This window comes from Melanerpes formicivorus, unplaced genomic scaffold, assembly GCF_026170545.1.
Source record: "Melanerpes formicivorus ecotype bairdi unplaced genomic scaffold, bMelFor1.0.p_v2 SCAF_38, whole genome shotgun sequence".
Taxonomy (NCBI): Eukaryota; Metazoa; Chordata; class Aves; order Piciformes; family Picidae; genus Melanerpes; species Melanerpes formicivorus.
The window spans coordinates 2192861-2643275 of NW_027142390.1; the positions used below are offsets into that span (position 1 = coordinate 2192861).

At 44.4% G+C, this 450415-nt stretch overlaps 6 protein-coding genes and 1 long non-coding RNA gene across 26 annotated transcripts; 3 read left to right on the top strand and 4 right to left on the bottom strand.

Moving 5' to 3' along the window:
• The first annotated feature begins 4369 nt into the window (after window positions 1–4369).
• Window positions 4370–33664, top strand: LOC137450860 (semaphorin-3D-like). Of its 2 annotated transcripts, XM_068157809.1 has the most exons (18): window positions 4370–4551; window positions 17724–17904; window positions 22681–22841; window positions 23577–23639; window positions 23893–24012; window positions 24409–24511; window positions 24966–25094; window positions 25409–25554; window positions 25785–25899; window positions 26044–26113; window positions 26466–26610; window positions 26697–26919; window positions 27044–27132; window positions 27625–27666; window positions 27935–28092; window positions 28295–28359; window positions 28598–28728; window positions 28813–33664. In XM_068157809.1, exons 2-18 carry the CDS (start codon window positions 17805–17807, stop codon window positions 29227–29229), a joined length of 2277 nt encoding a protein of 758 aa, XP_068013910.1. In that variant the 5' UTR covers window positions 4370–4551; window positions 17724–17804; the 3' UTR covers window positions 29230–33664. The 2 variants fall into 2 exon arrangements, with proteins under 2 accessions (XP_068013910.1, XP_068013911.1); XM_068157810.1 differs by lacking the exon at window positions 4370–4551 and having other exon boundaries at window positions 17580–17904.
• On the bottom strand, window positions 30861–102862 carry RAD54L2 (RAD54 like 2). 6 transcript variants are annotated; one of them, XM_068157808.1, is made up of 24 exons: window positions 102724–102862; window positions 100972–101067; window positions 77510–77716; window positions 52505–52703; window positions 50981–51120; window positions 49078–49209; window positions 48091–48323; window positions 47409–47591; window positions 47053–47186; window positions 45642–45838; window positions 44766–45108; window positions 44125–44302; window positions 43295–43546; window positions 42637–42755; window positions 42237–42352; window positions 41127–41226; window positions 40593–40798; window positions 39160–39335; window positions 38399–38595; window positions 38088–38284; window positions 37535–37624; window positions 36863–36955; window positions 36206–36670; window positions 30861–33580 (listed from the first exon to the last, which is right to left on the bottom strand). In XM_068157808.1, exons 3-24 carry the CDS (start codon window positions 77658–77660, stop codon window positions 33513–33515), a joined length of 3969 nt encoding a protein of 1322 aa, XP_068013909.1. In that variant the 5' UTR covers window positions 77661–77716; window positions 100972–101067; window positions 102724–102862; the 3' UTR covers window positions 30861–33512. The 6 variants fall into 6 exon arrangements, with proteins under 6 accessions (XP_068013909.1, XP_068013904.1, XP_068013905.1 ...); XM_068157803.1 differs by lacking the exon at window positions 30861–33580 and having other exon boundaries at window positions 35641–36670; XM_068157804.1 differs by lacking the exons at window positions 30861–33580; window positions 102724–102862 and adding an exon at window positions 102526–102667 and having other exon boundaries at window positions 35641–36670.
• Window positions 102863–122315: 19453 nt separating this feature from the next.
• On the top strand, window positions 122316–175591 carry DCAF1 (DDB1 and CUL4 associated factor 1). 3 transcript variants are annotated; one of them, XM_068157812.1, is made up of 25 exons: window positions 122316–122413; window positions 127160–127277; window positions 131554–131630; window positions 132345–132418; window positions 133362–133475; window positions 135470–135607; window positions 136913–137416; window positions 138631–138732; window positions 139791–139949; window positions 142427–142606; window positions 143407–143616; window positions 145400–145569; window positions 147254–147378; window positions 148485–149748; window positions 150660–150858; window positions 151520–151602; window positions 152567–152651; window positions 154010–154243; window positions 154783–154876; window positions 155344–155448; window positions 156251–156324; window positions 157568–157672; window positions 170234–170489; window positions 173518–173573; window positions 174446–175591. In XM_068157812.1, exons 2-24 carry the CDS (start codon window positions 127168–127170, stop codon window positions 173535–173537), a joined length of 4482 nt encoding a protein of 1493 aa, XP_068013913.1. In that variant the 5' UTR covers window positions 122316–122413; window positions 127160–127167; the 3' UTR covers window positions 173538–173573; window positions 174446–175591. The 3 variants fall into 3 exon arrangements, with proteins under 3 accessions (XP_068013913.1, XP_068013912.1, XP_068013915.1); XM_068157811.1 differs by lacking the exon at window positions 173518–173573; XM_068157814.1 differs by lacking the exon at window positions 173518–173573 and having other exon boundaries at window positions 170234–170360.
• Window positions 175592–180446: 4855 nt separating this feature from the next.
• Window positions 180447–184275, bottom strand: RBM15B (RNA binding motif protein 15B). The gene has a single exon (XM_068157827.1). The coding sequence runs from the start codon at window positions 184190–184192 to the stop codon at window positions 181424–181426; it is 2769 nt and encodes a 922-aa protein (XP_068013928.1). The 5' UTR covers window positions 184193–184275; the 3' UTR covers window positions 180447–181423.
• A 221-nt stretch (window positions 184276–184496) lies between these two features.
• MANF (mesencephalic astrocyte derived neurotrophic factor) lies at window positions 184497–189530 on the bottom strand. The gene is made up of 4 exons (XM_068157829.1): window positions 189356–189530; window positions 186807–186934; window positions 185883–186024; window positions 184497–184800 (listed from the first exon to the last, which is right to left on the bottom strand). The coding sequence occupies exons 1-4, from the start codon at window positions 189441–189443 to the stop codon at window positions 184616–184618; spliced, it is 543 nt and encodes a 180-aa protein (XP_068013930.1). The 5' UTR covers window positions 189444–189530; the 3' UTR covers window positions 184497–184615.
• Window positions 189531–189799: 269 nt separating this feature from the next.
• LOC137450866 (uncharacterized) lies at window positions 189800–238466 on the top strand. The gene is made up of 6 exons (XR_010989667.1): window positions 189800–189952; window positions 190838–190924; window positions 220773–220892; window positions 229924–229999; window positions 234435–234549; window positions 236515–238466. It is a non-coding gene; the product is annotated as an uncharacterized lncRNA (long non-coding RNA).
• Window positions 197383–404679, bottom strand: DOCK3 (dedicator of cytokinesis 3). 12 transcript variants are annotated; one of them, XM_068157818.1, is made up of 56 exons: window positions 404452–404678; window positions 383213–383296; window positions 371100–371140; window positions 370071–370126; window positions 367416–367512; window positions 339321–339469; window positions 330652–330736; window positions 324212–324253; window positions 322838–322992; window positions 301371–301452; window positions 296374–296434; window positions 293313–293460; window positions 287091–287179; window positions 283155–283280; window positions 273630–273754; window positions 267348–267510; window positions 266792–266898; window positions 265899–266070; window positions 265133–265230; window positions 263211–263294; window positions 263017–263117; window positions 261611–261692; window positions 255729–255899; window positions 254335–254421; window positions 251894–252086; window positions 250247–250374; window positions 249177–249281; window positions 247020–247118; window positions 245340–245434; window positions 244013–244088; window positions 243032–243132; window positions 242716–242774; window positions 240215–240363; window positions 237038–237123; window positions 235847–235873; window positions 235631–235726; window positions 234160–234220; window positions 233609–233702; window positions 232779–232927; window positions 227894–227980; window positions 226020–226124; window positions 222518–222659; window positions 220496–220662; window positions 219836–219922; window positions 219194–219373; window positions 218170–218253; window positions 216799–216915; window positions 215552–215673; window positions 213641–213776; window positions 213018–213099; window positions 210988–211140; window positions 207400–207518; window positions 206413–206500; window positions 203065–203187; window positions 202395–202477; window positions 197383–201891 (listed from the first exon to the last, which is right to left on the bottom strand). In XM_068157818.1, the coding sequence occupies exons 1-56, from the start codon at window positions 404486–404488 to the stop codon at window positions 201385–201387; spliced, it is 6342 nt and encodes a 2113-aa protein (XP_068013919.1). In that variant the 5' UTR covers window positions 404489–404678; the 3' UTR covers window positions 197383–201384. The 12 variants fall into 12 exon arrangements, with proteins under 12 accessions (XP_068013919.1, XP_068013917.1, XP_068013916.1 ...); XM_068157816.1 differs by having other exon boundaries at window positions 207400–207500; window positions 249135–249281; XM_068157815.1 differs by having other exon boundaries at window positions 249135–249281.
• Window positions 404680–450415: the final 45736 nt, after the last annotated feature.

Here is a 450415-nt window from a genome sequence, read left to right on the forward strand (position 1 = left end):
GTGTTTTTTCAGTTTTACTTGGCCCTGCTGACATTCAGTTCCACAGGACTGGGGTACACAGCCTGCCTCCTGGGGCGCAGCAGGGTCTGTGGCTGCTGTGATAAAATGAGCTCTGCATGGTGAGAATGGAACAGAAGTGAAGGCCAGTTCAGGCTTGTCGGTGAAGACGGCGAGGGAAGACCTGCAGCAATCAATATGATTGATAAGCAAGCTCCAACTTTATTGTTCAAATGCAGAGCTTATATAGCATCTCAGCTAAATATGCACAGATGTCATTATTCCATTGGCTATTAGCCCAGGGTTACATTATAATATCCAGCTTACTTTTGTGGTTAGATCTACCTGCAGTTTCACAAGCTCCTCTCTAACCAGTTCTTTGTTTCACATACACTTTGTTTCACATGCTATTATCTTGTAACACAGCTGCAAGCACAGCCACAAGACTATGGTGACCTTGCTGCATATCAGCTAGCTGTGAGCAGTAAACAAGAATGGAGTACGGCCTACACACTTTGTTCAAACAGTTGCTCCACAGAACCATGTCCCTAAGATTCAAGCCATTCCTCAACAAGACTACTGCCCTGCAAAGCAAAAATGTCATTTCATAGCTCAAACTTCTTATTTGAAACATGCCAAGGTTCTGCACAGCAGCACAGCAGCTTAAATGGCAAGTGTCTCTTACAGGCTGGAGATGCAAAGGTGGAAGCACTAACCTGAATGTCACAGCACCTCCAGTGTCACAAACCCCAGGCAACTGAGGCAGTTGTTACCAGACTGGAATTTATGCTTCCTTTGTACTCAAAGCATTTGTCTGAAATGCAAACCCAGTGTGGTTTGGAAAGGAGGGAAAGTGGACCCAGGTCTGGCACGTTCCCCTGTGAGCCCTTTCTTTCCCTGACCAGTCTCTAAAACAAAGCCTTTGTTTTTGAGCCTGGGGGTTGGTTGGGTTTCTGGCTTAAGAGATGGGGTAAGATTTGTACGTGACAGGAAAGGAGTAACTGTTGTAGCAAAGCAGATTCATAGACTGGTTAATCTGTTTTGCCTAACAGTCTGTTAATTAACTGCTGTTCAAAGGCATACACAGCACTCAAAGACAGCCAAGGTGCAATCCTTATTCCCACAGAGACACACAGTGATCCACACCTGAAGAGTTTCTCCTGCTAAAGGCTGGGTGGTACTAGGGTGGGCTGGGCAGAGGAGAGCTGGGCTCTTCCAGTTCGGTTCCTGCAGTCACCACTAAATAGAGAGCTACTGAAGAGAACTGTGTGGGGAGAACACTTTCCAAATCCTAACCAGAAACAGGCCAGTTTCTGTTCAGCTTCACCTGCAGTTGTCACATTCCTACTGGTAAATGTGAAGAATGTGTGTTTCATCACATCTACAGTCACATCACCAGTGCAGTTCCTTTGTTGCTAAATACAGAAGTATTTGACCTGCTCCCAAATGGCTGTGAAGGAACAAAGGGACAGCTTGGAGTGCTGAAGACCTGAGAAAGGGGCTAGAGCGATGGGGAGCAGTGAACTGCACCCAGCTGCTGATCTGGCTCGGCTCACAAATCCTGCTGCAAGCACAGAGGATCAGCCTGAGGTCTGAGGGCACTCTCCCACCCACCAACCTGACCAGCTTTCCAATAGCAACCTGCAACAAACGGGGATCAAAATCACCTCTCTTTATCCCCTCAGTTCTACAGGGTCCCTTCCCACCTCCATAGTTCTGGTCTTGCCTAGGGCTGGGAGTGCCTCATGGAAGCAGGAAGCACAGGAAGCTTGAGGGGCCATACCCTGCTCCAGCTGATCCTCCCTGCCACACATCCAACTCTATTCAGCAGGACTCTCAGTTTGGGCTATCCATTGTTTCCCCAAGATCTTATTCACAACCTTTTGCTTCAGGATGTACCCAACAAGAATCCTGCCCAAAAAAGAGAGCTGTCAGCTGCTGGCTTTGTGTGTCTGTGCCCTAAAGTGAAAATGCAGAAGATTGTGTCAGACTGCAAAGGAAAGAGAGGGATGATGAGGGCCAAGGAAAGTTGACAGTGTGTGCACCCAAAAGGGTAGGGTTTGGCCAAGTTTCTGCTGGGGTGTGTGCAGGGAAGGGGTTGGAGGGGATGAGATGACAAAAAGCTGACCCACAACAGCACCCCCACCATGAGTAAAACAGAGAATTAACACCAAGAAAAAGGCTTGCCTACAGTGAGGGCCAGTTGAGAGGACACTTTCCACACAACCTCCTAGTGCTCAAATTCCATCATGTGTGTTCAGGGTCCTGCTGTTGCAGACCACCCTAGGAATGGTGGGGTCCACCAACTAGTGCTGCTTCTATCTATGGCATCCATGTCTCTTTTTCCATGAGGAGATGCACGTGCAGCCAGGAGGAGAATAAATTGTGCTGGTTAGTCCCAGCAGAGGAAAAAGGCAGAAGCAGTTGATAGCACAAGGGTTAATGGTTTTAAACTAGAGGGGAGGTTCAGACTAGATGTAAGCTGATAAGACACCAACCCAGGCTGCCCACAGATGTGATAGATGTCCTGCCCCTGGAGACATTCCAGGTCAAGTTGGACAGGGCTCTGAACAACCTGCTCAAGTTGAAGATGTCCCTGCTGGCTGTGAGAAGGTTGGACTAGGTGACCCTTCCACCCCAAAGCAGTCTAATCAGAGACTGTAACATTTCCAGTTGTGGAAGGGTTATCTATAGCTTGCCACGATTGTGCTGGCACATATCCAACACACGCGGGGCTGGCCCCATCCCCAGGAAGCTGAGGGATCAACAACACAAAGACCAACCCAGCTGTACACAGCACTGCTGCAAGCTCTTCTTATCACCTCCAGGAGCATGGCCAGTCCCATCCAGCTGTTAAAGTGCACTTCTTTTTCCTGCAGAGCACTTGAATGTGCTGCAAGGAAGCTAGGGAATTATAGCATTATATCCCTGGGGGACAGAGTCCCCCATTGCACGTGATGGAAGGACAAACTGGCCCAGAAATGGCAGAGAGCTGGATAGTAGATGGACCTTGCATTGTGCTGAGCTTGATCTAAAGGGAAGGAGAGAATCAGTCTGAGAAGCTGAAGTGCCTCTCTTGGGGTGGTTTGGATTCACATCAAGGAGGGGCGTCAAGAGGAGGGTGCTGTCCCTGAGCAGGGCCAGCATAGTGGTAGCAACAGCTCCCATCAACAAGCTGGTGACAAAGCTGCCTGTAGCACTGTTCCCAGGCTCCATTCACGAGAGGGGCTGCGTACATCAGCCTGACTTCCATCCAGGGGAGCAGCATGGACCTGCAGCACACTTAGAAGAGAGGTCATAGCCTATGCCTGGGCTTAAAGGGAGCCTCCAGCCAATTAGCAGCAGGTGGGGACTCACCTGAGGTCAGCTGGTGCCCCCCATGGCCCTGACAACCTCGCCGGCCCTGGTGTGATCTTAGATAGCCCCCTTGTGTCCTTATTGCTGGGGCTTAGAAGGGCTGAGCAGCTCTCTGGGCATAGAGCAGTCAGACAGCAAAGTGCCTTTCCTCCAAAGTCCTGTTGGGGTGTGCCTGCTCCAGCACACTGATTTGGCTCAGGGGTGCACTTCTGAAACTGATCTCCTGACTTTCCCCACTTTACTGCACTTTGGATTGTGTCCCAAGCTCAGGCTTGGGAGAGCATCAAGTGGATTCCTTTCAGATGAAACCAACTGAATGTGCTCCAGGAATGCACCTCGCACTCCCCAGGCACTGATGGGCGTTCAGGCTACAGCATCAGTTCATGTAGAGTGAAAAAACCCTTGCAAATGTATAGTACATGCAAGGGGTCATTGGATGTGTGGGTCTGCTCCTGCTGTGCTTGTGCACAGCTGTCAGAGTCCAAACCTTCTGAAGTTTCCCCTTCCATAACATTTCTCCCAAGTTGCTCATGGATTGGAGTTTGTCTTTTGAAACCTCCTCACTAGGCAGCAGAAGGACAGTGCCTGTGTGCCTCCAGTCCCCACGCACTTCACTGCCTTTCGCTCCCCCAGGCCCCAAGAACAAAAAGCAGAGATGTGCTTGATGGGCTGCTTCGCTGTCCCACCCCCATTAGGTGTGCCTTGAGCTGCAGGCATGGAATATTCTGAGGAAATACTTTCTGCTGTCCCTGGGGGTGTTTGAAACACACAGAGAATTGGTGCTGAGCGGCATGGTTTAGCACCAGACTCGGTGGAGCTAGAGAATGCTTGAACTCGATGATCTTAAAGGTCATTTCAAACCCAAATGATTCTATGACTCCGTGAAAAAGTGGAATGCTGCCTCACGACCTCATGGGGCCAAGTGACTCCAGGAGCCGCTAGATGGCGACTGCTGCTCGTGGATCCCCGCAGCAGCGGGACGGGGTTTCACCAGCAGCGTGGGCTAGTTCCTAAAGCCTGGGCTGGTTTGATGAATGAAGGGCTGCCCCCCGGCTGCCATCCTCCCCCCGGCTCCTCCCTGCTGCCTCCAGCCCCCAGGTGCCGCGGATTTGTTGAGGACAAGGCGCTGGAGGCTGCTGGGCTGGCAGCGGCTGGTCGCGGCTGAGATCCTGCAGGCTCCTCCAGGCTCCTCGGCTGGTGAGTAGCTGAGCTGGGTTTAGCGGTGGCTGAGCTGGGTTTAGCGGTGGCTGAGCTGGGTTTAATTGTGACTGAGCTGGGTTTAGTTGTGGCTGAGCCGGGTTTGGCGGTGGTTGAGCTGGGCAGCCCGGGCTGGGCTCGGCTGCCTCGGTTCTCTCCTCTGGGGTGGCATTCCCAAGGGGAGCAGCTGAGCCCGGGGAAGCTGAGCCGGGGCTCACCCTGATGTAAACTTGTCTGTTTTTACGATCTGCTTCACTGGGTTTGATATTGGTGTGCAGAGTGATTCGTCTTTTCCCGGCTCCTACAGAGAGAGCAGAGCTTATTCTGCCGTGGCACACAACACAAAGTTTGTGGTGATAATCTTAGATAGATGCACAGAATTTGTATCCAGGAGGTTTTATTGCTGTGGAAAAGCTCTCTGTCTCCAGAGAGGGTTTTTTTCTGAGGCTTCTTGACCCTGACCCAAAGCTCTGCTTTGCTGCTAAGGTTTAGCAGCCCAAAAGCCCACACTGGGCAGATTTTTCACTAAACTCTCAGCCCATGCTGGGCTTCCATGGCTCAAAGACAGCTTTGTAGGATTTTGTATCATTTACCACCAAGCAGTTGTGACAACCTTGGTCCAAGAAGAAAAACTCATCCTGCCTGGTCTGGGGGGAATTGTTCCCAGCTCATGCTGCATGAAATCTGTCAGGGGAGGCTCAGCCTCCCTCTGCAAAGCCTCAGCTCTCAGAAACCCTGGGACAAATGATATATCAGGAAAGGAAACAGAGCCTGAGAAAAGCCGGGTGCTCTCCAAAGGAGTCCTTTAACTAATGACCCTTCTGCTTGGAAGCATTGCAGAGCCTGGGGATGGATGGATGGGAGCTGGGAGCCCCACATGCCTCCAGTGTCCTGGAAGCTATGGGTGGATGTTTGGGTGAGATGGGATTGTGAGATTTGGGGTGAGGGCAGGAGGAAGGAGACTGAATCTTTCTTTCTGTCATCTAGAAACAAATATTGAAGCACTTGATGAACTTAATTTAAGACAAACCCAATTATTTCTCCTATCCTTGAAAGAAGAGCACCTCTGGCAGGAATTACAGCTCTTGAAAATGTGGGGCAATCCTACAGGGCAACAGGGCCAAGGGATGCACTCTGCTGGGGATCATCCACGGGTATCTCACGGGCAGGGTGGAGCTGGGCCTGGGCGAGGAGCTCTGAGTCCTGGGCTGGTGCCACAGTTGTGTTTTGTTAAGCTGTTTATTGCCCAGAAAGAACCTACTCTGTTAATCCAGCTGCTGAGCACTGCCACAAAATTGCTGCTGAACTGGAAAGCCACAGTTTTCCATGAGCTCCCTGCTTGGGGGAGGAGAGGAAAGTGCTCTGGGAGCTTTGCTCCCAGATCTGCGGCTCTCCTGCACACATGCCGGCCACGCGACCCATGCACAAGCTACGGGGAGCTTTCTCTGTGCCAAGTGGAGTGTGTCCCAGCTTTCTGCTGGCCAAACCTCCTACAGCCCTCAAAGGGAGGGGGTTTGGCAGCCCCAGTGGGTCACTGATTTGACATGATGGGTTGCTGTAACGTATAGATCCCTCCTGCTAAGTTAACGAATGGAGCATGGCAGAGACACAAGCACCCTCATGATTTATGAGCTGGGGATGGGGAAGTCAATTGGAAAGCGAAGGCAGAGATATCAGCTCCATAAGAAATATGGGAAGAATTCATCCCTAATCTAATCTCACCAAATTCCACAAGGATGCAAGACAGAGATCATTTGCTGCAGTTCCTTGTGCCGAGATTTAAACAGGAAGCCCCTGAGGATGTTAGTTGCTCTCCCAGATACCAATGTGCTTGTGTGTGGAGGCCACAGAGCCATGCCATGCTCCTGGACATTTGGGCTGGCTGGACAAGAGGTGATGCCAGGCTGCAGGGCTGCCAAGCAGTGCTCAGCTCAAGCAGGAGCCAAGGCCAGGGTCCTCAGCAGGACCCACTGCTAACCATGCTCTTTGCCAAGTCCTTGAGCCAGTGGGGCTGGCACATGTTACCACCAGTGAGGATTTCTGGCTGCCTCGCTCTCTGCTGTGCTCCAGTGACACCCTCTCAGGAGCTGTTTACAGTAAGGATAAAGATTTATTGTAAACCTTGGCTCCTGGGCTCTCTGAGCTGCCTCTTCCTCCAAGTTTGGTCTATCCCTGCTCCAGCTGGGATTACAGTGAGAGGCAGTTCCAGGAGCAGGGGGTAATGAGGTCTTTGAAGTCACTCACTTGTGCAGTGGCAAACCTGGTGTGGAGAGCAGACAGAGAGATCAGTCATTCCTAGGTGCCAGCAAGGCCAGGGTAACTGGTGAATGGGAGGACATACCCAGCCTCACCTGCCCTCTTTGAGCAGCCCTCCTCTGGGCAGAAGTCTATTCTGGGGAGATCTGCTCCACCCTGCTTGGGGTGACACCCTGCTGAGGAGAACAGGCTGCAGCAGGAGAGGGGACCTGTTTGGGATTGAGTCCCAGCTTTGGTCCTCTCCGTTCCCTGTGAGCCACTCATTACCTCCCCACCTACTTCTCACCTCTGCCCTGCTCACAGGAGGCTGCTGTACCTTCTCCAAATCTTTTTGTCTGGACAACTGAAGCACAGGGTGGCAAAATGGCCAATGGAAGGTTGCAGAGCTGGGCTCCCTAATGATGGCATTATCTCAAATCCCAGCCATAAAACCCCAGCATCTGCTTGTAGCCAGATGCCAAGGAATGACAGTGATTTTGTGGTGCCCAGGAGGAAGCACTTCCTATTCCTGGCAGAGATAAGCCTTTATTATCCCCTGATGTGGGCACTAGAGGATATTTTGACTCTTCCGTCTCCCTGCTGAGTGACCCCATGTGCTCCTTGTTCCACCCTGGCTCCTCCATACCTACAGCCATGCTCTGTGTGTGCTCTGGGCCAGTGCAGCCAGCTTCACCAGTGGGATGGCAACATTTGGAGAGCAATTGTGGCCAGCATCAGCCCCAGCTGACCTGGGAGCCTGCCCAGGATGTGGTTTCCCTAGAACAATGCAGTCCACAAGCACTCGGCTGTGCAGGGTCATTGTTCTGCTCCCCCACGCTGGCAAGCTGCCACTTATTGTGTGCAGGAACTGTTCTGCCTCTCCCACCAACGAGATCAGGTTTATTTCCCCGTTTTCCAGGAGATCACTGATGTCACCTAATTTGGCCTGAGCACTTTGTAGTGTTGTGGAAAACAGACAGGCTTTTACTTTCAATCTGCCTATTGTCCACCCAGGGAAGAATCAATCTTCCCCCCCCCCCAGCGTGAGCCCCCACACAGGTGAGTGGTGGCAGCTCTGTCACCATCCCCTGAAGCTACAGGCTCACTTGTGCAGGGGCAGTGGTAAAGCCAGGCTTAGCAAGGAGCTGATGGAGAATGAAAAAGATGTTTGGAAGAAGATATGATGCTTGAAGTCAATCCTTGCTCTGCTATGGTTCTGCTTTGGCTGTGGGCAGATCACTTAGCCCACTGTGCCTTGTCTGCCACTGGACTGAGAGCCATGGTGGCCTTTCACAGTTGGATGCTGTGCAGATGAGTACATGAAGATGCTGAGCACCTCACTTATGAGGAGGGGCTGAGAGACCTGGAGCTGTTTAGCCTGGAGTGGAGCAGATTAAGAGAGGATCTTCTCAATGCTAATCTATAGCTATGGGGTGGGGGGGGAGGAAGATGGGGCCAGCCTCTTTTCAGTGGTGCCCAGTGATAGGACAAGGGACAACAGGCACAAACTGGAACAAAGGAGGTTCTATGTGAACACAAAGGAAAACTTCTTTGCTGTGAGGGTGCTGGAGCCCTGGAGGAGGCTGCCCAGAGAGGTTGTGGAGTCTCCCTCTCCAGAGAGATTCCAAATCTGCCTGGAGATTGTGATCCTGGGCAACCTGCTGTGGTGACCCTGCTTTAGCTGGGGTGGTTGGACCATCCTGTAATTCTGTGACTGAGAGGCTTTCATGTGAAATAGGGGCTGGACAGAAAGGATGTGTCCTGGGAGCAGGGCCTGTGTGGTGGTGGCTGCTGTGCTTGCTGGCTGGAGACCCTGGTGTAGGGAGTTGTACTGTGAGGAGGTGACCATCTGCTGGGCTGGGTGATCTCTGCTTTGTCCAGCCAGGTAAGTGACTGCAGCAAGGCAAGCTCTCTGCTTAGAGCACACTGCTGCTGCTACAAGTCACCCTGAGTGCCCCCTCACAAAAGCTACAGCAGCCAGTGGTACTGACCTGCCCCAACCCCTGACAGATGTGCCTTCATCTTCAGCTCAGCCCGGGGCTGACCTTGTGTCTCCTGGGGAAGAAAGAATGAGCAGCCAGCTGGGGTGAGCAGCCTGGCGTCCATACGTAGCGTCTCTGCTCGTTACTGATCCTTGGGAATACCCTGCACAGAGGCTGCTGCTGGGCCAGCTCCCGCAGTCCTTGCTCCGGACACCTCCCTTTGCCACAGCAGAGCTGCCGGGGTGGGGACCGCGAGGTGGCTCAGCCCCTCGGGAGTGCACAGCCGGGCAGCGCCTCGGCCGCTGGCTCTGGCATCCCGCGGCCAGGGCAAAGGGCAGCCTGCTGAGGGGGCTGCCGGAGCGTGGTGCTCTGCAGGGGTCCGAGCTATGCGAGCTCAGCCCCAGGCCAAGCTGTAATTGCCAGGAGCCCAGCCAAGAGGCTCCGAGAAGCAGATAATAGTGCAGGCACCTCCGTCCTCATTAAAATACTTTCCCCGGCAAAGCCCCCGCGCCTGCCCAGCCTGTTCCAATTAGCCGGAGAGCAGAGAGCGGGGCTCCCGGTGATGAAAAGAAAACACTGCCCAGCTTCCGAGTGTCGGGGGAGGCGGGTGGCTGCGGCTGGGACAGAGAGAGGCCCTGGGAGCCCAGCCGGCAGCCGTGTGGCTGGCTGGCGATGCTGAGGCAGAGGACCTGGGTCGCTGGGCAGGGGGCAGGTGCTGCACAGCCCCTGCCCCAGCTCCTGCCCCAGCTCCTGCCTCAAATGGCCTTGTGGTTCTTGCTGGGGAAATGCAGACAAGCCAGCAGCTTCCAGAGAGGTGCTGAGCATCCCTGAGCTGGTGGTGAAGGGTCTAGAGCAATGTCTTGTGAGAAGTGGCTGAGGGAACTGAGGTTGTTCAGCCTGGGGACCAGGAGGCTGAGACCTTCTCATTCTCTCAAAGGAGGTTGGATCCAGGTGTGGGCTGGTCTCTTCTCCCAAGTAACAAGCAGTAGGACAAGAGGAAATAGCCTCAAATTGTGCCAGGGGAGGTTTAGGTTGGATATCAGGGAAAATCTCTTCACTGAAAGGGCTGTCAAGCCCTGGAACAGACTGCCAACAGATGTGGAGTCACCATCCTTGGAGGTAGTTGAAAGATGTGTGATGTGGTGCTAAGGGACATGGGTCAGTGGTGAGTTAGCAGTGCTGAGTTAACAGTTGGATTCAATGATCTTAAAGATCTTTTCCAACCTAAAGGATTCAGCAATTCTATAAAAACCCTTGGTGTCAGTCAGCCTCTCTCCACAGCAGAGGCTTTTCAGACAGCCTGGGGCAAGGAGCAGCAGCAAACCTGACCCTGGCTACAGTCCCTGCTGACTCCTGGCCCTGGAGCCCCTGCCAGGTTTTAGTACGTGCATGATTCACCCAGACCCAGGCTGGAAAGTCTGAAGCCCAGAAAACAGCTCCTGCTCAGGGCAGAGCTCCCTGAGCCTCCCTAGGGCTGTGTGGAATGTCAGGCCATGTGGTGGACAGGTGACAAGGGTGGGTTTCAGCCGTCGGGTGACATCGTGGTATAAATGGCTCTGAGGAATGCGGCACTGGCTCTGGGGATGCCAGAGGCTTTGGGGAGCTGTCCTGGCAGGGCAGTGGGCAGTGCAGAGCTGCCTCACTACCTTATTTGGGTACTTTTGCTCTAAAACAAGGTCAGAGGGTGGTAAGCACCTTCCTAAACCTGAGAGAATTTTGGGCTTTTCAATTGCATGAGGAGGAAGCTGGGGGCTTCACCACGCCAAGTCGATCCAGGGTTTAACACAGATGGACTTTAATACTCTGAGCTGGTTCTGGCTGGGCTAACATGAGCTGTACAGCTACTGCCCAGCATGAGACACAACTATTCCACATCTGTCCCACCTCCCTGACCCTCCTTTGTGTCTGGGAGGAGCCCAGCCTTCTTCCTCTCAATTTGCCTCTGTCCCACTGCCAGTTGGCATCTTGATGTGGTTTGCCCCTTCTGGGAGCCATGGCTTGGGCAGCATCCCCCAACCTGAGCTGGGGCTTGATGGCAGGCCTTAACACTGCTCTGTGGGGTACATGCAGCAGAACAGTGAGAGCAGAGGTGGGGCAGTGTGGTGCTAGTATGGCAAGAAGGAAGCTGGGGGGTGCTCTGAGTCCCAGGTGTCCCTGGCCTGCTGAAGCCATCCACGAGCTGTATTTGCCCAGGCTCAGTGGTGGTGGCACTGGAATCTGCTGGTACCCTGAAGGCATTTTAGGTGAGAGGAGATTCAAAAGGTGCAACTGTGCTGTGTCTCCATCCAGCTTTCTCTGCACATTCATTAGGCTTACAACCTCTCTGGTGCTGGATGCCTTTGGGGTGACTCAGCAGCAGGAGCAGTGGGCATTACTCAACTGGCACTATCTGGCTTGAGCAGCACATTCAAGAACACCAAAAAGCCCTGAGGGACCTGCTGCCTGAAAGCACAGGCCTGTCCAATCCATCACCATGCCCACCACGGCTCACATCACCATGCAGTGAGACAAGCCCCTCTGCTGGGCCACGCTCCCAGCCCAACCCCTAGAGCCAAGCCAGAGCAAGCTTCACATCTCTCTCTCAGTAGCCATGGAAAGGTAGATACTGAGACAGCAGCAGCCTGAGAAAGGGATTAGCAGGATGTTAAATGAAACCAGCTCCTTATCCCTTCATAAACAGTTTATTAACATCCTAGCCTGCATTGGGCTTGGTAATTCTCCATTTCAAAGGATGAAGACCCAGCCAGAGTGTGCCTTAGGCTTCAGGGAGCAAACACTGTTAGAAGAGATGCTGGATTCCTTCCAAACATAAAAGTTTACCCCCAACAAAGATCTGGAGCTGAGCCTGGCTGCCACCTACCAAGGTCCCCAGCAGCAAGGAACCTTCTGTCTACAGAGAAGGGCAGAGGCAGGTGGGCTCTGCTGGACCCAGGGCAGTGCTGATGGGGATTCACAGCCCAGGATGGACACCGCCTTGTCTGTGGAACAGGCTGGGGGGAAAAAACAGCTGCAGAGCTGAAGGTCTGTGTGTGTGTTTGTGTGTGTGTGTCTGTGTGTGTGTGTTGGCACAGCTGGCATGTGCTAAATGTGACACCCCAGGCCTGAGGGACCAGGAATGTTTGTACATCAGCACATGTGAGATGTGAAAAAGAGGACAAAGCACTCCCTCCCCCACCTCCAGTATCACCTATCAGCAAAGAACCCGCCGCGCCTGGCAGGGGTGATGTGCCAGAGGCAGTGCCAGCAGCAGCTGGGATCATTCCTCCTCACTCAGGGTGCCTGGTACACTTCAGCAGCAATGGGTGGCAGAGAAGAGGGATCTGGGGTTAATTGTGATCGTGGGCTTTAATCTCTGGAGGTGGGAGCGTAGGAAGCTGTCTGGAGATGTCCTGGCTGGCAGAGAGCCTGCTGGCCAGCCTGGCTGGGTGATGGCAGGGAACATGGGCAAGGCTTGAGCAGCCTCAGCCCCACTCTGCTAGTGAACAATTCTTCCTTTCAAACTCCCTGAAGTCTGCTCCCCTCTCCATCTCCAGGGCTCTGTGTGTGACCTGTGTTACTGAGGGACTCACTGAAACCCTGCCCTTCCTGCCATTTTGCAGGGCACACGTGGTGCCCTGGTGCCACCCGAGCTCTGGCCCTGGCTTTTGAGGTCCCAATTTGTGTCATGCTGCAAGAGCGTCCCCCTCCCACAAACGGCTCAGCACCACAGGCTTTCCCTGCCTCTTGGTCCTGCGTTGGCCAGGCAGCTCTGGGGGAAGGCAGGGGGGAGCTGAGGGCTGGCTGTGTCCTCCTGCTGGAGAAGGACGACAGCTGCCTCTCCTTGCAGCTGCCGGGGCATCCATCATCCTGCGGAGCTGGAGAGGAGCAGCGAAAGCCCGGGGCTGAGCAGGGAGGGATTCTGTGTCGGTGAGGGCAAGAAAGGGGACAGGCAGCACTTTGGAAAGAGGGACAGTCGGGGGCAGGGGAGCAGACAGATGTGCACGACCACCAGCTCCGGCTGTGCGCGATCCCTGTACACGTGGCCCTGTGACTGCATGGCACAGAGCATGCAGCGGCTGCCCCAGCCACCTGCAGATGTGGGGGCAGGAATGGGCACCCAGGCTGAGCCGTGGGAAGGAGCAGGAGAGGAGGGCATCCCCTGGTGGCAGGGCAGGGGTGTTCTGTCTACTGGACCTCCTGGCATGGCTTTGCCCATCAGTCTTGGTGAGGGTGAGAATTCTTTGTCCCCAGAGTGGCCAAGTGGTACCTGCCCTCCCGGGCAGAGCAAAGACCACCCACACCCAGGGCTTCTGTGTGGGGAGGCAGAAGGGTTTCAAGAGCATGGGGCTTGCGTCTGGGAGCCAGGGCTTGGCTGCTGGGAAGCCTTGGGCAGCACCAGACCCATGGAGGAGTCTCAGGAGCTTTGGGTAGCACCAGCCTCCTGGAGGGGGTCTCATCTCCCTAAATCTCTCTTCTCTCTCACCCGAACTCTGGCACAGTGTTTTCATGCACCCCCAGGAAGGTCACTGTAGCTGAATGCTGACATGGGGTGCAGCCACTTTTCTCCCCATCCCACCTCCTCTCTTTGAGGTCCCCCAGCTGCAAGGACCAGTGTTTCACCCCTGCCTACAGCCTGGCCAGCCCCGTGATGTAACTGACCAAGGCACTAGGCTGCAAATGGTGTGTGAGGATTAGCTGGGACACAATCCAGCCTGTGAAGGCACTGGGGCACGTGTTGGGCTTTGCTGGGCAGGGTGGCAGTGCAGGGAGCTACTCTTAGTGCCGCAGGGCCTCTGGAGAGCTCAAGTTCCGCAGCTCTTCCCTCTCGGGAGGTGATGCATAGCCAGATAAATCCACAGCCAGGGCCCTTCCCCCTCGGAAACTGAGGCTGTTCCATGCTGGTCATGGCATCAAACAGGCGCTGCCAGCAGGAAATCAGTGCTTTCATGGATAGCCACTACCCTCCCATCCCCTGTGTCTCGGACAGGAGGGGTTTGTCTTCTCCCTGTGCTGCTCTGTCGCCAGCCAGGGGCTGTGTTTTCAAAGCAAAAACCCAGCACCATGCTGTGAAGTGTGACTGTACAGGACAGCCTACAGCCCTACACCCGCTGGGCTGCCGCAGGTCACCAGCGGAAGGGCAGGGTCAGGAGAGCACAGGGTGACCACTGCAACCAGGGCATTGCTGGACTGCTGGCACACAGTGTCAGTGTCATGGTGTGCCACGGTGTCACCACCTGTGCCACCTACACCAAGGCACTCCTAGTGACTGCCAGGCCCCTAAAGCAGGGCTTCCACCACCCACATCCCACCCTAGACCCCACGGTGCCTGGAGGATGGAATCTTCACCCCTGGACAGCCCTTTGCTCAGCAGCCTGCCCTCATCAGGCACTTCCCTCTCCAAACTGAGATAGAAATAGCTGCAGCTCGGGACAGTTGATTATTTCAAGCTGTCGGGAGTGTTTAATTTAAGCCTGGATTCATCATCCCCAGCTTGTTTCCATCCACCAGGCACCCTGCTCCCCCTTGCAGTGTAAACTCTGCTGCTGCTGAGCTCTTCACCTCCAGGCAGATCTGGGCAGAGGTTTACAGGCAGGGGACGTGACCCTGCCACGTGTTTCCCCAGTGCGTCCCTGCTCTGACTGGCACAGCGAGGGCTGCCCCACACCAGGGGCTGTGGGCACAGCCAGACTGGGAGCTGCTGCTGGGATCCTGGCAGTGTGTCGGGAGTCAGGCCGAGTCCCCCACCGCTGCCTGCCCACCATGAGGGGGAACCATCGAAGTCTTGGTAAAAGAATGTGATAGAGGGCAAACTATTCTTACTGGGAGGTTCCTCCAACAGTTTAACTTTTCCTTGTCTACTTTGAGCCCCTCACCTTTTGTGAACCTGCACCCAGCTCCTCCTGTGTGTGGCTGTAACTCCTGTCACCATCAAACCTGCCTTTTGCACCCCAGGGCAAGGAGACCAAGTGCTGGTATAATATGTATAGGGATGGGAGTGTGTACACCTGCCCTGCTGCCCTGGCCCCTGCCACAGGCATGTGGAGCATCCCCATGGCCATGCATGAACGTGTCCCTAAGGCAGGAGCTGTGCCCTGCCTGCCATCCAGAGAATCCCAGCCCACTGTGGCATCCTCCTGATCCCTGGGTCATGAGAAGTTCCTCCCAGGGGTGGCTTACCCCAAACCTAAGCCTAGCACAGGCCCTGCTCCATTTATAGAAAGCTGCAATTAGAGGCCAGCGTTTTCCTGAGTCTCTCAGCAACAAAATGCACATTGGCACAGAAAATAACACACCCCCTGCCCCTTGTCTGATCCCTGGGATAGCAGTGCTTGCTCACAGCATGGCCACAGGTCAGCAGGACAGGTCTGGAGAACTCCAAACCACACAGCTGAGCATAGGGAAGAGCTGAAATTGCTGGCACACCACTGGCACAGGAAAGCCACTCTGCAACTCTGCCTGCTGTGAGGGGAACAAAGGCAGCACTGGCTATTAGCTGGTCCCCAGCTTGGCTGGTGGATTCCAGCCTGGGACCTCTGCTCTCTGTGAGCAGTAGGTCATGCAATGGGGACTTCAAATAGCTAACCCCATGGGTTTTGTGGGTTTTTCCCTAGGCAGTGGCTGACCTGCTGAAAAGTCTGCTCAGGAAAGGAGTAGATGGGTGAAAGGGTCAAACACAGGGCTACCAGGATGATGAAGGGGCTGGAGCACTGCCCTATGAAACCTGGGGCTTTTTAGTCTGGAGAAGAGAAGACTGAGAGGGGATTTAATAAATGTTTATAAATATCTGAGACCTGGGGGCCAAGAGGGAGGGGTCAGGCTCTGCTCAGTTCCACTCTGTGATACGACTAGGGGTGATGGATGTGAGCTACAGCACAGGAGGTTCCACCTCACCATGAGGAGGAACTTCTGTACTGTGAGGGTCATAGAGCACTGGAACAGGCTGCCCAGAGAGGTTGTGGAGTCTCCTTCTCTGGAGACTTTCAAGACCCATCTGGATGTGTTCCTGTGTGACCTGTGCTAGATTCTGTGGCCCTGCTCTGGCAGGGGCTTGGACTCGATGATCTCTGGAGGTCCCTTCCAAACCCTAATGTCCTGTGAGAAAACAGCCCCAGATTGAAGAAGACAGAAAATGGCATAGCTGCTACCCTGAGGTCACATCCAGGTCCCAGGATGGTACCTGGGGTGAGTGAAGGCTCTGGAGTACAGCAGGTTGTGCAGGCCAGGGCAAGAGCAAGGCAGCAGCCAGGGCACAGAACAGGCTGAAAAGCAGCTTTGCCGAGGGGCTGCTCCCCAGCCCAGCCACCAACTACTGAGAGGAGAGAAACTCCAAATCCACAAGTGTGAAGCTTCCTCCCAAAGCAGAGCTGAGTGCTCTTTCTTGAGGAAGGCAGAGCCCAAGGCAGCTGGGAAGACTTGACTATCCCATCCTTTTGACAGCCCTTCACCAGATGCCAGAAACCACTGGCCAGGAATGTGTCCAAAAGCTCATTTCAGATCTCTCAGCCATGGGACTGGAAGAATTTAATCTGCAGCAAGAGGGAGGGGGAGTTAGTCAGAGCTGCCACTTAGGGATCACAACATTTATAAGCAGGGAAAAGCTTCTCAGTTGCCTGAAGGAATTGCTAAGGACTCTCAGAGCAGCCCTACTCCCCATGGGAGGGTTGGGAGCCAGCAAACAAGGCTGTGAAACCCTGTAGGGCTTGGAGGGAATGTAAATGTGAGAGCGCTTGCAGCATCCTGCAGCCAAGGGATGCTGGTGGCCTCGGGGAGCTCTGTAGTAATAAGGCAATTTGCAGAGCTAATGGCCAGAAGGATGTGTAGTGTGAACACCCAGCCACAGCTGAAGGGGGTCACAGAAGTGGCATTTATGGCCAGTGCTCCAAAACATTCATTCCCTCTTGACTAAGAGGGACAAGATCTAACCCTAGAATGAGATGAGTATTAGGGATTCCTCACCAGGATCTGGACAAGCACTGGGGTCTGAGCAGGTATTCAGCAGAGGATACCAAATCCCTGAGACCCTGATGAAGGGTGTACTACTTCCTAAGCACTCCTCACCTCTTCCTTCACATCAGTCACTGCCAGAATGTTCAAATCCAAGTGTTTCCTGAGCACCATGTGCTGTGGGCACACCAGCACTACACCACATTTGCCCCCTGGGCAGGCTGTAATAGCTGCTCTTCTGAAGTCCCTGGACATGAAATACACTGGAGCTTCTGGGGGGCAGCCAGCTCCCAGAGGTGGAGGGTGCAGTGTCACAGCAGGGATCAGCACGGTTCATGGCAATGGAGATATTGGATGGGGCTTTGAACAACCCAATCTAATGGAAGGTGGGCAAACCTCCTTCATGGCAAGGGATTTGGGACTAGAGGATCTTGAAGATCTCATCTGACCCAAACCTTGTTATAATTCCATGACTCTGTTCAGACATCCTCCTTACCCTACCAGAACCACCACTGACTGCTCAGGCTGTAAGGACAGCCCAGCCAGCAAGACAACCACAGCCTTGGGCTCCCAATTCTCTCCCAGCCCAGCCAGTTTGAGCTGCATGAGCTCCACAAGCTCAAGAGAAGCTCTGTCTCCCTCCAAGACCACACTCCTCAGGGATGGGTGGGCCCAGGATCCCTGGCAGTTTGCAGGTGCTCTGCCCAGATAACCGTGGGTGAGGTGCTTGCGATGGGTGCTGCAGTGTCCCAGGCTGTGCCTTGCCAGCCTAGCATGCCAAGCTCACTGGGATGTGACCTTCCCTTGCAGCAGCCTGCCCAGCAGCCCTGGCTCATTTTGCAGTGCTGGGGGTGTGCAAGGGGCTGGCCTTTTACTCTTGGAGTCTTCTCTGCACCAAGCAGCTGTTCTAAAGTCTTCTAGAGGACGAGCTGTCACTTGCTATCTCTTGAGCCCCCTCCCCAGCTGTGGGCCCAGGGGTCCCGACGCACACATAGACCACCACAGTGCAGCCCTCCCCATTTCTGCTTGCAGCTGGCAGTGGAGGTGAGAACTCATCGCTGGACCATGGTACTGTGAGGCTGAGCTGTCCCTTCTCCACTACTAAGTGACAGGATGCCCCTTGCTGCACTTCTCTTCTGCCTCCTTCTCCAGCAGCCAGGCAGCGGCAAGGCATGGAAGCAGCATGCCCCTCGCCTTCGTCTCGCCTACAAAGGTAAGGGTGGATTTCTCTGGGATCTGCACCTTGCTTGGGAGGGTTAGGAGAGGGTCCTACAGACAGGGAGTGAAGGGGTGGCCAGGGCTCCAGGGAGGCAAGCAGTAGGCCTGGAGCTGTGGCTGCAATATCTCCATGTGTTTGGTTCTGGGGATGGTTCACAAAGGCAGCTCCAGGCATGGCTCCTGAGGGTGCTGCATTGATACTGCTGGCACAAGGAAAAGGGCTGAGCAGGGAACACCCTGCCTTGTCCTGTGCAACACTTGGACCAGAAGGGTTGTCTCCTTCTGCTCAGACTCATTCTGGGCATCCTGCAGTGTGTCTGGGGCTGGAACTGACTTGGTCAGTCCCAGGTTAACACCCTGTCTTCATGCTGACAGTACAATGCCAGGCAGTGCTGCTGGCCCCTTCCCCTGTCTCACATCAACAGATCATTTCCCTTTCACCCTGCATCTGTTTTGTCTGTTTAGTTAGGATTTCTTCAGTTTGCTCTTCTTGTGCCTGATGCAAAGTGGGACCTGCTCTTGGTGAGCTGAAGATGCACCAAGAGCAGACTGACAGGTAGCACAGGACACAGCCCAGCAGAGAAGAGCAAAAAGGCAGCTTCCAGGGAAAGGGTCTGCAGAGGAATGACCTGAACAGTTAGAGCAGTTAGAGCAGAGCCCTGTTTGGCTGGCAGCTGGTCACCCTGTCATGGCCCTGCAGCACGGACATGGCCAATTTATCTGCTTTCAGCTTCTGCTGTGTGAAGCTGAGCAAGCTGCTTTGAAGGAAGGGCAGCTCAGAACATCCCCAGTGCTGCTCTGGCCACTCTGGCCAACTGGGCAGGGCTCAGCCAGCTCTCCTCCACAGTGGTGATGTAGCAGCACAGCTCCCCATGGGCATCACGCTCTGGGGCCATCCTCTTGGTCTGTTCCACCACTCTGGGCAGCTTCTCTGTAGGTGGGGATAGCTAGCAAGGTGAAAGATGCCCCCAGCTTGTGGCTAGAGAGGGCTGGACCTCTCAGGAGTGCGAGATATCCCTGTGGGAAGATGGCCTCACTAAGAGCCCAGCTCAGAAAGACTCTGAAGGGTCTGCCTTTCCGTGGAGCCCGAGTAGGCAGAGCAGGGCTGTTGGGGCAGCAGGAACACAGAGGGACTGCTGACTTCAAAGACCTACAGTGTGCTGGGGCCAGGCATGCCAAAAGCCCTCAAGCCTTGGGCAGAGGCAGAAAAGGAAGCTCCCAGCATCAGGAGGGCTCAAGGACGACGTGAACAATGGCAGGGGATGTGACTCATGGACAGCACGGGCCAGGTTCAAGGACACAATGCCTTGAGAAGTTTAGGTTTAAAAACCCCTAGGAAAAAGAAATAAATAAATAAAAGGAGGCCTTTGAGAGTCCATCCTTGGGACCAGCCCCGCCCTCACATCCCAGCAGGGGGGCGGCAGGCAGGGCCTCGATGGGGCCGGGGGCAGGAGATGCAAGCAGGCTTGGAGGAGGAAATGACAGCACCGAAGGCTGGGAGAGCAAAGGAAGGATGGGGCAGGGGGCACAGGGCCAGGAACAACAGCAGCGGCTCCCAGCCAGGTTTGTGATGGCACGGCGGCGGCGGCGGCTCTGCCAGAGGCGGCTCTGCCAGAGGCAGCCTGCGGGTGAGCTGGGTCAGGCCAGGTCAGCCTCATGCTGCCTTCTGATGCCACGGAGCGCTGCAGCTGTGCAGTAAAACCACGGCAGCCTCCCAGCTCCCTGCTCTATGAGACCCCAGGGTAGCACACTTAGGGGTTGGCAAATGGGTCTCCTGCCAGCCTTTGATCAGCAGCCAGCCCAGCTGGGCGGGACCTGGAAACCATCACCGTGCAGCATGTGCTCGGTAGGCCAGGAGGCTGGTGCGTCTCTGGCTATCGGCACCAAAACCTGCGCTGGCACGTCCCTTATCAGCCAAATGCAGCGGGGGGCTGGAGTATGCCTGAGCACCAAGCTTGCCCTGGACTTCAGGGATCTCCTCCGTGGTGTGCTCTGCTGGGGGAAGGGGAGAGGACAGCCCTCTGCACAGCCGGGCTGTGACCCCAGGAAGCCCAGGGTCACCCTGCACTGAGGATGCCTCAGCTAAGAGGCAGGGGGAGGTGATGGATGGGACAAGGTGGTTGCAGTGGTCCCGACAATGAAGACAAACACCGTGGCCTTGGGAGATAATGAGCACAAAGGAGAGGATGTTTCCCGGGGCTCACCCAGCATTTTAGCCATCCTGCAGCTGCTGCAGGCACTGCATGGTTCCCTGCCTCCACGGCCAGGGTTTGGATCCAATGCCATGTGCACACAGCTGGACTGGGAGGAGAAGAGGCTGACTTGTGAGTGGCAGCTTCCTGCCCACAGGGTATGGGTCTGCAGCATTCAATGTCCCCTTGGTGAGGGAGTGAACTGTGCCACCGAGTCAGGCTTGGACCCTCATTGCCATTAACCCTGCCAGAGGTCTCATGGTGCAAGTGAGGGCAATGACTCCTTCCTGGGTCTTCCTACATGCAGCCACAGCCCCAGGGAAGGATTCTCCATCATCCTGCCTGATCTTGTCCTCAAGTGCAGGGCCAGGGCAGGTCAGAGGATGACCAACAAGTGATATTCCTTGGAACTAGCCTTGTCTCCACTCTGCTTAATTACACCCATGTACTTACTGGATGAACTCTGGACCTTCTGTGCTGCCCCAGCTCAATTCCCCAGTGTCCTGCCTGATGTGTCCCACCGCAGGGGGACACTGCCCCAGGCAGGTCCCAGGAGCACTAGCAGATACAGGAAGGGGGGGGGGGGGTGATGCACAGCAGCCCACTGCAGACTCCTCAGTGATAATGGCTTGCAGGCAGGGACAGGAATTCAGCTGTTAATCCCATTCAGACGGTGGGAAATGGCCTGGAAATCTGCTCCCTCCTATCCAGGGCATCCAGATGAGAGCCCTTGGGCACTGAAGGGTAAGAGGGCTCAATTGGGGCTGTGGACAAGTGCTGTGGGAGCAGGAGGAGGCCAGGATCTCCCTGACACAGCTGGAAGCTGCTTCTGGCAGAGGAGGATTTGCATCCCACAGTAGCTGGAGCTCCCGTGGAGCTCTGACCCAGGAGGAAGGGGAGAAGGAAGTGATAGGTGGGAGCAAGCATGGCATGGATCTGGGCAGGGGCCCTGGCTGCTGCCTGTGGCCCAGCAGGGCTTTCCCCTGCCGGGATGAGCGACGTCAGTGCCGTTTCCAGCTTGCAGGCACTGGCCCTGCTTCCCCTCTGCCCTGGAAATGGGGTGGAAGGAAGAGAGACACAACCTCCTGTGTCTGTGGGTCCTCTTTGATGGGAGCCATGCCCCTGCCCACGTACACCCCACCTGCACCCGCGGCTGCACGTCTACCACCGGCTGCCTCTGACTGCTTCCTTCCCTCGGTTCCTGACGCACTGCTTCAATCCACACTGTCTGGGGCAATTTCTCAGCTTGGATCTTGCAGATCACCTCAAGTTTCCAGCTGCACTCCACCTCCCTCCAGTCCCCATCTCCCCTTCCCACAGCCCTATTTCTTTGTCTTTCCCTCCACAGCATCAAAGCCAGGAGCAGCTGTGACAGCGCAGCCAGGCTTCACCCTGTCCCTAGCTAGATCCCACCACTGTGGAAGAGGAAAGCAGTGTTGTTTGATTTCTGGAAGCTCTAGGGCTTGCCTTGGTGCTGGTCTCCCCTGCCTTGATCCCTGGGCAGGCTCTGGCTGGGATGGCAGCTGCTGTGATCCTGTGTCCCACAGGATGCTCACCCCAGCAGCCAGCCTCAAAACCTGGCGCCGCACGTCAAGAACAGATGCAGGCCCCTGGGATGCTGTTTCAGGAGTGGTTAAGCAGAACACAAGAGCTTAATTGTCCTCCTTGCACACTCACATGGCTGCAACTGTGCTGGAGGGGCCATGCTAGCCACCACCAGGCATCTGTGCAGGAGCAGTTCCCGCCAGAAGAGCAGAGCCTTTCCTGCTGCCCTGGCTCCACTCCCCATGGAGCATGCTGGGTCCATGGCACACTTTCCTCCTTGGCAAGGTAGCCCTTCTCTCCAGCAGTGCCAAAGTGGTGATCTTACAGTCCTTTTCTTGAGCCAGTCTAATGCTGTGTTTAGGCTGTTTCAGGATGTAGCAAGAGCTCTGAGCAACTGGATCTGCTTGAAGATGTCCCTGTGCATTGCAGCGGGGGTGGACTGGGTGACTCTCAAAGGTCCCCTCCAACCCACACCAGTCTATGACTCTGTGAAATATGGGATGGTGGCTGCAGGGTCAGCTGGCACCCGGGACATAGCTAAGGACTTCTCTTCCAAGCTCCTCAGGCCAGGGACAGGCCATTCCTCTGTGTCTCTGCACCCATCCTGTGCATGGAGTGAAGCCCAACACTTCACAGACCAAAAGGCTCAGAGGCTGGCAGAGAGGAGTCCAGCCTGGGCTGTCGCAGCTGTGTCTCCATACAGTCTCTCCTTGGAGGGATGCTTTGCCTCAGCAGATAGACTGAATCTTTTTTATAGACACACTCCTTGATCTGAAGCCCAGGGAAATCCTGTTGGGAGTTACAGCAAGCAAGTCTCTTCAGTCCTCGGCCCCTTCCCCATGCTTTTGGGGTATAGACTCTTTGGGGCACTAGGGGTGGTGGTTTGCTACTAAGGCAGTAGCAGGAAATTTGAGTTCCCATGGGGCAGGGGTGGGTGGCCAGAGGTGTCCCAGAGAGGGGGAGCATGGGGTCTCTGGTTGCTTGTTGTGTTGCTCATGGATGGCTTTCTCTTTCTCCCATCTTGTGCTCCTCAGATCTGCTGAAATCCAACAGCTCTCACCTGCTGCTTGCCTCAGGGGACAGGATGGATTTCCAGGCTGTCTTGGTCGATGAAGACAGAGCCTGGCTGATGGTGGGAGCAAAAAACCATGTCTTCCTGCTCCATTTGGACCATCCCAGCAGAGAGCCTGAGAAGGTCAGTGCTGGGAGGAGGGTGTGAGCATGACCCTGGCCAGGCTGGTCTCTTCCTCCCTGGGAGCCGCTCCTTGTTCCAGTGCCGGGGCGTGGAGGTGGTTGTGCTCGAGCTGGGCTCTGACACCACTAGGGACACATTCACACCAGGATGTCTCAATCAGTGGGGTCAACCCATCCCTGGCCCTGTTGAGCCCTGCTGGGACAGGCTGACGCCAGGGAGGGACGGGGCAGCTGGGCCGGGAGACCTGGGTGGACCCCAGGCCTGGGTGGAAGGGTAGTGCCCAGAGTCCTGCTATCACACCTAGCCCCTGCTGCTGCTGCAAGAGCTGCAACAGCCCCAGCAGTGAGTCCACTAATGTCATCCCAAGACATCCTGCTGGCAGGGTGCGCAGCTGGAGCCCAACAAAGGGAAGGCCATTAAAGCACTGCAGCCTGGGTTCCCACGGCCAGCATCCAGGAGAGCCTGCCCAGGGCGTGCCCTGGCCCACCCAGGCTCTGTCCCCACGCCAGGTTTGCTCTCAACCTACTTGGCAGGCTGCCTCCTGAACTTGGCCAGACCCTGGGGAATCAAGGGGGTATCAGACCCATTGCAGAGCAACCCCATGTCCCCATCATATGCCTGAGGCTGGCAGTGCCTTCTGGCCAAGCCCTGCTCCCACCAGTGCCTGTAGGAGCCAGCGGACCCAGGGGGGTGAATGAAAGCAGGGGCTGCATGGGAGGGGTCTGTGTGTTGCAGATTTTCTGGCCAGCCTCCAGGGAGCAGGTGGAGCACTGCCAGCTGGCAGGGAAGAATGTGGAGGTAAGCAGGGCTGGCAGCCCCTGGTAGCCTTTCAGGATTTGCTGTGGGGATTCAACACTCACAGCATCCCAAAAGGAAGCCTTGGAGTCTGCCTGAGATCAGGGTGCTGAGCCAGACAGAGTTAAGCTCAGCTTACTGTCTGCCAGGGGAGGATCTGTCTGGGCTCCCACATCCCAACCACACATACCATGGGGCTGGGTGTGAGTGCTCAGACCTGGGCTCAGCTCACTAACAGACATCTCCCCTTGAGCAGACAGAGTGTGCCAACTTCGTTCGCCTCCTCCAGCCCTTCAACAGGAGCCATGTGTTTGCCTGTGGGACTGGCTCCTACCAGCCTGTCTGTGCCTTCATCCAGCTGGGAGCCAGAAGCAAGGTAAGGGACACCCTGTCCAGCCACATCCCATGGAATCACAGAATAGCTTGAGCTGGAAGAGACCTTAACGATCATCTAGTTCCAACTGCCATAGATAGGGACACCTCCCACTAGGCCAAGTAGCACAGAGCCTCACCCATCCTGGTCTTACACATTTCCAAAGACAAGGTGTCCCCTCCCATTCCAGTGTCTCACCACTCTTGTAGTAAAGTACCCAATGGCCCCATTGCAGAAGGTGGCAAGAGACCCCCAATGCCACGGAGATGGGACTGGGTCCTGGAAGCTCCCTCAATGGACCCACTCAGTGCAGAATTTAGCACACCAGCCTCTGTCTCCACATGCCCAGCTGGTTTCCAGCCTCGTGCTAGGCTGACATCTCCCCTTTGGCCCTGGCAGGGTCCCGGGGCTTCCCACATGCAGTTGGTGACCCACTCCTTGGAATCAGGGCGAGGACGGTGCCCATACAGCCCCCATGAACCCTTCACAGGACTCCTTCTTGGTAAGAGGGAGCTGGGAGCACAGGAGGTGCTGGAAGGTGGGAGTGCTGGGAATGGTCTGTGCTGGGAGGCACTGGCAGTGGTGCCTTCTGCATGTGGCTGTGGTCCTGTGCTGGTGCCTGAGCAGGTGGGAATGAGAAGAGCCACCCCACAGAGCCTGGCTGTGCCCCAGCTCACCCCTTGTGGTTCCTATTCAGAATGGTGAGTGCAGGATGAGATGGAGTGGAACATACACGGGTTATGTGCTGTCACCAGCCTGCCCAGCTCCTAGCAGCAGTGTGAAAGGGCTGGGGGAACTGAGAGCCTGAAACCATACCAGGTCATGTGTCTGGAGAAGGCTCTCAGGCAGGCTGTACCACCTCCACTCTCCTTGAGCCTTCAATGACACAAGGGCATCCTGCCAGTGTGCCTCATCCACTGCACCCCATATCATCCACCCTCCCTCTGCCCCTGCAGGTGGGGAGCTCTATTCGGGCACCTCCAGTGACTTCATGGGCAGCAGTGCTGCCTTCTTCCGGACCTGGGTCCACGGGGCTGAGCAGAGCTACATCCGGACGGAGCAGAACCAGGACCACTGGCTACATGGTAGGAGCTGGGGGACCCATGGGGCCTGGGGGTCTCCTATCTGCTGGAGAGAGGCTGTGGCCAGCACTGGAGCCAGGGCTCGGTGGTCTGTCCCCCTTCTCTCTGGTGAGAAGCACTGCTTGGGGCCTCTGGTGGGCCCCATGCTCCAGCATGCACTCCAGAGCCTGAGCACCAGGAATGGGGCTCTGCCTTCTGGGCTGCAGGGTCTCTGTGTACCCTCAACATCTAACACTGCTCCCAGGGACTTCCAGGGGCAGTAGAGTGGAAGCAGATCAGGGCACAGGGCCACACTGTGCTGCTCCTTCCCCCTGCAGAGCCCGCGTTCGTCGGCGCCTATGCCATCCCTGACACCTACAACCCCCACGACGACAAGGTCTACATCTTCTTTCGTGAGACAGCCATGGAAGCTGGGCAGTGGGAGAGGCGGCACATCCACGCCAGGGTGGCCCGGGTCTGCAAGGTCAGTCACCACAGGCCTGCATGCTGTGGCCAGCTGTCCCACCAGGTGGGCTTTCATCCTTCCTGGGTCACAGGGCACCCCAAGCAGGGGTCAGCAAAAGGCACGGGGGTGTCACCACACACCCACCGCAGAGCAGAGGGCTTAGGACTGGGGGTGTCCTTCTGTGGGGATGGAAGAGCATGGGAAGGCTTGGACAGGCTGGCCTGAGCCTGGCTCTTGGTGCCTGGCAGAACGATGTTGGAGGGAAGCACAGCCTCATCAACCGCTGGAGCACGTTCCTCAAGGCCCGCCTGGTGTGCTCCATCCCGGGGCCCCAGGGCACCGAGACTCACTTCGACCAGCTTGGTGAGTGCACAGCCAGCTGTGCAGCCAGGAGCAATACTGTTCCACCACAGCTGCTCCTGCCAGTACATCCCAGGCAGGTGGGCATGGCATCGAGGATGCCCACCTGCATCTCCTGGGCTCCTCACCTCCACCTCTCTTTTGCAGAGGATGTTTTCCTCCTGCGCACCCGGGACCCCCAGAATCCCCTCGTCTTTGGTCTCTTCACGGTTTCCAGGTGAGAAAGGGCTCTGGCTTGTCCCTGCTTGGGGCAGTCCAGCCCCCGCCCCTCGTAGTGCTGCTCCAAAGTGGGGACAAGGGCAGGAGCAGCACCCGGCTGGCAGGAGAAGGGCCAGCAGCCGTTCCAGTGCTTCCCCTGCCGCTGGTTCGCCAGTCCGCCTGACAAAACCCCGGGGTCGGCATCGGTCCCCGGACTGGGCTGGCCGTGCCAAAGGGACTCCTGTCACCCTCCGGTGCTGCGCATGACTACGGGGCTGGCAGGGGCCGGTGTGTGCTCAGGGCTGTGAGCATGCAGAGCCCTGGTCCCCGCGGAGCGCAGGGACACTGATAGCTCTGTGCCCTCCCCACAGCGGTGTCTTCAGCGGCTCTGCGGTCTGCGTCTACTCCATGGCTGCTGTGAGAGCTGCCTTCAGTGGCCCTTTTGCACACAAGGAAGGGTTCGACTACCGCTGGGGGGAATACAAAGGCCGCGTCCCCTATCCCCGCCCCGGCACGGTGAGGGGATGGAGAGCACCGGGGGGAGGGAGCAGGATGGGCTGACCTGGCCCTAACGCAGCTCCCCGCCCCACGTTACCATGCAGTGTCCCAGCGAGACGTACGACCCGCTCCTGCAGTCCACCAAGGACTTCCCCGATGAGGTGATCAGCTTCATGCGCACCCACCAGCTGATGTGGGAGCCGGTATACCCGCAGGGCCGCCGGCCCGTCCTGGTGAGGGTCAATGTACCCTACCGGCTGCGGCGGCTGCTGGTTCACCGGCTGGAGATGGAGAGCCGGCACTACGACGTGCTGTTCCTCGGCACAGGTGCGTGGGAACTCACCCCAGTGCTGGGAATGCTGCCGCCACGGGGCAGCTTGCGTGGCACAGTGGTCCTGGCAGCTCCAGTGTTGCCCAGCCCTGGCAGCTCCTTCTTCTGCTATGTTCACAGATGAAGGTAAAGTCCTGAAGGTGGGGCTGGCCGGCGGGGTGAGCCGTGGCACCGAGGTGATCAGCCTGGAAGAGATCAGTGTCACCAAGGTATGGGAGGCCAGGGCTGGACTATGGCAGCTGGACCATGCTGCCTGCCCTTGCCCCATGGTATCCTCCCTGCCAGTTCCTGTGGCAAGTCTCTGGCCTCTATCAGTGAGGTCACTGCCCTCAGTGTGAGTGGCTTCCACCTGCCCTGACTGGCTTGAGATGCTGTTAGCATGGAGGGAAGCTGGGGGACTGGAGCCAAGCCATCTCCCAGCTCCCAATCCATTCCCTTTTTGGGGATGAGGGTGGCACACTGAGCCCTAACTAAAATGGGAGGCTTGAGACCAGGTTTGAAACCACAGGTGTCAGGCAGGGCTGTCCACACTGACCAGGGCCAGCCCAGGGTGCTTGCATGGAGCTGGATGGAGCTGGGAACAGAGACCTGGGGCAGGGCCCTGGCACCCTGCCACCCTTGGGTGGCACCCCTCCCCACTGGCAGGCTGGGGCAGCCAGAAGAGGCGGACACAGCTGCAGCATCCTCTCCTTCCCCTCCAGGTGCCTTCTCCCATCCTGGACATGAAGTTATCACTGAAGCGGGTGAGTCCTCACTTCTGCTTCTTCCTGGAGCAGCCAAAGGACAGGGCACAGAGGACAGCTGCCCCCAGCCCCTCTGCCTGAGTCCCTCAGCCCCAAGGCTTGCACATGTAGGGAATGGGCACCTGCCAGGGCAGTCTGGGAGGTGGCAAGCTCTGCTCCCCAATCCCCACATCTCCCAGTACCCCATCCCAGCACAGGGCACATTCTTTAGTTAGCCCTGGTTTCCAGCCATGGGCACTGAGTGCCACCTTCCTGCTTGCCCGAGCAGCAGGAGCTGTTTGTGAGCAGCACCCATGGACTGCTCCAGCTCTCCCTGTACCGCTGCGAGCTCTACGGCCAGACCTGCACTGACTGCTGCCTAGCCAGGGACCCATACTGCACCTGGGACAGCAAGACCTGCACCCCTCACCTGCTCACTGAGAAGAGGTGAGTGCCCAGCCTGATGACCCCCCACAGCCAAAGGCAGGACCCCAGCCATGGAGCTTTATCCATCAGCTCAGATCCCTGCTGCCACCCTACCTGCTTGGCCCCTTGCTTTCCCCTTCTCCCTGCATGCTGTGCTATGCTGTGGAGGGGTCTCTCAGCCTGAGGCAGATGCCACCACACAGCCCTGTCTGCTCTCCCACAGACGTGCTCGCTGCCAGGATGTGCTGAAGTCTGATGCGCTCAGTCAGTGCCAGGACACCACAGAGGGTGAGTGCCAGCCCCAGCCCCTCCAAGGAGCCAGTTCTGCCCAGGGCCTGGCAATGCCAAGGAACGTGGGCAGCATAGCACTGGGAAACCAGTGCCCACCGGCTGCACCAGCACCATCCACCACAGACACTGTGCTGTCCCCCGCATGCTGGATGCTCCACACTGCACTCCTTCCCTGCCTAACACACAGCTTCCACCAAGGTACTCACCCCTTCCCCTGTCTCATCCCCCACTCCAGGAAGCACTGCCATGGAGAAGCTAGTTTTTGGGATGGAGAAGAACTCAACCTTCCTGGAGTGCCTGGCACGCTCCCCACAAACAACTGTGCGGTGGCTGGCACGGCGTGGCGAGGAGAGAGGCCTGAGTGAGGTATGGGCAGCAGGGAGGCGGGGCTGAGGTTCAAGGGTGGCTTGGTCCCCAGGAACCTATCCATGGTGCTCTTTTTTACCACAGATCAGGAACAACGGCCACTTCTCGGTGCTGGAGCAAGGGCTCCTGATCCGCCAGCTGTCGAGGGAGGACGCGGGTACCTACGAGTGCCAGGCAGTGGAACGTTCTTTATCCCGGCCCCTCACCCAATACAGTCTCCGTGTCATCAGGCACGAGGCCATGGAAGTGCCATCTTACAGACAGAGCAAGGGAACTGAGCTAGGAGCAACCCACCAGAGCCCTCGGCCCTGGATTGACCTGCACCCGGGCTACAAGGGCTTCCCACGGGTCCTGGGGGCACCGGCCACCAGCCTGGATGTCTACTGCAATGCCCTGCGGCTCCAGGAAAGGCAGCGGCAGAAAGCCTGGCACCAGAAGTGGCAGCACTCATCCCCAGACAGCAAGAACAGCCGGGTGCGGAGGCACCCCCAGCCCCTGTGAGGGGGCAGAGCGAGCAGGGGCCCCAATCTCTCTGGGGCCCTTCTCTCATGCAGGCATCAGCTCTGAGACGCCTCTCAGCTTCCCATCTCGCTGTTACTACCTCAAACCCTGCCAGTCTCTGCTGCCTCTCTGTGCCCCCTAGGGCATACTGGGGCCAGGGCACACAGCCCATGCTGGCTCTCTAAGACTCAAAGCTCTTGACACCCTGCAGAATATTTATTCTCCTTGTTTTCCCCTGGCCCTCAGTGACAATTGTTATCAGCAGCACCAAATAAGCTCAGAGGAGAAGGGGAACAGCCAGCTCTCACAAATGATTCTGACGCCCAGCACCATCCAGCCCAGTCATGGACATCCTTACAGGCAGCCTCCCTCCCAGCTGGAGGCTGCAGCCCTGGCAGCATGGTGTCCCAGCTGGGTAGAATAGAATAGAATTAACCAGGTTGGAAAAGACCTTTGAGATCATCAAGTCCAACCTCTCACCCAACACCATCTAATCAACTAAACCATGCAACCAAGCACCCATCCAGTCTCTTCTTAAACACCTCCAGTGATGGTGACTCCATTACCTCCCTGGGCAGCACATTCCAATGGCAAATCACTCTTTCTATGAAGAACTTCTTCCTAACATCCAGCCTAAGCCTCCCCTGGCACAGCTTGAGACTGTGTCCTCTTGTTCTGGTGCTGGGTGCCTGGGAGAAGAGACCAACCCCCATCTGGCTACAACCTCCCTTCAGGGAGTTAGAGAGAGCAAGAAGGTCTCCCCTGAGCCTCCTCTTCTCCAGGCTGAGCACCCACAGCTCCCTCAGCCTCTCCTCACAGGGCTGTGCTCCAGACCCCTCCCCAGCTTTGTTGCCCTTCTCTGGACACCTTCCAGCATCTCAGCATCTTTCCTAAACTGAGGGGCCCAGAACTGGACACAGGACTCGAGGTGTGGCCTAACCAGTGCTGAGTCCAGGGGCACAATGACTTCCCTGCTCCTGCTGGCCACACTGTTCCTGATGCAGGCCAGGATGCCATTTGCCTTCTTGGCCACCTGGGCACACTGCTGGCTCATGCTCAGCCTACTATCAACCAGCACCCCCAGGTCCCTCTCTGCCTGGCTGCTCTCAGCCACTCTGACCCCAGCCTGTAACACTGCCTGGGATTGTTGTGGCCAATGTGCAGAACCCAGCACTTGGATGTGTTCAATCTCATGCTGTTGGACTCTGCCCATCTGTCCAGCCTGTCAAGGTCCCTTTGCAGAGCTCTCCTACCCTCTGAACAGATCAACTTCTGCCCCCAGCTTGGTGTCCTCTGCAAATTTACTGATGATGGACTCAATGCCCTTGTCCAGATCATTGATAAAGATATTAAAGCACATGGGGCCCAGCATTGATCCCTGGGGGACACCACTAGTGACTGGCTGCCAGCTGGCTGTGGTACCCACAGAGGCCAAACACTATTGGAGGCAGCAGGGCACGGGCACCTGATGAGCCTGGGTTCTGACCAGGGGGCACTTGGGGTTTGCAAAGGTGCCTGTGGCCAGCTCATCTCCGATCCTCTTCAAACCACAAGCGCTTTCCAACCTCCTGGCATTTACTTTTACACGCACCAAACCCATGCAAACCACAACAAATAAGGGAGCAGCAGCAGGCAGTTATACCAACTTACAATTTATTATTATTATTATTTTTTTTTAAAAAAATGACATGAAACACAAGTAAAAATAAATACATCATATAAACAACAAATTGTTCAGAGTCTCTGCTCTGGGAGATCAGGCGAGCACGTCCCGTTCGACAGAGAGAAGAGGGAAGCACAAGATCATGCGTGGGGCCAACTGACCAACCCACCCTGCTAGCAACACTCCTCTTTTCCAACCACAAAAAAGACAGGCCACAAACTAAGGTGGTAGTTAAAAAAGCAAAGAAACACAAATAAAATAATAATAATAAAAAAAAGCCAACAAAAAACCCAACCAACAACAACAAAAACAAAAAGCCCCGACCCAAACAACCCCAAACCAACAGAAAAAAACCCCAATGAGACTCAGTGATGGATTCCTTCAGGCTCCCGTGGATCTGCCCAGGACTCCAGCTCCAAGCCAGGTGCCACCAAGGTGGGAGGCACAGAGCAGCTGCAGGCAGGGGGCGGTGGTCCAGGAGGTGGCAGAGGTTGCTCTCCCTCACTGGCACCATTGTCCCTTCAAAGGGAGCGCTTGCTCTGAGATCAAGGAGCCATCATCTGTCATCTAGCTGGACTACTTTCCCCTTTTAACCTCTGCCCCCCCCCCCCCCATCCCAGTCCTTCCAAGTCTGAATTAACAAAATTCAACCCAGAGTGGCAAGAAAACACCAGCTGTGAAGACTTCTGCTGTTCTTGTCCCTCCTGGCTTGGAAGCCACCCACAAACCAACAGCAGTTCTCCTGGATTCAGCAGTTTGCTGACATCATTAAGCCAAAACACACACACTGCTAGTGAAGCCTCCATGGAAACCCCATCCTCTGCTTGATGGAGTATTTGCTTTCTGTGAGTACCTGCACCCACCCCATCAACGTTCCAAGCATGCTGGGGGGCCATGTGCCCATGATCCTGCCCAACACAGGCCAGACTGGACTGTGATGCCCCCCAAATCCACAGCCCCCCATGATGCCCAAGAGCTGCACCAACAAGGAGGCAACAAGGCCACCAAGACCGGGGCACACATCAGCCATAGTCCCATCCCATACCCATGACACTACATCCTGCAGTGGTACCCATCCTTCACCCCACTGTCCCCATGTGTGGAAACCTCTCATGGAAGGGAAGGTCTGGGGACTGGGTGCCAAGGTGCAGGGTAGCTGGCCACCCTCTATGGCTCTGCCCCAGCCTCAGAGCTTTGCTCAGAAATCTTCCTTAGTGCCCAAAAACCTTAGTGAAGGGCCCTTCACTGCTGTCCCCAGTGTCACCCACAGCCCCACCAACTGGCAGCTGCTTCCCTCTGGTCATTTGGAGACAGAAATTCAGCAGCAAAAGGCAAACGTAACCCGTGCAGGGAAAGCCCCAGTTTGAGGCTTGGGGGAAGGGAGACAGGACTCTGCAGCAGAACCATGTGCTGAAGAGAAGTCTGGTGAGGGCAGATGAAGGGGAGAGGGAGTCCCACAGCAAGTGGAGTTTTAGGGCTCGGGTCCTCCAACTTGGAAAGCCCCCCTATATAACCAGCATGCTCTCACAGCTTCTGTGGGGTGAAGGAAACCCTTCCCACAGCTCCTAGGACACAGGCAGAGGCCTTCAGGCAGCTTAGAGCAGCCCCAGTTGCTGCCAGTCCCCGTGGTAGCCCTGTGGGTCAGGGTGTCACAGCTATGTCTGCAAACCCCTCTCAGCCCCCTCTGATAGGGCCCAGGGGGCCTATTCCCTTGTTAAACAGGTGTTCAGGGCTGGCATGTGGGGCAGAGGTGTCACCACACCCCACCATGCTGAGGGAGGGTGACTGGGGCTCTGCTCAGGTGCTTGCTGAGCAGGGGCACCATGCTGCAGCTGCCCAGGGTTGTGGATATTGGCAGCCTCACAACTGGTCACATCCCTGGGCAGACACATCATGGGAGGGTGGTGAGCAGTCATGGCCATGGCCATACTGGAGCCAGGAAAGCCCTCACTCCTCACCCTGCTGCCAGGAGGTTAACATCCAGCCCATGGCACAGAGCATGTGCCCTGCAGCAGGTAAGTGCCAAACAGGGCTTGAGCTGTGCTGGGGAACCTCAGGAGGACATCAGATAGCAGTATGGGGATGTGCCAGGGCATGCTCAGGAAGCCCTGGGTGCTCTCCTAGAGAGGCAAGGAGCAGAGAAAATGGTGTGCAGTCAGGTACTGCCTCCAGAGCCAACCAGTGCCAACTGCCCCCAGCCAAATTTTCATGTCTTGTTCCAGCACAGAGCCACAGAAAAGCCTCAGGAGTGTCCCTTGGATGAACCCCACTACCCTGACTGCCACCATCGGCAAGGACAGGGGCTGGGGCAGGGCTCTGGCGAAGGTCTGCTCATGCTTCGGCCTCCCCACCACACCCACAGGTCGCAACACTTCCTACTCTTGACAAGGAAAGCCCTTGCCTAGGTCCATTCCCCAAATCCAGCAGAAAACTGATAGCCTCACAGGGATGCAACGGGCAAGCTGGTCATACAATCAGTGTCACAGGGTTGTGCATGAGGTGGACACACAGAGCACAGGAGGGCATGACTCACAGATGCAGCACTGTCAAGTCTTTGGAGAAACTTGCATGAACACCATCAGTTAATTTGCTTTGTTACTTTTGTGGGGGGGTTTGATTTTTATTTCCATGGTGCATCCAAAGACAAGTTGTCCAGCAGTTTGCTCAGAACCCCTCGGTTTTCAACTCCTAGGATATGTTAAAGAAGAAAGCACTATTTTAATGTTTGTTTTCTTTAAAAAAATAATAATTAAAATAATTTGCATAGCTAAACTGTTGATCTAAGGCTTCTATGCATGGTGTGGTTATGTTTGACAGACAATGTCCATTGAACAGAGAAAGACACTAGGAAAGCCCCACCACAGCTTTTATTGGGTTTGTAACACACGCGTGCACACACAACCCTCTCTCTTGCAAAGGGAGGTCCCTATCTCCCAGCACCCCTTTGATGGAGGACATTGGGAGACCCTGACCTTTCCTACACCTGGTTGGCCCCAGCAAACACCAGTGACTACAGCTTCCATGCCCCTACAAGCTACCACTGCTCCAAAGTCCCAGCCATGCTCTAAGGACACCCCAAACTGGCAAGCACACAGCCTGCCTGGTGACACCCAGATGTGACACAGAGGTAACCTGGATTTCAAGTCTCCATCCTAACACGTTCACACTCAGTCACACAGCCCAAGCCCAGCCATACTTGGGTGGCCTGGCCTCCCCTTAGAGCCCTGGCACCGAGGTGAGCAGCCAGCATGTCACTGCCAGGGCCAGCGCCAGCTTCTGTGCGTGTGGCAGAGGCAGGGCTGTGCCAACAGCTGCTCCCTGTGTGGGAAAAGGTGCTTCCCAACTCTGCATGCCTCACAGGCCTCCTCCTCCTCACGGGAAATGAGCACAGGAGGCAGCCACATGCACTCCTCCACCTGCCTCAGCATTACAAGAGGACTCCATCCTCCCTCTGGCTGCTGTGGAGCACCAGGAGCAGCTCCTCCCTGCTGTGGCATGATTGCCCGATGGGGCACACCCAGCCAACACGATGCAGGTCAGTCAGAGGCAACCTCTGCAACTGGCCTTGCTTCTAAGCTATGCTCGGTCGATTGGCTGCTTCTCCCCACACAACCAAAGAAGCATGCATTGCATGACAGAGGCTAGCATTTTATTTCTTTAACATGGAAATTAATTTAAGAGTAGAAAGAAAGGGTCTCCCAAACAATAAATATTATGCTTTCATGAAATAAATTAACGTAGAGATTCTCTGCAGGGGGAAATCGCTCCAGTCACAGATTCAACAGCAACCAGCACTGGGCCCAGCGTCAACTTCCAATCTTCTTCACTGCCTGGTTCTGTTCAGAAGCAGCAGCAAGCCCACCTACCCCTGGATCTGGTGGGCCATGGCAAGGAGATGTGGCCTTCACACAGCCTGGCAGGGCTGTGGAGCCAGAGAAGTCACCAGGACTCCCCCGCAATAACCATCAGGATCTCTGGGATCGCTTCACTCATCTGGTACGCAGAGCCACGGCCACAGGACTGACCTATCACCTTGGATAGGACCCTCCAGTGGAGCCCGAGGGAGGACAGGACCCTCCAGAAGGGCCTGAGGAAGCCCCCTGCCAGAGCCCTGCCCTCCTTGCTGCAACAGAAACCTGCCTGAGCCACTCGCACTAGCTCCCCGTGGATTTGAGGCGGATGATGAATTCTTTGTGGGGTGTTTGCTTTCATTATTTTTTCTTTTGTCACATCAATCCCCCCCGCCCTGCCCCAACATACACGACACAGAAGCCCCTCCCCCACCCCCCCCCGGTAAAAATGTTACTCCCCAACCTCTCCTGGAGTTGCCCCACCCTGGCCCACACCTCCCGGGGTGAGAAGTTCACAGATAAGGCAGTTCATGTGAGAGGGACCTCGGCCCTGCCAGCAGTCAAGCCTCCAGGCCTGAGAAGGACAGTGACTCGCAACACCAAGCCTCCCCCTTCCACACGAGACAGAGAACAGAGACAGACAGACAGAGGGTGGGAGGGAGGCACTCTTATGGTTTGCATGGCTGCTTCGCTCCTCCCCTGGCCCTCACGGGTCCGCTTTACCCCCCTCCCATCCCCCAGCCCCTAATACAGGTCAGAACCTCGACAGCTAAAAAACAACAAAACAAACCGAGAAGAACAAAACCACCCCCACACCACACCCCTTGCATCCTTCTCCACCTACTGACGAGACCCAGAGGGGAAATCCTGACTCCCAAAAAATAGGTCCTGCAACTGTTGCCTCCTCACGGAGTTGGGACCGAGCAAGAGCTGGCCTTTTATTTCCCTGTGACCTCTATAACATCGTCGTCTTTGTCCTCATCATTAGAGCTGCATCCCACCTCTGGGACCTCCTGGGGTTCAAACTGAGGCACCTGGGACCGAAGGAGGCCCCCAGACGGGTAGCCCGAGTGAGGGGACATGTAGCCAGGGTAGGCAGACGCCATGCTCCTGGGAAGGCTGCTAGGCAAGACGGGGGCTGGGAAAGGAGCAAACATCCTGGGCTCGGGCAGGAGTGACTGCGTGAAGGGAAGCGAGTAATTGGGCAGCACCCCCGTCAGAGAAGGGTTTATCATGAAGGAGGGGACGCTGGCGGTGGCTGAGGTAGCAGCAGAAGAGCTGGCGGTGCCGGCTGTCAGCAGAGGGTCAGTAGTCACAGGGAACACCAGATGAGGGTCTGGGAGTAAATTGGGCAGCTGGTAGTAAGAGGAGCCAGTGCCCACGTACAAGGAGTTTCCCGGTTGGGAGGCTAACGGATGGGTTAGGTTGTGGTTTAAAGAGACAGGAGGCATGGCGAACCCACCAGAGACGGGGTACCCGTGTTCGTAGGGCTGCAGGGACGACGGCAGCTGGCGCTTCTTCTGCTGCCTGCGGGCCTGCTCCTCCGGAGCCGATGGCGAGGTCGACTTGCGCTTGTTGCCCCGTAAGTCCAACACCGAGTGGGCGTCGGCGTGCTGGCTGGTGGCTGGCAGGGCTGAAGACAGGGCGGGAGCCACGCAGTGAACCCCCGCACGCTGCTCGGCTCCCCGGGCCGCCGGGCCGGGCGCGTTGTCTGTGCGGGCAGGGTGGCCTTGAGCCGCGATGGTGCTGGGAGAGCTGTGCCGGGACTCCCGGGCGGCTGCTGCCTCCGCGTACTGCTGCAGCTCGCTGATGATCTCGGGGCTGTCAGGGGATATGGGCCGAGTGAGCTCCTCTGTGCTGGGGAGCTGCGGCGATGAGGCACTGTGTCTGCCGTTGCTCGTGGACTCCAGTGAAGCGCTCTGGGAGCCTGGGAACAAGGGAGATGGCGCGGGTGAGAAAGACAACCTTTGGAGAAAAACATCTGGGACCAAGGGACAACTGTGGGAAGGTGGGGATGCTGTGGGGTCAGCCCTGAACACAGGCGTGGTGGAGGGTGTCCACTGCTCCACACGCCCAGGGAGGAAAGCACAAGCCCTTCGCAGCGCTCACCAGCTCCTACCTGAGGCGGCTGTCCGTCGGTCTTCGCTGCCCTTTGGCTTCCCAGTGGTCCGGATAGCAAAAATCCGCCCGTCACTGGTCCGGATGTATGTCCCTGGAACAGAGGCACAGCAACTTCACTCATGGTTTCCAGTCTTAGCTCAGGGCCCTGGGTCTGTGAGGCTGTCCAGGTAGAACCAGGACAAGGGTGCTGCATCAGGTCAGCCTACAGATCATCCAAGAGATCAGCAGGGGGCTTCTGCCCCCTTCCTCATGCCTCAATTTCACCTTTGCAGCTTTTCTGGGTTGGAGCTCATCCTCTCCCAATGTGCTGCTGGTGGGAAACATGAAACTTCATGCTTTGAACTACATTTGTTCTGGGAGCACCAGGTGGTGTTCTGGCTGCTCCAGTACATGCCATGAGTATTGTGAGAATGAGACACCCAGCCACAAAGTTCAAAACTCCTTTCAGAGACAGGAGCAGCTACTGCTGCCATAGTCCTGAAGCATCAGCCACAACAGCATGCCCAAAGCACGGGCTGCCACAAGGCCACTGCAAAGTCCAGATCTCCTCCTTCTGTTGTTTCTCTTCTTCTCAAGGGCCTGCTTCATGCTTTTGCATTTCTTTCTTTGATAATTAGCATTGGCTAGGATCCTATCTCCATGAGTCCTACACCAAGACAGAGAGACTTACCTTTTGTCCCTCGGATGACGTGGATGCTCTCACCAGCACTGATTCTTGCCTGGACATCAGTGGATGTGTTTGTACCCGGAATGACAATATCTGGATGTGAAGGAGGAAACAGAGCAGCATGGGTGAAATTACATGCCAGCCACAGTCAGGAGCAGGAAGGTGCACTATCCAACCCCTCTGCATGCATGCAGATGTCTCTCCTAGTTGCTGTGCTAGAAGCAAGCCCTGGGTTTATTTCCAAGTCTCATAGGAAGCAGCAGAGGCTCCAAGAAAGCAAAAGACAAGCTGCTCTGGCACAGTACCTCCCATACCCCAAGGACAACCAGCAACATTATTGTCAGCCCTCTCACAGGGAGTCTACTCCTAACAACCTGCCAGGTGCATGTCCCATGCACATCTCCAGGTTCAGGGGAACCACTCAAATGCAGAGAGGAAGTATCTGTAGCTCTGATGCCTGTCTGCCCACAGCCCATGTGGGCATCAGCAACCCACCCTGCTCCTTAGTACACCATGGTAATCACAGTGCAGCTCATTGTGAACATCAGCAGCTCACCTGTGGTGGTGACAATCTTCTGCACAAAGACACCAGCTCGTTGTAGATAGTTGATGGGGAAGTTCACAGCAGGATTGGAACTTGAGGTTGATCCTGCACTGCCCATGGGCACATGTCGGGGCATCATAGGAATGGGAGTGGATTGAACTGGGCGGACACTTGCCACCGGCTTGTCCTCACCCTTGAGGGCTGGTCGCCTAGTGAGAGAGGAGGGAGGAAAATGCAGTGCTCCCAGTGACAAGGCTAAGGTGTCCTCTGCTCCTTCTCTCATATCTACATGAAGGGAAAAGGGGGAAGAGGCAGGTACCCACCAGTTCCTCTGGCTAAAGGCAGGGATGCTGGTCAGGCTCTGGTCGCTGGCTGGGTAATACTGTGCGTAGGACGGCCGGGTGTAGGGGACGGATGCTCGTTTTTCTTCCTCGTAGCTCTTCTTGGCTGCTTTCTTCTCTGCCTTGGTCAGCTTGTGCTCCTTCCGGTCGATCAGCAGTGACTCATGCTGAAAAGGCTCCTGCAACCCCACAGCGCCGAGGCTTTAACACCAACACACCACAAGAGGGAACCAACATGCCCCAAATGGCAGCCACCCTGTCCCTGCATCAGCGCTGACTCCATCGCAGACTGGAGTAGGGAAGAGGGGATTTGGGAGGCAGAGCTGGATGTAACCAAGGCTCTGCTTGAAGAGTGACACCCGACTCTGAGCCCACTCTGCAGTACTACCCTACCAGTGAAACTCTTCACAATACAGGCAAGTGCTGGCTGTTGCAGCTTTGTTTTAAAGCCACCCCAGTAAGAGAGCTGCCAGAAAGCTGGGAAATGCCACCACTACCTTCCTGCCCAGAACCAAGTTAAGAAAGTGGTGCCCTACAACCTGTCCCCAAAGCTATGTGGCACAGAGGTGGCTCTAAATGCATAGAAGACATTGCAGGGAAGAGCAGGGCTCTTAGGGTCCTCTCTAGAGGATTTTTTTACCTATTGTCACTAGCACACAGATGTGCTCCTCTTGCCCCATCACACAGCCAGACTCCTCCAGACTTCCTCCTGCCTGTGCCAGCAAGAAGCAGGTTGGTCTTACCTTGGTGATGAGGTGAGGATACTTGAGACAGGCTAATTGTAGAACAGACTCCTTCATCTTGCTTGGACTGAGAGAGAGCTGAGCAGGGTCGGATTCCTCTTCCACAAAATGCAGCAGGTTCTCCACCTCCCGTCGGGTGAAGTTCAGCACTGGGTTCAGATCATCCACCACCCGATCTGGAAAAGAGAGGAAACAGAGTGAGCAGAGAAGGCAGGAAGTGATTATAGCTGCCTGCTGCCCTGCCTGCACTCCTGCTCTAATAGAGATCCCTCCTTGCAATCTGCAAAGCCTTTTGTAAATGTCAGGGCAGAGAGAAAAATCATCAGCCACATTCAGAGATGAGCCTGTTTGACTAAGTCAGGCTGACAAATGCCTTGTGCTCCAGACTGCACAACAATGCAGTGCAGGTCACTGAGCTCTTGGCATGCAGGAATATGAATCTAATTATGGATGGTGCCCTCTCTCTCATTGCAAGGCTGAGAACATACAAGCCCTGGGACAGGACTGCAGCCACATCAGCACCTGCTCTCCAACATAACCAGGTGCTGGAATTCACAGAACTCCATTGAGCTGAAAGCTCAGAAAAGCAGCCACAGTTCTTTCCTTACAAGAGCCTGAAAGTTTTCCTTGGATGTTCCCTCCTGCACACAGGGCAAATCAGAGCATATGGAGAAAACATCTCCATCTCCATCTCCTGGGAGCCAGGCCAGCTCTCAGGGGATTCCACCTCAAGTACAAGGCAGTATACTGCACCCATCATGCTGAGCTGCTGCCTCTGGAGTTGAGTTTCAAGAGAAGGGAGGACACAGGCAGCAGAACTCTCTTTGGGTCACCACAACCCCCAGCTGCATGCTTTACAACAGCAGCTTAACAGCTAGCATGAGCCAGCACAGAATATGCTTTTGGCATAAGGGTAGAACTGAAATGAATTCATTATTCTTGGCTAGCAAGCAAGCACTATCAGACAGAGGCATCCATGTGTATTTTAATTTTGTTATTTTCCCTCTCTTGCTGATGGAGAAAGCTATTTAGTAAGCAATTCTATTCTATTCTATAATGCCTAGTTTAAAACAAGTAATGCACAAGCACAGAGGTAAACAGGATGACCACTCCCAAGCCTCCTGTCTGGTGCAGCAGACAGGAGAGTAGCAGGGAAGATAAGTAGCACTGCAGTGCTCTGATACCACCACCCTCCTGCAGGATGCTCACTCTACAAACCCTCCTGCTCTGCCACAAGTTTCTCATAGGATCTTGTGTCACTGCCAACTCATAAACCCTAAACATAGCCCTGGGGTAGTATCTCTGTCATCTCTCAGGCTGTCTGGTTTTCAACCCTAGAAAAGAAGTTATGAAAACCACAGAGAGAAACAGGACCTAAAGGAACTAAAAGGAGTGATAGCTGAGAGGGGAGTGCTGTGTGCATCCACGCTTACCTGACATGCTCTGCTTGGAGATCTGACGGTCATAGATCTTCTTCTCGAGGGTGTAATCAGACACCAGTCTGTAGATGTGGCACGGCTTCTTCTGCCCGTAGCGGTACACTCGGCACACGGCCTGGGCGTCGTGGCATGGGTTCCAAGAAGCATCAAACACCACCACTCTGTTTGCTCCAATGAGGTTGACACCCAGACACCCAGCACTGCACATTAAAGGCAAATTTCAAATTGCTGCCTTGGCCAGCTGTCAAAGCTTCTAGACAGGGAGAACCCCATCCCACCCAAGAGTCCCTGCATTGTCTATGGAAAGTTCCCTCCAGTCATACAGGCAACTTCAAACCCATGGCTTCCAAGACTGTTATGCTGTTGTAGAGGAATAAGGCTAAAATCCTGCACCCCTAGGGAATTCAGAAGCAGATGGCACTATATCTTAAGAGCATGTTACCAAGGAAGTTAAGAACTGAAATCCCACATGCACACAGCGCATCAGTCTGAGTCCTCCACTGTGCCTTTCTGCTCCAGGCAACCTACCGTGTGGACAAAAGGAAGAGCCAAACAGAAGTGTTGCTGGGGTCATTGAACTGGTTAATCAGTCTTTCCCTTTCTGAGGCAGAGGTGCTGCCATCCAGCCCTGAGAAGGAAATTAAGGACACATTTAAAAGCTCTGTATGTTTGTGGGAATCCTATCAGAACAAAACCACTTCCCAAACACTGAGCTTGGGCACTGTTCCAAACCAATTCTAATCTTCCTCAAGTTGTGCACTCCAGGACCTCATCTGGACCACTCCATGTTTCTAATTGCCCAGCCAGACAGGTGCAATGCAGCCAGCTAAGCTGGGATTTGTTCAGTTGAAAGATGAGGCAAAACATTAGTCAAGCTTGGCAAGGTCAGGACTGGGAGTGCTACAACACACCTAAGCCCACTAAGGCTCTGTATTAGGCAAGACAGTGGGGAAGAGCATCAAGCACAAAGGTTTCAAGCATGCTGGAGGCTCAAGGAAGCAAGAGAAAGAAGAATTGTGAAAGCCTTTGTCAAAACCCATAGACTGGATCTGAGCACAAAGAGTACTAGTCTAAAGGAGTGTACAGGTGTGTCATGTCTCTGTTCCTAGCCAGCAGCTTGCTTCTGGCAGCCCTGCAAGTTTCAGGAACACCATATCCACCGTTTCTCTCAGTCCTGGCCTGTAAAGTAGCCACACAAAGCAACAACCCACACCAGAACAAGATTTAAAGCTGGGAAAGAGTGAAGGAGAAATTTACAGCCCTGAGCTAGTGAATGCATGCCACAGTGATTCTGGTTTGGGAAGCAACATTCAGAAAATAGCCAGAGGGGAAGGAAAAGCTATCTTTTACAACTTAAAAAAGCATTAGTGTGTGAGATGTTAAAGAATGCCCAACATTGTCCAAGCCAGTTGTCAAAAAGAGGATTTTAAAATCATCAGTTCAAAGCTATCAAGCTGTCCTCCCAAGCAACTAAAGTAAGAGCAATCTGAAAGAGAATTCGTCAGAAGAATGCTTCAGAAGAACAGCTTCACACCCAGGGACAACCGCAGGGAGATGGTGAGAGACTTCTAGCAGTAAGTCTGTCAGAGAGGATCAAACAATGTCACAGCAGAAGACAGGAGGATTGGCTGCACTCACTGTAATAGTTGATGTTTCGGACCCAGTTGTGACCTCCTCCATCTGAGCACGGCGTACTTGGCATCGGTCTCTCTGCCAAAAACTCTTCAATGACAGACAACGTGGACAAGCTCTGGCTGCAAAACCAAGATCTCTGTTCAGGAGAAAGCCCCCACAGCAGCAAAAGTGGAGTACCAACAACTCTTCCCAAACCATGACAGCACTGAGAGTTGTCAAACCATGTTAGTGACAGCACACCTCTCACTAGCAAACTCCATAGTGCAAAAGTGCAAAATCCATGGAGGAAACCCAGGCCCCAACACAACAAAAGGGGCAAGCGGAGCTGCCCACCCCACTCATCCTGTGGGGCAATTTCCTAGCACGTAGTGACTGCAGGATCAGCAGTTGACACTTTGCTTACCTGAAGACCAAGATCTTGTCTCCAAGCTTCACACTTTCCTCTATTAGGTGGAACAGTAACACCATCTTGGGTGAGTTCTCCAAGACTCCTGTCTGGTAATTACACAAGATGTCTTTGGCCTGCCAAGAAACAGGAGACTGTTACAGGTGGAGCTGCTGTTTAGTTCAACAATCCTCTCTCAAGGTGAGGGAAGGAAGTTATTGCAGAGAGGTCATATACATCCAGCTACGTTGAGGTGCCACCTCTCATTCCAGAAGCTCCAAATGACAAACTTCTTGGAATATGGATGAAGGAACAACCCCTTAATCTCTCATGATTCTGTACATTGAGACCCCTTCTCCAGCCCAATACATTTACCTTATCCAGCTTAAGCTTCACCCTAGTGCTTTTATTTTTAGAATAAAAAAGTCCACAGCCTTTTCTGTCAGATGCAAACAATGATAAAAAAGAGTGCTGCATGAACTCCTCCATACTCACTAGAGTCCCCAAACCCCTACCCAGCACCATGTGGACATGCTCATCAAGGTGCTCTGTGGTGGAGAGAAAAAGAAGAAAATCCCCAACTCTTAACACGAAGAGGTACAGCCTTTCAGAGTCACTACCTAGTTGTGTTTACCATAACTCTCCCAATGAAGAGTTTTCCTGCAGTGGAACTCACCCACTCATACGTAACAACCTGATTTGCTCTCTCTTGAAAGGGGTTGAAGCCAACACTCTGGAGGAACTTGCTGTTAGTAGCTTCTCCAACTGGTGATGCCAATGCATTGCTCTCTGTTTTGACTTTAATTCCCTGAGGCTGGCAGCGGGAATTAGTACTTGCTGTGCCAAGGTCATCCACATCCAAATCCTGCTCATTTGCCAGATTCTCCTTTTGCAGAGCTTCATACAATACGTCTGGATGGTTCCAGATCTGAAAGGGGAAGAAAAGGAAGTGGTTAGACCTGCACTGGCCTACTGCTAGCAAATGTGGACCGAAAGTCCCCACAGCCATTCAAAGCAGAGAACTAACACTTCAATCACCTGCTCACATGGCACAGCAGAGAAAAGCAGTCTGACTGCATTAAGGTGATGAAAACAGAAAACATGACTCTGACATGACACAAGGAATAAACCATGTTAACCAAGGTTCTCCTGACTTTAAACTGCCCAATCCCTTCCTTGAGAACAAAACAGAGACCACTGTGCACCCCACACAGTACAAAGTCAGAGGAGGCTGCCTCTTTGCCTTGCAGCAGGTAAACAGTTACAGTACCAGCTCAGTAGTGATTCAGATGATGAGGCAGGTTTCCTACACAAATCTGAAAAAGGCATTTAACAACCCTGCACCCCAGTTCTGGAAGTGAAGGTAACAATCCTGACGGGCCATTGCAGGGCACTTTGGAGAGAGACGTGCCTGGCTAGCCACACTTTCACCTCCTGTTTTGACTCATATTCCTGCCTTTCCCTTACACAGTAGAATATTCCTTTGCATCTCCTGCCAAGACCTACCTTACAACAGACACAGAAAGCTTTGAGTGGGTTGAGTCCCAGCCAGCCACTGTTGCCTGCATCTCGGAAGCGGTTCATAAACTCAGTATAAAGGGCCCGCTGGATCTTGGAGAGCCGCACCAGGATGACGTGCTCTTCTTTAGATGGGAGCTGAACCTTCAGCACATTGTAGCCTCGCCTGTGGAGGAGAGAAAGAGTGACTGATAAACAGAGGGAAAGGAATTTCCCAATCTGGTTTCTCTGTGACTTCTCGCCCACCTGGCTGCAAGGAGAAAGACCTCCAGTTGCATGCTCCTCTAGCGCATGACATTTCTGAGATACTCTCCCTGAGGCCAAACACCAACTGAAAGCACAACTACAGAGACCTCAGAAGTTCTTCACAGAAAGAATGATTGGCCATTAGAATGGGCTGCCTGGTGGTGGAGTCACCATCACTGAAGGTGTTTAGGAAGAGACTTGATGGGGTGCTTGGTTGCATGGTTTAGTTGATTAGATGGTGTTGGATGATAGGTTGGACTTGATGATCTCAAAGGTCTCTTCCAATCTGGTAATTCTATTCTATTCTATTCAATAAGCAGCTCATTTGAGATGAAGCATTTGTTTGCATGGGATAGAGGGTTAAGAATGGCTCCCGGACTCACCGCTGCACAAAGCCTTCCAGCAGGCTATGGAGGACGTGGCTGCGGTACCTCATGAGGCGCACGTCCTGCGGGGTGCTGTCGATACACTGCCCGTTCAGGATAGGGCGCTCAAACATGTTGCTGAACTCCTGCCGCGAGCCAAGAAAGTCAGGTCGGACGAAGTCCACCATGCACCAGTACTCAATGAGGTTGTTCTGGAGCGGGTAGCCGGTCAGTACCACCCGCCGGCGGGAGCGGATGTTCTTCAGGGCCTGCGAGGTGCTGGCATGGCAGTTCTTTATCCGGTGCCCCTCATCACAGATAACCACATCCGGGCCAGGGCGAGACAGAGCTTTCTCAATCCCTGAGGACAAGCAACATTAAGAGTTAGAGATGAGTCAGACAAAGTTCTGGGTTTATATGGTAACCAAATTCATAAAAGAAAAAGAGAGGTAGTTCTGAGAGATACACAACAAAAAGCAGCATTCATGGGTATCAACAGAACAAGACTGATTCAGGAAATAAAACGTGGCTAGACACTAGCTCTGAATTTGCATGACATGGTAATGACCAGATAAGGCTGTCCCTCGATTTCTGCTCAATGACCTGCACTGCACCAAGCTGAGCGTCTTCTATCAGATCAGACTGGCAAATCTCACACAGGCAGATCACCAAATTCAATGTACTGATTTCCACGCTTAACTTGCAGCTAGAGCAGGAAATGAAAGACTCAACCAAACCTCAATAACCTTTTGTCTCCAAAGACACAATCCTGCCCAGCAAAGTCTGATCATGGCAGAGATGCTAAAAACAAGTTAAAGGTTGCTTCCCTGTGCTGCCACAGTTGACAGCCAGGCAGCCAACAGGATCACTCTCTCTTGAGGACTGGCCTCCCACCTTTCAGAAGCTCCTGCTGACGGTCTTCCTCATCCAAGTCAATAATGACAGGGCCAGCTTGTTTCTTTGTTTTCTTTTTCCTACCAGTGGCAAAAGACTTCTTCAGTGAGAGGAGACGGTACATCTCATATCCCATCAGCAGCACACCACCTTCTGTCACCCAGTCATTCACCACCTTTGCACGTGCAGCTGCTGTCCTGCAAAACAAACAAGTAAAACAAATAAAGCTTTCTCTGCAGTTTCAGTGTGAACCACTGGATTGGAGTCTGCTGAGAAAGAAGCTGTGCTCAATTAATTAAAGCACTTTCTCACATCAAACCAGAGAAACACAAGGAATTTTCTTTAGGAGACAATCTGGTACAGACGAAAGGAAAAAAGCCTTTTATGTGCCACAGGTAGCAAAGTTGAGAATGAGAAATCCTTACAGGAAATGAGGTGTAGAAGTTTATCATGTACAAAAGCATATCAAACTTGAGAGCATCCCTTTTGAAGAGCTGTTGAAAAGACTGCTTCTGCAAATTCTCTTTCAGAGCACACAGTTAATGTACATGGTTGTAGTTGTCTAGTTCTTTACCCCTTTTCATTGTCTCTTCCAATGATGGTGTCCCTCAGTTATTCTTTCTCTGATAGCCCATGCAAAATTGGTGCAGATCAAGACACTCTGCTTGCTCAGTTCTCCCATCCAATAGTAAATATGTGGATGGAATAGCATCAGCAAATTCAGAGTATATTCCACCCAGGAGGTGAAGACCTCAACAGATAAATGCGTGAACATAGCTGATGATCTGTTCTCTAGGATCACTACACGGTCATGATCCACGCAAGAAAAATGACCTACAAAGAAGCAGAGATCCACAAGCCAATACAGTCCAAGGCTGTAACTGCAATCACTGATTTCTCCTTTTGGGACAAGGAGGTTTTGTGCAAGTTGCCTGAAACCCTTAGGGGACCACATAATTCAAAGAAAGTCACAGTGTTGAGCAGAGGGATCCCTGAATGTCTGAGAACAATCACACACATTTAAAAGAAAAGAAACGTGGTTCAGTGGCCACATGCCTCAGGAATCCCAGGACTCTGACAGGACTAGCAAGGTACCACCAGAAACAAACCACAGAGCTTCTGTTCCTCTCTGCAGAAGCAGATCTGTCTCTGGAACTGGGCTCCTGATCTCAGCATACAGGGAAGAACAGAACATGGTGCATCAGCAATGTGATAAGGAATAAGATATAGACAAGATATAACGATCGGGTGAAAAAGACACAGGTACCAGAATCCTCACTCCACACGGCATCCACAACAAATGCAGAGTGGAAAAGGAGGCAAAATTAGCAGACAGTCTGCAACAGCAGCTCTGAGAACAGCTCCATACCATGCAGGCCAAATGGTGTAAAAGAATTTTACTGGCACCTACTTGTGTTCATCATTCAGGATGTGGACTTTGAAAGTGCGGGGCTGGATCTCTTTGGAGTTATAATCAGCAGGAAGGTTTTCAGGTGCTGGGAGCCACATGTTGAATTCTGCTAGCCAGTTTTGAAGCGTATTCACCTGAAAAAGTTAGCCATGAAAGGATTAAAAACCCAATTGAGTCACTCAGGATTTTAAAAGCAAAAATGAGAATAGGGCATGACAGCTGTGCTCAGACAGAAGGAGCAAAATACAGCATCCAAACTCAGGGATACAAGGAATGAAAAAGGGAGAAGAGCAGCAAGGGTATGATAGAGCAAGCAGTGGAAGGAAGGCCCTCAGCCAACCCTTCACATTACTTACAGGTACAATGGCAAGAACAGTCTTTGCCTCCGTGTGCCGGAAAAGTACATCCAAGAAAGAGATGACCTGGATGGTCTTGCCCAGGCCCATGCTATGTGCTAAAATACACCCAAACCCACTGCTGGTTTTAAATCTCTCCAAGGACTCTACCAAGTTGTCATACAGGAATCGGATCCCACCAATCTGCAGAGAAAAGTAGAAGAGGTATCAGAATAGTGGGAGAAAAACCCCAAAGTATGTATTTACAGAGTAGCAAGCACACTAGGATTACATAAACCATGAGAATGTGAGGAAGTTTCAAGCTCTCTACAGTACTTCTATCTAGGGAAGGCTCAGAAAGTATTTTTAGATACTCATAAAACCTCCTAAGAACGTAACAGTAAATCAAAATTCATTTGTAGCCAGAGGATGTGAAATGGGGTTGATTAGCTTGTCTGGAAACATAATTTCAGTTTGTTTATAATGTTATTTTTAAAATGATTCTATATATAAAAAGGTCTGATGATAACAATAGCCCTGGTTATACATAGCCCTGGCCTTCCTTTAATTTGTCCTTATCATTTGGCTGTCCATGACAGCCATTAACACAACCAGACTGATCGCAGAGCTCACCAAAGTTCTGCTGAGATTACAAGGCAAGCTTGCCTGAATTCCTTGCATTTTCAAGGCTAATGAAGCCTACCTGATGAGGTTTTACTGCATGTGCAAGCTGGGGAGCCAGGAAAATGTCCTCCTCGTTTGGTGGATGATTTATGTTGACAATGACTTGCCCCAGAGCATCTGACTGATTTAAGGCATCATTCACATGAGAGCCACTGCTCTCTTCACTGCCATCCTCCTCCCCTTCGTTGCCAGAGTCACTGCTGTCCACAATTTGGAGGGCATCATCCTCTCCTGAACTCAGCTCAATCACTTCTGTGAAGTAAGCAAAAGAGGAGAGAGCAAGGGCAAAGGTTAACTTGACATCAGGGTTTATCATACATGGGGAGAAAAAAAAAATCTTATCAGGAAAATAAGGCTACCACCTTTTGCAATTCCACAATGATCTAATGACCTGTCCTGAACAAGTAGGCACAACACAGGTACATACCAGGTCCCTCACACCAGCACACGAGTCTCCCCATGCTGCAGAGAACATTAATGTGGGCTGATCCCAAACAGAACACAAGACAGTTTCCAGAAGTGTTTTACATTCTCATCCACATGTCCTCTTAATTCCCAAACCCAGACATCCATTTTATCTGTGGGTACAAAGTCGAAGGACCACCAAGGAAAGTACTCTACTGGAGTGTCATACTGGAGTCATGTTAGATCCCTTTGGAACAATAGACATAAAACCTACTTTCAGCTGCAGATCTGAATACTTAGATGCTCCTTTTATACCCAGCAGATGATGTCACATCTCAAGTAAGCATTCTTCAGCACAGCACTAAGCAAAATTAAGTGTACTTAAAAAGCAGCAATAAATACAAGTTTGCAAAGTGCCATCTCACAAATGTCAGTTCAGGACTTGAAGGCCAGGACTGGATATATATTTGGAAATCAAAAGGCCTAGAAAAAGCTGAAGAGATTCACCACTGGAGCATCTTGACTAGATGAAAACAGGAGATTTGTGAGTAAATAAACAATATATTATGAGAAGACCAGGATGAGGCAATTGGTCACTTACCATCCTTTATACTATTTTTGCCTTTTGCATCATCTTCACTGCCACTGCTGGTACTATCCAAGCAGATGACTTCCTCAGCCAGGACCTGAGGGGGGAGCTGGGTAGCCTCTGCTGTTCTGAAAACCACCTCCTCTACAAACATAAATGACAAACAATAAGTAATTCATAATTATGGAGAAAGAGACAAAACTGTTCAGAAACCAGGCAGTATTTCCTTCCACTTTTGCTCCAGTAACTTAGCCCTGGAATTTTCCATAACAGACTCTCACTGTCTACAATACTGCTATGACTCAGCTTCCTGGGTCACAATCTTCTCTTTTCCCAATATTCTAAAACAATAGCCCATTGCTGATGGCACCCTCTCTATTGCATGCCCTGGCTGGGGCACACTGGCCATGCAACACGCTCAAGTCCCCTCTATTTAGGGAAGGAGTTTTGAAGCAAAAGCTGGTTTTCATTGAGCAGAGAAAGTACCAGCTGCTGAAGGGATGATAACTACCCTTTGTTAGTAGGGGCACTGTAATAATTACATCCCGCACATCATTAACAACTGTTGCTGTTCAAGAGCATTTGTTTGTATGTTCAAGCATTCCCATGTGGGGAGAGAGGCAAGCCGACAGGGCCAGATGAGCACCACTGCCATGACTCAGCAAGCAACAGCCTTCTTCTGGGGCTGCAACCTACTCTGCAACAGTCAGAAGTAGCTCTTACTCCTTCTCACCCCATAATGCTTGCACTTAAGGGAGAAGATACATTTTCTTACAAGCCAAAGTCAGCTCAGGAGTCCTGACAGCTTCCAGCTGCACTTCTCTGCCCTTTACAGCAGCCTGAGAGGTTGTGCTATGTACTAGATCACTGAAATGATCCGGGCTAGAAGTCAGTGCAAGATGATACGTTCACTAACAGAGAAGGGTGATGCTTAACCACTTACACTACCTCCCTATTTCACTGCTTGCTGTAACATGCAAGAAGGGACATCATGAGCCTATGTGTACCCAACATAACATCATAGCATCACAGAATCATTTTGGTTGGAAAAGACCTTTAAGATCAAGTCCAAGCACTAACCTAACACTACCAAGTCTGCTGCTAAACCATGTCTACACATTTTTGAAATCCCTCCAGGGATGATGTTTTAACCACCATTGTGAGCAGCTCTTTCCAGGGCTTTACAACCCTCTCAGTGATGAAATTTTTCCTAATATTCAGCCTAAACCTCTCCTGACATAAACTAAGGTAATTTTTTCTTGTCCCATCGCTTGCTACTTAGGAAAAGAGACTGACCCCCACCTTGCTACAATCTCTTTTTAGGGTGCTATAGAGAGTAAGATCTCCTCTCAGCCTCCTTTTCTCCAGATGAAACAACTCCAGTTCTCTCAGCTGCTACTCGTAGGACTTGTGTTCCAGACACTTCACCTGCTTCGTTGCCCTTCTCTGGACCCACACCAGCACCTCATTGTCTCTCTTGTAAGGAGGGCCCCAAAACTGAACTCAGTATTCAAGGTGCAATCTCACCAGTGTGGAGTACAGTGGGACAATCACCTCTCTAGTCCTGATGGCCACACTGTTGCTAATATGGGGGTGGTGATCTACAGCTGGCTGAATATGAGCCAGCAGAGTGCTTGGGTGGCCAGGAAGGCAAACAACATCCTGGTCTGTAACAGTCCCATCTAATCTGATCCAGAATGTTTCCAGGGGTGGAGCATCTACCACCTCTCTGGGCAACCTGGGCCAGTGTTTCACCACCCTGTGTTAAAAATGTTCTCTCTATACCTACACTGAATCTCCCCTCTATTTTAAAGCCATTACCCTTTGTCCTATCATGGACAAGCATGGCACTACCTTCTTCATTCAGCTTCTACCCTTAAAAATCTTGCTTCAGGATTTTAATCCCACTGCTTACCAGGAAGAAGCTCCAGGGGCACAGTAGGTATGGTGGCTGGGTAGTCCTTCCGCTGCTGTTCTAGCCGCTTCCTCCTCTCCAACTCTTCCTGCTGGGCTGCTTTTGTCACGGCTTCCAGTTGGTCCTCACGCAACAGCTTTCTGAACACAGGAGCAAACGTGGTTTGGTTCAGTTTCTTACCAAAAATATGAATGGCTCTACAGCTGGCTCAAAAGGTGACTGAGAAGCTCCAGGCAGTCTGACAGCTACACAGGAACACCACTGCCAAGAGGTACAGACAAATTCTGCAGCTATTTCACAACAGTGCTTCCCAACTACAGGTAACGCTCAAGGGAAAGACAAAGGTTTAGCAGAAGCAGAATAATGAAAGGAGGAGAAAAGTGAGTCAATAAGTGCTTAAATTGGGTTATCACAGACTAGCTCCTCTATCTAAAAGGATGGGGTTTATTGCTATGCAGTTTGTAAACAGAAAATGCACAAAGTCAGGTAAAGAAGATAAATGGGAAGAAAAGGCATCATTTCCCCAACAGGAAGTCACTACTCTGATTCTCTTCTGACACAGTATTTTCAGGAACATCTAGGACCTTTAAGAATTGTTTCAGAGGATGCTCTCAAAGCACCTTACAGTTACAGGTAACTCTTAATGCTTCCAAAAGCTGTTCTCATCCCTTCAGTTTCACACATGCAGCCCTGGAAATGAAGCTCTTTAACCAGAGGAGAGGTGCAGCACAAACAGTGGCAAAACCCAGCTCCTTCAAACTAGCTTTTACATCCACTCAGCCCCACACTGCGGTGACATCTCCTCCATCCTAACGAAGCCTCAGTTTCCAAAGCACTGCTCATTCCTTCTGTTTTAAGAATTGCACAAGCTTAAATATGAACCAAAGGCCACCAGCACATCATATACAAGGCAAAAGAGCTATCTCCTTCCACAGGAGTTGGTGCTCTGTTACAACACCTCTGAGCATTCTAGAACCCCTCGAATAAAATTCCATTGTGAATCACCAACTCATAATCTGTCCCCAAGCATATGTGGTGACTTACAGAATCAAACATCACTGCTTTACAAAAGCAGTGAAATTGATCTCCAAGTCACCCCTCAGAGCATCAGCATTCCTGCCAACAAGCACCCAGGACAGTAGAGGAAAGGACCATATTTTCACAGTATCACCCAGGTTTTTAGGCTGTTTGCAATAGGATCCTCACCAGCAGATATCTGACACTGGGTACTTACTTAATGGTGGCACTGGTTTTTCAATCACATGTCTTAAAAGCCAGCAGAAAATACACAACTTTTGCAATCTATTCCATAACCAAATATTCACTCTTCTGAAATACCAAACAAGTCTGCACCCACATGCAGCACTCCAGTCTGAGATCACAATACTCCCACTGGTGAAATCCTCAAGTTTTGGAAAAGAAAAGCCATCTGGTTTGCCAGCAATGGCAAAATGTAGCTCAGAAGTCCAGAGATTCCATTTTTACCCAAAGGGCTACGTAGCTTTCTGTCCTGCTGCTGCTTACCTTATGTTCCTCCGCATGTGAGACGGTTTCTGGGCTCTCTTCTTTTTGGTGTCCTCAGAGGCCAGGCTCTTGTGCTGGTTCTGCAAGAGTCGCTCTGCCCGCTCACTCTGAGATGAGGTAGTTGAAGTAGAGCGCTGCCATTCTCCATCCTCTGCGTGTTCAACATGGTCACTGCTGAACACAGCTTCCTGGGGTTGGTCTGCAAAGACGAAGAGGTAATGACGTGAAAACAACCGTGCCAGGCTGGCAGCTGGCTTTGCCATGAGCATTCATCAGGATTTGAGCTGAGAGGGAACCAACATTCCCTACTGCCACTCATTTGCAAGCATGTTTCTCTGAAGGTCAGAATTGGGGTCCTAGCCAACCGCTGCTCAAAGGGAGTTAAAAAGTTTTACAACGAAGAGTCTGTTCCCAGTGAGAGCCAAGACTAACATCACTCACCACAGCCCAGAAGTGTCCTGACAAGAACACAAGGCAAAATTATTTCAGTCCATGAGGAGCACTTGCTGCCCCTGAAGGCCTGTTTTCCCCCAGGGGCCTGGTGAGCTCTAACACGAGGAACTCAAATCTCTTTTCCTTTCACAGCACTGAAGCGGGGTAGAAATTACCATTTATAAGAACCTGTGTAACCATCTTCCAAGTTAACAGACCACACCATGCAAGAGGTTATCTGGTTCAAACCCTGGGTCATGGCTTAGCTCAGTGGTTTTATCACCAGGCTCTCCTCATGATTTAAACAGTAATTCCTGGCAGGCTCTTCCAAAAACAAAAAGCAGGTGGCAACACACTTTGCACACTGCAAATCACACGCTTTCCCCCTGCATTCTCCTATTTTCAGACTTCCATTAGTGGCTGATTTCAGTCCTAAAGCACTATGTGAAATGACACCTTGTTCTATGTGACGTTTTGCTTTTCAACAGGCTGCCAGTGGCCAAGCTAATGCTTGCAGAGCACAGAAAGGAAATGTTTCCTTTCAAAAGCTTCCCTTGAAGTAAACTGTTTCTGACAAGCCTTGTAATAGCTTCTTTGAAGCTTCTTGTCCCCTTGTGTCAGGCAAAGAGATACCCTCCTAATCAGCTTTCTCGCTTCTACTGTGTATCTGAGTTCATGACTGAGCTGAACTGACACTCAGAACTTTGAAGGGAAGAAGACATCAGTGCAGAAGAATGTGGCAGACGAAGTAATAGAAAACTAACAAGCATCACATTGTGACTCTGGGATCTGGAGACAAAGCACATTCCCTTTCTCAAAGAGCTGGAAGCTTAAATGAAGGATGCTTCAGCACAGCATGTGCAATCAGCACCAGAACAAGAGGACACAGTCTCAAGCTGCACCAGGGGAAGTTTAGGCTTGAGATGAGGAGAAAGTTCTTCACAGAGAGTCGTTAGCCATTGGAATGGGAGGTGGTGGAGTCACCATCCCTGGAGGTGTTCAAGAGGGGATTGAACGTGGTACTTGGTGCCGTGGTTTAGTAGTCATGAGGTGTTGGGTGACAAGTTGGACTTGATGATCTTTGAGGTCTTTCCAACCTTATTGATTCTACAAACAGGCACCTCTACAGCTTCCATGTTGATCTGCCTATTAAAGTTAACTTTACTACCAGTACCACTTCTTAGAATCAGGAAAACAAAAAACAGTTTTACACCTTGGTCAAAAGCACCAACTTTGCAAGCTTCCTCTCCAGACATCTCACTAGACCTGGGATGCTCCAGCATTTGCTCAAAGTCTATGTCAGAATCAACTTAGGACTTCACAGCTCATCCACTGACTAGTATCAACAGAACAGCTCAAACATTTTTGTGAGCATCAGTCCCTGCAAGTCCTACATATACTGGAAAAACAAGTGTCTACAGCTTGTGGGATGAAACAGATCTCACAATGAGTGCAAGAAAGAACTACATTGCATGTGAAGATAAAGGCAAAGACCAGGACCACAGCCAAGGTCTTGGCGCCCCATCCTCCCCACCATGCCTCCTTAAACCTGCAAGCTCAGACGCTGCACATCACACTCACTTGCAGACAGAGAACTGTGCCCAGGCTTCCCAGACAACAGCTCTGCTGTTAGAGCCAGAGAGACACATTTTAGACACAGTACCTGCAATTCTTCAGCACTGTTTCCTTCCCCCCACCCCTCTCAACTCCTGGTTATATAACTAGATCAAAAGATTGGATGAAATAGGGCAAAGGGAAGCAGGGAGGCTGCACATGTGATCACATGCTCTAGGATGAGTCATTAAAGCAGTGACTATCCCACAGACAAACACTGCCATGGTTACACTGCTGCCATCTCACCCTGGGCCCAGGGGACCTTGACAAGACATCAGACAGCACAAAGTCATGCTTGCTTTGGAAGAGGGAACACTCCTCTACCCACATCCCAGCAATTAACCGCATGACCTCCTGCAGCAGTGACTCTGTCACCCACACCATGCCGGGAAGGGATGTCTTCAGAATGCAGGCGATGCTAGCACAGTCCAAAGGCTCAGCAGCCCAAAGCCCATTACATGTCTCCTCTGTATGTTTTCATGTTTGCTGTGCAATCCCTACATAGACTCAGTCCACCTCTGCATTTTACCTTTTCTCTCCTTTCAATCATACATAACACAAGCTTAGGTGAAGCCCACAGGCAGCTCAATCAGTGAGGTTTATAGAAATCCTGTTTCTCATCTGATCAGGAGCCCCAAACACAAAATCTGATGATAAATTTGGTCCTGCACTGAGTACAGGCCCTCATCTGCCACAGCCTTGTCTTCTCAGGCTGGTGTTTGTCCTGCCAGTACAAGTTCTGAGGTGAGGAACACATTCTGTGCCTCAGCCCACGTTCCTGACACATATGCATCTAGACACCAGATCTCCTCCACACTAGTGACAGTACCAAACATCACACTGACTCAGCTGCAGTGGGATTCAGAGGACAACCAGCTTCCTGAGGCTGGTGCCATCCCTGCCACTACAATGAATATAGCTGCTTTCACAAAGCTTAGCTAACACAATGATAAAATCACAAGTCAAACCATGCAACAGCTCCCACCACACCTGTGACATGAGCTGGCAGTTGCCACCAGGAATTGTCACTGTTTTGTACTAAACTGGTTGTGTACTCAGCCTAAATCTTCACACATGGAAAGCAAGGCTCCTCACCACAGCCACGTGGCTGTGCTCCAGCCTGGTGAGCCACACAACTGGGACCCACACTGGGACAGAAACAATAAACACACACAAAACACCTATTCTGTACAATAACAGGTTTGGTCTTTGGGTTGGAGAGAGTGTGGGAACAGCCTCACAGAACAGGTCCCATCAAGTAACCAATGGAATAATTCCTGCCCCAAATTTGCCAAGCCTACATCTACAGCAGAAGTGCAATTATGGTTTTGTAACAGGAGCTCAACACACTGCTCCAGCATGGCTAAGCAAGTAGCTTTGTACACAACACAGAGATTCATCAGCCATGGTTGCATGTTGACAACTGCCTGATGGGGCTGAAGCTCTCAGTGCGCTCTAGGAAGACCTGGGCATTTATCTAGGTTGCCTCACCGAGAAGACCACTGTCACCAGCCCATGGGCAACAACCCAGCACAGCCTTACATGGGGAGAATACCCACATATGCCCAAGCACAGCTGGGCAAAACAGCAGGCCCAAATCTGCTCAGCAGAAGATAGTCCTTGGTCAGTTGTGAACACCAACAAGGACGTAAACCCATCCCATGCTTACACACTCTGTGCATTGAGATCCAGCTGGAACACCAGCTGCTGGGTTCACACCAGCTATGATGCATGTTGTGCACTGTGCTCACCAGATCTACAAAGAGAGTTTCCTGAGAGTAGTGGCATCAGTGCAGACAGGAGCTTGGCAAGGAGCTGCTCCTTCACGTGGGTTGCAGCTCTCCATTTGAGAGGTTCCCAAGCACTTCCCACTGGTCCTCACTTAAGCACTGCTGCACACACCCGGGCACTCTGCCTTGCAATGGACCCTGAACAGCAAGAGGGACATGACTGTCCTTTCTTTTGAGGTTTGAAAGGTACCTGTGCTATCAAAACCCCATAGATCTGTTTATAGCACAGCTCTGGTTTGTGCTGCAGACCAGGAGTTCCCTGTTTTCTTTGCTCAATAAGCAGCGGCAACCACCACCCCCAGCTGTACATACAAGCAGGGGAAGGCATCTGGCTTCTCGCCCCACACTTGTGTGTTACCATTTGGAAGGCTCTGTAAGGAGAAGAGTCGTGACTGTTCTGTGTAACTGCTTCAGATGCTTCCTGCATTGTGTGACTGCCAGAGCTGCCCCTAAACACTGCACAAACTGTGACTCATAATGCATAACACCGCAGAAGATGTGTCCCACAGTCTGGAACTTCCTATTGCACCTAAGCTTATAAAACACATCTCATCACCTTTTTCTGGCCAAGTACTCTCAAACTTCCCTTAAAACAGCATGGGATACAGCATGGAGAATATCCTCTAGCATCTCCAGCAGTGAATTGCTCTCAACACACCCAGCCTTCCCTGCCAGGGTAACTGCATTGACTCTGGGGAAGCCACACCACCGAAAACCAGACACGTGGCTATTTCTAAAATCATTTCTCTACCAAACAGCACTATTTTGATGAGTGTTTGTTTGGCCATTATTTCCTACCCTAAGGCCAGGGATGTGCATGCATGGTGAGGAAGGCAGCTGCATGCAGAGCAGCAAGGAGTTAATACTTGCTTTGGGAGCTCTCTTTTGTCCTGCACAAAGAGCAGTTAAATATTACTGCAGGAGTTCCGGGAACTTCCAGGCACTTTGTGGGAAATAGCCCGTCAGTGACTAGCTAGTACTAGCTAGTACTACTGCAGCCGGTACTGAGCTGTCAAAGCAAGAATGGGAGGAGCACTGAGGGGTGGCACAAGAAAGACTAATTGCACAGCTCCAGCTGCAACACTCACAGTCGCTGACACACTGAACTACAACTGTGCCAAAGGCTAGAGAAGTGACTGCAGAGCAAGCCTGACTGCAAAGGCACTGACAGGCTGGAAGACGTTCTCTGGGTTTATGCAATGTTCTCCCAGTGCACTGGGCATTGGAAATGGGTGTAGGTGATGCCAGAGTTCAGCTGTACTTGGCACCTGGAGAACAGCACTTCTGCAGCACAGCAATCATCTCAAAGGCTGGCAAGAGCCAGAGTGCTTTGGCTCATCCTGCATCCCGCTGTGGAATCTAAATTAAATACTTTCAGAATATCCTTCCTCTGTATGCAACTGGTGCAGCTGTTGCATGGGTGCTGTGCAGGAAAGGAGAGGCTTCTGCATAGAGCAGAGGCAGCTTTACAGAAACACTTCAGCACCCCAAGGCTGGAGGCAGGAACTTTCTTGTGAAACCCCTTAAGGATGGTGTAGGCAAAAGCAAGAGGGAAGATCAGACTTCCTTCCTCTTGGTCCTACCTGCTGCAGCATCCAGGGGAGACACAAAGCCCCCTCCTGGGTCTTGACACAATTCAACCCCCAGGTCCTTCCTCCCGAAGCACTAGGAAAGACACTCTGCAGCAGGCACGGAGAGGGGATGGAGCCCACCTGGGGGCTCGGAGCCTCGGCTACCAGTGGCAGCTGCTCCCAGGGCAGCGAATGAGCAACGAGGCTTTATACTCCGCAGAAAACAATCAGGCTCATTGTTGGACGTCAGGACGCCCCTCCCAGCCACAACTGCTTAACAAAGCCCTAATTATGTAAGCATTATATAAGCCGGCACACCTACCCCCCCCGCGCCACGGCAACCGCCTGGCCGCGCTAGCCGCCAGCACGGCGGGACCCGGCGAGCCGGGCGCCTCTCGGCCCCCTCCAGCTGCGAGCAGCCGCCCACTCCTAACGACACCGGGGCTGGCGTCGAGCTGGGATCGACTTTTGTCTTATACCGATGATTTCTTGTATGCATGGGGTAGTCCTGAGCTTGTCTGGGTGCTGCTGTGGATGTCCTCTCCTGGCCAGGGCCATGGCTGTGCGGGGTTCCCAGGCCAGGTGTGCTGCGCTTTGGCCAAGAGGGCAGCCACCCCAGCTGCCTTGGGCAGCAGGACCTACAGCCCCCAGCCGCTGACTGCAGGCTGTCCGCACTCCAGTAAAACGCAGCCCACTGATCAGAGAGAAGATTTCCACCACTGCCCTCAGCCCAGCTCTGCAGCTGGCTGCACTGGTTGGCATCCTTCTGGGCCGTGGTACTGTGAGACATGCAAACATATCTTTTGAGCTGAACCTGCCCAGCCTCAGAATTTGCCTGATCCCAGGAAAGTCTTCCCTTGCCTGTCAAACGGCACGTACCTTGGCTCTAACATCTTCATTCCCGTTGCCAATTTATCTAGGAGTTAACCACCCCTCAGGTCTGTTGCTTATACTTGTCATTGTAACCACAGAGACCGTCAGATTGGTGTAACAAATAGTGCTGCTTGAAGTCTGAGGAACACATTTTTAATTGCTCTAGGCATCTGTCCTGTGATCAGTTGCTGTGGGTTCAAGACCCCTATGTGGAGTCTGTAGAATGCTGGTGAGGGACAGCAGGCTGCCTCCAGCCCAGGAAGGGAGGAGAGAGGGCAGGGACATGAAATGAACTCTGAAGAAAACTCCACCAGCACAAGCTCTGTGGGACACTGCAGGGGGAGTGAGGTAGATCAGAAACACATACAAGCCAAACTTATTTCCAGGCTCCTTCTTGGGCAGGAAGTAAGCCCCAGGTGATGGAAAACTTTGAAAAGATGAATTAAGGCAGCACTGCCCTTCTCTTTTTCTGTCAGAGGTCTTTCAGTGTATCAGTTACTGATGAGGCTATGCTGCAGAATAAGGCTACTTTTGTGGCCTGAAGGAATCCTTCAGGAACAAAAGGCAGCAGAATTGAAGGGCAGGAGCAAGGGAAATACCACCCAAAAAAAAAAAACCCAAAGGGAAAGGAAGCAGCCAAGAAGGGCTGAGAGGCAAACCGGAACATCAAACGGCCAACTTTGGTGACAGACAGCAATATATCTTCTAACTCTGGGATTATGCAAGCAGAACCAGGCCCCAAATACCCAAGAGCTCTTGTTCTGGCCAGGCCTCAACGCTGCAGCCGCTGAGACCCGAGTTACATAAACACCAAAGAGCACTTATATAACCCTTGTATGGCACCGGCTTGCAGCCACCGGCACCCCAGCACCCTGTGCCACCACAGCACCGCAGGTAGATGTTCTGGCCAGCTCCATGCCAGTGCAGCTGTGACCATCCACTTGGAGACCTTGCACCCATCATCTGCAGGACCTCACACCCAACCCTGCATAAGCCTCTGAAATGAGACCCAGACAGGGTGTCCACCAGGTTGTCCTTCTCGTAGGCACCACATAGGAAAGGTTGATGGTTACTCCAAAGCACTGGGTAATCTCATGTCTGTTTTCACCTCTGATATGCTCAAAGAAGGATTGTGAAATTTGAAATCAAACTTTTTCATAGCACTTGGAGATCGCAAGAACAAGGAGAGATGCAGAACACTGCCACCTGGCATCCCTCCTCTAGATATATAACCAAAATTACTGTACCAAATAAAAGTCCTCAAACATAAAATGTAAATGGCCTCCTCCTCACAAGCCTTCTCCCATCTCAGGATTAGTCAAGATGGGGAAACAAAGCCATGGAAAGTCCCTGTTCAGGTACTGAATGAGGCAGGGATGGGTTACATTTGTCCTTTAGCTGGGGGTGTGCAAGAGCAAGTGAGTTACATAAAACTACTGCACTGGAGTCAGGAAGTGTTTCAGGCTGAGTGCTGGGAAGTTTTCAACAAGCTGCAGGCAGGAGGGAACTGAAACCTCCCCTTTCTGGTTATCCCAGTTAACTAGTAACTCAGAATATAGTTTTGCTAGCCAGATTACAACAATTGCCATAGGGATCTAAACCACAAGTAACTGGATTTAACTACCAGACCTTAATTATTTTCACAACAGTTCAGAACTTTAAAAACAAATAATCTGCTCTACTCTGTTAAAGGGGGGGGGAAATACTGATTTAGCTAACAAAGACTAATTTCTCCTCCCAACTTCAGAAAACAGATGCATATGGGGGCTTTGACACCGTGTTCCCAGCACAGTGAATCCAGCTGGCTGCTATCATGACTCTTCCAGGGATAAATTTCAGGGACTAAGAAAAGAGGACGAGTAGGGGAACAAGCATTCTGCATTATGCAATGATTACATAAGCATTAGTTTACACACTAGGTAGCTGGGAGTTGTGGTATTAGCTTTATACCAGGACACCCTCAGAGCAATAAGAAATAATAAAGAAGGGATTATTGCTGCCATACACTTCCAAGGCCAGTGAAATGGCAAACAAAATGGGCATAAGCCAAACCTTAATCTCTGCCTCAAGCCTTTAACATAGCTTCATTCAGGACCTGTTACCACAGAGGGGGGAGAAGAGAGCTCGTAATTCAAGAGAGTGGGATGAGAAATAATCCCAGAGTAAAGCTCCATCAGTATCTGAGTGCTCCTCTGCTTTTGCTCACAATGGTTTTTGAAATCTCATGAGATTTCAAAATTCTACTACCTGCCATCTGGACTCCAGTTCAGTGGCAAAGGAGTTCACAAGCATGACACAATCCTCACAATAACCTTCTGCCCGTTTTGCAGAGCAGGAAACTAAGGCGAAAAGATCAGGTAGACATCAGTGCTGAGCAACCCCCAAGCTGTTGACTCCTTGTCCTATCATCTGACCACCAGGCTCTCTCTCTTCTTCTCAAATATAATTTCCTACTTGGAAGAAGAAAACATAGTTGTGGATGTTTTTTTTAGAACTGTAACAAAGCACAGAATTTAGGCTGCATTCCCTTTTTCTGCTTCAGTCTCTGAAGCAATTTCAGAGGAATTTTTAAGGACTCTGTTTAATGAGTGAGGCATCACTTGGGAGAAAAATGCAAATTGTTGAGCTTGAGCCTGTGTGCCACTGCATTCCACTGGCACTTCTCCCATCAAATGCAGCCAGAAAAGTGACCAAGGGCACAGGAGAAAGCTAACAAGACCAGGATGAAACACCATCACTCAAAGAACAATATGTTCCTAGTTTTCCTTTTCAAAATATTAGCTCTGCTTTGTGTGCTGCTAAAGGAGTTTGAGAAAGGGCTGCAAAGTTGCTTATGGTAATCAGACTCACACAAACTGAAGCCATGACGTCATATAAGGACACCTGCACCCAAAAATACCTAACACCCCAAAAGCTAAGCACATTACAGCCTGGAAAGCACTGGTTCCTTCATAAGGCTGCTAAAATTACAACTACCTCTGTGGTCAAAAAAGAAGTTTACATGTATATGGGGAGGAGACAGGGGTCATATATAAGGGACACTTTCCTTGCAGAGCAGTAGGGGGATAGGTAGCATACTGCAAAAAAACCTTGATTCACTGGCTGGTGGGTGCTAACATAAAACAATTAAAACCCTCTCTAACTTTCCAGAGACATTTATAACAGAAAAACAGATGGCACAGCACTGCATGTACAAGTGCTTGCTAGTTTGAAGACACGGTGTGCAAGCACCTGGAGTGAGAAAAAGCCACAGAAGCCAGAGAAGACTAGAAACACTGACCAGCGGCTGAGGCAGAAAAGCAATGCACTTTGTGCAGTTTCATCATCATCTCTGGAGACAGGGTGACCATGGAGAAACGGGATAGAGACCCTCCTAGTATAAACATGTTAGAGTATAAACATGTTAGACCAGTTACAAATGTTTCCTCAAGCAAAGAAAAAATTCCCACTGGTAGAGCAGCCTGATAAACCTTGCCCCAGACTTTATAACTTAGTGAGCAATGCTGTACAAGGAGGAACTCATCTGCACTCTTGTTCTCTTACATTTCCACAAGTGACCCCGAAATACCTTTCCTGCCCAAACTTTTTTGAAGACCTCTGATCTTGTATTCTTTATCTGTGACCTACAGTCTCATTTCCAAAAGCATCTTCCCCTCCCCTTTCTTCTCTTTTTATACCTATTATCTAGACTGAGTTACATAAGGCACTTGTATCACCCAGATTCCTCATTTATCCAGATTCATTTTGTGTCATAATTCCTAGCTCTTCACAGTTTGCACTCTCCCAGAATTAGCTTCTTTGTTCTGCCACCACAACTAGCAAACTATGAAAGCAAGAAAACATGGATTTTTTCCCCCCCTCTAGAATCCACTCCTTCCACTAGTGGACAACAAATACTGCCCAGCTTATTTCTATAAAAAACTCTCATGAAGAGCACACTGCACTGGACTTCTATCATAAACCAGGAACCCAGAGCTGGAACTCCTGGGCACCATTTTTGGACAGCCAAAGTTGAGAGTTTTGGAGGTATTTGCCATGTGAACAAGGTGGAAGAAGCTTAGCATCCCCAAGGACCGGACCTGACCTCAAAGTAACAACTTAAATCACAAATTTATAAAGTTCTTCAAATCTGAACAATGTTTTTTCTCCAACACACAAACATCCTCCCACAAGCAAGCAAACTAAGCAGCAGCCATCCCAAAACTACAAACTTGTGTTAGGGTTCCACCAGCATCTTCCATTTGATGGGGGGGACTGGAAAGAACCAAGTAGCTCCTAGCCTATTAGGCACTAATGAGGGGATCTGGAGCAAGCACCAACAGCTCTGCCTGGTGCACTGACTGCTGCCTGGTCAGCAAGTCACCAAATATTTCACTGGCAAAAACAGCTCTCAAAACTCTTATCAAGCAGGATGTTGGGGGAAAGTATACACAGAGAGTTGAAGAGTGTGGGGGAGAGGACACTGGATCTAAAATCATACTGATATTAACAGCTGCCTCCTCTCTTGATAAAAGTTAATTTTGCAGCATTACTACAGCAGCAGAAACAGTAACAGCCAGACCCAGAATGTCACATCACCAAAGTCTTCAGAATTAAAAGCACAAAGAAATAAAGAGCTTCCTTCTCATATCTCTTGCATCGAACCAACGAGATCTGTGAGACTTTGAAGTGTTAACCATTTCCATACCAGCTAGGTACAGGTAGCAAAGTAAAACCTGAGCCCCTGAGTCTTGGTTCAGGATGCACTTGGCTAGCCACTGTGCCTCCTGCACAGGGGAGGGAGAACAAGTGGTCAGTAACAGGAAAGCAAGATGGAACAGAAAACCAGGGGGAGAAAAAGAAAAGAAAAAATAAAACAAAAAGTCAAATCAAACCAACCAACCAAAAATCCCAAACACCAAAAAAAAAAAAACCCCAAACCATAAAAACCAACCTGTGTCCTACCTGTAAACTGCTGAGACTCATCCAAGAGTAACATGTTGCTCAGTGCACTGAGGCAAGACCTCTGCCTGAGACCCTGCCCCAGCACTTGTTCAGTGTGGCTGCACACTCTCAGCCCTTCTGCTATTCTTGTCTCAGGGTCTTCAGGACAAAAGTTTCCAGTCACTCCCGACAACTCCTTATCTCAGCCCAGCGAGCAGTAAACCCACTCTCACTGGCTGTTCAGCTCGCAGGCGGGAAATGCCTCCTGATAAAGCAGTCCAGGGTACAGGCAGGGAAACCTGCACTTAGGGTTTCTGAAAATAACTTTGGTAACTAGCTCCTAGCGCTCGAGTCCACCCCGCCGTGTGACGGGAATCAGTACGCACATACCCACCCTGCGCCCGGCCGAGACGGACCAGGGTCACAGTTATATAACTAGTTAAATATGCCTCGTGTGCAGCCTAAATAAAAACGGTCACTATCTCCTCCCCTGCTCCCAGAGTCAAACAACACAGCCCTGCCCGCGCTGGCTGCTGCTCCGCTGGGGACCGATGGCTTGGAGCTGCGCTGCCCGGCTGGTGTGGCTCCGGTACCTGTTCCCGATCAGCGGCAGCAGCCTCGGTCACGCCCGGCAAGAGAGTTTGAGAAGGGGGAAGCGGCGCGGGGAGGCTGAGTGGGTGTGTACGGGGAGGTCTCTCCTCTCCCTCTGCTCTCAGCGGCGGAGCTGCCCGCGCTTTAGCTCAGATCGGATCCCATTCACTCAGCCCGTGATCCAGTTCAACTAGTGGCAGAGACCAAGACTGAGAATAAAATAAAAATCCTTACATAACCACTCCGGCTCCGGCGGGGCCCCGCGCAAGGGGAATCCCAACAGACAACAGGACGCTCGGAGCCGGGGACACACGGGCCCCTAACCCCGCTTCCACAGCACAAAAGGCAACGGGGGAAACTGAGATGCAAAAGGGAGTGCTGCTTTCCTGGCTTTGTAAAACATCTTGGGATCTATGATTTTATGTACCATTTGCACGATGCTTCCTAACTTCCAAGAAACCTGGACAACTGAGGCTGAAGCCTGAGCAATCCGATGCTGGTAACTTGTTTGCGCAATAGCAGGTGAAAGAGCATCCTGTTCCCTGGTTAAATCAGCAGCTCCTACAGCACAGGTAGTCTGCAGAAGGCTCTCAGTGCAGCAAAGGGACTATGAATGAGATTTCCCAGTTTTCAGGAAACAACCTGTCAGAATTTGTGGAGAGCAGGATTATTCCAAACAAGCCTTCCTCCCCTGCACCAGAAGGACAGGTATAGGAGAGAATAACTAAGTACAGGAGAGAATAACTACTCTAAAGCTGTGGCTGAACCCTTGAGAGCTAACCATCATGCCTAAGCTTCAGAGCTACAACACAGACCTTTTGCACACAGCCAATGCCAGGAGCAAAAAGCAAACCTGGGCTGACAGACACACTGAAACAACTGGCAAGTGAGAGATGGGAAAACCAGGGTGGGCACAAGAAGCCCATAACAGGCTGAGTCTGAATGGCCCTGGCACCGGTCTGCAGGACTCCAGGATAATGAGCCATGCTTATAACAGTAAAGGTGTGCAAACACAGCCAGGGCAGAGCCTGGTCACCCTCTGTGTGACTCCAGCCATTTTTATTAGACCTTTCATTTGAGAGAGTTAGGGCTCAGTGAATGCTTGCTGCTATCACTGCTTCAAGGGACACTGCAAATATGAAACAAACCCAAGGTGCTATTTTCATAGAGTCATATAATTTTTACTAAAGAAAATATGAGCTGTATTAAAAGGAAGATGCTTGGTAAGAAGACAGCCTTTGCCCTCTGCCACAGATTCACACAGCCTGGCTGCTACACAAGAATATACAGTGTTTATCAAGGGGGAAAAGAGGGACAAATATATTAAGAAAAGTACATAGCCAAGGATCTTGCAGCAGGCCTTATAAGGACTTTGTAGGGTTGGAATAAATAACCAAACATGACCTCAGCATCTGACCTAACAGATTTATGAAACTTGGAAGCAGGATTTAAAGACAAGCATTTGTGTAAATACAACTGGGTATTTTCCAAGCCATGTTTTATATGCTAGTCAAGCATGAGGAAGTTCAGTACACTGCAGGAAATGGGTTCTCTATACCTGTCCTGCACACAGCACTAAAAGGGAAAATTTCTTCTCCACCTTAGTGGGCAAAATGGAAAGGTTTTTTTCTGTCTTTTCTACTTAACAGCCTACTTGTGAGGCCACCACTGTCAGCCATGGCAAATATCACACAGCCAAGAATTAGATTGGCCAAAAACAGTCACTCTATGAAATGACCTCCTCATTGAAGGGCATCTTGTTATAGATAAAACCATTTACTGAATAGCTTTTCTGTGAGGCTAGCCTTGCCAGTAAGGAAGAATGTTCTCCCTCTACTATGGGGTCTGAAATCTTACCTCACCTAGCTCATGCTCAATCCACAAGCTCTTTGTAATTGTACAACTGTGTTGTACATCAGAAAAGGCTCCTCCAGAACTGGCTGTCACATGAGAGGTTCCCTTGCAAACAACACAGGAGATTCCTCTGTTACAAAGAAGACCATCACTATAAATCTTGTATTTTCACAGTTTTTATTTTTATGTTGAAGAAAATGTGAAAAAGCCATTTTCAACATCTGCAGCACAAACCATTGTTATTAAAATAAAAAATGGGTATTGCATGAAAAAAACTTTCATCCAAGGGATGGGCCCAGACACTTCTGGAAGTTCAGTGTCACGGTGTTCTGTAAAGCCTAAGCAGGAAATTAAAAGAAGAAATAAAGCAAATAACTGTGATGTGATGCTTTAGAATCTGAAGAATACTTCTAATCTGATTAAAACAGTTCCACCTCCTTCCAAACTTGTTGCTGCTTCTTGCCTAAAACCATCATGCTCGTGTAACATGCACATTTTATTTAAGCAGTCATTAAAAGCAGCACAATACCAGCTAAATTAAGGAAAAAAAAATAAAACAAGGACCCTTTGCATAGTTTAAACTCAACTGCAAACAGGAGAAGGATTTCACCTAGCACACCTGAAAATAAAAGGGTTGCTGCCTAAAATGTAAAGCAGAGGATTTTCATTTTGGCTTCATCACACTCATCAGGCGACCTTGGCAAAATCTCTTTGCCACTCCTTACCTGTCCAAGAGGGAAAATACCACATCACCAATTTGCTAATTGGTTTCTTTGTGATTTCATCATGGTTTTAGAAGTTGCAGATGATGGAGTGTGATATCTATTAGCAATGACTAGGTGTGGTACAAATCTGACTATTGAAGATCTGCACAGGGATACAGATACCAAACATGACTGAGAAGTGTGACTGTCCTTCCTTAGAGATCCTGTGGCTGCTTTGTGAAAAGAGACAAGCAAAATTTTGGCCAGTAAAGCACAACCCTCACATCCTGCAGATGAGAAAAGCAGGAAGAAACAAGGTACTTCCCCTCCTCCGTGGAAGACTTGGAGCAATTCTTCTTTCAGCTAGTAACTGCTCACTCACTGCCCCTGCTCCCCATGTATTCACACTTGGGACAGCTTTAAGAAAAGTGAGCGTGTAGACACAGGTAAAAAACCCTGGAACAAGTTCATAGCCACAAATACAGAAAATGCAGAGCCACAGACCTGGGCTGCTCTTCAACAGCACGGAAGGATTGCTATTTCGTAACCCATCATACCCAATCGATCACAGGGAAGGAGGAAGAAAAGAGGGCGGGGGGGAAAGTGCAGCTAGTTCTGATACATCATTTCACAGGTCCCTGTGCCCAATCGGCAGGTCTGAGGGAAGCAGAGCTCTGGCGTCATCACCTCCTTTTAAAGAAGTAAAGCAAGTCATTACTCCAGGTTACATAACACTGAGACTACGCCAGACTTTGCCACTCTCTCAAAAAAGGAAGCTGCTGTCAGAGAGCCTGGGAGGGGGGCAGAGGAGTCACAAACGTTTTCATTTGGAGCTTCCCCCTGCATAGAATACACTGAGGAGACTGGGAAAGAGTTCACACTTTGGGACAGAGCAGACAGAGGGAGAAAGCCTCAGTGACTGACCTGCCACATCGTAAGTCTGCAGTTCCCTCTGAAGGGAGCTGAGGGGACAGCACTGTCAGGATCTCATCCTTTCGCCCTACAGCATCCTCAAGCCACAGCTCACCCTACTGAGAATAACCTAGTTCACAGGGTTAGTTAAAATGCTGGAAGTAGATAATAAAACACACCCCACACCCCTGAACCCCAGGCACCACTCCTCCCATTCTCCTCTCCATCCCTCTTCTCCTATTCTCCCCAGAATTATAGGCAAACAACCTGTGGACAAGGGGCTTACACCTACCTGCCTCAACACAAACAAAATGCCCAGCAAGGCAATCTGCAGCTGTGGGTTCGGCAGAAAGAAGCTAACAAAGCGTTGCAGTACTGACTGTTCCCAGCCAAGTACTCAAGGTCTGCACAGGCATTAGCAGCTCCCATACAATGTGCAGACACTTGCTAGCTGGGCAGGTCCAAACCCCTCAGACTGCACAGAGAAGCACCACTTGTTCTGCAAGACAGGCTGCATGACAGGGAAACCTGCCATAATTAAAATGGGTAAAATACTCAGCCTTCTGCAACAAAGTTCCCAGAGTCAACAGTGAGACATCTACCTAACTGACAGGCAAACCTTCCCTGCAACTTCTATGTAACCTTTCTGTATCACTCAATAACAAGGATTGCTAAAACTCCAAATGCTAGTGCCCTGTCTCTTCTCACCTGCAATGCTAGCTACCTCTGTTGTGTTTTATTCAGTTGGATTGTGGAAGCATAGCAGACAGACTGCTCCTAGCTTTCTGGGTCTCAGGAAACCAATACAAGTCTCCAATGTAATGTTTGTGGAAGCAGAGAGTATGTGCTTATTAACAGACGCAAAGCAGCTTTGGAGATGTTCTTATCCTTTTCAGGAAGTGAGAAAACAATGAAAACTCCTCAACTTCTTAGTTTCAGCAACTCACCTGAGAAGTGCATCCAAACTCTGCAGTTAGATCCACATTTGCTGACTTACCCACAACCAGCTGATTTAATCTTGATCCCCACAGCCCACATCCATATGATAAAGGATATTTGACCACTCTAATCCATACCACTCATTTCTAAGGTAATGCACTTCCCCATGATAATTGGATAAAGTTTAAATGCATGGCAATATGTAGGGTATTAGTTCACAACTGAATTCTTCCACATGCAGCAACTACTTTTGTACCTCTATTACACCACACATATCTTCTTTGCCTGCAATTATTGGCTGGGAACACAGTCTACAAAAAGTCACTGCAGGCATTAAAATGTACCTGATTGTTTAAGAACAGTGAGGTGCATAGTGGTACATGGAAGCTCAGGTTTGGCTGCCCAGGCTCATAAAGATCAGAGCCACTGCAGAGGCAACAAACTCTCGAGGAGAAGCTTGCTTCCCTCAGGAAATGCCCATCTAGCTTCCTTACAAACAGTACTGACAGACTCAGGATGAAGCTGCACCCAGCCACAAGTAACCCCAGTAGAGGAATCAAGAAAGTCCATCAGGAAGGGAAAAAACTGTAAAGATGTCGGTCACCACTCTTCCCTTCCATCACCAAACAGCAACCTGCAGATTAAATTACAGGTTTATTATTTACTGGCACTCACCACTGGCATTTGTACACACAGAACACAGCAGAGATTAAAAGAATCCTCATGATAGTCTTCAGTGCTTTTCTAAATTTAGGGAAGTCCTGACTTTTGTTTCTTTCCACACCTTTTTCTCCAACCCATCCACTTTCAAACAACTAAAAGAGCCACCTCCTCACTCCAAGATCACTTTGAGAGGCTTGCACCTTTCCTTAGCCCCTGTGGCCAGCCTCCAGCTAAACAGCTAGGACAAGAGATCAAAGCAGATGTATCATCACTTGTCTGAGAAGCAAGAAGCAACTGAGTCCACTGTGCCCATGACTGCAGCACATAGAAGTATTTCACTAGAGGGTTCTTGAGAGGGCAGCTACAGTCTCTGTGTCTGCCTCAACCTTGGGATGCCCATCTACTCTCCATGACTCCTAAAAAGCCAGCTGTGAAGAGCTGAGAGATTCAAAAAATAAGCATGTATTTGCTCCTCCTCTTCTTAAGGAATGCATTTCACTTGCTAATTGATAGGGAGGACAACTCAAACCCAGTGTTTCCTAAGAGAAAATGGTGCATAGTCTGGTCAAAAGTAGAAGGCAAAGTGATTTCAGGTTGCTGGGACCAATCTCCATTTAACAATAAAAGAAGGCCCATCCAATTCCAGTTAAAAGTGCAGGTAAATTACTTTTTAACAGCAACTCCCCTTCTTTTTCTTCTGCCCTTTTTCCACCCCTTTCTCTCCAACAACATGGGTCTTTCTAAATCTGGATATAAAATGATATTGAAATAGGCTGTCATTTACCAGGGTATTCTTCAGGAGACTATCTCCACATTCTTCCTCTGCCTCTCAGTTTCATACAGATGAATATACTATATGCAAGAGTTACTTTAGATGAAAAGCACAAACTCATGTGTATGAGCAGGAGGAGCCTATTAAATGAGCAGCTTTTATAACAAAGACTTTTCTCTTTTCCCCTGCAAGGACAGGAATTTGCTCTATTCCCAACCCCACACATCCAGCTGTGGACTCCCCCATACACACACACCACAGTTCTGTTTTGTTTCAGTGCCCTGCTGGGGAGAATAAAAGATGGAACAACTTTGGGGTGGGAAGCACATGGTTAACTCAGCCTCCCAGAAAGAGCAGCAGCCCCCTGCACCTTGAGGGTGCATTTGAGTATCACTCAAAAAAGTATTAACCTGCACTTCCACACCACTTTAAAAACAGATGTCCAAAAATCATTTCAGCTTTAATAACTCCAGGTGCTAATGAACTTTCTAGCCAGTGTGGTGTTCACTGATAATTTTCCTCATGAAAGGAATTATCCAGGCAGCTAGAAATCGATTTCACTTTCATTGTAATTGCACCCCTTGCTGCATGCACCATGATGATGACCCACAAGGAGCCACAGAGGAACATCATGTTAAACAAAATCCATTCTTGATAAAGTTCCATGCCAACATTTTTTTCCCCTCAACCACCAAGTGAAAATTGTATACAGAGCTGACCCAGCACTACCCCTGCAAATAAACAGCTTTTCCTCCAGCAAGAGCTCAAGGAAAGCAAAGATCTTTTCAAACCTGAGCTGAGACTGGCTGTCCTCTGAAGTCCAATACTTGTCTTAGTATCTTGGGAAACTCAAAAATGTTTTGAGGAGCTCTGCTAAGAAGTTGCAGCATGAAACAGCCCAGGCACTTGCAATTCTGTACCACCAACACAAGCATGCTCTGTATTCAATCCTCTTTAAGGGTCCATATGCCCATAGAAACCCCACAAAATGCAGGTTTGTTTTGGTTTTGTCGTTGGTTTTTTTGCTCCAGCACTTTGTCAGGAAGAAGGAACAGTATGAGTCTGAGGTGGGAGGAGAGAGCACAGATTGCATCCATCTTCTGTTCTCCATTAGTCAAACAGAAGTGCCATGGAGCTGGCACACCCCCAGCCCTGTTGAAATAAAGAGGGGATGGGAATGCAGAAAACAGGCAAAGTGGACAGCACAGGGTGGAAGACAAGGCCAGCTGCATGGAGGCTGTCATATCACAATAGCAGCACCTAATATACTCCTATTTGGTGTTCCCTGGTATATGTGTACCTTAAGAATTGCAGTACTGCTATGGTACTGGAAAACTGTCCACTTTGGTATCCCAGCAGTACTGACTTCAATTTCTGCCTGCTGCATCACACACCCTGTAATGCAAACACAACCAGTAGCCTCTGAGAAGTGTCTGAATGCCTGTGCTCATTAAGGCATCCTTCAGAGAACTGAAACAACCATCTCTGCACTTTTATCCCTGTGTTATGCTTTAAAAAGTGTTTAACCCATATACTCAGAAATAAGAAAACAAGCCACTTGCCATCACTATATATTTATGAGTAAGAGAGAATGAATTCCAGAGACTTCAATCAGAATAATCCAAAGACATTCAGAAAGTGGAAAAGCAGAGCACTACAGTGGGAGTCATTCAAACACTTAACAGTTTTCCTTGGGAAAGCTCTGAGGTATGAATCCTCTCTGCATTTGAAGTGATCTGTAAAATCCATATTGGAGGTTTGTTTGCTCTTTGCTCAAATCAGCTTTTATTCCTATGGAGTTCTACACAGCCCTGAGCAACTCTTGGGATCAGAGAAAAAGTGCAGGGCTTGAAACAGCCCTTTATCTCTACAGTCATCAGTACATCACATTTCTAGGGAAAGGGATTTAGGGAGTTAACAAAAAAAGTTCTTAGCAGTCACACGCTGATTATCACAAATCAAACATGACAAAACAAGTGCTGCTACCCACAAGTGATGAGAAAAGAGATACAGGAGGCAGGGATGACAAGGCTGGAAAAGCAGTAGAAGCCTCTGGCTAGAGCTGCAGGGTGCTTCTAGGATGGGTGTACAGTCTGGCTGCCACTGGGAAGGGGTTAGAAGCATCAGGGTAGGTAAGTCCATGGGCTCTGGAGTTCTCCAGTTCTGGAGCCCCTATTACAAGAGGGATCTGGAGGTGCTGGAAGGTGTCCAGAGAAGGGCCACAAGGATGAGCAGAGGGCTGGAGCACCTCTCCTACGAAGACAGACTGAAGGAGTTGGGGCTGTTCAGTCTGGAGAAGAGAAGGCTCCCAGGTGACCTCATTGTGACCTTCCAGTATCTGAAGGGGGCCTACAGGAAGGCTGGGGAGGGACTTCTCAGGATCTCAGGTAGTGATAGGACTAGGGGGAATGGAATGAATCTGGAGGTGGGGAGATTCAGGCTGGAGGTGAGGAGGAAGTTCTTCCCCATGAGAGTGGTGAAGCCCTGGAATGGGTTGTCCAGGGAGGTGGTTGAGGCCCCATCCCTGGAGGTGTTTAAGAGCAGGCTGGATGAGGCTCTGGCCAGCCTGATCTAGTGTGGGATGTCCCTGCCAATGGCAGGGGGGTTGGAACTAGATGATCCTTGTGGTCCCTTCCAACCCTGACTGATTCTATGAAGTCCCAGAAGAAGTGCTGTAGAAAAAATGGCTAGGGCCATTTTTTGTGAGAGCTCCAACACATGATTCTAAGGCTCATTAACTGACCACCACTGAAGAAATGCACAAAGGATGTAAGCTGTGTGGTTATTAACTCTCACTTGTTCAGAAATATTCAGAAAAACGAGCTGTTTGAACTCTTTTTCTTCCCTGAGGGCAGGGGGATAAGGTTTAAGAACTGTTTTCATCAAGATTGAAAGTTTATAACCTAGAAGTCCAAACTAATGCACACTATAGACCACCTATGAGACAGCCTATACTAAATGTAAACAAAACTGAGTAGAAATGAGTAAAACTGCACCAAAACTGAAGACAGCACAGTTAGTTACCAGCATGTAAAAGGATCCTCAAGCAAATCCTGCAACTGAAAGCACCACAGGTACTGATTCCCCACACAACATACAGGAAAAAGACAAAACCAGCTTAAATGTGGGAAACTCGAGGGACTGCTAAGTCTCAGGCTCCACTCTCCACCATCAGCAGGTGTGGGTAACACTACCCTAACCCTGGAAGGTTCTGAAGTAACTTGAGTCACCAGCACAACATGAAAAACCTACATTCCTATAACAAAGCCACTGTGTCCAGGTCTGGGCTCCGCAGTTTAGGAAGGAGGTTGGCTTGCTGGAACGTGATGAGGGGTTTGGAACACAAGCCCTATGAGGACAGACTGAGAGAGCTGGGGTTGCTTAGCCTGGAGAAGAGGAGGCTCAGGGGAGACCTTCTTGCTCTCTCTAACTCCCTGAAGGGAGGTTGTAGACAGGGGGGGTTAGTCTCTTCTCCCAGGCAAGCAGCACCAGAACAAGAGGACACAGTCTCAAGCTGCGCCAGGGGAGGTTTAGGCTGGAGGTTAGGAAGAAGTTCTACACAGAGAGAGTGATTGCCCATTGGAATGGGCTGCCCAGGGAGGTGGTGGAGTCACCATCATTGGAGGTGTTCAGGAGGAGACTTGATGGGGTGCTTGGTGCCATGGGCTAGTTGTTTAGGTGGTGTTGGATGATAGGTTGGACACGATGATCTTGAAGGTCTCTTCCAACCTGGTTTATTCTATTCTATTCTATTCTGCAAGCAGGCAGTACAAATGTTCTGTTCTATAATTGTTACAATTGCTATTATTGAAAACAAGTAATCAGTTCCAGTTTGGAGAAAACATACATGCAGCCTTCCAAGGAATTAACTGTGAAAGACTAATAATATTCTAAATCCTGTAGCGCTAGAAATATGGAAGAGCACACGCGCGAAAGATATCCCCCAGGACTCCAAACAAAACATCTACAAAACAACCCAGTGCCAGGAGAGAAGGAGAACAGCCCAGCTGGGAACAGGGAGAAGAAAGTCTCAGCAGAAATTATTGCAATTAAGCTCTTAAAAAGCTTCATAACATAAACATTGGACTACTTCCTTTCTTCTTGGGGAAAAAAGTAAGCGTCTGTTCCTAAGCTGATTTTTACGCAGGAGGGTCATTCACAGAGGCAGGACTATAAACATCAGATGGGTGAAATAAAATGATCCTCTTAATTTGGAATTCAGCTATGTTTCATTGGCCAAATAGCAGGAGACTGGCTTTGTACTAGACCTAAGGTAATGGAGATGTTGAATGACATTTCTGAGGCACTAAGTAGCCGCAAAGAAGTATCAGGAAAACAGAGTGGACACCTCCACAGAAAACAGTAATTACACAGCTAAGCACACAGAAAGCATCCTGGTATTCTGGCAGACAGAATTAAAGCTGAAACAATCTGAAATGGAGGGACCTTGACAGGCTGGAGAGGTGGGCACAAGCCAACCTCATGAGGTTCAACAAGAGCAAGTGCAGGGTCCTGCAGCTGGGTGGAGGCAATCCCAGGCACAATCCAGGCTGGGCAGGGACTGGCTGGAAAGCAGCCCTGAGGAGAGAGACTTGGGGGTGCTGGTGGAGGAGAAGCTCACCAGGAGCAATCAGTGTGCACTTGCAGCCCAGAAAGCCAATCAGATCCTGGGCTGCATCAGGAGAAGTGTGGCCAGCAGGGCAAGGGAGGTGATTCTCCCCTTCTACTCAGCTCTGGTGAGACCCCCACCTGGAGTACTGCCTCCAGTTCTGGAGCCCCTATTACAAGAGGGATCTGGACGTGCTGAAAGGTGCCCAGAGAAGGGCCAGGAGGATGAGCAGAGGGCTGGAGCACCTCTCCTGTGAGGACAGACTGAAGGAGTTGGGGCTGTTCAGTCTGGAGAAGAGAAGGCTCCCAGGTGACCTCACTGTGGCCTTCCAGTATCTGAAGGGGGCCTACAAGAAGGCTGGGGAAGGACTTCTCAGGATCTCAGGTAGTGATAGGACTAGGGGGAATGGAATGAAGCTGGAGGTGGGGAGATTCAGGCTGGAGGTGAGGAGGAGGCTCCTCACCGTGAGAGTGGTGAAGCCCTGGAATGGGTTGTCCAGGGAGGTGGTTGAGGCCCCATCCCTGGAGGTGTTTAAGACCAGGCTGGATGAGGCTCTGGCCAGCCTGATCTAGTGTGGGGTGTCCCTGCCCATGGCAGGGGGGTTGGAACTAGATGACTCTTGTGGTCCCTTCCCACCCTGACTGATACTATGATACTATGAAATCGCAGAGGCAACTTAGCTTTGCTCAGATTGTGTAAGAGAAGAGGTTTTCCTCTACCTAGTGAACAACTCTAAAAACATTTTATGTTATATGTAAGTTGCCTTTGTACTCCTTCTCATCATCTCCTACATTTGTTCAAATTTATTGTTAATTAGTTGCTAAAGAAACATAAAGCATAAACCTGGTTCTAGTGTTTTAAGATGAAAATAAACAGCTTCCATTAACGATTAGTGATGTTCTGATACACCTACACTCAGCTGGTTTGTTTTGGAATGAATAACCCTGACAAACAAGTACAAGTATTCAGCCACAAGAGTAGAGATGTAGATGATAAACACACAGGCTTGTGATCAAATAGCCATGAGGAATGACCCACTTGGACACAACATACAGCCACTCCTCTCCATTAGGGAAAGTTTGTCTACAACATCACACTGTGGATTGCTCCACTGGGTGCAGGTTCCCATGAACAAAGTGACAAGGTCACCACCGGTCTCCTTCAGAGAATGCAATCTCTGACCCTCTAACTCTATCTCCTGGGAATTCCCTTGTTTGTTAGCTCAACTAACACTTCCATTTCTGCTATCCTCTCATCAGAAAAAGCCATCACATGAATAAAACCATTTCTGTCAACGTCTTCATAGTATCAGTCAGGGTTGGAAGGGACCACAAGGGTCATCTAGTTCCAACCCCCCTGCCATGGGCAGGGACACCCCACACTAGGTCAGGCTGGCCAGAGCCTCATCCAGCCTGGGCTTAAACACCTCCAGGGATGGGGCCCCAAGCACCTCCCTGGACAACCCATTCCAGGGCTTCACCACTCTCACGGTGAAGAACTTCCTCCTCACCTCCAGCCTGAATCTCCCCACCTCCAGCTTCATTCCATTCCCCCTAGTCCTATCACTACCTGAGATCCTGAGCAGTCCCTCCCCAGCCTTCTTGTAGGCCCCCTTCAGATACTGGAAGGCCACAGTGAGGTCACCTGGGAGCCTTCTCTTCTCCAGACTGAACAGCCCCAACTCCTTCAGTCTGTCCTCATAGGAGAGGTGCTCCAGCCCTCTGCTCATCCTCTTATATGCTCTTATAAGCATTTAAAATCAAAACAGCATCTTCAAGTAGCACCTGGCTGAATGAAAACAAAAACCAACCCAACCAACACCTGAGGACAACAATGTACTTTGAGACCAAAAATGCTTTAGTAACTAGAAGAGAGAAATACCTGTCTTTAACACATTCTACCCTAAAGAAGACTATTATCAGTAGGTTTAAGCAGGTGCCTTCAAAAATCTGCAAACCCTTTGAAACTATTAAAAATTAGAATTTTAAAGGAAGCAAACAGAGCATCTCCTTAGGCTCAGGCTGTAGTTTTATGACACAAGGAGTTTGGTGGCAAATACAGCACAGGAAATTCCCACCTGAGCCAGGCACTCCTGCATGCCCTAGAACATCAGCCCCTCTGCTGAACCAACAAATACATGTCTAGGATCATGCCATGAACCAGAACAGTTACCTAAACTTGGTTAAATGCAAGCTGCACAGCACTGGTCCACTAACTGAGGAGGAGGGTGGGGCAGTTGCAACTAGGTGAGCATAGAAGGTGACCACTTAACTTAGTCACCTTTCATATGGTAAACCAAACCAAGAGAATCCCAACCTGTATGCTGCCAGAAAAGAACATTACAACAACAATTGTCCACAGTACCCATTACATTGTTTACCTATGGGCAAGGCAGTGATGTAAACAGATGTAATTTGACCAGATCCTTTGAATAATACAAGTATTTGTGAACTGATTTATCTATTTCTTTGTGTAGTTGCTCCTCCAGAATCTGTAGCTATTTTAACATTTCTATCCTCACAATACATACCTGTGGCTTGTTTTCATGATGGAAATTTTTTTGTTGGCCAGGAGTCCAAATTTAACCTACATTAAATGCCTGCTTGAACTGAACACCCACATCAGCACTTCTCCCTGCCAGGCACTGGACAAATCCTAACCCCTGTGATATCCACCCAAAAGGTGTAATTCACCAGAACTAGTGATGCCAGTTTTGCCTGACAAATGCATGCACAGATTCACAGTCCCATTCACTTACCACTCTCATCAAGTAGGTCCTCCTCGTCATCCCCATCATTATCCTCCTCCATCGCCTCCTCCTCATCTTCCTCCTCCTCCTCTTCCATATCCTCCTGCTCCAAGTCCGGGTCCAGGTCCGGATCACTCCCTGAGATTGACTCGTCTGACATGATTCCCAGTGGTGCTCCTTGTGCATTACCTGCTCATGTTCTCCCGTGAGGCAGCCCTACAGAAAAGCAAAGAGGTACATAATGAGCCCAGTAAATTCCAACCTGAGAGCCTCAAGGCTCAAAGCCATAGCAGGATTACTGCATAGGAACCCACAAATCAGCCATCAGTCTTCTAAATAAGAGTTATGCCAGCATGTGCAGAAAATGGATGTCACAGGCAATGGATCATAGCAACACAGGCCCAGCATTGTGGAGTCAGTATCAGAACCAATACATTACCTAACCACCTATTTCTTGGTATCCTTGACACGTATACAGCAGAAGGTTCCTTGTTTCAGTGTCTCATTACACAAAGATGGAAAAATAAATAAATTATGTGCACAGCTTCAGAACACTGCCATCCAAACATGAAGCACAGACAAAGATCCAGTCTCAGAATCCCACATGGATACCTGTTACCCTGCTGTATGCAGACCCTGGGTCACAGACAGAAACCTCTCTCCTAACTTAGCTGTACCTGCTGTGAAGGTCACCCAGCTGCTCATCACAGCCCGCCTGAAGTCTCTGATCCAACAAATAGAGCAGAGAGGTTGTTACCTTAACAAGGATATGGGCAGAAGACAACAAAGGTCGTATGTCCCTCTGTAGAGCTGGGTAAGAACAAAAGCAAACACAAAGGAAGGCAGGAACAGAGAGTATTTGCATTTCCTTTCTCTGAAGGACAAGAACTGGAGCTGGCTGTGTGGAACTCCTCTGTCACACTGCTCCAGTGCATCACACTAGAAATCATGATATGGAACAATAGTACTGCCCAACAAAAGGGAGGGCCAGGGCAATCACGCAGGCACAAGTTTCTCTGTTCAGGTAATGCATTGTCACTTCTGGACAGTGATGGGTACTCCTATACCCAAAGAATTAGCATAAAGCAGCTGATAAGGTGGATTAAAAGAAACACAACCAAGAGATGAAAATAACAAACTCATTTTGACCTCGACAAATACAAAGCAAAGTGTGCTTTCTGTGTTCAGAAATCAAGCCTCAGAAGAGCTCCTACCCACACATTCCTCAGAAAGCTCTAAAGACAGACAAGGGAAACATTTTCCTTGTCACTCATTTTTCACTGCCCCCTACTTAACACCACATTTCCAGAGTAAACTATAAAATGTTTGAGAAATAATCAGCCAGTCTGGAGAAAAAAAAAGAAAAGAAAAAGAAACCTCTGTAGTAGATCTGCACGTAAGGCAGCACTCCTATCTACAAACACATCAGGACAGAAAGAAATCATTTTCAGTTATGCTTCACCAGTAACTAGTTGAGGAACCTGAAGGTTAAGGACACAACTCAACACTCCTGTAGCAGGGCTGAAAATCTAACTGTCAAGTGTGCTGAATTATTCCAGCTGAAGTCATCAGTTCCTGCTTTGCCTCTCTCAGCTCCTCAATAACATTGAAGAGTGTCTGGAAGAAAACAAACACAAGGCAAGCCCAGGCTTTGCAGAGACTGGTACTGGAATAGGAAGACTTTCATCACTAGGTCCTAGGCAGAGACAATTGAAGTCCCTCTGCTATTACATGGGTCACACAGGATAAGTTGGCTTTAGTCAGGCTCATGGCAGAAAAGGCCCAAATCTAAATTAGTTCAGGTGGAACTGCGCCAGTTTACACAAGCCAGAGAGATTCATTCAGCTTCTGTGGCAGGCAGGTACCCAGCCCTGCTGCTGCCAGCCTGCTGCAATACGGTGACCCTCAGGCACTACAAGGTCCAGGTCTGCTTACTTTCCAAGGCTGGTGACTTCAGCCAAGGACTGAAGACACAAAGCAATCCTTTATCAGAAGTATTTCCTGACGAATGTTCTGCTAAAGCCTATGAGTATTTCAAAACAGAGCTTTATTTTTAGTTTTAAACAGCAGCAATGCTCCTCTGCAGCTGATATTCAGCCCTAAGGAATACAAGCACTGTTTTAGTCTTTACAGGTTGTTCTCAAACCTCTAACTGCAAAAGCTGTTTGTGCTGCCTTATGCTTCAGGTGGAGACAACACTACTTCAGCAGTGTTACCTTTGTGGGCCTCTGCTGGCCACCTGGGATTTCAAGGGCACTGATTTATTCCCATGGTGTGAATGCAATCTGCTGGGAACCATATCATCAGAGGTATATTTAGAGAAGTTCCCCATTCTACTATCCCAGCAAACAAAGCACCAACCAAGGAAAAGAAGAAACCAACCAACCAAATCAAAACAAACAAGCACACACACAAAGAGAAAACCCAAACCAAAACCACAGGCACACAAATAAAGTCCCATTCCCCCCCCCCCCAAAAAAAAAAAGCCCTGTATTTTTTTCAAGGTAAATATCTAAACACTACCAAAATGGCAGGAGCTAATTCTCATCTGTGAACAGGAAAAGCAGAAGTGCTGTAATGCCACTAAACACTGCAGGCCAGAGAATGACACATGATACAGTTTCTCCCATCAGAATCCTGCTGTGTGTCATCTCTCCTTTCAGCACTTGTCGCAGAACCTTAGGAAAAAAAAAGCAGCCAAACCACAAAACACCTTCTGAAAATTGTTTGAAGGAAAGGCTCTGGGTCCTTGCATTTCTATAAATAAAATGAAACCCAGTGAAGAGCAGCCATCTCCAGAAGGTACAGAAGTACAAAAAGGGCTCTAAGCTAAGCTTTACTTCTGTTTAGTAGGAAGTAGATGTTCTTTATGAGCTAGCTCTTGACACCCGCTCAGCAGCCCCAGCCACATACAGGAGAGCTAAACAGAAGCTTTCACAAAGACTTAATTAAATCCCACAGAAGCTGCCTGAAACAAAGATGGTTAATTCCTCTCTGCCTATTGTCCTGCTGCTGTCTTCCTCCCTCCCGTCCTCCTCCTCGGCTCTGGCAGCCGTTCCCCCTTGCGTAAGCGCGGGTCTCAGGAGGGCTCCCACCTTGCTTGGTGGCACCGGGAGCAGGCAGCAGGGACGCGGCAGGACAGGCAGGTGGGCATTACCCAGCCGCGAGACTGCCCTCGTTTCTCACACCGATCTGACCCAGTTCGGAGCCTTTCACCAAGGGGAATTACACAACAGGGCCAGATTGGAGCTGTCGCTACTGTTTCATGGCTGAGTTACTCCAACCTGCCCCATCTCTTGCCTTTGCACACACCACGTTTGGGCACTGCGGGAAGGACACTCTGCGACAGTCAACCAGATTTCCTTCAACCAATCGAAGCTGCTGTTCAGCTGGACTGCTCGGCTGTCCCACCTGAGACCAACCCACCAGCCTCCTGCCCTGCTGCAACATGGGGAGCTACATCCTGAGGTGGGCTACCAGGTCCTGATAACCTGGTAACCCAACCCTTCTGCACCAGCCTACAACGGAAAGCACAGCACAGTGCCCAGCTCAATATATGGCAAGGCTGCTGAGAAATTGGGGTATTGGGTGAAAACACTCTGAAAGATTCCTCTTGCTTACTGAGGGAGGAGAAAAGGACTGTCATGTTTATCCTACCTGGGAAGGCAAACCCTGCAATCAACTGCACATCCAAGACAGCCTCTCTCATGTATTAATGTCCTGTCTTTCAACAAAGATTAAAATAGTTCTGAAGTTTTGGGGGCTTTGCTGTTTTCAGGTAAAACGTTTCAGATAGAATGTAAATACTGTGTGTGGTGATGACTGCCTCCTCCTCAGCCTGCACAGAAGGCTCAGCTCTGGACCAGGAAAGTTCAAGGGCTTCCAAATTTGAACACAATCCCACTGTCTTTGTGGCTTGCTTTCACTTTTCAAAGGTTTAAAATCATCATTTCCTCTTATGTGTGAACCTGAGAGAAAAATATGAAAGCAACCTTTTTCCCTTCTACATGACTGTTTTTCACCACAGGGTCACACATGCCATGACCCAAACTGTTAAGCAAAACAGCAAACATCATGGGATGTGGTGACTTTGTCCATCTCTGTATATCACTGCTTTCACCAGAGGACTACACTGCTGATGAAAATCAGCACTATAAACACTAATATTTAATTAACCATTACAAATACATACAAGTAAAAAAGAAGGATGCAGGACAGAGCAGACTGGAGTCCTTCCCCACCTCAGCAAGGAGGAGCAGGATTCTCCTTTACAACCAGGAAGCCACAGCAGCTCCTTGCCTGCTACGACACAAGTGATTTAGGCACAGGACACAACAGGACACACTCGTTTCTGAGTACACACCCATGCCATACAAATCCTTCCAGAAAGGGCAGGTTTAACACTAATGCTACTACAGTGCTGAACAGTAAAGAGGATTCCATCCCCAACCTCCAGCCAAGCCCAATATCTAGGACTCATCAAGATTTGTACCTTAAAGCCTGTTTTGTAACCAAGACTTCACAGTGGTCATGCTGGTGGATCAAGCATACTGGCAAAACAGGAGAGGATGTGCTAGTTAATAAACCCAGGTATTTCCAAGTCAGTGCTGCACAATGCTTTTCAGTTCCTGCCATGCAGTCATGTTTTATGGCAATAATAATAATTTCATTTAGCTTTTCTACTTGTCTTTTTTATTGGCAGCACAATGGTGGGTTAGGGCTGTAAACTCAGCTCACACACAAATACTTCAAACTGGTTATGCACACAGGCCTGGCCATTTAGGCTGGCTGCCTCCAATAAAGAAGCCACAGAGTTGAGACCTCCAGTGTCTAGGGCGTCCAGCCCAGTGGGTGGACACAGGCAATAGTGTATTTGTACCCATAAATCCTGCACCCGTAGAAATCTGGCTGCAAAGTTATTGTCTCTCTCTTTCTTCCCTCTCTGCTCCCATTGCCTTACCTGGTATCAGTGGGGGACTAGCCCAGGGCTCTTTGGCCCTTTTTTCCCCCCGCATAGTTTTGGCCTGTTTAGGCCTAATGCCAGGGTAAAAGCAGGGGACAGTTCAAGCCTGGCCAGCCTGAAAACAGCCTAGTGATGGGGGGGAGGGGGGAAGAAAGAGCCCTGGGGTTTTTGGTGAAGCCCAGGTGGGGAGAAGGGGAGTGTTTGGTTTGGTTTTTTGTCTGCTGTAAAGGAACTTGTGTGTTATGATTAGACTGTTGAATTCTTTGAGCTTCATATGCTTTGCTATGCTCACCACTCTGCTTTGTAGTTTTTGTAGTGTATGAATTGCTTTTCCATTTAAACTTTCCATGACTATCCAATCCATTTGTGTGAATGCTATTATTTTGCCCCTTTTGGAGCAAGAGAGCAATCTGTCCTGCTCTAAACTAGGATAGAAGGTAACTGCTGGCTCCTTGGGAGAATCTAATCTTTTTCTTTCTGGATTGCTGCTAGCAGAGTTCTGGTACCTTATAGGGAGCCATCAGCAGCTAATGGAAAATTATTACAAATCACAGAGATGGATCACTAAAGAAGTCATAAGCTTAAGCTTCTCTGCATGACAAAACCATCTAGCAGCAGTTTGCCAGTCACAACTTGCAATGATATTGCCAAATAACAACAGATATTTTTCTGTTCAATTTAAAAATCTGGTGAGAAATCAAGCTGAGAGCAGTGGGTTTGGACAGCTGAGTTGTTACAAACATTAGAACATCTCTAATTTACCTTCGTGTAGCGTATTATAACATCTCTGTCTTGCATTACCATGTTAAAAAAAAATAAAAAGGAAAGGGGAATCACTTAAAGGAATAAATATTCTCTCCAAAATGAGCCAACAGTGTTACTGCCCAGTACTAGCCCAGCAAATCCCTTATACATTTTTACCAAAGCCAACTGAAAAATCAACACAAACTTCTTTCCCCAAGTGATGCCCCTGCCAAATTCCATTTAAAGCCATCCTTAATTGGTTACTTCATGATTTAAATCCCTTCATCCTTTGCAGTCTGAGACTCATACAGTTTTTCAGCTGTGACTCATGGATAACTGGTAGTCACACACTGCTAGCTGGGAAGGAAGAAAACAATTCTTCTCCCTTGTTTCCTCTTCTTCAAATCACAGCGAAACCAAGGTATTGATCTCTTCCCTAAGCAATGTGTTTACTAAAGAAATCTTAAACTGAAGAAAGAGAAAAAAACCTGAGAGCAGACTGTAAAATCATAAACTGGAAAGATCTACTTGCCCTGAACCACCCTTCTGAGGAAGCCAAGTGTGCTTCTCCCCACCCCAGGCAAACACAGCCACCCCACATCCACTCTTCGCCCACTTTTGATGAAAGTATTAAGAAGCCCACTGTGATTTGTGGGGAGCAGGAACCAAGAGAAAAAAAAGTGTTTTAGAGAATACTTCCATGTATCAGTTTTTGGAGAGTGGCAGGACCTGTTCTTTTATTCTCTCACAGTTAAAAACCTCCTTCCTAAGAGGCACCACAATGCTAAAACCAGCCTGAAACTAGTTGTTCCCTGACAACAAAAATAACAAAAGCCTGCTTCAAGAAGTGGTGGGAGAAAGCACAAAAACCACCACCCTAAAACCAACCCATAAAATAAGAAAAAGGAGAGCTAATCCTTCCCCTCTGCTGACATGACAGTGCTGAAGTGGAGAATGTGACAATGAACATTACATAAGGCCCGGCTCCCGCTGTGATCCCAAACAAAGAGCCAGCTCGAGTCAATGGCAGCATCAGCGGATCATTACACAACCTGGGCCGGTGGCAGCACACACACCGGCGTCATCCATCAGCCACCACCGGAGCCTCCAGCCACAGGCTCTTTCTCCCCTGCCCTGCAGGAGCGGTGCAGGTACACCCCACTGCTGATAGCATAAGTGTTTTGTAACCTTTACAGATAAAAATAAATGCTCTTCAGAAGATGTCAGCACTCACTTCCACACAGACTTCATGAGGCACTGACAAGCTCTTTACCTCTGGACAGAGCCAGCAGAAACGGAAGTGTGAACACAGCTATTTGCCTAACTAATGTTCTAAAAGCAATTCATAGATTCATAGAATGGGTTGGGTTGGAAGGCACCTTAAAGGTCATCTAGTTCCAACCCCCTGCCATGGGCAGGGACACCTTCCAATAGGTCAGATTGCTCAAGGCCTCATCCAGTCTGGCCTTGAACACCTCCAGGGAGGGGGCATCCATGACCTCCCTGGACAAACTGTTCCATTGTCTCACCACCCTGGCTGTAAATTTATTCCTAATATCCAGTCTAAATCTGCCCTCCTCAAGTTTCAATACAGTCCCCACATCCCTATCACTACAATTCCTTGTAAAAAGTCTCTCCCCAGATTACTTGGAGGTCCCTTTCAAGTACTGGAAGACTTTTATAAGGAGCCTTATCTAATCCAGGCTGAGCAGCTCCAACTCCCTCAGCCTGTCCCCACAGGGGAGATTCTCCAGCCCTCTGATCACCTTCATGGCCTCCTCTGGACACACTCCAGCAGTTTGATGTCCCTGTTAGGCTGGAGGTCCCAGAACTGGACACAGTGCTCCAGGTGGGGTCTCACAAGAGCGGAGGAGCAGAAACCCCTTCCTCATCCTGTTGGTCACGCTCCTTTTGATGCGGCAAAGGATGCAGTTGCCTTCTGGGCTACAGGCAACCACTGCTGGCTCATGTTGAGTTTTTTGTCAGCTGATACCCTGAAGTCTTTCTCCTCAAGACTGCTCTCGAGCCACTCCTTGCCCAGCCTATATTATTTACTCATATTAAAGTAGAAATTGACTTCCTATACATCAGCTCTTTCCTTTGAAATACTGGAAACTTCCTCACCAGTGAACCATCTCTCAGAGAGTGGTTTGGTCTGCACTGCATAAAAGTTTAGGCTACCTGGGGTAAGAAGCATGGGACTGTTATTTTTCCTTCAAGTAATTGCTGATATTCATCTGAATTAACACCAAGACAAATGAACAGGAATTGTGTCTCTTACTTGACAGAATCTCCATTTATGTTTTTAGCTCTAGCACTTCTATACAAGTGGCACTTGCATTCCCTGCTAAAGAAAATGTTGAGAAAAGGAAACTTTTCTTCCCTGATCACAGTTTCTGCTTTCAAAACAGGATTTCAACATAAAAGCCACTTTCAAGCATGCTCTTATAGGTGCTATGGCAAAACCAGTAAGTACCTGCAATGGGAGTAAAATCCTGAGGAAAGATTTTGAGTAATAGGAAAGGCAGAATATGTCAGGATTCCAAATTATATCAATGCACTTCATACAGCAGATTAATTTGGGGCAAATTTGGCTGCCCTGCATTACCAATAACCATTCTCAAATTCCAAAAGATAGATTTTAAAAGTCAGGTTGTGGGAGAGTTTTGCCAAGCCTTCTCTGTGTCAGTACCCAAAGTGTGTCAAGACGTGAGCCAATTCCCACAAGCGAGGAAGATCCAGATAACGGAAAGATCCCTCTAGGAATTTTAGCTCTTGTTATACATAGGTGCCAGAGCAGAAGTTATGTAATAAATTAGGAATAAATTACATAAACAGGAGTGAAAAGACAAAGAGCTAATCTCCACTCAAGTAATGACCAGTCATTGTTACTTTGTGAAGACAAGCTATAGTCTCGGTCAATGAGACACATTATGGCTTACCTCCTTCACAAGGATCCCACAGAAATAGGCTGGTATAGCTCACAAACAATGTTTTCATCTTCCAGATGAGGAAAATTGGATGCTTTCCCAATGCTGAAAGGCCTAGTTGATCTATCCTCTTTTCTCTGCATCGCCCCATTCACACACTCCTCTTTCTGTGCCTCCCAGAGAAGCAGATTTCATTTGGGGGGAATGATTCACTGCCTTTGCCTGTGCCTGTGTTCAGGAAACAAGCTTTCCCACCAGCAGCAGTCCAGGGCAACCCACCATCCCTGTGAGACACATGCCAGTCACACTGCACATTGTCATCAACAGATCACAAAGTAAACACAGCTTCACTCTTCCTTTGGCCATGTATCTGCATTTTACTACAAAGATCTACAGAGGTCTGGGAGCTTGTTTTCAGTGCCTCATCTTCCTTCCTCTTCAGAACTGCACTTACAGCCTGGGAGTTTGGTTTATGTAGTTTTTAGAAAAAGGAAGAATTCAATATGGTTTTGCTCCTCTTTATTCCCTACTCCACCTCCTGCAATGAGAATTACATGAGCAACAAGAAAGCATTACTTATGCCACCTACAGTTTGCCAAAGAAACTTGAACACAAGTGGGAAAAAAAAAAAAAGAAAGAACAAAACCAAAAAAAATCCTGAAGTAGGAGGAAATGGAAATAAACAGTTTGGGGCTTGCATGAGATGAAGATGACAATTAGCATATGTTAGATCCAAGTTGCTCCAGTCTGTCAAGCAGTCAGACATTAAATTAATTTTTATTGGATTCCACTGTAGATTAAAAATCCATTAAAGGATTAAAACCTGTCAGAAACGTGGGTTCCTTCCAAAGCCATTCCCTCCAACAGAACATCCTGCTTCCACAGTGCTGAAAAAACTGACATTAAGTGGCCACTTAGAAAGGTCACTTTTCTGCTGCTTTTGGGAACAAAGTCACCAAAATCTGTGTCTTTCCCTCTAAACAGGCCAAAATAAAGCACTGCCACTGATCCTTTTCTATCCTGCATAAATACATTTGGCTTGACAGCACTTAAGACTGATGTTATAGGCAGCTGACATGGGAAGCAACTGGGTGAAGTAGCCTCCTGTGCCTCTGTCCTTAATAACGGAAGCACCACTTGGGTTGGATTTTGCTGTTTCAGAACCTCCCACTGACTTGGCCAGGCCTGCAAGGGAAAAGAACACAGCTTCCTACCTCTCACAATACCAGAGAGACTACCCAACAGACTGTTCAGGGGACTGGTTGCATGAGCACACAAACCCCCGCCCCATTTAGAGCAAAAAGTATTATTTCACCAAAGAAACAGAGTTCTGAGTCTCACATTGTATGTTTAGCTTATAGAATTGTGAGTTTATGACTGCATACTTGAGCTTACTTTCTGAAGAGCTTTAAAAGCAGCACAGTATCAGTTTGGGTAAGGACATACACAAATATTCACAGGAAGACAATATATCCTGTGGGTCACCACACCCTTGTGGTACACATAGCTAACTGCCAGTCCCAGCACAGGTTAAACAGGACACCAATTGGCATTACAAAGGACACAAGCATATCCAGTGCTAAGACAGGATGGTGCAATTGAAAAGGGACACAGTAGAAGTTATTACGAAACACTGTATGGTGAGTAAGCACCACAACAGTCATCTACAGAAGTAGCTGCTGGCTAGTAGAGACAACTCTCTTAGACTAAAAATGTCACTATCTCCCAAATGTATCATTCACTTAAAGGAAATGCTTTCATAAATGCTAGGAACATCTTTTGTCTTGCTTGTACTTCCTGAGGAGAAAATGCTGTACAGAAATCCATGCCCAGGCAGAATACAATTGTTAGGCTTCCAAGATTCAGAAACAGAATGATAAAGAGCATTCAGCTGTGATCTTCAAAAAAACCCATAACCTTTTGGGTATTCTTACTCTCAAAGTTAAGCATGAGTTTCAGTCAATGGCTTTCCCCAAGTGACCACTTCTATCAAAGCTCATTTACCGTTGCAAATGCTGCTTGACTGGCAGCTGTACCCAGCCAGCAAGTACAGAAGGAACTGCAGGCAAGGCAGTTCTACTGTCCTGGTGACGCCTTACCATCCCAAGTGAAGGGGACCATATGTTAGAAGAAGTGAACAACCCCACACTTAGCTGCTGATCTCTCCCAAAATAAAATAGGAATGGAATTTCTTGCCCCCTCTCTATTTATCCTCCCTTTCTCTTAAATTACTAGAAGGATTATTGAATTATTCATCTTGACTCAAAGTTGCCAAGTCATTTTACTGAAACTACCTATTAGTCTAACTGTAGAAATTCTTCATCTGAATACAGAATTTTGAGTAGCATCTACAACTTTTTTGGTGGGAGCTCTGGGGTATCCTTAATAGCATTCTTTAAGAGAGAGGGCCAGCCATGTGACACTTTTAGAGCAGACTTACTGGCAATGCTGTAAAAATCTCACTCAATTTCATTCATATTCTCTCTCTCTGTTAGGAATGAAGGAGGCAAGTGATAAAGACTTTTTAGTGGATGCACTTCTTATCACAGCAAAGTATATCTATATTCACAAAACAGGTCCCACCACACTGGCCGCAAACAACTCTGTAAACCATTCTGTTAAAATAAGCATTTCACTGACCAGAAGTATTGATTTAGTTGAAATATCAGACATCCTCTCTTGCTTTTCACAAGCTCTAAGCTAAGTACAGGAGGAAGAAAAAGGCACCTCTAAACAATTTCTTTTTAAAGACAGTGTCAGAAAAAAAAACCACATTCCCTTACAGAGTCTGCATGACTAAGCACATCACCCATTTCCTCAGCGTTCTCTGCTTGTTATCTGGGCCTTATTTTTCTCAAGCAGTTAAGTATTGTCATTACAGAATAAACAAACTCAGATCACATAATAAAAACCTCAGCTACTCACATTCCTTGGAGAACAGGATATGAAGTTAGAGGGGATAGAAACTTCAAAACATTGGCAAAACACAGTTAAGAGCTTCCCCCCCCAGGAAATCCCAGCTTCCCCCAGAAATTCTCCCCCACAGATAACAGGATCACATCCCAGAACTGAGGGGAAAACGGGGAAGGAATCTCTTTGGAACAACAGATTTCCCCCAAATATCTCAAAAGCAGCTAGCTGCTTCAACCCCAAATTTTCTCTATTCCATACAATAGTCATCTCACCATCCAGTTTTCAAGGCAATTTCTCGACCCTGTTTAGAGTTTGGAGTGCATTTCATACACTGAGTGCTGAAAGGCACCGATTTCTTAAGGCTCATCTTTTGGTCAGTTCCCTCAATTTGATGACACCTATGGACAAGAAGCTTAAAACCCAACTGCTGACATCACTCCTACAGCTTCCTGATTTAAGAAATTCTTTGTTCATGCTCTCTCCCACACTCCAACATCCCCTGCAAGAACAATCTGACTTTCCTTATTTTCCTCTGCCCAGAAAGTCCTATGAGGTGGCTGAGGTGCACTCCATAACCCTGACGCTGTTTTTAGTGAGGCATATTCAGTCCTGCACTGCTTTTGGAAAGGAGAAGCCACAATCAGCTGCCTTTCCACACAAGTGTTAAATAACAATGCTGCAGAAGAAATGTAAACCCCTGGGCAGTTACAGCACCTGAAGAATGTTGGGATTTTTCACCTCTGTCAGTGAGCGATGCAAATAACAAACGCGAAGACTAAATAAAGGAGAATGATAAACAGAAAATGGCAACCAAAACCTGATGCTAATGCCATCAATTAGAGAGGCAGTGACATGCCCTGACATTGACAGACCATGTTCAGATTTCACAGGCACCAGAAGGGTAATAAACATTTGGCCTTGATTAAATTACCCATTTTCCCCTCTTGCTGCTTGCAGCCTCCCAGCCCCCAGACGCCATCTCTGCAGCAGCTGCTCCTTCCCACTAGCACCCCACTCCCACGTTGTGCCAGCACAACTGTCTGCATGGCTGGACACCAAAACAACCTGGAAGCAAAATTCAGTTCCCAAATATAATTTACTACAAAGCTGCACAAACAGCTGTGCAGGCACTAAGGGGAAACAAGCAGAGGGTGGGAGCAAGCAACCCTGGGTATTGCCTGACCAAGATGGCATCACTGCCCCCAGGACCACGGTCTAGGCAGCCAGAATGCTGCTCAAGGAGAGGGCACAGACAGTGTTTTGATTTCAGATGGTCCTTGTGACAAAGCTTCCTTACCTTCACTATGAACACCAAAGGAGGCTGCATGAATCTGAGCTGAGACATGAAGAGAGTTCTCATGCTGAATCCTCTCATCCTTCTGTAAATAATCATGGCATCACTCTGTGGTTTGTGTGGAGAGGTCTCTCTTTCTGAAGCCCATTTTATTGGGGCTTTTTTTTTTAATTGAAAAATCAATGCAATTGCCACTCAAAGGGCAAAAGTACCATAAACTACAGCATGCACTTAAGACACCCTTGATTTGCACATCTCTCTCCCCATAGCAAACGTTTTTAAACTAAAAGCAAAATATTGATAGACCTCCTGATGCAAGTCCTTAACATCTAGCACACTTAATGATAGCCTCTACAGGTCCTCACAATTATATGTGAGAACTGGCACTAAAAGAGCAAAGAAAGGATAAGGCTCTATTCTGGGGAGCAGGAAAATAAACTGCCCTGACCCAGCAAAAGTAGCAACTAGCACTGGCAGTAATTTCTCCAGGTCAGGGCAGGTTGTCTCCTAAATGCAATCATGCAGGACTGGTGAAAGGCACACGTCTGGGTGGTGACAAAGGGAAGCAATGCAATCTGCACCCTGACCAGGAATGGCTAATTCCATAGAATGGTTTGGGTTGGAAGGGAACTTTAGAGGTCATCTAGTCCATCAAGCAGGGACATCTGCAGCTAGAGAGGGTTGCTCATAGCCCCATGTCATCTCACCACTGATGTCTCCAGAAATGAGGAATCTATCACTTCTCTGGGCAACCTGAGCCAGTGTTTCCCCACCACAACTGTAAAAAGAAGTCTTCTTTCTCTCTAGTCTAAATCTGCCTCTTTTAGTTTAAAGCCATCACCCCTTGTCCCATCAAAACAGACCCTGCTAACAAGTCTGTCCCCATCCTTCCTGCAGGCCTCTTTAAGTACAGAAAGGCCACAATAAGGTCTCTTTGAAGCCTTCTTTTTCCCAGGCTGAGCAACTCCAACTCTCTCAGACTTTTTTTTATAAGAGAGGGGTTCCAGCCCCCTGATCATTTTTGTGGCCCTCTTCTGGACCTTCTCCAATAGCTTTATGTCCCAGTGTCGAGGGCTCCAGAGCTGGACACAGTACTCTGGATGAGGCGTCACCAGAGCAGAGAGCACACTGTTGACACACATGCAGCTTTTCATCCACCAGTACCCTCAAGTCATCCTCTCAAGCACATCATCCCCCAGCCTGTATTGATACTGAAGACTGCATTGATCCAGTTGCAGGACTTTGCACTTGGCCTTGTTGAACCTTACACAGCCACCTCTGTTCTGCTCCCTTCTCCCCAAGGGCCCTTTTTCAAGGGATCCTATGGACTAATGCCTTCAAGAACTAAAAGTTTGTTAAGGGTCCTGCCTTTATGCCTTGCCTGACCCACATCCCTGACTGTGACCTCCACCAGTATGTGATCACTGCAGGCCAGGCTGCTTCCAGTTAGTCACCAGTTAGCTCGCTTGTATTGGTGTCCAGTACTGGCAGGACTGTCTATTACTTGCCTACAGTTCACCATGCTATTTTCCCAGCAGATGTTGGGGTGGTTGAAGACCCCCAGCACAATGAGACCCTGTGAGTACACCACCTCCTAAAGCTGAAGTAAGAAGGCTTCATCAGTAGGCTACCCTTGATCATGTGGCCTGTAGCAGAAACAAAGGTTGCATTTGTTGCCTTGGTCTCAAATTCTTACCCATAAGATTTCAACCTGCTCACAGGAGGATGAATTCCTTGATGAAGAGGGCAATACCTTTGCCCCTCCTTCATCACCTGTTCCTTCTGAACAGCCTGTAGCCATCAATAGCCATACTCCAGTCAAGGAATTCTTCCCAAGTTTCAGTCATGGCAATCAGGTTGTAGCTTTCTAGCAGCATGGAAGCTTCCTGCTCCTTCTGTTTAATGACCATAGCCTGTGTTGCTGTAGAAGCACTTCAGCTGGGCTGTCAACAGTATCACCTTCTCAGAGGAACAGTCTTTGAGGCATTTCATCAATGCTTCCCTGTTGGTTCCTATTACCTCAGGAGCCCCTGGTTCATCATTGTAACAGTACAAGTTACTGCAGTGTCCCCAGTGTTGAAGCAACAGGACAAAGGCCCTTGCTAGCACCCTGCCCCACTAACCCTGGCTGTCATCTCACAGCTTGTCACAGGCAAGTCTGACATTACTTCCCTTCAAGTCTAGTTTAAAGCACTGTCAATGAGTCCTGCAAGCTCCTGAACAAAGACCCCCTTTCCCCCTTTGACAAAGGTGAATCTCTTTAACCCTATATGAAGAACAATTTGCTTTCACTATGATGCCCTTGCCTAGAGATCAAGGGCTAATTTTTAGTACCCAATTAAAAAGACAATTGCTTCCCTCAGCCTTCCACAATTCTTCCCCCATCCCCAAAATCAACCAAACTCCTGGACAATTAACTCTATTCCCCCTCAGTCTTCCCTGCCATAAATAAAGGAGCAAGGTACAGTTAGCTAATATTCCCAGGGAGCAACAGCACGGCAATGATGGGATTTCACAGAGCCAAAAACTCTTTGTTTCCCCTTTTCCCCCATCCTTTTTTACTGTGCCTTTTTTATTTTCTCAGACAGTAAACACAAATCAAAAAGCCACCCATGAAGAAAGCAAAACCTAGAAGCTGTATGAGTTTAAAAAGCTCATCAAAGGGTAGGCTTGAGTTGCTCCTGGCTAGCATATAACAAATACAACACAACTAACCTAAAAACTGAAGGCAGTAACAAATGAAGGCAAGATAGCAACAGTTATCTTTATTCAAGGAAAAGGCATGATAAATTTCAACTTCCAAACCCATTTTCTGCAAGGTAAAGGAGAGGATTTTTTTAATTAAGTTTAAAAAAAGAATAATAATAATTCAGGTCTCAGTTTAAAAGGAAGATTTATTATTTCTGGAAAGCCAGAAAGAAAGTTTGTATTCAAAGTTTGGATGGGGTTTGGGGTGGGGTTTCTGTTGTTGGTTGGGTTTTTAATCAGTTTGGAGGGTTTGTTCCCAGGAAATTATGAAAACACATCAGCTGAATTGCAGCTTCTTCATTTTCATCTCTCACTTTATTCCAGTACTTGTGGTGTGATCTTTCCACAACAACTGCAGTTAAACAAGGCCTGAAAAACTAGAGAGCTCCATTAAAAAGTGCATGACAGTGTATTTTAAGGAAAACTTACACTGCTACTTTCAGAACCATTCTAGTTCACAATAATTACCTTTAGGGGGAGGGGAAGTAAAAAAGAGAAAGAAGCCTTGAGTTTAAGCTTTGTGTCGTCCCAAATCTTGTCTGCTGTGGAGGCTGACAGCCCTCCAGAATGACACAACATCTCAAAAATGTTGCCTAGACTAGGAGTATAACTCATCATGCTGCCTTCTGCTTGGCAATCACCAAAATCTCAGAGCCACACAAGAAGCTGTAGTAACTGTCCAATGCCTGCATTGAGGCATTAGACCCCAGGCCAGACACAGGACTCCACCAGTCCTTCAGTAATGCAACTGCCTACAAGAGCCATAGGAAAGGAGAAGGAACACACAAATGAAGGACTTTGTAACTTGAAATACTTCTAGAGCAGAAGCAACTGTAAACTTAAGCCAGAAGATCACTTTTTAGTCATTGTAAGCCTGCAAGTAAAGAAACTGCTCACTTATAACCACTTCTCTCTCCCTTCATTGCCTTCTTTTTGTCAGCAAAATGGGTCAGACAAGATAACAGTAAGGACCTCCAGGGGTACAAGAAGAGAAAGACATTCCCTACAAAAGGCAAGGAAATTCAAAGAATGAAATTCTTCCTTCCACAGAAGGATTTTATCTCTGTTTTCCTACACAGGACAGCCCAAGAGCGCAAAGAAAACACAAAGACGTTCCTTGTCTTAATGAAATCATAATATATGCAATAGAGGGCGGGGGTAGCACTTGGCTGGAAAAAGCTCTGAGGAAGTGACTTCCTCCAGCAGCACAATCTCTTTGAGACAAGAATGTCATTTACTACAGCACATGCCCTTTCCCAAAACCAGAGCACCAAACACACTATGTCTGCTGCTTGCTGGAAACATCTGCACAAGCACTGCCCAGTGTAGGCACCCATTGCCTACTGATGTCAAGGGAGCAATCTGCTGCAAGCAAAGGATCCAGCTCCTGCAGGCTGTACTTTCCATGGCCCTTCCTCTGTTCACATGACTGGCATACACTTGTACTATGATAGGGGAAAAGATCAAGATGCCTGGAAAGGTGCCTACCAGAAGCAAGCTGTTGTCACAACTGGACTAATTCCTACCACAATCCCAGAAGGGTTTAGGAAAACATCTCAAACCAGCTGTCCTGATGGTCCACAGGCATTCATCTCCATACTGGCCAAGGTAGGAGGAGACTCACAGCTCTTTTTTTTCCCCTCTCTACATTCTTCACCTTCAGCAGAAAGACCACAACAGAAACAGTAAGTAATAGACAGCCCTGCCAGTACTGGACGCCAATACAAGTGAGCTAACTGGTGACTAACTGGAAGCAGCCTGGCCTGCAGTGATCACATACTGGTGGAGGTCACAGTCAGGGATGTGGGTCAGGCAAGGCATAAAGGCAGGACCCTGAATTTTTGGAAAACAAACTTTTAGTTCTTGAAGGCATTGGTCCATAGGATCCCTTGAGAAAGGGCCCTTGGGGGGGGGGGGGGGGGTGGCTGTGTACAGGAAATACATCAGTTTCATACTGGCAGAGAAACACAAGAGTGTATTCACACTCACAACTCCCTTTGCCACCATGAGCACAGGCAATGTCCTTCCCCAGGGAAAAAGTCTTTTTCACAGAATGTAATGACTTCACCCCCAAAACTGACAATTTCACTTAAGTGCATGGTTCCTATAAGCACATTTATTCCCTTGACAGCAAATGTATACTTAACAGATTTAAAGGAATGCTATAAATTAACAACTATCATAAATCAGAGCATTTGACTAACTCCAGTTTGGGCAAGCAGGCAGCCCTAGTCTGAACATGACTGGGCGAGATCTGTTTGGCATGTGTGAATACTCCTGTACTTGGGGGGGGGTGGCATCTACACTCATACATTCACACCTACATGTACAAATACTCCTCATGCATATCTTTCAAATGATATTTCATCCTGACTTGATGACTTCAAAAGATGGAGACATCCTAATTTCCCCTAATAGTTACAAGTACTTTCTTAATGCCTTCAGTGGTTAATAGCATTCATTGTTAACAACCTGTGCCTTTTTCCTAATTTGAAGTTAGAAGTTTAACTGCCAAGCACTGGCTCCTATGATATCTTTTTCCACTGACTTCAAAAGCCTGTTGGTACACAGCCTATTTGCCCAAAGAAAATTGAGACACTTTTAAATACCTCCTGATATGCTAAACCAAATGAGCACTTGAAGAAAAGAGTTTTATGAGTGACTTCTTCACCCCAGCAACACTGAACATCTTTGTTGCTTGTCTCTCTTAAAAAACACTAACATTAAGGCTGATCAAAATATTCCCCAGTACCTCTCTGTCCCCACTCAGCATTTCCTGTTATTATGCACACACATTAGTATTTACAAAGTAATTAGCTTACTTTAGTAGCCCCCATGTTTACAGTGTTACTCTGAGGACTCTTGTATTGCCATACATCTGCTCTGCTCCTCCCCTCCTTTCCAAGCTCACTGGTTTCTGGAAGCACAATCCTTCATTCTACACCTACAGCCTTCAGTCTTGCCTACAACACATACAACTCTGTGCTCCAGCTCTATAAAAACATATTTGGCCATATTAGACCCAGTTACCCAAGCAGTTCAGAGGACACTGTACAGCTGCTATTCCTTCTTCATGCTTCACCACTCAGCACAACCTTTACATAATCCACATATTTTATCAGCTCTAATTTCATGTTTTCTTCCAGGCCACTGATAAAAATACTACTATGAAGCCCTGCACCTACTATAAATCCCTGGAAAACCCTCCATTCATTTTCTGCTTCCCACTTCTACTATTTTTAACCTGGGTTTTGACTCACTGACCATACATGAAACCACATCTGTTGAACAAGATTCACTTTTCAACAAGCACCCTCAGTGGCCATCATTAGAGGAGGTCTGGGAACACAATCACCACACAAATCCTATACCTAAGTATATGGTTGATACAAGAGCTTTAATTACAGCTTTTTTGATCTTCCAGAGCACTGGCACTCACCAGCCATGTAACAACTTCTTTACTTCACTGAGTTTGAATAAATCCTCCTAGCAGCCCTTCACAATCAATTCCTTTTTGAGTAGCATCAGATTTTCCATGTTAGCAAGCTGCGTGAGCACCCCTACCCCACAGTCCCTTTCCAGGTTTTTTGGGGTGGATAGATTTTGTTTGGTTTGAGGTTTACTTGGTTGGTGGTTGTTGCCCTTTGAGGGCAACACACAGCTAGAGTGATCCACATGAAACTGATACACTGCAACAAACTATTTATCCTGGATTCAGCAGCTCCAAATACAATAACCCACACTTAAGTGATACTGACACCCAGGGTATCACTGAGTTTCTCAGACTGGAGAAATTACCACATCTCTAAAACATTATCTCCGTATTTCTGATGGGCTAGAAAAGCTTTATTCTCAAGCAAAAAGAAAGGTAACAATTTTCACTGCTAAGGGAAGAATGTCAAGATCATGTCACCTGCACCCCATTTCAACAACTATAGTGTGCTTGCCCTACAAACTCTTTGTACCTTTGTATTGGCCCAGACACAAACAGATTCTGTGGTTTCTGTTGATCAGTGCTGCTCACATACAGCTCCCACTCTTTGTTAATTAGATCTAGCTAGCTTTCCAGAGAGAACGCTAAAGGTATCTGCCTGTAATCTGCCACATCACTACATAACCTCTTTAAATTGCTTTCATAAGTTTAGTGCCTCTCTTAATGCTCTCTTGTTGTGTAAACTGTGTTGTTCTGCATGCTAGGCCCCAATCACAGTCCTCATATTCAGCACACATTTTGATGTATTTGTAACCTAAGAAAGCATGGGGGTGCACTGAGCTCTCCCAGCTTTGAGTTTTGTACTTATCTGCCAGCAAAAGTCCACCAGCACAGAGCCAAACACAGTGGCTGAAGAAAGCTTCTCTTAATGTGCTTAAGCCTTGGTTAACAATTTCAATTAAAGCAGCAGGTAGTTTTTTTGTACTAATGTACTACACCTACTAACACTTCCACCAGTACATATGTGCACATGTAGAGGAAGAGGAGGACAGAGTCACATCAAGTCATAAGAGCAAGAAGCTGGTTCATCTATCTCAGCAACTCTCCTTCTCAAAAAGGTGTTCCAGAAGCTAATGGTAACTGCACTTGGCAGCTCACAAAGCTCTCCTAGGATTCAGGACAGTAGTAGAGGGCACTGGTTGTAAGGCTTGAACACTGTACTTAGTGTTTATACTACAAACCACATTGATAGCATCTAACACATTTCAGCTTTGGTTTGAAGCAACTGGTGAAATGTCTTCCTCTTAAGAATTTCTATTTCTTAAGATTTCTAAGATCTTAAGATTTTTCAAGGCTATCTTCAGTCATGAAGTTATTCAGCACTCTTCTTTCTTGAGCACAGAATCAATACTTCCTCCAGAGAGGTGTGTACCAGCCTTTAAGTCTTTTCTAATGTTTCAATAATCAGCTCTTGCTAATACTCAGGTAGTTTCATTCCTCTTTTCCCTGTTTCTGCATCCAAAGTTGTAGACACACCTGCAGAATAGCAGCTTTAGGACAAGTTAACAGGCTACCACAGAGAACTTCAAGCCGCTGCTCCTACTTGTGCATTACAGACCATGCTGAAAATGCTGTTATTAAATTTAGTGGGATGTAATACTTCCTCTCCCACACTTGAACTAAGCTCTAGTCACCTTCAAAATGCCTCAAGATTTCTAGAGGTGTCAGGCTGACCCCAAGTCCACATCACCACTGAGCAAAAACAAGATTTAAGTCATCACAGCTGCTCTGAGATTACAATAGCACTGAATCAGTCTCGCCTGCAGGACCACACTGACGTTCTACTATTCCACTTCAAACATAAAACCAAGTCAAAGCTCTGTCTGACCTTCAAGAGCTTCTAAAAGCCTATTCTTCTATACTTTGAGGCACAATTAAAAGCAACAACTCTTAAGGTAAGTTTTATATCTGCATGGCTGAAAGCAACAGATATTTTTCCATCCCAACTTGTTTCAGATACACTCATTTTGTCAGCAAATATGTGCAATCAGTACCTGCTGGGTACCACATACAAAATATTGATCAGCAACTTTCTTCATATTAAAGTCAGCAGCTAGCTAATGTAAGAGAACAATGACTTAGAAAAGACAACCAACAAAACCCCATCACCACCTTCTCAGAAGTCCAACCAGCTTCTAAAGGTGTCTGTGCAACAATTTTCCCCTCATGGCTACCTGTAAGCCCACCTTCTTCCTCCTCACAGTGTGTAATGACACTGGACTGCCCCTTTCTCAAACAGTAAATGGTGTTTCTTTATTATCTCCTTCATCTTTAAAACTCTATTTCTTAATAAGCATAAAACCCTAGAAACCAAACTTAAGGTTTCTAAAAGCTATCAAGAAATTAAAATTTCATTGTTCCAAATTGCCATCTGCCATTCTCCAAGTGCAAATCTAAATATTGATGTCTGCTTCTTCTGTGTCAGTGCCAGTACTTAATAAACCCTGATTTGGGGGAGCAGGGGGAACCACAGCTCTTTATACATCCTTTTATTTTTATACAGCTAAGAGTGTTGTTTAAACACAACAAATTCCTGGCATGCAATGAGCATACAAAACAAACCCAGGTGTAACTGACTCAACATACTTGACAATCAGGAAAATATCATGTAGAAATTATTTTGTGTAAACAGAAGTCTCAGAATTCTTCCTGTAGCAAGCACCTAGGAATACCAAATGGTGCTGAACCTCTGCAGGAACCAAGGCCTCCAGAACTAACTTTAAAGTAAGAAACTTGGGCAGCAGAAAAGATGTATCCTGCAGGGAATTATCTCCCAAAAACTTCTATGGACCTGAAGGAAACAAATTCAAGAAATCACATGAACATAATTGCACTGCAGCTAACTGCATTCTTACAAACACTGCACCAAAGTGTTTCATGTAACTCACACCTCTAAACAAGTGTATTTGAGGACACACTTCCTACCTTATCACATGCTGGATTTGAAGCTGATCAAATGGGATTCAACAAAATCCTAATGGAAAAGGTTCACTCCACTACCACTCCCTTCCTCACCTAGTAACTTGACACATCTCAAAGAGGGATTTAAAGCAATGACATTTGGAGAAACAAAGTGAAGGTGACTCAACAGGCAGACCTGAGAGCTGGGAGGCACAACCAGTCAGGATGTGTGTGACAGCAGAGAAGTTAGGAAAAACCAAGCAGCCAAAAAGTACCACTAGCAACAACTGGAATGTGTGGGAAGGGATGGAAGAACTACTGTTTAGTGCTGCAGAAGGTGTAACTTGATGCAAGCGTGTATGTATACACATGCATTTATGCACACACATATCAACGAGGCTCTTTCAGAGATGCATGACAGAAGCAAGAGAGAGAAGGGCTGGGTGTGTGTATCAAACACACACATGCACACACATGCACATCTACACACAAACACATACATGGTGGAAAGAAGGTTAAACATGAGTCAGCAGTGCGCCCTGCCAGTGATGCAAGCTAAGAGCACACCGGCCTGCGCCAGCAGCAGCAGCACGGCCTGCCTGATCATAGGAAGTGGTCACTTCCTTTCATGGGCTACTTTTCAGACACACCTGGAACACCATGTGCAGTTTTGGACATCTTCAGTACACAAAAGACATGGAAACCAGAGTGAGTTTCATGGAGGGCTATTGAGATGCTGTGTAAAGAAAGGCTGTCAGAGATGGGGAGAAGAAAAGGCTTTGGGGAGCTGACAGCAGATCTCCCATACCTGCACAGAGATTATCAAGAAGATGGAAGGCTGGGCACAGGCTCTGCACAGAGGTATGAGGCACAAGGACACGAGACAAACTGCAACAGAGGAGGTTGTGACTTAACATAGAAGTTTTTCCCTGCAAGAACAGTCAAGCACTGGAACAAGGACCCAGAGACTGATCAAACTTTGTCTTTGGAGGGTTTAAAACCTGAATGAACAAAGCAGGTCTTTGAGCAGCAGGTTGGACCAGACACCTCGTGAGGCCCTTTCCTACTTGAATTATTCTGTGACATCAACATGGATCCCAGAGTATAGTATAACTCCTGTTACAATTGTCTATGCCAAATTTTATACCTTTCAAATCTCCACTAAACTGCAACCACTGCTGAGGAGATGAAAATAAGTTATTTGGTTCTCCCTCTCAAAAGAGCAGATGATGTTCCCATCCAGATCTGCAATACTTTTAAGCATCAAAATTGGCATTTCAAGGTATTTAGAGGTGCAGGAATTAACCAGTCACCCAAGTGGACTACAAGAGGAACACAGTGGCTAAACATTGTGCTCTTTGGGGCAAGGAGAAGGTGTCATTTGGTCTGAGACACTCTCAAGCTGGAAAACATCACAGATGCACAACAGCTATTCCTTAAAGCAGCAACTGCATTTTTCTCGGAAGCATGACATTCATCACCTACCGTTAATGAACAGCCCCTATATTCTGATGCTGATAAGGTCTCAGGATAAGAAGCTACGTTGTTTGCTCTGTATATTCAGGATGTATAGCTTCACACCTGGGAAAAGAAGCCTCACTTAGCAAACCAAGGCCATGTCAGAGCTCCCATCAGAAGCACCTGCAGTGCTCTAAGCAGGATGGTTTGGTTTTGTCCCTCTGCTGGGTTCTACTGCCCCTAGAGCAGAACCACCAAAACAAAGGCTGATGATTCTGAATTAGTTGAGTTTGCACTGAAACAGAGTGCTCAGAATGTCTGCTGCTCTAAGAATGGGAGGGGAGTTAGCACCTTCAGCCAGGCAGCAGGAACTTCTTAAACCAATACAGAAGTTTCTGCAGCGATTCCTTATAGGCTAAGTAACTATTGACTAAGCATGCTTCTGGGATAACCATACAAAGAATACCCAACGTTAAGAAAGTTAAGGCAGGCAAATGTGATCATTAGCATCTTATTAGCATTAAAAAGGAAAAATAGAGCCCCATTATATGCTTTTATAGAGCTGGGGGGGTTCATATACAAATTCCCCACCTGCATATACATTAAAGTCATGTTCTGAGAAGTTTTCAAAGCACTGGCTTTGTACAAATCGATGATGGGGCAGGAGGGGAAATCAATTGAGGTTACCAACGTCCCTCAAATGTGAGCCCTGAAATGTCTAGTCACCAACCTAACCATCAGCAAAAGTAACCCATAAACTGCTCCATGGAAGGAGCAAAGTAAAAAGTGGTGAGACCAGAGGAAGAACCAAGAGGCAACAGCTCCGCACACGGAGCTTTCCCCTTCCAAAGCTCACCAACCTCTCTCAGGCAGACACTAAATTAATACTTTGCATGTCTGTTTACCAGTCCCAGGGATCACTGCTGTTCAGTCACAGCGGGAGCGTGACAACCACTGTACCCTGGCACAGCCGGGCTCAGCCAGGCCCCTCCAGCTCAGTTTCCCCTTCCAGGACGGGCTGGCACCCCGAGGCGCCACGGCACCCCACGGGAATAAGGTGCAGCCAAGGCTGCCTCCTGCCCACTCCCCCCCACCCAACCCCTCCAACCCCACCCCCGTAAATCAGAACCTCGCTTAGGCCTCGCAACGCGCCGTGCTCCGACCCAAACTCGGCGGGATATTGAGCGAGCCGAGCCGCGCTGCCCTGCCGGTCCCGAAGCCCAGGTTCAGCGGTCCCTCATTAGCCGGCGGGGCACGAAGGGAGGGCACAAGCTCAGCCCGAGCCGCGGTCCCAGGCACAGCCAGGGGCCTGGCCCGGCAGCCGCACAGCCCCCGGCTCCCTCGCCCCACCGCGCCAGCACCGAGACCCGCCCCACCCCCCACCCGGCCCGGCGGCAATGCCAGGCGGCAATGCCCGGCAGCTCCCCAGAGCCGGGGTTGCTGCCCCACCGCCCTCCCACGCCCGGGCCCAGCGGCCATAGCATAGCCCCGGCCCCCTCAGATCGGGTGGTCGTTTGTCCTCCGCCACTACTCCGCCCCCTCGGGCCCAGCAGCCGTTCCCCCGCCAGCCCTCACTCCTACCCTGGCGATCCGTTCGCCCATCACTACAGCCCCTACACACCCCGAGGCGGGCGGCCGTAGCCCCACGCCGCTGCCCACACACCCCCGGCGGGGCGGGGCAGGGCGGGCGACCGCGGGCCTCTGCCGGCGCGCCCCTTCCCGGCACGCTCCCATTGTGGCGCCGACAGCGCTCCCTCAGCCGCCCCGCTGAGCTCTCACCTCGGCGGGGGGCGGGGGGCACTGCGGACCGCGACAGCCACCGGGAGCTGGCGGCCACCCGCCCGCCTCCGTCCCGGCCTCGGCGCTCAGCCGCCGCTCGGGGGCCGCATCACCCAGCGTCCGGCCCCCCCCCCCCAACCCCCCGCCGGAGCAGCCGCAGGATCCCCCGGGCAGCAACAGGCGCCTTCGCCGCAAAGGTTCCGCAGGGCGGAGAAAGGTTCCTCCTCGCCCCACAAGGCGGGAAGGCGGCGGCAGGCGCGCGGCGCGGCGGGAAGCGGGCGGCCCGGGGGACTCCGCTCCCCTCGGAGGCCGTCAGGACCCCCTTGCCGCGGGCCGGGGCTGCTCCGCGCCGGCGGGGCGCGCCGAGACGGAGTCCCGCGGGCCTCACCCGCCGCTCGGGCAGGCCGGGGAGCGGGGCCGGCCATCCCGGCCGCACACCTAGGGTCTTGAGCAGGTATGGGCGGGAGCGCGGGGTACGGGGCCTGTCCGGCCGGCCCGCTCGCTGCAGGATAGCAAAGGTTGAGGGGCAGCAGGGACTCTCTCCTCCACCCTCCCTCCAAGGGACAATGCAGAGCTTAGCTCTGGGCCTCATCCTATCAAGTCCTAAGCCCCTCCGTCTACGAAATGCTCTCAGCCTCCAAGCGCCTGCTCCAGCACTGGTGTTCTCCCCAGGAGAGGACTCTCCTCACACCCAGTCTGATACAAGACTCGTTGATTGCAGCCCCTGTTCCTCGTTCTCCTGCTCGAAACCCGGCGTTGCCACCTCCACACAGGTGCTGAACAAATACCACTGAGTCCACCCAAATCCTTCTTCACCTCAACCCATCCACTTCCCTCAGCTTGTTGTGCCTCTCAGCCTCAGAATCAATCAATCAGTGTCACAATGGTAGAGGCTGGAAGGCCCCTGCTAAAGCAGGGTAACCCAGAGCAGTGTACCCAGGACTGTAACCAGGCAGACTTGAAATCTCTACAGAGGAGACTCCAACCACTTCTGGATAGCCTGTTCCAGGGCTCCAGCACCCTCAAAGTGAATATTTTTTTTTCTTAAGTTTAAGTAAAGTCTCCTGCCTTGCAGTTTGTGCCTATTGTGCCTTGTCCCATCACTGGGCACTACTGAAGAGAATCTGACTCCATCCTCTTGCCCTCCACTTTGTAGATACTGATAATCATTGAGAAGGTTCCCTCAGTCTGCTCTTTTCCAAGCTAAAGAGCTTTAAGTCTCTCAGCCTTTCCTTGTAAGAAAGAAGCTGCAGTCCCCTCAGCACCTTTGTGGCTCTCCATTGGGCTCCAGTATACTCCACAGGACTTGCCCACTTCACCTTTTGCACATATCATGAGGGCCAAAGCCACACACAGCATTTGATATGTGATCTAATGAGTGCTCAGTAAAAGGGGAGCTCATCACTCATCTCCACCAGCTGGCTGTAGCCCCACAGACAGACACAGCCCAGTACGTCAATAGCCATCCTCACTGCCAGGACACACCACTGACACTGCACAGAGCGTGCTGCTCCTCCTGTACAACAACAGAGGCCTGGGGTTCCCTTCTGCTAAAGTGAAGAAAAAGACTACAACCAGCAGAGAAAATACCTGTCTGGCTCCCCAGGCTACCTCAAATATCCAGAGCATGAAAAATAAGTGGGAGACTGGTATCTGACTCTGAATATGTAGTGACAGCCTGACCATCATTGGTGTATCTCAAACCCTTCAGAGGTCTCCTGGACTTCCAGGAAGCCAGAGCTGATCCACCACAGAGCCATCTCTGGGTTTGCTTCAGGGAACTTCACAAAGCCTTGAGGTATCACAGAAAGCTTTTATCCTCCTCTCCACTTAGACACATCCAAATCTGCCATGGGACCTTCTTCTACTAAACCTGATGTGAAATGCCAGGTTTTTCTTCCTTGCCCTAGTCTGTCACAAAGAGGAGACATTCAGAGAGAAGGATGACATCAAAGGCCTCAGAGGCAGAGTGGAAGAAGTGCAAGTTAAAGCAGGCAGAAGAGTCCCCAGAGAGTAAGTCAGGAGTTTTATTCCATATTACAACATTAAAAACATCACACTTCAGGTATTTGCTCCACAACAACACTGACAACCACAGTCCAGCTAAGGATATCTGCTTCAAGGTCATACCCACAAGCACTTCAGCGGCCAGCACCTTCTATGTATATCTGTGAAGTTAACTAAGGTACCTAAAACAGACCTAGGAGAATATTCTTGGCTTCTACAGATGTACAACCACTATCTTTCAAAGTCAATGAACATTTGTGATCAGACATCCATCCTGTCTAGTGGATGCATTGGGCTTGGTTTGTCCCTCTACAGTGTTTGGCTGCTTCACATAGCTCCCCATCATTCATGCTTTCTCAGCAGGTAGCTCAGTGAAGCCTCAGGACACCCACATTCACCACACTGAAGCAGAGGCCACCAGGAAATCACACTATTACCACCACTCAGTTCAAGCAGCAAGCATGACTATGTACCATTGAAGCTGGAGTTACACCAGAACTGGGATAGGGTAGGAAGCTAAGGTATTATTCCTCAAAAACCCCATAACTATCCTCAAGTCCCATCACAAGTGGCAGCTCTGGCTCCTTAAACAGGTACCATCAGCGTGGAAGGTTAGGTTGAGGAAGCAACCCTCCAAGGGCAGGCAAATATAGAAAGTCTGAAACTGTCCAGGTGGGATCAGTGCTTCCCACCCAGCCCAAGTGGAACAACCATCCACATAATCTTTCAAGTGCCTTCACAGCCTGTCAAACATACATCAACACCTGCTATGCAGATGACAAATTGCCTGTTTCCTCAGGCCAGTCACTGGTTGCTCACCACAGTGGTGTGCCCTCTGTCCTTTCCTCATGTCCTTTGCCTAAAGTGACTACTACTGGGCACCTGCAGCAGGTTTTAATCTGAGCTGGGCAGCCACCCAAGCACAGGGAAATTCCCTGAGCTGGGTGTTGGGAAACACCAAAGCAAAGGGATGTGGAATACTCCTCCTTTGCCACACTCCTGCTCTAGCCTGCAGCAGTTATGCCAGTCTCAGAGTTGACATGGAATTCTTGGCTCTTGCAAACCCAGCCCGTGCACAGGTCCAAGGCAAGACCTATAAGATCCACAGAGCATTTGATTTGGACCAGGTGTTCTCATGGACACAGCTGGACACTAGCACACAGGGAACTTCAGTACATGAGAGCTGCAGCAGATCATTTCCCACCAGGATCCCAGGCTTCTTCCAGCACCCCACTGCACCAAATCTCCTTTAGGTGTCCCTGCACATCCAAAGAATGTCAGAACCTCATCTCTAGGGATGAACAGGGATCAATACCCTATGACTAGATATCAAGAGAGCAAAGCAGATGTTATCTTAACACAGGAAAGACCATCAGATTTCAAAGCAACAGCTTCAACTTCTCTCTCCTTAAATGCCCATATCATTTACAGTCTGAATTGGGTTCTTGGGCAGTATCAGTTACATGGATTAGGAGCTGTAGAGGACATTAGTATAATTCCTCTTCCTGAGGTTTTCATATCTTAATGGACAGGAAGCACTGATGGTGGGTCTCCAGCCCCTGAAGCTCTGACCAGAATTTCCCCAAAGCTCCCCATCTTTCCTTTGTGCTTTTTTTCTGTCCTAGAATCACTCTCAATTAACAGTACAAAAATAGAACCGATGTCACCCATCCCTCCTGAGCTGCACATGCATTATTCATCAGCATGCCCTAATTGATTCTCTCATAACCATGAGCACTTCTGCATTTGGCTACATCATTCTTGTCCAGCAGAGCACAATTTATGGAGTTTTATGCTACTTGGAAAAGGCACTTTCACAGTGCTACCTTTCACAACTTTTCTGATCAGAGGTTCAGGTTAGATCCCAATATACAGAGCCATTGGTCCTCACTTTTGTGTCCAGACAAAAGCAATCACTAAGTAACTCCACTGCACTGATGCTCAGTGTCCTGACTGGGAGGTCAGTATTGCTCTAGATACTCTGGGCCCTCTTCCTACAACAGGGTCTTTAAAAGAGGTGAAGGAGAGGATTTGGGAAGGTCTCTGCACCTTTAAACAAGTGTCTTGAAATGTGTAATCCACAAAACACATAGGAAATTGAAATGTCTTTTGCAATGCAAATTCATGAAAGTTCTAGAAGCACCTGCTAAACCTACTCACCCTGCCACAGAGGACCAGGCTCTCTAAAGGCTGTCTCTAGAGTAGGATTAAAGTATCCTATCAGGAAGGTAACTCAACTTTGTTTTCAGTGTTCTGACCTCTGGATTCTTCTATCCTAAGCTCTGTCCGGGAGTTCTGGAAACTGAAAGCCTGTAATGGGATGGCTGGAAGAAGAAATGATTATTGAGGTGCAGTCCACAATCAGAGGAGCAGGTCTGAATTTCACTCTACAACCCAAGCAGCTGGGAGTTGGCATATAATGCCTCATTCAAAGTAATTAGTAAATCACAAGCCTCATCGCTGGCACAAGTGTATTGAGTTTGAAGGGACCACAAGTGCAGCAAAGGTTTCTCAAGTGTTCCAGTGACAGCATTACAACTGCTACAGCAATTCCTATTGCTGATGAACATGTCCTTTCTTAGGCCCTTCTCTTTCAAGCATGGGATCTGATTTGTGTTACCCTATCTGACAGAGAGTAGGTGTGGCCATCAGTATGCTATGGTGGCATTACAACATGTGCTTCCTGGAGACACTGCCTGGTCAGCAATGCGCTTCCATGTTCTGCGTCGCACCGCCATTCACCTGCTTAATCACAGCTGTGTTGCCTCCTTTCCAATATACCTTTACTTACCACAGATTTCCCTCATTTCTTCATTTGGTGCTTGCTCTGGATGCTGTTCACCATTCCCTTTGCTGCATGGTCCCACTGTGGAAGAAAGATGCACTCCAGGCAGTCCCTTACTCAAAGGAGTGATGGAAAACCTGCAGGCCAAGCATCCTGAGAGGAGGACTGCAGAAGGAAGGAGAGTGAAAACTCAGAAAGAGAAATTCACTCTAACACCACACTTACTGTAACAGGAAGCTTTGTGACGAAGGTTCTGGCCAGGGAGTTACCTGGGGCCCTCATTTCAGAGGAGCCTGTTAAATTTATTGTGGTTTGGCTTCATGGGTGTTTAATCAGTCTCATGATAACCAGCCTCCATGAGCTTGAATTTCACCTTCACCTCCAGTCTGCAGCCTTCTCCTTCACCCACTAGAAGGGGCTAAGAACCAGACACTGGAGAACAGAAACAAGTTTCATCAGGAGCGAGTTAAAAGCAACCCTTACTCCATGAAACACCTTGAACACTTCCTCCTCTGCACTAGCCCAATCCAGGAGACTGAGTGTCATTGCAGAGGAAGGTTTCTCTGCTGGACAGCTGGCTTTTCTTTTGCTTTCTTAACCCTGTGGTGAGCAGCTTTGGGAAGGATTAGGGCACTGAAGGGCTGTAATGCCATTGCATAACTTAGCACAGCACTGCTCACAGGAAGCACTCCTCAGCCTTCAATACTCCATTGTCAAGCGCTGGGTGATAGAGTTGGGAGCAGCCACCAGGAGAAGGCAGCAGGAAGGTAAGACAAGGCACCACCTCTTCTAGAGGAAGGTGGAAGGGTTTACAATTTTGGGTCAGGAAAGGAAATAGCAAAGGTATGACAATATGCAGAGTAACAGGAAAAAGTGAGAGCAAGATCAGGTATTTCTCCTCACAGAGGAGGCAGGGCTATGTTTAAATAAACAAAAGTAACTAGTTTAGGGAGTAATCAAGGCAACAACTCACTAGGAAAGGTCACACTCCTGACAGTCCCCACAGCAGGGTACCTGGCTACAACAGGGCTCACCCCAGTAAACCACCAAGTACAAAGATTGTGAGACCAGCAGTGAAGCCCACATAAATGTGCAGTGCCCAGACCTCCTGTAGCAGGGGACAAAATATGACCTGCATTTCCACCACATGTGAGTGCCTCACTGAACTACCTGTAAAGCCCGTTAACAAACCCACAGGAAGGCCTAAAACATTTGGAAGTTCAATAGTTTTCATCTCAGTCAGAACCACATGGCATGTGGAGGCACTCAGAAGTAAGCAGGCAAAATATAGTTTCCCAATAAAGCTTTACCAGTTTCATATTTGCTACCCAGCCTGAGAAACCAGACATCTTCACTCTCCCTTCTAGGTTCAGCTTACCCCTTTTAAGCCCTGCTTCCAAGCCAGTTAGTTGCAGCATGATGAGCACAGCCACCTCTACTCCACCCCCAAAATGCATTGACTCTTTCCTGCCTAGCACAGACTTTCTTATCCCAGGACATTCCACTCACCTGGGACAAGAGGAGAACATATGGTAAAAAAATTATGTCCTCCCCCTCCTTATGGAAAAATAAACCCAGCAGCTACTCATGACTGCTCTGCTTCCATTTGCGCTTTGGAAACTACAAGGACAAGGCCCCAAGGGGTCTTTCCAGCAGACACCTCAAGAGCTTCACTGGTCTTTACTGGAGGCAGAACACACTTCTCTGCCACTCCAAATTGAGAAAGGCAATGTCCTTCTGCTAAGAGAGAAGCTGGGCCACAGAGCTGGGGGAGGCTAGTACATGCTTTGTTTTTTCCTGCAGCCAGCTCTACCTTTCTGTCATTAGCTGTGGGGCAGAGAAGATGACATGATCTGTTGACCAAGATCTGTAGATTTCTACCACCACCACTGCTCTACCAAGCCCTCCTCTCCAAGGTGACAGTAAGCTTTCTTTTGAGGAATTAACTTTGACAACACTACATACAAGGGGATTTCCCCTGTGTGATAACACTGTCCCTAGGCTGAGCTGCAGATGTCAGGATTGTGCTGGGCTTTAGTGGTGCTGCCAGACCACACCTGGTGTTTCTGCCCACACTCTCCTGCCTACTGGCACAAGGACTCTGTTTAAACTCAGCCCTGGGCTCTCAGTGTTAGGTTATGTCTGATTCTGGTTGGTATTGCTGAGTATGGTCTTGTGTCTTAGATTTCCTTTGTGTGGGGGATGAAATTTCCCCTCCAACATTAACTTTGCCAGACCAGCCCAACTGGAAGCAAATGAAAGCTGTTTAGAATTGTTTAGAATGATCTTTATCTTCCTTCTTACCCCCAGCAGTGATTTATTTTCATTTTTACTACTTTCTGTTCAAGAGCTGAAAAAAATTTTAAAGGCATAGCCTAAAACTATCACACTGCCTTACCACTGTCAGCTTGCCTCATGATCTGGGTTCTTGGTTGATGGTGTCTGCTGTTCCTCAGCCTACTTGGCTCACCTGACTGGCATGAGCACTGATTAGTGAGACCTCTGTTCTCTTGGTCCTGAAGTCCTCTTGGCTCCTACTCTCTTGTTCCTTTAAAAACAGCATGTCTTTGTAACTAACAGAGAAGTAAGAGACTACTCAGTTCCTACTCTTTTCCCTGGGATCGGAGCTGTTTGCCTCTAGCTCAGGTTGTCTGTTGATGAATGCTGGGGCTATGACTATGAGCTGTGTATAAGTAGCACAGTTATAGACCAGCCAGAAACAGCATGACTGCAGCATGGTATGAATAACAGCAGCAGATTCAACTCCCCCCATGGCACAGGGATTTTCAGTTTTGCTCATTTCACAACTGCACATTGTTTATCCTGAAATTATCTTTATACATGAGGATGGCAAAGGAAGGAGTTTGTTTTGGAAGAGGGGAAGGATGTGTGCAATTAAATAACTAATAATCAGAGACTTTGTAGTTTGCAGCAGATGTATAACAGGTAGAAGGACTAGGGATGGATTATCAAGGCTTGGGAGGAGATTTCAGTGCACTTTTAGTATTAATGGTGGTAAGACCTGCATTTGCTTCTTCCTTTTGTAGACTCATCCAAGGTTTGCTATCAATTTGCAACCATAAACCAAGATTGCTAGTTGTTCTCTTTGCTCTTCAGCATGCTTTCCACTCTCATTGTTCTTCATATGGGAGCTAATATTTCCTTCACTAGAACACTTGTAATCACTGTACATTATTAAAGCAGCCTGTGTGTAGGGGTTAGTGTTAATTTCACTGTATTAGAAGCAATGCTGCTTTTTGAGTATTGTAGTTTTGAAGCATGCACTATCTGAGACTCCCTGGTCATACACATGACTGCTTGTTCAGGCAGTGAAATGTCACTGTCACAAGGAGCCGCTCCTTTCCTGGCACTCCACTCGTATCCATGGTTGCATCTCACCTGGAGTTCTGCAGCCATTGCCCACTGTCTGCCCTGCAAAGCTTGTTGTATTAGGGGAGTTTCCTCAACACTGTGTATTGCAATTATCATTTTAATGTTTTAAGATCCATGCAACTTGAATGCAAATCATAGCATCTCCTGATTTATGCCTACATTTTCTTTGTTGCTACTCTGATATCCTCCCATGCCTTATTACCAGTAGATATTAGTCACATTTCTTGTGATGCCAAAACATTGTTCTCAAACATTGGAGAGTTGAAGATGAACATAATCATACTAATGGCAGAAACTGATGTGCTTGAAATCCACAACTTATTATGCTCTACTGTCCCAGCATCTCCTGCCTTTGGGAAGGGATCTTCACAGCAGTTATTTCTGCTTCCTCACTCTGTGGGAATCCACTGGTATAATTCAGTGCTCTCTGTGGTCTCTGTGCTCCTGCAGTGGGTGGTGGCTGAATTTTGGAATAGTTTAATATTGTAGTCTGCTTTTCCTCCACAACAGGTGACTTCTGAAAACCAGCCCTTAAACAACGAGCGTTTAAACTACATTAAAGAGCATTTCTCCCTTTCATTGACTCCTCTGGCTTTACAATTGTTTCTGAGGTTCAGGAGCTTAAGGCATTACCCATTTCAAAAGCACATTTTCATTCCTGCAAGGCTCTCAGTCTCTGGAGCATGATTTAACAAAAGACTTTTGATGGTGGATGAATTTAAGTAGGGAAATTATGGAACTATAGGTATGAAGGAGGTAATCTTGGGGCTGCCTGTGTGCATAAAATGTCTTGATGCATAAACCAGGAAGCAACTTGACCGTGTCATTTCTTCACCTGCATGGCTAGAGCCTGGTCAGGTGAGTTACCTTCCTTGCTCAAATGCAGCATGACCTGCCCAGCCAGGACATTGGTAGGAAGGAGGACAAAGCAGTTGAGGCTGGGCAATTATTTTTGGAAGCTTGCTGTTGACAGATCACAATAGCAGTTAAGTTGGAAGAGGCTGGGGAACTGTACAGTACTCCCTTTCAGGAACTACCAGGGAGTTGTGAAATAGCAAATGGTTGCCTTTTAAGAGTCTAGGGACTGGTTTGTGTTTAGTATGTGGAAGAACTGGACTTGGATCCTTCTAAGGAAGCAGCCTCAACATCTCCCCTCATCACCTTGTGAAATCACCTAGTGCTAGATCCATGTAGATGTCCAAATGTGCCCTTTCTGATGTGCAGCTGTGCTGTGCTACTTCCTTACCCACCTCTCTGCACCTTCCATATCTCTACAAGACTGGTGAGAACAAAAGCGGAGAGTAAATTAAGCCACGCAGTTTGTATTACTGTCTGCAGCCTGGTCTAGACCACACAAAGGATGTTTGTGAACAGGATTAATTTGCTGAAGTTAATTGGCACCAGAAGAGGGAAGGTATTAGTAACAGTTTTATTTTCAGTTTATTTCCAAGCATCCAAAATAGCTATACAAAAAAAGGCAAATTAATCAGCAAAGCATCCACGCTGCAGCCAAGCCACACACACCCGTAGTGGGGGATTGTTACAGATGGCTGAGCCTGGAAACACAGCATAGCAACCAGAATAATGTGAAGTATTAGGGGGAAATTAAAGATTAAAAAAACACAAGAGACAGAAGGAGCCAAAGAATGACTGGAGCTGGAGCTGCAGAGGGTTAGAGATCAGCCAAGGAATAGGAATGAAGTTCACCCAGACAAGTTTGCATATATCTGCCAAGAGCTTCCATGGACACAGCAACCCTGGTGTGCTTTGACATGGGGCAGAGGGTTGCAGGTGGAGGTGACTCCACTGGTTGATCCTTTGCCCAGCCACTTGCTTTACAGTGAAAAGCAATGGACAGAGGTTTTTCCACTGAGGCAGACACCCGAAAGACCACCAAGCAGAGGAGGTGTTTCTGAAGACGAGTGCCATGTTCTCAGTTCTGCTGGGAGATGTGCTGCAGGCAGGGGCTCTGGCTCAATTTCAGAGTGCTTTGATGTTATCAGGAGATCTGTACACTTTTCAGGGCTTTACAGGAGAAATGCAGAGCTCTTTAATTCTTTTCAGCTGGAGAATATGTTCCATAGCACACAAACTTGTTTTTCTTAGTCATCTTTCATTTTCTTAGTCATATGCACCCAGTCCACACCCTGAGTTTAAAATTGCTTGCAGGCTGGGCACACAGCTGAGCAGAAATGGATTGCTCCCAGCTGGTGCCCGCTTGGGAAGGAGACTGCTAAATTCCTGAGAGGTTTGGGACACAAGTGCTCCCAGCAGTTCCCCACCATCCAGTGATCAGAGTTGGGATGAGGAGCCCTGAGCAGATCTTGCAGACCTGGATGTTGTGATTGTGGCAAAAGCACAGGGTGAAATCAAAATGTCCTCCAGAAAACAGCTCAGGGATGAGAATGCAGCATCTGACATTTGCATGGAGAAGAGGGGAGCCTCAGCCCTCCTTCTAGCAAACTCCTCAGCAAATCCCTCCTAGGGACTATTCCTAACTGAGCAATTACCAACATCAGGTACTGTTTGCTGAGGAAGGGAGATACAAGCTGTGGAGTATGATAGTGCCTGGAGGATGACACATTCTCCTATATGCACAGGGTAAGGGGCACAGCACCACTGACTACAAAATCTATGTTATCAAAGTCTTGGTAAAGGTTCAGTTAGGCAGGACCAAGTGAAGAAAGCAGAATTTGGAACAGGAGCAAAACCTTTTATTGAAAAGTGTAGAGTCTCTGTGGCCAGGTTCAGCAGGCCAAATGGTTTTGTGTAAGGTAACCTGGCTGTAAGGTAACTTCCTCCTCTCCCATTTTATGAGGGTTTTGGGAGCGTGATGGCGATCAACTCCAGGCAAGGAGGGAACAAGTTCAGAAGAGCTGGAGCTGTGAGACCTCAGCATTTTCATTTTGTCTGCAGAAGGGAGATCCAGGGAGCTGCATGGTTAGATCTGGAGATACTGCTCTGAAACAAACACTAAATATTCATCTCCTGCATGGTGGGTAACCACAGCTGGTTTGTAAAACTTCCCACAGAAGGCAATGTTGTTCCTTGCAGCTTTCCCTTGGGGACTCATCTTCCAGGAGATTCTCCCATCACTCACAGGCAGCTTTCTGTAGCCCAGGAGAATACAAAAGTAGTTAACAGGAACTGGTGGGAAAAGGTTGTGTATCACAAAGAGCTCATCAGGCAGGTAGCACGGCCTGATGCACTTGTCTGCTCCAAACCTGACGGGGAACGATCCCAGCCAGCATGCCGGAAGAGACTGGGATGGGGATGATTCAAAATGTCTACTGTGAAGTTTTGCTTTATTATCTTAGTCACTACCGTCCCACACATTTCAAGGAGACCAGCATCTCGCTCCCACAACCCCAACACAAGCCCAGCCACAATGCAGAATGCTGTATGGAAAATAGCATCCTAGTCTCAGCAAGTGGCTAAACATGCCTCCCTCTGCCTTCCTGGCTCAAAGATTTCTGTCTGTACTGCTAAAATCTCTAAACAGTCTGTAAAAGCCATAAACATCTCTCATCACTTACTCACATCTTTTTAAACTTCTCCTTGGGATAAAGCATTGTTTCCTTCCCAGGCTTCTCTGAAGATTACTGCTCAGAGACTACATTAAATGTAATTTTGTGTTACTAGAAGCATACAAACATTAAACTGAACACAAAACATAGGCTGTCAAATAAGGTAATACAAGCAAAATTCTGCTCAGTCCTATCCAGTCATACTGGTGATTTAGTATGTCCAGTAGCTCAGAAGGATATTTTTTATTTGAAGAAGACTTGAAATTGAAAGAATCAAGAGAAAAACTCTTAAGGAAATGATATATTCACTTGTCAGGGGGGGATGCCAAAATTATCCCTCCAAAATGCTCTTATTTCATATTGAGTTGTATTTATCACAATTTAGCAATTCTGTTACAGCAGGTAGACACACACACCCCTAAGAGATAGGAATTAGGCCTGGAGTAATGTAGCCCTTTTTAGATTACATCATTTGGCAGCTTTGAGGGTTGCCATGCAAATACGACCTGTACTACAGTTGCAAGTCAAGTTACAAGGCTCTCAATGATACACACTTACAGGTACACACTCAGTACTTTTATAGTCTGTTGTTCCTTTGTGTCCAGAAGAGGTAAAAATGTGTCTTTCTCAGGAAATACTTCCCTTGCAGAGCAAGGCAGGGAATATGCTGGGCTCTCAGCTTGAATGGTAACACAGAGCTTTGTGTCACCCACTTATTATCATTAATGGTCATTCCTGGACATGCAAACTGCTCCTAAGTCCAGCTCCAGAAGCAGAGAAGACATTCAGATGATTTTCTGGTTATCATTTAGCAATTCTGAGTTTAGCATATGGATGAGGATCTGTCTCCCCACACTTATCTGCATCCCAGAAGGAATAGACTGCTATATAATATATCTTGCACTCCTATAAATGCAACTAAATGTTCACAAACAGAGCTCCTTGGAGAGCAAAGCCCATGAGTCTCTGCAGCTGCACTGTGTCCTGGGAGGCAGTGGGATTTTTCTCTTTCGTGGGTTGGCACCAGATTTAATCCTTTAAAATTTGTCTCTTTCCCCTTTCCCTTCTTGCCTATCACCAGGTGCTTCTGTTTCATCTACGCAAAGATATTTATGAACCTTCATCCTTGCTAGATTTGCTCCCCACTGACTAGGGCTGTGAAGCACATGGAAGAAAGAAGAGACACATGAGGTGGTGAGTGGAAAAGGGAGGGTAAAAGCCCTTCAGCCAGTGCTGCTGAGCTCAGCAGTAGAACCTGCACTTTGTGAAGTCATCCTTGACAAGCAGGGTCTGCATCTGCACCATTAACATCAAGCATCAAGGCCTTCCTCATGTCCAAGGTGCGTGGGCTTGGTGATACACAGTTTTTCAGTAAGACATCTTGAAATGTGCCTTTCCTGTAGTGTTCCTGGGGCTGCAGGGACCACTGGGGGTTGGGGCAGCACAAAGTGAGGAGTTGCCAGGGCAAGTAATTGCTTTTGGATGAACTGTTTCCATGAACTGTTTCATGGCAGAGGAAGACTTCAGGGCAAGTGTCTTCGGTAAATCCCAACACAAGCTTCTGCAGCCTGTCTCTCTTCTCAGCTCTGTATTACCTCACTTCAGATGATGATTTTTCCTGTGACAAAAGCTGTCAAATACTTTACACTGCTAGGGCAGCTTCAGAGCTTTTTCCTAGGTGTGGTTGAATGTAAGTGATCTGTGTTCAGACTTCACAGTGGTCCAGGTCCAGATGTCTCACTAGTGACTGCAGTGGTACCATGCAGACGTGGCTGCTCAGAGCTGGTATCTGCAGAGCTTTGAGAGCTGTAGCCACCACCTCTGCCAAATTACACATTTGGATTACCAGCTGGAGGTAACAACATCACACTGTTGTTACTAAGACCCTTGATGAAATCCATCAGTGATAAAACAGTTAGTGAACCCCAAATGAACATGTTTGTACATATCTACAGTGCCTGTAATCACTATAGGCCATCTTCCTCAATTTGCTTGTTCTATCCCCATACACCAAAACTGTCACACACAGATACTTGGCCAAATTAAATCCTATAGAGAGAAGTCATGAGGAGAATAGATATATAACCTGTGTTTAAGGCCTGATCTCCTTAAAGAAAAAGAAATCCCTCTCTCCTCTCAAAAAGGATAGCTGCCTCAAACCCATACTTTCTCCTGGTTTGTTTAGTCTTTGTCTTTTAAAGCTGCTGTTGTTACAAGTAATCCCTAAGATCTTTGTTGCTGCAAAACATTGGGAGGAATTTGTTTATATTCCCCATGTGTGTCTTTCAGGCGTTTCACAGCATGCTGTGCATAATCTTGACTTGCTTCCCCCTCTATGAAGAGGGTTTTTTGCTGGTTGAGTGGCTGTTTTCTATAGTAACAAAACAGATGAAAAAGGAAAGCCCTTGTACAGCCATGAAAACTAGCAAGTCTGAAATGAACTTTTAACTCACTCCCACCTACAGAAATAACTTCAGTCAGAAAATGATGTCTCATTGCCATAATGTCACTCTGCTTCTTTGCTATCCCTTACCTTTTCCATACTCTCCCAGTGTACATGGCTCATTTGTGCACTTCCACTCTCCCAAAGGCTTGTTCCATGTTGCTGGATCATGGCTGCATCCTTCCTGGGTAATACACAGCCCATAAAGGATGCATCAATACCTCCAGTTCACAGTGATTTGGGAGAGAGGAGAGGTGGAGCTGCCAGACACCTGTGAGAATCTGAGCATAAAGCTCTGAGAGAGGTTCTGCCCAGTGCCATTACCATGGTGTGGTCAGGATTTAGGTGTCATGATACTGGAAAACAAGAGGTTTACACCAGTGCATGACCCTCTGCTTCACACAACAACAGACACTTTGTATTATTTAACTTGCTTGTTGATGTTTAGCTTGTGAACACAGATGTGCTGACATTCAGATGCTCAGCTAGGCGGTTATGTATTCTTGGCATCAGACTCAGTGTCTGAATGGAGAGTTTTGGCACTAGCCTGTTTAGAAGCAAGCTATTTGCCTGCTCATGTTCTCATTAGTATCTGAGCTGATGAACTACATTCTTCTGCATTTCTCTGTTCTTTGATATAGATCTGGCTTCTCTCTTCAGTCTGGGCTAAATTCTCTGCTGAATCATTGCTCAATGGGAGCTGGCTTGTGAGGCTGTGTCTGCACTGCTGAATTCATGCAAACACTTGGAGAGCCTGAGGTGCATTCTCTGCCTGATAGCAAGTCCTGCGAACCCTATGACTATCCAGAAGAGTTAGCATAGTTGGCCATGATACAGTCCTTGATGCTTTCAAGACTGAATTGCTTCTACTCATCTACAGTGGTCAAACAATGCACAATGGTAGCTGAGCCTCTGCCAAAATGCACATCTCTCCTTAGCCCCTCCTTATAAATACCTCAGCTGGTTTTAGCTTGTGTTGTGTTAGCTCCAGTCTAGAGAACAACCTGCCCCAGAAATGATGCTGTCACTCTCCTATTACTATTTCTCTCCCCACAAATAACCACGCTTGAACTTGTTTTGCAGTAGGCAATGTGAAGCTACTGCCAGAGTTCCTTACTCCATCTCTGCCTGGGAAGCAGAGAAGTTTTGTCGGCTGCAAGAAACTTCTCTTTTCACTTTGCTTGGTCTTTTCTGCTCTCTCCACACACACGAGCAGGCTTAGTTCACAGAAGAGGTTGTAACTGCATTCCCTGGGGTAACTGCTGTGCTTTGCTTCTTTGAGCTCTGTTATGAGTGGATCTCCCCAACCCTGCCCTCTGTCACTCAGAAACAGCAAAGGAGCACTGGCAGAATTTGATTGAATGAACAAATCTTCTCTACACTTTTCTTTACACATTTTATTTCTCCACCTAGTTGACTGGTTTTGCTCCAGGTATATGCACAGAAATGGCCCTTTCTAAGCACATCAGCGTCGGGTGATGATAATTTGTGCTTTAGGCTATTTTGCTTGTTTTCCTCTGCTCCCAAGAGGGTGCTGTCTGGTGTGACGATCCTGGTATGCCACCTAGTGATTGGAGTATTCCCTTGTCACAGGGCCACATTTATCTAGTTCCTGGCTGGCAGGTAACCCGTGGCAATGCCTGCAGCTCTTCTGCTCAGCCTGTTCAGGCTGCACTGTTTCTCCCTGCTTACTCCCAGTTTCTGTGTTTTTTCTCCCACCTTGCTACTGTAGTACCTGCCTTCTCTGAGATGTAGGTTTGCAGGTCACCCATGGTGACAATCCAACCAATCAAGCAGTATTTTTGCACAGTGTAGGAAAATTTAGTATTAGATACAGGACAAACAACTGCTGTTGGGGAGTCCAGACAGTGTTCAAAGCCTCTGTGGCATAAGGGATGTCATTGCAAACGTTAGATGCCACAGTACTGCATCACACCTCATAAAACAACTTCTGAACTGTTTGGGCAGATGGAGGCTGGAAGAGAGATAGATGGTACCAAGGCCTTCCTGGGAGAGCTTTGTGCCCCAGACACCCACAGGCACTGCAGGAGACCATCAGGGTGGGATGGGAATAAAGGACTGCACAGAGAAGTGCATCACAGCCATACCAGTGCACAGGCAGACTGACCTCCACTGCCCTCCTAGAAAATGTCCTCCCAAGTGCAGCTCCCCAGATGTCTGACCTCCTGCCTGATTTCTGCAGTCCCCTGGGGCATGGGAGTTATACAAAAATACCCTTCAGTTTACAAGCATCTTAGCAGGGCAGGTTCAGACCCTTTGAAAGGTTCAGGTCCTGGCATTGTATCCTTCCCTAGATGTCAGGGGATGCAGCTGGGTGCTGGGTGCTATTGCCACAGCAGCATGATAAACATAAGTGCTGAGAAGAGGCTGAACTCAGTTACTGGACTTCCTACTCACCTGCTATGAGTCATGCAGCCACATTATGCTGCAGAGGTTGATAGCTGCTAAGTCAGTAACTACTCTACAACAGAAACTCAACTGCAAGTAGAAACATGGTGATGAGCAAACTGACTCACACAAGCAGATGGGGCAGTTAATACAAGGTGAGGTTTAGGAAGTCAATAAACTTTATCAGGGTAGATAAGTGTTGGAAGGGGAGGGAAGCTATTACTCTCCAGAAAGCTTTAAGGGTCCTTCCTCTTCTTCCAGGACAGCCATTGCAACGAGTCTGAATGCTGCAAGCTTCTTGGTCACAAAGCTTTTTCTCATTCTGAGAGCAAAGGTCTGTTCAAGAGGGAAGGTGAAGCTGCTGTCTGAATGCTGGATCAGGGGTTTGCCAGCAGCTGTGAGTGGATGAGGCATCCCAACCACATGCCTCCACTCTTAGCTGTACTCAAGGAAGCACAGCTTGTGTCTTCCTGGATTTTCTTACCAGTGCCATTCCTCCTCTGATTCCATAATTAATTGTTCTTATGTCTAGGAGCTTATTAGAGCCCAGCAAATGAGTTTGTTCTCTCCTGACAAACTGCTGATCTTATGCAGCATTGCAAGGTGATCTGGGATATGACAGCAATGGGGAGAACTGAGCATTTTGTTCAAAGGAGCTCAAACTTTGATTCAGCCTTAAGTCATTGTTACTGTCAGCTGACCATCCTATATGAGTATGTTGTCTTTCTGGCTGGGGACACCATGGAGGCGAACATGCAGAGATAACCTTCCCCTCCTTGCATATCACAGGTCTCTCTCTCTCCCAGCCACAAGATCCCACAGAGCAAGAGGTGCAAGCTTACTGCTGTTCTCTTGTTTTTATTGCTCTGCAATCCACACAGATGTCTTGTGGGGTTTTGTTTGTTTGTTTGTGTTTTTCCCCCCCTTCAATTACACTGCTAAAGCAAAACGTTGTTGTGAGGGTGAGGCTCACTCACTATATCCAGTGTTCAGGGGGATTCCTGCTGCAGGATTCTCACTGCTGCAGTCATTATCCTGTAGTTAATCAAGACTTCACAGTCAAATATTCTAAGTGTGGTAGCAGAAACTGTACCTGGGACAGGGATTGCAGTGTAAGAAAGGGGGTTACTAGGGACACTGAAGGCAGCAAGCATCTCAGCTGGGAACAGTGCCAGTGCTTATAAAGCCTTCCCAAGAGGAGGAGGATGCTCTTTTCTCTTATTTACTGTTTTTTTTTTTCACCCTTATTCATTCCTTTAAGAGAATAACTTCTGCTAGTGCCTGGACAATGACTAGAGTACTGCAGAGCAAGCTGAGGTTTTGTTGCTTTTAAAGAAAAGTCAAATTAAAGGGGAGTTCATACTGTCTTGGTCCTGCCAAGTGAGCCAGCAGGACTCTCACCTGCCCTGTGGGAAAAAGGACATTAGACCTTCCCAAATACCTCCTGAGGCCTGGAAATGCAGGAGGTGGAGGTCTGGGCACTTCAGGCAGCTTGCATAGGAAGCTGTGGCAGAGCTGCCAGGTGTTAGCTGCAAGCTGTCCTATTCCAACAACATACCAGGGTCTTGCAATGTAGCAGTAGCCTCCAAACCTCCTTACCTGCTCACATGGGCCTGAGGCCTGAACCTCCCTTTCTCTGAGAAGTGATCCTATCTCTAGTGCACACAGATGTGGCAGGAACTGGAAACCTTAATTTTGCCTTATCCCTTGGAACTTAAGTGATGAGATGGGAGTGTGACCTCTGCAGCCTCCTCCTGAGCAGCCCTGAGGCTTCTCTTGGGGCTGCTAGGTGCCTTGCAGGGGGAGAAGGTGCCTCTGTGGCTGTGCTGCTCTTCCCTAGAGAATAATGCTGAAGGAGGTCTGTTAGCTTTGATCATCCAACCAGCCATGAGGGTATGGGTGAGAAGTGTACCCTTCCTCCCTCTCAGAAATGCTAACCTTGCTGAAACTGCATAGATCCTCTCCATGGGTATCTTAATACTGCAGAACAACATCTTATTACCACTGTAAAAGCACACAGTGCTGCCTGAAGAGCTGGGCCCCTCCCACCAGGCAGCCAACAGACAAGGAGAAATATCCCTGAGGAATGGAAGATTTTGCATGCAGAAAGCAAACAGGAATGGGGCTACAAAATGCTGAGTGTTTCTCTACATGCAGACTCTCCTTCATTGCTTCTCCTGGAGGATTTTAGGGTGGGGATGTGAGAAGAGGATCTTGTGCTAGAGGCCCAGGAGAGACTGAGAATTTCTTCAGGCCAGTCACAGCTTTTTGCTGTTGGGCATGACCCAGAGCACAATTTCAGCACTGCTGTGGGGTTTGACATCTACTGCCAGAAACAGTCACGGTTTAATTGGAAGGAATAGTGATGATGATCTTGTCTTGCAGCTAAAATGAGGAGAAACCATACCTGAAGAAGCAAAGGCAGGCGTACTCCTCAGCTCAGCTCTTCTTCAGGTTGCCCTCTGACTGAGCCATCTCACTGTCTACCTAGAGGTAAAGTTGAGCAGGTGCACAATGCACAAGTGAACACTGAAGTGAGAAAGGAAGAAAAAGCCCTAGCTAGTGACGGTCCTTGCCATGCCCATTGGGGCTGGAGGAAGGGATGGCGGTGTGCCCATCGTTACGGTGCTATCAGAGCACACACACGGGTATCAGGGGCGGCAGCTGCTGCTCTGTAACCCCTCAATGCCAGCCTTGAGAAAGCAGAGTAAACAGCCTCGCCTTTCTCCCAGGCAAACGCCCCTTCGCCCACGGCCGTCCGCAGCCGCGGTGAGCTGGGCTGGAGTGGGCTGAGGGTGGGCTGAGGGTGCGCAGTGGCGGCGCTTCGCGGCACCTACAACGCCCAGCGTCCTCCGCGGCGCCTTTTGTCGTCGAGCGCATGCGCAGAGGGCCAGCCTCGCGCGAACTCCATTTCCCGGGAGGCCTCGCGCAAGGCCCTCGAGACCGCCTCCTTCCCTTCTCCCTCTGCCGCTCGCGCTGCTGCCTCGCGTGCAGTGACGCGGCCCCTAGCGTGGTGACGCGCAAAGTGTGTGCCCGCCATAGCAATCGCGGCCGCCGCGGGGTGTGCGGGGCCGAGCGCAGGGGCCGGGGGCAGCGGCGGCGACCCAGCGGGGCAGCATTGGGCAGGTATGAGGCGCTGGACAGGGGTGGGGGCCGCGCCGTGCTGTCGCCGCGCTTCCCTCTGAGCCGGGCCGGTTGGCGGCCGCGGCCTCCACGCCGGGCAGGGTGGAGGGTATCTCCTCAGGCCCGAGGGAGCCACCGGCGGGCAGCGGGTTGGGCTGCGCGCCCTCCCCCCCACGCTGGGGAGCGCCTTCGGAAGCGCCACGGGGGTTGGGGGTGGTGGGCGGTGAGGGCCTGGCGGGTCTCTGTGTCTCGCCTCTCCTCCTCTCGTTCCCCCTCGGCCTGTCAGGCTGCCGGCGGGGGGGCGGGCCTGCACCGCGCCGGCCCCGCCCGCCTCGGTCCGCACCGGCCGGCCAGCCCGCCCCCTCCTCCGGGGCTTTTTCTCTTGCTCCGGGGCTTGCGGAGTGCCGCTCGGCCGGGCCTGCTCGGGAGGGGAAGCTGGGCTTTCTGGCTGGGGGGACGGTCGCCACCTGTACTAACCTTTAAACCTTCATCTGGAACGGGCAGTGCCGGCGGCCGGGGCCCGGCGAACGCTCTGTTCCAATAAGGCTCGCCACTACGAGCGCCGGCACGCTGGGAGCGTGTTGCCGGTTTAGACCCTGAGGAGATGTTAGAGCTATCATTAACTGCAGCTTTCCTGGCTAGAGCCGGCCCCGGTGCTCCTCCGGGGAGGAGGGGCCCTCTTGTTGCGCTTCCCAGCCATGTAAAGAGAAATTCGCATTGAGGCCGGGCGTTGTGTTCTTACCTTCCTTTGTAGGTAGCAGAACTTTGTTCCTGTTTTTTATGCTTGTCCTGATATGTCAGTACGTAGTTCCAGGTTTGTTTCATAAAATCAGAGAATCCGGGAAATGTTAGTGTTTTTTTTTCGTGCCACAGAAATAGTCTAACTGTGAAAAGTTGGTGAATTTTCGAAGGAAGGAATATGTTCTGTAGTAACAGTCAAATTGGAGTTCTGTTAGAGGTTAAAAGGGGAAGTTGAACAAACGAGAACTTCCCTCAGAGCTTCACTCCCGTTTGATACCAAAACACAAGTTTGTTCTCTGTAGATCGTGAAGGTTTTGCTGGCTGGTGGCATACTTCCACAAGTGAGCTTCAGTGTTAACAGTTCCTTATGCTTCAGCATTAACTTTGGCATGGTCATTTCAGACTGAGCAGGCTTAGGCAGATAGCTGTCTGGTATCTCATCCATCAAAAAAATAACTGTGATGAGAGGGAGGTTGTTTGTTTGTTTGTTTTTTAACATAGAAATCTTGGCGTTAAAACATACTGTGGAAGGACTTAGAGATTGCACAGCTTGCTGTGGGTACTCCTGGATTGCAATCCATGAGTTCCTGATTTTCCCTTACTGTGTTACGTTACTTCTCATCTACATTGTCTCCTCAGCCATCCTTAGAGTCACATTTAGGAACAATGTTAAACTTGATGAAGGTAGGTCCGACCGTAGTTACAAAGTTTGGATTGCTTCTCAATATGTGGATGTGCAAATCCTCTTGTAATTTTTTTTTTTCACATCTGAATTGCAATTTTTTCTATGAAGTTGATTACAATGGATTATTATTTTTTTCCCCCCCCGGATATGATTTTTGTTGTTGTGATGTGGCTCTTCAATTTTCTGTTTGAATTGCCGAGGTGTGGATGTTGCCCTTGTTTCCCAGGTAGCCAAATTGGTGGTTGTCAGATTTTCTGAACAGATTTATTTTCACCTGAGAGATCTCACGCTTTAAAATGTGTATCTGTTGGAGTCAGTGTGCTTGGAACCTCATGATGCTTTTCACAAACACAGCTACCTGTAATAGTTCTGCAGTTGGTGTGACATTCAGTGGGGTGAAACGGAGCCGCTTGAACCTTGCGTGCACTTACTGAGCGCTTCAGTTGGAGCTCAGGGGGACTTGTATTTCTTCATTGTTCAGAAATGTCTGACTCAGGTGACTCAAGCATTAAGGGGCCTGAGATTTCAAAAATGTGAGTCCCTCTAGGCATTGGTGTCTGAATGCTGCTTCGGGTTTCTCTTTTCTGTGAGATGTGTATGACTAGCTCACAAAATCTTTGCCATGCTCCCTCTTCTGCTGGTTGCTGGAGTGCAGTTTGAGATTGAATTTGTTCACCAGCTTGTCCAAGGCAATAGTGAGAGGCCTTCCTCTTCAGCAGGTAGGGTGTGTTTCTGACAGGGACATTTCAGACCATACCATTGATGACCTTGTCCTTTTGCCAGACTCTTCACTTTGATTTAATATGGAATTCTTGGGGGGAAAAAAAAGGGAGCATAGTAGGAATTGCTTTGAGTTTTGTATTTAAGAAGTAATTCACCTGCTATAGTAGTCCATCCTTATGTATTTTACTGCGAGCATGCATTAATATGAGAACTGTGGAAGTTGGTGCTTTCTAAGGTTTTTCTTGTTGCTGCTCTTTGCAATACCATCTAGAATAGTCAGATTCATTTGAGGATAAACCTTTGAAAGAAATGAAATGGCTTGGCAAGACCATGTATTGCTGTGTACCTGTAGAAGGGATGGCATTCTTATGTTTTAACTTCATTTCAGGAAAGTCATTGTGTGTTGGCACCAGTTGCTTAGACTCATAATGTGCTTTAAGTGAGGTGTCCCAGAGGGCAACATGAGCAGTTCCTGTGGGCTTTCTGACTGGATCTTTGTTGACCTGTTGCAAGTATTGCTTGACCTTTCTTATTTTGTAGCTGGAATAATTAAGGATTGTTGGGGGAAGCCTGTACAGCTCTTCTACCAGCTATGGGTACTCAAGGTGCTTTGTTCTGTGTTCCTTGGGTATCAAATGAAGGTGGAAATGCCTGACATGGTTGGATGCACATACTGTTACAGCACTTGTGTTCTGGGGCTGGGAGTAGGTTTGTCTGAATGTTTATCGGTGGTATTTAAAAGCACAGAAGTGCTGCTGGCAAGTGTCTTCAGTTAATGAAAAAGGGAATGGAGCTTTATGAGCTGGGAATGGTTTTCCCTTTCAAAGGCTTGAGAGTTGTGTGTACAATCTCATTATGTTTTTCTGCCTGCTTTTAGGTAGTGTTTTTGCCAGAGCGATTTATGCATTTGCATGAAATTTCCCAGTCTAATTCTGTGATGAATGAATAATGAATGCTCCAGATAAAATCATAATTACTTGTCATTTAGAAAACAGCATCTTTCTTTATGCTTAGGTAGGGTTTTTTGTTAGCATATCCTCTACTTCATATAGTACTTACCAAAATGGTGTTCTTCAGACTGGATGTCTTGTAGTCACAGGTTTATTTTTCTGTAGGTTTTGGGTGATGATTTTTTGTGCAGTTTCTGGCAGTTTCATCTTCAGCCAAGTGATCTTCACTTTTTGTCTCCCTATTTGACTAACCAGTCACAGCAGATTAAATTCAGAAGCAGCCAGGAGACAGGAGGTAGAGCTGTAGGGTTGCTCATCCATTCCCTGGGTGAGAAGAGGTTCTAAACTAAGTGGAGGTTAAACATGGCAGTGCTTGTCAGAATTAACTTGGGCCATAAAGGCTTATGTAATCTATGCTGACCTATGGCCCTTTATAGCCTGTCATTTGACTGACTGCTGAATATGTGTTTTGGGAGGTGACGTGTGTGTTGTCTTAAACATATGTGCATTTAGCATTGGTTTGGAAAGTTCTTTCTCTCGGTCAGTTATGGCAAGTAGCTATTTAATCTTGTGCCAGATAGGTACTGGATGTGTTGTGGCCAGTGTCATGCTGGAAATTCTTCTGCATTTTTGGATGTGAACAAAATGTCTTTTGTTTTGATTTCTAATGCCCCCTTGCCCCAAATACAAGATCAATTTATAAATGATGATTGGGTGTTCCTCCCTGCAGAAGTTACAGCTGTACTCAGCCATCACAGCAGTGTTTGGAGACAGATTTTGTTCTTGTTTGTTCTGTTCATTTTAGTAGATGTTAATCAGATGGACAGAAATGGACACCTGGAAATTTAGAGGCTTAAACAATCTAGAGTGATAGTCCCTTGTTAAGGTACCATTTAATGAAAGGAACTAAGTACTGTAAAGGGTTCTCACTTTTAAAGATGTGAGGACAAACCTTCTGTCAGGTGCTGTCTTGCGAGTAAAGGCTGATAAACCTGAAGTAATTGCTCCAGTGCTCAAGCCCTTCTGTGATCATTCTTCCTTCTTACCAGAGCCACCCTGTTCTTGGAAACCCTGAGCAAGTCCTGATGTGATGACCTGCTCTGTTTCCCAACTACCATTGTCTTGGTGCTCTTTCTGCTGCCCATAGCTGCTCAGTGCCACTGCCTTCTGCCTCCTTGGCTAATACGATTCTTGGCACTTAGAGTTCTGTCTGGAGGGTGTTAAACTGGAATGATGACACTGATCGTAATCTTGCTGCTCTGGCTTTCTTGTTACTTGACTAAATCCCTGAGCAACAGCAAAGGACTAACTCTGATCTGCTCATGGAGTTGAGGTAGAGTTTTAAAAGGCTTCAATACCAACTGCAGCTGTGGTTAGGTGTGCATAGTTCCCGTCATGGTAAGGGCTGTCGGGCACCAGTCAAGACTTGTGTGCAGAGTGTGCACATGTACTTCATTCTTCAGGCAAAGGACCAAAAAGAAACTTCCAGCTTTGAAAGTGAATTTCTGCCCTGTTGTGTTACTTAATCATCTCTTTCTCGCTCCTTGTTGCTTTTTACTTGCCTCTTCCAAATGACTCATCATCTTTGATTTGAATTATTTCAATCCAGTAAAACTTTTCTGTTTTTTTTTCTTGTTCTTTCTGCCTTAGGCTAAGCCATGACTTCAGGATCTGGGCATGTGGACTCCAAGGCTGAACTCACTGCTTTGCTTGAGCAATGGGAGAAAGAACATGGCAGTGGGCAAGACATGGTCCCTATTCTCACCCGGTAAGGTCTATTAAATAAATTCCTGAATCTAAATCTCCAAAGCTAATTGACAGAAGATTTTCACATATCTTTGCTTGAGGTTTTTATGTGCCTGATTACCTGTTGGTAATTAATTTTTCTAGGGCTGGAAGTTGAAGTGTGGTATTTAAATCCATAAAATTTTTGGTAAGAAATTTGCAGTGCAAAGGCTGTCTTTAAAACATGAATCTAATTCTCTGAAATGATAGAAGTCAGGAGAGTCATGAAATAGTTGAAATAACTTTGGTATCTTCACCTGAAGCTTGTAAAAGATTGGTCAAGGTTGAAAGCTGAGAGAATGTTGTTTCATCAGTGATATTGTGGGGTTTGTGATTGTGGTAACAGGCCTTTCTTGGGTAGAGTGGCTATTACTCTTACTTCAATGGATTCAGAGAAATTTCACCCAGTTCCCCTTCATGCTTGGTGTACACAGAGGGACTTACCACACTTCTGCATTGAAAGTATTCTGGGGTTCTGTTTGGCTCAGACAAGTCAGTGGACAGATTCTAAGCTGACACTGGGTGGAAGTAACAGGAATCTAGTGGAACTTCTTTGCACAGCTCTCTACCTCACCTAGTGGGCACGACTTTTTTCCTGCCCTCACTACACTTTAAAAACAGCAACACAGAGGAGACAGATGAGCAGCAGAAAGTCAATCCTTAAAACACTTGAAAATGAGTAGGTCTCTTGTATCATGAAACATGTCTTGGTGTATCTGTGTATTGTCTGATTTGCATCTTGAAGGGAACACGTGCTACTTCGAGGCTTTTACTTGCAGGCATGAACAGCAGAAATTTACTCTATTCTAAGAAATGTAAAACCATTTGAATTAAACATGTTTTTTCCCGTGTTTATAGCAGTCTGCTATAAACTCCTTGCTCCTTCTCAGCTCCTTGAGTTGCCTATGTTATTTATGCCCAGACAAGTCTGATAACTCTCTTTTGGTTCTCCAAAGCTTCTAAGCAGCAGGCAGAGTAGTTATGGGTGGTAAAAGCTTGGGTATTTTGGCTTTAGTGCAGATAATACAGATTTATTCAAGGCAGATAGCAAGGGGATCTGCTAGCTCTGGCAGAAGTTGGATTTACGGTGCTTCAGGTGGCAATGAAAGCCATACACCTTTTTGGAGCAAAGGGTTTTAAATGCAGCATAGGTTTAAAGGGATTTGCTGGAAGAGATGCTAGGAATCCTCACAACTGGAGCTTGTGTTAGCTGATGTCCTGAGGCAGGGTAATGCCCTTGCATATTGTTTTAGTGTTAAGGCAGAGGAAGCTGTGGTCATGCTTGTTGGTGAGTGATGTTTTTCTGCTTCCTTCCAGCTTCTAAGATAAACGGGCAAAAGCTTCCCTGTGTGGATGAGGGTCTGTTAAAAGGCACCGTACTTGAGAGGGCAGTAGTGAGCATTTCAGCAGTAAGAGGACAAAAGCAACAGTGTGCTTATAGGACACAACTGAACTGTAACTTGCAGTTGAGCTAGTTTTCTGGATTTACAGACTCTTGAATTGAAGAAGTTGCTTGGAAAGCATGTCAGCAGGCAACAGATGCTTAATGTGTATGGTTTTCTACAGTATTGTAAATTGCAATGACCCTGCAAGATCACTGGTTCATAGTCTGATACAAGTCATGTTCAACCACTGGCAAATCCTGGGAGTCAAATCCTTCACTCCATTCCAAGAGTCCAAGTTCCATAAAGGGGATAAACCAGCAGTTTAACCTCATCTCCACAAACCAAGCATCTGGTCTGAGATCTGAGAGAACTTCATGCTATTGCAGTCTATTTTAGAGGCTTGTGTTGGTCATTAATGCCAAATGATGGACTAGAGCAGTATTAGGATGGCTTTATTTTGTGCCATCTAGATCACTGGGTGTCTTGCAGAGCTGACATACTTTTATGTTTACCACTGACCCTTCCATCCCCATCCCCAAGGTAAGCTCAATTTGTGGCAAGGAAAAGTGAAGAACTGACTAACTTTCCAAAGTGATTGTACAGAGATGAAAAAGAATTGGTCAGAAGTAAGGCAAAAGAAGCCCTACCCCTTAGTCAAACCTAAAAGTGGCTAGAGAACCAATATAGTGCTAAGTGAATGAAGGGAATCTTGAAAGCTGAATAAAAGTTCAGTAGTTTTGTGAACTGGTTTTGTTGTTAAAGCCTTGTGTACCACGTGTTATGAAGCAGGAATGAGCTTTGTTAGTAATTTGACTCTCCTCTTGCTTCAATTGAGGATCGAAGCTGTTGGTCTGGGTAGATTCATTCAAGGCACCTCACAAGCCACCTTTGTAAGTGTCAGTTAAAAGAAGGGTGTTGTAAGCAAGCTGGAGTTTTCTTTTTCTTTTTGAAAGTCAGTTTTAAAGAGGCAGTGCTTTTTCATTTTGGTTAAACAGTTGTGTCTAATTGTGTCAGAAAACTCCATAATTGGTGATTCACATGCCTGTTTAATCTAGGCTGTGATAATGTTGTCATCTGTGAAACCACTCAGCAGCTTCAGCTGGCACGCTGTTTGGCTGCCTCCCTGAGCAGGATGGACTGATGAGAATGTTACACTTGCTTTCCATGCTGCTTGTCTGGCCTTTCTGGCACCTACTCAGAATGCTGATTGCCACCTAAAAAGACCTGACAAGTCTAGGGTGCAGCTACTCAACTCTCATTTGTCCCAGTTGTCTGTCATCTGGCACCCCTCAAGCTATTAGTTCCCATGGAAAAAAAAACCACCAAAAAACCAAGGAGCTGGCAGTGGAGCACTGAAATAACTTCATTTTGCCAGAAATTCATGAGAGCTCAAGCTGTGCCACCTGTTAGCAAGGGACATGATTTGCATCTCTTCACATTCAGGCTTACTGAAAGTAAATACTAGAACCCCACAGGATAAACAGTTTGCTGAAAGATAATTGCCAGATCAGAGACACACAGGGAAGTTCTCTGCTCATTCCTGATGAACTAATTTGCTGTACCTACAGTCTGGGCAGGCTTCGTAACTTCATCCTCTGTCATCCTGCCAAGTCAGCGTAGCTCTTGGGCAGGTCTGAGTATGTTTTTGCTCCTGGGAGCACAGCATATTTTCTGGACACTAACAGGAGTGTAAGCCAGTGACATTCTAAAAAGGAAATCCCCTGCAAAAGACAAATATTTTCCCGGGGATTACTATAGGCTTCCAGCAGTTTTCCCTCCCCTGTAATAAACTCTGCCTAGATCACTACCCTGAGGTATTAAGACCTTGTTTAAAATGTCATAATGCCCATAGGTGCTGCACTCCACTCTAGACCTCAGCAGAGATGAGGGGATCAGGTTTTATACTGAGGGAATAAGATTTAATTTGCTAATGTTTTTTGAAGAGTTCTCTTTATCCCCTCTCAACCTGCATATATTTCCGCTGTAAGACTTCATGGAGAAGGACAGTGTATGACTATGGAATGTTTTTATTGCTTGACTGTGAGATAATCTCCCTCTTTTTGACTTTGTTTAAATAAAAATAATAATTCATTCCCTCACTGCTTGTTCTAAATGAATTAGAACATAGGATTTCTTGTCTTTGCTGAGGCTGCTTCTCAGTTTAGGGGAAGGCAGAGCTTCAAAGCAAGCTTCATTTTTTTTCTCTGGTATGGAGGAGCATTTAATGTATTTTGAAGGCCTATGATTAAGGAGCTGGCTGAGGTTTTACCTTGTCTTAGCCATTTTGGTAACTGACACATGCAAAGTTGAGCTTTGATGAAGCTGAATAGAGATTACACAACACTTTATTAAATACTTAAGTAGAGTGTTATTAAAATGTAATGTGTAAAAAACAATGTGTAGGCAGTTTGAGAGCTGCCCCTGCATACCCAGGGGCAGAGGAAAGAGGACTAGGTCACCTCTTTAAGACTTAACTGTGCTGTGAAAGAAAGAACATGTGATGGTAAGAAGTACTACTCAAACCCTTTATTTGCTCTGCTTCTCTAACTATGTGTTGTAGGACATTATCAGGACTTTAATATGAGTTAATAAAAGGTGTTGGTCCCTCCAGAGTGTCACACTTGTGCATCTTGCTAGGATATTGATAAGAGTTCAGGGTGGTTTGGAGTGCAGTGCAGGGGAAGAGAGATTACAGACAAGTTTTTCTCACCCCTCTACTGTGAACAGCCCGGAATGCTCTGGTGGCACTGCTTATGTATCAAAGGGAAGTTGGTGAGCTGTTTTGTAGTACTTTGACAGACAGGCTGTTGTGAGGAGCTGTGCACTAGAATACTGAATGTGAGCTCTGCTCATTTGCTATTGTTCCTTCTGCAGAATGTCTGAGCTGATTGAGAAAGAGACTGAAGAGTACCGCAAGGGAGATCCAGACCCCTTTGATGACCGACACCCAGGTAAGATGTCCTGAATGGCTGGCAGCACCAGCTCTTTTACAACAGATACCTGGTAATTCATGTGTAAGAGTAAGCAGTTTTTAGCCTGAATGTGCCCACTGCTGATCATAGTTTGACACTGCTTGTGCAATGGGCAATTGTTCTCTGGAACCCTGGTATCTGGCAGTTTTGACTTTTGCTGCAAGATTTAGAGGCCCTAAGTAAAGTTTTGGGAGAAGTTGTTTCAGAGGCTGATTCATGAGATAAGGATGTGATCATGTTAAGTTGCAGTTAATGTCAGGTAAGTAGGTGTTAGATGGACAGAGAAGACAGTCTGTCCCAGATTATCTTGAATTTGCTGGTGAGGAAGTGCAGTGCTTTAGTTACATACAGCCACTGATGGTGTTTTTGTTACCCTTAGAGTATTTACTTGGTTTTATTTTGGAGTTGACACATTTCTAAGTCAATGGAACAATTTGCCTGTCATCTGTCTGGAAAACTGACAATCCAATACTGTTGGCTCACTGAAACATGCTGTGCTTTGCCTAGTCAGCGTTTTAGGGAAGTAATACCTACTAGCAAGATGTTAACTTGGTGAATAATTCCTATCATTTCTTTGTGGTTTCCCTTCTGAGAAGGATCCTGCTATTTGAAGACAGCAGTATCCCTCAGTAGTCAGGATTAATCTTGCTGTCCTGAGGCAGGTGGATAAGCCTTGTCCTGTTTCTGCTGCAGGTCGAGCAGACCCAGAGTGCATGCTTGGGCACTTGCTGAGGATACTTTTCAAGAATGATGATTTCATGAACGCGGTAGGTTTGCTCTGAGAGCTCTCTGTGAGCTCCTGACACCACCTTATGGGTTTTGTTTACACTGTGCTGGTTGACCTTAATACTTACTTTATTGGTCTGGGAACTCTCTCTTCCATTGTGGTGTGGTTGTTTTTGTTTTTATAAATGGGTTTTGAGGCAACTCATTTGCCACTGTGAAAGTGACTCAAGGAAAGGGGAGTTCATGAGCTGCTCAGGAGTGCTGGGATGGGTAGTAACAATTCAGTTAGTTCTTTTTGAAGTCTATTAATTTCTTTAAAGAAAATATAGGTATTCTAATACAAATTTAAAAGCATAATTAACTTCCTTAGGAGACATTAACACCACTAACTCCAATGCCTTGTCTCTGAATACTTGGAGACGCTGGGCTGCCTGTAGGAGCAGAGGAGTATGGCAGCTCTAAGAGGCTCAGTCAGAGAATTAGGAGGCAAGAGTCTGGCTTTCCTCTTGCTTTGCTGTACTCAAGCATGAATTGATAGCTACAATTTTTGTTGCTTTCATATCCCTGCAGGCACCCGTGTTGGTACACATTGCTATAAGGATTCTGACAGATTGCCTGAATGAATGTAGCTTTCTGCCTTAAACTGCAAACAGATGCCATGAAAAATCTGCAATTTTTTATGTTGGGTTTTTAAAAAACTCTTACTTTGTCCTGTTTGCTGCACTTTCACTTTTGCTGAACTGCAATTTTTTAAGCTTTTTTCCTTTTTTTACAAATCAGTTCAAGACAGCAGACCAAAGGGGAATTCTGTTTCTCTGAGAAATAATTTCAACTTCTCAGACACCAAAGGGGGCAGGTTAGCCATCTTGAGGTCCAGGACTTACATACTAACTGTTTTACTGCTGTGGGAGTTGCAAGGCTTTCACTGCACTGGTTTTAGTAAGAGTTGAATTTCAAACCAATTCTGTTCCTCATCTTCTCTAGCTAGTGAATGCTTATGTGATGACCAGCAGAGAACCTCCATTGAACACTGCTGCCTGCAGGCTACTTCTGGATATCATGCCTGGACTGGAAACGGCTGTTGTCTTTCAGGAAAAGGTATCATCTGTACTAAGGCTTAGCTTCTAAGCTTGTTGTGTTCTGTGCTCCCAACAGGTTCTTCCCATAGGAGAAACCACTAAAAAGCCATATTGAAATCCTGTCTCTGGGAGACAGTCCATTCAATCCTACTAATGGCTTGGGGCTTTTTGATTTTGGTTTGTTCAGCTGATCAAATCTTGGTTATTTTGCAGCTTTTAAGGTATTAACAGGACTGATTCAAACAAAGGACCTGAAACTCCCTGTAATGTTTTTGGGAAATGCTGTAACTGGAATTGGTATTTTCTAGGCCAGTGAATGGAGCAGGCTTTATAGACTGTGAAGACTTGCTTTAGGAGTCTTGCCCAGTAATCCCCAGCTACAGCAGGGCAATAGCTTTATCAGAGTTAAGTGATAAGCAAGTCATTCTTTAAGCAGTCTAAAATCCACGTGCTTTGTGTGGATTATCTGGAACCGTGATGGACAGCTGAATCAGTTTTGTTTGTTTACATCAGTTTGTATGTTTACAAGTGAAGGAATGCACAGGGAGGAGAAAGTTGACTTCATTCCTCAGCCACAGCTTCCTCATCTGTAAAAATTAATGAAGTGTTTTTCTGAAGTTAGGTAGTGCTTTATATAAAAGTTCTAAGTTAGTTTCTTTACTATGGGAAATACGGATATGAACTGTAAAGCATGATGAAAGGAAAGAATAATGTTCTCCCTTTGTGAGGGACTGAATTTGTTTTGGGGTCTTGGTGATCTGTCCAAAGGCTAAAGCTGCGAGTCTTTGATCCAAAAAGATGAAAAGCAAACCAATAGCTCCCTGTTTGTGGAGGATATAGCCTTTTTTGGAGACTAAATCTCTCTGTAAACTGAAATTAAACTTTTAAGTTTTCTGCTTAAGGACTTCCTTACTTTTTGAGTGAGAAGATACTGAGCTCTCTTCTGGCTCTTTGGGTGCCCGTGTGTGGGGAGGCAGGTCACAAACCCATGGGGAGCAGGGGCTGCACTGGCCATACATGAGCCCTCTGCAGACCAAGCAGAGCAACTTTTATTGTAATGACCTAAGAACATTTAAATCATAATGCACTTTCCTTTAAATACATAACAAGCAACTCTTTAAAAATCTGTAAGCTGGGAGTTCTTCCTGAAGTGTATCTATCTTCATTAATACTTTTAACTGATATCTTATTGTACTGCACCTATGATTCAGGTGATGTGCAAGATTCCTGCTGAGACAATAGTGTGGCAAGGGATGAGGTTTTGAAATGCAGTCGTGAAGAAAGAAAATGAGTCTTGCATTCTGAACTCTTGTCTTCTTAATTGTTGTAATTATTAATTAACACTTATTCAGCCTTGTTAAGGAAGGCTGCTTGCCAGGCTGTTTTCAAACATTTCTTGGGTTTGTTACTATTAAAATATTAACCATATTTAAGATTGAGGTTTTCATATGTACAAATTGGTATTCTGGCATACATTTGACTCTTCTCCAAACATCATGGAGTTCTGACTATGCTGAAGGTTGTTTTGTTGGGTGGTGAGTAATCATGAGTGTAAAGAGTTCTTCTGACACTAGGTAGCTTGCTTATTTAAGTGACTTTCCCAATATAGCCCATGTAAGCTTGTAGGGAGATGTAAGAAGGTTGTCCAAGTTTTGTTCTGCTTGGTGTAAGTTCAAGGTAGCTTCTTTGAAACCTGCTAAATTTCTGGGGGTTTGTGTTAGTGAAACTACCAGGAGCTTTGGGCTTGTTTGTTTCTACTCATCAATTTATACCTGCAGTGTTTTGTTAATTTCTAAGCAGTAGGCTGACTGGCCACTTCAGATGATGTTTGTGGGTGTGTCAATCCTGATTCCAGATATTTAATGCTTGGGAGCAGTTTTATGCAGCTTAAAATGTTGGATTTATTTCTTCTTTTGGTAGGGAGAATTGTTACCAATAGATGCTTTCACTGGGACCGAGAAGTTCAAACTGAAAGATAACTGCTGGAATTGTTTTCTTGTTTTCCCATTCTAGGAAGGTATAGTTGAAAATCTCTTTAAGTGGGCACGAGAGGCTGATCAGCCCCTGAGGACATATGCAACGGGACTCTTAGGAGGAGCTATGGAAAACCAAGATATTGCTGCAAATTACAGGGACGAGAACTCACAATTGGTAATGATCTCTCGGTCACTTTGTCTTTGTAGAGGGCAGATACTTTTACTTTTTTTTTTTCCCTTTTTAATTTGTGAGGAGCTCCTATTCATCAGTTAATTTATAGGTCTTAGAGTGGTTGTAATAATACCTGTAAGAGTCAGTAGCTTGTGTTTTCCATCCTTTCATTGAATCAATAAGGTTGAAAAAGACCTCAGAGATCATCAAGTCCAACTTATCACTCAACATCTCATGACTGACTAAACCATGGCTTTCAAGTGCCATGTCCAATCTTTTAGACCACCTCTAGGGATGGTGACTCCACTATCTCCCTGGGCCAATGGCCAATAACTCTTTCTGTGAAGAACTTTGTCCTCACCTTGAGCCTAAACCTGTCTACAACCTCCTTTCAGGTAGTTGTAGAGAGCAATAAGGTCTCCCCTGAGCCTCCTCTTCTCCAGGCTAAACAACCCCAGCTCCCTCAGCCTCTTCTCATAGCCTTTCCTGACTGTGTGTTGAGGCTGGGGCATGCAGCCTGGTTATTCTGCTATACCACTTGTTTCAAAAGTGCTAGTGGAAGCCTAAGAAGTCAAAGCAGCAACTTTTTAATAGGTCTCTCATTCATAGCTTCCTTCAGGAAAAAAATATTCAGAAGCTATCTCTCTCTAACTATTGCATGTTATGATTTATGCACTGGGAAAGGTTTTACAAATGAAATTTAAATCAATATGGGGACAACTTAGTATGAAATTGCATTCCCTTCTATTCTAAGGCTTTTGCCAGTTTGGGGTTAGTTCCTTATGATCTTTATCAGCAATTGCAATGACTTTTGGGAGGAGGTAGGAGAGGCAAATGTGTTTCTTGGGATGGTATACTGTGCATTGAAGCATGAGTCAATTGTATTTCTTGCACAGGTAAAGCCTTTCAGTTTTGAAGTGAGATCTTGGGTTTTGTGGAGCTGCAGTTTGTCAAAGCTGCTGTTTTGAAAAGGAATGTTGCATTTATTTTAGGCCAGACAGAGGTGGTGGGAACATGTTACAAGCTGATAGGCTTTTCTGTTGGCACTGCTGCTGTTCATCTGCTCTTAATGTCTTTCAAGACACCTCATGCAGGAGATGAGGTGCTGGTGGTTTAGAATGAAAGTAGCTGTAGCAAGAAGCATTGCAGCTTTCTTACTCAGTTTGAAATAGTTTCTCTGGGCAAATGTAGGATGCTTGACACTTCATGCTGTGGGTTTGGTTGTATAAGAACAAAAACAACTACTGATGTGAGCTGCATGATCAAAGTGAGAAGGGTGTTCTCATGCATGCTTCTCTTCTGAAACAGGTGGCTTTGGTGCTTCGACGGCTACGAGAGTTGCAGGTCACTGAAATGACTACGAAACAAGAAAGCAAGCGCCCCAGCCCTCGGAAAGTGCCATCAGATCCCCTGCTGCCTCTGGATGAAGAGGCTGTGGATATGGATTATGGGGAGATGGCAGTAGATGGAGAGCAAGAAGAAGTTTCTGGAGATATGGAGATCTCCTTTAATCTTGGTTCAAGTCACAAGACCAGTAGCAGAGTAAACTCTGCTACAAAGCTAGATGATGGGGGACTGAGAAAAGGCAAAGCAGGGAAGCAGCATGACAGAGATGGCTTCCGGAAGGCCAAGCAAAAGCTGGGCTTCTCCGCCTCAGAACAAGAGCGTGTGTCTGTTGAACTGTCCAACAGCAGCTGGTCAGAAATGTCCCCGTGGGTGATTGGCACTAATTACACACTTTACCCTTTGACTCCCGCCATAGAGCAGAGACTTATTCTTCAGTACCTGACTCCCCTAGGGGAGTACCAAGAGGTGAGCATATCACGGTGGGAGGAAGCACTCGCTACTTGAATTCTCCTGACAAAACTATGAGTGGCATCAGGGGGAACAATGTGCAGAACTCTTACATTGCTTCCTGATGTTTCCTGGTATGATAAAGATCAGAAACCTTTCCTGAGTTGTTGATGGCTTTCAGATTGATGAAGTCATTAGTTTGAGTATTACTTGGTAGATAATACTCAAACCTGAGCCTAACAGGTGTGTGGTCTAGTAGTTGGAGCATGGCACTAGGAATTCTTTTTGTGGTTTGTGTTAAATTTGGTGATTGTTTACATGACACAGGGCGAGTCACTTTGTTTGAAATACAGACCTTTCTCCTGCTTCCTCTAGGGGATGTGATGGACTTCCATGATTTGAAGTCTGAAGAATAATGAACTTTTAAGCTCTTGAGTGAAGTGGTTTGTGTAACCTCTGCAGTAGTTCTGATGAGAAATGTCAGTGCCCATGTTGTGGAGATGCTTTTGAGAGCTGTTGTTGCTTATAAGGGCAAAGCAGTTGGGCAGCATCACATTTATCAAAGTGCTTCCTTCTCTTTTTTTTTTCCACCATAAACCTCAAATTAGCATAGATCTGTAGGCCACCTTTATCTCTGTCTAATCTTATTTGAGGTGGTTTAACTTAGTTTGAAGTAGAACAAAGCAACAGAGCTTTGCTTTGTGATATACTTGGTGTGTGTGTGCACACGTGTGCCTTGCTTCTTTGCGAGCCAAAGAAACCCTAATGCCCTGCATGCTGACTGGATCACTTCATATGGCAGCACTATGAGGACATAAAAATAGGAATTAATGCTATAAAGCTGCTACACAAAGAGTTATGCAAAGGGTTTTGGTTTGTTGCCCTGCTCTCCTGTTTTTTCTGTTCAGTTGTTGGGTAGTTGTCTTTGCACAGATGGAAGGTGGAACCTATCGCCGGGGTGGTATCTGTGTGGACTTGCCACAGCCGCACTTGAAGGAGAGTCTTAAGATTTCCATGTGGCAGCTGTCATGCACCTTGCTGCAGTCAGCAGATGTATTACAAGAGGTCTGTTAACCTTTATTGCTTCCTATGGATGGAGCTTGTTACCACTGACCTCTCATAACAGGTATCTGCTAATAGGGGAAAACTGGGGATTTGAGAGAGTAAAAACCAAAATGGACTTTGCATTTCCCATGAAACATCAGCCTGTCTCCCGTTTTTATTTCTCTCAGCTACTACCCATCTTTATGCAGCTGGGATCCAGGGAGCTGATGATGTACTACATTGATCTGAAGCGAACCAATGATGTATTGCTCACTTTTGAAGCCCTTAAGGTAAATTACTTTCATAATGCTTAAAATGTACCATCAATATTGTAAAAGCGTTGGATATGTTTGCTGCATGTGTCAAAGGCAAATGCTCACCTTCTTTAGACCTGTGTATCTTGTAGCATTTCCTGGGGTTGGAATTTGCTTTCACTCAACCTGAACGCATTATAGTTTTGTTTTTATAACTCTCAAGTATTTGAAATTAAAAGGAGTGGTTTGAGGGGACACAAAGATCGTAATTTCACCTCCAATCTACCTATCTGAAGATAAAAGTTGCTTTTCCTGTTAAATGGTTGTGTTGCTGCTACCCTTAGATGGCATTCCTGAGTTGTTCCTCTGCCTGTTATCTCGAGGGACAACTGTGAGGGATAAGAAGCGTAGGCATCTTATTCCCAGAGGTCCCAGTATGAGACCTCTGAGCTTAATGTTTGAAATACAGTAGTTCTGTGTGAGTAGTCTTTCAGGTTACCTCCCCAAGGTACCAAATCACACAAGATAACCTTGCTCAAGCTAAACCTGTAGTGCAGCAGTGCAAGTTGTATTTTTTTCTGTGTTCTTTCCCTCTTTCACTGTAACTTCTCCGCCTCTGATCCTCCAGTGTCATCTTTCTCTGTTTCATTGTCATTTGCCTGAGAATTAATTTCCAAGGAGCAGTGTTCCTACAAAAGGTGTAGGTTACTTCAGCTGAGGAGGGAGTGGGTTTTACAATGGTTCTACTGTTTCCTCCTAAGGTGTTGGTAATACAGAAGAGTGGTGTGTGGTAAACTGCAGACTTCCATTTTTAACAGTGGTCTTTAAACTTGATTTGGTAAAATTCTTCTTGCCAGCAATGTGGCACATGGAAAGGCTGAACTCAAATTCAATTATTTCTTAGTGGTAATAGAAAGTGAGTTAGTATGAAAAGACCAGGAGGACTTAAGGTGGCCTATTGGCTAATTTCTGAGTTGCCCTGCTTTCATTATTTCTTTTGCAAAATGTGTATACCAAAGGGATAGTGCCTTTTTGGGGGGGAATTGATGACAGTTTGAAAGGTTCCAGGCTAACCTTCTTTTATCTTTCCTCAGCATTTGGCATCATTGCTGCTGCACAACAAGTTTGCGACAGAGTTCGTTGCTCATGGTGGAGTGCAAAAGCTGCTGGAGATTCCTCGTCCTTCCATGGCAGCAACAGGGGTCTCCATGTGCTTATATTACTTGTCTTACAATCAAGATGCCATGGAGAGGGTAAGAGACTTTCTTCTGTGGCAATTGCAGTGATTCCCAGAATTTCTTAGTGTTTCTATCAGTGTTCAAACAGTGAGTAAACATCTCCTATGCTAAAAAGCAGATCTATGTGGGAGACTTGCATGTGTGCAGGGGCAATGGAAGTACTTAAATAATGTGTTCCAGTGTTTTGTTCCAAGGGTCTGGATCTCAGTCCCTGGGGAATTAACCAGAGGACCTCTCTTGTTGGTTTTGTCTCAATACTTTCATCACCTTCTTCATCCTACTACTCCCTCTTGCTCTTTCCCCAAAATGGAAAAAGTCCTCCAGTCTCATTTGTCTTTCCATTCCCATCTGTTCCAATGGACTCCCATACCTAATAGTACTTTTTCCATGCCTGGTCCCAGAGTGGATAGCTTCACTCATGCACAGTGCCTCAGTCAGAGTCCAGAGAGCAGCAGAGCTTCAGTGGTGGTGTTAGAGTGCAGTACAGGACCGATGGAGGTCTGGTTTGCATTGCTGAGAACATCAAATTAAAGCACTCTAAGGGTTCTCCGTGCCCTGAGCTCATAAATGTTAAAATGGCTGATAATGAAGGTAAAGTTCCTCACCTCCTATTTTGACATATTAAACAAAGGAAAATCCTAAAAGAAACCCTCATTAGTGTTCTTCCAGCAAGCATCCCTTCAGCCAGCCTGATCTGGCAGCCTACCTCAGCTTCAGGTACATTGAACAGTGATTGTATTTCCTTTATTTTTTGTACTGGCAGCAGCATGTGTGTCCAGAGCCAGGTCTGCAAACTGATCCACTTTATTCTGAAGTTGCTACCATGCCAAGAAATACAAACAATGAACTTTCAGCTTGCAAGCATTAGCACTGGCATATGGGAGCATCCTGTGCTAAGATTCATTCAGAACAACTGCAGAGCTGTAGCCTTAAGCCTTCCAGCTTTTCTCTGATGCCTTTTGATTCCTGGCCTGTCCCTGGCATTGTCCAGTATTTATTTTAGTTTTTCTTCAGTGGGAAATGGAAGCAATTAAACTAGTAACTGTACATTGCTGTTTATTCTTTCCTAGTGCTTGATGCTCTTTGGATGTATGTTGTGATGTAATGTGCTTTACACTCCTGAGCACCTAGAGGCTGGAGTGGTAGTGGTTGTTGAAGGCCATAGCTCTGTGGGTTCTGCTGGCATTTGTGTTCTGCAGGTATTTGTATGAGCAACTTCAAAACCCTTTGGGTAGTCATGGTTGATCAAGGGCTGCCTGTGCTCTGTGTTACATCTCGCTTGTGAGGACAAGAAAGGTGCAATGGGAGTAATTTTCCTTCCACTTCTTTACACCTGCTATGCCAGAAAGGTGAACCCTGGCTGTATGTGACCTGCTTTGGTGTTTCTCTGAACTTTGTCATGAGAATTTATTCATGAGGAAACTCCCTCTGCCTGCTTTCCCCCTGCCCCAGCCCCCCTGGTTCCACTTGCTGGTGGTTGGTTATTCAAAAGGAGAGTCAAGAGCTAGCTATGGCAGGGAGCTGCATGATGTTTTCTGCTTGACCATGACTTCAGGCCATGCTGTAAAACCATGCAGCTGTTTTGTAGTGAAAATGTCTCATCTGTCAGATGTTATCCCCAATATCTACACATACCAGGTAGAGCAGGCTTCTGTGGTACCTTTATCTCTTGTGTTTGGATTTCAGAGTAAGCCAGTCACTTAGTCCATGCCAAGCCTCAGGTCTTGAGGTGGAAGCAAGGCTGGAGCTGCTAGCATTTTGTTGTATGAGTATGTCCAGCAGCAACAGAGAAGAGATGAAAAAATCAGCTAACTTGGCATATAGCAGCTGGTGCCAGTGCTTCAGCTCACTGTGCTGGTCCTCTTGGTGCTGACCTTGGCAGAGGGCTCAGAGTTCCTGATTGTTAGAAACTAACAAAGGTATGCAGCAGTGCAGTTCTGAGCATGTGGTCTGCATGTCTGAGAAAACAAAAAGACCAGCTCAGTTGTCTTCTTTCTAGAGGAAGTCAAGCTTTAGATTTGCGTTTGATGATCCTTGCAGTTACCCTAGAATCCAGGGCTGCCAGTGTTTGCTAGAATTGCAACAGAGTGTGTAATACTGTTACATTGAGAGGATTTCCCCACCCCACCACCCCCTGGGAACTTTCTTCTCTGCCTCTAGCAGAGCATCATTTGGGTAGCTTGAAGTGATATGGAGGAGGACTCTCTGGAATTACACTATATTCAGACCGCTATAGTATCATAGTATCAGTAGTTACTGTGTTTAGCTCTGGACCAGTTAGCAATGGACCAATTGCTAGTTTGTTTGTGCCACATCATAGCCTTTATTTGTCTCAGTAGCTTTCTTTTACTAATCTCAAATGAGGCTTTTTATTTCATGTCTCAGATATCCCAAGTCAGGCTGGGGGTAACTGATATTTGTCCTCTGTCTGTTTGCTCCTTGGAGAACCTTCTCAAGAATGGTGTGCCTTTTTTTTTTTTCTTTCTTTCTAGGTGTGTATGCACCCTCATAATGTGCTTTCAGATGTAGTAAACTACACCTTATGGCTAATGGAGTGCTCCCATGCCTCGGGCTGCTGTCATGCTACCATGTTCTTCTCCATTTGCTTCTCCTTCCGTGCTGTCCTGGAGCTCTTTGACAGGCATGATGGCCTTCGACGTCTGGTTAACCTGGTAAGGCTTCTAGTTTGGTGCAGTGAAAGGGCTTTAGTGGCAGGTTTTGCATCCTTTACAGTGCAACTGTAAAGAGTTCTGCTTGGTTTTGCTTGGGTTGTTTTCTTCCTCAGTTTCCAGGAGATAGAGTTGGGTGGGTGAGTTTTCTAAGCATCATCTGTGTGGATGATAGTTATTGTTATTATTACTAAGAGCTTTGAGAGCTTTTTGGTGCAACTCCTGGGTGAAGTAGTGCTGGCTTAGTGGTAGTTCACATGTTTCTCACCATTCCACATACATGTGTGGTACTGTCCTGCACCCTTTGGGATGCAGGTAAAGCCAGCTTTGTTCCAGCAGAGGTACAGCTGTGCTCTGTGGAAACGTTATGAGCACAGGTTACACTGTTTGCCTACAAAAGCTGGTAGGTCTGCGTGGTATTGGTGTGCAGCCCTGATAGCTTGGGTTGTATCTAACTGGGGGGACTGCAGAGTGTAATCAGCCTTTATGTTGTATAATACAACACCTAACAGTATCAGCACAACACTGCCTCCAGATCTACACTGGTGTAGCTTCTGAATTTCTTTTCTCCATAGATAGTGAAGGGGGGAAATGGTTCTTTTTTTTCTTACTATTTATCCATGCACATAGTCATTTCTGTTCAGACAGCTTTTGTCAGCTCTCAGATCATGCCTGTACTGCATAGCAAAGTGAGTTTGTTTGGCTGGAGCATATGTGCAGCTGAGAATGGTAGGTGGGATTTTTGTTATTCCTGAAGAGTGAACTGATGGAACTTATTTTTTTCATCCAACCTCTGTCTGAAGATAAGCACTCTAGAGATCTTAAACCTGGAAGACCAAGGAGCCCTCTTGAGTGATGATGAGATCTTTGCCAGCCGCCAGACTGGGAAGCACACCTGCATGGCCTTGCGTAGGTACTTTGAGGCTCACCTTGCTATCAAGCTTGAACAGGTGAAGCAGTCTCTGCAGCGTACCGAAGGTGGCATTCTGGTCCATCCACAACCCCCCTACAAGGTGAGTAGCATGTTGCAAGCTTTTATCGTGGCTGTTCCATTTAGCAAGTGAATCCAAGCTGCAGGAATATGTGTTTGTCCTTTAGAGACAGTGGAGTGACTAGGGGGTGTGCAATTTATAGGGATGGAGATGTGGTTCCCCATGTACTTTTTTCCTGCCTCGTGGAGTGATGCTGTAATAGGAAAATACAGAAGAGGCTTTAAGGTTCCTGCTCATCTTCTGTGGTTCCTCTTCCATCTCCCAAAAACTTAACTTAAAGGCAGGTCATTCTTTATATTTGTGGGGGTTTTCTATGCTTTTAGTCTCACAAAAGATAATATCTTTATATGTAGAAAAGTGCATAATGTTGAGAAACTTCAAAAGAAGTTTGATTTGATAGTGTCTTTTGGACACATAGGCTCTACTGTGTCCAGTTCTGGGTCCCTCAGTTTAGGAAGGATGTTGACTTGCTGGAACCTGTCCAGAGGAGGGCAACAAGGTTGTTGAGGGACTTGGAACACAAGCCCTCTGAGGAGAGGCTGAGGGAGCTGGGGTTGCTTAGCCTAGAGAGGAGGAGGCTCAGGGGAGGTTGTGGACAGGCAAAGGTTGGTCTCTTCTCCCAGGCAACCAGCACCAGAACAAGAGGACACAGTCTCAAGCTGTGCCAGGGGAGATTTAGGCTGGAGGTTAGGAAGAAATTCTACACAGAGAGAGTGAGTGCCCATTGGAATGTGCTGCCCGGGGAGGTGGTGGAGTCACCATCACTGGAGGTGTTCAGGAGGAGACTTGATGGGGTGATTGGTTGCATGGTTTAGTTGATTAGGTGGTGTTGGAGGATAGGTTGGACACAATGATCTCGAAGGTCTCTTCCAACCTGGTTTATTCTTTAGGGATAACCTGAGTGAGTCTTGTGTTGGTTGTGATGTTTTTTTCCTATTTTCTCTTTGCAAAGTGATTTATTTTTTGGAAGAAACTGGATTTTAGGGCTGTTTGTTTTGAGGGAGCACCTTTACCTGTGCTTTTTGGTTTAATTTATGGTGGTTTTCTAGAAGGGCTGAAGTAAAAAACCACAATGGTGCTTCTTGCTTCTGCCCAAATCACTTATTTTAAATAACTGAAGAAAGGTGTAGAAGCCTACTGCCTAGTGTAATTAAAAAAAAATTCTTATGAATTTCCTTATTAGTGTGTTTTATAGACAGAACTTGGAATTTGTAGTTGAATATGTTTTTGTGTCCTTTTTTAATATTTTAGTGCAGATTTATTTTGAGTGATGGTTTAGTAACTGCTAGTTCAGTAGCTTAAAAGCAGAGTAGAATTTTCCTGTAACTTTTCATAGTATCATAGTATCAATCAGGGTTGGAAGGGACCACAAGGATCATCTAGTTCCAACCCCCCTGCCATGGGCAGGGACACCCCACACTAGATCAGCCTGGCCAGAGCCTCATCCAGCCTGGGCTTAAACACCTCCAGAGACGGGGCCTCAACCACCTCCCTGGACAACCCATTCCAGGGCTTCACCACTCTCATGGTGAAGAACCTCCTCCTCACATCCAGCCTGGCCTAAGCTTTCTAGGACTTCAAAGAAATGTCAAGGGTATTATTCTTAAGCTTCTTATTGTATATTATAGTGAAAACTCTCTTATAATTGGGGAATAAAACATCAAGTAAATACTTCATCTGCGAGAGACAGTGGTGGTCTGCTCTTTGTGGATGCAGTTTGCAGTTAAATCTCAGCAGTGGGGGACTTGGCTGTGCAAGTTTGTAACCTTGCTTGCTGTCATGTTTCCAATGTGCTTCCCTGCAGGCCTGTTCGTATACTCACGAGCAGATTGTAGAGATGATGGAGTTCCTGATTGAGTATGGTCCAGCACAGCTCTATTGGGAGCCAGCAGAGGTTTTTCTCAAACTGTCTTGTGTCCAACTCATGCTTCAGCTCATTTCAATAGCATGCAACTGGAAGACATACTATGCAAGGTGAGTTCTTTGCTGTTGCACTGCATTTTAGTGCAGTAAATTGCAGCTTCTGGGCAGGGTGTTGCATTCCTGATGGCATTTAAAACAGGCACATACTGGTTAGTGCTGCTAGGGCTGGTGCTATACCTGCACAGTGCTTATGCAAGCTTACATAGTGGACAGCAGGACTGAAATGTTGAGGTAGGTAGAGGGGTGTCATGAGGCATTCTGGCTCTTCAAATATCTCAGGTCTTTAATTTCTGAGAAGTCAGTGTTGTACTAGAGCTTAATCACAATTCTATGCCAATTTCTGTCTCAGAATTTGTTTACATTTTTGTTAGAGAAATGCTAGAAAACTGTCAAAGTAGGGGGTGAAATCAGGACATAGCTTAATCCTCAAGAGAGGTGGAATATCTGTTTGGAAGTAGCTAGTTCAGCTGACTTGAGAGGACACTGTGTATCACTTGGTTGATATTTGAAGTTTACTGAGCAGATAAAACTGTGAAGGAGTCCTGTGAATGTGCAACAAGCCAGCATCTGAGAGAGACAAAAGGCTGAAGATTGCTACTGTTCATTGCTCAGGTTTCTGCCACTAGATGATAAACCACCAGCAGCTAAACTCACCATTTTGGTAGAGGGGCTCACCGTGTAATGCCACTTCCAACTTTCTCCCTTGTCTTGGCTTCAGACAAGCTTGTGAGGGCACCATGATATTCTGTTATCTTTCTGTGGCACTTCTTCCCCCCATTTCCCTACTCTGCACCATCCCTACTGTTACAAAAGAAAGGGAACTGCCACCAGGCTCTGGTAGGATACTGTTAGGATCCTATCCCCAGCTCAGAAGGAGGATGGATGCAAAGTTCCAGCCTCTGTTTAGCCTAACGACCATCTGCTCCCTAGAGTGAAGCTGTAGTCTTCTCTAGAGATATGTTCACAGGTGAGTTGTCTGCTAGTGGTGTTCTTGTCACCAGGACTCCCCCCTCCTTGTTTCTGCTGCCTGCAGGAGCTCCTTGCTTGGTTTAACTTGAAAGCCTTTGAAATCTGTTTTGCTTCTGCAATCCCTTCCCTCCCTCCCTCTCAGGTTGCACTCTGTCCTTCTGTTTCATACTCTCTACAGCTGTTTCCTAATTGCTACCTGGGTTAACTCCTGCCTTTCCATGCAGGCTTCCCTCCTCTTCTTTTCCCACCTCTTGCTTAACATCTCTTTTCACCTTCCACACACCTGTGTCTCTCTTAACTGATGCCTAACTTGATGTCTTTTCCCCCTATCATAGTTGTCTTGTTTACTGTTAAACATTTTCCCTTCACTTCAGAAAAGCTTTCTTCCTAGTTGACCAGTGACAGAGTATTTTAGAGTTACTTAGTTTCCCAGCTAAGATGTAGAGTTAGATTAGATTTAGAAGCTTAACTTCAAATCTTTTTGTGGGTAAGTCTTAACATTCTTATTGTTATAAATACAGAGTGACAGTGCTTTTAGGATGCCGTGGACAGTGTGGGATTAATGTTGACAGACTGCAGGCAATGTGGCCTCATGTGGAAGCCAGCCCTTCAAGAGTGGAACATTCTAAAATCAAAAGATGCCATCAAATCCATGAGATGTGACTGATTTAGTCCTGCTTGTTGGAATAGATTGAATGCTATTTTGTGTTATTGAAACAACTCTGTCTGTACACCTCTAAGAAAGTCTTCTGTCGTGATCTTCCAGGAACGACACAGTACGATATGCTTTGGATGTGCTAGCCATCCTGACTGTGGTTCCTAAAATCCAGTTGCAACTGGCAGAACCTGTGGATGTGTTAGATGAAGCTGGATCTACTGTTTCCACTGTGGGTAAGATGAATATCATAGCATCATAAAATGGTTTGGGTTGGAAGGGACCTGTTGGCTTAGGCATTTACTGTTGCCTTCTGCTACATGATTTTTAGCTGGTTATTTCTCACCTGCAGTGAGTCAAGGGTTAAAATAATGTGTGTGTTTGGAGCTACTGTCAAGGATGCAAATAAAGGGAGAGCAGTGGTTAAAACTGTCATGATTAGCGCTGCGGTTGGATTACAGATTGGCAGGTGTGGTCTTTGATTTGTACTAGTTTTCAAAAGCTCATTAAATACAGGTGGAGGCAAATCTGCTTTTCTAATGGGACTATTAAGTTCCCTCAGGTTCCCAGAAATTTGTGTCTCCTGGGAATATGACATTTGAGAATATGGGAGAGGGACAATTACTGCTGCTTCAGTTATGCTCCAACTGGCTACCTGCAGGTTCAGTATGCAAATGATTGAAATGTACCTGGGTCAGATCTGATGCTTATGCCTTAACTAGAGCCTGACTTTTTTTGTTAAGAAAAGAAAAATAGAAGATGGGCAGATACAGGCAAAAGACAATTTCTTTTGCACAAAACCTTTCTTTAGACAAAGTGCCAATTATTTCTTCTTAAGGGAAGGTTTTGATCTTCTGAAGCAAACCTGAAACTAGTAAGAGCTGTCTTGGGAGAAGAAACACAAACCTAGTTTCCTTTGGGAAAGCTTTTGGAAGCTGTTTTTCTCCCTTCATACATGGTCTCCTTCCTCTCTCTGTTTCCATTTTGTTAGTATTTATCCAAGAGAGTTGTTTTCTGCAGAGTGTCCAGAGGCACACCTGTGCATCTTTCTCATTGTCAGGTATCTCAGGTTTTGTGTTCCTGGGACACGGCTAATCACTTTCTCTGAAAGGCCTTTGTCTTGCTGCTCTACTTCATCATTAATAAGCAGAATCAGTGTAGGAAACTGTTTTTCCAAGAAGGTAGAAGATTACATCTTAAACTAGTTGGCAGAATGTTAGGAATCCTCAGAATGAAGAGCATTACCTATTTTCTTCACATCTGTGGAAGACACTTACTTGTGTGATGAACTGTGCAAGATATGTTGTAGGGTACTGAAGAAACTATTCCTTTCCCTCTCTAGGTATTAGTATCATTCTTGGAGTTGCTGAGGGTGAATTTTTCATCCATGATGCTGAGATTCAGAAGTCAGCCCTTCAGATCATCATCAATTGTGTATGTGGCCCAGATAATCGGATCTCCAGTATTGGCAAGTTCATCTCTGGAACTCCTCGGCGAAAGCTTCCCCAGGCCCCCAAGAGCAGTGAGCATACGTTAGCTAAGATGTGGAACGTGGTACAGGCCAACAATGGCATCAAAGTGCTGCTGTCGTTGCTGTCTATCAAGATGCCGATCACAGATGCCGACCAGATTCGAGCGTTAGCCTGCAAAGCCTTGGTGGGGCTGTCACGCAGCAGTACTGTCCGGCAGATCATCAGCAAGCTCCCTCTCTTCAGCAGCTGTCAGATCCAGCAGCTGATGAAGGAGCCAGTGCTCCAGGACAAGCGCAGCGAGCACATGAAGTTCTGCAAGTACGCAGCTGAGCTGATAGAGCGCGTCTCGGGGAAGCCGCTGCTGATCGGCACGGACGTCTCTCTGGCTCGCCTGCAGAAAGCAGATGTGGTGGCCCAGTCAAGGATCACATTTCCTGAGAAGGAGCTGCTGCTCCTGATTCGGAACCACCTCATCTCTAAGGGCCTAGGAGAAACTGCGTCTGTCCTTACTAAAGAGGCTGACCTACCCATGACTGCAGCATCTCACTCATCTGCCTTCACCCCTGTTGCTGCTGCTGCTGCCTCTCCCGTGACCTTGCCTCGTACTCCTCGCATAGCTAACGGCATCTCAGCCCGTTTGACTAACCACACGTCTGTAGGTTCCACTGCCACCTCTGTCCATGCTCAGGCAAGGCCATCTGCATCCCAAGGTCCACTTGCCCTTCCAGGCCCTTCATATGCCAGCAGCTCTCCTCCGATTGGCAGGATTAGTTTTGTCAGGGAGAGGCCGTCTTCCTGCAACGTCAGAAAAATGAGAGTGTTGCGACAAAAATCGGACCATGGCGCCTACAGCCAGAGCCCAGCTATCAAAAAGCAGCTGGACAGGCACCTTCCTTCCCCACCCACGCTGGACAGTATAATCACAGAGTACCTTAGGGAGCAGCATGCCCGCTGCAAGAACCCTGTTGCCACCTGTCCCCCTTTCTCTCTCTTCACACCCCACCAGTGTCCTGAGCCAAAACAGAGGCGCCAGGCGCCAACTAACTTTACCTCACGGCTGACCCGCAGGGCAGCCTTTCCGAAGTACGGAGGGGTGGATGGTGGCTGCTTTGATAGACACCTTATATTTAGCAGGTAAGGAAGAAAACTGTTTTTTTCTGACCCCTCTCAGGATGTACCCTTTGCCAGAAAGCCTTGCCTGGATTCAGACTGTGCAGTCCCACAGTGGAGTATCCTTGGAGATGAAAGTGCTTTAATTCAAAAGTGATGAGTGGGAGAGCCTTTAAAGGCATTTTTAGAAGGCATTCTGTTTCTCTTGTCCTTAGTACTGACCTGTAGAAACTAAATCACACTTGATTTTCAGTATTATGTTCATTCATTGGTAACTAATGGACAGCGCTCTCTTCTCCTTTGGAAGATAAGTATGTAATGCCGGTTTTGCATGAGAGCATAGCGTGGCCTTGAAGATCATTTGCTGATAGATGGAGGACAGCAGAATCCACATTTTGCTCTTGGAGTATTGTGAATTCAACCACAAGTTGCTAGCCTTTTTATGTGGTCTTTGCTGAAGTTAAATGGGATGATGCCATAAAGGTTATAAAAATAGAGATAACACCTAGATGGAAGGATCTTCACGGTGAAAACAGTGTCAGCATGGAAACTGGGGACAGGTGGTTATTTGGCTGATGTGCCATGCCTTCTGTTGAGTGTTTAGAAGTTTGCTAGCTGTCTGGCTAGCTGTCTGTACTTACCCAGGTGACAGCATTACAGGTTTGCCATTAATCCAGCGTTGAAGGTGAATTTCCAGGTGCTTCAACTTAATGGTGTATTTTGCAGAAGTACTTCATAGGGCAAAACAAACCCTGAAATGTTGCACAGTGGTAACACACTTGAGTGCTACTATTACAATTGACACTTAGCTTGGCCTAGATGTGAGCTTTAACTTGTACCTTCATGATTTTTAAGGCCTGGATGTAATATCACCACAGCATTTCACTTTTGCTTTTCTCTCTTTTGGGTGACTCTTGTATTTTTACCTCCTCTAGGTTCCGTCCAATTTCTGTGTTCAGGGAAGCAAATGAGGATGAGAGTGGCTTTACTTGTTGTGCATTTTCTGCAAGAGAACGATTCTTGATGCTGGGTACTTGCACAGGGCAGTTGAAACTCTATAATGTGTTCAGTGGACAGGAAGAGGCCAGTTACAACTGCCATAACTCTGCCATCACGCACCTTGAGCCATCCAGGGTGAGTAATTGAAGACCTATTCAGAGTTCTATTTTAGGCCCATCTGAGTATCCACATCTAAAATGCACCTACTGGCTGCCCTGCAATGCCTGTCACTAAAGTACTTGTAATAATTACATAGTCCCACTCTGTGAGTTCTGCAATTATGTTTCTCATCCCAAGATGATAGAGAAGATGTACAGTGGCTGTGTGCCTTCATATGTAATGAATATGTGTGTCTGGATGTGAAAACATGCTTAAACTGACTCTTTATTTAAGGTAGATGTGAGATAAGATAGCAGAGTTTATATAACCTCCCTTTGTTGGAGAAAGGAATCTTGGGGCTAATTCTAAGAAGAAATAAAAGGTAACTGATTTCTAAGCTGAAAGAACTCCACTCAAAGGGCATCAAAATTTAGGCATGGATTATCCTGATTTTATCTGCTATTACTGACCCATTGTTATCTGTAATGTTTTTCTTTGTCTGCCAAGGGCTCTTTATATTGTACATAGTTAGGTACTTAGACATTATCCTCATGGGAGTAGTTGAATGAGCACCATATCTGCTACAGTTCCTAGATTAATCTTGAAAGTATAAGTTGAAGTATAGAGGTAGAATGATAACCTCTGGTTTTGCTGGTGTTTTTCTTTTCTCCCTCTGCACTCCCATCTGGAAATACAGGATGGATCTTTATTGCTGACATCTGCTACGTGGAGCCAACCTCTATCTGCATTGTGGGGCATGAAGTCTGTCTTTGATATGAAGTAGGTATACTCTGATCCAGTTGTGGGTTTTGTTGTATTTAGAAGAACTATTCAGTATAGGCAGAAGCCCTAACAACAAACTATGAAAGAATGCCCCCTCTCTGGAGGTGTTCAAGGTCAGGTTGGATGAGGCCTCAAGCAACCTGGTCTAGTGGAGGGTGTGCTTGCCTGTGGACGGATGGTTGGAACTAGATGGTCTTTAAGGTCCCTTCCAACCCAAACCATTCATAGATTTGTATCTATGAAATATGCTTGTATTTTTATTCTCATATTTGTAAATTATCTTGACAGTCTTCCTGTAGCCAGTTGCAGGAATTTACTCATGTGATGATTTGCATGGTGAAATTTTTAGCTTGGGATGCAAACTATTTCAAACCTGGATAAACCTATTTGAAATTAATTTAACTGCTTGCAGTTGTTTTCCCATTAAAAAAACAACCAACCAAACACCAAAAACAAATGGGTGGAAGGCTCTTAATTTTTAAAAGGTTTGTCTGTTGTCTACCTTAGTTGTAAGCAGCAGTTTTGATGTGACTTGTTTTAGGCCAGCTAGAGAACACAATTCAGATAAAAAGTGTAATGTGCCTCAGGCCTGCATGTGTGTCTGAATGCTCATGATGCTGTTCATTGCTCCTTACTCTCAGCAGTGTTGTTTGCAACAGACCCTGCTGATGACAAATCTATGAATTTGCTGCTTGTGTGTGGTGTGGGGTGGGGTTTTTTCAGTTTTTCCCCCTGGTCTGCTGTAAAAGCTATGGCTATGTTGCATCCTCTTCTGCAAGTGCCAGTGGAGCATTTCAAGACTGTAGCATGCAATGGGCATCGGTGAAGGAAAGGCTTTTTCTACAGTTTAAATTTCTCCTGCATTGTTGAACCCTTGGCTGGTGGTGTTGGAATGGTGTTTGGTTCACCTGGGTGGTTGGAACCTGCAGTTCCTTGACTTCTTTACTGCATCTGTCTACAGGCATTCCTTCCTTGATGACCACTATGTGGAGTTCAGCAAGCACTCTCAGGACAGGGTCATTGGTACAAAAGGAGACATTGCCCATGTAAGTACCCATAAAGGTCTTTGTTGTGAAGCTGTGGCCACAGCATAATTCTTCATATGATAGATACCAGCAGAGCTGGGTGCTATGATGCTCTGTGTAACTGGCAAGCTAAGAGGCTTTAAAGGAAGACTTTTTGAAAGTGTCAAGCTTAATCATTCCAAGTCAACTGAAGCACAGTGCATAGCCTGTCATTAATATTCTGGGCAATTGTAGAGCTTACTTTGTGTTGTTCATTTGAGAGAGATCATGCAGGGCTTGCTTGTTTTCCTTCCTCCCATGCCTGGAAATTTCCTCCTTTACCTTATTTTTCAGTAAGAATAAAAAAAGTTCCCCTGTAAACAGTAGCTCAGTCAGCAGTTGTGGGAAGTGGCCTATTCAAAGTGTCCTCCTCTTGTGCTCTTAAATTTGCAGCATTCTTTTGACTAATGTAACTTTACCAATGTATTTTCAGAGAACGTTGTTGTAGTGCTCTGTGTGAATACCTGCAAACTTGACAGACTCAGGTGTCAGAGTGCTTCTGCTGCTTCTCAGTGCTAATCTCTGTGCTGTCTAGTTTGAAAGAGTTTTTGCATAAAAATTGTCATGAGACATGACTTAGTCAAATTATTTATGGGTTTACTTATGGCTTTGGTTTGTTTAAGCAAACTATCCGTCCCTGCCTGGTTTTTCATTTGGATTTATCTGGAAGTCAGATCAGTTTGTGTATTGTGTTTGTCTGGTAAAAAGATTTGTTTTCCAATTCTAGAGAATTTTTCCCTCTCTGTAAATCTGAACAAGAGCTGGGATCCAAGGGTTGTTACAAACAAATTTATCCAAGATGATGGTCATAAACCATTCACACTAGTTAAAGCCCCTTTTATCTCCTAATGGTTTGCTGGGACAAAGCTCAGAAAGTTGTCTTTCCCTGTAAATGCCAAGAATTTTAACTCATTTTCTGTAGCTTCTGGCTGCTTTTCCCCTTGCTTTTTGCTTTGGAGACTTTATGTTTGTAAATACCATCTGCTATGAAAGCATTTCTGTTTCTAAAACAGTTTCTGGCTAAGTGGTACCTTGTGACAGCAGCTTCACAGCCTGCTTTTCATAATGGGGTTGGTTTCTTTGAAGCTTATCCTCCTTGTATTGAAATACATCAGTGAACCTGCAGTAGGCTAAGTACATGTGGTGAGACTTGGTTCCAGCTGTGAAAAAGAGGCCTAGTGGGAAGGGTTATCTTTGAAATGCTCTCACTTGAAATGGGAAAGCACAATGGGAAAGGATGTGTTTCTGGAAATAATCTAGAAGGGGGAACAAGGGATGATTTTAGGCACAGGTGTATTACAAATGGTGACTAATCTTTCTTTTTCTTTTTAATCTAAAAGATCTATGATATTCAGACTGGCAACAAGCTGTTGACTCTGTTTAACCCAGATGTTGCCAACAACTACAAGAAGAATTGTGCTACCTTTAACCCCACTGACGACCTTGTCCTAAATGATGGTGTCCTCTGGGATGTCAGATCGGCACAAGCCATCCACAAGTTTGACAAATTCAACATGACCATCAGTGGTGTTTTCCACCCCAATGGGCTGGAGGTCATAGTCAACACAGAGATTGTATCCTTTGCCCTCTGTGGTAACTGATGTGCTGGAGCCTAAAGAATACATGTTGATAGACAGGTAGCTGTTTGTAGAAGTTGTATGAATGCCCATGACAACCAGTGCTACTGGCTGTACATGGCAACAAGTTGTTGTTTGTGAATCAAGTGGACAGGGACTGTCACACAGCTAACTAGTTCAAATCTGGATTCTGCCTCTGTTAGAGCTTAGAGGAAATACTTAACACAGAGATAGAGAGAGATTTTCTTTCCTAGTATACTCTGTGGCACCTCTGCTCTCTACCTATCCCTTACCAAGATCAGCCTTGAAGCTACTGCAGTAACCTTTCTTGACTAGGAATGACATTTCGGGTAAGAGCTTTTTCCTTTTGGACACATGGAAGGGATTGTGGTGCTTGACAGGCTCCACTTTTGTCATATTTGCAAGAGAAGCAATGAGGTTTCTTAAACACAATTAATCAGCTTTGTTTGCCTCTGTACTGAAAAGGGAATAGGAACTTCCAGTAGTTTGTTGTTCCTTAGCCTGTATTTTTCCAGTGGGACCTCCGAACCTTCCATTTGTTACACACAGTACCTGCACTGGATCAGTGTCGTGTGGTCTTCAACTATACTGGCACAGTCATGTATGGAGGTAGGACTTCTCAGTCATATTTTCTCAGTTGCCTTTGGTTTGAGACAAGTAGGTGCTTGTTCAGTGAAATTGGAAGCTTCAGTGAGTCTATCTAACTCCAGGTCTTGCTGGCATGCATCAACTGGAATTTTTTCAAGCTGTTTATGCTACTGTATTGCTGACAAAGACAGCTTTCTCTAACATCAGCAATATGACAACTCCTTTGTGAGATTAAAAATCAACCTATTGAGAAAGACAGTGTATGTAACATTTTCTGATGATGCTTGAGAAAATAATTTTGTCCTGTGTATTAAGTTTCAGTGATCTGCAGTATTAATAAAGGCAGCTCTGGATGGGGAGATATTAAATGGGTTTTGCCAGGTGATTAAATAAAGAAAATTCATGTCAGAATCTGATTTGATCTTAAGTTTGTTGATGATAGTGAAGAATGGAAAGTGGACTTGTGGAATAATCTTTCCTTGTATCAGCTATGTTGCAGGCAGATGATGAAGATGACCTACTGGGGAAGAGAATGATAAGTCCCTTTGGCTCTTCTTTCAGGACATTTAATGCAACTGATTATAAACCTATAGGTAAGAGAGGGGCAAATAGCTCAGTATGGAGGTTTGAAGGTGTTTTTAAAAGTTCTGTTTAGTAAAATTGATTTCCTCCTCTCCTTTGCATCCATGACAAAAGAAATTCTGCTATGACCTGTTTGAAGCATGAGTTTGGGTTTAACGCTGAAATGGGTTCAAGTATCATAGGTATCCTGCTCAGTGTGTAATTGCTTTCAGGAGTTCTGGCTTTGTTCTCCTTTCCTCTTTCCAAGTAGGGCATAATCTGAAGGTAGTAGGTCATTTGGGCAAGATGTCATTGGTCCCTTTTCAGTAAGGGCTTTGTTGTTGTTGTTTCATTGTAGTTCTGTTTTCCTTTTCCCAGCAGCATTACCCCATGCTGGTAGTTCAAAAAGCTGTCAGTTTGGCCTTCAGCTTGCAAAACTCCTGGAGCTAAGCTAATTGCTGCTACAGAGATAAACAAATGTGGCTTTTGCTATTTAAAGGAGACATGGCTCACAACTCAGTTGCCACCTATCCTGGAAGGTTATCTGTTGTTTATTGCATTTAGAGAAGGCAATAAATGTATTATCAAGGGAGAGAGCACTCTGAAGAGCAGGTTAAGAACTTACCTGGTGAATTTTTATTAGAGTCTCCAGTATTTCTATTCTTTATTACAGGCTGAGTTATTTACAGATGTTCATTACACTTTTATTTCAGCTGTTGTTTCTTGTCCTAACATTTTATCTGCCTTTAGCCATACATTGTTAGATCTTTTCTTTTAAGCAAGCATTAAGTACTAGGCAGCTAACCACGGGGTTGGTTTTGTGCTCTTTTCCAGCTACCATAGATGTGAAGCGGAATATCTTTGACTTGTGCACAGACAGCAAGGACTGCTATCTGGCTGTCATTGAGGTAAAGGAGCTAGGAAGAAACTGATCTCTCTGGCTGTGCTTTGAGTGTGATACTTTTTTTTGTTTCTTTCTAAAACCTTCAGAAGTGATGACCCTGGGGTTCCTGCTGTTCACTTCATGTCCCAGGCAGTGGTGGTGTTGTTTATGATGGTGAAGATGCTGTTAGTTTCTTGTTGGCCATCCACAGCAGTCTGGATTTCTTTAATTTTTTTTACTGCCTCTGACTCCTTAAGCTTCCAAACACATTTGCCTCTCTTCAAACACTTTGAACTTTAAAATGCACAGAACATTTCCTTCTTGTGAGCATAGAGAGAAATGCATTTTTCCCTATTTATAGCAATAATTTGCTACTAAAATTTGCACTGTATTGAATAACTGGGGAAAGCAATCTTCCTGGGGCTTCCCATGGAGCTTTTCTCTGAATCTCTTTTACTGTTCCTTTTTCACTTATCTTCCTAGCAATGTCCCAGAAGCTGAGGATTTGAAGCTAAACTTTACTGAGTAAAACTTCTGGTTTGTAAAGGGTGAAGTAAAATTAAACTGAGTCCAGCTCTGCCTAATAATTTGTCAGTACTCGATTTCTTGAACCTGACTATGTGCTTATAGTGACTAAATTAAAACCCTGTTGGCTTAGTGCTCTGTGCACCACTGATCCTTACAGACCAAAAAACACAAGACAAGAATTTGTAGTAGGACAAGCTTCATGGTTAGCTGCTGAGGTTGGAATTGTCAAGGTCGTGAGGCCAGGATAAGACAATTTTATTTTATAAGAGGAATTGGAAACATTAGTTCTGAGCACGAGGCAGCAGTGGTTGCTGGGGTGTCAGACAGCTGTCTTCTGGAACTTTTGCTATATGTGAGAACTTTGGCATTCTCTCAAGGCCTGTGGTTCAATGATAAGGTAGGGAGTCAGATGTGAAAGGAAGTGGTGTGTGGTTAGGTGAGAACTAACAAGAAGCGTGTGAGGGATCCAGTCAAGGTTTTGTTGAATCTAAGCAGTAATCTACTGTTAAGTCTGCTGTAACTTGGGGATGTCAGAAGCAGAAAATAGATATTTACATCACTCCTGGGCTGGCCCATGATACCAAAAAAAGACTCTTTTCTTGTGCTAATTGTACTGCAGCTAATTACCTGAAGGGAGGGGTTTTGGTAATGTTTCTGTGCTCAGGATGAAGTATTGCACTGAATGTGGATGTTGAGCTTAATTCCTGGGGCTAATGGCTGTGTGGGCATCTCTTCTGCAGAATCAAGGGAGCATGGATACCATGAACATGGACACAGTTTGCAGACTGTATGAAGTGGGCAGGCAACGTTTGGCAGAAGATGAAGAGGATGAAGAAGATGATCAGGTGAGGAGTGTAGCAGATGGTCAAGAGCAGCAGTTGTGACCTGGATGTTCAAGAGCAGCAGTTAATCATGTATGTGAGAGGCCAGAGGTGTTCATTTACTACCCATGAAATACAGATGCCTCATTTGGTCTCACCTCATGTAAGAAAGATCACTTTACTGTCAGTGTAAACTAAGACTATTGGTGCAGAACCTGTGTGAACGGTAACTGTGTGCTGGAAACCCCCATGGTCATTTGTGGCTTATTTATTAATTACCCTAGGTGTTTCTTGTTCAGAAACTTTGCTGATTTCTTCTGCTTAGTATTTAAAAACTATTTGGCATCCAACAGAGACAGCAGTGTTTGAAATATTCCATTTTTCAATTCCCAGCCTCTGGGCAGAACCCATCACCAGTTTCTGAATGAGACACAACTTGTGACTGAGGCAGTGAGACTGCACAGTACTTCTACACAGCAAATTGTTTTAAGAATTTTAAAGAAGTCTGTGGGTTTGCATTGGGATTTGTTGGTTTTCTTTCTCAGATAACCCATCTGATCTCTGGCAGCTTGACAAAATTGCTGAGAGCTGCAGTAAGCGCTCCTCAGGGTGCAGTTGGTAGAATACACAGTAGCACGCAGTACTTGTTGAAGTACAAGGAGAGTTAAAGATAAATTGATAGCTTTTTGGGTGCTAGGTGTGTTGTTTTGAACAGGCAAACACCTTATGTTTCAATTCCCTAAAGATTTGAAATGTGTTTACCTGCTCTTTGGTGTCTGCATTCTAGTATGCTGTATGTTTGTATCTCCTATGAGATAAACTGCCTTCACCTTTCTACTCAAAACACCAGAAGGTAGTATTTCTTTTATTTATTTTAGACTATGTGTCTGAATCTTGTTTCTAGGTTAAAACTTTCTAGTTCAAAAGTCTGGATAGCAGATCTCAGGACAGAGTAGTTTTCTTTGCAGTTAGTTGTTGATTACTTCATTGCCACTGTAATTTTGAAGTTAAAGCAGGAGCTATTTTGTGTCCCAAGTATGCTGTTAGCACAGTCTGCTCATGGACAATACCCACTCTCACCACTGACAGTGAGCAAAAAAAACACCCAGGAAACAAACGACACAATCTGTTATGGTTAGTCTGAATCTCTGAACCACTACTGCAATCCCCCCTTCCTAGGTGGGACAAGGAGGAGGATCTGTGAGGCAGATAAGATAGCAGAAAACCCTTGAGAGTCAAGGGGGAAAAAAAAGCCAACACAACAAATTTAATGAAATGATTTAAACAAAAAGGCAAATTAAACTACTGGTGTATGGCAGGCAGGGCAGCAGGCAAATCACAACTGCACCCCATGACTGAAGCAAGGCAAAAGGGCAGCACCTCTGCCTGGAAGCAGGGAAGAAGCTCCAAAAGCCTGGAACAGGAACCTTTACAGAAGAGTCGAATAACTCATTAACACTGCGTCCTCTCCGCCCTCCTTTCTCCCTTCCCCTGGCTTGCTCCACTGCAGGGGGTGGGGTAGTCACTCCTCTCCTGGTGAGACCAGCCAGCTTCAACCAATACAGCTGCCCTGTCCTCTCAACGTGCTACAAGGTTGCACTTGAAGTCTTGGTATTCTTATGAAATCTTTGGTTGCTGTCTCTATCCCAAGATCAGACGGATCCAGTTTAGGAACTTTTAGGATGAGTGAAGAGTAGCATTCCTTGGGAAGCAATGAGGTGGGGAGAACTTGCTGTTCCTTCACAGCGTTTCTATTTTCTAGCCGTGCAGCGCTTGCCTCAGGCAGGAGTTCCTATTCTTGTCTCTGCTAACACTGATTTTATTCACATTCAGTGAATTTTAGTAACCTTATCCACATTTTCTTTAGAAAATCTCAAAAGACAGCTGGTAGGAGAAATTGATTTTGCATTGTGCAATGATTAACAAGCAGCTAGGAAGACATTGCTTTGCGATGTCGCTGGGAAGTGTTGACTCAAGCGGAGATCTGTGTTTGTGTAAGAGGACACAGTCTGAATGCTGTTGTTGCCAGGCTGTAACTCCGGGCACCAAGCAGAGATAAGGCATCTGTCATCTATCAAATGTGACTGGGGACACTTCCTGTCTTAAGAATGGAGGTGGCCCCAGGCAGAATTTAAGTATGCTGAAAGCTTTCCTGTAAAGCCTGTGGAGTATTCAAACAAAGCTCCTCTGGGATTGATTAGCAAGCTAAGAGTGACTAGTTGATACTGTATATTTGCTGCCTTAACTGGTCTTTGTTTCTGGGGGACATAGATGTTTGCTAGACAGTACCTTCTAGGGATTGTTACAGTCTTTACATTTTACTATTTTTAGTAAGAGACATTTGGTTTCAATAGGAACAACACATAGAATCATAGAATCAACCAGGTTGGAATATGTTAGCCAGACCCTTCTCACAGGGAAGTTTGCTGCCTCCTGGGAGTTCAAGTTAGAGATGTTACCAGAAGGCTGCCTGGTCTGGTGCAGCCTTCTGGCTACTATCCCTTAATAGTTATGCAGTTAGGGAATGATGATGTTGCAGCCAGAACTCCCAGGGCTATAAAAAAATACTTCAAGGCCCTGGAAGATCTAGTTGAGGGGCCAGGGGCACAAATAATTTTTTCATCAATACCCTTAGTTGCAGGAAGGAATACCAGAAGGAGCAGGTCAGCAGCCATAGTCAACAAGTGGCTTAGAGGCTGGTGCAGTCAAAAGAATTTTGGGGTTTTCGATCTTGGAGAACTTTCTACTGCAGCAGGTCAGCTGGCAACAGATGGAGTACATCTGTCCCAGAGGAGGGGAAAGATCAGAGTGTAGGAGAATGGCCTGTCCCTCAAAGGGAAAAAGATTCTGGGGAGGGAATTGGCAGGTCTCATTGATAGGGTTTTAAACTAGATTCAAAGGGGGAAGGGGCTGAAACCAGTCCCCCAGGCAGGAGTCTGGGGGCAATAAGCTGGAGCCAGGGGTGAAACCAGCAGCCCAGCTGCAGTGCATGTACACTGATGCACGAAACATGGGCAACAAACGAGGAGCTGGAAGCCTTGCGGCAGCAGGAAAGTTATGATGTAGTTGCCATCACAGAGACGTGGTGGGACGACTCACATGACTGGAGCACTGCAGTTGATGGCTACAGGCTCTTCAGGAGAGACAGGCAAGGAAGAAGGGGTGGAGGGGTGGCCCTGTACATCAGGGGGGCACTAGATGCCATTGAGCTGGAGATCAGGGACAATCGGGTTGAGTGCTTGTGGGTGAGAATTAGAGGGGAAAACCAGCAGGGCAGACACCCTGGTTGGAGTCTGTTATAGACCACCCAACCAGGAGGAAGATGTTGATGAAGCGTTCTATAGGCAGCTTAAGGCTGTCTCCAGATTGCCTGACCTTGTTCTCATGGGCGACTTCAACCTGCCTGACATCTGCTGGGATCTCAACAAGCAGAGAGGAGGCAGTCTAGGAGGTTCTTAGAGTGCATGGAGGACAGCTTCTTATCCCAGGTGCTGCATGAGCCTACCAGGGGCAAGGCTCTGCTTGACCTCCTCTTCACCACTAGGGAAGGGCTGGTGGGGATGTGGTGGTCAGAGGGTGTTTGGGGGCCAGTGACCACGAGATAATTGAATTTTCAGTACTCAGTCAAGCTAAGAGGGGCAGCAAGAAGACCTCCACTCTGGACTGCCAGAGGGCAGACTTCAGGTTGCTCAAGGAACCAACTCAGAAGGTTCCTTGGGAAATAGCACTTAAAAACAAAGGGCTCCAGGAGAGCTGGTGAACTGGACTTTTCTGTATGTGTGTGTGTATATATCTGCTCACACACATGTAGGTGTTTACTTCTGTTACTGAGGCTTTGAAAGTTCATTTCAAAACTTGCAAACTTGTTGAGGCTTCTCACAGATACTCTGAAACACTTTCTTGCTAACAGAAGATGCTTCCTGACCTTTTTCATGAAAGTGGTGTGGGGGTAAATCCGTGAATCAGCATTAGTATGCTACCCCTTTGGTCAAAAGTTTTAGAGCAGATAGGGATCTGTTTAGCCCCTGACTTCATGCTCATATATATATATATATTTGTGTATGGTCTCCATGGGTCCACTCCTACAGTTCTCTGCCTGTACAGGAAGCAAGAAGTACTCAAATAGAAACATCTCTGAGGGGCAAGGCTTGCTTGGAAGTCATGTGATGCAGAATAAAAGCACTTTTAAAACTGTGCTTGAGACAGCTTAAGGACTGTGGAGAAAAATACCTGTCTGACTTTTTGACTTTGAACTTCAATGCCTCAGTTTTGATAAATGTCAGCTGACAGCTCTGCAACAGATTTTTGAAAAGCAGAAGAGTCCCTCAAACAAACCAAGCCAGGGTACTTGGCCTAGGGACATTTCAAATCCTTCTCTCACTAAAGCAAAGCAGCAGAACTATTGTGATACTCCCCTTTCCTCCAAGCAAGCCTTGTACAATTGACTGATCTATTACCCAAATCACCCTGAAATGAAATGATCAGGCTGACTTAGCTGGCTTGTGCCTGGTCCTGCTGCAGTAAATGCTTATGGTTTTGTGGGAAATACTTGATACTAGCAGTCCTGTAGCAGGTTGCTATGCTGGCCTCTCATATGAAGTCTCTGGACATCTGCCTTTTTCTAGTCACAGCCAGTAAGCTGGAGTTGTCAGCCTTGTTAAACAGAACCAGTGCTAAATGGGTATTGATACTGTGGTTGGTGCTTACTACAGTAACTAAGGGAAAGTGAAGCTGTAGCACAAGTAGCAAGAGCTGGCTTATGAGCTTTATTTTGTTGGGTGTTTTACTCCAAAAATACCAATCTGTCTGCCTTGAACCTTCAGGAGTTTTGTGTATTATTGCACTGCTGGGGGAATATCTAAACAGGTCTATCAGTGTCTGACAGGCTCACTGACAAGTATCTACAAACCTCTGTTCAGTCTGTGGGGAAATAGGCAGAGTTTCCTATTCTTCACTCCTGCAGCAAGCTCCTCTGCTTCTTCCTTCTGATACACTCCTTCAGGGTCAGACTTAACACATCCAAGTGCCAGGTTCTGCACATTGGCCACAACAACCCTATGTAGTGCTACAGGCTGGGGTCAGAGTGGCTGGAGAGCAGCCAGGCAGAGAGGGACCTGGGGGTGCAGGTCGATGGTAGGCTGAGCATGAGCCTGCAGTGTGCCCAGGTGGCCAAGAGGGCCAATGGCATCCTGGCCTGCATCAGGAACAGTGTGGCCAGCAGGAGCAGGGAGGTCATTCTGCCCCTGTACACTGCACTGGTTAGGCCACACCTTGAGTCCTGTGTCCAGTTCTGGGCCCCTCAGTTTAGGAGGGATGTTGACTTGCTGGAAGGTGTCCAGAGAAGGGCAACAAAGTTGGTGAGGGCCTTGGAACACAAGCCCTATGAGAGGAGAGGGAGCTGGGGTTGCTTAGCCTGCAGAAGAAGAGACTCAGGGGTGACCTTATTGCGCTCTACAACTACCCGAGGGGAGGTTGTAGACAGGCAGAGGTTGGTCTCTTCTCCCAGGCAACCAGCACCAGAACAAGAGGACACAGTCTCAAGCTGTGCCAGGGGAGGTTCAGGTTTGAGGTTAGGAAGAAAGTCTACACAGAGAGAGTGATTGCCCTTTGGAATGTGCTGCCCAGGGAGGTGGTGGAGTCACCATCGCTGGAGGTGTTCAGGAGGAGACTTGACAGGGTGCTTGGTGCCATGGGTTAGTTCATTAGATGGTGTTGGATGATAGGTTGGAGGTGATGATCTCGAAGGTCTCTTCCAACCTGGTTTGTTCTATTCTATTAGCAGAAGTAAGACAGGTATCTGAGCTAGTGGAACAGATGCTGGATCATCTTTTGCTTGGTAGCTTGCTTAATTCTTATGTATTTCCCTTTCCTGGCTAACTAGTATCCATCCCTTGTTTCACTCAGTAATCTACTCTCTTCTGTAATGAGGCAGAGCAGGAATTTCAGAGGAAATGGTGCAAAGGAAAGCTGATGTGCTGATCTAGCCTAGCAATGGCACAGAGCAGGTACAATGGGATAGAAAAGCAGACTTAGAAATGTATTATGAAAGCTAAACTCAAGGGATCTGGCTGATCACAGACTAGACTCAAAACTGTAAACCTGAAGTCTAGATGATACGAGCTGCTGATTGGGTAAAGGATTTCCAGTCTGTGTGTTTTTACCTCTCTCTTTCAGTTGATCCTTCCATATTAGTTCCTTAAGGCCTCTTTTTCTCTCTGTGGTACATGTGGATGATGTTGCACTTGTGAGGCTGAAGTAGACTTCTTGGTAATTGTCATGTTCAGAGGGATCTATGGCTTCAGCAGCAGATTGCTTCACCTAGCTGTCCCTGTCCTATAAAGTGTGTTCTACTTCTGTTGTCAGAGCTGAAGAATTGTTAATTACCCTGCAGTGCCTTTGGGCTATGGGAGTGGTGATGGTTGCTGTGTAATTTGTCTTCTTGCATTGGTTAGAAAGTTTTAGGTGACAGGAAGTGAAAGCTTTAGAGATGAGGCAATAAGTACTTGAAGACAATCACTGTTGTCACATGTGCTTTTGCCAGGTTGGGGAATGGTTTTCCTCCACTTCTGTGTGGTCTTTGTGATCCCAGTTCCCCCTTTTAGTTCAGGACTTTCCCCCTCTCTGCCTGCAGCAGCAGTGCCACTGTACTTCCATTGCTGTTGTCTGATACAGGTTTCTTTTCAGGCAGATAGTCACTTGCTGGGGAAAAACCCTGGGGAGAAACCCCACAAACATTAATCCATATTGGCATATGTATTTGAGAGCCATCAGGCCATGGTGGTGCTCTGTCACTACAAGCTGTCACCAGGGACCCTTAGCTTTTCAAGAGCTGTTCCTGTAACATTTGAAGATAGGATTTGTTCTGAAAGCATGCTGGAGATGAAATGATATGCAGGGTGATGGCTGGGAGCAAGTATTTTCAGACAGGTGTCTCAGCTGATAGTAATATATCTTTGTTTATTGAACACCTTAATGGAAATCTTTGAACTTAGTTGCAGCCAGGGAGGCTGAATAAAGTGTGGTTTCCATCAAACACCTTTCACATAACAGCCACAGCTTTGGAACAGGCATTCTCCAAAACAGATGTTTTTAAAAACAGAAAGTTTCCCCAGTACTCCTTACCATGCTTTGGGGCTGTACCAAATCACTCTGACTGCTGTAGCCCATTCTGATGGTTCAGAGTTTGGTTTCACTGGGTGTCAGTTAATGCAGAGGAAATGCTTGGAAAGGTGAAATTGAAGCATCAGAAGGGTAGACCTCGTATTGTGGGGTAAACCAACCTCAGCAGGGATAAAAGCGCATTCTGCCTCTTCAGTGACAGAAATCAGAGGCTGATTCCTTTGTCTTACCTAAAACATCTTTCTAGAATTCCCAGAGTAGTTGAGCTCCAAGAAAATAAAAGTTGCCTTAGGTGTGATGAGAAATGTCAGTTAGAAACTTGAGTGAGAAAAGCTTCAAATTCTCATCCACAGAGGGAGAGTTCTCTTACCTGCCAAAGTTTGACTTGCACACACCTCAAAGGGGACAGTGAAAAATGAAAACCTTTCATAGGCAACCCCAGAGTACTGGTCAAGAGAGTCCCAGCTGAACATGCCCATCCAACAGAGGCCACTTACTTTAAAGTTTTCATCTGTGTCATGGATGCTTTTTCATTCCTCACAGGCAAGTAGTGGTTGCTAGGCAAGCTAAACCTACTACACAGACTAAAAGAATAACTGCTTTTCTATTCTTTCACTCCATGTTTTGCCCCTGTGACATACTGTATGTTGTGTGCTGTTTCCTGTGTTAAATCTGCACATACCTACAGCTGTATAAAAGCCTATGGCAAGATTCTTTGCTTGTTACCTAGAGTAACTTATGCACATTTCTAGGCTTCTAAGTTACTGGCTCTGTGACCTTACTAATGGCTATGAAGAAGTAGAAATTCTAACACTGAAGTGGCTAAGAGATAAAAAGTAGGTGCAGACTTGTAGTGTTGAAGGAGTACTCACAATGACCTCATAGAAAGTGAGTTTGGCTTTGCTCACTTAAGGGAAGGATAGAGACTAGGGGATCTAGCATGTAAAGTGCCTTACATGCTTGACCCTCTAGAAGGACTGTTGGCTATATTTAAGCTTTTTCTACTGCCCATTGTTCAGGGATTGTTAAGAAGTGGGGGAAGGGAAACTTTTAAGTAACTGAAAAGCAGATATTGTCCCATGGTCATACCTGAGAATTGCATAGCAAAGGATCAGAAAGGAACAATATGCTACACAGATGCTTTGGAAGCAGAGAGAACAAACCTCAGAAGATATTACCAAGGTTATTGTGGGTGGAGAAAGATAAATCACTAAAACAAGGAGAAACTTACTCCTCTGGAGTGGAACATTCTTCAGGCAACTTGTATTTGAATAACTACCATGTGTTCATTTTTTAAATGAAAGCTAAGCCCCTTCCTGTGCTCAAATCACTGAAAATTAGTTTGCTTTTCACTGGGAGAAACTTGAGGGAAGAGGGTGAAAGAGAGGGATAAGTAAACTGGTGGGTGGTTTCTTGCAAAAGTCAAATTGACCAAAATAATGAGACTCAGGGAGACAATTTCTTTACCAAGAAAAAAAACAACAATCTGCCTAGAGAAAATAAACATTTTATAGAAGCAGTTTAAATATAAGCTGAAAGACTTGAGCACGTGGGAAAAGCTTCCCTGACTTCTGGTTAACTGCTTGGTAGGTAGAGAAAAAGCAGCCTCCTAGGTGAAAATAAGAATAGTTGAGTTATGCCATATAACATGATTCAAACTGAGAGGTGCAATAGAGATTGTGTTTCCAGAGGAAGGGAGTGTTGCTGGAAAGCATCTGCAGGTGAGAGGTGTTGACTTAGAAGTGATGCTAGGAGGTGAGAATGGGGCTGGAGAAGGAGTAGCTGTGAGATGGTGACAGCTGAACAGTTCATAGATCAGTAACAGAGGAAGGTGGGCAGAGAGCTACTGATGTAAATACTTGTTTTGGACTGTGGATCAGCTCCCATTAAACTGCCCTATTCTTGGCATCTGTCAAGGTAAAGCTCCTTTAAGTTAACCCTATATTTGAGTATCTACAAGCAATTGATATACCTGAATCACTGTATTACCAAAATGGTGCAAGTGTGACATCCTTAGTTCAAAAGCTGGACTCTGTCAAGTCCCTCTGAGTGCAGCTTACTGTTTTAAAGGGAGCATTCTTTTTTTTCTTCTTTTTGTGTTTTTACCTCCATCATAGCCTCAGGTTGGGACTGTTGGTAATCTTAGCTGAACTGCATAGGTTGACCTGCAGGGGTTTGTCTGGCTGTATGGTAATAACAGTGCACCTAGCTCGAGATTAGGCATGTGGAAATACCAGGCACTGAGTCAGATAGTGCTGATAGTGGGGTAAAATGCTTTACAGAGGGAAGGTTATGAGCTGATCAGTTTGTGAGTCTGTACTAGTACCTTCATGCCTTCTGTAAAGGTAACTGGCAACTGTGATGTGTCTTCTGTTGGAGAGGGAAGAGAATATTCTCTGGGGAAGCAGAGGGGTAATGTAAGGACTCCACAAACAGTTCAAGTCCTTACCTAAGCAGCTTTTACAGAGAGCCACCCAAATAAAAGCATATCTTTAGGCATCTAAAGGAGTTAGTGATGACTTGAAACCTCTTTGATATTGGAGTGTGCTGGTCTGTGGGTTCTGTGGATCATTTTACTGTGGTGAAGATAAGCCCAGGTAGATGCTTGTTTTCCATAGCTGCTGTGCATGCTGGTTCTTTTTTCTAGCAGCATCTGTCATTGTGTGGAGCTCTTGGGAACTACCGATGAGAAGGCAGGAGCTTGCTTTTGCAGGCTTTTCCTTCACAAATCCAGATATGGTCTGCAGTAACTCTTTGCTTATCTTCTCATGGAATGCTGCACAAGGATTTTTTCCACTGCTCATACACAGTATGCTCACATGAGTTGTTGAGGGAGGCATGTCATTTTTGTCTGTATATGGAGCCTTTATGGGAGACAGCTGTGGTATCTGATGAGGATACAGACTGGCTATAACTTGCATATGACAGTGTTAAGTGTGAGGAAATAGCATAGAATCATCTGATTGGAAAAGACCTTAAGATTGTGGAGTCCAACCTATCACAGAGTGTTTCTCAGCTGTATGTCCCAGAGCTTAGTTCTGGGTGCAAAAGCTCAGTGTGCTTTCCTAAGAGAGGTCTCACCACACACACACACAGCCCTGTGTTTCTGGGCTGAGTATTGCAGCGTTGTGCTTGGAGATTGTTCAGAAGCTAACGCAGAGTTAATTTGCCTGTTCCTGAGCAGAAGGACCACATTTGTGTTCTTTAGAACAGGGCAAGGTACATGTTTTTCACTGCTGAGGATGACTCTTCTGGGCCTGCATTGTGCCACTCAGCTCAGTAAGGATGTGCGCCTGTCGCTTTGTCGCAGCGCACACGTGACTTCCTGTTGCGTGGTTTGCACACTGTATTCTGGCTTCCTAAGGACAGCTATCATTGAGATCTCCTCTTACTGTCCTTAGCTGGTTTTTATGAGAGTGTCTCCTGACTTTAATTGTTGCTCTTTGTGGTTGGTTTTTTTTCTTCACTGCTTGGTATAATCCTTCAAGGTTAATTTGCAGCTAGCCATGCAGCCTTCCTGTGTAATCTTGTCAGCCACAAGAAGTCTTCAGCTTGCTACAACTATCTTTAATTTCTACCTCTATTTCAAGGATGATTGCTGTGCATGCTTTGCCTTAAGCTTGAATGAAAATGTTTCAATATTTCAGTTTCCACTAGATATATTAGATGTGAACCATAATCAAATTCAGTAGTTTTGACATTTCCTGTTAAGTCACCGTGGGCTAGTTCTAGTTATTTAGCAAAACAAATGCTGTCAGAAGTTCCACAGACATGGAAACAAAGAGAGGACCAAAATCACTTTGTAATCCTTTGCTTTTTATCTACACCGACGGTACACTGTGTTTTTGTTCCCCATGCCTACAGTTGTGGCTTGATTTCCAGACACTGAAAAACTTGCCTTCATTTTTCCAAGTTTTAAAAATATTCTTCTCCTTTCCAGCTTCAGAGCTGTTTGGAGACTGAAAAAGGAAAATAAACTCTCCTGCCTTTTTGGTTTTTCATCGGGTTTTCAGTTCTGACTAGAGTAATAAAGACATTGATCTCTCTGCAGATAGTGCATAGAACAAGAGTAAAAGGTATTGAGGCAAGAGCTTTTATACTCAATTCAGTATATCTGATGGAAAACTGTACTCAGTATGGCACTGCAGTGTGAAACTGTGAACTTGCAAGGAGGAGATTTCCTTTCCCAGTGTATACAACTCAAAAAAGCAACATTCATTTAGTTGAGGACTCATTGCCTCACAGTAAAGTTTGCAATTGCCTGAAGTAAGCATAGGCCTTAGCACAGGGTGGTTCAGTTTTATACTTCATATAAACTCTTTCAGAAAGAAAACTGTGTGTAGCCAGCCAATATTTTTATACTGGAGTCTCCATTTAAATATCACAGCACTTCTGCTTAGTAGAGGAGACTTGGCTGCCTTTTGCAAGTGAAGAGACGTAAAGTTTGCTCAAGCTTTTTGGCATGCCTTGTTTCTTTTGCCCGCGACAGATGTTAGAGCTGTGTGGCTGTGGTGGATTTGTTTTTATAGTATTGACTGAAGAAAATGCAGGCTGGGGAGGTGACAGTGAGGTCTTTTTCCTTTGTCCTTTCAGATCTGAAAGTGAAGCAGGTTCAACAGCACAGTGTGATTGTGGTGAGCTTGAAGACCAAACTAGCCCTTGAAGCCAGTTGTTAGATATCTAATCTTAACTGCTTGGTAACTTTGCAAATTGTTTCCCACACTGAAACAAAGGGGCAGTTAAGACTGACTTCAGAGCTGCTTTCCTGCCACATGGAGAGCATTCTGTTAGAGGAAAGGGGTGTGACTCTGAGGAGATGTGCAGGTATATTGAATCCTTCATTTGAATCTTGGAGACTTCCTGGAGTTTGCCTCATGATGATACCTCTTGGCCTCTCACTTGTCTGGAAGAAGGACAGCATTGCAAGAGCTGCTTCTCACTCAGATTTGTCTGCTAGATATGGATTTCTGGGTTTGCTCTCTACAATGAGGAATTCAGTTGCTTTACTGAATGCACATTCTCATTTGATGAAAGGGAGGTCTTGATCCACAGGTAAATGCCAAAGATGAGCTGCTTGAAACAGATTGGTCATCTGAAGCAGAGTGATTCAGGGATTGGTTTATGCTAACAGTATCTTTCACTACATTTTACACCTCATTATATTAGGAGTGACTGAGAGATTGAACATGAAATGCTGCATGCTATTTGGTGTAAAAGAGAGGATTTGGTCCAGTTGAAACTAAAGCAGCTTGTACAAGGCTACCAACAAAGCCATGGATTAACAGGTTTTACTGCACATCCTTCTTGAAAGGTGTGGAGAGAAGGTGTTTATGTGGGTGATGGGAAAGCGTCTGTAGTGTGAGATGTCTGGCTGTGGAGAGAAGGGAAAATTGTAGGTATGTTTTCTTCAATTATTCTTACTCCATTTTACATTTTTTTAATGGATTATTTTTGCTGTCTTTATAGGAGGAAGAAGAACAAGAGGAAGAAGACGATGATGAAGATGATGATGATACAGATGACCTTGATGAACTAGATACAGACCAGCTGTTGGAGGCTGAGATGGAGGAGGATGAGAACAATGAGAATGCTGGTGAGGATGGAGAAAATGACTTTTCTCCCTCCGATGATGAGGAGCTTGCCAACCTCCTGGAAGAGGGAGATGAGGGTGAAGATGAGGATTCTGATGCTGATGAGGAAGTTGAGCTGATTCTTGGAGATAGTAAGTGTGTGCCCAGTTTGGTGACCACAGGTGACTTTGTCCTGCAAAATAATATCTAAGTCTTCCCTGAGATGATTTAGTTGACTTTCCCCCCTCACTGGTATGAAAGGCACAAGTGGTAGTACTTGATCATCTGTGGCCTCTCAAATCTGTCAATAAAAGTAGCTCTTACCTGAGAGAACTACTCTGAGGTGTAGAAAGTACCTCCTTTCTCCAAGTGCTCCCAGGTGCATGTGTGAGAACTTGGCAGGCCAAGAAACACCATGTGAAGAAGCCTTGTCTGATGCTTGCCTGTCTTGCCCTCCAAGGGGACACTGCTTGAACTGCTACCTCTCCTGTCTGCTCTGCCTTATTTGTACCTGTAAGGACAGAGAAGCATTTTTTTGGTCCTTGGTGCTGTTCTTTCTATTTTGTCATTGCTTAAAACCAACATGGCATTTCTGACTCTGGTGGTGAGAGAAAGCTCAGTTCTCCCCCACACACAAAGAAACCATGGCTAACTCAGTCAGAGGGATAAGCTATATTTACAAGCAGGATGAGATGCAGTGAATACATACACAATATACAGTAGTTACAATAGATACAGAAATATACAGCAAAGAACATGACACAGAAAACCTTTCCCTCCTCCTGCGAGGAGGGGTCCCCACAATCCTCCCTTTTTTACCAAAAAGAGTTAGAAAGAGAAAAGCTAATTATTAAGGAGGAAATTAGCTCAAAGCATATGCAAGAATTAGTTTCTTCTTTGGTTAGCTCAGTTAGTTCAAGGTCAACTCTGTCCAGCACAGAGGTAAGACAGCTTCTTAAAGGCACAGCCTAAAACAGTCACACTGACTTCACTTCTCTTCTTCAAATTCTTCTGAAGCTAACATAACTTTGGGGATAAAATTTCAATTGTTCTTTTTGTGGCATTCCATAGCAGCAGGGATTTGAAAAGTTGAAGTGTGTGTGTGTGTATATGAAAGAGAAGGTGAGTAGGATAGCATTGGACACCAGATTCTTTTGCCTTGCTTGCAGCACAATTTTTGAGTATGCATGGCCAAGCCACTTAGTACTTCTCAATTTCCAGGCAGTAAAATGGAGATAATGAAATTCCCTGAAGTTAAGAGGTTGGTAAGAATGAGTAATGACAGTGTGCAAGGTGAGTCCTGCAGTGATAGGAGATTAATGTGAGAGCTGAGGTGGGAATTCAATCTTCTCTGCTGAGGCACTGGAGGATTAAGCATGCCCAGCCTCCATTTTGGCAGTGATGTGGCTGGCAGACTCATTCAGATCCCTCTTTTCTGTTGGAGTGCAGCTCAGTTGTCTCTCTGGATGTGGCTGCAGCAGGTTGCCACAGTTATTCTGTGTGGTCAGGCTGCTGTTCTCTTGGAGGCAGCAGATACACAGTACAGGGCCATACAGGGCATTTACATAGCTCATGTTCACTACCAGCATATTGCAGTGCATTGTTTTGGGATTGCAGACAGCTTCTGTCTGTCCCAGCAGCTGACAAGACCTTGCCACAACTCCATTTCTGTTTCTTCAGGGGGTGCAGGGCCAGAAGCTGTTAAGAGAGCTCCCTGAGTAATGTCATGTGAATTGTGCAAGGGGCAGTGTGGAGGGAAGTTCAGGCCATTTCAGCAGCTGTTCTTGTGACAAAAGCAGGTGCTACCTGACAGTTGTCTGAAGTGTGTTCTGCAGAGCACTGTGTATGAAATGGTCACATCTGTACTCTGTGCGTGGACAGAGCCTCTTGATCAGACCTTTGATCTGCAGCCAGCCCAGCCGATGGCTGTTAGGTTGCTTAGCAGCATCTCTGGAAAATTAAAGCAGAGTGCTGCTCTGCCAGGCTGATGTATGCATGGTCCTTGCACAGGGCTTGATGAGTGGGGGTTCTGTGGAGGCTTCTATGTGACTTCACCTAGCTTGCTTTTGTTTCTTGCCCAGCAAGAGCAATTAAAATGTCCCTCTCCCTCGCTTGTGCTGTGTTCCAGAATTAAAAGTTGTGAGGGCACTGGTGCTGTTGCACAGTACAGGTCTGAAGCACAGAGCTGTATTTAGAGTGCTTCCTGCTGCAGACCCTTGCTGTATTTTGGTTGAAGCTCCATAAAAATGTGCTTCAAAATGATTCAAACAACAGTTATTAAAGTAGGGTAGTGAGTAGCTTTGGTTCCTCGTGCTCCAGGAAAGGTTTGGTTTCCTTTTCAGGAACGGAGCACCTTTTAAAGTATAAATTTGTCTTCTTCCTTTGTCACTACCTTGGGGAGGGTAGATCTGTTTGTCTTGTCCAAAGCAGGTCATGCATTGTGCAGATCTTGCACAAGGTTGCTCCTGAGCCAGTGGAGTCTCCTTTTTCTGAAATGTGTACACAATGGAGGGTGGAAAGGAGAAAGGGAATTCTCACCAGCACCACAGCTGACTATGGTTTCCTCTTCTCTTCTGGCAACTTCCAGACAGGTCTTTAAGCTTCTGCCAAGCATCTGAACTGCAGTCAGGTTTACTTACAGACATGGAGCTCAAAATTGTGGTGGTCCAGAGAATGAGGAGATCCCTTTTCAGAGCTTTCTTTTGGTGTCTCAAAAAACCTGAACAACCAAACCCAACAACTTTTTCAGCTTCTCTTCTTCCCCAGAACTTCTGGATTGTGCTTCTTTCTTCCTAAGTGTAGCTGCTGCAGCACTGGGTGGTCTCTTCCAACTCTCTTTCCGTGGATGTAGTTGTTCTGGGAGCACTGATACCCTGAGACCCTTCTGCTTAGGCTCAGTATGATGGGTGGTGAGACTGGAGCATCCCTTGCTGATCACAGCACAAGGGCAGCTGGCTGATCTTCAGGGAGGAGGGTTGGGCGAAAGGGTTTGTGTCTTCCACTGCTTGCCTGTGATTTCTCTTTTTTCCTTAAGGATAGCATCTGAGAAGGGGTGAACCTTCCAGGTGGTCTTGCTTACCTTAACAGGCATTTTAGAGGTCCAGTGTAACTGAGATGGCTAAGAGGAAATCTTGGTGTCTTTTTCTTTCTTTCCTTTTTTAATCTATTTTTAACACCTAGTTATCTGCAGCATCCAATGAATTCACATAAGAAAAAGAGCCAAGGACACTTCTAAGGTAAGGCAGGAGACCTCCTGCTGCCAGAGCTGCTACCACATCCCTCTTGCACAGCTGAGGGAGGAGAGATCTGTTTTAAGATAAAAAAGTGTGTGTGTGAGACTGCTACTGCTGGCAAAGCCTTTCATGTCTTCATTCTGTACCACAGTGAAGAAAGCCAGGAAAAGCACAATTTTCAGGTCACCTTTAGTGACTGCCAGTTAGCTAAATTCATTACAGAAACCTCTGGGTTGCTGGAGGAAGGTTCTAGTTGGGAATGTATGGATTGGTTTCCCCTCAGTGGAGGGATCTTCTGTTGCGCTGTGCAGAGGGGAGTGACAGGCCAAGAAGAACCTAGGACTGAGAAGGTCTTGAGTCCAGCTGCATAATGAATTAGCCCCATGCACATTATACAGAGACCATGGTTTCACCACATCACCTTGGTGGAACTGTCAAGATTGCTTTCAAATAGCAGCTGTGAGGAATGACTGGCACATCTGTCCAGCCCCCAGCATGAAGAGCATTGAACTCAGACATGCACAGTAAGCTGTGCAGGCAGCTCATGTGCAGGTAACTTACTACTGGTGTCCTTTTCCCAACTTGTCAGGGGGGAAAAACCTGCCAGCTAATAGAAACTGCACTTGCTAAAGCTGGTGTCCTCTGGACCCTCTGTTTCAACCAGGGAAAGCAAGCTCTGGTGCAGATTTGCTAACTGCTTTCAATTGATGTGAAATGCACTAATGGTGCTGCCTGCCTCTGTCACTGCTGGGGAGCTGCCGGTCTCGAGCAGGTGGTGGCCATCTCTGGTAGCTATGAACGCCTTGCCTCGCTTGGCAGCCCTGAGAGCTGTGTTCTTCCGCAAACCAAACATAACCTGCCTGTTTCCTTTTCAGCTGACAGCTCGGATAACTCTGACTTGGAGGATGACATAATCCTGTCCCTGAATGAGTGAGGAGCGTCTGCCAGGTGGGGTGTTGGCAGGAGGAGACGCTGCCTTCCCGGCGGAAGACTGGAGACCAAATGGGAAACCAATTCTGAGCACCCCAACCGCTTGTCTCCTGGGAAGACTTGAGGAGCTCCAGCCTGCTCGCCGTGATGGTTTGAGTCAGTTTGAGGCTGGGGGTTAAGTCTAAGGATCTACAATAAAGAGACCTTGGGGTTAGGCCTCTTTTCTCTCTGCCTTTTTGTTGTTTGGTTTTTTTTTCTCCTTTTTTTTTTTTCTTTCTTTTTTTTTTCTTTCTTTCTTTTTTTTTTTGTTTTTTAATTAAATTTTAGGCTGAGACAACTCTCCAAGAAAACTTCTGAAGATATTTCACAATATATTTTCTTTGTATAAAGTTCTTTCCTAAAGAACAGAAATAGTTTTATATAAAAGAGAAAAAAAAAAAACAAACAAAGAAATAAACAAAAAAAAAAAAGAGGAAAAAAAATGAAGAGGGGGAAAAAAAAAACCCAACCAAAAACAACCAACCACCGACCACCAACTGGTGTCCTAGTCGAGAGGGGATGAAACTTTGTATTCCTGTAGTACCTTGTTACCATGGGGGTAGGGTCTGGGGAGAAGGATTGTTTGGGATGAAAAGAGGAGGCATTTTTATGCAGCTATGAAGTGGTTGTTTCTAATGTTGTGGAGGAGTGAGAGTATTTTTAGTTTAAATATGATTTTATTTTTAAAAGATGAAAAGCACCAGGGGTGAGCACCTGCCGGTGCACCAGGGTGTTTCAGATGCTTCTGTCCTCCAGGAAAGAGCCCTGGGGGTGTTTGGTAACTGCACACTGTTTAAAGGCTGTTGGAAGCAAGAGATTCTTGCTGTGGTCCCAGCCAGAGTGGGTGGCTGAAATACTGGCTTGGCCTAGCCAGAGCCTGGTATCCCTCAAGACGTGGAGAACTGGGATTGAAGTTTGAGCCCTCTTCCTCCCCTCTGCCCTTTGTGGTTCAAGTTTTTATTTCTTTTCCCCCCCATTGCCCTGTGTGGAAACTGCAAATGGAAGGCCTTTTTCTTTAATGTAAAGTGTATTTATTAAAAAATGAAATACAACTCCTGGCTCTGTTTGGCTGTGAATTGTAACCGTGCATTCCTCTGCCACCCGTGCAGCAGCAGTGCTCTGTGTGCCAGTGGCCTGGCTGCAATGAGGAAGGGTAAAGTAAACCAGGGGAGATTTCTGAGTGCAGGCTCCACCCACTGCTCCCGTCCATGGGAACTCCCAGGGCTGCAGGACAGACTTTGCATGGTGCCTGAGGCTTCTAACCTGCTCTGGTGGTTTGCCTGGCAGCCTCGAATTCTTGGCAGGGTTGTGGGCAGTGTGGCACCGCACTTTCACCCCATGGTGTGGGAGCTGGAAGGTGATGGTGCTGCTGCAGGTTGTGACTGTAAAGATGCCCCAGCACAGCCACTCGGTGGTTCGGTGCCTCGCCGCTGGCTGCGCAGGCAGGAGCGGCCTCGCCCCCACCTGAGCTGTGGCGTTACACAGGCTGCCTTGTGGCTGCACCGGTGGAAAGGAAATGAGGAGCTTCTGTGTGTACACGACCAGAGGCCCTGCCCATGGAAGGGGATGAGAAGATTGGCAGATGAGTGTTTGACTTCGCCGTACTGCACGTGCCTGCACAGCTCAGGTCTGAGTCAGAGCTGGTAGGTAAGTGCTCATTGCTTGCTTGGACAAGGCCACTAAACGTGCTGTTTATTCCCAGGTATTCAGATAACACCCACTCAAACTTTTTACCCTTCCTCTGTTTTGGCCACTTTCAGGGTAGGGTTTGAGGCAGAACAGGGAGCTGGAGGCTTCTCACTCCTTGGCACTAGAAGTTTCAACCAGGATCTGTTCACTTCAGCTAAGGCTCAAGATTTCACTGCTTGAAGAGGAAGGATTTTATTTTTAACCAAGAGAAGGAATACCTCGTTTTGGTTTTCTTTTTTATTCCCCCCCCCTCCAGCACTGCATCTCCTTAATGCACTTACCCAGGGCTGCTTGTTAATAATTAAAAAGAGAGGTTCTACTGCAACTTATAATGGATAATTGTACCCTGCAGAGTCGATGAAGATGAACGAGTTGTGATTACTACAGCAATTAAGAGCAGCAATTGGAGCAGCATCCTGATTAAAGGAGGGGGTTGAAAATGGGATGTGCTATCCAGCAACTATGGAAGCCAGTCTCTGCCTTACCAAAAACCATCTTATGCAACTTTACCTTAGAAAATGTGCTGCTCAGGAGACAAAAAAAACAAAGCATGTACTTGGTTGTTATTAACGGAGGGAGATGCTGGGCCAGATGTCCCTGTGTTGTTCTGGCATTACACCACAGCTATAATGGGCTGCATCTGTTGCTGCTTTGGGCCTGCCTTCTCAGAGAAATTTACCAAATAGCAGTGTGAGAAGAACCAGAACATCCAGGATGGAGCTCCTGTTCATAAATTTGACTTGAAACTGAGCCACTGTAAGTACATGTACCACCCCTCTCCTCCATACCTATCCAGACTTCATTGAGTAGAAGCTCAGGGAGCATGCTGGGGCCCTACCCTGTGGCCAAGGAGGCAGGGCTGATTGCTGCAGCCTGCAGCTCACCCACCACTGCCTGCTTGAATAGGTGGCTCTCAGAGCAGAGCTGCTGAAGTTACTTAGGCACTTGTGGGGAGGCTGCTTGCCCCCATGTCCCCTCTTTGTTCTTGTGGGACATCATTTGAAGGTGCTGGGGAGTAGGGTGAATGACAGGCTGAGTGCAAAATGAGGAATCAGAATTGAGGGCTGGCAGGGATTTTTGTTGTAGTCAGGCTGCAATTCTACAGCTGGCTGAGATGGGGGAAATCTTGGTGGTTGGAAAATCACCTCTTCCCCTGCCATCATGATTTAATAACTTTAAAAGCATTGTGTTTGGAAAAAGCCCTGTAATCCCCCTGAGTACACACAGCAGGTTGCTGATGGGATGCCATACAGCCTGTCTTCTATGCAGGCACGGCAGACCTTGGCTTAAGGGGTGGGAGGGGCATTTAAATGTCCTGCCGGCTAAGACACCTACTCTGCAACCAAAGGGAGCCTTTGTAGGAAGGATGCTGTGTGTCCTCCAGCCCTTGTATCAGCATGGGCCTCTTCCCTCTGACTGGACTGAGAGTAAACTGCTCAGGTCATTTGGTACACTGCAGCTCCATGGAGGCCAGGCTGTGTAACCATCCCTGTGGTGTGCTGGGGCACAAACAAATGTCATACAGGCCAGGGCTAGGAGAGGAGGGTAGAAACCTCAGGGCTGGTCAGCAGCTGAACCTGCACGTTAGCTAAGGATGGTGATTAAGGTATGACCAGCTCAGCAATGGCCATCTGCACTTGCTGAGCACCTGGGCACTGCCTCAGGCTAGTGCTCTTGGACACATGTCTGTGGTAGTAAAGATGGCCAACAACTGATGTCAGAAAGAGGCTTTGTAAGAGTGAACAGTTACTTGAATAGGTGTTTAAATAAACAGTAACAGAGCAGTTCAGTCTAACCCTCCATCTCACACCCTGGTCCCACTGATTTTCAGCTAACCCTCCAAGAGACAGAGGCCATTACCCTATTGCAATTACCTTACTGCCACTGTTGTATTGGGCTGAATGACACACACCACCCACCCCCAAACACCACCCTCCCTCCCCAGCACTGTTACACTGCCTCCCACATCACCAAATGTCTTAGGTGGCCCAGGAAGGGCTATGGTGTTCCTCCTTCTCTGCCACACATTTTCCCCCTGAACTGCATCCCATCCTGATTTAAGGCCAGGTCATGCAAGCTGTAAAACACAGGTGCAGCACGATCTTGCTGTAACTTTCTCCCCTTTCTTGGAACCAGGCTTGATGCCTGTATGAGGAAATGGGATGGCAGACAAGCTCCATGAGGGGGACCTTCCACCTGAGCAGTCTGTCTGGTCCACCAATGCCTAGGGCTCACTTGTGTGCTGGAGAGCTGGGAAGGCTCAGGTCATCAGCTTAGAAGGCCCATGCAGCTTCTCTCTCAGGGGTTTTTCCCTTCAGCTCTCCAATTTCTCCTTTACATCTGTTAATTTGTTTGTAGGAGGGAGACTTCTCAGTCCCCTGTTCATGCACACATGCTCACAACTGTCAGCCATGTCACTGGCAACAGAAATCCCATCATCAACAATCTTTTCCGACTCAAAGCATGATGTTTGTCTTCTACAAGCCCTTTACATTAATATTTACTTGGCTCAAATGGAACCAAGGAGACAGAAATTTCTGGTGATCCCCTGGATTTGTCATCAGTGGCAGCTCTTACCAATTATAGGAGGGGACTGGACGTGGCACTTGGTGCCATGGTTTAGTAGTCATGAGGTCTTGGGTGGCAGGTTGGACTTGATGATCTCTGAGGTCTTTTCCAACCTTGCTGATTCTATGGTTCTCTATTTTTCTGATTCCTCACACTCACCCACCACAGTGCACTCACATCACACACAGAGCCACTCCACAGCAGTAGGAGCTGTAGCTCCCTGCCAGCCAGAAGCCAGCCAGGCATTCGTTACCAGCAGGCACTGTGCCTCAGACTGAAGGGGCAGCTCCCACATGCAGGATACTCTGACAAAAAGCTCTAGTCGCTTTATGACTCTGGCCATAAGGGGCATTTAATAGCACTTGGTTTCAGATAACACTTAACGGTTACAATTGTTGACATTTTGGCACTGTCTACATTACAACAGCAGTGGGGACTGGGTCACAAGGTTAGAAGTCAGCGTCGCTGTAACCGTGTAAAACCAGAGGCAGTGCAGCTACCCTATGCCATGCAGCCATGGTGCCGTGGAGGGTAGTTCTGTGCTGCCCAGTGCAACCCAGCGTGGTGAGGCCAGAGATGCAGCTCAGCTGCTGGGAGTAATGGCAGTGCTCCTCTGCTCCCACAGCCGGCTTGGCATTCCCAGAGCCCTGCCACTGCTCCCAGCAGACGAGCCAGCTCTCCTCTCTCTGAACCGTGCCCTCATGGCCTTGGAGCTGTACTCGGGCCCTTACGGACAGAATTACATTTTCTGGGGTACAGAAGATGCATCATCAAGTGAAATACTAACCCCCTCACTACCTCATTAGAGTTACTTTTAATATAATCACAGTATTAAATGTTAAAAAAAAACCCCCAACAACAAACCAACCAACCCATACTCGTTGGTATCAATGCATTAAGCAACTGCTGATACATCATCAGCTGATGATGTTCCCCACTGTGAAATGGCAGGGTTAAAAAAGAAAAGAAAATGGGATCATTTGACTGAGTTATGCTCCCTGCTATTTAGGTTTTGAGACCAACCATTCCTGAGAGCAGAGTTTTACAAGGGCCTTTGGCAGCCATCAGCAAGCGAGTCTGCTGGGTCACGGAGACTGGGGCGAGACTCTGGTTCTCTCAGGACTTTGTTCACTTGCTTACCACTAAAACAACAACACAACCCCTGGAAAAAAATTAAAGAAGCTTCACCATTCTGTGTTTTTAAACCCTCCCCATACAATTTTCTGTCAGCCTCCCACAATCTACAGGCATCGTTTTCAAAACTAAAGTTATCCCCAAACGGAGCGGTGTGGATTGCTCACCTCAAATCTGAGCTAGTCCCCACATCCTGAACGCTGCTGGGAAACCAGAAGTGCAGCTGGCCTGGCTGCTCTCCTGAACCACTGTCCCCCACCACAGACAGAAAAGGTGATGGATCCAATCCCATCTTACATTTCAAATTTCGATCTCTGGGGTTTCCTGTAGTCACAGACAGGTTATTTGGAGTGAACTAACACATTTTTTTTTCAGACCACCAGACAAGGTTTCTCTTTTTCCCCTCCCCCTCTCCCCCCTTCTTCTTCTTCTTCTTTTTTTTTTGTCCCCTGTAAATTTTTGTTTTGTTTTGTAAGCCTACAACTAAGTTTCCATTCTAGGAAAAGAAAAAAAAACCCAAGTTTGCAGTTTTATTTTTCAGTAAAGGATTTCAGATAGTGCAACATGATTGACTACACAAACTGGCACCAAACCCCTTGTGCCCTTTCCTTGCTTGTCTACATCTAATGCAGGCCCAAGGGGGTCTCCCCTTCAGTTACTTTCACTTTCCTCCTGCCTTTTTTTCCCCCACCCCTTTATGAAAAGCAGGAATGTCAATCTTCATTGTTGTATCACCCAAGAACTGCTGACTGAGACACAGATCAGATGCTCTCAAACCTCACAGAACTGACTGCAGAGCTGCCTCCCTTGTAGCAAACTTTGCACCATCTACTAATTTTCTTTTGGTTGCACTTCCATCCTGATTCTTTTTTGTTCCCTTGCTAGCTGGTGTCCTGGGATGCTTCTGCTCTCAAATAGAGAATCAACAGGAATGCATCCAGACTCAAATTTATGAAACAAAAAGCAAACAGGACCTTATAGGAGGAAAAAAAAAAGGATAAAAAAAAAAAAAAGGATAAAGAATCAACCTTTCAACCTTCCAGTCCCTCATCCAGCACCAAGAACCCTCCCTTGCCCTCCCACCCTGCAGGACAGGTATGAAGAGATGGGGGAGGTGCGGGAGGCTGGGGGCTGAGAAACTGAAATGGGTTGGGGCCATCACCTTCCAGCTCCTGGCAGCACAGGGAACCAGCCCTTCCTGGACCACAAAAACTAGGATACTGCACGAGTTTAGAAATCCATCAGTGAACAAGGCTTTACTGACAACTTTTCAAACAGTTAAAAAATAAAAATACAGAACAACAGCGGACAGTGTCACATATTAAAAACGAATAAAATGGGCTCTATTTAAATGGTAGTAAAATTAATTAGAAACTAACAATCTTACCACTTTGACTGAGGTGTTTTGAGCCTCCACCAAAATGATCGTCCTTAAAAACAACTGGGGTGTGTGACACACAAAGAAAACATGGAATCTGAAAAGACAGTGTGGGCTAGGCAGTGTCTTTGACTATAACTATCACCATATGTTCTTCTTCTAACTTCCCCAATGTCCTTAGTGCTGACTGGAGGTACTGCTGAGAGAATTCACAAGGAGGGAAAGCGTAAAGCATGCCTGTGCTGTCTCTGCCCTTCGCCCCTCCCACGGGCAGGCTGATAACCCCAGCAGCCTGCTTCTGTTTCAAGTAGGAGACCAGATTCCTGAGAAGCCGTCGCTGCAGGCCAGGCTCTACAACAGGGAAGGTCCCCTCAGCCCCCGCCGGGGTGGACTGGGTTGCCAGGAGCACAGCGTAGCCGTTGGGGCTGCCTTGTTTGATTCGGCGAGTCACTTCATCCAGCTTAGGCTGGTCGAGCCGAAGTCTCTGAGCGATTTTGAGCTGCGTTAACTTCCCGCCAGACGAATGGTCTTTAAGGAGCCCGTTGATGACACCCAGATCGCCCTCCAGGATGTGCATAGAGGTGGGGAAGCAGCTGTTTTTAAGCACAAGAAGCCCATTCCAAGCAAGCTGCAGTGTCTGAGCGTATTCTGATAAATTCTTTAGCTTTTTGGTCTCAGATTTTGGCTCCTCGTGAGTTTTTGATTCCGATTCACCAGTTCGATGATTGCGTTCGCTGTCCCTTTTTTTGGGCTGGGGAGCATCAGATGCCTCACGGTGTGGTTTCTCCTCAGTCGCATGACGATTGTTCTGAAGGGAGTTACTCTGCTCTTTCTCAGCTCCAGATTCTGTAGTGTGATTCTCCTTGCGAGCCCTGTCTGGGCTGCGGTCTAAAGCTGGCCCACTGGCCTTTGTCCTGCTTCTGTCCTCGTAAGGTGAGTGAGTAGTCCTCCCGCGGTCACTGGAAAGGCTCCGGCGTTTCCGCCTCTCTTCCCATGGTTTGGGCACACCACGATCGCTGTCGCTGCCCCAGCGCTCTCCGCTCCGGCTACGCACCGATCGGCTGTAGCTCTCCAAGTTGTTTCGGCGCTCGGCATTCTTGGCAGGGCTGGCCCACTCTGCCTCTGCAAAGCTCCTGTCCCTGTCCGAGTACAGGAGGTGTGGAGGAGTCCTGTCTCGCACCCTCAAGTCTTGCTCTAGGCTTCTGTGTCTGCTGTACCCATCAGCTAGCAGTTCATAGTGCATGGGGAGCGGCGCAGGCTGGTACTGCTGCGGGTATCTCGTCTCTTCTGCTTTGGCAAAATCTACTCGAAGTCTCCTCTCTGGTCCGCCCAGAGGAAAGCCCCTCATCTGCGCGCAGGCAGCCTGGGCAGCATCCAAGCTTTCGTACTGGATGTAAGCGAAGCTGTCTCCTTTCACGTAGTCAATAGTCCTGATGCTGCCGAAGCGGTCGAATTCCCTTGCCAGGGCGGCCAAGGAAGTGCTCGGACCGAGACCTCCCACCCAGAGCCTGGTAGTCGGGTTGGCCTTCCCGTAGCCAATTTTGATAGGGTTCCTGCCAACAACGCGGCCTGACATGGCGACCTTGGCCCGATGTGCCATGTCCAAGTTTTGGAACTTGAGGAAGGCGTAAGCGCCGCCTTGGCCACGGGCAGGGCGCTTGATCACCACTTCTTCAATGATGCCGTACTTCTCAAAGGCACGTCTCAGCTCCACCTCCGAGACGTTGTGGTCCAGGTTGCCGATGAAGAGGTTGCGGGTCGCTCTCTGATCGTCCTCGGGCATCAGGTCTTCCTCAGCCACGATGGGGTAGCTGTAAGGGCGGCCACGCTCGTCGTACAGCCCATAGTAATCCAGGGCCCTCTCCCGCTCCCGGGAGAGCCCTATGGCGGCCGCTTCCAAGGCGAAGGCGGCAGCTGCAGCGTGAGCGTGCCTGGGCCGCGGCTCCCGCAGCAAAGGGCTGGTGACAGGAGAGAGCGATCTCTGCTTGTACTGGTAGGTGCTGTGGATGGGCGGCAGGTAGCCCAGGGGCTCCGGGGAGGGCGCCGGCGGGGGCGTGCGGCTCCTCCGGCCTCCGCGCAGATACACCGGCTCCACCTTGAGGGGCCGGTCGTAGAGGAGCAGCTGTCGAGCTCGAGCATGCCGGCGGGCGTCGCGGGCGTCCCCCGGGTGTCGGAAGTTGACGTAGGCAACGCGGCCGAGCTCGGGCGTGTGGGAGAGTTTGACACTGATGTCCCCGGCGCCCCCCCCCGCGAAGCGCTGGAAGAGGCGGAACAGGCCGTCCTCCAGCAGCTGATCGGGCAGGGCCGCGCTCAGCCCGCTCACCAACAGCGTCTTGTACTCACAAGAGCCGGGCGGCTCCCCGGCCAGGCCCGCCGAGCCCCCGAGCGGCGCCAGGAGCAACGAGGGCGCGGCGCCCGGCGGTGGCCCAGCCAAGAGCAGCGAGGGGGCCACCACAGCGCCCGGCAGGGCCTTGGCCTTGGGCACGCCGAGGGCCCGGGAGGACGAGGAGGAGGAAGAAGAAGAAGAGGGGGCGGCCTGGCTGCCGCCGCGGACGCCCGAGGCCGAGCCGCTCCCCGCCGGGCGGTGGTTGGAATCGCCGCCACCGCCGCCGCCTCCGGCGCGCTCATCGCCTCGATGGCTGCGGGAACTGGAGCCGCCTCCGCCGCTGCTGCTGCCGCTGCTGGTGGTGCCGCCGCCTCCTCCGCTACCGCCGCCGCCGCCGGGCGTGGACTTGTCCCGGCTGCTGCGGGAGGCGCCCGAGCTCCGGTGCGGGCCGCGCCGGCTGCTGCTCTCGCGTTCGCGTTCGCGGGGCCTCTTGGCGGCGGCAGCGCGACCTCCCCCAGCCCCGGGTGGGCTGGAATCCCGTTCGCTGCCCCGCTTCATGGCGCCAGGGCCCGCGGCTCAGGAGACGCCTCCGGCGGCCGCCGCCATCTTGGACAAAAGGCAGCGAAGGCGGCTCCGGCCGCCGCGCCGCGCGGGCTCTGCGTCATCGCCCTGCGTCCCGCCGCCGGGACGGACGGCCGCCACGTGACGAGAGGAGACCAATCGCGGGGGGCAGATGGTGGCGCGCTCCCGGCAGAGCCCCACCCCCTCCCTGCTGAGCCGAGGCGGCGCGCGCGGGGCCATTCCCGCCGGAGAGGCGCGCGGAGCGGGGGCGTTCCGCAATAACGTCACACGTCACGTGTCCTCCCGGTACACACCGTGGTACTTTAATGAGCGTCCCGTACAGCGCGCGCCGCCGCCGGGGCCGCGCATTGCGCCCTCCCGAGGCCCGGGTCGACCCCAGCCCAGCCGCGCCGCCGCCCCTCACAGGTCCGCCCGGGCGCCGGCAGCCCGCGGCGCGTACTTGGGCATCAGTTCGTGGATCCGGCGGATGAAGTCGGATTTCTCGGCGCAGCCCTTGCACGCTTCGCCCCAGTCGTCCAGGATCCGCCGCAGCTCCTTGACGCGCAGCTTGCGCAGGTCGGCGGTGCTCAGGTCGATCTGCTTGTCTGCGGGGAGAGCAGAGCGGCGCTCAGCGGGGGGGATACGGGCCACCTCCGCCCCGGGGAGGGGGCCACCCTCCGCCCCCGGGGGGCCGGTGCGTTCGTATGCGGAGAGACGGCGAGGATGAGCCCGGCAGTGAGGGGTCCGACGGCTGCTGGTGCTGCAGAACGCCTTGCAGGAGGCGAGGGAGCCAAAATGCAAGAGAGGGAGAAAGGCGCCAGGCTCCCGGGGGTGTAGGTTAGGCTTTTAGACAGCTTTTTAACGCTAAAAGTCGTTGTTAGAAGGCTGAAAGGTTGGTTGCAGCTTAGATTGTAGGAATTCCACAACAGCCCTGAAAGCCCCTTTATTATATGAGCAGCAATACTTAATTCTCTGGTCCACTGGATAAATAAAAGGCATCAGAGTGATTTCAGAGGGAAGATAGCACGTGACAACACCACAAAGCTTTTTAGGAAGCAACAGGACATTAGTACGAGAAACGAGAAGTAGAGACCCAGAAGGGCAGAGACAGAGGGAAGCAGACTGAAGGAGGCATTTCCAAGACTGTTCTTCATCTTCTCAGGATGAATATGCCATCTAGGAATGCGGGAGTTCAAGGAAGGTGGTAAGAAACAGCATGCTGAATGCTTGGAGCAAGAGAGAAGTGTTGGTCAACTGGCAAACTGAAGAGCAACAAGGACTACAGAGCTCAGCTAAAGGCTTGAACCCTGTGTGCTGGAGACATCACTCCAGGGTGTAGGACACATTTGGCTGCTCCCAGGACAAGCCCCACTGCACACTTTCCTAAATACAGTATGCCAGATAGTGATATGGGCATGGTGATACTGATATGCCTGGGATTGACTTACTCTAAGGCAGATCAGTAGCTCTGCAGGAACTTGGAAGGCTTACTAGCTGACAATCTTACCTGAGAATCTCCATAGAACTCTCTAGGATGTTCATGGACCGCAGCCCAGGTTGTGCAAACTAATTAGGCTGGTGATCTTGCTACAGACCTTGGGACTGAGTGGTTTTAGGGCACTGGTTTAACCCAAATGATCTATACCCCAGGAGTGCATGAGTATTTCCCCTTACGCTGGCCACTCACCGTATTTTAGTTCACAGATCTGACTGTCTTTCTTCTTTAGTTTCTCACAGATCTTTTCCACAGGGATGTGATGACTCATGGGCTTTGATACCTCATTAATGATTTTGGTAGCTGCATCACTTGTGGCCCCAATGTAATAGCACTAGAGGGAAGAAAAGAATACTGTGGTGATACATGGAAATAATGCTTCCAGAAGAGAGTTTTCCAACCATCATCTCTTCTGGATTGATTTTGCAGCTGAGTGTTTACTGTTACTGAACCTTTCCAAGTGACAGCTACAGGGGGCTGAGCTGTCTATCACACTGCTTTTAAAACTGTTGATGCTAGTTGTCTTGTTTCTCAGCTTTGAAAAATGAGTTGATTTAAGGATAAAGTCTTCTTCACTCAAGGAGAGAGACTTTCAGAAGTGTTCCCCCTCTGCATCTCTCATAGTACCCCTGTATGGCTCTCTGTTAAGAGAGTTGAGGGCCTTTTCCTTTGAGGATTTCCTTCTGGTTTTAGTTAGGGCAATTTAGTATTCCTTTGTTTAGTTTTCAGCTTAACAGCCAAAGGGCATAAACACAGTAACAGCTTATATAGCACCCCAAATACAGCTTAAGGGACAAGGAAGTCCTATAGCAAATAAAAGCTTTGTAATCCCCAGGGCTTCAGTAACAGGGAGAAACAAGATCAGCCAGTAAGATGTCTGTAGACAGATTCTTTGAGTTTTGGTTTTTTGTTTGGGGGCTTTTTTTAGGAGGTGAAGAGCTTGAACTCTTGAAGTACTCTTATAAAAAACAGAGGCCAGTTGTGGCCACGGAGCTAGGAAGACCAGCCCCTGGGAAGCCGTATCATGCAAACATGGAAGCAGTAGTTTCCCCATTTGCCAAGTGTTCTACAACTTGGTCCCTCCAGAAGCAAGTATCATTGACTTCTGCTACTTACCAGGCGGTTCTCTTTGCCTTTTGCTTCTTTGCAGGATTTCAAGAGCTCCTTTTCAATACTGGCAGGTGTGAATTCAACATCATTGTCCTTTAGACTCTGGTAGAACCTTCCCAGGAATGTGACACACACTGGAAGGGAAAATGGATGGAGTTATCTGCCACTGCAGTAATCTTGTGGCAGCTTTTAGAGGACACTTGTAGGTAAAGAGAATAAGGGGTTTGGAGAACAGAACTTCCAGAGCTGCATTAGCAGTTAATGACTTCACACATATTTCAGTCAGTCTTCCAGCAGCACACACGTGGCTCAACAACATGCCCTGGTGGTTTTGCTGGGTTTTTGACAGTCTGAGAAACCAGACCCAAGGAAGCATCCAGTGGCTTCTGCACACTGTCCTGAGTGAGCAGCAGGGTTCAGCTGAGAGGTACAACACAAAACGCTGCGCCTGCAAAGAAACGTACGCTTAATTTTCTGCCTTATCCTTGCTGCTTTGGGAAGCAACTTGTCAGACCACAAACTCCAAAACTAGTTTGGACTGAAACCCAGCTCTACACAATCCTGTTACTGACTCCACAGGTGCTGGTTTTAGTCATACAGCTGCCAGTGATTAGCAGGTTGGTTCAGTTCACAGGTGTATTATTTCCAAGAGGAAAGTATGTGATCACATACTATGTCCACTTGATGTGTTTCTCCTCTCTTCATTATTCCCACAAGCTTCAGAAGCAGGTTCAGATTCGAAAGAGGGAAGAGTCTTAAAGATAACAAAACTCCCACAAGTGTACCAGTAGTTGTGAGGCCAGATCCAAGTCCCTGCTGGTGGGAAGGGTATGTACTACTTAAGTCACTGTGCTTTCCCTTTGGCAGCAGTCGCTCCACATACTCTCCATCCTGGGCTCAGCATGCCTGTCTGTGGCTGGGAAGAGGACACACAGGTCCAGCTATTGCAGCATGCAAGGACTGTGCCACAGGGTGACTAAGGCAGGCACTGCAAGAGTCAGATTCCCTTCATGCTGCTGCTCACACAACTCGCTTGTGAACGCTGGCATTGCCTGGACCAAGAGCTCTGCAGCCCCACCAGTTCCTGCAGCAGGACCTGTGGATTCTCCCCACTTCCAGGTGAGAGACAAGTGCCTGCCTCTAGAGGAATGGCACAAATTATGTATTTTATGGTATTTTTCACCCCAGCAGAAGGCATTGGCAAATATTGCCATCATTAGCAACCTGTTTCAAGTCTGACACAAGCTGTAGCACAGGAGATGGGCAAATACAGAAAATGTAGCATGACCATCATGGAACCAACTAGAAATTTACTCTCAGTGTTTCAAAACTAGAATTATAAGATGGGCCATTTAGGACCACCCTTTACCTCACACCAGTCTGTTCCCAGTCACAGGCACACACTCATGTCCACTGTGTAGTGTTTGGAAGTGAAAACCTTTAGAAAGAATAAAGGTGCTGCAGGCATAAGTGACTTCAGTACCAGTGAGTACAGCATAGCAGGAACAAGTTTCCAGCCTAGTGCTGAGACAGCAGCTGAAAGTTTTGATTTACTTTGTTCTCTCCCCATCCTGCTGTCTTATTGTTTTCCTATGAAGAGGAGGAAGGAGTGAGCATTAGTACCACAAACTTCCAACCAGTTGCTGTAGCTGCACCTCAAGTTTTTGTTGTTTCACCCGAGGAATCTGTTCTGTCCCACTATGCAAGAGCAGTTTCATTTGCTGTGCAGTTCCACAGCTTCCACCCCAGAGTCTCTGGCATTTCAGTGGTGTGTAAAGCACCTAGTTTGATTTAGATCAGGCGAACACTGCTTTTGGCTTTGCACGTTAAAGAGGGGACACCCAATACTTCAGCGGTCGTGGACAAACCCGAGGTAAATGTAATACTGTGAGGAGTAAGGCTTGAGTCCAGGTGAGTGCGCTCGCTTCCTCCTGCTCCGATGCTCCGGCTCGGGAGGAGAGCGCTGGCCCGCTCACACACATCCAGCTGTGAGAAGAGACGACCCGGTCTCCCGGGTTTTTCTTTCCCATGGGAGTTCTGCGATACCGCTAACCCGGTGGAGAGGAGATTTGGCAACTCCTCAGCAGGGCTGCAGCATCTCCGGAAGGGCGGTCCCGGTCCCGGCCCCAGCCCCGGGGGAGAGGGTACCGCCGCCCACCCCGCCCCGCGCCCCCGGGGCTGGTGCTGCTGCCCCGCGGGGCCGCCAGCTATCCGAACCACTCAGCCGCCGCCAGGACACTGCTGCTTCCCAGCAGTGCTCCCGGCCCGGCGGCACTTGAGCAGACTTCGAAGACTTTTCTTGCTCTGGGTGGAACCGCTCCGGCCGGCCCGGCTCCAGCCGAGGCGGCGCACGGGTGTCATTGCCCTCTGTCGACGGGGTACGGGGCGTGGGGGTGCGACCGGAGCCCAGCCCCGAGGCCCACCCCGGTGCTGCTCCGCGTCCCAGCCCCTCACACGAACGGACGGGCTGGGCTGCGGAAGGCGGCGGTAAGGAGCGGCCTCACCACGCTCGCCGGGCCCGGGGCCCGCCCCCCCTCCGGCCCGGCCCCACTCACCCTCGCACTCCCCGTCGCGCAGGGCCCGGCTGCCGGCCGGCAGCAGGAGCAGGGCCAGCGCCGCCCAGAGCCCGTGGGCCGCCCGCATCCCGCTTCGCTCGGCAGCCCGCGCTTACTGCGCCCGCCGCACCGGCACCGGCACCGCCACCCCCGCGCCGGCTGCCCCCGTGTCACTGCCGCCCTATTGGTTCGCTCCCCTCCCGGCTTCCACGCTGCCCCCTCCCATTGGCCGCGTTGCGGCCTCCGCGGCAGAGCTGGCGGCCGCTGATTGGCAGAGGCGGCGGAACTTCGGCGCGTGGCGAGTTTCCCCACCTCCCTAGGCCGCCATTTTTGTTGAGGGAAAAAGTCCTCGTGCGTATCGTCGCGATTGCCGGCGGGCGCCATTTTGTAAACGGGCAGATTCTCACACCTGTGGCGGAGCTGTGTGGGGCGGCGCGGCGGGGAGGGATTGGTCTTTGTTGCGGTCATATTGACCCTGAGGCGGGGCCGAGCGGCAACCCGCAGGTTGCTGCTGCCCAGGGTGGGCCTCGGGAGCAAGCGGGACGCATGGAGTGTCCTTTATGTCTGCTGGCGATGTCAGGGGCCCTGTTCGGACAGGTGAGGCTGAGGGGACTGCCTAGGGTTGGCTGCCAGACGCCCCGGGGCAGCACGGCCTTTGGTGCTGTTGGGAGCTTGCCGGGATTCTGTTTTCCTGGGTTTTCGTGTGGGCTTAGAGCGTGTGTGGGGTGAGGGCGAGGGAGGAAGCTCGGCTGGGCAGAGGAGGAGCCGTCCCCTTGGGCGGCCATTGAGAGGGCTCTGCCTCCTGAGGGGAGCTGGAGGCGGCTGGGGCAGGGACAGCCTCCCCTCAGCCTTGCCCTCACTACCGCTCAATCCCTGTGCGGGCGGCTGGGCGGTATGCCTGAAGAGCCTCTGAGTTACGAGGGCCGAGTTCTTTGAGGCTCAGGGACGACTGAAGGCTGAGCCGTTGAAATAACGCCTGTGCATCCCCCCGCCCGGGCTCTTGGGTGGTCGCTTTTGCAGAGTCAGCGAAACTACTACAGATTTTGATTTTCGTTGTAATTCCTGCTTACTCTTCTGGTCACCTATAACCTTCTGTTCCCAAAGCCCTCACAGGCTGTGCTGGGAGCTACCTTGAATGATCACCGACCTTGTGAACTTATCACTTAAGAACCGTAGAATGGAAATAGTTGGAACAGACCTCTAAGGTCATCAGGTCCAAAAATCCCTTTGAAGTGTTAGGCTGCTTGAGAGTGCCTTGTCTTGTGGGGCTGTATGTTTAACTGTGTGTGTCCTGGGACATCAGTGCAGTAAAACAACATAGAAGCAAAGTCATGTAGCTCTCTGCTACAGCACAGCTTAGCTTGGTGGCTTCTCTTGGTACGGGAAGTCTTCATGAGGCAGCCTAGTTGTGCCTGCCCCAAGCAAAGCCGTGGTAGCAGCTGGGAGGAATTTTGTAGTGATTAAATCTGAATCTTCTTGCAGGTCATCAGCTGCAAATCATATGCCTGATGATGTGAGACAGGCAGGATGGGGAGAAGGGGCAGCCTTGTTCAAGCACAGTGGTAGCAGGTGAGTAGTAACTAGGATGCTGGCTTGGTGTGAATACAACACCTGTTGGTCAGATAGAGGAGGTGGCTTTTCACCTTTCTAGATCTTGTTATCTCTCAAAGTGTGTTTATTAAGATTGAAAATGATATTTTTGTTTTGTTTAAAAACAAGTCAGTCTATAATGGTTCCCAAAATTACTCCATATCAATATACTCTAGGAGGACTATTGACTTTTCTGAATTTGTGCTGATTGCTCACTAAAGTCTCTTAGTTGTGTAGAAAAAGAGTTAAACTGCCCTTATTTCTTACCAGGGCAGTGGCCAAAAGAGCTGCAAGAAGAGGTGGCTTGCTGATTAGCTGGGACTAGGAATTCAGAATTAGGAGAATTTAGGAGCTTTACAATAGAGAGGGCATTTACCTGTCAAGGGAGTTCAGTTATGAAACAGATCTTCAAATAAAGTAGGGGCTTTGTCAATTTTGACAGCACAGACTGTGACAGGACAGGGGTGGTTTTACTTGCTTTTGGACTGGGCTTTCAATATGGGATCCTCAGATGGCTCTAAGGAAGAACAAAGATTCATTTTTATATTTTCCCTTTTGTTTTATTTATGGCTAGAAAGGAAGGCAGCTAGAAAGGATTGCCTTCACTTCTGCTGCTTTTTTGACCCATGGTGAGGTTTCTGGGGTTCTCTTCATTCGCTGTCTCTGGAGCATTAGAGATTTGAAATCTGAATGTCTGAAATCTGGGTGATGGGCAGCTTGTGTTGATCCTGAGTGGCATTGGGACATTCTGTTACCAGTCTAAGTTAGATATAGAAAAAGGCAAGAACCTGTAAATAAAAAGGTTTCTTAATTTATCACTCTCAACAACTACCTGAAGGGAGGTTATAGACAGGCAGATGATGGTCTCTACTCCCAGGCAACCAGCACCAGAACAAGAGGACACAGTCTCAGGCTGCGCCAGGGGAGGTTTAGGTTGGATGTTAGGAAGAAGTTCTATACAGAGAGAGTAATTGCCCATTGGAATGGGCTGCCTGGGGAGGTGGTGGAGTCACCATCACTGGAGGTGTTCAGGAGGAGACTTGATGGGGTGCTTGGTGCCATGGCTTGGTTGTTTAGGTGGGTTGGATTGGTTGATGGGTTGGATGCCATGATCTTGAAGGTCTCTTCCAACCTGGTTTGGTTTATTCTAAGTTTATTCTAAATGTAGTCCTTGAGTTCCATATGTATATAGGCAGTAAGCAGAAGGCAGGCTGAGCCTCAGACACCTTTGTGCACAGGGTACTTTGAGTTGCCTCAGGATGCCACAGGTTCCTAGTGGCTATCTTCCCAATGGGGTTGGGCTGAGGAGATAGTTCTGGATACAAAAGTTGTTTGTTTGTACTGTTTAAACTCTCTTTAACAGTGAAACATGAGCTCCTTAACAACTAATGTTGGAGTTAGAACTCTATCTGCAGGAGAAAGTTTATCAGTAACTTGCTTCTTTGGAATAAAGAGGAATCTGACAGAGGGATGCAGTCTTCTTGTATGTGAGAACTTAAGGACAAAATGTGGGAGGAGTTTACATTATTACTAGGAAGATGCAAAGGGTGTAGGAGCTAGCAATGAGGGTTTCTATTCCTGTCATAAGTTGTTCAGTTAGACTGATGTGATAGACATGTAAGCTGTCTGTGGAGGAGGTCTAGGGAACAAATCTTATGAGAAACAGCTGAGAGAACTAGGGCTGTTGAGCCTGGAGAAAATGAGGTTTGTGGGGAGATCTTGTTGCTCACTACAGCTACCTGATACTTGGTCTGTTCAACCAAGTAACAAATGACAGAACCAGAAGAAATGGCTTTATGTTGAGCCAAGGGAAATTTAGACTGAATTTTAGGAAGAATTTCCTTGGTGAAAGGGTTAGCAGGCATGGGAACAACTTGCCCAGGACAATGGTGGAGTCCCCGTCCGTGGAGGTGTTTTAAGAGTTGAGTAGATGTAGTGCTTAGAGATATGGTTTAGTCAAGGACTTGTCAGTGTTAGGCTGATGAATGGAAACAGTGATCTTAAAGGTCTTTTCCAATCTGGGCAATTTTGTGATTCTGAGGTTGCTAAATGATACATCCATTACAGTTGCTGTACCCTACAGGGTACTGTGAGGGAAAGAGGTGGTTGTGTTTGTTCCTCATGCTCCTGGAAGTGTTTGGCTGCGGGTTTAGAATTAGAATAAACCAGGTTGGAAGAGACCTTCGAGATCACCACCTCCAACCTATCATCCAACACCATCTAATCAACTAACCCATGGCACCAAGCACCCTAGCAAGTCTCCTCCTGAACACCTCCAGGAATAGAATAGAACAGAATAGACCAGGTTGGAAGAGACCTTCAAGATCATCATGTCCAACCTATCAACTAATCCAGCCCACCTAAACAACTAAACCATGGCACCAAACACCCTATCAAGTCTCCTCCTGCACACCTCCAATGATGGTGACTCCACCACCTCCCTGGGCAGCCCGTTCCAATGGCCAATCACTCTCTCTGTGTAGAATTTCTTCCTAATCTCCAGCCTAAACCTCCCCTGGTGCAGCCTGAGACTGTGTCCTCTTGTTCTGGTGCTGGTGCCTGGGAGAAGAGACCAGCCCCAGCCTGTTTACAGCCTCCCTTCAGGGAGTTGTTGTATTAGCTAATACTAAAGAAGTGAGACACTGGGGATTAGGAGAGATACTGTGCCAGTGAATAACCACAGCTTTAGAGCTGAAGCATGTGGCTGAGTCATGAGTGCACCTCTGGTGACTTCTGGTCAGCTTTTTGCAAGCTTCAGGAACTAGTTGTGATGATACCACAGAACACTGTGATTATGGATAGGTAACCTGCTAGGAATTCAGTGTTGCATGTGATTGCATAGAATATAGAGCACAAGCACACTCTTCTCCAGGTTTTCCAGTGGAGGCTAGGCAGGCAATTGTATCTGAGAAAGGTGAGTGATCTTAAAAGTACCTAACTAGAACACTCCTTTTTCAATTTTGCATGTGGAAAAGGGTGATCAGAGAGAGAGGGAGCTATTGGAGAGCAGCAGAAATTGGATCCAGCATTTAAACAGTTTGCTTGTTTTTCCCAAAGCTGGGACTGAGGGTGTTTCTAACCAGGCAATTTCTGTAGCTGAAAATGTTCCCCATGGGGCAAAGGAAAAAAACCAAAAGGTGAAGCAGGTAGCTAATAGTACAAAGGGGAGATGTGAGCAGGGTAGGGGTAACAGGGGAGTTCAGGTATGATCAGCTCTTACATAGTGGTCTGATCAAGTCAGATTCATAGAATGGTTTGGGCTGGAAGGGTTGATGTAGTTCCAACCTCTGTGCCATCGTGAAGGACACCTTCCACTAGACCAGGTTGCTCAAAGCCCCATCCCACCTGACTTTGAACACTTGCAGGAAACAGAATCACTCACAGAATCACCAAGGTTGGAAGAGACCTCAAAGATCATCAAATCCAAGTCACCACAGACCTCATGACTAAACCATGGCACCAAGTGCCACATCCAGTCCTCTCTTGAACACCTCCAGGGATGGTGACTCCACCACCTCCCTGAGCAGGACATTCCAATGGTGAATGACTCTCTCAGTGAAGAACTTCCTCCTCACCATGAGCCTAAACCTCCCCTGGCACAGCTTGAGACTGTGTCCTCTTGGTCTCTTCTCCCAAGCAACCAGCACCAGAACAACTCCCTCCTGGCTACAACCACCCTTCAGGTAGTTGTAGACAGCAATAAGGTCTCCCCCAAGCCTCCTCTTCTCCAGGCATCTACAGCTTCTCTGGGTGACCTGTGCCAGTGCCTCACCACCCTTGCAATAAAAATTTTTAACTTAAATCTGATCTAATTCTCCCTCTCTTTCAGTTGGAAACCCATCACCCCTCATTAGGGGTGTAGTGATAGGACAGTTTCTCCCCCAGCCCAGTCTTTCTTACATGCCCCCTTTTAGGTCTGGAAGGCTGCTGTAAGGGCCCAGGCTGCTCCAGGCCAAACAATCAATCACTACAGGCTAGCAGGGCACTGGTGGCATGTTTAGAGCAAGCAGGAGAGTTCCTTTAGGTGAATCTGCAGGGATTAGCATTGTTGGAGGTTTTAAGTTATGTCAGTGGCAGAAGTGGTACATCCAAGGTGAGACTGCTGTATGGGCACTGTGGGCTCAGAATGCACGTCTGGATGAAAGGGGCTCAGCTCTGGTGTTTGCAAGGACGATGATCTGTTCTGTCAGGGTGGAGGTGAAACCAGGTTAGTTTGGTGGAAAGATGTCACGCAGTACTGTCCTCAGTATGCCACACAGTACCACTGTGAGTAAATGCCAAATAGAAGCTGATGTGTAATAGAACAACAATGCCACATTTGGTTTTAACTTATGTGGAATTAATTGTGAAGCCTGTGGAAAGGGAGCAGCAGTACATGAACCATCTCTTAATTGCAAAGAGAAGACCCCGAAGCTCAGTGTGGTGGTTTAGGCTGGGTGCTGGCCTGGATGCCACTGCACAGACCACACCTGGGAGGTCCCACAAGGGTCCAGCCCACTGGGTGGTCACAGCAAACCAGGTATTTCCCCCACAATTCTCTGCTCCCCTATAAAACATCCACACAGGGTCCCTACTTCCTCTTTTGTGTCCCCCCCCCCCTGCTGCTGCCTAGGTAAAATGGTGTGAGCTGCCTCCCTTGGGCCTGCCCAGGCCCAAGGCTGGGTTGGGGGGAAGAAAGAGCCGGGGTGGGGGGGTGGGTGTACCCCCAGGTGGGGATGGGCCATTCTTGGGTATGTTGGACTCTCTGATCTTTGAGGTCTCTTCCAACCTTAGTGATACTATGCTGTTTGGAATCTGTCATGGTGCTTGTGGTTCTCTGTAAAACTCTCATTGTTGGGTTTATTTGTTTGTTTTTCCATTTGAACTTCCCACCAGTTTTTGCAATCTGTTTGTCTGAGTCATTATTTTTGCCCGTGGTGGGAGAATTGGTCTCTTAAACCACGACACTCCGACCTCTGGGCAGTGGGCTGTGGAGAGAGTGTGTGTGTGTGTGTGTGTGTATGTCCTGCTGAAGAGTCTGTATCCCTCTGCCCATCATTTGTTAAGTGCAGTCTACAAATACAGGCCTGTTTTCATATGGAGGTATGGAGGGCTGAACCTTTACCACCTTGGTTATAGTTCTTTCTGGAGGTTTAATTTCTCTGCTCAGCTTTGTAATGAAATTCAGACTGAGTCACACAGCACTGTTGAAACTTTAATCTTATTTAGAGCAGAGGTATTTGGATGTCAACCTGATGAGTGTCAGCTTAAATAAAGTACTGGACCTGCACTGAAAAAATTTGTTCTGTTGGTTTTAACAGAAACTGGATTAAAAAAACCAAACTCATTTAAAGCTGAGGACTCAACACATCTTTTCATAGAGTCATAGCATGCCAGGTGGTGGAAGGGACCTCCAGAGATTTAGTCCAAGCCTGCCCTGTAAAGCAGGACCACTTAAGGCAGGTCATACAGGGATGCATCCTGGTGGGTTTTCAAGATATTTAGAGGAGGCTCTACACCCTCTCTGGGCAGCCTGTTGCAGTGCTCTGTCACCCTCACAGTAAAAATGTTTTTCCTTGTGTTGAGATGGAATTTCCCATGGTTGAGTTTAGGTCTATTGACCCTAGTAAAGCATGCCAAATGCAGTTTTTATTTACACATTTTTCAGGTGCCAGGAGAACACTTTAGCTAAGCCACAGTTCAGATGCTCTTTGAAATACCCTGTTCAGTTTCTCTTTTCTCGGTATGTAGTATGTAGGTAATGAAAACGGTGGTTTGGTGGTACATTGGTGCTACAGCCCCTGGCCAGCTTGTTACATGCACTACAGTTCACTGCTAAGTGGCTTCTGGGACAAGTTGCTTACGTGGTTTTTGCTGATTTGTTATGACAGGCTCGGACACCCTTTCTGTCTCCTGTACCTTGGCCTCATTTATTACCACTCATTGGATGTTACTTGCATGTAGAAGTCAGTGTAGCTCAATTTCAAAGTCCTGTGTTGCTACATGTCTCAATTACTCATATTTCCTACCCATTCTGCTACAAATATTGGTATTTAAATACTTAACATTGAGAAGCAGCTGCTGAGCTGTCTTGCCGTTGCCATAACAAAAGTGAAGTGTCTCTCATCTACTAACAGTGAGATCTCTGTTGGAGAACTGGTCACTGATGTTTCCAGGTATTGCCTCAAAACTGTGTCTCAGGCTGTTGCATGTCATGCCAACCTGCCTGGCTGACCTGGTGGCTGTGCCTGATGCTGGCTTTAAGTTGATAGTAAATAAACCAGTGTGCTGTCAGCTAAGAGAACGATGTAGAAGCTCTTCCCTCAGGACAAGGTCCTTGTCGTTGCCCTCCATTTTTCTCATTCACATGCAAGTGGGAATTGAGGGCTGCTCCCAAGTATCTTGTGAAAAGGCTTGGACCAGGCTGGAGGACAGCAATGACCATAGAGCTGCACTGTTTTAATATCAGGTATTAATCTTTAATTCCACATCACAGCAGTCGAGTGAATGGGTCAGGGAAAGGAACCCCAAACAAACAGCAGATATTTACATCTAAAATTCACACCACTTATTTGTTGGTTCTGGAAACATGCTATCACAATATATACAATGAAGTACCTTTAGGACACTTGTACAAATTTTCTTCCTTTTAAATTTGATTTCCATTATAGATAAGATAGCTGTTTTCATTTTATTTTAAACATGAATACACAAAAGAGAAGTGGTTAGAGGTTTTTGCCTTTTTTTTTTTAAATAAGCACAGAATGCCAGAGGTTAAAAACACATTTACAGGGCAGAATACCAGTCAGACATCACAATCTATACATTTTTTGCTCAATTTCCTGTACAAATACACAGCATTCAAATGGGGGTATTTACAAAGAAGCATGATCAGAGGAAATTTTAAATATCACATAATTTGTTTCCCAAAGGCTCTTGCTCTCTCCAGCCTCCCCAGTTTTGGCTGATTCTCCCACAGAAGGGATATGCAATATCCCTTACCTGAAAAAGGGGTAAGGTAGGCTAAAAATCCAGCAGAGGAGAAGACGGGAAGGAATCTTAGTTTTGCAGACAGTAATAAAACCAATCCAATCATTTAAAACAAAAATTGTAGGATTGAGATAAATAGTTTTAATTGCTTTTCTTCTACCACTGTAGCTCCTTCTCAGTTTTGTTTCAATGGGGCCAGCAGGTGCACTGACAATGGAGAGACTTGTAGCAGAATCCCACTGATTTTCTCAGGAATGCACATGCTCTTTTGTTACACAAAGAAAACCCAATGAAGGCAAGTACATGTTAAGTCTGAATTAGAGTTAAGTATAGACTGACAAGGTCCTGTTCAAAACCTCCTGTTGCTGTGGTTTATACAAGGAATCTTCAAATCCTACTGGGCAGGTGCAACAACTGCTGTTGCTTCCACCTGCTCCATGACTGATCTTGATGTTGGAGCTGTACTTGCTATAAGACACCTCACCTACAGAGAAGAATTAGTTCCAGCATTCACAAAGTCTTAATCATAGTCTTTCTGTCTTCTGCCCTCTTTAAGGCAAGCACTGAAAAGGGAGACAGAATACTTGGTAGATACCAGAACAGTAACAGAAATTAAATTCCAGAAAGGCTTTGGTAAATTTACTCTGCCATTCTCTGTGTGGACCTGCCATGAACTGGGTATTCGTATCCATCATCTGATCAATCTTCACACCCATACCAATACAGAGTATTGGTGTTGCCAGGCTCCCAAAATGGGCTCACTGCTGTTGTACAGTGTCTCAGACATTGTGCATTGTACTAGAGTAGGATGATACCTTTTCAGAGACTGAGCAGAACTCTAGTGGGCAGGCTTTACAGCTGACAGGGACTTAACCCCATGTTAGTTGCATTCTTGGTTTTGCAAAGTTTTACTTGTAAGACCTGCTGTTTCTTTACACTAAGGAAGCTAAGTCATTTACTACTTTTAATCTTCTGTCCAGAATAAAACCAAAAGAGGGGGCAGGGGTGATGGAACTGAGTACTTTGTTCTCTTAAAAGCTTCACTTGAGGAGTCTCAAGTCAGAATGGAGAATAGCACATGTGAAAATATTTCACTCACTTCTGAGGAATTACCTTGACTTACCTTTACCAAAATCATCATTTTGAGTTGAGTTTTCATACTTGTGTTCTATAGCAGAGATCCATCTTGGTTCATTGACATTTAGGACTGTCCTAGCATTGGATAACTTTCCTTCCTGCTAGAGATGAAGCATGAAACCCTATAGGCCAGGTTTTATTATCAATGTCTTAACTGTGAAAGATATAATGATTACAAGCAGCCTGTGTTAGTAACAAAGTAGAGGAAGCAAGAGAGACTTTGTTCCAGCCAAATAGGCCATTTAAGAAACAAATTCATAAACTAGTTTTGCATGGGCTAGAGCTTGAGAAAGAAACAAAACAAATCCTCTTAAAATCCCCTTCATACAATCACTGAGTCCAGAATTTGTACAGACAGACCATCTTTAGGATAGTTCAGAAGCAATGTACTCTGCCCAGTCTCTGTATTTAGAGGTAGTGCTAAAGGTGACCTGTAAAAATTAGGATGTCCTTTTTTGCTTCTTTATGCTGTTTGTAGCATGATAAACTGTGTGGTTAGGGCAAGAATTCACTATGAAAGGTGAGTGCTAGTTCTGTTTCTGTCACTAATTTATATGGAGGTAAGTCTCACTTGAATGTGCTTCACATTTTCCAGTGGTAAGGGGGGGGGGGGGGGGGGGGGGGGGGCGCTGTTCCCATCCCCTGGAGTGTGCTTTGCAGTCTGCAGGCAGAGAGGGTTCTAAAGAAGGCTAAAATATGTATGGGCATGGCAGGGGGAAGGAACTTGTTTATCTAAAAATGGTAAATATTTGATACTTTCTTCATTGAAATTTGTTGCAAATTCTGAAGAGAGGAATAAAGGGTGGTTTAGTGTTATTTCCAAGGAACAGATCTTGTCTCTCTACTGGTAACCACAGGGTTTTTTTCCTAGTTTCTCATGTACTGAACTAAGCAAATACTGATTAAAAGGCTTGTCTTGTGTTCACAGACTTGTACTGTCTTCACCCCTGCACTGTTCTCTTTCTTCCCCCTCTCCCCACCATGTCCTTCAGCCTTCTCTGGAGACTGTCAATAAAAAAAGACCTGGGGGTGGGGACAAGACTGTATTGCTGTCTGAGGAGAAAAGTAATCAACCTTCCAAGAGAGAAGCAGCAGCTCTCTTAAAGCTTCTTTATACATTCTAAAGGAGCAAAAGAGGAAACAAACATTTCTTCTTTACAGGTTGCCTTTAAGATCCCTGACTCTAGGGTATACACTATAAACTGGGCATTTCTTGAATTGTGGTGTTTTCTGTCTGCTGTGAGAGATGGAGACTCCCCCTGCACACCAGCTGCAGTGAGTGTTTGGGAGGGACTGAGGACGTTGACAGGGAATGAATCTCAGCTCCTGGGGGATGGAAAGTGGTGAGAATTGTGATGTTCAGCCCTGAGGCAAGGATTCTTGGATATGATGCATTTAAGCCACCTTTTCTCTACTGGCTGGGTCGTCAACCAGCTATAGCACGAGAAACTCAATTTGGTTGTTGATGTGTTTGTTCTTTTAAACTGGAATAGAAATGCTGGTGTCAACAGCCTGCCCAAAGCTGGGCATGGGAAAGGCCTACGATTAGGTTGTAGCTCCAATGGCTACTAACCCCTCTCATCCTGTAGCACAGATGAATAGCATATGATTCCAATGAGAAAGCAGCTTGGTTTAGCCAGTGAAAGCAAAATCTAAGAAATCAAACAGTACATAAAAAACAAAGGAGGCAGAGTGTGTTGGAAATGATACCTTGGAAACCAGTGCATCAGCACTGGTTAGATTGCCTCAGCACCTATGAACCAATGCAGGGAGATCACTGCACAGATATGTACAATCCTGCTCTCAAAAGAGCCAATTTCTTCTTAGAATTGCCATCTTTCCACTGCCTGCAGCTCATCTGCCTTCCAGCCTGACAGTTCATAGAATCCCTGATTTCAGCAATGAGCTTTCACTTCTGTACAACAAAGAAATATGTCCCTAGTGCAAGTGCTTCTACTCGTGTGCGTCTCAGAACAGGGAGGAAAGCAGTTTCAAAACCAACTTGCCGCATTCCCCCTTCTTCCCTCTCCACTTAAAACTGCATTTTTCAGCTTCTGCAAGTCTCTGTGGCTTGTGTGCCATACGATCTGCTTAAGAAACTGCAGAAGGAATAAACTGTCCACTGCACAGAAAGTTAAAAAACATAACAGAAAGGAGTAAAAAGAAATTAAAAAGGAAAGCAGCAACCTCCCATGCTGGCCCAGTTGCTTTCGTGGGCTCCAGACATACACTTGCGGCAGTAGAAAATCGGTTTGCTGTTCTCCGAGTCCTCACCTCTCTCCTCTGCACTCGGACCTGGAATGACGACGCAAGCCGCTTACCGGGAGCCGTCCCTACTGCTCGCTGATGCCATGCTCCCATGCTACCCTGGCCTGCTCCTCCTTCCCGCCGCTCACTGGTTGGGACACTTTACGATGCAATGGGCGGTGTTTGTCGTCATCCTCAATGATCATCCCCTCCTCGTTCTCCATGTTTGGCAGCCGAGAGTGGTAAGGTTTGGGGGGTAGAGCAGGAGGGTCCATGGTGTCCTGAGGAATGACTCCAGATGGAGCAGAGTGGCTTCGGCATGGCTGGGATTTGAGTGACTCCAGGACATCAGGCTCAGAGAGACTGTACCTGACAGGGAGGTAGGGTGTCTCTAGATCTTCATCAGTGTTCCAGGCCTGGCTGGGGACAGAATCCATGGTGTCTGTGCGAGGAGGTGGTTCAGAAGAATGTCCAAAATTGCTCTCACTCAAGGAAGAGACACCACTGCTTGCACTGCCAGATAAAGTGGAGTTGCTTCCATCTAGACCAGACTGCGGACTGGTGGGTGAGGCAGGGATAGGATGAAGAGGGGACTGTTGGGAGAACAGCAAAACCAGGTTAAGACTGACAAAGAAAGCAACACTGCACCTGGTGTGCTGTTCCACATTTCAGCTTTTGACAGCAGTGTTAACAGAGGTGCAGTTCTGTGTGTGTTCAAAATGTCAGTGATCTTTGGTTTATATGTGCACTCCCTGACTTGGGTGGAAGTACCTCATGCAGACAGAACAAGTGCATTTAACACCACCAGACCTGCTAAAGAAGCAGTAGCTGAGGTGATACTCCCAAGTGCCTGGAGTCACAGCATATGATGTGGAGGAAAGTGGAAGGGCCTACCATGCATCTAAGTTACTCCTATGTAATTCAGCTGTGGAAGAGTTTATGAGCTTTCAGTGGATTTTCTCATGCAACTTTACTAGCATGTTAAAAATCAGTATTTCTGTATTCAGTAGCTGCTTGGTGAGAGAGGAGGAGGGGGATTCCTTCAAGAGCCTATTCTTCTCCATCCCTCACTGCTCTCCTGCCCCTTCCTTTTTACCTTGCGCAACGTTCGTGCAGGCAGTGCTGGAGGAGCATCACTGAGCTGGTGATGGTAGGCATCGAAGTGCAGTGAGTAGTGTCCTGGAATGAGACAAGGATCAGAAATGCAGCCTTGTGCTGCCTCACTGCAGCAAAAGAGCTGGGCTTTTAGACCCTGTAATGCCAGGTAGCAGCTTCAGATGGTGGTAACTCCAATCCAACCTTGGGCTGCTTCCTTTCTGATAGGTAACTGCGGAGTGCATCTGTCACACACAAAATGCTAAAGAGAAGTTAAGTGCAGTCATAGATTTCCACCCACCCCTGTTATCAAGGAGCTCATGGCAAGGCAGCAGGCTCATAACAAATATCTGAAGCTTCATTTAATAGCTTTATAACCTTAGATTACTGAAGGGCTTCAACCCTCACACACCTAATTCTAGTTCCAAAATACACATGGATCCATATAAGGACTGCAAAAAACTTGGAAGACTTTGGAAAAAATTATAAAGTACTAATTGACAGCGTTGTCCAGTGCTAACCTAGCAGACCAGGAAAGACTTTGGGGTTCTGTTCCTGATTGTTTTTTTCCCAGGGGGTGAAAAAAGGCTGAAGTCAGCTTTCAGGTGGTTGAGACTTATCTGTGCATGACTGCAGGCACAATGCAGCAGGCCTACTGGGTATTTCCTTACCATGGGGGAGGCTTCGGGGAGGCACTGGTGGGACCAAGATGCTCCCAACGTGGGCAGACAGGAATGGCAGCGCCTCTCTGGTTCCGCTGTCTAGGCTCCAGCTACTGGGTGCTGCTGGCACAGCTGAAGGATTGAAACAGATTTAACTTGGGTAACAGGGCAGGTGTGGGGCCAGACGGACTGGCTTTCTGGTGTGCTCTTCATCAGTGAAGGGACATTCTAGGGACCTGGTGAACGGTGGGGTTGAAGGCATAAAAAGACATCATCTAGTCTACAGTGTTAAGCTTAGAGGTTGCTTTGTTAAGGAAGCAAGAGTTAGGCAATCACAGTGTTAGTCTGCCCATTCCCCTCCATGACCCTTTTCTAGCAAACTGGAAGAGCAGCAGAGCTCTGTGAGGTTTGATTTTTGCAAAGCAGGGAGTAAGGCATCTGGATCTCAGTTGTGAGCTGTTCTGCTTGGCTACCGCCAAGTGACATGGTGACAGCAGAAGGGAATGTGTGGCACAGCCTCCATGAAACATAGGAAGGTCTCTTGCTGCACTGCAGTGGCTAAGTCAAGAGAGGAGGGAAATTACACCTCAGTCTGTTACAAAAGCAATCGTGACTGTGAAGCTACAGATTTGATCAAGGATTTTGATCAGAAAATATGTAAAGACGCAGTTTAGACTCCTTGTATTACTGAGTCAGCAGAAGAGATCAAGTCTCTCAATCAGGAAGTACAGAGGAAAGCTTTCCTCATGTGACAGATACTCAGTACAATCTTCCTAAAAATAAAAGCTGCTTCTTTCAAACATGAGTGTCTTTCAAGATCTTGAGAATTCTGCAACCTCCAGCATGACTAAAATGCACCTTCCTTCCATTTAATCACACTGCAAGACCTGATTTATTCTGAGAAGGTAGACATGTAACAGTTATTTAAATACAAATAAGCAATTTCTTCAGAGTGGCAAAGAAAAGGAAATCAAACTAATTCAGTGAGCCTACCAAAGAAAAGCAAGATAAAACCAGCTTTTTCCATCTTTAGTTTGGAAAATGGAAGCCTGGAGAAATAAATACGAAGTTTGACATCTGAAGAGGATTTCTCCTTAATTAAAATGCCTGCAGCCATTGCTGGTGCTTTTTCTTTTCTAATGTGACTTTGAAAGATTTCTTTGGGCTTTTTTTCCCCTCCTTCATTCACAGGCTGCCCAAGACCTAAAATTCCCTGAAGTAAGAGAGATCACAAAGTGACAGCTTTGTAAGATAGAGCAAAGCCCATAAAAATAGGAAAACAAATGTTTTGGAAGAGAGACCCTTAAAGTGAGAAAGGCAAATGAAGAAGACACTAGGAATCTTGGCAGAGAACTGGTTCAAACCAAGGGCTGCATCTGAACACACTTAATGTGGCTTCAGGTGCATTTTCTGAGCACTCCTGTGCACATGCCAGAGTGCTCTGATTTGCACTACTGCAGTGGGTGGCAAAAAGCTAAACCAGAGGGACAAGATGCAGAACAATGCCAGCCATGCTAGTCTTCTGTAGTATACCAGTATCAAGTGGAAAGGACAGAACAAAACTGAATCTTCCTTGGCCTGTAAAATGATTGCTGTGCATTACTGAGATGCAGTAGAAGAACGTGAAGAGAAGAGCTTGCTACCTCACTGCATAATCTGCTTATCTTTTCTCATTCATGGCCTTTTGAGTATTTAGGAGTACTGGAAATCATCCTAAGGTCAGCTGATTTTGCAGAGTGGCTGCTGCCTGTTAAACCCAGCATTTTATCCAAAATGCTTCAGGGAGCTCTGTCCTAGCCCATCTCTCTCCATTATAGCAGTGTTCAGTGGCTCTGTGACCAAGTTTAATTAGCAGGGAAGCTGCATTTGAGCCATTCTGCTCTGGGCGACTGATGTCACCCTGCTGTCAATGAGAATTACCGAGCTGAGCTTCTGACTGGGCAAGGAAGGGGGTGGGTAAATTCACAGGGCATGACTGTTAACAAAAACTACGGCAGATGGCATTCTGACTTAAAAGAACCATGAGGGTCTAAAGGCTGCAAAAAATGCCTCTTAATTTTTTATGCCACCAGCATGGCTGAGGAGCTGGGATTCCTGTCATATCATCCCCTGAGGACAATTACTGAACATCATCTGTGTCTTTTGTGACTTCCTTAGGCCCTTGGAAGGGCTTCTGTCTTTGATCCTCCTTCTCTTTTGTGTCATATACTACATGCTTGTGTAGCATTACCCACAAATACAAATTCAAGTATTCTTCCTAGACAGGTCATAAATATTTATCTACTTTCCCTGTCCAGTGTAAAGATTTCACCACCTCTGTTGTATGTTCAGTTCAAACTCAAATGGCAAAGATGGAGCTCTTGCTCCTTCATCCTCTAGTCTTAACTTTGTTGATGACAGTAATGAATGATGACAAGTCATCATTCAGCCATTTATTCAGAACTGTACCTTGGCTTTAGGTTTCAATCTGGACTGCTCTGGAAGGCTGTCACATTGGTAAAGTGGTGGACTCTGATTTATTAGAAAGTCTAAAATAAACTAGGGATGTTTTCCCCCAAAAGATACAGTTTAGTTCAGGCACAGTTACTGAAACAAAACCACTGATCAAAGTCATGGAGTGTAACATGTAGGTCAGACCAGAGAGCTGTGATGGTCTTTTCCTGGCCCTAAAAATCTTCCAAGATACTGTTGCTTGCTCAGGGCAGCCTCCCTGTCTCAGATTTTGACTCATAAATGTTACCCTCTTCTGCTTTTTCAGAATTCTGCCTTTCAGATAATTTTTGAGCCCATCACTTTGTCCATGGCACCCCTCTTGCAAGCTCCTCTTTTTCTGTTACACCAAACAAACTCCCTCTTCTTTCATGTTTCTTTCTGTAGTGGCTCTGCTTGTTTTTCTCAAGACAAAGAGTTTGAAAAAAACATACATTCACAATAAATATAAAACTAGCTGAGAGAGGGAGCACAAGAAATGTTAGTATTTTGAACAAGAAATACACATTCATACAAGTAGCAAACCTCCTCCTTTTAAAATACAGTCCAAATCTGGCACTCTTATTCCAGGTAACTTCTCATTTACTGCTTTGGAAGTTTTGCTTGATAAAGGCTGCAGGATTTGTTTCAAGAACAAAATGCTCAACTCAAAAAACTCTCTGAAATAAAGAGGTTTGTGCAGCTCTGCCCTTCTGTAAATGATCAGAAATGGCTATAGGTTGGCAGAAGGCCCAGTTAATTAAACTGTTAATTAAAAATATGTGAGAGAATGCACTCTGCAAGGAAATGTAGAAGCCCATTTGTTACTTGCTGCAGTGTGACCAGAGTGGTTCAGAAAGCATGCATGCTGACTAGCAGAAGGGGTACCTTTCTCAGCCACAGACAGGTTGGGATCACTGCAAGGTTTGCATGGTCCAATCATTTGCTGGATCAAGGCGCGCTGGAAATTTGGAGGCTAAAGGAGAAGCAAGTTAGCAGAGAGAAGTGGGGAAGAAAATTAAAAAAAGGAAGTTAGGAGGCAGGTGGTGCAGAATCTTGGAACTTTCTTTTAAGCATGGAAAGTTTTTAACTAAAAAATCCATAGGAACCTAAGCCTGTCTGTACATCAGCAAGTACTGCAATACCAGTGGATCCCCAGAGTGTGGCAGTGCTAAGGACCACAATTTATGCTGCTTGTGATCTCTGGAGTAGTTAGCTCAGTCAATCTCTAGCCTGGTCTTTTGCCCATTATCAGCAAAAGTGCATCACGTGTCCTAATGGACCTTCCCTTTTGTTTTTGATTCATTTGAAAGAGTTGAGTTTGTGTGCTCTGAGACAGTTCTCCGATGTGAACTGAAGTAAGCAGGCATGATCAGGAGAGTTCCTTCAAAAGTGCATGCAGGGCCAGATTAAAATGCTTACATGTAAGCACACTGAATTTTTTTAAGTTGTCCAGGGAAAGCAGCAGATACATGAACAGACTGGCTGGAGACTGTATCAGTGTATTATTTCAGCCTCTCATGGTTTTTGATAGCTCCGGAAATCACCACAAAAAGCGATTTAGAATCAGCTTTGAGGCCAGACTGCAGGGTGGCTGTGCTTCTAGAAAACCGAGTATGTAAAACCGTATGACTCATAGGATAAAGCTGGGAAGTGAGAAGAGTCCATTTTCACAGGGCTTATCTGCAGTTTTAAAGGTCATTACAAACTCTTATCACTTGGCCTCCAAAGGGGGTGATTAAGATGAAAAGTACTGTATTGCCTCTGAAATGATCCTAAGTACATGCTTTTTCTTCCCAAAACTAAAAAGGGAAGCTTTTATGTGATCAGTAGTCAAAATAAAGTCACAGCAGTAAAGGAAATTAGATGTGCTACCTGTCCATTTTCCATGATAGCTGCGGGATACATGGCGCTGCTGGGTCGGTCCCGATGGGCTGGCAGCAGCATCATCATCTCCCGAGAGTGGCGGTACTTATCTGGTAGAGAGGGAGAGCCTGTAAACAAGTGAGAGCAATCACCTACACGTGACAAACAACAGACATGTCTCTGCAGGCCCAGGCACCTAGGCCCCCTCTACCATTTGTTCAGATGGATGGTCTTACAGGACTTCAGAAACATGGTGCCGAGCCCACTAAGCAGCTAACCGTTGGTGGGGTGCACAGCACAAGGATGAGTAAGAACGGGCTGCTTGTACACAATTAAGGACATACCACAGAAGCTGTATAAGGTGTATGCATACCTAGTTGTATGTTGCAAAGTGCTTCCTGCTAAAGTGAGCATCTGTGTGGAATGGGCTGCAGCTGTGCTGTGCAGTATCTAATTCTCCTTTGCCCCTTAATGTGCTGTAGAGTTACAGAAATGCCATCAAATTGTGCATTTTAGGACTGCATGTGGAAGAAGGGGCTAAAAGCTTGAGATACTCCATTCAGTTACTTGAGTTACTTCCATTCAGGAAGCTAGGGGAAGCTGCTTCATTCCTCAGTTCTGATAGTCTGAGGTGTCACCATTTAGCTGGTGATACCTTGGTGAGCTTCCTCTTTGTTATAGCAAAACACACCCCAGAAATCAAGAGAATTTTCTATAGGAGTGGGTGGCACTTTGCTTATGATGCCACAGGGTAATGTACACCCCTATGGAGTGTTGGGATGCTGAGCCATTGTATGACAACAGGGTATTTACCAATGCTTAGAGTTTCATAGTAGGAACATGTCTGACTTCACTATTGGTTATGCTTTGTAGCTTGACTATCAGTTATCATTTAAGATATTGGGGCATTTAATGTAATCAGCTTCCTGGCAGGTGGAATTATGTGGGACTCATGTCCTTCAAGATGAGTGCAACATAGCAATATGTCTTCTGATATGCAACAGCTGACAAAGGATTTACCAGAAGAATGGTTCTCATTAGGGACTCTCTCAAGTCTGATACTACCCATACACAGATCCCTTGGGATGCACAATATTAGGCAGGAATTGATGTTCAGAAGCTGCTGGAGTGAGCTTGAATTTGCACTGATTATTTCGTTGCGTCACAAACACGCACTTAACAGATGGCAGCACACAGCGCATCGCAGAGCCATGCCGGCTTGTGGGGAATACATGCCCCCTCTGGCAGACTGTCCACAACCACACACAGGACCTGAGCAGCACTCCAATGTATGAGCAAAGGCATTGGTGCTGGTTAGTGCAGCTTTTACCCCAGCAAAAGCAAACATGCAGTTTTGGGGACTGATACTCAGCAGACAGTGGAAGGAACAATGTGTCCAGCAGAATGCAGGATAAGGTCCTACAACTGCAACAATTCCATCAGGGGTGGCAGATCCCAGATTAAGCTGCGCCCCCACCCCGACATTAGCAGCTGCAGAGTATCTGCATTCTAGTTCCGAATTCATTTACTCCCCAGACACAAAACAGAAACATAATTAGACAACATTATTTGCTCTTATACACAACATCAGCTTGGAAAACAGAGTGTTAACGCTTTATGCTGAGTCTCTTTTACTCACACATCACAGATAGTCCTGTTTCTGCAGGACAAGTGTAAGGATGCTGAACTTTTTGGTGTGCCTAGAACTACATCACAGCACAACCTACTCTGTAAATAGTTCCCTTTTTATGTTGTCATTTTGTTCTTTTATGTTTAAGATGCAAACTACCTCTGTGTGTCATCAGTTTAGATGGGATTATGGTTCCTACCCACCTTGCACTGCATGACCTGTAAAATCCCACAGATGTGCTAAATATGATGGCAGAGCCTTACTTACAAAACAGCTCTGCAGTTTGGTACCCTACAATTTGTACATAACTATGTAGCTATAAAAGTTCTAGCAGATTATGCCAAGAATCCTGTTTGCAAATGAGACTAAGGGGGAGGGACTATAACTGAAGCTTTTATTAACGATCAGGACAGAGAGAGAGCACAATCACTATGGCTCCTTGCAGGGACTGGCAAAAATTAAAGCCAAACCAAGTCTTTAGAAGCTTCTAGAGCAGCTATTGGCCATATAAAATGCTGCAGCTTGTGTCAGGATTTATTCCTTTTAGCTTGTAGCAAGGTGCAATTGATGTGTGCAGCACTGGTGCACATATTTGGGATGAGAAAGGAAAGCCTGTGCTGAAGCCAGAGGTGGTTTTTCTTTTTTGTTATGAAAATGTGTCAAGTATTGGTTTTAACAAATTAAACTGAAAATTACTGTAGTTAAACCCCAAATTCAGTGGCTCATTTTCATTACTGTTAGGAAAACAGTTTACTCCTGCACCACATTGTAACTTCTTTTTGCGCTTTCAGTGGGAAGTTTTCACCCTAAGCATATGCGTTCTTGCAAAGTGCCAAATAAGACATCAGGCCTCATTTTCTACACCTTAAAAAGGGAGCTATGTTGAGGAAGGAGCAGGGATGCCTTCAGAGAAGAGTTCATCAAGTTTCAAGTTGAAGTTGCTTTTAGAGTGCATTGCAGGAGTCCTACCAGTATTTTAAATGAAATTACTGAAAAAAATCTTAACCCAACTGCTGGCTTTTTCTAAGGCCTTCTAACCCTACAGTTTCTGCTTAACAAACATCAGCTCACATTGTCATTTAACTCCAGTAAGGCTGGAACAGTGCCTCATGAGTCACCTCAAATGAAGCCAAACCAAACTGAGTTCCTTACTGATCCTCCATACCACACCAGTTTTGCTTTCTTGATAGGGAGGAAACTACACAAGGGTCAAGCCAGGTGAAAGTGGAAAGACACATATTTGGTAATCTGAAAAATCAAGTAGCTACTAATGTCTATTGTTAGCACCCATTGGAAAACACTTACTGTATTCCCATTACAATTCTATTTAATACTTTGGCTCTAACTAGTCTATATCACAACCTGTATGAGGTGTACTGCCTTAGTCTGCTGCTCAGTGATACAATCAAATCAATCTGTCTTGATGACTATCCTTTAAAAGAGATTTTTGAATGAATGGCTTTATTATTAAACAAGTCATATAATCTGCTCTGTTGCTGTTTTAAGCATCAATGAAAGGGTTAAATTTTTGGAAGTGGAGAATTGGAGCACAATTTAAATTCCTTCTGGGTCCTTAATACAAATGGCAATGGCTTCCTCTGGGCACTAATTCCCCTTAGGCCAGTGCTAGCAGCTGAGTTCCAGAAAGGACCCCGCAGTTAAACAGGGAAGGTGCTTATCTGGCTAGTGGGACACTGTTTTTTCATCTCTACATTAGCATTTGAATTAATGAGAGCAGCATTGAAACATCTGACCAGACCCTAGAAATCCTAGATCACCATGCTCAGGTGACAAAGAAGTTAAGTTGATAAATTTAGGTGGCCTGTACACAGTGAACTGTTGGCCTTTGTCTGCTTCCCATCTGAGAAGTGGTTAACTGCAGCATTGTGACTATTGTAGCTTTGTTGGCAGTCTCAGCAGAAAGGCCAAGGATTGGATGAGTCATGGTGACTGAACTATCCTCTCACCTCTAGAGGTGGTCCCTCCAGGACAGAGATGAGGCACATTGGTGGGGGCAGCGTGAGGAAGCTTGCACAACTGCCGCCCATGGTGTATCTGTTCTGTGGGTAAATAGAGGGCTTCAGCCTCCAGTGTTGTCAATCCAGCACCTTTCATCAGCACTAAATTAAAAAGAATATAAATAAATACAAAAAAAAAGAAAAAGAAAAAGGATAGAGGTGCACTGGCAGAGCTGCATATGGAATGTTTGTGAAGTACCTTTCTCCAGCCAGTGATACTGGTCTCATTCTCACAAGCATCAAATTCACCCAATTGAAAAACAAAACAAAAGGAAAAATCACCAAGAAGAAAAGCAAAGCTGTATTACCACAGTGGAACTTAAGCATAAGGGCTTTTCCTTGTTACAAACAACTCCATTCCAGACAGCAGTGCTGTGATAACCAGAACAGTGACCTGCACACTGTGAAACAGAGAGCCCCTGGGACTTTACTAGAAGTGAAATCCCATCATTACTGGGTAGCACGTGAATGCTGTGCTCACCTAACGTAAACGTGAGAAGAAATGCTGTACCATAGGCTAGCAAAACACGTTGCTAAGAGTGAAGGATAAAATACATACATACAGTCAGGTATTTTTCAAAATCATGACTTCTCTTACTCCTCACTTGTGGTCATTTACACTGTCTAGTTCTCATCTCTGGGAGGTGCTGTTGGCTCATCCATCAGCACCATACCAAAATCATGAATGCTCCAAAGGGTTTCTAAGCAACAGCAGAGAATAAAGAGGGAAGCCAGTGATGCTGTGAAGTCATCCAGCTCAGAAAGACTGTCACAGCCTGTCACTGAGAGCACTGGACTTTTAAAGTGGAAAATGGCCAGAAACACTATGAGCACCAAACCCCCTCACATCCTCCAGAAGATTCAGATCTCACATACCAGCTGAGGCACATCTGTTATGCCAATTTCACCTGGTTACTTCACTATTTTAATTGTCATTGTCTTCCTCCTAGCCCTTGGTAATTAGTGAACCTATCTGCCTTAATCTGAACATGTTCACTTCTCACCTTCCTCCTCCATCTGATCCTTCAACTAAATCACTTTGATGCATCTGTGTTGTAATGGCCAGTCAGATTTTACTGCAAGACTGAGCAAAAAAGCCCCAAGACTGCCAAGGAGAAAGGGCCCTTCTCTATTCTCTGTCCATAAGAGACATACAGTTCCCCTGTAAGGAAAAAAGGGGTAAGATTTAAATAGCAGCCTCTATCCTGGATATCTTCCTCAGATGCCTGTGAAAAGAGGTGTAGAAAATTATGAATCTGCAACTGAGACTAAAATGAGAGGACAAAAATCCTGGAATAGAAGTTACCAAAGTCAGTAGATTGCATGGAGCCATATGCTTCAGCTCTGAGGCTTGGAAAGAAAAGGATTAGCATTATCAAGTCCAGCTGCTGCAACAGCAAAGGCAGTATGAGTACCACTAGAGCCTATTTTGACATTTTTTCTTTCCTCAAGAATTTCCCAAGCAGGGAAGCCCTTTATAAACTCCCCTACTCCAAATTAGTTTCTTTCAAGCATTCCTGGCACACATAGGCTTTTGGATGCACACATCTCTGCTAGGCTGCCTCAGGTTGGGTTTTGTACCATAATTCCATTAAAGGTGTAAAATGAATTTTTTTGGCCTTTGTTTTCATGGTCTCTCTCTTAAGTACTATACTGAAGACTACTCTTGTTTCCCTCTAGATTGCCTGCCACGATTTTGTGGTGGAACAACGGTAATCCCTATGAAGTTCAACTGCCTGAAACCAGCCAGTATTTCTAATACTCTCCAAACACAGATGAAAAGAAATGATTAAATCCATTTCTGGAGAATGAAAAACATTTTTAAGAAACCATTTTTGAAGAGGCATTTACAGCTCCAGAAGAGAAACAGTGCATATTTCAGTGCAGTTGGTCTTTCTCCAGTATGTCAATGAGGTTGCCAAGTTTAGGGGGTACCTGCAGGTCCAGTTAACCTTTCATTTGGGCCCATCCATTCTTACCTCGAGCACTGGGAGGGGCAGAGTTAATCATCTGGGATGGTGCCGAGTGAGTAGAGCTCAGGCTTGAGGTGGAAGGGCTAGCCTGGGATGAGGATAAAACAGATATTGGTGACTGAGCCTTGGTACCTGGAGTCAGGGTAGACAAACTGCAACAACAGAGAAATCTCCAAGACAGAACTGAGTGGATCAGTGCATTAGGTATTTACCTGTCTCAGGTTACCCAGTGTGGCCTCAGGCTAGGAAATAGCTTCAGTGCAGGCCACTCTTAATTGGCAGTCAGGACTGCAGGACTCCTTTTACCCTCCCGCAAACCAAGAGCAATACCAACTGCATGTGTTGAACAGGTCAGGTAAATAACATGCTGACTAAACCCTCGCTTTCTGAAAGCAACAGTGTGATCGTGGGCAGAGTGTACACATACAGAAGATTTCTTCCCAAAGCAAACCTAGATGAACTACTCTGTCTCCTTTCCTGAACACTGTTTGGTTCTAGCTGGTCAGCTCTCTGAACAAACACAGAGCTGAAGGCAAGTGCCTAGGTGACATGCACTCCGAAGCACAGCCCTGCAGAGCACCTTCAGTGCTGCTTCCAGTGGCCACTGCAGGCTGTGTGTGGAGTTGTACCTGCATGTGGTACATGTCCTCAGCGGTCTCCCCCACAGAGCTGTCTGTCAGGATAACCAGGTTTCCTGTTTCACTGGAGGTGTGGGACGACAGAGAGGACGACGAGTGTCGGACTGAACCAAGCATGTTCAGTGGGCTGAAACAAAAACAAAGGCAGAGAACAAGGGCATAATTATTTTATGAACCTGTGTTGTAATTTGTGAAGCCTGACTTTTTTCTGAGCTAGTAAGTGCCTTCAGTTATCTACTGATTTAGATCACCTTTAAATGTCAAACACTCATGACAAATCAGCCTGCTGAAACAAACCCGTAAATGTAAATACGGAAGGAGCGACCATAAGGTTACATGTAAGACATCATAGTGAGTAGGATGTAGAATTTCAGAATCCAAAGCCAAGGCTAACATCACCCCACAATGCTGGACACACATTAGTTTTGCTTATAACAATGTTCTGGAAACACTCATTTTTAATGCTGAAGTACAAGGAGTGGGAGCAGCTTAAAAAAACATTCCAAAGTGTAGAGAAGGCTGTTTTCAGATAGCTTTGGAAGGCTGTGGGGAAGATTTGCCTTTGTTCGAGTTAGAGAAGGCTATGTTTAGTCTTTGACTCAGAAAAGAATGTAAACATCCTGTAACTGAAGGAGAAAAACTAGGCAGAATTTACTTGGATGGGTTAAAATACTGTTTTGTGATTTTAGCCTATTGTATGCCTTCATTACGCGCATGCTGTATAACGGAACAAACGTCTTTGCCTACTTGCATCTTGTCCTGGAAGCTCTGCTCGGGGTGATTTGAACATCTATATGACAGCACCAAAGGAAGCCAAGCAGGAGACACAGAGGTCAAAATACAGTTTTCCTTACTGCATCTGTTGGGCCTCAGTGTTGCCGTTGAAGGGAACTTTGTAGCTGGCAGCAAATGAATGCAGCCCAGCTGGTGTGCAGGCTACACCCTCATCTCCCTCATGAAATGAAATTTCTCTGTGTCACTCTGAATCACAATCACAAATGTGTGTTTTGTACCCTACAGAATCTCCCTAGATTCCTTAGAAGGCTTTACAAAGTGAGGAATTCTGAGGAAAACCCAGACACCAATTGTTAACTGCCAAGCCACTAAAGTAATATAAGATCTACCCAATTTTAACAGTAAAAAAAAGAAGTCACCAAGCTATGTAGACCCACCAAGAGAAACAAACAGAAGAGTTGTGTAACTCTAGTGGTACTCCTATCACTGTTTCTCCTGCTGGCATGGGTTTGTGCATTTTCAAGTAGGCAGTTTTGGCTGGGAACAAAGGCATTGTTTTGAACTGAAAATCCCTGTTTGTATCCTCAGCTCAGTCTTTACAGCTGGGGATTCAGTTTGAATAAGCATCCACATTTTCAGATGTTTCTGTGAAGGCTGAGCCATTTTTCTGGTGTTCTGATCACTCACACACACCCCCTCCCTTCTGGCAGCCTTTCCTACATTCAGGTTCTGATTTGATCAGAATTACAACAACGATCTGAACATTTCCTGCTCCTTAAAAATAGGTACATCTGGAGCGGGGTTCTAAGAGAACCAGTAACATTTTACTTTTATGGCAGTTGTTTGCATAACAGAAGAAGTTGGACCCTCCCAGTCAGACTGCATCTGGAGATCTGAGTGGCAGACTGCTTGCTGTAGAGGCAGCAATGCACAAATGATGGAGTAACAGCTGGAGGCGTTCAGCATTTGCTGCAAATTGGGATTCTCAACAGTTTTTACTCCAATCTTCGAATTTTAATAATTAGCATTGAATAAGGATGAAAGGCACTTCTGCCAAACACATCCTGCTGCTCTTGCAGTACTATTAACCACTTTTTAGATTCTTGAATTTTAATGCAACAGTGTGCAGAGATCCTGCTTGTTTTGGTAGAAAAATCCCCAGCGTACCTGTGTCGATGCATCAGCTTCATGCTCTCTGGGCTCATAGGTCCATGTGAAACCAGCACATTGCTGCGTGGTGTACTAGTGCCAGAACAGGCTGGACTCAGCTTATCCAAGCCAGGTAACTCCTGCAAAGGAAATGTACTTTAGCTAAGATTTTCTTCTCAGGAAAATCCTGATCTGTTTCCATGTTCTGTGTTATCCTCAGTTACCCTGCATCTTCACAGGGCAAATGGTTCAGTGCTTTACAACCCCTTTCTCTGTTTATTTCCAGGGACTTTTCCTAGCCACTCTTTCAGGAATTTGGGAAGAAAAACAGAGGCCTAGTGTGGCCCAAATTACAGCTACCTACATTTTTTCTAGGAAACAAATAAACAAAAAAACCCCAAATGAAACAAAACAAAACAAAGAAATGTGGACTTAAAACTATAGCTCTTGTGCAAACTCTCCAGGGAGGTAGTGAACTAAAACTGGCAACTGCAGCCTATCTACTTTGAAGTAGAACGGGCACATGTTAAAATGCTGGCGCTGGTAGCTGGTTTGGCTGTGGTAACGTTCAAGGTAGTGCCGAGGTATCCATAAAGATTTCACTGTACCAGGCAGAGAGGAATGCACTGCAGACTTCTGAGACCACCTGGCAAAGCAGTCTCAGGGAGAGTTGTCTTTGAGTAGTAAGATACAGCAGAGCACACATAGAAGGAAAAGTTTCATTCCTGGAGGATGCTTTTTGAACTTCTGGTATATAACAGATGATGTGAACCATCCTCTGGAGGCAATTGTGTTGACTAGATGAGAACTACAGACCCATAGTAGTGCAAGTCTTGATCACCAGCGTTGGATGCCTCGTGTAACCAACAGGAATTTCTGTCTGTATTAAAACACTTCTGGAGAGCCTAATCCATGTCATGCTACTCCAAATGATGGCAGTTCTTTCTCAGCACCTAACACTCCCTGTTAATCTTCCTGTTTTACATTCTTTCCTGCTATATAAGGCAGTAAACAAAAATTAAGCTTTACAATTTTGTGACACAACAAAGAACATAAAAGCACAAAGCCAGTTTAGATTAAAAGCTAAGTTACCGTGCTTCCTAGCACCTCTGTCTTGCACAGAAATCAAGGATTTTTTGATAACCTGACAATCCAGTAGGCTCAATCAATGCTGTATCAATACTGTCCTACCATGAACCTTACTGCAACTGACAGGAGTTTAATCATAACTCTGAGAATTCCAAGCGGGACGAGTGTCAGCTTACGTGGTACAGACTGGATCGCATCATCTGGAACTGGTCTATCAGTTTCTTATGCAAGGGACGCATTTCTGGGTGTACAAATTTCTCATGGACTGCCAGACCCACTCCTAAGACATGTACCTGTTAAAAAGAACACCTAAGATCACAAACCCCAATAATTTGTCTCTAAGAGAGTGAACAGAACCCTCTCCTGTGCTTCTGCCAATGTGCAAGAAAGTCTTGTAAAATATGCCACTGCTCATTCACCGACTGCTGATAATTAAGCAAGCCTTGGAGAGCTGGCAAGTTTCTATTACTTCAACAAGTACTTTTAAGTGTGAGACAAGTACATTCGTGTCATGTTGGATTACTTCTGTTAAGAGATAACTGTAAAAAATTACAAGATTGATTCTCTCTGCAGAGTGAAATGCATTAAGTCCTCACACAGATAATATATTGTGACAAATTCCTTCCGCCCAGTGTCGGGGAAGGGGTCAAAGTTGCCAACAGAGATGTCTAAAAGGAGCTTGTGCTAATTGTGCTGAGCAGTGGCAGTGTGGCATGCACACTCCTGCTGCTGCTCATTATTTAGTTTTAAAGGTCACTTCTTCAAAAGTCAAACATACAACATTAGTGACTGAATGACATGATATAAGCTTTCCAATGAAAGAAAACAGTAATGACAGCAAGGTTACGATGTATAAATTCCCCTCCATGATCCAAAGTCTGTGCAAACAATAACTAATTAATCTTCAAACACACTCTTGAGGACTGGAGGGAGATAAGCATTATCTTTGTTTTACAGATGGGAAATCTGTAATGCAGTGAAGTGCTTTGTTGAAGAAACAGTCCTGGTAGCTCTGTTCAGAGCTGGACACACTGTTTAATGGGGTGTACCTTGCCAAAGTTGCAGTTAAGAGGGATGTGGTTTTCTGGTTTCGCTCCCACCAAAGCATCCAGTTAGCTTTATCTACCAAGATATTTCATGGGGACACTAAGCAAAAATGCAACTGCAGGTAATATGAACAGGCATTAAGTTTTCCCATGTAGCTCTGCCCGTTTCATCTCAAGCCTCACTTGCCCTGTCTTTGATTATCTTTGAAATTTACTGGGAAGACACAATTCAGAATACCCAAAATAAATGCAGGCTTGCAACCTGGCACAACAGCTATTGGGTAATAAATGGTAACCACAAAATGAATGTCCTTTTAGCTGAGCTTCACCTAAGGTCAATGACTTGTTCACAAACTCCTTGGCCACCTCTGTGTTTTGTTTTAATGCATTTTAGTTCTCCTGCACCAAAATTCTGAGTGAATCAGCTGGACACGGTATGTTTTAGACTGCTTATGAACCCAGACACTGCAGCAATGTTCTTTTGCATCTGGAAAACAGTACCTGTTCCTGCATGAGTTCCTTGAGCTGTGTAATCTTCTCTGCATCTCCAGGGTGCTTTGTGATATAGTCTTTATCAAAAAAGGCCTGTAGGAAGAGAAAAGAAAAAAAGACTTCTGCTTACTGGAGGATGTTCATCATAACCTTGTGTCAAATGATTGGAGAAAGTCCAAAAAATCTTAGGAAAGCTAAATACATTGAGTTAACAGCAGCAGCTCATTTTTTTGCCTTTTTCCCCCCCCTTTTTTTTTCTGCTTTAGCGCTCTTGGATCCAGGTAAAGCCACAGAAAGGTTTTAGCAGCCTGGATGACTCTGCTCTATCATGATTCTGATCATGTTTCTCCATGTGATGGGGATAATCAATACCACTATAGGTCTTGTATTGTCCACTGCTCTGTATTGCATGTGGTCTCCTTCACATAACCACCTAGAGTTAAAGCCATTGAGTGTGTAAAGTGGTAACTAATGTAAAGCATGAAGAACATCCTCTTCATGGCTCTGTAGGGAAGACACACCCAACAGCCCTGGATTGCTACTGACATCTCTCAGTATTTCACCCTAGTCTTTTACCTTTTGCAAAGTGAAGTTCAAGAAACAGCTGCATGCTGTTACAGTGAGTCTGACATTTGGCTAGCAAAGATAATGGTTGAGTGGGGTGAATAGTGGCTGTTCCTGATTACAGGCCAAGTCAGTCTCAATTGCCATGAGTCTCACTGCCTCTACTGCAGAATGGATTTATCATGTAAGAAGGATAAAAAACTTGCTTCACTCTTCCACCTGCCAAATGAGGATTTCCCAGTAAGCCAAGTCAACCACACCTACTTCAGTGTGATATGCCAACCTCCACCTTTGGATCCTCCTGTTTATATGTGGCTATGTGAGCACTGATGCAGAATAACCAGGCAGGGGTTTCAACCTCGTATTCATACCATGAGCATGAAAGTATCTTATGAAGCCATGTTCTCTTTGAAACAGAACTAGAAATAAGATGGAAGAAAAGTGATAGTGAATTCAGAGCCTGGCTTACCTCCTGGTATCGTGCAATTCCCCCATTAACAGCTGCATCAATCACTCCATTCAGACACATGCTGAGAAGATTGATGTTGCCATGCATTTGTTTATGCTGGTACTGGCTTATCAGCGTTCTCAGCTCCTGGTTTTTGTTCTCAACCACTTGAATGGCATTTTCCAAAGGACTTACTTCAACCTCAAAGGCAATAAAACATGCTTTAATTCCATGGAAACTTCACTGAGATTTATTATCTTCTGTGTAATGAAATGATACTCTAGGATTGTTCAGTGATCTCTCTTAGTTTTTACTGCTTTGTAGAAAATTAGCTACATTAACAAACTTTACTGTTGAGAATGCTGTATTTCAGGTCACTCAGTTGTGATAACCCCTTTCTGTAGGCTGAAGACATGGCAACAATGCAATTATTCCGTCTTTTTGGTGCTGTCTCCTTTATATTCCCATGTTCCCTCACACAATTCCCCTGGTTACATTCAGCAATTATTTAGACTAGGTGGTGGAAAACGGACATACTCAATCACTAGTAAATGTCATTGTTTTAAACAGCAGTATTTCAGCCAAAGGTATTTTAAGTTGCCTATTCCATGCCCTCACTAACTCATCATTTCAAACCCCAATTACAGCAACTAGGAATGTTACCAGTTCTCTTCTCTCCACTTCAAACCAACGAGAGATCCCAGGCAAACTGTGAGTCAAGGTCAGAGTGGTACGTTCAATCCACAAGCTCTGTGAAGAGTAATTGAGGATGTGAAGTACACAGTGAATCACATTCACATTGTCTGTACTCCTACTATAGTTGCTAGGGTGGTAAAGTTCAGAAAAGAATATATTAACCTCCTGAGCATTAAGTTACTTTGTAGAATGTCACTCTGAAAGTCACTTCAACAACAAACCCACAATTCAGTATGCTCTAAAGCAACACATTCAGCATTTGTATTAATTGTTAAAGGTTGACAACAAATTCTGTCATGGGAACCAAGTAGACATTATGGACATGTATGGCAGCAAGAACAAAATTCCAGTCAAACACACACCAAAAAAAAGAAAAATAAACCCACCCTTGGTTCAAAAAGCATTTCCCTTGGCAGTGAAATAACTCACCTTCTAACTGGAGAGTGCTTTACTCAGGTCAGATGTGTAACCATTGGACCCAAAGGCTACTTGTTATTTCAGTTACTATAGTATCTCTGGCCATCAAATCAGGGTCACTTAAAAAGCTGTATCAGCATAAAGTAACAAGACAGTCTTTGCCTTGAAGAGATGAACATTTAAACACTGCTTATTCACTACTACTTCTACCTTGAATTCATTCTCCTTGTCCTTTGGGCCTTTGTGGAAGGGTCTGTCATAGCGGAACTTGCGGATGTTGTTGACTCGGTAAAAGCTCTTTATGCGGTCAGGGACACGATCCATCTGCAGCACGTCGATGTTGTCTGGGATGGGAGTCACTGCATAGATCTGTAAATCTGAATTGTGTGGTCAAAGAAAGCTACAGGACAACAAACAGGGAAGCTAGCTCTGCCATGTACAGAAACAGGGTGGTGAATTCAGAGGTATGCTCCTCTTTGTTTTCCAGCACTCTTCTTTTGCAAGTGGAATAAGAGGCTGCTAGACTACAGCTACCAGGAGAGTCTATAGAGTTGGAGCACTTCACGGGCAGAGTAACCAAAGAAAAGGATACCTGAGGATGCAGAGGGTATGTAGTAAGATATCCACAACACCTACAGCAGGCAAACTAACCATTTCCTATTAGTTTTAATTAGAGCTAGGTGCCTCATTTGTGCAGGAGCTTCAGTGGAGCTTGAAAGATTCAGGAAGCCAAATATCTCAAATTTCCCTTCAGTAAATGTCACCATAGATACTGGGAGCTTTGACTACAAATTGAAGTTGTCCTCATTTTACCTATTTACAGTCCTGTTTAACAAGTCTAACCTCAGCATTAGACAGGATCTCTGCACACACAACCAAACCAACTGTGGTGGGCTACGCCCATCCTGAAAACGGGGAGGGCTTGTGAGAGTTTTTTGCCCTCCCTGGAGGGTGTTTTTCCACCCTGGGAAACTGACTTGGTCTGTTCTGCTCCCCCTGCCTTGTCCAGCAGGGGTATAAAGGGAGGACATTGCAGCCATTGCTCTCTTCCTTATACTTCCTGGGGATGAAAGAGAGTTGCTGCTGGCTTGCTGCTCCCCTGCCACGTGGTCCTCCCTGCTGCTTCCACACTTTGCAAAGGACTGGTTCTGTAACTTGTATTTTTTTTTTCCTTTTCCCATCCATCCTTCTTCCTTACCCTTGTGAACCCTGCCTGTCATTGTTACATGAGTATATATACACACACACACTGTTTAAAGAAAATGCTTTGCCTCTCTACTTCCAAGCTGAACTCAAATGATTTCTTGGTGGATTTGCTCCTCTCCCTTTTTTTTCCTCTCTCTATTGGGGAAGGGGGGGAGGTGGGAAACAGGGGAGGGATTCTCAGCCTTGCCCCCATCTGAGCTTTTAAGTCCCAGTTAAGGCTCAAACCACCACACCAACCAAACCACACAAAGCCAACCTGTCTGACAGTGTCAGTGTTACACAGCAAAGAGAGCCAAGAGCACATATTGCAGAAGACAAGGGGGAAACTGCAACTCCCGAGGAGACTACACTTGGAGGCAGCATCCTTATGGTCCTGCACAATTGTTGATGATGTTGTCACACAAGCCAGACAGTGGTGGTGTGCTGACCAACAGCTCCTGAAGTCTCTGCAGACCCACTGAATGTTACATAATTGAGTCTTTCAATGTATACACCACCACATGAATCACAGTACAGATCAACAACAGCAAGAATGAGATTCAAAGCCTTAGGTATAAAAAGGTTCAGCAGTTTAAAAGAAACGGAGAATGAAAAACAAAACAACATTGCTGTGAAAAATAAACAGTGGAGAAGGACCCTTTGGAATGAATAGCTGTTCCCAACAAAATACTCTCCAAGAGAAGGTATTGGGAGTACTTTCAATGACTCAGACTATGCATTATGGCAGTGCTATTGGTCGAGGTTAAAACACGGATGTGACTAAGCACAGCTATTTCCCTTACACATCAAATATGAGTTGCATTACTCCCTGAGTAACAACTCATCATTCTCCCCAACAATACACAGCACAATGAACCAGTTAATGCCTGCTGGAGAAAGGTGTACAGATTTGTCCATACCCAGCTCCATGTAAGACACTTACGAAGTAAAATATCCAAGTGATGACATTTTCATTTTCACTATGCTCCTATTTGATGCTCTCCCACAGCTGTTCTCACCAGAGTTTGCCCTTTCACTGAAGGATACATTGGGCATCACACTGCAATATAGAATCATCTGGGTGGTTTGGATGCTGCATTGCAATGGCTTGTGGGAACTCGCTTAGCATCCTCTGCTGGAAGGCTTCCAGCCTCTCATAGTCGTGGCCCCGACATACATACTCTTTGTTCTGCAAGAAGGACAAAAATAAATTAGTCTCCTTCAAAGTAAGTTAAGTTCTATTGGCTTTTAACTGACTTTTAATTCTACTGCTTCAAAACCAAAGAGAAATGACAATGTCCATATGCTAATGTGAGAGTAAAATGTGCATTTAACACAGCTGATGGATTTTATTAAATACATTGTAAAGAACAAGGAAGGAATAAAGAAGTGATGAATAAGTAGCCTGTTCCACAGAAAGGTGCCTCTGATCCATACACACATAGCACTCAACCCTACTGTCTTGTCTTACTTGCTTTTTAGACAGCTGAAAAGGGACTGCTTTTTAATTGGACTACACTGAAACAGATGAACCAAAACCTAAGACTATGTCACCAGCTTGGCTGTTCTGCATTGGGAAAGCTGCTGGCAAATACAATTGACACTAGATGGGTAAAAGTCCTGAGTTTCACAGAACAGAGGCAGTTCTATGTTTATCAATTTATCAGTTATGTTTAGAGAGAATCTCTAATGAACTGTTCACAAAAAATATTGTTTAATCATTGCTGTACTGTCATAGCTATACAATCCACCTCTGATTGTGACCAACAGTACATCCTCAGGAACTCTCCTGTCTGCAGCAGAGCAGTATGGAAAAGCTTTACCAAGAATTCTCAGTGTCTGCTTAGCAAATTCCCCTTCAGCCTTAAAAGCACTTTGCTCTTGATGAACAAAATCTCTTTTGTGCCAGTAATGGAAAGCTTGTATTTAGATATGCCTCTGGAGGCAGTCAACTGCTTGTGCAGAGTTCTTGGGATGCTTTTCGAGCCATCTCAGATGTTGAGCAGTAAGATACAGGATTTCTGAAGTCCTATGCCATAAAGATTGTAGTCTTTGGTCTTACCCCTGTTACCAAAAACCCCAGCTGTGACTGGTGTGTCTGTCTTCTGATGCAGGAGCAATCAAAGTAGGCACAGTCTCTAATTCAGGTACTTTTAACTCTCATACACCTAACAATAACTGGAAGCACAGGGAGGATTTTCACTTTCATAAAAGTGAAAGACTCCCAGCAAACAAGATCAGTTCCCCCTTCTACAGCCTGCATTCAGAAGTTGTGGTATATGCACCAATATTTTGTTAATTGCTCCAGAAAAGGATTCTGGCCCACAAATTCTTTGATCTTGTCATGCAACCAAAGAGAAAGAAGCAAAACCCTATCATCAAACAGGGTCAAGGAGTGCAGTTATCTTTGGCTTTGCATTTCAGCTTTATGGAGCAGATCTCTTGTTCCAGCTGTGACATGTGTCACTTTGTATGCATCAGTCACAGCAACCAGTGAACTGGGAGGAAAACTGCATGATGAGCCTTGACAGTTCAGTCTGTAATGCCCAAACTTTGCAATTATTACATTTGGAGTGAGGCCATGTTTGAAGGTGAATCTCTTCATGATACTTACTGCATTCTCTATTTTAGCTTTGGATTGCAGCAATCCAGAAGAGTGTAAGCCTATAAATAAAGTTATTGTGATTCTAAAAATAATGCCCTGAAAACACCTCATAGCCAAATTTGATAGACTTTTCAGGCAGATGCCAACACAAGATCTCAAAATGTGGCTTGCCAGGCCTCATTTGAACTTCTGGTAGGTGGAAGACATGGACAGTTCTAATTTACTTAAGTAGGAAGGCCAGAAATAGATGCAGAATTCATAGAAACATGAACAATACCTTTTCTAGACAAAGGGCCCTCAAAACCAAAGATGCAGAAAGAAGTGGTTATCTTCTGTCTTAAGCTATACAGCAAAATGAGAAAAGGGTGTGGAGGTATTTGATTACTTTAAATCACTCCCATATCCATTTGAAAATGTTTAAATCCATGTAAATCTTTTCTCTCTAGAATAGCTGCTTCCAATCTCTTTACAGTATGATCCATGCTGATGTGATTGCTAATGGGCTTAGTCTGTGCTTTGCACTGTGTATGCTGTATGGATCATTAGAGAGAGAAAGGAGGAGGATGACTTTTAATGAGATTGCTACATTAGTAATCTGCTATCAGAAGTACTGCTACCAAATATAATGGCAGAATTAACAAGGATTATAATTATGTATGCTCATGTTCGCTCTTAACTCCAGCCAAGCATCCCTGGTGTTACACCATGCTGCAAAGAGGAAGTGCTGTGCACTGATGACTTGTGCAGGATCCCAGATAAACCACAGGATCCATCATGTGCTAATCTAGATTCACTGATGTTACTCCAAATGCAGGAACATTTATGTGCCATCACGACTCTGTTGTCATTCATTTTCTGAAACATCTGTGAGTTTTGTCTGGAGGTCTTCGTGGAAGGGTAGCTACTGCTTCATACTGCAGCACTTGTCATGTCCTCCAATTCCTGTGCAGGTGGGCTCCACACACTGATTCAGGCTGCTACAGAACAGCACCGTTCACCTTGGAATAACAAGAACCCACCCTATATCCACTGGTATTTTCAACCTTGATTAACTCCAGCTTCCCTTTACTTCCCCAATCCATGTTTCCATTAAAAGGCTGTAAATAAGCACCCATGTTTAAATACTAGTTAAACCTCAACAACTCATTAATCAGAAGGAAATTTAAGACTGCAGTTTTCAAAACAGTAGTTTGGCTTTTCGTAGGTTCTTACTGTGTAACTCAGGAGTGATGCCATCTCTTGTCAAACCAGTTCTTTAAAGGGAACACAAACTGCACCTCCAGTCCTTGAAAGCATGTTTCACATTAGCTTGTCCTGTCAAGCTGGATGGCAGATACCATCAATTTTCTGATAGTTCTTACAGCAGTTGTCAGATTATATTCCTTCCTTGCTCTGAACCAGCAACGAGACATTGTATGAACAAATACCCATTTAAAGTTTGGTTCCTTGTTAGGAAAAGAAGGTTATTCCACTTTTTCAATGGATTGCACATCCAGCTGATTCTGTATACACCAGCAGCTTGTCAGCTCCAAGTGAGGATGCGGGCTTTCTGCTGAAGAGAGGGCAAGTTTTTGCTTGTAGATAGGATGAGACAGTCATTGGTCTGGTTTTAGAATCCTTCTATCATGTGAGACTTTTTAAAGTGTGCTAATTTCAGATGATGAAAATTAGTTGAGTAATGACCCAACATTGCTGCAGTACAGTGTTTTGCTTAATATAGAGGCAATTTGTGCTGCATCTGCAGATTGTCAAAAATACACACGGCCGTGAGTCAAACTCCTGATCTGTGTTCCTAACAACATTCCCAATGGACTTCTATTTGTGCAGGTGTAAAAAACTGTAAGCTGAAAGGCAGACATCATATCTCTGTGACAAAAATATGAAGCCTTAGCTGCTGGCTCTGAGCCTGGCCCCTGTGTTGTGCTTTGTGTAAGTCTGGCTTACCCGCAGGAAGAAGGGGAACTTCCGGCCATAAAACCCAACTCTGAAAAACTCAGGTTCTAAGCGCTGCTGTTCCATGATGTTATCATAATAGGTAGCTTCCATTTTCTGTGGAGGAAAAGGAGAGCTGCCATCAGACCCTTAAAGATGCACTTAAAACAGGCATCTCCAGGCATTTTTTTCCTGAAAATACCCAAATCCTTGTAAAGATATAAATGGTTAATTGAACAGTCTGCACAGACTGAGGGAATCACAGCAGACTACAGCATCAGCATACTCATTTTACATTTCTGCAGATGACATCTGCAAGTTTTTCTGTTGTATCTCATTTTAAATTCAACAGGCCGTGCATGTAATTTTCTTTGCAATGCAGAGTTAATGGCAAAGCTGAGATTAAGATCTGTTGCCTGGCTCACAGTGTCCTGTCCTCTCCTACAGCTCAAAATCTATAGCACTGTGTGGAAAACTGTATCACTTCAGTTGGGTTTGGCTTAATTGAGTTGAGGGGCATGGAAAAGGACAAAAGAAAATGAAATCTACAGCTCTGTGCACTAGTAGGTCTAACATGGGGGAAAAAAAACGGTGGAGGGGGGAGGTTTGGAAAAAAGTAAAAGGATTTCTCTCTAGTTCCAATTATTGTTATAATTGTATCAGGACCCCTTGCCAAACTGAATCTCACTGAAAGGCCCACAGGAATTTTGTTCTAGAAAAAAAGATGGCTTAAAGTATTGCATCAACTGGAGAAGGTCCCAAAGTCACTGCAGGAAGAATGAGCATGTTCAATGGCACAGAGAGAATCTCTAAGGGGAGGAGAAATTCAGGTCAGTTCAGGTCAGGACAGATTTAGGAAACTTGAACAGAAAACACACAGGTGAGTGCAAGGATGAGGTCAGTGGCTATACTGAGCAGCTGAGATGCTCTTCACCTGCCAGCAGAACTCCTTCAGGTAATAAAGAGGCAGCAATAACAGCTAGGTACTGATGGTTTAGGAAAGACTTAATGCACAACTTGACTAAGGCTTTAAGAAGTTTGTTTGCTCAGCATTCATGATCACTTTACTGACACAGTATTTTCTGTGCATACATTTTCACACTGCTCTGTTTGAGATGTCTACAGTGAACAAGTAGCAGCCAAGATGGTTACCCATGCTCTAAAGAGAACAGGTTCTTCAGAAGGGGAGTTCCTGAGACCTAGTTAGACAGGTATCCTCAGATGAGAATAAATTTGACTTTAAAAGTGAATTTAAACCACTGGGCATAAGAATACAGCCACATAGCATAAATCTTTCAATTAGGATACGTGCAGGGCACCCCAGGGGAGAAAGCAAATGAACTCTTTCCACATTCATAAAGCTTTTAAATAACAACCAGTACTTGGACTTTCTCTGATAAACATGATGCTGCAAATGTGCCCTGATTTCATCACGTGTTTGGTTTTACCAGAGCACCAGATTCTCCTGAATTAACAAGAATGCCACAAACATTTGCCTTCTCCAGTCTTTCCCTCTTGTTTCTCACATGTCAGCTGAGGCACAAGCTGTCCTTGGGTATTTTTGGAATGAAAACGAAGTAACAATGTATTAATTTTTTTAAAAAAGGAACAAAAAGGGTATTTTATGCAAAAATAGATATAAATATGCACAGCAAGGCCAGCTCCTCTGCCTGTGCTGTTTCCATATGCTCACGGGATTTACTGCTGAATTACTTCACTGAAGCTACAAAGTCATCAAAATGAATCAGTGGCAAAGGAGTCACTGTAAATGCAAGGAGCTGTACAGGGAATATGATTATTTTTTAAATTCAGAATGTTCTGAGAGGAGAGCAAAATTCCTTGGGGAATGACACAAGAGTGTGTGGAGAGGAACTGCTGCTACTTACCCGAATCCAGCTAAGGCTCTGGTAATCATAGAGACTCTCATACTGTAGGGCCAGTTCTCTGCACAGTGGGATTCCAAACTCCCAGCTCTGCGAAACCAAAGCAAATCACACTCACAGCAAACAATGTTATTGCCAACCCAGCTGAGAGGAATATGGAAACCCAATTTGGGGAATTCCTTTGGTACGAAGTGCCAGGGATTAGACATGAAAATAAAATGTGATGAAACGGTTTCCATTAAGTATCAGATTAATTCCTTCTTCAAGATGGTAACAGAGGCACTGAAATCACACACACACACACACTGCTCCTTTCTGACAGTTCACTCAGGAGGCTGGGAACTTACTTGGAAAAAGATTAAAAACCTAATCATTTTTCTTCTTCCTGGACACTCCTTCAGCATCCCCCACCACCAATATCTCATTTGCTTTCTGCACTAATGCTTCCTGCAGTAAAGAGTTATGGCTTAGCTCCCCAGCAAAGCGCTCCCTTCCCAGAGCTGCTGCTTCCTGCTGAATGTATGAACCTGGCAAGCAATGGGAAACACTCAAAGCATCGTCAGAACTGCTGTGCACTACTGCACTGAGTAAATATCCACATCCAGAACTGAAAACAAAACTCCTTTGTTCAACTTACAGTCAGTGTACATCAAATCTTTCCTAGCAAACCATATGAATCACCAGACTGAGTTTGGGCACACCAGCTTGGGAGAAAGACTCCCCTGTCACCTCCTTAGGTTTTGAGAGAACTCATTTTACACCCCTGAACTGAAATCTCCTTTCCCATCATCCTGTACCTGCACAGACTGGAAGCCTTTTCAGGGAATAAATGTTTCTTACCATATTCAGGTAAAGGATCTAGAACACCAAGGTTTGGGTTGAACCTTCATTGGATTAACTTCTGTGCATTACTGGGCTAGGTTACCCAGGAATGAAATTAATGCATGAGTTAGACTATAAAGTTTGAAGATATTAATAGCAATACTGTAAATTACTGGATCCAGTAATTCATTTTGCAAAATATTAGCACTTAATATGGAAATATTTTTTCTGGCTACATTTTATCTTCACTTTCAAAAGTCCCTCTTGACACTGTTTGGTAGCTCACAATGCTTCTCTTCATGCACACACATTAGTAGTGTTTGTTCTCTCATACTTAACACCAGCAAAGGTTTTTTTCCTCTCTGAATAGAATAGAATAAACCAGGTTGGAAGAGACCTTCAAGATCATCGTGTCCGTAGAAAAACCAGAACTTTTTATTAAAAGGAAGGACAATTTTAAGCACTAAAAAGGCAAAAATAATCATCCTACATCTCTTCAGCTTCAATCAATTATAAACACTTAAATAAAAACTTGCTAAACTTTAGCTGATTAGATCAACTTTAGTTCATTAGATGGTATTGGATGATAGGTTGGACTTGATGATCTCAAAGGTCTTTTCCAACCTGGTCTATTCTATTCTAAATGAAAGATTCTTTCAGAATCCATTTGGATAATCTGACAGTGTTAGCAGTTTAGGATGGTGGGAAGCCTGATAAATACAAGTATGTGCACCAGGAAATGAGCTGAAAGGCTGTTACTTCACTACTCAGGACATCACTTAAGTGAAGGTACACGTAACCAGAAAATCTATGTCCATATTTGTGCTCTGAGCTGCTGAAGTCCATGACACACAAACTGATACACTCAGCTGGGATCAACATCAACCAAAGTGTTTGTATCTGCAAACACAAACACCACTGCATTTTCTAATATGGCTTTTGTCACAAGGTGTGAGCAATTTCTCACCTCCAAATGGGATGCTGTGGCTAAAGTCTAGTAATTCTTTAACCTGCCTTTCAGATAGAAGCAGAAAGCAAGCTGGCTGTTTTCCCTTCAGGTGATGCTAGAGATGTAACCTTTGCATGCTCCTTGTCTGATGTGAATGAAATTAACATGTAACCACACCTCACTTCTCTTAATACCAGCTCTTCTACATGTACCCTGATTCTATTCCTGTCATCCTAACTCAGGTTTTCTCTCTCTGTTTCAGTTAGATTTCCACTGTGCCAGCTGAATATTCTGTAGATACAAGATGAGGGACAGAATTGAGCAAACATGACATACAGGTAACTTTACTTAGAGGTCTGCAGATACCTGAAAGGAAAACAATGAATAGATATCTGATTCACTGGGATCTTCACTTTTGAAATCTGTGACATTAATGATTACATCCTCACAGTGTGGAAATTGAATATGCAATTCCACGTGCTGTACAAGTGTCATTTCCCTCTAAAGCGTCGTTCTTCCTCCCTTCAAATAATTCCCTGATGTCTCCACTATGAATTTCCCTCATTACTGCTTTCTGTTTTGCTGACATCTGATCTGTTTCCATGTTCTGTATTATGTCCTTCACTTGAAAAAGATGTTCATGTGACATTTATAGCAGCTTTTTCCTGTGGCACCAGCAGCTCTCAGCTGAGCACACAACAAGGCACAGATAGAGACAATGAGAGTTTCTGGATGGCAGCCCTGATTTACTCACACCCCAGTGTGCAGATTTCTTTTGGAAACAATATTCACATGACGCTACATGAGAGAAATGAGTTCAAATATTGGGTCTGGAGCACATGATCTACAAATGAAGTACTTTGGGTAGCACTTGCCTAGCACTAAGGAGAATACCCACTGTGATGGGAGGTGGTCAGGACTTCAAATCAATAAAATCTAGCAGTGAACTGGATAGAAAAGGGTTGTCGAGTTTTCAAGCTATTGCTGTCCAGAAGCATGATCAGATTCAGACTGTTCCCTTCACAGTTCTCTTCAACTAGAAAACCTTCAGCCTTGAGTTTTAACAGACAAAATCATAAGTGTGAGTTAAAAAAATACTCTCTTCATTTAAAATTATGCACCTGCAGACACTGCTGATTGAACCCTAAACCAGCTCTCAGCAGAACAGGAACCAGTAGAGAGGAGCTCACAACTAGAGCAAAGGTTTATAAAAGGGCTTTGGAACACCTTGTTCCTTCCCACAGTAGCACAGGGCTGCTACTGGCAATAGTGAGAATGGAAGTTACTCCACTCTGCACCCCTCTGCAGCACCACAGGCCTATGCCACCACTCCTCTTCATCTGCTGGCATGCCCTGTACATCAGACTCAGAAGACAGTCTTCCCCTATTCCTGCACTGAGAACATTTTACCATTAACAAATGGGGATTTTTTTACAGCCTTTTCATGAGGTGTTGAGCCCTTACTTAGTGGAAAATGCCAGGGGAAGCATGAGAAGCTTAACTCCAGAAATGCAGTGTAAGGACACGGAACAAAAATTTCCACTCCTCAGGACTTGAGGAGGGACCACCTTAGAGTAGTACAGAAGGAAACTATCAGGCAGAAGTTGAAAGAAGCAAGTTTCTTCCATTCCCTGAGCTGCTCCCTGTTACACAGCAACAGAAAGAACACTGAAAAGCAACAAGAGGATTTGGCTTCTCTACATCCTTCCCTGCCACAGTCTGAGTGACACACACTGCTTAAGTGGATTATTTAGTAATTCAGCTACCATTTCTAATAAAGGAGGATTAAAACACAAAATCAAGAAACTCCAAAAACACCAGCAGGGAAAAAACCTCAAGAGGTTAACACTCTGTAATCTGTTAGGGGATTTATAGGAAAATGACATCCATCAGGTTTTTACTCCCCTCCAGTGCATGTATGGATTGCCTGGTTTTGTCAAAAACCCAGACTCACTTGCTTTGCACAGTCTCTACATCATCTCTGTCTAGTCAGACGATGCAGAACTGCAGTATTGGCACAAGTCAGTAATTTTATTTAAGTGCAGTCTGAAAAACACTGAGAATTTCTGAGACTGAAAAAGAGAGCCATGTGCAGTATTATTAGTAACCAATAATTCTAGGAAAAAAATATATACTAATTCCTTAATGAATCACTTCCTCATAAATACGCCATTTCCTCCTACACACAGGAATCTGACTTCATTTTGCAGGTCCTGCAGAGAAGGTCTCTGCCTTATGCAACTTTCTATTCTCGGGGCTAGGAAAGAGTTACCTGCACTGGCAACCCCAGTTGAACCAAATCACATTTGTATTTAATGGCCCTGTCACTGCCATCACAGGCACAACCAACCCCCGGGCACACGTATGGATGTTATCTTCCAGCAACAGAAGCTGCAGGGATTTTTCTAGAGAAGGGAAAAGTATGAAAATATTCTGACAGATGACATTGCTTTTAAGGTTTGCCTCTGAAATGTTCCCCAAATGCCATGACACAAGGGACTAGAACACCTACAGTGATTTAAAAACTCTCGTGTTTATGATAGGAAAGCCACCCGGAATATGTGAAATTGAAATGTATTGATTGGCTTCCTGTGCAGCCGATGGAACTGCACTTTAATTGAAAGCTTCTTTAAAATAACAGTGACACTGAAAGACTTAAGTCTTTTTTTTTAATAAAGGGCCTCCTGCAATGGATTGCCTGCCACTGATTTCTTTAGGTTAGAAACAGAACAAGTCCTGAAGTGAGTCATAACACAGCAGTTTGCAGGGACAACTATAAAACGCAGTCCTGCCCCCTGAAAGCTAAGGAACTGGCATTTGTAGAACTTTCTGTCGTATCAGGGTGATCCAGAGTTTGGTTTGAAGGTATAAAATGATTTGGTGTTTTTCCTCTAAGCCCACCTAAGCTAGTTCCAAATGTTGTGCCTACGGAAATAGCCATATCCCTTTTCTCATCTGTTTTGTCATCCAGAGGGCCGAGAAGCAATCTGTCGAGTTATAAAACCTTTTGACACAAATTTACTTGCAGACTACTGAACTGAGATGATAGGCTTGCAAGCCCTAAGGAAGTCAGGAAAAGGGAAGGAAGCTGCTGGAAGAGAGAAGAAGTTGGCATACCTTCCCTTTGTTGAAGTAATGGATAATCTTACGGCACAGACCTTCCTTACGTTGCCACTCTGACTGAGATGGATAATGCAGGAACTCTCTCAGAGGTCTGTCCTCCCACTGAAGCAACTCACAGTACAAAAGCAAAGTAAAAGCAGCCTCTGTTGGAAATGCAGTTATTGAACACTGAATCAATGACAAATAAAGACAGCCAAAACACTCAAAGGTCACTCGACCTGCTTCTCAAACAGCCTGGAATTTCTGATGTACAATTTGAGAAAACATTCTGCAGTCTTAAATGATCACATAAGGTTATTCAATTACTTAAAACAGCAGCACAAAGCTGTTTCCTGTGAAGCTGATTATTGGGTGGAAATCTGTCAACTTTCTACTTGGTTTGAATGCCCAGGCAAGTAGTCAGATAGGTAACTCGATTTGAGACCTGCAGCTGTAAGCAGAGCTTGGACAGCACAGAATTAGAGACTATGCACTTTCCCAGTGGCCCCTAAATGCTACAATGCAAGGAAATATGTCAAATGCTACTAAACTGCTTGATTCATTTTAATCTTCCTCCAATTTTGATTCTACTGGTGTGATCTTTTTTGAGCAGTGTTCCTCAATACATTGGTGTAAAATTTGGGGTGTGATGAAATAGTGGCCACAGGCATAGATTACTTCACTTGAGAGCATGGGCTGAACCTCCCTTTCTTATCTTCCCAGCTGCCACAACTGGTTCATACCATTTTTTCCAAAAGAATGAATCAAATGCTAGAGCACAACACTGGGAGAGCCAAAGGCTTTCCACAGGGTTTCGAGCAGCCCCCAGATGATGCCTTACTAACCTGTGTAGTTCTCAGCCTGTAGGTGCATGTCACACAGCTTGTGGATATAGCGGATGTACATCTCCTCCTTGTTGATCTCAGATTTATAGAAATTCTGTGGAATCAGAAAGAGGTGATGCTGAGACTTCAGTCAAGACAACCAGCAGCATCTATGTATGTATAAAGGCACTGAAAAGAGAATACATTACTGGTCTAAAAGAAAAGGCAATATTCTTTTCACATTCACACTGCTTTAGCCCAGTAATTTTATTGTGTCATGATTTCTTTTTTCAAAACTAAGGGAGTCAAAAGCTGCAAGGCAAGAGAGGTTGTAGAACTCTGCCACAGAGACACTCAAAACTCAGCCAGAAGAATCTGACCTGTTTGGCTCTGCTTTAAGCACAGCTGGACCAGAGACCTTCTAAGGGTTCTTACAGCTCCTGCCGTTCTGTCACCCCAGTGCTGAGATTCTGAAGCCACACAGCCTGACACAGATTCCTGTTCTGACCTTTCCTATCCCAGTTCCAACAACACTGCACAGCATCACAAAGAGATAAAAGAAACATCTTTACCATAAGGTTAACAGTGCAGCCAATTTTCTTGTTTTCTGTCTCATCTCCTTTCATACAGTCCCTAAGAAAGCAGAGCAATGTTGAAACATACATCTACAAAAGAAGTTCCAGTTTCCTTGGATCAAACAACAGTTAATGATATTCAGTTCTTCTATGAAAAATGTCTGTAATATGATTTAAACACTATGAGAATTGAGTGTGTCACATTTTACATGTCTGCACCTAAGCACAGGCAACGAAATGACATGAAATGACTGCTGCTCCATTTCCTACAGGAGTCTGAACAAAAACCAGGTAATGGCTTTTGCACATTCAGCTCTCCAGCACAGTGCTGACACACTGAAAGGCACAACCCGAGTCCTTCAGACTACATTACTAACATCTGCACAGGTAAGTTATACCATCAGGTTTATCTATAGTTTCTGGACCATTCTAGAAATGACATCTATTCAAACAGTACAAAAAGTTACAGGCTTCAGAAATTACTGATCTTGACTTGAGAAAGTCACATTCAGTTGTGAAAGAGAGACCAAATTTTTAAAGCAGTGACAGCAAACTGTCTGGAGACCTGCTGTGTCAGCTAGCTGGCAGCTGGACTCCAAGAGATGCCTGTGTATTCCAAGTGCTGATGCAGTTCCCTGTTCTATTCAGCTCTGAGAATGAAAAAAAAAATCTGCTGTGGATTAAAAATCAATGAAGACAGGTATCTGTTCCTCAATTAAGCATGAAAATGTCTGTGTATCTAAGTTGTATTGTTAGCAAAATTCATTTAAAAACAAACAAAAAAATCAGCTCCCTTTAAATGTGTCTCAGATATGTGGTCTTGCACGGCAGCTGTACAGCCACTGCTGCCAGGAAGCAAACAGGAGATTGGATCAAACTGGTAGGAATAAAAACCAGCAAACTAAAAAGCACAGAAAAGGATTTGGGATTGCAGAATACCCAAGCCTAGTCACAGGTCTTCACCTACAAGGAGCAGCAGCAGAAGAAAAAAAATATTTGAACTCCTGTTAGTAGGCTAAAGATAGAAATATCTGGGGCAGCTCTGCATGGTTTCAAGTTGTCTATCACTCCACAAAAAACTCTGTGTGTGTATGATGATGAAAAGTTTTCTGGCCCTGCATATCTCAATGAGGCATTCAGCAAGGCATCTGAGATCATTCTTGCATTTGGCATCTATGTTGCTGAATTATGTGAGATAGAAGGAAATACATCATTTAGCAACCTTGTTAAGCCTTAGTACAAACCTACATATTCAAACATTTCTTCATCTTTGCTGTTATTAGGAATGAGAATGCAGGAATGAGAACGAGGGCTCCAGGATTTTTGCTCAGAACCCTGCAGCAGTGAGCTAGGCTTGCTCACTTGCCATCAGCTTGAGAAACAAGAAAAATGTTCCCTCTAGAAAAGAGATTTGATACTGCATCTGCACAAACTGGTATGCTTTGAGTACATTAGCATTGTCAGATACCTATAGTCAAGCAGGCGCTCCATGAGACGGGTAACTGATGTGACAAAAGAGATCCCGGTCTCCCGCCATGTCTCCTGCTCAATCTTCTCCAACAGGCTGTTTGGAGATGGAAAGACAGCATGTGAGGCTTTCAGGGAAATGGCACAGTGGATGCACACAGCTGCAGTCAACTTGGTTTCTCCCTCATGAAACAAATCCATAGAATTACTATCTTACCTGGGATAAGGCCCAAAGAGCTGGGTTCTACTCCAGGCAGCATGAAGCAAAGACAAGGAAATTACAGAATTGTAAGGAGAAGGGAAAATGAGTAACAGGCTGCAGTCCCTGAATTCTTAACATTCTAGATCCCAAATGTCTTTAACTGGAGGAAACGACATGCCCAATATTCCTCTTGCCAGGGGAATAACGATAATTTTTAAAAGGTTTCCTTTCCTTTCTCCCTGAAATGGACTCATGTTATCTGTACATGCAAAGCACCACACTTCCCAAGGCTGAACACGCACAAATCAGAACTGAATACATTTCCATGCTTCCTAAGGATAAACATACAGGATGGGCAGGCTTGCCTATCCCGAAAATGAATGAATGCTCCATTATAAATTCAGAAATACAAGTACTGGGTCTAGCAAAACAAAGCTTTATACCTCAAACTGCCAGCATGCTACTGTCTGGAATGGAGAGCTAAAATTCTGCTAAGGATTGCCACGGCTTGCTGGAATATTAAAAGATTTAAGGTTAACTGCTCTGAGCTCTCAGAGTTCAAAATAAAGTCCTTTTGAAATAAACTAGGATCACCAGAAAAGAAATTTGGAGACAGAGCAGTAATCAATAACAACAAAGTGGAAAGTCAGATATAAAGTCATTGTTTTCCTTCTTATCCTTAGGAGCTACTGGATTTTTGGTGTGAAAGGGAATGGAAATACAGTGTCCTGATGGACTATGAAAGAAGCAACTTGCAACTCTTGAGCCAACCAAAACGTGAGCTTCAGAACATGTAAGAATCAAAAGAAAATGCTGAGGAAAATCTCTTTTGCTCTAACAAGGTCTGAGTTGCCAGCTAGGAGAAAGAATCCCAAGGCCAGGATTTCACTTATTGCTATTATTATTCTAAACAAAGGCACTGGCTCCTCCAGCAAATCAGTTTTTGATAGGAGGATGATTACTTATCTGTGCAGCCCTGTATTAGATTTCACAGAACTATGACACAGAAGAATTTACATTTTTATATTCTCCTCAGCCTCAGAGTGATGTATTTCTATTTCCGTGAGCCGTGTCGTGAATGCCTGCCAGAAAGCCCTGTCCTGCTTTCCCTGAAGATCAGCACTGCAGCAGCAGCTGCACAGATCTCTGCTCTGACTCTTTCAATGACCCTGCACAACACACTGAACAGAAACTGGCATAGCTTACAGCAGGCTGAAGAGCTCCCTGTAGTTCTCATCACCTTTTCCTTCAGACACCAGGCTGTCCAGCTTATCGATCAGCTCGGCTTCCACCTGGGTGAGAAAGCAATTAGCTGGTCATGTAGAAGACAAGCTCCAAACACTGGAAGACTCTGAAGACTGGAAGAATGTTTTATTTCTCGTGCCCTAGGGCTGCCCACTTCTGTGAGCAAGTGCTGGGTTTCTCTGTGGCTCAGGGGACATGCTTTTCTCATTTTTCAGTGAAATGAAAGGTCTAAAATTAAATTCTCCTTTTGCTTATCAGGGTCTCAATGAACATCCCAGGGGAGGTAATGCTGCTGCCCAGAGGAGTTTCTGAAGTTTATTCTATTATCAAATACATCACTCAGACACACTTTCTGTGAACCAGTACATCAGATACACTATATCCTGTACTTCAGCAGAACAGCCACACAGAGAAAGCAATTCGTGGTGTTATTGCCAGTGGTCTGCTGGGACGGTTCTGTTGTTAGGTAGCTGATTTCCAGTCAGCCAGGCATCATTACACAGGAAGATTGTTTGCTCATTAAAATCAGTTTTGTCAAGGCTCTCTATATGATGAATTTTCTTTTCACACTTTATATAACAGGCCACAACAGTGTTGAACAGGTATTAATTTCCACACACACCCCCAGCCTAATGTGTCCTGTTATCAAGTTTGATATCAGACATTCCCATAAAATTAATTCAAGTGCAGAAATCAATACCTCTCACATTATGCAAAACTATTAAATGTAGTCCTGAAAGGAGTAGTCTTTGTTGTCTTCATTAGTACTACACGAAGACAGAGGTTTCTAAAGGCTGAAGCTGTTTGTAGAAATAAGTCTTGTTGTTATTTAAAGACAAAGAGTTTGAGTTTCTCTCTGTTTTTCAGCTGCCAAATGGCAAAGACAATAAAAATGAGAAGGAAAAGCAAATCATCCAGTGACACACAAAAGGAGCTAGTGCTCTTGTTGCTGAAGTCATCCAAGGGAGACCTGAATCACTGCCTTATTACACAGCATCACTAAAAAACCTGCCTTGTGAAAACATGGGCTACTGAAGAAATCTAAATTGGGCTTCAACATTTTCAGAATTCCTCTCTTGTCTGAGAGCCAATTTAGTATTCAAAAAGTAAAGAGAAGCTCAAAAACTACCCTGTCTTTGCTTGTGATCGAGAGTCACTTGACAGAAACCAGTAATGCATCTGCCCAGCTGTGTGGTGTTGTACTGGGCACAAATAACTTCCTGGTTCCCTCAGCTAAATGTTATCAAGCCTAATCCATCTTGTGCTTCGGAACCATTTCTTTCGTTCTCACTAATACAGATGATTATTCCATGTCTAAGCTTAGAAAGTTACAATATATGCTTCATTAAACGGTGTGGAAATTTGCTCCACAGGTGAGGTAAGAAATAGTCTTGGGAGCTCAAGTTGAGTATAAAAATTAAATGAGGATTATGAAGAGTTCATCTTGATACACAAATGTAAACAAGTCCAGAAACGTGAAGATTAGTGTAGGTACTTGTATCTGTGAATGCTAGAGCAGGGGCTGTTCTATTGTTATGCTGAAACAAGCACAATGAGGACCATGATCAAATGCTACTGTAATAATAGCAGGAAAAACAGTAATAGTAATAATCAAGGTTGAAGATGGAGGAAAATACAAGCTTTCCCAAACAGCCTTTAGGAGGCCAGGTTATGGTCTGTTATTCTCCTGGAATGATAGATTAGACCTGGTATTTTAGTGTGTGCAGGTAATAAATAATCACATGAATTATGATCATTTAAATAGAAGTATTTGCTCCCTGAGAGCACAGATCTTCAGATACTTGTCCCCCACTATTGCCCTAAACACAACAAGGAAGCACTGTCATTTGAAGATCCAGTCCAAACTGATCCTTTAATACTCTGCATTGCATTAATGCATTGCATTAGGAATAGTGTGGCCAGCAGGAGCAGGGAGGTCATAGTGCCCCTGTACTCTGCTCTGGTTAGGCCGCACCTTGAGTACTGTGTCCAGTTCTGGGCTCCTCAGTTTAAGAAGGACATTGAGACACTTGAGCGTGTCCAGAGAAGGGCAACAAGGCTGGTGAGAGGCCTTGAACACAAGCCCTATGAGGAGAGGCTGAGGGAGCTGGGATTGTTTAGCCTGGAGAAGAGGAGGCTCAGGGGTGACCTTATTGCCCTCTACAACTACCTGAAGGGTGGTTGTAGCCAGGAGGGAGTTGGCCTCTTCTCCCAGGCAACCAGCACCAGAACAAGGGGACACAGTCTCAAGCTGCGCCAGGGGAGGTTCAGACTCGAGGTGAGGAGGAAGTTCTTCACCGAGCGAGTCATTCGGCATTGGAATGGGTTGCCCAGGGAGGTGGTTGAGTCATCGACCCTGGAGGCGTTCAAGGGGAGATTGGACGTGGCACTTGGTGCCATGGTCTAGTCATGGGGTCTGCGGTGTCAGGTTGGACTCGATGATCCTCGAGGTCCTTTCCAACCTAAGTGATACTGTGATACTGTGATACTGTGCATTCCAAGGCTCTTTTTTGCACTGGAAAATATAAGGAATTCTCTGACTGTGACTAGGCAACAAAAATGACAAAGACTCCCCTCTGGGTTTTGCACTCTGAGTTTGTCTCAGGTGGAAACCACAGACCTGTTGGTGGATGCAACCATTCCAGGAGAACTGCTACAGTTTGTTAAAAAGTGTACAGCTGCAGAGTCCATTTCAATGCATGGTAGAGTTATGTGATGATGCAGTAAGACCTTCTAGCTGGAACCTGAAGACAGAGAGGCAAAGACTACTGCTTTCACAAATGCTGCCTAAATCCTTCCATCTCCAGTTTTGGATCTTAATCTGACTCATTAAATGGTTGTCTGAGAGCCCAGCACTTAAAAAATCCTTTTGTTTTCCTCATGACCCATGTGATAGCACGTTGCTCCTTTGTTCATAAGAAACACAGCTTGCAGTAAAGTGCACTGCTTAAAGAATCTTGGGACTCCTGCAGTAGTTCTGCGAGTTATGCTTCAAATTGTCTATTTTTACATACTTATATGACAGCATCTTCTTCACAATCAGACACAATCAAGAGGTACAAAAGGCCTTGCCTCCAGCTGGACATTGCAGATGGAGCAAGAAAAGGGATACTGCAAATGCTTGGGAAGTGACTTCACCTGTTTGAAGTTGCCATTCTTCCTCTGCTCCCAGTCCATCATGTCATGGAAAATAGGGATCATGATATTCCGGACTTCAGGTTGTGGAACAAGAGTAACGCCAAGGAAGGGTCCAATCATTCCAGGAATAAAGTGAATCTTGTGTTCACCTGTACAACACAAAGCAACTGCAATTAAGTACAAGCCTTTAGTTGATTAGATAGTGTTGGATGATAGGTTGGACTTCATGATCTCAAAGGTCTCTTCCAACCTGGTTAATCCTATTCTATTCTATTCCTTCATTATCTGCCACTAGGAAAATAGGGAACCCCTGCAGCAACGACATGTGGAAAGTAGTAGGCATGAGCATTAGAAAAGCAAACACATTCTTTTCCTGAAAGGAGTAGAAAAGCAGTATTTGCTTTACATCACTACTTGCAAAGTCTCTAAGAGCATTTCTAATTTCACTGTGAAAGCCTTCAGCAAAAACTGTCAGTGCATTTTACTTGCAAAGGAATTCAAACTGTCAAAAATAACCAAAGTAAAACATACTAACTAGGGGGAAAAGAGGCCACAGATACTGCTGATTTGGGGGGGAAAAAAAGCTTCTGAATGGGTTGGTGAGAACAATATTCAATAGAGCGTATTTAGAACTGGACAAACTATATATAGAGCTCTTCAACCTCAGTGCTAGAGAAGTCTCAATTCAATAGCTGACCTTAACTTAGGACCAAATTGCATTGTTTCTCAGCACAGAAACCCAAGGCCCTTCACCAAGTTTCTTCTGTACCACAGTTACTGTGCAGAACAAATTTAAATGGCTGTCTTTGGAACAACATTCAGTGATAAATATCTGCATCTACACATCTAAAGTGAGCTTCTCACTTCTCAGCTGAATTTTTCTAGCATCATGTTCTGGTTATTTGATCTCTTACATTGGAGAGCCTTGTATTCTCCACACAAGATGCTTAGAAACTGATGAAGACTGGCTGTGTCATCTAAGTTTTTCAAGATGGGTCAGTCTTACTTAGTGTTTTATAAGAAGGCATTTTCTTAACTCCTTTATGTGCTCTGAACTCTCTCCAACTTGTCTTTGGGTTTTGTTTTTCTTCTTTTAGCTGTAGAAATCAGAATCAGGTGAACTACTCTAGAATCAAATGCACTTATGAGAAACCTGTGGCAGTGATATTGTCCCTCTTCTGTTCAAAATTTAGATGTTTTCCCAGAGATGACAGAATCTTTGACTCCTAGCATTTTACAGATGGTTCCCATTCAGCTCATTAAGAGCATGACACATTTGTAGCCTTCTGCTTTCTTCAACAGCATTCCTACAGCTAACATGTCCGTATCTGCCCTGCAGCCCTGTTATCAAGTTACCCCATCAGAGTTGTACCATTCCTTTACCCCATTTGATGATTTCTTCGTTCTCAGAACCTTCTATTATCTGTGATGTCTATCAGCAGGACTTTTTTTCCTCTAGAATACTACACACTTCCCTCATCCCAAATGTTTCCATGGGTATTGCTTTTTGGCCCCTGCTGGAAGCAGGGTACTGGCCTAGCTGGGCTTGCTCTGATGCTGTATAGGTTATCATTTGCCTCTCCTATCAATAAAATCCTGAATCACTTAAACCCAAGACTGCAGCAGTACACTTCCAGAAGCACAAGTCCCAGATGAAAAATATCCTTTTACCTTTTGAGACCCTTGGTGAGATATATTTTTCCCTACTTTGTAATGTGCTTACTTTATTACCAAAATACATAGGAACAGGTCAAAGGGGTTGCAGAAATTGCCTTTTTGCCACAAACATCACGTTATTGTGGACAGGGCTTCTGCAGGGTTGGGTTTTCTGGCTGTTTTCTTAATTCTTTTTTAAGTAGTAGCATAGGATTTGCTGTGCACACCTGGTACCTGAAGACACAAAAATGCAGCTTTACTGTATGTCAGTTCTGGGCTCTGTTACCAAACACACATAGCTGTGGTTTACTGGTGGACTGGGCAGTGTTAGGTTTCTGGTTGGACTCAATGCTCTTCAGTGTCTTTTCTAATCTAAATCGTTCTATGATTCTGTAATTTTGAACCACAGCTTTGGCTTTTGAATCACCTACAAAATGATAAAGCTGTGAAAATTTAGATTTTCTTTACACAGATCAGAGAGAAATCTGAAAGAAATTGTCTATCTCCACGGGAACCTGACTGCAGCACAGTTGAAGGGACTAGAAGAAGCTGATTTTATATTTGCAAATACATAAAAACCTGTCACTGATGTGTCAAAACAACCCAAACCTGCCACTGTCACATGTAAGAAGCAAGCATTCAAATTCATGGGAATGTATTAGTTCAGTAAAAAAGGATGATGAGACAGTGCAGGTGAGAGTTTTTGGTGGGGGAAGTGCCTCCTGGTTCTACAACTGTTAAGAGAATCTAAGTATTCTATGATGTTACAAAAAGTAATCAAAATGCAACAAAAACCTGGGGTTACTTTGGCTTTGGTTGTTAGGACAGAGAAGGAAGAGACATACCCAGGTTCTGCCACATGCTGAAGAGTTCATATGCCATCATCACTCTCATATCACCATATCTGAAAAAGAGGAGGTAGACAACTGCCTAATGGAGCAATAACTGGCAAGGCAGTGATATTAAAAACAACAACATCATCAAAGTCATATTTAAGCAAATGTAAGGACATCAAACAACTCAACTAATCACTGAACACTGTATTAGGAGATCTACTTATTTATTTCCCAATCATTTCCACATGCCAAGTTCCAAAAGAAATCACAGGCACTTGTGGTAGATAAGCAAGTCTCATCTGAACCCAACAGAACTTGTTCTTACTTATCCAGAATCTTCTTCCTCTTAGCTGGTGTGGCATTTTCTAGTTGGAGACTGGGCTGGTTTATAAACAAAACTGCCAGGCTGAAATAGGAGTTCCACACCTGAGACACAAGAATGAATTTTATAAACAATCTTAAGGAGTAAGTTTTAAACAAGCATGAGACAAACATTCCTTTCCACACAGTATTACCACTCCCTTTCGTAATCAAGAGGTAACCTAATCAGTATATATCTTAACTCTTGAGATACTGAACTGTTAAGGATACCAGTGGACTACTTAAAACCTAGCAGAAACTGAAATGAAGAACTCCAGGAAGGAAATGCCACTGGGTTTTCCTTTTAGCACTGCAAGTTCAAAAAGGAATAATCTTAATGACTTCAGCAAAGTTTTAAAGTGCTTTTTTCTACAAGCTAAACAGATTTTATTCCTTAACCCCCCCCAATATTACACTCTGTCTTGATTGAGAGCCCTATAATTTCCTAAAGAAAGGAGGCTTTTGCCATCATGTACACATCCTTATGTCTGGCAGCTTTTCCTCAGTAACACTAAACTCGTTGCCCTTTTCAACAACATCAGACACGGGGAAAACACTCTCTAAGATACCTGTGTTCCTCCAAGTTTTAAGTCAACAGCCAAAAAGAAGAGACCTCTGGGAGGGAAAGATCCTCTGTGTCCCAGCTTCAGGAAAATATTACCCAGGTTTACATTTTTACTACCCACGAATCTCTGAGACAGCATCCTTCACAAGCTCCACTGCTTGAGAAGATTCTCATTGCCTTCATGAGGGTCTCCATTTCCTCTACTTCCCCTCAATTCCACCACAGATTCAAATTCCTGTCTTAGCAGTTAGTCCATCTTCCTTCACAGATACTCTAATAAATGCTGCCAGTGCAATCAGGTAAAGCAGAGAGCAGCTCTTGCTCCTTTGTTACTGCTAGTTTATACAGGTGTCACAACAGTTTCTGCGTAGCAATTCTTACCTTAAAATCAAAGTCCGCTTCTGTGAAATTCTTATGCAGTGCAGAAGACAGGTACTGAACTGTTGTGACTATGATACTGCAGTCAAAAACAGAAACAGAAAACAAAAAGAGATCATTTGAATCTGGAGTATATATAATGCATGGCACTGGTCTGCGGTGCTGATTTCAGTGTCCGTGCGGAGATGGGCATTCTGCATGTCAGCACTGCTGGATTCACACAGAAGTCATTCTGTGCTTTAATAAACATTTTAATCTAAACATATGTTAATAAACATGAGGCAATAAAAGCATGTGATACAAATGTAAAGATTAATAAATAGAATGCAGATAACAACTGTATCAAAAGAAACAGCACGTCTGCGATCCATGCACAAGCAACACTTTGGCAGTAACACTGCTAAACATACCCATCAGGCTCCAACTAATGGCAAAATGATGCCAAAGGAAACTGGGTAACCTACAGCAGCTGAGATACTACTCTTACCTGTGGATTTGTCTTTTCTTGCAGAACTTCATTTAATCTTTGCACTTTAAGTACTGAAATCCACTTCTTTCCCTTCTCATTAGCACAGTGAATTTGCAGAGCGTAGCACTCCCCTGAGCGGTCAGCCTTTAGGAAACTTCCATGGTAATGTTGTTTTCTAATGGGAAACCCTCCAGCTGTCCTTCACTAGCAGTACTACAGCTAGTTTATCTGAACAAACTACTAAGTCATTCCAGTCACCTTGTGTTCACTGCACTGCTGCCATTCTAAACAGCATAGTACCTGCCCCATCAGGAACAAGAAAATCAGGTAAAATGAAGCAGTAAAATGGTGGATGAGAAATAACTGTATGCAATGTGCTTGGTGTCATTGCCAAAGTCTGCTCCTCCTTTTCTAAAGTAACTGAGGCCTGCTCCTAGGCAGGTTTAGGAGTGATGTTTATGGGAGAAGACAGACATTTAATGCAGGAATTTACTGAAAGAGGGAGCTGTGAGCCCTGGATTTAACACCACTTGGTGTCGGTCGCTGTTTCTTGCCCTGTGTTATGATAGCTGCTGTGCCACTCCTACCCCCAAAGGCAGCTACTTCAGCTTTGGCTGTAAATCTTTAACTCTGAAATCTGTGTCTGCTGGTGGGGTTTAAGGAACAGAATGAGCACAGAAGTCCTAAGTTCCAGAGTGTTAAAATAACTGGCAGAATGAGGATGAGCATTCCAGAATTCCTGTCTCGATCACCACGCCTAGCCTGATGGAGCAAACTACAACACAGGTTTTAACTGCTCAGCTGAGAAGAAAAAATTCCCAATACAGAATGTCAGCATTTTATACCTGCTTCTCTACTTACTTGCTGGTGAGCAACCTCATCACCATCCAGTCTCGAGGAAAGACACTCATTTTCATCAGGTTCCGAAACACACAGAAAATCTTCAGCAGGAACTCCTACCCACAGGGAAAAAAAACCAACAAAACAAACCATGAAAACTCCCAGCAACTGCAGACTAACCTATTCCTGGCTGTAAGACACTTGAGCTATCTGTGCTGCCCTTGAGCTCTGTGCTCCTAGGTGATTCACCTGAAAATGTGGGCACAACAGATCCTGGGATACAGCTCTCTTCATTTTGTGTGCTTCACCCATGTACTGAACAACCTGCAGCAGGCTTCTAAATCTTAACTTCTGTGGTGGGATGAAAATATTGCTTATGTGCATAATTGTGTTTGACTTCTCATGCTGTCATCCAGAGTCCCAGTGTCAATGTGTAGCTATTTTCAAAGGTACTGGAACCATAACCATACATTTATGCATTAATTTAAATTAATGTATCTGTCCAAATTCCTTTGCATTTCTGCTACAAATTTGTCAAAACCCCCACACCCCAGCCTGGTAAAACTCCTACACATGTTTTAAATATAGTAACAGATAAAGCCATTTCTGGCAATATGCAGCAGAAAGATCTCTGAAACACCTTCAACTGATTCTCTGCTCTCAAAGAAAACCCCAAACCTGAAGATGTTTTTGTTTTAAGACTACCTGCACCAGTGTGTCCATAAAGAGCAGCCAAGATAAAGCATGCCAAGCTGCTGGCCTTGCAAGCTGGGATTTTATTGTTTTGTTTCTCTGCACACAAAATCAAGATGGCACAGAAAGTGGCAGTGCAAGGTTGCTTGAAAAGTGTTCTCCCATTGTTTGGGGAGAGGAGAGGAATACCTTGGTGTAACTGAGCTACGAGTAAAGCATCAGAAGCTCCTTGACTTCTGACCTCATTTTGGCCTAGATGTAACAGTTCTAAGTGAATATAATGCCTTTCCTTTTCCTAATTGAAAGCACTGTATATAAAATCTTGTCTTTAGTAATGAAATGATTCTGCCTTTTAAGGAGATTGTTGTCAGAGATGCTCCTCTTCCCTACGGAGGCTGAGATAAAAGGTTATTTGCTGAAGTTCTGGGGTGTGCAGTTTCAGAAAATGTCAGTGGCAGAAAAGCTACCAGAGAGGTCTGCACCCCTCACCAACCCCTTCAGTTCATCAGGGGACATAATTTAATGTTCCCAAATTTGGGAAGCATGCAGCAAGTGTAGTAGTAAGGTACTGCTTGCCCAGGGAAGATTTTTGTCTGCTAGAGGCATGCACAACAATGCCTGAAGTTCTGTTTTGGCATAAAATGGACACCCTTCATAAATGAGTGCATGTTCACCTTAAGAGTAAAATGCTATAGGACAACTGACTTTACATTCACAGGATTAAACCCCCTGCTCCTCTGAGTAGGTTCTATATGGTACGATAACACTAGCCTTTTATGTCTGAAGACATCTATCTTGGGACTTCAATTGCTGTTCTGAGGATAATACAGTGCCCTGTGGTCTTCAAAGTTTTTGTAACACACAACACCCATTACAGAAGTAAAAGGAAGGTCCATGAACAGAGTGCCAGTGAGTAGGAATGATTAGCAGAGCGAGGAATGCTGGAGGGATTCCCCTCTGCTCTCCCATTCTGAGTGAACTCCCTACAAACATGATGTTCTGATGTACCTTTAGTTCATCCTTGCTTTGGAAGTTGTCCAGTAGGTGCTGGAAATGAGTGTCTGACATCTGACGAAGCAAAGATAAAAGGCAGGAGACATATTCTCCCTGTTGGCCAAATGAAAAACTATTTCATTCAGACAGTCTGACATACCAGAAATGTAAAAATCAACCTGGGGTAAGGTATAGAGGGAGGGGTCTGAAATGGCCCCAATGCCTATGAGAGGAAAGCTGACATGCAGAGATTAAAATAGGTCTTGAATTCCTGTCAGTAGGTAGGGATGCAGATCTTGGAGACTCCTGCCAGTTTTAAAGGTCTTTTAACCAATGTTGTAGTCTAACAATAATAATTTTAAATGATTAATACAGACATTAATGACTCACCCTCCAAGCATGCAATTTTTGACAATCACCTTTTTCAGTCATTTAATAAACTGTCTATCAAAGGTGTGACTGCAGCTCATGCAGACGTACCAGGAAGTTTTTAAACTAATGGGCTTTAATACTCCCAACTGTAAAGTGATGACAGCAAGACATCAGCTGGGGCTACAAAAGGTGCCTGGTACTTTGCAAATGCTGGGCTTGTTAGTGTTCACCAAGTTACATGCTGTCATGGCTATAGCACTAACAGTACTCCAGGAAGATGTCCTGAGTAGAGATTGAGTATGCCTACATGAGCTCCAATTACATTTCTGGCCTGCAAAGCAGATGCACCCTAACCAGTTACCACAGTATCCCAAAGTGCTTTCCAAAGATGAGCTCCCCCATTCTACATATCTGAAAGCAAAGCACAGAGAAGTTAAGCAATTTGTCCAAGATAACAAACAAGGCAGTGCCAAGAACAAAAGGACTACGGCTTCTGACTGCCAGTCCCTCACACAGGATTTTTTTCAGTGACAATGAGCAATCAATTTGGAAAATACAGAAACTGCTTTCTGATCAGATTCCACAACTGACTGTACTGTCAAACAGAACTTTGGGAACAATTACAAGGGGATTTTATACTTGGGACTCTCCCTTCCCCCTTAATTCTTTTTTTCCTAATTGGTTCAAGCATCTACCCAGAAGTTTTGAGACAGGTTGCTGCACTAAACTTTACAGGGCTTCATCAGGAACAAAGGTGTGCTCTTTTGTGTGAGGTGGCACGTGACAACTAACAGTAAGCCAACTGGTAGTAGTAAAAGGAAATTGAGAAGTTACTGGACATGTGCAAGCAAGTGGCTTTCTTGTTTTCTGTCAAAAAACCACATCTGAACACTACTCCATGTCTTGTTTTCACCAGGATTCTCCAATTTGCTACTTACTGTATTGAGCTAACATGGAAAGGTACCAGCTTATTCATGTGAGCAGTGTGCCTTAGTGTACATCTACCTCAACAATACCTCTGAGGTTTCAGCCTTTTGATAGAGAGTCTATAAAAAGCCATGTTTTGCACAACAGCTTAACATCAGACATTGTGCAAAAGCTGCATTAGGGACTCCGACAGGCAAAAAATAGACTAAAACAGGAAAGGGCAGCAAATGCAGAAATAAAGCTGAACAGCAAAATTCTATTCTATTTCATCTCTTCCACTGAGTGTCAAAGAAAACATTTTTTCCCTTAGGCTTATGCTGGCAGTCTGGACAAAGTGGTGGCTTTCCCCACTTCTCCCACCAAGCTCAACAGCTCACTTGACCTGCGTTGCATTTGCACAAAATCATCAGTAAATATGGACAGAAGCTTTCCAAGGTGTTGAGCAAGGACACTTGTCTGCTGAGCATTACAGCATTCTCAGCCTTAGGAATCAGAGCCTGATGCACAATGGCTCTTGGAGATACCTCTTTGAGGATGAAGCCCTGGCCAGCTACTCAGCTAGCACAGGCCTCAAGTTCTAAACAGCAACTCTCAATCACAGCTGCAAAGACAAGAAAGTAACTTGGAAAGCTACCAAAGCTTCCCGAGCTCCTCTGTTTCCTGCAGACCTCACTAGTGCAGAGAAAGGCATAGATTTGTGGCTTATTAAGGGAAAGAGACAAAGCCCTGGGTGTTCATGCAGCAGAGATGATAATGAGGTGCCAGTGGTGGTGAGGGACTGGACCAAAGGTTAGAGAAGCAAGAAATAGAAACTGATTGTTAGTTACTAACAGTGATTTCTGCTGTGCACTGCGGGCAACGCTGCCCTCTTACCGCCTCCTGAGACTGCGATTTACTCATGATTGTAAGCAGAGTTTGTAAAAGCACATCCAGGAGGCTCTCCACCATCATCTCAACCTCCTCCACGACATCTCCCTCCTATAGTAAGTGGTGAGCAAACAGACGGTTAGAAACTAGAGAGAACAGACTGGGCAAAGACAATTCACATGACAGCTGATAGCGAGCTCTGTGACAGCCGTTCAAAGCGCAGTCGCGTTCCTCACTGGTACCAGATACCGTTGTGATGCCAGTGTGTGTGCCCGGTACCTCCTCAGTCTGATGGAAACATTCAGGGTCACAGCCATAAAGGTAAATCTATAATCAAAGGTCTGCATACACTCTAGAACACAATGGGATCAAATTATGTTCAGGAACCTTTATTCCACAGCAGTATTATTTTAGCTGATTACCACAATGCCTTTCATCTCGTTCCTTTCAAACTAACCCATATCCTGCAACTGGAAATGCACATTGCTAGGAATCATATTTAGCATCATGAGTTTCCTCCTTTAGAGTCAGGGGCGGAAACTTCACCACCCTCTGTTTGTGAGCATTGCTTTAAATGATCAGGTTACCATTTGAGATCAGAGTACTATGATCATCAAAGCTGGGTGTTCAAACTCAGCAGCAGTTTGCAGCACTAAGTGTGATTTTATTGATTGGATAATTTTAGAGCATGCTCTTAATGTGAATCACAAAGTGCTAGTTAATGTCTCTTGCAGAACTAGAAGTCCTAGAGCTGTGCAGTGCTTTTAAACTCCACTGACACCTAACTTCTGGGCTTGGATGAAGAAAATTAAAGTGTCAAACCTGGTAAACGTATATGCTTTTTCCCCCTCCTAACAGCCAGAACACTGTAATCAGAATGCTCTGAGTCACACCCACAAAAGCAGACCCTCATTTCAGATGTTCTCCTGATGACAGGAAGTTAGCAGAATGTAATTTTTAAAAGGATTTTTACAAAACCTGCATTAAGCTATAAAATACCTCTCCTCAGTCTTCACTTCACTCCATCACTGAGGCAGTTGGAAAGAAAAAAGAATGAAAATCTAGCAGCAGATTACCAAAGAGCTGGTCTTGATTATGGAGAAGATACTACTGAGGATCCCAGAGCAGATGAGTAGCTCCTTCTGCTGTCGTAGGTGAAGGTGAATGTGGTGAAGAACGACAGGTAGCAGGATGCGCCGGGACTCTGAAGAAGGGAAACCAGATCACAGTTCTTCCAAAAGAAAATTCAATTCCAGCCACCCTCATCCACAGCCTCTTGGCATCTAAACTAACCTACTGCTACACAGCACCCCTGACTGGCTGGTGCAGCTTCTACTGTACAGATTGTAGGACACTGCACTACTAAGGACTGTAATGCATCAATAGCGCATCAGAAGTTCCTGATGCAGTGTACAAGCTGTTCTCAACAGTGACCCAGCTTGGAAACAACAGATGTGAACTGCTACTTTCTATTGGTGATTTCTTTTGTGCACACCCTTCCTCACTTTGCGTTTCTTTCCAGCTATATTGTCACAGCTAATAAAGCTTCTCCAATATATATCCCTCATGGAAACTGAGTAATTCTTCTCTTTCAGCTAGCTTACAAACTTGAATTTTATTAAAGAAGGGAGAGCAGGTAGCAGCTGCAGAAACCAGTAGCCAAAACAGGAGAAAGTGGCAAGAATTCAGCAGATGGACCAGTAGGAGAGACAGGACGAAAAGGCATCATCACCATATGGGAGGCAAGAAGAGAGAATGGATCTTCCTTTAATTGCAAGGCCTGAAGAGCTGGGAGGATGGGCAGGTGAAAGGTAACTTTGGAAACTTCCCCATTAACCTTCATTTCTTCTTGACAATGATACTGACAGCTAATGATGCTTTTAGCTGCTGCACAGCACCATGACATCTCACTACTGGGTCAAAAACCAGAAAGGGAAATGTTTGGCTCAAACATTATCATTAGATAAAATTGACTGCCTGTTTCACAGCCACCTCTGGGCTAATTACTCCTTCTCTCCACTCCTGCTTTTTGAGATGCATTTCAGGTTTTTAAAAAAAAGGAAAGTTTCTAAACATGATGCTGTGGTGCTGTCATTCTCACCTTGCAGTCAGTAATTTGAGTGCAGTAACTTGAGATCCTCCCCACAGGGAAGATAAGCCCAATGGTGCTTTTTATCTTCCACTATTACCTTTATAACTTCTTTCATTCAGACCTTTATGTATGATATAAACTCACAATCTTCAGCCCTTCTTCATCCAGCCTTTAGAAGCATTACTCATATGTTGAGACAAGGAAATGTAAGTTTGAATGTAAAGATTAAACATACTTTAAAGAATGTGGTGGGATTCTCACATTACTTTATCTCCCCGATGCTCTTTCTCAGACAAGCTGGAAAAGAGGTTCCCTTCCTAGCCATGACAACCATAGAAGAGCAATACAAAGTATCAACTCAGATTTGGCACTTCTAATAATTGATTTGTTCATGTACATATTTTTATCAATGTTTAGGGACCAGTTTATCCACAGTGGAGCTCTAAACATTTTCTGCCACAGAGAAACTCAGAAAGTACCTGCAGTGAATACATGCAACTGTGATGCTGACAAGAGAAATCATTACCACAATTATTGTCATCCAGCAATGAATTATTTGCAACAGAGTGACTGCAAAATAATGTGAGGTGTCCCCAGCCTTAGCAGCAAGACCTAGCTTCAGCCACCTTACCTGAGAAAGAGAAGAGACGGCTGTCAACAGTGCGCGCGATGGACTGCAGCTTGACGACATCCATGGACTGCCCGATGTGCACTGTGCTGGGCATGCTGCCCAGAGTGCCCCTCACAAACTCTGCAACTTCCTGCACAGTGAACATCTGCAGCAGCTCATCAAAGATAGCAGGGAAGGAGTTCAGCAGAGCAGCCTGAAAGGAGGAGAGGAGGAAACTGAGAATTCTGAATTCTGCAAGCGCAGCTAAATGCAGCAAACCAGAAACAAGAGCAGAACTGAATTAAGGGTCTGCAAAAGGCTCCTCAGCAGTGCACTATGGGCAGTGCAGCGGTTGGCAATACCTAAGGTTCAGAGTGAACAAACTGTAGTGTGTAGCATAGAAAAATCAATACTAGGCCTTGAGCACATACACACTGCAGAGCTTCCAAAGGCTGTATTTTAGGACAATGGAAAAGGGGCAAACCCCCAGCATCTGAGGTACCAGAGGAATATGAGTCCATTTTTGTTCATTTCTTTTCTTTCTACAAATATGAAATTTGCTTCTCGTTAAGAGAGCTCCATACAATTTTTTGTACTGAGCAGCTAGGTAAGGCAGCTAAACTCCTCAGCAAATATTTTGAAGTAAAGAACGTGCTGACAGACCCTTAACCACAGGGGTTATGTCATGTGACATTAGAATATCTCTGCAGCAGGGGGGAGGGGAATGTGATTTTGTGTGGAAGAAGCATCACATCATGCAAGTGAGTGTGCTCGTGATTCTTGCAGATACAGATATTTCCAGTAAGCTGGAGCTATCCTGGAAGGTGTTTTTTAAGGTGCAGAAATAGTATCACTACTACAACAAAAAATAATCCAACTCTTCATCCCCCACTTTTCCAACTTATTTTTTTCCTAGCAGTAGGGAATTCTATGTATAGCCCTATCCTCCAGCTCCACAGACTTGGTGTCACATCTAACAACTGCCACACACCTCTGATGCTTTTACATTCTTTTCCCCCCCTCTACATCCTAACTGAAGTCCATTACCTGTTTCCTCATTATTAACTACCTGAATTCCTGATGGTTGCTTTCCTGAACTGCCACACAGCCTGGTTTTGAGTCAGCTGCCTTACTCTCATGCACCCCATTCCACCTGACTCCACCCCACCACTTCTCTCCTCACTGTCTCCATTTCCCTGGTCTGAAGCTCTCTGCACAAACCCCATTCAGATGTACCAAATTTTGTTGCAGATCTCTGTTCACTTTGCTTTTCCAGAGTCTCACCACCTCTCAGTATTTTCTGTTCTGCAAGTTCTCCTTTTCCTCATGGATTTTGGTGTCGTTTTCCCATTGCATAGACATTTCTGTACCTCTCCCATACTGGCCCTAGCACTTGGCACATCTTTCCCAATCCCAGATAACGTATAGCTTCTCTCTTTGCCAAGGCTTTCCTCAAAGCATCTTTTCCTTCAAACACCAGTGATATCTTTGAGCTAAGTTATTTTTACAACTAACACCACAGAGCTCATTAAGTTATTCTGAATATAAATTTACCTCTTTCTTCTTCGTGCTTGTTATCTCTCTCAACATCTTGTCTTGTTACAATCAATTCAGATTACACAAAACCCCACATAGCCTCCTGGGTGTTGTCACCTATTTGTTGCTACATACATACAATGTACTAACAAAATAAACAAATATGAATCATTTAAATGGTACTCTTGGAAGGCTGTAACAGCCACAAATCCAGTCATCATCTTAACCTTTGGGATAATACAAGTGAAATTAAAACACAAGCCAAACAAATCCTTGCAAGGGTTGTCCTAAACTTATTTCTAACTATTGCTATAAAGCAGGAGATGTTCTGTGGTGATTTAGGATCTTCAGGAGCATTCCAAGGATATGCAAAGGATCTCTACAGGAAGATCTGGAGCTCTCTTGAGAAGCAGCTACATAATTTCATCGGTTCCTTGAAGGTTCCTTTTTTTGTACAACACCCTAAAATATGCTGGAACATTACTCATGTCAAACTAATTACCTGGAAGGAAGGACATAATCAGTTTTAATCTCATTGCTGGAAAGAACTATATTGAGACCTCTCTAATATCCTGGATGAGAGGGCAAGTGCAAAGCAAATGACGTTTGTTAGGGCCTCAAGCCTTTCTGTAGATACTTAACAGTTGCCCAGATTTCCAGAACTAGTACATAATCAACTTGGCTCTCCTAAATGATTCGATGCATAATGTTGTACCCGCCCTCAGTACCATCTCCGTGGCATGTGGATGTCAGAAGCTGTTCCATCAATAGCGAAATATTGCACTCATACTCATTCTATAGTACCAGCCACTTAAACATTGAATTCCAGTTTATATGCAGGAAAAGAGGGTTTGGGGTAGGGAAAAAGGATTAACTGGGAACATCCACGATGAAACACTTGTGCAGTGCTGAGGATCATTACTTACAGAATTAAATGATGGCCTTGAAGTACCGCCACATTTTTGTGGGGCACATGTCCCAGCTCCGCTCGCCTGCCCTCCAGGCTGAGAGGCCTATGGGGCAATTGGGATCAAGGGGCAACATAGTGGCAAGGGGGAAACAAAAAGCAAACTTTTCAAAGATTCAACAAAGACAGGCTTTGCAAATTACAGAAGTCCAAATTAAGAAATATCATAGCGAGAGAAAGGAGAAAAAAAACCCAAACCAAACCAACAAATAAACAAACAAAACACCAAAGAGAAAAGGGAAAATAACTACATCCTCCAATTTTCTCTCCCTCTGTATTTGTGAGCAACTGAAAAACAAACAAAGCACCCTAAACAGCCAGCACTCAGAAGATGCTCTTTCCACTCACTGTCATATGCCTGCAAAATTCTGTGCAGTGACTTCTCATGTTCCTGGCTCATCTTATCATACCCACTAATGGGTGATTAAATAAAAGATTAGAGCAGCTGTTCTCAAAATCTCTCAGAGCAGCTTCTTAAGAGATCACACTGCTGGCAGCTTCCCTAACCAGTGCAGTCACTCTGGTTGGTTGCAAGGATCACAGCGACTGCTTCTCCGGCAAACTGCAGGTGTTCAAAACATCTGTAAACAGTTAATTAGTGATTACAAATCACCTGCATAATGTCAGGAAGTTCTAGGTGATCCATTCTGACATTATCTGAGCTGAGGCACACACAACACATTTGACATTACTATTTAAGACTTCTAAACACAGAAGTGTATGATGTAGTACAGTGATCTTTGAAATATGAAACCAAGCAAAACAGCATCCTTACTCACTTGGAGTGGTATGTTAGGCCCACAGGAAGCCTTCATGAAGCCTTCTGGGACATATTCAAAACAACATGTTACTGTGAGTGTGGGTGTCACAGTATGCTTGTGGTCAGGCTCCACCTGATTCTGAGCATCATTTTAGAAGATGCTGAAATTCACTTTATCTGACTGGGAGTGCATCAATCGAGCCTCTCTACTGTGATGCTGCTATGACCCTAAGCACTGACTTGAGCTACCACAAATAAGGATTTAAACTTTCTTGAGGGAAACCATAGGACATGTGAGTAAGACAACCCCAAGACTTGAAAATACAGCCTACTTCTGTGCAGAACAAAAACCTGCATCCTCATGTGACCAGTCACTTTCCTCGAGAGTGCACAGTTCAGCTCACCTGTACCTGCAGCGTGGCACAAAGCTGCTGTCTAGTAACATCAGTTGGCTACAATTTTCAGCATCACCAGCTCTGTTAGAGGGGAACACTCCTCTAACCAGCAGTTAATCATCATGTGTCCAAACAGATGATGTGTGCAGGAAAGAGCTGTCTTTTGGTTTGCCAGTTAAAATGCAGAAAATAGCAAACCTGTGTGAAGATGAGAGTCTCAGAGCTCCTGCTGTCCAAGCTGAGCACAAATCTGATGGACTGGAAAAGCTCCTGGATGCTGGAGCGGAACTGTTCCTCCTCCATTCCACAAGTAGCTCTGGAGTAAAGGATCCGAGATTGGACAATGAACTTGAAAAGATATTCCAAGGCCTTAAGGTGCAGGAGAGGAAGGAGATTAAGACAGAGAAAAAGAGAGAAAGAAAAATAAAGGAGCTTTAAAGAGAACCAGGAAAGAGTTTAAGTGCATAACAACTAAATTCTTCAGCTTTAGAAAGGAGAAAGCAAACCAGGTTTTGTAAGTCATATAATTCAGTTAAGAAGAGCTACTCCTAGGCAAGTACCCATGCTTGGCCAGTCTTTGCCACTGGTATGTCCCACTAACAAAGGCAGTAGCCATTTAAATTACAGACAAATTAGTGTTACATAATTTGAGGGACAGCTTGGTGAAGGATCAGAGACTTGGCGTTTTCTCATGACTTGGCACAATGCCTCTAGGTGCCTGAAGAAGCTATTCTGCTGTTTTCATTCCATTTTTACTTCAATTCCTTAACTAATCTATATTAAGGACAGTGGACTGTTAGTGAAACAGAAGAAGGATTACCTGGAAAAAGGAGAGTCTATGTTACAATATGATGGAGCAGCAAGGCGCAGCTATATTTCTGGCAGCTACATGTGCAAACAGAAATCAATGCAGATGCAGAAAGCAAAGATGACAAGAGTGGCAGGTGAAGCCCTCTGGCAGCACACAGCAGCAGCACTGGAATGACTTTTTGCTTCCAGCTGTGGTAATTTAAAGTGTCTTTCTTTTACCATCACATGTGAAACTTTGAGAGCACCCAGCAGAGGGAGAATAACCTGCACAGGAGATGTCACTGAACGCTGTTACACAATGTGTGATAGATGGTGCAGTCCTGAAGGACTGCAAATTGCATCTTTTTGTAGTGGAATGACAATTTGCTCGACCACAGGTCTAGATTTAATCTGAATTTGCAACCTAACCATTTTTTAACTAAAAAGTTGTAAATGCCATTATTCAGAGCTCAGTTTTTTGGCAGCAGTGTGATGAAGAGAAATACATTATTGTCTGCAGCCTTTAACAAGCTTTCCAATCCATCACAGCCACTCTCAGAGCAATGCAGCATTCCACACAGCAACAAGGCCTTTTTGATCATTTAGTGTGCAAAACTGTCAATGGTAGAATGTACAAAATCCCAGTGACATTTAGACTTCACTCCTTCCTTTAGTGCTTAACATGATACACCATTAAAGCATGATGCACAGTTTGATGATATCCTCAAAATTCAGCACAGGAAACAAACAGGCCTGAAGCTTCAGCAGTCATGGTCTCTACAGAAACATTCCACTGTATCTGCTGGGAAATATTCTCGTTTCACTGCTAGGAAACTGGAAGTTAATTCAAATACACATTTTGCTCTCATCAGGTATTTTTGCACCCAGTAAGATGCCCCTCACAGAACCACCACAGTATCTGCATAAACATGCAATGTTATGTTGTGAGCTTTACACTGGCACAGTACATTATTTATACTCCTCCCAGTGAAGCTTCCTTACTCCAAAGCACGTAATCAGGAAATAACACTTTATACTTCTGGACAGTTTCCAGGCCAAGGTCAATTGGTTGACAAGAGTCAGCTCTTTAAGTTTGGCATCTCTGCTGCTGACACGACATACGGCAAGGCAAGTGCTCGTAGAAGCTGTTTTATAGCTTTGCTGTAGACAATCATAACTCTAACCTGAAAGCCCATAACTTTAATGTGAAGATTATGTTTTGCAATGAATCAGACATTTATGTAGGAAATGGTGTAATTCTGTGTGAAGTGAAATGGCAAGCCTTCAGAGACATTCCACAGCCTCAGCACTGGCATCCCAAACTGTTGCCTAGAATGACCCCACAAAGGCAGTCAAATGAAGAGCTCAGTGTGGCTGAGAGGGTAAAGACACAAACTAAGTCTTGTTATCACAGGTCAGCACTTGGACCAACTGACTAGTCACAAAATCACAGATTTGATGCACATATGTGCCCAAAGACCCAGAAGGGCACTGAAAGAAAAGTCAAGCTTCCTATTATATTTGACACAATAGAAGAAAATCAGTCTAAAATTAGAACAAGTTTCTTAAAATCACAGTTTGTATCCATGTGCACACAAGAGGTGAGCACACACCACTCACCTGTGAGCAGCAACTTAAGAGACTTCACCACATGAAAAACTTCAGTGGATAAATAGCATCATAACCTTACTGCCTCTCAACTGAACAGTCCTTAAGTTCTACCAGTGGTGCTCCAGGAGGGACAAGAAAAGGAGTAAGAAATGTGCCTATAGACAACAACTCTCACTCATAATGAGTAGCCCTCCTTTCCTCTCTGAGTGACTGTCCATGGGCATGTTTACTCTGTGAATACAGGAACAGCACATGTCAACTTGCAGAGATTACCTGGTGGCTGGTTGCAATGTCCCAAGAGAATTCAAGCCAGAAGACCACTATGGCAAAAGCAGCATCAGTTAGAAGCTTCTATAACACAGGTTAAATATTGGATAAATATCTGTGGCTATTCTGAAGCTCTAATGGATAAAGATACTCTTCAGAGACTGTAGTGTCACTTGAGCCTTCAGGGATTATGTTCAGACACCATTTGATGCTTTACTGCACCACATAAATGCAGTGGACAGTTCTGGGGACAGTACAGCAGCATATCTGGACTTAACTGCTGTAGAGATGAAGAGACTGATTAATGCAAACAAAAGGCAAACCACAACTGCTGTTCAGAGTACAGACTCATGAATCACCCATGAACAGAGAGCTGCTTTAAGAAAAAGCACAGATTAATTCCCTAACTCAAAAACCCAAGGATTACTTTAAGAAAGAATGTGGAATATGTAGAATGGGCAACCTTATGATAAATACAGTGTACGTAAAGAGGATTAGCTTTGAAGGTCTAAATCTCCTTCACTGTTCTAACCCAAGTGAATGAAAGCCATTTTCAGTAATCCCTGAGTGTCCACTTCACAATTCAGAAGCAGCTGTCAGATTTCTTCTGTCCATGTGTTTTCAGAGAACAGCATATCTGCCTCAAGTACCAGAAATATTTACTATGAAGGAATTTACTATTTACTATTACTAGGAAAAAGAAGTGCAAAGGCTCAAGTGAAGGTACCCAGTCAAATCTTGTGAGAGCAGATGAAAGACCTAGGGGAAAGCTTAAGGCATCAGGAACAAAAGGAACAAGTCCCACAGACAGAGTGACCATGGTGGAACAGTTGTAATTACATCAGCAACTTTCTGGTATTCTCAGAAAAAGTGAGACTGCAGAAAATGTAAATCACCAAATAGAGCAAATATTTCTGAATTAGGTAACTACTAAGTCCAGAGACAGACTGGCCTCAGAAGCAACAGACTGACAGTCTGTGTAAAACAAGCAATTTGGAGGAGTCCCCAGACTCAAAAGGCAGGCTGAGAATGAAATTTCAATCTCCCATTGACCATCTTAGTGGCTGGCATGGCTCAGAAAGCATGTTCAGGGTTAAGGAGAAGCCAACTGGGAAGACTAACCCTTTGCACATCACTGATCCACGTAAAGCCCCACAGCAATAGTATCCAGAACCCCAAAGTCTCTAACAATAAAGTCTGATACATGTTCTGTGTGATTCTGCCTCAGAGGAAGCAAAGATCTCGCTTTTTTTCAATAGGTTCCTCAATATAAGCAAAAATCACCTGTAGTTCTACTACTGGAAGGTAACTGAAGCTGAAAGGGTATCTCCTAGAAAAATTTCCTAGGTTTTGCCACAACCAGTAGTAAGTAAAAATGTGTGGAGCCAAACATGGACACTTACAGAGTCTCTGGGGAGGCAGAGGGAGCTGTGCCTGGATGCAGCTTCTGGGAAGCTTGTTATAAAGCATAATAAAGGATGATACTACTGTATTCTAGCAAGGGTAGAGGCTGTAGTTCCTCTGTGTTTCATAGATGTATTTGAGAATTAAGAGCTGTCTGGAGGGAGGGAAGTAATTCTACAAACAGTGTAGAACACTGCTTGCTAATGGCAAGAGTAGAATCCTGTGAGAGGTCTGCGAACTGCATAATCCATCATGAATTTACAAGGGCAGTCAAGAGCCAAGAGTGCAGAGATAACTCAAAACTTGCTTTAGTGTACTAAGTGTAATGGCTAACTCAGGGATAGGGTGGAGAGCTCCACCTCCAAACATCAGAAATAAAATCTGGAAACAAAGAAGGAAATCAATCACTGAATGGTAATGGAAGAAGATAAAGACTTCATTTGGGCCTTCAAGATACACCTGCAAAGTCAGCTGTCTGAGTAGGATGTGACACCAGTGTCAGTGGTACAGGATGCACTGTTAGGTCTGCAGAAACTCCAGTGGTAACTATAATTGCTGTGCTTGGAAAGGCTTGGGAACTAAGCAGAAAACAGCATGGAAACCCCCCTGAACCCCTTCTGGTATCCCAAAAGGAGAGGGGAAACTGCTCTGCTCTCCTTCCCCCCTGCCCCATAATTAGAAGAAAAGAGTTCAAAGCATTGTTAGCCTCCTTATCTGCAAAGCCGTGGCCGTAAGATTTTCCCAGCTGAGCAGAAACAGCCAGAGAAGAAAGAAAGGAATGAAGTGGAATGGTCTAGTAGTCATGAGGTATTGAGTGACAGGTTGGACTTGATGGTCTCTGAGGTCTTTTCCAACCTTATTGATTCTATGATTCTAAAGAGTGGTTTGAGAGGGAAGAAAACTTTCTACAAGTCATTCCAGGTAGAGATCTCTCATTTCTTAATTGTAATAATTTCTTTGTAATTAAAAAAAAAAAGAGATGGATGAAAACAGAAAGAATGCAAAAGTGGATAATTAGATAATTTCTTGGGAAGGACAGCTTTGCTCCACTTTTACTATTCCCTATGAACCTGTAGTTGAAAAGTAATACAAAGAAGTAGTTTCTAAGTATGTCAGTATCTAGCAAGACCTGAAGGGAGGTTGTAGACAGGCCAAGGTTGGTCTCTTCTCCCAGGCAGCCAGTACCAGAACAAGAGGACACAGTCTCAGGCTGCGCCAGGGGAGGGTTAGGCTGGATGTCAGGAAGAAGTTCTATACAGAGAGAGTGATTTGCCATTGGAATGGGCTGCCCGAGGAGGTGATAGAGTCGCCATCACTGGAGGTGTTCAGGAGGAGACTTGATGGGGTGCTTGGTACCATGGGTTAGTTTTTAGGTGGGTTGGATTGGTTGATGGGTTGGACACGATGATCTTGAAGGTCTCTTCCAACCTATTCCTATTCTATTATTCCATTATTCTATTCTAAACCCTGGAATAGTGCCCCTGTAATTATCAGGATATGATCTTAACAGATACAGGAAGGTGGTTGGTGGTGGTGATGCCAAACAACCTAAACGGAACAAGGATTCTCAAAACAAAAATTACTTCCTCAAGAATCTGACTAAATTAAGACTAAAGGAGGCAAAACAAAGGACAAAATAATCAAGGAAAGAAAGAAACAGCCATAGCAAAGTCTGAAATGCAGACGGAGACACAAGTGGAAATGTATTTACAAGGAACAATCTCTGAGCTTTCCCAAATGGCTCCCGCAAACTGAAGGAGCAGTTTATATATGTGTGTTCCAAGGTGCTTCACCTACTTGTGCTGACATGAAAAAGAGAAGAAGAAAGTGCTAATCTCAAAAGGACTTTTCTGCACAAGAGTGAATCTCCTCCTAAAATCGAAATTTTGGTGAAATCTTCCAAACCCCCAAATCCTGGTTAAGCAAGTGAGCTGTCAGGGCCGTTGTTGGCAGCTCCCCCAGCCCTTCTGTACTCACGGATGGAGCAGACACTTTCACTGAATACATACTCTCATAGCCTCCTGGATGTGGTCCTGGCGTACAAGCTCCGCTGAACGGTCCATGTACCACTTCAAACATCGGATCAGTTCTCTGGATACGACAAACACAACCTTCAGCACCCTTCTAAAACTAGTCAGGCAACAACACGTTGGTTTTAGGGAGCAATCTATCAGTCTCATTTCACTCCATTTCAGTGGTCAGCTACTAGCTGCTGAATTTACACAACATATACCCTTAAGTTTCAAAGCCAGAAAAGAATTTCTTCTTTGTAATTGACTTAGAGCATGGAGAACACAAAGAACACATCAAAAAGATGTTATTAAAGACACAGCTTTGATAAAGGCACGCAATAGAGTTGGAAGATCAAAACAGGTTTTGTTTTGTTTGTTTAATGAGAAATCCAGGCTGTCCTCTTAACTAATGAGTTTTTAGAAACTAAGGTCACAAAGAATATACAGGCATTTATTTTGCCTAAGTACACAAAACTATTTGGACCAGCTGAAAGAGCTGCATTAAAAACATGTTTTAGTTTAGACGTCAGACTCCCCAAAATCATTCCTTTTGTCTGTAAGAGGTGATAATTAACAGAAAGGAGAACACCTTTGTTCTCTGAACTTGATTATTCCATCCAGTGCTGCACAGTAGCTACAGTTTTCACCTGCCATTGACAGGATATGTTTTACATTTTGTTTTTAAGATGACACCAAAATGTGAATGGCTTAAAGCAATCAACCCCCAATTATAAGCTCTTTTTAATAGTTTACTGTTGCTAGAGTAAGCTCAAATAGACCAGAGAAATGGTCTAAAAGAAAGGAAAAACACCACCCTGAATGATCCTGTCACTGCCTTAAAAAACCTCAGAATATAGAAAAAAAATAATACCTATTTTATATATATTTGTATATCTATAAAATACAGAATATATATATTCTATATATAGAAAATAAGGCAGTGAAAATTAAGCTCTGATCTCCTGAAATGATACATTTACTGTAACCAAATAGAAGATCCTCTTGTTGGAATACCTGTCTGCTTTGCCAGAGGAAATCAGTTAGCTCTATAAGCTTTCACATATGTCTTACATCCCAACACCCTTCAGACGCAAAATGTATATGCCCTTGGTAGCTCATTAGCACAGACTGATAATGAGCTGCTGCCAATGACAGGATCTCTTAAGCTGAAACAAGGAATTAAGATTTGCCAGTTCAGAAAGGCAAGATAAATTCCAAAGTCTGCTCATTCTGAGACACAGGTGACCCTGGGCAGCTTTTCTCTATATAACTGTGCTGGGAAACTTTCATCTGAGCGGTTGTACTGTTGAAGACCACTCTGAACATGAAGGCTGTGATTCTGATGGTGACATCAAGAGACGTTAGCAAATGTTTGAGTGAAGTGATGGACAAACAAAACCTACTTGTAAGCCAGTGCTCCTGCAAAGTGCTTCTGAATGTACGTGTCCATCACAGGTCGAAAATGGAAATACTTGCTGTCACGCAGCAGATTGATGATGAATACCTGTGGGAGATGAAAGAGGTGAACACAGACCAAAGGAAATTGCCCACTGTTGCTAGGTTTCTGTAAACAAGTTGCAGAAGACAAGCAGCTTACCAACGACTGGAAGACCAGCAGACCATACTTTTCTGTGTTGTCATCCAGAACTACAAACAGCGTGTCGAGAATATCTTGTAAGAACTAAAATGACAAGGAAAAAACCCAAACCAGATCACATTTGGTTGTATTCAGAAGGTAATTCCCCCCTGCTTTTATCAGCTCATACATGTGGATCTCTCTGTGAAACACTTGCCAAGGACAAACTGCTTCAAGTTCATCCATAGGATGTGACAGATTTCCTTTGTGGGGTTTTTATTGTTTTTATTAAGGAGAATTTGTCTCTTCAGAGGGAATATTTCTAAACAAAAATGACAGCAAAACAAAAACTGAGGCATATGTACTCTGTGCCTGACTTGTAAATAGAGCTGAGTGTTCCTTTCACTGCAAACTGGCTGGAAGTGCTGCCTAACAACAGTAGCAAATCAACTTACTTTCCTTCTCCTATCATTAGAGCATACCAGATTCTGTTCACCATGAAGTTGCAGACTTGGAAGCACATTAACTGGTGCTCTGCATTATGTTTAATACTGAAAACTTCTGTTATGTGACAGAAAGTAAGAGCTTTTATAACAGGAATTAATTGGGTCAAGTTACACATGGCCAATTGTTTCTTTCATCTGTAGCACCGCAGCCTGCTGAATGCTGACAATTTGGTGATTTTCTTTACTGAAAGCACAGCCCTCAGAAAAGACGACTGAAGAAGGATGCTGGAGATCAAGTCAATTGCACATCCTCTCATGACTTCTTAATCTATTCTAATGAAATTTCTGACATGGAAAACAAGAAATAAATATAACAGTTTATGAAGCCTCTGAAAGGATGAGATTTATTTTTTCTCTGACTCACTGCATTCTGCTCTTTGTATTCCAATGCCAACTGGCTGCTGTTTTGAGGAGGGAATCAATTACTTCTCCCTGTGGGATAATTTAATCCATATTTTGGTGCTTTTTCTTTATAAAAAAAACAAAATAGAATACTTGCACTGCCCTGCAAATTCTTGAAGAGTCCAAGTAAAACTTGGGTTCTGTCCTCTTCTGTTGCTGTTATGAAGTTACCATGAAGATTAACGTTCAAATGAGTTAGCAAAGTAGCTTTATTACAAGCTACAAATTAAGTGGCAGGGTTTCTCTTCAGCTTCCTGTTTGGTTGTTTGCCATTACAAATTCTCTCCCTTTACTTCTTTACAGAAATAAATTCTAAGGAGAGTTCTCAGCACACCTAAAATTAGCAGAGGGAATATACCTGGAATGCACTTCTAAACTTTTTTGCTGGCATCAAATGCATTTTGGAATTCCTCTGACCTTAAACAGTTTGGGTCACAAAGGATTGGGTCACTGTAGAGCAACAGTGGCTACAAAATGTAAAAATAGTATCAGACAGGAGCTAGATTGCTGATAGATTAGACATAATACAGAGCAACTGGTGCTCTAGGCAGCAGCTCCTCTTCACCATGTCAGGACAGGACAGTGTTTCTGCAAGACTGTTTACTGGCTGCTGAGCCAAACTGAGCTTTCAGGTTTCACCTTTCCTTCTGCAAAATAGAAAAACAGATCAACTCCACTAGCTGTTTGTAAAGGCCAAGTTTTCCCAGTCAGCTCTGGTCTCTTCACTCTAGAAATAACCACCCACCATGCAATTTCACAGTATCCTATGAACAGCCAAGTCCACACTGAACATCACCAGCGGCTGTGTCTGCAGTGGCCAGCAGTATGGCTCAACAGATGCAGGCCTGCGGGGGGTAACCATTGGTGCTGAGGACCTGATACACAGCAGCACATGTGTGTGAGCTCTAGTTTGATCCCAAGGAGTGACTATCCATTCATTTTGGGCATGTATCTTCCTGTTCAGTTTCATGTCAAAAGGTCTGAACTCACTTGCTACACACAGATACATCCAAAGACTGTTGCTTCCCGCAGTACCTTAACAATTTCCTCGCCACTGACATGTCTCAGTCTTCCTAGAATGTCCATCACACGATCTGGGTAAGCTTTCCATTTCAGGAGGGCAAGCAAATCCACTGCAGAACAGTGAGACAAAGAGCTAGAATCCATAGGTAGAGGGAAGAACAGCAGCCCCAGACCCACCCAAGGTTATTACATGTTGCACTTCTGCTCTTTCTGCAGTTCACAGGAACAAATAAAATCAACAAAGGAAATGCAGAGTAAGTCCAATAGTACTAAGAGAGAAATTAATAGAGGAATGAAAAAGCACTATAAAAAGAGTAAAAACTGTATTTTCTCCTATGTGCCTTGACACTGCACTGTGGACAATCCACTTTTTTAATTCCCATGATTCAGGGGTGCTGCTACAGCAATTTATTTACTCACTCCCTTTAAAAGCTGAACGAAGCAAACTTCTGTGTAGAAGCATTAACACCAAAAGTTTTTCTCCCTTGGTCACTTGAAAAAATTACCTTTGCCTTAACGCATTGCCCTTCTCTTGCACTTAGAGTAAGATATGTGGGATTTCTCTGCCAGCTGTCAATATCCCTATTTCCTCAAAACCCCCCAAGTAACTGTTCATTTCAGTAGTGTTAGTTAAAAGGGAAAAAAAAAAGCATACATGTAATCAAATTGTAAGAAGGGAGTACTTGGGTCAAATGAGCAGAGCACAAGCATACCCTTTTTATCTATCTTGATCACAATCCCTCTTGCTTTGCGCAATTTTGAAGGATCAGCTACTTACCATTCTGGGTCAGTTTGGTAGAGGAGAGCTGTGTGGAGACTGAAAAGGTCTCTTTGGTGCTGCGCTGGAAAATGAGGCTGGAAGGGATGTTGGGGCAGCCGTTGTAGTCCTCCTTGCAGCAAGGCAGCCCCAGGTACAGCGCGTGATTGTTAAATGTGCTGTTCTCATCACACTGCAGGAACAGGACAAGAAAGAGAGATGTACCTCATCCATCCCATTCCACACACTCACACCCTGACAGCAAGGGCCTCACAGTATTCTGATTGATTGATCTTCTGGGTGCAAAAGATCACTTCTAAGAGAAAGCTGTGCTTATTGCCTTCAAGGCCTGTACCTACACAAAACAGACCCAGCTCTAGAAAATGTGGTTGCCTGAACAATGACTCTTTAGAACTTAACACCATCTTCCAACTGTACAACTTAGTGCTGCTGCCTGAAAACCATACTGAAGAAATTAACCAAGGTAAATCAGCAGGAAGATAAAACCCTGGACAAATCTCCAATCCTCCTGCTTCAGGGTTGGCCAGGCTGTAGCACTGAAACATGATGCATTTGAAGCACAACATCATTCCATCATACAAAGGTTTAGAGCAGTGCCATAAGCTAGTAAGACTGGTGAATGCTCAACACTACCATGCTTGAGCTCAAAATGGATAGGATTAACAGAAGCTACATCACCACTATCTGAAGGAGAAGGGTAGGCTGTACCTCAAGTAGAAGGCCGCACCCGTAACCCAGTCACGTAAGTTGGACTTCATAAGATTTTGAAACTACTGTTAATTTGTTCCTCAGATTCTTCCAATGAGGAGAAAAATAGATAATGTAATGATCATTACTTATTTAAACTGAAGTAGAGATGAGTAGCTAGGAAGTCTACAGAGAAGAATTGGTACCTTATAAACATAAAGCTCGTGGATGTCATCTGACAAGGTAGTGCCATCGTCTCTCATCAGTGGAGTGAATGCAAAACCAAAGAGCTTCTTTTCTCCCTTGTCTTTAGCTGTAGCAAGAGGGAGAAATAAGGAATCAGACCTGTGCATGTTCTACCTCTCCATGTATTTCACAAGGTTATTCACTAACCTCTCTGTGTGCCTAACAAAAATTGGGCAGATTACATAAGAAAGAACACAGACTATACTAAGTCAAATTCTATGCAAATGATCCACAAGCCTCAAAACAAACAAACATGCAGAAGAGTTCAATATGAAATATAAACACAGCCAAAGAACAGCAGGGGAGAACATCTACAGAATGTTTTGCCCTGCACTGAACTGTTCACTGTGTTTTCAATAAATGAAGCAGCCAGCTAAGGAGCAGTGTGCCGTTTCTCCATCTGAGGTCAGTATCCCTTTCCTGCTTTCCACCCACCAACAGCCTCACCCAAGTACAAACTGACAATGGAAAGCCCTCAGCTCTTTTGCATGTCTCTTGGTTATACTTTGTACTCACTGGAGCAATGTCTGAACTCAAACCGGAGGTGAGAGCCACGGAACCTGTCTATAGGGATGGGCAACTTGATGATTTCCCCCCACCGAGGGCTGTTATTGTGGTAAAGGACAAAAGAGTGGTATGCACTCCTGCTTGGCTCTCCTGAGCCCAGGCTGATGCAGTCCTAGAACAAAAGAAAACACTTTCAGAGGAGAAGACATCACATCACTGTCGATGAGTCATTTTATTACATGGTGATAACCTTTATATAACTCCTATCTTTCCACAGACATAAAGGAAGAGTCAGAAGCAGAACTCAGGCACAATGAAATCTGAATTTTTTGAAGAGATCTTTAAATTGTGTTTTGGGGCAAAGCATGAGCTCTGAGATCTAGGATCCTGGATGAATTCCAGTATCTTAGGTTATTATTTAAGCTAAGTTTTCTATCAAGTACATAACAGACACAATAAACACTTAAGTCCAAATATATAAATATGAGTCAAAAATGTCCCCAAATAACCCAAGAGGATCATCACTTGCAGCATTAACTTTTCAAACTGTCATTGAATAAGACCTCTGCTTCACTTAGTTCAGAATTATACCTGAACTTTTCCAGCTTTTAAAAGTGTAGGTCTTTTGAAACTACAACCATCCAGCCTCACTGAGTACCCCAGAAAATTCTCATTGAGTTACTTCATTAGTGGTAAAAGCAGCGAATTTCTACTGAATAGTCATCACTTCAAAATATAGTGGGACTTCTGCTTCTAAACATAAAAAGCTCACAGACCTTGGCCAGTCTATGTATTATCATAGTATCAGTCAGGGTTGGAAGGGACCACAAGGATCATCTAGTTCCAACCCCACTGCCATGGGCAGGGACACCCCACACTAGAGCAGGCTGGCCAGAGCCTCATCCAGCCTGGGCTTAAAAACACAAATGAAAAAAGCCCATGAATTAGTATTCTTTAGGAAACACAGAAATCCTTAGTCAGAACATAAGCAAAGGAAGTTAGCAAAACCAATGAAGTCCTGAAACAGGGACAGTAAATGGTCCTTTGTAATGAAGCCATGCAGCAGGAAGCACGTTCTGTAATATAAGCACTAACTCATGTTCTAGATCCAGCACTTACAAAGTGATTCAAAGCATACAACCTCTTATAAAACCACACAGAAAAAAACCCATCAGCTTAGGGTTTCTTCATATTAAGCATCTCTACAGATAATGACTGCAGGAAGAAGCAGAAGCTGGGCAGAGCCAGAAGGACGCACACAATGTAAATCCTGATGTAAACCCACCCTACATGGAGTAGCATCGTGACAAGAAGAATTACCAGCCATTTCCCCAAGGCATCTTTAAATTCCAACCCAAAAAACACTTACAATGGTGATTTGATTTTTTCATCTCTAACCAAGGCACTATTATGTCAACTATTTTCCATGAACCAGAGCCAGCCAGTTTAGCCTGTGGTAATATTCTGGCTTTGAGACAGCCAATAATTTGTGAAGGAGCCCAAAAAGCAAAGTTCTGTGGAGTTTGGGATTCAATGCAAGAACAACCTCCCCGGACAGAGATTGATTGCAAAGGCTCTAGTCCAAACTGAGCAACTGCAGCAAACACCCACAAAACTCAGTCCTCTCAAGCAAGTCTTAGTAACCATGTGGTTTGTGCTACAACCCCAGCATAAAGGTTATTGTTTTAATGCAGCAACAATAATTAACTGATGCAGACATTGAGAGGTTGGAGTGAGAGCACTGGAAACCAGAATGCCTGCAATATCCCAGTCACATTTTGTAGTAAGAGTAACTTGTTGGGCTTCAACTCTGCAGTTCCCCAACTTCATTCTGCATTAGGCTCCTAGGACAAAGTAAAATAGTATTTGCATATCTTCTATAAATACAGTAAGAATTCACCTTCCCATGTGAACTTTTTTTCTGTTGCCTCAAAAAATCACCTGCCTTGTCAGACAAATGGTCAGTCTTTGCTGGTTCATGCTATCAACTTTAAATAAACAGAGAGGTGAAGTCTTTCCATCTGCTTATTAGCTTGGTTTCTATGGATTTATACTGCAATGTATAGCCTGAGGAGGGAGCATTCTTTAACCTTTAATTGTGAATTATGATCTGCAAAATACAAACATGAAACTTGTCTCCATTCACCCAGTTGCCATGAGACCCAAACATGGAGATGAATTGGAGGGCAGAGGCAAGTAAGGGAAGGTACACTAGAAAAAGTAACAGGCTATAACTTCACCATTTAAGGTATGCCTTGCAATTAAAAGATAGCCCTGCTACTGGAGCAGAAAGGAGAGTAAGTGAGGAATGCATCAAGGGTGTTTATTTTTTGGACTGCACTGAAAGACACTGACAACTGAGTAAGAAGATTTGGAAAAGCAAGTACTGGTTTTCACTTTGAACAGCACTGTATCCTGGCAATAACGTCACTGCTTTCGGTAGGACCACTTCTTGATCAAGATCTACTCAACAACAACAGGGATTTGAGGCAGAATGTTCTCATTAACTCTGTGTATGGGTCTGCTACAGCCTCCACAAAGGCATAATTCAGATTTGGATCATGCTGCTGGTCAGGAAAAGTTCAGAGATGTTATTCTAATATAAAATGAAAATCTGGTGGCAATTACTGTGTAACTAAGCACACACTTTCTCACTTGGCAGTCTCAGCTTTGGAAAGGCCACAGGTCAGGGCAGTGAAGGACATTTCACCCACGAACAGTAGTGCTCTGGGGTCAGCAACTGAACTTTCAGTGTTCTGCCCATGCTATTTTAAACTAGAAATGGAATTTTTTTATTAGCTTCTCTACTGTATCACCTAGAGAAAGTTATTAAAGTAGTATCATAATTAGGGAAAAGAAAAAGAAGAACTAGCTACACTTAAGTGTAAAAGCAACCTCCTGTCATGCAAGTGATCGCTCAGGGAGCCCACACAAAGCAAGCGCTGCAGCAAGCCCTACTCAACAGATACCTTAACATTTATATCAAGAAGTTACAAGGTTCCTCCTGTTGCAGACTTCAGTACATTCTGTAGGCTATGCTGAGGGACTGAAATCGAAGTGCTGGTCTAGCAGTCTCTTTATGGCTGCTTCATCTAGAAATGAAATATTCTGGGGTTTGGCTGAAACCAGCTCCCACCTAACGGAAAATGACAAGCTTAAGGTGCCCACCTCAGAGATGATATATGCAGACTGCTGCAGTGGAAAACAAACCATTTAGGATTTAAAACTGAATTCTTCATAAAAAGAAGTAACCCAGTATCCATTTAGAGGCCTACTAAAATAACCCATCCTAACAGACCTGGGTTAAGATTTAGACAAATGTGCACCTGGATGTCCCAAAACTCATTGCACAGGTGGGATGGTTAGAACAAGTAAGAGCTCCTCAATCTCAGAGGAAGCATGGGAAGATTTTCAGCACAAACTTACAAAATCTACATTCTGAACGTTGAGATGCACTGGAAATCTACAGTTGAAGGAGCTGAGTCTTCATAATTTTCAGGGAATTTCTATAGATGTAGAGCAGACACATTCAATTAATAAGGTCAATTATCCTCTGCTATGAGGACAGGCTGAGGGAGTTAGGGTTGTTCAGCCTAGAGAAGACTCCAGTAGGACCTTAGAGCTGCCTTCCAATACCTGAAGAGAACCTGCAGGAAGGCTGTAGAGGGACTTTTCATAAGGCTGTCCAGTGACAGGACGAGGGGGAATTGTTTGAAGTTGAGGGAGAGTAGGTTTAGACTGGAACTGAGGAAGAAGTTCTTCAGTACAAGGGTGGTGAGACACTGGAATAGGCTGCCCCAGGAGGTTGTGAATGCCTCCCCCCGGGGGTGTTCAAGGCCAAGTTGGATGAGGCCTTGAGCAGCCAAGTCTAGTTGAAAGGCATGCCTGCCCATGGCAAGGAGGTTGGAGTAGATGATCTCTAAAGTCTCTTCCAACCTGAGCCATTTTGTGACTCTCATTCTAATGGTCTTCAAGGATGACGAGGTTACCACTGAGTGGTAAGACAACCCTCTAAGCTAGAAGTAATTCCAGATGGCTGTCTCATTTGCTTTAACCTTGGTAGATTAATTTGCAGAACTTTTAAATCTTGCAGAAACTCTGGCAGGGACAGAGGAGACACATTCCACCTGCAAACTCAGTTCTAAGTAGCTGCTGCTACTCTTGTGTGCATATGATTATTGCTTCAAACTGTCATTTAGCCCTTTTGAACCATGCCTCTATATTCTGTTTTATATACTGTTTTGCTAGTTCTGTTCTGCAGTTAAGAGAGAATGCAAATGAAGCAGTTGGGAGGAGTTCAAATTAAAGGCAAGAAGAGTTCAACTTCTATTGTCCTTGATGGACTTTTTACTTAGTTTTCTATCATCACTTATTCATTTGAGTATTTCCTGTGTAGAAAAATTCTGCCTGTCTGTTTGAAATAAAATGGATCTGAGGCATCATGAAATGGCAGGAGCCAAAGATCTCCCTGACAGGAATGAAGAACCTGTTGCTTTGACTGCAACAACACAGAGAAGCAGTAACACAAACCCCAGTATATTGTATTTTAGATACATCATTTAAATGTAAAAATCTCTGTACAGTCTCTCCCTCATGACAAATGCTTACCTGAATTTCTTCTAATCATACTGATGACCTTTTACTCATCTATCTTTGTACCATGTCTGTTCCACTAACTCAGGTAAAGTCCTGAACTACTGTTAGAGCAGTAATAGGAGGCAAGAGTAAGAAAAAGCATCTGTGAGTGGCCATTTTAACCCAAATCACAGAAGTTAAGACTGGTAATGTCCAGAAATTGTATGGCTTTTATATTTGATCATTAGCTACAGTTACAGAACAGTTAGCTACTCTTACATGTGTTTTAGCATTTGACAATGCTGATACTGCAGTTTGGAAGGCAAAGGCCTATGCTGGTCTTTGGCAGAGCTGTGAAACAGAGTGATGACTGAAGATACATCACTCAACTGGAAAAGTACTTCTGATGCAATTAAACAAAAGGGTTGTGATCTCCCTCCAACACCTATGAGCACAAATCAGGTCCTACAAAGAATGGTAGAAACTTGGTGCCATGGTCTAGTCATGAGGTCTGTGGTGGCAGGTTGGACTCGATCTTTGAGGTCTCTTCCAACCTTTGTGATACTGTGAAACAAAGGAGGAGTTTTCCATTCAACAAAAAAACCCTGACCATGGCAATGAGTTTGGTAGACAAGAACTCTGTTGTTTAGATTCTTCTATGATAGTGGCTTCAAAGGCCATTTTCTTGCAGTGGAGGCAAACAAAAGGTTGAGGGGAAATTTAATGAATCCATTTTAAAGCAGCCACTTCTCCATTTCTGACAGATGTTTATGTCAAAATACTTTCTGTTTACCTCTCTACCCTCACCACCTCCCACCCCCCACAAAACTGACTTACATACATGCTTCTCTTCAACAATACTAAAGGCAAGAACAGAGGAAGAAAGAAACATCTATCATCACCATCCACAGCTGGAATGGAGCCATCCTAGGGTGAAAGCCAAGATCTTGGCAATAAGGCTACTCCAGTTTATTTTCCAGAACTACATACAGCACTGTAACTGCACCAACCCTGATTTAAAAGTCTTTCCTCATGTTGTCACATACATATAATTTAATTTTAGGTATTTGTCATACTCTTCAGTTCTGACTACAGTTGCTCTAAATTTTCTTTTCCCTACAGCCACTGACATCAGAGTTTGAAATTACCTAAGCTTTTCAGTCTCCTATGGAGACAGACTGTGAGAGTTGGGGCTCTTCACTCTGCAGAAGAGAAGGCTCTGAGGCAATTTTATTGTGGCCTTCCAGTATCTTAAGGGGGCCTACAAGAAAGCTGAAGAGCGACTTTTTAGGGTGTCAGGCAGTGATGGGACTAGGGGGGTGGTAGAAGCCCCATCCCTGGAGGTTTTTAAGGCTAGGCTGGATGTGGCTCTGAGAAACCTGATCTAGTGTGAGGTGTCCCTGCCCACATCAGAGGGTTGAAACTAGATGATGCCTGAGGTCCCTTCCAACCCCAACAATTCTACAATTCCTTGATTCTATGATTCTCCAAGTCTCCTCCTCCTATACAAGTGAAATGCTCCAAATTCAGATTTATAACTGACCACTTCCTTCACCATAACACACAGTTTAAAAACTGTTTGGGGAAGAAAAGAAACAGTGGAGAGCCAGTTTTATTCTAGCATTTTCCTTGCATCAGAGCCAACAGAACAAGAACATGTCCACAGAGCAAGCAGGTGGCACCTGAAGCTCACAGAAAAAAAACCCAACCACTTACCTTCAAGATTTCTCCATCTGCATAGAGCACATACATGGTGACTTCAATGTTCTTCTGCACACTCTTCCCACCTCTTTCAAAGTCTCCCTTTTCTAAGGTCAGGTATAAGTCGTTGCGTATGTCACCTACAGGAACAGAGCAGAGCCACACAGGGAAGGTCAACACGGAAGCCTCGGTGCCGGTGCGCAGTGCGCTGCGATGCCGCAAATCGTTTTCTGTGTTCTGCAAGACGATGGCTGATGCCCAAATCATTCCAAGCAGCAAGTTAATTGTTAATAAGGATGAACATTTTCATATCAGTGCATCAAATCAGACCATGGTTAGTAATGCCTGTATTAAATGTGAACTCAGAATCCATTCTTGCTTTTATTGTGTTAGCAGGGGAGGGGAAAAAAAAAAGTCTTTTACTACTTTGGCTGGCTGGCTGATTGCAAAGTACCAGGCTGTCCCTGACAACACATCATGGACACCAGGCCTCCCACTATACTTCAAGTAGAATAACTGTTTTTGTGATGGTCAACAGAAACTTATCTTCAGGTAGCTCTTCAAGTATTTTCTGTATTTTCAGGATTTCTTTCTATCAGAACAACAACATAAAAGCAGCCTCCCTGGAAACCTGATTGCAGCTCAGCTCAGATGGATTAAGAAGGAATTATATTTTGTGTCTGTGCTAGATTCCTGGCCAGCCTCTGCTATCCCTATGCATGAATAAAAGAGAGAGGGCCGTATGGAATCCTGCCAATTTCACACTGCCTCATTTTCAAGACCCTTCAGAGCACACTGTTATATTCAGAAATACAAATGCTAGTCTTTATCTCGGCATCTTCTTGTCCTAAATTTGACAGATTCTAGCTCACTTTAAAAAAAAAAATGTTTAAAGAACCTGATTTGGGCAATTCTCCTTTCACAGCTAACGCCATCCTTCCTAAAGCAGCACTAACAGCACAGCAGGTAGCGCCTGCTAATCTGTACAATTCAGTTACTGTCACTATCTCAGGGTGGCTCACTTATCACTTCTTTTTATTTACCTGCAGAAAAGCAAAGGTACTAAAGGGCAATATATAACAATACCGAAATTTAAACCCTTTCAAAGCCAAATATTCTGTTAAGGAGCCTCAGTAGATTAAATAATGAAGTAATGGAATGGTTCTCCAGCAAAGCAGAGGCTCCCTGAATGTCTGATTTCTTCCACTCCAGTACTCAGAGAAGCTGATGCAGTTAAATCTGTTTATTAATCAGAAGCACAATGAAAGAGGCAGCATTTTCTTTCAGGCAGTGAGGGATATCTTTCTGCATCTGTCAAAGAAGCACTCTCAATTCTTCTTGAAGGATGTAACCCTACAGAATTTGTTCCTTAATCTACTGTAGGGACAAACAATAGAAGCTTTCACTCCTGCTTTACTTTCATTTTTATTTCTGGAGATAAGTGCAACTTTTAAAGCATGGAAAATAGAGATCTGTAGCTGACATTCAGTGCTTTCTGCTATGAGCTCTCTGTGAATGGGAATCTGTATGCAAAACGTCCTCCTTTTTCCATCATCTCACTCTCACTGTGGATTCACACAGAGCTGACTGCTTGAAACACCTCACAGTTAGTGGTCTGAAAATGCTGTGGTTCATTAACAGGAAAGAGATGACAGCAAGAGGCTGGCAAAAGACTCACATATTTGATCTCTTTTTTTCTCATCAAAGAATAGTCATCAAATGCAACACTCTGTGGCCCACAACAACAGAGAAAGTAATTTTGCTGTTCAAAACGAAGCTAAGCTACCTGTATGTCGACTACAGGAACATCAGGAAATACAAAGCTCTTCACAAAAGACAATTTAAGTTGGGACTTTTGTTTTGAAAATCCTCCTTTGCCAACTCTGTCCTTTTTTCTTAGAACTCTGCACAAGGAGGAAACAAGTTTCAAATTCCATGCTGCAATTCTTAACAGAAATTAATTGTACTCTCTCTAATTAGCATTTTTGGAGCTTCCTATTTATGACCTCTTTTCTGGAAGACAGTCTGCCTACACCAAGTCCAATGTCAGACTGCAAAAGATTTTCCAGCCTAAATTGAAGGCATCTTTCAGTTATATATAGCATCTTATCTTCCATTAAGCTGAACAGGAGGGATATTACTGCACTAATTAAAAAAAAAAAAGATGCCTTTGGGGTGGGGGGTAGAGGAATCTAAAAACCAGTGGATGTGCATCAAAGTGAAGAAATAAAGAGGTTGGATAAAGCATTTTAGTGAAGCATAATGGAACATCTTCTCTTGTAAAAATACTGCCTGTTGACTCTCAAAATAATAGCAAAGGTTTCATACAGCAGAAGTATCCAGCAACAGCAAAAAGCCATTCCACTATGAGCTATGGAGTCCATCCTTGAAAATTTGGAGTTTAAACCACAAATTCAATCAATTGCTTCACTGAGAATAGCCTTACTACAACAAAGTACCTCCTTGCTCCAACATACTAGTCAAGTGCATCTCTTGCTGAGTCCTTCGGAGCTGTTTTTCTCCAGCTGCTACTAGTTTGAGGGGTTTGAGCTCACATGCACTAAAAGGCTGTACAGAAACTAAAGTTTGAACAGTGAGCAGTTAATAAATTTTTTGTCCCATGTATGCAAATTGCAAGGCTAAAGAAAACTCTGCAGACCACCACACAATGCATGAACAGAGAGCAGAGTGCAGCTTGCATGTGACAAAACAAGAAGTGTTATCAGTAGGATCAAGAACTGATGATTGCCAGCTCTAAAACAGAGTGACAGCTACACATCAAGTAAAAACTCTTGGCAGACAGAGCTTTTCCTACATTTAATTCCATCACAAAAAGGAAAAGAGATAAAGAACTTATTTAACAAACCAGACAATTAATGCCCTATACTTGGTAACAACTGCAGAAACGGTCCTGGCTTTGAAGCGACAGTGAGTCTTGCAGGTTGAGAGGAAAGCAGCATGCTGCACCAAGTGGAATCCCTTAGGCCTCACATCTTCACAAATAGAGCAGTGCAGATTATAAAACTGGGTTAGCTGTGCCCTCCTATAATTAGTGCAGGAATAAAAAAGGGCCAGAGGGCTAGTGGGCCAGAAGTATTTAGAGACTAAGACCTGCAGATGACATTTTAAGCTGATATCTTTGTTTTGAATGGCTGTCAAGGAAGAGCTAAAAAACCTAATGAGTCTTCAGAATGGCATTTGTTTTAAAGCTCACCTCCCTACAATTGTTTTCAATTTAAAACCAAACATAAACTGCTTTTTAGCATAGCATATGTGCAGCTCTAACAAATGCAGTTCCAAATTCTTTATGAAATGTCTTGAAAGAATATTTTTCACCACAATAAAAAATGAATTCTTTTCTGATGTGTTATGCAGCACTTCCTTTACCCTTCCTTCATCTTTATGGAGGCTTGGTTTTGTTTTGCTTGTTTGTTTTAACCTATTTACAAAGCTTTATGTCAAATGTACAACTGTTCAAATTATAAATCATAAATGGGAGCTTTGGGAAGGGCTTGCTTATACTGAAAACAATCCCTTTCTCATTATCACCTGGACTGATTTTAATGGTAATGGGGGAAAAAAAGAAGAGTGGTAGAAAAGGCTGTATGAGCCATACATCAACTTTGTGTTTACAATATCAAGCAATGTACTGGCACACTTCCTAATACTTATTTGTCATTTTTAAGACTTAATAACATTAAGTAGTCCAATGGCCAGTAATCATCTAGAATCTATTAGAATAAGTAGGAGATTTATCCTGATAAGATCTGTGTGTTTTCCACTAGAATACTAAGCAGTTACTTCAACTGGAATGTAGCAGCAATTTACAGAAACCATCTGCATTTAGAATCATAGAATCAATAAGGTTGGAAAAGACCTCAAAGATCATCAAGTCCAACCTGTCACTCAATACCTCATGACTACTAAACCATTCCACTTCATTCCTTCCTTTCTTCTCTGGCTGTTTCTGCTCAGCTGGGAGAATCTTACAGCCACTGATTTATTATGGGATCCTGAAAGATTTTGTACACTGAGGACAGGAACGGTCCCTGTTTTACACAGGTGAGCACTGTGTCAAATAAAGGTGACATAACTCACTGAAGTTCCTGCAGGATAAAGAAGCAAACAAAACTCTTTGCATCTTGATTCTAGAGAATTTCTTTTCTAAGAGGTCAGCTGTTCTGTGACTTTGTGAACTGTACAGGACACAACACATTCCTGTAAGCTAAGGAAAAGTGGCATGTCCCAACATTCAGGATGAGCAACTCTGGTTTCAAGTAACTTAGGGAAAAAAATACATTTATCCAGATGATCTTCAGTGGTTTCTGTTGGGGTTCTTTTGTTTGTTGTTGTTTTTTAACTGACAGTTTGGTCTTTTACAACAGTAGCAGCCAAGGACATAAAACCCAATCTGTCTACATGACTGTGCTTGTTAAATTGTTGAGACAGTCCTATTTACTTGGGGCCCAACACTGTGATAGCCTGTGTACTTCAGTCTCTAGCATCAGTGGGTTTAGCAGGTCTCTGAAAACACTGGCATTTTACAGAAGAGTGTCAATAACCCCCAGAGAATGAATGGGAAAGACAGACACTCAAAAAGTATCTTCCACAATGGCTTGTGAAGAAAAACCCCAAACCCACACATTTATGGCTTATATATAAATAACATCCCCACAACTACAGCAACCAGCAGCACCCCACTGACTTCTGTAAACTTTGAGGAGTTTAAACCCCTAAGGATCTGATTCAAAGACTCAGCCCAGCAAACAACTAAAATCTTTGAGACAAACTCTAAAATGCAGAGCACTTATATTCATGGATAGTGTTAGGGGCTTTGTCTGCATTTATTTTCACTCTTTACAACGCTGACTGCTCCTCTTTCTGTCCAAGGGTACTGTATTAAAGTGTACATTCCCTTGATGGGCAGCATTTCTATGCTTTGCAGCCATCTGCACAAGAGCAGGGTGCCAGCAACGATCACATCCTGATTTCAAACAGCATCCTACACCCTTTACCTTTCTCCAAATGAAAATCATGCAGCTACTCCTGAAGTGCAGTAATTTCAATGCAGAGAAAGTTAAGATAACAAGGCCCACAAGCAGCTTGATGACCATCACATCATTTTTTCAAAGCAAAGGGACAACAGGAAAAAGTGCCCTGTGTGGGAAGGGTCTCAAACACTCCTCGATCTTCTTTTTGAGCGGCTGTCACAGACATCCTCAATCACACCTCACACTGCACAATTTTCCCTTGTTCTACCAGAATAGAATAGAAGAATAGAGCAGCATAGAATAGAGCAGCATAGAATAGAGCAGCATAGAATAGAGCAGCATAGAATAGAGCAGCATAGAATAGAGCAGCATAGAATAGAGCAGCATAGAATAGAGCAGCATAGAATAGAGCAGCATAGAATAGAGCAGCATAGAATAGAGCAGCATAGAATAGAGCAGCATAGAATAGAGCAGCATAGAATAGAGCAGCATAGAATAGAGCAGAATAGAATAGAATAGAATAGAGCAGAATAGAATAGAATAGAGCAGAATAGAATAGAGCAGAATAGAGCAGACCAGACCAGGTTGGAAGAGGCCTTTGAGATCATCGAGTCCAACCTATCATCCAACATTATCTTATCAACTAAACCATGGCACCAAATGCCCCATCCAGTCTCTTCCTAAACACCTCCAGTGATGGTGACTCCACCACCTCCCTGGGCAGCCCATCCCAATGGCCAATCACTCTTTCTATGAAGAACTTCTTCCTAACATCCAGCCTAAACCTCCCCTGGTACAGGTTTAAGTGAGGTCACCCTTGGCACTGGTGTAAAACTGCTGTGTTGCCCACTGTGCTACTATTGCCTGTTAAAACTGAGAAGCCTGCTACACAGTCCCTGGGGATCACTGTAGGTCCATTTTAACAGCTCATTTCTCTGTCCCTTCTCTAGCCAGTCAGTAATTTTTTAAGATCTATGTGCCTGAAATAGTTAAATCATGCAACTGCTAACAGCACTGTGAGCAGTATTACAGCAGCAAGGGGAAACAGAACTTTCATCTACAACCTGTGTGGCAAATTACCTTTGTTCTTCTATAGAGAGAGTATTAGCAAGTTTAAGTCTGTTGCTGCAGCTTTTGGTGAACACAACTCTCTGTTGTTAGAAGGAAAAGGAAGAAACAATACTTACTGCATTCTTTGGTGTCCATTGTTTGACTTCTGTGTATACACAAGAATCTATACAATACTCTTCCAGAATTCAATTACTTCCCTGAAAGTTTCCTTTCACAGTAAGGACTTGATTTTTAATACTTTTTTTTTTTTCTTATCTCTTCCAACTTTTCATTTCCAGAAGTTTATTTATAAGCAACAATGTTTTTTATTCTCCTTGAAAATGCTTTCTGGGAACAATTATTACATAATGGTGTCTTTCGGTCTTATTGACCCTCTTGCCATGAACATTCTGGGAACAGCTGATGGATTTTGCCATGTCCACTTCTCAGCATATTTTTGCCATGACTTTGTGCTCACTGACAGAACAGATGCTGAGATGTTTCTCACCTCTGCTACTGATTCAATCTGTCAGAGCTACTAAATTGGTCTGAAAGTGTGGTACCAAGAGAGACTGAGAAGACAAAGCCTACATCTCTCTGTTACCAAAGTTGCCCTACGATGTCATGATTTGCTAGCTTTACCAATCCCCAACATTCCATTAAAGACATGAAAATGGGAAAAAGCAAGCAATAAGCAGACATTACAAAGAAAAGCAGAAACTTACACCCAACTATCTTCATCTCTGCATCAGAAAGAAAGGGAAGAGAATAAAGGGGAAGGAAAGGGAGAGAAGCCAGGAAATTAAGACAAGGAGAGAGAAAAAAGAGAAATAAACATCACTCACAAGTAGAAGATGAAGCATGCACTTTTCATCAGAGGATCAAAGCAAAAGACAGAATACTTATCAGCACATGGGGAAGGGAAGGGATGCACTTTGGGGAACTGATAAATGCCATGCCTATGCAACAGATTTCTGATCAGCAAGTTCTGTACACAAACAAAGTTGCAATCCAAAAGGCAAGTGGCACATGCCTCATTGCCTTTATCTCTGGAGGAAGGTAAAAATTGTCATGATCAGATGGACAGTCTTACACCCAGCAGCAATTCAGTAAAGAAAAAACACAAAACAAACACAAATGAACAAAACCCCACCACACCTCTTCATAGGGCTGGACTGACTGAATCCCTTCTGATTCAGACAAAACCAAACCAACCAACCAAAAAAAACAGGCATTAGAAGCCTTTATGATGCTTTCCTCAGATCACAACACAGTAGAAAATGAACATTTTGTCTTTAGAAATGAAGACAGGAGTGGTTATTCTGTAGGATATCGATCTTGTTCTGCACAACCATGCAGGATACAGCACCTGAAGACCAGTTTCAGCTTATTTGTTAATGATGACCAGGTACCACTTACGTTGCTGAGTGAGGGAAAAAGAGGGCTGGACACAGAAACAAGTGCTGCTCTTTAGCAAACAACATGGGATGGGGAAACTGTGTGATAAGACACAGCTACAGAACTGTGCTGGCTAAGATGTGTACAACTTTCCTATTAAAAAAAGACCTAGGTTAAAGCCTATGCCCAAGAAGATTAATTTGAAATGCTAGAGCTGTTTCCTTTTTAAACACAGATTTCTTGTTTCAGCAGAATGATCACTGTATACTGTAACAGCACTTCAGTAAGCTACTCATTAAAGAAACAGTAATTCAATCAGACTGCCTTGAAAAATCCACATCAACTTGCAAAGTGGAAGTCACAAACTTTCTGTGCTCTTTTGTGAAAGACAAAATCCTGTCTTTAATGAGAAACAAACAGTTCTGAAGCACAGCAAGGAGCAGGTGGTTTGACAAAGACAATCAAGGCAGCAGACATGGTTGAGAACTGCCACAGGGGGAGCGCTGCAAACATACACTGTGGAATTTGGGGTCAATTTACTAAACATCCAAGGTCTCTCTGCTGAACACCTCAAAGATCATCACAACTTAAGATTTGGCTGGTATCTTTTGCACTGACCAGAATTTTTGCTGCAGTTCTTCATCAGAGAAAGGAAGTTTGGAAATTTGAATTAGTTGCAATGAACAGGAATTTTTTTAAGTTTAGGGTAGTAGCACATCTTGAATACAACCTGCTAACCTGAGTGTCCAAGAGCTGGACTAAAGCATTGCCCAACAGAACAGAAGTGCAGGGAAGGCAGCCACTGTGCCAGCTTGCAGAAAATGAGAAAAAACAATTAAGGGGAACAGTAAGGCCATAAAGCACCTGAGGGACAGCTCTACAGATAGGAATTGAGGATAAAGCAATTCTTGCAAGAGATTCACTTCCACAGGTATGCAAATGTTATTTTTGATGTTGACTTTTCTACCTGTGCTCTAGCTATTCTACCTGACACCTCTAGCTGTGATCTCAATTGCAGCAGCAGCAATATTTAATCTTTTCTCTATCTGATTGCTTTGCATTAAGACAAACACTGCTATAAGGTCACCAAAGACTGGAGTTTGTAATTGGCACATCCTCTGCTGCTCTATTACTATTATGTTCCAATTAATTAGTAAATAAAACACAGCCTGCTCTAAATCCTTTTACTGTAGTCTCTAGCAATTCTCCCCACCTGCTTCCTGCTCTTATTGTGCTTTCTGAAGAGCCTTCATAATGAGGCTACAACAACTACTTTTGATACTGATGTGTCACTGCAGTCTTTCAAGTAATAAAATCTGATACTTTCCCCACGATGGTTTCATAAAATTTCCCATGTCTGCAAAGTCATAATGCACAGCAAGGAGGTAGCATTTCAAATGCTGTATGTGCAACGTTATTAGCAAGCTCACTACACTGTAAAAATCAAGACACTGCAATGCCAGGTTTTCTATCTATTGATTGCATGACCGGTTAGGTTCTGGCTTCCTCCCTGGATGAACTCTTGGCCATGCTGGGGCTAACCTTGACTCGTGCCAAAACAAGCAGCATCTCAAGCTGCTGCTTCAGAAGCAAGGAGCAAATGAAATACAGCTTGGCTTCAGCCAAGACAGATGTTGCACGGACTGGGTGCTCTGTAAAGCCAGCAGGAGAATCAGACCAGATTTGCAGCCTCGTGTACTTTCAACCACAACGAAAGGATCACAGTGACTCCAAACAAAAAAGGTGGCAAAGTGGAAACTCTTTTTCCAGGCTTTGTATTGTTGACAAGAAGTAACTCCACACAATTTAAGAAACATCTTTATGCTTACCATATGTGAGGCATACCCAATTAGTCAGGGAGGTGGGGGGAATATCAAAGCAGCACCTTCTGTATATGTGACTTCAGCATCTTCTAGTACTATAATAATCATTAACTAAAGTGTTTTAGCATGCCTCCCCGTATCTGGAATTAGCATTTACTAATAAGGCAACTCTTCTACTATTAATCTTCTTCAAGTCAAGCACCACTGGGATGGGTGCTTATCTAGGAGAGTATGAGAAAAATCTGACCAATATTTAGGATTTGAGCTGTTATGTTTACCTGGCATTATGACATCAGGGAACCCCAGCTTCCTGGTAACAGAAACACCTCTGTTAAAGATCATGGGGTTTTCCCTTCGAATCTGCTCCATGTCACCACGAAGAAGCTGAAGAGAGATTATAAGTCCTGGAAAAAACCAAAGAATTTTCTTCAGACCTAGGAATTAGATGCTTATATATACAAGGCATGCTGGTAAAATAATGCTTTTCTCCACAGTTAATTTAATCCAAATATATAAATACAGAGTTCTTTTCTCCTTTGGGGTAATGTGAAATGGAAGAAACAAGGCTGCTTTAAGGGACTGGTTAAGAGCATAACATTAAAATACACATTTTTTAAATCAGAATATTTAATATCAGAGAGATGTCACAAGTCACAGCGAAGTACTTAGCTCTCTTTCTATCCCTCACATACAGGTTACCACACACATGAGCAAAGACATCTCTATGTGAAACAGCACATCACACAGTGCTGTAGAACTTCTCTGGAGTGCCTTTCATCTTGCTTAATACCTTAAAAAAAAATAGAATCTCCAAGTGCATCTGTTCCCCTTGTTTAACTGCTTCACACAGGAATGTTGATTTTAATGACATTCCCTTCCACACCTCAACAGGTTTCACAAGTACCAGATGGTCAAGCTGACTTCAGCAACTAGCTTTTTCAACGTGACCCTTTGTGCAGTAGATTAGCAGAGTAGCTTGACTAGGAATAATTACATGGTTACTTGTCTTCTCTAGTTGCTTTCAATATATAGCAAGCTACACCCCTAAAATGACGGTAAGGTATTGGTGAAGACATGAAGTCAAGCATTATGATACTGGAAAATGCCAGGATTAAGCTCAGCCATGCAAGCTCATTCTCACCTGCTGAGCACTCATCATCAGCTTCACATATCAACATGAATTACATTCACATAGTAATTTTCCACAACCTTTACCTCATTCAATCAATGATAGTCATTAGTTTTTTTCTCTCCTCTCTGTTCACTCACTGGAATAACCCATATGAGGACAAACACCACCTTGTACACAGATTCTTGCATGAGTGCCATCTGAGGTTCTGCCATTTCCTGAGCTTAATATATGGGCTTTGTGAACAGTATTTAGCTGCATTTTGTTAGGTGACTAGGGGAATGAATCCAGCAATACATACCTCCCACCCACTGTTCTGTTCTTCCTTTGAAAGAATTTCCAAGCCTGTTGTTTGGCTTCAGTCAAATTTGGCAAATAAGTACATTATCAATAACATGCAGATTGTAGTTTTATAAATACTGGGAGCTGGGATGAAAAAAGGGAGCATAAAAGGAAGGAAAAGAGAGGCCAACCAGCCAGCCGGACAATCAGCAGCTATGTACTCAAAAGTTGCCAAAACATGGACTTGCAACTGCCCAGCTAAGGAAGCAGAAGAGAGCTGCAAAGCACTGCACAGGAAACAGAGCTTTATAACCATGGACAAAATTCAAACCCTTTAAATATCATCTATGAGAGCACACCTCTGTGTGTGCTACAGAGGGCTTAAGAGAACACAGGAGACAAGTTCGTTAGAAATCAGCTTTGAACATTTTTGCCAGTCACAGAAATATTGGCTTGGTTTAGATCCTCATTTGTTATTAAAGGGAAACAAATCAAAATCAATTAAAAAACTTCCACTGCAAAGAGCCAGAGTTCAGACTCCCCTGCACCCATCCTCCCCAGTGCTTCACAAACACCACCAAAATGAATCCATCAGCTACAAAAGTCAGTCACTGGAGGTAACAGAGTATGGAGTTTCCCAGTGTGCTATTACACACAGTACATACATGCTACTTTCCCACATATTCCACCCCAAAAAATTAATCATCTGCCTAGGCTCTTGCTCTCCCCTTGTTTCTTCAAACCTCCTCTCCAGTGCTCTTTTTCTACTCAGCCTATCCTTCAGTTTTACTTTTTTCCCCTATTCCTTGCAGCAGATCTGTAGGGCTATTTTACACAACACCTGGGAAGGTGAGGAGAGAAAGAGAGAGAGAGAGCTTTTCTTCAGGGTGAGGAGAAGGGGGAATAAAAAACCCAATCACACTTGTGATTTGAGTGTTTTCTCACTGTAAAGTTCTGACAGGTCCAAATAGTGTTAGTTGTGCTTAAACCACCTCAGCCTGCAACACTGCCCCTCCCAGCAAATCAATACCGCTGCATGTTTCACCCTCTTGTTCCCAAGGTGCACTAGGTCTTAATGAAACATTTGAAATAATTACTTTAAAAAGCCAAAGGCAAGAGTAAAGAGCTGCCTGCTTCCTTTCTGTTCTGCTCTTCAGAAGAGTTCATGCTTGGGGGATTAAAAAATAGCAGAAAGTTTTAGGCAGACACCTGGCACTGCGAATGCATGGCAACAGTCCAAGGCTGCAAAGCGGGAAACAACTCACCACAATACTTTAATGATAAGCAGTGGATGACCTTAACTGTAACAGGAAGGGGACTAGCTTTGCATATAATAGAATTCCAGATCTGAAAATGGTTTTGTTTTGCCTATTGTTGTGCTTGGTATCTTCTGTGGGACTGTGAGCTGCACAGGGCGCTGCAAGATCTCAATATGCAAACACGTGAAATTGAGGCAGCATCAGGTTTTGGCCATCTTTACACCAATGAATCAGGCACTCAGCAGTGAATGCAAAACAAGCTGTAACAAAGCAGAATTGTCTCCTATCAGCTGCTTCATTTGGAATGGAATAGTAATGACACCTCTGAATTAGCCAGCTACAGAAATCACTAAATGACGTTAACAAGATAGGACAAGATTTACTTGCTGTACTTTTCTGTAATTCACTAGGAAGTGAAAAATGAATCTGAAAGGTGACAAAAACTCCACTAAGACAGCTAATTCTCCTCAACTACTTAATGAAACATTTAATGTTGAAACTATGACAGAGAGTCTTCTTGGTAAGATGTAGGTATGAAAACACTGCTTATTTTCTGGACAGTCAGGCAAATATGCTAAGACAACTTTAACCTCTGGCTTTGCCTCTGTTGACATGGAAGCATGGTATTCTTCATGAGAGCAAGCCTCAAGTAGGTGTTACATCTGGAGTTTTCAAGGGAATGTGGATGGAAAGGCAGGCAGCATGGGGAGGGGGAAGGCAGGCAGCAGCGGGGGGAGGAAAGGCAGGCAGCACCGGAAGGTGGGGGGAGGAAAGGCAGGCAGCACCGTGGGGGGAGGGGAGGAAAGGCAGGCAGCACCGGAGGGTGGGGGGAGGAAAGGCAGGCAGCACCGTGGGGGGAGGGGAGCAAAGGCAGGCAGCACCGGAGGGTGGGGGGAGGAAAGGCAGGCAGCATGGGGGTGGGGGGAGTGGAGCAAAGGCAGGCAGCACCGGAGGGTGGGGGGAGGAAAGGCAGGCAGCATGGGGGTGGGGGGAGTGGAGTAAAGGCAGGCAGTTTTATTCAGGAAAATTCTGATGAATGGAATTTCAATTCTTCATTTCCTGCACAGCCAAGTCTGGTCACAATAACTTAAGTCAGTGTCACAAAAAAACTCCAAAAAACCCTCCTAAAGGGTTCTGTCAATGCTGATTCCTGCTCAGTTTTGACAGACTGAAAACTCTTACAGCAACTGTAACAGCCAACAAATGGAGATGCAGAGTAAGCTAGTACTACAGCAAGCCACTAGATGCCTGCTGCTGACCTCTCTTGAGAACACAAGACACAACCATGAGAAATTCAGCATGCTGAATCAGTGACATTGCCAGCTGTATCTGACAGGGACAGATAACAAGTGGTTTTACTTTCAGTTTCTGGTTAAATTGGCAGGCACAATACAGATTTTTCACCTGCAAACTGAACATACAGGAATTTCAGCTAAGCTTTTAACTACCACAAGCAAAATCTCACAACTCACTGAATGTCTCTGCAGTTTCCTACAGGAAACCTTCAGCTGTAGTGGACAAAAGATGTACAAGCAGACACTTACCATAGTTTGAGCTGGGGGCTGTGTATTTGGTGCTGGACTTGCGAATAATATTTTCATGGATCTGGCACCATTCGTTCTCGTTGTTACACCTGAAATCAAAGAACACTAATGCCAGTTAAAAGGTTCTGCTGAACCACCACAGGACAGAAAGCTCACTTTGCTGCAGAGAGAACACAAAAGGTTGTGGGGGTTTGATGTAGGAGAGAAATTCCACCCAACTTTTAAAAACAAAAGTGGAAGGACACCAAAATTCCCTAGTATCCTCTGAGTGGAACTTTTCACAACTGTTTATCCATCTACAGGTGATTACAGCAAAACATTTTAAAGTACTGTCATACTTCTGTTACATTACCACCAATGCATTTCCAGAAGAGAAATGACAATTACTTGCCAACAGATCTCTTCTATTTCCACTCAGTGGGAGGTAAAAAATAAACATCAGTTGTTAGTACCAGTTCCAATAATAGACAACCATTCAGTATATGGACTGGATAGAACAGAATAAACCAGGTTGGAAAAAGACCTTTGAGATCATTGAGTACAACCTATCAGCCAACACTGTCTAATCAGCTATACCATGGCACCCAGCACCCCACCCAGTCTCTTCCTAAACGCCTCCAGTCATGGTGACTCCACCACCTCCCTGAGCAGCACATTCCAATGGCCAATCTCTCTTTCTATGAAGAACTTCTTCCTAACATCCAGCCAAACCAAACTGAAACAAAGACTCTAAGCCTTCAGCTCCCAGCAAGACAGGAGCTTGGAAAGCTCAGTCACTTTGTAAAACTTCTCCCAAGCATATTAATGTTTGTCCCTTGTTTTATTTCTCCCTGGGAGTACCTAATATTGGCAGAATTAGAGTAAGATCGAAACCAGCTACTGTGAAGACAGTAGGGATTGTCTGTCTGCTGCATTACATAACTGAAGAACAGTGTGGCAAAAGGAATTAAGACTATCTACATCAAGTAGTAGCTGGTAATTTTCGACAGCTTCCCAGTCTTACAAACCCTTACAGCACCAGGAATAAGGAGATAACACACAAAGCCTGTTACGGCACACTTACTGACACTCTCCCCAAATGCTGATTACTTACTATAAAGGCCAAGGGAACAGAGACAACTTAGAATAAACCAAAGTACAGACAGTTAAAAACAAATGGAAAAAGGAGAAAAGCCATTAATAGTTACTGCCTCCCAGGGTGCTATCCAGAAGTATCCATTTAATTAAAATGCTGATCAGGTTGTATCCCTAGGTTATCTGGTGCACTTAGACTGAGATTACCTCACCTTAAATCTTGTTTTCAACATTTCTACATTGTCTGCAGTGGGCTTAGGCTGTTAGAGAGTACACCCTGTCTGTTGCTATTCCTTTCTTCATGGACCTGCTGTTCATAAACTTTGGACCTACTAATACTGCCTGTCTTCACAGCATTCTGTGGCAGTACAACCCAGATGATCAGAACCTGCTTTCTAAAGAAGTGCTTTCTTCCACCCTTTTTAGTGTCATCTTCTACCAATTTCATTGGTCATCCCGAATTCCATGCAAGTTCTGATTGTGTCCTTTATCAGTACTACTTTTCTCCTCTTTAAACTGAAGCTCCCCATGCTCTCAGTCTCTCTGATAATGAAATTATTCTACACTGTTAAATATTGTAGTTGCACTACTCTGTACCTTCTGCATCTACTATATCCTTTCTGGAAGGAGAGATCGTATATCCACATGGTACCTCAGAAGAGGTAAGCACAGAGCTGGCTCCTGGAACTGAACAGGCTGGCATATTGGCTCTCACCAAAACACTCTCAAACCCCAAACACAACAGAGCAAAGGCATTAACAGGCAGTACAAAACCTCTTTCAGCAACTGTGGTGTTCTGTAGCCAACATCCAGTTTAATTGTCAGGAAAAGCTAGTAACTAATTCTACTTTGTTTACTTCTCTTGCTGACATATTAAGTCATTTATCCCACTGCAAATAATATTCTCCTGTAAATAACTCTTCAGAGTGGCTGAGAGCAGCCAGGCAGAGAGGGACCTGGGGGGTACTGGTCAATGGTAGGCTGAACATGAGCCTGCAGTGTGTCCAGGCAGCCAAGAGGGCCAATGGCATCCTGGCCTGCGTCAAGAACAGTGTGGCCAGCAGGAGCAGGGAGGTCATTTTGGCCCTGTACACTGCACTGGTTAGGCCACACCTCAAGTACTGTGTCCAGTTCTGAGCCCCTCAGTTTAGGAAGGAGGTTGACTTGCTGGAACGAGTCCAGAGAAGGGCAACAAAGTTGGTGAGGGGCTTGGAACACAATCCCTATGAGGAGAGGCTGAGGGAGCTGCGGTTGCTTAGCCTGGAGAGGAGGAGACTCAGGGGTGACCTTATTGCTCTCTACAACTACCTGAAGGGAAGTTGTAGACAGGCAGAGGTTGGTCTCTTCTCCCAGGCAGCCAGCACCAGAACAAGAGGACAGAGTCTCAGGCTGTGCCAGGGGAGGTTTAGGCTGGATGTTAAGAAGTTCTATACAGAGAGAGTGATTTGCCATTGGAATGGGCTGCCTGGGGAGGTGGAGGAGTCACCCTCATTGGAGGTGTTCAGGAGGAGACTTGATGGGGTGCTTGGTGCCATGGGTTAGCTGTTTGGGTGGGTTGGATTGGTTGATGGGTTGGACACGATGATCTCGAAAGTCTCTTCCAACCTGGTCTATTCTGAAAACCTATAGGACAATTTCTGCATCATTTCCATCCTTGGAACTGAAACTACAAAAAATATTTAGCCTCTTAAATTTTTGGTTGCTGTACCACCCTCTGGAGTACAAAATAATATAGATTTCAGCTTCCAATGACTTATGCCTGCAAATTAACCTGTAACCAAGTCATCCCCAAATCACTGGGCTGTACAGCTACCAACAAAAGCTGCACTTTGCATTTCCCAAACACAAAGCAGAATATTCTCCCCTGTTTGAAATGCTGGCCTGACAAAGCTTGCTTGAGATGCATTTTACTGTGTTAACATTTCATTTGCCCAAAGACCAAATACATTACAAAATATATTTCTCGTGTAAGTAAGAATTTTTCCCTGAGTCATCCATCACCTTTTCAGGTTGGCTGGCTCTGCAGTACATTTAACATTTGGAATGTTTGCCATACTTCATCAGCCCCTGATGTCAAACAGATGAGGCCAGAAATGCAATGTACACTCTTGTCCAGCTGGGCAAATAGCAACAACTGGGTATCAAAAGGGAAAGGCATTCAGGCCACAAACCTCATTAGCAGGAAGGAATTCTAAGAGGTAGTACTGAAGAAGGAGGAAAATAAAGAGTTGAGAGAAAATAGGACTCAAAAAAATAAAAGGTCTGAAAAAGATAACATAAAAGAGAGATTTTCAGGGGAATAGAAGATTGGCACAAAGAGTAAAGTTCATTGAGCAAAAAAAACTAAAGATGAAGAGTCAGATGAAAATATGAAATCAAGTGATCTCAGGGAAAAAAAATGGATTGGGAATTTAATTTCCCCTCTTAGTTTTAAAATATTTTACATGTATATTATCAAAAAGAATTACAAAAGTAAACTTCCATGCTTTTACATAATGAGCTTATAACCAGAGCTGTGGTACTATATCCTCTTAGTAAGATTATGACATGACTGTGGGATTAGCAAGCAGGAAAATCTGGACTGTGAGAAAGGAGTACTTTTCAGACATAAATCTTTAAATAATAATGCAAGCTGAGAAAGACTGGGGAAGAAAATTGAATTTGTTTTTCTTTTCTAGCCATAAGCATTCTCTCCTGTGGATCCAGTAAGAATCTCCATTGAAACACCATGTATTTGTTTCAGCCTTTGTTAGGTTTTCAGTCTCTCAGATTTTTTCCGGCTTCTCTGCACAAAAAAGGCTTTTCTGGCTGGCTGCTGACTGCCTCATTTGTGGCAGCTTTAAGATTTAGCTTTACCCAGCTAGCAAACAAAAGGAAGGCTTTTTACTGCTCCTTTACAAACACAAACACACCTCCCCCCTTAATCTTTATGATGGTTTTGCATTGGCCTGAGGCATTCTAACAATAATCAAATGAGAGCAGCAGGTAAGAAAATCAGTTCAGTTCTTTTTAAGTGCTCACATACAATTTCAAACTTAAAACACAAATCTGTCACTTCACTTTTAGTCTACAAAGCAAGAGAAGGCAGGTTAGCTAAATGGATGTGCAAAGAGAAGATGTAAGCAGATAAACCTGTGAGAATTTTCTGTCATGAAAGACCAACAGCTATTAAATTTGCAAAAGGGGGAAGCTGGTGCCCTTCAGACAGATCCATTTGCTCTTCTGAAGATCTCTGTTGGAGGTTTACGAAGAACACACTCCAAACAGCAGTAACTTAAAGATGCACAAGGCTTAAAACAACTCAGGAGAATAGAATAGAATAGGATAGGATAGAATAGAATAGAATAGAATAGAATAGGATAGAATAGAATAGGATAGGATAGGAATAGGATAAGGATAGAATGGAATGGAATGGAATAGAATAGAAATAAACCAGGTTGGAAGAGACCTTTGAGATTATCACATCCAACACATCATCCAACACCACCTAATCAACTAAACCATGGCACCAAGCACCCCATCAAGTCTCCTAAACACCTCCACTGATGGTGACTCCACCACCTCCCTGGGCAGCACATTCCAATGGCCAATCTCTCTGATGATGACAGTGATAAAAAACTGCAAGGCTCTGATTAGCAAGGTGAATTCTGTCACAAGCAGAACAGAAAGTAGCAAGAACCATGTGTGGATGTCAGAAACAAAGGCTGTAGGGAAGCAGACATGAAGAACAACAGCTGGTATAAGCCTTCTTAACCATTCAGACAGATCCAGCTGGTACTTTGGGTGGTGTGATGAGAATCCACCCTAACAGAGCTCAGATTAAGAGGAAGAAATGAGAAGCTCTCTATCCTGTGATGACTTTGATCATAGTACTTTGGATTGCACTAGCTGGCTGCATGATGTTGTTGCTACCATACAGAGAAGTCCAGTATTTCATAAGTTTTCTTTCTTTCCTATTTTTCAGGGACTAAAAAGCTGGAGATGCATTAAAGGGGTATCAAAAGAGAATTCTGATATTCAGAAAGTTCCATTGCTGCAGACATTCAATATGTTGCAGTTGCAATATATTAACACCAACAGGGACAATATTAGCATAAACATTACAACCAAAACCCACTGGTTTGAGATAAACTGAAACTCAGTGGTGACAAAATGCCAAGATTATCCAGATTCTATTGACAAAGAGGAAAGGCCATCTTCTTCCCTAGAACTCGGCATTTTTGCTGCACTTTTCCTAACTGTTGGCAAAAGAAAAAGCAAAGAGCTGAATCTGAGAGACTTTTGACTTACAGATTTCTAATGTATGAAGAGATACCCAAGAGTCTTTCAGTGTACAGTGAAAGACAGTTTTTCATTGGTAGTTTCCCTTGAATGTCACATTTTCTGCTGTTGAATGCACTTCTCAAAGAAAAAGAGTTCCATAACCTCCCCAAATTATCTGATTACTTGGAATAGTGGCTACAGACCACAAAGTAATGCCAGCTGTATCTCAGCCCATCTGCAGAGCAGATCTTGCCAGTATTTATCCTCACTGAGAAGAGATTTAAGCATTCCCTGAAGTCCCCAGATAGTTTGTCTGCAGTCTCTTTATGATGACTGTGAGACCATATTTCATAGTAAGAATTTGTTAGTTCAAAGGTCAAAATCACCAATAATTGAAGATAGACTCTTGGTCAAAACAACATTGCCTGGTTTAGAACTTTTGGTCACACACTATTGACTTCAGTTGTTTTCTACTTCTTTTGTTGGTCACCATGACTGACAGGGAATAGAAAATGGGACATGAGGAGCTTCTCCCTTTATCAGGTGAAATACAGCTAATTTCTTTGGGTTTGAGCTTAGCAGATTCTAAGTAAACCACAGAAATGGAAGTGCAGTGCTGCATGTCACATGTATTAGGGCAATATTCAATAATTTCTGAGGCATTACACATACCTGAAGCATCTGTGACAATTTTCATTAGTTTCTATGAGCTTCTAGAATAATAAAGGAATAAAACCCAGTGCCAACAGTGCTCATTTACTTTGTGAGGATTAAGCAGTAATGCAGTTTACAATACCTTGATATTTAATAACTTTTTTGTATGTGTTGGATGATGAGATACCGAAGTGTTCTGCCCTATTTCTTTTCCTTCCAGGAGTTACTCACGTGTAAACTTTGAGAACAAAATCCTTCTCTTCTTTTATCTCTGAGATTGACTGCAGTACATCCATGATGCTCAACACTGCACAGCCGTAGGGGCGGCGATAGTGTAAGTGAGGGGGTCCTTTTTTTGAGTCATTTAGCAACATGCGACCTAAAAATCAACACAGATTTCAAACATCAGAGATTCACATGCAGCCACTCTGGTTTTCTGTTCTACTGCCTCTCTGAGGATGCACAGATATCTTTCAACTACAGTTTGTAGTCTTTCCTGTACTTCTGTACTGGCTCTGGCCAAGATGGAGTTCATTTTCCCCATAGCAGCTCTCACACTGCTGGGCTTTGTACTGGTGCGTGGAATGGTGCTGGTAACACACCTGTGTGTTGGCTGCTGCTGAGCAGTGCTCCTACAGCATCAAGGCTGTCTCTTCAACATTTCCCCCACCTCACCCAGTAGGCTGGGAATGAGTCAGCAAGACCTTGGGAGGAAACATAGCTAGGACAGCTGACCCAAACTGACTAAAGTGAGATTGCAGACCACATGGCCACTACTCAGCAATGAAATATGGAATGGAATGGACCAGGTTGAAAACGACCTTTGAGATCATCGAGGGTAACCTATCATCCAACACTATCTAATCATGGCACCAAGCACCCCATCCAGTCTCTTCCTAAACACCTCCAGTGATGGTGATGCCACCACCTCCCTGGGTAGCCCATTCTAGGTAAGAGAAAGGAGGAGAGTGGGACATTTGTTATTAGGGCACTTGTCCTCCAGAGCATCTGCTATGTGCCCTACTTCCTGGAAAGGGGCTGGACATCACCTGAATATGAGAAGAGAATAAATCTTTTGTTTTCCTTTGCTTCCACATGTGGCTTTTGCTTTATTAAGCTCCCTTTATCTTGACTGTTGAGGGCTTTTCCTATCTTATTTTCTAGCCCACCTTGTCCTGCTAAAGAGGATTAATAGTGTAATTTGGGGGGTACCTGACATCCAATGTCAACCTACCACCACTTGTCACTCTTTCTTCTTACAATGTTTCAACTCCAGAGCTCCATTTCAACCTGCCTGACCCACTGAGATACTTTAATCAAAGCACATCACCTCACTGAGTTAAGAGAACGCTCAAGGGCAAAGTGAACATCGTCATGTCTGGCCATCTTTGATTTGCAGCTCCATGACACATCTGTGTGTCCAGCTGAGCTGACTCCAAATTATCTGTTGAATGAGCCAACAATACAGCTGGTACTCACCTCTCTGCATCCACACAGAGATTCACCTTCCATTATAGCTCAGTATTTACATGAACTTTCACTGCACACAATTGCTTTAAGGGACTGTATACACTGTGTGTCGTCACATTTGTCTTGGAGCACACAAAGGAGATTTCTGAGGCACAAAGCTGCTTGATGATTGTCAGTGATTCTGACCAGAAAAATCCCTAAGATAACCTAAGCCAATTTGTAACATTATATATGATAACTTGTCCAGCACTTCCTGCATCAAGGTTAAAAATCTGAGCCTCAACTAAAGCTTCATTTATTATCTCCAGCACTACAGAGTAATTACACCTTTTGGACACTATGGCATGATGAGTCAGGTAACGAAAACCCAATCTTTCTAACACATTTGTGACATAGAAGGCATCCTGTCATTCACAGGACAGCACAACAAAGCTGTGGCTTCACTGAGCTGTCTAAACCTGCTGTACTTCAGAAAAGGTATCTGTGGCTGGTGATGGATGTGAGGAGCAAATGGGATGGAAACAGGGTTGAATACCCTGCAAACACTATGTAGTCATTTTTCAGGTAACTGAAAACCTGAAAAAAATGAAAGGTGCAGTACTCAATTGTTTAGAATAACACAACTGAAGAGAGTGTTTGTTGTTCCTCCTCTATGTTATTAACATTTTAGGGTTAAATATTTGAAATACATTATATTCAACCTAGGGAAAATATTTACTTGCTAATTTCTTAGTGACAATACACACATTCATTAATTAGAACCATTCAACTCCCTCTCACTAGTAATATCTACTTTGACCAGAGCTTTTTTTCTGTTCAATACTTTCCATCTCAGAGAGATTTCTAGAAATTTAGTTCCCATACCAGATGTCATACAGCCACTCCACTTAAACACACTGCTGGGCTGAAAAATTCATCTAGCTGTCCAGGAACTACTTGAGCATTGCACTATACCATGTAAGACACCCTAAATTCACCTTTGAGCATAAACACTTTCCAGTCTTGCTAATGCAAATCTCAGAGAGAATAAATGAAGCTTGGCTTGGCCTGCAAGCAGTCAGAGAAACTCACTCTGTAAAGAGTGAGTAGTTGAGTGAATTAGCCAGGAAGGGCTTTCTTCCTTGGGTAGGGTTCAGGTGAAGGCACTACACACCCAGACCTCTCTTTTGCACAGCTCTGTACTATCAGCCAGCAGAATGTGGAAAGAGGCAAAGTGTAATCTGCTAAGTGTTGGGCTGCAAGCCTGACAGGCTTCCAGCAGGCAGGTACTGCTGCTGATGCTCCTTTCTGGCATCAGCAGGTAGAAAGAACACCTGACAGTTGTGACAGCTTCCCTGCTGTTACCTCTTGTAGCATAGCACTAAACTCCAGTGTGGGTTCTTGGAAGCACTGCAGACTCCTACAACACACCCCAGATCTTTATATACATCTAACAGCCTCTGACTGATGTGAATGGCCAGGTATGCTGATGTCCTGCCCCCTAAACTAGCTCTGTATCATCAGTAAAAAGACCTCATTTAAGATTTTGGAATGTTGAACAAAAAGCCTTTTTAGTTGCTCCCTCCTTCCCCAAAAGTGATGTTTAAGTGTTTGTTTCAGACTTAGAGAAAAATCCCTCTGTTAAACAGTCATCAGTTACACACATTTGTAACACTGCTGCATATGGTCTGAATATTAATCTCAGCAGATATGCATGGTCTATCACTGAGTTTTCTAACTGGTTAAATAATTATATTGTCAGTTAGTTAAAGCATGCAGTTAAAAAAAATACTGCAAACCCAATGCTAATTAAATATATTTCAGAGATTTCATCATACTGTACCTATTCGAATTACATGGGCAACTATGTACAAATCCCTCTTCATGTCCTTGCTGCTGAGATCCTGGAAGGTAAGGAAAAACACAGACATTTTTTAAGAGAACACACTGCAGCTCCAACATAAGTGCCTGCAAAACTCCCACGAGCAATAAGGGCTGCACAATATTGCTCTCATTTCCTTTAGCCCCTCCACCTTTAAATAAGAGCAAGCATTGTTATTCATAATGTACAGACAAGAAAAATAAAGTATAGAAGGATTGTATGTGCCTAGAATATTCTTCAAAGGAAAGGAAATGGAAGACACTAACTCCATTGACTAGCAGTGATGTATCAAAGTACTGGCAAACACTTAAAAATGTCCATTTAATCCTCAGTTTGAACACATTACTAGCCTCTGTTAAATGAGCATAAGAAATGTAAACTCCTGAGTTACTTCAGCTGCAACCCTTCCTGGCTTCCTTCACCCAGTTCCCTGACTGTAGCTCCCAAACCTGTCCCTAACTGAGTTCCTTCGCTTTTGCTTTATGTTTTTGGGCTTTGACTTCTCCTTCTGCAGTCTTAGTCTAAAAATAACACACCAGAATTTAGATAGAACTCCAAATGTGTTTTGACTGAGTCTCCATTTTATGAGTGGGGGTATGTGCAGTTTCTCACAGGCTAAGGTCTGAAGAGGAAGAAAGGTAGAAGACTCAAAGAATTATAAGGGTCAATTTGTCTAAGTGCTTCTTGCTTTTAAGTCACACAGCAAATTTCTTTCCCGTGTGACTTGAGAAACCAAAATTCCTCAATTGAGGACACGATGGCAATGCACAGACACTGAACTTCAGATTATAGTGACATACAGCACAGTAAAATCTGGGCATAGTGACTGAGAACTAGGCATAAAGAGAATTTATTCCAAGGAGAAGTTTCAGGCCCTTTCAAACAGCATTATGTTGCTAAATTAGAGCAGGCAAGTAATAAATTCACGACTGCATCTTCTCACTCTGTTTAAGAGGAGCACTGTATTTGCCTGGGCAGCATATGCAGGGAGCTGCAAATATGCTGGTTGGTATGCTTACCATAGAGCAGATCGTGTCTCTCAGAAGCCAAAGAATTAAGCTATATAAATCTTCCTTAGCATCTTCTCTTGCAGTCTTATTTTGCTGCTGCACGAATATGGGAACATACTTTCTAGGCTTTCTTCATCACCTAACATACCAGTGCAGCATATGGTAGGCTTTATCCTGCATGTCTTGGAGAAACTAAACTACTACCACAAGAAGGGATTTTACATAGCTTGCATCTCAGTACTGTCTGACAATACATTCCAAAAGGTGGTGCTGGGGGAAATCTAAGAGTGCTCTAAACAGTAGTAGAGTTTAGAAAATATCTGTGATTTGGCAGGGGCAATTTTATTATACTCTCAGATTACCACTTCTCATTAGCAGCCATTTAGGGAATTATTTTTTCAAAGGGCAGCTGTCAAAACATCAGAAAATGGTAGGGCATGCACATATTGATGGGTTCACACTTCAGTTGCTTTTCATTTCCACAAAAAAAATATACTGTGTCACAGGCAAAAACCATGGGCCCAGATGGCCTCATATTTCATTTTGTACAGAAGAGGTTTTTCATCAGGCAAGAAAGTCTTACTATGACATAGCCCCCTCCCCCCCCTAAACACCCCCCACAACCAGCAAAACCACACAAACAAACAAACAATCAAAAACTGCAACCCCTGTGGGGAAGTCATAGAATCAGTAAGGTTGGAAAGGACCTGCAAGATCATCAAGTCCAACCTGTCACCCAAGACCCCATGACTACTAAACCATGACACCAGTGCCACATCCAATCCCCTCTTGAACACCTCCAGGGGTGGTGACTCCACCACCTCCCTGGAAGTCTTCAGGTAATCCATACTCATGACTTCAGACCCAGAAGAGGACACACTATGTTTATTATTTGCTTGACTGCAATTATAAACAAATTCATTTCCAGAAAGGCCTTCTTAGCACTGCCTCCACAGGGGGTTAATTTCCCACATCCTTCTGGTCTTCTTAACTGATATTGGTTAACAAAATAATGTCATAGGAATTCTAATTGCACGGCTCTTCAGAAAATCACCCCTAATTTTTTATTCCCTCCATAGTAAGTGTGGAAAAGAGTCACTCTATAATAATGCTTAGTTCCTTACAATGCTGATTTCTATAAAGGATTGTTAAAAATCAAATCAAATCAAACACCATGACCCCCAAAGTAGTCGAATCTGGCAGTGATCATTTATTTAAGCAGCTTTACTAATTTCAGTTGCCAACCTTGTAGGCCACAGAGAGTAAGGCAGTGAACAAAACCAGCATGACTAAGTGTGTAATGATGTTTTGATTCACCCACAGGAACCTTTTAAAAGCATGCATAGGCTGTTTGCTTGAGTGAGCTTTAATGCTTGGAGGAAGCAGCTTCTTTCCTCTGGTATGACATGACAGTAGATCTAAACCCAAAACCTAAGTAATGTTGATATCTTGCACAAGGAGACAGCTGAAGCCCCAGGAGCAAGAGAGGCAGCAGGAAAAGACAGGATTACCTTGAGTTATCTAAACTATGGGGCTTCTTGCCTCTAGGACAGATTAGAGTTTTAGAAAGATGGTGCAGGACTGGGGAGAGGACAATAAAAATCAATAAAGTCAAGACAAACATGAGAATTATAGAACTCTCTCTTTTTGGAAGTATGTCATAATTAAGGAATTATCATAACATAGAAGCATTGCAGCTGAGATGGTTATTCAAAAAGCTGTTATTTGTTGCTCCTTTTCTACAGACTTTGGAAAATTCACTGAATACACTGATGAAAAATATTGTTTCAGAAGTTTTTTGTACAGATAGAACTGGAACTGTGGTAACTGGGAAAATTATCTAGAGTACACACTCTACTAGAAAGAGTGACAGACACATGTGAGCATCTTGGAGAGCTGATGCTGTAGCAGCTTTGGTATTAGTTAAGTACCAAAGTACCTTGAGAGTGGTCTCTGGTCAGAAGGACAGGTGCTATAGAGACACATCAGCAACATTTGGGGCAGGCCTCTTCTGCACTAAGCTGGCCCACTCCTAACATGAAGCAGATCTCTTCCAGAACAATGTTATGCCCCTGGCCATAGCATACCATTATTCTTTTTGTATTCTTGAAAGCATGTAAAGACCACCACCACTCTCTGGGCTCAGCCCTCCAGCCAGTTCCTAACCCAATGCAGCATGCTCCCATCCAAGCCATGGGCTGACAGCTTGGCCAGCAGTTTGCTGTGGGGGACTGTGTCACAGGCCTTGCTGAGGTCCAGGTGGACTACATCCACAGCTTTCCCCACATCCACCAGGAGGGTGGCCTTGGTGTAGATGGGTAGTTTGGCAGTGAAAGTCTTTTCAAGAATGATGAATTTTAAAGACCAGAAAGTGCCAAAATCACTATGAACTGAATAATCCTTAGAGTAATTCTCAATCCTACACTCCATGTTTTTGCATGATTCAGACACCAGCACAGAAGCTTGCCCCCTGGACACCTTTATCTTAGAAGAGGAGGAAGCTTGGTTTGAGTTACCAACAGTGAAGTCATCAGTGCCAGCAGCAACACTAAGACACTTCTGCTGACATCTGACCAGCTGGTAGCACTTCAGCAGTGGTACTAAAACCAGAATTGCTACTGATGTCAGCACCAATACCATTCCTGGTTTTGGACTGACTTGCATCTTTTATGTCCAGGTGGAGGCAGAACTAAGCACCTTTAATCTGGCTTGGTATGCTCTGTTTCTTAAGACAAGAAATTCAGCTATCTTCCTAAAGGAGAAAAGAGAATGGTGCTGGGAACTGTGCCTATTTCAGTGTCCAGCTCTTCTTGACCTTGGAGGGTTTTGCTGCCAGAATTACAGCCTATACTCGAGCTCTCTTCCATCTTTTTGCTTCACTGGAGGTAAAAATACTTCTGTCAAAGAGCTTCTAGCATGTGCACTAACTAAAGGTGAGTCACGATGGAAGGTGTTTATCACACTTGGGATCTGAAATTCCTTGCAGTTATTCTGTGATGAGCTGTTAAGGTTCAGTGTCTCTAGATTTCCATACTCTGAGAAGTGACAGATAAAATCATGATCTAACACCTGATTTTGAGGCAATTTTTAACAGTATTTAGGACCAGTGCAGACCACATATTAAAGCCTGAGTGTTTTGAAACTACTATTTTGGCATAATCAAAACCATAAAACAAGGTGAAAGGTGACTCAGAAGAATTAAAAGGAAGTAAATCTTATCTGACTATTTCACTCCCAACTGAGGCATCATGTGGTAGGAGCCACAGATGGATGGATAGTATTAACCTGTCTTTGTGGCACAGATGGTTAAAGACTGCTGGTATGGCTGGTCATATCTGCTTTGTGTCACGACAGGGCAGCTATACAGACCTGCTGCATAAATTAAGGAAGTCACAGTGTTTCCTTACTGCAAGCAACCCTCTGTAGCTCAACTTGGCTGCTGCTTCTGCAGCACATCCTGTTCTTCCTGTTCCATCACACACACCATGCTGCTGACCTAGAAGGCTACTGCTGCACCATCTACCTGGGGCTGCTACATGGACCTTGAACGGGCCACGACAGAATTCAGTTTGGAGATATTTTCTGTTTGGCTGTGTGTGCAGGTGTGGTGGTGTATTTTGCTAACTGAGATGCTGAAAAACGTGCCTTGCTTTATGTTCAGGCCAATGCAGCCTGTACATGCAACGAAAATATTCAAAATGTCAAGCTGTAAGCAGGAACAAATACACTTTAAAAGATTTGCTTCAGAGTATTTACTTAGTCGTTAAATAATTTATAAGCACATCCATTTTCTTATACTAACATTTAGTTATAACCATAAGAACACTAGGAAACAGCTTCAGTTCTACTGCCTATATTCCAGAGGAAGAATTGGGTTCTTTCCCCTGAGTGTGACTACAGCTGCAATCATAGCACTGTAAGGGAAGAAGCAAGGAAACAGACACGTACCGTGAAAAGTGCACACATCCGATCTATCTTCTCTGGATTCCTGGGGCCTCCGTTCTTGTTTAACCTCACCATAAACCTCTCACTAGAAAGCAAGCAAGGTAAAAAAATTAAAGCAATAGTTTCATGTACATACTTCAACATAAAACCACAGGCAGATAGGTTTTATTTTTAAAAATGCAAGAGGCATTGTATTTTTCTTCCTAAGTCCCAAAGCACATGAAATAGTTATCACAGTATCGCCGAGGTTGCAAGAGACCTGGAGGATCATCGAGTCCAACCTGTCAACCTGTCAGTTCTGACTAACACTAGATAGAATTATGTGGACTAGCCTAGAAGACTTAATAGCAAGTATCCTGCATGTGAACATGCCATGCTGATGCATATTCATGATGCAGTAACGTTGAAATAATGTAAATACATGAAGCACAGAATTTGAACACATTAAAAGTACTTCAGGCAAAGGGTAAGGCACACTCGCTGAGGCATACACTGCCTTTGGTAAAACTGAGTTCATTAAAATCCACTCAAAGTTTAAAGCAGCAAGAATACCAATTAAGCAATCTCCTTCTACTTATAGAAGCAATAAACTAATTCAAATACATTAAGATTCAATCGATAGAACTGCTTATCAGTCACATCAAACACTCCTTTTACCAGCAAAAGCAGCACGTAGAGCCAGACTGCAAAGTAAATCATCTTCACTATGGATGGTAAGCCATGGACATTGATATTATTTCTTAAGACAGATAGAGAACTTATGTACAGAAATAAATTAGGTAAGAATGATTTATTCACTAGCTGTGCGACAACACAGCAGCTATTGACCAGCATTTTCTTCATGCAGGTTCACATAAACAAAGCAAAATCCATCATTAAATTTTCTAGTTACATTTCCATTTTTATCCTTTCAGTTTTATCCAGTATGACTGCATCAACTGCAGTAACCTTTATTTGCCTAAAACACATTTTCCAGCATATTATACACTGCTGGTCTGAACAATTTGTGAAGGCAGAGCACGTACTATTTCCCTTGGTAGCTTGCTCCAAAAGGCTATTCAGCCCTACTCTTAAAACACTTGGGTCCACAGCAGCTTGGAAATGACTGGTTTCGGTGCCTAGCCACTGCTTTTTGTCACTTTCTTAAAGAGCCCTTTAGAAAAGCTAATTTTTTACAGGGTAGTGCTATCAGTCACTGATTGTATTAGGCAATCGAACATCTCTCCAAACAAGTAAGCAGTTTAATGCTGTTTAAGAAATTCAAGAAGCGGTGCTGGAAGTGTTTTACAGAGCTTAACACAGTGCAGTTTTCCAGCGCCATTTCAGGAACAGGTCTATAAATGTAAGTTTGTAACAGTCTAGTACTGGTACCACCTACACCAAAAACACAAACACACACATACATGTATTTCACACATATGAAAACCAGTCCCCATTCATCCCAGCTGCAATTTATCACCTATTAGCCTCTTCACCCCAGCATGGTGCTGTGGGCTCACTTGAAGCAATGTGTCCTTTATAAACATGGAAATATCTTCAGAATTGCCACTTGTCACAATGCTCCCTAATTCTGTAAGCATGACTCATACATACATCTTGCTATACACCTTTGCATGTTTATTTGCCCAAGTCTGTCTTGCTAAGCAATGCAGATCATGCTCTCTGAAGTAAATCTCAGCAACCAATCTCCATGTAAACCACAATCTCCTTCAGCAGTAATTTTAACTAATTGCCAGCAGATGCTTCCAAGCTCAGATTGTTAGCATGCCCCAAAGACACACAGAAGAAACAGATACTTGGTAATTCTTTACCTACAGCTACTTTCTGAGGTGTCAATTAGTAAGTTAATGTTTGAGCAAACACTTTAATGATATGGCATAATCTAATCTTTTAGTAAGGTTTACACACACTATATGAAGTGCAGTATCACAACTTCAGTACATTACACTTACAGTAACAACTACAACAGTATTGCATCTTCACAGTAACCTCTATCTACCTAACACCAAAAAATCAAGTCAGAACTTTCAAATTAAGCCCTATTTTCAATAAAGCCACACAAGTTACATTCTTAACCTTTATCAGTAACTCAGTCTTGTGCCTATCAACTTGGTGTTAACTCATGAAGGCTGTGAAAACACCCAGCAACAAGCCATTCAAGCGGGACTGCCAAAGGAGTTGCTCCTCCCAATTTTTTTGCCTCAGTCTTTTGTTGCTCCTGCTGAAGGGCCACAGAAATAGGATCTTCAAAACTTCACAAGCAATTACACTGTGGCAATCTGGACCTTCACACAAGCTGAAACAAGAGGTAGTTAGCAGCAGTTACGGCTGCCAGCATTCTGCTCTCCCTACTCAGTCAACTTTGGAAGATGAGAAGGGAAGGCAGTTACAGTGGTGCCCACAGGTGAGCTATGGTTAATTGGAATAAACCAGAAGAGAACCAAGTTTATGCCATCAATTTCCAAACAGGAATAATTGGCATCATTAAAAATACACAATAATTTAAAGAGACAGCAGCTCACAGACATGCTATTTCCAAGCCACAGCAATAAACATCAATATTTCCAACGCCTTTGAAAACACTGCTTAAGGATACTTTAATTTTAATAAACCCATTTAATTTTAATTCTTAAATCCATTTTACAGTATGACCTTTCATTTAGGAAGATTAGGAGCTAACACACTTTTAATTCCCATTACAAGTATAATTTGTAAAACCTGTCTCCTTCAACAAAGTTTAATTCCTTAAAAAAAAAACCCAGACAAAACAAAATAATCTATCAACACCTTCAGAGCTATGAAAGGTCTTCATTAAACAAACATCAGTCCTCTTAAACAAAATTAACTAGAAAAAGTGATAATTAAATTGTTGTAGTTTATTTGTTAAATATTAATTTGCCAACACCCACTACTACTACACTGAGAAATAATTACTATGCCTTGGGCATATTAACTGTGTCCCATTTTTAAGGATAAAAGCGTAGCATAGATCCATACTACACAAACAAGCTATCTGAGAAGCTATTTTTCCACCTCTGCTGGGAATGTAGCCTGGCCACCAAACAGCAGCAGCACAGATGAACAGCCTAGGATCAGGAGGAAAGGAGACAACAAGCAGCCTGCCAGTTGAAGATTATGAGCAATATAAATCACATCTGCTGGGCAAAAGATATTTGACTGGTGAAGATGTTCATCCAAAATCCAAGTGTAAATCAAAGCTGGCTCACTCAGATTTGTTTGCAAATCCCTGCAAGTTATTAAACCCTATATAATAAGTACGTGGAATATCCTCACTTTCATGGCAGCTGTCAGATGAAGGCTGGTTCTCTTCATTGAGAAGCTGACTGACATTTTGAAGGGAAACCAAATGACTAGCAGAGCACCAAGCTCTGCTGCGAGATGAAGAAGTATTTACAGAAAGGGAAAGAGGGAAATTTGCAATGTACCACTGACTAAGATTTTCAAATTCTGGGATAAAAATACAGGGAATACAGATTACCACACAAATTAGAGAAGCAGAAGACACTGGTCCATAAGTAAATTGAATTAAGCTCAAAACAAGCAAATTGTAACAACAGCCCTCCCTATGAAAGGTCCATCCTTACCACACCAGTCTGTCTCCAACAATCTCCAGCAGTGGATCATTAAGCAAACAGTGGAAGAACAACAAAAGCTTACACTAAAGTGAAGCTCAAAAACTGCAGCAGTATCTTTGAGTTTAATAGTCCTGGATACAATGAACCCAGGGCAGTATTCAGACTGTCATGCTTAGACTCTCACAAGCTTTTTACAGTTGCTATTAGAGTGAACTTTACATTCATTTGTCTGTACTACAAAGATACATTTATGCAGGTAGTGTATAGCCTATGTAAAGCATTTAAGAATTAACCCTCATTACATTGAAGTTTGTCAAGAAGTAATGTTAAAACTCCTCTGTAACCACTATTCATCTCAATGTTAACACTACTTCTGTTTGAAATCACCAGTAAGTTCTGTATTTTTAAACCTTCCACCACAGGTTTTCTTTGAAAAATTAAGTCAGCACTAATGAGCATTTAATTTTCACAACCAAAGTCAAATGTAACACAGCACACCACAGACTCCTGTGCAGGACATCCCTCTGACAATGGCAGAGAAGGGACTGTCAAATTTTTGAGCAGAGAGAGTCTGTTTATAATTGGTTCATTACCAGAAGTTGTATTGCTCAGACTGCTCTCAAAATGTCCAAAGAGAGAGATTCTGGAGGCTCATTTAAAAGCCTCTTGCAAGGTTTTACCCCATTATCAGGCAGAAATGCTTTAAAATTTGCAATTCACCCTTTCTTGTTACAGCCATAGAAATCTGGTTGCTGTCCCCACAGTCCAGCGCTTTTCAAGAAATGAAGCAGAGCACAATCTTTTTCAGCTGCCTATTCATCAATTGTTCCCTTACTGCAGTATGACCTCAGTAAGAATCTTTACATTCCTTTAATTTCCAACACTCCATTGTGCCACTAAATAATCAAGGGGAATTTGAGGCAACCACAGCACCTGAGAACTGTGGCAGGTGAAGAGGCCTTCTGTCAGGAGACCTCCACTGACAGGACAAGAATGGAAAGACAGCAGTGCTGAGCAATCATAAAAGACTAAGCCACCTCAAGTTCTACCACATTTCCTCACAGATCATTTCACTTGAACTTGCAATTCTGTTCCTCATCTCTACAATCTCTCAATCTTTGACATTACTGTTTAAATTTCAGCAGTTTACAGAAACTAGTCCAAATATCTACTAAGGACTCACTAATGATTACAAGGTTGGTATACGCTAGAATGGAACATGAACCTTTTTTTACACTGCTGCTCTGTATTATGAACCAGTTAGCCTGATGGTCCCCATTTTACAACTGCAAATTTATTTCTGTGTCAAAGGAAACCTGGAGGAATAACCCAGTTTCCAATGATCTGAAGATCCACTGCCTTCAGCTATAATTATAGCTCCATTATTGGACAAAGGCTCACATTCAGAGTCAAGAAACTTAACAGAAATTCAGTCACTTCTTTGAAGGAGAGTTCAGTGTGTCTATTGATCAAGTTCATCTACTGCACACACACAATGTGCATGCATAGAATCTAGACAACATTAAAGACCAGTTTAAGAAGACAAAAATATCAAACCTGAGTAAACTTCATATGCAAGTAATTGCCCAAGTTTGTAAGCACTGGACTTTATAATTGAATATGGTCTAATTGCTTAAAGAAAGACACATGCTACTCTGTTAAAAACCCCTCAAATACATGACAAGAATTTAAACAGTTGGGAGGTAGAAATGCCCAAAAGGCCATGGAAATTCGGGATGGGGGCGACTGAATGTTTGATGTAATCTGACTGCTTGATCTAACTACTGTCAACAAAGCCCAAGAACTCATTTTCAGCTATCTGAAAGCACAGGACCAGTTTGCCCTTGCCGAGCAAGGGAGGTAAGAAATGCACCAAAACAGAAAACTTTTAAACATTTTTACCTTGCTGAGTTCAGACCCAAGATGTGCCACACCAGTAGCACTATCTTAAACAAAAGCTTATTTGTTCCTCTGCTCCTACATGCTATAAGCAATCTTCAATTACTCTAACGGCAAGACCTCCTCCTGTGCTAACTCACATCATGGTGAAGCCACCTCTTGTGCAGCAGTAAGTCAGGTTTCACAATCACTTGCATGATTAGTAATTGCTAAAGCTACTCAAATATAAGAAACATTGTTCTGATCAGCAAAGTCAAATAGCTTTTTGTTCTTTTTCTTGAAAAGAAGAAAAATGAAAGAAGAGCAGTGTCTCATTTCTTGGCTTCCTCTGACTGTCTGAAAAGCAGGACCATACTGAACTGGCATCTGCTTCTGCAAAAAGGAAGGAAGCAATAAATGGATTGGGACACTATATTTTCAGCATGAAGGGGCAAACAGGGACAAAATTTACTGTTGGGTGAGCAGGAGTGGCATTATGCCTGTGGGGAATTTCTATTATTGAGGTTTTTTGTTTGTGAGACTTTCCTTTTTTTTTTTAAAGTACATGCAAAGATGACTACAAAGGGCCTGGCAAAAAGCTTAGAACCATTTAGTGAGCTCCCTTGTAATTAGCTCATTGGTGAGTTTCATTGGCGTGGGGTTGCAAGGCAAAAATCCTGAGAAGGTATCAGTTTATGAGTGTGGGTACAGCATTAATAGGTACATAGTGCAAAGAACTGCAAGGAGTTGCAGGTCAGTTTTTGCTTGACTTGGAAATGTAGGATAAAGACAACAGATTAAAGAAAATATTCTTTCATGCTGTAGAGGGTATTTGTTTTCTGAAGCAGGGACAGAGACACATTTGGGCAACAATCCCCTTAAGCACAAACCTCACACCCTGTACCTTTCCTTTGCCTTATATAATGACTGAGGCAGCCATTTCTCCCAGAAATGAATGCCTCCTTCACCCTCTCCATTCCCATGTGCCACTAAAAGGTAAAAGGTGCAAATCCATTTCCTCATTTTCCTTATATTCCCCAATGCTTCTGATTTCCAGAGAACTGAAAAACCTCAATGTTTTTACCAATGCCTCTGCCCTTTCCCAAAAGCTGCATTTTACTGGGTTTGCAGCATCTAATATGTGACCAACCCCTCCTAAGAATACAGGTGATTTGTAAGACATATGTACCAGTGCCTAGTGAAAAGGGTCATGGGGTAGCAAAGGAGGTTATGTAACTTGCATTTTAGTCCTTCATCTCCGCCCCCCCCCCAGCATCATATAAATCCCTACTGCTACCTGAATACAAACTCAAAATTCAGGAACAGAAGTCTGAAAATGGCATCATGGCATCTAGCAGGAAGAAACCACATACAGAGATCTGCCTAGGCAGCAGAGCTCACCTCCTTTCATGATACTCAGTCCTACTGCTGAGACACACGGTATTGTTTAATTTCTCACCAAAGTATCTCGCCTAAGTGTCTCCTTTTAATGAATGCCAATACACCTGACAATAAGTCTAGAATAAAAGCTGAGTTGCCATAGGAATAGCATTAAGCATTTTAAGATAACTACAGTAAAAGCAGCATTTTTTTGGTCTCAGATAAATCTGAGAATAAACTCTGTGCAGTGCAAGCCCAGGTCATCCAGGATAGACCTCAGGATGAGCTAGTCACTCTCTATGCCAACAGAAACCTTGCCAACACTTGCTTTTGAAACACTGCAGTCTTGCTGTGCACACCACATTGTGGGCAGGTTCTTTCATCGACGTCATAAAGTGCTGCATACTTTGTACCACTGTGTGTCCAGGCTCTACAAGGACAATTTGCTGACCAGATGAATGGAATTATATTAGCAGCTACCAGTATACAACCACCACATTTTCTTATAGCTACAAAACAAAGTGCTTCTTTCAGAACATTAATAATTTGGCAGAGAAACACCATGAAAGAGATACCTGGGGTTTGGTGGTGGTGGGAGAAGCAGAGAAAACTGAGCTATGGTCTCTAAACCTAACAGTTTGGACAAGCTAATATTTGTATGAATTAACTTGGGGAAAACTGTTCTCTGGATCGGAGAGGATGTACCAGTCTACCAGTACAGTGCATCAGTGCTGCACCAGCACAGCAGAAGTTTCAAAGCCCTAGTGCAGCACCATTACCTGTTTTTTCTGGAAAGCAATTACTGCTCTCCAGTTGCCTGTGCAGCGCCACAGAAAACCCTGTCGGCACTGTCCTGGTTTTCCATTTGTGCTGCATCCTGCAATGTAGTTAGCAGCAGCAACATGAGGCTTCTCACATTTGCTTGCAAAACTTCACATAGGAGCAGGGAAAACACAAGATTTGATTTTCATTCCATTTGTCAAGCTCGTTAAAAGCTTTCTCGTGCTTGGCAACTGCGCAATGATTCCTATGCTCAGTGATCAAAATGGTCACTGCAAGACAGCACCGTATCCTGGTGACCTTGAGAACACCCTGTGGAAACTGTAAAATGGAAGCAAGTTTCACATCAGCACTTCTGAACTTTCATTTCAAGCAGATGGTCTCACATCCACAAAAAAAGCATGTGTGTAAGTGGACACTTGTCATAAACACTGGATTGAGCTTTCTTCTGAAAGATGCTTTAAACAATGAGAGAAAGGGTTTCTAATGAAGTACAACCGTTCATGACCCATGCATAATTATGATCAAACAGTAAATAATTTGGGCTTCTCCTAAGATCTGAAGTCCCTTGCAAGTACCACTGTGTGGAAAGATCACAAATACTTTTAAGAAAGTTTCCTAGTTTTGGAAAATAAGTCACAGTACCTGGAGGCATTGCCATCACACTTCAGAAGGCAGAACTCCTGAGATGATTAAGCAGTTAGTAGTCCATTTAGGAGTACCCTCTGTAAAAAGCTTTGCAGGTTTATTTTCTGTTAGTCATGTTTACCTTCTAGAATTGCTAGTTTTTGCTCATGTTCTTGGACAAAATCTAAGCACTTAGAGCTGCTGTAAAATTGACCTAATAACAATTCCCCGTTCTCCACAGAATGAGCCTTCAGTTTGCAGTTGAAGTCAAAGCAAATGTACAGAATGTTACCGTGTCTGTGAGGAACTCAATTCCTGTTTCTAATGCAAACCAACAGCGCATACTGGATCCCATGGCACAGCAGTGTTTGAGCAATCCATCCCCGATAGCAGCCACAGAAAGATCACCTCTGCTGAGCTTTCAGTTTGCATATTGTCTGAACAGTGATTCATGGACTATTTAAACCCTTCATTTTCAGGCAAGTGCTCATGCTGTCTGTTTCTCCCCTTTTCTTTTGTGGGAGAGGGAGGGGAGTTTGCTCATCAGCTGCCTCACCCAGCAGACCTGCAACACCCCCAGTTTCAGACACGAGTGAAGCAAAACGCACTGACTTGGTTTAGGGAGTATATTTTATAAAGACACCTTAGAAAAAAGAACACCAAATCTGTGAGGGACATGAATCTGGCTCTGAGGAAACAGCTCCAAGCAACACAGTTTGCTTCCCAGCAAATTCAGGCTTAAGGCTCATGAATTATTAAGTTGCCACACTGGCTAGAAGCCCTGGGGGAGGATTACAGAGCTTACAGTAAGACTGTTACTGCAAACACTGGGTTTCCATAGAAACTGAAAATAGTGAAAATAACTACCTGTCATTTCTCTCTACCACATTAAAGGAATAACAACCACAAGGTTAAAAACATTATTAAAGCCTGCAGGAGAAATATGGCTAAGCACCTATTACATTCTCCTTGGGTTCTCATGAGTCTGCCACACTTGAACATTTGACACTGTCATTAGGGGTTTTTTTGCTATTTATATCATGAAAGGTACGTATTTGTGTTCCAGAAAGGAATCCTCTCCATTAGCTAAAAAATGTTTCTATTTTCAAAAGAGGAGATTTTAGTCACAAAGTGTGATTCCTCAGTCCCTGCCAGTGGCCGTGATTGTAACTAATGAGAAGAAAGTCAGCACAACCCTGCCAGGCAGTAGGTGTGAAATGCTTTGACCATAGCCACAGGGAATAATTCTAATTTTGGATTACACATATTTTATAGAGTAAGTATTTTATCACCACCTCTAACCTGGGAGAGAAGCCAATAGTTCTGAGGGCTAATACAGCAGTCATCTCACTTACTTCTTGCTCTACAAACCCCAGATCTCTGTTACTTGGCTTTGCACATGACAGGCTCAATCAGAGACACAGAACTGAGTTTTGACAGTGAATTTTGCAACAGAAAGACCTCAAATATGAAGAGCAGGATCCATTCCACTGGGCCTTCCTACAGACAGAAAGTTACTTGTAATTGCTTTCTGAGCTATGTAGTTCACCTAAACATTTTAATGATGAGTATTTGCACCCTACCAGTTGACAGCACAATCTTTGCTACCTCTGTGTGTTCAAGATACATTTTGTTTGTTTTTTTCTCTCTTTGAATATCTGCAACTAATTGATTTCTTCCTGTCAAACAACTAAAAACCCTGAAATACCCCTGCAAAAAAATCTGTGCACCTGCTTACAGATATGTCATGTCTGATCCCCAGCCTGAACAATGTGGGTTTTCTGGGAAGGAGAGTGGTGATGAAGAGAGATTAACTGCTATAAAACCTCTTCAATAGCTTATTTCATAGGAAAGAATTAACATTCCAAATAACATCACAGTCATAATGGTACTTTACATCCCAAAATATATCACTTGCATCTCTACAGCAACCTTCATATATATACACCCAGATAATAACAGTTTGAGATACATAGTATTAAGAGAAAAGGGGATAAATAAGAAAACTAAGCAAACAGATTTGAGAGTGACACCTAGGGAAAGAAAGTCAGCTGAAGCCACTGGTAGAGAAAACAAAAAAGTCTTTCTCCTCTTTTGTCCTTTTTAAGAAAATCTAAACCCATGTGAAGTACTCTGTAGGCTCTAGGTGTCTCCAGCCATGAGCACACTTACATTTTCTAAAAGTTACACATTTCATTAGAAAGCCTCTTTGTCCCCTGCCTCACATGTGCAGCAGTCTTCAGACCTCCACATATTTTCCCTATTAGAGTGACCAGAACAAGAGCCACTGCTGTGGAGAGCAATATCCCTTAATGTGTGCTTACTGGATGAGGCTTTTAAGAAAGGTCATCTTGAGCAGGATCAAGAAGTGATAGCCTCCTTGTTCCTGTTGCTATGGATTATCTATTGCACAAAAGCCAAAACCAGACTTTCCTTAAAATACTAAGAGCACAAACTAGAGTAATAAGAGGAACTGATAGAAGATTAACTATCCCAGCAGACCGGCTTGCTCAGAAAGAGTACAAATTAGAAAGATGGGATTTTTTTCATGACTAAGCAGAAGAAAAACCTCATTAGTTAGTAAGCCTAATCCCTAGGAAAATTCTCTGAATATTAAAGAAATAATTCTGAATGATACACAGTTATTTTTTCCCCAGTAGACAAATCATTATAGACAGTGAATGACATAACTTTTCTATTTTAAAACAGCTATAAGAAGGCTGCTATTAAAACCAGAACAAATGGAAAAGTTTAGCATGTAATTGCACAATAAAAGGCAAATACAATTTTCTGCTTCCTAACATACCAACTGGCAACAGTGGAACATGGTAATATTTTAAAGCAATTAGCAGGGGATAAATAGACACACACTGCCACAGCACTCCCAAAGCTATTAGCTGAAGAGAGAAGCGATGTAGAAAAAAGGATCTTCAGGTCAGTTTCCTGCTCTGGGGGAGAATGCAGTCAGACCATTGTGACACACTTTTTAAAGTGGATCTTTCAACATTAGTAACTTAATTTCTTTTTCAACTATTCAGCTTCAACCATATTCATCTACCCAGTGATCCTGTCTTCATTCCTGACCTTATTAATGCCTATCTTCCTCTTTATTCTTCACCCCTCTGGATCTCTCCAAGCCTTTTGCCATTCCCAGTTGCTCAGCTTTCCTCTCCCCAAGCAAATTTCTGGAATGCATATGGTTTCTACAGCTCTGGTATGGAGAATGTGGAGCTGCTCTGTGCAGGTGTTTTCCCATTAAGCTTGCTAATCCTGCAGATCAGAGCTTCGAGGGGACTCAAATGCCTACTTGGAAAGAACTTGTGGTAAATTGGATATAATTTTTTCATTAGTTTGCTTAGTGTTTAAAATTAAAGTTCCAGATATTAACTGTCTGTGCTAGGAAGCGTTACAAGAGAATTGTTCCAAGGTGACATGTGTAAACACGATGTGATTTTAGCCATACTGTTCTTGCTAACATTTCTGAGCAGCTAGTAAACATCACTATTGGCAGCTTAGAAGTCAAGGAAATACAACCAGGTGATGATGAGAACTGCTGTCAATAAATACACAGCGAGAGGAAGGGCTCCTGTCAATTTGTCAAGGCTGCTGCCAGCAGCCTGGCATGGAAGTTTCCATCCTGATATCTCAATTAGGGAATACAGAGTCAGAAAAACTTCTTCTATAGAACAAGTGAAAGTCAACTGCCCTACAAACTCAGAATTTCTAAATCCAGTGTTACACAGTGGTGAATTTTATTCTACCCCAGCAAAGCAATCATGTTTTATTTTTATGGTCCCCTGCCACCAAGGGCAGTATTGTAACCTCTGCCAATCCAGTAACACCTACGGCAGGCTGTGGAAGCTTAGAGGCACTAAAACAGGGAAAGACTGTACAAGTGAGTAGCAGCTTGAGAAAACTCTTCTTTTTCTAACACATTCACACACTAGTCACACCAAAACCAATTTGGTTATGCAGTGGAATTTAGCCTGGTTACATGGCCAGGTAGACAGTACATTTAAAACAACAGTCATAGAATCAGTCAGGATTGGAAGGGACCACAAGGATCATCTAGTTCCAACCCCCCTGCCATGGGCAGGGACACCCCACACTAGAGCAGGTTGGCCAGAGCCTCATCCAGCCTGGGCTTAAAACACCTCCAGGGACGGGGCCTCAACCACCTCCCTGGACAACCCATTCCAGGGCTTCACCACTCTCATGGTGAAGAACTCCTCCTCACCTCCAGCCTGAATCTCCCCACCTCCAGCTTCATTCCATTCCCCCTAGTCCTACCACTCCCTGAGATCCTGAGAAGTCCCTCCCCAGCCTTCCTGTAGGCCCCCTTCAGATACTGGAAGGTCACAATTAGGTCACCTCAGAGCTTTCTTTTCTCCAGACTGGACAGCCCCAAGTCCCTCAGTCTGTCCTCACAGGAGAGGTGCTCCAGCCCTCTGATCATCCTCGTGGCCCTTCTCTGGACATGTTCCAGTCATGTTGTTCTCTATTTTTCACACCTATAATATTTTAAACTTTTATATATTTGTCTGTTCATTTTTATCAGTTAAAAGAATTTGGTTAGAAAGTATCTCATGATCACCCACATTTCTTCTCCAGTGAAAACCCATGCACAACTGCTGAGCAGCATTAACAAAACAGTGCCTCTTAAAATATTTGGATTCAGCCTTGGAAGAATGGCAGATGATTCTGTGTTAGAACAGCTAAATCCAAGTATCATGACATAGATAAACAGCATTTTTTTAGCCCATAATTATGTTTCCAAATCACATTTCTCTCCTGAGAGCTGTTTTGTCAATAGAGCTAAATTCTTAAGGCAGAAGATACAAGACTGACTGTACTACTCACATTCAAGCCAGCATCCACCCACAAACATTTTCATTGCCATGAAAAACATCTTTCCATATCACCTATTAGCAACAGCACTAAAAAGGAAGGTTGTGTTTTTCCCTCTCATTTTGCCTATTGCTTTTCAGTTTTAACACAAAAATAGATGTTTCAAAATCAGCTAATTACCAGCACTGCACTGAAAGCTGTCAGCTGGCTTGAAAAAAAAAAAAAAAAGCTTCTATATTTCTAGTATTTAAAAAAAAATGACTGTGGGTCTCCATTTTCTCACATTTCTGCACGTGTTTCACCTAACCATCTGCTGGATTACAGTTTTATACTTCGCTGAGAAGAATGTGAAAAGGCATCTCAAGCAAACACAATGAGACGCTTTATAATGGTCTAGATGTTAACCTTGGTAATGCTGCTATACAGTCTGAGGCAAGAGCCAAAAAAGCAAGAGAAAAAAGAATGAGGCAATGCTTTATGAACTTCAAAATGTTTCTTTTTCTTTCTAGAGGTCTATCTCTGTGATGCATCTAATAAATGTTGATTTGCATTAGAAAAAGCTATAAGCAGCTATAGATTAAGCACTGAAGGATAAAGCCTTGTTTCAGAGCAGACACGTGCTTCTATACCCTGTGCCTTATTGTCCTGGGCAAAGAGGAACAGCGTGAAATTTTGGATTCTAAGGTAGAATCTTTGTGGGGAAAATATTCTGCCAACACATTTTTTCCCTAACTGTAACTTCTAGTCAAGATCAACTTCCATCATGATGCTGCTAGGAAACTACTGGCCAATAAAACAGAGAAGGAAAGACTTCTACCCAACAGATCCATTTTAAGAGCAGGTGAGATCATCATCATTCAACCTTGCCTGCTATATAACACAGGCCACACACACTGGTCCTATAAACCCTTGGGTTGACTTGGTTGTTTTAAGGAGGGAAATGAAGGCACTGAAGGCAGATGTCTGGCTTATGATGCATTTTGTTATTGCTGGAGGGGGGTTTATTTGTTTATTTATTACTCCATACCTTCCGATTGGATTTTGTATGAGCATTTGCTATCTTTGCCCTTACATTACAGTGCAAATGATCTATACTTATAATGCCAATCAGGACATGAACCCACAATGTAACAGAATGAAGTATACTCCAGTAGCATACAGTATTTCAGTACAACATTGTGGACAGACATCTTGCATTACCGCAAGCATCTCTCAGGAGCAAATCATACCCCGCCCTCACATCTGAAAGTCTGAGCACACTATTTGCAGTCATGTCTGTATTTATCACATAAATAGTAAGACAAGAACATCATAGTAACACAGTATGTGCTCATTCTGTAAGGTTACATGTAATGTCATTTAGATAAAGTCCAAAGGCACAATTTAGTACAGAGTGAAAAAACCAAAGGTGTGAAATGCTGATCAGCCCAAGTTAATAACCACCCAAATTACTACTACATGTTACTGTGCCTTTCCAACATTCCCCTTTCACTGCAGTCCTTCACACTCCCACAAATTTGCTCCCAGGAATGATTTTAATTCCATACTCTTTTTTCCCCTCCCCCTCCTCTTTTTCTTTCCCCCTTAAAAAAGCCCCAGTGTTTCATTTCCCAAATCAATTTATTTGAAATTATAATCAGAGGAAGAGCTCCTACTAATTCCAGCTGGATGCTTCTTGTGTCTCTGACAACAAAGAGAAAGACCAGAAGGAGGGGGGAAAAAAAACCATTGAACAATGGGTGGCTGCAAAAGGAAATGAAATAAATGGTTCGAGAAGAAGAAAAAACAAAACAACCAACAACAAATAATCAGATTTTTTTTAAAAAGCAAGATAAATATGAGAGAACTGAGAGGCACTATGGCAATGAGACCCCTACAGAAAAAGTGCGGTATTTCTCATGCACACAGGAGAAGCAGCCACAGCTTTCAAGGCCACTAACTGCACAACATCTTTCCCCTCATTCTATCGTACTGTAGGAAGAATGGGTGATCACTACGCAGATTTACATACGCCCTTTGAACCCGATAATCACCTGGGAGGCCCAGAAACCCCCCATGCATTGAGAACCTGCAGAGTCCACTTGGGAAGTACTTAACCAGAGGGAATGGTTCTGCACTTGCAGACAAACTTCTATTCTCTGCTGAACTCTTTCCCCCACCTCCCAAGTGCCAGCACTCAAATTCCCAGAGAGCTGCCTAGGCACTACTCAGCTCTCCAACAAAATCACACAGAACACAAGATCTGCATGATTCCTGTGCACCCTCACATGAGGAGCACAAAGAAGTTCTTACCAGCACTAAACAACCACCTTCTTTCATTTTTATTTTCCATTTTCGTATCCTTTTATTCTTTTTCTTATCTTTCTCATATTTGGACAGGTCCCATATAAGACATTTCAATTTTATGACTAAAAGGAAGAAAAAAATCCAACAAATTTTTATTTGATAACATCATTCCAGTTGCATCTGTTTGGTTTTGCCTTCTCTAAAGCAGCAGGAAAAAAGCCATGGTATGTTTAGCAGCCAAAAATAATGAAATGGATCAGTGAAAATGAGTGCCTTTTGTAATGTTATTTGATTGGTTTTACTTAATAGAGTATCACACTTATTAGAACAAACTCAGCTTTGTTGCAGAGTGATACAGACAAGCTTCCAGTTCAGCCACAGACGCTGGAATCCAAACCCTTAATCTTCAGAAGAATTCTCACATATCAAACTAGATCACAACAAAGGCTTTGAAGACTTCCTGATGATTATTTCTGGATTCAGATCATCCTAAGGATTCATAACAGGAAGCAAATGTTCAGGAAAACTGACAAACCTAAACTTCTCTTTTTATGTATTAGGAGTTGGATGTAATACAGAATCCATAGTGACCTTTTGAGCGTAATTTACTCACCACCACCATACTGCATATGCCACTAACCTTTCCTCTGCCAGTGGAAGACATTTCTTTTCCTCCCAACTCCACTGTTTACAACAGCTTACCAGGATGAATGTTCTATTCCCCCTGCATATCCCACAAACAAAGTGCTAATGAACTAGACAGGCACCAAACATGCTACACTACTTTGAATTTTAAGTATCTGCCACACTTCTGAGCAAGGCAAGTTTGGATTCTGATCACTAACAATCATTTATGGATAAAATAAGATGCTCACTTAAAAAATATCTGCAGTAGTGAGAAAGGTTATAAAGATGTGGATCCACAGAATCACCATGAAGATCATACTAATTGATCTCCATGGCTTCATCAGCATCTCACTTAGCTTCTACCGTTCTTTCAATGAGATGGAATGTTAATTTTTGCTGGGAGAATCTTTGGTTAGGATAGTTGCTGCCTCCTCTTTCCTCTTCTCTGCTATCTCCCCAAGGGAAAATGACAGCATAAAAAGTAACAGTTTTTTTTCTATTGCATCCCATCTCTTTTTCATTTGGCTAACTTTTAGCTGAAGCAAGCTTTCTCACACTTCCTGGGGCACTACAAGATCATGTGGGGAAGCACATATTACTCTGCTTCACATCCTTCACAGTTCTTCAGGTAACATTTCCAGAGTACATTTTCATTAACTTCAAGCTTTTCCAGCTACAGAACTAGACTTTCTTTTTATTGTTTAGCATGTCTATACTACAGGCTTTTTAGCCACACAGTATATTTAATGTATCTCAGAATATAATTGCAGCAATCTCTTAACATAATGTGTTGGGAGCCCCACACAGAGAAATCCTACAAGAGCACAGAATAGAAGAGGAAGGAGTTCTAAACTAAGTAAAATTGACCTATCCATAGGTACTTTCTTAATTGGTTTTATGTGACTGACTCTCAGTTACCTACATGAATCAAGGAAAGAGAATGTAATGTTTTGAAAAATTGCTAAGGAGTTTCTTAGTTTCCAAAACCAAAGTAAAGACAACACCCTGATGACACTGCAAGAACAGTGACACAGGTTTTTTAATTAGACAGAATGGAATAATAAATGTGCATGATAAAAAGAGAGTTGCATAAGCAGGGAGGAGAAAATACAATGTGCAGTATGGTGCTCACTGAAGAGTATGTGATCTTGTAAGTGAAGAGCTAATAGTAAGGCTGGTGGCACAAGAACAGGAACTAAACTTTTGAGTGTGGTACAGTGCAAGCCAAAGAATGCACTTTCTTCATGCAGGTATGGAAAAGACAAAGTAAAATAAAGATGGAGCCCAGGGACACAAAGCCTTAAGCCTTTTCATTACTGTGCCACTGTCAATGTGCTGAGCTGCCAATCCTTACTGTAAATTCACATCTCAATATCTGTGGAGAAGCTGTGTCTATCTTTCTCTCCCTCTCTACATTCAACTCTAGCTGAGATTCTGCTTTTCCAATTTCATCTCTGCATGCCCAGGCAATTTCTTAGTCCTCTCAGGCAGCTAACCTGATGCATCTCCTTGACTATCTGCATGTCAGGGTGGACCATCCTTGTACTCCATAGAATGCAACACCAAGGTAACAGGACAGTAAGAAAAGACACTCAGCAGAAACAAGCACAGAAAACCTCAAGCAGTGCTGCATTCTGACTGAACAGACCAGCTGAAAGATCACAAGGCCTTCTTATAATGCTGTGTACTAAAGAGAGGAGATCACCAGCAAATGTATGCCTTCTGCAGATGCCATAGAGAAAATATGATCTCACAACAAAAGAATTCTTGAGCATATTGTATATGAGCAATGTACACATGCACTTCCTCTGTCAAAGCATCAGCACTACCATGGGTACCATGGCCAAATCTCCAGTCATGAGAGGGTCTTTACTGTAATAGGCATGGTACATACACAGTGAGTGAGTGAATGGAGGAATTACAACCAGAGATATGCAGGATATTTTCCATGCATAATAACAAACAGCCCCAGTTTTGCAAATTCAAACCCATCAGATTCTCTTTTTGTTCTATTCACTCTCCATAATTAACAATACATCTAGATGGTAAGGTACTTAAGTCCCAGTGGAGTAAAACAGGATACCTGGTAAAACAGTTTGAGAAACATCTATCCTGATTTAAGATACAGGCAAAATAAACCACCTTTGCATGTTTAAATGTAAACTTAACACAGCAAAAATAGCAACTGAGATTTATGGCTCCTTTTTCATACTTAGTGGATTCTTCAAGCCTATTTTCAGGAAAAAAACTGCCATGCTTCTGAATGTGTAATTTTTGAAGTTATGGATCATTCTATACATGTATTAGCAAAAAATAGCTATTGTAAGAGTAGCTAAACCTCACTGCTTTACTCAGTTTAGCTTATCTCCTCTCTTTACCATATCAGGCTTAATGCTTTGCTTCTGCTGAGGCATGAGGCACATTCCCATGTAATAGCATAAAATTAGTTGACTCTGATGTGACTTGTGCCTGACAAAGCTATGTTGATTTAGCATCTTGTTAGCTTTTAAGTGCTAATAAATAGTTTATTTGTTCCAGAATTTTTTTCCAGTTGTCATCTGATTACAATTGACCTTCTTGGGGGAGACTGAGGCAAAACAGTCATTGAATACTCCAGCCACCTTTGTAACATCTGCTGAAGGCTTTGTGCTCCCTTTAACCTGTTCAGCTACTCACAGATTTTGCAAAAATAATTTAGGCTTCAAAAGTATTACAGAATTATGCTTTGCTTATCCTTGCTGGCTTTTGCTAATTGCATTTTTCCTTCAAGTTCCTGTCTCTTCCCATCCCTGTTTGTGCAATTTCATTTGTTACTCCTTGAAAAACTTGTCTTCTAGACTCCACTGTACCAAAGAACACATGATGCAGACTTGGTTGTTGCCATCTATTTTCTCTTTCCTTCTTGTTGAAACAATTTTCTCTTGTGCTTTTCAACAGTATTGCTAAGGAACTGATAACTCTCACGTTCATCTCCTCTGTATCAGTTTACCTATCTTTCTTTGATGTTTATTGACACCTGCCTGATGAAATTTGCCAGCTTTAGATTAATATTTGCCTTCTTTCCTTTTCTAGTTACTATGAACTCTATCACTTTATAATCATTTATCCCAAGGTACTTCTCACAATGGGACTGTACTTCCCTATCTACTGTTATCAAAGCTAGATTAACTTTCTCATTGTTGAGGTGTAAAAGCTTAGCAACAAAGACTGATGTCTTCATACATAAAAATATGGGGGGAATTTTGCAACAAACCCCACCAAACAATTTAAAACACACAAAGAAACTTTCATTCCTTTTGGTCTGAGCCATCACCTGAAGGTTGCTTCTGTTGTGGACTGGAAGAAGTTCTTGAGGCAAACATTCACTAGTCCAGTTCTATTTACTTAGGAATATTTCTTTTCATAATTCTGTTAGAGTAAAGCTGAAGTAACTTTGCCCTCTTTTCACCTCCAGCTACAGTACCTTGTTGTGTTCACAACCTGGGAATACATTTCAAAGTGTATTTCAGCTGCTGCTCCAGCCTTCTGATGGCTAACCCCTAGGTGGTACAGGCTACTGCAGCAGCTCTTGAAAACCAGTGGAACTTCCACTGATACCCTGACTGGGAAATAATTATTGAAACCAACAGGTTCAGTGAGGTTTGCACTCTACTATATGTCCAAACTACTAACACTGAAAGCCAGTCAACCCCCAGTGGGAACTGTTTGGGGAAGAAATTTATCAGCCTCTAAACCATTTCAGAAAAGTCAATTTGCCCTTTTCATTTGGAATGTAGCATGAAGAAGCTTTGCTTGCTTTTTCACCACTATTTCATGAGGCATACAGAAGATGAAAGAAATGTGGTCTTCTGAAGTAGATAAAACCCCCACCATTCTAAATTTGTGGCAGTGTGTTTGTTTTCTGTTGTTGAAGTTTCTTTTCTAAAACAGAGCTCAGCCTCATTACACATTTTGTCCCCACTCCTCTTTGGGAACTCAAAAGGTAAAAATGCTACTGTTTTCACTGCCACAGATTGCTAATGCATAAGGTGAGGAGTCAAGTAATAACAACTGTTTGCTCATGAAACATTATTATATATATTTAAATCTGCCAGAATCACTCTTTGTACCTTTTTACCATTGTAACTTTGCTGTTGTAAGCCTTTCTTAAGGCTTTCCCACTCAGTGTTTACATACTAGACAAACTGCAGCCCAAGATAATTAATCTCCTTCTCAAGCAATTTCTGAGGCCTTCCATAGCCATGGCAGCAGCCTGCAGCTTTCCTCCCTAAATGATGTAATGTTTCACTGCTTTGTGGTATGAACTAATTAACTGTGAGTGATATTCTTTTGATTTGCCATTTGTACTTTTTCCTCTTAAAAACTATTTTCTGTTAATTCTATCAATAGAGTAATTCTAGGCCTGTCCTCTTAACTACATGAGAACAAGCATTTCTTAAATAGTGGGGTGAAATTCTTGCCATGTTCTGCAACATGACCTTAAGTTGTCTAACTAAAAGGCACATATTTATAAGACACAGCAAGCCATTACAGCTTTCTACTAGGTATCATTCTTAGTGGGATGTATTCTGAAGAGCTACTAAACTGTTATCACTGTACATTAAATTTTTCTTGGATGAGCTTTAGTCACACAATAGTGTTCTTCCAAAGAGAGGCAAGAATATTCTGGGGCTCTTTGCTTAGTCTGGAACAAATCTATATCTAATCTGCTGAAGTAGTTAGTAGTTTTGACCCCAGGGTAGCAAATGTGGTCTGTGCCAACTGTCAGGACATGGCTTAATCAAAACTTCAAAAACCCTCACGAATATCCTGTACTTCAGATCAGACCAAGCTACCCTGACAAGACACAGCGCACATACTGCAATAATCTTCTACGTGTTCTGATGTTTTGAAGACATGCTTGTAAAGGAAACACAGAGCACATCTTGTATTTGCTAACATTAGTACCAATTACCTCCTAACGTACTGAGCAGCAGGGATGAATATGAATCCTTTAGCAAAGGAATGAGAACAAGCTATACTGTAACATGCTGGTAAGACAAGGAGTGGATGAGAGTTCAAAAGCCTCAATTCAGCACCCAAACACACAGCAGACCTCATTCAAAACAGCCATATGGTGTGGCCCTGCCATTAGCAGTACTTCTTAAATAACAGCCTAAGAAGGCAGCTACTAAACACTGAGATCTTCATTAATGTGTGGAGACCAAGCGAGAGAACTAAACAGAACTCAACCCCTTTGTGACTTTTATGCTTTGCTTCTATGTAAGCACTTAATATGGTACACAGCAATTACTATTGCTGACATTCTCATTAATGCACTGCAGGGCTGTTAACCTGTAGTTTCTCCTTTCATCTCTGTCACAAGTACAGCTGAAGGGTTTTTCTCCAATCTGATTGCTCTGTTCACAATTTCTTACTCCTAGGAAACTTTTCAGTTCTCAGTCCTACCTGATCTGCTTGCCTTCTCGGACGTCATACAAGGAGAAAAAGACATCTGTGTCTTCTCCAATTGTGTTGTAGGTGAAGCTCTTCAGACTGAGGAAGAAGTGATGAGGCACTGGCATACGGCAAGCTTCCCCGTGACGCTGGCGAATTGTATCCACCTGATCGGAAGCCATGAAAATGAGTTTTAGTTCTTCACAAATGAAAGACTTGATGTGTTTTGACTGAGATTCCACTCTCCTTCCTCCATCAAGTAAAAGATTAAGTATGTTCTACCTTAGAGTTTCATGCCAGACTAAGTTATCCTCCTCTACTTTTCCCATTTTTAATTTGAATATGGAAACCACAACAAGCAGGCAAATATGAGATGTGGTTTATGCATTTGAAGTCTATTTTTATCAAGTAAACCAAGCCAATCCTATTTGTCAAATAATGTCTTGATTCTGGTACTGAAAATTAGCTATAACAAGATGGTGATTCCTGACAATATCCATTTAAAGCAGATGGATTTCACAGTATTAAGTATAACATTTATTACACTATTTCCTTTCAGCAGCTGAAGTTCACTTACAGAGGTCATTTAGAACCAGGCATTAAAAGCTAATACACCCTGCAGGGTGTAACAAAAACAAATCTTAACGAGGCTCAGCCTTCTCTGAGATTTCTTTTTGTCATAAACAACGCTTAACATGAACAATCAATAAAGTCAAAGAGCAGAAAGATTTGCATTTTGACTCAGTGTATCAAGAACTGTTTACAACACTGAAAGCTGAGGTGGAGAAAGGAAAGTTTAATTAGAAGTAAAATTATGCTTTCGTTTGTACAGGTCTTTATAACCATTCTATACTGATCTTAATAAATAGGTGTCATATCCTAAGCTCAGTAGGCTAGTCTCCTTTACATAAACAGACTGATACTAACAAGGAAAATCCTAACATTATCAACCCAGACCTGTATTAGCTTAACAAAAAGAAAAAAAACAGTAAGAATTGAGCTCAAAATGAACTTTATTCTGGATTTTAAACTAAATCCAGGCAAATCCTCATCCTTTAAAGACAGGTAGCTGTGGAAGCAGAGTTCTCCTGGAAAGATCAGACCCAGATTTCATGATCAGGAAAGAATTACACTACTACAGAATGGTTATGTGAAACAGGAGCCTAGTAAGCCATGTGTTAAGAGTTGGAGAGAAAACTCACACAGAACAGCAGTTAAGAGATAAGGAAAAGATGCCCAAGTGGAAGTTGAAGGAGGACTGTAGCCAGTCATTTACCTGATCAATCTTCTGAGAAAGTGTTCTATGTGTAGGGACTTACCCAATCATCTCCACCATACCTTTACATATATAAAGACAACAAAAAATCTTACCCAGACAATGTTTACCTGTGATGTGCTCTGCTGGACGCTGTGTCTACTTGACAAATGCTGTGGAGACACAAAAGAGTTAAGTTTTAATCCTTTTTTGAAAGCAGGAAACATTCTGTGACATTGCATCTATGTAGCATTAGAATTCCAGTTTTAAAATGCAACTGTTCAAGACCATTACCAACTTTTGACAGCCTGTTTTCACAGTGTATCATCACTCACAACACCACTAGTTTTCCTACAGGCTTCTCTCAGTCAAGTCATTTCCTAGCCTAACTACTTGAATTTATAGGTGATATTTACCTCAGCCTGTAATGTAAATGGCTGTCATAAGCCAGACAGAATTTCCAACACTGTAGAAGCATCTTTTCTTCCTGAGAAGTCCATCACTCTATACTGTACAATGCATGTGTGCTCTTGCTAACTAGGAGACCTCACCACTAATCCTCATCGACCAGTATGCTGGCTATGCAAAGAAGCCTTTGTTAAAACGTAAGAGATCTAGAAACAGGGATGCAGTTGAGACTTTGTTTAAACTTTTTGCTCTGATCAGAAAACAAAATCCTTGATACATGGTTAAAGACTCATTTACATGTCCAGCAAAGGCATCACTACAAAGTCCTACATCTCCAAATGGAACTGAGAGGATGATCCTTTATGCCACAAGGAGATGGTATAATCAGAAAATGGACTGCAAGTCTCACTGAACCAATTTAATCTCCAAAGGCAGATTTAAATACTAATCTAAATTGAAAAGGTTTCAGAGGGCTTTAAAAGCATATGATTAATGATTCTGCCCTGCCTGTTCTACACACGTTCATCTTAACACTGGCATTTGAAACAGTAACACTGTCATGTTAATAAACCTTCTCTTCATTCACCCCATCTCTAGCTTTTTATTACATAGCCAACACCTTATTCTGACCAAACATACACAGCATAACCAGCACAACCTCCTGATGATCTCGTAGCTTCAAATGAGGTGACAGTCAAAGGCAGTTCACAAAATATATCCAGCGATACTTTTTCCAACCCATGCAGCTGTATTTTACATAAAAAGAGTTTTTATCACAAAAGGGGAGAGAAATTTTGTCATGAGACTAACTCGTGAAAATATTAAATGGCAGCTTTTGACACCTATTTATGGTCACAGTTATAAAAATGTCCTCTGTCACACTGTCAGTAGAAGAAGTAACGATCTCCAGCTCTACAGTTTGTCTAACTAATGCACTGTGCACTGTCTTCCGAAAGTGAAAACCCTCCGAGTTTAGGTGGCTGAGTTGCCTGTTTAATCTTTGTGCCACCTGTTAAGAAATTATAATTCCTCCTTCTAAAAAATAAAGTAAAAACAGTTTTATCTTCCCCCAGAAGAGAGAGTGGGCTGCTACTGTGGTGTAAACTTTAATAGGTAAGATCATCCACTTCAGCATATCTTTTGGTTGGGATGTGGCTGAAGGGATGGAAAGAAATACAGCCAGAAGCTCAGCTCATGCAAATGGACAAGGCTCAGATGTCAGCAGAGCCCTGCTGGTTTACAGCAAACAGTATCACAGAATCACCAAGGTTGGAAGAGACCTCAAAGATCATCAAGTCCAACCTGTCACCACAGACCTCATGACTAAACCATGGCACCAAGTGCCACATCCAGTCCCCTCTTGAACACCTCCAGGGATGGGGACTCCACCACCTGATGTTAGTGGTAATGGTTGGAAAGAATGGGTAAGGTTCTAGAACACTGGCAAAGGACAAGCATACTTGACATACACTGTTCAAAGTGTTTTCTGATGCTTAAACTGAATCCTTGTCACTGTAATCCAGGCCCACAGATTGTCTCATCCATCATTAGCCTAAAAATATTAATTTCTTCATCTTATGACTTCATTATAGCAGATGGGCAGAATCCAGCAGCACGAGATTGAACACATCCAAGTGCCGGGTTCTGCACATTGGCCACAACAACCCCAGGCAGTGCTACAGGCTGGGGTCAGAGTGGCTGAGAGCAGCCAGGCAGAGAGGGACCTGGGGGTGCTGGTTGATGGTAGGATGAACATGAGCCTGCAGTGTGCCCAGGTGGCCAAGAGGGCCAATGGCATCCTGGCCTGCATCAGGAACAGTGTGGCCAGCAGGAGCAGGGAGGTCATTCTGCCCCTGTACTCAGCACTGGTTAGGCCACACCTTGAGTCCTGTGTCCAGTTCTGGGCCCCTCAGTTTAGGAAGGAGGTTGACTTGCTGGAGTGTGTCCAGAGAAGGGCAACAAAGTTGGTGAGGGGCTTGGAACACAAGCCCTATGAGGAGAGGGTGAGGGAGCTGGGGCTGCTTAGCCTGGAGAAGAGGAGACTCAGGGGTGACCTTATTGCTATCTACAACTACCTGAAGGGTGGTTTTAGACAGACAGATGTTGGTCTCTTCTCCCAGGCAGCCAGCACCAGAACAAGAGGATACAGTCTCGGGCTGTGCCAGGGGAGGTTTAGGCTGGATGTTAGGAAGAAGTTCTACACAGAGAGTGACTGCCCATTGGAACAGGCTGCCTGGGGAGGTGGAGTCACCATCATTGAAGGTGTTTAGGAGGAGACTTGATGGGGTGCTTGGTGCCATGGTTTAATTGATTAGGTGGGTTGGACTCGATCTTGAAGGTCTCTTCCAACCTGGTCTGGTCTATTCTATTCTATAATACTTCAATCTTCTACAAAATCATGCAAGCTTGCAGCATCCAAACCTGTACTTCAGAAGCTACAACTGACTGCAGAAGTTTTTTTTTGAGCATGGGTTTTCTAATTAGCTTTGTGTTTACTTTATAGCAATTTCATCTAGAACTATCAACCTTAGGAGAATTTCAATTAAAAAAAAAACCAATTAAAATCTTTATGAAAATCTAAATATGGCATCAGCTGCTTCTCCTCTAGCCACTAGACTCATTTACGTTCTGGAAGTAAACTGAAACTTTTCAAAGTTTCTTATTCTGAGCAAGATCACTGTTACCTCCTTGTTGTAAATAGTTGGGATCTTTTTTTCCCTATTCCAGCATTTTTCACAGGGACAGAATGATTACCAGCTCTTCCTCTTCCACAACCCTCTTGGAGATGTAAAGTATGCTCGTCCTTTGCCAGTATTCTAGAACCTTACCCATTCTTTCTAATCCTTAGCACTAACGTGCCTGATACAGCTTCTCTGGATGTCCCAAATGAAATGCATAGCATAGCATAGCATAGCATTAACAGGTTGGAAAAGACCTTCGAGATCATCAAGTCCAACCTATCATCCAACACCATCTAATCAACTAAACCATGGCACCAAGCACATCATCAAGTCTCTTCTTAAACACTTCCACTTCCATGGTGACTCCACCACCTCCCTGGGCAGCCCATTCCAATGGCCAGTCATGCTTGCTTTATTAGAATAAACCAAACCAGGTTGGAAGAGACCTTCAAGATCATCGTATCCAACCCATCAACCAATCCAACCCACCCAAACAGCTAACCCATGGCACTAAGCACCCCATCAATTCTCCTTCTGAACACCTTCAATGCATATAGGTCTAAATCTGCTGGAACTCATTACCACTTGATGAGGTGTTCAGGTGTGACTCCTTTCACTTTTCCCCAGGTACTGTTAGTGATTTGGCAGTTTACCACCTTACCAGAGCTCGAGGGGGGGGCAAAAAAGGGACCTCTTTTTTCCCCTCATCAAACTTGCTTTATATGATCTCTTACCTACCAGTGTTAGTTTTCATTGTTGTTCATCCTTCTTTCTTCTCTAATGATGCTTGATAAGTGAAGCCTCAAGTCATTCTCAACCAAACCATTTTCTATCTTTATATTTCCAACCAACTTCCTGCTAGGGATTAGCACCAAATGTGCACAAATCTGTCCTCTGACAATCTGCTTTGTTAAACAAACAAACAAAAATCCCAAAGAGATTTCAAGAGCTTCCTGCACAGTTTGTGTCCAGTTGTTTTGCTTTTCTAGCAGAGCTCAGGCATCTGGAAATCTCCATTTTCAAGTTTTATAATTACTCATTCCTCTCAATCTCCTTTTTCCATCTGAATATAGAACAAGCAATCACAAGGTGATGGCAGCATTAACTTGAAACGTGCTTATTTATCAGGAACCCAGGTAAAACTCTCAGTATTTTTTCAGATAGTTGAAAGGAATAGCTAAGATCTAGCAGTACTGTAGTCACTAGTTGGGCTTTTCATGCACCTCTTGAACTCATTCTGAAGAAGCATACACAAATTGATAAGGAAGTTCTTCACCATGAGAGTGGTGAAGCCCTGGAATGGGTTGTCCAGGGAGGTGGTTGGGGTGCCATCCCTGGAGGTGTTTAAGCCCAGGCTGGACGAGGCTCTGGCCAGCCTGCTCTAGTGTGGGGTGTCCCTGCCCATGGCAGGGGGGTTGGAACTAGATGATCCTTATGGTCCCTTCCAACCCTGACTGATATACTATGATACCATGAAAAGCTTTAACCACCACATTGCTGCTTTTTGCAAATGCCTCTAGACATCTGTATCTCACAGTTTTCCTCACTAAGAAGAGCTGCCCAGGTGTTTCAGGCATTCTGCAGGACTTGTGTTGCTAAAAGACAACCTCAGTCTAGTGGCAGCTGCAGCACTGAGCTCTGTGGCAGAATTCTGGCAACGCATTTCAAAGGTAACATACAATTTTTGAAGTGTTCCACAGTATTAGTTAAAATGATGAACACTGTCATAAGCAAAGGGCAATTGGGTTTCATTCAGGGAGGAAGCAACAATTTCTGACAGATGCTGTGCATCCTGGAGATACCAGTATTGAGCTTGGAGAAAAAGGTGTACACAAAGCACAAGAGTTGTGATAAAGAAATGAATATAGTGGTCATAGAGTAGTCACAAAAATGAGAGCTAAACCACAATGCTCAGCTTTCAAAATTTACCAAGAAAGGAACTGCTAAGTTTAATGGCTCTGGATAAAATGCCTGAATTTGTTGTAGCAGATAAGGAAGTCTAATGTGTTACCTCATCCACTGTTCTGTTAATACAAGGCTGTTTTCTATGGTACATTTAGCATTCTACAGTCCTGCAAATATGAGAAAGTAAATTGGGCTCTCAGAACTACTCCCACAAGATTATTTTACAACATAAAACCTCATTGCTCATCTGAGAATCCATTAAGCATTTTGCTAGGAGTCAGGAATATTCTCTCCCTGGGTTTTTGTTAAATAATAAAACCCAAACCACACACAAAACACCTAAACCAGCAAAGCCTCACCAGTACCTCCCTCCTTCGATTTCTGCCACAGTTAAAAAAATAGCAGGTTTTCAGCTGTTTTGGTGCCTGAGATCCCCTTTTGACTGTGATCTAGATGTGATTAGACAGCACTGTCGTCTTGAATCCACAAACTGAAGCAACAGTGTAGTCTGAACTGACTAATGGTCACGTCCTGACACCAGCAGGGATCTGAGCAGCAAACTGTGCTGTGGACATTTTCTTCAGGACTCAGATGGGTGACATAATCAGACTACTCTGACAATTAAGCATGAGCTATTTGCTATACTACAAGTAGTCAGAGTTACAAAATGTTCAGAAAGAAAACAGTAATAAAGCAATCCTGTAAGCAATTTATCTTGCACTCTGAGTCATTACTGACTGGATTTTGTATGTTTTCTATACTGTACATGAAGGAAAACTGCAGCAACAGCACCAAACCCCTCAGAATTCTGCTAACTGGAAACAAAAAATGAGTACTATAGAGTATTTCTTTCCATGAAATCCACTGTCACATGCTGCAAATCATACAAAACAGAAGAGCACACAGCCTGCTTACTGAGCATGACTTTGAGTACATCAAGACCCCCCACCTAGACACAGACCTACTGCTCCCTCATCTCAGACAGCTGAAAGTCAAAACCATTTTAAAATAGGATATTAAAAGTTTACTAGAAGTGAGTGGAATAGTAACAATAATTATGCAGAACACCTACTATTTTCCTTGAAATATAGTAAGCTAAGGAGTTGTGTTGAAGTAACAGCTGTGGAGTGGTTTTGCTTTGGCTTGGTGTTTTTATTTGTTTGTTCTAATTTAAACAAAGTAGCATCTCAGGGAAGATGTTAATCTACTTTCCACTGAACATTACATGCTGTGCCTCCCTTTACAGTTACATCATGATATAAAATGAAGTTAACTGTATTGCCTAGCTCTACTAACAAAAGCCAAGCCTCTTCCAGTTTCCATGCCATGTTGCTTTGCAAATGGAAATTCAAATGTACATAAGCATGTCACTTCTCAAAGAAAGTTGATGCATTCTTACTAACCTCAGGGCACTGGCAACACTGACTGTTCTGATGGTTAGAGTGCAAATGAAAGAGACATTCAGCTTATGACATTATTCTAATCAAGAGGAATAGGTAAGAGTAAAGAAAAGAAATGCTTTCCCTTCTTTCCCTCCCAAAGTGAAAGCTCTGAGGAATCTCCCATGGATTTCTTACCATTTTATAAAGATCTGAAACACTGATCTGATCTGAATCCACAACCTCAAAATCCTTCCGAGGAACTAAATCCAGGCCCAAATGTCTGCAAAAGAGAAGGAAGGGACAGTGGTCAGTGCAATACATTAGTCTTCACTGTTATTTACTACACATGATCAAGAGCAAGGACACAAGAAATACTAAACTACTTCAGCCTTTTGGAAATTGTAATCATTAAACAGATAATCTTTATAATTGAATTAAAATACCAAGAGAAAAATCCACTATGAACCTGTTGCTTTTTATTCCCTGACTTCAGCAGAGTTATAGCAATTAATGCTTGTTGAAGCTTTTGGCCAATATGCTAGTGCAGTACCCAGGGCAAGTTAATTTCATGTGATAGGCAAACAGTCAGTACTCTGGGGCTTCTGCTGTAGTATTGGAGTAGGTTTCTTCACTACATAATTAAAAAGTTCTATTAGTAACCCTGCTCAAATGTGCCAATAGAAACCATGCCTTGGGAAGCTGCTGTCAAATTCCTGGTGTTTCCTCCACCCTTATGCCTGTCTGGACACAGTATTTTTAATAAAAAGCAGTAACTGCAACATCAGCACGAGTTTTTAGCTGTATTTGTCACATAAAAAAACCTTTTCATTACTCTGAATTAAAATAAAATCTTGGCTCAAATCAAATACATGAACTGTTTCTTTTAAGAAGTGCACCAGTGCAAAGATGATGACTAGTTAAGAAATTCTGTACTGAAGAAGGCAGTTCAGGTCACAGTAGAGTCATAGACAGAATAAGGCATTTTGCATCCAGACAAATAAATGAACAGTAACTAACAATTAATTAATAATGAGAGGCTGCAGAGCAAGACAACAAAAAGGTGTCAAACCCCAAAGTCTGCTCTGTAGATCTTCAGTCCTGAGGAATTCAGAGTTCAAATCACTGTAACAGAAAGCTTTTCTAAACACATACATTCAGACTAAAATTAAGGAGACATAAATGAATTTTCCTTCTTTCACCTCATGTAACTTTGGTAATTAATTTACAGACACTTTATATTGGGATTCTTAATAGTCTTAAAGAAAAAGATTCAGAAGAGGTGCCCTTCCAAACCACCTTTGCCCTCTTTCTGTTGCTAACTATAAAAGAAAAGCAAATGCCAATTTAGTTTTGTAATCAGAGCACAAAACATTCTGCACATGGCAAATGAAAAATTTCATTTGAAAAAGCCTCTGCAGTACTGCAGAATAATTGTATGGTGCAGTAAACAGAAGCCTCCAGGCAACACAGTGTCTCTTTCCAAGCAATTAATTTCAAACAACGGCAAGGAAGCAGCAGTGGCTTGTAGGAAGCCCAGCTAGCTTTGCTGATCACTGTACTTAATCATTTCTCTTAACTTCCCCAACTCCATAATTCTTTTTGAAACTTTATTTGGGTTTCCCTTCCATAATGGTATATCCTTAAACCACCCTATCTCAGAAACAGTGTGGTGGGTTAATGCCCATTCTGAGAACAGGGTGGAGGGCTTGTGAGTGCTTTATACTCCATGCAGGGCGTTTTCCCCCTGGCAAACTGAGTCTGTTCAACTCCCCCCTCCCTGCCCAGCTAGGGCATAAAAGGGAAGGCATTGGAGTCATTAGCTCCTTTTGGCTCCTGCCTCTCCTGGATGAGAGCTACTGTGGCTGCCTTCCTGCTCTTCTGCCACGTGGTCGGGCCTGATCCTTTCCCCTGCTGCCTTCACGCCTCTTCAGAGAGAGACAGACTGGTTTTGTATTCTTTTCCTTTGTTCCCCTCCCATCCATCCTTGTTCCTTGCCCTTGTGAACCTTACCTGTTATTGTTATATATACGTGTGTATATATTGTTTAAAGAAAACTCTTTACCTCTCTACTTCCAAGCCGACTCCAAATTATTGCTTGGTGGATTTGCTCCTTTCCTTATTTTTTCCCCCTCTCTGTTGGGAGGGAGGAGAGGAGGAGCAGGGGAGAGATTCTAAGCCTTGCCCCCAATCTGAGCTCTTAAATCCCAGTTAAGGCTTAAACCACCACACATAGCTCAGCCCTGGTCTGCTTGCTGGCAAACAACCATTAGGCAGAACTATAATTGCAATGGCAATTAACAAAAATATTGTACTGATAAACTGCAGTTTCTTAGTTCTTTGCCAAAATCAATTATACTCTCAATGGATAAAAGGAACAATTTGCCCTCTTCAATGCAGCTTTTGTTCTAAATACCATCTTCTAAACTTCAAGGCTAAATTGTGCAAGTGATGGTAGGGCACCTTCTGTACACTTTGTTTTGCTTAAACCTCTCAAACACAAGTCATCTATGGCCCAAGACCAGTATCTGAAAACTACAGCTGCAAAGATGATAATTATTGTGTCTATTTACCAAATGAAGTATATCCATATCAAAAGGCCCAAGGGAATCCTTACCTGTAAGCTGCCATTTGAGCCTACTTAAAATAGTCCAAAAATGTGAAGGAAAAAAAAATGGTAATGTGTAAAACCAGAACTATGCAGAGTCCACTTCAAAGCTCTTAAAACATACTAATGCTCATCATACCCACTGATAATGTTTCTGAATCTGAGTAAATCACATCCAAATTACCCTGCCATTTACATGTGCACTCACTCCTGTTACGGTTTAACCCCCTAAAGTATATTCATAAAGGCTTTTAAGTGCCTTACAGTTCCAATGCACTTCCAAAGCACTACTAAGGTTTTAGAGACCAAAAAAAAAACCAAACCCAAAAACCTGTCCAGGCTAATTCTAGTCTGATTTTCTTCTATTCTCATCATTAGAACCCCCTAGAGAACCAAGGTCAAACAGTGGTTGGACTCATTACTCAATACATGACAAAGGTATTATCTTCTACCTAATAATATGTTCAACACCACTGCAGTAGCATCCCTGTGAAACTTCCCTGACATCCTATTTTTAGTCAGATCCCTTAACGCTACAGATTCCCAGCCCAGCAGATTCTCATTCTCTGATCCTGCACAATAGGTGTTTGGGGTTTTTTGTTTTACTACTAACATGCTGTCATTTATTGTGCAGGTGGAGTTCAGGTTTATGCATCTTATTTGTATCAATTATTTTCTTTTGCCCACGAAGGACTGACAACATAATGCTTGAAATGGCAATGGGAGTCAGCGGCCCACTTTCACACTCTATTATCAAACACTGTGGGAATATAAGAGGCCCAGCTGCCAATCAGCATCTCTCCAAAACTTAGCATGCATAAAAATTAGATAACATGCTGGTTTGTTTATTTGACAGTTTCTCTCTCCACAACACTTTCTTTTACAAGCAAATGCATGTGCTTATTTTATTCAGCTTTAACATTCAACTGCCTTGCGGAAATCTTTCCCAAGTATACCTACAGAATATCCCCAAGCCTCAATTACCTCTTGATAGCACATGTCTGGAATAAATCCAGCTGACTTTTAGATATGCCTCCTCTATACAAGGCTTCAGGATTTTTCATTCTTTAGATAATATTTATTTGTTACATTTTTTTTTACATCCACCACCAAATCTCCAGATGCATTTCTGTCAGGTAATTTGAAGACAAGCTGACAGACAGCAATACTAGCATTTTTGACACTGCAAGGGATCAACACTCAACTAACTCCACTCCAGGTTAACTGGGCTTCTAGAGCTTGGTTTTAAGAGCAATTTCAAAGAATGATTCTAATTTCTAACGTTTCCATTTCTTTGTAGTACAAATGTTACACCATTTGGAATTCATAAACACCACAAGTTGCAGCAACTCTTCCTACAAGAATTTTGCAGAAATATCTCACTTAACTAAGCAAAATGTCCTTAAGACACACCACCAGTCTTGAAGAAACTGGGAGAACTCATCCCATTTCCAGTGTGCAAGACCTCATCCCATTTGCTCCAAGTGTGCACTTTACCCTGACTCCTTATAAGCTTTAACTTTGCAGCCCCCCATTTTCCTTCCCTCACTACATCAATCCCTCATTTAATATAATTCCTATTTCTGTTACACAAATGCATCTATCAAAGGTGGTGAAGGGAAATGGTCCTGACAGCAATATAAATCCATGGAAAATGAAAGAGTTGAAAAACATTGTTGTGAGAATTAGACTGTGGCAATACAGCTCGATACTTTTCTTTGACAGAATTAAGTTATTTTGCATACAAAACTGCAGGAGTACCTAAGCAGAAAAGTATTTCTTAAAACAAGGATGATGAGATGAAATAAGTATCCTTAATAAGGAATTGGTAAAGGGAAGGGCACAAAATACTGCAGTGCATGGAAGTATCAGACTGCAGAAGGAGAGGCTATTCAGGTTTTCCTCAAACACTGCCACCCAAAGGAGTTCGTACAGTTTCAATCCCTATTCAATCATTACTACAAGTATATTCAGCAGAGGGAGAAAAAATACTGTGCAGACAGAGATGGCAACTCCTCTTTCTGCAGCCTTTTAAAAGCCATCTCATTATAGTTGTTTAAATTGTTTGTTCCTTGTCACCTTTGTGACAACTACTGTAACAGAAGTTCAATACCCAAATTCATTTCCAGATATGTACATTGTTTCCTCCTGTGTGCCTGTAATACTTGTCTCCAAATGCATTTGACCAACTTTAAGCTAACTGTTGGAACACTATCAGGAAGTAATTACTACTCCTGTTATGTCAAGAAAAACATGACAAGAAGTCAAAAAATAATCTTCTAAAGACATGAGCACTCAAATATAGGACTTTTGAGTTTACTTCCCTGGATCACACCCCTCCCTCTACAGTGTTATGGATGTTAGTAGTTAGCATGTTACAAGGTTTTAACACTGCAGCTGCCACTGGCTTTCCAACTGCAATTCTGAGGTAAAAGAACGACCATGACTTTAAAGCAGTGTTTCAGTTCATTTGTATGGCAGTGTGAAAGATTTCTACTATTCCTCCCCTTGTGTTTCCTTATAAATATTCATTTTGAACTTTTGGCTGTTTGTGGATTTATCCATGCAGCATTTTTGGCAAATACTTGGAAGATATCTTTCAATGTAATAACCTTTGACTGAGAAGTGACATAAGCATACAAACTCCTTTATGGCTTTTATCTTTTCAGAATCTCCAAGTATAGATGGCTCCCCCTCCTCTACCCTGTTCCTGTGCATGAACATAAAGTATCCATCTTACATTTACAGGGAAAGGAGTGTCTTCTCTTGGTATACAAGGAAAGTGATTGAGCTCAGAAATTTGGATGCTTTCTGACAGGTACTGCTTGACAGGCATTAATCTGAAAGAATCCATCCTGAAGCTCACTTAAGATGAGGATTTCTTCAAAGTAATTTAACTTAAAAATCAAAGGTCATCCTCCTTTCTGGTAATGAGGAATGCACATACTGCTGCTATGTTTTGCACTGAAGCAAAGCAGGGGATTCACATTTCAAACAGAAGCTCTGTAAGGCAGACTCCTTCAACTGTTTTGAGGCAAAACAGTTTTTGGTAGTAAAAATGATCCATTCAGATTTCCCATTCTGAGCAGTAGTCAAAGTTGAAAAACTTACCCATTTATTTAAAAAAACAAATCTCAAAATAAGTTTCAGTTTGACTTGCAATGTGATTAAAAATGAGATTCAGGACTGCAGATTTCACTTTGTAACATGATTTAAGATGATGAACCACAGACTTCAGTTTCAAACGTTTGTTTCCTGCTCTACAACATTTCCTTATTATTTACAGCCACTGGACACTTCCAATAGTATTTCAGACTGCAGCAGAAAAGTGCTCATGTGTGAGTTTTCAGCAGCACCAAAACACACAGAAGAGTACTCAAAACTGGAAGCCTAAAACCACCAAGATGCTCATCTGAAGGTAGAAAAACTCTGCTCTTTTGAGCAACTAAGAGGACACAGTCTCCAGCTGCACCAGGGGAGGTTCAGACTGGATGTTAGGAAGAAATTCTTCAGAGAGTGACTGCCCATTGGCATGGGCTGCATGGGGAGGTGGTGGAGTCACCATCATTGGAGGTGTCTAGAAGCAGACTTGATAGGGTGCTTGGCTGTATGATTTAGTTGATTAGGTGGTGTTGGGTGATGGGTTGGACTCTATGATCTTGAAGGTCTCTTCCAACCTGGTTTATTCTATTCTATTCTAATATATACACACACACAGAGCAGCAATACCAGTTACTGTATGAATAGAAAACCAAACTGTGGCTAACTGAAAGAAGTAACACACATAATACAAAGGATGCATCCAGGATCATGTTTTGTACTGGGGAGAAAGAATGTGCAAGCAATGCAAAATTGAATTGCTACAATAAGTGGAAATGATTGTTGCATTTTAAGAATGACTAGCAGCAATACAAAAGGCTAGCAGTAATAACTGTAGAATAAACTATATTCCCACTTTTTTAATAGCAAAGTTTATTAATGTTTAGACTAAGTATTCAAAAAAAAAAGAAAGGTTCACTTAGTTCTGAAAAGAGTCTAAATTACTTAACTACATATCCAAAGAGTGTGTCTGCCCCCTGACTCCTACCAACTCCTGTGAGAACACAGGGATGACTGCCAGAAGCACTGCCAGTATATTTAAAGGAAACTGACACCAGTTTAACCAACTGAAAGAAATCCATTAGAGGAGACACAAAGTGTCAATTGCATGTTTGCACCCTTCCCAAATAATACAATGCATGAATGATTAAGGTCAGGATACAAGCAGCTTTACACTAAAGAAGCACACATGCTGCATCTTAGATGTCCAAGTTCACGTTTCCTGAAAGCTACCTGGTCATGGAATGTTTCCTATGAGATTGTACTAAGTGCAGACTAGCACAAATTGCATGCATTTAAGCTCCTTAGTTAACATTAATGCATGCTAATAACATTTCTTATTTACTTGCAAATCTCAAGCAGGACAGAGTAAGCAATGAACCTTACAATGTTATTTGAAACAGGGCAGTATTATGTGAATATGTATATGAAAGTCATGGCCAGCAGGAGTGGCATGATAAAACTCAGAGAAGGGAGATGCAAGAATGTAACAGAATTATCCCAAAAACTTTATGGAAAGGAGTGATTGTTGCAAGAAGACCTCCTGCCAAGAGTTAGGGCTGGGCTGGCCTCTGAGTGACTGACAGATGCTCTCTATAAACTCCCAGATGTCTGCCTTTAAATCCCACACAGTGTAGAGGTTTAATGAAGTACCTTTTCAATCATGTATGTTTTTATTCAGTTCCTTTATTGATACCCTCTTCCATTTCAGCATGTATCTCTGACACCTTCCCTCTTTCTCTAAGGAGGTCAGTAACTGCTCTTATGTAGTAAAAACCATAAAAATACTAATATCTTAAACAAGCATCCTGAGCAGATGAACTTAATCATGAGCACAGGGAAATTTACAGATTTCACTGGTGCTTCCCCGCAGTTGTCATGCATCAGATCTGCACTGTAGTTTCAGAGTACTTCATCTTTAATTATTGGACATTTAAAAGAAAGATTTAAAAAACTGTAATAAGAAGAAATGTCTCTGCAGCCACCTCATCAAGTAACTTCTTTTTACCAGTTCTGCATGGCTGTCTACTCACATCCTTTTCTGTTACAGCATTTCTGCAGCTTCCTGTTGCTAATTTCATCCACACACTCTTTGAGCAAAAGCATCTAGGCAGAATGTTCAAAAATGGTCTCTTGGTTCCCATTTACTCTACTGGGAATGAAAATATCTGTAACTGCACACTGCAGAACAATGACTTGATGCAATCTTAATGGCTTATGTCCTTCAGAGCTTTCTTCCAACAAGAGAGAAATAAAATATAGTATGGGAGCCAACTAAATCTTCATCAACATATTCAAGTACATCTCTCAGAGGGAGTAGGTGACTATGGAACAGAGTTAGAACAAAAGTCTGGTAGTGACAAATACCTGCCTTCTAAGACAACCTTGCTTCAGCAGGGGAGGTGGACTAGACTATTTTCGTAAGGTCCCTTCCAATCAGCACCATGCTGGGATTCTGCAACTTTCTCTCTTAGCTGCAACTTACAGAATTTCTCCCTCCTTCTCATGTGTCAACTAGCACTAATCCTGCTCCTAGTTGAAAAGTAGTCACTATGTCCCCGAGGAAGGTGGTATTTCCTTTGAAAAGGTCATGTGTGTGTCATGTAAAACTTACCTGTCTGATACACTCTCACCTCAGAACAAAGCCCATTCTGGGGAAGGGCTACTTTTTGTCTAATGGCAGTTTATTACAATTTCAACTTCTATCTGAATTGAAGTCATCTTTAGCTCTAAAGCAAACTCTCCACAAATTCAACATGAAGTGGCCAAGGAGAATCTAAACTTCTGAGAAATATCATTACATTAAAAAAAACCCCAAATCTAAATATCACAGCTTCAGCTCCTATGTCACTGTGGATAAATGAGCACCTCAACTTAATGTACCTATCATTAAAATACTTCTTCAGTTGGAAAAATGTGGGTACAGTGATCTAATCCTTTCCAAAGTGCAGACAGCCAGAGAAAAAGCCAACTAACAAGGAAACAGCTCATTTTAAAGTAGTAGAACTATGCAACAGAAGTTGTACTTGATTTCCAAAGCATGGAATGTTCTACCTGCATACAAATACTACTGGAAGGAAAAAGTTGTTCTGTTGGGTTGAGATTTTTTTAAAAACAAAGTAATTAGAACAAAGAGTACCCAGCTGGTACCTGTACTTACTCATTGCCCCAGTCCAGCCTCACTGTGAGGTGTCTCTTGACCTCTCGCACCTGATCCTGGGTCAAGTGACCTGACAGCAGCTGTCTGCGTAGGTCAATGAGCTCATTCATCACATGCCGCAGCTTGTAGAAAAGATCTACCTTATGTTTCTGTAAAGGCATATTTTTGGGAGGAGGGGGAAGAGAGTGAGAAAGAAAGAAAGGGGGAGAGGGAGAAAGGGGATGGGGGACAAAAGGAAGAGAGATTAATAAGTTTGGAAAAAGCGTGAGAGAGAAAAAGAGAGAGAGAAAGAGAAAGAGAGAGAGAAAGAGAAAGATATTAATAAGTCACCAAATTTTCATTTAAAATTACCCTACAGGAACATTAATCCAGTTCATACAATCTTTAAAATATTGATATCCAAGAGGAGTGTTAACTGAGTAACTTTCTAAAGTTCAGGCTCAATCTGCTACAGGATCCACTTTCTGATGGAGCCTAATAATAAGAGGAATCATTAGGTGCAGCAGGGACCATTTACTCCAGTCATACCAATTCAAAGGTTTAGATTCAAAGTTACAGAGAGGTGAAGAAGTTTGTTTTCTGCTAGCAGCTAACTCCATGGCTCTGAAGAGTCCCAACAGAAAACCACTTTCAGTATTTTTGTTAGGTAGGAGAGTATGAATATCCATCCTCTGCACTCTAAAAGGGACCGAAGTGGTTAATGATAAAACCCACCTGCAAACCTCCTTTAAGAGTGAGTACTGCAGGCAGTCGAAAAACCTCCACAGCATCACCAGCAAATCCAAAGAACTAAGATCACAGCCTTTTCCAGAAGAACTAGAATACTTCAGTTATGAAAACAAGCCCAACAAGTAAAAACCAAAGCCAACCCCACAAAACACAGACAGAAATGGAAATACTCGTTTCCCCTGCAGGAAATAACTATACCGAAGTCCAAAAAAAGGCAGTTTGGAGGTTAACAACAAAGGCACCTACAAAGCAAGGAAAAGTGTCCAAATGACTATCTGCTGCATGAGAACTGTGTGCCAAGGCAGCTCTTGTGCCTCATACTGCCTAAAATGGCCCATGGAATGAGCATCCTCAGTTTAGGATAACTAAAAAGCATTTCCCAGTGCAGTTAAATGCTGGCTTTAATTCCATTCCTGCCTGTATGCAAAGCTTGAAACATCTGAATCTCACTGACTATATAGACTGAAACAGAGACTTGGCAAGCTAGCTGTGTCTTGATCATGTTTCATTGTAAATGAGTGTTTTATAAAACCTCTCTAAATAAAGATACCTGCATTTGTCCAGACTAGATCTGAAAGAGGAACATTCCCAAACATATAATATTTGTATATCACAGTATGTAAATATTTTCTTCTGCACTATGTTATTAGGGAAAAAGAATTTCCATCTCCTTGAAGCCCTATCTGTGATCACAGGCAAAGAGCTATGAAATGAACCACAGATGCAAGATCCCTAAAAGTGAAGGAAAATGCTCACGAGAAAGAAAGGAGAGCTAGAAAACAGTTGAGGGTAGCTTAATTCCAGCTTGCAGGTAGTAAATAGTTTGAAGTAGTAAAAAATCAGTTTGTAATGCCCCTGCTCACACTACAAGTCTAGTGAATAATCAGCTCCATTTGGGAGAGATACACACAGAATTTAATGACCTTCCTGTATCTTCTTTCAAGAAAAAAAGACCTTCAAAATTCAACACTAAGCTGTGCTGGATCTCCAACCCCATGCTCAAAGTGGAACAGGTGAGCAGAACAACTATTTCTAAGCACTAGAGAAATTTGAGCCATTTCAGAGTAGTACCACAAAACTGAAACTTTGTCATCTTGTCAGTTGCAGAACAAATGCAAGTCAATCTGCTATGCAAGTGCTCATTCCTTTTTACAGTAAGCTTTCATGCAACCTGTAACCTCTCACTTTTCGTCTAGCTTTGTCACAAGCCACCAAGCAGCGAGCACTTTACCAGTCCGTCCAGAATGATTTGCTGCACGCATTTATGAACATAGTCAGCAAGTATTTTACATCCAGAAAAGTAAATATTATATGAAAACTTCAATGGTAACAATTAAGGACAAAGCTTCAGGATAGATAGGATAGAATAGGATAGGATAGAATAGACCAGACCAGGTTGGAAGAGGCTTTCAAGATCATTGCATCCAACCTATCATCCAACACCACCTAATCAACTAAACAATACAACCAAGCACCCTGTTAAGTCTCCTCCTAAACATCTCCAGTGATGGTGACTCCACCACCTCCCTGGGCAGCCCATTCCAAAGGCCAATCACTCTCTCTGTGTAGAATTTATTCCTAACATCCAGTCTGAACCTCCCCTGGCACAGCTTGAGACTGTGTCCTCTTGTTCTACTGCTGGTTGCCTGGAAGAAAAGACGAACCCCTGCCTGTCTACAACCTCCCTTCAGGTAGTTGTAGAGAGCAATAAGGTCTCTCCTGAGCCTCCTCTTCTCCAGGCTAAGCAGTCCCAGTTCCCTCACTCTCTCCTTATAGGGCTTGTGTTCCAAGCCCCTCACCAACTTTGTTTAAGGACTCTCTTATTACAAGCAGCAGAAGTCTGTCCAAGTCTGTCCTCTAGCACATCTTCCCTTAGTTTATTATCTCCAGACACAAATGCACTTTCTGAGCTTCTTTGTCTGTTAGTACTGCTAAACCATGCTTATTAACACTTGGATAACCTTCATAGGTACAGCTACACATCTAAATTGGAACTGTGACAATGTTTTTCTTGCAATAATCTCTACAGAAATCCAAAGTCAAAAGCTGGTTGAGATGTTTTGGTGGGTTGACTTTTACCAGCTGCCAGGCCCCACCTAGCCCCTCTCTCACTGCCCCTCTTCAGCTGGCCAGGCTGGGAGGAAATAACAAGCAAGGATCTGTTGGTTGTGATAAGGATGGTGAGATTGCCTACAACAACCATCCCAGCACAACAGACTTGATGGGAGAGAAAGCCAATTAATCTACTGTCAGTTAAAACAGAGTTGAGTGGTGAGACACAGACAAAAAACCTAAACCCACTTGTCCCCACCCTGCCTCCTCCCAGGCCCAACTGCATGCCTTCACCCCTGAGCCCTCCACCCTTCCTCCCCCTCCCCACCCAGCAGCAGAATAGTGGATGTCAGTCCACAGCAGCTCCTCTCTGCACCTCTCTTCTCCTTGCACTTGTCCCCTGCTCCAGCATGGCTGGGCTGTAGTCCTTCAGGCCAGACCTGCTTTGCTGTGCTCCTCCCCAGGGGCTGCAGCGAGGGTCCCTGCTCCAGCCCTCAGGTGTTCCTGGGGTTGTTTCCCGCTCTTTCTTCCCCCTCATCCTCACTGCCTGCGTGGCCCTTTGCTCTTTCTTAGAGTGCTCTCCCAGAGACACTCCTGGCTTAGGTAAGAGCTCAGCTGCAGCCTGCAGCAGGTCTGCCATGGAACCAGCTAGAACTGGTCCTTCCCTCCGCCAAGGCCTGGGCACAGCTCCCGGCACAGGTGTCTGGAGTTTACAACAGCCAATCACCGGAACTGCTCACACCTGGACACAAAGCTGCCTCCTGCTTCAGAGCACAGGGAAAGTCCCTGGTACATGCTGATGGTGGCTCTGAAACACGAAAGGCTGCCTTTGTCATTCTCTCCTAAATAAATACCACATAACATGAAAACAATACAAAAGACAAGCATATTATGGATGATAACCTCCTTCTGCTACCATGACTCATTTAACACTACTGGGAAGAAGTCAGGATTTTGCCTCCCTCAAGAGCAGTCCCTGAAGATATTTCCTATACAATTGCCTTAAGTAATAAACAGGGGAGAAGGGCACAAAGAAAGGCAGCTTTGCTCCCTAAAAAAAACCAAAGAGGAGGGTAATTGTTATTGGTGATTCCCTCCTGAGGGGAACAGAGGGCCCCATTTGTCAGCCAGATCCTTCCCATAGGGAAGTCTGCTGCCTCCCTGGGGCCTGGGTAACAAAAGTTACAAAACGAAGAAAACACAGGGAAAAGTAACACCACATAAGAATGTAAATTAAGTAAACCACAACTTTTCCCAATTAAAACTACAAACTAGCTTTAAAAAATGTTGTGATACCACCCTGGAGTTTTCCCAGAGAGTCTGGAGTTGAACTCCCCTTTCTTCAAGAGCAGCACAACAACAGCAGCCACCTTCCAAACAAGTTAAAGACTGCAGAAAGAGGCCACCTCAGTTTTGCTCTATTTCCATTTTTTCCACCCTTGAGTTCTCTACTTGTTAGTTCTCTAATTATTACTAAGGATGTATTAACATGAGTAGTATTTATTCTCTCCTATGAATATTCATAGCTTTCAGCTTCAAATAATTTACACCAATATAATTCTGTTTTGAGTGTTTACTCTACTCAGCATTTCAATTTACAGTGTGTAATAAAGCAGAGCTAACTAGTGACAGAAAAATCAGTTCTTCAGACTTGTGACAATGGACAATACAATAGCTTAAAATATTGACACATGACAAAGAGAAAGCCTAAGCCCTAAAAAAAAGAAATAAACCTCAATAAAGAAGGCAACAGCAGAGTAAAAACTCCAAACTGCAGCTTTTACAAGACAGGCACAGATGCTGTTATGAGCTTTGTATTGGATTAAATGACATATCTGAAGTATCATAGTATCAGTCAGGGTTGGAAGGGACCACAAGGATCATCTAGTTCCAACCCCCCTGCCATGGGCAGGGACACCCCACACTAGATCAGCCTGGCCAGAGCCTCGTCCAGCCTGGGCTTAAACACCTCCAGGGACAGGGCCCCAACCACCTCCCTGGACAACCCATTCCAGGGCTTCACCACTCTCATGGTGAAGAACCTCCTCCTCACATCCAGCCTGAATCTCCCCACCTCCAGCTTCCTTCCATTCCCCCTAGTATCATATAATGTATTTAGGTATTGCAGTAACTTTATTTTTTTATGTACTATGTCCATATGCATCTTCCAAATAGTGAAATCCTTGACCTGAGAGCTAAAAGATATATTGAATTTACACCAGTGAACTCACATAGAAACCACAAGAATTCTGCCTTTCCAAGTGGCAAAATAGTAATAATAATTAATAAAACCTGTGGTACGAGGCCTTAATTTATACAGAAGCTGATTTTGTACGGGCATCCTCATACTAGCAGTGTCTGTGCAAAGTCTATTCAGCACTCACTTCCACTACTTCTCTGAAATGTACCAGAAATTCCCTTTGTGCAGAATTTACCCTAACCTCCTCTACTATACACAAGAGCATTTAATTACTTTACCAGAAACTTTGTACAGTGAAGCAACAATTAGGCTGCCTCCAAAATAATTTCCTAACATCCTTGGATTGCCCTTTTCGACATAAAATATTTTCTGTTAGAGGCAATTACAGTTCAATCTTTCATGATAAACAGAAAGCAACAAAATTATTTCATCTGCTCCACAAAATGAAATGGTGGCTTTAAATCAAATAGGCTTAAAACCAACAAGTCCAAAAGCCTCATGACGTGTTGCATCTGTTGCAAATCAAACGAATACTCAACAGCTTTTCATCGTGCCATGAGGAAACCTCGAAGCAGAAGCAGCACAGGCAATAACACAGCACAGGGCAGGACAAGCTCCCACAATGTTACCAAAACTATTTGCTCCCCATTTTGCTGTTTTCTTATCCCTAGATCTCCATTACTGTCTAAGGACAGTGGGTAATATTTAAACCTGTTATCACAATGCTCTGTGTAACCCCTCTCAAGTTGAGAGATCTCCACAGAATATTGTGAAGAAAAATATATTTATGAAGTTTGAGTTCCACACTATTGAGCTTGTCACTGTGCACACTAACACAGTCTGGCTCCTGTAACTTACTAGAGTGTCTCTCATCAGGGCCCATGAACTTGGTTTGCTTAAGTATTCCCAGGCATGACCCTTTTTCACCACAGGCAAGTCCTCCTTGCTGTAAATTTTCCCCTGGCCTCTCTCTGTGACCTGGGATTTCTAGTGAAGACTGAGATGAAGAAAGCATTCAGCACCTCACCCTTCCTATACCCTCTGTCTCCAGGGCCCCTGCCTCTCCAGCAGCTATCCTACATTTTCCCTAGTTTTTCTTTTACTGTTTATATACTCTAAGAAGTCTCTCTTGTTGCCTTTGACATCTCTTGCCAGATGTAGTTCCCAGTGAGTTTTTGGCTCTCCTAAATCAGGTCACTGCATGTTTGGATGATGTCTCTGTATTTCTCTCAGATTTGTTTTCCCTGCTTCCACCTCCTATACACTTCCTCTTTATGTTTGACTTTTACTAAGAGCTCCTTGTTCAACCATGCAAGCCTCCTGGCATCTCTGCCCAACTTTCTGCTCACTGGGACAGACTGTCCTTGAGCTTGGATGAGATTATTCTTCAAACAGTCAAGTTTCTTGGATCCTTCTTCCTTCCAGGGCCTTGTCCCATGAGATTATTTTAAACAGAGGTCCGAGTCTGTTCTCTTGAGGTCCAGGGTTGTGACTCTGTGTTTTGCCCTGCACCCTCCTCTCAGGATCCTGAGCTCTACCCTCTCAAGGTCACTGCACCTTTGACTTTCCTCAACCAGCCCTTCCTTACTTGTAAATATGAGGTCCCAGAAGTGAATGAGCTTTAATAAACAGAACCAAAATTGATATTGAACATTCCCTGCTCACATCACCTCCTCCTGTTTTCCTTCTAGACTTGTGTCCCCTATTTACATCAAAATCACAGTCATAATGGTACTTTACATCCCAAAATATATTTGCTGAATTATAGAATAGAATAATAGAATAGAATAATAAACCAGGTTGGAAGAGACCCTCAAGATCATCGTGTCCAACGCATCAATCAATCCAACCCACCTAAACAACTAACCCATGGCACCAAGCACCCCATCAAGTCTCCTCCTGAACACCTGCAATGATGGTGACTCCACCACCTCCCTGGGCAGCCCATTCCAATGGGCAATCACTCTCTCTGTATAGAACTTCTTCCTAACATCCAACGTGGACTTCCACAGGAAGAAGTGATTCTCTGGATCCACAGCAAGTTCATGTCTTGTTTTCCCCAGAAGTTCTGGCCCTGTGAAGCTTGGAATATTGGTAAATTTGGCTGAAAGAGGAGGGCTTTCAACCTCCAGCTGCCATCTCCGTTAGTCACTTGAAATGCCTCCTGCTGGAACCACTGTCTCTGAGTGCCAGCAGAAGCCACTTATCTTCTGATGTATTAGCAAAGGGAAAGCAGTACAGCCTCCACCTGAGAAAGACATAAATCTGGAGGAACTGAGGAAGACACTGCATTCAATACTAACTGGCAGTATTTACCTGTCAGAGGTAATAAATGAAAACATTTTGCTGTGAAAGAAACTGAAGCAGTATTGCCTAAGTGTGGAAGCCTCTATATTTCATACTTTTAGCAGGCTTTTTACCATTATTCAAATGCAAAAGAACTTATAACATTCAGAAGAAAGCTTCCTACCCATGACTAAATGGCTGCATTCTTTTGCAAACACAATAAATCCCCCTCATAAATCAGTATTTAAGGTCATTTTCTGCATGACAGAGAAATTACATTACCTTTTGCATCAGATTTAAAGTACAGTTAAATGCTTTTGTATCCACTCTGAATAAGCATGATGGTATCTTTATTAGAAAGGGTATTAATGAATAATTAACATTTACTCTAATTAATAACAGTCAAGCTGTCTAAATTACAACTTACATGAAAAATATTTAACAAGAAACTGATTACAGCACACAACAAGTGCTGACAGATAAATATTTTCCCCTTAGCAGTGCCTTACACTGGTGTGCCAAATTCTAAAGTCAAAAGATATTTTCTCCCCAAAGCATTTCCATTGCACTGAAGTCAAACATCTGTTCTTTCAATGCTATTTACATACTTCACAGCAAACTCCACACCCAGTGGAGTTCAGGTATATAACCTGATACTTTTGTCCTTTTTCCAGCTTCTCTCATAAAGTGTCATGCAGCACACAGTATTCATAGTCTCATTCACCCATGTGGAGTGGTCTAGAAGGAGCACTTTGGACCTGGCAAGCACAGTAGAAGACGATGCAAAGCCTGTAGAACCAGGTCAAGTATGTGTAATCTTAAATGTCCCTAACAATCTTTTGCCTCTGCTAGGGTGTTCATGCAGGTCATGAAATACAAGGTCATTATGTTGGAGTAGATCTTGCCAAAAGCCAGGTTTTAAAAGGCATTAAAATGTTAAGGGGAAAAAACCACAAGCAAAACACTATTATTCCCTACTATTATACAGGACATAAACCACTATCTGCAGACCATTTGATTGGTGCATTTTGTAATTAATCACACAGAATCACCAAGGTTGGAAGAGACCTCAAAGATCATCAGATCCACTGTCACCACAGACCTCATGACTAAACCATGGCACCAAGTGCCACGTCCAATCCCCTCTTGAACACCTCCAGGGCATGATGTCAACATCTGTCCTGCAACATTTCTGTGGATCCCTCAAGAAAATGGCTAAACGTATTCCAACAGCCTTCCAACTATGTACTTCTCATGTGGAAAAATAAAAGAAAACAGGTGAAGACATTTCAATAATGTTCCACTGCAAAACAGATTCAGCTATGCTTCTCTCAGAGGCCAGTAAATTTCATTCCTCCAAAGGAGACAATTTCAACTCTAGAAGAATTGTTCTAAATAAACAAACACACACATTAGTTTCTTATGCCTTAACCTGTGATGGTATGTGTCATTCTGTTTATGACTTTGGCTACAAAAATCTGATGCAGAGTCAGTAAACTACATGAAAAGCCTGGTTTTATTATGTAATTTTTATTCTGTAAGCAACTACTTAGTATTATAATTAACATTTGCTGCCATTCCCACAGTATTCAGCACAGCTTCTTTAAGTTACAGTAAAACATGAAAAAAATTACATAACTAACTCCAAAATCCCACTTGTTGCTCTTAAAAACTGACTTTAGATTAACCTAGAAGCATCATTCTTCTACGGTCTGCAGAAAGCAGAAGTTTACATTTGTTTTATCTGCAGCATTTATTCTTGTGCAAAGGCAGCAGAGGTAATACAAGGTATCTTTGTGCAGGCTGGATGGGCAAACCACCACATTTACCTGATGCATTGAAACCCAGGATGAGCTAAGGTTTAGGAGCCTTACAGTTCTGTCAGAGGCTGACAGGTGAGCCAATGCTACTGATAACAATCACAACTGAACAATCACAATTGCTTTACACGTGTTAGAAAAATCAATCCTGAGCCTTTCTTTAAGAGTGAGGGGGAAAAGCAGTAAGATAGAAAACCATCTCTCTCCCTGAATTGTTAGGAAGTTCCAATCCTGAGCCTTAACTGAAGAAGCTTCCAAAATCAGGACCACTGAACAGCAGAGGAAAATACTTTACAGGAGAAAATTACAGCCTATTTACCTAGCAATGTAACTGGAATATTAATCCACTTCTACTATTTCATCCAGATGCTTATAGCATAACTGTAATCCATGCTGGAAGTCTATTTTCCTCTAGATAAAACAATTACTTAGCAAATAAGTTTTATTTTTGTCCTAAAGAGGAAGCAAAATTATGTACCCGTTGCTTCTAAGTTCAGGATGTTTTTTGGAAGGTAAACTGACCATCCAAATTCATCTTCTAACTTAAAAATCCTCAGATTGTCAAACTTTCTGTTTCTGTTCTTCACTATAATGCAGAGATATTTTTAACCACCAGATATGAAATACACAATCATGACCAAAGGAAAATCAGAATTCCCTTACACACCAAGTAATCTTCCCCTTACTGAGAGTAATGATTCCTCATGGTTCTGTGAGCTATTTCAATGTATGCAAACTCAAACTGATGCCCCAACACATTCAACAGTGAGGCTCATTTTTGTCTCTGACATATTATAAGCTACTATTAAAAACAAAGAAAAAAGAAAATGAATGCAGCAGCCACAGCTCCTACTTATGCAAACCATCCATGATCCTCCTACTTCAGAATGCAACAGAAGGAGAGATAAAGGGCAGGTCTTGGGATCCACAGACTCAAAACAACAACTGTTACTACTGACTAAGTAACTGTCCTTTCTTACGTGTCCCAGTCCAGATTTTAATGTTTACACATGATGAATAAAGTATTTGCTAAAGAGAAAGATCCAAACAATATCAGTTGTGTCACTGCCTAGTACCCTTTGACTGGAGCCTCTGTCTCAGCTGCCAGGTCAAGGACACAAGGCTGGTAAAAGCAGAAATTGTTCTATTTGCCAGCCCTGCTGACAGAGAACTCTGAACCACGCAGGCAGTGTGGGCTGTGCTTAGGTGCAGAGCATCTCTGTGTTTTAGGGAAGACACTTCCAGACAGCTAATAGCAAATGGAAATGCATTGGCTGATCAACTCAGATACTCTGTGACAAGATGGTTTGGGTTTCAGAACAGCCAGAAACATTGTTAAGAATAGTCTGATCCATCAAAGCAAGACTTATATAAACAAGTAATTTCTCCTGCCTTGACAGTAAATGTAGCACCACATATGGCCTCAGGAGGAACACTGGGAAAATAATAACTGATTCAAATGCAAGTTAAAGATAAGCTCCTTCGCCCTATGGAAGAATGTGCGAAGCAGACTAGCTGTAAACTCTGGCACTGAGCTGATAGCCACTTTATAATGCACCAGGACTGAAAATAGTCATACAATTTAGTAGTTAAAAATGCAAAGAAAAAGGAAGGGGGGGGGGGGGGGGGGGAAAGAAAGAAAAAAGGAAAAGCAGAATGCAGCAAGTAGGATGTACATCATAAATACAAAATATTCAGGCATTTGGTAAACAAAATCTTGAAATACTTCAAAGACAAGAGACAGAGTTGCAAATATTAAACTAACAGAAAACAGGCACAGCTCCCAGGATAAAGAACTAATTCCAATGTGACAATAAGACTGCAAATATTTGTAATGGACCTGTGGCTGGCAGCTGTTGAAATTGTAGATTTTTAAACAAAGAGCCAAACAACATCAGAACAAAAGCCATGTTTTCCCACCTAGGGTATCTCATAGCTACAAAAACCAGATCCCAAAGCACTCATGTTTGTGTGGAATACTGAGATGGTTTTTCACCTGTTTTAAATAGGGTCACCTTCCAAGCTAGAAGTTTTCACTGGTGCTTAAAATGTAAGAGCATGCTCCACAGACAAAAGCCAAAGGGAAAGGAAGAAAAAGATCATGACAGAGGCTAACGCTCAGCTTAGATACCATGGTTTGAAACTGCAGTTAACAGGTAAGTCAAGCATGATGTCAGCATTCCTTCTTGACTGAAACACAGCATATCTGGCGGTGCAGTACCCTCAAGGACGCTACTGATTCTCAATTGCCAAATGGGTATGCTTTCAAACATGCTTTTGACTCACCCTTACACCTTTACACAGGATCTGAATGACTTCTGGTGATCTCCCACGCAAAGATATCCAAAATATCTGCTGTTCTCTACAGCATTTGTAACATAAGTAAGCCAAAAAAAGTACTGAATGTCAATCTTCTCTACAGTTTATATATAAATAGCTGGAAAGCGTGTCCTTGCCAAGCAGATAAGTCACCAAAAACCACAGAGAATATGTTTTAAGGGGTACAAGAATTAGCACATCATCTCTGAAAGACATCACTAGAGGAAGACTCCTAAAAACCCATTACACTTTTGCCCATAATTCTCTTGCCTGAAAGACCAGAAAAGGCATCAGTGCAGTGGATCCACTTCTTAGCATATTCTTTGTGTTTCAGTAATGCTGGTTTTCAACACAGCTGGTCCTGACTAAACAGATTTAAAGATTCATCAATTCCAACATTATAAAGGATTATTGTGATTATCTGGTCTGACTTCCTGCAGGGCACATGCCATAGAAACTCGGCTCACAGATTGCTGCAACATACTCTTCCTGCAACATAATGTGGCAACTGATCATTTGAGAAACAATCCAGTCTTGTTTTAAAGATATCAGTAATAAAGAAGCAACTGCTTTCCATGACTGATTTATTGTTAAATACCCTAATTATTAAAAAGTGTCTGCACTTCTGTTCTGAATTTGCATGGTTTCAGTTTGTAAATGCTGGACTTGGTTAAATATTTTTTCACAGCACTGACAGACTGAGACAGATTTTTGACAGATTACCTCAATTAGCAATCATCTACCTGAAACCCTTCTCCATGTACCCACTTACAAGTCATAAATAGGGTGACTCCTCATTGAGCTTTTGTACTTTGTCTGAGTAAATGTACAAAGTAATTTCCCCACTCCACTCTGCATTTGTCAGGCTGTTGCTGGAATACTCTTCTCACTTTTACTCACTTACTTCTCTAGGTATAACTTTTTGATCTATATCACATTGAAAAGGTGTAGATAAAAAGATAATTATTTTTAAGCACTAATGAGAATATTCAATTGACATCATGTGTTCTAAAGATTGGGGTTGACTGCTGGTTGTTTCATCTAGAAACAAGAAGAATTAGGAAAACAATTTAAGTCCAAAGCCTTCAGGAACCAAGAATCTCTTCTCCTTACCATGGCAAGCAGAAAGCAACAAGCAGCAAGGAAGATTCAGCAGAGGCTTCAGAAAAGTGTTTTGAATAGTAGAGGCAAAAAATTACTGAACTTTGAGAGACTGTAAAATACTGTTGCAGGCTTTTTTTTAAGAGGCAAGACAAGCATATATTGAAATGTCATAGTTAGAAATTGACTTGCCTTAAAGGAATGAGATGGACTAGTCACCCAGAGATCCATTCTAGGTCTTCTCTCCCATTCTAGGTTCCCCTCTGCTATCACTTCTTGCCTTGCCAGCATCGAGTATTTCAGATCAGATCTGAATCTTTCTGGCTTTTCCACATCTATGCTGGAGAGGACACTGAGGAATCAGTAGCAATTCCTCACTCATCACCTCATTTAATCTACACAGAGAATTTTTCAATTACTCTCCTCTACCCCCTGCCTATAAAGGCAAGACTTCTTATCCTCTTAGTTACCAAAATCAAGAAAGAGGCTGATGTTCAACTGGCTACCCACAATAACGTTTCATCATGTTAAGTGTCACTGCACCCCAGGACACAAACACCATCTGTAGGTCCCTTCTATATTTGGATGTATTGGAATAGATGCTGTTGAAATGAGCCAAGTATCTGACAGAAACCATACAATTCCTGAACTAATAATTATTTAGCTTTCTGCTTCTGCATCATCAGCAAATTCTCAGAGCCTGCACCGATTCTTTCGCATTCCTGTTACGAGCCTAGTGAATAGCAAAGAGACAAGAGCAAATCCCTGCAGGTTCTATTAGAAGCAATTCTCCATTTTCAACTGCTTTGTTGTAATTTCACCTGGTTTTAAACATCTACTAAATGCTGTAGTTAATTCTGTGCTGCTAATTTCTTCAATCATAGTGCCATGGGAGGGTTAGCTAATGCCTAAAGTAGTCTCACTTATCATTAACCCAATCAATGCAACTTGTAATCAGAGTTAAGAATGTACACAATTTCTACTTCTGACACAGCTGACAATTTCTGAAGAGAAAGTCAGCACTAGGAAACAGGGAAACTCAACCCTGAGCTTTCCAGATTTGAGGTCAGGGCACACAATTCTTTCCCTCTATTCAGTAATCATAATACACCTGCAGTCTTATTTACCATGTACCACTTCCTGATGGGAATATTTAGAAAAGATGGATCCAGATTCTTCTCAGGGGTGTACCAGCACAGGAGTAAATCAAGGGACACTGGAAATTCCAACTAGACAAAAGGAAAATGTTTTTCCCTTGCAAATGATCAAAACATAGAATGGATTTTTGCCTACAGAGTTGCAGGATCTTCACAAATATTCAAAAGTCAACTGGACAAGACCCTCATCAACCTGCTCTACCAGGTTCTCCTTTGAGGAGAAGGTGGTGCTGGAGGCCCCAGAAATTCCTTCTGATGCACTCTTTTTATATGTAACTACTTATTTATTGAAGTGCAAGGCTGTGGCAGCTCAGCTGGTTTAATTCACCAAAAATACATCTTGCTAGAAAAGCATTAAGCAGTCTCAACCCCCTGGTTGTCTGAACCTATTGTCTCCTTCCCATGCACTATGACTGGCATTTGTACAGTAAGCCCCATCACAAATCCAATATGCCAGAAAAACAGCAACAGAATTAGAGATGGTTAGTAGTCAGCCAGGCAATTCCCAATTCCCACTGCAGAGGCACAGACACTGGTGTATGTATGCAACACTGCCACAAGCAGCTCATGATATGAAGCCTGGCTTCTCAAAGCTCACTCCTGTCTGAATTACCTGCTGCTTCACAGCATGGATGAAATCACACTGCAGTCCTTCTGAGGGCAGGAGCAATAAAACTCTGATTCTCCCCTCCACATAGCCACTTACTTCCAGGAAAATTAATGTTTTGGTCATACTGAGTTATAACTGCTAAAGAGATTCATCATAGGGCAGGGGCTAGAATAAAGGAGGGGAGGGGATTGTCTACAGTATTCAAAGGGCCACTCATCATAAGGCTCCAGCCAGGCCAACCCAATGACCTCTAACAAAAGATGACTCATAAGGTACAGCTTTCTGATTGTCTCTAATATGATGGGAGAAGCCCATCAAAACTATGCTGATTTTCACTGCACAGTAACACACTCAATTAAAAAGCCAGCACCAATGCTTGCATTAGAAAGTCACACAGTGGGAAAGTGTTTCAACTTAGTGTCCAAGCAGAAGAAACTTCTGACTTTTTTTGGCAATGCCTGTGAGAACCTATTTCCCAGGTGTACCTACAAAAATCAGCTGAAAGATGGAAATGGAATGAAGAACTAAGGCACTAAAAAATTACATCTTAAAACAGGGTATGGCTTTTCTAGGATAGATAAAACTGACAAGTAGCAAAGATTTATCTTAGATTCTTTCACACAGGAGAATACTTTCAAACAAGGAAACATGTCTAACGTCTGTCTTCCCTCCTTCTGCCACTATTTGAATATTATAATTCTGTGTTTTATCTAACACAGCAATGCTGTTAGCTTCAACAGAAATATCACATCACAATTATGCTATTTCTAGAATCCTGTGCTGGTAATGGAGTAACTGTTTAATAGAATAACTGCACTAAGATGTGTCTCTAATGTGGATTTACATGATGACAGTCAACAGTACTACAGTGAGAACTGACATGCCTGCAATCACTGCTACATCTGAGACAGCAAACTCAGCAGCTACTTCAGAGTCTGACACCAAAATCCAACAACAAGCCAAACTGGCTCATTACAATCTTCCTCCCAATTCTTAACTTGTCAGTGGTGCTGCTAGTTCCCCTAAAACAAACTGCCACTCTGTTTACATTCTGTGACACAAGGGCCAGACAAAAATTGACAGAAGACTTAACTTTGGTTTGTGTCTTCTTAGCACTGGGCTGGTTGCAGTATTTTCCTCTCTCAAAAGGCAATTGGGTATCTTCACTTCACTACCTTTAGCACCTCTTGAAGTTATCACTAAAACATCTCTGTGTGTCACTTTTTGCCAGCTAAATGAATCATGCTGAGAATCTTTTAATTGCAGGAAAAATGAAGTCAACATTTATTCTGCTTCTTGTTCCCTTCTGTAAAAGTTAGGGTAACAATTAAATAAAGTAATTTAGGAAGGAAGGAAGTGCCTGATAAAATTAGGGAAAAGAGAAGAAAACATACCAAAGTTTCATTATGATAAAGCCTAGTACATCACAGAATCACAGATGTGCATTACTGGGACTGCCTGAAAAGTACCTGACAAGGAACCAGGGAAAGGGAGATGAAGAGTTAATGAGAAGCTCAAATTAGGATCCTGAAAAAGCATAAGACAAAAGCAGACAAATTATGTGAGTAGAGTTAGATAGAACACATGCAGTAGCTAAGCTCCCTGTATCAAAGTATAAATCAAAGATCCCAAAAGTTCAGGGTGGGATTTGTTTGTTTTAACATCTGAGGTCCAGTGAATAATTGATATGAGTCCTGAGAAATTTAGGGCTGGTCTTCAGAGCACAGTGCTGTGCCAATTCAGGTCTGTCACACTGGACAGGTCTTTTTGAGCAGGAGGAAGATGAGAAGGCTTGATGCCTTCTAAAGAAGCACACAAGTAATATGCATTTCCCTACTCAAAGTGGCAGAGCAGGTTCTTTTATTTAAAGACAAAAATGTATTTTTTTTAAATATTAAAAATATACCATATGTACCTAAGGAGCCAGAACATGGGCCAAGAACTTTCAACATCAAAAGTTTCTGTCACCACATACATTTAGGTGAAATGAAGCTACTAGTAATCTCTATAAACAATGCCCTTGCAATTGTTTAGTTGTTAGAAAACCCCCATCATGTTGGTTAAGTGTATTTTTTTCCTCCCCCTCTTCCATTCTACAAAACATTCCATAATTAATGCTTTATTTACAGTCATTCTATTAACTTCATTCACTCTATCACCAGATTCATGAAATCCTGCCATGCAGCTTTTTCTTTACAGCTCCCTTTTCATTAGTAAGCACACAGAAAGGTTAAAAGAGAAACTTCTGCTGCTGTTCTTTCCCAGTTCTCCCAGAAAGTAACTAAACTTTCTTTCAGCATTGAGCCACTATTTTCTGCTATGGTTTAGAAATTCATTACATCCTAGTGAGCAGATTTCCAATTATGTCCCTCTAATAAGACAAGAACAAGTTCATTTGATGGCATCAGTAAAACCACTGACAATCACTAGACACTCACTAGGCAGAAATCTCATCTGCAGAGAAGCAGCAGAAGTTAATCTCACTGCAGAAGCAACTGGCCTTGTGCACCTCCTATTAAACTGGAGCTATTAGGATCAAAAGAGAAATTCTGAGAACAAAAATGTTAGTGTACCACTATGCACTCTGCAGGGCAGCTCACATTGCCAGGTCATATATACAGCAGAAAGAATTGCTTAGTTATTACCTTAAGTTCTGAGGTGATCAGGCAAAATAATGGAGAAAGATACAGATAGATTCCCAAAAGAAAATTACTGCCTTCAACTCCCTACTGGCCTACCCTGACTCGAAAGGCAGTAGTAAATGCTGTAAGAGAAGATGTGGAAAAGTAATAGCATTAAGATGACCACCAGTGCTTTAACTGTTGCATTAGATCACACTGACAACGTTTGCATCTGTACACAATAAACTGGCCTGAAGCTAATTAATGAAGAATAATACTTTGAAGTTTCTTTTAATATAAAAATAAGATTTACAGTAATACAGAAATTATAAATCTGCATCCTTGACAAACATCAACAGCTCTATCAAAAGGCAGTAGCTACTGGATTAAACAATAAAGCAGCTCAAACTCTCCCTTCTCAGCTGCCAGCGGCAGCACAGGAACACGCAGCTCCTCACTTCACTGCTACCAGAAAGGACAGGGTGGGAGCAGGGCACAGGGCAGGAGCAGGCAGGAGAGAGACAAACCACCTCTTTCAGCTGCAGTGCCAGCTTACATCAGCATGAAAAGTCCTGAGAGGTATTAAAAAAGAGACTCCCTTTCCCTCTGAAAGGATGCAATCAGCTTCATTTCTGAATGCCTGCTCTTGCACAGATTACAGAGCAAGCATTCACCAATTCCCCATCACCTCTAAGGACATATCTGAAAGAATCAACTGAAAACTGCTTTGTCAACTGCAGTTTCAATTAGATCAAACAGCTAACGTCCCAACAGAGAAGGACATGAAAGACACCACTATTTCCTCTGCTTGTAAAGGCCTTGGAATTCATACTACTGTGTTAAAATGACTGAAAAAATCCCCCCAAACCTCAGATACAAAATTTGGGATTCAGTACCTGCCAGATTTATGAAAATCCTTTTAGTTCAGGGACATTTCAGAATTCCACACAGCTCAGCAAAACACAGCAGGAAGACACAATTAATAGAGTTCTACTAGGTCTGGAATAGCTTGTGACAAGTCACACGTGGAGGCAATCTTAACGGGTGAGGATAAGACTTTGAGCAAAGACTTTGATATCAGGTAGTGACAGGACTAGGGGGAATGGAATGAAGCTGGAGGTGGGGAGATTCAGGCTGGAGGTGAGGAGGAAGTTCTTCACCATGAGAGTGGTGAAGCCCTGGAATGGGTTGTCCAGGAAGGTGGTTGAGGCCCCATCCCTGGAGATGTTTAAGCCCAGGCTGGACAAGGCTGCGGCCAGCCTGATCTAGTGTGGGGTGTCCCTGCCCATGGCAGGGGGTTGGAACTGGATGATCCTTGTGGTCCCTTCCAACCCTGACTGATACTATGAAAACTGGACTTGGAACACCGTATTTCAAAAGCAAGTGAATTATTTTGGGCACAAAGGTATTACTCCCCCCCTCACCTCTAGAACAGGGGTTCCCAAGTCTCCTACATCTCTGCACTTGCTTGTTCAACAGCCACAGAACCACTCTTGGCTGCACATGTGCAAGACAGTATTTGGCTGAGCTGTGCTCATGTACCTTTAGCATCTGCTCTGCCCTTCAGAACCATTAGCAGCAGCAGCACGCACTTGTGTTGAAGGAAAACAAACGGAGACCACATCAGCAGGAAGCCACTGATATACAAAGAGCTATACATATATCAGTGGCTTTTATTACAAAATCATGTAGTCCTACACACAATTTATGTTTTCCATTATTTCAGCCACAGACTTTTTCCTGTAGTACGTATTGGATCCCATCTAAACACACTGGATCCTCAGCTATGAGTGGCAGTGCTTATGGGCATGAGGAAGAAAAGGGTATTTGTTTTCTAAGCCATCAGGCTGCTCTAAACTCATTTATCTTTTGGAGCTGACTTTTCACATCATCTATTTATTCCCCCCACCCCAAAGGCATTATGTTATTTTTAGGGGTAAATGTACAATCAAAGTATCTTCATTACCTAAAGAAGGCTTTATTATACAGTACAATGCTAGCCATGCTAGCAGCTGAAAACTCTGAAATCAAACCTGGCACTCAGTATTTTAATATTTAAGCAAAGTCTATGACCAAACTGCTTAAGCACAGATGTGTCCACTAATTCTGTGTAACTGGCTTGTGATACCTCCTATAATACTGACATAGCAAAAGGAAGGTCAGAACCCTTTTGGAGAGAGCATTGTTTGCTCTACCTGAAGGGTGTCTCTCCCTCTTTCCAGAAGTCATACTCACTATTCATTGGAGAACAGATGAAACATGAGGAAGGAATGGGGGTTACAGCTGTGTTACCATACACCCCATGCTAAGTGACCATAAAATTAAGGTCTCATCATGACTTACACAAGAAATAGACAACTGAGAACACTGCTCCTTGAACACTTTCCTTTGCAACACATACTCTACTTCCACAATGGCTTTAATTTACCAATGATCTCTGCAGTATATCCACAATCATGTGGCTGGAAGTTGAAATAAGAAACAGGTCTTTAATAATCTTGCTGTATGTTTTAAATTCACCTTAATACCTTACATAAAATTAAGTACCTATCTATTTCCCAGACTTACCACTGATGAGTTTTAAATTAAGATGAGTTTTTATTCCTGTTCAGAAGGACACAATCATCAACCACTACCTCCTTGCCAGCCAAATGCAACAACGCAGAGAGTAATCAGATTTGGCAGGCCAAGTGTTGGCTGCCCACTGCTGCAGCTACAGTGCTGTCTCCCCAGCCACCAGAGTTTTAGTACACCTGTGCACACACTAACTCATAATCTCATCCCTGATTTTCTATCCCTCTCACCTATGAAACTGTTACCCACTCCCCTTAGAAAGCATATAGAATTGTCTTCTATAGATAGAGATTAAAATTCATTTCTTCATACCTCATAAACAACAGTGCCAGACAGGCTGCCAAGAGGACAGATGTTCTTGGCTTTTCTGTCAAAAAAAAGTATCTGTCTCCTATAAAATCAAATCCAACAAACTGCCCTTCGAGTTCCAATAAATACCCACTGGGGATGATCAGTCTTTTGCCTTCTAAGTTCTCCACAGGCACACCAGCTTGCTCACTCATTCCCAAGAGACAGACCAACAGTTCCCCCTATGCTTTTTTTTCAAACCCCACTACCATTCACCACTATTTCAAATGTAATTGTGTCTTAACATCATATTTAGAATAGAATAGAATTAACCAGGTTAGAAAAGACCTTTGAGATCATTGAGTCCAACCTGTCAGCCAACACTATCTAGTCAACTAAACCATGGCACCAAGCACCCATCCAGTCTCTTCCTAAACACCTCCAGTGATGGTGACTCCACCACCTCCCTGGGCAGCACATTCCAATGGCCAATCACTCTTTCTGGGAATAACTTCTTCATAACATCCATAACTGTGCCCTCTTGTTCTGGTGCTGGTTGCCTGGGAGAAGAGACCAACCCCCACCTGGCTACAACTTCCCTTCAGGTAGTTGTAGACAGCAATAAGGTCACCCCTGAGCCTCCTCCTCTCCAGGCTAAGCAACCCCAGCTCCCTCAGCCTCTCCTCACAGGGCTGTGCTCCAGACCCCTCCCCAGCTTTGTTGCCCTTCTCTGGACACCTTCCATCACGTCAACATCTTTCCTGAACTGAGGGGCCCAGAACTGGATGCAGGACTCGAGATGTGGCCTAACCAGTGCAGTGTACAGGGGCAGAATGACCTCCCTGATCCTGCTGGCCACACTGTTCCTAATACGGGCCAGGATGCCATTGGCCTCCTTGGCCTGCTGGGCACACCGCTGGCTCACATTCAGCCTACTATCAACCAGTACCCCCAGGTCCCTCTCTGCCTGGCTGCTCTCCAGCCACTCTGACCCCAGCCTGTAGCACTGCATGGGGTTGTTGTGGCCAATGTGTAGAACCCTGCACTTAGATGTGTTCAATCTCATGCCATTGGACTCTACCCATCTGTCCAGCCTGTCAAGCCCAGGTGAGGGTCTCCTGTTACAAATGATTTTTGGATTAAAACTTCCTTTCCGTGGTCCACAACAACAAAGTGTTACATTTACTGTACAAAAGGAACAGTTTGACAGGATCTGCAGGTCAGCCACTGGTTTCCCCTGAGCAAATTGTATTCTGTCCCCTTGCTGTCTACACCCAGTTTTAAACCAGCATTCAGTGAAATCAAACTTCCATGTTTCAGTACTGCACAAGTACTTTCCATGCATACTTCCACATGGTTTTCAGCATATGGTAGCCTGAATATTGTTCTAAATGGCAAGAGCTCTTTGTTAGCTACAAACCAACTAATACTTCAAACATTTAAAATCAATCTCAAAAACCCCCTTCCAAATCCCCTCAACATTTGCTCTGAGGCTCAGTAACAAGCAGGCAGCTCTTCTCATCTATTCAGCAAAAGAAGAGAGCACGTTCTGACCTCCCAGATCAATCACTAAATAACACACTTCTACAAAGCACATATAAATACACCCTGCACATAGCTTGCCACAGCAGGACTTGCCAAGGACACCAGAAGGTGACTTACATTTAATTCTGTCTTTATTTTTAAAATCTATTAAAATCTACCCATCTCCATGGTAACTGGAAACATATATTCCTCCCTTCCAATCTGATTAATACCTTGAAGGTTTTATTTTAAAGTCAACATTTTGTTTGTTTGTCTGAAAAACCATAACAACTGTCCAGTTGATCCTAATAATCTTAAATGAGGGTGGTAAGACACTGGCACAGGTTGCCCAAGGAGGTAATAGAAGCCTCATCCCTGGAGGTTTTGAAAGCCAGGCTGGATATAGCTCTGAGCAACCTGATCTAGTGGGAGGTGTCCCTGCCCATGGCAGGGGGGTTGGAACTGGATGATCCTTGAGGTCCCTTCCAACCCTAACAATTCTATGATTCTATAAATCTGTACTTGGAAGTCCATGAAAAGTGAAATGTACTGCACAGACTGCTCCTTGTTGTACTGTTCTTTAAGCCCCATAATCAACCCTAGGTTCTGTGGTCTTCAAAGGAAAGTAGCTTTCAAAATAATTAGTGTACTTTCTCAAATTTGAATGATACAAGACTTGTGCATAAACTCATCTTCACTCTCCCAAAACATAAACCTACTTCTAATTCCTTAAAGATCACTACCATAAATCACTATGAGAGACCAATTCCATTAAACCTTTTAAACATAGGGAAGGGAAAAATAACAACTATGGGAATTCTTTAAAATCATAAAATACAAAGCATTTCAACTGAACTTCAGCACATTAGTGCTGTGGGGAGATGGAATGAAATGGATAGCATTTTATGGCAGTGACCTAATAAATATGGAGTGTAAGTTCTACATAAGGGCTGTTCCACCAGAGAAGAAATGCAGAAGTCATGACATCACCTAAGGACCTCCAAGAAACCACATCTAATAAATTTGTCTAAATGCACGTCTCAATTCACACACCATGAGGCCTTTTACCAAACCCTCCAGAGACAACGTATCTAAGCAGCACAAAAGCCCAGGATTTTAGGTAACACACAGATGTGAAACACACTCTGACACTTCTATATTGTGGTCTTTATTCTGGTCCCCACAATTCAAGAAAGATGGGACAGAATGGAAGGGGTCCCAGGGAGGGCCACGAAGATGATTAAGGTCCTGGAGAACCTGCTTTACGAGAATAGACAAAAGGAGATTGTTTCTTGTTCTTGGAGAAGGAAGCTCAGGGAAACCTTCATCACAGCATTCTAGTACTTACAGAGTGGCTACAAGGAGGATGGAGACTCTCTCTTCACAAGGAGACACATGGAGAAGACAAGGGCAATGGGTGTAAGTTGCACTGGGAGAGGTTTCTTTACAGTAAGAACAATCATTCACTGGGAAAACCTCCCCAAGGATGTGGTAGAGTCCCTTGTGCTGGAGGTTTCCAAGAAGCAATTGGACAGGGTGCTAGGTAATCTCATCTAGGCTCCCCTTCCCACAAAAGGTTGGACCAGATGATTTTTAAGGTCCCTTCCAACCTGGGCTACTTGACAATTCTATGATTTCTCTCCAGCTTCACGTTTCACAACCGAACATCCCAAATTACAAAAACATCTGATTTAGGCACACAACACTAAAATGTTCATCATTCTGCGTTCCCAAAATCATTCTGCACATATCCTTCATAATTCAATCAGGAAAAATGTTCAGATTATTTTCTAGTAATCAAAGGAGGAAGCTGCTAAAAGCCTCTGATTATGTTGCTAGGCAACCAGATGTTTTTTCCACCCTACTGCTCACTTTGAGAAACTAAAGAACTAGATTCTACTGAAAGTCTAAATATTTACTTGTAGTTTCCCTGATATTCTGCGCAGGACTTGACAAGACTACTGGCTGCCTCAAACTTACATGTGAGTTCCTGGCCCCTCCAGGAAGATCTGTCCTTCACTGCAAGCACAGACATAAAAATACTCATAATGCTGCTGAGCATTACAAAATAGGACCTTAGCAATAACTTGGAGTGACTCTGTTAATGTCAAGTGGGGCCAGACAAGCTCTTAAGATTCTATTTAGATGTTTCTTTCACAAAGTCTTGAACAATCACACTGAAGGAATTTCATTATTTGTAGGTAACCTTGAAAGTGACTAAGAAAAAAAGAGAGAGGACTGAGCACCTATACATGCACCACCACTTCCAAACATAGGTCTCAGTACAAATACTTCATCTTTCCAGGAACTTGCTTCCACAGAACTCCTAGTGTGTGTGAAACATGCTCAGCCTTCACTTGAAGAATTCTGTCCTTTCCAGGGAGACCTTCTGAAGTAGACCTCAGATGCAACACGTCTGGTTTAGACCACACCACACATTGTCTGTGTATTCAGGAAGTGCAGCAGCAGTTTCATGTTTTACCAGATATTAAGCAAAGCCTAAATAAAAATATAAGACACTCCCCTACAAGAATACCTTAGTGATTCAGGAAACAGCCTGTTTTCACATGACTTTTGAACCAAGGCTTCAATTTTAGGGACACTCTCAAACATCCAGATCAGACAGCTTGGATTTCACTATGTCCTTTTACCTACTCTCTTTTCCTTGATAGGATCCCTCAGACAATTTGAAAGAAGTCAACAAGAAATTTGCTTCAGACTCAGCTGGCAGAAAGTCCATCTATTATCAACACCAGTAGGTTTTAGTTCTAATACTACACAAGAAGTCACTCTACACCTCACCCCCCCTGCTCCCCTTCTGCATGAAAGTAGAAAATTACCTTTATTGATTTGACCAAATTCTAAATTGAGCAATTATGTTTGGTCTCTCTACAGTCATCTGCTGTTTCGACAGAAATAGTCCTCACATCGCATCCTACACTCTGAGGAATTTTTCTTCACTCTTAAAATAGCTACTATGCTCCAGCTGTGAGTTTCAGCAATCTCTTTAGCTGACTTAACAACTCACAGGAGTCTTGTTTGACCTAATTAACAAAAGCTGACAGAGAACTTGCAAATCCTTTATTTAGATTTAGTATAAAATTAATAAATCTTATCAACACATATGGGGTAAGAGAGAAAGTTACCTACCTTACTGGTATTACTTTGCTGTCCCAGTGGAAGTTATACACTGGTGCAGGCAACTACAGGAGAGCCATGCACAAACATTTCACCATAACAAATACAACTTCACATCTTTTTCTCTACCTCTATGCCTATGGAAGTCTCCCCAAGTTTTGCTCCTGCTTTTCTGCTCTTTATTCCTTGTCCCTTTGGACTGGGAACTAGCTCAGATTCCCAGTCATACAAATAATCAACTTTTCTTTCCTTTTCCACTCCATCTGAAGTACTGTATTGGGGAAGGGAATCACTGGCATCTTCTCTTTATAAACCAGGGACATCTTCAGCTAAGCTCAGGCTGCTGAGAGCTCCACCCAATCTGCCCTGGAATGGTTTTAGACATGGAGCATCTCCCACTTCTCTAGGCAACCTGGGCCAGGGTTTCACCACCTTCATTGTAAAAAATTTCTTCCTTATATTTAGTCTAAATCTCCCTTCTCTTTGTTTAAACCCTTACTCCTTGTCCTACTGCAACAGGCCCTGCTAAAAATGTCTGCCCCCAGAGCTACAGAAGTTGCATTATCTTTAGTCCTTCAAAAGCATTACATACTTAAGTTTTATTACTCAGTAAGAAAGGTGATTACTAAGTAGACAGAGAATTTTTACCTAGGTTATCATTGCTGCTACACAAAATACCCAGTATGAATAACAAGTGCTGATAGCTCCCATATCAGTATTATTTATATCCTTTGCAAACCAGAGAGAAACTTCCTGAATTTCCAGAAATCTTACTGTTTTGTTAGCATCTAAAGGGTTGTAGTATCAGAAGCCAACTACTCAGAGCAAAACATACTATCAGAAAGCAAGGAGCAAGCCATACATCTTTTGATTTCAAATTCATTTCGGGCACAGCTCTTCCTTTATGAGCTCACTGCACATGAACACCTCTTTCTCTGCAGTCTCAGCTTCTATTTCTACAAAGATCATCACTTGGCTTTCACCTTGATAGCAAAAATTACAAGACTATCACAGCCCTGTGCAGTACAGTAAACTCAAGATAATCTTCCCTATATATGTCACAGACGTACAAACTGCAGTTACTGCACAACTCTCATTAACTCAAAGCTGTCCAAGCCTCCCCACACAGAGTTTCTCCCTGGCAGCAGCATGGACTCTTCATGGCCAGAAGGAACTGAGGAAGATTGTCAATATTTTACACAAACCAATTTTCTACAATCACCCCTCACAAAGTTGTGCTTCACTTTGCCCTTCCATTTTTCTCTGTTCCCTGCCCTCCAACTCTTTGTCAGCTGAGCTGTATTTTACTGGAATAACAAAGCACCCCTCTTCAGGTAGTGATCACTCCAGGCTTCCTGGCTATTGCATTCCAATTCCTATCATTTAACTGAAAGGCAAATCCAAACCTTACAATGTATCTCAACACTATGACTAAAGCTGTTTCTTGGAATTTCTAATTGAAATAAACTTGGTCTTTTAAGCCTCTACCCAGGGAAGGAGTTTGCCAAAAATCATGAGATGAATGTTTCAGCCCAGAGATATTAACAAGTGCAATACTACTGAACTATTCACTGCCTGCTGTCACCATTTATAGGCACTGGCCTACTGAAAACACCTGTAGGAACAACTAGCATTTGAACTTTCACTTGAACTTTTCTGGAACACTGACCAGGCACAGAAGCATGAGAAATAATATTGGAGTTCTTAGATGATTCTTATTACAGTTTGGGAATAACACACATTTCTGCTGGTGCTGATCCAACAAGCATTTCCATCAAGTCTTTGAATGTATTTTAAGAGACAACCTCACAGCACAGTTTCTAGCCTGGACATCAATAATAAAATCCTAACCCCAGCTCTTCCACCTCCACTTGTCCACTTCTGTATGCTTCCACAGGCTTCAAGTTTACAGGCTGCAAATGAGACAGCTTTCTGTCACCCACCCAATGAGGATGCAGATTGCTCTTCAACATCAGAAAGGTTATGGCACTACATAAGTAGTCTTGAACATAAACAAAACCCACTGAAGGTAGTCAAGCACTGACAGCTTTGCCCTGGGAGGTTGTAGAGTCTCCATTCACAAGAAAACTCAAAACCTCACTGCATGCAGTCCTGGATATCCCTATCTAGCTGACCCTACTTGAGAAGATGGTTTAACTAGATGATCTGATGAGGTCCTTTCCAACCTAAACTATTCTGTGGCTATTTCTGTATTAGAATTATATTTTGTTTCTAATTTCTGGAAAAAACACCCTAAAATAGATTTTCCACTCTGCAGCTCTGCCAGTTTCTTCTTCTCATGGAACACTTGCCTCTTTCCCCTGTTACTTAGCAATACAATAATGTTGTATGCAAAGTTAGAGTAAGTATAATGAGCTAGAAAATAAACAGTCCCAGAAAGAAAATCACTAAGTGAAGGTTTGTATCTAGAGCTTTCTCTCTCCCTCTCCTCATGGAACTAGCTTTAACAATAAAAAGGAAATAGACTAGTAGAAAGGAAGTGTAACTCATTTGTAGGTAAAATGATTCCCCTTTCTACAATTCAATACCATTGTCAGTATTACTATTGTCATCTTCATCTGACACTGGGGAGAAAGAATCTTACAGGAAGAAAACAGAAAAGATTGCTTTATTCACATACACCACAGAAGTAAGTCTCTGCAACAGACAAAGGACTTCTAGGTATCAGAGTGGTATAAACGTGTGTATACCATGTGCCATCCCCCCACTCACGAGTTAGACTGGATGCTGCTTCCCATGCAAACTTCTCCAGAGGCATATGATCCACCAGAGAATCTGGAGCAACAAAAATAAAACTCATCTCCTAACAGGCTTGATTGCTTTTTGAAGGGAGTATGGAACATGACTGGTTATGCTAGAGGCACTAGACTAGTTTAACTGGATCTTTTTGGGTTTATTTTCCAGATACCTACTACTGTCACTTCAGGTTTAAATAAGGAAACAAAGCTGCTACCACCCTATGTGGAGGTATTTCTCTGAAGTAAGAAAAGAAAGGAAATTTGTGCTTGGACCACCTACAGCTCTTGAGCCTAATCCTACAGCTATGGACTGTAATCACTAAGCTAAAAGGAGGAAATAAGGCAGGAAAAATGTACTTTGAAATGTGCAGGCTGTTCCATGGGATTTGGTCATTGAAAAAAGGAGAGCACAGAGGAAAGCAGAAGTAGGTGATGTCATGTAGCAGAAACTGAAAATTAAATAGAACAGATGAGTATAGAACTCAACACTTAAACACTGGAGTGTTCAGTTTTAATAGCTGAAGGAACAACCATACAGAAAGACCTCCAAGTTGTTCCTCTTTCAAACCCTGCATGCTAAAACAAATACTCACGGACTGCAGAACAATTCTTGGAAGCCTTGGATGGGATTTAGAGAAGTCTTCCATTTTGTGTCACTAAACACATTATTTCTTACACATTTAAACCCACTTTTTTTGAACAACGAAGCTGCCAAACCTGAGGGCAGAATTTCAAACCTGCTGGCATTTCCAATGTAGTCCATGTGAAAGTCACATGATTAGTGACTCTGCAGTTAGCCAAGCCCCTCAAGATAACATCAACCTATCAATTCTTATACTGATCATGATTTTTTTCCTACTGGACTGACATGCAGGCAACGTATCTGCCACGACAGCTGAGAAGTGAAGTGCTCTTACCACATACAGCTGTTTCCAGAGCACAGCCCATTCCTGCAGCGTTGCTGTGACTTCAGTCACAACAGAATCTTCAAGTGGAACAACTGTTTCATATTGCCTATACAAAAGGAAGGGAAAATAATTAGGAAAGGTATCCTGGCAAAGGTAGAACAAGAAATGTCAGCGTAGTACTTTGGAAAACTCTAGAAAGTGAATTTGGCTAAATTTGTTCAACACATAGGAAAATAGCCTAAGAAAAACATTTAGTCTCTTGTAACCTTAGAGCAACCTCAGAGTCATATTGACTGTTCCTCCATTACATTCCAAAGTGATCACCTTATGTGCAGCATTTCCCAGAGTAATCTGTTCAAAATACATAATTTTATTCTAATCAAGGTTAACTAAAACTTTTCATGATTGTAGCATGTAAAATTAACCTGTTATTAATTACTTCCCCTGTAAAGTGAGGTCTTTAACAGTTTGTGTCCCTTCTCTCTAAGCCAGTTCAACCCTTTTTTCCCCTCCAATTAATGATACTGGCTAACATATTAACTACCCAAAAGATCTACCATCTATGAACCTTTCCTACCAAGAGGACTTACTGCATACAAAACCTGAGTGAGCAATTCTCTAATCAAGACAGGACTTGTCCTTGTGCACTCAAGATCCTTCATACCCATTAAAAGGAAACACAGAATGGTTTGGGTTGGAAGAGACCTTTAAAGGTCACCTAGTCCAACTGGCCTGCAGTGAGGAGGGACATCTTCAGTTAGGTCAGGCTGCTCAGAGCCACATCAAACCTGACCTGAAGTGTTTCAAGGGATAGGGTTTCTACCACCTGTGCCAGGGTTCCACCACCCTCATCATAAAAAGTTTCGCCATGATACCTTGTCTAATCTCCCCTCTTTTAGTTTAGAGCCATTACTTTTGTCCTGTCACAACAGGCCCTGCTAAAAGGATTGCTGTCATCTTTCTCATAGGCACCTTCAAATACTGGAAGGCTGCAATAAGGTCTCCCCAGAGCCTTCTCTTCTGCAGGCTGAACAACCCCAACTCTTTTGGCGTGTTTTCACTGCAGAGGGGTTCCAGCCCTTGGATCATATCACAATGAAGTGTAAGACTATGATAACTCATGTATGTACTGTAACACTGTTATCTGAGCTGTTAATGCCCTGATTCGTCCTTTATGTTGAATGCTACCACCGAAACAAGTGCTAGACACTAAAAAGGTCTATTTCAAGCTTCTGCTCTTTCAGCACTTTCTAAAAAAAGAGAAGGCTATGAAAACAAACCCCAACCCATTTCTGAAACACCATTTTGAAACAATTTTCTGTAGGTCCTAAAGCAATGGTGCTGAAAAACAGTACCTCAAAAGGTGGTTTGGGCAAGCGGTGTCAAGGGAGAGGCAGCCTCTGCAGCAGACCCAATACCAACTGCCCCCTAACTCTTCAGCAGTGCAACTGTGCACACAGCCACTCTGAAAGCCTCCTAAAGAAAGCTACAAACCACCATTCCATAACTAGCTTAGACTACTTCTGTCCTTTGTGCAGTTACAGGAGTGCCAGCAAGTAAATAAGGTGTAATACTGAATAAGGTACTGGGGTTTTCCTTTACTGTGTTTTGTTATTTTAGAAGACACCACAGTAAATCATTAGAAAGCAGCCACACTTTCATGGCAGTGTTTCTCTTTTGAAAATTCTTATTAGAAATAACTGTGCCTTGTTAGCTGAAGCCAAAAGTAGCAAGGGATGGGGAAGAGGACTATGAAACTAAGTTGTTGTATGTCTCTATGTATTCCTGGAACAGAAAACTTACACAAAGAAAGGCTGAAATTCTTCATTCTCTGAGCAACCTGATCTAGTGTGAGGGGTGCTGCCCACAGCAGTGGGGGTTGGAATTAGATGATCCTTGAGGTCCCTTCCAACCCTAACAATCCTACTATTCTGTAATTCATTTCCAAGCTACCAATGTAAGCAAATCTTACCTGAAGATTCAAAACATACACATATTACACTACCTTGGGAAGTTGTGAAGTCTACTTCTCTACAGATTTTCAAACCCTGTCTGGACATGTTCCTGCCCTAGGTGATTCTGGTTTGGCAGGGGAGTTGGACTAGATGATCTCTAGAGGTCCCTTCCAAACCCTACCATTCTATGATTCTACCTTAAAAACCTGGCACAACTGTATTTGCTATGCATTTTCAGCAGCATGTGCTTCAGCCATTCTTTGGATTGAGGTGTGGAGGGCTGGATCCTTTTGAAAAGTTTCCAAGTAACATAGCTACCTTGTCAGGCATGTCTCAGTGGAAATCTGTTGATAAGCAAGATGGGCTGTCTGCCTGCTAGTGCCTCCGTATGAAAGAGGGACAAAGAATTTTGCCTGTGAGAAAACAAGCAGAACTGAAAGAGACTGAGTTCTTTAAACCGTGTTTGTTTCAGGTGGCACCTCTGAAGTTACAATTTTATGAGTGAAAGTGAATGGGGATAACCAACAGAACTGATTCTTGCTACAGTGAAGAACAAAAATGCCCCAGAGCTCTGCAGACTCCCATTTAATTTTCAAACACAAATACACAACAGAAGACAGAAAGAACTAAAAACCACTCCATAAATTTTACTTATTTCTTAGGCTACCTTTTAGGTGAGCAGCACTACAGCTTCTTAGAAAATACTCACCCCCTGTTACTGACAATTGCCTTTTTCAGGTGAATGTAATTTGCAGGAAAAATCCCCTGTAAGAGAAGAAGTCCTCACATCAGAAAAATACACCTGCAGTTTTTAGCATTTTTGTCCCAAGCCACAATGAATAACTGCTGATACACCCAGCAAAAATCCTCCAGCCCTAACACTGTGTCAAAGAAGCTGCCACAGTCACAAGTCAACATGCAAATTAGTCACAACTAATTGTAATGCATATTCAAACAGGACAGCACAATGAATCAAACCTCCACCTTGAAAGATCAACTTCTTACCAAGGAAGCTCTGCAAGTCTATGCAATAAGAATATCACAGAGAGATCCAAGACAGGTACTTTCCATTCCTGAAGTTTTCAGAAACACTACTGCATGAGAAGTATGCTCTGGTATAAAAGTCATGGGTAAGTCAACCAGGATGAAATGAAAATGTGTCACTCTAATCCTACACAGCTGCCTTGGAAGAGACAAGATTGATCTAAAAGAAAACATTTAAGATTAGCCAACTTCTTCCTACTGTGAAGACTCTGTAAGCCCAATAAACCACTAACAGGTGATGAGCAAGCAGGAAAAAGGTGTCACAAGTGGGAAGAGCTCAGAGAACAGCTTGCAGCTAGCAGAAAGGAATGAGTAACAGATGTAACTAGCAGAAGCCAGCCAGGATAGCCAGAAAAGAGGCTGTCATGCAGTTTGCAGCACAGCATCAGTACGCTCCAAGGGCAGGCCTCTACACTGATATGCCACATTACATTAGATGATAAGGACAGAGATTAAAAAAACCCCACAACAAAACCAAACCAGAACAAGCAGCCTACCATCACATCAGTCTAGTCCCCACACCAGTCTTTCACTATGGAAGTTGTATCACTTGCATACCCTGCAGCTGTCCTGTTTCCTCCCATCAGCCCGCAGAAAACTCTTTAAAGCCACTTGGGTTAGCTCTGGTTATTTGCCTTTTGCTGTTCCCATGATCTTCCACTAGATTTAAATGAATAACTGTGTTCACACTTACCTTCACATTGGGCTTCTTAATGGAAACTCCTCTGTACCAGCCTAAAAACAGATAAAACATTCTGTATTAATTTATGGCATTTCTCATCTCACAAAAACTGAACACTATGCAGCTACTGAGCTCATCTGAAAAACCAGCTGTGCCTCACACAGGCCTGATTTCTTACAGAGGTTTTTTTGTTATCTTTTGAGTTTAATTATTCCTTTGCTCTGCAATGCCAGCTGGCAATTCAGAACCTGCAACGCTGCTGTTTACGCCCACCTGGAATAAAAGCAGCTTAGTATACTTAAGACACTTCATTCACAATCATTAGCCACTGTGGTAAAGATGCATTCAGCGCTCATGCAAGAATCTGTACTGCACTTTTCTTACATGTTGGTACATGAGCCTTTTCTTACTGCTTACCTTAACAAAATCTCCAGACTCCACAACAGTCCTTTTCCAGACAGGACTCCTAATGCTGTTTAAACAAATATAGATCCTTTGCATATATGTCTGTGAGAGTTGAGAACAGACTTGAGGATCTAATTTCACAAACCCAATTATTTTTCTTGCCTCCCTCATCAGTTAACAGCCAGACAACAAATCAGGAGGAAAAGGCAAAGCTGCAAAAGCCACAAGTTAAACAGAAAAACCCAATTATGCCTATTTTAGACTGGTGAAAGAGTGTCACTATGTGCAAGATAAAAGGGCTGGAATCCACTTCAACAATGGAAAAGGAGCACACTGCAGTTGTCATGGCAGATGAGCTGCTCTTCCACTTCTTATGGCACACAATCGACTTTGAATTCTTGTTAAGAAACAACTGTTCTGTGTTCTCTGCAGTCTAATGCTGCAGCACCAGAACATTAAGCCAGCCACGAAGACCAGGGCCTGGATCATCCCACAGGGGAGCACTGATGAAGAATGCCAGAGTACATCAAGAGGATGCCAGGGCTGCACCTTGGCTGGAAGGTCAAGAGAGATGATCCTTCCCCTTCACTACATTCTTGTGAGACCCCACCTCAAATGCCCTGTCCAGTTCTGGTGTCCCCACCACAAAAAGGACAGAGAGCTGTTGAAGCAAGTCCAGAAGAGGCTGCAAAGATGATTCAAGGGCTGGAGCACCTCTGCTATGAGGACAGGCTGAGGGAGCTGCAGGTGTTCAGCCTGGAAAAGCCTCTGGAGGAACCTTAGAGCTGCCCTCCAATATCTGAAAGGGTGACTACAGGAAAGCTGTAGAGGGACTTTTCATAAGGGTGTCTAGTGATAGGACAAAAAGGAACTGTTTTAAGCTGAGGGAGAGTAGGCTTAGACTGGATCTTAGGAAGAAGTTCTTCAGTCTGAGGGTGGTGAGACTCTGAAATACATTGCTCAGAATGGTTGTGGATGCTCCTTCCCATGCAATGTTTAAGGACAGATTGGATAAGGCCTTGAGCAACCAAGTCTAGTTGAGCGATGTCCCTGCCCATGGTAGGGGAATTGGCATAGATGATGTCCGAGGTTCCTTCCAATCTAAGCCATTCTGTGATGGGTACAAGTTCTGTGGAGGAGGCCTGGCCACCTCTGGCCATCCAAAATTTGTGGGCAAAGCTGCCCTGGTGCAGCTACTACAGAAGCAGCAAGTTCAACTGCCTGTACATCCTGCTTCTGTTTATTGTAGCCCTGGAAGTGGGCAATGACCCAAACTTACCAAAACACAAGAACTTCACATAATCTAAATCCCCTTTCCATACAAATACCTCCATTTTCCTCAGCAACTTCCTACTTCTTATATATATATATAGAGAGAGAGAGAGAGGGCAGATACGATTTAGTATGAGCAGCATTTCAGAGAGCACTAGGAAAGCTTGTCAGTAACTTGCTATGGCCAACAGAGAAGGCAAAAAAGCAATGGTGTAGTGTGTCTCTCCTAGAAAAAGGCCCTCATAGGTGTCTGAATTTACAGCATGAGTCTTATTTAGAGGCTCAGTTGGGGAAGAGGGCTACTCAGAGAGGGCTGTTTTAAAGACACCCTGCTAGTCTTGAATTATCTTTTAAAGGCAACTGGAGTCAATACAAAATAATTGCTGAATCCAAGGAACTAACAAATTTTATAACATAAACCCCCCTTAATCACACAAATTTCTCAGGAAGAAATAATGCAAATTCACTTTCCCATGAAATTGTTGCTTATATTCAAGAACAAAATTTTGTTTTCAACTTATTTCTCAGTTGGTGGAATTCCAGGGCAGTCACAAACAAATGCACAAAGACCACATGCAGAGCCTTAAAGTGAGTAATTTCTGAAGATCCCCACAACTGTGCCTGCCACACCTGCTTTTGAGTAACAGATGCTGCATACTTGTGAGGTTACAGAAAAACACCCCAAATGCATTTATCCTGTGATTCATTGGTACCAACATTAAATACAGCATGCTGCTTTTATATTCACAGACTCTGTACCTTGGAAGTAAATATACATTTTAAACTCTAAGGCAAATAGAGTGACAAAGTTCTTGGTAAATGTGGAAAAAGTGGTTTAATCTAAGTTGGTGAACAGAGCTACTAAAGTAAGAACAAAAGCTGGCATAGTAGCTGTCTATTAATGATTTAGATGTACAGAGCCAGGCATGAAACATTTATCCAAAAAACTACCTTAGTCCTGAGCTTCCTGTTCTTAATCCCAAAACAAATCTTCAGATCTTACAAGGTGTGTGTTTACAGAGCTGTAAAGAACAGGAAGGGAAGGACCCCTGAGAAATCACCTAGCTTATCCAAGCCATGTCTCTAAACCTCTCCTCACAGATGTTTAGCCTGTTATTAACAGTGTCCAACCATGTTTCATCAGGGCTGAGTAACACAGAGCTCCTTGCCAGTGGGAAATCCTTCATACCACTTCCCTAAACCCTAAATTCCAAGGGATTTCTGCACAGAGGATATTTCTGCTACGCTACACAGACCAGTTTGAAAGCGATGGTGTTGCACAGGCATCTTATCAGAAGAAATTTCTTCCATGGATCAACACTGGCCAAGATAACTGCACGTAACACTGCGGTACAGGACTTGAAAACCTAGAATATCTATGTGAAGTGGACATGGCAAATCACAGTATCACAGTATAACTAAGGTTAGAAAGGACCTTGAGGATCATCGAGTCCAACCTATCAACACAGTGGCTCAGGCAACATACATGCACTTTATAACCTGAACTCTCTTTGCTGCTATTTGAATTCAGGATTTTTTGCTGGTTTGGTGGCTGGGTTTTGTTTTTGAGAATGTGGAAAACATTTTGTTGACTTTCCTTTTGTAGGTACTTTCAAACATCTGAAAAGTGGGATATTTCCCTTGAATCTTGCAGATTCTGCTCTCCAGAACTTAGGTTTTATTTTCTTTTCCAGTGTGGTGTATTTTCACAATCACCCATTTCCATTGCAAGCTTCCTCCAACTACATGCAAGCGAGATACAGCAGCAAGAAGCTCACCAGAACCTGAAAGCACTGAACTGTACAATGTAATTCCTTACTGGCTTATGATGAACACCACCAAAACCTCATTCTGCATCTCTCAGTCAAACCCAGGAGAGAAGGTACCATGCCTCTTCAAAAACACATTTAGAAAATTGCATCTGCATTGCATTATTCACCAAAACAAGCTGAACTAAATCTGCACTCCTGAATTAGTCTTACATTGATTGAAAGTGATATAATCATGTATTTTAAAGAGTATTTATTCTGGAGGATTTAATCATAATAGTCACCAAATCCAGACAAATACTTCAGCTGTGATCACGACATGCACTACACAGTTAGGCCTCAACAGAGGCTCATGGGTTTAGATCTTACTGTACTACAAATGATGAACTGTTACTATTCTACAATTATGGCATTCATTTTCTAGTGATACCTGGCCTTTAAAGGGTGCTAACTTCAAGGAGGGGGGTGGAGAAGGATTTAAATCAAGAAACAGGACATGGTTATGAAGCCATGACAATTCTGTGAGTAAGTTAATGTGAAACAACCACCACGGTTTGAACAGAGCAACTGTCCAGTCATTATCAGTAACTAAGAATAATTTCAAAGCAGATGAAAGTCAAGGCATAAGGCCAGACCTGGAACACCTACAAGTCTCTACAAAGAAAGACTGAGCTTCATGCACACAATGCCTCCCCTCATTTCCTTTTCTGACAGCTACAAACGTTCTCAAAGTGCTTGACCCAGAGAATGATCTAGGAAAGGAAGAGAGGTAATTCTAACTTGTTTTCAGTATATGAATCACCTTACTAGGTCTGGTTGGGATGGAGTTAACTCCCTCCACAGCAGCCTGTCTGGTGCTGCATTCTGAATGTGGCTAAAGCACTGCTGCTAAGAGACCAACATCTTGGCTTTTGCTGAACAGTGCCTGTAGAACATCAAAAGTTTCTCTTTTTCCCAAGACCCAACAAGCCAGCTAGAGGTAGACAAGAACCTGAGAGGGGCCCTAGCTGGGACAGCTGGCCTGGATCAGCCAAAGGAATATTCCATACCCTATAATATCATTTACTGAAAGAACACCAAACCCCATTCCTAGGACTCCTTCAGCTGTAAGCAGTACTAGGCTTCCCACTTAGCTTCCCTGGACACTGGATTCAGTAGGGTCTCTGAAGAGACAGGACAGAAAAATGGACTGTGAATGTAAGATACCAACACCACACACAAAAAACCCCTTAGGTAAACACCCCACCTTTCACCTACAGCTACCCACAGGCATGGAAATTTGCAGTGTGGGAGACCTGAAGCCAGGTTACAGAAATCTGCAGACTCTATATCAAGACTGAAAAACAGTCTTTGCAAAGATGAATCACACTCAGAGGCCTCAGCAACAATGCAATCCCAGTTACACTGCAGAAGGAGCTCTGAGGCTGGCCTGCCCATCCCAATCTCTCAATCTCACTGATCAGGAGAGCTACCAATGGGTATTTTTTTATCTTTATCTGAAAGTGCCTTGAACAAGCCAGGATATTCTTCCTAAAAGCTGGCTTGTAACCCTTTTCAGATTTCCACTTAACAAGAGGTCTGTCATGTAGTAAAGGCTCACCCCTTTTGAGCACTTAGTAGCAGGTTCCTAATGGAGAGGTATTGATCTGTTTTTTAGGAAAACAAAGCTCAATTATCTGGGTTAAATACAGTAGCATCAGCTGTGGACCACAGGAAAAACCAAATCCCCTCTGTACTTGACAAACAGGATTCTGAAAACAAAATTACAAGTCTTAATGGTAAATCCTAAAGCTAAACTTGTTTCTTACAGAATGCATTGCTAGCAAAACCTGCTACAAGAACTCCAACCTGCTTTGTCCTATAAAAATAAGGTTTCACAATACTTAGCAGTATCACAGTATCACAGTATCACAGTATCACTTAGGTTGGAAAGGACCTCGAGGATCATCGAGTCCAACCTGACACCGCAGACCCCATGACTAGACCATGGCACCAAGTGCCACGTCCAATCTCCCCTTGAACGCCTCCAGGGTCGATGACTCAACCACCTCCCTGGGCAACCCATTCCAATGCCGAATGACTCGCTCGGTGAAGAACTTCCTCCTCACCTCGAGTCTGAACCTCCCCTGGCGCAGCTTCAGACTGTGTCCCCTTGTTCTGGTGCTGGTTGCCTGGGAGAAGAGGCCAACTCCCTCCTGGCTACAACCACCCTTCAGGTAGTTGTAGAGGGCAATAAGGTCACCCCTGAGCCTCCTCTTCTCCAGGCTAAACAATCCCAGCTCCCTCAGCCTCTCCTCATAGGGCTTGTGTTCAAGGCCTCTCCCCAGCCTTGTTGCCCTTCTCTGGACACGCTCAAGTGTCTCAATGTCCTTCTTAAACTGAGGAGCCCAGAACTGGACACAGTACTCAAGGTGCGGCCTAACCAGAGCAGAGTACAGGGGCACTATGACCTCCCTGCTCCTGCTGGCCACACTATTCCTAATGCAGGCCAGAATGCTATTGGCCCTCCTGGCCACCTGAGCACACTGCTGGCTCATATTCAGGTGGCTGTCGATCAGCACACCCAGGTCCCTCTCTGTCTGGGAGCTCTCCAGCCACTCCGACCCCAGCCTATACCTCTGCATGGGATTGCCATAGCCAAAGTGCAGCACTCGGCACTTGGACTTGTTGAAAGCCATCCCATTGGACTCTGCCCATCTTTCCAGTCGGTCGAGGTCCCTCTGCAGAGCCTTTCTACCCTCTAATTGACTAACATCTGCCCCTAACTTTGTGTCATCTGCAAACTTGCTGATGACTGACTCTACCCCTTCATCCAGATCATCAACGAATATGTTGAAGAGGACAGGGCCCAGCACTGATCCCTGGGGGACACCACTGGTGACTGGCCTCCAGCTGGATGCGGCACCGTTCACGACCACTCTCTGGGCCCGGCCCTCCAGCCAGTTCCTAACCCAGCACAGAGTGTAGTGGTCCAATCCACAGGCTGACAGCTTAGTCAGCAGTTTGCTGTGGGGGACGGTGTCAAAGGCCTTGCTGAAGTCTAGGTAGACCACATCCACAGGCCTCCCCACATCCACCAGGCGGGTCACCTGATCATAGAAAGAGATCAGGTTGGAGAGGCAGGATCTGCCCTTCCTGAATCCATGCTGGCTGGACCTGAGCCCTTGGCCATCCTTCAGGTGCGCAGTTATTGCTGCCAGGATAATCTGCTCCATCACTTTCCCTGGCACTGAGGTCAGGCTGACTGGCCTGTAGTTTCCAGGTTCCTCCATCCGACCCTTCTTGTGGATGGGGACCACGTTGTCCAGTTTCCAGTCATCTGGGACCTCACCGGTGAGCCAGGACTGGAGGAAAATGATGGAGAGTGGCCTAGCTAGCACATCCGCCAGCTCTCTCAGCACCCTAGGATGGATCCCATCTGGTCCCATGGACTTGTGGATATCCAAGTGGCTCAGCAGGTCCCGAACTAACTCCTCATGGATTTCCAGGGTATTACTCTGCTCCCCGACCCCAACGCCCAGCTCCGGAGACCACTCGTCCTGAACTCCTGCCTTGCTGTTAAACATTGAGGTAAAGAAGGTGTTCAGGACCTCAGCTTTATCCTCATCCTCAGTAACTGTGTTCCCCTCCAGGTCCACTAGGGAGTTCAGGTTCTTCCTGCCCTTCTTCTTATTGTTAATATATTTATAAAAATGCTTTTTATTATCTTTGACTGTGGTGGCCAGCTTCAGTTCCAGCTGGGCCTTAGCCTCCCTAATTTTATTCCTACATAATCTAACAGCTTCCTTGAACATACCTCGAGAAGCCTTCCCCTCCTTCCAAAGGTGATACAGCCTCCTCTTCCCCCTTAAATCCTCCAGGAGCTGCTTGCTCATCCAGGCTGGTCGCCTTCCCCGCCGGCTTGCCTTCCGGCACATGGGAACCGCCAATTCCTGTGCCTTCAAGAGTGAGTAACCCTGGAAGCTGGAGGAAAACTACCTTCTTTTAGAATAGAATAGAATTAACCAGGTTGGAAAAGACCTTTGAGATCATTGAGTCCAACCTATAATCCAACACTATCCAATCAACTAAACCATGGCACCAAGCACCCCATCCAGTGTCTTCCTAAACACCTCCAGTGATGGTGACTCCACCACCTCCCTCGGCAGCCCATTCCAAGGGCCAATCACTCTTTCTGGAAGAACTTCCTCCTAACATCTAGCACATACTAGCTAATTAACAATGGCTTTTACCTTTAATCTGCATGTCAGCTGCTGTGCAGAGCTAAAGGTACTCAAAGTGACCCAGAAGGGGGATGGTGGCAGTGCTTAGCAACAGCTTCTTGATGCTGAAACCGTTCAATGCCAAGACCACTCTGTTCTGAGCTTGACACACTGAGCAGTGCCAGGACAGGACGAGCAGCAGATGAATACCCAACCCTGGCTGCCAACACCATGTCAGGGAGCAGCCTTGTGCCAACAGAACCACAGGGATATGCTAATAATGCAGCCAGAGATGCCACAACAAAAGCAGAAGAGAGAATGTGGCTTATCTCAGCATTAGCCAAATAAGAAGCCATTCTCCAAAGGATTAGTTTGAGCAGCCAGGCAAGATCCTCTGCAGCAGCTGTGTGGGTCCAAGAGACTTCCGTTCCACTGGCACACTTCACAAAAGCCAAAGAGTAAAAGGAACATCTCACTGGAGACATCCTTCTGAGGGAAAACTCAAATTATTGGGAGTGAGTCAGTTTGACCCAGCGAGCCACAGACAGGTCCCAACTTCAGGTGGAAGGAAATCTTCCTTGTCACAGCAAGGACAGACTGCCGTGCAGTTCCTGAGATCTGTAGGTGCAACTTGGGAGCATGGCAAAGATATCACTCCTCAAGCACACTGAACTGTTCAAGAATTTAAGTAAAACAACTAACTGCAAGCTGTGTCTGACACTTAAAGTGTCCCAAAGACAGTAAAGCCTTTGCTCAACCGCACTGTCACTGCTGGAACAGCAGAGGAAGATTTACATGTATCAGACAGATGGTTTAAAAATGCTATTACTAACATACACATTTAACCCATCTAAATGAGTACTTGTGTGGACACCAGAACTTGAACAGGTAAGATAAGTCTTTTAACTGGAGCTTCAGGCATCAGTTACTGTTTCTTCAGTGACTATTTAAGAATCTGTGGGTTGGAGGTGTTTAAGCCCAGGCTGGATGAGGCTCTGGCCAGCCTGATCTAATGTGGGGTGTCCCTGCCCATGGCAGGGGGGTTGGAACTAGATGATATTTGGGGTCCCTTCCAACCCTGACTGATACTATGATAGTATGAATAATTAAAGTCACTGAAGTTGCAGCTTTTTTAATCTAAAGAAAACTGCTCCATAGCAATAAAAATAAACAGACACTTGAAACTGAATGCCTCTAGGTACTTGCAGCCACTACCAATTAGCACGCTCATGCTTGACAGACAGAGTTTTGTTAAGTCATTTATAGGTGGCATACTATTGCCACACACTCTCACCTTCTGAATATATGGCATTATAAAGCAGAGAACACCACTTACTGTTCAGCTCTCAGTGGCAAGATCACAAGTGGAAGAGCTCAGAGAGGAGAACAGAGAGAAGGGAATGATGGGAGACAAGAATCCATACAACTGGTATCTTGAAGAACATTTGTTACTTCTAAGTGAGATCACTGAAGGACCCTTCATGCAACCAGTGACTATGAAACTACCCTGGTAATGTTCAATGCTTCAGAGACAGCATACTGTATGGTGGAAACAGGGATGGAGTGTTTGCTAGCTTCAGATGAAATAGAGACACTAAGTCCATGGCTTTAAACTCTGTCAGACCGAACTACTGGGGATGGGGGGTGTGACAGTTTCAGGCTGTGCCTTTAAGAAAAGGACAGCTACAGAATTCTCTAGCTGAAACGTTTAGGTGTAAGAAAGTGTGGTGGTGAGAGAAAGTTCAGTTCTCCGACTGAGTGTAGCTGTGCTTTATGTGGTGGGAGGATTAAACTTTCACACTACCACAGGGAGGAAGCAATGGGAGGTATTTGTCAGATATAGACAGGACTAGAAAGCAGGGATTTAAGTGTTGGTTGGTCTGGTATGAAAGCATCTGAAATGGAAGGCACACAAGTCCAAAAGTCCTCATTTCAAGCACATGAACAAGATTCACAGTAACAAAGTAACTGTAATAAAGACAACTGCATTTCATTGTACTTTATTTACTATGTGCATAGATAACCACAACAAAAGCGTGTCATCGACTGGTATTCATATTTATTACCCTTAGAGGCAAATTTGCATATAACAACATGTGTGTAAGCAAACTGACTCTGACAATCCACAGAAAACTCAGCTGCAGAGGTAACCAAGAACTCAATATAGGAAAAACCCTAGTCTCTCATTCAGTTGCTGTAAAGGCAGTGACTGCTTGTTATACCAGTCACTACAAAAGAGCACTTGCTCTTTTGTAGCAATAATGCACTTCTTCAACAAGTCATTATGATTAAAAATAAGCATTCAGAAATATAGCTAGTATTGAATCTCTGTCAGTCTTGAATTCTTCACTGAGTCTCTGAAACCATTCTTCACATCCCTAGAAGGTGTGTGTATGGGAATCCTTTTAATTCAGGCACCAAAGGCCCTACTGTAGAGAATTATTCACAAACTGTTCTAAGGAGTGAAGCTGAAACAGCAATGGTTCCTCTGCTGACTCCCACAGTAGTGACCCTGATGTGCAAGGGTCAACATTAATTTACCCAGATTGTCTGGTCAAAAGAATCCCCAGCAAATGATGCAGAAGTGCAAGATGAGCTTTACTTCATTCTAAATTTGCAATGCAAACCAAGGACCCTGTTAAACAACCACTTAGACAAGAATGCTTAAACAATTACTACCTTATTTCCTTTTAAGAACCTACTCTGCACATTTAGTGTGCCTGTTTGCATAATTCACACATGCAAGAGCTGCAGCACAGACCATCTGATTATTCAGATGAGTTTCACATTATGGAGCTCCAGATGTTATTATCAACATTAATCTCTCCTTTTATACATTAATACTTAGAGGGCTTGAAAAACAACCCCAAAAAGCTCTGTACAAACACCTCTTTCCAATCGGGAAAAGAGTCTGAGGGCCTCCTTTCTCAGCAATTTGAAGACTGGCATGAGCTGCCTTTGAGGAATCATCCTCAAAGCTCCTGGCAAAGGGAATATGCAGAGCCTAATTATTACAACATTGTGAAGAGACACTGGATTATCCTTCTGCTTTTCTGTAAGCAACCTGCTCCTTTGAGACCCTGCTTTTATTTTGCAGAGTTTTGAAAGTTTCCTTGATTAGCAGAAATGGCTTGAAAACATCATGACTGTTTCACCCTAGGGTTATACTGTCCAGGGTTATACTGTCATGTGCAAAGGAATTGCTTTTTCCTGAGCTTGCACCAAGTAGTGATGTGGGAGACCTAGCAGAACAATCAAGAGTGCTCAAGTAAAGCTCAGCCCATTACACCACACATGGGGTTTTTACAAAACATTATGATTTGCAGGAACAGCACTACAGGCATTGCTTACAGCATGCTTCTTCATGGATTAAGTATCACTACTGCACTGCAAATCTCTCATTCAATAGAAAATTATTACAAGTACAGATGAAGAAACTGCTGCTTGCATAGAAAACTCAGCATGTAAGAGATCCCTTTTTCAGGAAGAGTTCACTCAGTAGGCAAATAAAACACTGGAGTAGAAGAAAAAGCATCAAAAACAAAAGACAATTCTAGTATGAGGGAAGAAAAGCTGTTTTCTGACACGCATGCTACCAGGTTTGTATAGCAACATTAACACTGAAGATGAAAAATTACTGTAACCTGAAGAAACACAAACCCCAAACCTGCATATTCATGGAATGGTAATTCTGGTTGATCTGGTTTTGAATTTGCTTTAGCACCTCAGGGTTAAGGTTATATTATTCCACCTCAAACTATAATGAACTATGTTCTCATAGTGTATCTAGTCAGCCTGTTTCTCAATAGGCATGTTTTACACCACTACCTCACTCTGAGCATTAGGATCAAAATCATTCTCCTTTTCAGCACAACTTCAATCACACTATTCATGTGAATAAAGCACAGGATTAGGACATTCAATTTATTCACACACAGACATCTCCAGCCACACACACAAAGACAAGACTGTACTTATAACATTTACAATGGCATCCAAACCCCTCATGGATAAATGCAAAGCAATCCACCCTAAACCCACATTCTTTGCATTTTTCACAGAATTACTCCCAAATAATCAACCAACCTATTTCATAACTAATGTTTCTCATGTGTTCAGCTGTCTCTAAATAAAGACTGATACACTTAACTGAGAACATATGGTAAAAAAAGGCACTGATTATATACTTCACATGATGAAAACTCACTGTAAGACCCAATTAGAATACAACAATCAGGTCAGGGTTCAAGATTTTCTGGACAGATGGTTAACTTAAAACACACTGACCCCCTATCAGACTGGATTAGTGCCAAGAGCACTCAGCCTTCCCTGCAGAAAGTGGGTCAGATTAGGTTTTGTTCAAATGCTTTGATTTGATGCATCATGATTTCCAAGCAACTGATTAAAATGGGCTAGATTAAGATATTTGTACATTCTAATATAGAAAATGGGATTCTTTCCTGGCCATCACACTTACCTTCACATTTCTCTAGGATCTGGACAGTTTCACCTAGTTCCAGGACCAAGCCTTGCGGTACAGCTCCTCGGAAGCTGCATATCACTAGAGGGTGGAGAAAAACAGAGAGAGAGAGACATATGAGGGTTGAATCTGTGTGTGAATTTTTCTTCTAAGCATAGCACTTCAGCTCACTCCCTTTATATAAATAGCTATTACATCGCTGCCCAGAAAACCTGTCAGCCAACTTTCCCTCACCAGATATCTTCATTTTGGCCCTTATCAAAAGTTAAGCTCAGCAGCATTATAGCAGATGCACTGTAAAAAAGACTTTCAAATTAAGCAAGGCTTGTAATCACTTTAATCACCAACTCCTAATTCACATTGCATACAAGAATTTCCATGTCTCAATCCTTACTCTACTACACAACTCATCAATGGAGCAGGCAGTCCTAACTGCAGAGATTATCATAGGGAGTCAACTGCAGGAATTCCTTTCCTCCAAGCTGAAACTATTTCAGGTACCATTTGTGCAATTACTCATCTGCAAAAGTCCTGTATTACCATATGTTATTATATTTAAGCATGTATAAGTACATGTTTTATTTAAGTATATTAAAAAGACAGGTGAGAATCTATTCTTTTCATAAGCACTACCCACCATGACATACATCTTAAATGTTTTTCTAGGCATCTTTAGTTTTCATGACCCATAATCAGCTTGATGTTTCAGAAAATATGAATACAAGGAAAGAAATACTAAATAAAATCAAAGTTCTAAATAAATGTTAAAAGAACAACCATCAGTCTAGTGTACAATGATACAGCCTTTAACCACATCTATTAAAATGCAACTGGGACATGCACATGGGTTGTTACAAAGGATGTCCACCCTCACCCAGCCCTGCAATGCCTGCTCACCAGCATTTAAAAATCTCACTCAGGCACACATTTCATTTAATCATTCAAGTCCCTTGTTCTAAGCAAATACCTGCTCAGCCACAGAGCATATCCTGCATATCACCTGCACACAAGCTGGAGCATAAGTGGAATTCCAGGAGTTGAAATAGTGACCTCCAGTGGGCAGCATCTTTTTTTTCCAATTTAAGAGAACACCTTCACTTTAATGAGAACAGCTAAGCTACGGTTGAGATGTTCCCAGGTGAAGGGGCTGCATTTCATTTTCTCCAGGAGTGCCTTTTCATATCAAAGACACTCAATCCCTTTGCACTAAAGGCTCTCTTTAGTGAAGACTTAAAGAAGTGAATCAGAAAGTCTTAAGTCCAGAGCAAGCACACACCATGGAAACTACCATCTGCACCATCCACCATGAGGCACATTTCTTGAACCTCTAATTTCCAAGTAATGAGATACACACAAAAAAATATCCACTAAAATAGAAGTTTGAGCCATCTATGCAGATCCCATAAAGGGGCAAGAAAGAAGCAGCTACATACACCAGGTAAACACCCACACAGATCAGGGTAATATGAGAAAGAACTTTGAATCAAAGTCTGAAGAGAATCAAACAGCATGAAATGCTTGCCCTTCCACAGTGAGTCTCAATGTAGCATTTAATTAAAGAGGAAAAGAATAGATTCCATCAGCAGCCCTAAACTCTTCTCTCAGCTCCTGCAGCCCAGCAGAAGTCACCGCCGGGTAAAGGAGGTTTTAAATTCTTGTTTACATCAGAGACAGGAGAAACGTAACAACTGGCTCCAGACTGGAGTAAGGCAAACAACACAATCCAAGAGGAACACTAAGCTTGTCAGTATTGTAGATTCATTCTTCACCCATGAAGAAATGATAAATATGGATTTCAACCAAAGGAAAACTACAAAACGCCTCTCCCAAAGCACAGGAACGCTGTCAGCTGCCAGACACTTAACTGGCAAGCCATGATCAAATCTTCTAATGGCTTCTCCTCACCCCTCATGTATTCTAGATAGCAGTATCCCTTATATACACAAAATGTGGGGAGGCTCTCCAACAGGAGATTTTACCAGACCAAAAAGGTACAAACATCCTTTAGCTTTAAGTTGATTTACCAAATGCATAGGACTCTCTTCAAATACCATGGCTGCTCTGTTCAGATCAACAAAAATAGGAAGAAAATCAGGGGTGACAATTATTTACTGCATGAAAAGCATCAAATAAGGGATGCAACCAGGAAATTGACTGGATGCAACTACTTGTTCTTCGGTCATCAGATCCTTGCCTAATATGTAACAATAAAAAGTGAGCTTGGAATGAAAGCCAAAGGAAAGGTACCAGGAAAGCAGGGTACTGTTTTTTTTCTCAGCTGCTGACACAATAAACCTTAAAAACACTGCCAAGAATAACAACTTTACTATATTTAGGCTTGGAAGAAGTAATTTTAATAGATCTATTAGAGATGCAAACTGTCCATTTATAAAAGGAGTCTACTGGTCACACACAGAAAATCTGATATAAGGACTTTACTGCATCAGTATGTAACCAGCTCTTTAGAATTTAGACTACTCTACCAGCAAGAGAGCCAAAGCTCCTCTCTTATGTCTACCCTAGTCAAAAAAAGAACAAAAAACCTCAGAACAAAAACTAACTGATGCCACCAGCTGTGGATACAATCTGCACGCTCCTTCTCAGTCAGAAAAGAAATTCTCACACAAAAAACAACGTTCTTCTGATTTTGCTCACTCTTAACAAAGCAGTAGGAAAGCTAATTCATGGATAAATTTGTAGTCATCAATAAACTATGCAAGTCTCTTCTGCTGGGCAGTTTTAACAACCAGCAGAGTATGTGAATAGCAAGAAGGGTATTTCCAACAGAACAGAAACCAAATCTCAGGATCAGTTGACCTCCCAGCCACACCAAATGGGAGTCAGGAAAAATGGAAGAACCCCAGTAAGCTGACTTAACACACCAAAGCACATCTTGTTAAAACTCTTTAGCAAGAATATGTCATTAAACATCTCCCAAAGAAAGGTGAATGGTAAAAATAGCTACTGATTCTGAGAGAATCTGAGACATCTGAGGCTGGTTTATAGCCTGACACATGACTCCAAAGGTTACTCCCGAAGCAGTGGATGCTACTCATTTGTTCAGCTAAAGATGGACTGTGCAATACAATCTTATTTATGAAGTCACTCTTAGGCATACAGTTCTTCTTAGCAGTATTAGCTGGAAAATATGAACATGGATGTATACAGCAAACACAGAATACTTTAACCATTCTAGAGAAAACAATTCAGAGATGACTCCAGTAACTGACTTTTGCCCTTCCCACGGAGAAACTCATTGTAACATGCAATCACCTACAAACTACCAACCACCAACCCTCTATAATTTCTTTCAAGAGTCACCCCTTTGGTCACCACAATACAGATGTACCACACCATCAAAACAGACACAGAAAAGCTTTTACCCACCAGTTAACAGATCTGAATGATCCCTGTTGGATTCCAGGACAGACTGCTGAAATATTTAACATCGGTTTTCAGATGTTAAACCCCCTTGCCATCATTCAGGTTCACAGGGAGGTCACAGTTCCTTTCCCCCAGCAGTTAAGCCCAACATGTTGCCATAGAGAAATGCTTTGAAAAAGCACCACGTGTCACTTTCAGGGATTATCTCCATGCCAGGGGGTCTTTAACTGTGATACCTGGACTCCAAAGGGGGCCACAGGCAGAGAAACCCTTCCTTCTGCATCTCTGTAATCTAGTAATGAGAAAAGCACAAACAAGTTCACATAGGTGGCTTACTCTCAATCTGTATCAAACAGTGTGAAGGAACTGGGAGTGTAAGAACAGACAACACTGGAGTAAGAGGGAAGCCAAAGATCCAGGAGAAGACAGACTCAGAAGTGGCTCCCTTGCCTATGGACGTACCCTGTCACCGTAGCAGGCCCCACTGTAAGTCAGCAGCAAGAGAAACTGCTTCGAAAGAGTAAGGGCACACAGACAAACATGGCATCTAAAAAAAGGGTCAGTGCATCTTTGTACAGCTTACTGATTCCTCTGTAGGATACCTAAAGGAGCTGCTTGCTACATGAAGAAAAAAGACCTGGTTGATGCCATCCAGTAGGTTTTACAAAAATCGATTCTGAAGCAGCTCCAGTCAAAAGCTCTTGCAGAAACTCAGCCTGGTTGTGGTAAAGTGGGAAGGCATTTAGCAAGAGATATGAAACAGAAGCAGCAGACAGCATTCTCTGTGGAGACAATGACTGACAAGCTCTAAAAGCTCTTCGCTGGAACAGTTTCCATTTAAAGTATTTCTAAACGATCCAGCAAAGCTGATCGTTTAGAAAAGTGACAAAGTTTGTGAAGCCACTCAAGCTATTCAGGGTAACAAACACTTGCAGATGGATGTTAAGTACCACAAGCACAACTGGCAGGTGTACACTATTTAGTTCATGCCCATGGTGTTTCATGAGGGGTGAAGAACCCTTGTCTCACATACAAAACAATCATCTCTCCCTCTGCCATCATCACAACTGAAACCCTGCAATGTTATCCAGGGCTTCTGTCCCAACCTCAGTGCTCAGAGAGAATCACCACCATCACATCACAGCAGAATAGCCTTGGGGGAAAAAGGGAAGGTACCATTACCCGCAGTACTCTAAAATTCGCAATGAACCTCTACATGCCAGTTTTCCCCTTTCTCAAAAAGGACAATAAAAGGAAAGGTAGGAAGAAGTGAGACAAGAGATACCAAGGACTGCAGCAGAGTTTTCATGTTCTTAATTACGAACCAGGATGGGACTCTTCTTCCGGTAGGACTGGCGGCTGACCGGGTGGAGAGAGTATAATTGGCAAGTTGCATGGAGGAAGTGACCAGAGAACAATCACTAATTGTTCCTCCAGTACAAAAAGCAGAGCAGTGTTGAGTGAAAAAACAGAGAACAGTTCCAGACTTTCATTAAATACTTTTCCCCCCTGCATAAACGGTGACACTCCTCACGAGATGCTGTGGATGACAAAAGTAAAACTCAATAATAACAACAACAAAAAAAATCACTCAAGTAGAAAAGCAAATAAGGCAAATAAATGGATCTGTACCACCTGAGGCTCAGCAAGTCCCTGACCCAGAAAGCACCTGAGTCTTGGGAAAGCATCACCTCTGCTTATCTTGCTGTGCTCCTAAACTGTAAACACTTGCCACGGGTCACAGCCAAGGGCAGGACACCAAATGAGATGAGTATGTGGCTGGATTGTTATGATCTCTATCATGGAATTACAGCCTGAGCTGCTTCTGTCTCTTACTATCTATTGATTTGTGACCTCATCTGAACACAATTATGGCAAAAAACCCACCCCAACAATTCACAGTTAGAGAAATGGGAAATTAGACTTCATGTGTGTCACTGCTTTCTGCTGCACACCTAAACAGCAGAGCTGCCTTCATTTTTGCTGTGGTATAATTTCAACTACATCTTCCTTTCTTAACTCCCTCTAATTTAATTTCCTATCTCCCAGCTTCCCCATCCAGTCTCACCTGGGTCACAATGATTCCACATATCATTTTTCTTCTCAAATGGATTATGTCAATTACATGATAAACATAGGAATAGAAACCTGTCACATTTGTAACATCAACAGCGGGAAACCCTCAAAAAGGAACAGGAAAATGCCAGAGCACTGTCCAGCACAATACATCCCCCAAAGGATCATGCAGCATCTAGCTGCTAATTCTCCAGAACCCTCATTTTTCTTAGCATATACATAAAAATGCACATTGAACTGGCACAGGTATGTGTCTTCTATTATACTTTGCACACATGGTGGTAGAGCCTACAAAAATATCTGGACATTGCACAATGTCCTATTTACAATATAAAATACCAGCCTGTATGAGTAATTTGTTTGTTTTCATAAAGGAACAGAGCCTTTTTTACTGCCCTTTCCCTTCCCACCTTCCATGACATGCCAAGGAAAATTGGCAGTATTTATTCCAATGAGGACTAAGAAACAAAACCAGTTCAAGGCTGTTCTGTATTCACATTGTCCACTTCTTCTCCAAATGTGAATTATGTTCCTCTAATCATAAAGCTGAGCTTTTAAAGAGCATTGCTTATTTCACATGTTTCTTCTCCCATGATAGGAATCATTGCTGCTAGAGCAGATCCAATATGCTAAAACACATTTCTGTTTTCCTTTATCCCAAGATGCTGGCAAAGCCAAGATTTAAGGAGTTACCCTTAGGGGGGAAAACCCCACAACAGTTCATACTATCACCTGTGGACATACCTTGTTGTTTGCTTGTTTAGTTTTACTGGTTGTTTTTTTTTTTTAGTTGCACAATGTGACCAAATGAATGGGAAGTTCTTAAACTCTTTCCACTGTAAGCTTCCAACATACCTATTTACTCACAGCTTCAAAAGGCAAAGCTTTTTGGCCCCTGTGATAGCTTTTCCCAGTTATTATTATCTGTCTCATTACTAAAATTCTGCTAACTTGCAACATTTTTAGATGACACCAGCAGAACAAGTGTTTCAGGTCAAAGTATGCCATTTAATTTCTCAAACTGCTTTGTACTACGCCCAGCTTGCAGTCACTCAGGTTACACACCGATCGTGCCTCACTGGCATCTTCAACCAACCTCATCTCAGAAGATGAGGTTGCATAAGAGCAATACAGCTGCAGTCATGCTGCTCTATACCCAAATTACTTAGCTCCATACTCTGCCACTTCATAATCACACTGAGCAGACACTGAATTCTGTCCTGTGCTACAAATGTCAACGTTTGGATATCAGGAAAAATGTCTTTACTGAAAGAGCAGTCAGGCATCAGAGCAGGCTGCCCAGGGAGTCACCCGTCCCTGGAGGTGTTCAACACGATGTGGCACTTCAGGACATAGTCCAGTGGTCATGGAGGTGTTAGGTAGAAGGTTGGACTTGATCTTTTCCAACCTTTATGATTCTAAGTTCTGAAGTTTTCTGATGGTATGACTTCATCCTTGATAGCACATAACTGTATGTTAAACCCCCCGCTCTATCACACTGGATAGGGCTTTGGTGTTCATGTTTAATTTGGGTGAACACAGAATCATAGAATCAAGAAGGTTGGAAAAGACCTCAAAGATCATCAAGTCCAACCTGTCACCCAAGACCTCATGACTGCTAAACCATGGCACCAAGTGCCACATCCAGTCTCCTCTTGAACACCTCCAGGGACAATGACTCCACCACCTCCCTGGGCAGCACATTCCAATGGCTAACAACTCTCTCAGTGAAGAACTTTCTCCTCACCTCGAGCCTAAACTTCCTCTGGCACAGCCTGAGACTGTGTCCTCTTGTTCTGGTGCTGGTTGCCTGGGAGAAGAGAACAACCCCAACCTGGCTACAACCACCCTTCAGGGAGTTGGAGAGAGCAACAGGGTCTCCCCTGAGCCTCCTCTTCTCCAGACTAAACAACCCCAGCTCCCTCAGCCTCTCCTCACAGGGCTTGTGCCCGAGGCCTCTCCCCAGCCTTGTTGCCCTTCTCTGGACATGTTCAAGAGTCTCAATGTCCTTCTTAAATTGAGGGGCCCAGAACTAGCCACAGGACTCAAGGTGTGGCCTAACCAGTGCTGAGTACAGGGGCACAATTACTTCCCTGCTCCTGCTGGCCACACTTTCTGATGCAGGCCAGGATGCCATTGGCCTTCTTGGACACCTGGGCACACTGCTGGCTCATGTTCAGCTGGCTGTCAATCAGCGCCCCTAGGTCCCTCTCTGCCTGGCTGCTCTCCAACCACTCTGTCCCCAGCCTGTAGCACTACATGGGGTTGTTGTGGCCAAAGTGCAGCAGCTGGCACTTGGACTTGTTGAATGTCAACATGTTGGTCTCTGCCCATCTGTCCAGCCTGTCAAGGTCCCTCTGGAGAACCCTTCTACCCTCTAACAGATCAACACCTGCTCCCAACTTGGTGTCCTCTGCAAAGTTACTGATGACTGACTCAATCCCCTCACCCAGATCATCAATAAAGATGTAACCTCTTAAATGTGAAAGAGCTCAAAGAATTTTGCATTGAGTAACTACTGGTTTATATAAAATGTGTGTCAGTCCCCAAGCCTAAGTTTGACTGTGGTTGATTAATATTTAAGGAAATAATGTAACTACTTCAGATTGATAAATTAATGTATCTTTCCTCAGAATGCTTTTTGCTACTAACCCATCTGTTGTTGAAAGTGTCTAATATCAAAAATATCTGTTGTTAAAAGGGTCTAATATCAAATAGCATAAACTAGTTTTAACAGCTAAGATGAATTTTATTCCTTGTAATACCTAGATGATAATCAAGGCTCCAGGCAACACAACTTCAGACTCGCTGTAGAGGCAAGACCCAAGATGGCTCCAAATTCAGTACCTTTTCTCCAAGAGAGACTAAAACAAGAAGGTGAAGGAAGGGCATTAGAACAGGGCAAGGATGTAGCTTTCTCCAGCTGGAGCCATATGTGGATTGGCTCTACCTACAGCAGAAGACTTTTTATACATGTTTTTAAGTGCTTTCTATCCTTTTTTCTTCTCCACACTGCCCCAGATCTCCACACTTTATTTATGCAACACATAGCATTCTTAATGCCCTCTGGGAATTGTGTTAAAATAAAGAGAGTGAACAATCAATTTCTACCCTTCCACTCCACACTATTTATGGGTTTAGAACCTTCCAAACTACCTTCTCTTAATAATTTATTTTCCAAGAAGAGTGACATGTTAATTCTTTGTATTCACACTGGGCAGACAGGGAAAAGTCTCCAAGTCGCAGCAACAGGACTGTGCAAGGAAAAAACCCAACACTGATACAAAATACCACACAGAGGAGCAGACAGCTGAGAGTCAAGATTTAGCTTCACCTTCTTGTGAGGCAACTGCGTTGTGCAATCACGCCTACAGCCAGCGAAGAATTAATACCTTCCAAACCACCAGTCTGAGCTTCTCTCAGAACTACAAAGCCTTCTTCCAGCAAAAAGGAGCTCTTCTTGCAGAGAATTGTGGGCTTCATTTAAAAGACAAAAAAAATAGTTTCTTAAGGAAAAAAAACCCTCACATTTTTGTGAGAAAACTAAAGGCCAGTATGATTAAATTTTTGTGGAGCTGCTTGATTAAACCTGGCAGCTTCATAGATTGCACAGTTAAGACTCTGATCATATTTGACAAGGGAGCAGAACCACAAGGAAATTAAAATGAGAGCATTTTCATTTTATTCTACAGATACTTAGAAGGCTGTTTTCACCTTCTCAGTGTATGTTCCAAGTCTTTACATGATTAATTGTGGGTAAAGGTTTCGATTATTTGCCAGAAATTAATTTGATACAAGCAAATTTATTTGCAAGTTCAGGCCATACTCAGCAAGTATGTTTACAAAGAGAACAAGGAATGCAAACCAGGCCTCGTAGTTCCAAGCATTCTGCTGCTTAAGCATGATGGAGAGTATGAAGAATGCAGTACCAAGGAAAGGACAGATCAATCACACACTATAAACCAACTACCCAAATAAACTCAAGGTTCTTGCAGAAAGGGCAATTTCTTGCAGAGGGTGCTTGTACACATGCCATGGAAATGAGGCTCTAATCCGATTGGAATTGCCAGACACTAATGTAATACACACACACAAAAGATTATCAAAAGCTGATTAAAAGCCATCCAAACATTACAATCGAAGAGTAGAGATTAAACAAAAGACATGGTTTAGAACCGGTCTACAGAAATTTTTGACCTTAATAATGGCCTCCTTAATGAACTTCTGTGCAAAACCTTGAGGAAGGAAAATATACCTCAGAATTGAAAGAAACTGAACAGCCAAAGGTTAGGGGTCTGCACATTAGCAAAATGGCACTACAATTAAGTGAAGGTATTTCAGGCCGACCGGGGAGGAGCAGTGGCAGTTGCTAGGCAGCATCTGCTCCTGTCGGAGATGCTTCTTTCTTTGGGCAGCACAGAACCTCAGCCAGGAATACTGCCACCAATGGATTATTACAAGGCAGCTTACTGCCATCACATGGCATCTGCAAAGTGCTCAAACTGCTGCCTAGCAACACCGCCTCTTTCTACTGAGTCATACCATCACTATGAAAATATTCCTGTAAAAAAAGAAACAGATGCCTGAGGAGAAAGGTGATCATTCACTAGCAAAATGAGATACTGCTAGCATCCTTCCCCTACCCCCCAAGATAAAAATAGAGATTAGGCTCAAAAACCATGAGCTGTTTAAAATAGTTTTGCACATCTTGGTGGCATGAGAGAGACTTGAAGACCACAAGCCCACAGTGTTGCCCACTGCATTAGCTGTATTAAGGAACTGATTTCGACCTTCTGGCTTTGCAAGCATCTATCCTAGTTACATATCTCCTGCCTGTACATCTCTCTGATATCAGTTTATTCAACTTCCACTCTGGCAGTGCAGAGGCCCCTCATCCATATATCATTCCCTCTGTGAGGAAAGTAAATGCAGCAGTTTCTTTTCCTCCCTTTTAAGCAGAGACAGAGGCTGGTTCAGCACCCGAAACCCTTTCCTTTCTCTCCAATACCTAACTGGCCAAGAGGAGAAAACATGGACCATATCACACTTTGCACAAAAAAGCATGGAGCTGTTCTGCACTGCTGTGTTCCACAGGCTGCAAATGTGAGCCAGAAATAGCTGCAATTTACTGCTGAACACTAGAAAACAAAATAAGAAACTACTCCAGTTTTGAATATCCTGGAGGACAGGGACTGGGCCACTTCTTCAGGCAACCTGCTCCAGTGCTTTACCACATGCATCATGGAAATAAAATGTCCCTTATGATAATTTGCCACCTGTGCTCCTTTCACTATGCAACTCTGACAAGTGTCTGGCCTAAAAAGTAGTAACCATAAACTAGATCCCTTCTCATCCTCCTCTTCCACAGGTCATACCACCCTAGATCTCACAGACTCTCTTCTCCCATGCACTCCAGCCTCCTCTTAGCCACCTAAGCTCATCCCTGGTACTGGTAGAAACAGATGCAGCCCCAAGAGCAATTCCCCAAAGGAGGAAATAGTGACTTCCACCAACATCCTGGTCCTACAGGAATGCAGCCTAGTATGCATCTGGCTGCAAGCAAGCACCGTTGTCTCCCATTCACACAAACACATGGGTACCACCCCACAGCATTTCACAGCCTATCCTCTTTTACACTGACTACACCGTAAGACTTTCAGTCCTGCTGTCTACCTGCTAAATGGACTCATAACATGCTAAAGTTACCCTGGCATGTACAGTCAGTTTGTGCACTTCCACTGAGGAGGAGGACGGGAAGAACAGGGCAGATGAATGAAGTGCACCTATCAGCACACTAGCTCCTGCGTCTTAGTAGAAAACTCTGTATTCTAGCCTAAATTGTCTGCCACACAAGAACTTTCTGTGGATGTCTGAAAAGTGCTTACAAGACTGCTGAGAAACCTTCCAACCCCCAGAACAGAACTTTGACCTTTCTGGTAAACAGTCTGCTACTGAAATACCAAAAAAAATGAAGTATTTGCCTGATGTAACTGAAGATGCTGGGTTTTTTTCATGAAGATTATTTATCCCTTCTAATTTTGACTTAAGCAAGCATAGATTGTTTAACACCATCAACATCATCTGAAACACTGGGGAAAAACCTCTTTTTCTCCTATTGCATCCTCTGTCAGGTTGGAATATTTTTTTCTTTCATTAAAAGAATAATGCCTTCTGCCCCCAAGCTGAAGTGCAGTCAGTTCAGACATGAAAAAAGAATCAACAAAACAGCAAGATCAGAAGTTGCAGTTTAGGGCCTTACTGTGATGAAGTGAGAGAGAAGCCTATTTTCTGCCTCCTCTTCCCCAGAGACAACAGAGAAGCCGTTTCAGCAAGGCCACAGCTTCAACAGTAATCTTCCTTAGGGTAAAACCTCTGGACTAGAGCTAACAAAAAACCCTCCAGACATATGAGAAAATAAACCCCAACCACCACCACCGCAGAGCAACTTTGTTCATAATTCCGATCAGATCAGCATCCTCGGGAAGGCTGGAAGAGAGCAGCGGGCAGGCAGGATGGAGAGCCGCAGACTGCTGCGCGCTGGAGGGAGCGGCGAGGGCGCACCACTGCCAGCAGCAGCAGCAGCAGCAGCAGAAGCTGTTCCGGGCGGAAGCTCAGCGGCGTGGTCAGCAGACGGCAGGCCCAGGCACAGCAGCTCACAGAGCTGTTCTGCCCGCGCCCCGGGGCAGCTCTTCCCGCACTAATAAGCTATCTCCAGGGGAACCCACAGTCAGTGCATCTTTTAAACAGAAAGACAGGCACACGGAAATGCTTCACCTACTCATTCTCTTCACACCAGGGCAGGCACCCAGGTAGCACACAGCTCCATTTGGTACAGAGGGTAACAGCAGATGCCAGGGCAAAATTCTCTCACCAAAACCTTGATGCTGCTTTGCTAAATGCAGGGAAGCTAGACCACTGCCCATCTGAAAATCAAAACCTGAGCTGCTCATCATTTATTCTTTCTGAATATTCTTTCACCACAGTATCAGAAAGGTTGGAAGAGACCTCAAGGATCATCGAGTCCAACCTGTCACCACAGACCTCATGACTAGACCATGGCACCAAGTGCCACGTCCAATCTCCTCTTGAACAACTCCAGGGATGGTGACCTCCCTGGGCAGCCCATTCCAATGACTAATGACTCTCTCTGTGAAGAACTTTCTCCTCACCTCCAGCCTAAACTTCCCCTGGCACAGCTTGAGACTGTGTCCCCTTGTTCTGGTGCTGGTTGCCTGGGAGAAGAGACCAACCCCTTCCTGGCTACAACCACCTTTCAAGGAGTTGTAGAGGGTATTCATGAGCTGAAAGTACTCAAAGACACATCAAAGCTCAAACCACAATTTTCAATCATCTTGCACAATAATTCATCTACTTATGGATTATTTGTCCCACACTGTCTGACACTTTCTCACTTGTGCCCACACACTCTGTCCATGTATATAATAGAGCCATACATGCATAAACTTAGATGAAAATCTCTGCCTAGGTGAAGTGAGCAACTTTACACAGCCACCTCCATTAGCCCTTTTGTCTACAAAGGAAGGGATGGGTGAAACAGAATAATCATCTCCTCCTCTTCCAGACCCAATTATTGGAAGCACACATATCACTCCCTGCAGGGACTATTCAACACCATCTGTGATGCTCTCCTATGGAAGGTTTTCTTCTGCCTTTACAACTTGTTTAGGTAGGCCATTCATCCCAGCAGGACCAAGGACTGTATGGAACTCAACACCCAAAGAGACCTGTAAGACTTTATAGATCCCTTTTGACCAGGTTCTGTTTAACAGTTCTTCTGGGCTTCTCTGACATGTATGCAAGGCTCCACTCACTCAAAATCACAGGACTGAAAGGGCAGGTGCATCAAATTAACAGTTGGCATAAACATCTCATTCACAAACCTATTTAAGAGGGAAGAGAGAGGCCCCTGCTGTTCAAATACACAGAAACGAGATTTCTAGAACAGCAAGCCATCTGCCTAAGCACCCTGGGCCACACTCTGGCTCATATTGAAATAAAAAGTCATTCACCACTCCAACTACCTATTGCCAACACTGATAGTGTTTAATGCACAAGCCTCCTGATATTGTAACATCTAGACAAACCTTTATTTTTGTTTCAGAGAGGAACTGGTACGAGCTTACCTCTGAAAGCAGAATGACCCGCGACGCCAGAGCTAGCTGGCAGTGCTTGTCAGCAGCTTTTCTTAAGGCTTGATAACCAGGAAGACTCAAGAGAAGATCAGCAAGTCAAATGCTAAAGAGGGACAAGAGGAAAGTCTACAAATGAAGTTGTTCTAATAAGCAATCACCTCACACCTGCACTGAAAAGCATTTGTTTTGCTCCAGCCCACAGCTATACCAGTCTTCCTAACACCTTCAGTAAGCTTTGAGTAAAGACCTGGTGTTTAAACAAACACTAAAGCATGTCTGAAAGGAAGGAATTACAGTACAAAAAACTTAAGGGATGCTTTCAGGGTTTCAAAAGAGATCACAAAGTTAGTTTCTGACGTGCAAAAGCCTGAATGGAGGCTTGATTTTAGTATCAGTCACTTGAGTGAGGTATTTCATCTCCTTGCCTTGAGGTTCGGTTCAGTGAGCATACAGATTTGGAGATGTGTTAGCTGTGGTGATGTTAAGGCTGATTCAGTTCTTAAAAGCAATCAGTGGAATGCCTGCTGTCAATTGCAACTGGTTTTGAGCCAAGGTTCTACTGCATGCTTCCTTTAGCCATTTCCTCAATGAGTATCACAGCTGAGCAAGGAATACAATAAACTTAACTCACTGTACAAATTAACAAGTGGGGAAAAGAGTTGTGTCAGGCTCTTTAACAGCTGAATTACTTTTCAAAGACCTTCCACTCTTTGGTGAATGCTTTCACATGCACATCTGAAAACAGCTCCCATTTCTCAAGACAAGAGCTATGAAATCAGGGATTTTTTATAAAGAACTATGTAGCTAACAGATTAATCAAAAAAGTTTGTGTATCTACACATCACTCTTCACAAGAAGGCAAAGAACTCTTCCTCATTCCCAATCACCCCTTTTTGGGAGGGGGCTTTTAAACATCATCAGCTATGTGGTAGTGAATTTTCCAGACTGCAAGTCCTGGTGGTAGTTCCTGCCTGTTTCCCTGAAGTTTGCATCAGAGACTGGCTTTTTAAAACACAGGGCTGCTAAAAGAAAGGCTTGGCAAGACAGTGAAACTCAAGTCCAGCTGAGCTATACCCCTGACTGTAAACCAAGCAAGCTGCCCTCAAAAGGATTAATAGAAGCACTGACTTTCCTCTCTTCCTCCCACATGCAGCTGCAAACCACGACCTGTGCCATCACCCCACACTCTCACACCAACCTCTTCTGCCTTGAATTGCTCAAAAGAGAAATTTTCCTCCCTCATTTCACTGTGAAGGATCACCATTCCTGTCCTACAGCCTTGACAGTGAATTTAAACCCAAATCATAGCAATAAGAAGCACCAAAGAATCACTAGGCGCATTCAGGACATACACCCTGTTTTTAACTGTAGTTGGCATTTACTCCATTTAAAACAAGACAGCAAAATAACTTGTTCCTTGAATAAACAAGGAGAAGTCTCATTTCCTACCTGTGGATATTCCCAGTCCCTGTTTCACCAAGAGTTCCATGACAAACCAAATGCAATACCATCAGAACTATAATCTCCTGCTATCCCCAGTCCTGCTCCTGAGCACCTTCAGGTTTACTCCCACGCTCACATTTACAGCTTCACATTCTCCAACAAGCAAAGAAGTTTTACTAGGGAGAATTTTGACAGGACCTCATTTATTATCCATTTCTTCCAGCAAACAGTAGCTGTTTATCCACACTTCTGTCCACAGGAACACTTGTAAGTTGTTTCCCCACTCAGACAACTTTCGTTAAAACTTGTAGGAAACACACATCTGAGGCTGCTAACTCTCATAGACTCATGGAATGGTTGGGGTTGGAAGGGACCTTAACGTGTCACTCACTGCTGAAGGAAAGGTACTATTAGGAAAGCACAGAAAGCCTGAACACTTACAAATTTCTACCCTCAGGAAATCAGGCAAAATATAAAAGTCATTCCTGTACTGTGGATAAGGTCAAAGAGGAACCACTTTTGCCCCAGCACTGCTGGCAAGCAGCTGAAGTCCTGGGGCTATTAACTGCATACACAATATGGCATAACTATAAATAAACGGAGAAAATATCTCTCAAAGCCATCCAAGCATCAACATTAAAGCCCATATTGCAATTCTACCACTTCTTACTCTAAGATCACACTTCCATTCCCATACAAACCACACAATGAACTGCTAAGCAGGCACATCTGACTCCTTGCCTTCGCAACCAATGGGAAAAAGCATTTCTCAATTCATGCCGCATGTGCTTAAAAAGTTTGGGCTAATTTCTGCTGTAAATGTCCCTGAAGACAACTGGTATTTAGATGGCCTCAAACTAGTACTAGCTTACAGATTAGTTCTCAACTAACTCTGCAGACAGGGTATTCACTCATAGGAGTGACCACAGCGTCTTTTGGTTGGTCTTTTCCAGTATAAATGAGCCAAAATGTATTAGTCTCTTCCCACAAAGGAGCATATTCAATCTCCAGGTTGTCTCAGCAACAGCAGAAATACAGACTTACACTGGACTGGAACTTGAATTGCCCACTGTGTTAAATGACACCTTATTGAACTTTCCTATCTAGACTGAAAGTCACCAATCAGGAGCATCTTGGGAGCTGCTCTTTCCCAGAGACATTTCACAGTGTGATTCATTTCTCCTTCAGTCAAATAACACATATACATTTCCTTTATGATCCCTGACTGCCAAATTCCAGGTCCTAAGGGGGAAAAAAAGACCCTCAGGGGCAAACTATTGAATGCAACTAAAAATTACTTCAATCCACACAGTTTTCCTGACTAACAAGCCAAGTCCCTAGGTACTATGCCCACCTCCTAAACCAGCCTTGCACAGAAGGTTTATGAGGACATTCAAGGCAGATCACTGAAGAATATCCTGAGTCACCTCCCTCCTAGTGCCAGACAGTTAGTTTCTGGCAATAAAATAAGAAAGAGAAGATGCAGTACAGTATGTGTCCCTTACCACAGAACCCAGCTGCAATGACTGATAGTACCTCCCAGATTACTGAAGACAGACTTTTTCCTAATGAGGGGGAGGGACTTTTCTCCATCTCTCTGAAACTTTTAGTTTTAAACCTGTAACAAAGATTTAGTGGTACAGAGGAGCTGCAACATCCATCAACTTCCAAAACTCCTTCCTCTAGCAGCTGCCTGCTACACAAATAGGTAGGAACCAGAGCAGTATGGCAAGAGACTTGTAGAGAGGAGGTAGACTTCTCCTGGACAGTTTTGCAGTCCTGTTTTTCCAAACACAAAGATGACCTGGGAGATGTGCAAGCTAAGGGTTAGTGACAGGGGGGAGAAATAATAATAACAAGATGCTGTTAACAAAAAATTAGAACTGCAGTACAGAATTGTAACTAGGACATGATGATTCCCCATCCTTTCTCAGTAGGAAGAAGGGAAATATTAGTTACATATATATTTGTGCTTATGGATTTACATAGAATAGAATTACATCGAATAAACCAGGTTGGAAGAGACCTTCAAGATCATCACATCCAACCCATCAACCAATCCAACCCACCTAAACAACTAACCCATGGCACCAAGCACCCCATCAAGTCTCCTCCTGAACACCTCCAATGATGGTGACTCCACCACCTCCCCAGGCAGCCCATTCCAATGGGCAATCACTCTCTCTTCTTCCTAACATCCAACCTAAACCTCCCCTGGCGCAGCCTGAGACTGTGTCCTCTTGTTCTGTGCTGTACATTGTTACCAATTCAGTGGTGAAAGTAAAAATAGAAAGTTCATTTTAAAGAAACCCATAGATTTTAACAGTAACTCTTCTGAGCAAAATAAGAAGAGGCACTGTTCATGCAGGCAGGTTTTCCTTCTCCATCATATACTTCATAGAATCAAAAGACAGGATTAACTACATTAGGAATGGGGGGGAGGGGGAAGCAAAAAACACCCCACACTTTTCTGAGAACCACCTAAAAGTGCTCCCTGCACACAAAAAAGAAAGTGAGAGCCTAATGAAATACATAATCAGCTCTCACACATTTGCCACATTTTAATTACATTTAAGTTATTTGCTAGAGTTCTCTCTGCTTAGCTGTTTCTTTTAATCCATTATCATTTAATACTTGCTGTAGAAGACTGAGGTAACTAATCAAATCGCTTCCATAAATGTTTTCTCCGACAGAGACTGCTTTAGAACCGTTAAAGCACTAGAGGGCTGGAGAGCTAGTTATCTTCAACCATCAGGTTAGAAATGGCATTGTTTTCACAACTGGTCACTTTAAGCACCTGTGGGAGAACTGTTTGCCTTCCCACAGCAAGACTGAAGTTTCAGAAGTGCAGTTAGGAGCACAGGCACAGAGTGTAAGCACTTTAAATAGAACAGAAGGGAATTGGTCACAACAGCTTCCAGGTAGTGGCTAAGAAATACAATCAATGAAGTATGTTAATGTTATTAGGGGAGTGTTTAACTCAGTTTAGTTACAAATACCCTGATCAATCTTTCAATACTTTTATTGCAGAAGTACATGGTGACTTCCATGAAGACTGGACAATCCAGTAGCATTTTACAACTGCAAGCAGTGAAACGTTTTTTAAATACAGCCAGATACAGGAAGAGGACTTCAGAACTACCACAAAGTCGCTGACATGCACTCGGTACATTTAACACATTTTCTTGCAGGTAAGAGTCTGTGTAGCTGTAGAGGGGATTCTGAAAAGAGGCATCTGTAAAGGGGCTCCAGCAAGCATGTAAGACATGCCTTTGTGTCAAGCTCTTTGAAAGCCTGTGCAGAATACAAAGCCCTTCTATACCCACATGTTGAGAGGAGGAACTTGGCAACTTTCTGAAGGAATGGTTTCTATAAATTACCAACTCTGAGCCAACTACCTTGCTAAGAAGATGACACAAACCACAATTTGCTTTCAATGAAGAGAACAGCATCAGAATGAACTGCTTCATATAGAACAGAATAGACCAGATGGGAAGAGACCTTCAAGAGACTTCTACTTTCCTTGATACACATGAACAGGTATACAGAAGGGCTTGGATGCCCACACATCCCTTTCTATTCCACCAGAAAGCAATTTATGGTATTCCAGTTGCAGGAAGAACTGACTTGTTTTGTCCCCCCACTCAGCTTACATCAATGGGGCAAAGCACATTGTCTTCATTCAAAGGCACATCAAAAACTTTGCATGGTTTAACAAGACCACAGGGAAAAAAACCGCAGAGGGGTTTTTGGGATAGTGGTCAAAACAAAACTAAACTACTAAAGCCCAAGGCATAACTTTGTGTTACCAACTCATGCCAAGAAAATGAGTTTTGCACACATTATTAGTGAAATTAGGATCATTTACACCCATTTTATAACAAAACCAACAAAACCCCCCACATTGTTTTTTCCCCTTTTTCTTTCCTAGTGCACCTCCTACCAGTAACACCTCAGATCTACACCTTCTGTAGACTTGTTTCTCCAAAATGCACAAAAAAGACCACTCCAGCAAGCAACGACAGATCTGCTGCTGAAAAAAAATTAGCCTCCCTCTCCATGCTTACAGTAACTAAACTCCAAATGTAAGCAACATTTTTCCAGTATTCTCACTCTCTGGAGGACTATCAATCAGCTTCAATTACAGAAAAAGTCATTAAAGCTAATCAACAATAAAGAAAATCACCAAAATTCTTAAGATTAGCCATGATCTCAGACCTACCTACTGTGTGTTGTATGAAAGGGAAAAATCAACGTGCCAGGAATATTCTGAAGCCTACAGAATATTCACTGAAACAACCCTTGTTTTCTTTCATCCACTACTCTCTTTTTCAGATGCCTCTCCTAGGCTTGTTTACAGCCTGAATGGAGGTTTCCTGCCATCTCCTCCCATAAGCCGACGTAAGAACCGTTAGTTCACCTACTTTTCGATTAAGGTAAGACACGTTTTATCTGGCAACACGGGCCAAACACAAACAAACAAAACTCTGAACATCAAACCCCAGCACACAGCAGAGGAAAATGAGAACATAAACAGAACAGAGGAAAACCAATAAGAGTGGAAGGTTTGGGGATTTTTTTTGTGAAGCATCTATTACAATCATCCCAGCAAGCTTAGTGCTAGGACACCAGAAGTGGTCTTTCACCAAAAGTTCAGGTCTGACAGTTTATATTCTCTGAACACCCAGCTGAGATGTGACAAAGCTTCTTAACTCCACATATTCCCAGTGACTGACAAACATTTGTTGCTTACAGTACTGCTGCTTCCTTGTGATGTTTTATGCCACCTGTGTGCATTGCCCCACGCTTAACAGGTTCAATCTAACAAAATGTATTGGATTTTGTTTAAAAAACGAAAGTGAGTTCCTTCTACTCGTGCTCAAGATGTGTGGAATGTACTAAGCAAAGTACTTATGGCATGAGATGAAAAGCTAACAAAAAGCACTGATACACTGTGTCGTTCACTGACTCAATGCTGAGAACATGTTGTGAATATTAGCAGCATCGATGCTTTTGATTGTCCCCAAGTCAACTGTCAATCCCTACTTCAGCAGCAGTTAACAGATCTTTGCAGAAAGTTTTCTTGTATTTTCCAACCATTTGCAGCAGTTGATCATCACCGCACACTGTGAAGCTTGAGAATCGGTGTGAACAATTGATAACTATTGATTTAATGACGCATTTAGGTAGGTCAGCAGAGCAGACACTACCATTACTATACAATAGTTTAGAAAAATTAAATCGAAACAAGCAAAAGTGAAGTTAAAGAAAGTCGGTCTTCACGTCATCAGACATCATATTTCTGCTCTTCCAAGGAATGACTGTACAATAAAGCAAAAACCCAAACACAAAGCCATCAGTGATGATCGCTCGGATTACAGCACACACCACTTGAGGGGACGGCAAAATCTGACTTATCATCAACAACGGAAAACGACAAGCTTCTGCGTTTAGGGGCAGACGGGCCTCGTTCCCGCTGAGCGCAATGCACCATCAGCCCCGGGGCCCTCTGCAGCCTGTCCCCGTAGCCCGGCACAAGTCGCTGCCGGGCTGGGCCCAGCCCGAGGCCCGGTTCCCGGTTCCCGGCTCCCTCCCTCGGGCACGCGGGGGCCAGCTCCGGGCCCGCCGCTCCGAACAGGTGCATCGCCGACGCCCCCTAATGACACGGCGCCACAGTCCTTCCCTTTCCCTCAACTCCACATAAACAAGATCACCACAAACCACAGATTAAAGCGGAGAGGAAAAGGAATCGCACGCCTAAGTAGATTAAGGGCTAAACGACTCGTTTTCTGATTATTTGTGCAATCGGGGCCGGGCGCGGGCCCCGAAACTCCACTTTTCCCTTGCCGCCCACCGCTTCGCGGCAGACGAACTCGGGGCGATGGCACGAACCGAAGCAGCCGCAGCACAGCCGCGGGATGCTGGGCTGCGCGGGCCGGGAGGCGGCGGCAAGCAGCGCGCAGCCGGTGCCCGCTCTCCCTCAGGAACAGCCTTCCCCGGGCACCAGCCCTCCTCGCCTTTCCCCCGCGCTCTACCTGCCGGGCAGTGGAAGACTACCATCGCTGCCCCCGCGGACAGCCAGCCAAGGGAGGAAGCGGGGGGAGCAGCCCCAACCTGCGGGGTCCGTCCGCTGCAGGAAGGGGGGCAGCGGTGCGGGGGAGGGGATGTGGTAGCACCTACCCACGCCGTATTTCTCCTCCTCGGTCGGGCTCCACATGCTGCTGCGGCGGCAGCCGGCCGCGGCCGCGGATTCCCTGGGCAGATCGAGGCAAGCGGGTGCCGCGCATGGAGCGGGGGCGGCCGTTCCTCTTCTCCCCCTCAGCGGGGGCGCCGCTTCTTCGCCGCAGCCCCCACCTCAAGCTCCAGTCAGGGCTGCGCTAAAGGTTCCCTGGCCGCTGCTGGAAGGGGGAAGGGGGGGGGGGGGGGCGGGGGTGAGATCGCCCCCCCGCCCGCCCGCGCAGCAACAGCCGCCGCTCCCCTCAGCCCCCGGCAGGCGCTCGCCGTCGACCCAGCGATTCTCACTCCCAGCGCAGACCGGCTGCTCTAGTGAGCTCCCGGGTGGCCCCGCGGCGCCCGGCGGCCCCTAGCCTTCTCCTCTGCGCTACCGCCGCTCCCGTCGTCGTCGTCGCCACCGCCGAACGACTCGGGCTGCCGCGCCCCCCCTTCCCTCCTCCCCTCCCGCTGGATCTCTTTGCGCATGCGCGGCTCGCGCCGCCTCTCTGCCCCCTTCCCCCCTTCGCGCCCGCACGAGGCGCGAGGCAGGGGGGCGGCAGCGCGTGAAGGAGCGCGGGGGTGAGGCCGGCCGCGGGCCTCGGGCCCCAGCGGTGCGAGGCCACCCCGGAGCCCACCCTGCACCGGCAGCCCTGCTGCCGGCAAGTCGGTGCTGCTCCCGGGAGGCAGCCTTGCAGGCACGGCCCCGCAGCGCAGTGCACCGCGGTGCCGCGGGAACGGGCCGTGTTTGTAAACAGCGCGAGGAGCGGCTGAGCAGCCCCCGCGCCCCGGCCCGCAGGTGCTGAGCAGAGCTGGCCTGGGAGGCTGGAGGGGATCCCGCAGCCTCTTCCGCCCAGCAGAGCACGCACTGCAACTCTCTGCCACAGCCGGGAAGACATTTTATTATTTGTTGTATACCTATAAAGTAATAACACGCTAAAACGTTAAGAGAGGATGTGCACCCGCACCAAGGAGGGCAGGGGGAGAGGAGCGCTCCCTGCCTGCAGCAGAGCACGCACATGCTGGAAGCACCAGGACATGGTTCTGGGGCAGAAATTTGTTTAAAAAAAAACCAGAAACCCCCCAGTTCAACCCGGGTGAACAGAAAGAAATCCAGTTCTTCGTTCCCTTGCTAGAAACCGGACCGGGGGCTGTCCTGCTGCCCGTATCTGCGACTGCTGCACAGAGATGATGTCGCTGATGGGGACAGTTGCCCCAACAGGACATGAAGAGTTGTGGCTCACCTACTGCTTGTATAGGAACCGCATTACTTCAAGCACTGGCAATTAAACTGCTTGATGAGCAACGAGGAAAATCTGTTTTCTCCAGTTAAGGTTTTTTTGACCTCAGTGTTTAAGTTAGCATTTCAGTATAAAGAGGATCAAGAAATGCTGTTGGCACTTGAAATGGAGACACCACCCTCCCTCAGTGAGATCAGTATTTGTCCAAATCAGAGATTTTATTTTTCTCTTTTCCTAACTAGTCTCCAAAGCTTCCCAGGATGTGGCAAAATTTGTACAGGTTGCACGAATCAGTTATCCAAAATCTGACACTGCTTTCAGATTTCATCTTTGAGTTCCTCCTCCATTTCTCCTCTTGCCATAAAACCTAAATTCGAATTCTTGACAATAAATGAAAAGCTGAACCATGTAATTCAAAACATTCCCTGACTGACATTTTGTTCACTGCAAGCTCCCTGCTTTTCCCCAGTCAGAGCCTTCCCAAAGCAATGTCAGAAAACAACACGTTAAAAAATATCCTTTGTAAAGCCTCTGTACCTAACTTCACGTGAAGTTTTAGGATGACACTGAACTTTTTAATAATATAACTTCAGCTGTACCAAACACTTTTTATAGACTGTTCTCTCATTACATAATAAACCAGAATGAAAGTCATCAATTTGCACTCCAGAACTTAGGTTGCTGTGGAAACCCTCATTATTTATTTTTTTTTTAACATGTGCAACTTCTGTTTCAGCACTGAACACAGACAGCTCACTGGTTGGGTTTCTCTTGCCTTTGGGGTGGTTGGGTTTTGCTTTCCTGGGCAGAGCACAAATGGAAAGTGGCCACCCTGTGAGCATGTTTGTGCGTTATTGATTGAGAGAAAACGACGTATGTCATCACACCTTAATTCACATTTCGGCATAGATATTTACAACAGCTTCACTACTTTCCTCCCTAAGGCACTCCCACAGCCCGCAGAAATAGCTTTTTGAAGGGACAAAACCTGACAGTCATTGAGCTGGATTCTGCTGGAGATAGGCTGCTGCCAGGATTGAGAAACTGGGGTGGTTATTTTAGATATGTATGTACATGTCAATAATAAATACCTCTTCATCTCTTCATTCATTGGGAACAGAAAACCTCTGTAATGACAGGAGATGGCTAATTCTTCCATCTCCTCACCTCTTAATTCTACAGCCTCAGGACTTCATGGATTCTTCTGCCTGCCAAGCTGACAGTAGTGATACAGACATTTCTCCTACCTAAGAAAAAACAAAGCAACACTTTCTCAAACCCACAACAAGCCTGTCTGAGTTGACTCTTCCCCTTAAAGTAAATACAGAGTGATGGTAAACTTGGGAAGACAAGGTGAGAACTTTCCACATTTACATAAACCCTGAGGAGGACACCAAAACAGTTGTCAGAATGGGACCTGCAAGAAAGTCATGGTGCACAAGAACACTTGGTTTAAAGGGAACTGCACCATTTGTATTTCCTGATCACAGATGTATAAATTACAGCATTAACAGGGACAGTCACACTGATGATAAATTACTCTTATTTGAAATACTGCACATCTTAACTACACATTTGTTCCCAACACTCTTCTGCACTGCTGCTGGTGATACCTTCTTTCAGAGAGTCAGCAGAGGGGCATGTGACCCACTTCAGGAAGCAAAAAAGGAAATCCACTTAGAGTCAGTGGAATGCAAGTTTGCATAACTTAAAGTTACCAAATATATTTACACCTGTTCCCCTGATGCATCTGCTCACCAGGTTAATGAGCCTCCTATCACCTCTACATAAACACTGATTGCTTCAGTAAATATTCTTAGCTTAAATGTAGCATAGAGCAAACACCTCATCCTGGAAAGGAGGCAGAGGCACCAATCTCCCAGGCAGCAAGCAGGTATTCAGGATCACCCACATGCAAAAGAGACCAAAGCAAATGGCAATGATTGTGCAGGGCTGCAAAATAACTCTTTCTTCTGTCTTTTTTTAACTCTCTTACCAGAGCTTACTCCTGCCAACCTCAATATTCATGCTACTCTGTAAAGCATGAGAAAAACATAGTACTATTGTGCAAGCATTAATAAGGATTGTACCCCCCAGGGCTGTGGGTTTTTTCTGGAGTGGTTTTTAGTTTTCCCTGTTATAAAGATTGCACATTAAAAACTCACCACCATGGAACTAGAACCCAATGCCTACTTAATTAGATTATTTAAATTGGTTTAAGGCTTATTAAGATTTTAATTAACTTCAGCAATCAAACTAAAGTTTAAAATCTGCTGTAAGTGTCAGAGCTCCTACAAGAATTTCTGATGGTGGACATTACGGGTCCCACAGACTGCTTTTCAGAGAACAGCAGGCTCCTTTTGCTGAAGTCTTCTGAGCTGCCATCTGAGTCTTTGCCACTAAACTTCTGTGTTGCACCATATGGAAATACACACTTCAAGACTGTATTTAACTGAACAAAACAAGGCAGAAGGAAAGCACTAATCGCTTTGAAAACCTCTGTTAAAAGTTACTTAACATCCACTGTGTACAGGAGCTTTTCTATCCAAAGTATTGTGAGTTGCTTGCAGTGAAGTTACTGCAAACACAGCTGTCCAAAGAAGATATCCATTAACCTGTAACACAGTATTAATTAAAATACATGAGACAGTTCACCTTATATCAGACTATCTTGCTATAATATAGATGTGATCTGAAAGACAGCTGGCTAGGGAATGGGGAGATTTGACACAGTTTCTTTCTCTTAAATAGATCAAGGGAATTGCACAATCCTTTCAAATGCTCTGCAAGGGACAATGGAAGGTCAGAGTGCAGAAAACAGACAGACTCTTGTACCTCCCTGCAAGCAAATTTCTCTCAGTTATCTCAGCCTTAAGGTATCATGGAACATACCACCCTCTTGCCCTCTCTTTCAGGTAAGAGCATCCCCATGCTTTACCCTTTCTGCCCATTCTCAGGGCTACGGCTGCCAGTACTCCTACTTCCACTATTACTCCAGACTGCTGTTTTAGGATCATGGCCCAGAACCCCTGCTATCAGAAAGAAAAGAAAAAAAAGGTGAATTTTATCTCCTTCTGACAGTCCATTTATTTGATTGTTACCTCCTTTTCTACACATGAAGTTTCATCTTTGCCTGTTCTTTTTTTGTTTAAAGTTCACATTTTCTCCCTGTTGAGAAGACTGTTTAAGCTATTAAACAACCTGTTTTCCCCATTACATTCTAAATTCCTCACCTTGCAGGGAAAACCTGAAGAAACAGAAGTATCCAAAGGAAATCTATTCTCAGAGTCCTTTCTGAAGCACCAAGTGTTTCTCCTTTCTGCTTCAAAGAAAGGAGCTATTCTGATGATGAAACATAAAACTTTTCAGCAGGTCCCAGCTTCTGAAATTCAGATCCAAATTATACTCTTTTTTTTCCCTATGAACAAAGGAGCAAACCATCACATTAGGAATCTAAATGCAGCAAATGGCAGCAGTGTTTGTGCCCCACAAATTCCTTCACCTAATTCCCTACTATTGAGGGAAAAACATCAGAGAACTAGTTTCTTTAGGATGATTTCTGACCAGTTCTCAGGATCAAGTCAGGATTTTAAAGGCCATTATCTTATGATTCCTTTTTGAAATCTTTAATGCAGAATGAGCTCCTTATAAGCAAGTCTGCTCCCAACCCTTAATATTTCTCAGAGTGCAAGGAAAGGGAATCAGATCCCTATACACCAGGCAGCATTTCTACCTTGTAGTTAAATAGTTACTCCATAATCTAGTCCTTACTAAGTAGGAGCTCATAATTGAGAGCAACCAGCATACATCGAAATTCATCACCTGAGATGTAGGAAACAACTTTCTGTTAATCCTAGAAACAGCTCAAGTACAATAGGTCAATAATTCCATTCCTTCAGCACCAGTATTTTTCTTTAATGTAAAATGTAAGTTAGCATAAAATATTCCAGTACATGCCCTATTTTTGGTGTCATCTTCATCAGAGCAAAAGTAACCTAAAGTCCTCAGAGGCAGAGGAAAAGGCAGTTTCAAATAACTCCAGGACATCAGACATTTGGAGTTCAATCTCACCTCAAAAAAGCCCCTCCCAAAACATCAACTAAGAGCAATTCAACTTTCAGTCACAAATAAAATGTTTGCAATATTGCCTGAAAAGAAATCATACCAGCACCAGAACAAGAGGACACAGTCTCAAGCTGCGCCAGGGGAAGTTTAGGCTGGAGGTGAGGTGAAAGTTCCTCACTGAGAGAGTCATTGGTCATTGGAATGGGCTGCCCAGGGAGGTGGTGGAGTCACCATCCCTGGAGGTGTTCAAGAGGAGATTGGACGTGGCATTTGGTGCCATGGTCTAGTCATGGGTCTGTGGTGACAGGTTGGACTCGATGATCCTCGAGGTCTCTTCCAACCTTAGTGATACTGTGAGACTGTGATATGGTAATAAACCCAGGGAAGAGCATGTCTTATGTAAAGACAAGTACAAATCAGTGAGTGCTGTTATGCCAACACATCACAGTCTGTAAGTTTCTATGGTGCTTACCTAGAAGGTATTTGGATTAAGTCAGGACAATAATTTATTTTTTTTAGCACAGAAGTAGAGAGTATTTTAACACCAACAGCACACATCAAGTACGACTACCAAGTGCAGGTGGGAATTATTTAGTCAGTTGGGTTTGATTCAAAATAGATCACAGGCCACGTGGAACCAATGTTTTCCTGATACTAATGAAACAGAGTATTCTGTTCTTCAATTAGTAAAAAAGGAAGAGAGTCATTTGAATTGTCATGTTCCATGAATAATTAGGGAATCTGAGAAAAGCATTACTGCAGCCTCATTCTGCCTTATCCCTTATACTCTCACTACAGTAAACTATCTATTGAACGAGTGAGAAATGACAGAAGGTTAATTGGCATTGGTGTGTCAAATCACTATCTTTTCCCATTTGCTTTTTTTTTAATGGTCAGGGTATAAGAAATGAAAGTACTGAAATGAGAGTTCAGAAACATTTATTAAGTCCTTTTGTGAGCAACCCTTTTTGGTCTTTTTTTGATTTCTGACCTTACCAGAATTTTTATTCCTTACCAGAATTTTTTAATTGCCTTGAAAGAGATCTCTTTGATGCTAAGAAATTTATACTATTAAGGGAAAACATCAGAGAACTGTTTCATCACTCATGGAAATGCAACAGGCTTGCCATTCCAGAGGCTGCCTTCACTGATTTTAGCTATTACTTAATCAAGCCCTAGCTGGATCTCTACAAGGGAATGCAGTTTTGTTGGTTTGGGGATTTTTTCGGTCCTGTCTCTAACAAACTGCTTTGTTTCAGGGACAACTGAACATTGGTTCATAGAGAACAATCTAACACACCTCCAGGGAACAGAGAGAACTAACCAGTTCTATATCCTTACATACATTTTGTTGATCTGTAAAAGTGAGCAGATATATTCATTTTGAACTGGTCGAAAGGTCAAAGCAGGAGTCCCTTATTAGTGTGCTGTCACCACTGCTACTCTGTTCCACCTGTTAGTCACAGCAGCCTTGCTACGAAATCAAATATCCCATGGCTGCTATTTTTAGAGGATTGTCTCCTCGTACTGTGTGGTGCAGTACATGTAGAGGCATCTCCCATTTTGTGAGGCACAGCACAGACAAGGAGAGAGCCGTGCCCCACCCCGCAGCACAGGCCAGGCCGGGCCAGAACCGTCCTCCCCCGGCTCAGCACATCACAGCCCGAACCGTACCCCTCACCCCCGACACAGCCCAGTCCAGCCCGCCGGAGCCGTACCCCGCCAGGCACAGCATAGCCCGAGCCGTGCCCGCCTGGCGCAGCACAGCCCAGGCCAGAGCCGTGTTCCACCTGGCGCAGCACAGCCCAGCCCGAGCCCTGTCCCCACCGCACACCGGCGGTGGCCGAGCAGCCGCCGCTGTCCGTGGTGCTGAAGCCAGAGCTACCGGCACCCAGCGCCCGCACAGCGTCACGGCGGCAGCCCGGGCTGTCTCAGTGATCTTTTGTGCTCAAGGGTTCAAAGCTTTCCTCTGTCACACATCAATTCCACCTCCCCCAGCTCTTCTGGCAAAGGACACGACAGGCTGCGGCTGCCGTTCTTCAGCATTCAATGAAAGCAGCGCTAGTTGGCCATGTTATCTAACCCATGACCTCAAGGATCAGCTTTGTGCCTGGAACAGTTAAACGTGATCAGTTCTACAGATAGCCAAATCAAAATTCCACCTGCTAGCATCACGTGTCCTGAGTCAAATTCTCCCCTTAGCAAACAGACAATAGTTAAGTCTTCTTTCATATATGCATAGAATGGGTTGGAAGAGAACTTAAAGACCTCCCAGTCCCACCTCCCCACCCCACCCCGCCCCCCCAGCATTATCAGAGACACACTCCACTAGATCAGATTGCTCAAAGCCTCATCCAACCTGGCCTTGAACACCTCCAAGGTGGGGGAACCCACATCCTCTCTGGGTAACCTGTTCCAGTGCCCCACAGTTACTGTAAAGATTTTTTACCTAATATCCAGTCTAAATATGAAATATAATCCCTGTGAAAGACACCACAATGTTCTTGTAACAGAAAGGGGTATCTTTGACTTGCGTTCCCTGCATGCCAGAACCACCTCAGTCTTCTACAGAGCAAACTTCTGAAACTGCCTCATGCATGCCTAAATCACATCTCCAGCTAAAGACACTCACACATCACTTAGGTTAATTGAGAAAAAAAAAAGAAAGACTGAAATTTATTTTAAGAGCTTTGACCTATGTGATGGAGCCAAGAGCTTCCTGAGTGAAATAAAAGAAAGCAGAATACTTTGTTAACTGACACAGAACAATTAGTCAAGTCTAACAATTACAGAGACTAGCATGTCTCTGAGTAAAAAGGATGAAGTTACTGTAAATCCATCCAAATACTTCTATCCATCTCTGAGAGTGAATCAGCACAAAGTGACCAGCAGCTGATTCATCTAAATAATAAATGCATGAACACCTCATCAGCCATCACCACAAGGAAGTAATCAATAATGACATCAATACATTCTCCTGCCATAATGTGCTACAGTCCAACTGTCAAAGAGCTCTCCATATATCCAGATGTCTCCTACTCAGAAGCAGAGAAATAGTTAGATCCACACATCTTCTGAAGGGGGTTGACTGTTCGCTTTTCCTTAATGGTGTTCTTGACACTTTAGCAACAGAGTAAGTACATTGCTGATAGTTGTTCACCAAGGAAAAAGGATATGGATTCAAGTCATTCCCCTGCCCTCCAGCTCAGTGAACAACTCTCATGGAAGCTCAAGCAGTAAAGACTTAGCCTAGAGCTCCTCAAAATGCTGTCTAGCTGTTAGAGACATGCAAACAGCTCTGTCTGGATGAGAGGCATTTTCCTGAAAAAACAGAAAGAAATGTCCTTGTATCACGATGTGACTGAACCAGTTAGGGTGAGAAAAAGCCTCAATTTAGTAGGCTGCCTTCAGATAGAGAGAACTTATCATCTAAGATTGTGCAGGTGCTATGTAAAGGCAAAAATATGTTCTTTATCTCCTGTACAGCTATGCAATAGTTTTAGCTCTTTCTGTTGTCATTAACATTTTAAATAAACAGCAACACAAGCCCTCATGTCTGTCAGCAGGAGAAGTGAGGAGTTCTCCACCAAAGCCCCCACAGAAACATGGCAGGCCACCAAAAGAGGACAGTGTACCCACATTACCAAGTGCTCAGCACCAGGCACAAAATCTCACACACAGAAAAAAATCATGAGGAAAGTAGTTTAAAATGATCACTCAGAAAGTGGCTATGACTCAGGTAGTGTTTTGGCCTCAGAAGTGTACATCTGAAGGCTAGATTAAACCCATTCATCCCTCCAGAGGGAAGGGAAACCGGAGAAAGTTAGCTAAAGCTGTTTTTCACAGCCATACTTTTACCTACAACATGTGGCACACAGTAAAGAATAGAGTCAGTTAGGAGATTTATTTATAATTTATGATTCATAAATTCCCCCCCACCGAGTGGACTACCATCAGCTTTTGGATTGGCTGTGACCACTGCAGCCTCCCTACACAGGATAAACAAGCTTACGTATTTGTTTAGTAGTACTAAACCCAGCAGCCAGTACAGAAATCTAACATGCCTGTCAAGCAATGTCCAAATACACACTGCAAACAAATTGCTCAACTAATTGAACCTGTGAGGATCATGAAGTTCAGATAATTTTTAATAATTCCTTTTTCTCCCCTCCACTGATAGCAGAGAAGAATCTCCAGGATGACTCCAGCATATACTGCTGCAAATGCTTTGCTGTTTAGAATTAGAAGAGTGCAAATTTTGATGCACTTACTACATTTCTCTCTTAATATGCCATCTTTTTTTGTTTGGGTGTCTCATTCCCTACTGCAGTTCAAAATATTGTTTTTCTTTTCCTCAAAATGCTTGACTGTGTTAGCTTGAGCTGAACTGTGACAGCTGTTCCTTGTCACCCTCTAGACAGGATGCATTCAGCAGAGATTTAAGATTCCAAGCCGCTGTCTGGAGGAGCTAATGGCAGGATTTCTAGAGGACAGGTAATCTTTCACTAATTCTAATTCTACTGCAACCTGGTAAAAATCTATTGTTCATCCACTAAAATAAATCCACTGCCACTTACTAGTCTGGAACTCACATTAATTGTTACAGTTTGCAAACAGCTCATTCTAGTGCAAAGAACAAAGCCAGTGTTAAGTATCTTTTAATCAGACCAATCCTGAGGGAAGAAACAGACTTATTTTGGGGCCCACAAGCCAGTGCAGGAATAATGTTATTAAAATTACTTTGAGTATGTAGAAAGAGGCAAGGACCCAAAAGTGTTACACAAAGATAACATTGTAGAGTTGAAATTATGTAAACCAGCTTATTCCTAAAGAACAAAATGTTAAAAATACAACTAATAAAGAAATAAATGGCAATATGATGCTGTGTGATGCTATCACAATGTTGTATGTGAGATTGCTGTCTGAATGATTAGTAATTAAGCCACATATCTAATGCATCCTTGGAAAGAACCTGATGAAAACATCTAATGAAAATAATACTGAAAAGTGACGAAAATAAGCTACAAAAATTAAGTGCAGCATGTCAAGAGAAGGGAGTCCTCTCCTTTACTCTGCTCTTGTAAGACCCCACCTCAAATGCCGTGTCCAGTTATGGTGTCCCTGTCAAAAGGACACAGAGTTGTTGGAACAAGTCCAGAGGAGGGCCACAAAGATCATAGAATCATATAATCATGGAATCAATAAGGTTGGAAAAGACCTCAAAGATCATCAATCCAATGAAACACCTCTGCTGTGGGGATAGGCTGATAGATCTGGGGTTGTTCAGCCTGGAAAAGAAAAAGACTCCATGGGGACCTTATATCTGTCTTCCAATACCTGAAGGGAGCCTACAGGAAGGCTGGAGAGGGACTTTTCATAAAGGAGTCTAGAGACATGACAAAGGGGAATGGTTTCAACCTGAGGGAGACTGGATCTTAGGAAGAAGTTCTTCAGCACAAGGGTGGTGAGACTCTGGAATACAATGCCCAGGGAGGTTGTGGATGCCTCCTCCCTGGGGGTGTTCAAGGCCAGGCAGGATGAAGCCTTGAGCAGCAGAGTCTAATTGAGAGGCACCCCTGCCCATGGCGGGGAGGTGGGAGTAGATGATCTCCAAGGCCCCTCCCAACCTAAGCCATTCTACGAACTATAGATGCACTGGTGTTATTAAACAAGGAGACAACAGGTTAAAGATATGCAAGCAGCACTAAAACCCCAAAATTTGTCTTAGGTGAAGTACTTATGGGGAATGATGAGCAGATGAGTTTGCTCAAGATTTTCAGAGCATTTTAGAATTGGATTTCTTTGGAAAAGTTTTTTAATTCTATTGCTTCTAGGAGTTGCATCAATATAAGAAGTAACTTTGAAGACAGAGACAGGAAAATAAATGTTCCTATTAGTGGTAGCATTCTTCTGATTAGTGGGAGAGCTGACAGATTCCTTTCTCAAATGTTTAGCAAATTCACATGAAGTGATACTATTGTGAATGTGATTTTGATTTGCAACAAGGACATTACAAAAAAAGTTGATGAAACAACCGTGGAGTGAATGCACATAAGATGGAACAGTAGCAGAATCTCTGAGTAACTATGGTAACTATTTACTGAAAATAATTGGGATGAAAAACTTGTGAAAGTGAAGGTCTAAAATGTGTTTAATTTTTAAACAGATTACACTTTCTAAAACTTTAATGTCAAGCAAAAAGATCTGAGTAAAAAGGGTCTCCAAAGGAATAATCAGTCCAAAGAAAGTTCATAGTGCAGATGAAAAAAACTAATGAAACTTTCAAAAGGTACAAAATCAGGAGAGACAGATACAACTTGCAAGTTTAAAATATGAAGGGACAAAGTCAGGACTTCCAGACACCAATGTGAAATAAATCATGGGGAAAGGAATAAAGTATAAGATTTTTTTAAATCTAATTTTTTTTTTACAAGGCAAAAAATGGGACTCCATGGCAGTGAATAGATGACAAAGATTAAAGGTAAACTAGAAAAGCCTTTTTGTCAGTTTTCAGTCAGGGTGTGTGGCAGGTTCATGTGCTGAATGGCAAATTAACAGCAGCCATTTGGTGTACTTGTTAAAAGAATCATGTGTAGGAGGCAAAGGTCAAAGAGTTCAACACAACCCAACTGGGAACCTCACAGTGTAGAGCTCCAAACTCTAAAATATCTCAATACCTTAGTGACCTCTTCTGAAATCAGAGATTGGTAATATATTTCCTTTTATTGATTCCAGTCTCAAAACGAGACAAACTCGTTACCTAGGATTCAATGAGACTAAGTAGCACCCAAAGTAGAGAAGAAAGATCTCACTAAGAGAGTTTTAGAGCTGGCACTGGTTGTGGTGTCCCCCAAGGCTTCTTTCTGAGATCACGTTTTCACGTAGCAGTTAATGGCATCTCCACAAAACCCAGAAACTGCATTAATGTAAACTGACTACAATACAATCCAGCATGGAAGATCAGTAGCAGATCAGAGTATTTTGAGAAGACATGGATAATTTTAATGATAGAGCACTCAGTGTGGGATGAATGCGAATAGTACAAATGGAAAGCCATGCTAGAAGCTGCTCTACGCTTCAGATTCATGGACTGAAAATGAATGAGGAGAGAAAAAGCCTGTGCATGGCTGAACACAGCTCACACCCACATTGGTGGCACAACCAAAGGAAAGAAAAATCAGCAAGCGTGATACTAGGATGAAACAGGACAAATGGTTCCATTAGAAACAGACCTCTCAACTAAGTCTTCGTAAAAACTCTTAGTAAAAGCTTGAGAGTACTTCACACATGAATATATTCCAGCAAGATTAATGTGAGTACAAAGAAAGGCTATTAGAACAATTAGGGAAATGGAAGATCTATGTCGTGAGAGGAGATAAAGAGAAGAAACTTTGCTTGCCTAGGTGAGAAACAAGAGAGAAGCACACTTGCTGTTAGATCACTGCCAGTCCAGTGCTCTTTAGAAAGACCTTGTTAGACACTAAAAAAGATTTCTCTTGTATTAGGTTGCTATTGTCATAAGTATTTTATTCAGAGTATTTCTCCTCTTTTTGACATTTAAAAGATTTATCACCATTCTCTTTTGCAGGGAGGAAAAGTTACGTATCAAGCAACCATGATACAAGCAGACAAGAAGTATCAACCTGACTGGCTTTTTGCATCTGTAATCAGACAGAGAGCAGGTCCAGGAGCCAAAACAGGTACCCAGAATGTACAGGAAGCAGTTGTACAGGAGCTGACTTGTTCTTCCCAAACACAGACATGACTGATGCAAACAATACCCTCTTAGGGACACTTCAGGAGAAATACAGAATGTTATATGAGAAAATAATTCTAAAGCAATATACCATCTACTGAGTGCAGCCACGAGCAGCTAAGAACTTGTGCTGGTATTACAAGTATTATACTAGAAGTGGTCCTATGAGAGTACAGTGACCTACACAAAATGTGTACATAGCAGTAACTGAGTTGCCTTGCTTACAACACAGATGCACAGACAGGTTGAGCTAGCTGAAGTTAAGAAGTCATACTTTTACATTTTATTCTAAATATGTCTTAGTCTTCTTGCAAACTAAGAAATGTTTGATTCAGAGGTCAGCAAAGGCCATCTGATTTACTCAAGCAATCTATAAAATAGTGATGAATCCTACACAGGGAAATTTGCATTCTGAAGCTTTAAGACATCAGATCTACTCTCAGAAATTACTTTCACTAATTCAGATCTTTACAATCCACAGAAGCCTGATGTCTCTAGGATCATTTGCTGAAATAGTTCAAAAGTTTTCTATTTACAATGAACATGAATCACAGGAGGCTTCCCACTCTATGTCATCTAACTGCGGCAGCTAAAATGCTCTTGGGACAGAAGTATTCTAACACTGAAAAATATAATGGTAATTGTCATGCCTCAGATACCATTGATATGCTTCCTGGGCATTACAGATCTATTCATGATTAATACAACACTCTGAAGACTTCGTTACTGTTACTAGGAGTAGCTCAGACAACTTGAATGAAGCAATCAGACCATAATCAGCTCTAAGACTAATCCTAACAACCTTCAAATCGTTACAAGTCTCAGTGAGAGCTCCAGCCATGGCGCTCGGATGGATTCAGATGAAAAGGGCAACAATTACTTCTAACTACTTTGCATGAATCTAATCTTACCACACAGTTTTGCATCACGTTCATACGGTAACGTGCTGTGCCAAAAGAACAATTTGAGGTCTGAAGTAAATAAAATCTAATACAGACCTTTAAAGGGACCAATCTCTTTAGCCCCATCGAAGAGAAGTGTGAGATACGATACGATCAGTGGCAACAAGCATATACACAAGGAGATTTCTGATAGCTCTTTAAATCTAGCAGACAAAGGCATTAAGAGATTAAAAGGCTGGATGGTCATGACCTGTTCAGATTGGAATCGTTGCAGATTTCTAGTCATGAGTGTAAACTGGCACAGCTTACCAGAAGATGCAAAGGAATCTTCATTGCTTCAGCTTTTTATTCTATGTTGGCTGCCACTGGAAGAAACCTTCATTAGCTCAGCCAGAAAAAAACCAGTCTTGAGATAATTCTTCAGTGACATTCTTGGACTGATGTTTTTCAAGGGAGACAACTGCTACCATTTCCTATAGAATTAACAATTAAGTAGGTGACCTTAACTCAAATTTATTTTCATTACTGAAAATTAAAATACATTTATAGGCATATATGAGCACAATGGGTCTTACTTTAAAGTAAGACCTGTATGTGCTAAGACAGACACAGCTAGACACCACCTGGGGGGGTTTATGATGTCTATGTGATGGAAACAAACTTTTCAAAAAATTAAGAACATTTTTGTATTCTTTTCCACAGAGGATTTCATTAGTGCCTGAGCCAAGGGAGAGAAGCCTCATTATGTGTTGTCTGAAACAGTATGGAGGTTAAAAAAGATGACTACAAAACACAGCTTCTTTGGAAACTTCACAGCCAGGAAAAAAAAAATGCATTAGCTGTCAGGATCCTGTGAATTTTCTTATTTTTCTAGTTCAAAAGTTTGTTCCAAGCTTAACAAACCAAAAGACACAACAGACATGACAACTCTCAGTGGTATATTGACAGACTGTGCTTAGTCTCAGTGGGCAATGCCATCCACATTTGGTATGAAAGGGGGAACGGCAGGTTTATCTGCTCACTTAAGAAGTGCAGCTGGCTGACTGCTCAGAGATTTGGAATAGGTGAATAAATCCTGGAAATGATGGCAGGGTCTCGGTAAGATATCAACACAGACTAGTGAAATCCATAGATATTAGCAGGCTCTTTTAATACACAACTCTAGTGAGATCTACTTAACCATTACTTGTATTTGTTTTGTTACCTGGCTGTCCACACACTTGCTCTTTCCTCTCTGACTCCATCAGTACTCAGTCTTGATTCCTCTACCAACGGCTGAAGCTGATGAGAACTCCTGGTTGATAATTACATTCCTGTATCCCTGTCAGAACAAAGTGCTGGGCAGGGCTGGCAACCAAGGACTCTCAGCCTGAGACTCACTTACAAGCAAATGAATTATACTGCAAAATATTCCACTAGCTTCTCCTCTGCTTTTGAATCACACAATTCTTGACTCAATTATCAGATGGCTAAGACTTGAGCCGTCAGAGGGCAGACAATGTATTTCCAATAACATCATGACTTTGTGCACACTTCCCCATAAAAAAATTACTTTATGATGCTAAAAGCAGTCACAATATTTTCACACCTGCATACTGGTTCCTGTTGCCAAAGGGATATTCACAAGCAGATATGGGGGTCTCTGTGTGACAGTTCCCATGGACAGCAAGGAAAATGCTGCACTTTGAGCAGTCTTCTTTGTTTGTTGTCAGTGTTGCCCTTCTGAAGTATTCCAGGCATATTTCTACCTGCTGCACACCACGCTCAGATTATGCTTTGCTTTTCTGATGATTCACTGGGTCAGCTAACACAATAAATATTTTAAGGGATTTTTTTTTCCAGATTAGGCTGAACTTGCCACAGTATTATCAGGTCAGCAGTCTTCACCAATTACTTACACTGCTAGACATTTACTGTAGCAAAGACCTTGATTAAAGTGCTAATGGAAAAGGCATCATCTCAGTGATCTGGAGCACAAAGTTCACTTTTGTGTGAGACTTTCCACTACATGACTCCATGAACTCAGCTGCCTATGGAAGAGAATTGCTTGCTTGAATGACTGCACTGGAGTTGCATGAAAAGCTTAGATGCAGGTGATCAGATCTGGATAGATGAACCTTGCATTTTCTTTGAGTAGTCATATGGAGCAATGTAGCTAAGATCACAGGGAAGCAGTAGACTTGAGGAATACTTGTGATTGCCATCCTCATCAGGGGTATTCCATTGAGTGATTCCTGTTAGCTGTAGATAGGCAGATAGCGTTACCTAGGCACAGACTAAAAAGTCTGCAAACTGCTGCTTCTGTCAGTGGCCTGTACACTGCACTCTTGGGATCCAGGTGTTGTACCTAAGACACAGTAAGAAGAGCATGCCTGCTGACTGAAAACAGCAGGCTGAATTTTCAGTTCCCTGAGTACAGAACATAAGCAGAAACGGAGGAAAGGAAAACCAGCAGTGAGCAGAGCTATTTACTTCTCTGATTCTATTTCTCCATCTCCAACAAACTTCCAAAAACTGGGGCAAGCAAGAGCCTTCTCAGACCACTGAACTACTTTCTCTTCAAGGTTCACACCTGAGTGTTCCTGCACTGTGAAGTGAGACAGGAGAACACCAGCACAACAGAACAGTTGGTGCTGAGAACCAAGTGTCTACAATACATCCTACTTTGGATAAGTTCTGGTGTGGACCCAGAAACTAACATTCTCCAAGTGCTTAATGGATATCCAAGGGTGCTCCTGGAGTGCATCTTGTAGTTAAGTTTTAACCAGAAGGAATCGAATTCCTGTGCTCTGACAGCACTCAGTGATATGAGGCAAAGTGCTGTAAATGGGAATGATTGAGTGATGTGCTTCAAAATTGCATGGATGGTGGTACTTGGTGGTAAGAACTGTTTTAAAATAACTGTTATGGCAGATCTTGAGATTAAATAAAACAGGGCAAATAAAATCAGAGAGCACTGAGTTAGAGTAAAAGATGAATTGGCTCCAAATTTCTTAATGTAGGCTTTGCTTTGAAGGCAGCCTGACAGATATAAAGCAACTGAGATAAACTTTCCTACAGAAAGGTACTTCTAGTGCAGTGAAAGGTGTGCTAGGAAGTCCCACACTGTCTCCAAGAGTGAACACATTCCAATATCAAGGCCCAAGATCAAGAATCAGCTGAGTAGGTTCAGAGGTTGCTTGTGTATTCTCATTAGATTGCAGAGTCACAAAGGTATGGCACAGATCTAAGGAGATTTAGCTGTCTTAGGAGCAGATTTAATAATAATTGAGTAGGCCATTTATCACAGAAAACAGGATGGTAAAATAGTAATTGACAATTAGTTCCAAATCAGGTTAGAGATAAAAATATCAAGCTAATTGGCTTTCCAGGCAATATTGAGTGGGAGGATCCTACAGGATTTCTGGAGCCTTGGTTTCCTGTGACTCTGTTGCTTGACAGAGTAAGGTTGGTTTACATGAAAAATGACCCTCAAGAATCTCATAGGAAGGAATAGATCCAAAGGAATTCCTCACGGGGAAGAAAGACAAAAAGGCAGCTTTTCAAGTACAGGGACAGTCATCCACATGGCTAGGAAGAAGTGCAGTTTATTTTAGTATGATTGTTTGTGTTTCCAAACTAATAACAGAAGACATTTCAGTATGAAGTTCCTATGAAAAGGCAATTTTCAGAGGCTGTGGTTCTGCTCTCTCAGTTTCACTTCTGTTGTGAAAACTGATATTAATGTATAGATTTACATATGCATCTCTCTCTCTAGACACATATCAATACATCAAAACTTAACTTGTATAATTGCATTTCAACCTACATGCACAAGTATAGGGCTGACTAGCAAAACCACTTAACATTTCACCTTGGGAGCTTCAAAGAAGTTTAATTTTTGTAATTGAATCTGCAAAGTTATTTCTAAGGCAATTTCTGCTTCTCTCTTGTCATTCTAGTTCTAGCTTTGCCTTTGCTTGCCATCCACATTGGCAAGACACCCCCCAACAGAGACTTTCAGAAATATTCACTTCATTTCTGAGTTATCTAGAGTCTAATTACATATATCAAAGGGATTCCTCATCCCTCAACTTTGAGAGAGCTTGAGAAAATAAACCTCTAGAATTTTTAGAGACAGACTGCATGGCTCAGCACCAGCAGCTAGGGCCAAGTTTTCCTAAATCTTTTGCTACTCTGCTGAAGATCCACTGTGCTGAAGGCTTAGAGCAATGAGCATTTAGAGTGCTTGCACAGCAAACAAGCTTCTCAGAAAGCCTGTGACTACATAAAACTGATTGAATCAGTGAAGACTTCAGAACTGAGCCATATCAATTCTGTTACCTGAGGCTGTTGTAAGAATTAATTTAATGAAGTAGCAATAGTAGTGTATAAATGAGATGTGAATCACATTTTGAGGAGTATCTAAATGGGAACCTCAGTAATTATGGTTTGTATGGAGATGGGTAGAAGGAAATGTAAATGCCACTGATGTAGATACACTACTGAGTTCAGTCTGATTAAAAAAGTTTTAGAGATAAAAATACTTTTAAGGTGCAACTTTAAGTAATGTCTAAAATAATTTCAAGCTAAGGGAATTGTAAGAACATGTAGCTGTTTAAATATTTTGTCATTAATTCAGATCAGGCTATCTTAAATACTTTAAAAATACCCTAAGAATCCAGTACACACTTCAGCTCCTTTTGGCTCTCAGCAGACAAAAGAGGAGCTGCTGTTGGTAGAGGCACAATGCATGCACAGGCACACGTGCAGAAATGCTTCCTGCCCCAAGGCAGTTCCAATCCAAACAAATATTCAGACATAAGCTAGAGATAGTGCTGTGATATGTACACAAAATAAAGTGGTGGAAAATATCCATTGCATAGAAGGCTTCATTTAAGTATGAAATGACTGAATAGAAAGGAAAGGGACTTGGGATACTGATGGAAGTGGATGAAGGGTATCATCAAGAATAAATACATTTGGGGCACAGTAGTTGCTACTGCCATCCAGGTACCAGTCCAGAGATCTGATTAGAAGCAGTGTGATGACAAAGGGACACCAGGAAAGGACAGGATGCAAGATATGGACACTTGCTCCAAGGTGAGAAAAAGCTTCACTCATTATAGCTCAGGAGGCAGAGAGGGTGAGAAGGGAGCAAAAAGAGCTGTTACGAAATAAATCTTAGCTGAAGAGAATTTAAGGGATAAAATCAGATGAGATTCCACTGAAAGCTTGTGGCAGGAGTCTCCACACTGTCCCAGGAAGCCAGAGCAATCCATCTCCTGTGTGCATGTGTATGGGAGGAGTAAAAAAATGATCTGTGGTTTCATCAGTGGGCATTAATGCTTTTGTCTGCACAGACTCAGACTCGTGTGACACACAGCAGAGTGGGTTGGAAACTATCAGACATAAATAGAACAATTTTTTGGAAGAGCTGTTTCAGCCCCACACCTAGAGAACATAATTAGACTTCTACAGAACTATTTATGAAAAATGACTGAAACAAAGCAGTTTTATTCCATCACTGCAAATACATGCATGAGGCAGGATTGCAGGGCTTCCTTTCTTTCTTTGCTCTGTTAATAGCTGTGGTCAGAAGCTTCACTGTATTGTGTGTGTCTAGATCCCAACCAATTGCTCTTTTGAACAGCCAGCTATCATGTGATTCAAATTCCAAATGTAAGATTAACATTCTGCTGCAATAAAAAGAAACCCAAAACATATCATTAGTGGCCTCTCACTGATCTAATTTAATCACTCCGCAGCTTCAGAAGAAATTATTATAATCCCAGGGACACTGCCAGAAAGCCTGAGCTATGTACAGCATTTGGAAACAAAAAGTCCATCATCTTCCCCTAATGATGAAGTGATGCTTTCATTTCCACGCTGAGGATTACAACTTACACAGAATCACAGCACATTAAGCATTGGAAGGGACCTTGAAAGACCATCAAGTCCATCCCCTAGAGCAGGTCACACAGGAACACATCCAGGTGGGTTTGGAATGTCTCCAGAGAAAGAGACTCCACAACATCTCTGGACAGCTTGTTCCAGTGTTTTGTCACCCTCAGAGTGAAAAAGTTTTTTCTTTATGTTCACATGGAACCTTCCATGCCCCAGCTTGCACCCATTGCCTCTTGTCCTATCACTGGGCATCTCTGAGCAGAGCCCAGCTCTGTCCCCCTGACAATCGCCCTTCACATGTTTATAAACATTAGTGAGGTCACCCCTCAGCCTCCTCCTCTCCAAGCTAAAGAAACCCAGCTCCCTTAGCCTTTCCTCATAAGGGAGATGTTCCACTCCTTAATCATCTTTGTGGCTCTGCACTGGACTCCTTACATCTCTCCTGGTAACCACACTCTGCACCCATCATGTCTATTTGCTAACACTCAGTTAAAACTACTGAGAGCTTCTTCTCTACATTTAGAAACTCCTCTAAAACTAAAATGACTTCAGCCACTTTGCACTAGAACTGCACTGTTCCCCAAGTGAATAAAAACCCTAAGAGATGGGCTCGTCTCACTTGCCTGTGCTCCTGAGCGTGTGCCAACATGCCATGATGAACTCTGGTGCCCAAACAGCTGCACGGCTCACAGATCTGCTTCTGAAAGGCTTCATCTGCAGGCCCTGCACTGGCAGCTGTACTGTGAGCAGGTGCAGAAAAAAGAATTTGAGTATCTCTTGGTGCATGAAGTTAGGTTTAAGAGCATTAGAGAGCCTACAGTCAGTCTTTGAAGACTGGCCCAAACACTGTTAACTGTCAGATGCTCCAGTTTATGAACAGGGGCACACACACTTCAGAGGAGCACTGTTTTCAAGAGGTAGCATAGGACTGATTTTGACTGAAGAAATTTCACAAGATTCTAGGTTTGAAAACAACCATGAGTATGTAAACAAGAACACAAGGTCTTCAGCCCTGGAAAATTCAAAGGTATAAGCACGTTGCCTCTTTCTGTTCTCTCCCTGCTCTGTTGTTTGCCGAGAAAGAACAGGAGCATTTCACAAGCAGCATCCTTCTGCAGGCATTTCCCTGGTGTACACATTTACTTGATGAATATATTTTTAAAACTTTCCCTCCATGGCATATTGGCAATGAAACAAGGAAACATTCAAAGAGGCCTAAAGGAAAAAGGGAGGGAAAAAATCCTGTAAATTGTCCTCCTTTTGGGAAAGAATCAGAAGAAAAAGGTCACTTTGCTATTAATTGCAATTATTCCCAGTAGTTCTTTTTTTAACTGTATATACAGCATGAAAGGTCCATTCTGTGGGACACTTCCCTTTAATCACTTAAGCTGTTATTCACACATCTTCCTTCTCCTGTCCTGAGAGATCCTTTCCATATGGAAATATGCAGCAATAACATCACTGCATTTCTGAGCAAGACTTCTCCAGCGTATCTAATTCTAGATCCATCAAGGTCTCAGTCAGCACATTTCCTGCTCATCAGTTTCCTTCAGACAGCAGCAACACATAACATTTCTGGTGTAAATTAGCTTAGCTCCACCCACATAATTACCAGCAGAGGATCTGGCCTAATACATCCAGTAGATAAATTGTCTTCTATCAGACTACAGTATCTTCAAAGCCATAATTTATCTGAATATTCTACAGCACAAGATAAGAGTTTTGTTACACTGAGTCTGAACTGAGATTAAGCTTGCTTAGGCCTCAGACACTTGCTATCAAAGAATCTCATCTCCAATCAAAAAAAATTGTTTTTATATATATACATATATATAAAGATCCAAATTTTCCTTGCTGTCAGAATATTAAACACTTACTGAAGTCTTCATGTGGCATATGTGGGATAAGATTGTTTCACTGCAGAAGTGAAGTGATTGAAAGAGAGAAGAAAAGAGGATGATGAGCATTTTCGAACTGCTAGAGAAGTTCATCATTTGTTTACTCAAGAGCACCTGCTGGACACAGCTTCTGGAAATCACACATGGAATACAATCCCTATTGAACATATGAAACATGCCTTTCACCATATATGTCTGATTCTTCTTCCAAGTAGTATTTCTTCTCCTGCCAATTTTGTGTAATGTAAACCCAGTTTTGAATATAAACCAGTCTGTTCATTAAGGTAATTTAAATATAGACAAATACCTTACAGCTGACACTATCATCTGGGAAGTACAGCCACCTGCTTACGCTGAAATCTCCCTGTATGCCCTATCTACCACCATTCCCAACAATTTGCCCAGCTTCTCTTTCTTAGACAGAACAAAAATAACAAACAGCATCAGCCTCCAGCACTCCAGGCCCCAAATCCAAGTGCCATGCTTTCTCATGTTCTTAGAAGTGGCCCACTTTGGGTCAGGCAGCTGGTGGGTCTTCGTGGCTGCACACATTCTCAAGAGACACCATGACACACAGATCCTGCTGCAGCCACCTTCACGCCGAAGCCTTCTTGTGTTACCTTGTAACGAAGGACTGCAAAGTTAAAAACAGGATTATTCAACTAAAATGAGAATTTGCAATGACAGAAACATAACACTCACTTCCCTGTTAAGGAATAATCTAGGACTTAGATCAGCACAAGAACAGAAGGAGAAGAGGCAGTCTTCTAGCACAGATGAAACAAAATGGTGCCAGCAGCACGTCCTCAGACACAAACACGACTGAAGTAGATGACGACAGCTTGGTAGCCAGAACTGTGAAAGATATTACACATATTACACACACTCTTACCCTAGTAATAGGTGGAGGGAAAAAAAAGTCTCAGGATTTCTAATCCTCTTTAACAGAAAAATATGCAAAATTCAAGTAGAAACATGGAAATTATAATCAAGGAAATGTTAAGCAGTTTAGAGTATCACACAAATAAGGCAGGTATGTGAAGACAAATTTCTGTCATTGCTAAAAGAAAGAGCTGCAAGAGCTTAAAGATTCACCACATCACAGCAAAAGGGCTACAGAGAAAACACCTGCATTTGTGCATCCCTTTCGGCACTGAAATGCCTTATCAGCCTCTGCATTGTCTTAGCTTCCAACCTGTCTGCAAATGGTAGAATGAGCAGGTTTGAAACTGCAGAGGCACATCATCCAATCAGCCACATCATGATCTGGGTTCATAATCAGAGAGGCAGACAGAGCTCTTCTGCTGAAATAAACAAACAAGACTCCACTGCAAACAATTGCAAGAAGCGCTGACATTTCTGCTTAACAAAACCAAGACACTCAGGCCTCTGCCCTGGAAGAGACCTCAGAGTGTGGTGCAGACACACCTCCAGTTCTGCAGCTGTTCGCAGAATGTTTTAAGAGCAGAACAGAAGATCTTTATGACACCAGTCAAAGGTTTATTCTGAAACTGCTTAAAGCACTGGCACAGATAGATACTTTCTAAACACACAGTATTGGAGAGCAATGCTTGCCTGTCACCAGATGGATTTCTAGGAGACACAGATATGTATTTTTACTGTTGGCTTGTAAACTATAATAACTTTGAGTGTGCTTAATCACCTTCAGTTACACTTTCTGCATCAAAAGTAAGTTGACAAGAAGGATCAACTTTGCTTGTAAAATTCTGCCCATAGCCCCTAAATGAAATTTAAGAATAACATTTAAGAAAGTTTGGTTTGGATGAGTTCAGTGCTCAGCAATTAATTGTTTACAGATTACATCTTTTCCTCCAGTAGACAAGAAGCTTCATACATCCCTACCCTTAAGGTTTCATTGCTATTTCACACAGAATCACACAGAATCACCAAGGTTGGAAGAGACCTCAAAGATCATCAAGTCCAACCTGTCACCATAGACTTCCCATGGCACCAAGTGCCACATCCAATCCCCTCTTGAATGCCTCCAGGGATGGTGACTCCACCACCTCCCATTTGATAGAATCAACATAGTTACACTGAATCTGAGCTTCATTCCTGGCATATGAGAACGAAAATGCTCTTGTTCCTAAAGAAGTAAGAGAAAAGAAAAGTTTCAGGGTGAGACAGGACAGGGTCCTACATACCTTTCAAAAGAATGACATTTTTGGAGAAGAACTGCCCACTCCTCTTGCACTGTGAAACCTCTGCTCTGTACTAGCCTCAAGGAACAGCTTTTTATTCAAAACAAACACATCCAAACCTAATCTTAGCAAAACAAACAGCTAGAAATGCAGGAGACCCTCCCTTTGCAGCTCTGTCTGACAAGAAAAAGGGATAGGAACCGGTGGGAGAAACACAAAGCAATATCCCTGCTGAATCTCGTGATAGGCAGCCAGCTCTTCATTTTTATCTGTTTTGTCCCATCACATTTGAATTCAGCAAGAACATCATATGGTGCTAAGATCAATATTGCTGGTATATTTTCATCTCCCCCAAAGCAACATATTTTCCGCAGTTTTTATTTCAATTTTGACTAAATTATAGCTACTCCTGTAAGTTATCATCTTTCTAATAGCAGCAGACCTGGCAATGGTGCTGCAGGAGCTGTGGGATCTTATATACTGCTCTACCCTGTTAGATGAGGATTTAGATTATCTTCTTTTCCATTTAGACTTTTATGCTGAGTAGAGCAATTCTAACACAAGACGACATTTAAGCAGTACAAGGAAAAAACTTCAGTTTGCACTTTCACAGACATTAAACAGACTCTATTTTCTTCTAGGCCACACTGAAGAATCTGCTATAAATGCACCAAAACAGAATGCATGCTATTCCCTAAAGCAGTCCTGACAACATCAGGAGACTCAGTTTTCAGTTAGTTATAACCTGTCCAAACTTTATTCATTTAGCCTAAACATTTCGATGCTGAACATCACCTGCAGAGTAATTTCTTTCCTTCCTTTACAGGCAGGGGGTTTATCCAATTATAACAACAAAGCTACAGTAGGGAAAATAAGTTCTATTGTTAAGATACACCCTAAGTTCTGCAGGGTTTTGAAAAGCCATTGACACAATCTTCATCAAACCTCCAGTGCAAGGGAATGATCATGACGCTGCTGAAGTTCACGTTCTAAGTCCATCCACATTCTAACTCCCATCTCATCTGGGAAGCTTTCAGGAGACAGGCCCCACAGGCTTCTCCCTGCTTAAAATAAAACCTTGGCCTCCTTGGCATACACTTAAAGAGCAGTCTCAAGAGATTAAGAAAACTTCACAGGGCTCCAAAGGAATAAGCTAAACCCCTCTCCTTTTAGTTTTAGAAGAATACAGAGCAAATGCAAAGGAATGGTCTCGTAGTCAAAATGGCTCGAAACTGGAGCTGCAGTCATTTTTGATGCCTAAAACCAGATCTGCATAAAGCAGGTCAGACTGGTCGCTCAAGTTATTGGAGCAATCTTCATGCATAAAAATTATCTCTTTATCACTTCTTTTTTCCAGGAATTCTTTCATTCATTTTTGATAGGATCAACAGATTTCTCATCAAGACAAGTCTGTTGTTTTCTCCATATCTTAAGCAAAATCAAAATCAAAAGTCCTGCAGGTACTCTCTATTCTTTCTTTATATGGTTGTACTTCCTTCACAGTAAAACTCAAGTCTAATCAAGTTCAAGCTGGGAAAGAGAGCAGAAAGCAAAAGTTCCTCTGGAGTTTTGTAAAAAGAAGGAAAGTCCCAAGCAGCCATCATGACCCAGGGCTGGCAAGTGCCAGTTTGAGCCAGGGGGAAGGTGGTACTTCAATGAGATTATCACCAGATGGATAAGAAAATTTGGTCTGTCGATGAGTGACTGTGCAGAGCCAGAGGTCTAGAGAAAGCCCCAGTCAAGAACTACCAAGCCAAGGCAAAGCTGGGGTAAACTGAGGTGACTAGGGTGGAGCTGAAGTGAAATCACTCTAGGAGTCAGAACTTCTAAGTAAAGCAGCCTGTTTCTCAACATACAAAAATGGGTGCTTTTCCCAGGCTAGCAAGGTTCTCAGACATGCTTACAGAAAGGGAAGAGCTACTAAAAAGGCCTTTAGGTGTTTGTACTTTAAACTCTTGGAGTCAGAATTGAAGGAAAGATAAATGGTGTAGCTGGAAGCTAATGTTTTGGTAATACTCAAAAGGATCTTTGATGTCATATCACACTGATATAATGGCTGCTACATATGGCAGAAGGGTTAAACACACCTCTGTGAAACAAAGGGGAAAACGTCCCTGTCATTGCCTCTTGCTGGTGCTGGATACACTTTCTTCTGAAGTTAGCATGTGGCTAACTGGCAGGATTTGCCAGCACAGCTGAATTAGAAAAGCTGCCAGGGAGGTGGGAAATCTCAAGTCTTTTTGCTTGCTCCAGGGCTTGTTTCACCATGGCACAATTGCTAATACACAACTGTAAAATCTGCTGTGCTGCTGGTTTGGAAAACAATACTTCAGGGTCTATCTTCTTTATGAATTTCACTCAGCACTCCAATTAATGCTGACAGGAACTGCACACATACTGGGAGAAGCACAGCCGCATTTTTTCTCCCAGGTAGAACACTTTCAATCAGACAGTCCATGCTTGAAGACAGAGTAAGTTCTTCAAGCACATGAGTTTCAGACTTACTACAGCTGGCCAACTCTTTGAAGTCACTGCTCTTCTTCACTGTTTAGTGACAGTAATCTGTGTGTTTCTGCATTATAGATAATTGATCTATGGATGAATACCTAGAGAACATGTAAGTTTCTTTCGGCATATTCAGAGAAGGGATGGGGAATTAGAGCCTAGAAGCCTCACATCTTGCTTGAGGTCCCATCGGTTCTCACTGAAGTGGCAGTCAGGCCAAGCAGTAATTCAGAGCAAGAAATTTAAAGATCAGGAATCAAGCAAATGGAGAAAGGGATTCAGCAGATGAGAAGCACAAGACTTGATTGAAACTGACTCTGAAACCTTCAATCACATATGCATAGTCTCCTTTTACATAAATTATTTTGCATATTCTTTACATAACTTTTGCATAAAATACAAAACAAATTTGTGCATTCAGATATGGCAGCTCCCAGACTTTTATGTAGGGTCTTGGGGAACTACTTAAAAGAAAGGAAAATAATGGCAATGACAAGAACATGCATATAGAAGAAAGATGATGATTAGATCACCAGACAGTTCTAAGAAATCACAGGTATTGATGATGGGATTATTCTCACTACCTTGTCAGAAGTCTGGTATTGTAACACAACCAGCAGTAACCACTCATCTATCCTGTTCTTCACATTTCTGGAATTAAATCTTTTCTGATTCACCCTTCTCTGAGAAGCAGACCAGATGGTCTCTAGTAGATCTTGAAGTCATGAGCACAATCCCTGCAGCAAATGACACTTATAAAATGCAAATGTTGTATGAAGGCAAAATGCATCTAGAATGACCAATTCTGGAGGCTACATATATTCCTTTCTTCTCTTCATAAGCCATCCAGAAGAAATACCTGAGATACTGCTATGGCCAGGCTGACTGGTCTAATCAGCCATGAGATCACAGGTACTTTACTAAGCTTCCACTGCCTGATTCCAGATAACAAAAGCAATGCTACAAAAACTGAAACCCCAAGATGCCACATGGTTATCTAAACCACCCTTCACCATGTATGAGGTCTGGCTGAGATAGAGTTAGTTCTCCCCACAGCATCTTTTGTTGTGCTATGTCTTGTAGTGGCAGCTGGAAAGGGTATTGAGAACACAGCAATGTTTCAGCTACTGCTGAGCACCAAGGCTGTGCTTTTCCAGCATACCATGCCCTCTCCTCCACTAACAGTAAGCTGAGGGGTGGGCAAGATCTTGAGAGAGGACACAGCCAGGCCAGCTGACCCAAACTGACCAAAGGGGTATTCCATGCCATGTGACATCAGCTCAGATATAAAAGCCAAGGGAAAGAAGCATGGAGGCATTTGTTGATGGTACCTGCCCTCCAGAGCAGCCACTCTGCGTATTGGAGCCCTGCTTCCCAGGGAGCACCCAGACATCACCTGCTGATGGGAAGTGGAGAATATCTTTCTTTGCTTTTGGTTCTGCTTGCAGCTTTTGCTTTTGCCCTATTAAATGGTTTCTGTCTTGAACCATGGGCCTCTTGCTGTCAGTGGCTTTGGTGGGCATCTGGCCCCCATCCACACCCAAACCACCACATACCATCAGGGTTAACGGCTTCTCTGCCAGAACAAACACATATGCTGAGGGACTCATACTTTATGCCCACCAATAGCTAAATTGTGGCTTCACTACTGGTATATTCATTTGCAGATACACTCACTTATTTCATTGTTTCAGTTCAGGAAAGTTGTAACCTGAATGCCACAGAGCAGGTGCCTTTCTGAAACAGACAATAAAAAAAACCATATAAGAAATAACAGAATGATGAAAACAGAGAAGAGATCAGTATAAAAACTGGTTCCAAAAAACCCTGCCTGAAACCCTGCCAGGTAGCTGTTCTGAATGGGAAGATGCTGTGCATAAAGATGATCATTACTGGTTTTCCTGAGCTCTGCAGTTGGGACCATTTTTATTTGGTATTTTAATTAATAGTGTTGGTACAAAAAGTAGGAGAACACTTGAGGGAGCTCCTGACGACATAAGGGAGGCAGAGTCAGCATATGCAGAGGCTGGCTTTACACAGGAATTTTATTTGTGGATGATCTTGTTTAATAGAATAATGGAGAGAGATTAAAAATTAATAACACACAGCTACTAGTGATAAAATAAAAAGATTACTACAAGCCTTAGCCTTGCCTGTGGCTGGGGGAAAAACCCTTCCCTTTATTAGCAAATCTAAAGCAAATCCCAAATTACCTGTGTAAGGTGGCCAGGGACACGGTAGTGCAATGCAAGGACTTCAAAAGAAAGGTCAAGAGAAGTAGCAGCACCATTGGGCAAATTACCTCCTTTGGAATTCTGAACATGTGGTTTTGCAAGCAATAATTTCCTGCACTAATGCTGCTTTGAGGAGCTACTATTGAAAAAAAAGAAGAAGAATTGAAAGCTTATCTTTTTTTAAGGAGAATAGAAAGGTTGGCTTGTCTAAACAAAGGGTAAGAAGAGAATTATTGTTTGCTTTAACCATTTTGGAGAACAGATACTCAGACAAGTGAGGAGGAAAGGAGAAAATGATGGAGGCTAAATAACATCTGCATCACACACCAACAGACAGAAACTGGCTGTAGTAAAATGAAAGCTGGAAAAAGATTCTGTTACAGGCTTCCAAGAGGAGTTTCAGGGACAACTTACATTTCTAAGACTAAGCCTAATCCATTTGCCAAAGGGATTTATACTGATATGATTACTTATGATAGAAATGGCCTCAGCTCTTGACCCAGGCAGTCCCTCTTTATTTCCTTGGAGATTTAACAGGGAGTGGATTTCCTCAGGGCTAGCACAGTATCAGTGCACACTATCAGGCAGAAGACGACGTGCTACTTCAAATTTGATGACACATGGCTGGAATTTTAATTACACCCTGCAATTTTGTAAGGCTCTTAAAACTCCTTTCAAAAGCCAGACTGCTGGTTTTTCAATGGATTTGAGAGAGGTTTGTCAGAAGTAGAATATTTCAAAACAACTGACTACTTGGAATTCATCACTTTTTGATCATAACATCACTGTAATGCCAGTTAGCTGGTAAGTCCAGGGAAGATTCTGGGGCATTTTGGTGCTCCCCTAAGCAATGGTTAGCAAGGTTATATTCTATTTCATTAAATTCATTTACAGTTTTATCCAAATACAGCACTGGTCATGGTGTCCTCCTAATATAAAACATTCAGCTGATAAACACTGATTCACCTTACAGGTGTTTGCATTTCAAGCAGGAATGAGTATTTCACTTGGCAAACCCTCTGGGGCTCTTCAAACAAAAGCTATCTACAAAAGTGCTGTGTCACATGATTAGTACAGCTTGATACAGGATGCTAAACATGAGTTATGTCTCCTTTGCCTTTTCCCCAGTGCATCAAGGCATCTTTCTGCATTTCAGTAGCAAGGGACTTACAAGGTTAACAACTCCTCAGACTATTGATTTAAAGTGGACTTTTCATAGTAGCTGTAAGAAAAAGAAATGGCATCCATCTTCTGAAATAAAGAGTTCCATGGAAGAAAATTGCACTTCTTAAACTCCAGTTGTGGACAGCAGTGCTCTGAGAAACTGCACAGAGTAAATAAACCCTTTTACTGTACAACCCTCAGCAGGATACATTAATGAACAAAGAAAACCCAAAGCCACTGTCTGTACCTGGAGCTTAGGAACTCCACTGCTGTTGTATACCCACATTCATTCAGATAATAAAACAACTTCCAGGGGAGATAAAGAAGCCAGATGATTACCAATGTCATTACAAAGATAAACCCACATTGCTGAGCTTGAAAAAAACACAATTGCAAACTGAGGTTTGGAAGGAAAGAAAAATATGTAGTCTCCTACTAGGCATAGTTCACTTGTCCTGTCTTCAGAGCCTCCCAAGCATTAAAACAATAAAATTGCCTTTCGGTATTTTTATTGAAACAGAGCAACAACACACAAAAACCCAAACTCCATTCTACTCTCAAGTTAGGGAAACATAATGAACAGGCATTTTTAGTCAGTTTTCCTGTCAAAACAATGAACCATGAAACCAGGTTTTGCTCAAAACAGTACTCCCATCTCTTGTCTTTTGCCCTTGTTCCACCCATTACTTCTTGGTTGACACGAGAAGTAATCTAGGTCCTATAAATTGACAGAACAGGCAGTTAGAGGGGAAAACACTGATGTACACACCTTCTTAGCAACAGCAGAGTGAGTCCTGATAAACAGATAAACAGCACATTATGTTTTGAACCTGCATCATATTAGACACTGTGGTCACTCAAGTGAGACATGAATGCATGGGAAGATAACAATTCATTAATACCAGTGCTCACAGAACTACTTCCTGGATATCTCAGTATAAATTAGGTTTTCAGTAAAGTGCTGATACATATATAAATAGATACAGATATATAGATATATTCTTAGGCAATTGCAAAACACCAGAGCCCACTGGGTAATAGAAAGTGAAGCCACACTTTAAATCCTGCAGAAACAATTTCCTGATTTTACTCTACCAACAGCAGAGATGTTAATAAATGTAGCCAGTGGACTGCACCCAGTTGAGAGGAGCAGTCTGTGGGGATGTGGAGGGTCATCACACTTGCCTCCTGCTTTGAACCTCATAGCTCACAGCTTCCTGCATAATTCATGCAAAAAAGTCAGGCATCTAGAGCAGGTTTCACAACAGATGTCAAGTGTTGTGATTCTTAAGCTAATCAACAGTGAAGACTGAAGAGTTTTTGCTCAAATCCCATCTAGCCCTGCTCTAACACAGCCAGTCACAAACCCTCATTTCAAACTTCTGTAAAAGCCAGAATGAGCACAAACAAGATGGGCTCTTGTTCCACTCAGCCACTTTTTCTGGTGTCTGTTCTTATGAAGCTCTTTCAGTGCTTTTCACTGGATGATATCCTATGTCAGGCTGCCTTTTAGAAAGGACTGGATTTGGTTCTAGTGCTCCTTCAAGCTAGGGGACTCCAGACTTCCAATTCCCACTCTTCTTGTCTCAAGTGCATTTCCTTTTAAAAATCATCCCACTGCTCCCTCTCAGTTAACTAAGACCTATCAGTTCTAGCTGTAGAGCTGTACATTCACACACCATTTTTCATATCTTGTGCCTGACATTATGAGAGACAGGACATGTGGTACTCAATAGGTTTTTTCCTTGACATATGGACTTTAGTCAATAATACAGAATTTGGACCATAAAAGGTATTAAAAAGTTTTGCCTTCCCTCTGTGATTTTCAGGAATGGAACTCTCTGCCTCTATGTAGAAGAATCACAGATAAACAAAGTTCAGCCATACCTGATCCCCCCACACCCCCTTTTATGGTACTTATCTGGAAGAGAGTTTATACTATTTTCCAAGAACTGCTTGGGAGAAACTGTGTTCTTTTTTAGATTTGTGAAATAGCAATGAAACCAACATGAATGAGGTAATTCTGAATAGCCCAAGCATTTAGTTTCCCCAGTGCAAGTCCAAAAAAACCCTCTTAAGGTTTCAAGAGAAAATTACACCAGAGGGGAGCTGTTCAGCCACAATCTTAATTTCTTCTGAGAAAGAAAAGATGAGCATATACTAACATCACCAGCTGACTGCAATAGTCAGTAGAATCATTAAGTTTTAAGCAAAAATGTTACCTGCCAAAGTTAAAAAAAGCCCCACCACACTCAACCCAAAACCTAGCTGCAAAACCTCCACACAGTGCACAGTGGACAGAGTAAGGGCTGAAGATTTGTCACTGGACACGTGGCTGAACTCTTAAGTTAAAGTGCAGTCTAACCAGTCTTTCTTTTAGTCCTTAGGATCCTGTTTCTGAGAGTCCTTCCCAGCAGGGACAGGAAAACTGGCAGTTCTGCAGGATCTGAGTTCATCAGCACCACGCAAGAGCAGCTGCAGGAAGCGTCCTCGTCTCAGGGTAATGTCCTCATTAAGCAAAGCTTCTGGAAAGGTTCATCAGCTAGTTAAGAACTGTGGCTGTGTCCAGCTCCAGCATGTTTTCACTGAACATTGTCACTGCCACAAAGCCATCTCTCTGTGCTGAATCAGCGCTCCCAGAACAGTGTTTGGGATATAAAGCCATCTGGCAAAGGTCCTGGTCAGAGGTGCTGCTTTTTGAATGAATGCAAAAAGAATTTATGCAGGAAGGAAGGAAAAAAAGAATACAGGTCAGAAAAATAAAGCAAGCAGGAAAGGAAGATGAAAGTGCCACCTGAATCACAAAATGGAAGGATAGGAACAGATCTCTAACCCTGGCCACTAAATCTCCCCAAGTCAAATCACTTACTTCTTCTAATTTCATTTTCCTCATTGCTGTACAACTTGCCTAATAGGAACTCTGTTCCTGAAAGTACTCTGAAGCACAAAATGCTTACTAATAAAGATGAGCTAGAGATACACTGAAGATGAACAAAGAAAAAGCAAGAGAAGAGAAACTTGGAAGAATAATCAGAACCATGTGGAAAAGATTTTCAGATGATTTGAGCAATGGGGCAGCAGTAAAAGAAAAGCCAAATTCAGAACGGCAAATTCCTTCCAGCCAAAACTGTCCACAAGAAATGACCACAAAGAGGTTCGCAGGTAACCTACTTTGTGACCTTTTGGTCTTTATTATTCATGATAGAGGGTTACTTTACTAATCCTAATTAACTTTTAAGAACAGCAGATTAACAAGAAGGGATCACTATCGAGATGAATCGTCCAGATAATCATCTCCTAGCTCTATACATTCCCTGAAAGAGGAGCAGAAAAGGAACTGCAGTCTCCTCCTTTTAATGATGCTGATGGGGAATATGCAGAAAGCTAACACAAAAAGGTGCTAGAATGCTGTGTTTTCATAGCAATTGGGAGTTTTATCCCAAAATAAACCCAGTCAAATAAAAAAGGAATCTTATTTATTTCACCCTACAGTGTTATCCATGTATAAAATTATTCGAGATAAGGGGAAAATTATTGGTTGTCTATCCAGCAAGTTAAATCAGATTAAAATACTGTATGAATTTTAAGCAGAACTGTTCCTACACACTTATTTCAGGAGAATTTAATTCACTTAAAGAGAATTTAGCTTAAAGAAGAAGGCTTGCTGAATTCCCAGTAATGGGGTTCCCAGATTGAGCTCTGCTAAGCTTTACTTCGCTCCTGGAAGTCACCTGTTTTGCCAAATACAGAACACTCAAGGCTCACCTGCTGTGGCTGCTTATATGACTGTCAACTCAGCTCCTGCCAACATATATGTACAGCAAGTGTTCAAGTCTCCAGGTTTACACAGGTGTACATACTGCATGCAACCATACAAACATAGTTCCCTGCATTTTACTGAGACAAATACTTCACAATCTTAAATCCACACTCCTAAACTCCTAGAGAAATAAAATTTAAGCCATAAATCAAAAAAGGGAAACTTAGCACCTATTTTACCTCATGACACCAGAGAAAGTGAAAAGTACAGGGTGTTGAGGAACAGTACTGCTCCTGTTACACCAACACACACCTGGAATCCATCAAAAAAGAACGCAAAAATATCCTGACCATCACCCAGATCTAGGTGCCTGCTGAGAACCGACACTGTATCCCCCCATCCAACACAGAGTCATAAAATGCACTGGGTTGAAGGGATCTCTACAGTCCTCTAGTCCAACCCCCTGCAGAAAGCAGAGACACCCCCAAATAGATCAGGGTGCTCAGAGCTTCAACAAGCCTGATACTGAATGTCTGCAGGGATGACACCTCTACGACCTCCCTGGGAGTGTGCATCATACTTGCACAAGTCTCATCAGCTGTCCCTCAGAGGGTTGGTTGGTTTGTTGGGTTGGGTTTGTGGGTGGGTTCTTTTGGTTTGGGGTTTTTGTTGGGTTCTTTTGGTTTGGTGTGGGTTGTTTTATTTTGTTTGGTGTGTTGCTGTTTTTTAAGACTAGTCCTAGTACTAGAAAATGTAGAAGACCTGAGATGTCATCCTTCTCTTGCTGACAGGTCATTCGCATTCCCCAGAGCATCGGTGTGCTTTCTCCTGGGAGCAGGAACACCACCTCCCCGAGTGGAACACAACTCTCTGTTTGATACCCTGGTTAAACAAGCTTGAGAAGGAGGAACTGGCAATCTCTTCTGTTCTAGGTGATGCTGAAGGATCACTGCTTGGTCTTCCTAGGTATGCAGATAAGTCTCTCTGACACATAGGGAAAAGAGTGAACAAAGCAGTCGGGAGCCTTCCAACTACACACATTTACAAGACAAACTAGCAAATTTTGTTTGCTCCCTCAGATTTATTTGGTATTACTATGAGACTGCCCCTCCTCAGATGGTTTATACTCAGCTGGTTGTCACCACGCTGCCTGTAAGACAGAACTCCAGGTCATTAGTGGGCCAGGGAAGAAACGCCATTCTAATCAGACCAAACACATCCCTGAACACAAGCCCTATGAGGAGAGGCTGAGGGAGCTGGGATTGTTTAGCCTGGAGAAGAGGAGGCTCAGGGGTGACCTCATTGCCCTCTACAACTACCTGAAAGGTGGTTGTAGCCAGGAAGGGGTTGGCCTCTTCTCCCAGGTAACCAGCACCAGAACAAGAGGACACAGTCTCAAGCTGTGCCAGGGGAGGTTTAGACTCGAGGTGAGGAGGAAGTTCTTCACCGAGCGAGTCGTTCATCATTGGAACGGGTTGCCCAGGGAGGTGGTTGAGTCATCGACCCTGGAGGCGTTCAAGGGGAGATTGGACGTGGCACTTGGTGCCATGGTCTAGGCATGGGGTCTGTGTTGATAGGTTGGACTCAATGATCCTCAAGGTCCTTTCCAACCTAAGCGATACTGTGATACTGTAACGACAGACTCAGACATTTTCAAGTGTGGCATAAGAACTAACTTTAAAATATTACTTCCATCAGTAATTTTACTTCCAAATCAAATGGAATCTAAGACCAAACTAAAATGAAAAACACAATAAATAAAATCACAGAAAGTAATTTTGAGTTTCAGCACAACTGCAGTCTAAAACTGTTGATGCATTATGTATGAATGAAAAGCAAGTGACTGACACAGAAGTTTGTCCTTGCAAATAACAATGAATTCCTCTCACAGTCACCACCACTGACAACATGCCTGGTGCTTCCCCTCAATGCCTACTGTCAGTGTCACCATCTCCCCACCCCCCTCCACCTCTTACAAGCATGTTTCCAATCCATTAGCTGAGGAACACTTCTATATGCCCCCTTCCTCCTGGTAATGACAGTCTGCTGCTGCACTTGCCATACACAAGCCAGTGGTGCCTGACTCCCTGCCACAAAGTGTTCTGCACAACTTTCCACAGATGATCCCTGAAATGTCTGCTGTGCTATCATGTTCCCAAAGTCAATGCTTAGAACTGCATGCTGAGGGGTTCTTTTTTTTTCCTGAGGCACATCATGGAAATGCATCACATAGAAATGAATATTGTTCCCTGAACTCTAGTCACTGTGGTGCTTTATCCAAAGAACCAGCCAGCCAGTCACTTGAGGATTAATTCAAATCCCTCTTTCTTTGTATTTTTTCCTCCTAACATCTGAAGATGGTACCTTGTCCTACTTCTGCAATCTTTTTCTTTTAAGATTGATTTATGGTAGCAATTTACTTCCATCTGCATATCCAGGAAAATTTGGGACCCTGCAGCAGGGCATAAGCTTATTCTAAAAATATGAAGGTTTCAATAAATAAATAAATAAATAAATAAATCTCTGTCAGAACACCCAAGGTGAGCCACGAGTACATCCCACAAAGCACAATAAGGACCCTAGGGAACACAGCAGCCCTCAAGTATTCTAGGCACATTTTTATCCTTAGCAAGCAGATAAAAGATAACTCTTGGTTTTGAAATCTCTAAAGGATGAAAAGAAATTCACCTTGGATCAGGGTAAATACCACCTATGAAAAGACCACAGATTTCTCTATGGGAGTAATTTTTCTCATTAATTTACTCTGATTTTTCATTGGGTTCCTGTTAACTCAAATTAATACCTCCTGACTGCTTTAGATGTTTGCACTGATAACTTCCTGGATCCATAAGGGATTTGTAATGTCCTTTGGGGAAAGCAGAAGGAAGTTCACTGACCAGCATCTACATGAAAGCTTTCTGGGGTTTATATTTTCATTTGGGTGGGTTTTTTGGGCATATCATCCAGGTAAAGCATAAGTAATTATCCAGATGAAGTTTTAAACAAATACTAGATAGCTAGGTACCAATAACAAAGTGAACGCTGAAGTGCTAATCTAAAAGCTCTTAATACTACTTGCAATTGAAATCGAACTGGACTGCAAGCTTCATGTGTAGGCTTGTCTATGAGTAAGAGAAAGAGCTATTTAGCCTAGAATTGCATTCCCTGCAGTGACACAAGCCTACTAATCCTACATCTGCCACCACACTACAAGGTAGTTTGAAATGCCACTGTAGAGAGCTCACAATACATGTCTTGTATCACTGATGCCATGACTACAGATACCCAAGTTGGATGTGGAGCTCAGAACCATTTTACATCAGGAATGAGTTTTTCAGGGTATTATGAAAATCTCATGCAGGGCTGATGCAGACAGAAGGAAGCTGTTTACAGAAGTTCTGTTTTATAGCCAAGGAAAGAACTTCCCACTGAAGCTGTCAAGTCTGTCACAAGCACTACATTCACATGGACTCAATTAGGTATTTATTTATTTAGAATTCAGGAAAAATGTTCCCAGACTTTGATGTTAGAGGGCTCTGATGGAACCCTTCAGAGGGATGTGTATCTGTTAGCACAGCATGCACAGGTCAACTATTTTAAAACCTCCAGAAATAAACACCATTTAAAATGTTTGCTAAGCTCACCGAGTTCCTCAGTGCAGGGTTGAGTTCATGGCTAGACTCAGCAGAGGCTAAGCATTTACCATGACAGGAATGCAAAGCCTGGAAGAAGGTGTGTTTGTTTTTAATGTGTTGTACAAGGTTACTAGCTAATGAAGACTACAAAATTCAACTATTTGCAGAGAAGCTGCAGTACAAAGAGCTTGAGAACCTTGGAGAGGTTGTGTTGGACAGTCTATTTTAATGCTAAGAAATGATGATTTTTATCTTTTGCCATCTCCATGCAGAACTCTCACTGAAGGACCAAGCAACCACAAACTGCTGCAAATACCACAGGTGTGATCCCACTGCACCTCTTCCCTCTTTTTTCTTTTTTGGAACTAGCACCTTAACATCCTGGTTAAATCCACAGGGACAGAGGGAAGAATGAAGAGAGTCTGCCTTGCATACAGAGCAATTTCTTCAGTTTTCAGCCCACAGCAGGCTTGGTTAATATTTCTTCTAACTTAAAAAAAAAGAGAAAAAAAAAAAGGTTAAAAAATACTCCTTAAAAAAAGAAAGAAAATAAAGGCTGCAACAACTCTGGAACTCTGGTAGATTGCTTCCTCTGCAGCTAAACCAGAGAATTTATTTGAACTGTCCTTCTTACCTACCTAGAACAGAGTCTGTAATTTCTCATGCAAAAAGCCAGCTTATGATTACTGGAACACTCTGATAGGAGCTATTAAGTCAAATATTTTCACAAATGAAAATTCTATGCAAGAAGGCAGACAGCTAGAGGCCAATCTCAACCCCCTGTCATCATCTGTGTGGCAACACTAAATCAGACAATTAAACTGCAATTACTAGACACTGACATTCATTTGGCTCAAACCAGATTCTTTTTTTTTGCAATTGTCAGCTTAAAACTTTATAGTGAAAGTATAACTGCAGTCACATGCAAGGGAGAAATGGCATGAATCAGTGCTCTGAATTCATAGTTTCATAGTTTCATAATTTCATTCAGGGTTGGAAGGGACCACAAGGATCATCTAGTTCCAACCTCCCTGCCATGGGCAGGGACACCCCACACTAGGTCAGCCTGGCCACATCCTCATCCAGCCTGCTCTTAAACACCTCCAGGGACGGGGCCTCGACCACCTCCCTTGACAACACATTCCAGGGTTTCACCACTCTCATGGTGAAGAACCTCCTCCTCACATCCAGCCTGAATCTCCCCACCTCCAGCTTCATTCCATTCCCCCTAGTCCTGTCACTACCTGAGATCCTGAGAAGTCCTTCCCCAGCCTTCCTGTAGGCCCCCTTCAGATACTGGAAGGCCACAATTAGGTCACCTCGGAGCCTTCTCTTCTGCAGACTGAACAGCCCCAACTCCTTCAGTCTGTCCTCATAGGAGAGGTGCTCCAGCCCTCTGATCATCCTTGTGGCCCTTCTCTGGCCCTTCACTTAGCTGTACCCCACTGTCACAAGAGGGGTCAATCCATGCATCTCTGTTTCTACTTTAATGCTCTGGGTAGACACAGATGATATTTCACAGTTATCACAAAAGAACCTTACTCCCTTGTTGACAGCTTATTTCTTTAACTGTGCTGTTGTTACTTCATTGCAGTTAGCATTTCCTAGTCAGTTTGGTCAGAAGAAGGACCAGCTGCAAGAAAAGAAGTGGGCATTCACATTAGTCTTGGCAGCCTAACCAGGGAAGATCAGCTCAGGTGTGTTGTCATTGGAGATGATCCCATTTGCAAATCTGTTGGATCATGGTCTTTGGATTCCTTAACTTTCTTTCCTTCTTGTTTCTTTTTATTCATTCCAAATTACCTGCATTTTTTCTTTCCCTTTCAATCATCTAAGAAAGCCAACCCTTTTGATCTGCTCTGCAAGCCTTCTGTATGTGCTCATCCTTTCCAGTTGCCTACCCTCCAGGGAACAAAAAAATGGTGTTGTGAGGAAAATACCTCAGTTCTGCCCTGAGGAGAGAAAAAGTGCAGAGAGAACCTGGAAAGCCTTAATGCAGCAACGGGCTCCTTAGCAGCTCTGTGCAGGAGCTGCACAGTAAACATGAAGTCAGAGAGCACTTCCCTTCTCCCTCAAAACAGTTAAGTGATACCAGCTGCTTCTCTTTGCAAAAGCAGTGAGTAATTTCCATTTCTGACGGTCTTTGGGGTTGGCAGCCACGCTCTTGCTCCCCGGAGAAGTGACACTACTCTGCTGCACAGAGAAATGGGAGGACTAACCTTAGACTGTCTGCTTGGAGATGAACCTTCACTGCTCAGTTTAACTTTAGTTTATAAACTATGATTTCTGCCTCCTGTGCTGACCCAAATGCTGCAATGTTTGGTTGACAAATACGTCGAGGGAAAACTGGTTTTGCCCTTGCCCTACATTTCCTTTTCTCTTCCCAGTTTAGCATCTCTAATATATTTCCTTCATCCATATTAGAGAAACTACTTTTTACATGAAACACTCCAGTAATTAGCTGGAATTCATAGGCTTCATATCCCACTGTTTAAATGGTCAGCTTTGAATCTGTTTATTGATGTCAAATATACAATCTGCTATTAAACAAATCCCCACATTTAAAATGCTGCTGCTGCTTTGACTAAGGTTTGTAAGGCAATTTGCTAAACAATAAACATTCAGCAAGAAAAATGTTGCTACATGTAATAATTTATAAAATAACAGAAAAACTCACCTCTTCTGACATTCATTTTCATTCCACTGCCTTTTGTTCCATCTGACTATTCCTTCTGCACACCTGCTCTCCATCTCCATTTGTCTGATTAATTATCCTCACTTCTTCTCTACAGGCTTTGACAAGTTCCTCTTCCTTCTCCAGCTTCATCCCTATTTTTTGCCTTGTGTGGCTTAAATCTCCACCCTAGATATGCTGGACCTTCTCAGAATCAAACAACACAGAGACTACCAATAAACAGTTTAAAATAAAGTAACCAGAAAGATCAGAACATCTTGGCCATCTGGAAATTTCTGGAGAATTTATAAATTAAGCCGTTTTCAGAGCAGGAGCTGGCTGAGGGGTTTAGGCTTTCCTATGACACATAGAGGGACAAAAAGCCATTTTCAAAGAGGTCTTTATGACAGCATGATACATATGATTTCCCTTAGCACAGTCAGAAACTACTACCAATTTAGAAGCCAATACAAATGCTGAACGGTATTTTCTGTATGTGACAGTATCACACAGGTGCACCTCGGTTTGTTGTTTTTCAGCATCAGAGTTGTCTGGTAGGATAATGAATTCTTCTCAGGATTTCCACAATCATTATTCCTCTCTTGTCCTGCTTTCAGTTTGTTGAACCTTGCTGAAAAATCCTACTGTAAAGCTAAGACATACCTGTGCTTCATCACAGTATCACAGTATAACTAAGGTTGGAAGAGACCTCGAGGATCATCGAGTCCAACCTATAAACACAGACCCCATGACCAGACCATGGCACCAAGTGCCACATCATCACTCACACAGCTTTTAATAAGGATATACTGTAATTTTTATTAATAAACAATTCAAAAGGAGATATAGAATCCCCACAAAGATGACTCTGAGTGTTCCTTGAGAGGTTATAATAAAAAAGGACCAAGATGGTCCAGTGCTGCAAGCATATCCATGACAGAGATTAGTTTTGTGTTCAGTTTTTTTCTCTACCTAAAATTCATGCAACCTTCTCCAGTGTGCAGGACTCTCAAAAGTCATTTGAGTATCTCTGAAACCAGAAGTCTCACTGTTCTGTTTTCACCAATTCATAACATTGGTAAGGGTTTCAGCATGGTTATGGGAGAGACATTTTAGTAAAAGCCCAGAGAGTATGTTTGGCAGCTCAGACAACAGAGGTATCACAAGCACTGCACACCTATGTGAGGCACACTGTTCATCCTCTTGCTCAGAGAGGCAGAGATGGTTGGAAAATGAAGAAATTTTGCAAAGAAACATTGACAAGCAGCTGCACAGCCTTACATTGTCACCAGCAGCCCTTCCCTTTCACATGGATCTAAATCAGCTTCCAGTGATTAGACACCCATTTGATTCTTTTGCCCTGGGGGTTTTGGCTGATTTAACTGATCCATTCTTACATTCAACACATTGACAGATCTTTCCTTTTTTTTTCCTCCTTTCCACCATTTATATATGTATGGTGAGATGTGGGTGTCCAGGCAGAAAGCTTTGTCCTCACATGTCCCACCTCCAGTTCTTTCTTTTTCTTTTTCCCCTTCAAGCGTATTATTACTGTCTATGAGTCACTTCATTAAGCCAGAGAGAAGGCTAGAAAACAAGTGAATAAACACCCTGCTTCACAACCTTCTGTCTGCACTGTTTTACTTCTCTGCTAATGAATGAACAACTAAAAAACAGAATTATCCTAATTGGGGACATTCAAAGGGACATTATCTCCTCTTTGTCTGTAGCTGCTGCCTGGGTCTGCCTGTGATTATGCTACAGGATCAGAGGATGACCTCTGAACATTCACTGCCAATGACAGCGTAAATACAACAGAAGGTCCAGGAAAACAGTGGAAGTGGACATACATGAAAGGCAAAAGAGCACAGAAGATTTTTACAAGACCACACTGTTCCTCTTAAAAATTATTCAAATTAAAAAAATACTAAAATAATAAATGAGAAAGAGGCAGAACCCTGACAGAACCCTGTCTGCAGCAAGAGCAAGGTCACATCTCTCATACATACTGCTGGAACTCAACACATGCTCCAAGTTCTGCAGTTCACCCTGTGTGCACGGAAAGGGCTCTTCATTTATCACAAATATGGCAGTCAACTGTCTCAAAAGTCCTGCTCCCCCTGTTACAGCTGTCAGAGTGATCCTATCTCCAGTGACATGAATAAAGATCGAAGATGAAAGACTAAATGAGAAACAAATTACTGCAGCCTAAGTTTTGCCCTCCAATGCAGGAATTACAGGAATTCAAGGTCTAACTTCTGCCATGATGAAAGTCTGTGTTTCATTCTTTCTTGCAGTCCTACATCTGGAGAGACAGACACAGATGAACTGATGTTCAGTACAGCCTACAAGCCATCCCAGCTCCTTTCAGATGCACACAAATAACTTGTTCTTGCCTCCCTCCAAAGCATATATAGAGTTAAACCTTAGGACACTGGATGGTATTTAGCAAGTCCCTTTCAACTTTAAAGGATAGGAATATTGCAGTTTCTTTATAAACGGAGGATTTAATGCCCACAGATAGCATTCTAAGTCACATTCATATTACTATCAATTATTTCCAAAATAAGGCATGATGCTCAGCCTGCTTGTGTGCTTTTATCTACTGCTTCCCTTTGTCACTCCAGGTGCTCAGATTTCAGAATTTAGTCTAACATTTGTATTTCTGTACTTGGGTGCACAGTTGAACACCACTCTTCTCTGATCTGCTTTCAAAGAGAATCTATTAATTTCTATATCAAGGAGGGCTGATGTTCAACCCCTGAGCTAAACACACTCCAACAGAACATGAAATTCAACATTTGGCCATTCCCTGATGATTTCTTTTCCCACTCCCACTGCATAATGGGACAGCAGCTTTTATGTGTCTCCATCATGCAAGTGGTGGTTTTCCACTTGTGTGACAATTGGCTGCATATGAGGGGCTAACAGTTGCTCACTAGAAAGTTGCTCTGGGATCCTTGAGGAACAGCTTTAAAACTGACTTTGCCCAGGAACAAGTTCATCAAGAAAAAGTTTGGTGACTACCATCTCAGCCTGGGTTTGCACTGGATGCAGAGTCTATTACAAAACAAGGAGGGAGGCTTAGCTGGGTCACGTCAATCGGGAAATTCAATTCCTTCCTACTCCTCAGATTTAAAACATCCTATAGCAAAAAGCTTCTATAGGATTTCCCCCCTGTGTTTAGAGAAGAAAATGAAATACTGCAGTCAAGCTCTCTGAAGGAAGTAAGCATGACTTCCAAGCAATATAAAATACATCAAAGTAACAAACTAAAGGAGAAAGAAAATCAAAGGAAGGTAAGTGACCATCTCATTTTACTCTGCTCTAAGTGGCTACCTCTCAGTGAGAACAACCAACTCAGTGAGTACAACCAACACCAAGAGATTTTGGAGTAACAGTCCTGTGACCCAGGACACCAACATGATGCAGATCGAAAAGAAGCTTAGTTCCCATGGGAAATTGGATCTTAAAGCAACAGAGTTTCCAAAGAAACATAGAGATGTTTATTCTCTGAAAGCTGAAAGCAAGCCAAGGGTAAAGCATCCTGTGCAGGAGCTGAAAGGGATGATGAGTCTACTTATGCCCCTCCATTCACTGCAGCACCTTGGGGATGATGGAGAAAGTGCATAAGCCTCTGGGAGAAGTGTCAGTGAGGCAAGCATGACAGAGCTCCTCGACACACCATCAAACAGGGGACTTCTATGGCACTGAAGGAAGACTAGCATCCCTTTGGATAATCTCTGAAGGTGGCACCCATCAATACTGGCAAGTGTACCCATTCTCAAACTGGCAGAAAAAGAATAAAGTCCTAGTAGGGTTCATTTCTTTGCAGAGGGATATTTCTCCTGCTATTACCCATTGCTTGGAACCTTCCTCCTTACCATTTTAAATACAATGTCATTTCTCATTTCCTGCCAGGGAGTGGGATTCCTTGAAAATCTTCTGATACTTTACACCAGAAGAAGTTCAGAAATAAAAGAAGAGGTGGCAAAACTGTAATTGAGCCAAAGAGGCAAAAACCACTGCATCATGAAATGCTAGCCTTGAGATACCTAAGGAGATTTTTATTCAAGACAATTTTATTCAAGATAATTGTGGCCTTCCAGTATCTGAAGGGGGCCTACAGGAAGGCTGGGGAAGGACTTCTCAGGATCTCAGGTAGTGATAGGACTAGGGGGAATGGAATGAAGCTGGAGGTGGGGAGATTCAGGCTGGAGGTGAGGAGGAGGTTCTTCCCCATGAGAGTGGTGAAGCCCTGGAATGGGTTGTCTAGGGAGGTGGTCGAGGCCCTGTCCCTGGGGGTGTTTAAGAGCAGGCTGGATGAGGCTCTGGCCAGCCTGATCTAGTGTGGGGTGTCCCTGCCCATGGCAGGGGGGTTGGAACTAGATGATCCTTGTGGTCCCTTCCAACCCTGAATGAAACTATGAAACCATACAGTGATGAAGTGCAAGATAGAAATGCAAAATGTCTGAAAGCAAACAAGAAAGTTCATTTCACCTCGATAAAATCTCTGCAAGCAGAAGGGGAGCTCATGCAGGCAACTTTGGGAGGGCTGAACTTACATCTGGAAATGGTATTTGTTCAGTTACTAGTTGCTCTATAAAAGGAGAGGTTTCTTTGGTATACTAACAGCGTTTAGGCAGAAGTGTCATTTATAAGCAGCAGCTGAGCCTTGCTTTAGACTACTTCAGACAAAAAATGGAGTCTGTACTGTACATCTATCTTTAGGGAAACAAAATCATTTCTGAATTTAGGAACTGCTTTGGGTTGGAGCAGCAGCTAATATCCTAATCAGAATTTCCTTGATCATTACTCAAGAAGTAGCATTTTGTTTTAACAACCCTCCTCCACCAGTATTTCTCTTCTAACACATTCCATTCTAATTTTAGTCTTTTCAGAAGTTTCTTTTCCAGATCAACCCACTCTTTTGCACATTTAAATAATTTTCAGGTTTTTTTTTAAAGAGCTCAGCTTTAGCAGGTGTTTCAGTAGCTAAGCAATAAGAAATCTCTTGAGAACATCTTCCATGTTTCCCAAATGGAATAGCCTGGAAGTTTAGGGAGAACTATATTAGGCAAAATTACCACACCATTTAATTTGTAAACTGGAATAAAACACCTACAGAAAAAAAAGAAGAAGAAAGAAAGCAAGCCACCCTCCTCAAAGCAAGCACTTATGCTCCCTGTTAACAAATAAAGAAGGTGCAATTAGAAACAGTTGTTACACTGGCAGCACCAGTAATTAACTTGAATGCAGTAAAATTCAACAGAAATAAAATTAGAAGCTTAGCATGGAAGAAAATGATGCAACTCCTCCTTTTTTGAATTCTTCAGCTCCACTGCAGACCCAGGACCAAGAATGCCAAATGGTTTGCAAGTACAGATCAAATAGGTTCATTTCAGTGGCTAACCATGGAAAATCCCAGATGCTGCCAAAGGGCAAAGACTTCACTAGCAACCTGGGCCCACAGCCCCATGCACCTAAAACATGTGTATTATCAGATCTGGAAGCTGAACTGCAGCAGCTCTAGACATCTGTATGACTATTTTCAAGTATCACCCCTCCTCAGGCAAAAGACAGCTTGGTCCTTCATGTCACCCACAGCTATTTGAAAGCTGCCATTTTTTTTCCTCTCTTTTGGCTCCTGGAAGCTGAAAATGCTGTAGGACATTTCAGCAATTGCATATTTTTACAGTCTCAAGCAGTTTAAGAAAACCCACTGACAATGATGCCTCTGTGCCTTTATGGAGTTAGAGCAGGCCTAGGAGATCTTGGCACCTGGTAGATTCATGAAGCAGGAAAGTTTGAAATAATCTTAGTGCTAGGCATCATTTACAGATTTACCAATCTAGATGTTCATCTACAGTCACAGGGTTATCTTCCAGGCTTCCCTAGAGTGCAGGAACATCCTCCTTTTCCAGTGGTGAAAATGACTAATAGAAAAATTGCATCTCTCCTGCTCTGCCTGTGCAGAGCTAGCACTTGCAGTAAAGAAAATGAGTTGGAGTAGAATACAACAGCAGACATGTCTCAAGTTATTCTTCAACAT

What these genes read in the sequence shown, in the direction of transcription:
- RBM15B (XM_068157827.1), bottom strand. Translation starts at nt 184,192, where the DNA reads ATGAAGCGGGGCAGCGAACGGGATTCCAGCCCACCCGGGGCTGGGGGA.
- DCAF1 (XM_068157811.1), top strand. Translation starts at nt 127,168, where the DNA reads ATGACTTCAGGATCTGGGCATGTGGACTCCAAGGCTGAACTCACTGCT. An exon ending in CTGTTGTCTTTCAGGAAAAG is followed by an intron (nt 133,476 to 135,469) that starts GTATCATCTGTA and finishes TTCCCATTCTAG; the next exon opens with GAAGGTATAGTTGAAAATCT. An exon ending in TTCGACGTCTGGTTAACCTG is followed by an intron (nt 142,607 to 143,406) that starts GTAAGGCTTCTA and finishes CTCTGTCTGAAG; the next exon opens with ATAAGCACTCTAGAGATCTT.
- RAD54L2 (XM_068157805.1), bottom strand. Translation starts at nt 77,660, where the DNA reads ATGTCAGACGAGTCAATCTCAGGGAGTGATCCGGACCTGGACCCGGAC. An exon ending in CTCCAAGCAGAGCATGTCAG is followed by an intron (nt 39,336 to 40,592) that starts GTAAGCGTGGAT and finishes TCTCTTTTCCAG; the next exon opens with ATCGGGTGGTGGATGATCTG. An exon ending in ATCCTCACCTCATCACCAAG is followed by an intron (nt 38,596 to 39,159) that starts GTAAGACCAACC and finishes GTGGGGTTGCAG; the next exon opens with GAGCCTTTTCAGCATGAGTC.
- LOC137450860 (XM_068157809.1), top strand. Translation starts at nt 17,805, where the DNA reads ATGCCCCTTGCTGCACTTCTCTTCTGCCTCCTTCTCCAGCAGCCAGGC. An exon ending in GGGTGGCCCGGGTCTGCAAG is followed by an intron (nt 25,555 to 25,784) that starts GTCAGTCACCAC and finishes GGTGCCTGGCAG; the next exon opens with AACGATGTTGGAGGGAAGCA. An exon ending in GTGCCAGGACACCACAGAGG is followed by an intron (nt 28,360 to 28,597) that starts GTGAGTGCCAGC and finishes CCCCCACTCCAG; the next exon opens with GAAGCACTGCCATGGAGAAG.
- DOCK3 (XM_068157815.1), bottom strand. Translation starts at nt 404,488, where the DNA reads ATGTGGAGCCCGACCGAGGAGGAGAAATACGGCGTGG. An exon ending in ATGAGGTTGCTCACCAGCAA is followed by an intron (nt 244,089 to 245,339) that starts GTAAGTAGAGAA and finishes TTTTGACTGCAG; the next exon opens with TATCATAGTCACAACAGTTC. An exon ending in TGGAGGGACCACCTCTAGAG is followed by an intron (nt 207,519 to 210,987) that starts GTGAGAGGATAG and finishes ACTTGTTTACAG; the next exon opens with GCTCTCCCTCTCTACCAGAT.
- MANF (XM_068157829.1), bottom strand. Translation starts at nt 189,443, where the DNA reads ATGCGGGCGGCCCACGGGCTCTGGGCGGCGCTGGCCCTGCTCCTGCTG. An exon ending in GCGCGACGGGGAGTGCGAGG is followed by an intron (nt 186,935 to 189,355) that starts GTGAGTGGGGCC and finishes TTTCCCTTCCAG; the next exon opens with TGTGTGTCACATTCCTGGGA. An exon ending in GATCTGTGAACTAAAATACG is followed by an intron (nt 184,801 to 185,882) that starts GTGAGTGGCCAG and finishes CTCTCCCCGCAG; the next exon opens with ACAAGCAGATCGACCTGAGC.